Genomic DNA, 576,716 nt, shown 5'->3' with positions numbered 1-576,716 from the left:
TGGTTTTAGGCTAGTTGCTAGCTAGTCAGACAATTCTGTGGCTGACAGATTCTCTCACAACAGGTGGAAGTGGAGGATAGTCACTGGGGACAATTAGATTTATCCTTCTCCTCCTTTTCCCTTTGATGCTTGCTCATTGTCAACCTGAAAGGTGTCTGCAGCATTACAGATATCGCACATCCAGGTATCATGATATGTGGACTGCACTTACTAGTTGTAATGGCTGGTGTGGCTAATGGAGAAGAACTTCTTCTGAGGATCTTCAAAGTGTTCCTTTCGGACACTTCTGTTCCATTTAAAAGTGGTCAGCTCTCCCTACAATCAGATCTTGATAAGCAACTGTCATCCATCTGGGTGATGTGACTCATCCAATGCAGTTGGCTTTATAGGAGGCTTTGTTGGCTTTGGTGTTGGCCAGGATGTCAATCTTTGTGGCGCAATGTTGGTAGTGGACTTTGAGACTGCTGCAGAGGTCTGGGCACTTGTTAACTAATGACTACATTCTCTCCGTCTGGATGAGCAGCATGTTTCCCAGAAAAATAAAGGAAAGTCTTCATCATGACAATTAGATTATTTTTCTGAAGTCTCTACAGCAGCTTATATGGAAGATTTTTGAAAACTGTAAGTGGGTCTATGCGAGTAGCTACTCATCAAAACAGAACAGAAAATATTATCTTTTCTGGCTATTCACCACTTCTAAAGCTGTTAAAGGCTACTATATTTTCAATACCTCCACAAACTGTACACCATCCATTGAACACTTCGAATTAAACATAAATTAATCTGAAGGCAGAGAAGGCATTTAAGGTGAGAGGGAAAAGATTTAAAAAGGACTTAAGGGGCAGAGGGTGGTTAGTGTATGGAATGAGCTGCCAGAGGAAGAGGTGGAGGTTGGTACAATTACAAAATTTAAAAGGCACCTGGATGGGTATATGATTAGGAATGGTTTCGAAGGATATGGGCCAAATGCTGGCAAATGGGACTACATTAATTTAGCATAACTGGTCATCATGGACAAGCTTGTTGTTTCCATGCTTTACAGCTCTATGACTTTATAGCTCTATGGCTCTCTGACTCTATGATGTCTAAACTTAATTGGGCACCCATAGTGCATGGATTTCTTGGAATATTAAATTGGTATTATAGGTTATATAGAATGAGAAGGGAAATTTTAACTGAGAGTTCCCATTTTACATTTGAGTTAACTGCAATTCAGATGATAGTGCTTGACACTGATTCGCATCAACATTAAATTGTTCCAGGCTTAACAATCCACCCAAAAACTCTTTAATAGAAGCTACAATTAATGTCATACACAGATAGGACTAACACAACTGGATTTATTCAATGAAGCATTAAAAATTGTTTTGAAAATCTCAGAAATTATTAGAATGAAAGAACAAGCTTAATTTGCAATCTGTTACACTTGATTGCATTTGAAGACAAAATACTCTCTTTTATAATTATCAAGTCCTATGCCAGATGGTGATTTAATCTTGAAAGAAATTCTCAATTAATATATTAAAATTGTTTTGTACATTTTTGTTCACCTTAGACTTTTCAGGATTAAATTCTATTTGACACTGTTCATCTCATCTAACCTGCCCATCTATATCATCCTGTCGTCTAAAGCTACCTTCCTCATTGTGTACCACACCACCAATTGTTTGTGTCATCTGTGAACTTACTGATCATATCTCTACAATTATGTATAGATCACTATTAATGTATACAACAAATAGCAAGAGACCCAGCACCGAACCCTATGGTGGACCATCAGACACAGACCTACAATAACAAAACGTATTTCAATCATCACCCTCTACTTCCTGCCAGTAAGACAGTTTTGAATATAATTTGTCAAATTGCCTTGGATCCTATGGTCGGTTAGCTTCTTAACTGGTCTATCATCGGATACCTTGTTAAAAGCCTTACTGAAGACATGAACTAAGTATGTTTTATCTAGTCACACTCTCAAAAAAATCAATCAAATTTGTTGGACATGAGCTTCTCCTGACAAAGCCATGCTGACTGTTCTTGATTACTCCATGCCTCTCCAAGTGGAGGTTAAGTCTGTTGTCAGAATTGTTTGTAGTATGGCTTCCCTACCAATGATGTTAGACTACTGGCCTTTAGGTTCTTGGCTTGCCCCTACCACCCATCCTGAATGATAATATTTCATTAGCTGTCCTCCAGTCCACTGGCACTCCAATTGTGGACACAGACGATATAAAAATTAATACGGGAACCCCTAAAATCTCATCCTCTGCCTTCCCCAGATTGCCAGGCCACTGTGGGAAATTGGAAACATTTTTGAGCACTGAAATTGCCAGTCACAATGGCAGCAGCCTGAGTCTGCATGCCACCAACCAGGATGTTATTGGTAGCAGCAACTTGAGCTTCCACTGCTGCTTGTGTTATGGCTTTCAAGCAGGCCTGCCATTATCATCCTGTCATTCATTCTACATGTTTATTCAAATACTTTGAAGGCTGGCTTGGCAATGGAACCCATTCCTTGCTGCTTCAGTCCTTTATCATGCACGTGAGGTTGGGTTTAAATGATTAGTGTAATGTACAGATTTGACTAATAGATTATATATGTGGGATGTGATGATTTGAGCAGCGTTTGAGTCTGACGATACAGTTGGTAGGATTTGGCATTTTAATTATACATTTCTTGACTTTGACCACTGATATGGTTGTTAGACTTCTTGCAATTTTACATTCAGATCCTTGGTGCTTGACTCCTGGCATTGACACCTATGGCCCTCTGCTCCCACTGTTTTCTAAGTGTGTGCCCAGAAGGCCTTCTGCAGAACTCCTCCTGTACTTTCCACCTTCTCCTTCAAGGGAAACTTGGTCAGCATTGGACAAGTTGGACCAAAAGTATGACTCTGAGTCCTTCATTGCAACATCTATAGAAATCTTGTTACCCCCTCACTGTATCACAGGGCAGATTTACTGCCTGCATGCCTTCTACCACCTGCTTCAGCATAGCACCTCTCTTTCAGAGATTCAATCTAACTTTAAGTAATACACATTAGCTTTAACAGATGTGTGCATCCAATAAACTGCACAGTTAGCATTGGCTGCAAGCAGAAATCATTCAAATGAGCAGTCATCACACTATTAGATGTGCTTCTGTGTGCAATAGTTGTACTGTTACACTCCCAATAAAGACCAATAACTTTTAAATAGATTTGAATTCTCAGTGCCTAATGCAAAGGATCACACTCCAGGATTCATGATTTAAACTATTTATTGTAAAAATGTTAACTAAAATACACATCAACTAAACATTGGTACATTAGTTCCCACAAACATAAATTACAAAGTTTTTTTAGCTTACTAATAATCCCACCACATCATGACACATTACATTGCAGGCTCAATAGAAATGTTGTCTTATTTTGAACATCTTGAGTCCCTTCTAGTATTTCAACGGTCTTTCTTCTGTTGTTTCACAGGTGGAAGTCTACCTGAGTTCCCATAAAAGTCTTTTCACTCCATGCTCCTGAGCATCGAATCAATTTCAGCAATGAGACACCCAAAGCCAATTTCTTAGTGTTTGAACTTACATAACATCGATCAGAGTCCATTCCCACCAGCAATCTGCTCTCTAATTCATAGCATCCCTGCTTTTCTCACACACAGTAGCACTGAGTTCTGAAGAAGTTATATTGGAATCAAGTCAAGAATTCTGTTTCTGTCTCTCCACAGATTACACCAAACTTGCCAAGTATCTCAAATATTTCTTTTTTATTTCAGATTTGGCATCAATAGTATTTTGTTTTTATCAGTATCTCCTTGTTCCTCTTTTCAGTGTCATGGCTTAATGGGGAAGAGTGCACCAATAATAAAGTCCCACTGTTTCACAGGTCATCACAAATGTGAACAAGCCCAATTAAAGCGCCATCATGACCAATTTGTGACAAAAGCAGTCTATACTAGGTTTCATCATTAACAGCAAAATAACTATGCAATGAAAAGTGCTTTTTTAACAAAGAATAGAGAAAAAGAAAGGAGTACTAATGTGATTTAAACCATAGTGCTTTAAATCTCTGACTAATGGCTGTCCCCATCAAATGACTGGGGATTGCTCACCACCATAATGAGCATCTTGTCTTCATGTCTGTGATAAGCTGCAAGGCAAGATAAAGATAATGTCAGCCTGGTAGCTTTGGCTGGGTTGCGTTGTGGGCAGCAAACCTTAAAAAGGCAAGGCAAGGATGCTGTGAGCATCTGGGTAGGTTCAAGGTGAGTGAGCACTAAGAGAACAAGCAAATAGCCTTTTAGATTACTTACAGTGTGGAAACAGGCCCTTCGGCCCAACAAGTCCACACCGACCCGCTGAAGCGCAATCCACCCATACCCCTACATTTACCCCTTACCTAACACTATGGAGAATTTAGCATGGCCAATTCACCTGACCTGCACATCTTTGGATTGTGGGAGAAAACCGGAGCACCCGGAGGAAACCCACGCAGACACGGGGAGAATGTGCAAACTCCACACAGTCAGTCGCCTGAGGCTGGAATTGAACCCGGGTCTCTGGCGCTATGAGGCAGCAGTGCTAACCACTGTGCCACCGTGCCGCCTTGAGATACAACCTGGTGCATTCCATGAGCTGGGTACCTGTCCCAGTGTGCAGTATGGTCTTGCAATAGCAGTTCAAAGCTAGATGCTGGTGTGCCCTGAAGTGCAGCTTTAACATGCAGAAGCAATCAGAAAATGGATCACAGATTCCATAAGGTCCTAACCAGTGCAGCAGGTACCCTTGAGGGAACCCAGAAATGTTGTTTTGATGTCTTCAAGTGTTCAAGATGGCAATCCAGAGGAGCAAGTGGTGACCTGAAGTTGCCAAGTATCTGCTTTGACTTTAATATTGGGAATTGTTGACAACTAGTTTCCTTACAGAAGGTGGTAGAATAGGAAGCTACATATTATTGACTTGAGATTTGCAAATAATGAGGCTGATGACAAGCAATTATCCCCATTAATAAACATCTTGTCACTCCCTAGTGAACCTCCCCCACCCCCACATTTGACACCTGGAATTCTTTTTATTTTATTTATTCACATGATGAGGGTACCACTGGCTAGGCCAGCATTTATTGTCCATTCCTAATTGCCTAAAGAGCAGTTAGGAGTCAACCACATTGTGTGGCTCTGAAGTTGTATGTAAGTGTGGCAGTTTCTTTCCCTAAGGGCATTAGTGAACCAGATTGTTTTTTCCAACAATTCGCAGTTGTTTCATGGTCATTGGGTTCTTATTGCCAGAGACTTATTGAATTCAAATTCCACTAATCTGCCATAGTGGGATTCTAAGCTACGTCCCCAGACCATTAGCTGGGTTTCTGGATTAACTGTCCAGCGTTAATACCACTAAGGCATTGCCTCCCATTCAATGATGCAGGAGTTGCTCCTAACATTGATAAGGACCTCACCTAACTTTTTATGTAATTATTCTACATTTCTCATCATAGTCCATGTCTTTCAGACCTCTAAGATTCCACCCTTAAGTCCATCTGCCTTAATGAGCTGCCCGCCCTTTGCTTTTTAAGTTTTAAACTTGGGTGTGACTTTTAACAAGATTCCTTCTAGGATTTATCCAGAGCAAAAATTTGGAATCAGGCAGAACTAGTGGTGGGTCACATTTTCCCTTGAACAAAAAAGAGGCAGTTTAAAATGTAACCATTTGATAAAACCTTGTTTTCACAACAACACCTGCCCCAATTTTTCGGGACAGTCTAATTTTCTTCCCCACTACCTTTCCATCACCCTCTCCCCTTGAAGACTCACCCTCAAAATTCATTTTTAATAACCAGATTTGTAGAACTACTCAAGTTTATTATCCTCCTTTTGCCTAATATTTACTTTCTTTTTTGATGTCAGAGCACTTAGTTTGTTTGTAAATATAATTACTAGCAAATTTTTTTAACTTTACAAACCTATAATATTTTTAAAAAACAACACAATAACAAATATCAGTATAATAAAAAGAAATAAAAACACAAATTACAATACAACTACTATCTACTAACTACTAACACACCCTATAATACAAAGCAACATCAAAAAAAGAAAAAAAAAAGAAAGAAAAAAACCCAAAAAAACCCCACAAATTACAGAACAGCTATGCTCGGCGCAAAGCTCCCAAACAAAGGAACGGGAGCATTGTATACATACCTGTATTAACTCGGGAGACCCCCTCCAGGGCCCAGGGCTTGACAAATCCAGTCATCCTGGTTAAACAAACACCTTAGTTAAGATAACTGATAAATCTATATCCAAATAACTCAAGTAAGGCTGCCATGTCTTATAAAAATTGTCTGTTGTGTGGTGCACCATGTTTGTAAAAAGTCCAAGGGAATGTGCTCCATAATTAATTTCTGCCATCCCAGCAAGCCCGGCAGGTTCTCAGACACCCAATTCATCAGAATATTCTTCCGTACACAGTATGCAAGAATATTAAATAGTTTCTTCCCACGCCCGTCTGAAGATGGTAAATTCCATAGACCTAAGAGGAGAGATATCTGGTCTACTTTGATTTCAGTCCTCAATACCCTCCCTATCTCTCCCGCCACAGCATTTCAATAAACACGGAGCCTGTGGCATGTCCAGAAGCAATGGGTAAGAGTACCTACACTTATTTTACATTTGGGGCACACTGAAGATGCCCCTTTTTTAAACTTCGCCAGACGATCTGATGCCAGATGAGCCCTGTGCAGAACTTTTAACTGCGTAGCGCATGTCCTATTACAGATTGAGATCTTTCGAGTATTCTCACATATGTTTTCCCATGTTTCAGAAGAGATCTCCACTCCCAGCTCTTGCTCCCAGACCTCACATAACCAGTTAATATCCTGCCAGGCCCTGCTACCCAGCAGGTGATAGAGGACACTAACCGAAGGGGTGCTTGTGGAACGTAGCAACAACCTCTCTGTATCAGGCTTATAGGGCTTAGTGAGAAGCATAGTCTTCTTCTGGATGAAATCCCTAACCAGAAAAAAATGGAAAAGATCTCTGCTGGGCAACCCGTATTTGCAGTTCAGTTGCTCAAAGGACATCATAACCTCCCCCTCAAACAAGTCTCCCAAACTAGAAACTCCTCTCGCTGCCCATAGTTTGAACCCTGAGTCCATCATCCCTGGTCAGAACCCTGGCATGCCAACTATAGGTGTAAGTGGCGAAGTCTTGGATAAACAACCCTCACTCTGACGTATCGCCCTCCACGCCTTGACTGTACTTATGGCAATGGGGTTCCGGCAGTGATCCATAGCTATCCTCATCTTATCCATGAACAACAGGTTAATAAAAGGGCACTTTGCCTGGGAGGCCTCGATATCCAGTCATATTGCGTTTGGATCGTTACCTACCCAATCACCGACAAAGGACAGCAGGGAACTCAATTGATACCTTCTGATGTCTGGGAAGTCAACTCCTCCCCCTCCATGAGGCAACTGCAATTTAGTAAGTTTGATGAGGGGCCGCTCATGATGCCAGACAAAGGAACCAAACCGCAGCGTTGACCTAGGAAAAATTTTAGGGAGCATACACATGGGATAAAGCAAATGAGGAAGAACATTCATCTTAATGAGAGATGTTCAGCCTAGCCATGAAATTGGAAGAACCTCTCATCTCTGGAGATCTTGCCTAATATTGTCGAGCAAGTGTGCAAAGTTAGTCCGAAATAACAGATCAAACTTGGGGGTAATAAAAATGCCGAGGTATCGGAACCCTGCCCATGACCACTTAAAAGGGAACTTAGGGCCACCTTCAACGTCTGGCACATCCTTAACGTTCCCCAAAGGCATAGCCTCCGATTTTGCAAAGTTAATCTTATATCTGAAATAGCTCCAAATGAATTGATACATTGTATCAAATGGGGTATGGAGGTCATCAGGTTCGATGAAAACAGAAGGACATCATCTGCATACAATGTAATCTTGTGTGCCCTCGATCCCACTTCCAGAGCGGTTATGTGGACATTCTGATGAATGGCTTCTGCCAGCGGCTCTGTCACCAACGTAAACAACAACGGTGAGAGGGGGCAGCCTTGCCGACTACCCTACCAATCCTAAAATTCCCAGACTTCACCCCGTTGGTGATGACCGCAGCCAGAGGGCGGTGATATAAAACCTCTACTCATTTAACAAAGACCCCACCCAACCCAAACTGTTCTAAGACGTAAAAAAGCTATGGCATTCCACCCGGTCAAATGCTTTCTCTGCATCTAAGGAAATCACCAACCCCTGAAGCAATCGTTGCTGACAAGCTTGGACCATATTCAGCAACCTTCTAATATTATTAGACAACTTACGGCCACTTATAAAGCCTGTCTGGTCCACTTTAATAATATGGGGCAACACCCTTTCCAATCTCAGTGCCAGAATCTTGGACAGAATCTTGAAATCTGAATTTAAAGAGAGAGATGGGTCGGTATGAGGCACAATCCTCAGGAACCTTCCCTTTCTGAAGAATTAGGGAAATATTAGCTACTTTCAAAGATGGTGGTAGGCATTCATGCATATAGGAGTGATTGTATATCTCCAACATCGGCCCTGACAGAATCCCTATAAACTCCTTATAAAACTCACCTGGGAGACCATCAGGGCCAGGCGCTTTCCCACTCTGAAGTTGCCTAGCTACCTTCTGTAATTATGTACAGAGCTGAAATTATGTACAGAGATTAAGAATGTCACCGAAGCTGACAAGGGAGGGAACTACTCAGCACTAAAGGTTCCCTGAGCGGATCTATGGTGGTACTGTGGAGGCAAAATGCTGAGACCCACCCTCCCTCTGGATTGGAGAGGGATATGTGCAATTGTACAATTGACAATTCCATTTACCCTGGCATTTGAGAAGGAAAAGATAGTAGGGAAAAGGGAAGGAGTAAAAGATCACTGTTAGACACTTCTTTTGATGACAGGATTTATCTTGATTCTGTAGGAGTCCCTAGGGGGGTACCTGATGAATTCAAGGTTCATAATCAGATTGCAGCAGGCTTTGAGTCAGCTCTCTTTTGGTGGGTAACAATTAATAAAAATGTAGATTGGATAAATTGCATTTTCTATAATCAACAGCGATTTATAAATTATAGAAGAGATGTGGTTAAAGGAATATCAGAACAGCTTGATGCGACAAGTAGGATGGTATAGGAAAACAGAATGGCCCTTGATATGATTTTAGCGGAAAAAGGGGGGGTGTGGTGATGTTAGGAGGAAGTTGTTGTACCTTTATTCCTAATAACACTGCACCTGATGGTTCAATTACTCGGGCCTTAAGGGGATTGACTACCTTAGCAGAGGAACTGGCTGAGAATTCAGGAGTAGACACAACTCTCACGGTATGGCTTGAATCCTGGTTTGGAAAATGTAAGGGGGCGGTGGTTTCCATCTTTACTTCCCTGATAGTAGTAGTCGGGGTATTGGTAGCCATTGGCTGTTGTATCATACCCTGTATACGAGGGCTCACCCAAAGACTGATTGAGACAGCCTTCAAGAAGCAGATGCCCGAAATGGAATCAGGCAGAGGAACTTTATCGATTAAATAATGAGGGGATGAGTGAGACCAAGATGGATGAAATCTCCGGAATGATGCTTGCGAATTTTGGGGGCAGTGCTTAAAAGAAAAATGCAGAAGATAACAAATGGTAATTAAAGAAAAAGGGGGAAATTGTGGGATATAGGTAAAGTAGTGTTACTTCTGCAATTACAATTACTTATGCAAGGTAAATGCACTCACACCATGTATAATTGTTTCAACCAAGAGCTGAGTCAACAAGAATGAAAACTATGTGGAGGAAATATATAATTGTTTTTGTATTAGCTAAAATGTGAATGCAAGAATGAAACGTGCCTGCTAACAATGGTAGACAAACAGATAAGGTGCTGTGAGGATGTAGGTTAAGCCAGATATGCTTATACAAGCAGTAGTTATAAGCATCTGTTTCCCACTTTTGCAAAAACACAAAAACTAACCCCAATTAAAAGGTCATAAGGATCAATATGGTTGGGGAAAGGGAGGAAATGGCACAGGTGGAGGAAGTAGATAATCATGAAGAAGGATATACCTAACAATGGGCCACAGCAGGATGTGGTGAAATGGCCTAATAAAACTTGTACTTTGTTATGCACAAGGCCGGATAAGACAAGAGATAAACAATAGTAATGGGCACCAGGTTTGGAGTAGTGAATCCTATATAAGATATGTACTTGCTAAACTCTGTGTGCCAATTCCAGGCACCATGCTTGCAAGTGTATTATAAATATACTGATTGCTTCAGATCTTGTCTCGGACTGAAATTATTGAAGTGAGTAAGCTTTGTTTCTCACAGGTGAATCATATGAGTTTGCTATGACAGTTATATTGAACAGAGTAGACAAGACTGGATAAGATTAACAGACTATATCGGAATAAAAATATTAGAACATCAAAAAGACATTCATGCATAACATATATGCACACAACTCTTGCATACGATTAGATAAATTAGTTCAATTTTATCCTTGATTGTTAAAAGCCATCTTTGGAATGGAGCCAACAAAACATAAGCACTCAATCACATTGCTATAATCCACTGAGCTTTTTGCATGTTAATTCTATTTTCATTTATATGAGACATTTTTAAAGGACTTGTACAAAAATAATGGTGTGATCCAATTGATCATAGTTTCAAAATATATACGTACCCATTTAGATGTAATTTTTCTGTTCAGATCTTTGCAGAAGTTGCATAGTATTACACATTCCATATACATTATTAAAATTATCATCATATGGAACTGATCACTCCTTCTACTCCTACCCCATACTAGGTGGCTAGCAACAGGCATTCACAGAGTTGCAAAGGTGTATTTAATACTCCAATAATGTCTCTATTAAAGTTGAGCTATTTTTATTTTGTTGCAACTCTTCAATGTCACTTGAAACTGCCTTAAAAACTCTGTTGGTGATATCATCCTTTAGAGTTATAAAACTGACACCTGGGATGAAATTGGTCCTTGTCAAGTAATGTACACCAACAGTATAGTGAATTGGAAACCTGCTTTACATGGCAGCACATCAGTTTATTCTGCTGAACTGAATTAAATAGAAACCCAGCTCTTATGTAAAATAGGCTGCTGTTTGATGAAAGGTCTGTTTCATGCTGACTGATGAAGACTAATTTCACATCAACTGATTTTTAATGAAAACTTAGAATCTCCTTTGCTAGATACACTGTTGACTTTGTGAGAACACTATAATTTCCTTTGTTGAAATGTTTTATTCTTTTCACTTTGTTTCAAAACTTAAAAGTTAAGGACCATGATACTCACACTGAAATGGTTAAACAAAGAAATTCTGGAGATCACATCCTATCAGGTAGCCTCCATTGAGAGAATGGGAGACAGTGAGGTCTGCAGATGCTGGAGATAGTTGAGAGTATGTTGCTGGAAAAGTACAGCAGGCCAGGCAGCAACCGAGGAGCAGGAAAATCGACGTTTCAGGCCGGAGCACTTCATTCCTGAAGCTGCCTGACCTGCTGTGCTTTTCCAGCAATACACTTTCAACTCCATGGAGAGAAATCAACTGCTTGACCTGCAGTAATCTCTAGCATTTTTTTTGTTTCCAATGTCGATTCCAGCATCAGCACTAATTTGCTCCTCCTGAAATGGTTAAAGTAGTTGATGCGCTAATACCATTGATTAGTATGGCTGTGGGATAAAGATTGTTTCCTATATGGACCAGAAACAAATCAAATATGTCAAAGCATTTAGAAGCAAGGCCAAATATGTATTTTGAATTAAAAGTGTCAAAATTTGCAAACATAGATGGTATATACTTATGTTACCAAACTCAAATATCCCATATAATTAGACATCTTGGTGTTTAGAGGTTATAAATATTGTATCATTGTTCAGGTTACTTTTAAATTCAATGCCTATTCCTTAAATGCAAACGTATAATGAATTCTTGGGACAACAGATCTATTTTTCTTACAGTGTTTTTTCATTTCTGATCCCATAATCTGTTTACCTGACCAGTCCACTGATATCCTCCAGCAGTGTACAGCTATCATCCTCCTTATTCCTGTGTTTCCATGAATTTCTTGATCAATCCCTCTATGTTTAAGTCCAAAACACGAATGTACCTCACGAACAGCCAGGCCTCAGCACCAATCCTGTGAACCATCCTGTTAACAGACTTCCAACCATAGAAACACCTGTCTACCATGAATCCCTGTTTTTTTTGCCTCTTAGTGAACTTGGAATCCAACGTGTCAACTTGCCTCAGATCCCATGGACTCTTACTTGACCAGTCTGTCTGCCTTATCAAAATCTTAGCTAAAGTCAATTTGGACCAGATTAAATGCTAATCCTCATCAACACTCCTAGCTACCTCCTCAAAGAATACAATGAAATTTGTCAAACATGACTTGCTATCGCTGATAAATCTGTGTCTCTCATAGTGTAAATATCTCTGTCCCTTTGAATTCTAATAATATCTCTAGCACTGAGGTTAGACTGACTGACCTGTAATTTGCTGATCTCTTTCTTCATTCCTTTTCTTTGAATAATGGGACAATTTTAGCAGTCATAGAGTCCTCTGGCCAAAGAAGATTTCCAAACATTAAGTATCGAACTGCTCCTCCTTTGTTAGAATTTCTACATACTGACTAAAAACTCTCCTGCAATTGAAGAATGTTGTTTCATCTCTATCTTGCACACAAAACCCATCCCAGTTCATCTTTTGGTAGTTAAAATTCCCTACTAATGCTGCCTTATTATTCTTACACTTCTCTGAAATGTGATTATGTATTTGATCTCCATCTCTTCCTGACTTATTTGATGATCCTTCTGAGACATAATCCCTCCTCATAGACATGAATATTCCTACATCTACATTGTAAATCCCCCTGCCATTTTATCTGAATGTCCTATAACCAGTCATGTTGAGCTGCCAATTCTGACCATCTTCAGGCCAAGTCTTGATGATAGTTATGATATCATGCCGTCACCTGCCTATCTGCACCCCCATCTCATCTATTTTAATCCTCAGGCTCCCTGCATTAAAATAGATTAGATTTAGACTTGCAAAATGTTTTATCTGCCTTCCAGATTGACTTGGTTGGTTTTAACTTTTAATTCATCTCAGCCTTTCTCTTCTTTGAATTACATGTCAGGATCCCATCTCCCCGTTAAAGCAATTTAAATCTGCCCCAACTGCATTTAAAAACCTCCCCATGAGGATATTTGTCCCATTCCTGTCTAGGTGCAATTTATTTAACATGGGCTGGTTGCAGCTCCCACAGAAATGGTTCCAGTACCTCAGAAGTTTAAGCTCTCCCTCCTGCATAGTTTTTCTAGCCACACCTTCATCTGCTCTATTCTTCCATTCTGATGCTGTATGATTCCAGGAGTAATGTAGACATTGCTACTTTTGAAATTCTGCTTGTAAATTTCCTATCCTTGAAGTCTATTTGTGGGAGCTCATTTCTTTCTTCTATCCCATTGTTCCAACCTGGATCATAAGCTCTTGATGTCCATTCTCCCCTTCAGAACTGATAGCAAGGCTGTCAATTGTGAAAAAAAATATATCTTTTACATTTACAGTAATGACATGCACTCAAAAATTTGCATCCTATTGCAGAAATTAGTCCCAATATTATCTGCATTTGAAAACAGCTCCCTGTATCTCACACTCCTTTTTTTATTTTAACTCCTGCATTTGTTCTGGCAAATCATAGTCCAATTCCTGCTCTTCTTTGTATTACTCTTGGTTATGTACTTTCCTGCAGTGTTCAAACTTCATTTTATTTTACAGATTCATCTTGAATGACCATGGATCCAATAAACACAGATTGTTCCCTAGATAACATTGACCTCAGGCATCTGACATCATGTTCCTCTAAGATAGTATGCTAATTAGCAAAGCTCATTTATATTAGCATAATCAAAGTATTTACAACTAAGCAAACATCATTGAAGGAACAATGGTAGATACATTTATCTTGGGAAGATGATAATGAGCTATGAGGCTATATCTGCATAAAGTCATGGAGTCATGGAGTCTTATAGCACGGAGACAGGCCCTTTGGCCCAAACTGGTCCATACCAACCAAGATGTTCATCCACGTTAACCCCATTTCCCTGCACTAGGCCCATATCCTTCTAATCCTTTCCTATCCAAGTATTTGTCCAAATGCCTTTTAAATGTTGTTAATGTACCTACCTCAACCTCTTCCACTGGTGGCTCATTCCATATGCATACCACTCTCTGTGTAAAACGTTGCCTTTCGGGTTCCTTTTATTCTTTTCCCTCTAACCTTAAACTGGTGCCCTGTAATCCTTGATACCCCAACCCTGGCAAAAATACCGAGTACATTCACCCTATCCATGCCTCGCATGATCTTATACAACTCTATAAAGTCCCCCCTCTAAAGTCCTAACCTCTAAAGAAAGAAGTCCTTGCTTGTCTAACCTCTCCCTATAACTCAGACCATTGAGTCCAGGCAACATTCTTGTAAATTTCTTCTGCACATTTTCCAGTTTAATAACATACTTCCTATAACAAGGTGACTGAAACTGAATGCAATACTCCAAGTGCAGACTCACCAACATCCTGTATAACTGCAACATAACTTCCCAACTTCTTTACTCAGTGCCCTGACTGATGAAGGCCAGTGTGCCAAAAGCCTTCTTCATTGCCCTGTCTACTTATGACTCCACTTTCAGAGAACTGTGAACTTGAACTCCAAACTCCCTCTGTTCCACCACACTCCTTAAGATGTTACCATTCAGCATGAAACTCCTATCTTGATTTGACTTTCCAAAATGCAAGACCTTAGACTTATCTACATTAAACTTCATTTGCCATTTCTCAGCCCACTTCCCCAACTGATCAAGGTTCTGCTGCATTTTCTGATAACCTTTCTCACAATACCGCCTATTCTAGTGTCATCAGCAAACTTAATCATGCCTTGTACTTCCTCATCCAAACAGTAATGGGCCCATCACTGACACCTAAGGCACTCCACTAGTCACTGGCCTTCAGTCTGAGAAACATCCTTCCACTATCACCCTCTGCTTCCTACCATCAAGCCAATTTTGTATCCAATTTTCCAGTTTGCCCTGGGTTCCATACGATCCAACCCTTCAGAGCAGCCTACCATGTGGAACCTTATCAAGGGCCTTACTATGTCTCCTGCTCTGCCCTTCTCAACCTTCCTGGTCACTTCGTCAAAAAACTCTAACAAACCTGTGAGGCATGATCTCTCACTCACAAAGTCATGCTGTTACTCCCAGGCTTACTCATCTATAGTGCCCAGGCTTTGCTTTGCTTTGCAGCCTTTCTTGAATAACGGCACAACATTTGCTACCCTCCTGTCTTCTGGAACCTCACCCATGGCTAACAATGATGCAAAAGTATCAACCAGGGCCCACGCAATTTCTTCTCTAGCCTCTTGCAGTGTTCTTGGATATACCTGCTCAGGACCAAGAGATTTATCCACCTTTGTACACTCTAATACATCCAACACCTCCTCAACTGTGATATGAACTGTCCCCAAGATATGACTACTTACATCCCCAATTTCCCAAATCTTCATCTCTTTCTCCATGGTAAATATAGAGGAGAATTTTTCATTGAGAACCTCACCCAAGTCCTTCAGTTTTACACATACATGTCTACTCTGGTAGTTGAGGGGCCCTATTCTGTCTCTAGTTATTCTTTTTCCTTTAAATTACCGCCTTGGATTCACCCTAATCTTCTCAGCATATTACTACATTTTTCATCAAATGAAAGAAAATGGGCCAAAAGACAAATTGTGCTGCTGATTCGCTCTTACACAGGTTGCATCATTATCCAAAACTTATTTATTTCCCAAAACTTCACAGGTTACTATTGTTCAGTTGAATTTTTCCTGGTCGATTACAAATTTCCAATGCAATAGACTTGTCATGATGATTATTATATTACAAAGGAGTGGAGGCTGGGTTTTGAAGAAAACTCTCGAGACTCGGACCTTGCAAACTAATTAGTTTATTACATGATATATCATGGGGAATTCAACGTCCTAACTGTGGCTCGGTGTTATTCTGAAGTACATCAAGATACTACAGGATTATATAGAGAAAGCAGATAGGAGCTGATCGTTAATTACACAGATTGGCATGCTTACAAGTTAGTACTAAATTAGAGGTTAGTCATTAAGTTCAAAACTAAAGCACTATTATGCATTCCACAAGTGGACAGAACAAATAGTATCACCGTCTGTTCTAGTTACACAGATTGCTAACACTAAGCAGAGATATCCCTAATTAGCTGAATGACCGTGAAGTGGCAATAACTCGTGAAGGAAGTGGGGATAATTGGCAAGTCCATGTCAGCTTGCTACAGCCTGCGCTGATCATTCAGCAAAGGGAGGAAACACTGTCTTGACACCTTAGAAAAAGATAAGGTCTACCTTTTACATTACCTCATTGTAAGGAATGCGCAGCCAGCAAAGTTCTGGCTGGGGACACAAAATGGTTTCTCAGCCGGATTAGGAAAATGGCTTCCAGGCAAATAATGTTAACTTTTCCCCAACACTAGGTCATTGAATTTTTCGCGACTGAGCTATGCAGACTCAGAAGTCAAGGGTCCCAGGGAAGGCAGTAAAGTGGAGTTGATGCCATGTCTAAATCAACTGTGATTTCATTTGAACAGCTGAACGGTCTATTCCTGCACCAAAGTCTTATGATCCTATGTACATGTTACTATAGTTGCTTTCAAAATGTTAAATCCTGAAATTTCCTTTTATGACATACTCAAAATGACACAATCACATCTTGTCCACAGACATACAATTAAAATCACTGATATACGTGATACCAAGGTTCTATTCATATGGTGAAGCTGAATCAATCTGTTTGACACACTCTCACCTAAGGTGGGCAATATCCTCATTTCAATCCTTCCCAAATGTTTCCAGATGATTCTTTAATTAAATTTCATATTCTTAAGGTTCAGTGTGATAAGATTTTATGGTGAAATCTGATTTTGAAAATTATCCAGAGAATTGAATTTATTTGTTGCATTGTCTTTACTGGAGTCAACATTTTAATCCTTTTCACACATATCATTTAACACCAGGTACATGGCATATACCCAATGCTAAATGTTACACCTTCCAAAAATATTATCTGTTGTGTGCCCTCAATCAATTGTCACATATTTCGGGGAGTTGATTAATATCTTCTAAAGGTTCCAGTGAAAGAATAATTAATGGAGAAAGGCATCAATATTTGACAAACAGTGAATGGGGCTGTCCACTGAGCAATCATCAGCAAACATTCCCATTCCTGATTTATATTGGAGGAAAGGTCATTGACGAAGATTGTTGGGAATGGGGCACTGCACATCTGCAGTATCAAAGACTCCTAAGGCTGAGATGATTCAATAATAACAACTATCATTCTGTGTGCCAGGTAGACTCCAACTAATGGAGAGTTTTCTCCCCAAGTTCTGTACTCTCCAATTTAGCAGTAGTTCCTTGATGCTATAGACGATCAAAGGCTGCCTCAATGTCATCACTTAAATGAGAATCTGTATTGGCCTCACACAATTAAACAAAGTAGAAATGCAAATGTATCAAATGGTGGTTGTATACAAGAGTCTGACAGAGATAGCACAAAGCACAATTTTTACTAAATTAGGTACAAACAATGGCTTCTGGCAACAATCACTGGATAAAAAATCCAAACTGCTGACAACATCCATCAGACTGTATTGAAGATTTTGCTTCAAATGCCTACTCTTTGGTGTTACATCAGCACCAGGAATTTTTCAATGTACTATGATAAATGCCAAATAATAATTGGGGAAAGGGTTATCAGGCAAATGGATAATTTGTGGATAATTAATTCATAGTTCTACCACTTAAGTGCATGATGACAGATTGAGAGCAATGTACATGTTTGCAAGAAGTAGGACTTCATCACAATGATAAATGTGGATCTGACAACAAATCATTATAAGTATGGGATACATAGTTCATGCAGTAGGCATCAGGGCTGATCCTTAAAAGCTAAGCAATCAAAGATTTTATCAAATTTTGTGGGAGTGGTGAATTAAATTGTTGAATAGAGGAGTTGGAATGACATGTTGAGGTTGTACAGGGCATTGTGAGGGAAATTTCGAGTATTGTGTGCAGTTCTGGTTGTCCTGCTATAGGAAGGATATCATTAAATTGGAGAAAGTTCAGAAAAGATTTACCAGGATGTCGCCAGGGCTGGAGGGTTTGAGTTATAAAGATAGCCTGAGACATTTTTCACTGGAGCGTAGGAGGTTGAGGGGTGACCTTATGAGGTGTATAGATAAGGTGAATAGCAAGGTCTTTTCCGTCGGGTGAGGGAATTCAAATCCAGGGGACATATTTTTAAGGTGAGAAGAGAAAAATGTAAAAGGAACCTGAGGGGTCAATGTTTTCACACAGAGGAATGAACTGCCAGAAGTGATAGATACAGTTCCAACATTTATAAAATATTTGGAAAACTACATAAATAGGTAAGGTTTAGAGGGATATGGGCCAAGTGCAGGCAGGTAGTTTAGTTTGGGAAACAATGTCAGCCTGGAGGAATTGGATTGTTTCTGTACTGTATGACTCAATGACTCTTTAAATAGGAACAATCTTCCCTAATCTGGCAAAGGTAAATGAAGAAATCTGATCATTGCTTAAGTGAGACGAAGATTGCATTGGCAAGAAAATCGACACATTTCCTTCAAGACAGTAAAATATGCGCTCATTCAGCAAACATTAGCTGTCTAATGACCCAGAACTATCTACAATAGTAGCAGCTGATAGAAGGTATTCCCTTTGCCTGCCACTGCAGATAAACGTTTTGGGCATGGTATTCGGCACCAATGGTGTGTGGGCTCTCTGATGTCACCCTTTTCGCTGGTAACACTGCAGTAGAGACAGACAGTGAGGTGGCCACCCACTGGTCTGCATGTGTTATCCCTGCCTTTAATCACACTGGTTGGACATGAAATCCAACTCAGTGTTGTAGAGCAAGCTAAGATTACAATTGTCCTATCACAAATAGGATGGGCCAAATGACCTCCATTGTGCTGATCATCTTATGGTTCTATGGTACTTCTCATCAAGATTATAAATAAGAATCAATATGAAATTCATTCCTTCTTGATTTTAGCTCCTGCATCATCAGAGATGACTCATCCACATTATAATTCTTCAGAGTAGCAAGCAGACTTCATTGATTTCTTAATCAAAAAGAAAAAAGATGATTTTTTAAAAAAACTTTGCATTTACATTTTCTCATGATGCCATATTATCTCACAGCTGCATTATATTTGACGTGGGGTCACTATTTCTCTGCAGGAAAGTGTTGCTGTCAAGCTTCTTTGCCTGAAACTCAACACAAGGACGTGCACTTGCAGCAGTGAATCGGTCAATAACAACATTTAAGAACAGATAATACTGCATGAAAGCTGGCCATTATTATTATTTGAAGTTAGGGGACAATGTACACAGCCAGTAATTCAGCTGGTAGCTTAATTTCAAGATGGGGGATAGTTTCTTTTAAAGAGTTAAGAGGCATAACAACAGGGTGCAGATGGAGACAGCTGTAAAAATAAACACAGATAACTCAAACATTTAATTCTGTTGATTTCTGACATCAAAGAAAGCCTTTGAAGAAACCGCTCTGAGATATCAAACAGTAAGTTGTATATTTCCTATTGTTTAATGCACGCTCCAGCAATCCTAATTCAATAAGTGGTGGTTAAGGTTCCATATTTCAACCCCTGTTTATGAAGGACAAGGTGTCTGGGATATAACCGAACAGACAGGAATGATGATGTGGGAGGTTTTGCTGCTGGTATTCTGTGTAAACATTTTGAATTGAAGTAGAATCTTGAGGTTAAGTGTTGACAGCATATAGCATTCCTTGTACAAACAAAGAGATCTGCCTTGAACAAGATAGTTGCCTGCGCTGCTTCTCCCATTATTGTTTTAAAGACAATTAACAGCCTGACATACACAAAGAGTGAGATCAACATTTCAATGAAAAATTTGAGAGGTCCATTCAGAAATGTAATGAGAGCGGGGAAGAAGCTATTCTTGAATCTGTTGGTAAGTGTGTTTAAGCTTTTTATGTTTATTAAGCCAATGGCTTATAATAGAAAAAAATAATTATGAAGTAAGTTTGGAGGGCAACTCTTAAATCAATTATCCTTGGACAGGATAATTGATTTAAGTGTTGGACATCATACTGAAAGTAGAACATTACACTGTTAATATTTATCATATAGGGTGAATGACAAAAATGTACAGCTAAATAATGTCATGATTTATGGAATTTGTAGTTGAAATAGAGTTCCCACAGAATTGCAACTTTAATCTGCAGCTGAAATTAATAGATCATATGGATGTTGGTGAGGCCTCTTCTGGAGTACTGTGAGCAGTTCTGGTTGCCCTGCTTTAGAAAATAGATTATTAAACTGGAGGGAGGGTCAGAAAAGGTTTACCAGAATGTTGCTGGGAATGGAGGGTTTGAGTTATATGGAAAGGCTGGATAGTTTGGGACATTTTTCACTGGAGCATAGGAGGTTGAGGGGTTACCTTATAGAGGTTTATAAAATCATGAGGGGTATAGAAAAGATGAAGAGCGAGGGTATTTTTCCCCAGGGTGGGGTAGTTCAAAACTTGACGGCATTTTTTTAAGGTGTGAGGGGAAAGTTTTAAAAAGGACATGAGTGGCAACTTTTTTACTCAGAGAGTGGTTCATGTGTGGGATGAATTGCCAGAGGAAGCGATGGATGCAGTAAATTACAACGTTTAAAAAACATTTGTATAAGTACATGAATGGGAAAGGTTTGGAGGGATATGACCAAATGCAGGTAAATAGGATTAGATAAGTTTGGAAACACGGTTGGCATGGAGTAACTGGACTGAAGAATCTGTTTCCATGCTGTATGACTTGATGACTCCGTATACTTACCCTAGTTTATCAGCATCATTATAACACCATTAGCATTAATTTTTCTGGTATTCATGCTAGTTCTTCATTAGGAAACAAATTACCTTATTTGATGTTCATAATGAAGCTTGGAACTTTTTGTATTATTGATTAGGAGCAGAAAACTGGAACTACATAACAAGTAAAATGGGACCCAAATGAAATTATTGATAAATTCTCCACTGTGCTCGTGAAACTTGAAAAGCCTTTTCTGCCCTCCCTCCAAGTGAGGCCCTTAACTGAATAATTAATACTCATTTTGCTATTATTCACCCAGTGAGGCAGTTTCCATGCAGAAAGCACACCAAGTTAAAACACGCGGAGGTTTGCTTGCCATCTCCCAAAGGAGCTCTTCATTAAAAGGTACTTGTTGAAGGAGTCCAGCATTGGGAAGAGATGGGGAGCTGCTGAGAGTTCTGCTCTTACTGCCAATCCTCAGGCCATCCCTACCCCTGTAACCTCCAATCCACGAAAACTACCATTCACCTACAGCCTGAGATTCAGTTATGCCACTGTGCTTCAGTGGGTGCAATACCAACAGCACCCTCTTTCTCTTCAGTGTCACTGCCATTCAATCAAGCTGCTAGCCACTGATTCCCAATCTGTTCTCATGGTGGTGGGTCTTAAGTTATATTTTAGGGAAGAGGAGAAATAAAGTCAACAGTTAGCAACATCATATTTTTATTTACCATCTGCTAATTGCTTACATCCACTAATTTCTACACGGAATCATCTTTCTCCAAGATGTTGTCGTGTGATCTTTTCAATCACGACATATGCAGACTATTTACATACTTGAGTAATAATCCTTTACCCTAAAATCAGTGGCTCTGAGCAGGACTTCAGTACCACCACCCTCCAGGGATCCTTGATGCCAGTGAAGGTCTGACCCTTGACATGTCAAGTGTCTGAATGTCAGTGATATAGCGGGTCTGCTCTAAACGAGACAACATGGGTATGAAATCATAACACGATTCTAGATTAGAGTGGTGCTGGAAAAGCACAGCAGTTCAGGCAGCATTCGAGGAGCAGTAAAATTGATGTTTCGGGCAAAAGCCCTTAATCAGGAATACATGAAATCATAACAATGTTGTTAGTGTAATGATTGGAATGATGTCAGCCAGGTGGGTCTCATTGAATATGAGTCCTCTGATTGAGTCTGTTAACCTAGTTTGATCAGGGAGTCCTGGTTGACAGATATGAACAGAAGTGTCAAAAATAAGCACTACCGCAGTTAAGCGGTAGTGTGGGGGTAAAGAAAGAAACCGGGGGGGGGGGGAAGAAAACGGGTGTTAAAAAAAAACAGGAGTGTCAGTCATTCTGCTCACTATGAGAGGAAACTGGGGAAACTGAGTCAGTGTCAAGGATTCTCCATTGTAAACAAACTGGGTGATAGGATACTAGCTGCTCTGGAGTCAAAGAAAAGTAAAAGAAACCAGAAGTGTCAGGGATTTTGCTCACTCTCAGAGCCGGATCTGTGCTAGCTGGGTCAATGTCATGTACTATGCACATGTAAATGAAGGGTGATTTGGTGATGGAATACCAGCCACCGTGGAGTTACTTCACTGGCAACGAAGGAAAATTATGCCCCGAGGGGATTCACTTGCAACAGCTGTGTTTGAATTGGGGTAAACATTTCTGGCATCATGCTGCTATTTTGGAAACTTGACCTGTTTGATCCTGCTGTCAAAGACTGGCCAAGTATATTGAAAGAGTGCATTATATTTTCTAGTCAAATGACATTGGGGCAGATGAAAAGCAATGAGTAATTCTCCTGATAGTGTGTGGACCCGCACACATTTTGGATATTTGGAGCATAACATTCCCTAAAGCACCAGTTCAAGAATTGATAGATTTATATACGGAATATTTTAATCCCAAGCCTCATCTAATTCTGAGATACTATTGGCTTTACTCTCAGTTCGAGAACTAGGGGAAGCTCTTTTGGGATTTTTGATGAGGTTTAGACGACTGGCAGAGGCATGTGATTTTGGTTTTACCCTTAGTGTGACGCTGAGCGACTGTTTGGTATGTGGGATTTATGATGTCATTCGAAAGTGCAGCAAGTGGAGCTTATGAATGACAGGGTATGTCAATGGAACTGGACATCTTTGCCAGGTTGTTGAGCTTGGGAAATACCACTTGAGTGAAGTCAATTGCATAGCCTCACTCAGGATATTTCCTGAACAGAGAGACTCTAGGTCAGCCCACAGTAAAACCCCAAAACAAAGCCAAACCTCGGCCAAAGAGTTAACATTTTCCTGAAGATCCGGGTCGGAAGGCCATTGTAGTTTCTGCCAGCATGCAGGCTCAAGACAACAGAAGAGTCCCATTAGGCCTGAACCGTGTATGCAAACTCATAGGCTGGTATCCAGGAGAGTAAATACCCTGGAAAATCCACCTACAGCTGGTGTGGAACAATTAAATTGCTTAGCAACATCCATAACAGAGCCAATCAAAATACAAGTCTGGTTAAACAGTCACTAGGATCTAATGGAGGTTGATACCAAAATTTGCTCTGGATTCCAACCCTTAGGTTTGCATAAGACTTTGGCCAGACTGAGAACCTATACCAGGAACCCCTACAGATTAAGGGTACAACTTTGGTATCGGTTTCGGTTTCTTATGAGAAACAGCTGGTTCAGTGATTGTAGCGAACAGCTCAGGCCCAAGATTGATGGAGCAAAATTGGTTGCGAAAGATTCACTTGATTGGCTGAACATTTCTCGATTAGAAAATGGCTGCCAGAGTGAAGTCCTAATTAAATATCCGTAAGTTTTTTAGGAAGGTCTAGGGACTATCAGAGGGGCCAGGACCACCTTACATGTTGACCAAGAAGCAATTCCACAATTCTGCAAGGCCTGCCCAGTATCATTTGCCTTATGTGTAACAGTAGAGGCAGAAATTAGGAGGCTGGAAAGTGCTGGAATCATTAAACAGGTGCAGTTTGTGGAGTGGACAGCTTTTAGAGGGAGCATTGCACTCCTTGGATTGCAGCAGGAATGAAAATAGCTGTTGATAGAATGTCTGTAAGAGAACTAAATACCAAGTGAAGTGGGTTCCCAAGGGCCAGTCAGTTACGCCTCTGTATCAGCTGGTTGGTTATGGAAGGAGAGGTGAGAGATCCTAAGCCCGTATGTGGCCATGAATTGACCAATTATGGAACTCTTCCTGCTCTCTATGTGGGGAAGGCCATCCTTGGTTTCTCTTAACCTTGAGTTTAGCAGTCTCCTCTCATGAATATAAATGATCTGCCCATCTCCTAGGAGAAAGTGAGGACTGCAGATGCTGGAGACCAGAGTTGAAAAGTGTGGTGCTGGAAAAACACAGCAGGCCAGGCAGCATCCGAGGAGCAGGAGAAAAGACGTTTCGGGCATAAGCCCTTCTTCAGGAATGAGGCTGGTGTGCCAAGCGGGCTGAGATAAAAGCTAGGGGGGAGGGAATTTGGGGAAGGGGCGCTGGGAATATGATAGGTGGAAGGAGGTGAGGGTGAGGGTGATAGGCCGGAGAGGGGGTGGGGGCAGAGGGGTCGGGTAGAAGATTGCAGGTCAAGAGGGCGGTGCTGAATCCGGGGGTTGTGACTGAGATAAGGTGGGGGGAGGGGAAGTGAGGAAACAGGAGAAATCTACATTCATCCCGTGTAGTTGGAGGGATCGTACACAAAAGATGAGGCTCTTCCTCCAGGCGTCGTGTGGCCACGGTCTGGCGATGGAAGAGGCCAAGGACGTGCATGTCCTTGGCGGAGTGGAGGGGGAGTTAAAATGTTCAGCCACGGGGCGGTTGGGTTGGTTGGTGCGGGTGTCTCAGAGGTGTTCCCTGAAATGTTCCGCAAGTAGGCGGCCTGTCTCTGCAATGTAGAGGAGACTACATCGCGTGCAGCGGATACAGTAAATGATGTGTGTGGAGGTGCAGGTGAATTTGCGATGGATATGGAAGTATCCCTTGGGGCCTTGGAGGAGGTGAGGGGGGAGGTGTGGGCGCAAGTCTTGCACTTCTTGCAGTTGCAGGGGAAGGTGCCGGGAGTGGAGGTTGGGTTGGTGGGGGGTGTGGACCTGACGAGGGAGTCACAGAGGGAGTGGTCTCTCCGGAACGCTGATAGGGGTAGGGAGGGAAATATATACCTGGTGGTGGGGTCTGTTTGGAGGTGGCGGAAATGACGGAGGATAATACGATGTATCCCGAGGTTGGTGGGGTGGAAGGTGAGGACCAGTGGGGTTCTGTCCTGGTGGCGATTGGAGGAGCGGAGTTCAAGGGCAGAGATGCGCGAAGTGGAGGAGATGCGGTGGAGAGCATCGTCAACCACGTCAGAGGGGAAATTGCGGTCTTTGAAGAAGGAGGCCTTTTGGGCTGTTCGGTAGTGGTATTGGTCCTCCTGGGAGTAGATGCGGCGGAGGCAAAGCAATTGGGAATGTGGGATGGCGTTTTTATAGGGGGCAGGGTGGGAGGAGGTGTAGTCTAGGTAGCTGTGGGAGTCGGTCGGTTTGTAGTAAATGTCTGTGTTGAATTGGTTGCCCGAGATAGAAATGGAGAAGTCTAAGAAGGGGAGGGAGGAGTCTGAGATGGTCCAGGTAAATTTGAGGTCGGTGTGGAAGGTGTTAGTAAAGTAGATGAACTGTTCAACCTCCTCGTGGGAGCACAAGGTAGTGCCAATACAATCACCGATGTAACGAGGAAAAGATGGGGGGTGGTGCCAGTGTAGCAAGGCCCCAGTGGATCCTTCCATATCCATCGCAAATTCACCTGCACCTCCACACACATCATTTACTGTATCCGCTGCGTGCGATGTAGTCTCCTCTACATTGGGGAGACAGGCCGCCTACTTGCGGAACGTTTCAGGGAACACCTCTGGGACACCCGCACCAACCAACCCAACCGCCCCATGGCTGAACACTTTAACTCCCCCTCCCAGTCCGCCAAGGACATGCAGGTCCTTGGCCTCCTCCATTGCCAGACCCTGGCCACACGACGCCTGGAGGGAGAGCGCCTCATCTTCTGCGTATGAACCCTCCAACCCACGGGATGCATGTAGATTTCTCCAGCTTCCTCATTTTCCCTCCCCCCACCTTATCTCAGTCACAACCCCCGGATTCAGCACCGCCCTCTTGACCTGCAATCTTCTACCCACCCCCTCCACCCCCACCCTCTCTCCGGCCTATCACCCTCACCCTCACCTCCTTGCACCTACCGTATTCCTGGCGGCCCTCCCCCAAATTCCCTCCCCCCTACCTTTTATCTCAGCCCGCTTGGCACATCAGCCTCATTCCTGAAGAAGGGCTTATGCCCGAAACATTGTTTCTCCTGCTCTTCGGATGCTGCCTAGTCTGCCCATCTCCTAGCCCACAACTTAATTTAAAAAAAATTAACCTAGCTTTCTTAATCAACCTGTTCAAAGATATTATTATGTATGTCTGATGAGACTTGCACTCAGTCCTCCTGGTCCACGAGTACTGAATCACAAGAGAGCCCCATCCTACTCCCTAACTTCTACCCAGAGAATGTCAAACAGCTGAGGATACTCATGTAAGGAACATGCCTAATATATACCTACTGCTCATGAATCTAGAATCACAAATCATGACTGAAAAATAAACACTGTGGTACTCATTTACCACAGAAAAGATAAAACTGATTCCACAAATTGCTATGAAATTAGCTCCTCCTGTCATTCTGGAAAAATAACTGCTCTCATCCTGCAATGTATGAGAAGGCATACTGAAGAAATCATCTGTGATGTGCAGGTTATTTCAAGGTACAAAACATATTTTCATCGTAAAGCTGTTCTGGGAAAAAAAAAACATTGTGAGGCGGCCAAATGCATCTGTTTACATGCAACATTGATTTTTAAGAAAAAGCTTTCAATAGCATCTGCGGGATTAAAAAATAAAGGTACTAATGCAATGCTGCAGGACTGGGCAGAATAGAAACTGAATATAAATTAGTCAGTAAGAGGAGAGTAAACTTTGCTAAACTTGCGTTTTAAAAATCTAAGTATTGTGGAAATATTGGAAGTCTGAGGAAACAGGATAAAGTTCTTGTTTGAAAATGTGTGAAACTTCATGATGAGGTTTGAATTCAGTACAATGGTAGTGGAAGAAAGTATTTGTCAAATAGTGTTTATAGATTTAAGTTCAGTGTGACTCTGACTACAGTATAGAGTCATAATTTAAGTACTCAGAGACAAGAAAGTATGTGATGTAGAAAAATTGTTTTATGACAGAAGGGTGAGGGAAGAGTTGCCCCCTAGACAATAGACTTTCATTCATCCTGAGTGAGAATGTTTGAAGATACTCAGTCGATTTGAAGCAATTTTTTTTCATTGCAATCTTGAATACACTGGGTCTTTATAGAGATTTAGGAGTTGCTAAGAGGAAAGGGCATATCTAAGAGAAAAGAAGAAATAATCTCCTCCAAGGCAGCTTTCGAGACAAACAAAACATGAAATAAAAGAACAGAGAATGATGAAACTCATACTAGTCAGGGCACACCGGAGAGAGAGAAGCATAACTAATGTGTGAAATCTTCTCAGCTTAGTGCCTGCCAGAGAAAACAGTTTACTTTCTGAGCATGGTTTTCTCCTCCCTGGAGGTGACAAGGAAAGAAGTGAGGAGGACAAATAAGTAAGTGAGTTGGCATCAGTGAGATACCTCCTCCTTCCTACCACATCGGCAATTAATTTCAAGATGAGAAGGTGGGCACCAATTAAGGTCCTTAAGTGCTCAATTAATGGTCATCTCAACCCACCACTACCATAATTACCTGTCGTCCTGGCAGGTTGTCTTCCCAACAGGAACACCATAGCAGTGCCACTATATTCCCTGACCTGGGTACAGTAAGGGGCATGTTCAGGAAGCAAGGGGGGATGGCCACTGGAAACCACACCAAACTCTCACCTTGCCGTCGAATTAACCGCACCCCCCCCAAAAAAACACACTTACCTCCTCATTAAAGCAGCTCTTCACAGCCACATTGCACTGTTTACATAACCTTGGCCTCCAGCCACACTCTCCAGCCTTCTTAAGGCTTCCGGCCTCTGATTGGCAGGCAGTTTTAGTTGGGACAGTATTTCAGATGCGAGACCCCGATTGGATAAGACGCTTGCTAGATAGGACTCAAATACCGGACTGATACTCAATGCAGTGAGCTTTCTCATTGGTGGGGCAGTTATTTGCCTCTGCTCTTCTCTGCCCTCACACGTAACAATAAAACTCAGCACATGTGCATGGCCATTTCTCTTTCCCAGAGCAATATAATTATCATCTCAGCTCCAGACTCCCCAGTCAATTAGGGAGGGCGGGAGGGATGACACATTCATTCTGTCAAAGGATTTCGAATTAGAGGCATGTATCAAAGAAGTGAATCAGTACTTAGACTTGCAGGCTGCAGCAACCACAGGAATAGAGAGGACACCTGGCAAATCTGCTACCCAAGTCTTTCACCTTTACCTGGAGATCCAGCTGTGGGATCTGGGTGGTTGTGGTGAGGTGGGAGGAAGAGGGAAATTAGGCCTGGAGAGAAGGGGCTGAGTATGTCAGCAGCCAGAGTGTGACTGCAGTGTGCAGCAAAACCCAAGCCTTTAGAGAGGTCTGATTGGTAACAGTTTCAGGTGCCAAGCTCCACACTGACTTTCCCAGCAAGCTCCACAGTGACTTGTCCTCTACAGCATTCCACAAGTCAACAAACTTTGCAGCTCCGTGCACTCTTCTCTCTCAAGCCCTGCCCATCCCATCATGAGCAACCAGAACTGTCTCCTCTTGTACCCATGTATCATAGACATCCTGTATAATTGTTATCCTTCCCTCCTCTTCATACAAGATACGACAACACTCACAACTCTCTGCTCTCTCTCCTTGCAGGATGTGAGAGGACGTAACTTGGTATGAGACATAAAGCTGGGGTTGGGGGTAGTGGTTGGTTGGTTGAGGAGGTGGCCCTCCCAATGGAAAGCATCTTAACAGCTAGTGGCAATGCAGGCACAGCCACTTTATGTGGAAGGAAACATCTTGTTTCTGGAGACTCAAGATGCTACCTGTGACACACCTTGAGATTCTGAGCCTCCTGAGATGCTGTTGCTCAAACAATCTGAGAAAACTGACCCAATACCTTCCATCTGAATTGTGGTATTGATTCTATCTAGCTTGTGAAGGGGCACACAGTGGTGAAAGCCACCTATGTTGCCTTCAGTGTTGCTCCTACTGCTTCCGGTATCGGTCTTGTTGCTTGATCAGTTGGCTGTGGTGTTGTCTTTACTTGTGACCATTAGCAAAGGTGGAGGGCTGGATATCCTGTTCCAGTGTTGTGCTGAAGACTGGTAGTGGGGTATTGCAGCTAAACCTAAGTGATGGACAAGATGGATGAAGGGTTTTCCAAGAAGTTGGCACTCATTTGCCAAATACTATGCCTGAAAGAAGAAGTGCTTTAAACAGCAGTGCTTTAAAGGCCATGGCTGAAGCTCCTTAATGTAACTGATCGAATACTTCCTAGCCTTTCAGTTTCCTTGGGGAAGCTCTTCCAACTGTGCACTCACCTCATGGACCAAGGCAAATTACTAATGCATTAGGAAATGGATTCAATGGTTGGAAACTTCAGGATTCAATGTTAAAACAACTTGGATTGACTTCTTAACGACCTCAACCACTTTCCAATTACTTCCTTGTCAGATCTAAGGGGAGTTCTCTGCTCATCTTCAATATTGTCCTGAGGAATGCCAGAAGAAGGCAGGATAACATAGGATTCCAACTCATTGTTAATTTTTCAGACTCCTCCAGATTCTAGAACTTAACCCCCTTGGGTTGTGTAGAGTCTGCCCAATGTTTCAGATTCGTGATCTTTCATTAAAAATGGCATCAGAATGGTATCATGCCTTGAGAGAAAACTGGATAAGTATGAACAAGCTTTGACCAGAGCTAATCTCTGGAAGTGTATTATGTCATATTTCCAATATTCAATTTGTCATTACATTGCAGGGTTGCGGAAACACATTATTTTTCCTGTACAAATTAGCCAATAGCAAGGAACCGGTAATCACTTTCACCATAAGGTAAAATGATAAAGGTTTACCCAGAACAGGTGATCATTAAGAGCATGTCTTATGTATCCCCAATTCAAATGCAGTGCCGTTCATGAATAAAAAGGATTATCATCTCAATTGTTGACCTACAACCGCAGGGGAAGAACCTTACCACACGCACACCTTCTACATGTCATGGAAGATGTACCAATTATGCATTAATATATTGCATAACACTGCCATTATTATGGGAGTGACAAATGGCTGATCACTGTCATTCTCTCCCACACGTGATCTGTGTCACTTGTGTAAGAAATAGAGCATAAGGCAGTTTTGGAATGTAAAAAAATGATCTTAATGAAGTTAAGCAGAGTGGAGTAGCTTTTCATTTGTCATTTCTACCATATACAACTGATACAGCGTTCCTCCAGGATACAGGGTGCTGCATGGACAGCACAAGCTACACAATGGTACATGGCATAAAGTGCATAAGAAGTGCAAAACACGCAAGTTACAGGATAATAGAAGAATGAAAAATAATAAATATTTTTGAGCAGCAGTTCAAAGTCATGCAAAGCATTTCAGATGGGAAAGAGTCTGATCATACTGTGTTAAGGAGCCTGGCTTGGGGGAAGAAACTATTGCATAGTCTGGCTGTAAGAGACCGAAGGCTCCAGTATCTTCTGCCAGGTGGAGTTTGAGTGAGGGGTGTGTGGGGTCTTCCACGATGCTCTTTAGCCCTTCGGCTGTAGTGTGTGGTGTAAATGTCTGTAATGGAGGGAAGGGAGGCCCCGATGATCCTCTCAGCTGTCCTCACTCTCCGTTGTAAGGTCTTATGATCCAAGACAGTGCAATTCCCGACCCAGGCAGTGATGCAGCAATTCACAGTACTCTCAATGAACACTCTGTAGAATCTGGTGAGGCTGGGGGGTGGGAGGTGAGCTTTCCTCAGCCTGTGCAGAAAGTAGAGACACTGCTGGGCATTCTTGGCTATGGAGCTGGTGTTGAGGGTCCAGGTGAGATTCTCCACCAGGTATACGCCAAGAAATTTGGTGCTCTTCACAATCTCCGCGGGGAAGCCATCAATGTCCAGTGGAGAGCGGTTGCTCCTTGCTCTCCTGCAATCAATAACCATCTCTTTCATCTTGTCCACGTTCAGAGACAGGTTGTTGGCTCTGCACCAGTCCATTGGCCGCTGTTCCTCCTCTCTCTGTGCTGACTTGTCATTTGTGCTAATGAGACCTACTACATTGTATCATCAGCGAACATGATGCGATTCGACCTGTGCATCGCTGCACAGTCATGTGTCAACAGGATGAACAGCAGTGGGCTGACCATACAGCAGAAGTTTGTTGCGGCTGTACAGAACATTGGTTAGGCTATTTTTGGAATACTGCATTCAATTCCAGTTTCCCTGCTATCAGAAAGATGTTATGAAACTTGAAAGGTTTCAGAAAAGATTTAGAAGGATGTTACCAGTGTTGGAGTGTTTGAGCTGTAGGGAGAGTCTGAATGGGCTATGGCTGTTTTCCCTGTAGCATCTCAGGCTGAGGGGTGACCTTATAGAAGTTTATAAAATCATGAAGGGCACATTTAGGGTGAATAGGCAACATCTTTTCCTCAAAGTAGGGGAGTCCAAAACTAGAGGGTTTAAGGTGAGAGGAAAGATTTAAAAGGGACTAAGAGACGACGTTTTCACACAGAAGGTGGTGTGTGTGTGTGTGTGTGGAATGAGCTGCCAGAGGAAGTGGTGGAAACTGGAATAATTACAACATTTAAAAGTATCTGGGTGGGTATATGAATGGGAATGGTTTAGAGGGGTATGGGCCAAATGCTGGCAAATGGGACGAGTTTAATATAGGATGTTTGGTCAGCATGGACAAGTTGAACTGAAGGGTCTGTTTCTGTGCTGTACATCTCTATGATTCTATGACTGTAAGTAAATGTGAAACTTTTATTTATGATTTTGTTATATAAAGAGAAAAAAATAAAATATTGTTTCAGTGTATTAAACCTCAATGCTAATAACTTCAATAATTTGTATGATTAATTAACATAGGTTTTTAAATTATGAAGGATGCTTGCATAACACAACCAAAAGATGTTTAATTTTTTTTGTGAAAGCTGCACACTCAGAATTCTTTGCAATAAGTTAAATATAGAGTCTCTGATGTGCTTGTCAGAAAATAAATTTGTGCCAAAACAAAATATCCTCATGACAGTATCATCTAGAATCAATTCCAACCCAATTCTCATGTGGATTATTTAAAATCATTTATATTCATTCACTCCAGAGGTATCATGCATTTGACATTTTTTTTTTAAAAGCAGATTTTGATTACTAAATGGTCTTATTTCATATTTCTGTATCGGATGACTATAAGTCAGGGGACAAATCATTTTAATACATGCATCAGAAAAACAGTTATCTACAGTCTTTTTTTTATTCAAGAAGACAAGTTTATTTTTTTGCATTTAATACTGTTAATGTTAAACAACGGCATTCATTTATTGAAATTCATTTGGAAATTCTCATCTGTGCTATTCTCAACAATAAATAATGTGCTATTCCATTATCATGCAGATTAGATTAGAATCCCTCCAGTATAGAAACATGCCCTTCGGTCCAACAAGTTCACACTGACCCCCTGAAGAGTAACCCACCCAGGCCCATCTCCCCACATTTACCCCTGTCTAATGCACCTGACACTATGGGCAATTTAGCATAGCCAATTCACCTGACCTGCATATCTTTGGACTGTGGGAGGAAACTAGAGCACCCAGAGGAAACTCATGCAGATATGGAGAGAATGTGCAAACTCCACACAGTCAGTCACTTAAACCACATTCCCTGGTGCTGTGAGGCAGCAGTGCAACCACTGAGCCACCGTTCCGCCCCACAGATGTATACCATTTGCCTGACTTTTTTTTCACATCCTTCAACTTTTAATAGAAACAATAAATTGTTATAGAAACTCAGCATGTCAGGCAGCATCTGTGGGGAGGAGACAGAGTTAATGTTTTGAGTCCAGAGGCCTTTCATCAGACCTCAATTCCTTAGGTGTACAATAACTCTCTCAATCTCAATCTTAAATACGTCCAATGACTGTCATATCCACAGTTGTTGGAGTTGAGAATTCCAAAGCTTCATGACCATCTTAATGAAGATATCTCTTCATGATTTCATCCAATATGCTCGATGTTTTATTTGAAGACTCTAACTCTAGTTTATAGTTTCTTAAACCAGAAGAAACCGTTTTCAGCATCTAATCAGTCAAGTCCCTGAGATCTTCTTTTAGTCTATATTCTCTAATATTTTGAAGAATATGTATGCTTATTCCCAACTATTGCAAAATTCATGAGCTTTACAAAATTATTTGAGTTATTATAATTCTTCCCAAAAATCTACACAAACCTGAAATCTCAAATTACATTTGATTAGATTGCTGTGAAGTGAGTGCCTTTTTTGTATTCATTTGTGGGATATGGGTGCTACTGGCTGAGCCAGCATTTATTACCCATCCCTTATTGTCCTTGAGAAGGTGCTGTTGAGCTGCCTTCTTGAATCGCTGCAGTCCATCTGCTATGGGTTGACCACAATGTTCTTAGGGAGGGAAATCCAGGATTTCAGAAATCCTGGATCCAGAAATAAAGAGAGAGAAGATTAGATATAAGGTAAGCTAGCCAGTAATATAAAGGAAGATTGTAAAGGTTTTTTAGATATATAAAGTGTAAAAAAGAGGCAGACGCGGACATTGGGCTGCCGAAACATGAGGCTGGAGAGATAATAGTGGGGAACAAGGAAATGGCTGAGGAACTGAATAATTACTTTACGTCAGTCTTCATGGTGGAAGACACAAATAATATGCCAATAATTCAAGAGAGTGAGGGGGCAGAGCTAAGTATGGTCGCCATCAAGGAGAAGTTGCTAGAAAAACTGAATGGCCTAAAGATGGATAAATCACCTAGACCAGATGGACTACACCCCAGAATTCTAAGGGAGAAAGCTGAAGGGGCGTTAGTGGTGATCTTTCAGGAATCGCTGGAGTCATGGAAGGTCACAGAGGACTTGAAAATCGCTAACGTGACACCTCACTTTAAAAAGGAGTATGGCAAAAAACTGAAAATTATAGACCAATTAGCCAAACCTCGGTCATGGGTAAGATCCTGGAATCCATTGTGAAGGATGAAATTTCTGAATACTTGGTGAAATAGGGCAAAGTCAGCATGGTTTAATCAAGGAGAGGTAATGTCTGACAAATCTGCTAGAATTCCTTGAGAGATTAACAAACAGATTAGACTTGGGAGAGCCAAAGGATGTTATCTACCTGGACTTCCAGCAGGCCTTTGACAAGGTGCTGCACAGGAGGCTGCTGAGTAATATAAGGGCCCATGGTGTTAGAGGCAAGGTGCTAGCATGGATAGAAGCTTGGCTGTCTAGCAGAAAACAGAGAGTGGAGATAAAAGGTTCTTTCTCAGGGTGGCAGCCAGTGACAGGTGGTGTTCCAAAAGTCTCAGTGTTGGGACCACGACATTTCACTCTATACATTAATGATCTAGATGAAGGAACTGAGGGCATTGTGATTAGGTTTGCAGATGATACAAAGATAGGTAGAGGGACAGGTGGCATTGAGGAGGCAGGGAGGCTGAAGAAGGATTTGTACAGGTTAGGAGTGTGGGCAAAGAAGTGGCAGATTGAGTACACCATGGAAAAGTGTGAGGTCATGCATGTTGGTAGGAAGAGTACAGGCATGGACTATTTTCTAAATGGGGAAAAAATTCGGAAGTCTGAAGTTCAAAGAGACCTGGGTGTTCTAGTCCAGGATTCTCTCAAGGTTAACTTGCAGCTTGAGTCAGTAGTTAGGAAGGCAAATGCAACAATGACATTTATTTTGAGAGGACCTGAATATAAAAGCAGGAATGTACTTCTGAGAGTCCATAAGGCTTTGGTCTGACCACATTTGGAGTATTGTGCACAGTTTTGAGCCCCATATTTCAGGAAGGGTGTATTGGCTCTGGAGTGTGTCTCTGGAGGTTCACGAGAATGGACCCAGGAATGAAAAGCTTAACATATGAGGAACATTTGAAAACTCTGGGTCCATACCTCTGCACAATATTTGCAATCCCCCAGTCCTCTGGTACTAAACCTGTAGACAATGATGACTCAAATATCAAGGCCAAAAGCTCTACCATCTCCTCTCTAGCTTCCCAGAGAATCCTCGGATAAATCCCATCCGGCTCAGGGGACTTGTCTACTTTCACTCCTTCTAGAATTGATAACACCTCTTGCTTACTAACCTCGATCCTTTCTAGCCTAAATACCATATCTCATTTTCTCCTCTACAATATTCTCCTTTTCCTGAGTGAAAACAGATGAGAAATATTCATTTAGCACCTCTCCAATCTCCACAAGGCCTACATACAACTTCCTACTTCTGTCTTTGACAGGCCCTATTCCTACCCTAGTCATCCTTCTTTCTTCACATACCTATAGAAAGCTTTATGGTTCTCCTTTATTCTACCTGCAAAAGACTGCTCATGTCCTCTCCTTGGTCTTCTTAACTCTCTCTTTAAATCCTTCCTAGCTAATCTGTAACTCCCTATCGCCTCATCTGAAACATGTTGTCTCAACATCACATAAGCCTCCTTCTTCTGCTAATGTTTACCTTATCACTTCCGCCATGCCTGACAGGGACATACCTGTCAAGGACACACAATATCTGTTCCTTAAATCAGCTCCATATTTCCATTCCTGAAGAAGGGCTTATGCCCGAAACGTCGATTCTCCTGTTCCTTGGATGCTGCCTGACCTGCTGCGCTTTTCCAGCAACACATTTTCAGCTCTGATCTCCAGCATCGGCAGCCCTCACTTTCTCCTCCACATTTCCATTGTCCTGCATTTTGCTATCCCATTCTATGCATCCTAAGTCTTGCCTAATCGCACTATAATTGCCCTTCCCCATCTATAACTCTTGCCCTGTGGCATGTACCTATCCCTTTCCATCGCTAAACTAAACGTAACCGAAATATGGCCACTATGTCCAAAGTGCTCACCTACCACTAAGTCAAACACCTGGCCTGATTCATTACCAAGCACCAGATCCAGTGTGGCCTCCCCTCTTGTTTGCCCTTTGACATACTGTATCAGGAGACTCTCCTGTACACACTGGACAAAAACTGATCCATCCGCTGTACTAGAGTTATGGCATTTCCAGGCAATGTTGGGGAAGTTAAAGCGCCCATAATGACCACCCTGTTCGTTTCACTCCTACACAGAATCGATTTTTTGCTGATCCTCTCCTCCACATCCCTGGAACTCTGCGGATGCCTATAAAAAACTCCCAGCAGTGTGACCTCTCCTCTCCTGTTTCTAACCTCAGCCCGTACCACCTCAGTAGATGAGTCCTTGTCAAAAGTTCTTTCAGCCACCGTTATACTGTCCTTGACTAACAAGACCACACCTCCCCATCTTTTACCGCCTTCCTGTTCTTAATGAAAAATCTAACCCTGAAACCTGGAACATCCATTCCTGATGCTGCTCTATCCATGTCTCTGAAATGGCCACAACATCGAAGTCCCAGGTACCTATCCATGCTGCAAGCTCAGCTACCTTATTTCGGATACTTCTTGCATTGAAGTAAACACACTTCAAACCAACTTGCTGTCTGCCAGAACACTCCTGTGACCGTGAAATCCTGTCCATGCCCTCACTACTCACATCCTCCATTATTTCCAATGGTACGGGAGACTAAGACCTGAGGGCACAGGCTTAGACTAAAAGGAAGACCTTTTAGAACAGGGATAAGGAGAAAATTCTTCAGCCACAGAAGGCTGTGGAGGCCAGGTAATTGAATACATTTAAGACTGAGATCAATAGGTTCTTGATTGTCAAGGAGATCAAAGGTTATGGAGAGAAAGCTGGAGAATAGGGTTGAAAACTTATCAGCCATGATTGAATGGCAGAGCAGACTTGATGGGCTCAATGGCTTAATTTCTGCTGCTATGTCTAGGGTCTTATGGTCTTAGGATTTTGAATTAGTAATTCCCAGCTGTTACTATATGTAAAATTAAGTATCCATTCAGTACTTAAGCACTATCCAAATTAAATGAAGTAAGCAAGTAAATGTAATGTTTCAAATAAATCGACATCAAGAAAGACAATCATATGACTATAACTTGCACATGGTTAGGAGTTAGCCAATTTGACTGTGAATGGTTCTTATATATTGGGAAATAATTTGCTGTATTGACAAATTGAACAAACAATGTGCTGTATTTCTGATGCACTTAGTAATACTGCAAGCAAGTAATCTATTCTGCCCTTTAATTGTCATCAAATATTGAATCATATTTGAGAAGAAATAAATGCACAGGATATCTGCTCAGAAGCAGTGGAGTTTGTTTGTTGGATTTAGAGAAGACATGCATAGGTCCCAAAGAGACGATGTAGGTGCAGGAGGCAAATAGGAGAAAATCATTAAGTTTCAGGACTTGGAGGTCTAGCTGAACTTAATGATAGCTCTTCCTATCTTAACGAGTCCCTTGCCCCTCCAACTTGCCAGCAGACAGGGTGCACGACAATCAGGATAGAAACCTTTCTTTATCTACCATGGGCAGATGAACATATAAATTGTTCTCATCACATGACAAATGCATACACACATACAAATATCTCTAACAACACTAACAACATTCACATTTTTCGTAAAACCAGTTCAAAACAAAGATCATTAGAAAAGAAAAGGCCTGTATGTTTGTGTCACGCCATTTTCACCTTGCTACAATTCCAGAATCCTGGCATGTTGACTGAAAAAACATTCAGGACTATTAAATTAAAGTAAAACTTCATTCAACAGTGTTAAATAGTTGAACAGGTTATTTAAAATGATGCAACAGGTGTGAAAATTCTTGTCAACATATCTGTCTAAATTAAAGGTTAGACTTCAGTGTGAAGTTAATTATTGAAAACAAGCTGCAGAATTTTAGCAGCAAGAGATTTCATGCCAGCAAATAAGATAGAATTTATACATTGTATCCATTTGAGAATTTGTGATTATAAAAAGCAAGCCATCTATTGGCACTAGGCTGCATTACTTATAATGATAACAGTAAGGAGAGAATGAACAACACAAGAGAAATCATCAGTAATTCATTTACTGCTGTACACCACCATCTGTCTTCATTCCATGAATATTGGTCATGCATTATGAATTTCACATCCAGATGTAAATTTTATATGCATTAAACTTGATATGCACATGTTTTGCACTGGTTAACAAGATTAGGTCACATGGAATACAGGGAGAATTAGCCATTTGGATACAGAACTGGCTCGATGCTAGGACACAGAGGGTAATGATGGAGGGTTGCTTTTCAGACTGGAGGCCTATGATCCGTGGTGTGCCACAAGGATCGGTACTGATTCCACTGATTTTTCTCAATTATATAAATGATTTGCTTGTGAATGTAGAAGGTATGGTTAATAAATTTGCAGATGATACCAAAACTAGTGGTGTAGTGTACAGTAAAGAAGGTTATCTCAGAGTACTGCGGGATCTTGATCAGATGGACCGAGCGAGGAGTGGCAGATGGAGTTTAATTTAGATAAATGTGAGGTGCTGCATTTTGGAAAGGCAAATCAGGACAGGACTTATAATGGTAAGGTCCTGGGAGTATTGCTGAAGAAAGAGACATTGGAGTACAGGTTCATAGCTCCTTGAAAGTGTAGTCACAGGTAGACAGGATAGTGAAGAAGGCATTTGGCCAGCCTTTATTGGTCAGTGCATTGAGTACAGGAGTTAGGAGTACAGTGTGGAGTACAGGACATTGGTTAGGCCTCTTTTAGGATACTGTGTTCAATTCTAGTCTCTCTGCTATATGCTGTGATACTTGAAGGAGTTCAGAAACGTTTTACAAAAATGTTGCCAGGGTTGGAGGGTTTGAGCAGGGCAGAGGGTGAATAGGCTGCAGTGATTTTCCCCAGAGCATCTGGGAGTTGACCTTATCGAAGTTTATAAAATCATGAGGGGCATGGATAGCTTAAATAGTCAAGATCTTTTTTACAAGGTAGGGGAGCCCAAAACTTGAAGACATAGCTTTAAGTTGAGAGAGAAAGACTGAAAAGGGATCTAAGGGGCAACACACAGAGGGTGGTGCGTGTATGGAATGAGCTGTCAGAAGTGGTGGAGGCTGGTACAAATACAGCATTTAAAAGGCATCTGGTTGGGTATATGAATAGGAAGGGTTGAGAGGAATATGATCCAAATATTGGCAAATAAGACTAGATTAATTTTGGATATCTGGTTGGCAGTTAGACCGAAGGGTGTGTTTCCGTGCTGTACACCTCTATGACTCTAGGAGTCTAGGTGGTGGCAACTTCAGTAGTGTTGCATCCAATGGAACAATTTCACTCTCTGTTCTTGCACTGGTATTTTAAAAGGAATTGAAAAATGTGGTGCCGGAAAAACACAGCAGGCCAGGCAGCATCCGAGGAGCAGGAGAATCAACATTTCGGACATAAGCCCTTCTTCAGGATTCCTGAAGAAAGGCTTATGCCCAAAACGTTGATTCTCCTGCTCCTCGGATGCTGCCTGGCCTGCTGTGTTTTTCCAGCACCACATTTTTCAACTCTGGTACTCCAGCATCTGCAGTCCTCACTTTCTCCTATTTTAAAAGGAATGCCAATCACAATTTACCTACCTCCTCTTTGAACTTTAAACTCCAGGGGTGGGACTTTGTCAATCATGTGCTATTCCTGATGTAACTAAAGTCATCTCTGTTGTCTCTCTCCCTCGCGCTCTCTCGCCCTTTCCATTAACATAAGGCTTGAGAGGACGAAGATGGCATGGGTGTTTTCCAAATTCAAATTTCACCTTGTGAACGTTTCACATTATATTAGTTTCACCTTATTTATTCATCGTTTGTTGAGACTAACATTGTCAGAGAGCTAAATGTACAGGCATCGCCATGGCGGGAATGCACTGATGATTACAGGGGAGTTCGGGACTTTTCAGCTATTGGGAAGACACAGTCGGTAAAACAATCCAATTCTGTATTGATAGTTTGCTGAAAAACTTGATGAGATACTTACATCGACCCTTCTGAGCAAGATTCACTGTATTTTCCTCCAGTCAGGTGGTTTGAAAGCAGCATGGGTTTTCCTGATACCATTGTTCCCAGAATGGAAATTTTGCTTAGTGATAACTGCTGGCTAATCTGAGTCTGACAGTCTTTGTAACTGGTAATGCTGCTGAGAAAGCCGTGGCTGCTCCCAGTAGGACAAACAAGATGATAGCTTTTTTGTGGGTTGCGGGGGCGGAGCAGAGACAGAGACAGTGAGACAGGCAGTCAAAAGAGGTGACTCACAGAGTCCACCCACCTCTACACAAATTAGGCATTTGGTATGCTTGCCTTCATTTGTCAGTGCATTGAGTACAGGGGTTGGGAGGTAATGTTGCGGCTGTACATTAGTTTGGCCAATTGTGGATTATTGCATTCAATTCTTGTCTCCCTCCTATAGGAAGGGTGTTATGAAACTTGAAAGGGTTCAGAACAGATTTGTGAGCATGTTGCCGGGGTTGGAGGGTTTGAGCTAGAGGGAGAAGCTGAATAGCTAGAGCTATTTTCCCTGGAGCTTTGGAGGCTAAGGGGTGACTTTATGGAGATTTATAAAATCACGAGGGGCACAGATAGGGTAAATAGACAAGGTCTTTTCCCTGGGATGAGGGGAATACAAAACTAGAGGGCATAGGTTTAAGGTGAGAGGGAAAATATACAAAAGTGACATAAGGGGCAACTTTTTCACCAGAGGGTGGTGGGTGTATGGACTGAACTGCTAGAGGAAGTGATGTAAGTGGGTGTGATTTACAACATTTAAAAGCATATTTGAGTAGGAAGGGTTTAAAAGGGATATTGGCCAAATGCTGGCAAATGGGACTGATTTATGTAAGATATGTGGTTGGCATGGATGAATTGGACTGAAGGGTCTGTTTCTGTGCTGTACATCTCTACGAATGTATGACTCCAGTGTAGATATAGGCACCATTCCCATAACTGACAACCTGCAGACTAGTCAGGTGTGCTAACTCTGTTTCTCGTCTACCTTGAAGATGAGAAAATTGAGGGAATAGGTGGGAATATGCCTTTAATTGTCTAATTGATCACTTTCAGGCCTCACATGGTGCCAAGACAGAAAGGTGAAACTTTGGCCTCCTCCCAATAACCCCACCTTCAACAATAATTTTGGAGGTGGAAAGGGGGTGGGATTCTAGTATGCAACCACCCAATCTAATTAAGTAGCTTTCCCGACTACCAACCGGGAACATTCCAGTCAATGCTTTTTTCCACTCATACCACAGCCACATCATCAGACTATTCCCAATCCACTTATCCGATTTCGTTATACCCTTCTCCCACTTCTCTTTTGTACCCTTGACTCAAATTCATAAAGCTCCTCATTGATAACTTACTGTTGCTGGTCCTATGCCTCAGTTCCATTTTCCTGCTCTTCTGCCTTGTGCTGTAAATGTCAGAGAAGAGAATGTGTAAATCATGCCAATGCAACTGATGATGCTCCTCTGACATCTGTGCAGCAGAGCCGAACAGAAGTGAACTTAAGTTGGACCAGAGAGAAGTATAGAAAAGATGACTTAGATACTGCACTGGAGAGCTGTATTGAGTAAAAGAAGAGAATGAGAGAATGTTATTCTAGGATAATGATGAACTATGAATGCTGGAGATCAATAAGAGTTGTCACCTCGAGAAAAAGGGTCAGCTTCTTAGAGTAGCCTAACAACTCCCAGAGATTTATTGAAGTAGGATCAAAGAATGATAACAGCTTGCTCTCCACAGATGCTGCCAGACCTATTGACTTTCTCCAGCAGTTAGTTTTTGTTTCAGTTTTCCAGCATTCACAGTTTTTTTGTTTTACATTAATACGAGAGTAGTGTTTGCATAAAGCATACTGCGACAGAGGAAAACAAGGCTGAACCAACAAATGCATAAAGCTAACTTCTACATGTCATGTTGTATTGATTGTTAACCAATGACCATCAGATATTGATGCTCCATTCACTTTTGTTCTCTGAGAATGGGGTTTCATTGCTGGCAAATGTACTAAAAGTATGAACACTCCACAGGCCGGTGTCATGATCAACACACTGCAAACACACTCCTGACTTTATCCCAGGAAATTGAATTTTTGCATCCTGTCTAATTGAATCACCCGACATGCCATGCTTCCTGATCTCGTGGACTCCATAAGTTCCACCCCCCACCAACAAGTCTTGTTTTAACAGTTATAAAAATTTATCCAAGCAGCTACACATTGACTCAGATCTAATGTAAAGAAAAGATGCAAAGCATGGACCTGAATTTGGAAATGAAAATGACAAGGCAGCTGAGGGGCATATTAAATTCTATTACGTTCCAATATATTCCAATTCACACTGCATAAAGAATTCACAAGGAAGCAGGTTAATGGCATAACCGTGTTAGGAAAAGGGAATGCATTTGTTCGAACTCATGCATTCTATTGTTGAAGTCCTGACATTTCACACTGTCTTGTTCCATTATTTCATTCCTCACACCTCCACAGATTCCAGCTGTATCTAATGTTTAATTTTCATTGTCACAGACGAAGTTAAACATAGAACATAGAACATAGAAGAATACAGCGCAGTACAGGCCCTTCGGCCCACGATGTTGCGCCGATCCAAGCCCACCTAACCTACACTAGCCCACTATCCTCCATATGCCTATCTAATGCCCGCTTAAATGCCCATAATGAGGGAGAGTCCACCACTGCTACTGGCAGGGCATTCCATGAACTCACAACTCGCTGAGTAAAGAACCTACCCCTAACATCTGTCCTATACCTACCCCCCCTTAATTTAAAGCTATGCCCCCTTGTAATAGCTGACTCCATACATGGAAAAAGATTCTCACTGTCGACCCTATCTAAACCCCTAATCATCTTGTACACCTCTATCAAGTCACCCCTAAACCTTCTTTTCTCCAATGAAAACAACCCCAAGTGCCTCAGCCTTTCCTCATACGATCTTTCTACCATACCAGGCTACATCCTGGTAAACCTCCTCTGCACCCATTCCAGTGCCTCCACATCCTTCCTATAGTATGGCGACCAAAACTGCACACAATATTCCAGATGCGGCCGCACCAGAGTCTTATACATGACTTAGTGTAAATTTAAATTATGATTGCTTTTCCCCTCTTAAGCCCAAACAGCAGCATATTATTGGATTTACACCTTACCCTTTTCACTCCCATCTCTTACTGAGATAGGCTGAAGCATATTCCCTGAACCCTAGTTATTGAATTTCAATTTTTGGAATAATCCCAGATCAAAATTCATTAAGGTGAAATCAAAGAGAAGGTCTATGAACACAGAATTCAAAGTGCAGGAAGATGGCCTTGTTAAACCATAGGTACACACAAGCACTCAGGAAATTAAGGGGGTCAGGGGAGGATATAGGTTATAAATGATAAATTTTGGGAAATCCAGAAGTATTAAAAATCAATTCACAACAGTTGCAATTGTCCAGATATCAGTGCCTACTAATAGATTCCTTGGTGTGCTGGGCCCAGTAATTTTTCTTCAGGTAGGCAAAGTATGGATTCCTTCCAGCCAGCAACTTGGACACTGGGGGTCCAAGGTAGACTGCCAACTCAGCCTGGAGAAAACAATAATGACATTATTTAAGCAATTCAACTTGTTTAGATTTCAGTCATGTGACAAAGACACACATTTCAGCTGCTGATGACTCACCTCAGTGGTTTTACTGGAACTTTGTTAAGCTAAGTGCATAGCTTTATCTCTCCATTAGTGTTTCCATTGTGAGGTAACAAGTCAACAGTAAAAACATTAGCACCCACTCGAGCATAATTACTTCACTTTTATTTTACTTTTTCAGGAGCTGGCTGGAGGAAGACAGTTCACTTTCAGACTTGTGTCAGCTTTAGCTGAACTATTTATACAATACAGAGAGTTCAGAAGCTTCTGGAAATATAATCATGGGATCAATCAGGGCCTACTTATGAGCCAGGCAAGATTGTTAAATTTTAAACAAACAGAATTCAAAGACAAAATGTATAGGAGGCAATACATTTTTTAAAAAAAGGTTTCTCCATGCCCTATGGTCATTACACTATTTACTTTTCTCTTTCCCCATATCCATCTGGTTAATTTGTTATTGGCACTCACAACAAATCTGTAGCCGTGATGTGGAGGTGCTGGTGTCGGTCTGGGGTGGACAAAATTAAAGATCACACAACACCAGGTTATAGTCCAACAGGTTTATTTGGAAGTACAAGCTTTCAGAGTGCTCCTCCTTCGTCACGTAGCTAGTGCTGGAAACAAATCTGTAATCAATGTGTTTCAACTGTTCCATCTCTCACCCAGTGCACTGCATCTGTCAGATAAATACCCAATCTTCACTTGTTCCAAAGTTTATTTTTCCACCTCTTAGAGGGGAGGCTAAACATGACAAAAGGAAGGGACAAGAAATAATTCACCCAACAGATACAATGGATGAAGCACTTGAAGTAGATGGCACTGACTTAGAGGGACATCCGGTGACAGAATGATGAATATTTCTGGCACATTTATGATGAATTTATTACATCAAAGATTGAAATCTGTATGGACAAAATATAGCAATTGTGAAGATTACAACTTCACCATGACTAAATCACTACAATAAAGACATTTGGTTTCAACTTATTGGCTTCCTTAAATAGGAGGAACATAGCTTTACAATGCAGAATTGTCTTTTCTGCAACAAAAACAGAAATTGCTGGAGAAACTCAGCAGGTCTGGCAGCATCTGTGGAGAGAAGGTGGAGTCAACATTTCAAGCCCAGACAATCTTCATCAACTGCTGCTGCTAACAGTTCTGATGAAGTGTGTCCAGACTCAAAACATTAACTCTGTTTTCTTCCCATACATGCTGCCAGACCTGCTGAGTTTCTCCAACAATTTCTATTTCTGTTGCAGATTTCCAGCACTCTCAGTTGTTTATTTTGTTTCACTGACCTTGGCCAAGTGGTCAAATAAAGGTGAGGTTGGCATGGTGGAGAACATGGCCATGGAAGTGTGTCCTCCCACAAAATCTCTTAACCATTACTCTCTCTATCATTTGTCCTTCCAGTGCATTAATATTAATTCAGATAATAGTTTTAATAAACTTGGAAAAGCTTCTATTTTACTTTGTAAGTGTCACAATTAGTGACCATGATTTTTGTTAGTGAGTTTTGAGAAGATCTGTAGCTTAGGTTGAGGTTCTGGATGTAGGTTTGCTCGCTGAGCTGTGAGGTTCATTTCCAGATGTTTTGTCACCCTACTAGGTAACATTTTCAGTGGGCCTCAGGCTAAGCAGTGTACATGATTCCTGCTTTCTATTTATTTGTTTGGGTTGGTGATGTTATTTCCTGTGGTGGTGTCATTTCCTGTGGTGGTGTCATTTCCTGGTCTTTTTCTCAGGAATTGGTAGATGGGGTCTAACTCGATGTGTTTGTTGATAGAGTTCCGGTTGGAATGCCATTATTCTTGTGACTGCTGATGGGGCAAAAGTGTCCAATGGTCAGAGCAGCAAGACCTTGAATTTTAAAATTTTGGCAGCGCCTCACTGAGTGATAGAGTATGGAGGTATCAGAATTATGATTCTTCCTCCCACTAATGGATCAGTCTCCCACTGTGAAGTTACGTGAAGGACAGTGATCGATAGTTCTTCAAGTGTTGGAAAACCTTGAGGAGAAGGACAAAAAGCATTTCAACAGACAAGACATGAATATGAAACACACAGAAAATAGAAATTGCTGGAGAAACTCAGCACGTGTGGCAACATGTGTGGAGAGAAAGCAGAGTTAACGTTTCAAGTCCAGTGGCCCTTCTCCAGCACTGATAGCAGCTAGGGGTAAAAGTGATATGTACACTGGTTGCAGGGTGGGGGAAAGGGGGTTGGTGGTGGTGTGGAGTAAGAAGTGGAGAGGGAACTCAGAGAGAGAAAGAAAAATAAATTACTTGAGGATTGTTAATAGTAAGCCAGAGGACAAAAAAAAAGCTAGCTTGATAATAATGGGGATTATAAGCAGGTGAAAATGGGTTGGCTATATTGAAAGCAACCCATGTCATGACTGATCCTGGGGTGTGGTGGCGGTGGGAAATAGATATGGAAGGATGTTTTCTTGGTCTACAATGATTAACTCGTTATTGAGTCCTGAAAGCTGTAATGTCCCCAAGTAGAAAGTGAGATGTTGCTCTTCCAGCCTGTATTGAGTCTCATGGGAGCACTGAAGCAGACCCGAGACAGCAATGTTGGCATGGGAGCACAGTGGTGTGTTGAAGTAGCAAGCAACTAGAAGCTCAGGGTCATTTTTATGATTTGGTGTTCTGCAAAGCTGTTGCCCAGTCTAAGTTTTTGTCTTCCCAGTGTATAGGAGACTGCCCACATTGTGAGCTGTGAGTACAGATTAAGTGAAGTTCAGGTAACTCACTGCTTCACTTAAAAAGTGTGGATCAAGTCTTGGATAGTGAGGAAGTAAACAGGCATGTTTTGCATCTTCTGCCAATGCATAGGAAGATGCTGTGGGATGTAAAATCAACAGATTTCCAACATTAATTAACAGGTCAATTGTTCATCAAGCTAGGGAAAATGATGAGCTTTCTATTAACAAGGCAGTACTACCAGAATATACCATATGAAACACTTTCACTTAATACAATTCTTCTAGATAACGTAATATTAAAGGGCCAATCAGAAAGTATCTCCTGATCCTCCAGTGGAGATTCATCACTTTCTTGACTGTGTCAACAATTCTAGACAGTCTTGACAAACTTGCCACACTGCCTGAACTTTCAGCACTCAATTATCATCCGCCAGGTGTATCTCAACAAATTCCCCTCTTCCTCATGTGATGAAGGTTGAGGCAACACTGAATTGCAAGGATTCTTGTATTTGACCACTTTAAATGGCTTAGACAACTCTAGTAAAGCTGTTTTACTATTAGAGAGTTTTATTTCTACTTTCCATCATTTTCTATAGAACAGAGAAGATCTGGTCTTCAGAGTGTTCCAGTTCTCTTTTCCATGGTGACTAGCAGCAGATTCTTTCCCTGTTTTGTAAGCTTATGTACCAGGTGTGATTCAATACCTCATGGATTTCTAATTGAGAATATTCCTCTTCTTAGCTCCTCTCCCTAATACAATCTGATGTCAAGTCAGAGGAGCACTTTTCCAAATTGAGGTGTTAACCAGTTCCACCTCTTTCAGAAATATGTGTTTGACAATGAATTAAAGAGATATTTTAAAGTATGAATTTTAAACCAATGTCTTATAATGTTCAGCTTTTGTGACAACTTGTTTGCTGCTCAATGCAAACACATGTCGAGACCTATTAGGAAGAATTATAAAGATGCGGTTGAAAGAATATTCAGCACCAAAGGCGAAATGTGGTTGGTTCTGCTGGTGGGAACAGATTGAAGTATTTCATTTCTTCTGGTTTCCTGTGTGAGTCAACACTGGATGAATTTTTAGATGATTATGACATCCCAGGCAGAAATGTGTGTCACTGTTCTAGTGATGATTTGGAGATGCCGGTGTTGGACTGGGGTGTACATAGTTAAAAATCACACAACACCAGGTTATTGACCAACAGGTTTAATTGGAAGCACACTAGCTTTCGGAGCGATGCTCCTTCATCATCACCTGATGAAGGAGCGTCGCTCCGAAAACTAGTGTGCTTCCAATTAAACCTGTTGGACTATAACCTGGTGTTGTGTGATTTTTAACACTGTTCTAGTGAGAGGTGACTCACTTCCATCCTCCTCAAACTCTTCCCTTTTTTCCCCTCCATATTCTTTTCATCTGAGCATGTCTGATGTATCCATTCTTCCTATTCCACTTGCTATCATCTCTGCAGTGCACCACTGTCATTCTGGATATCTTGTTGAGGATTGAAGGGCTGAAAATGTGTTGCTGGAAAAGCGCAGTAGGTCAGGCAGCATCCAAGGAGCAGGAGAATCAACGTTTTGGGCATAAGCCCTTCTTCAGGAGGGCTTATGCCCGAAACATCGATTCTCCTGCTCCTTGGATGCTGCCTGACCTGCTGCGCTTTTCCAGCAACACATTTTCAGCTCTGATCTCCAGCATCTGCAGTCCTCACTTTCTCCTCGAGGATTGAAGGGTGCCTATATAGCTATCTAAGGATCTCAAATGCATCTTCAACATCATATAGAGAGTCCTTGAGGTTTTGTTATCCTGTGTTTGTGCCTTGTTTCTTTACAGATCTCATATTCCATATTTTTGGCTTTCATTAGCAGGGGGATTGAGTTTAAGAGCCGCGAGGTTATGCTACAGCTCTATAGAGCACTGGTTAGACCACACCTGGAATATTGTGTTCGGGACTGGTCACCTCATTATGGGAAAGATATGGTAGCCTTAGAGAGGGTGCAAAGATTTACCAGGGCTGCTGCCTGGACTGGAGGGCATGTCATATGAAGAAAGATTGTGGGAGCTAGGGCGTTTGTCATTGAAGTAAAGAAGGATGAGAGGTAACTTGGTAGAGGTGTATGAAATGTTGAGAGGCATAGATAGAATGGATATCCAGAGACCTTTTCCCATGGTGGAAATGTATATCACAAGGCAGCATAATTTTAAGGTAATTGGAGGAAGGTTTTGGGGAGATGTCAGAGGTAAGGTTCTTTACAAAGTGAGTGGTGGGTATGTGGAATGCACTACCAGTGGCGGTAGTAGAGTCAGGTACATTAGGGACATTTGAGCAGCTCTAGGATAGGCGCATGGATGACAGTACAATGAAGGGTATGTAGGTTAGTCTGATCTTAGAGTAGGATAAAAGGCTGGCACAACATCGAGGACCTGTTCTGTTCTGTTCTGTTCTATGTTCCACGTTCTATTGAAGGGCGTATTTCATTTGTACGCCCTTGTATTTGCTTCCTTGAACAAAAAAGCTGAAAATGTTGAACTATTGATGTACAAAGGCAAAGGTGGCTCCCGGAGAGTCTGGCAGATACCTGTACAAACCCCTTCTTGTGGTCATATATGAGCTGACATTGATAGAAGGACATCTCTTGCAGTTTATATGAACTTCTGCTTGCTGTGCTGGTATTAATATTGCCATGTGTGTGCAATCAATAGCACCACAGGGTCATATTATTATTTTCCTAGCTCATACACAACAAAGCTCCCTTGTAGAGGGTGATCCACTGAAAAGGACCTTTAAATATCAGAATCTTGCAAAACATTTCTGGGTAGTTGTTTGGCACAGTGAATGGTGAGCACTGAGCCTTCCCGTTGACTCAAATATCCGAGCAAACACATTTAAATACTGTATAACCTTTGAAACACTGCAATCATTGTGATCAGTGAAATTAAATGCTTAAAACTGGTTTGCCAATTTTAATAGTCAAAACTTCAGTTGTCATAAGTTTTTGATATGTGTCAAACATCAATGAATTTATGTATATATTTACATCCAATTCTGAAAATATACACAATCCAAGAACTTCAGTTTAATAATGATAAACATGTTGCCCATTTGCTAGTAAACTCTCACTATTGTTAGTAAATATGGACTAAATGTCCAACACAAGGTTGGATACTTTGAATGTACATAATATATGATGAGGATCATTTAAGTCAATAACTTCTGGTGTACTGGCAGGTGCAAATGCGATTGCACAGTCAAAAGTCAGAATCTAAAAATAATTACATCGAATTTAAAATACCTGAATTTTCCTGAGAATATTTCAAACTGGCCATTTTAAAATTGTGTTTGTAGATTTTCATTAAAATTAATGTACTTTTAAAAAAAATTCATTTCTTGTGTTTTGTTCTAGTTTTCTGTCATAAGTCTTCCCGTAAAATGCATAATTTCCAAATGGAGACACCAGTTTAGTACTAAGATGTGATCACATGATCAAAACTGACTTAAGATAACAAATCTTAATACTCCATGGAACCAGTCAGAGAGAAGTGAGTCTGAAAATCAACAGTGGTTAGCACTGTTGCCTCACAGCGCCAGAGACCTAGGTTCAATTCCCGTCTCAGGCGATTGACTGTGTGGAGTTTGCACATTCTGCCCGTGTCTGCGTGGGTTTCCTCCGGGTGCTCTGGTTTCCTCCCACAATCCAAAAAATGTGCAGGTTAGGCGAATTGGCCGTGCTAAATTGCCTGTAGTGTTAGGTGAAGGGGTAAATGTAGGGGAATGGGTATGGGTGGGTTACACTTCGGCGGGTTGGTGTGGACTTGTTGGGCCGAAGGGCCTGTTTCCACACTGTAAGTAATCTAATGGGAGGGACTATCCTCCAACATAAAGAATGTAAACCTTTCTAATGTAAGTAGGCAACTCAGGCAATGAGAGATGTACAAATTTATCCTTCATCTGCAAGGATTCCTCTCTATAGAAACTCAGCCATAACTTCATCTGGAAATCTAATGGTGTCCATAGTCCAAATCAGCAAAGCATAGTCCAAATCATGAAAGCAAAGAATTGAGTTAAATAAATGATCTCTTTCTTGATGTAATTCCTTTAATTCATCTCGAGAATTCATCCTTCCCTGTGTGTATGTGTGTTTGAGTGAGTGAGTGCTTTTGTTTTGCACTTACACTATGAGGTGGTGCATGAACAAACATTTAGAATTTTCTAAGCTCACTAGAAAGCTTTCCTTATGTCTTTTAGTAAAGCTGTGATGCCAAAAGTGTTTCAAACTATTCTTACTGAAATATGTATCTTGTATCAGGGATATTAAAGTTGAAGAACAAAGGGACAAAGTTATTCAAACATGTCTCTCCCATCTGCTACATTTGCAAGGAACTTTTTAAAAACATAATTCCTTCACATTTCTAATGAAAGCAATATTTGAAGATGGTACTTACCTCTCTTCCAGGAAGAAGCATTGAACCAATTGGTTTCATTTACCCACAAATTAGCATGAACTTTAGATAAAGGATGATCATTCCATGGAAATATAATTCAGTGCCATTGTGGTGGATGAGGAGTTGCAGTAGCTGCATATCCAGGCCAGGAGAATGAGGCAAAAAAAAAACTGCAGATGCTGGAATCCAAAGTAGACAGGCAGGAAGCTGGAAAAACACAGCAAGCCAGGCAGCATCAGAAGGTGGAGAATATCTTCCCACTACATAGAATTACTAACACATACAGCACAGAAACAAGCCATTCAGCCAACTGGTCCATTCTTGGTTAGAAGTCCTGAGAAAGGGTTACACCCAAAACGTTGACTTCTCCATCTCCTGTTGTTGCCTGGCTTACTGTGTTTTTCTAGCCTCCTGCCTGTCTACTGAGGAGAATGAGGCAGCATGGCTCAGGTCAGTAGCTCTCAAAGTTTAGCAAGTCCTTGCATAATAACAGGTTACATCAAATCCATAAGGCTTCCCTGAGAATGTGTTTCTCCAAAGGCTATGACTTTTCAAGATTGTTATTAGGTTTATACCAATAATTAATAATTTTGGACCAAACCTCCAATCCAAATACAAATTATGGTGCTGAGCTGGAAGGTTTGAACTGGGGTGAGGAGACTGGTGAAGGTCACATTGATGTATTTCCTCTCCACCCCCCAGCTCAGCGCCATCTTCATAACCTGTCCTACCTGCCAATCTCCCTTCCCACCTATCCACTCCACCCTCCTCTCTGACCTATCACCTTCATCCCCACCCTCATCCACCTATTGTATCTTTGCTACCCTCTTCCCAGCCCCACCCCTCTCCCCCTCCCATTTATCTCTCCACCCCAAGGGCTTTTGCCTGAGACATCTATTTTCCTGTTCATTGGATGCTGCCTGACCTGCTGTGCTTTTCCAGCACCACTCTAATCCAGACTCTGATTTCCAGCATCTGCAGTCCTCACTTTTGCCACAAACGATACCAGTCAATCAGCCTTGCACATATGCAAATATTGAAGGGCTCTATTTTCAGCTCAATCTGTATTATACTGAAGAAGACTGATGTCACCTCATAGTGATGCTGACATCTACATTCCATCAAGTTGCTCCCAACATCAAAGTGGGCCTCACTGGACTTCTCATTTGATTTTGCCATGAATCTCACAGTAGCCCATGTCACTCTGATTCCCATAACATTCTCCTCCATAATGTTTGTTCTATGTAATGTACTATTATGTAAATAAATTACAGATCATGAGATAAGAGGCAATTGTATTTCAAAGCACTCATTATTCTTGTAAAGCAATGAAATGGAAGGCTGTATTATTTGTAAAGAGAAGGCTGTCAGAAAATGAGCAACAACTGGGATAAGGAAAGTGACAGATGTGGGATGTGAGGATGATATTAATAATAGCATAATGACATACTACCCTTGCCTGACTTCATATTTGTTGCTGATCAGTTCTGCTTATGGGTAAAGGAGTCAGTATCAGTGTGAGCTCTCATGCTTTCATGTGTGATCACAGTTTGATAGGGAAGACTCAGAGATTTGTGTTTATATCAGCACAGTGGCTCAGTGGTTAACACTGCTGCCTCACAGTGCCAGGGATTGGGTTTGATTCCACCTTCAGGTGACTGTTTCTGTCTGCTTGGGTTTCCTCCATGTTCTCTGGTTTCCTCCTGCAAAGATGAGCAGGTGGATTAGCCATGGTAAATTGCCCATTATGTCTAGGGATGGACTGGTTAGGTGGGTTAGCCATGGTAAATGTCAGGCTATAGTGTAAGGAGATGGGTATGGGTGAGAGCTCTTCAGAGAGTCAGTGTGGACTCGAATGGCCTGTTTTCACACTGTAGGAAATCGATGATACCTGCTCTTTATGATCTTGTACCTCTTGCAGGCCGACTTGGAAATATTCATCACAGAGGCTGGTTGCAAATTCACTTCCTGATGACCTAGCATCGTGTCCAATGAAAACAAAATTGGCATTCCAAGTGGACGTAATTCTGTAAGTATAATCTGCAGCTGTGAGTGAGAGATATCATTAAATGAGTTGTTGAAAATGGACTTTAGATCATTTATCACCTGCTGATTGTGCCATGAGTTTGCAGAGCACTTTTAAAGACATTTTGTGTAGGGAACTATGATGTCCAACAACTTAGGAATTTAAACATACACGTTGCAATAAAACCAGATCAAAAAGATTTATCATTGGAAAAATTGTGTTCAACACCCTTTGGTTGTCAATGGCACATTTCTGGGACATAGAAACTAGGAACCGGAGTAGGCCTTCCAGCCATCAAGCCTGCTCCACCTTTCCATATGATCATGGCTAATCCTTAACCTCTATTTCGTGCTTGGGAACTTTCTCAAAGTAGAAGCGAATGGAATTTTGCAATGGCTTTTTCAGGCCCAAATAAAGACAATATCTGAGTGGGATGCCAGAAATGTGGATATTCTGGCCATCTGACCTTTAAATGTCAAAATTTTGTCTGTGTGAATCCTAAGAGAGATATTGTTTTAGATGTCAGTAGTACCAGCAGTGAGGACACCAAGAATGAAGAACAGCTTCGGCAGCTGCAGGATATTATTATAAAAAAGAAATAAAAGAAGCTGGTGTAAAAAATGAACATCACAAGAAGAAAAGGAAGGATAAGACAGATGAACACAGAAAAAGATCATACTCAATCAGTGAAGACACAAGTGGGAAAAAGAGCAAGAAGTAAAAGTTCATTGGAAAAAAAGAAAAATAAGAAGAAAAGTAAGTACAAAAGTCACAAACACCACCAAATATTAAGAAAAAGGAAAAACACTCTCCGTCCTCTTCAGACGGAGTTCCTCTTCGAGTTCCTCTTCAGATAGTGACTAATTAAATAGTGTTAAAATCATTTGGTTGCTCCAGAAGACTGTTTGTTTCTTTGCAATCATTTTTTGTGAGCAGGACGTGGTTCATCATATTCATGAATATTTGTTTGAGTCAGAGAAAACAGAATATTTAACCATTATGAACAATGTGCGTATTAAAACATTGACATTTTTGTTGAAAGTGTGTTTGTTCCATAGGTGATATTACACATGGTGGCTCAGTGGTTAGCACTGCTGCCTCACAGTACCAGGGACTTGGGTTCAATTCCTGCCTTGGGTGACTGTCTGTGTGGAGTTTGCACATTCTCCCCATGTCTGTGTGGGTTTCCTCCCGCAGTCCAAAAATGTGCAGGTCAGGCGAATTGGCCATGCTAAATTGCCCATGGTGTTAGATGCATTAGTCAGGGTTAAATGTAGAGTAGGGGACTTGGACTGGGTGTGTTACTCTTTGGAGGGTTGGTGTGGACTTGTTTGGCCGAATGGCCTGTTTACATGTTGTAGGGAATCTATTCTAGTCAATGTTTTATACTCTCTTTCTCCCATATCCTTTGATGCCCTAAATATCTAGAACAATCTATCTCTTTCAATGCATTCCTGACAAGATGGAAATTATAAGCCAGTTTGTCCTAAATGTTGTTTTATAGATTTAAAACAAAACCTCCCATTTTCTGATGGTGTCTCTTTTATTTTCATCCTTGCGCCATCATTTGTTGCTCACCCCTAATTGCCCTTGGGATGGCGCTGATGAGCCACATATTTGAACAACGACTGTCAACTATGGGGAAGATAAATCCAAATGGCTGTTTTGATTAGATTAGATTACCTACAGTGTGGAAACAGGCCTTCGGCCCAACCAGTCCACACTAACCCTCCGCAGAGTAACCCAACCAGACTGACTTCCCTTTGACTAATGCACCTAACACTATGGACAATTTAGCATGGCCAATTCACCTGGCCTGCACATCTTTGGAATGTGGGAGGAAACCAAAGCACCCAGAGGAAACTCTCACAGACATGGGGAGAATACGCAAACTCCACACAGATAGTTGCTCAAGGCTGGAGTAGAACCTGGGACCCTGGTGCTGTGAGGCAGCAGTGCTAACCACTGAGCCACTGTGCTGTTGCTATAATTCAATAAGGGAATTTCAAATTTTGACCCAGTGACAGTGAGTGAATGACAATATAGTCCCAAGTCAGAATGGTGTGAGATTTGGAGGAAAAGTTGCAGATGTTTGTATTCCCACTTGTATCCTACCTTTGTTGGTGGTCAAGATTGGAAGGTGCAACTTCAGGAGGTATGGTGAGGTACATTATGTAGTTGATACACACAGCTATCTCTGTGCACCACAGGTGGAGGAAGTAAGGGGGTGCCAATCAACCAGGCTGCTTTATTTTGGATGATTTTGAAGATTTTTTTAGTGTTGTTGAATTTGCACTCATCAGAAAAAAATGGAAGTTTTTTTAAAAAAGCTCTATAAAACAACATTTAGAACAAACTGACTCTTAATTTCCATCTTGTCAGGAATGCTTTGAAAGAGATAGATTGTTCTAGATATTCAGGGCATCAATGGGTATGGGAGAAAGAGGGTATAAAGCATTGAGATAAAGGATAAGCGATAATCATATGGAAAGGTACAGCAGGCTTAATGGGCTGAAGGGCCTACTCCTGCTCCTAGTAGAAGTATTTCCTATGAATGCTGTGATGCTTTTTACTCAGGTTTAACAGGATGAAAAATTCTGAAGTGGTGCGGGTGGGCGAGGAGAGTGTGTTCAGATCTCTACTAGCAACTGCACTGTAAAAACATAGCAAACGTAAAATATAAGTTAAAACTGAAATTAATTAGTTCCATCCCTTCAGAAAACTGAGAATAGGCAGCATATTTCTTTTCAGATTGGGGAAAGGGAGACTCAAAGCGACAGCCACAACGTTTTGAGTTTCTCACATGTAAACTCCAATACATCTCTTGGGAATGGCAAAGTTGTAACAGGAAACTTCACAAGGGAAATGGAGAGATGTATAGACTATGAAGCTCCCCAAGTGCTTTTGGAGATACATTCATTAGACACTTGATCGAAATAATATAAATAATGCATCAATGGTCTTCACAACGCAGGAAGAGAGCCGAGGAGAGTGACACAAACTGCATAACATTGTTGAAGAAACCAGGAAAATTATTGGCACAGAGTGTGGAATTCAATTCATGTGCTCCAATCGCCGCATTGTTTCCGAAATGATGTACATTTAAGAGTTGCCCTGGTTCCAAGGGAACGTGAACATCACTGGGAATAATCGTGCTGTAATTTCCACACCTTGGAATGAAGTCAGGAGGACAGCGTTTCTCTTGACGTCAAGGCAGCCTGGAGGTATTAAAGAAGTCAGCTCCTGCCTCCTTATGTGCACTGAGCGAGCAGTAACCCCACGGAGAAGGACCACAATCGACTCCCAGCTCCCCAACTCCTCTCCCTAACTTTCATAGACTCTGGGCTGTAGCAAAGTGAAGACTCAACTGCTGCTACAATGAGGATTGAAATGATGTGGCTGTTGCTCTTCCTCGGTTTTTACGCCATGTGTTCAGGTGAGTAGGAGCATTTAAGGAACGTAATATTGCATTTAAAAATAACCGACAAGAAAACGGGACTATGATAAGTTTTAAACTCATATCTGAAAACAAAAGCCGAATATTTTTATCGCTCCAAATTAGAGTGAGAGCATTGACATTCTTATTGAATTTTTAAAATGAAAGTTTTTTGGAATATCAATTCCAGGTCAAATTTAACCTTAATTCTGGCAGCAAACGAGTCAACGGATTGATTGACCAGTTTGGGGGCAAATATTTTATCCATGTAAAAACGAGAGAAAAAACTTATCAAATGTAATGCTTTGCTCGCATTGTTGAAAATATTGCATCTGTTCAGAAAATTAGGACGTGACCCTGACCAACACCAATCATTGATCCAACACATTGAAAAGTGATAGGAGTTCGCTCAGACCTATGCAAGAAAGTAGTGTTTTAACAATTCTTCGATTAGAAGTAGCTAAGTTGAACTGGGGTGACTGTTGCATTATTGACAATGTGAGGATTTGAATTTTTGATGGGCATTGAGCGCTCCAAATGATTATTGCATTGCTAATTTGGTTGTGTTTATACTGTTTCCTCAGCTGTTTTCATGGAGAAATATCTGGGTAGAAATTAATTATAGTGATGGAGTTTATCATTTAATAACAGACCATTCATTGAAAGACAACTTTTCCAAATAATTGAATTGAAATTAGATGCAAATAAGTTGAAGTCACAGCATGTTAAACAATGTAAGGATAGAAAAATTGTTATATAAACTACAGAAGAATTTGTACAGGTTAACTTTAATATAAAACTAGTTAATTGTCTGCATACTGTGCGAGCATACTCTAGGGAAAGCTCAGACTTTGCTAAGATACCAATTATTTATTTGAGTATAAATGATTAATCTTAATTCCCATGCATGAAATACAGCCTGCCAAATTAACATTGCTTTCACTGTAAATGTGAAGGAATACAAAACTATACATCTTTATTAGTTCAGATAAAATTGCATTAAGGCAGTAAAATATGAAAAATTCACCCTTACATTATGCAAACCATAGTCTATGTTATAGAAGGCAATTAAAGTCTCAACACAGTTCATAATAATTTTAGAATGACCGCAATATGTGGCTCACAACATTTTAGTCCAGTTTGGCTGTGCATCTTGGGCAGAGGAAATGGCAAAGCAGCAGAGAAGTGAAATGGTTAATAAAATATTGGAATGAAAATGATTCTCAGATGCTTTCTTTTTCAATGGGTGAATACTGTGAATTTTGTTTGGAACTGTTTTCAGTTTCTGCAGCTTATACTGAAACAATACCAACGGAAGGCGAACTCCTGGATCATCTTTATGCTTTAAAGGTAGGTCTGTTTTGATGAAATGAAAATTTGTATAAAAAGCATGTCATGTACTGAAGCAGATACCTAATATTAGTGTAAGCAGTTTTAATCTGAAAATTGGGAGTATTTAAAAGAAATCACGTCTCAGGTTTCCTGCGGCAATTTTTTTGCTACAATTCAACAAGGATAGAATCATGGAATAGAAAGATAGAACCATACAGCACAGAAAGAGACTATTGATCTGATTAGGTCTGTGCTAGCTCTGAAATATTAATTAATTAGTCCCACTGCCCTGCTCTTTCCCTTTCACCCTGGAATTATTTTCTTTTAAAGTGAAGGTCCAGTCCTCGTTTAGAAGCTAGCATTGGATCTTTCAAACATTTCAGATCATAGCATGATGTCATGTCCCTAATTCAAAGCTTCATTTAGATTTTAAATCAATTGTTATATCTGGTGGTTTGATTTGCAACACATCTGCCAATGGAGACCCATTTATCCTTGCCTATTCTATCACTAGTGATGGTACATTTAAGTTATATTAATAAACTTTTGGCAGTGTCATAAAGAGGAATGAAGTCAGCAAATGAATCTGTAATATGTTTTGTGAATAGGTGATTCTTTAGCATGCATTGATCTGATTCATTTTCCCAATATAATTTTCAACATAGAAAATATTGATGAATGTGTATTACTTATTATTTGCATAACCTCCTAGAGATGTAACTAAATTAACAAATATAACATTTTCTTGAATCTTTCTCCACATTTGAACTCAAACGTCAGTATTATTGTTAACCATATGCAACATAAATGACCCATTATTTCAAATCGATTACAGTCAAAGATCTGATCACTGTGTGATAGTCTTCTTTCTCTTAGGCAGTTACTTGAAGCCAGGGATGACTTCCACTCCAGAGCTGTGGGTTCTGAGGTGACTAAACAGTCCAATGTTAGACTGCAACCTCTGCCACTGGTGCGGCAGACAATGTTTGAAGACACTTGTGGATGGGTTGCTCAGGTTTTCAAATAGTCCTTTCTCTATTTATGTTTACTGTCCATCCAAGCCTATCAGAGATGCTTAACATAGTTGGCACTTCTTTGAATGCACATTCTCCAGTTTGTGTGCTCAAGATCAAGAGATTATCATGAATCAACAGGCATGTGACATTTTCTCAGTAAGGATACATTGAAGCATTTTCCCTACCCTCCTGGTAACCGTTTGCTTGATGAGCTTAGATTAGAAAACTCATTTTGGATGAGAGGACAATGTGGCCACTTAATGCAACCAAATGTTAGTAACCAGTGTCTCAATTGCTGGGTATGTAGACCTGAGAGAGGACGCTGATATTGGAGCAGCTGACCTGCCAATGGATTTGCAAGATTTTGCAGAAGCATTGTTGGTGATATTTCTGCAGGAACTTGTAATGTCTACTGCACATTGTGCATGACTCCAATGTACACAAAAGGGCAGGTATCTTGATACAAGGTTTCAGGTCTTTGCCATCAAATACTGTTTTGCAGATGGTCAAAGGCTTCACTGACATACTGGAGGAAATCTTGAATTTTATTGTCAATCTCTGTTGTCTCTCTCAGGAGGCCCCCAAGGAATGAGTATTAATCCACATTGTCCAGTTTTCTGCTGTGAATCTTGATAGGGATAATTTTGCATGGCAGGAGCAGGCTGGAGAGGATGTCTGGACGTTTAGCTTAAGGCCTATTGTCTCATATGCTTTTAGAAATGTGCCATCATGTTTTGGAGCACAGCCTTTAAATATGTATGTGTATGCAAGTGTTAGCGTGCTGCAGCTCAATGACAAGCGATTGTGAAGGTCTTGGTTCTGGAGTGGAGATGATGTAGGTTGAATAGTTCCTACATATCCTGTCGAAAACTTCCACTCCAGCAGGAAAGTTCATGGATATTTGGTAGAGTGTTGTATTGAGGAAAATGAAGAATGGTGATGGTGCGATGACACAGCTTGCTTGCCTCCTTATTGACCCCATATTATAGTTTGTACACATATTGGGTCTATGGCAGATCCAAGATTGAGGATCTCAGCTGGCATATTTTGTGCAGCTTACATAGGATGATGACAGATTTCTTCAGGCAGTCCAATGTGAGGAGGATGCTCCATAATCCCTTCTGGTTGACAGAATTAAGGATTGTTGTGAGGTCAGGTATTTAGAAGTTGCTACTGCCCATTACACATTTATTGAATTTGTCTTGCTGTGAAGGTCATGTCCAATATGCCTCTTGATGGATTGAAATGGCATTATGATTTAAGCACAAGCTCTTAACTGTTAGGGTGATAGTGATTGAGGAGGATTTTAGCAATTACCTTCCTGGTAATGGACAACAAGGAGACCCTTCGTTAGTTGCTGCAATTGGTCTTATCTCTTTTCTTGAAGATGGTCAGAATTATGGCATCTCAAACATTTGCTGGCATGCTCTTCTCCTTCTGGCAGATGGTGAGGAGGTCATGTATTCAGGCATAGAGTGCTGTTTGACTTATTTCAGTATTGTGTCAGGGTTTCCATCTGCATAGAGGCCTTGTTGAATCTCTGCAACAAGATGGTCTCTTTTATTGCAGTACCACTGCAATACAGATTACAGTACACTTCTGAACAATGACAATGTAAATTTACATGGCTCCAACAGTTTCAACTTCAGTGGAGATGAGTAGAACACCTGGGAAATACCATCAATTGTCACTTTCAGCCACGTATGTAACGCGGGGATTATGTCATTCTCCACCAGGAGATAAAGTAACTCATTTATAAAATCCCCATGGCATATCTGGTCAAATTCTTTTGCAACAATTTCCATTTGCTTTGCTATCTTACTGTAAGTAAAGTGTTCCAAGGTTGTTCAGCAAAAAGATTGGCTTCCAAACTAAAGGTGGTGTGGGGAAGACAGGTAAGGAGGATGATCAAATGTTTGATTGGAATGATGGGAGTTGACTCAGCTTTTAAATATGCTGAGCACAAGAGGTGTTTATGAAGGAAAATCTCAACAACAAGGGTAAGGTAACTGAATATTTCCTAAACCATGACTTTTGTCATCGAACAGGAGAAGGGTTGTGGGTGCATGGGAACACCATCACATTCAAGATCCCCTCCAAGTTACGTACCATCCAGAATTGTACAATTATGGTTTTTCCTTCATTGTCAAGGTTAATATCCTTGCTTTCTGTATTCACTGCATAGAATGCAACAGTTGAAAGAGAAGGTAGAAGGCTCAACCCCACAATTTCAATTGCAGTTGGGACGGCCATTAGATTCCAGTTTTGCAGGGGCTTCCATATTTCAAGAATCCATCATTTAATAAGATTTTGTTTTTAGTTCAGGGATAAAGGTAAGTAGGGAATACCTAGAACTATCAGAGGACCAAGTGGTTGTGAATAGCATATCGTTGAAAGAGGTTGAAGAGACTTTAATGAGAATACGGTAGAAAATGGCGATGTGATGGACGGATTTGGCAAATTGGCATGTTGTCAGGCATGGCTCTGCAGGACTGGATAGGATACAGAAATTTTGGAGGCTGTGAAAGGTTACAGAAAGAACAATTCCAGCTTTAAAAGTATGCTGTGACATTTTATTGTCACTATCCTATTTAATAATTAATTTGCAGAAAGTCTGGCACTGCTGCATGGATTAGGGCTCTGGGGAGTGTTATAGAACAAAGAGATCAAGGGGTACAGGTCCATAGCTCCTTGAAAGTGGAGTCTTGGTAGACAGGATGGTGGACAAGGCTGTCAGCATGCCTTCTTTCATCCATCAGAGCACTGGGTATAGGAGTTGGGATGTCTTGTTGTAGCTGTACAAGACGTTGGTAAGGCCACATTTGGAGTACTGCATGCTTTGGTCCCCCTACTATAGAAAGGATAAACTTAAACCAGAAAGAGTGTGGAAAATATTTACTGAGATACTACCTGGACTGGTCTGTGTTACAATGGTAGGCTGGATAGCCTGGGAAGTTTTTCCCTGGAGCATAGGACACTCAGGGGTAACCTTATAGAGGAGTTTAAAATCATGAGAGGCATAGATAAGTTAGATAGCCAACAGTTTTTCCCTATGGTAGGGGGGAGTCTAAAGCTAGAAGGCATTGGTTTAAGTTGAGAGTATGGTGCTGGAAAAGCACAGCAGGTCAGGCAGCATCTGAGGAGCAGGAACATCGACGTTTCAGGCAAAAGCCCTTCATCAGGAATAGCTTTTGTCCAAAACATTGATTTTCCTGCTCCTCAGATGCTGCCTGACCTGCTGTGCTTTTTCAGCACCACACTCTTGACTCTGACCTCCAGCATCAGCAGTCCTTACTTTCGCTAGGCATTGGTTTAAGGTGAGAGGGGAGAGTTACAAGAGGGTCCAGAGGGGCAGTGTTTTCACAGAGAACGTGGCGAATGTCTGGAACAGGCTGCCAGAGGTAGTGTTGGAGGCAAGTACAATTTTGCCATTTCAGAAACATTTGGACAGATACATGGATGGCAAAGGTATGGAGGGAAATGGACCAAAGGTAGACAAATGGGACTAGATTAATTGTGAAAACTGGGTGCTATGGGCAAATTGGGCCAAAGGGTCTGTTTCCATGCTGTAAATCTCTATGACTCTACGACTCTATGACTCATACAAAATTCTGAAACATATGCCCTGAAAAATTTAAAATGTTATTATAAAAACATATCCATTCGATGTAATTTTGTAATTTTTTTTACAGTTCATGATTCACAGTTTAATGGAAGAATAATTTTCCCTTCAGTTTATTTACTTTTATCAGATTAGTTTGATCTCGAGCTCCTAAACAGCTACTCGAGTTCTTAAAGAGCAACTCAAATAAGTCAAGTGGGACAAAGAAAGTTATTTATTGCAAGATAAATTGTAAGTTTGATTTGTAGTTTAGTACCTACTGTATAATTCACCAGTGATAGCAAAGGTTGATATTGAGTCCACATGCATGGGCGCTAGTTTTGAGCAGCTGTAACCAACCAGGTGCCTGGTAAGTAGTCCATGGTGTTTAGATACTTGACAAAACTTTGTTGATGGAGAGACCTTGGGGCTGAGGAGGTGAGTATCCAGCCTCAGTCTATTCTTTACATGGCTTGAATTAAATACTGTATTTGTATTTGTGTCCAGAGTTCTGGCTTTATTAAATACAAACAAACCTTGCAGTTTGAATGGGGGCAGTTCAAAAGATGCAGCAGCAACAATTAGTTGAGATAACACTAACATGGGCAGCTAGGGACAGGCAATAAATGCCGACTCAGTCAGTGATGTCCAAGTCCCATGAATTAACAAAAGATCTCAGTATATTTGGTCAGATGTATCCATTAGCTTTTAACATTATCTGCTTGTTCATTTTCCAAAAACAAATTAAAGAAAAGCTAAAAGGTAAATTTTGAAATCCTTATTCAGGTAAATTTTATTTTGAATGGGGTCAAAATCAGGTGGCTCTTCTACTATGCTCTTAACTAAACAGTAGAAGCTAAAAAACAAGACCAGGAAGGAAAATACTGAAACCAGGATGAGACTCATTGAAGGATTTCTTAAAATCTTTCCCTAATTTGCAGCCATTACAAAGGTTTGAATTTAATAGGCAGTCACAAGCTAACCATGGAGCCCATAAAATGTTTTTGTGAACTTTTCTTCAATAATCCTCTTCTCCAAGAGAGAGGAGGTTAAGAACAGTAATAATGAAGTCATAATTAAAAATAAAAACAGAAAGTGCTAGAGAAACTCAGCAGAATGGCAGCGTCTGTAGAGAGAAAAATACAGTAAATGATTCAAGCCCAGTGTGAACTGAAAGGAGCTGGAAAATGGTGGATTTTACGCTGCAGACACTAGTGGGAAATGAGCAAAGGGAACAAATTGTGAGGATGTCCAGTGCTAAAGACGAAGATAGCAATAATGATGGTAAAAGAAATATAGATATGGAAAATGGTATAAATGGTAGTTGTGGAAAGGAGGAAATAGATTTGCTCTGTTGAAAGCAAAGCCAACAAGACACAGTCAAGGGAGGGTAGGAGATGTAGTAAAAATGGAAACAGGCATTGTACTCTGGAGCTGTGAAATTCAATACTGGCGGTAAGTGCCCAAGCAGAAATGATATGTTGTTCCTCCAGTTTGCACTAGACTCCATTGGAACACTGTAGCAGGTCAAGTATGGAAATGTTAGCTTGAGAGCAAAGCGGTTTCTTGAAATGGCTAGAAACTGGAAGGCTGGGATCATTCTGCTGGAAAGATCAGATGGGTTTTGCAAAGCAATTACCTGATCTAGGTAAAGGTAACTACAAGCTACGAATACATGAGGGAGGAGCTGGCCAGAGTTGATTGAAAAGGGAGACTAACAGGGAAGATGTGGAGCAGCAATGGCAGGAATTTCTGGGGGTAATTTGGGAGACATAGCAGAAACTTATCCCAGAGAAGAAGAGACGTACTAAGGGAAGGACAAGACAACCATGGCTGGCAAGAGGTGTCAGGGATGGCACAAAAGGAAAAGATCAAAACATATAACGTGATGAAGATCAGTGGGACCAGATGTTTGTGAAACCTTTAAAAACAAGCAGACAATAACTTAAAAATAATAAGTAGGGAGAAGATGAAATATGAGGTTAAACTTGCTAGTAATGTAAAAGAAGATTTGAAGACTTGTTTCAGTTAAATTAAAAATAAGAGGAAAACAAGAGTGGACATTGGGCCACTGGAACATGAGGCTGGACAAGTAATAAAGGTAAACAATGAAATAGCGGGGGAACTGATTAGGTACATTGCATCAGCTTTCACAGTGGAAGGCATCAGCAGCATACCAAAACTTCAAGAGAGTCAGGGCATATAGTGGCCACCATTAAGGAAAAGGTGCTGGGGAAGCTGAAAGGTCTGAAGGTAGACAAATCACCTGGACAAGATGGACTCTACCCCACAGTTCTGCAGAGGATAGCTAAGAAGATTAAAGAGGCATAAGTGGTGATCTTTCAGGCATCAGCAGCATCAGGGAGGCTCTGCGAGAACTGGGAAATTGTTAATGTAACATCCCTGTTTAAAAAGAGAGAGAGGGGGAAGATAGGAAACAATAGGTCAGTTAGCCTAACCTAGGTTGCAGGTACAATTTTAGACTCTGTTATTAAGGAAGAGATTGCAGAGTACTTGGAAGTGCAGGGTATAATAAGGCTTTGTCTAGGGAGGGCACCGTGGCTTTGTCAAGGGAGGTCATGCCTGACAAATCTGTTAGAATTCTTTGAGAAAGGGGAACCATTGATGTGATCTCTATTGATTATGACCTTTGACAAGATGACGCAAAGAAGGCTGCTACATAAGATATGAACCCATGGTGTTAAGGGCAAGGTACTGGCATGGATAGAGGATTGAGTAACTGGCAGAAGGCAGAGGGTGGGGTCTTTTCCGGTTGGCAGCAGGTGAATAATGGAGTTGCGCAAGGATTAGTGTTGAGACCACAACAATTCATGTCGGACAACAAACTGGATAAAGGAACTGAGGGGATTGTTGCTAAGTTTGCATGTGACACAAAGATATGTGGAGAGAATGTAGTGTGAGGAATGGGGAGGCTGCAGAAGGATTTGGACAGGCTAGGAGAGTGGGAGAAGAAGTGGCAGATGGAATGCAATGTGGGAAATTGCACTTTAGTAGGAAGAATAGAGGTGTAGACTATTTTCTAAATGGGAACAGCTGCAGAAACCTGAAGTTCAAATGGACTTACAGAGTCCTAGTTCAGGATTCTCATAAGGTTAGCGTGCAGGTTCAGTGGCAGTTCAAAAAGCAAATGCAATGTTAGCATTCATTTAAAGAAGGCTAGAATACAAGAGTACAGATTTATTGCTGAGGCTCTGGTAAGACCGCATTTGGAGCAGTTTCAGCCCCCGTATTTACAGAAGGATGTGTTGGCATTGGAGATGGTCCCGAGGAGGTTTAAAGAATGATCTTGGGGATGAAGGGCCTGTGATATAAGGAGTGGTTGAGGACTCTGGATCTGTACTTGATGGAGTTTAGAAGGATAAGGGTGACCTGATGGAACCATACAAAATATTGAAAGGCTTGGATAGAATGGATATGGAAAAGGTGTCTCACCTGTAGGAGAGACTAGGACCTGAGGGCACAGCCTCAGAGTGAAGGGATGACCCTTTAGAACTCAGATGAGGAGGAATTTTTTCAACCAGACGATGCTTAACTGAGGAAATCATTGCTACAGAAGGCTGTGGAGACCAAGTCATTGACTATATTTAAGACAGAGGTAGATAGGTGCTTTGTCCAGATGTTGATGTTCAAAATCTCCTCCCATATTAAAACAGCTTGGCAATAATGTCCTCAATTTGTAACACAGAGAGTGGATAACTGATTAAAGTAAGTATATTCTGTAATTAGTAGATGTTTAGCTAGAATTAAACTTATGGCCTATCTACAGATGAATGTTGCCTTTCATATTCTACAACATAGTTAAAGATAAGGTTGCACGGTGGCTCAGTGGTTAGCAGTGCTATCTCACAGCACCAGGGACCCAGGTTTGATTCCAACCTCCGGTGACTGTGCAGAATTTGCACATTCTCTCCGTGTTTGCGTGGGTTTCCTCTGGGTGCTCTGGTTTCCTCCCACAATCCAAAGATGTGTAGATTAGGTGCTAAATTGCCCATAGTGATCAGAGATATGTAGGCTAGAAGCATTTGTCAGGGGTAAATGTAGAGTAATAAGGTAGGGGAATGGGTCTGGATGGGTTACTCTTTGGAGGGACAATGTGGAAATGCTGGGCCGAATGCCCAGTTTCCACTCTGTAGGGTTTCATTTCTCTCCTCATTCCTGAAGAAGGGCTCATGCCCGAAACGTCGATTCTCCTGCTCCTTGGATGCTGCCTGACCTGCTGCGCTTTTCCAGCCACACATTTTCAGCTCAGATCTCCAGCATCTGCAGTCCTCACTTTCTCCTTCATGATTTCATAACCGAGCTTAAGTTTTGAATTGATAACTCCAGCATGATGCTGTCATAAAGATAATTAGAAATCTCTAATTGAGTAAATGAGTGTTTGTAAAATTGTCATTTGACATTAATCCTAATGAAATGACTAATTTTCTAAACTGTGTGATTTGTAATAGTGATGGCCATATGTTTTGTAGTTGTTTCAGGCACACCAAGACTATGGTGACTATGAAGATTCAGAACATAAGAAAGAAAAACACCGAAAGAGAAAATACCCATATATTTTAAAAAGACAAGTGCGTATTGGAAAATCACGTAGGCCTTATATACTGAAACGAAATTCTGTCTTCTTGATGAATTAATATTTGAATCCAGGTATAATTTTCAAGTAAAATGTGTGAGTCTTTACTGGTTACCTGACTGCACATATTACTGTGAATAATTTCATGTTATTGAACCAATTTATTCTGATGAGAGAAGATATTAAAGAACATGAAATATACGCAGAAAAGTGTTTCAAAAGATACATTTTATGTTTCAACGATGTGTATCCTTGGATCCTCTTGATCAAAAGAGGAGATACTCAAACTTTGCATGCTGGGGGAAATTTTGCATTTCTGTGCTTCCCAGAGTGCATATTGGATAATTTTGCATTGCCAACCTGCAGTCTTTATTCATAAAATTAAGATGGTGTAAAGGAACAAGTTGAGTGAGTGCAATTTGTCAATATGTATTTCCAGCATCAGGACCTCAGAAGCAGAACATTGCAACCACATGTTTTCCTTTTACTTGTTGTGAAAGTGCAGTTGGTTTGAAGTCAGTACATTTGAAAATGAGTAAATCTTATGTGACTAATGGTGTGAATGTTTAACTTGAGAAATTAAAATTTTCTGCATGAGATTCCTCAGGTTATGATCAGAATTGTATGTTCAGATATGCTACTGTTTATCGGTCCTAGATCTATTGTCATCACATTGTACACAACAAATCCTTTTTTGTCAGATGTATTGACTGTAAATATCAAATAAACTTCTGTTAAAATGCAGCCGGCATTCAAAGTTGCTCTTTCACTTTGCAGTTGTGAGGGATTTTGTGTCCAAAAAACAAAGTCTTCTCAATTCATAATGTGCAGCTCCCAAAGTATTATCCTGAACCTGATGAATGCTATTATGATACCAGATAACGTACTATTGATAATGGCAGCATGAAAGGCAGGAGTCTGAGTTTCACTGGCTATGCATAGATTTTGCTAGATCATTAACTACAGTATTCAGGACAGAGCTTTTTAATATTCGGGTAGGTGAACATTTTGAAGTGATGTTTCTTTTACAGAAAATTAGGAATTTTGAGTAAATTTTCAAATTATTACTATTATCTTTCTTAGCATAAATATTTATGGAAAAAATCTTCATTCATATTGTTGAAAAAGTGTTGTGTTTGTCTTCATACACACTGATTACCTATTTGCAGGAAATGTCTTTGGGTATAATATTGGAGAACTCCTGAAAACAGATGCAAGGATTGCAATGTACAATTAAACTCCTGTCTCTTGTTTCCAATTTTATGTTGTCTCCTCATTTAAATGAGGAGCAAACTGGAGCTGTATGTGCTGTTAGGTGACTCCATGTCTTAGCAGGCACCCCAAGTTTGTATGACACGAGCACCACGTAAAGCTAGTCTGTACTAATAAAAGCCAGATTCTGGATCAGTGGTGCTGGAAGAGCACAGCAGTTCAGGCAGCATCCGAGGACAGGCAAAATCGACGTTTCGGGCAAAAGCCCTTCATTCCTGATGAAGGGCTTTTGCCCGAAACGTCGATTTTGCCTGTCCTCGGATGCTGCCTGAACTGCTGTGCTCTTCCAGCACCACTGATCCAGAATCTGGTTTCCAGCATCTGCAGTCATTGTTTTTACCTAATAAAAGCCAGCCCATATTTCTTCAAGGGAAATGCATTCAGTTGGAAAAGGATTGGCTTGTAAGTAGAATGGTGGATTATGTTCCAATGTTCCCAGACAATGCAATTTAGCATAACAGGTGGAGAGTAGACTTTGCAAACTGTGGAATCAGGTAGCAGTTGCAGTCAATGACAACACTTTAGCCCAGGACCTGGATGCCATACCAAACAAAGCTTAATGCTTTCAAATGAGTGGTCAGAATCTTCAAATGCCATATCCTATCAACGGAGCCACTCACCTCAGGCTCTGTTCAGTTTTTCGCACACTCGCTTACCAATAATTTTGACTTACACTTAAAATTCAAAACTCTATTTTATCCTCACAGACCATAGGACTGTTGCAAACCTCACACCCTGGTCATGTGAGTTGCACACATTGCTCATTAATCAACAGTGACTGCCACATCTCAAAACCACAATCTTGCAGATGAAGGTGGAACACATAAGTGATGGCAGGCAGGTACATATGCTAGCTGCCTGTCCGAAACCCCATGAAGGAGATAGTGCTCATGGTTAGTAGAGTGGCCCAAGTTGATGCCATGCTCAGTGATGGGCCTAAAACCATTGAAGACAATGCCATGGTCATCCCTTATACACTTTCTATGTTATACTTCCTGCTCATTCCAGAATCTCTCGATATTGACAAGTATTAGATGCTGTAAGTCTGCATCTTGCAATGTCATTACACCTTCTGCCCTCAAACTCCTTTCACCACAATCTAACCTTCTCCTTTAAGATCTCCATGAACTGATGACTGGTCAGGCATTGGTGGACGAGCAATAGCTGAAGAGCAGGAAGATACACGAAGAAGAAACATCATTATTCACTCTCACAACTGCAGTTCTCAGCTATGTTACTGATACTCTGTGTACTTCAGAGGCTAGCTTAAAGGTGGAATTTGCGTATGATGATACAAATGGAAAAAGTGGCCTGCAGCTACAGAGGGAAGCAATGTGATGGGGTGACAACTCACTGGAGTGTCAGATCACAGACAAGATCTGCTGCAGAGGAATCTAAAAGTGACTTCCAACAGCTGATGTATAAAGAAGATGACTAATGGATAAGCATGCTGGAATGCTTGGTATATTGTTAGTGTTGCCACAAAGTTGTCATCCAATATCAAGGAGATGTATGGCACTAATTTGCCACTAACCACCCAAGGTTGTGTTGATAGTTAAAATATAGATTGTAATGGAGTATCATAGAAAGAAGATGTACTGTGAGAATTAACCATTAACCTGCATGATCCATTTTTTATAGTTATACACCAGCTAGAGTTTAAGCTAACTGGATAATTTCCAGTTGTGGTACATATATTGACGTGTATTTGCAAAGCTATATATGCACTTTCATTTGCATTCTTCATGAAAGGAAAACCTATAATTCATGCAAAGCCACATGCCTGCTTTACATGCCTCTCTCTTCTCTCTAATTAAATGTATTTAGCTCCATTAGAATACTGAACCTCTATTCAGTCCCATATGCAATAGTTGATGCTAAATTGTGAGTTGCTTCATATATTATCTGCTCCAAACTAGAAGGAGCCACTTGCATAAATGTTAATGGACACAGTGATCTCACAAATTCTAACAATGCTGTTTTTTCCCATGCTTTTGGGGTGCAATGTGCAAATTTCCATAAGAACATTCTTACTCAAATGATGAAACGGACCCTCTGTTCCTTATGGAGGCTTGTGTAGACAAATTGCTCCCTGAACATCCTAGATGGGCATGGCCTACTGCTGAAAGCCCTTGCCTCCCTCCTTCTCACTGTTTCATCAGCTTATTCTGCTGTGTTTTGTCTCACTTCATTCTCCTCACCATGCTATAGTCCTATGGAATCCAAACAATTGAACTAATAGAGCAAATGTTTCATCAAGATTCTTGAAGTCAGGACCAATTCTTCAGGACCATAAGACTATAAGACATAGGGGCAGAAAGTAGGCCATTCAGCCCATCTACTCTGCTCTGCCATTCAATCATGGCTAAACTTTTCAATCCCGTTCTCCTGTCACCCCGTAACCTTTGATCCCCTTGATACTCAAGAACCTATTTATCACAGTCTTAAATACACTCAATGAAAGACCCAGTACATTGTACAATAAGTGACCAAAAACTATATCTAAATTTTCTTTAAACTCAGCAATGGTCAATAGAAACTAACCACTAACCCATCTGTAAATGGCTGATGATCCCTTTAAATAGTGCCGTTGGTGGGGATGGGGTGGAGGTGGAAAAAGGAGTAAGATGGGCAGTGAGGTTAGATGATCTTTCTTGCTGCTGAATGTGCATTCACCCATGAGATTATTTGAGGGCTTTAACTGGAGTATTGTGACAAGTCAACATTGTACACTGATTGATGTTATCATATGCCTATTCTAGCACAAGCGTATTCATCAGCGTGTAAGGCGAACATAGTTGCATTGTCATTAAAGGAATTAAATATTAGACATTTCATATAACAGACAACTAATTTGATAAGATTCATTTTGCACCATGAAAAATTTCAGCCTCAATATTTTCAAGCTGGTTATCATACTCCATAAAAAATATACTAACAATATTTAATTTCTTTTAGTGTTTCTTGTAAAAACAAAAGTGTGCTATACAATGGTACATAGATGAATCAAAACAATTTCCTTAATAAACATTTTTTGGATAAAGGCAAATATGAAAAAGCATCAATGCTTTCATTTAGGTCACGATATGCATCTTTTATCCAAAACAGTTCATTCAAAATTGTCCATTTATTTAGATAAAGTATGCCAAGTGTTTAATTTCTCTTCTGTTAGTCAGCTTTGTTCATGCACCTCAATTGTCATCTCTTTATACTTAATGAAAATCCATAACAAATATTATAAAACTGCTTGAGAACAAAAGTAGTACAGCAATCTGGTTCACAAATAATTAACTGAATTAAATAACATTCCTATTATCATAAAATCACTGTCTACTTATAATGGAAATCTGAATTATCTTTCATTGTTTAGTCCAGAAAAAATAAAGCATTAGATGGGCTCTCATACGTCATGGAAAGCCAATTGTTTTGGTTATGAAATTCTTAATCTCACCCTGGAGACAGACAGATGCTTATAATTAAAATGTCAATTGGAGTTCAATTATTGAAGACATACTCAAGATATTCTATTTAGTTGTAGATCAGATTTATAATGTTGCAGATAACTTTGCATCTTTCTTTGGTTGTGAATCTATATCAGGAAATTATAAACTATAATAAATATGTATTTGACTATCTATACAGAGTAACATATGGCTTTCATCCTATCAAGATACTGTATTAAACTCTTTTTAGCTGAAAACCCACAAAAATTTCCTTTACTTACTTATCCAAAGTAAAAATAATTGCTAATTAATTTTCAAAACTATTCTGCACTTTCTACAATTACTTTATATATACTGGTGATCCTATGATAGATTTGGTGCCCAGTAATCACAGATGTATATTTGAGATTGTACGGCAAAAACTATACCTAATGAAAGTATAATTAGTGTGCTCTGAGAAATATAAGTGGTTGAGAGCTATCTCTAGTCTAAAATTTAATTTTCTTGTTGAGTTAGCATTAGTTTAGCTTCCTGATTATTAAAATTATATGAATCATTTCAATAAAGTGTCAGCTCAAGTAATCAAACCAAGAAACTAATAAACATACTGAGGAAAATTCGAAGTGAAAAATTATAATTAGGTCAATTATTGATTGACTCGTTTGTCATGAAAACTTGCCATTTATATTAAAAGAAATGAATTACAGGCTGGTTAAATTCCAATTTGATGGTAAAAAGAAACTAAAGTTGCATTCCAGGGATTGAGCTCACAGGCAAAGATATCTGCACAACTTGTCTTACTTTGCCCTTCAAATTCCAACATCATTGCGACAGAATTTAACTATCTTCTAAATATCACCAAAGACATTAACCTCAGCAGAATGTGAGTGAATCAGATTACCTATGCCATTAGCACAATATTCAGATATCCATCTAAGTACTCATCAGAGTGGACACAAACCAATCCATATAATTATTTGACAGTGGAAGGCTGAGAAGGGGATTCCCAGATGTAGGTTGGCCAAATTGCTATTCGATTACATGGGCCATGATCTTATTTGGACATCCATGATTGGTTGGGGAAAGTCATTTGACAATTTAACCTCCTATTCTCTGTGAAACAGGAAAAGCAGCTGAGATGCCAATGGAACTAGACCCAGAGTCTTTCCCTTCTCACCATTTAACTTGTACGATTTAAAACCCTGTCTGCTGTTTGAGACTGCTCCAAGTGCCACAGACAGAACTTCTTAGAGGAAGTCAACTTAACACTACTGTCTGCAAAAGAACATCTTTACCCCATAGAAGCTCAGAATCACTTAGTGAAAGCAATAGGACTGGAACATTTAGTGTGGTGACATAATAGAAGCTTACAAAATTATAGAACATAGAACATAGAAGAATACAGCGCAGGACAGGCCCTTTGGCTCTCGATGTTGCACCGATCCAAGCCCACCTAACCTACACTAGCCCACTATCTTCCATATGGAGAAAGTGAGGTCTGCAGATGCTGGAGATCAGAGCTGAAAATGTGTTGCTGGAAAAGCGCAGCAGGTCAGGCAGCATCCAGGGAACAGGAGAATCGATGTTTCGGGTATAAGCCCTTCTTCAGGAATTGAAGAACTTTCATTCTGCACGCTTTTATAGGGAAAAAACCTACCCGGCTGCCCCTCTGGTCTTCGTCACTTCCCCCTGCTGCTCCCGCTCTTTCTGTGAAAAGAAAAGAAAAAAAACACCGCTGCCCGCTACCGGTAAGTAATTTTAAAACAAACTGTCTCACCTTAGCTGTAGCCTTCCGGGTTCCTTTACACTCTGCTGCTGCTCGCACTCAAATTATGATAGAAATGGACAGACAGAGTCTTTTTTCCCAGGGTAGAAATGTCAATTACTAGGTGATATAAATTTAAGGTAAAAGGGGGTAAGTTTAAAGAAGGTGTGACAGGCACGTTTTTTACACAGAGGGTGGTAAGTGCCTGGAATGTGTTGCCAGAGGAGGCCAATACAATAGCAATGTTCAGAGGTATCTTGACACATAAATGAATAGGCAGAGTATAGAGGGGTACAGACTACGTGGAGGCAAAAAGTGTTTAGAAAGGCATCACGTGTTGGCAAAGTCTTGGTGGGTCAAATGACCTGAAATATTCTTTGTTCTTTGAAGCTAGCCAAGTTGTCAAACTCCACAGACTATGTATCTCATTTGTTTCTCTGGACATTTAATTTGTTTAATCTATCCTTCTTCTGCAATCTATTTATACATTATAATATTTCAATATATGTCAATGCATATTTTATTATTTTACTTTGACATATGAGCTAAATACAATAAAAGCTGTTATCTCCTTGTTTAAACTAATATGTACTGTGTGATTGTGCCTTTTATGATCATAGGACTTAAACTGTAACTGTATTGGCAAGTATATCCATTTTAACGAAAAAGCCTATCGAGTTCCAATTAGGAAAATGAAAAGGATGGGTAGAGAGGGGCATGCTTTTAACTCCTCCTCCTCATTTGATCATAGCACAATGAAGATAGTACATTTGGTTCTGCTATAATATGTTTCTTCAACACGAATTGTCTGTAATGTAATTGAATAATTTAGACCATTATTTGTAGGACACCAACTTTCCTTACCTGTATTCGCTATAATGCAATTCCGGTCCCATTGGTTTAAATAGTGCTGTTTTTACATGATTTTCTTATAACGTGGGATCGCACGGCAACGGAACTATCGCGTTACATCAGAACAGACTGCAGTGAATAGAGGATGAAAACCATTGCTTTAACTTCAAAATGCAATCAAGCAGGAAAATTATCACTTAGATTTATTACAGTATGGAAGGATTTATAGTTAGCATCAACAAGGGAAATTTTAATTAACTTCAAAACATTAAAAGCTCATAGAACCATGAGAAAGAAAATAACAGTTGTTGAAAGTATTATCCAACAATTGACTTCTCCAGAACAAATTGTAGCCTTTAGAGAAATTAACTACTGAAGGATTTTTTTTTGTCATTTTATAAACATTTATTAATGAATCATTGTAGCAGTTCAATAACAGATGAACGCCATGCTATGTCAATCTGCCATATTGACCAGAAGAGATTCAATCTCCGATATAACCAGCGAATCAGTGGGAATGCTGAATACATATAACCTTTAGGGTAGGAAGAGGGTACATTGGTCAGAATTCTGGCACTAACTGCTCATCCTGGAAACACCTCAGTGAGTGTGGATGAGAACAAGTTTGGAATTTGCTATCATCACACCTATCAAACATCCACAGGTACTGACTGAAGAATAACCACTTGGCTATTAACAAATACTTATTTTCAAGTATAGGGCCCTTTATCTTTTTTGAAGAGTTGCCTTTTTCTTCAGTTGCTGGATCTAGCGAGGATATTGTCATACATTTTTGCACCAGGACATTTTTTTTCTGTACTGGACTAGCTGTCCTGAAGTGTTCAGAGGCCTTTTTCAATTGCTGTTGCTTTACTGTTCCCCATGGACACCCCATGCAAGCTTAAAGTACATCTCTGTACACACTCACTTTGTGTTTTTCAGAACTCAATCCTCTAAATTGAAATAAAACTTGGAGATTTGATTCCCTTGAGTAGGAAATGTGCAATGAGTCCGTGGAAAACCTAACTTGGAAGCAAGAATGGAAAACAAGCAAGCACATAATTAGTTCATGTTACTTTTTCTAAAGCCATTTGCATGGCAATAATGATGCCATTTTTAACTACATCAGACAATTCTCCTGCAGATGTGTTCTCAGTCCTGATGAAACATTTGCTGATAATGTGGGGAGAAAGGAAACACTCTTATTGTGTGATTGCTTCATCATTTTGCAGCACAAAACAGAATATCTGGTTGCAAAACAATGAAAGATACAAAGCCTCACTAACCTTCTTTATAACTTAACACTTGGACTAGAATCATGATATAAAATCTGTGCATGAGATGGAGTCCATCCCATAGAGTCTTCAAATATTTATTTTCATAAGATTACAAAAAGCAGAATAGTTGAACTGGCCTAAAACTGCCAAAATGATCTTTTTTTTGATAATGTCAAACAAAGCCTTCTAAAGGAGGCACTATGTCTTTCGGTTTGAAGTGTCATGAGAATTTAGAATTGTTAGTCTTTACTCAAAGGCCACAGTGGCAATTGATGGACCTTTTTGTAATATGTAATGACAGTATGATTGTGTAGCACTCAGATCTATAAGACTGACCACAGGTAAGCAGTTACTGGAACCCAGATATTACATTTCTGACCACAAATGTGAATGTGGATTCTCTTGCGAAATGGAGAAACCGGACAAATAGGAAACAGTTTTACAGAATGATGCAAAAAATCAAAGTGGAAGCTCCTTAAGATTTAAGGAATTTAAAATATTTCTTCAACATAAATGTTCATCTGTCATCAAAAGGAAATTGGACTTGCCACAAGGATTCCAGCTCTGAAGCAGCAGGGAATCGAAATAAAATCTTGGAAATATTTGAAGAAGAGAGGGGGAGTTTGCCCAATGTTCTGGGCAATATGCATTCTCTCACCAAAAGGATCCTCTGACTATTTATTTCAATATTATTTTTCTGACTTTGCTGTGTCCAAATGGGATCCAACATTAGAACAGTAACATTGTTCATGAACCCCGAGGAAATGTCACCTGGATGTGAAAAGTGCTCAATTAATCATGTCTTTCTCTCTTGTAAGTCAGATGACAGAATGAATCAAAAAAAGTAGATGTCTTTCTAAGGATGATCTGTTGAAAAACCCAGTTGCAAAAAGCAATTCCCAAGATGCAAATATATATTAAAGAGTAATTAAGTATCAACTGTATATGGATCACAATGTGTGAATTAAAAACACGAGGACATGAATTAGCAAAGGACAAATCTTACTTATTTAATTAAGTCAGGTTGTTAAGACAGGCTGGGTAGGTGTCGAAGTAATACAGGGGATGAGAAGTCACTGCCCACATTGACACCAGGGAAACGATTTAAATGATAAAGGTATAAAAGGCAAGGAGCCGAACAAAGGAGTATTCTGATGTTTCTGTAGCATCTTTCAAGGACTGCCCAGTATTTTAATATTTTTCTGTTTCTTTTACACATAAAATGTTACTGACCAAGTATAGCTATGAAGAGTTTTTCTTCTTTAAAATTCAATATAATTCAATGATCCTTAATGAATGAGGGGGGGTGAGTGAAGTCAATGGGATGGGGGTGGAGATTGAAGTAATTGGACAAGGAACTCAGTTTAGAGACAAAAAATTTGCAGATGCTGGAATCCAAAATAAACAGGCAGGAGGTTGGAAGAACACAGCAGGCCAGGCAGCAGCAGGAGGTGGTGAAAACGATGTTTCAGGTATAAGCCAGTCTGTTTCACCTCAAAGTCTCTTCAAAGGATGCCCAGTTTGAAGAAGTTCTCTGCCTCCCTCAGACATGAACTCAGTGAGTCCCTTCCTCACTGCCACAACGCCATGACCTCCTCAGCCCTCCAGCTCTTTGACAACACAATGAAACAAACCCAATACTACAGCCACATGATGTTCCTCAGCTGTTGGCTTTGCACCTATCTCATCCCTCAAGACCTACAGGTACAGTTTAAACCATCCAAATTTGGACCCACCTTTGATGCTCCATACTTGTAATACCTCCAATGAAACAATGGACAATTCCCTCTCTGGATTCTCTGTTCCACCCTCTTGGCTATGCGAGGCATCTCCATTCTGTTTCCTCCACCCTCTCCCAGCTCAAGGCTTCCTCTTCCCAAACATGTGGAGGACCACGACTGTCCAGTCCCGAATAAGGGTTATATCTAAAACATTGACTTCTCCACCTCTTGAGGCTGCCTGACTTGCTGTGTTCTTCCAGCTTCCTGCCTGTCTATCAAAGGACTCAAGTGGCAGCTAGATAGGATGGCAAGGTGTCCGATTGGCAGGTGGGGAGGGTGGAAAGTGAGTAGATGGACAGAATACAGTCCAAAGATGTGCAGGTCAGGTGAATTGGCCATGCTAAATTGCCCGTAGTGTTAGGTAAGGGGTAAATGTAGGGGTATGGGTGGGTTGCGCTTCGGCGGGTCGGTGTGGACTTGTTGGGCCGAAGGGCCTGTTTCCACACTGTAATCTAATCTTAATCTTAATCTTAATCTTAAAATACTTGGTTGTTATGGTGGCAGATAGGATGGTGGTTGGGTAGGGTGGAAGGACAAAATGTTATGCTGGCAATATGGTCAAATCGCTGAATATATTTAAGAAAGAAATCGAGATGGAAAATGTCAAGAGCAGGAATATGAAGTTGATATAAAGAATCAAGCATAATGATATGAGATGGCTGAGCAGGCTTGATGGGCTGAATGATCTGATTGTGCTCCCATTTCTATATTTCCATGTGGCACATCAGGTAGGGTAGTGGCATGTTCAGACAGATAGTAGGTGGCACATGGATGGGGAGTAGAGTAGGTTCACTGGTCGTTGAGGCAAGTCAGGAGTTAGGTGATGAGGTTGGCTGGGTTGAATCTGAGAGTTTGGGTCAGAGCTGGATGTTAGGTGGCAGTTGAGTGGCTAGGTTGGGTCAGGTCTGTTTGGGGTGGGATTTATCGTTAGAAAACCAGACAGGTTGGTGAGTTGGGATGGGCAGTTTCAGTGATGAATCGGTTGGGGATTGGGTATGGAGGTTGTTGGGAGGTTCAATTTTGTCATTAGCCAGAAGCTTAAGGATATTTTAATCTTTCTAACATTTTCAAGATAGCCAGTCCGAAGTGTGTGACTGTGAAGTGTCTTAAGAGCATTTGCTTTTTGAGGTGTTCTGAGGGGCTGTTTAACCTTAGTTGGCCTGTTCCCTGTATTTGCCTCATTTTAAGTTTGGGATGTCAGAATATAAGTCTTATCTTTGTACAGTCTAAACTTTTCTTTTTGGTCAATAATTGATTTCATATTTGCTTGAATAAGTTCTACATGTAATAAACTTGTTATTCTTTGACTAAAATAAATGGCTGAACTATTTTCGTATGAAATTGCATTATTAGACATATCACCACTGTGATTAAATTACAGTCATAGAGTCATAGAGATGTACAGCATGGAAACAGACCCTTCGGTCTAACTCATTCATGCTTACCAGCTATCCCAACCCAATCTAGTCCCACCTGCCAGCACCCGGCCCATATCCCTCCAAACCCTTCCTATTCATATACCCATCCAAATGCTTCTTAAATGTTGCAATTGTACCAGCCTCCACCACTTCCTCTGGCAGCTCATTCCATACATGTACCACCCTCTGTGTGAAAATGTTGCCCTGTAGGTCTCTTTCATATCTTTCCCCTCTCACCCTAAACCTATGCTCTCTAATTCTGGACACCTCCACCCCAGGGAAAAGACTTTGTCTACTTATCCTACCCATGCCCCTCATGATTTTGTAAACCTCTATAAGGTCATCCATCAGCCTCCGATGCTCCAGGGAAAACAGCCCCAGCCTGTTCAGCCTCTCCCTATAGTTCAAATCCTCCAACCCCAGCAACATCTTTGTAAATCTTTTCTGAATCCTTTCAAGTTTCACAACATCTTTCCGATAGGAAGGAGACCAGAATTGCATGCAATATTTGAACAGTGGCCTAACATGATCTCCCAACTCCCATACTCAACAATCTGACCAATAAAAGAAAGCATACCAAACACCTTCTTCATTATCCTATCTACCTGTGACTCCACTTTCAAGGACCTATGAACCTGCACTCCAAGGTCTCTTTGTTCAGCAACACTCCCTATGATCTTACCATTAAGTGTATAGGTCATTTGCTTTCCCAAAACGCAGCACTTTGCATTTATCTGAATCAAACTCCATCTGCCACTTCTCAGCCCATTGGCCCATCTGATCAAGATCCCTTTGTAATCTGAGGTAACCTTCTTCACTGTCCACTACACCTCCAATTTTGGTGTCATCTGCATACATACTAACTATACCTCTTATGCTCACATCTAAATCATTTATATAAATAATGAAAAGAAGTGTACCTAGCACCAATCCTTGTGGCACTCCACTGGACACAGGCCTCCAGTCTGAAAAACAACCCTCCATCACCACCCTCTGTCTTCTACCTTCGAGCCAGTTCTGTATCCAAATTGCTAGTTCTCCCTGTATTCCATGAGATCTAACCTTGCTAACCAGTCTCCCATGGGGAACCTAATCAAATGCCTTACTGAAGTCCATATAGATCACATCTACTGCTCTGCCCTCATCAATCCTCTTTGTTACTCCTTCAAAAGACTCAATTAAGTTTGTGAGACAAGATTTCCCAAGCACAAAGCCATGTTGACTATCCCTAATCAGTCCTTGCCTTTCCAAATACATGTACATCCTGTCCCTCAGGATTCCCTCCAACAACTTGCCAACCACTGACATCAGGCTCACTGGTCTATAGTTCCCTGGCTTGTCCTTACCACCCTTCTTAAACAGTAGCACCACGTTTGCCAACCACCAGTCTTCCAGCACCTCACCTGTGATGATTGAAGATACAAATATTTCACTAACAGGCCCAGCAATCACTTCCCTAGCCTCCCACAGAATCCTAGGTTCACCCAATCAGGTCCTGGGGATTTATCCACCTTTATGCATTTCAAGACATCTAGCACTTCCTCCTCTGTAATGTAGACATTTTGCAAGATATCGCCATCTATTTCCCTACATTCTGTATCTTTCATGTTCTTTTCCACAGTAAATACTGATGCAAAATGCTCATTTAGTATCTCCCCCATCTCCTGCGGCTCCACACAATGACCGTCTAGCTGATCTTTGAGGGGCCCTATTCTCTCCCTAGTTACCCTTTTGTCCTTAATGTATTTGAAAAAACCCTTTGGATTCTCCTTAACTCTATTTGAAAATGTGTTGCTGGAACAGCGCAGCAGGTCAGGCAGCATCCAGGGAACAGGAGAATCGATGTTTCGGGCATAAGCCCTTCTTCAGGAATGAAAGTTCTTCAATTCCTGAAGAAGGGCTTATGCCCGAAACATCGATTCTCCTGTTCCCTGGATGCTGCCTGACCTGCTGCGCTGTTCCAGCAACACATTTTCAGCTCTGATCTCCAGCATCTGCAGACCTCACTTTCTCCTTAACTCTATTTGCCAAAGCTATCTCATGTCCTCCTTTTGCCCTCCTGATTTCCCTCTTAAGTATACTCCTACTTCCTTTATATTCTTCTCAGGATTCACTCGATCTATCCTGTCGATACCTGACACATGTTTCCTTCTTTTTCTTAACCAAACCCTCAATTTCTTTAGTCATCCAGCCTTCCCTATACCTGCCAACCTTCCCTTTCACCCTCTGGACTCTCGTCATCTCATTTCTGAAGGCTTCCCATTTTTCAGCCACCCCTTTTCCTGCGAACAGGTATTAGCTTTTGCCTAATACCTAATTGGCCTTTCTCCAATTTAGGACTTCAACTTTTAGATCTCATCTGTCCTTTTCCATCACTATTTTAAATCTAATAGAATTGCGGTCGCTGGCCGCAAAGTGTTCTCCTACTGACACCTGAGTCATCTGCCCTGCCTTATTTCCCAAGAGTAGGTTAAGATTTGCACCTTTCTCTAGTAGGTACATCCACATACTAAACCAGAAAATGTTCTGGTACACACTTAACAAATTCCTCTCCATCTAAACCCTTAACACTATGGCAGTCCCAGTCTATATTTGGAAAGTTAAAATCCCCTACCATAAGCACCTATTATTCTTACAGATAACTGAAATCTCCTTACAAATTTGCTTCTCAATTTTCTTCTGACTATTAGACAGTCTATAATACAATCCCAATAAGGTTATCATCCCTTTCTTATTTCTCAGTTCCACCCAAATAACTATCCTAGGTGTATTTCCGGGAATATCCTCCTTCTGTACAGCTGTAATGCTATCCCTTATCAAAATCGCCACCCCACCCCCCCTCCTCTCTTGCCTCCCTTTCTATCCTTCCTGTAGCATTTGTATCCTGGAACATTAAGCTGCCAGTTCTGTCCATCCATGAGCCATGTTTCTGTAATTGCTATAATATCCCAGTCCCATGTTCCTAACCATGCCCTTAGTTCATCTGCCTTCACTGTTAGGCTCCTTGCATTGAAATAAGTGCAGTGTAATTTAACAGTCCTACCTTGTTCTCTGCTTTATCCCTGCCTGCCCTGACTGTTTGACCCACTTCTGTTGTCAACTGTACCAGTATCAGACTGATCTCTTTCCTCACTATCTCCTGCACCTTACTAGTTTAAATCCTCCCGAGCAGCTCTTGCAAATCTCCCTGCCAGTATATTAGTCCCCTTCCAACTTAGGTGCAATCCGTCCTTCTTGTAAGGTCAGTTCTACCCCAAAAGAGATTCCAATGATCGAAAAATGTGAATCCTTCTCCTATACACCAGTTCCTCAGCCATGCATTCATCTGCTCTATCCTCCTATTCCAGGCCTCACTAGCTCATAGGAACGGAAGTAATTCAGATATTACTACTCTTGAGGACCTCCTTTTTAAACTCCTACTTAACTCTCTGTAATATCCTTTCAGAATCTCAATCTTTTCCCTTTCTCTGTAGTTGGTTCCAATGTGTATAATGACCTCCTGCTGGCCCCTGTCCCCCCTTGAGGACATTCTGCACCCTCTCTGATATGTCCTTGAGCCTGACACCAGGGAAGCAACACACCATTCTGAATTTTCGCTGCTGCCCACAGAAACGTTTCTCTGTACCTGAGACTCGAGAGTCCCCTAACACAATTGATCTCCTGGAACCCGACGTATCCTTATTGCATTAGAGCCAGTCTCAATATCAGAAACTTGGCTGTTCGTGCTACATTCCCCATAGAATTTATCATCCCCTTTATTTTCCAAAACAGCATACTTTTTTGAATGGTTGATAGCCACGGAAAACTCTTGCACTAACTGCCTACCTCTCTTACCTTTCCTGGAATTAACCCATCTATGTGACTGTATCTGCGATTTTTGTCCCCCTTCCTATAACTGCCATTCATCATATCTCCTTGCTCTTATAAATTCCTCATTGCCTCTAACTGTCTCTCCAACCAATCCATTCGAACTGATAGAATTTGTAACCAACTGCATTTATTGCAGACATAATCCTCAGTAACCCGTAAACTCTCCCTAAATTCCCACGTTTGAAAGGAAGAGCATATCACTCTACTAAAGGCCATTTTTGCTCCTTTGCAATCTACAGACACAGAAAATAGCACCTTCTTATTCCTCTACAAAACACTGCTCCAGTTTAAATTAATAGTTGTGGCTTCTATTTTAAATTTAATCAAGAGACATATCTCAATAAAACATATAATCAAGAAAGAACTCACTCTACTCACTACTGCAGACTTACTGTAAGGCCACGCTTAAATATTCACTTATCTGTTTCTGTGCTGTGACTTCTCTCAACTGGTTCCTCCAAGATTAGTTGTGAATTTCACTGTTTGTTAATTTTCACAGACACACTCCAATGTCCAGCGGTACATGAATTGAAACAGCAAAGGCAGTAACTGTGTAGGTTCTCTGCTCTGTCAGTTTGTTTTTCTCTCTCTCTCTCCTGCACTGTCCTCACCATGTGCTTCCTTTGTCTGTTCTTCTCCCTTTTAAAACTGCTGTTGTTTTGACTTTTCTTTTCCCCATGGTTCCAAAACAGTGCAACAGTATATAAAACAGTAATTGCTGCTCCTGGAATTCGAGGAAATCACCTTCAACACCTGAAATTTTTTTGTGGCTAGTGGAGGAGTTGGATCAGGTATGAGTTAGATTATGACTCCCCCCAATCTCAGTCATAATATAATGGTGGGGGGGTGGGGGGGGGGGGGGGGGGGGTAAGTGTTTAAAATGTTACATATTGTGCATATTGAGTGGAAATGCATCAGCTATGATTTCAGAAGTCAGTGTTTTTAAGTAGAAATGTGTATGATTTTGCTAAAAAAACTTCTGTTGCTAACTTATGCTTCCTGTTTTATCCCAATTTAAATGTTGTGACATATATGAAATAAATGTTTTTCTTGTGAGCTGTGGCTTTAAGTTTAATTGAGAATTTATAATTTTTGAGGACATTGATGAATTAGTCTGATTCTGCTTCTGAGTCTAAACATACCACCATAGACATAGAAGATATTGATGGTCTATATTGGCACCACCTAATAAATGAGTTAGCAAGAACAAAAAGTCAACCTGAAAACCAAAATGTAGACCTTAAAATCAAAACGTAGCCTGCGAGAAAATCTCAAGAGTGCTTAGAAAAAAGAATTTTGACTCCTGCCCAAGACTTATCCTGTTAATCCTAGAGATCAATTTATCTTATCTAACCCAGCTGTCACTTCCAATAATCTTCCTGATGTAACTCATTCCCTGTTCCCTATTGACTACTGGGCTCCTTTGCTGCTGCTGCTTTTGCTGCTGTACTGTTTGTAGGAGATTCTGTTCAATATCAAACTGATTGGAAAATCAATGAAAAGAAAACATTTATGCAGTGTGACAGCTAAAATAAAAGAAAAATACTGTGTCTGGGGCCCTCTTGTGGTGCATTGATAATGTCCCCACCCCTTGACTGGGAGGCATGCATTCAAGTCCTACCTGTTCCATAGCTGCATAATAACATTTCTCACCTGGTTGATTAGAAAAATTTTATATTTAAAAAAAATGAAGGTATCTGTTTGAGCCCTCTCATGATGCAGAGGTAGTGTTCTTAACTCTGAGCAAAAAGGCCCAGTTTCAAGTGCAGGAGTGTATAACACATTTGAACAGGTTAATTATTAAAAAAAAGGTTTCTGTTCTGCCCTCCCTCCCCTCCCCTTCACTTTTGATGGTTCATAATGGGCTTTGCATGTAAACTTCTAATTGGCTGCACGGGTGGTCGTTAATTGTCAAAAACAAAAGCAAAACAATCACGGTGATTTGGTTGTGGGAAAGTCATTTGGCTGTGTGTGTTAACACTTCTGGACATTAGAAAATGGTGTCTGAATCTCCAAAGGCAAAGTACGGATAATTTTCTGGATACATTGTTTGATTAGGACAGAAGTCTTGCATAGCGTAACAGTACATAATATTGTGATCATATATTTCATTGACAATTATTAAATGGAATATGCACTAATATCATAAAATATCTACAAAATATTGATCCTCAATTGAAGTTATGAGTGGTCTATATTTTGATCAAACTTTATGCACATCTATATCATGGATATGTGGAATATAGTGATTTTGTGTATTCTATATATTGATCATATAAATAACAGTGTGACCTCCGTCAAAAGCTCTTACATATAAGTAACAGAGAGAAAGTGGAAAGGGAGGAAATTTTGAGCCATCGACTTGCCCAAAATTCAAACATCTGTAGTGTCCAGTCCTATTTCAGTAAAAAAAATTCTAGTTACAAATTGGCTGGAGTTATCACCTACCAAACACCCCAGATGATAAATATGGTCATCTTTATCTTGACAAGCAAACAAACTGTAAGAGACACATACAAAGTTCTAAAACCGGCAGTAGTATCACATATTACCTTATTTCTGAATGGTTGGGTAGAAAAGCTCAGTTGCTATTTAGAGATATGTTGTAATATACAAACATATGAACAATCAACAAGAGTAGGCCTCTTGGCTCTTTGAGCCTGCTCCACTATTCAATAAGATCATGGCTGATCTAATTTTAGCCTCAACTCTACATTCCTGAATATCCTAGATAATCTTTTGTCTCCTTGGTAATCTATAATCTATCTAACTATGGTTTAAAAATACTTTAACATTCTGCAACCACTTCTGTTTGAGAAAGGGAATTCCAAAGATGCACAATCCTCTGCAAGAAAAAAAAAGGTTTCCTCATCTGTTTTAAATGGGCACCTTCTTATTTTTAAACTATTACCCTAGTTCTAGATTCTCCCAAAGCAGGAAGTATCCCTTCAATAGCTACCTGGTCAAGTACCCACAGGATCTTACATGTTCAAAATAAGCCAACTCTGATTCTTCTAAACTCTAGAGGACAGAGACCTTTCATATAATGCAAATTTTCATTTCAGGTATTAGTCCAATAAATCTTTTCTGAACTGCTTCCAATGCATTAACATTGTTCCGTAAGTACAGTGACCAGAACAATAGAACATCTAACCTAGCCCTGCAAAATTGAAGCATAACCTGCCTACTCTTGCATTCATTTCCTACATAATAAATCATAACAATCTATTAGCTTTCCTGATTATTTGCTGCACCTGCATACAAACCTTCTGCCATTCATGTACTCGGACACCCATATCTCAGAGCACTGCAAGGACACACCATTTAGATAATATGTTTCTTTTTTGTTCTTTCTGCCAAAATGGGCAATTTAACACTTTTTCAAGTTGGCAATTGACAATTACAAATATCTACCATGCTTAATCAATAAAATTTCTCAAATTAATAGAAAAAAATCCTCTGATAATTCTTATTTTCATTCAGCCAATTTATAATCTTAAAGTAAGACCCATATCCTAATTACAATTTGAAAAATTATGTATTTCAAAATAAATTTGTCTAAGATTGCTTTAAGTGCCTTAGTTTATCTATGTTAATTAACATCAGTGTTTCAACCTCAGCCTTAGCCTCTTTCAAAAACTTTGGACCACAATTAAACATTATACGGAAGCTCTGTTTGCTTTCAAGATAAATAGAAAGGATCCACAGCAATGTTTTGAAGCAAGTAATTTATTCCTAGTCCCATGGCCAATACTTATCCCCAAATCAACATAAAATTAGTGTATCTGCATTATGACATTGTTATTTGTAGGAGATCAGTGTGCACAAATTGGGTGCCACATTTCCTATATAACAAGTAACTACACTTGAACAAAGTGCTTTGGGATCTGCCCTGCATTTGTGAAAAATACAATGAACTACATAGGTCATTCTGCAATAGCACATGTTTTGTTAGAACAAATTGGCTATAACACAATTGACAAATTGAGAACATTGTTTGTGTAATATGAACTTTCTACTGAACACATACAGTGAGTTTCTAATAGCAATCTTCTACTACGCAATGTTCCTGTGCGGTTTTCCAAAGCATGATTTTCTATAATGCGAGGTTGCACAGAAATACAACTGTCGCGTTACAGCAGAATGACCTGTATTTTCTCTCTTGCTTCTATCACTGTCGTCCTGTTGAAACAGACCTTGCTTCTCAAGATGAGGACTGGATAATTCCTTTGTGTTCAATGTGTTCACCTAGCTCATTATTTTAGAGAGATTTGACTTGTAATAATACTGAATTCTCAAAGCTTCTCCTTGCTCTGACTTGCCTCTTTTTTCTTAAAGTACCAGATGTGAACTGAAGTTCTGTATGGGTTAGACTTTAAAAAAATTCATTCTTGGGATGTGGGCATCGTTGACATGGCCAGCATTTTTTTGCTCATCCCTACTGTCCTTGAAAAGATAGTGACAAGCTGTCTTCGAGTCATAGAGTCATAGAGTCACAGAGATGTACAGCATGGAAACAGACACTTCGGTCCAACCTGTCCATGCTGACCAGATATCCCAACCCAATCTAGTCCCACCTGCCAGCACCCGGCCCATATCCCTCCAAGCACTTCCTATTCATTTACCCATCCAAATGCCTCTTAAATGTTGCAATTGTACCAGCCTCCACCACTTCCTCTGGCAGCTCATTCCATACACGTATCACCCTCTGCGTGAAAACGTTGCCCTGTAGGTCACTTTTATATCTTTCCCCTCTCACCCTAAAAATATACCCTCTAGTTCTGGACTCCCGGACCCCAGGAAAAAGACTTTGTGTATTTACCCTATCCATGCCCTCATAATTTTGTAAACCTCTATAAGGTCACCCCTCAGCCTCCAATGCTCCAGGGAAAACAGCCCCAGCCTGTTCAGCCTCTCCCTATAGCTCAAATACTCCAACCCTGGCAACATCCTTGTAAATCTTTTCTTAACCCTTTCAGGTTTCACAACATCTTTCCAATAGGAAGAAGACCAGAATTGCACACAATATTCCAACAGTGTCCTGTACAGCTGCAACATGACCTCCCAACTCCTGTACTCAATACTCTGACCAATAAAGGGAAGCATACCAAATGCCTTCTTCACTATCCTATCTACCTGCGAGTCCACTTTCAAGGAGCTATGAACCTGCATTCCAAGGTCTCTTTGTTTATGTGATGTTAGTAGAGCCACAATGCCTTTAGGATTTTGACCCAACAACACTAAAAGACCAGTCATATATTTTTAAGTCAGGATAGTGAATGGTTTGGAGGAGAACTTGCAGATGTTTGTGTCCTCATGTATCTACTGCCCTTGACCTTCTCAATGGAAATGGTCATGGGGTTGGAAGGCACTGTCTAAGGATAGTGAGTGAATTTCTGCAGTGCATTTTGTAGTTGGTATACACTGATTTGTTGATGTTCATTGATGTGATGCCAATAAAGTGGGCTACTTTGTCCTGGATGATGTCAAGGTTCTTCAGTGTTGATTGAGCTGCACTCATCCAGGCCAGTGGAGAATATTCCATCACATCACTGACTTGTGCCTTTTATATGGCAGACAGACTTTGGGTGGCAGAAGGTGATTTTCATGTTGCAGGATTCTTAACCTCTTACCTGCTCTTTTGGCCATTATATTAACATGACTAATCCAGATCAGTTTCTGGTCAATGATGATCCCCAGGCTGTTGATACTGGGGGAATTCAATGCCATTAACTGCCAAGGGATGATGATTAGATTCTCACTTGTTGGTATTTGTCATTGCTTGGTATTTATTTAGCATGATTATTATATACCACCTTTCAGCCAAGCCTGATTGTCCAGATCTTGTTGCATTTGGACATGGATTGCCTCAGTATCTGAGGATTTGTGAATGGTGCTGAACATTGTACAATCATCAGAGAGTATCCTCACTTGTGAGCTGATGTTGGAGGGAAGGTCATTGATGAAGCAGCTGAAGATGCTTGGGTTTGAGACACTGAGGAATTCCGTAGAGATGTCCTGGAGCTCAGATGATTTATCTCCAACAACTACAACCACCTTATTTTGTGCCTAGTATGACTCTAACCAGCAGAGAGCTTTGCTACTGATTCCCATTGACTCCAGTTTTACTAGGGCTCTGCGATGCCACACTTGGCCAAATGTGGCCTTGATATCAAGGGCTATCACTCTGATTTCATCTCTGGAATTTAGCTCTTTCATCTATGTCTGAGCCAAGACTTTAGTGAGACCAGGACCTAAGAATCCCTAGCAGAACACACTGGACATCTGTGTGCAAGTTATTGCTAAACAAATGCTGCTTTATGTTAATGTACATGATAGAAGTAAGGAGATGACCTGCTGGTAGGTGGTGACTGAGGCAAATGAGTGCTGCCGATGATACAAATTCTGACAGCCCTGACTGGCCTAGTCCCCAATACATACTTACATAGAGCGGGGAATCCAATGGCATGTACCAATACAGATGAGAGGCTGAGGAAATTGTGTATGGCAAATGCTGGATATCACCATCACCTTTATCATTTGTCCTGATGATGGTGCTAAAAGAAACTGCTGCAACTAAGGTGGGTCCAAACATTCAAGCTAGCATGGAACTTTTTTTTATTCATTCAGAGGATTTGAGTGTCTTTGGCTAGGCCAGCATTTATTTTCCTCCCTAATTATCCTGTTAAGAGTCAATAACAGGTCCATGGGTCTGGAGACACATGGAGGCCAGACCAGATAAGGATGGTATATTTCTTTCCCCAAAGGATATTGATGAATCCAGTTAGGTTTTTCCTCACTAGATTGTTAATTCCAGACTAACTGAATTAAAATTCCACCATCTGCTATGCCAGGATTTGAGCCTAGTTCCCCAGAACATTGGCTGAATTTTCTGGATTAATAGTCTTGCAATAATGCCACTAGTCCATCACCTCCATACAATTCAACTTGTTGATCATGCAGCTGTTTTGCAAATGTTGCCAGGCTGGCAAGTCTCAAACAGGAAGTGTGTAATGGGATCAACAACAGCAGGTGGCGACATTTAGGGAAGACACTGAGCAGGGGAGTCAGATAGTCACCCTGGACATTCTCTGAAGTGAGGAATGTTTTTGTCAGGTAGCAGCAACCTCATGGAGGCAGGAGAGAGAGAGAGACACACAGTCAGTCAGTTGGATAAAGGATTTCTTGATCAGTGTGAACTATAGGGTCTGTAAGTATTCTGCTTTCCTTATTTTAGCTATAATTTCTCTTAATGTTTGTGATAAGATGATGACAGTAGTAAATTGAATCTGCTTCATGATCTTCAAGCCAAATGTCCGCCTAAGTCTACCATTACATAAGGTTAGATGAGGCTTCAAAGACGCTGTCAAGATAAGGTAGTGAGTGAGTGGCAACAAGATGGGAGATGGTGCAGAATATGGGAATCCGTGAGGTTGTCTGTTTTTAAAGTAAGAATAGAAAAACAGAATAGTTTTGAAAGTCATGAAACTTTTATCTGTCGATGTTCAAGAGTGCACCGCTAGAAGGAAGACAAAAAGTTAGTATACAAGTTCTACGAACAAATCAAAAGGCAAGTGATATGTTGACTTTTGGTACAAGGGGATTGGAGTGCAGGAATAATGTTACAACATGGGATAAACCCCTCTGCTAATTTAAACCAACAACACAGAAAAGATTCACCCAGTGATGTAATCTGTTAAAATTCGAGAGGCAAAGAACTATCCCAGATGTAAATATTTAAAGTAAAAATTAACAACTTTATTTCTTTAAGTCTAACAGAGAATATTAACTAACAACTATTTCCAACTCCATTCTCTTAAACCTATCTTTTACCTCCCCCTCTACAATACTGGTCTGACAAAGTTCCCAATTAAGATTTACAAAAAGAAATAATCACATTTCAAAACCAGTCAGCTTTGCCGAGTTTCCTCTGTGGATTTTTCACTGTAGATTCTCTCTCTAGGTCGGTTTCTATGTTCTTCTGTGCAGACTTCTTCTACAGACAGGTACCTCTCGGCGAGTTCTTAAACCAGCAGGCTACATCCATTGGTCTTTTGGCAGTTTCCCTCAACTGTTCAATTTTTTTCTGTCTTTATACCCCAAAACATTGGATCATTTCATTGGTTTTAAGGTTATCAAAATACTAAATTCAAACTTGATTGGAGTTTGATATCTTGGGGCATAATTTAAACTGATTGGCTGAATTTGAACTTATTTTTGTCTCATAGCAGCCTAGCCACTGCTAGCTATTCTCCCAAATGTTATATTTAAATTTTCCAGTACTCTGCATGCTTGCTAAGTCCTTGCCAGCTTTTCAACTTTCTTAAAGGTACAGTACACCTACAACTTCATAACAACAAAGAACTATTGTAACAATCATATAGGGTGTTAATGGGACCAAACATGGATACCTGCATGCTGTTTTAACCTCAACATCTATGAAATAATATATTTGATTTAACATTTGAAGAGCAAAGTTTTATTTGATTGGTTGCTGACATGAAAGGGTTGTCCTATAACGACAGGCAGAGGAAATTGGGCCTATATTCTCTAGAGTAAGAAGAAAGAAAGGTAATCTCATTGAAGCAGAAAAGATTCTGAAGGACACTAAAAAGTTGTTTCCACTTAACCAGAGTGCCAAGAACATGGGGGAGCATTCTCAGGATAAGAGGTTGATTATTTTGGACTGTGATGAGGGAGAACCATAGCAGGAAGAAGTTTTAAGGAGTGAATGCCTGGGAATATGACTTTTCAAGATTAAATATACATGCTCTTTTACTCATCATGTAGTGGTTGTGAATTTTGGAATTGTCCAATGTAGATGGGTTGGATGCTCCGTTGTGGAGTGTTTTCAGGACTGATATCAATTTTTTTTTTGATTTCTTGGAGTCTAGGCATTAAGGGAATGGTTAAATTCTAGAGTTGACTCAGAGGATTGTAGTGAATGCTGTTATAGGCTCAACGGGTGGATGGTCTACTCCTATTCCTTTTTCTAATGTTCTTTATGTGAGCGGGTCCATAAGAATCTCATGCAAGAAAATAAATACGTTACCCTTTTTAAAAGAAATTTTCAAATCACGTACCTTGATAGGGATTATTAATTTATATCTGAGTCTCCAGATGTGCTATAGAGCCTCTCTGACAGCAAACACCTTAGTTGTATTTCTACTTGAGCAAATCAGTATTTTGGGTGAACATGGGTATTAGCCACCAGCTGCTTAAAGCTGAGTGAACAACGTTCTGCACAGAATGTCATTGTGAGCATGATTATCTACATGTCTTCCAGGTTACATGGACACAAAAGTGCTTCTTTACATAAATCTAATTAGGATTTTCTTTGTCATCATTTCCACGTGATCAATGTCACCTTTGATTTTTTTTGTCATGAAGTATTAATTTTTAGAGGAAATTTACAAAAATATTTTTCTGACTATTATAAAATATGATCATACATGCAAAATAGTTTTTAGCACTAAGTAACAAGTTAAGCCTCAAAATCTCACCTGAAATCCCTTTTTATTTTTGATATCTCTACGACTCTGACTGTTGCTGACATTCTGAACGCCATGACTTGGATTGAGCTCAAAGGTGAAATTTATCATCTTTTTTCTCAGCAGTAATATCAAGAAGCTCATAAGAGGTAGTCAAATTTCTATTACAACTATACGCAGTGGGCAGATGGTTAAATCGAAGGTTGGGATTATATTCGGCATTGACTGGTTGGACTGAAGGGTTTGTTTCCATGTTGCATGACTCTTTGACTCTATGAAACAAATGTGCCCATCAATAACTAACTCTGGGATAACGCTGGTGAAATCCAATGTTTAGAGGCAGGCAGTGAATAACAGGGAATGATCAAAGTAAGGGGGAACAAGCAGAAAGATAATAAAATGCAATTTACAGAAACACAGATATAAACATAGCATTTCTCAGCATACTCCAGTAAATGTGTAGTATAATGATAATGAAGATATATTCCAATTGAACTCATTTAACACATCTACATGATGAGTAAAAGAGCATGTATATTTAATCTTGAAAAGTCATATTCCCAGGCATTCACTCCTTAAAACTTCTTCCTGCTATGGAATTTGCCCTAGTGGAATGCTTTCTTGCTTGAATGTATTATGACCAATGATCATCTGAACACCGTTGTCACAGCCTGGGTGTAATTGCTGTGGAAGTATTCTACTTTTTAACAAAATAAAGTCACAGAATCAGCAATTTCAGTTCATTCCAAACTCATTTTTTTCATTTTTTATTTTTTCTCCTTCTTTTCCTCCCTTCTATGTTTTTCTTCTTCTGTCTTCTCGGACTTGGACACCCAGCCTCAGCCTCCCAAGCACAGGTGGTGGCCCAGAGCAGGGAGGCCAGAGGCCAGTGGCATGGTGCAGAGCATGGCAGCAGCCAGTGGTCAAACCACATGGAGACCCATTGTGCTGACGTTGATCTGCTTCAGAGAGCCTTTGGGGAGAGATTGTGATATTTGTCTTTTTAACTTTGCTTCTGGTTTTTCTGCCATGTGGTTATAACATGAATAGCTGTAATGTAACTTTTTATTCCATTTCTCTATTAGGTAACTAAGGATTGTGCCTAGTCACTCTGTACCTAAGATGGTGCCGTGTGTTGGTGACATTGTACATTGTTGGTGAGATTGTTACACTGTAATTAATCTTGTAACTGAAGAAGCTGTGCCTAGGTACCTTTGTACCTAAGGTGGCATTGTAAGTGGTGACCTAGAAACTTTTCACTGCACTCATTTTAGAACATGTGACAATAAAGCTAATTATAATTCTAATTGTTTCATAGACTTTGAATATTTCAATTACATTTTAAAATCATAGTTAGAATGCTAGAATTTTAAAAGAAAAATTGGCATGCATTTGTGATTTGAGCTTTATTTACCACATGTTCAGTAACAGTGCATGTGACATCACTGCCACAGACACTAACGATAACTTTGTGCTAAAACTAACTTCAATTGTGAAAAACAGGATTCTGAATTCAATGCATATCCATGAAACAACACTGACAAATATAAGAATTTAAACAAAGGTTATGGATGAACAGTTCATCCACTTCACCAACACCTTCCACCCCGACCTCAAATTCACCTGGGCAGTCTCAGATTCCTCCCTCCCCTTCCTCGACCTCTCTATTTCTATCTCAGGCGACCGAATCAACACGGACATCTACTACAAACCGACCGACTCCCACAGCTACCTGGACTACACCTCCTCCCACCCTGCCCCCTGTAAAAACGCCATCCCATTCTCCCAATTCCTTCGACTCCGCCGCATCTGCTCCCAGGAGAACCAGTTCCAAAAACGTACAACCCAGATGGCCTCCTTCTTCAAGGACCGCAATTTCCTCCCCGACGTGGTCGACGATGCCCTCCACCGCATCTCTTCCACTTCCTGCTCCTCCGCCCTTGAGCCCCGCCCCTCCAACCGCCACCAGGACAGAACCCCACTGGTCCTCACCTACCACCCCACCAATCTCCATGTACAGCGCATCATCCGCCGTCATTTCCGCCACCTCCAAACGGACCCCACCACCAAGGATATATTTCCCTCCCCTCCCCTATCAGCATTCCGTAAAGACCACTCCCTCCGTGACTCCCTCGTCAGATCCACACCCCCCACCAACCCAACCTCCACTCCCGGCACCTTCCCCTGCAACCGCAGGAGGTGCAAGACTTGCGCCCACACCTCCCCCCTCACCTCCCTCCAAGGCCCCAAAGGAAACTTCCATATCCGCCACAGATTCACCTGCACCTCCACACACATCATCTATTGCATCCTCTGCACCCGATGTGGCCTCCTCTATATTGGGGAGACAGGCCGGCTACTTGCGGAGCGTTTCAGAGAACACCTCTGGGACACCCGGACCAACCAACCCAACCACCCTGTGGCTCAACACTTCAACTCCCCCTCCCACTCCACCAAGGATATGCAGGTCTTTGGACTCCTCCATTGCCAGACCACAACAACACGACGGTTGGAGGAAGAGCACCTCATCCTCCGCCTAGGAACCCTCCAACCACAAGGGATGAACTCAGATTTCACCAGTTTCCTCATTTCCCCTCCCCCTACCTTGTCTCAGTCAAATCCATCGAATTCAGCACCATCTTCCTAACCTGCAATCTTCTTCCTGACCTCTCCGCCCCCACCCCAGTCTGACCTATCACCCTCACCTTGACCTCTTTCCACCTATCACATTTCCGACGCCCCTCCCCCAAGTCCCTCCTCCCTACCTTTTATCTTAGCCTGCTGGACAAACTTTCCTCATTCCTGAAGAAGGGCTTATGCCCAAAACGTCGATTCTCCTGTTCCCTGGATGCTGCCTGATCTGCTGCGCTTCTCCAGCAACACATTTTCAGCTCTGATCTCCAGCATCTGCAGACCTCACTTTCTCCTTCTGGATGGTCTGTCTTGTGCAACCATGCTGACTCAAGAAACACTGAGTTTGATAATGAGAAATTTTGGAATAATCTGTACATTGTGAATCCAGAGGATGCAATAATGGGAGGAGGTCTGCTCCAGTCCTAGAAGAAGATGACCTGCGGAGATGACCTGCTGGAAAGTGGTAATTGAAACAACGAGTGCTGTTGGTCATACAATCTCTGGTGGTTTCATCACCAACACCCACTAGCAGCAGTGTGTATTGTCAACAAGATGCATTGCAGAAATTCACCAGTGATCCTTTGATAGCACCTTCCAAACATACAGCCACTTCAACCTGGAAGACAAGGGCAGTGAACATATGGGAACACCACACCCTGCAAGTTCCCCTCCAAGCCTTTCATATTCTGACTTGGAAATATATCACCATTCCTTCACTGTTGCTGGATCATAATCCTGGTGGAATTTCCTCCTTAAGAACATTGAGGGACAACTTACAGCATATGGACTGCAGTGGTTCAAGAAGGCAGCTCACCACCACCTTCTCAAGGGCAACTCGGGATGGGCAATAAATGCTGGCCAAACAGCAACACCCATGTCCCAAAAGTGAATAAAAAAATTAAACAATGGCTTGTTTTCTTCATTCCGAAACCTAATCAGTTGATATTTGCCTTTATTTTACAGACTTGCATTAATGTTAATATGCTCTTGCACAGTCCATTTAATCAGCTCTGTGCAGTTAAATCTTTTGTCTGATTTGCACCATTATTGAGTGGTAAGGTGTTAGCAAGCAGGGGGTGGAACAAGGGACAAGCAGCAAACAACATTCACAATCATGATGTCAGCAACACCAACTTGCTGCTTCAGTTCCAAAAGGAAATAATAGTCAAACTGGTGAATGAGACATACTGGTCCAATTTATCTTTTACACTTCAAAATGTAGTGTAATCAGCACATTCAGTTTCAAGTACTACTTTATTTTAATAGTTAGTTTTTCCCTCTGGTGGGTATGGTGGGAGCACAGTACTCACATTAGCATAACCAACATCCTGTTCCAAGGCAGTGTAGGTGCACATTGATTAGACCAGCAGTATCCATTTCCCATGTGTTGACTGAAGATGCAGTGATTTTTGGAATGTGCTTTGGAAGTGTAGGACTAATCAGAATTAAATCCACTGCGATTTTCACACAGTCACTATTTCTTTGGTATACGTTTCATATTCTAACTGGGCAATTTTTATACAAGCACCATAAAAAGCATCCTGTCAGGATACATCACAGCTTGCTATGCCAACTACTCCACCTAAGACCACAAGAAACTATGGAGAGTTGTGAATGCAGCCTAGTCCATCACAAAAGCTACCTTTCCATCCATTAACTCTGTCTACACTGTCCCACTGCTGTAGGAAAGCAACCAACATAATCAAAGATCTCTCCCACTTTGGTTGTACTCTCTTCCACCCTATTCCATTGGGCAAAATATACAAAAATTTGAAAACACGTACCAGCAGAGTGGTAAGAACAGCTTCTTCCCTGCTGTTATGAGACTTATGAATGGTCATGCACCCAAAGCCAATTTTTCCCGGCTCTGGTAATAACCTCTTGGAAGCCAGGGGTGGCACTGTGGTTCAGGGGGCGGCACGGTGGTTCGGGTGCGGCACAGCGGTTCAGTGGTTAGCACTGCTGCCTCACAGCACCAGGGTTCAATTCCTGCTTCAGGCAACTGTCTGTGTGGAGTTTGCACATTCTCCCGTATCTGCGTGGGTTTCCTCCAGGTGCTCCGGTTTCCTCCCACAATCCAAAGATATGCAGGTTAGGTGAATTGGCCATGCTAAATTGTCCATAGTGTTAGATGCATTAGTCAGGGGTCAATGTAGGGGAATGGGTCTGGGTGGGTTACTCTTCGGAGGATCGGTGTGGACTTGTTGGGCCAAAGGCCTGTTTCCACACTGTAGGGAATCTAATCTAATCTAATCTAATCTAATCTCATATATTAGAATTGATCTTTCTCTGCACCTTCTCTGTAGCTGTTATTCTCTCCTACACCTGTAAAGTATTATTTACAACACATATACAGTCTCTTTAATTGACTTAGCCCTGTAAAAAAAAACTTACGTGTTTGCACTATAAGCATCAATAGGAAGACTTTGAAAGCATTTAATTATTTGTAAAGCTGAGGAGATGATGTTGATATTATTTATTTAGTGATCTTGGACTGCACAGCCTGATGGGTACCTTGAAATACCAGACAACTGGGGAATTGCAAGCGTCACACCCATGCTAAAAAAATTGTAAGAATAAGACCCGCAATTAAAGGCTAGTCAGTTTAACTTCAGTGATGGTGAAGCTACTAGAAACAATTATTTGGGATAGAATGCCTAATCACATAGAAAAATGTCATTGATTAGGACAAGTTAAATGAATTTCTAATGGGGATATTATGTTAACAAATTGACTGGAATTTTTTGAATTAGTAACAGCAAGGGTGATGCTGTTGATGTGGTGAACACAGACTTCCAGAAGGTGCTCAATACAGTGACACACAACAGTGTTGCGTGAAAATTATAGTTCATAGAATAAAAGGGACACCAGTAATACTTATACAAAATTGACTGAGTGATAGGAAATAGAAAATAATGATTAATTGATATTTTTAGGGCCGGGGATGGTTTGTAGTAGAGTTCCTAGGCTTCATATAGGGACCCTTATGTTTCCTGATAGAAATAGTTTGATCTAAGTGTCTACATGTATGGGGAACTAAGTGTCTACGTGTATTTCAAAGATTGCAGATGATATGAAATTTGGAAGAATTATAAATTGTGAGGAGGACAATGCAGAACTTAAAAAAAAAGGCAAATTGATTGTGTAGGCAGTTGGTGGCAGATGATTTTCCATGTAGAGAAATGTGGCTGATGCATTTTGGAAGGAAGAACATGGACAGACGATACAAAATAAGGGATAGAATTCTAGCGTGGATGTAAGAGCAGAGGGATCTGGATGAATATACACACAGATCATTGAAGATGGCAGGACAGATGAAGAAAGCTGTTAATACAGCACAAGGTATATTGTACTTCATTCATAGGGACATGGAGTACAAAAGCAAAGAGATAATGGTGAACTTCTATAAGGTATTTGTTCGACCTCATCTGGAGTATTATCCAATCCTGTAGAGTTCTTTTGATATCCAGAATTTTCTCAACAATTTGGTCTCACTCTTCAGCTTTACAGGGACATGTTGACCCTCCATTTGCATTATTTCCCAGTCATAATGCTAATCTTGAGAGGAAGTGTGGGCACTTTGAGCCAAATGGCCTCCTTCAGTGCTGTAGTATGTCTGTGATTCTGCTTTTGTGGGTGGCAATAGCAGTGAGAGTTATATAAATACTAGGAGAAAATCATTTCAGCATTATATGGTAAATGTGGGAGAGCAAGACTGATTGGATGGCTTTTTTCAAAGAGCTAGCTCAGGATCAGTGGCCTGAGTTGTCTCCTTCTGCAGTGTATGATTTGATGATTTTATTACGCAACAAATTAATGGCCTATTTTTTGCATTGGCCTCATAGTGACTATATAGTATAGCTTTGTACAATAAGAGAGTCATATAGGAAATAGGAAAGTCACAGCTGTTTCTGCTGTATGCTGCAGAGAAAGAGGGTGCTGTTTCCATTACACATTACACATTACACATGTTCAGTCATAGACCAGTGTTTTCTTTTCTCTTGCTTGGTAAGTAAGAAACTATGTGGCTAATTATTTGCGAAACAGCATGTAGCTATATTTTGCTGTTGCAAACTATTTCAAAACAGATCTGAAAAGCAAAAGTACAATAAAACATTTTTAAGATCAAAACACTTGACAAACAGATCACTGTACAAAGTGCAGAACAGCTGACATTTTTCTTACAAAATTTCAGGATAAAAGACATCCATGGATACACAATAAATTATTGTGTCAGACAATACAAATTAAACTACAAATTCTAGACAGACAAGAAGTATTTTGTTACAAAACATAATTAAATAAGCCTCAGGGGCTTAATTCCATCTCCCCTCCCCAGTCCATATTTATTGGCATTAGCATTATTTGTTTAGTGCAACCCCACTTAATTGCATCATCTATGGTAAATATGTGAATTTTCATTGAGATACATAAGAGCACCTAATACAAATTATACCATCTCCTCTGGGTGTTCGTTTTAAAGAGTGTCCTTGGTTGAGCAGGTACAAAGTGCACCTAGATTTTTACTTCTCTATTGGTATAAACGTCCACTTAAAAATGAATTTATATCAGTATTTTTGTAGGAGTGAGAGGCTCTTTTGGGAAATACTGATTTTTACAATGAATGCCAGCTTTTTGTCTCCCGTCGTCTCTACTGTTTACAAGGGGCAGAGTGAGTTAAAAGATTGTGGGTTACTACTTCAAATAAAATTCTGTAACCGTGTTAATTGGTATTTTCCAAATCAATGCAGCTGGCTAGCAGTAGAAATGAAGTTGGAAATCCAGACCATAACTCAATAATAATTTTGTGCTGTTAGGAGGATTAATTCCTCCTGCATCAACAAGTACAAATTTGCACATACATCAATGGGAATTTCAGAACCTTGTTTGGCAAGTTTTGAAACAATTTGTTTTTATGGAATTTCTTACCAAACCTTGGCATTTGCAAACTTTAACTGGGATGATCCTGCACTATTTATTTTGCTCATCTCTTTGCACAATATCAAGGAATTTCCAGTGCTAAGTGTTTGGTTCATCACCAATGAGCTATAGCTCTTCAGAGAGTCATTAAACAAATTCATTCAGCTATTGCCAAGATTTTTTAAAATCATCAAATCTAATTGATTGCAATCTCTTTATGACCTCATGTTGTCTTTTCTGAAAACAGGTGCTCAACAAACTGTCCTATAGATTTTTTGCTTTCATAGAATCCCTACAGTGAAGAAAGAGGCCATTTGGTCCATTGAATCTGCACTGAACCTCTGAAGACTGTCCCACCCTATCCCCATAACATCACATTTATTATGGCTAATCCCCAGCCTATATCCATGGACACTACAGAGCACATTACCATGGCCAATGCAACTAACCTGCACACCTTTGGACTATGGGAGGAAATGGAGCACCTGGAGAAATCCCATGCAGACATAAGGAGAACATGCAAATGTCAGAAGGCTGGAATCAAACCTAAGTCCCTGGCACTGTGATGCAGCAGTACTAACCACTGTGCTACTGTGCCGCCATTTCAAAATGACCTCTTGGCATTAATAATCAATAGTTTCTGATTTAACCAATTTTTCTGAGCTTTTTTCAATCTTGGTATCCTGTATTCAGGATTTTGGAAGTTCAACATGATTTTAAAAAATTAAATATCTTAGTAAATAGATATCTTAATAACTAGATGAAGCTGTTTTTTTTTATATACACATCATCCAATCCAAGTGTCACAAGTCATGACTTTTTCATAGTTAATGAGTTTACAGGCCTCTGTAGTATATCCCCTCTGTAGCATATAATTTATTTAATTTCTAACACGTCAGATGCAACCAGAGAAGACAAACTTTGAATTGTGCAACATCTCAGCTCATTGTGTCAGTATTTTGAGGAATGACCCAATGATCCCATTCTTCTGCATTTTCCCTGTAGCCTCGTTGAATTTTCTCAGTAAAATATATAGCTGATTACCTTTTTGAGATTTACTAAACATAAGAACTAAGAGCAGGTGTAGGCCATTCAGCCCCTCGAGCTTACTCTGTCATTTAATATTGTCATCAGGAGATGGAGAAGTCGATGTTTTGGGTGTAACCCTTCTTCAGGACTTGCTGACTTCACCTCCTGATGCTGCCCGGCTTGCTGTGTTCTTCCAGCCTCCTGCCTGTCTATTTTAGATTCCAGCATCTGCAGTTTTTTGTCTCTAATTTAATATGGTCATGGCTGATCTCATCTCAGTCTATACTCCACTTTCCTGCCCACTCCCCATTACAATTCAACCATTAAGAATTAAAAATCTGTCCATCTAAAGGTACTTATTTCACCATTTAAATATAAAGACAAATATAACCTTTCAGAGAAAGGTGGGACACTAAAAACAGGAGCTCGATGTCAATCCTTGTGAAAACACTAAAACCCACTAAGGAAGTAGTGGCAAGACATTTAGAAAATCCAATTATAATCAGGCAGAGTCAACATGGTCACGTGAAAGAGAAATTCTATTTGACAAATTTATTAGAATTCTTTCAGGATATAAGAAGCTGTGTGTGTAAAGAAAAAGGTACAGTACATGTAGTGTATTTGGATTTCCAAAAGGCATTCAGTAAAGTGCAATATAAAAATGGACAACATATGAGTTGACAGTGTTGTGATGATATCCCAGCACACATAGACGATTGGTTAAATAATAGGAACAGTCAGGATAAAAGGTCAATTTTTAGGTTGTAAACTCTAAACTCGTGGTGTGTTGTGGGGTCATTGTTGGGATATCAACTATTTACAATCTATAGTCATATCTTTGATGAAGGACAGCTGTACTGCAACCAAATTTTCTGCGGATACAAAAATGGGTAGGAAATCAAGTTGCAAAGGTACAAAGAATCTACAAAGGGATATAGAGAACAATAGAGAGTGGACAAAATTTGCCAGATGGAGCTTAATGTGGATAAAGCAAGAAGAATAGAAAAACAGAACATTATTTAAATTGAAAGAGACTGGAGTTTATTATAGCACAGAGGGAGCTGGGTGTGTTCTTTTATATGAGTCAGAAAAAATAGCACAAGTGCATTTATAATTTCAACCCAACTTCCCTCAATATCCTAAACTTCTTTCACATCCAGGTCCTTGTGACGTATCAACTTTAATTACAGGTAATCTTTTTAATAGCTCCTCTTAATCTGTTTTCAGGAATTGAGTTTTTTAACTATGCCTTTGACTTTGATGTTGGCAGCATCTTCATCTTGGTGAAAATAGATTCAGCATCCTCATATAAAATCTGAATGTACCCTCTATCCTTAGGTGTATATTCTTTACTTTCATCTCAACCTTACTTCAGATTTTACCTACCTTTTCCTATTTATAAGGATATAAAAGATTTTTGAATTCCCTTTGTTGGCTGCCAGTCTCTTTTCATGCTCTCTATTTCTCTTTCATATCCTTCTGAAATTTACACTTGGTACTCATTTGTGTTATCACTCTGACATAAGATACACACATCTTTTATCTGTTCCATCTTACTCTTTACTTCTTTCATCATTAACCAAACTCTGGCTCAGTTTCTCTTCTCCAATGTGGGAATGTATCAAAACTTTTCTCAAATGATCCCTTTAAAAGCAGCCAATTGTTCAGGTACAATTTTGCCTGCCAATTGATGATTGCAATTTATCTCAGCTGGTCCATTCTTACTCCATTGAAGTTGGACCCCCATTAATTTATTCATTTTACTCCTGTTCAGTCTTTGTCCTTTTCCAAAGCTAACCTCTCCCTTATGGTACAATCTCAATTTACTAAATGATCCTCCATGGTTACTTGACCTATTTGACTCACCTCATTTCCCAGGATGAGATCCAGCAATATATCTTTCTCTTTGGATTGGAAACATACTGATGAAGAAAACTTTCCTGAATACACTTCAGAAACTCTAGACACCTTAGCAATGGGTTCCAATCATGCCTGCCTCTTTGTGGGGTATATGAAACCTTCTGAGTCCTAATCAGGGTCCCATTACACAACTCTTTCTCCAATACATCAATGCTGCTTCCTGCTTTTGTCCAAAATTGGAAAAAAAACCTTACTTCCAATTTCTAGCCTACTCTCACTTGGTCCATCTCTGACACTTCCATTCCTTGACTTGACTATTTCCACTTTTGGAGATAGACTGTCCATTAGTATCCACTACAAACTCATCAATTCCCATATTTACCTTGACTACACCTCCTCACATCTATTTTAAAACTCTCTCTCTCTCTTTCTCTCTCTCTCTCTCTCCTTCATAACATTAACAAACAAAACAAGAGAGTTCTACAAAAGAGTAATATTGGACTCGAAACATTAACTTTGTTTCTCTCTCCACAGATCCAGCCTGTACTGTTGAGCTTCCCAAGTACTTTGTTTTTATTTTAAAAACTCATCTCCCTCTGATTGTACACTCTCAATATCTCAATCCATATTTTGATCATTAAAGCCCCATTACAAATTTTTTAATTACACATTTTTAAAATTTTTTCCTTGAAATCTTTCTACCACTTAGTGCTGTATGGCATACACTTAGAAATGTTATTGTACCTCTAACTAAATAGAATTTGCTTGAAAGTTAGTTGTTCCATTTAAGAAAGTTGTACTATGTATGTACCAGAAGTATTTGGAGCATAAGAACTTCAGATATAGGAGCTGAAGTGGGCTATTCAGCCCATCAAGTACACATTACATGTTCAAGCCCCACATTGGTTGGGGGTATGTTTGTCAAGCTGGGAAGTTGATTTGCAGATATTTCATCCCCTGTCCAGGTGACATCTTCAGTGCTTCAGAGCCTCCTGTGAAACACTGCTGTACTGTCTCTTCGGGAATATGTTTGGTTCTGTTCTTGCTGCTCCCGGTTTCCGGTTCTGATTGTGCATTGTATTGGCCGGTATATTGGGTCTAGGTTTATGTGTTTGTTGATAGAGTCCGTGGATGATTGCCACGCTATAGAAATACTCTGTCTGTCCTATGTTTAGCTTGTTCTCTGGTCATTGTGTTGGCCCAGTGAATTTGTGGTGCTTGTCATCTGTATGTGTGGCTACTAGGGACACATTCCACATTCAACAACCAATTATAAGAACAGATCAATGGAACACCTATGGATGCACTCGTCTCTGGGCTCATAGCTGAAGCAGTGATGCAAAGATCAGAACAAACAGCTTTCCCACAAATCCACCCAAAACTCTGGATCAGATTTGTGAATGACAGTTTTGTAATTATTAAGAGAACAGAAAGCGAGAATACATACAAGATTATCAACACCATACTCACAGGGAACAGATTTATGAGAGAGGAGGAAACCAATAATCAACTTCCATTCCTGGATATGATGGTAGAAAGAACAGTGAACTGTGCATGCACCGCAAAAGTATACAAAAAGCCACATTCACTGACTAGATCCTGAACCACAACAGCAATCACTCAAACACACACAAGAGAAGTTGCATTAGGACCCTGATCAAAAGGGCTACAACACACTGCTGCACTCCGGACCTCTTAAGAGAAGAAAAAAATACACCTCTGCAAAGTCTTCACCAAGAACGAATATCTCCACAGCTTCTTCCACAGGTGCATAATAGACAAATAACATGACAAGGATATACCATGACTTAACTCAGTAGCCACATTAACTTACATAAAGACATCTTGGAAGTAACAGCCAGACTCTTCCAACCATGGATCCATGAGAGCCCATAAACCAACAGCCACGCTTAGATAGCTCACCAGGACAACAGACCCAATACCCATCATGTGCAAGACTAACATAATTTACAAAATTCCATTCAGAGGCGGCATGAAACTATATAGGACAAACAGGCAGACAACTAATAATCCGCATCCATGAACATCAACTAGCCACTAAACGCCACGACCAGTTGTCCCTACTAGCTACACATACTCATGACAGGGACCACAAATTCGACTGGGACAACACAACAATTATAGGACAAGCTAAACATAGGACATCCAGAGAATTTCTAGAAGCGTAGCACTCATCCACGGACTCCATCAACAAACACGAAGACCTAGGCCCAATATACTGGCCACTACAATGAACAAACAGAACCAGCAACCAGAAGCAACAGGAATGGAACCAAATAAATTCCAGAAGACACAGTACAGCAGCGCTTCACAGGAGGCTCCAAAGCACTAAAGATGTCACCTGGACAGGGGACTAAACATCTGCAAATCAACTTCCCAGCGAACATACCAACAACCATGGCAACTGGCACCTGAGTGACAAATCTTTATGCAGACCTTGATTAAGCCCTGCATTTAAAATGGTTCTTGATTTAGGACTCCTTTTAATTGTACACAGAGTGTCTTAGTTTCTTGTCACTGAATTGGAATTCATAATCTGCTCGCCTTATGGCTTGCCATGCAATGGAATGCATCAAGCCTCGGAGTTCTTGAATTTTCATAGTAACTGAGTTGTTATCATGATGAAACAATTAGAAAAATGTTGTCCTATATTTTAACCTCAGTTTTGAAATTGGCCTGTGGGATACTTTGTCAATAAAGTATTATAATTCATTCAAGACTACTAAGAACATATGCAGATCTGATAGTCATTCTTTAAATAACAGACATCCTGTTCTGCTTAAAAACAAAACTTCAGCAGCTGAAGAAAACTAACGTTTTGTTTCAATGGTTCAGTAAGTGTGCTCTTTTATTATGTGAATTATCATGATTAGTTTGCCATCTCATTTGTAAATATCTAAGAATAATCACAATAGCAATGCAAGCTGATAGGAAAAACAAATTAATAAAAGAAAAAGGCTTGAATTTACAAAGTAGGATACTAGCAGCAAAAGGTTTAATAATTCATCAGAAATTCCTCCCTCTGCTACTTTTGGACAGGCATGAAATTATTTATGAATACTGCCTAATTACCTTGGAGCACAAAATTCCTTTTTCTACCCTTTTCCATGAAAACTTATTCCTGGATGACAGTTCGAGTCTACTGCTTATTCTCATCCAATACAATTCATGTTTTTCTTATTTTAGAAGGTAAATTTCAAATCATTACATGATAAATTTTCATCAGCTGCCTTGATTTTGTTTTCAGATTTACAAAATCTCTTGTATCAATTTCCATGGGATAACATTGAATGGTCTAACTTGATGGCTGATTGGTCCAAATGCTGATACTCCTGATAATCAGCCATTCCTTTTGGCTTTCTGTTACTAATATCCGAATGCAGTGAATGTCAAATTCAACTTTGTGACCAATATCCTTAATCTCAATATTTCCATGTTGAAACTCGCCCAGTTTGACATAGCTAGAACACTGCTTTCCTTTCTTTGCTATTTGCACAGTTTGACCAACCTCTAGTGCTCCGTGATGCAAAATATCATTTTGTCTATCATCAGTTCCTGTTTGGATTTTCAGTTTGTCAATTTTAGTTGGTTTGTCCAGCACAATAAGAAAGTAATCTCCGGCTGAAGTAGATTTCCCCCAGAAGTACTCGTCTACATTGCTGTATGCTTTACGAGGATCGTAATGTTCAAACACATTCATGTTTGTGTAAAGCGTCGCAGGCGGATTGTCAGGAATATCAAAGGAATCTTCTTCAAAATCATCATCCTTAAGTTTGTTTTCTGTTCCTCTGAATGAGGAATAATATCCCATGTGCTGAAACAAAGAAGGCTTAAACCGTATGATATCCTTTTGGGCAAGTAGCCCTTGGAAATGAATTAGTAACCAGTCACATGGCATTTCCTGATAAAACATTAATAAAAATTGTGCCAGTCGAGGCAGGTCATGTGAATGGTAAAGTTTTCCAATATATCCCAATTTTGAAAACTCCAGTGTCACCCAATAGGAGCCTTTCCTTGAGGTAATGACTTTTTTAATAGCAGATAGGAAGTTTTTTGAGCAATGAATGTCATCTTCTAACATTACATAGTAGTCTGATAAATTGGCACAGAAATTAAGCAGAAATGCGTAATCTACATTTTGCTTTGATCGAAATTTCACCCGATCTTCTGGGTCATTGTAGTTTCTTTTGAGGCCATCTAAACTTGGGTAATACTCCTCAAGAGTATGAATAACCATCAATCGACCAGAAATGATGTGATGGCCAAATTTTCTGGAGACTTCTTGGACAATGTCTTCACACCATGAGAGATCAAAGTCTGCTAAGTGTACAATAACTACAATTTCATTCAGTTCTTCATAGCTGGATTGGTCAAAAATAGATTTAATTGTTTCTAGTAGGTAGTTTCCTCTTTTCCTTTTCACTGATGACAATCCTATTGTTAAATATTCTGCACAAATCATCAGAAAGGGGTTATCAGTAAAATCACATGTAACATTAATTGTTATATAAAGGTATATTTTTTGATTGATTCAAATTACATTTATTGAAAATCACTAGATACATAATGGAATCAAACTCACTTTTTCTAGGTATAGGAAAACCTGCAAGATAACGATAGGTGACATTTATTGCTCCTGACAGGTTAGTTAAATCTTTGAACGAATGGACATATTTTTCAGAGTTAAGCTGATGTGAAGTTATTTCTCTTGTCAGTCTTTGCTCTCCAGCCTGCATAATAAGAAAAATCATTGTAATTTCAGTGTAAGACATCATGCCAAACGTAAAATGTTATCGTATGTTTCCCACTGTAGTCAAAACTCTAGTATCTCATACAACCCATATGGTTTTCAGTTCCAAGACAACTTTCTAAGCTCTGTCTTACTGAAAATATACCAGAATATTTTGAGTTTTGCCAAATACAACCCAGGTTTTTAACTGTGGAGTGTGTCTGAACACTTAACATTCATGCATTAATGTTGGATATGGCATCAACTGATGGATTTCAGCACAGGAATAGGACTGAGGTCTGAACTGTCATCAGGTTGTGGGCTTTGTGGGTGGAGTGCACCCACAATGTGAATCTACTAATTGCCACTTAGAATTTGACTGCTCTGCAGTTTTGTACGAAAACAGGAAACTATTGTTAGCTTACCAATTCAGGGAGTGAAGAGAAGGCAACTCTCAGCTTTTATAAGCCAGTTAAAAGATAGAGCGATATAGTGAACTATGCAGGTTAGCAACATTAACATTATGTCCTACAGATTGCCAATTTTTTTAAGCTCCAGTTTGAATTAAAATTATCCATCAAGTCCCTTTTGAAATTATTTCTTTCCTGATGAAGAGCTTATAGAGTCATAGAGATGTACAGCATGGAAACAGACCCTTCGGTCCAACCTGTTCATACCGACCAGATATCCCAACCTGATCTAGTCCCACCTGCCAGCACCCGGTCCATATCACTCCAAACCCTTCCTAGTCATATACCCATCCAAATGCCTTTTAAATGTTGCAATTGTACCAGCCTCCACCACTTCCTCTGGCAGCTCATTCCGTACACGTACCACTCTCTGCATGAAAAAGTTGCCCCTTAGGTCCTTTTTATATCTTTCCCCTCTCACCCTAAACCTATGCCCTCTAGTTCTGGACTCCCCATACCAGGGAAATGACTTTGCCTATTTATCCTATCCATGCCCCTCAATAATTTTGTAAACCTCTATAAGGTCACCCCTCAGCCACCGACGCTCCAGGGAAAACAGCCCTCGCCTATTCAGCCTCGCCCGAAACATTGATTCTCCTGCTACTCGGATGCTGCCTGACCTGCTATACTTTTCTAGCACCACACTCTAGACCTTTTGAAATTATGCCTACTCAAAATTACTGAGAAGTATTTATCCAATAGAACTAGCACACTAGCTTTATAGAATTAAAATATTTGTTTGACTTATTCAACATTACAATGATCAAATGTTAAACATTGCCCTCACCATTTATATTTCTTACCATTACGTATCTGTCCTCTTCCATATATAGATTCAAGCAAAGGAGACAAATCGCAAGGAGGGCCAACGCTGGAATCGTTGAGCGCTTCCGAAAGCATCTCATTTTCTCTGCACATTTCCAATATAGTCTCATGATAATCCTAACTTTGAAGTTTCCTGCAAAAGTCAAAAGAATCATTTTAAAAAATCTTTATCTGCTCTATAACGTATTTATATACACACCATTTTATTAATATTATTTTAATGTTGCATTTGTTAATTTGCTACATTTAATAAGTCGCTTAATTTTTGATAATTTCTGGGAAACATTTTGAAACAAGTAATGCGGACCTTTGACATTAAAGCAGCGAATAAACTTTAGTATATTTTTTAAAAAGAAATTTTCACGATATGTTCACAGCTTTCACTTTTTTTAATAAACAAGTAAACACCATCTCTGTTCTGTCCATTTGCAGTTAGCAACCAATTTTTAATAAATTAATTTTGACAAATTAAGTCTCTAATTTGTATCTCTTATTATTTCAATCTGAAGAACCGGAGAATATGTCGTATGCTGAATAGATCAATTAAATCTATTGTAATTATGTATTAATCAAAGGTGCATACCTGGATAGTTGAATTGGTGGGAAAAAAAAGTAAAAAAGCCTTTGAGAAAAAGTGTACTGATGTTACTGCTCTCTCCCCTTTTCTGCTTCTCTGGCCTAAATAATATCCACTTGATGTCCAAATTTCTCAAAGCAGAATTGTCATTCCATTATCCTTGATGTACTTGAGATGGAGAGTGAGTCTGAGGCCAGCATGTTATATTTACTATAAAAGTTCCAGTTGTAAACACATGGATCATAAAGATGAAGAACTGCTTGTTATGTTATACACAGGAATTTGTTTGTACATCTACCTACCTATCCTTCATGCAGTACATAAGTAATAATTCTGTAGTAACTCATATAAACATACAGCTGCAATACTTCAGAGATTGCTACAGGCTTCCTTCCAAATTTTTAGTTGAAGCTGACATTGTTCTCATTGTAACAATGAGGCTCACTATTACTATCACGTAAATTGGAAATCAACTTCTAGTACCTATACATGAACACAGGCTGGATTTTACTGGTAGCTGGGGGAGGGAGGCAGGAAATACTACAAGTGCATTCTGGAATGCACCCACCCTATGAGTGGCTTTGCCCAAGTCTTTTGTCTTTTCGCACAGAGGTTTGATTCGCAATACATTTGGCAGTTGAGCTCGTGACGGATGACAGGGGTGTCTGTTAGAAAACCACCTTAGTTCTCCAACACAGCATCCCAGCTCCCAACATCTTTTTAAATGTTCCCCAAGCCACATCCTTCACCATTTCCTACTCACTTCTGATACTTCATGTCTCCTCTCAGGTTACCCATTGTACCCCATGCTCCCCTGTATCTCACCCACCACCAAACCATGCCATGATTCCCTCAAAGCTCTGCACTACAGCTGGTCTTCTCCCTCCCTGCAATGCATCTCATTGCTACTTACCTTTCAGTCATGATGTACAGTGCTCAAGAGCTATGAAGTGGCAATGGGAATTATTTTAAAATGATTGGGATCCAAAAACAGTCTAATAAAACTCAATTCAAATATACTTTGATATTAATGGGGAACAACTACATTAGTTTACAGCAAAAACATTCTTTTAGTTCCCATTAAATTTTAAATTTGAATTAGAAGTCTAGCATGAGCTGTCAAAGGAAGCCGATGTATTATCTCTGCCTCTTAATATTTGTTGTAACTTAGCCTCACCATTCAGGGTAAAGTTTACTATTACTATTATGCAATAAACCACATCTTCTTGACAAATGAAATAGCTCAGTTGGGAGAGCATTAGACTGAAGATATAAAGATCCCCGATTCAATCCCGGGTTTCGGCAGACACAGCCTTGCTTGAGTGCTCCCTCCTTTGTATACAGGGTGGCACAGTGGCTCAGTGGTTAGCACTGTTGCCTCACAGCACCAGGATCCCAGGTTTGACTCCAGCCTTGGTCGACTATCTGTGTGGAGTTTGCACATTCTCCCCATGTCTGCATGGGTTTCCTTTGGGTGCTCCGGTTTCTTCCTACAGTCCAAAGATGTGCAGGCCAGGTGAATTGGCTATGTTAAATTGCCCATAGTGTTAAGTGCATTAGTTAGAGGGGAATAGGTCTGGGTGGGTTACTCTTTGGAGGGTCAGTGTGGACTGGTTGGGCCAAAGGGGCTGTTTCCACACTGTGGGGAATCTAATCTAATAAAAAAAACTTTTTGGATCACCCTCTAGCACTGTTAACCGAACAGACCTTTAAATTCACAGAAAGGAAATGTGATCACAGCAACCTACCCCAACCATAAGCTACCAATGACTGGTTCTACAATAAACAACCTGGGATCAGCAGAGGGATGAATGTATAAATACCTCAAGATAATAATAGTGGAAAATAATCTATTCAACTGAAGAGAAAGAAGCTTTCAGAAAAGTAGTGAGTTGACAAATTTAAGATCATTCCTACTTTACAAAGACACAGATAAACAGTGAAGTGCTAAAAGTGTGCAAACAGAAAAGCAAGCATCAGCTCACCCCAGAGCTGATGAGAAGCACAAAAAAAATGGTGTGGGTTCAGAAGAGATAAAAAGTTATCACAAAATCAGGGCAGGACTTAAACACTTAATGTTAAGGTCCTCAGTGAACAAAGAGGCAATAGTTCATCGTTCCTTAAATGTGGAGCCACAGGTAGGCAGGATCGTGAAGTAGGCATTTGGTACACTTGCCTTTATTGGTCAGTGCATTAAGTATAGGAGTTGGGAAATCATGTTGCAGATGTATAGGACATTGGTTAGGCCACTTTTGGAATACTGTGTTCAATTCTGGTCTCCCTATAGTAGGAAGCATGATGTGAAACTTGAAAGGGTTCAGCAAAGATTTAACAGGATGTTGCCAGTGTTGGAGGTTTTGAGGCTGAATGGGCTGGGACTATTTTGCATGGAGCATTGGATTTTGAGGAGTGACCTTATAGGAAATATATAAAATCATGAGAGGCATGAATAGGATGAATAGTCAATGTCCTTTCCTCAGTTTAGGGGAGTCCAAAGATATAAGGTGAGAGGAGAAAGAGACCTAAGGGTCAACTTTTTCATGCAGACGGTGGTGCATGTATGGAATGAACTGCCAGAGGAAGTAATAGAAATTTGTACAATTACATTTAAAATGCATCTGGATGCGTACATGAATAGGAAGGATTAATTTAGGCTATCTGGTGGGCATGGATGAGTGGGAGTGAGGATCTGTTTCCATGCTGTACATCTGTATGACAATTGGGAAATTTCAGACGCCTTTCAAAAGAATGATCTTTGGAAGCAGTCCAGAGCTATGTTAAAAAGTGACGTTATGATGGAGTACTTACCATTCAAAATGAATATCACTGCCATTGTAAGCAGGGTCTATGATATCCTGCTATAGTAGACAGAGCAAAGGCCAGGATATTAACTTATGTCAAGTCTACAGCATTTCATAGAACATAGAATATAGAAAAGTACATCACAGAACAGGCCCTTTGGCCCACGATGTTATGCCGAGGTTTAATCTTAATGTAAAATATAATAATAACCTACGCACCCCTCAACGCACTGCTCTCAATGTGCATGCCCAGCAATCGCTTATGACCCTGTTTCCACCACAACTGCTGTCAACTCTCTGCGTAAATAACCTCTGACGACTCCTCTATACCTTTCTCCTAATATCTTTAAACTATACCCCTCACGTACTGGTCAATCCTGCCCTGGGGAAAAGCCTTTGGCTGTTGACTCTATCTATTCCTCTCATTATCTTGTATACCTCGATCAGGTCTCCTCTCTTCCTCCTTCTCTCCAGAGAGAAAAGTCCGAGCTTATTCAACCTATCTTCATTAGTCAAACCCTCCAGTCCTGGCAGCATCCTGGTAAACCTTCTTTGCACCCTCTCCAAAGCCTCTGCATCTTTCCTATAGTAGGGTGACCAGAACTGGACACAATATTCCAAGTGTGGTTTCACCAGGGACTTGTAGAGCTGTAGCAAAACCTCGCTGCTCTTAAAGTCGATCCCCCTGTTAATGAAAGCCAAAACACCATATGCTTTCTTAACAACCCTTTTCACTTGGGGGCAACTTTGAGGGATTTATGTACTTGCACACCAGATCCCTCTGTTCCTCCATAGTGCCATGCATTCAAGTTCGACCTTCCAAAATGCATCACTTTGCATTTATCCATGTTGAACTCCATCTGCCATTTCTCAGCCTAGCTCTGCATCCTGTCTATGTTGCACTGCAGCCTGCAGTAGCCCTTGATACTCTGGACGGCACCTCAAACCTTTGTGTCATCTGCAAATTTACTAGCCCACCCCTCAACCTCCTCATCCAAGTCATTTATAAAGATCACAAAGAGTAGAGGCCTAAGAACAGAGCCCTGCGGGACCCTACTCAACACTGACCTCCAGGCAGAATACTTTCCATCTATAACCACTCTCTGCCTTATGTCAGCAACCAATTCTGAATCCAGAAAGCCAAATCCCCCTGTATCCCATACTTCCTGACATTATGAATGAGCCTACCAAGGGTAACCTTCTCAAGTGCCTTGCTGAAGTCCATATACAGCATATCCACTGCTAGATCTTCATTGACTTGTCTTGTCACCTCCTCAAAGAACTCAATAAAATTTGTGAGGCATGACCAGCTGCTCACAAGTCTGACTGCCTTTAATCATGCTATGCTCTGCCAAGTAGTCATAAATCCTATCCCTCAGAATTCTTTCCAAACCTCCAAGCACAAGTTCCCTCCGCAATATCTTATCGGTCCTACCTTCTCCCTGATCATTCTCTTATTCCTTACGTATGAGTAAAATGCCTTTGGGTTCTCCCTAATCCTTCTTGCCAAGCCTTTTTTGTGCCCCCTCCTGGCTCTCCTTAGTCCATTTTGAACTTCTTTTTAGCAAGCCTGTAATCCTCTAAAGCTGTGCTAGATCCTTGCTTCCTCCACCTTCTTCCTTCTTACTTTTGACGAGAAGATCCTCTGTTCTCATCATTCAAGGTTCCTTAATCTTACTCCTTCTTACCTGTCTCAGAGGAACAAATTTGTGCATCACTTGCAACAACTGCTCCTTAAATATTCTCCACAAGTATGCTGTGCCCTTTATGTGGAACAATTGCTCCCAGTCTATACTTCCCAACTCCTGTTTGATAGCATCATAATTTGCTTTTCCCCAATTATATACCTTTGCTCAGTAACTGCTCCTTTCCCTCTCCAAGGCAGTTGGAGGAAGTTGTGATCACTGTCACCAAAGTGATCTAACACCTGTCCTGGCTCATTGCCGAGCACCAAATCCAAAATGGTCTCTCCCCTCGTCGGTCTGTTTACATACTGAGTAAGGAAACCCTCCTGAACACACCTGACAAAAACAATTCCATCCAAACCATCTGCACTTAGGAGGTTCCAGTTGATATTGGGAAAGTTGAAATCACCCATAACAACAACCCTACTACATCTGCATTTTTCTAGAATCTGCCCACCTTCAATCTCTCTACTGCTATTAGGTAGGTCTGTCGAAAACCCCCAATGTGGTGGCTGTTCCCTTGTTGTTCCTAACTTCCACCCATACTGATTCAGTAGACAAACCTTCCTCAACAACCTTCATTTCTGTAGCTGTGATGCACTTTCTGATTAGCAATGCAAAACCCCCTCCTCTTTACCCACCCTCCCTGTTCTTTTTAAATGTTCTAAACCCTGGAACATCAAGCAATCATTCCTGCCCCTGTGAAACCCACGTCACTGTTATGGTCACAACATCATAGCCCCAAGTACTGATCCATGCTCTAAGCTCATGACTCTTATTTCTGGCAGTCCTTGCATTAAAGCAGACACACTTTAACTGATCACTTTGTTTCATCGCATTAGAAACCTTCCCGATAGATTCACTACATCCTGTCACTTCTCCATCTGCAGATGTCTCCCTCTCAGATATGTAGCTCTGATTCCCACCACCCCCGCCAAACTAGTTTAAACCCGAATCACACAAGTAAATCTCCCACCCAGGACATTTGTGCCCCTCCAGTTCATGTGCAACCCGTCCTTCATGTACAGGTCCCACCTTCCCCAGAAGGTATCCCAATGGTCTAGGTGCCTGAAGCCCTCCCTCCTGTACCAGCCTCGCAGCCACGTGTTAAACTGCATTCGCTGACTGTTCCTCATCTCACTATCTCGTGGCACCAGTAACAAACCTGAGAGTCACAATCATTTAAAGCAAAAAAGGGGAACTTTAGTTGATTTTAGAGTGTAGTTGAAGATGATAACTAGAAGAATTAAGATTATGATGAGACTGGGATATTCACAATTTAAAACATGATTTTGGGGAATCCAAGTTGGTAGCAGTTTAAAAGGATCGTGTTGCAGAGCTCCTCACCACATTGCGAGCGGGATGAAGTCCTAACCTACCCTACCTGGATCACCGTGATATCCTGGGACTCAGGAAAGGTCATGGAGTCCCAGCAGACTGTTAAAGAACAACTTCCCTTAGTTTTCGCCATTTAGAAATGCCGAAGAAGGGAGCAGGTTTGTCCAAGGTCGGGCCCGCAGCCTAGCCTGCAGGATCCTTGGACTCCATTTCCTACCAGGTCCGAGTAAAGAGGCTTGCAAAATCTCATGAGATGTTAGGCAAGCAGATAGAGGAGAAGCTGGCTCCGATTTCTATCATGCTGCAGAGGCATGAACAGCAGCTGGGAGACCTTGACAATAGAACGGATGAGATAGACCACAGAGTCACAGTGGTGGAAGCTGATACCAATTCCTCCAATGATAGGATCCAGGCCCTCGGGACGCAGGTCTGTAATTTGCTTGATCAAGTTGATGACGTCAAGAACAGGGGCAGGAGAAAAAATATTCGGATTGTCTGTCTGCCAGAGGGTAAGGAAGGTGAGCGACAAGTGGAATTTATTGAGGACTTATTGCTGAAATTCCTTAACTTGGAACTTGGAATGGGAAGCTTGAAGATTGAGAGGGCTCACTGGGTTGTGGCCCAGAAGTCAGGTCTGGGTCAATGTCCTCGTCCTCTCTTGGTGCGGTTTCATCACTCCAGAGATAAGGACAGAATCAAGGAAGCTTCCAGAATCCAGCAGAAGGATCTAAAAGCTCTAGTTTATGAGGGGTCTAATATCATGTTCTTCCAGGACTTCTCAGTGGCAGTGATCCAGAAAAGAAAATCCATGATGGCATCAAGAAAAGAATGAGGGAGCTTGGGATGCAATATTCTCTGAGGTATCCGGCGGTGCTTCGGAACACCTTAGATGGATCTGTACATCTCTTTTACGTGTCGAAGAAGGCGAGAGACTTTGTGGACAAATTAACTTAATCTGAGCATTATGTAAAAATAGTAGTGTTGTTTCGGTATGTCTCTACTTTTCTTTAAAACAAAGAGGAAGTCTGTTTGGGGCTTTCTTTTCCTTTTTTTATTGGTAATAATCTCATCTAAACTATGCTCGGGGTGGCTGGGATGTTTGCTTTCAGTTTCTAAGTTAAGTTATACCAAAGGATGGGTGGGTTTTTTTTTCAAAATTTCTTTATTCACGTTGTTATTCCATGGTGTATTTTCTTTCTTTGCTGCTTGTGTTTGTGGTGTAGCTCTAGCTAGGGGGGAGAAAATGGTTGGGATGGCTAGATGCCTACTTACGGGCAGGTTATGCCCGGTTCAGGTACTTAGTGCCCTGGCAGCTGTATTGGCAGCGGAATGGGAAATTGGGATTTGGGATGGGTAGTTGCCCCCTTTGGGCAGTGGGTGAGTTCCCCTATTCAGCACCATTGGCCCTTTATATGTTGGTTTGTTTTTTGGTTTTATTCTATATAACCTTTGATAGCTTTATAGATTTGTTAACTGTAGTAGTTTTAGTTTATGTAGTTTTTACATTCAATGGATCTTGCAACACTAAGGCTCAGCGATTTGTAATTTGTGTTCCTCCTTTCTGGAATCTAAATGTTACTGCAGAAGGTAATGGTGAATGACTTGATTAAATGGTGTACCTGGAACATCAAGGGAAGTCATTCACTAATTAAGAGGAAAAATGTATTTTCGATCTTAGGAAGGAAAAGGTGGATATTGTTTTATTACACAGTTGGATGATAGGGAGCATTTGAACCTACAGCAAAATGGCTTTGATTGGGTTTACCTTTCATCTTTTAATACCAGAAGTAGAGGAGTGGCTATATCGGTTAGGAGGAATCTCCCATTTAAGAGTGTATTAAAGGCAGACATGGAAGGTTTGTAACCCTGAAAGCCCTGATAGATGAGGAAGAATATGATGTTTTAAATGTTTATTGCCCTCCGGCCTATCCCCTCAAGTTTCTGGTAGATGCATTTGCTGAACTGATCAGTCTCGAGTCTCAGCATATTATCATAGGGGGACATTTTAATTGTCTTATGGATCCCATAGTAGACAGGTTGCCCAAAGGCCCCCCAATACCCTCTGTACAAACTAGACAATTAGTGGATCTGTGTATGGAGTTAGGGTTGGTGGACGTCTGAAGGCGTCTTCACCTTACAGGTGGGGATTTTATGTTTTTTTCCATTCCACACGAATGTCACACAAGGATTGATTTTTTCTGACCCCCATGGCAACCATGGACTTGGTGGCATCTTGTAAAATTGGCAATATTACCATCTCAATCATGCTCCAGTGTATCTGTAGATTAAGGGATGTTACAGTGGGTTCGAGGTACTGGCGAATGGATTCCTTTATCCTTAAGGATAATAAGTTTGTGGAGTATTTCGCCAAGGAATTTAGGGCGTTCCTCGACATTAACTCAGGCTCGGTTAGTAGCCCATCCATCCTTTGGGAAACGGCCAAAGCATATGCCAGGGGGTTAGTTATTTCCTGCTCTGCCAGTAGGAAGCAACAGAAGGGCAAGCAGCAATGTTTCCTCGAAGGCAGCCGAGAAGGATTTCCTTTGACAGGCCCTCATTGGCCAAGCTACAGATTACGGCACTGCAGTCTGCATTGAATTCTGTGCTCAAGCAGACAGAAAAGAAGGAGCTTACTTTTGCAAAACAAAGGTTATATAGGCATGGTGACAATCCGGGCAAGTACCTGGCATATCTTGCCAGAAAAAGAGTGCCCCTCAAGCCAATACATCAATTAGGGAAGATGTTGGGGACCTAACATGTGATTCTAAAAAGATTAATGTGACATTTCAGAGATATTACTCTGAATTATACCAATCTGAGGGTTGTGTGGAAGGGCAGGCCAAGATGGAGTCCTTTTTCAAGGATCTGGAACTTTCAGGTGTGATCCCCGAACAATAGTCTTTTCTCAATGCCCCCTTATCAGAGCAAGAGGTGCAGGAGGCTATGAATCAGCTTTAGAGTGGAAAGGTGGCCAGTCCTGACAGACTTCCCAGCGACTACTATAAGGAATTTCTCAGCATATTGTCAGGCCTAATGCTCAACATGTTCAATGACTCAGTCATAGTCATCTCCCGCCATCTCTAAGAGAGGCCAATATTTTGCTTATTCTTAAAAAAGGGAAGGTCCTGGAGGACTGTGCTTCTTGCAGGCCCATTTCACTCTTAAAAGTTGACTTTAAAATCCTCTCTAAGACTGTTGCGTTAAGGCTGGAGACTGTGTTACCTTCTATTGTTAAAGAGGACCAGATGGTTTTCATAAAGGGCTGCAGATCCTCTAATAATGTTAGGAGGCTGCATAATATAATTCAAGCATGTCAACAACAGTCAATACAGGGATTGGTAATTTCTCTAGATGCAGTGAGGGCATTTGACCGAGTTTAGTGGCCTTACCTTGTGGGTGGCACGGTGGCACAGTGGTTAGCACTGCTGCCTCACAGTGCCAGAGACCCGGGTTCAATTCCCGACTCAGGCGACTGACTGTGTGGAGTTTGCATATTCTCCCCGTGTCTGCGTGGGTTTCCTTCGGGTGCTCCGGTTTCCTCCCACAGTCCAAAAAATGTGCAGGTCAGGTGAATTGGCCATGCTAAATTGCCCGTAGTGTTAGGTAAAAAGGGGTAAATGTAGGGTAATGGGTGGGTTGCGCTTCGGCGGGTCGGTGTGGGCTTGTTGGGCCGAAGTGCCTGTTTCCACACTGTAAGTAATCTAATCTAAAAAAAAATCTAATCTACCTTTTTTATACTCTAGAGCGGTTTGGCTTGGGCGAAGCCTTTATAAGATGGGCAAAGGTTCTCTACAGTGACCCTCTTGCTGCGGTCATCACCAATGGGGTGTGATCAAGCAATTTTAGTATTTTTAGGGGCAACCGACAGGGCTATCTCCTTTCGGTATTGCTTTTTACATTGGTGATTGAACCATTGGCGGAGGGATCCCAATATATCAGCTCAGAAATGGGGTTAAAATTACATATGATTTCATTGTACACGGATGATGTCCTCATTTTTTGTCAAATCCAGTAGTTTCGGTGCCTTGCCTGATACAATGCATCAGCTCGTTTGACACCTTTACGAGGTACAAGATTAATTTTGCATGAATCAGGACATACAGAACCTGCTAAAAACCAGGCGTGAGGCCTTCAGATCAGGAGACCCACTCAAATGTAAGGAATCCAAGTATGACCTTCACAGAGCCATTAAGACAGCCAAGGGCCAATACCGATCCAAACTAGAGACCCAGACAGACAGCCAGTGACTATGGCAAGGACTGAATGACATCACAGGTTTGAAAAAGAGACAGTGCAAGATAGCAGACGATGACATATCCCTCCCAGATCATTTCAATGCCTTCTAGCTCGCTTTGAAGAGAATTTCAATGGAAAGTCAACACCTATTCTAACAAGTCTTGATGAACCTGTCCCAACAGCCTCTACATCAGAGGTCAGATCAGTTTTCCTTCATGTGAATCCAAGGAAAGTAATGGCACCAGATGGAGCACCAGACCGTGCACTCAGAACATGTGCATATCAATTAGCAGAGGTCTTCTCTTCAACCTCTCCCTGCAGCAGGCCACTGTCCCTGCCTGTTTCAAGAGGGCCAACATCATCCCTGTGCCTAAGAAGGCTCATGCAGCATGTCTCAATGACTACCGCCCAGTGGCCCTAACTTTAGTGGTCATGAAATGTTTTGAAAGGCTGTCATGGCATTAATCAACTCCAGCCTCCCCACTACTCTTGACCAAGTCCAATTTGTGTATCGGACCAACAGATCCATGTCAGATGCCATATCACTTGCCCATCACTCCTCCCTAGAACATCTTGACACCAAGAGCAGCCATGTAAGAATCCTACTCATTGACTACAGTTCAGCCTTAAACATTATTATCCCCTCGAGGCTGATTACTAAACTTAGCGATCTTGGACTAAGCCCCACTCTCTGCAATTGGATCCTCAGTTTCCTGACCAACAGGCCACAATCAGTGAAGATTGGGGACAATATTTCATCCTCACTAACACTCAACACAGGAGCCATCCAGGGGTGCGTACTCAGCCCCCTACTGTACTCACTGTATACCCATGACTACATCACCAAATACCAGACTAATGCCATTTACAAGTTCGCTGATGACACCACCATAATTAGTTGAATCTTAGATGGTGACAAAGCAGACTACAGAGGGGAGGTGGAAGACTAGCAAAAAAGATGCTCTGAGAACAACTTAACTCATTACTGACTTTTGGTGGGATGTTACTCATGCCTCCTTACACATTAACAGCACAGAGGTGGAACGAGTGGAGAGTGTCAGGCACCTGGGAGTGGTCATCCACAACAAGCTTTCTTGGACTCTTCATATGGACGCACTGGTTACAAAGGTCCAACAATGCCTCTTCTTCCTCAGGCAGCTGAGGAAATTTGGCATGACAGTGAATACCCTTGCCAACATTTATATGTGTGCCATTGAGAGCATTCTGTCTGGATGTATCACTACCTGGCAACTGTACCATTCAAGATCGGAGACGGTTAGAGAGTGGTGAACTCGACCTGGACAATCACAAAGGCCAACTTCCCAGCTATATAACCAATCTACTAGGCCCACTGTCAAGGAAAGGCCGCCAGCATTCTCAAAGATCCATCCCACCCTGGCAATGCTTTTCTACAAACTCCTCCATCGGGGAGAAGGTACAGAAGCCTGAACACACACACCAGACAGTTTCATAACTTTTTCTAACCTACTGTTGTTAGAATACTAAATGGACTCACAAACTCTTAACATGCACCTGTACCTGTGTTTTTGGTTTTGCCGCTGTTTACCTATTATTTACTTATCTATGCCACTTAGCTCTGTGATCTGCCTGTATTGCTCGGAAGATAAAACTTTTCACTGTGACTCGGTACACGTGGCAATAAATTCAATTCGATTCAATTCAATTCAATTCAATTCAATTCAATGCATATGGGTAGTTTTTTTTTTGTAAATGTATTTATTAGCAAATTTTTTTAACTTTACAAACATATAAAATTTTTGAAAAAAATCAATAACAAATATCAGTATAATAAAAAGAAAAAAAACCCACAAATTACAATACAACTACTATCTACTAACTGCTCACCTACCCTATAATACAAAGCAAACTCTAACACTGTTCAAGGCAACACCAAAAAACAGAAAAGCAAAAAAACCCAAAAACCCCACAAATTACAGAACAGCTATGCTCGGCGCAAAGCTCCCAAACAAAGGAACGGGAACATTGTACATATACCCGTATTAACTCGGGAGACCCCCTCCAGGGCCCAGGGCTTGACCAATCTAATCATCCTGGTTAACAAACACCCTAGTTAAGATAACTGACAAATCTATATCCAAATAACTCAAGTAGGGCTGCCATGTCTTATAAAAATTGTCTGTTGTGTGGTGCACCATGTTTGTAAAAATGTGCAAGGGAATGTGCTCCATAATTAATTTCTGCCATCCCAGCAAGCCCGGCAGGTTCTCAGACACCCAATTCATCAGAATATTCTTCCGTACACAGTATGCAAGAATATTAAATAGTTTCTTCCCATGCCCGTCTAAAGATGGTAAATTCGGTAGACCTAAGAGGAGAGATATCTGGTCTACTTTGACTTCAGTCCTCAATACCCTCCCTATCTCTCCCGCCACAGCGCTCCAATAAACACGGAGCCTGTGGCATGTCCAGAAGCAATGGGTAAGAGTACCTACACTTATTTTACATTTGGGGCACACTGAAGATGCCCCTTTTTTAAACTTCGCCAGACGGTCTGGTGCCAGATGAGCCCTGTGCAGAACTTTTAACTGTGTAGCGCATGTCCTATTACAGATTGAGATCTTTCAAGCATTCTCCAATATGTTTTCCCATGTTTCAAAAGAGATCTCCACTCCCAGCTCTTGCTCCCAGACCTCACATAACCGGTTAATATCCTGCCAGGCCCTGCCACCCAGCAGGTGATAGAGGACACTAACTGAAGGGGTGCTTGTGGAACGTAGCAACAACCTCTCTGTATCAGGCTTATAGGGCTTAGTGAGAAGCATAGTCTTCTTCTGGATGAAATCCATAACCTAAAAAAAAATGGAAAAGATCTCTGCTGGGCAATCCATATTTGCGGCTCAGTTGCTCAACAGACATCATAACCTCCCCTTCAAACAAGTCTCCCAAATCAGAAACTCCTCTCGCTGCCCATAGTTTGAACCCTGAGTCCATCATCCCTGGTCGGAATCCTGGCATGCCAAGTATAAGTGTAAGTGGCGAAGTCTTGGATAAGCAACCCTCACTCTGACGCATCGCCCTCCATGCCTTGACTGTACTAATGACAATGGGGTTCTGGCAATGGTCCATAACTGTCCTCATCTTATCCATGAACAACAGGTTAATAAGTGGGCACTTTGTCTGGGAGGCCTCGATATCCAGCCATATTGAGTTTGGATCGTTACCTACCCAATCACAGACAAAGGACAGCAGGGAACTCAATTGGTACCTCCTGATGTCTGGGAAATCAACTCCTCCCCCTCCATGAGGCAACTGCAATTTAGTAAGTTTGATGAGGGGCTGCCGCATATGGGTAGTCTTAAGAAGATGCTACGTTTTGAGGGTGAATGTTAACTCACATTTAAGTGGGCATATTCATAACTCCAGTTTTTGAACAGTTGTTTAAAGCTAATTTTGTTCAGTTATTCAACAAAATCAAACAAGACCTTCAAAGATGGGAGGCACTTCTAGTCTCACGGTTAGGTTGGATATCTCTTATTAATACGAATCTTCTCTAACATTTGTTGCACCTGATACAAATGCTCCCCCTGATTTTCGATAAGTAAACATTCAGGATACTTTTATTTGGCATTGTAAACGGCCCCTACAATTGCCTCACAGACTGGGGGAATGGACCTTCTGGACATTAAAAACTATCAACTGAGCTCACTTTTATCTTAGGTGAGCGATTGGGCTTGTGGGGACCCTCCTTCACTATGATAAGAGATTGAAACCTCTCAGGCAAAGTGCCACCTTACTAGCTTGCTGTTTTTGGACAAAATTAGGACAGTTAAGGAATATTGCCGTAACCCAATAGTTATCAATGCTGTTAAAGCATGGAGGGCAATTCGGCAGAGGGAAGGCAGTATTGGCAAAACATCTTTTCTTACACCTATAGTGGGTATGCTGGGATTTCAACTGGGGATGATGGATTCAGGATTCAAATATTGGGTGGTGAGGGGTGTGTCTTGCATGGGTGATTTATTTGAGGGAGACACAATGATGTGTTTTGATCAGTTAGCGTGGAAATGCGAGCTATCTAGCAGGGACCTCTTTCATTTTTTTCAAGTTATGGACTATATTCAAAAAAAGACTACACTTTTGACTGATCTCTACAAATCCGACATGGAGAAGACAGTGCTTAGTGCTAAGAGCACACTTTCTGTCAGCACTTTTTATCATCAACTGGGGAGGGGGGGGGTGCCTCAGATGAGTTTGATCGGCTTTGCAGGGTGTGAGAGAGAGAGAGAGAGCTCAGCATTGATATCTCCTCAGAGGCATGGGAAGATATTTGGAAAAACACAAGAAAGATGTCAATTTGCAGTCGGACCCATGCTTTACATTTGAAGATTCTCCATAGGGTCCACTTGGCTCTGGACCATATGTCAAAATTTAAACCAAGAGTATCTTCAACGTGCCACAAATATAAAGTTAGTATGGGCACTTTTACCCAATGTCTCTGGTCCTGTGGTAGGCTTCAAACATACTGGAGTGCTGTGACAGGTGCAATGGAGCGGATTTTAGGTGTTAGGGTGGAGAAGGACCCGATCTCTCCTCTTCTTGGCCTGCCCAGTGTATTCCCTGGAGATGCACATAAGAAAAAGCTTTTCAACATCCTCACTTTCTGCACAAGAAAGATTATCTTGCCAGGTTGGGTATCCAAAAAAAAACCCCGGGCCTGGTAGGTTGGTGTAAGGTTGATATGGAGCATATCCCCTTGGATTTTCTTACAAGTATGGGACACCACAAAACTAGGAATTTCTATAAGACATGACAGCCCTTTTTGGACTACCTGGACACAGATTTGTCTATCACCCTAATAAGGGCTTTTATATAGCCATAACAATTGTGCTTTATGAGTCCAATATCCAGACAGGGGAACTGTGAATATATGAAAATGTGAAAATTAATGCTCTTGATATTCAAGAGTTAGTGTTTTGTTTTGCTGAGGTGTATTAATTATTATTATTATTATCATTATTTACTAGTATGTTGTTAGTAATTATTTATTTAGTTAAGTAGTTAGTTGGGATTTTAAAATGTTTATATATATAATGATACATTTGTACATGAGGGCAGTTTGGGTTTTAATTTATTTTGTGTTCTTTCTTTCTTTGTATTGTTTTGAAATGTATTTATTTTATTTGTTGTAATATTAAAAAATCTATTTTTCAATAAAAATATATTTTTAAAAAACCATGATTTTGGTGCAAATACTTGTTAAGGTAGTGGTCTCAGACGTTTACTTTGAAACAAAAAATTGTGCAATGCAAAATGCATTAGGTCTGAGACCAGTGAAAGTCTTATATTTGCCCATAAAGAAATGGGAACAGCCAGCTTGGCTGCAGAAGGTGGGAAAACTTCCAGAACGTGGGAAATCACTGTAGTGATCAGGAAAAAGAATGGGGAAATGCCCAGTTGGCAGAATTGAGATATGACATTGCTTATTGCTATACAAACTAATTTGAAAGTTAGAGCAAGTGAAAGACTACAACACTGCCACAATAGAGAATGTAAACCTTCATTTAAAAAAAACTATAGTTTCTCTACATTTTTTATATTTAGTTATGTTTTATACTTTTAATAGCATGACATCTGCTGCCGTACTATTGTTGAACCTTAGGATAGAATAGACCAAAGTCACTTACCAGTTACTCACCAAATAAATAACTTCTCCTGCAACATAATAAGAATCAATTCTTGAAGCTGAAGCAGTTCAGGAAAAATAAAAATAAAAAATTTTTGATCCCTCCCTGACCTTGACTTCTTTAATCACTTAATGCCAGTGCTCTATTGTATGTTGCACAAGATTCTAACTTGCTGTAAATTGGCCAGTTTTATATGCTATTAAGACATAAGGCCTATTTGACTCATTTAATGAGGATCCAGTGTCCACTGCTTCTTCATTGAGCTATTCCTCCAGGGGAAGCCTTACTGAAACCCTGCTTAAACCTGACATCTGCTGTAGATTTCAATTTGATGCCAACTATAAACTACAAACTAGAATGGATTCGTACAAAAGCATAAAAACTGACTTTATTATCCAACATCTGCAAGTACTCAACATTATAAATCACTGACATATAGAAGGTAATAATTACCTTAACCTGAGAACAAATAAGACTTGAAGTGCCAATATTTAACAGAAGAGTTCAGCATCTGAGGTAGTCTGTAGGTAACTTCATTAATGACCTTTTACAGTTGAGTGAAGAACAGTGATGAGGGAGTTGGGAAACCAGAATTCATAAAAGACTGAATTGTGCTTGGAATTATTGATCAGTCTTTGACATATGTACTGCAGTCCAAAGATTTGACTTTGGAGAAGGCTACTCAAAGCTGAAACCAGAAAGGCACTCAGCTGAATTTTGCAAGAACAACCTTTTTTATTATTTATGCCGTGATGAGGGCATTGCTGGCAGGGTCGGTTGCCAATCCCTAATTGCCCAGGGGGTCAACCACATATAATAGGAGACCAACAGAAATTATACTTGATAAAGCACAAACATTCTACAGACACACAATAAGCTCACACAAAGTGTAGAAAAAATGACAGATATGAAGGCGCTGCATTCTGCCAGAATGGAGAATATCTACACTGTGGCATAATTGTCAGATTTACTAGAAACCTCAAGTTCCATTCTTGAGCGTAGTCTTTGCTGTTTTTGCGGGGGCAGGATGGGTTGGCTGTGGTTCTCATATGTATAGTTCCTGGAAGTGGTTAGACTTATTTCCATTGAAATAGGATTTTGGAATCTTAGACTAGGCCTGTTGTCTTTTGGATAGCCAAGAATACTGCTTTGGACAGCTAGGGTAGCCTTCCAGATAGGGTTGCATGACAGTTTGGGGGCCGGGAGCAGGATGGGAGGACATTCAATATTTTGGGGTTGGCGGAGGAGGTAAGAAAGCAGGGGGTGGTGGGAGGTACAGTCAGGTCAGAGACTGGGAATTCCATGGTAAGTAACTCACCTAACACCTGTCCACCATCTGCATGTCAGGAATGTGATGGAATAATCTCCACTTGTCTGGAAGAGTGCAGCTCCAATAACTGAAAATGCTCCACATTTTTCAAGGCAAAGCATCCATTTGACTAGCACTTCATTTAACACCGTCAACGTTCATTCCCTCCACCACTGATGCACAGTGGCAGGAGAATGTGCCACCTACTAAGAGTACTGTAATAACACATCCAAGGCTCCTTCAACAGCACCTTCCGAAATTGCACCCTATATCAGCCCGATGAACAAGGGGAGCAGATACATAGGTACACCACCAGTTGAAAATTCCTCTCCAAACCATCCTGACTTGGAATTATTACTGTTACTTCTTTGTCATTGGGTCAATATCCTGAAACTCCCTAACCTCATGGATAACGAGGTTAAAGAAAGTCACTCAGCATCACCACATCAAGGATAATTATATACTGAATAATAAAATCTCACTTTGCCAGCAACATTAATGTTCCAGGTTGTGGACTAGATGGATAAAATGGCTTGCTTCTGCACTGTAGGGTTTATATGATTCTATGAATGAATAAAACAAAAGGCTGTAGAAACCCCCAGATATCTGGATAGGCCAACTTGTTATAATAATCATGGATACAGGAACAATTACACACAAGCAATGTTAAAGCCTGTTTTCTCTTTTACAGATGTTAACTGATCTGTTTCATTATTCTAGAATTATCTGTTTTTATTAAATGATTAGAACTCCGCACCTTTATGACATATCTTGTGGCTTCACTTTCAAGAGTGTTTCTTCAAATTCAATTGTCTGCTTTATTTATCATAAAATCTTAATGTCTTTTTTTTATATTCCTTCCATGTTAAATGGCCTGATCGCAAAACAAATTTGGTTGCTGCTTTTAAAGGAAAGGGAACAACAATATTGCATGAAAAATTAGTTTTAAAAATACTTTGCATTTTTATTAAAATATACATGTGCAGAATTTTATGGACTGTGGATGGGGTGGACTGCTCAATTCGCCCAGCCACTGTGAATGGAAACTCAGACAGTGGTAGAAGACGGGCTCAAGATGAGCCTGGCTCCCCTGTGGCAGCTCCAAGGGTTTCAACATCTCCAAAGCTCTCTAGTGGATACTGGCAGAACTGCAACCAGTCCCTGAGGAGCCCCCAGACCCAAGTGAATCAGGAGCATTAGGCCAAGGTGAGTTTAGCTACTTTAGACTGGTCACTGTGGGTGGAGGGGTGAGTTTTAAAGTCCAAATTGGGGGGGGGGGGGGTGGGTGGAGGGAAATGGGGGTACCACCTTCTGGGCGATGCCCCTATGAGCAATTGGCAATATTCAACCACCCCTCCATCACCACCGTCCCTTTGTCTATCCCTTCTTCTTTCTCACCCTTCCCAACAATCCCTAACCACTCTCCCTCATCTTTCCCTCTTCCTCCCCTTTTCCTCTCCCTGTCCCTTCAGAGTTAGCCCACACTGACCTTTGTCCCCTAGCTCCTGCCATTGAGTTACTGAGAGCGTATGAGTGCATGAGGGAGAGTGAGCCATGAACTCCGTCCCCACATCACAGTTTTCCTGTTGCTGGCAAATTGCAACTGGTCACAGCTAAGGACTGCCAATATATTCATTGGGAAATGTTATTTCTGATTAGGTTATGGTGGTCATGGTGGCTCAGTGGTTAGAATTGCTGCCTCACAGCTCCACAGACCTGGATTTGATTCCAGCCTCGGCTGACTGTCTGTGTGGAGTTTTCACACTCTCCCCATGTCTGCGTGGGTTTCTGCCAGGTGCTCCGGTTTTTTCCCACAGTCCAAAGATGTGCAGGTCAAGTGGATGGGCCATGATAAATTGCCCATAATGTCCAACGATATGCAGGCTAGGTGGGTTAGCCATTGGGGAATGCAGAGTTACAGGGGTGGGTCTGGGAGGGATGCTCTTCGAAGGGTTGATGTGGATTCTAGGCCGAATGGGCCCACACTGTAGGGAAGCTATGATAATTGGGTGCTCCTGTGCAAGAAGTTACTCTGATTAGATGGCCAATTGACAGAGACACATTTATCTACTAGTTTTCAATATATTTTCGCTTCTTGGATTGAGCTTTTCATAAGATCAACTGAGCATGAATTACTTGCTTACAGATGGTTAGGGACCTGCTAATTTTGTGGCTTCCCCCCTGCCAATCATACGTGACGTGGGGGAGGGGGGAGCATAGGGGCATGGGAATGTCATGGGCTAGATACCTGCCCTATGTTCTGTGAACTCCCCCATCAAAAACACACCAAGCAGGGACATGTCATATCTAGCCTCAGCTTATCAATCACTCTTTTGAAATAGAATTCTATTAACACAGCAACAAACAATTCTCAATTTCTCCTATTGTTATGTGTTTAACATTGAAGCTGAAACATTACTGAAGCCATCAATTAAGGCGTCTGTTGCCTTTCAGTTTGATTTATGTAATTACATATTTTCATCTCAAAGTCGGTCAGAGTAATGTCTCCGTGCCAATTTCGTGCAGGTTGCCTGTGTTGGCTTCATCATTTTGTTAACTCAGGCTGTCTAGGATAGTCAAAGCATTTATTTAGGGCTGACTTTAACCTTCCCCACCAGGTGGAAACTGTGCAGTTAGGGCAGGGTACATTTTGCAGCCCACTTACCCACACGGGAACTGCTGGCAGTCTACCTGTGATTATTTCAACCTTCTACATCACTTCCTGCCCTCTCTACCAACTCAGATACTGACCCCATGGTGGGCACGTTGTCTAGATTAGAAATGGGGAGCACAGGCGTGAGCACATTCCTGCCATGTCTCTGCAGCTGGTCGAGAAGGAAATGCCCCAGGTCACTGGCACTCACAGGGCTGGAGGAGAGAGGGACCCCAGTACTATCACCCACCCATTTAAGTTATTTCGATGGATAGTCCCTAACTAATATCTGAAGAGTTCCCCAATTGTTTTCCCAGATTGGTTGCACTGGGCCCATTGAGGGGACTGACTATAGCACAGCTCCCAGACTGTAGTGATATGACTCCCTGACTGTCACCACTCTGAGCTACAGGAGCTTTTGGACTAGTATCGGAAGCTGCTCCTGACCTTCTGTGCCAGGACCCTTGCCTGAAGGGTGTCTCTGTTGACTTAAATGAAGACTATTCCCTTTAGATCTTAAGATGTAACTGTTTGCTTAAAGCATGTGCAGTGTGTTTGTTGTGTATACAGCTGGCACATATTGCTTGGTGCTGTACAGAAACATATCCACTCCCTTGACTGATCATTTTGACAACCATGACATTATATGTTAATGATGATAAAGCATTGGAAGGAATGGGGTAATGTGGGAGGGGGTTTTATCAACAGTTAGCAGTTTGGAGAGGTCTTGAATGAGTACTTTTCTTCAGTATTTACAAATGAGAGGGACCATATGTTGAAGAGGAAAGTGTGAAACGGACTGATAAGCTAGAAGAGATACTTGTTAGGAAGGAAGATGTGTTGGGCATTTTGAAAAACTTGAGGACAGACAAGTCCCCCGGGCCTGACGGGATATATCCTTGGATTATGTGGGAAGCAAGAGAGGAAATTGCAGAGCCGTTGGCAATGATCTTTTCGTCTTCACTGTCAATGGGGGTGGTACCAGGGACTGGAGAGTGGCGAATGTTGTGCCCCGTTCAAAAAAGGGAATAGGGATAACCCCGGGAATTACAGGCCAGTTAGTCTTACTTCGGTGGTAGGCAAAGAAATGGAAAGGGTACTGAGGGATAGGATTTATGAGTATCTGGAAAGACACTGCTTGATTAGGGACAGCCAGCACAGATTTGTGAGGGGTAGGTCTTGCCTTACAAGTCTTATTGAATTCTTTGAGGAGGTGACCAAGCATGTGGATGAGGGTGGAGCAGTGGATGTAGTGTACATGGATTTTAGTAAGGCATTTGATAAGGTTCCCCATGGTAGGCTCATGCGGAAAGTCAGGAGGCATGGGATAGAGGGAAATTTGGCCAGTTGGATAGAAAACTGGCTAACCGGTCGAAGTCAGAGAGTGGTGGTAGATGGTAAATATTCAGCCTGGAGCCCAGTTACAAGTGGAGTTCCGCAGGGATCAGTTCTGGGTCCTCTGCTGTTTATAATTTTTATTAATGACTTGGAAGAGGGAGTCAAGGGGTGATTCAGTAAATTTGCAGATGATACGAAGATTGTTGGAGTTGTGGATAGTGAGGAGGGCTGTTGTCGGCTGCAAAGGGACTTAGATATGATGCAGAGCTGGGCTGAGGAGTGGCAGATGGAGTTCAACCCTGTCAAGTGTGAGGTTGTCCATTTTGGAAGGACAAATAAAAATGCGGAATACAGGGTTAACGGTAGGGTTCTTAGTGAGATGGAGGAACAGAGGGATCTTGGGGTCTATGTTCATAAATCTTTGAAAGTTGCCACTCAGGTGGATAGAGCTTGTAAGAAGGCCTATGGTGTATTAGCATTCATTAGCAGAGGGATTGAATTCAAGAGTTGTGAAGTGATGTTGCAGCTGTACAGGATCTTGGTTAGGCCACATTTGGAATACTGTGTGCAGTTCTGGTCGCCTCACTTTAGGAAAGATGAGGAAGCTTTGGAGAGGGTGCCGAGAAGATTTACCAGGATGTTGCCTGGAATGGAGAATAGGTTGTACGAGGATAGGTTGAGAGTGCTAGGCCTTTTCATTGGAACGGCGAAGGATGAGGGGTGACTTGATAGAGGTTTATAAGATGATCAGAGGAATAGATAGAGTAGACAGTCAGAAACTTTTTCTCCGGGTACAACAGAGTTTTACAAGGGGACATAAATTTAAGGTGAAGGGTGGAAGGTATAGGGGGGATGTCAGGGGTAGGTTCTTTACCCAGAGAGTGGTGGGGGCATGGAATGTGCTGCCTGTGGGTGTGGCAGAGTCAGAATCATTGGTGAGCTTTAAGCAGCAATTGGATAGGTACATGGATGGGTGCTTAAGCAAGGATAAATGTTCGGCACAACATCATGGGCCGAAGGGCCTGTTCTGTGCTGAATTGTTCTATGTTCTATCTATGTTCTATGTACCCTGGCTCTTACTGGGAGACAGTAAACTAGTGAACTTGGCATTGAAAGGCAAGACAAGAAAGTATTGTGAGCTTTTAAATGCTGAATGAGGGGACAAAATGCAAAAAGGTAAAGCAGGGATGTGAAAGCATTGAAGTAGGCACAAAATGAGTGAGTGCTAAGACATTTGTACCATGAAATGGATGCACTTCCCTGTTTAACATGTCCTTGCAGCAGAATTGCCTGTGCTCTCCAAAATGTAGTATTGAAGCATAGAGCCGTATTCTAGGTGGATTGGAGACATGCCATGATAATGTGGTGCATGTCAGATGTGAAGGTTCATCAGTGCCATCAGGTGGATGTACTCACTGCCCATGGAATGTGCCCTAAGATGTTGGTGCCATGGTGTCTAAGAGGAGCAGGCGGTGAGCTGGAGTTGCCAAATATCTAATCTGTCTTTTGCATCAGGAATTCTCAGCGTCTTGTTTCTGGCTGGTGGGTGGATGAATGGGAAACTGCATTTTTTTTTTAGATTCCCTACAGTGTGGAAACAGGCTCTTCGGCCCAACAAGTCCACACCGACCCTCCGAAGAATAACCCACCCAGACCCATCTCCCTCTGACTACTGAACCTAAAACTATGGGCAATTTAGCATGGCCAATTCACCTCACCTGCACATCTTTAGACTGTGGGAGGAAATCGGAGCACCCGGAGGAAACCCATGCAGACACGGGGAGAATGGAGTGACGTTAAGTAATAAAGTGATGTTAATACATTCTAATAGACCTCCAGCCACTCATTAGCTAGAACCTTGTCTTGCCATTAAACCTTAGGTTGTAAAATGGAATTTCTGCTCTCACTGTCATGACGTTCCTCACTGGGCATCTCGTGATTTTCCCAACTTACCTGCCATTGCCCTCGTCATTTGGCATTGGGAAAATTCTGTCCATTTTCAGCAGTGGGTGTGCAGAGAAATAATATGGCAACAAGAGGAAGTTGTCAAGTGTGAATCACAGTATTAATAGCTACATTGTGTCCTAACACATAACCATTATTTCTAGCCACGGTACAAACTGACAAATTATCCGTAAGTAAAAAGAAAACAAAGCTTTAAACAAATAGAATTAAACTAATTCCCACCTCAACATACATAAGCAAACACATATCTTAGCTCACGTTATGTGTGGGAATTCAGTTATGGCATTCATGGGGCCCAAGGATACTTTGACCTGATATTAAATATAAACAAATAACTAAATGACAAATTAATTAAAGCAAATATTATACCAAAACTCAATGAAAACTGTTCCAGTTAAAATTGGAATCAATCCTAAATCAGTAGCTTCAATAATGACCATCATCTGTATTCAAAACATAAAGACATAACAGCTTGTTTCTTGATGTCAATTAATTTGTAGGTTTAGTAAAAGACTTTAGTAATTTTAACACTGCCTGTAAAACGATGTGGCTAGGCCATATTACCTCTGTAAACAGGACCAAATAATCACCAAGTTATGTGAGATACAGCCTACATACTAAAAGCTTGATTAAAAATATCTTAATTTTAAGAATTTCTTCCACAAAGCCCTGTGGTTCATGCTGCTGGGTTAAACTGATGCAGCTAAGACTCTGCTGTTGGCATCAGATGGTCTATCGAGCTTCGGAGTATCAATGTTGACTGTCATCAGGAGAAAATGTGTTGTGACAAAAATCAAAGTCAAGAATTACAGGAAACAAAACTTGCAGAGATTTACTCTTGTCCTCAAATTTTAATATTTAACACGACTCACATCTAAGAGAAACAATTTAACAGGTACAATGCTTCCTTTGTGATTTATTTTTCTTCATTTGGAGAATTAAGTGGTTTACTAGTAAATCAGGAGTATGCTAGAATCAAATTTCTTCCAAAACCTCTAGCTTATCTGAGTAAATACAAAAGACTTAATTATTCTCCATTCGTGCCGTGTTCCACTTTCTTCCATTGGTCCTCATTTATAGTGTTATCCACCAGGTGGCAGTTGTGTTTCCACAATAACCAAACAGAGGCTAAGGAGCGCAACTTTCTCAAATGTTCAAAATACAGGCACTGTAGCTTGTGAATAACTACCAGGTTTTGATCTCCACAAATAGTGTTATGACATTAATGAGAAGTGAGTCATTTCAATCTCTTTGGTTGCAACACAAGTTTACATTAATTTTTAGCACTTTTCCAGTGAAAATGTATTCAACTAGTTTCGCCACAAACAATAAGGAACAAATACAAGGTTTACTTGAGTGAAAACACAACATTTTTATACATGCTAACATTGAGAAAAAAATAATAAAAACAATGCCAAGCATAGGGTCTTTGTGCTGTAACTTATATCTCACACACACACACACATACAAACTTAAGGGGTATAATGTCAGTCCAAAAGGAAGATAAAAAGAATAAATAGGTTAGATTCTTTTGGGCTGTGTGAGACAAAAAGGTTTTAAACTGAGACCACAGTTAGTTGATTTCTTGGATTCGAGTCAGAGAATATTGCAGTTACTTTTTAAGTTCTTGGTTTCTTGATATTTCTTAACAGACACTGTTGACACTCGACTTTTCTTGATGGAGACAAAGAGAGGGTCTTCAATCTGTTTCAGGTCTCCATTCCAAACTCAACCTCCTTTGTTTCTGACGACAGACAACACTTTTTCAAGAGTGGCTTGTTTGTATTTCGTGTCTGCACGTGATGTTTTATTCTGCAACGTGTGAAGATCGTAATGACAGTGCAAATGTGATAGGACAGGAAGATCTTTTCATACATCTCCAAATGCAGTATGGGTGATTGGAGGGCAAGGTTTTATTTTTGACTGGCTTCATTATTTTTGGATAGAATGTTAATTTAAGGTCAGATTGTCTTTTATCTGATCCAAAAATTGCTGGAGATACTCAGCTGGTCTGGCAGCATCTCAGGAGAGAAAGTAGAGTTAACATGGAGTTCAGTGACCCTTCTTCAGAACTCCCTTTGATGTGGATCCTCAGCAGCTGCAGTTCTTTGTTTTATGATCTTGTCTAATTGTTTCATGAAACTTGGCCAATATGTGGGTCAGGTGATACCTGAGGCCATTTTAAGTCAGTGTTTTTGGTCCTCTGTTAAAATCATTTCAGTCCATCCTCATATTAAAATGAATGTTGGATGTTAAAATCAGATAGCTCATATTTTTATCATCATGACAAGAGTTAGCTGTTGTCAGCTGGAGTGGACATTGTATGCTATAGTGAGCCTGAGAGAAGGGTTAGAAAGAAATCAGCCTACCTTCCCATTCATCATTCTTGGTAACTAATCTGTAGCCTCTGCTGGAAGTGGGAAGTGTAAATGTGTGGATGTCAGGTGCAGTCAGCACTGAGCTTGTATGCAGATAGCCCTTCAATGTTTGGGTAGCTGGCTGACACTCACTATCAAGCCCTACAGGAGAATAATGAACTTTTTTGAGAGAGACAGGTGAATAATCAAACTCAGGGAACCATGCCTTCAGGATAACCTGGGTCAGAGAAGATTAAAGGATACTGATTAGAAAACCTAATGTGAAAATCAAATTGATAGGATTTATTTTTAAAAGCTGTGTCATGTCATAAGTAAAAATGTTATGTGAACTATTAGTAAATGAAAATATAAAATTACAACTTGGTTACATCCTTTAGTGCACGCCAGAACATATTGGATTTTCTTTCCCTGTTCAACTATGATTATGAAACAAATTAAAATTCAGAAACTGAAGCAGCTCTTATGGCACCTTAATCATCAGATATGATTTTCCAGATAATAGTTACCTTTACTGCTTTTGTTCATTTTATTTTCAGTGTATTCTGGCATCTTACTTAGAACATGCATTTGCATAACAGTAATTATTACTTCCTGAGACTGATTTTTTACTTGCATCATTTGTTATGAACGGGGTCAGTGTTCTGTTGTCCTCAATAATATTGCTGATGTTATTCAGGAAGGATCAGAGCACCTGTCTAGTTCAGAGAGAGGTTCATCTCAATACACTGCATTACCATTTTAAGCTGTAAATGAATGATGTGCTGAATTGTGAGCATTTAGATTAATTGAATGCGGTGATAGAGCAGGAAAACCTCAACAAAGGTATGCACCAAGTTATTTTCCTGGAGTCAGGAGGAGACTTTGTGCTTCTGCCAAGCTGAGCAAACAAAAATGCGTTGGATCTTCTCTGCAGGAATTACACTCATTGGTGATCACAACCAGCCCCACTCTGTTGAACTTTCTGCTAATTTACGCTGTCTGACACTGGCAGACCTCCATCCAGCCTGCTGCACTGCATTGTAGATTGGCTCCTCAAGGGCACCTATAGGGATGGCTAACAAATTCTGACTAGGCCAGCGACACCCACATCTCATGGAAAAATATATATTGTAACAAGTACCAGTGTGCAGATTGCCAGCTGATGATAATGAGAGCACAGCTCAAGCATCACAGATGCTTTTTGCATTTCATTTAGGATAGAGAGTCTACATTCTAATAATAGGTTGTCAAGACCCAAAACTGGCACCAATAAATGTTGTTATATAACAAAGGGACTATTAACTGTGTTTGAGTGACATTGTGCAGAAGACTGGAGTTATACTGCTGGCATCTAGGAACAGTAAGTCTCTATGTGTATGCTCACCTGACAGTTACATTTCATGCTAGAGAATTAATGGGGCCACAGAGTCCCTACAACATTGAAAAATGGTCCCATTTCATCAGTTTGATTTCTAAAATTGGAATGCAATTATCTTAAATATATCTCTTTAAGTATGGTGAAAGGAATGTTTTAAAATGACATTTGCAACCCACTTTTTTTAAGCAAGGAGGGAAGAACACTTTATGTAAAACCTAAACATTTAGCCTTTGAGATTTTACATTATGCAGCACTACAAAGGGTTGAGAAAGCTGTACTCTCAAATAAATCAGATGCAGTCAATTAAGAAAAAGTGTTTTGCTTCCCAGTGAGAAAACACTTGAGGTGAGAAATGTACTATCCTGAGCATAGGAGTCACATCAACTGCTGCTTGGTGACTATAGCACAGGGATCTGTACTTGGAATTTTGATCAGGAATGCTAACCTGACATGATATGCTACTGACAAGATTAGAGTGGTGCTGGAGCAGGACATCTGCACCAATCAACCTCATCACCCCGTGGCTGAACATTTCAACTCACCCTCCCACTCTGCCGAGGACATGCAGGTCCTGGGCCTCCTCCACCGACACTCCCTCACCACCCAATGCCTGGAGGAAGAAAGCTTCATCTCCCACCTCGGAACACTACAACCCCAGGGCATCAATGTGGACTTCACCAGTTTCCTCATTTTCCCTCCCCCACCTTATGCCAGTTCCAACCTCCCAGCTCAGCACCATCCACATGACCTGTTCTACCTGCCAATCTTCCTTCCCACCTATCCACTCCATCCTCCTCTCCGACCTATCACTTTCATCCTCACTTCCATCCACCTATTGAACTCTTAGCTACCTTTCTCTAGCCCCACCCTCCCCTTCCCATTTAGCTCTCCACCCCGGAGGCTTCCTGCCTCATTCCTGATGAAGGGCTTTTGCCTGAAATGCGATTTTCCTGCTCCTCGGATGCTGCCTGACCTACTGGGCTTTTCCAGCATCACTCTAATTTTGACTCTGATCTCCAGCATCTGCAGTCCTCACGATCGCCTATGTTATGCTACTATGTTCAATAGATTTATGGATTCACTTGGACCCTTCAATCAGGTCTCCTCCTGTAATATTTATTGCCTTTGTTATTTCACAGTACTAATTGTTAACTGTCACCCAGTAGTATATTTCTGATTACACTATAAACATTAACCCTGCCAATGTAGACATCATTATGCACAGAATTCAATATTTATCAGCAAAAATGTGCTGAAAATAAATATACTTCGTTGTGAAATAAACTGCCTTCACTTATAAATATGTATTTTGGAGATCACCTCTTCATCTCTGAACCTGATTTTAGATCTTTGCAAATGGTGGATTTTGAATGAGTTTTAAAATATCACCCTCTGTTTGTGTTGCAGTGACTTGTGTGCCACTCTGTATCTCCACAACTATCCTTTGGTTTTTCTGTTCTGCAACATCAGTATCACCTTGTGATTGTTGCCTTCTGATGTCTCTCAGCTTCCAAGTCATTCTCTCATGCCTTGTTGAATTAATTTCTTCCCTATGTCTTTCCCAAACGCTGTATTTCATTTAGCACATCTGACGTTGTGTTCAGGATCTACACAGCAAATAACCAGGAATCAAAACAAAAGATCTAGGGGCTGCTTCAGTCACCAAAATTTTAGACAAGTTCTTTGCAAGCCAGTGTTTTCTGGAGACAATTACTGCAGACAAGGGGCCACAGTTTGTTTTCAATCGGTTCATGGAGTTGATAGCAAGTACAAAATCCATCATCTGAACTAGAATACAATCTGCAAGTGAATGGTGGCATCAAATGATTCAACAGAGTGATAATGGATCATCCAAGAGCTAGTATGTTTCAGGGGAAAATGTTACAACAGTTGATTCATATTCTAAGTTTACACATTTTGACTCACCCACATTTCCTGACCTGAAAGACACCAGTCAAACGTATAGCTGTTTACATGTTCCTGACATTCACAGTGATCAAATAAGAATGTCAGAGCAAAAACTTACTTCAACAAGCAAACACATGCAAGGCCACCACAATTTGAAGTTGGGGATTGGGTTTGTATCAAATGAACAAATATGCAAAAATTTGCACCATCTCACTCAGGACCAAAGTAGATCAATTGGCTGCTTTGTCCCAATGTTTGACTGTTGAGTGACAATGCACCAAACAACCCCACTGCCCTGTGGCTGACCACTTCAACTCCTCCTCCCACTCCCCCAAGGGCATGCAAGTCCTGGGCCGCCTCCACCGCTAAATCCAAGCCACCCGACAATTGAAGGAAGAATGCCTCATCTTCCACCTTGGGACCCTCCAACCACATGGCATCAATATCAACTTCACCAGTTTCCTGATCTCCTCTCCCCCCACTTCATCCCAGATCTAACCCTCCAACTTAGCACCACCCTCTTGAACTGTCCTACCTGTCCATCTTCCTTCCCACCTATCCACTCCACCATCCCCTCTAACCTATCACAATCACCCCCCCCCACCTGCATCTACCTATTGCTTTCCCAGCTACCTTCCCCCACTGCCACCCCACCCTGCTATTTAGCTTTGAGTCCCCTTCCCCTTCCCTCCCACATTCCTGATGAAGGGCTTATGCCTGAAACATTGACTGACTTGCTGTGCTTTTCCAGTGCCACACTTTTCAATTCTGGTCTCCAGTATCTGCAGTCCTCACTTTCTCCTGTTAAATAATAACACAGAGTGGAACTTATAACAAGTGACAGTGATATTTCAAGGACAGTGATTATGTGGATGCAATCCTTTTCTGATGAAATGTTGATCAGCCACCTCTTCAAACTGATCAGACAGAGCCACAACCTCAAGTATGTAATTCTGTAATATCAGAGACCTCCATATCTCAAACACAGTTTCTGAGCTTAGAGGTAATGTGCAAGCCAAACCCTAGGGAATAACTTGGTGTGCTAATGCTTATAGGTAATGATGCTTTAGTTTAAAACATGGTTTCAAGTATTTAAAGGGGGTAGATGCTATGTTCGATTGTTCAATGTTTAAATGTGTGTGTCTGTGAACTGCTCACTGTCTGATTAATTAGACCTGGGTGAGGTGACTTTCAAAGACAAATTAAGCTGAGGCAAGTTTCTGTAGGCAAGACAGAGTAGACATTTCAAAGCATTGAATACACTCTTGATATGCACTTGAAAGCTGGTGTGTTGTCTCTGTGTATTTCAGAGGCATAACATACAACAGTCATGATACATCTCTTACTTGCTGTCTCTTCTTATCCCAAAGCTGCAAGCAAATAAAGCATAGCAGTAGGATTGAGCCAGATTGGAAAAATTACAAAGAAATACACCAGTCTGGGTTTGGGATAGAACAAAATCATGCACTTTTGATTCAAATAACAATGAGAGAGGGTCTGGAGGTACTAAATGATTAAATAGATGTAGAAGTTCCAGGAGTATCTGAGGTTTGAGGCATCTGAGGTTAGGGATAAAGAGGCCTTGTGCCTCTTTGAAGAGGAATGAAGAATCTATGAAGAGGAATGAAGAAGAGAGATGCTGAGGACATGAGGTCTGATTTTTCCAGATGAATGAAATGTTATATTTATTGCATGGGGAATCGAGTGCAAGAGGAGGGAGGCTATGCTTCAAGTATGTAGGGCATTGGTTAGGTCACATGTAGAGTACTGCATACAGTAATGGCTACTGTACTTAACAAAAGGATGATAATGTATTGGAAACAGAGGAGACAGTTGACTAGATAATTCCCCAGAATGAGCAGATTGCCTTCTGAGGAAAAGCTAGGCCTGTATCCTCTGACTTAATTGAAACACAAGGTCCTGAGGGAACTTTACTGGTTGGAAGTGGAAAGAATGTTTCCTCTTGTGAGAGAATCAAGGGCTTGAGCTTATAGTTTAAAAATAAGGGATGATCATTTCACAGAATTTGAGACACTAAAGCTTTTGGTTCTGTACAGTCTTTGCATGTGGAGAAACAAAGGTTGGAGTTTGATTTTCCTGACATTTCCAACAAACAAACCCCAAGGCATGTTTTGCTCTGCAAAATACAATTTACATATGTTTAAGGCACTGACAGTGTCAGATCATTGAACAGACCCCATTGTACTTTGGTTGAAAGACCCACTGTGCCTTGGCAGTGGCTGCCCCAAGTTTTAGCGCACCCCTCAGCACGTAGTCCTGGACCTTGGAATGTACCAGTCTACAACTTTCAGTTGAAGTCAACTCCTCACACTAGAAAATCAGCAAGTTTTAGGTAAACCAAAGAGCGTCTTTCACCAAACCAGTGGTCCTCCATGCTCAGTTGATGTTGTCTTAGTGTGTGTGCCCGGAAACAGACCATAGAGCAAAGAGTGCTGCACTACAGAGCTGCTCGGACTGAACCTCAGCAAGAACTACCTCATCTCTCTCCAGACCTTCTTACCCCCACCCCCGCAGGGCAGTGTGCGACAGCAGAGAGATTCCAGGCATACATGAAGATAGTGCGCTTCTTACCTCCAGCCAAGTGATGTCTGAGTACTTGTTGGAAAGCTCTGGCGATGCAGCATCCTGCCAAATGACCTTGACAGTCTGCTCAGGGAACCATCCGACAGGATCCACCCTCTTCTTTTCCTGCAGGGTCTCAAGGACACTATGTGCTGACCATTTACTGATGGACTTGTCATTAAAGATGTTTTCCATTGCAAATTTCTCAACGAAGAACAGGTGATACGGAATAGTCCGACTACTGGAGGTGTTCTGTGGCAGCCCCCAGGACAAGAAGAACCTTAGTACACAGTGACACTTGATCTTTGCGTACTGAGGTCTTGATGCAGCTGCACCTAAAGGTGGCCATCAGGATGAGGGTGTGTTTGGTATGTTCTTTCCCCCACCATTATCCAGAACTATGTCCACAACGTCCCTGTGGACACGGTCCATCTTAGACCTCCAGAAGACGTGGAAATGGCTCAGGTGACTGCAATGGCACAAGTTTTGGGAATGGGCTAGACCTGTGCCACATGCTGCAACAGAGAGGTCTACCTCACACCTGATGACCAGGTTTTACCTGCAGTGCTCCCAAATGCCCAGTTTCTGCCTCACCTTGGCAATACACTCCTCCCAGGTTTTTGCACTTGACTCTGACCCATATTCCCAGCACCGTCAGATAGTCTGTACTGAGGGTGAAGGGGATAAACAATCAGTCAGCCCAATTGCCGAAGAACATGGCCTTGCTCCTGCTTAGATTTACCTTGGCTCCCAAGCCAATTTCGAACTCATTGCAGATGCTCATGAGTCTGTGCACTGACAGCAGGTCCAACAAGAAACGGCAACATCATCGATGTACAGAGAGGCTTTAACCACTACTAGCACCCTCTTAGACTCACATCCTTCCTGATGGACTCTGCAAAATAACCTCTATACAACACATAAACAAGGCAGGAGAGAGAAGGCAGCCCTGCCTTATGGATCTGATCGGGACGATTTCTGATTCCCAACCATTGTTTGAGACTGCACTAACGATGTTGGGATAGAGCAGTTGGATCCAATTGCAAATTCCTTCCCTGAAGTCCACATTAGAGAGCATGTCCCTCATATAGGTGTGTGATATCCTTTCAAAGGCCATCTCCCAATCCAGGCTGATGAGACAGGTGCCCACCCCACTCTTCTGCATTTGGGCGATCGTGTCTTTGAGGAATGTGAGGCTCTCAAGATCTTCCAGCCCAGTAGAGCACAGATTTGGTCAGGGTAAATCATCAATCCCAGAGCAGACCTGACCCAAGTGGTAATGACCTTAGACATCATTCAACTGTGAAAGTGGTTGCCAATTTCTCATTACCTCCCTCTCCCCCTTCCACTTGAGGATGAGTATGATGAGACCTTTCCTCATGGATACATACATGCTTCCTGCCAGAAGCATACTGTCATTCATGTCCAGCAGGTCCTGGCCAAACAAGTGCCACAAAAACTGAATTCAACTCAGCCAGTAAGCTGTCACTTCCAGGAGTTTTATTCTTTTCTAAGGACCCAAGGACCTTGGTCAGCTCATCCAGAGATAATTGTTGGTCCAACCTTTCCCATGTGCTGTCATCTAAGACCTCTGTGATAGAGACAGGAATGTCTGGGAAGCCATGCTGTCTGTGGGTTTCGTGTCATACAGTATAGCATAAAAGGATTGGCTACTCCTCGGGATGTCAGACTGAGATGATGTTACTGAGCTACTTAAAGCTGGGATAAGGAAACTTTTTTTCTCTCAGAGCGTTCAAAGTCTTTGGAATCGCCTTCTTCAAAGGCAAATATTTAAATATCTCTAAGGCAAAATAGATGTTTCTTGATTACCAAGGGGGATGAAAGATTAATGGGGATATGTAGAAGAGCAGAGTTGAAGTTAAAAGCAGATCAGCCATGTTCTTTCTAAAAGCCAGACCAGGCTCAAAAAGCTTTGTTCTTGTAGTCGTACAGACGTTGATTTGATGTCACAGTTGGCTATTGATCAGCTGGGAGATAAAATCAAAAACTGTATGAGTGTTGGTAGGTCTGTACTGCAGATAAGTAGTAATGTCTGAATTTATCTCACTTTGAAAGTAGTCAATTGTGAGGAATTAGTTTTACCAGTCTGGGCACCAAACTGAACAATTTGTGTCACAGAAAACAAATACGATAAACAGGAAATGTGCATATATTGAGCTCAACACAGGAGGCATGCATTCTTATTAACTTTTAAATAACATTGCAACAGAAAATCTCATTGTAAAATTACTGATGCATTAATCTTACATTTTTTTTCCAAATCCTATTTGCATCAAGACTTGTTGGGTCTTCCATCACAAACGCTAGCAAGTTTTCTCATCCTATCTTACCAAGCTAACCTCAGTAATCACTTACCAGGCCCCTGTGGTGTTTCTGCTCCATTTCAGCATTCATCATTGACCCTCAGCAAGTATCAGTCATAATCATACATTATAGAAACTGACTCTTCAGGCCAACCTGTCCATACCAACCATAATCCCCAAATGTACTTGGCCCATGCCCCTTCTACCATTTCTTATTCATGTACTTATCCAAATGTCTTTTAAATGTTGTAAGTGTAACTGCATCCACCACGTCCTCTGAAAGTTCATTCTACACATGAGCAAAATACAAATTATCCCCATGTCATTTTTAAATCTTTGTCCTCTCACCTTAAAAATATGCTCCCTAGGTCTTGAAATCCCCCACCTTCGGGGTAAAAGTAACTTGCCATTCACTTTGTCTATACCTCTCATTATTTTATAAACCTTTATCAGGTCACCTCTCAACTTCCTACACTCCAGTGAAAAAAGTCCCAGCCTCTCTCAGAACTCAAAGTCTCCATTCCTGCATATTCCTGGTAAATCTCTTCTGAACCCTCTTCAACTTAATATCCTCCTAATAACAGGGCCACCAGAACTGGACACTACTCCAGAAGAGGCCTCACCAAAATCCTATACAACCTCAACATAACGTCCCAACTCCTATACACAACAATCTGAGCAATGAAGGCAAACATGCTAAAAACCTTCTTAGGAACCCTATTCATATGTGATGTAAACTTCAAAGAACTATGTACCTGAACCTCTAGGTCTCTGTTCTACAACAATATCCAAGGCCTTCTTTTAATTGTGAAAGTCTTGTCTTTGTTTCTTTTACCAAAATGTAATGTCTCACATTTATCCAAATTAAACTCCATTTGCCATTCCTCAGCCCATTGGTCCAATTGATCAAGATATCTTTGTAATCTTAGATAAACTTCTTCACGGACCACTACACAACAATCTTGGTGTCATGTGCAAAGTTATTGACCATGCTTTCTACTTTCTGACCTAAATCATTTATACAACCGACAAACAAAGTGAACCCAACACCAATCCCTGTGAAACACCGCTAGTCACAGGCTTCCAGTCCGAAAAACAACCCTCCAGCATCATTCTTTGTCTCCTGTGATTAAGGCAATTTTGTATCCAATAGGCAAGTCCTTACACTGGCATCCCTTAAACTTGTGCCATTTTGGAAAGGCTGCTATGTAGCTGGACAAGCATTGGCAAATGTATCCTTGCCCCTCACCTGTAATGTAAAGGCTCAGCAGCTACAATGATACACTGCTCATGGCACATAACAGTCATGACTGAAGCACCCTCAGTCATAAAATCACATTCTCACCATGGTCACTGTTTAACCATGGAGGGTTTGAGTCATAAAACTAGGCTGGGATTTTTTTGATGGGCATAGATAAGGTGAATAGCAAGGATCTTTTTCCTAGGATGGGAGAATTCAAAACTAGGGGGCATATTTTTAAGGTGAGAGGAGGAAGTTTTGAAAAGGACATGAGGGGAGACGTTTTTTACACAGAGAGTGCTTTGTGTGTGGAATGAACTTCCAGAGGAAATGGCAGATGCCACTACAGTTACAATGTTGAAAAGACATTTGGATAAGTACATGAACAGGAGAAGGTTGGAAGGATATAGACCAAATGCAGGGAAGTGGGACTCATTTTTTGAGAATATGGTTAGTATGGACAAGTTGGACCAAAAGGTGTGTTCCATGCTGTATGACTCTAAGACTATAACTCTAGTCCCTAGCTACGTTCCATCTAAACACCCTATAAGGAAACAATACTCTGTTCCCAGTGTCCATTTTAGAACCACTTATACCATTGTCCAGTAAGGTCACATCACATACAGGCAATCAATTGGACAAATACAAACACTACCATGAGCTTTTAGAAATCACAAAAGGAAACAGAGAGAAAGCTAACAGAGACTGAACATTGTCCCCACAGTGCTGACCTGATTTCAGCATAATGCCCCAAAGATGTTACAGTCAACCATGGTCTGCTGCACTCAGCTCTGCTCTATTAGGAGCAGATGTCAATCCAATCCTGTCTGGTTTGTAGTGCCCTTCGCAGCTGAGCTCTTTGATGGACAATGTCAGCACCTCCACCTCAATGTCTTTGTCCTTCTCCTACTTCTCTGACAGCTGCTCCCATGCCCCAGTCAGAAAGCAGAATCATATCAGAAAAATACAAGCCAACTTTGGCATATACATGTAAGTGGAAGTGAAAGTTAACTCTATTTACATTTATTAATAATAAACACGTGTTTCTGTTACGCGATTTGTAATGGTAAATCCAAATTTATCGCCTGCTTACTGTTTATGTGTGAGCTACTTAAACTGAATAATTTCAGATTCTTGAAAGACTTTTTAATCCGTTGTTAATCTGGATTCATACTTAACTTTTCTATATCATCGTGTGTAGCGTGGTGGTTAAAGTTTTTACAATTATTAACTTCACAACTTACAAAAACTAAATTACTATTAATAAGAAATGGTATAAATTTCAAGGAATGATCCATTTTGTTTCCAAAAAGTTTAACAGCACAACTGACCTACTGATGCCTGGAAACAAAATAAGTGCTGTAGCATTTCTTAATCAAGAATTCAATGCTACTTCTTTCTTTACAGACTTGTGTGACTAGCTTTTACAACAGTTCTAGAAATATATATCATAAATTTGAGAATGTTCATAAATGTGAAATGGAGACTCGGAAGTTTTATAAAATGCCTACACTTTGATCTAAGCTGTTTTTTTTGCCACTTGAAGTTCTTGATTATGTTACAGTGAAGTGAAATTCTCTGGAGAATCTGCTATTCTAAGTAAAATAGTACATGAAATCCACTTGTGTGTGTCTGCAAAACAGAAAGCTACCTTTAATGGGACTGGGTGATATTGTCACTTGGCATATGTTATAGTGAATGACAGTCACCAACACAATTAAAGGGAAATTGCTCTGTTGCCACTAGGTGTCAGCTATGATGGCGTGTCTGAGGTATAGCTCTCAGAAAGACTATAACTGCTATATAAAACAAATGAAGTTAGGCAATCGAGAAATAAATTCAACAGCTCATTCCAGGACAAAAGCTGCAATTCTGAAATTAGATTGGTTTTCTAAAAGGGATAAACACTGAGGGATAAGAGTTCATTGTAAAATAAAATAAATTGTTAGTTTCAATAGCCAGGCAGTTCCAGGGAGCGAGAGATATACAGAATCAACTGCTTCAATACCTCCTTTTCAGAAGACAACTAATCAACTGAAGTGAATCCTGTTTACTTTACATAACTTGTGACCTAATGGGAGTACATTTCAGTTGACTTCATTTCATGCATCTGAAGTAACACAGGAGAATGAACATTGCAAAGCCTTGAGAGGGAGAAGAAAAATGTCTTTTGCACAGTTAATGTTTCAAGAGCTACGTTGCTTTTTTACTTAACATAAGAGAGATGAATATTGGTGGACTCCATAGAAATTCAGCTCTCATGCATTTGTTATAATTTATTGGAAATGGGGAGATATTGGAAATGGGGCAGCACAGTGGCTCAGTGGTTAGCGCTGTAGCCTCACAGCACCAGGATCCCAGGTTTGATTCCAGCCTCAGGTGACTGTCTATGTGGAGTTTGCACATTCTCACGTGTTCAGTGTGTGTTTCCTCTGCTTTCCTCCCACAAGTGAATTTGCCATGATGAATTGCCCCACAGTGTTAGGTGCATTAGTCAGAGGGAACTGGGTCTGGGTGGGTTGCTCTTTGGAGGGTTGGTGTGGACTGGTTGGGCCGAAGGGCCTGTTTCCATACTGTAGGGAATCTAGTCTAATCTCTTCAGGGTATAATTTGCAAGGACCATCTTTATTAGCAGGGGCTTAGTCACAAAATTGATTCTGTACCTGATTTTTGCAAGGCATGAGCTGGTCAGTCATGTGATTATACTAACAACATTTATAGCCTCCTTTGAATGGTAGATGCAATAGTAAAGTTTGAAGATTTGGATGCTTTAAATCTGAGCAAGCCATTGTCCACAATGCACCCAACCTACTTAAGGTAGATGCAATCGTGCCTCGGTGGTTTACAGATGATTCAGATTTTGAAGTTATTCATGAAATGTTCTTTCTTTATGGTTTTGTGTTCACTATGCTGTGTTTCTACCACGCATTAATTGGTTTTATTCAGCCAGGCCCCCACCTTTGCATTTCCTAATGAGACAAATACATTTCTTCTTTAATTCTTTGGTTTTGCTGTCAAACCAGTGAAGAGATGGTGATGCATATCCACTGGGGATCTGAACATGCTGTGTAATTGAGATGTGGTAGATGGAAGTAGTACATGAAGGGTCAGCAAACCCAACACAGTCAGATCCGGTGCACAATTTTCTCCTTGTCCGTCACTCGCCAAGACACACTCGACGTGCCAGAGGAGCTCTCATCTCTGCCAACTTCACTTCACAAGACAGGCGGCTACAGAGTTAGACCATCTGCTGTGCAAGGGTCTGTGCACAACATCTGGATTGTGCACAGCTGTTCGCTATAAAAGTGAATGTCATCACAGCGTCAAACTTCCATGCTGATTTTGTTGCAAGTCACTGAGGAGACATTCAGCACATCAGGAAGTCTGTAGTGCATGCACGTGTGAGAGAAATGACAGCTGCTCTCTTGGTAAGGAGAAGCATCAAACTCATTGTCGGTGGAAAATAGGCACCAGTTGAAGAGAACATATGCCTTCCAATGGACACAAGGGTCCTACAATGGCAAAGAATTGCATTTGATAAAAACATGAAAACTCTGAGATATTCTGACTGGTCCTATTTTTTTTCTGAAGAGGAAGTGTTTTCAAATAATTAATTATCAGGTTGTGGTATACCACACAAAAGTCATCCTGCAGCAACCATTGTTCAATAACTAATCTTCATTCATGCTGTTTGAAGCAGACTGAATATTGGATGGAAGACCCTTCCTTGTCCTCAACTACATGCTACCACATGGTGACATTCTCTGAAGGGACAACATCACCCAGCTGTACCTCATCATCCCACTTTCTGTGCCTCCAATATGCTAAATTATATTAAACTGTTCATCTGACATCCAGCAACAGAGGAGCAGAAATTCTCTTTATTTAAGTATTAGGAAGACTGTGGCTTTTAGTTCCCACTCCAATTTCTGTTCCCCTAACTGACTAATTCCCTGTCCCCTAATAACAATCTGCAATTACGTTAGTTTGTGTACAATCTTAGTGTCAAATTTTATCCCAAGGTGAGCATTAGATCTCATATTTGATACAATTTTCTATTTCCACCAGTGTGATATTACCAACTTCACCCCCATCCCAGCTCGTTCATGCTTTCAGTTACTCTGAACTCAACTATTCTGATGTAATTCTGGCTAGTCTCTCACTTTCTACTCTTTGCAAACTTAACGTTGTCTTAAACTTATGTCTTAACTTGCAGCGAGACCTATGGACATTTCACATGTTCATTGATTCACATTGGCTCCGGGTCAAAGAACAGTTTGATTTTAAAATTCTTATCCTCGTTTCTAAATCCCTCCATGGCTTTATCCCTCCTTATCTATCTAATTTTCTCCAATCCCACAACCCTTTGAGACATCCATGTTATGACCAGGTAAAGATGGCTGAAGCAGCTCACAGCTTTATAAACCCCTTACTTGGCTGCAACACATTACATTTCTTTTCAACATGCAGCTATATTACATTACAATAAAAATGTAGTATTTGTCAAAATCAAGGCCAAGTAAAAGGTTTTCTTGACTGAAAGAAAGAGTGTTTTTAATCAGAACTCCCTACATTCAGATGTGGTCCTTGTAGATTGGAAGATAGCAAGTGTAACTCATTGAATGGAAGTTGTGATTTGATCCATGCAGTCAGGACCTGTGCTTCCAACAGAAAATGGACTTTAGCCACAAAAGTGCCACTATTTTGGTGCAACTGGGGCTCCATGACTTGAACATTATCATAAATTCTTGCCTATGCAAACACTGAAGGGGCTCATTACGGATACTGATCCCATTTAGCAGGCCCTTTACTTCTTCTGGATGGGTCTGTGATTCACAAAGAGTCTTGGCTTTAAATGTTTTTGTTTTAAAAATTCAGAATGTAGATGACCCTTGTTTCCATATGCTCCTGCTTTAACTGGCGTTGTCCAAGTTTAACAATATCATTCCTATAGAAGGGTGACCAGAATTGAATACAGTATTCAAAAAGTTGCCTCACCGATATTCTGTACAGGTATTTCTTCTATAACGGGATGGTTGTGTTCTTGTGCAATCTCTCATTATTAAAAAAAAATCGTGCTTTAGAAACAGCGCTTAAAGTGTTGGCAATGTGAGTAGCTACCTGAGAAGGAGCAATGCTCTGAAAAGCTTGAACTTACAAAAAAACCTGTGGGACTATAATCTGTTGTCGTGAGATTTTTTAAGTTTGTCCACCCCAGTCCAAAACTGACACCTCCACATCATGGCTGACCAATGAAGGCAAGCATGCCCAGTGCCTTCTTCACCACCCTCTAAATCTGCACTCAGCAGAAGAAATAGTTTGTCTCCATCAACCCAGTCAAATTCCTCTGAGTTCTCATGAAGAATTGTTGACCTGAAACATTGGCACTGTGTCTCTTGCACAGCCACAGTCTGACCTGTTGCAATATTTCCAACAATTACTGGTTTATTTCAGCATCTGTAGAATTTTGAATTTCCCATTATCTTTCACTTTGTATTCAGCATTAGTATTAATACATGCTCATATAATAGGTCCAACCTTTCTGATGTTTGAAATTAATTGCATAGAAGATGCCACAGTCATTTCAAGGCTATAAAGTTATGTAGACTTACCTCATTATATTACCAAACTGGAAACGTCTTTTGAATTTTAAAGCAACAAATGTCCATGTTCCATGAAAAATTAATATATAACTCTAGACGTAGGGGCACAGGAATAAGGTTCTTTGGACACTGAGTCCTGTTAACAGTCACACTTTTAGGGTCACGTACCTGCATTTCTTTGTGAAGTTTACATCCTTAAATAATCTCATACTTAAAATCAACAGGTAATGATATTCTGGAATTCCTACATTTGGAATTGATGTTGATTAATTCAAACATATTTTGTTATAAATACATGCAGATGTCTTCTCCCCTGAGATAACTTTGCTTGATTGAAAACTCTTAAGAGGGAGGGCACTTCATTGAAATACTTCACCTAAATCTAAAAACTTTGATGATGTTCTTCGTGGATCTGAGGTTTTAGGTTGGAAGTTATCAAAAAGTAAGAAAATCAAACTATCGGCAATCTTTTTTAGTGATTAACCAGCTTCTTTCCTACCTCTTTGGCTGCAGGAACACCAGTTATTTCTTCCTTTATAAGCAAAGCAGCTGGGCTGAAGTGTTTTTTTTAATTCTCTAGGGACAATTAACTGATTTATCAACAGACTAGTTGCATCAGAAATTTCACTCTGCATGGTTTCTCAATAATTTATTTAAACTTGTGTTGGCACAATGAGCGTATGATTTCAGATGCACTCCTGGCAGACATTAAGGTTCCCTTATGGGAGCACCAAGCCAAGAAAGTCACCTTAACAAAGCTTAACAAAATAGCTGTAAACTCTGCCAATTTGAACTGCAAGTGTGAATAAAGCACACAATAGGCTGATGTTAAATTTAATTTCTTTGGACTCAAAGACATTTATTAGCATCCCTTTGAAAATCTGTGGTACCTTTTTGCATCAAAAAAAACCAAAATATGATTAGCGTTTATTTGTCCTTGTTCGCAGAATGAGCATGATTTTCTTTGATTACAAAGGCTTTTATCTTCCAACCTTCAAATACTTGGCATTCAGTTCTTGTGGTGAATTTAAATTAAAGTGTGTATCTTGAAAATAGCAAAGGAAATAGTAGAAAGCAATGATAGGAGGAGTTAAGTAAATTCAGCTCTTAAATAATTCATAAATTGATTTATATTAAATTTTTAAGAAAAAATTCCAGCATTGTAAATAAGGATTACAATTACTCATTTTTAATAACTCATTACAACTGCGCTTGACTGGAAGTTTATGTAAAAGAAATATTTTATTAGTTTTTAAATTGTTTTCAAAATGATTAATGACTTAGGTATTGAAACATTGTAGATTATGCTTGAAGCAAGTGTAATTAATAAAGAAAAAGGCAGAAGAATATTGTTCATGTATTGAGACTGTGTAAAATGAGAATCTATTTTTGGCCATTTTTTAAAAAAAAATGGGTGAAGTCAATCTTTGGTGGTTGAACTTAAAGGGTGAACCGCAGCTTTGAGAGCAAGTGAGGGCTGCAGATGCTGGAGATCAGAGCTGAAAATGTGTTGCTGGAAAAGCGCAGCAGGTCAGGCAGCATCCAAGGAACAGGAGAATCGACGTTTCGGGCATAAGCCCTTCTTCAGGAATGGCAGGTGAACCGCAGCTTATCTTACACCATGTCAGAATTTCTTTTATCTTGATCATGTTGTTGATCAGTTTGTCCTATCGGCAATCACTGTTGCTATGCCATTCCAATACTACCCAGTTTGTGTGGTGATGCAGTGCAAATTTCTACCGTTCATGATTTAATTGTTGCCAGTCAACTTTCAATGTTTAATGTTTCTGAGGCCATGTGGGCTTAAACCCACCACCTTTCTGATGTTCCTGCAACTGAGTTTGCTTATGTATTTCTTCCACAACTCCTTGTGGAACAGCTGACGACTGGTACAGGACAAGTTGCGAGTTCATCCCACTTGGTCTTAGTGCAATATTAAAAATTCTAAATTACATGCAGTGAAAGTTTGTGTCTTTAAGAGAAACTGGTTCATTCATTATTCATGGAAAATTTAATGCGTTACAATCAAAAATTAAATTAAATAAAACATGGTAATGCTAGCTGTTTAATACAAATGATTTTGTATTAAAATGCAACTACAAAATATTCTGCTGATTTAACAATGGTAAGCTATTCAGGAGCATATCCTTCTACATCAAATGGCACTGAAAGAGCATACATTCTGTTCCTCATTTCTTTCTGTGAAGGTAAACTCTGTAATATATCACACAAATAGCCAGTAGATTTATTGGCTACTAACATGTTCTTTGGCACCTGCAGCATTGCTGTTCGTCAGAAGCAACACCTCATGTTATAAGGCACTGAGGATTTCCAAGCATAGTGCCTACTGCAGTTTGACCAGGTGCACCTGTCAAGCTCAAAGTCTCTGCAGGTTTTATTTGTTTAGCCTCATTAAGGTCTAAATCTTAATTTCAATGTGTGAATATTACTGTAATGTGTTAAAAATATGAGTAGCTCTCAAGATAGTCAATAGCAGTAACTTGCAGTTGGCTACGCCTTTAATATGGAAAATATCCCCAAGCACTTCATAGACACGTATCCAAAAAAAGGATTATTGAATTAATGATGGAGAAATGAGGAGGGGAGAAGTGGCCAGAGTCAGAGGAATGGGCAAGTTGGTGGTTGTAGAGATGCAGAAAACCACAAAAAGTAAGGTGGACTATGTTCATGAAGAGATTGAAGTATGAGAATGAATTTTAAATTTGTGATTCTGAGGGGTTAAAAATAATATAAAATCAGCCAGACATAAAGTGGAAAACAAATAGGTCTTGGAGGCACTAAGTCTTGCAGAAAGACAGTAAGAGACCAGGATGGAAATAATTGTGTCTGAATATAGCAAAGACATAAATGAGAGTTTCTGCAGCAGATGGGCCATGACAGGTGAATGCTCAGCTGGGGTTCAAATAGAACGGTGAGTTTGTAAATGATTTAGCTCAGCCTGACACTGTGGCCAGGGAGTGGGTTGGAGATGTCATTGGAAAGGATACTGATGTTGTGGCAAGGACCAAAGGTAATGCTTTTAGTTTTCCCAATGCTTAGCTGGAAAACATTATGGTTCAATCAAGAACAATGTTGGAAAAGTGGTCACACAGCACCAAGACTGTGAAGGGGCTTATAGAGATAGCAGGAGTTCGAGCTTGTTACCATCAACACTTGTGCAAGTTGAACTTGTTTGATTGTGAGATGGCTGGAGAAGCAGTGCTGGTTCACAGTTGATGATAAGAAACCATTCAATGGCTTCAGTTGGTATTGTGTGAATAATTGTGTTGCCATGTGAATGAAGGGATCTTTCAGGTCAGGAATTCAACATGTGGATAATGGTCTAATCTGGATAGCCACAGTCAGAACTTGAGCTGGTCCTCATGTTTCATTTGGGGATTTGAACATAGAACAGTACAGCACAGGAACGAGCCCTTCAACCCATGATGTTGTGCTGAACATGACATCAAATTAAACTAATCCTTTCTGCCTTCCCTTGGTCCATATCCCCCCATTACTTGAATATTCATATGCTTATCTAAAAGTTCTTTAAATGACCCTATCATATTTGCCTCAACCCACCATCCCTGGCAGCATGTTCCAGACTCATACCACTCTGTGTAAAGACCTTGCCCCTTGTATCTCCTTTGAACTTTCCCCCTCTCACCTTCAATGCATACCCCCTCATTTTAGACATTTCAACTCTGGGAAAATGATTCTGACTGTCAACCCTATCTACGCACCTCACTTTTATAGACTTCTATCAAGTCACCCTTTAGCCTCCTCTGCTCCAGGATAAATAACCTGAGCTTTACTCGCCTCTCCTTACAGCTCATACCTTCTAATCCCTCTATTGAGTGTCCTCATCTTCCCTGGCCCACCCTCAAGTGGCTGAGGGTTATCCAGATTCTCTTTTGAAATTTGGAACCTGAAACTTCATTACCTGGATTAGTTGCTAGGTCACAGCTGGTGATGTTTACAATCAATCTCAAGGAGCATCATACAGAGTTGCGTGCATTGAGCTTTGTAAACTCCTGCAAGCAGACCTGTAGCTCAAAGATACATGAGAGGTCTGTGTTGTTATAGGTTAGTTAGACTGCTCAAAACTGACTGCATAAATATAGCCTAAGAGGTACCAATGCCTAATTACATCCTTTTGCAAACGTTAATATACCTGATTTAATATGTGTGGCTACAAACCACCTGAACTGGATCACAGACTGCTCTTTGAAGTACTCACCACTGCAGAGATATCCTGGGATTCATGGTGCCATGTCATATTTAAAAGACCATTGCACATTTGGTCAAGCTCTGCTAGTCTGGAGCTGCCCTGCATTGTTCGTGACATTTGTCTTGGACATGGCAAATAAGGGGAAATTGCCACCCACTTCACGTTTTAGGACTTGGAGATCCTGGTGGATGGAGTGGTGCAGAGGAGGACCATCTGTAAGCCAAGGTATAAGATTGTGCCAACCTGGTTTGAGATTGCTATCTGGATCAGTGAGTCTCCAAGGTTCAGGGAAATGACCAGCAGTGTCAAACGAAGCCCAATGACCTTCTCTGTTCACTAAGGTGCATGTCACCATCTTTTCTCTGTTACCTCACAAACTCTCTCTCTTCTACTGCACCCACTTCCCACCAAGGTTCATGTGTGAAGAAGGCATTTGGTACGTTTGCCTTTATTGGTCAGTGCATTGAGTATAGGAGTTAGGAGGTCATGTTGTGGCTGTATAGAATATTAGTTAGGGCACTTTTGGAACACTGCACACAATTCTGGTCTTCCTGCAATAGGAAAAATTTTGTTTATCTTGAAAGGGTTCAGAAAAGATTTGCAAGGATGTTGCCAGGGTTGGAGCTACATGGAGAGGCTAAACAGGCTGGTGATATTTTCCTTGGAGTGTCATAGGCTGAGGGGTGACCTCATAGAAGTTGATAAAATCATGAGGGACATGGAAAGAGTGAATAGTCAAGGTCTTTTCCCTGGGGTAGGGGAGACCAAAACTAGAGGGCATAGGTTTAAGGTGAGAGGGGGAAGATTTAAAAGGTTCTTAATGGGCAAATTTATCATGCAGAGGGTGGTGTATGTATGGAATCAGCTGCCAGAGAAAAAGTGTTGGAGGCTAGTACGATTACAATATTTAAAAGACATCTGGATTGGTATATAAATAACCAAGGTTTAGAGGGATATAGGCCAAATGCTGGTAAATGGGACTAGATTAATTTAGAATATCTGGTGGGCATGGATGAGTTGGATCAAAGATTCTGTTTCTGTGCTGGACATTTCTATGGCTGTATCTACCACTCTCACTAAATCTTCTCTGACTTGCGGTCACCCTCACCCTACAAGCATGCATGCCCTGTTCACTGCCTGCTCACTTACTCAGGACAGCTCACCATCTTTCCTCCAGTTCCACCAACACCAACAGTTGTGCCACCAATTTAGATCTCACTCAATGATTTTTTTTCTCATTCCAGGAGAAAACTGCCCCATAATAATGTGGAGTGAACCAAGCTGCAAGACCGAGTGATGGGACTCCTGACATCTCACTTGTCATTCTTTATAAACGGAGGATCTTGTCCCTGATTGGTGAGTATTGGGCCCAATCCTGTTGAGATGTTGAAATGTCTATGTCGCAGCAACTGAATAAGAAGCAATTCCCATTGTTGTGCTACTCTCCCATTATTCTCATTGTGAATGGATTACCATAGCACAACCTCTACCCCTTGGTCATGATGCATAATCTCTTTTGTCTTCTGCATATATCAGGAAGAGGTCATTGGTCTCTGAAGTCAAGAGGGCAGCACCACAACACATCTCCTCCATAATGGATGCGTCAGAAGAAGCACCGACAAGAGTACCTCCTTCACACTCCACCAGCTGAGATACTGACACTTTGCTGGGTATTTCATCCAGATGAGAGTTGGTAGGCCTGTGATAGACCCAGTATGCCTGGACCCTTGATACACAAGTTTTCCAAGGTTAATGAGCTCCACAGGAGCGCAGTCCCCCTCTCACACACCTGCGGCACTGAGACATAGTGGGAGGGAAAGAAGACCTTTTGACGGCACATAAATGGCAACACTGACGCAATGTAAATAAATAATTACAATTGTAAGTACAAGTTAATTTATCTTCAACCAAGTGCATGAATGTCTGTCTTGCCACAATTACAATGTTGAAGCCATACTGAGCAATATACAGTGTTTCATGGTCCAAGATGTTTCATGAGCCACTCCTGCACCATGTGCAGGCAATTGATAAATTGCAGGATCTTGCTACTTTGTCAATTTGACTCCATCTTTCCAGGTAGACAAACATTGCTATTACATCAATGTCATTAGAGGGTTTGATTCATAATGTTGCAAGATCTGGTCAAGAGTGCTTGGGCCAAGGGTTTGTAGTCCACCCAAGAGGTTAATGCTTAACATTCATAAATGTGCTTATTTTATGGGTATCGGTATAATACTGTTGTCCTTTGAAGGGCTTCTCATTGCTTGACATTGAAGCTGCCTCCATCACAGAAGGCAACATTTAACCCACGCACTTTAATGTGATCACAGTCATTTTCATCTTCATTATGCACTTACTATTTACAGCATGATGGAAGACAACAGCAGTCGCTCCTCCAGCAGTTAGTCTCAGACTCAGGCCCCAAGCTCAGTTCTCACTATTGGTGAACCTCCACTTGTAAACATTCCCATTGGCTTTGAACTTCACTAAGTCTTCATCTACCAGTTTATTCCCCCAGCCCAGAAATATTGAATAAACATGCCAAATCTCCTGCTAGCTCCCCAAAGATAGGGTATTCCCAGCTGTTGACTACTCCCCCCACCCTCTGCAACATACCTTTCCCTTCAATGTTCTGTTGTCTCCTCCCTTTTTATAGTGTCACCCCATTCATTAATTCTAATCCTCTCTGCATTCCAGCATTCTAATTCAAACCCCCACAATTAAATACCCCAGTTTCCCCACATTGTGAGTGACCACATTCATGTCTTCCCACAACTTCCAGACTGGTTACAATGGCCCTACAAGGCGACCATAGCCCACTCCCAAAACCGTTGAGGATTAGAAACAGTTCCTGGAAGGGACTCTCTACCATCATCTCAGGGCAAATTGTGATGGGTACTAAATGCAGCCCTTCATAACCATCCACATTGAGATAATGCATTTTATACATTCTTTTCTTCATTGAATATTCTATAGTACTTATTGGTTTAATTTAATTTTCAGATAAAATTACATCACTCTTAAGCACACATTTAATATAAGCCTTGCAGTTTACTAAATGGATACATTGAATGCTGGTTAATATGCAGCATTTTTCTCACTGAACTATCTCTGTATGGTGAAATTTTAGTGCATACTTTTCTAATCAACATATACTCCTGAGAGTTCAAGTCATATCATAGTGCATTACTATCTGCTCTACAGTTACTGTTCCAGCAGATATTATAGGCTTCCAGATGCTTTGTACATTTATCCAGGGAGTTGGTGAAACTCAGTGATTAGAAAATGTTTTAAAATTGATCCCTGTATTGTGTTGTTTTATATATTTTACTGCTTCTTAAATTCATTCATGGGACAGGAAATAAATGGTGGCCAACCAGTGATGCCCATGTACAATACCTTGCATTTATCCAAATTGAACTCCATCGCCCATTTTTCAGCACATTGGCCTATTTGATCAAGACCATTTTATAATCTTAGAAAACCTTTTTCATTATCTACTATGTCATCAACTTTGATGTCGTCCACAAATGTACTGACTATGCCTTCTATACTCTCATCCAAATCATTTACATAAATGACCAGCAAAAGAGGATCCAGAACCAATCATGGTAGAAAATTCTCTGGTCACAGACCTCCAGTCTGATAACCAACCTCCACTACTCCTGTCTCATGTTGATTGTTGACTAGATGAGGTTTATTTCTTGAAAGGGCATTGGTGACCCAACGGGTTTTTACAACCCTCCAGCCATTGCTGATTGCTGTCGTTAGGCTATCTTTTAATTCCACATTTCCTTTCAACCAAAATGGCAGAATGGACAGTGTAATAACCCTCAGGAAAACTATGGCTAGGATTCCTGCTCCGGATTGTATTCCAATAATTCCTGCCTAATCTGTGGATATTGTGACAGTTGCCCTATCCCTTCAAGATGAATAGGTGGTCAACAGCAAATACTAAGGCTCACAGGTGAATAACAATAAGAAAAGAACATAAGAAATAAGTGCAAGAGTAAACCTTTTAACATGGTGAGCCTATTCTACCATTCAAACTGATCACGGTGACCTTTAGTCTCGACTCCACTTTCCCAGAACCTTCCATAACCTATGATTCCCTAAAGGACCAAAAAGACCCATTTGTCTCAGCCTTACAAATATATATTCAATGCTGGAATATCCACAACCCTCTGGGGGAGACAATCCAACGGTGAATAATCCTTTCTCATTGTCTCAGTTCTGATCGTCTCAGTTCTACATTATTATCCCCTTATCCTAAGACTGGGCTCTCATATTCTAGATTCACCAATCAGTGTTATTAAAAATGGATTATCAAATTTAAACTTTCATTATTTGACTTTAATGCCTGAGATTTTCATGGACTGAAACATGATTTTACCAAAACTTTTGCTCATCTACAATTGCTGCTATAATCGGATGACATGTAACATTTAAAACAGGCAGCCTAAGAATTGCCATTTTAATCAAGAGACCCTGAAACTCAGTGAGGCATCAAAGAATTGGAATCTCTCACAAAAACAGATGCTGCTGGGAAATCTGTGTTGGTCTGGCAGCACCTGTGAAGAGAAATGCAAAACGTAAGCTTTGATTTCTCTTAACAGATGCTGCCAGACCTGCTGAGCTTATGCAGCAACTTCTGTTTTTGTTTCTGATTTACAGCATCCACTGTTTTTTTGTTTTAATTGGAATCTCATGTTAACTCATATTTGCATGATAGTTTCACACTTTGGAAATAAAATGCTGCCTTTTGAATGTATAGTTTGAAAAGACAATGGAGCAACACAGGTACTATGTGATTTAACTGTATTCCAATAGATTGTGCTGAGTAAAAATAAACATAGATGATAACAAGAAAGATAAGGAAAGCTCTTCTCTCTCTCTGGCCAAACAGCAACTTGGAACAACAGTGATGATTCAGCAAGAAATCAGTGGCATCTCCAAGCTTCATTATTCCCGAGGAAGCAAAACAACAGCTAAATAGTTCAGACTTAGCTTTCAGTCTAGCAGCTCAAAGATTAAAAAAACTGTAAACTGCAACTGCCGTTATCATCCAATTGATATTAGATACCCAGTCTAGGCCACCTGCAGCCCTCTGGACTCAATATCAAGTTCAATAACTTTAGGGCTTGACCTCTCCCATGCCCTTACCCCAACCCCCACACCAGGCCTTGTTATCACATGGTCTGCACACTACTGCACATGACCCATTGTTCTCCATGAACGGTCCTCATTAACAACTATTCACCCTCCTGACCAAATCGTTATTCACTCCTTTGTTATTCCAACTGTTCTTTTCTCTCTTTGGGCTCTATCCCCACCTATCATTTACTCCTTACTTCCTCTCCCCACCCTACCGTTTGCATATAAACTGCCATTTTCTTAGTTCAGTTCTGAGGAAGGGTCACTCGACCCGAAACATTAACTCTGATTTCTCTCCACAGATGCATGCCAGATATGCTGAAGTTTTCCAGCAAATTCCATTTTTGTCTTAGATACCCAGCCTCCACCCTTCTTTGTAAGTGTATTCACTTTCCTGTATTCTGTGTGTATGTGTTGTCATGTTTTATTACTGTGTTCAGGATAGTAGTGATAAAACTCCATTCTATCGTTTACTCAAGAATGCTTTGGAACTGACTGTCCATTTTTGATTTGATTAACTAAGGTTAATGGAAGTGTGATAACTGCATGCTGATAGAAGGAGAAAAGCTCTTGTGAAAAATGAGACAAGGTTTAAAAATGGGGTAGTCTTAACCCCTCCTCACCACATTGTAAGAGATTTGGGAGCTTCACAAGCGAGTGAGAGCATTGGAGTGGGGCATACAAATTGTTCCTTCAAAACTGGTATGGAGAAAGAAACCTGCAAAAATGTTTTCCATAATCTTTTTCTATTAAAATTGCCAGATGTTCACATTTGATGTGAATGCTGTTATAGAGCAAGACAAAATAACCCATGTTAGTCTAAAAGCCTTGTCCTTGGAAGAATATTAGCTAAGCTTGGAGAGGTGGAGTTCCACACAAGTACCAGGACAATAGAAATTGAAAAATGGTTGGCAAAATATCTGAAGATAAAACTGAAGAATAATGAAACAAGCAAATTAAAATTGTAACAATTAATATTAGAATGGGAATTTCAGCAATAACAAAATGAAAGCATTCCAAGAGATTGAGAGCGAGAGGCAGGAAAGTGAAAAGGAGATAATTTGGGAAATAAAAGAAAGAGATTTTCAGGCACAGGAGAATTTAAAAAAAGAGAAAGGAAATTAAATTACGATACTTCAGAGTGAAAAGAGAGATTGCAAGTAGCTCTAGTATGAGACCACACTTGATGCTATGTGATTTGTATATCGTTTATTTTAGAGATTGGATATTGAACTAGTGGTTTGTGGGTTCTGGTTTGTGTGCATGGGGTTTAATAACTAACTTATTAATCTTTCTAGAGCCATGATGTTTTTAAGCAGTATGAAACGATGAGATCTCCTCGACTGATAATAATAAATGGCTGATAATTCAGATACAGGAAGCATAACTTGCTCTCAGTTTAGAAGAACCAGGAATTTACTTTCTTGCTGAAGCAAAGAACTTCTGCAATGGAGCACTTTGCTTTCAGTTCAAAGAAATCATGGTTGAAGATGGATGTAAGAATGGTATCTCCTAGAGAGAAGATTAATCCAGATCAGTTAGGAAATAGGTTACCTCAGTATAAAGGTTTTAGCTTGAAATTTCAGATCAGAATTGGTTGGTTCGGACCCTGAAAGGGTTATTTGAAGCTGAGCAAATCTAAGCAGAATAGTGTTAATAATCAAGGAGAAGGAAATCAACTCTCAAGACTAGAAAATGGAAGAAACAGATAAGTCAAACCTTTAGATGGGATAGTGATTACATTTCTAGTTAGGTGCTTGCTTTTGACTGGCGCAGACTTGATGGACCTAAGGGCTTTTGTCTTGTTCTGTTGACTTCTATGAGAAGGGAACTCTCTAATATTTGAGTACTGTGAAGTGATGTGTTGGATTAGATGGGATTGTATTTTCACTGTTTCAGAATCTTTCAAATTATGTTATCCATAAATAACATGGTTAAAAATCACACAACACCATGCTATCGTCCAACAGGTTTATTTGGAAGTACTAGGTTTTGGAGTGCTGCTCCTTAGTTATGGAGCTGTGGAGCAAGATCAAAAGACATAGAATTTATAGCAAAAGATTACAGTGTCATGCAACTGAAATGATATATTGAACAAACTTAGATTGCTGTTAAGTCTTTCATCTTTTAGAATGGGTTGCAGATTTCAGTTCATTAATATGTAAATCCAAGAACTTCTTTTAAGTCACATTCTCAAGATAACATGGTTTTATAAGTAAAAAATGACATCACAGCTCAGACAATGCCTTAATGGTGTGAGGTTAGAGTCTGTCTGTATCCCAATCTCAAGTCAGACTGGTTCTATTTCCAAAGTAGGAATTCATAAAATGTCACATGTATTGACTGTTTGCAGATTGTGTGCTTTTTGAACAAAATAGAATGCGTCTGCAAATACAATTCTGCAATTGCAACTTCACCCCATAGACTTATGTGCGTGTGCGTGGGCATGAGAGAGAGATAGAGCGAGAGAGTGAGAGAAAGAGAAAGAGAGAGTCAGTGTGTGTGTGCAAGTGTGTGAAAGACTGTGTATTTGCATGTGTGTGTGCTTGGTAGAGTGTGTGCGTGAGTATGATGGAGTATAAGCCTGTCAGAGGGTGTGTGCATGGGTGAGATTGTGGTGTGTGTGTGTGAGAGAGAGAGAGAGATGGTAGTGCAGTGGGGTCACCTGTAGTGTGACATGAACACAAGATCCCAGTTGAGGCCATCCCCATGGGTTCTGAGCTTGGCTATCAACCTCTGCTCGGTACTGTGTATCGTTGAGTATCCTGAAGTCTGCCTTGGAGGATGGTCACCCAAAGATCCGAGGCCGAATGTCCCTGACTACTGAAGTGTTCAGCGATGATGAGGGAACATTCCTTTCTGTGATTGTTGCGTGGTGTCCATTTATCCATTGTCATAACATCTGCTTGGTCTGCCCAATGTACTATGCCTCAGGGCATCCTTGCCTGCAGCATATAGGATAGACAACATTGGCTGAGTCACATAAGTATCTGCGGCATACATAGTGGATGGTGTCCCCATGTGTAGTGGTGGTATCCATGTCAACACTCTGACAAGTCTTGCTGTGGTTGCCATGACAAGGTTATATGGTGTTGTGATCGACTTGTGCTGATGGCTGGGTGGTTTGCTGCGAACAATGATCTGTTTAAGGTTTGGCCTTTAAACAACTGCACACACTCACACATACTCTCTCTCTCTCTCTCTCGCCTGCATACACAAACATATAAGTCTAGGGGGTGAATTTGCACTTGCGGAATTGTATTTGCAGACACATTCTTTTTTGCTCAAAAAGCACACAATCTGCAGGCAGTCAATCCATGGAACATTTTATAAATTCCTACTTTGGAAATAGAACCAGTCTGATTTGAGATTGGGATACAGACACACACTAACCTCACACCATTAATGCATTGTCTGAGCTGAGATGTCTTTTTTTAAATAAAACTCTAAGTTATCTTGAGAATGTGACTTAAAAGAAGTTCTAGGATTTACATATTAATGAACCGAAACCTGCAAAACATTCTAAAAGATGAAAGACTTAACAGCAATCTAAGTTTGCTCAATATTTTGCTTCAGTTGCATGACACTGTAATCTTTTGCTATAAATTGTATCTTATGATCCTGGTCCACAGCAATCTGATGAGGAGCAGTGCTCCAAAAGCTAGTACTTCCAAATAAACCTTTTGGACTATAGCCTGGTGTTGTACGATTTTTAATTTTGTCCACCCCAGTCCAACACTTGCACCTCCACATCATAAATAATATGATTTATTCTGATTTATCTTTATTCCACAAAAGAAATAAACAAATCTGCAATGTTGGGCGCTTATGGTCATTCCATGAAAATAAGAAGGAGAAAATATGATCTACCAAGTTGGATTTTAATTTGGGATCTGATTTACCTAGTCATAAAATTATCTGGGATCATAAAATCAAATTCAGACTCTTGACTAAAATAGGAGAAAGCGAGGACTGCAGATGCTGGAGTTCAGAGCCAAGAGTGTGGTGCTGGAAAAGCACAGCCAGTCAGGCAGCATCCGAGGAGCCGGAGAGTTGACGTTTCAGGCATAAGCCCTTCATCCGGAATCACTTGACTAAAATATTCAAGTTGACCAATTTGACCTTTAAGTTTGAGGAGAAAGCCTTCTTTCTCTGTTCTGAAGGATTGGAGTTAGAATAAAGTGTCCAATCCATTGCTGACACAGAGCAGGTTGACAAGGAAAATACACAAAGTCTAATCCCTCTTACCTGAGGGAGTATCACTGACCATGAGGTAGCAAAAAGGTCTATTTTAAGTGCATAATATTAATGGTGCTTAGGCAAAAAAGTACCTTTTAAGAAATAGCATGACCAGGCATACCAAGAATATGAATAAACAGCTCTGCACTTAACTAATACATAATGGCACTTTATATTGAAGTCACTTATGAAAACTCCGCCAAGCATTCAGAAATCCTTTCCAATTCATACTCATGTCGATGAACAGAGGACCAAACCCAGACGGGCAGGAATCTTGACTAATGACCATAAGTTCACACACAGGTCCATCACCTGAGGGAAAATGTGTGTTGGAAACTATCACAGAACAGAAAGAGAATGAGGGTGAGGTAAATACTTCAGAGATCAACCAGAGAAAATAGGGAGGACAGACAGACAGAGGCTAAATTGTCAGTGACCATTAAAAGGTGGGGAAAACATCCCAAGTGCAGGGATAGAAAGGATAATTGTTAGTTTTGTCATTCCCCATAAACTCACACTGCAGCATTAAAGGTGGTCGGTGTCTGTTCAGGTATGACAGTGGACTCTGCTGGCTATCAGGTGTTTGTATCTAAAGGAATGTCACTAATGATCATTACAAACAGAGAGAAATTAGCATTGTCCAAGGCACTGAATGCTCACAGATCTTGTTAGTGTGGAAAATAAAAGGTCTTGCACCTGGATGCAAATTCAATTCCAGTGTTCTGATACCAAGGATCATGGAAAGAGTACAGAAATGTCGCTAACTAAAGTTTATTTAGAAAGTGAACTCATTCTGGATTTGATAACAGTGGACGTTGTCCAAAATTTACCAGTGTCTGATATTTTACCAAGGAATGATTCATCTGGCAGCAAAATACGCTCCTTAAAATCAAAAAGCACAGCCAAGAGAAACTGGGAAGGCTACAGAAAGCCAGAAGTTGGAAAGCCATGAACTGGCTACAGGAGGTTCAGCAGTGCTACAGGAGGCCAAGATGTTTGACTTTTGAAGTGGTTTAAGAAGGGTGTCTTGAATTAAACCAAATGGGAAGCAGCGAATAGGCTGGGAACTGACAGAGGTTTGGGAGCATTACAGGGGACCAGTAAGTCCATAGGATTGGAGGTCATCCAGTAAAGTCACTTGATTCAAACAGAGTTGAAATCAAGCCAGTCCCATCAGAAAGCAGTAGGATAGATCCAAAAGGAGTTTAGGCCAATAGCCATGAAAAGGAAGTCTGGGAGGGCTAGGGAACGTGACAAAGGATGATACTACACCAAAGATCCTGTTAACATTTATCTTCTTGGTAAAATGACAAGAAGCCCAATAGAGTTCTCCACAGGCCAGGAGAAAGCTAAAGCGATGCCTCACTGAGTGGAAGAGCAGCAAATGTTGAGAATCCACCTGATGGCAGTTTTGTTCAGGGAAAGTAGAGCAGATTCATGAAAAAACCATTTCCTAAACCCCAAGAAAAAGGAAGGGAACACAGCCGCACAGCAAATACCACTGGTAGGCGCCACAACAGGCACACCAGTGAGCTAATACACACTGGGAGATGCAAGGAACAGAACCAAGTTACAAACCTCACTCAGCCACATCAGGTTAATGTAAAGTTAAATGTGGGTGAGATGCATGACACAAGTCCAGAAAGAAACTGTAGATTATTATCCACTAACCTCCTGGAAATTAAATTTGTAAAAATGCTTAGCTCAGTACATGGATTAAAGAAGTGAGCAGTGAAGGATTAAAATATGGGAATGTAACACAGGGATTCTTAATTATAGATACTAGTACATTTGTTCAACAATTGTTAAATTAACTGGTTTGTAATGTTTTGGTTTCTCTCTGAAATACTTAGTCGACCCATTGGAGAAGAAGAGAGGAAATGGATAAAGAAGATTGCAATGGCATTTTTTTTCCAAACATTTATCACTATTCCTAATTAGTTTTGTATGTTTGCTTTCTATTTCAAGTTCCCCTCCCCCCTACACAATGGTCTTCTACATTTAAGGTACTGATTTGTATCAGGTCAATGACTTTTAAACCATTTTGGTTTACCGATCTTCTTTCAAATGAGCAAATGATTGCAATTCCCACTCTCTCAATTATAATTTTATATAGTACATCCATAGAGAAACATCTACTGCTAATTATTTAAAAGCAACAAATTATCTATTAATCAGTAAAAGAGATATGCCTGCTTCTCATTGTTGAATGTTACGCAAAGAAAGGAACTTGAAGGTTCCAATTCTGAAAAGACACTTGTAAAATAAAAGCCAACATTTTTTATTGCTCATAGAGAAATGGATGGGATGGTAAAATTAAGTTTCCCCACTATACTATTAAAAATCCAATGTAATTAGAAAACAGAATTTGATTTCTTCTGTCTGATAAAACATTGAACTTACACAGCACTGAAAGATCAGCTGACGTGAGTTGAGATTAGTTTGATGTCTTTGGTGCATCTAATTGAATGGTAGAGCACCAATACCAGATGCTCCAGTTTCTGTTAGCATTTGTAATATCACTCCCCAAAAGCCCTTTAATCAAAAAGCTCAGTGTCTTAAGTAGTCAGTCCTGAATGGCTCCATGGTGATGATACAATTTTCGCTCCAGGCACCAAGCTCTGGGTAGTCTCACACATTGCCCATTGGTAATGACGGCCCCATTGAGTAAGCACTTAGTCAATATTTCACAGGCTACCAGAAAGTCTCCATTCATCTCCAATAATCTGTTGACCCCACTTTGAGACACATAGCGCTGAGATGGTTCCACAGCGAGATTAAACAAATAGCTGTATTGTAAATTTTTCATAAGAGCAAGTGGAGAAACAATTTGAATGGTCCTATCATGAATATTTGAATAATAATCCCAGTTACAAAGATCTAGGGCTAAGACTAGAAAGGGAAGTTGAGTTGTAAAATGTGCTGTATGTTTACCTGTTCCTAATCCTAACATCCCAATAGAGACCATTCTAATCATTTAAATAAAATCCATAAAGATAGATAATCTTTCAATTATTTGAATGAAGTACAAACATGGAGCCCTGCGTATGGCTTCCTCCCACAACTATCATTTCTTCCATTTGAGCTTGGATGAAAAGTTGCATTGACTTCTAGCACTTGATGATCTTGTATATTCAACCATTATTTGTTTGCAATAGGTTATTCTCTGGTAACAATTTATTCTGCCCTTCAAAAGAATCATACTTTGGTTGTTGTTTCAAAATATAAAGATAATGATAATTCTGAGCAAACCATCAAACTCAGAATAGAGCATGAAGAGTAAAGATACTGTCTGACAAAAAAACAAACCTTCAGATATTCATGGAAAACTCATGCTCAAAATGTATTGTGCTCTGACCAAACTACATTCAGTTCTCATTATTCACAAGGGATAGGAGCATGGATGACCCACGATAACAAAAAATAGTGGATACCACTCCTATGTACCACAAAATGGCAATCGGTTTATCATAGCAGAGCATGTGAGACAATGGCGAAAAAAAATAGAATCTGGGGTCCATCACATGAGTATACAGATCTGTGGGTGGCAAATCAGTGGATATCGAGGATTGAGTATACATCTTCAAGTTTTGCTCAGTTAGATTCAAGACATTTCACCACTTTGTGCAGTTCAGTAAAAGCCAAGAGATTGACTCTTGGAAGGCTGTATTTTAAGATTGGAGATATTTGTGATTTGCAGCCTTAAGGCAGAGATACAAGCATAAAAGATAGCCAGTGTTTCAAGAAAGGTAGATCAGGAACATCACTTCCAACAATACTGCGACAGCAGGAGAAACAGGACCCAAGTTCAAACTAGAAAATTATGACCAATATCAGGAATATTCAAATAAAGAGTGATGTACATATTGAATAAACATCCGCTAGGACAGTAGAGGTTAAAAAATTATGTTGAAGGCTGCACTATTGGACAATGGCAACTTTATTTTGGAAGGGACCTCCAAGTTTTCTTGGAGTTTTTCTGAGCTTGCATTGTAAAATCCGATGTACTCAAAGGAAAATTCTTGCAAACAGAATATTTTTATATTTCTGCAACCTTTCAGCTGACAGAGTCTCACACTTAATTCTGATCTTTCCCATTCAGAAGCTAGACAAAGGTTGGATGCTGCACAACATTTGGAGATTTATTTTTGCCCCATATAGATCCTCGCAATAAAATGCGTGTGGTCTATTGAATACATTGAGGTATTTAAAAGATACAGAGTCAATCAAATGACAGCAAGCGAGATTGAAGAACACTGACCTTTCAGATAAAGGTACGAATGTAGTGCTAGCCTTTGCTGTTAGGGGAAGAAAATAATTTTTAGATGCGAATTCAATTTTTTTCATCTTGCGTGATATTACTCTCAACTTGGTACATTGGTGATTAAATATAACTAATGGTATTAAGTATTGTGAAGTCACAGTCCATGCAAGAATTTTTACACAAGTAAAATACTAAAAAAACTGAAATAAGAGCAAAACGAAAGCTGAAGAAACTCAGCAAGTTAGACAGGATCTGTAAAGGCTAACAGAGAACAACAAATTCTGGAAATCATAGTGGGTGAGGTAGCATCCATGGAGAGAGAGCAAACTAATGTTTTGAGTCGAGATGACTCTTCATCGGATGTCATTGAGACTTAAAATGTTAGCTTGCTCTCTCTCCATGGATGCTGCCTGATCCACTGTGATCTCCAGCATTCGTTGTTATTGGTGCAAATTCCAGTATCTGCAGTAATTTGTTCCTACAAGGTGATCAGAGAGCTAAATTTAGCAAGATGTGGCAATCTCACTCAGCATAGAATGTTTATATTGAAGAGTTTACAACAGACCTGAAAGCCACTACTGGTTGAAACTTTGTTTTTGATGCTTGTGTTATGAACTTTTTAACTGTACATATAGCTTTTTTCTTCTTTTATGTAATAAATATATCTTCTGTCATTAAAAAGAAACTGACTAAAATTTTTTTTAAAAGTTAATGGGTGGTGCAGTGGCTCAGTAATAAGCACTGCTGCCTCACAGCGCCAGGGACCTGGGTTCGAGTCCCACCTCGGGCAACTATCTGTGTGGATTTTGCACATTCTCCCTTGTTGGCATGGGTTTCCTCCAGGTGCTCCAGTTTCCTCCCACAATTCAAAGATGTGCAGGTCAGATGAATTGGTCGTGCTAAATTCCCTGTAGTGTTAGGTGCATTAGTCAGGGGTAAATATTGGGTTGGGAAATGGGTCTGGGTGTGTTACTCTTTGGAGGGTCGGTATGGACTTGTTGGGCCAAAGGGCCTGTTTCCATACTGTAGGGAATCTAATCTAATCTAAACATCTGCAATTTCATATGCGTTTCAGAAACCAAACACCACAAAACTTAAACACATGATCTATCAAACCAAGATACATTCTGTGAAATGACTTGTTGTGGTCATTACACATTTCACATGCATGCAGTCACAAATAACAGATAAATAGGAATCAGTAAGGCTTTGGAAAATCGTAAAGGTACCAATTAAAATAGCTCATTTTATAAAAAAAATAACTTGTCTTCTTTTACTATTTATTATTTATGATACAAAAGAACATTTTCATACAGAATAATTTGAGTGCCCCTCTGTGATTTTATTTAATAATGTGAGAACTGAATCTTTTCCTCAACAGATCTTTTATTACAGCATATTAATTTCTTGACTGTCTCTCATGCTGCAAACCTAATGCAGGAGAAGACATTATTTCAGGAATGATGAGAGAGAGAGGGATCGTGAGGGAGAAAGCAACAGTAAGCAAGTAAGAGAGAGAGAAAGAGACACAGTGAGAGAGAGAGACAGAGAGAGTGAGAAAGAGAAAGAAATCAAGAGAGACAGCAAAAGCAGGGAGAGAGAGACTGGGACAAACAAAATTCATAACTAAAAGCCGAAGCAACCACGTCGACACGGAATAAGGAAGAACAAGGTATATACGGAGAGAGAAAGAACAATGATTATTTTAACAGGGGTTTGGCTAGTCAGATCAGCTCAGACCAAACCTATAATGTTTCTGTAAACAGTATTTATTAAGATGATATATGTTACATGGCAGAGCTCTCTGGTCTGAGATGCTCCAGTTGCATCCTTCTAGCAAAGCCCCTGTCATGTCTCAACTGAGGTCACAGTTTGATAATAGCATACATAGATGCTTATCTGCATATTCACTCAACCTTTTCACTACAATGATTATACTGAGAGAAGAAGAGGTACACCATCTGTACTGACTGAGGAGGAACAAGTTATGGAGACCAAACGCTTTACTGAGAGTAAGAATTGCTGAATATGAACTAATTCAGAAAATAAGTGAAGTATAAGAAAAGGTTCCTAACTAACTATTCATCAAGTCAATACTTATTCAGTAAAAGTCTCAAGACTTTGATATTTTCAATTCTCTGTTTGAGAGTCATTCTTGTTCAATGAGCTACAATGGGCCAAAGGATTGGGCACCCTCATGAGTTTGTGGGAGATTTTCATATGGAGCAACAATTCTGCTTGCTGCTAAATCACATCTAAGAATCATGAAATTTGTTGCTCTAAATATTAAGATTTGCAATTGGATGCACATGGATTGTTGGAAACAAAGTTTGGCTTGTAATGAGTGAATTGCTCTTACAGAATGTATTATAATTGAGGGACAATCAGTATCTCTGAATTTGTGACAACCTTTGATATTTGGGTGAATTTATGTCAGTTAATTATTTTTAATCAGCACTGCTTTTGGTAAGTGTCTTTTGGGAAAAAGAAATTCCAAGATCAAACACTTGATCTCATCTTTGATATTTGCAAAGGGAGATGATGGAATTTACACTCCAGAGTTCGGGATTGCTGACTATATTGAACCTGACAACCCTAATTATGATCAATGAGTCCTGTCCAAACTAGTCGTGTTTTTGAGAAATCTCAAATGAGGGATGGGCTGTTTAGCTAGGCGAAAGTGGGTACTGCAGATGTTGGAGATTAGAGTCAAGATTAGAGGGATGCTGGAAAAGCACAGCAGGCCAGACAGCGTCCGAGGAGCAGGAAAATCGACGTTTCAGGCAAAAGTCCTTCATTAGGAATCATTCATCCTGATGAAGGGCTTTTGCCCGAAAGGTCAATTTTCCTGCTCCTCGGTTGGCCTGACCTGCTGTGCTATCCAGCACCACTCTAATCATGGATTGTTTAGCATCATGGTAAAGCATATGATCACTGCAAGATTAATAAATTTTAAATATATTACAATTTATTCTCTGTAATACATACTTTTCATTCTTAATCAAGAGTGATCACAACCATAAGACCACAAAATGCAACAGCAGAAGTCGGCTATTCAGCCCATTGAGTCTGCTCCCCCATTCAATGAGATCATAATCTGATAATCCTCAACTCCATTTTCCACACTCCACATAATTAAGGAGCTAGCCTTGACAGACCTCTGTGATAAAAAAATCCACATATTCAATGCTATCTGAGAGAAAAAAATCCTCTTCTTCTCTGTCTTAAATGTGCGACCCCTTATTTGAGATTATGCTCTGTGACTCTAGACTCTTCCACAGGGGAAGCAACCTTTCTGCATTATTCTGTCAAGTCCTCTAAAACTTTTGTATGTTTCAATAACTTTTGCTTCTCATTCTTCGACACTCCAATACATACAGGCACAACCTCATCAACCCCTCCCACAAAAACAGTCCCTCCATACCAGTATCAGGCTACTGAACATTCTCTGGACTGCCTCTAATGCCAGTAAATCTTATCTTCCTTAGAATTGGACCAAAACTGTTCACAGTTTTCTAGTTGTGGTCTGACTAGTGCCTTTCATAGTTTTAGCCAGGCATCCCTACTGTTATAGGAGAAAGTGAGGTCTGCAGATGCTGGAGATCAGAGCTGAAAATGTGTTGCTGGAAAAGCGCAGCAGGTCAGGCAGCATCCAGGGAACAGGAGAATCGACGTTTCGGGCATAAGCCCTTCTTCAGGAAGCGCAGCAGGTCAGGCAGCATCCAGGGAACAGGAGAATCGACGTTTCGGGCATAAGCCCTTCTTCAGGGCTTATTCTCCTGTTCCCTGGATGCTGCCTGACCTGCTGCGCTTTTCCAGCAACACATTTTCATCCCTACTGTTATAGTCCATTCACTTTGAAATAAAGGTCAACATTCCATTTGCCTTCCCAATTACTGCAAAACTTGGATGCTAGCTCTTTCTGATTCATGCACAAGGGCTCCCAACCCCCTCTGTTCTGTAGCTTTCTGCAGTCTTTGTCCATTTGAATAATATTCAGCTTCTCCATTCTACCTGGCAAAGTGCATAGCCTTATACTTTCCCACAAAATACTCTATCTACCAAGATGTTGTCCACTTGCTTAACCTGTCTGTATTCCTCTGCAGACTCTAGTCAGTCATTCTCAACGCCTGATTGCACACTATTTTGGTGTCATCCACAAGTTTGGCTACCATTAATTCACTTTCCTTATCCAATTCATTAATGTATATTGTAATTACTTGTGGTCCAGCATTGGTCTCGGTTGCACTCCACTAGTTACAGGTTACCATCCTGAAACTTTCACACACCCCAACTCCCACCTTATCCTGACATTCTACCTTCCATTAGTTAACCTATCATCTCTTCATGTTAATATGAATCCAACACCATGGATTATTTTTCTTTTAATTTGTTTTTGGGAATGTGGATGTCACTGGCTGGCCAGCAATTTATTACCCATCCCGAGGTGCCCTTGAGAAGGTGTGGTGAGCTGCCTTCTTGAACCATTGAATTTTATATGTTTAGGTAGAGTCAGCGAGTTGTGCAGCACAGAAACAGACCTTTCAGCCCAACACATCCACGCCATCCAGATATCCTAAATAAACCTGGTCCCATTTGCCAACATTTGGCCCATACCCCTTTAAACCCTTCCTATTCACGTACCCTTCCAAATGCCTTTTAAAATGTTGTAAGTGTACCAGCTTCCACCATTTCCTCTGGCAGCTTATTCCATTCAAGCACCACCCTCTGCATGAAAAAGTTGCTCATTAGGTCCCTTTTAAATCTTTAAGGTGAGAGGGGAAACCTATGCCCTCTGACTTTGGACTCCCCTATCATGGGGGAAAAAACCCTTTGTTTAGCTATCCTATCCATGCCCCTCATCATCTTACAAACCTCTATAAGGTCACCCCTCAGCCTCTGACATTCCAGGGATAATAGTCCCAGTCTATTTAGCCTCTCTCTATAGTTCAAACCTTCCAACCCTGGCAACATCCTTGTAAATCTTTTATTAACCCTTTCACATTTCTCAACATCTTTCCTATGACAGGGAGACTGGAACTGAATGCAGCATTCCGAAAGTGGCCTAACTAATAACCTGTATAGCCGCAACATGACATCCTAGTTCCTATAGTCAATATACTGACCAAAAAAGGCCAGTGTACCAAACGCCTTCTTCACTACTCTGTTTACATGTGACTCCACCTTCAAGGAACTATGAACCTTCACCCCAGGGTGGACCCACAAAGCCATTAGCAAGGGAATTATCTCTTTAAGCAGCCTAATGTGTGGTACCTAATCAACAGAGATGGAAATGTGTTGCTGGAAAAGCGCAGCAGGTCAGGCAGCATCTAGGGAACAGGCGAATCGACGTTTCGGGCATTAGCCCTTCTTCAGGAGGGCTCCTGAAGAAGGGCTAATGCCCGAAACGTCGATTCTCCTGTTCCCTAGATGCTGCCTGACTTGCTGCGCTTTTCCAGCAACACATTTCCATCTCTGATCTCCAGCATCTGCAGACCTCACTTTCTCCTACCTAATCAACATCAGACTATCAAAATATATACCAGTCACTGCTTCCTCTAACTGCATGTCTGATGAAGGGTCATAAAATGTAACCTCTGATTTCTCTTCATAGATGCTGCCTGACCTGCTGAGTTTCTCCAGCAATTTCTACTTTTGCTTGATTAGTATGTGTAACAGGTCATTTTGCCAACAGGGTGAAACTTTTTTAAATGTATGAAGAATAATGGAGTAGTGGGATTGCAGAGAGAGAGTACACTCCTCTTACCTCACTCTTAAAAATATGATAATTTGATGAAAAATATTTCACACATTAATGATTCATTAACATGAACTGCCAAGATTATGCTAATAGACATCAGAAAGTTTTGTTTTAAGATGTTAGGAATAATATCCCCTTGCAAACACATAGTGGTAGTTATAGTGTTTTTGTTTTGATAAAGTAGTGGAATAAGAACATATTTAAAAAAGGCAAATTGAGCCAAACGGGCAGCTCTATCAGAGCCTCATCTTCCGGCTAGGAACCCTCCAACCACAAGGGATGAACTCGGATTTCACCAGTTTCCTCATTTCCCCTCCCCCCACCCTGTCTCAGTCAAATCCATCAAATTCAGCACCGCCTTCCTAACCTGAGATCTTCTTCCCGACCTCTCCGCCCCCACCCCAGTCTGACCTATCACCCTCACCTTGACCTCTTTCCACCTATCACATTTCCGATGCCCCTCCCCCAAGTCCCTCCTCCCTACCTTTTATCTTAGCCTGCTGGACAAACTTTCCTCATTCCTGAAGAAGGGCTTATGCCCGAAACGTCGATTCTCCTGTTCCCTGGATGCTGCCTGACCTGCTGCGCTTTTCCAGCAACACATTTCCAGCTCTATCAGAGACCCAGTAAAAATATTATGTACTAAATTCTTCTGCACAGTATGCTTCAGTGATTGAATGCAACTTAATAAACATGTTTCTGCTCCTTGAGGAGCTTCTTTTATACTCAGATGTTGTCTGTACCCATTGAATTGGATTTGCTGAGCAGAGCTCTGTTGCCAACAATTGATATGTGTAAATTTCCACAATTATATACAGTGTTCATTTACGCAAATATTTAAAACATGCTTTTGCACAAAACTGGGGGCAGTGGGATGCAAATACTTATTGAGTGCACTCCCATGCTGACAAATACTCATGTCTTTGCTTGTTCAATTCAGAATCATGTAAAATGTTCCACGGTTCAAAAAATATGTCCTCAGCATATCTTCAGTGCGAAATTGTACTTGTCATTTGATCTGGGGACAAACAAGACAAAAGAATTGCTGTATTCTATGACAATGATCATGGTACTAGTTGAGATCTCAATTTAAATGAAATGATCAATTTCTAAGATCGCGTCTGAGTGTCTAATTAAGCTTCCAAATCCATCAGAAGCAGCTTTTCATCTTCAACTAAGATAGAAATTTTGGTACTTCAGAACAACCTGGGCATCATTAAAAGAATTATGCTTGCAACGTCGAGGTGTATAAAGTCAAAGATGATAAATGCTAGTTGAAAATAATAATTTGAAAAGTTTATTTTATTTTGGCCCTGTTTTCATCCGAGAGTGTTTTGCTGTTTGTCCTTTTTAATGCAAGCATAATAAACTACAATCATAGCTTTACTGTAATGCCCTGAGGTAAGTGAATTAATTGATGAAATGTTACCTTAGGATTACTAACATTTATACATTACTTGATTATTGTACATCCTTTCCTTTAACTAACATTGTTTACACCTTTGCTCCCAGATACTGAACACATCAAAAGTTTCAGCAGAATTGGCTGGAATCCTGTTGAGGTAACAAGGTTCTCAGATGCATGCTGGAGAACCAGTGAATGGCCCACATCAACTTTATTTAGGCCATTTTGTTCCACTCAGGCACTTCATAGGCAAGAGCTGGATCGTGCCCTTAGTAATGTTAGATCACATGAGATTCAAGGTGAGCTTGCCAATTGGATACAAAATTGGCTTGATGATAGGAGACAGAGGATCATGGTGGAGGGCTGTGACCAGCTGTGTTCCACAGGGATCAGCACTGGGTTCACTTCTGTTTGTCATTTATATAAATGATTTGGATGAGAATATAGGAGATATAGTTCATAAGTTTGTAGTTGGAAGATGGTTATCTAAAGATACAAATAAATCTTGGTCAATTGGGTCAATGGGCTGAGGAGAGGCAGATGGAGTTCAATGTGGATAAATGCATTTGGTAAAATAAACAAAGGCAGGACTTCTACAATTCATGGTAGGGCCCTGGGTAATTTAGTAGAACAGAGACACCTAGGGGTTCAGGTACATAATTCTTTGAAATTTGTGTTATAGTCGACAAAATGGTTAATCCGAGAATCCCTACAGTGTGGAAACAGGCCATTTGGCCCAACAAATCCACACCAACCCTCCAAAGACTAACTCACCTAGACCCATTCTCCTACCCTATTATCCTACTTTTACCCGGACTACGCACCTAACCTACATATCTTTGAACACTGTGGGCAATTTAGTGTGGCCAATTCACCCTAACCTGCACATCTTTGGGGGAGCATTCTGAGGAAAAGGTGGCATTTGGTACACTTGCCTTCATTGCGTAAACCTTTGAATATAGGAGTTGACATGTTGATGTTGTATAGGGCATTCGTGAGGCCTCTTCTGGAGTACTGTGTGTAGTTCTGGTCATCCCATTATAGGAAGGATATTAGTAAATTAGAGGTGGTTCAGAAAAGGTTTACCAGGATGTCATTGGGAATACAGGATTTGAGTTATTAAAATAGACTGGATAGACTACAATGTTTTTCACTGGAGTGCAGGATGTTGAGAGGTGACCTTACAGAAGTTTATAAAATCATGAGGGGCATAAATAAGCTGAATGGCAAAGGTATTTTCCCTGGGTTAGTGGAAGTTCAAAACTACAGAGCATATTTTTAAAGTGAGAGGAGAAAGCTTTCAAAAGGACATGGGGGTGGGGGCAATGTTTTTATGCAGAGAGTGATTTGTGCGTGGAATGAACTGCCTGAGGAAATGGTGGATGCAGGGTACAGTTCCAACATTTAAAAGACATTTGGATAAGTACATGAATAGGAAACGTTTGGAGGGATATGAACCAAACACAGGCAAGTAGGACCAATTTAGTTTGGGAATCAGTTTGGCATGGATTAGTTGGACCAAATGGTCTGTTTCTATGCTGTATAACCCTACCACTCAATGGCTCAATGATGCAAGTGACATTAGTTCAGCCCACTGCAAACTTTGGTCAATCAGACCTGGCAGCATTTTGAGCTGCTGCGCCAATAGGGATCTGGTGACTGCTGACAGTACGATACTCAAAGCCTATGATTATTGCTGGATTTTTTTAATGGGTTGTCACTACATGGGTGAAGGAAAAGCTGCCACTAGGTTCCTCCCCAGTTCCTGACACTGGATCACTCGATCAAGTACTGAGTGCTTCTGAATGAAAACACCCCTGGAAATCAGCATGTAATCTGGCATTAGTTTGCTTATCATGTTTTCCACCTGAGGACCTTAAGTGGGCAGCAATTGGCAGGAAAGGTTTTCCCATCATTGACTTAACTTGGGGTGGAGGCAGGAAGGAGATGGGATCACTAGCTGCCAACCTCCTGTCTGATTATTTATGCCACTTGGCTCCAAACCCACCAGGGAAGACCAGATGCAGAAAATATTTTATATTATGCCACCTAGCAGAATAACACACTGACACACACTGGGCCACATTTCTGTAAAATACACTGAATATATTAGTACACATTTATCAGCCTCATTGAGTTTTTTCACAATGATAAATATGTGCTTGCATCACCAGGATTTGTCACTGGTGAGGTTAGTCTGTTGAAAGCCTGACAATGTCAAGTTATATGCAGCTTATAAAGGAGAATATGTAATGAAAAATTTCATTGGCCATGTTTTCATCTTCAAAACATGGCTTGTAGGTCTATAATTAATTGAGCAAGTCCTAAAATGATCAAACTGCTAAATAATTAGTAATCCTGACAAGCTTTCCCTCTGCAGAATCTGTGCCTCACAAAAGTCCCAGATTGAGTTCAATTGTTTGATTTAATTCCTAGGCTTCTCCCAGGGTTAGTTATTAATATAAACCAATGATTAACACATGAAAATTCAAACATTGCTGAAGAATTGGAATTTTAGTTTTATTATTATTTTGCATTTAATCACAGGAATTTCAATGTTTAACAGTGGCTTTTAACTGTTTAAACCATGGGCACCAAACGTTGATTAAATCTTCCAAAATGACCTTATATTTTAAATGGTGAAACAAGCAAGACCTTCCTGAGAAATGAATGCTTCGATGAGACAATGGTTGGCCTCAGTTTTAGCAAACAACAGAAAATGAATTTTAACTTCTAAAGAAATATGTGTACTTCTGTCAGGTAAGGTGTGAAAAGATACATATATCTCAAGAACAAACCAAACTCACTTCAAGCACACTAATTTTTGACTTAAGAAGGGAAGTAGCTAATTCCATGTTTATAGGGACATATTCCTCATTTACATTTTTAAAAAATGTTATCTCCATTTTGGGTTTAACCACAGCTGGTTTTGTGACAATGGCTACTGCAAGTTAACATGCATTTCCAGCATGGCTTGTAGGTCTATAATTTGAGTAACTCCTTATGATCAAATGCTTTATCACTGGAACTAGAAATAAAAATGGTAACATGGAGGCAATCACTGTTGTGCAAAGTAATAGTTCTGAAGAATTAGTGTTGAAGTTACATTACTTCCATCCATTCTAATGATTTCACACAGTCTCAGGGTGAAGAAACTGTGTCTTAATAGAGGTTCTGGTTGAGACATATTAAGTTCCTACTAGTTGTGATTATGCCTAACTAGTTAATGTTACTTGTAGCTATTGCTACCTTGCAATAAACCATAACTTGTGCCTCTTCTTGTTCAGATGCTATAGCGGCTAATTCTCTACTATTATTAATGGACAGGCCCTTAGACCCAATATAGGAAGTAGCACTGGTCTGACCCATAAGCCACCAATTATTGATAATCGGATGATACAATATACTGCCAGCTCTGGTATCAGAAAATTCAACAGCTAGCACTTATTTGCCTGTACCTGTGTTTTCGTTTTTGCTGCTGTTGCCTGTCATTTACTTATCTATGCTACTTAACTCTGATTGGCCTGTAATGCTTGCAAGACAAAGCTTTTCACTGTGCCTCAGTACACATGACAATAAAGTCAATTCAATTCAATTATACAAGTTATTGTTCATAAGTAAGCATTAACATGAACATGGGTAAAACAATAATGGAGAGAAATAAATAAAGACCTTATGACAGTGAAAAAAACATTAATAGATGGAAGAAAGAGTAGAAAGCAACTACAGAAAGGGAAACACGACCATATTTGTGCTACTGGACCTACTTTTGTGACATTCCACCACAGCAATTGAGGAACTAAATTCAATTCATTTTAAAATGTCTGGAATTAAACACAATGCTAGAATCAACAATGGTGACTATGAAACTGCTAGATCATCATGAAAACACATCTGGCTCATTAATGTCCTTTAAGGAAGAAATTTGCTGTCCTTACCTGGTCTGGCTTACATTTAACTCCAGAATCACATTAACTGGAATGGCCTTGCAGGTGGCTCAGTTATATTGTCCAAGGCAGCTCAATATCACCTTACTAATGGCCAATAGATTGTGGTTTTACCAGTGATGACTTCATCTCATAAAAATGTCAGCAATCACCTCAGCTCATTCTTCCTTGGTTGCTGTCTTGCTCTACAATATCGTACTAGGAGATGCTTAGTACAAACAGCAGGAAAGCCTAGATTTGTAGCCTGGCATTGTGACATCTCTGACAAATATTCTAAATTATTTGCTGACAGCATAAGGTGCAGTAGAAGCTGATTGTTAGTACAGTCAGGCTCCTCCTGACTTTGCCACACAGAAATTTACTGCAAAGTGTTATGTTACAGAAAAAATAGACATTAATTCTATTTTGTACAAATGTTCTGCTATTGCCATTGACATTGTAGTTTAAGCTACAGTAAACATGCCAATAACAATATGCAGCACAAGTCAGAATAATCCTTTGTGTCTGGCCAAAATGTGTTCTGAGGATTGCATGTGTCTGATTCAAACTATCGAATATATGCTGAATACATCATAATGGAAACATATATATTTACCACAATTTATTGCACCAGTGACTCAACATTTATTTTCAGTATTTGTTTACAACGTGTGAATTTTATCTCTTGGCATTCATCTGGGTTTTGGTTATTCAAGTTTCTAATAATTTTCCTTCTGGAAATTGCCTCTACGCTGACTGCATTTCACGGAATATAGATCTCACTCTTGGTCATTCACATTTCACATAGAATAATGAATATCCAATAATCCTGGAAATACATTAGCAAAGACTTTGAATACCTTTAAGGATTCATGTTCAGTGTAATCCAAGCTGACAGCCAATGAGTTTTGTTTTAATGCAGTCTTTAAATTCAAAAAAAATCAAAAGATGGACATGAAATGGATATGATTGAAGCAGTACTATTGCTGAAAGGCATACATTGTGTGGGGTACATCTAATTCCCAAAGTGTCACTCTTAATACTTTATGAGTCTAATATTGGTCTGCAAAATCATAAAGAAACAAATTATTATTTTTCATTTAAATTGACAAGCAGTGTGAAGTAGTCGATTTGGGCCCCTCTCAGAAAGAGGTGAAATATCGTGTAAATGGCAGGAAACATTGCACCACCAAATGTTCTTGTAACTCATCTTGTTATTTATTGTCTCATGAAAGGCCAGTGTTAGTAAGCAGCCAGTCTACTCCTGACAGCCACACAAATTAAACCTAGTTTACAAGCAATTTGCATCTCATTAGATCCAAATCATAATAAAACATTAAGAAAGTAATTTCATGAAAAATTATAAATTGGCTGCAGATGCATGTTGTTTTTTTTCCTGGAGAATCTTGTGGAGTACAGCACAAAAGAAACTCATTAGCATCTTGTCTTGTGAGAGCTGCAGCTGCATTAACTGCATCGCTGTCTTTATTGAATCACAAATCAGTTAACGTTCAGCTGTATAAAGCCAATTCAAAATTTAATTAAAACAGGACCTTTTCTCTTACTAGGCATATAAATCTGTTCTATTGAGGTTTTATTTGTTTCAATATCAAAGAACTTGAAGAAAACAATAGCAGTTAAGATAATACATGCACAGATAATTTTACTATGGTGTGGATGCTGTGGTTCTGAGTTTAGTGTTTAATTTTGAATAAACTATTTACTGAGTTTCAAATAATAGCTTCAAATAAAGCTTTGAGACTTATTCAACTATTATGTCTTCCATCCTCTGTGAATTTATACTCATTCAAATTTCTACGGCCTACAGAAACTGAACACATTTTAGCTCCCAATCCACTTGCACATAGCTTCATCTATCTCGATAACATTCCGCAGCCCTTCAACCCATCAAGATCCCTACTGCCCTCCTACTCTGGCTCCTTGCAGATCATCTATTTAATCCATCCACTATAATAGTTATGCTTTCAGCTACCTAGATCCTAAACTCTGGAATTTGCTCACAAATCTCTCCTTTGTGGTGTTCCTAAAACTCACTTCTTAAACCTACCTTTTCACAAAAGGTTGTGGTCATCTATCCTAATATCACCTTCTGAGGCTTGGTGTTAAATCTTGTTTGATAAATTCTCCTATGAAGCATCTTAGGAAGTGTTGAGGGCATTTCAAATGCAAATTGTTGTCGTTCTAAATGGAAACCATTAAGGATTTAAAACTGCAGACATTTTAGTTCTTGAAATATAAGCCAACACCACCTATTTTATGACAAATTCTGAAGAAGCGTCATATGGGACTCGAAACGTTAACTCAGTTTCTTTCTCCACAAATGCTGCCAGACCTGCTGAGTTTCTTTCGCATTTTCTGTGTCTGCAACTATTTTTATCAATTGAAAAGCTCTAGAATGAACCTGAAATGCTGCAGTAGATATCACCACTGATTTATACAACAAGATCCTACTTCTTAAAGCAAACAGGAATAATTATTTTCTCTCTACGAGAAGAATATTAGTCAAGAACAAACTGGCAAAAGAATCGAAACATTAAAGGCAATGAAGTTATTTATTGCTATTGCTTTTTTTGCAAACTTAATTTCAAATGGTCAAGTTTAGAGACTAAGGAATAAGATTGACTTTATCACATGGGCAGCTAAGTGAGTTGACAGCCACTGGCTAAGGAAGAATGGCCTGTGATTTGAAGACAGTTGGAAGGTACTGTACAAGTCACTTCACTGCCAGAATGTATCCCTTTCACTAGGGATAGCTTTTTAACTTCTTCTCAACTTTAAAAATTATTTGAGGGAAATATTCTTCTTCCTTAGATTGTTCCATTCCCCACTTTCTTCATTCCTTTTTGCAAAAAATATTTGAATCAGAACCTGGTGAAAATAGAATGGGATGGCTACAAAATCCACGAGGACTTTGGTATACTGGGTACTTCTGTTGGGCCTCTGAACATGCCCTGGACTGTACTAGGTCATCCACCTTGACTGTGAGTATCCAAAAGTGGATGATGGATCATCTTAAAGCAGCGGGATTGTGTACGGATTGTGTTCCTCACAGTTTGAGGCTCTGGCCAATAGTGGTCCCCACCCTGACCTGAGTTGGGGAATCATGTTGCAGCTGTACAGGACATTGGTTAGTCCACTTTCGGAATATTGTATGCAATTCTGGTCTCCCTCCTACCAGAAGGATGTTGTGAAACTTAAAAAGGTTCTGAAAAGATTTACAAGGATGTTGCCAGGGTTGGAGAGTTTGAGCTAAAGGGGAGACTGAATAGGCTGGGGCCATTTTCGCTGGAGCGTCAGAGGTTGAGGGATGACCTTATAGAGATTTATAAAATCATCAGGGGTATGGATAGGGTAAATAGATAAGGTCTTTTCCCTGGCGTGGGGGAGTCCAGAGCTAGAGGGCATAGGTTTAGGCAGGGAGGAAAAATTTAAAACAGACCTAAGGGGCAACCTTTTTGTACAGAGGCTGGTGTATGTATGAAATGAACTGCCACAGGAAAAGATGGAGTTTGTTGCAATTATACCATGTAAAAGGCATTTGGATGTGTGCATAAAAAGGAAAGGATTAGAGGCATATAGGACAAGTGCTGGCAAATGGGACTAGATTAGGTTAGTTAGCATGGACGAGTTGGACTGAAGGGTCTGTTTCCATGCTATACATCCCCATGATTCTGACTGAGCACGATCCTCCCACCAGATTCTGACTTGGCAGTTTGGTTGAATGAATATCCTTGGATTTGTTTTGTGTTTGCTGCACAGACGGCTAGCACATTCTGCAGGTGTTATTCTGCAGTTTTGGTGCACTGTTCACCAAGATGACCCATCCCACCCCACCCACAACCTCATGACAAGAGTGACAAGGAAGCTATCTGTGTGTCTGCATTAGACAGGCCCTTACGACAGCAGTAGAGAAAGTTTTCAGTCCCGGCTGAAGTGCCAATGTATTGAAAGGTTTAGTAAGGCAAGGGTTTCCATGGATGATCCAAGTATGCAGGTAGTTGCAATATGAAGGCATGCTGAGAGAGTAAGTGAACAGTTCGAAGATGTAATGGAGTCCAATCCTTGATATGGGGGGGCGGGGGGTGTTGCCCATCTATGCATGTAAAATATTTCTCCTGCAAACATCTCAGTACTAGCTGTCAGTGCTCCCTTCAATGCAAATTTGTGTGTGAACTGCTTGGTAGTGCATCAGAGAGGTGCCATGATGATCATGATACGTTGACAGATATTGGGTGTCAAACTACACAGATGAAGGGATGTATGTGGCTGGTGCCCTTGTATCATGCCCTGAGATGTTGTCCAAGTGTAATATTGTGGTTGGTCAGAGGAAGTGATGAGCTGAATCCACCAAGTATATACTCTGAATAAAAATCTTCCAAGATAATATAAATGGATAGAATGACAGAAAAATATGCTGATGCTAATGAAATCGGTTTTATCATTTTATTAAAATGGATTTAGATGGTAAAATCATGAAAGTTATCCTAAACATTGTCTATTTTCTCTCAACCACATGGTGTTGACTCAAGCTTGTTTTAAACAACATCCACGAATCAGCAATTGCATGCATTTAACAATGTTAAAGATGAAGAGTACCAGAACATTTAAGAGATAAGTGGATCATTACCCTTTTAAAAATAAAAAATGTTAAGTATTGTGTGGGATAAGTACAAAGAAATAGGATTGAAGAATGGTTCTTTCGAAGAGATTGGGGCAATGGGCCAAAAAGACTCCTCCTGTGCTGCAAAATCCTGTTTTTATATGTCTGCTGCTTAGGAATAATTTCCCAAGCTTCAGTTTCCTTCTGTAACTTGTCCAAGCTCTCATTTCTCATCCAGGGTCAGCAAGTATTTGCAGAGCATTCAACTGCAGGCACTTACACCTGAGCTCAAATCTATCCTTCCCTCACCATCTGTACAAGGCAGCTTGCAGCAACAGTCACTAAATAGTGACTAGGAATATCCACCCTCTCCAATACTCTTCACCTTCGCCAGGGAGTGCCGAACACATTGTAACACTTTGCTATTTGTAGACTTAAATGTTGATTTATTATTTTAGGTTTTGTTTTACTGATTGTCTGAAACTGTGTTATGAATTAATGATTGTTTTTAATTTGTAGTATCACAATTTGACACTGAACAATCAGGAGGAGCTGAGACTTCAAGATGATGCAGTTTACTGGGCAAGATATAGTTAGCCCTGTAAGTGTAGTATAGGCACAATAAATGAAAAAAAAATCATAATGCTAATTAGATCTCATTCAGTCCTCTCTCATGAGCCAGTGTAGCATAAGAGTAAAATTTTTATCTGGGTGACTTTTGCCTACTAAAGATGATTCACTAGTGAAGACTTGGATGCTTTCATTCCTTCACACTAGGACACTTGCCAAGATCAATCAGCATTTGGTGATGGTCCTTCAACTTTAGCAAAATAAAAACCCAACTCACAATAATTCTGGCAGTAGAATTATAATACCTAGCAGGCATGGGCAAGATATTGTCGAATAGTGATTTTGTTTGTCTCATAATAGCCACTTTACACCACATTAAGTAGACATAAGATCATGAGTTATTCATACTGGGAGCAATCTTAACCATCCTCCTTCCCTCCACTGTGGTAACTGTACTATGGGTAGTTCACATCGGTTAAGTGTTTTACCCATTAATGTCCATGCACAATTCCACAGCCTTGAATTTTAACCTTCAATCTTAAGCAAAGCAAGAACATCTGCCTAAAGCTAGAGTGGTCTTTCTTTAAATATTGTGATGATAATGGGAAATATAGACTATTGAATTTTGGATTATACTGAGACTTTTGATGGACTGTTTTTTTAAAAAAGGGAAGAAACATGGATCTAATTTGGCTGCCCTGGTCACCTGACTACAGATTGAGAGAAGCTGCACAAGACCCATGTGGAATAAACAAAACTGCCTTCACTGACATTACCAATTTTATCAGAAGATACCAAAACCAGCAACTTATATAATTAACACTGCAGAATACCCTATGCATTAATTGTACCGGGCACATTTCAAAAGGTAGTTCTTCAACCTTGTTGAACAATAAAGGATATTCAATCTACTTGACATGTTTGTCAATGGAACGGACTCAGCAGAATATGATCAGAAGTTATCAGTGATGTTTACCCAAGTCATAAAAATTCTCAATATCTGAGACTACAGCACAGAATGACAGCAGCTGGGATAAAGCCTATGCATAACAACGTGAAAATGTTTTGTATGCTTCCAATACTATCTAGTATGAAAGAGTTAGAATCATTTCTTGGTACTACCAACTTTCAATCACAAATTAGTCCCCATATATGCTTAGACTATGAATCCTCTTCAAAAGATTCTGCAAAAACCTGCACAAGGGGAATGCAGGGCATGGCAAAATGTGAGCTGATATGTTAAAGGCAAAAATGACATCTCTGGCAGTTGGCACACATTCTGACCTATGTGTTAGGAAATGTGAATGGAGCTGAATGCTCACAGTAAATTAGTCACTTGCTTCCTCCAATCACCTAAGCAGCATACCCATTGGCAGAAACCAAACACAACTTTACTGGACAGAAGGAAGCACTAGTCGGTACTTTTGCTTTGCATATGTATCTCGGTGGTAATAAATTCATTCATTGCACTGATTTGTGAACACATCCTAGAGTGTTAGCAACATCAGGATCTATGTATGTGCAAATGATTATCTTTATCATTCAAATTCAAGTAGGTTCAAGCAACTGAACAGGCATCATGCGTAGTCATCAAAGTATTAACATTGCAAACAGCATTATATAGATCAAAATGATTTGCAACAAAGACTATTTAATCTTATTATTTTTGTATCTGTTACACAGATTTGTTACACGAAAAGTTGAAGGCAGCCAGCATGCTGCAGAAAATAATTCAATGCCTGGAAACCAAGTGGTCTCATAAAATCGAAAAAGGATTGATTCATGCTAGCTAGTGTAAAGTGTCCACAATAAACTTGACTTATTTGATGTCACACAGGAAACTTCAATGGTTATCCTGAAAGTGCGATAGCAACGTGTCTTGAGTCATAACCTTAAAAGCCATTTGAGATGCTGTTAACATGAAATAACGGCCCTGTGAAACAACTCCCGAGAAAGTGTCAGGTGACCAGCTATAGATTGCCACATAGCAAAGTTCATTACAAACTGCTTTAGAATGAAGATTCAGTGGAAAATTCTGTTAAATCATGACTTGTATCTCTACAACTGACCCCCATGGTCAACAAAACCATGCCAACAACTCCAAGTAGATATTATTTGAAAAAGTGCAAGCAGCCACTAACAATCACTGTTTCTTTGCTCGTTGTTCATGACCAAAATAACAAATGGCCAGAAATCATTACAAGAAGTTCTACAAGCGCCACGTCAGTCACTGGTATTCTTAGCAATTTGTCTGTGAATGGGGCTTTGCAGGCAATATTGTTACAGAAAACGAGCAGTTTCTACTCAGTTCACAGAGTTCCTCTGTGTTATGGAATTTACCAACAACACATAATAGAACATCACAATACAACCCACAATCAAATGGGTGATGGTGTTAAACAACGTAACAGGGTGATCCCACAAAAAAACTGCCATCCAGCCTCATGAGCCTGATCTGCTACTCAAATAGGTCAATGCTGGTCTGTAACCTCAAATCTGCATTCCTACTAAACCCTTATTATCTTTCACCTGGCTGATTACCAGTATCTCTTTACATCCACCTTAAAATATTCAAAGACTCTGCTTCCATCTTTTTAGGATGGCAGTTCCAAAGGCTCTCAACTTCATTAAAAAAGAGTTACCTCATCTTTGCTTTAAATGGGCAATTCCTAAATCATGAATCCATTTCTAGATTTTCACCCATAAGAGGAAACATTGCCTTCACACAATGGAAGCAAGGGAATTTCTTGAATGCTGGCTTTTTGGAAGTGATGTCTGTTAATGGCACTAGTGATATATAATAGTAATAATCAGCAGCCAGACCTTAAAGTGACTCTGTTTAAATGTTTAAGTGGAGAAAAAGAAAAAAGAATTCTCTCTCAACTTTAATCTCTTGTTCCCAGCAGGAACAGTCATTTGCCAGCCCAAAACGGATGGAAGTGTACATACATTGATATGAAGAATTTGTTTATTTAGAAAAAGCATGAGGAGATTTTGTATTCCATTGTCAGCTGATAGTGCTTGTGTCTGAATTTTTTAAAAATGCATTAGCAAGAAGAACCACTGAAATAATGCCTGTCAATATTTCTGTAAAAAACTGATTTTTTCCATGCTAAAGCAGAAGTAGATATTCTGGAAAACATTTGGGAATTCCTCTGAATATCCTGGTATTGGCTGTCTTTCCAATGATTGAGTTTGTTTGCATGGAGTGTGTCGGAGCTGGAGAAAAGGACAGTTTAAGAAAATCAGAATTATTCGGTTAAATCATCCAGTTCAACTAATGAAGCAGTATAACAGCTCACCTAAATTCTAAAATTGTTATTAATGCAACATTTTGGGTGAGCTCTTTTATATGGGGCCTATTCAACTGAACAGTTTGTGAAGAGTTAATTCCTTTTATTTCTGCAAAGGCTGTAGTGTTAACTGGCACAACCTGCATTTATTGCTCATCATTTATTGTCCTTGAACGATTAGCTCTCTGAGTTATTTCCCAGACATTTTGGAAGTCCATCACACTGTTTTGATTTGCAGTCACTTGTAGGACAGATTTCCTTCCCTAACAGGGACATTAGTGAACCAGATGGGTTTTTATAACAGTTGATTAAAAAAAAGTCTTCATGAGACTAGCTTATTATTCCAGCTTTTATTGCTTCCAAATTTCACCATCTGCTGTGCTAGGATTCAAAGCCAGGTCCCCAGAACATTATCCTGGAAATCTGGATGACTAGTCCACATTAATGCTATGTCACTGCCCCCTTTGAGTTTGTAATGAATTGTAATATTGTTAGCAATGAATAGGTTTGTTGACAAGCAATGATGGATGTAAACATTTTTTTGTCATGCCCGTAGGTCAGTGATGCTTGGCACAAAGAATAATCTCTGTAACCAAGCAGACAGACCCAGGACCCAGGCAAAATTGAGGCTAGTCACTCCTGTCAGTCATTCACTTTAGACCACCGGCCTCACGATAGCATTGCTTGGGGAAGTTGGAGGAGTCGAAGAATATAAATGAGGCCATCATGAGCCATTAGCATGCCTGAATAACTGCCTTGAAGCTGGGAGAAAAATTCTTGTATACATATATAAATAAAAGCTTGCATTGGGAACTGACTGTCAGACTGCCACCAAGGCACCCAAAAACTGAGCAATGCAGCCTCAGCTGCTATTCTGCTTAGGCTTGAAAGATTTCAGGGGTTGAGGCAAAATAAATTTTTGGTTCTTCATTTTACAAGCATGGCAGCCAGCAATATGTGGTTGTGCACATTTCTGGTATATATGGATTATATACGAAATATGAGTTTTTGTTTTAAGAACCTGTATACCAGTCTTGGATTCAAACCAGTACTTTAGTTTAACATCTGCTCAATGGCTTCAATATTTCTCCACAGCTCACTCTGCCCTGCATGAATTTTTGCATTTGATTGATTACAGTCACCATCTGGAATGTAAATGATTTGAATTTGCCAACGTAGAAATGTAATTTGTAAAATTAGAATTGCTAAATCAAATGATTGAACAATTCTTGCAAAATGCTGGTCAGTTGAAATAAGATAGCTGCATAAAAGAAATCATGGAATTTCTTTTAGCTGGTAGTGTCATATTTAGTGGGTGAAACATGAGTAAAGAAGAATGTAATTTATCTGGGCAGAAAATGACAAAGAAGTTTGGTTTTAATGACATCAAAATGTTTCATATTTCCAAAGCTTAACTTGAAACTGCATTTTTGTTTCTATTTGACAGTTTCAAAGCAATTTCATAAATTCTAAAATCAACCCAATGGTGGTCTTGCTTCTGAGTAGTGTTCTTGGTAAGTCAAAATCAAAAAGTAAATGTATTGAATAAATTTAAATAAATTTAAAAGTAAAAATATCAATGAATGACTGAAGTTTCAATGGAACATATCTTTTTGTAGGAACACTTTGAATTTTTGGATATCATATAAAGTATTCTATCCATCAAAAGTTATTATAAATGCAAAATCCTTGCTGCATGCCTCATGCCAAATAATTCTGGCAGATTCATGTTTAAAACTAAATTAGAATATTTATCAGAATCTTATCCCATGCTGAGACGAGCTCTAGAAGTAACTAGAATGTCCAGAACCAAGTTTGCTTTCCTAAAACACTCATAACTATTTTCATGTTAGTTTAAACTTTTAACTCCTATTCAAAAATTAGTTCAAAGTCACTGGACCTGAAACATTAACTCTGCTTTCTCTCATAGGTGTTGCCTGACTGAGTTTTTTCAGCAATTTCTGTTTTGTTTCTAATTTCTAGTCTCTGCAGTTATTTGGGAAACAAAAATAGGACTTAATAGGTCTTACAGCCTCTGTGGAGAGAAATCAGTCAATGTATCAGGTCCGATGATCCTTCCTCACAACTGATCTGAGGAAGGTCACTGGACCCAAAATGTTGATTCCTCTCCATAGCTGCTGCCAGACTTGCTGAGCTTTTTCAGCAATTTCAGTTTTTGTTTCTGATTTATAGCATCTGCAGTTCGTTCAGTATTTTATGCAGTTCTTTGGTTTTTTGATAGCAAATAGGCAGAATGATTGTTGCATTCATTCATTAAAAACCCATGCAAGTTCTTGCCTTATCTAACAAAGAAAACTAATCAATGTGAACCAAATCAGTAACAAGTAACCATTTTCTGCATGGATATCAACATTTTCTTCGCTACAACCAATTCAAAAGAAGGGTCACTCGACCCAAAGTGTTAACTCTGCTTTCTCTCCATGGATGCTGCTAGACTTGTTGAATTTCCCCTGCAATTTCTATTTGTGTCAGTAATTTGGCAGCATGCCCATGCTGGTTCAAGAAAGATCACTACTTGGTCATGTTCGATGTTAATTCATAGTAGCCTGCAGATTTTAAGGGGGTGAGGGCGGGGGAGTGGAGAAGAGGATGAAGTGATTGTTGTGAAGTTGAAAGGAACACAGTTTTAATGTACTGGAAGACAGCAAGTGTCCACTGGGAGCATCTCCAGATTCTCGGAGTGTGTGCTTGAGACTTAGTGATGGATGCTGTAGGGTAAAGAATGTTCCATTTCCAAAAGGTGACAGGTGCCCTGTCATACTGACAAAGAAGCTTGCTTCAAAAGTAGCATGAGAAATCAAAGCCTACTGTTTCTTAACACAGACATTATGAAAGGAGTCGAATGATCTGACTTGAATGTTAAGGTAAGGCTCCTGTCCATAGTGCTTAATCTTCTGGGATGATCTTGGAGGTGTGGGGTTCAGACCTTAGGTGGCATACTATAATTCTATCACCCTCCCACTACCATCTGAATTCTGGGCAGGATTGCCCATTGGTACTCGTTTGCTTGCCATCAATAAAATGCCCAATTAATAACCATTTAAAGCTTCACCGCAATATGGTGGGTATTAAACTCAACTGCAGATGGACCTGTTGCTGCTTGGTGCAGACAGCAGCTAAAATGTGCAGTCAGCTTGTCATCTCTAGGCAAGTTGCAGGGGGCAGCCTTTGATCAAACTGTTTGGTCATTGGGAAAGGATGGCCGACTGTGGGCAACTCCTTTGCCCTTGCCATTGACACCTCCACTCCCTTTCTCTACAACATCTCTGCACATTAATTGTCTATGGGCTTGGGTAACTGAAAGTACATGATCACTCTCATTCAAACACACCAGTTCGAATTTATCATTTAGATTATGACTGAAATAGAGTTCAGTACTACGTAATGCATGTAATGAAGTAGAAGCAGTGGATGGCTCAGATGATGGCTCACCTGGAGGATAATGCTACTTTAGATTGGATTAGATTCCTTACAGTGTGGAATCAGGCTCTTCAGCCCAACAAGTTCATACTGACCCTCTGAAGAATAACCCACCCAGACCCATTTCCCTCTGACTAATGCACCAAACACTATGGGCAATTTAGCATGGCCAATTCACCTGCCCTGCACATCTGTGGACTGTGGGAGGAACCAGAGCACCCAGAGGAAACCCACGCAGTCACGGGGAGAATGTGCAAACTCCACAGAGTCACCTGAAGCTGGAATTGAACCTGGGACCCTGCTGCTGTGAGGCAGCAGTGCTAACTCCTGAACCACCTTGCAAGGTAAAGACTTTTAGAGTTCAATTTTCATGGAACAAGAATTAGCCGTGCAGCTAGAATTGTCAGGAGCAATAAATCTACCTGACAGGTGAACTGTGTTGGTGAGGATGGAGAAAGCTATTTGTTTGTGTGACAGCCAGGTATAGCATGGAGTCACTTCATGGAGCTTCTGAATACACTTTACAGTTTAATGTCAATGAAATCTTTCATTTTATCACTAAGTAGTTATTTTTATGCAGTAATTTTCTCCCTAGCTGGGGTGGAAGACTGTGCCTGTAGTTCAGCTATTTCACTGTATGCTGACATAAATGTAAGTGCGTGTATAACAAACAGCCATGAATCTTCAAAATATTATAACAACTAAAAACATCAGTTGTGCCTTCAAAATCTGTTAAATTTCGTAGGATCATGTTTTGGTAATAGAACCACTGTGAACTTATGAAAGGACCTTCTCAGTAATACTGGTATTGAGAAAGGAACCAATCTGTTATCTTGGTCGTGCACCTTTCTCAAACATGCTGGACACAGATGAGGTCAAACCAAAATACTGGAAGTTTTGGTCTCCTTATTGAGAAAGGAAGGAGGAAGGAGGAAGGAGGACTGGTCCGTGGGGCAAGGGGATTGTCCTACAAGCAAAGATTGAGTAGGTTTGGTTTATGTTCCCTGAAGTTTAGAAGAATGAGTAATAATTGTGGTGGGTTTGAATGGTAGGTTTTAGGAAATGTTTCAACTGACTGAAGTTTCGAGAGCAATCAAGTCACAGTCTTAGAGCAACATTTCAGTCATTCAGATCTGAGATGAGGAGAAATTTCCTCAGAGTTGTGTATCTTTGAAATGTACTTTCTCAGTCACTGAGTATATTCAAAACAGAGATTATTTCATTTAAAAGAAAATCAGAAATGTAGGAATAGTAAATGTAAACGATCAGACATGGTCCTGTTGAATTGTGGAGGAAGTTCAAAGTGAAAAATGACCCTACTTTAAGAACATAAGAACGAGGAGCAGGAGTAGGCCATCTGGCCCTTCGAGCCTGCTCCACCACTCAATGAGATCATGGCTAATCTTTTCATGGACTCAGCTCCACTTACCCACGTTTTCACCATATCCCTTAATTCCTTTATATTTCAAAAAATTATTTACCTTAGTTTTAAAAGTGATTACTGAAGTAGTGTCAACTACTTCCCTAGGCAAGGAATTCCACTGATTAACAACCCTCTGGGTGAAGAAGTTCCTTCTCAGTTCAATTCTAACCCTGCTTCCTCCAATCTTGAGGCCATGCCCTCTTGTCCTAGTTTCACCTGCCAGTGGAAACATCCTATCAATTTCTATTTTATCTATTCCCTTCATAATTTTATATGTTCCTATAGATCCCTCCTCATTCTTCTGAATTCCAATGAATACAATCCCAAACTACTTAACGTCACCTCATAAGTCAACCCCCTCAACTCCGGAATCAACCTAGTGAACCTCCTCTGCATCCCCTCCAGTGCCAGTACATCCTTTCTTAAGTAAGGAGATCAAATCTGCACATAGTCCTCTAGATGTGGCCTTGTACAGCTGCAATATTACCTCTCTGTTTTTAAACTTAACCCCTTTAGCAATGAAGGACAAAATTCCATTTGCCTTCCTAATTACTTGTACCTGCAGACTAACCTTCTGCGATTCTTGCACAACGGCACCCAGGTGCCTCTGCAAATTAGCATTCTGCAACTTTTTAACATTCAACTAATAATCTATTTTGCTGTTATTCTTACCAAAATGGATGACTTCACATTTACTAACATTGTATTCCATCGACCAGACCTTTGCCCACTCACTCAATGTATCTATATTCCTCTGCAAAGTTTCACAGTCCTCTGCACACTTTGCTCTGCCAATCATCTTAGTGTCATTGGCAAATTTTGACACCATGCACATGGTCCCCAACTCCAAATCATCTATATAAATTGTAAATAATTGTAGTCCCAACACCGATCCCTGAGGCACACCACTAGTCACTGATTGCCAGCCAGAATAGCACTCATTTATCCCCACTGTTTGCTTCCTGTTAGTCAACCAATCCTCTGTCCACACTAATAGTCTATCCCTAATGCCATGCAGCAGCCTCATGTGCGGCACCTTGTCAAAGGCCTTTTGGAAATCTAGGTACATCACATCCACTGGATCCCTGTTGTCCACCTTGCTTGAAATATCTTCATAGAATTCCAAAAGATTTGTGAAGCATGACCTGCCCTTCATGAACCCATGCTTCATCTGTACAACAGGACAATTTCTTTCGAGATGTGCTGCTATTTCTTCCTTGATGATAGATTCAAGCATCTTCCCCACTGCAGAGGTTAAGCTCACCAGTCTATAATTTACCCATATTTTGTCTACTGCTCTTTTTAAATAGTGGCATCACATTTGCTATTTTCCATCCTGCTGGGACTGCCCCAGAATCCAGCGAATTTTGGAAAATTATCGCCAGTCCATTTGTTATTTCTCCCACCATCTCCTTTAGTATTCTGGGATGCATTCCATCAGGGCCAGGAGACTAATCTCTTCTTAGCTCCATTAGCACACCCAACACTAACTCTTCCATAATAATAATTGTTTCCAGGTCCTCACCTACCTTCATCTCTTTGTCAATTACTGGCATGTTATTAGTCACCTCCACTGTGAAGACCGATGCCAAATGCCTGTTCAGTGCCTCGGCCGTTTCATCATATCCCATAACTAACTGCCCCTTCTTATCCCCTAAAGGACCAACATTTACTTAAACCACTCTTCTTCGTTTTATATGTTTATAGAAACTCTTGCTATCCATCCTTATATTCTGTGCTAGTTTTTTCTCATACTCTATCTTACTTTTCTTTATAGCTCTTTTTGTGGCTTTCTGTTGACCTTTAATGTTTTCCCAATCTTCTAGATTCCTGCTGTTTTTGACCACATTGTATGCCTTCTCTTTCACTTTGATAGCCTGCCTTATTTCCCGAGACACCCATGGCAGAATACTCCTCTTCTTACAGTCCTTCCTTCTCACCGGAATATACTTCTGCTGAGCATATTGAAAAAACCGCTTGAAAGTTCTCCACTGCTCATCAACTGTCACACCATAAAGTTTCTGTTTCCAGTCTACTTTAGCCAGGTCCTCCATCATTCTATCATAGTCACCCTTATTCAACCTTTTAACCCTGGTATTGGATTTTATCTTCACACTCTCCAACTGTATTCTAAATTCAACCATACTGTGATCGCTCCTTCTAGGATGATACCTGACAACTACTTGTCTTTTTGCTCCTCCCTCTTGAATGGCCTTCTGTACCATGATGCCATAGTCAGCTGGCTCATCCTGACCACAGCCCTTTCTCTCATCCATACAGGGAGAAGTATCTTATACCTGTTGGATAAAGTCAAAAGCTGAGGCTCCTCCATTCTGACCTCAGGATCCCCCTACCTGCCTCACTTACAGTCACACCCTGTTGGACCTGATCACTGATTTTGAAATACTTAATCTACCGGGTGTGACTGCTTCCTGAAACAAAGCGTCCAGGTAACTCTCCCCCTCCTGGATGTGCCGCAGTGCTTGAAGTTCAGATTCCAGATCATCAACTCTGAGCCAGAATTCCTCCAGCAACCAACACTTGCTGCAGATGTGGTTGTACACAATGGGATCAGTCAGCTCCCCCATCATACAGCTACAGCACACTACCTACCCAGCCATATATACCTACTTAATTAACATATACAAATTTGAGTTAAATAATTTCTGGTACTTCTCTGCTATGGTCTTATTCAATTAACCAATTAATAGAAGATAAAAAAAATATAATTTGTTTACCAATCAACTTACCTTATCAACCCACTACAGAGTCCTTTTCTTGGTGAGAGGAGGAGGGTGGGTGGGAGACATTACACGTGCAGTGTCTCGGATTCAGCCGTTGCCCAAATATATTGCCAGCAGCCACTGGTATTCACCTCTGCCTCTGCTCCTGTAAAATGACAAGCCATGATGCTCGAGATAAATTTTTAAATTTTGTGTCCCTATTTCTTGTGATTCTCTTTGCAAAGGTTGAACAGTAATATCACAATCTTGAAACTGACCAAAAGAAATTAAAATGGATCATAAACTGTGAATGCTGGAAATCTGAAACAAAAACAATGCTCAAAAAACATAACAGATCTGGGTAGCATATGTGAAAAAAAACACAAAAGTTAACATTCAAAATGTTAACTGTTTTTCTCTGCAGCTGTTGCCAGATCTCCTGCACTCTGTTTTTGTTTCAAAATTGATTATGTTCTCTCGTAATATGATCTGTGTTTGGGTATTGAATGTTTGTAGAACATCAATACATTTAATAGCCTTGATTGATTAGAATATCCAGCACAAAAATATATGATTCAACACAACTGGTTCCACATGAGCTTCCTCCCATCCTTCTTCATTTAACCTTACCAGCATAAACTTCTCCTCTCCAAACATGCATCTATACTGTTTGCCTCATCTACTCCTTGTGGTAATGTGATCCACATGCTTACTGGAGATGTTGCTCCTGAAATCCTCCTGAAATGATTGTAATAGATTATCTCCACATCTTTCCCATAGGTGGAACATCCATTTACATTTGTTCATGTCTTCCCTGCTTGCTGCTGCTTCATTCTGAGCTCTTTTCTTGGCAGTATTTCTCCCCCAACTAATGGTTTACCATTGCCCTCCATTCTTGGGACAAAGCAAGTAGGGAGATCTCAAGTCAATTTCATCTGAAATTGTAATCAAATCCACAATGTTGGCTTGTTCTGAACTACTTACTAGCTAAAAGAGCTAGTCACATCTACCCTTTTAATTCTTTTCAAATGAGTCCATTAGGTCATACCTTAGCCTCAGTTTTGAAGGAAAGAGACTGAGCCTTTTCAAGCTTTCCTGACAACTATAACATTTTAGTTCTGGCAGCAGCATCATAAATCTTTTCGCATCTTCTCCAGTGCCTCTATCTCTTAGAGTCATAGAGATGTACAGCATGGAAACAGACCCTTCGGTCCAACCTGCCCATGAAGACTAGGTATCCCAACCCAATCTAGTCCCGCCTGCCAGCACACGGCCCACATCCCACCAAACCTCTTCTATCATATACCCATCCCGATGCCTTTTAAATGTTGCAATTGGACCAGCCTCCACCACTTCCTCTGACAGCTCATTCCATACACGTACCACCCTCTGCATGGGTCTCTTTTATATCTTTCCCCTCTCACCCTAAACCTATGCCCTCTAGTTCTGAACTCCCCCGTCCCAGGGAACAGATCTTGTCTATTTATTCTATTCATGCCCCTGTTACGGGGCAAACCCTCCAGCTTAATTTAAAACCAGCAACACAGAAAAGATTTAATTCATGCAGTAATCTGTAAAAATTTGAGTGGTCAAGAACTATATAAAGTAAAAAATTAACAACTTTTTTTTCTTAAAGTATAACAGAGAATAATTAATAAACATTTACAATTCTTTCCTCTGATCTACCTTTTACTTTCCCTTCTATAATACTAGTATGCTAAAACTCCCAAGTAAGATTCACAGAAAATTCAAATTTTAAAACCAGCCAGAGTTCGAATCTTCTCTTTATCTTCATCGGGAGATTGGCTCCCCAGGTCAGTGTTGAGGTTTATCTGGGTGCAAACTTCTTCTCTAGAAGATACCTCTCAGAGAGTTCTGACTAGCAGTCTACAGCTGTTGGTCTTGTGGCAGTTCTCCTCCCAATCGTTCAATTTTTCCCAGTCTTATACCCCAAAGCATCAGATTGTGTCATTAGCTTTTAGGATTGTCAATATACTCAATTCAAACTTGATTGGAATTTGGTATTTTTCAGGGCATAATGTAAACTGCTTGGCCTAATTTGAATCTGTTTTGTCATTTCCAGGCAACCAGCTACTCAGTAGCTGGACAACAAGTTACATTGTGCCTTATTGAGAACACTTGGTGCTGCCACTGCTAGATTTTAACTCTCTTAAAAGTACAGGACACCCACACATTCATAATACCCCTCATGATTTTATAAGCCTCTATAAAGTCATCCCTCAGCCTCTGATGCTCCAAACAAAACAGACCCAGCCTATTCAACTTCTCCCTATAACCCAAATCCTCCAACTCTAGCAACATCCTTGTAGGGTGCTGGAAGACTGGAGGTTGGCTAATGTGGTGCCACTGTTTAAGAAGGGTGGTAAGGAGAAGCCAGGGAACCATCGACCAGTGAAACTTACGTCAGTGGAAGGCAGGTTGTTGGAGGGAATCCTGAGGGACAGGAGGTACATGTATTTGAAAAGACAAGGACTGATTAGGGATAGTCAACATGACTTTGTGCATGGGAAATCACATCTCACAAACTTGACTGAGTTTTTTGAGGAAGTAACAAAGAGGATTGATGCGGGCCGAGGATTGATGTGATCTATATGGACTTAGTAAGGCATTCTACAAGGTTTCCCATGGGAGACTGGTTAGCAAGGTTAGATCTCACGGAATACAGGGAGAACTAGCTATTTGGATACAGAACTGGCTCAAAGGTAGAAGACAGAGGGTGGTTGTAGAGGATTGTTTTTCAGACTGGAGGCCTGTGACCAGTGGAGTGCCACAAGGATCTTTGCTGGGTCCACTACATGTCGTCATTTACATAAATGATTTGGATGCGAGCATAAGAGGTATAGTTAGTAAGTTTGCAGATGATACCAAAATTGGAGGTGTAGTGGACAGCCAAGAGGGTTACCTTTGGTTACAACAGGATCTTGACCAGATGGACCAATGGGCTGAGAAGTGGCAGATGGAGTTTAATTCAAATAAATGCGAGGTGCTGAATTTTGGGAAAGCAAATCTTCACAGGACTTATACACTTAATGGTTAGGTCCTAGGAAGTGTTGCTGAACAAAGAGACCTTGGAGTGCAGGTTCATAGCTCCTTGAAAGTGGAGTCGCAGGTAGATAGGATAGTGAAGAAGGTGTTTGGTGTACTTTCCTTTATTGGTCAGAGTATTGAGTATGGGAGTTGAAAGGTCATGTTGCGGCTGTAAAGGACATTCGTTCGACCACTATTGGAATATTGCGTGCAATTCTGGTCTCCTTCTTATTGGAAAGATGTTGTGAAACTTGACAAGATTCAGAAAAGATTTACAATGAAACTGTTGCTAGTGTTGGAGGATCTGAGCTATAGGGAGAGGCTGAACAAGCTGGGTTGTTTTACCTCGAGCATCGGAGGCTGAGGGGTGACCTTATAGATGTTTACAAAATTATGAGGGGCATGGATAGGGTAAATAGGGTAAACAAAGTCTTTTCCCTGGGGTGGGGGAGTCCAGAACTGGAGGGCATAGGATTAGGGTGAGAGGGGAAAGATATAAAAGAGACCTAAGGGGCAACTTTTTCACGCAGAGGGTGGTACATTTATGGAATGAGCTGCCAGAGGAAGTGGTGGAGGCTAATACAATTCCAACATTTAAAAGGCATTTGGATGGGTATATGAATCAGAAGGATTTGGAGGGATGTGGGCCGGGTGCTGGCAGGTGGGACTAGATTGGGTTGGGATAGCTGGTCGGCATGGATAGGTTGGATCGAAGGGTCTGTTTCCGTGCTATACATCCCTATGACTCTATGACTCTAAGTCTTTTCTGAACTCTTTCAAGTTTCACAACATCTTCATTCTAAGATGAAGTCTACAGCTGTGAAAGTACTTAAAATGTAGGTTAATCAATGTTCTAAAACTTTAACAAAAATCTAAGAATAATTCAAATTACTTTTGAATGAAATAACATAAATTAGCTTAATCTTTTTCTTGATGTGAAGCAGTTAGCTTGAAGAATGGGTTGTGTGAATCTACTATTTAATTGTCTCAGTCAAGTGTATACTTTTATACAAAAGCAAGTCATTTTAATATAATAATCAAATTCTAAATAAAAAAACTGTTTGGCAAATAGACAGTTGTCTGCTAAGGAGTATTTGCATTTATGTATTATACTTAGTGAGATATCACCCCTGTGGAACTCAAATAGACAGAGACAGACTTAAAGTCAATAGGGGTGTACAACAATCTGTGCAGGGATGCTATGAAGCATGAAAATGTGTTGTAATTCCAAATTAAAACTCAATTAGTGGTAGAGGAGTAATGAAGGAATAGAATGAGTTTTATGAAAATTATAATCCCATTTCTTGCTGAGGTAATTCATTATTCAACTTGCAGCAAAGTAAGGAGCATACAACATTACTTATTTAATGCATAAGTATTATCTGAAACCCATGTCCTATTGATTCTCAACAGGAGAAAATTTTAAGACTGGCAAGTTTAGAAGGCAAGTTATTGGTTAAGGTGGATCCCAAATGCTTTCTTAACAGCAAACTGCCAACTCAACGCAGCCAGAGGAATAATTTTGAAAGTTCCTTGGTTTATGCGACTTATCACCAGACTACAACTACTTGCACTGCACATTGGATAAGATGGTTACTTTTGAAAATGTGCAGTTGTTTTCAGGAATATGTTATGTTCGAGAAGATATTTCTTTCCTTCTTGGTTCCACTTCACAGTACAGAGTGACCGTTAAGTGGTAAAGAGATGTCACTCGCAGATTATAGCAGTGGAAATGGAAGGAGGAGTCCAGTTTTGTCTGTGTCAGCTCAGCAGATTGTCCTCCTGCCATTGGATCAAAAAAAGGCAATGCCATTCCAGGGGCATGATGACCTCAAAGTACATCTCAGCTCCAATTCTCTGTACCCTAGATGATTGCCATTTTCCTCATCATTCCATATCACTTCAATGAGAGCACACTGTACTTTCAATTAATAAAACCAAATTACTGCAGATGCTGGAATCTGAAACCAAAAGAGAAAATGCTGGAAAATCTCAGCAGGTCTGGCAGCATCTGCAAGGAGAGAAAAGAGCTGAGCCTTTGAGTCTAACTGACCCTTTGTCAAAGCTCCTAGTACAAATACCTCCCTATTTCTCCCCCCAACGTTTTTTAGCTTTGACAAAGGGTCAGTTAGACTCGAAACGTCAGCTCTTTCCTCTCCTTACAGATGCTGCCAGACCTGCTGAAATTTTCCAGCATTTTCTCTTTTGACTGTACTTTCAATTGCTTGGTTTTTCACTGCAGCACATAGTGTTGTAACTCAACAGGTCAAGAAAAGCTACTTCAATAGCTCGTTAAAGGTCGAATTATCTTTCCCTGAAGAATGGTGAAATGGGATCCAGTGCTAACTGTGTACACCTGCTTATCTCTCCAACTCTAAATCTTCTGCTGTCTCCATGGAGAATGACACATTTCATGTCTACTTAGGGTTGAAATGGAATACTTAATATCTCAGTTTCCACAATACAGACAGGAACATCCCAAATGCTGTAATGAAAGCTCAGACTGAAGTCAGAGCTGGTACTTATTGTAAATCTGATCCTTATGATGACTGTCGTAGTATCAATATTGCTGTCATTCACGTTTTTTGAGACACACCCAGAGATTTTGAGATCATCGGGGCTCAACTAATAACCCTTCTGGAAATTTTCACTTTGTGCACTCCCCAGTGGCTGTCTTACTGGGCCTGGTGCTCCTACATAGTGCTACTTCAGTGGCTGCAAAAAGTGGCACTTACTGTGGAAGACAGCGAATAGTCTTGAAAGACTCCTTTCACCTCAACCGGGTCTCAAGGACTTGACGTTAATTAGGCTGCACCACTGACATGGGGTAGGAGATCTGAACTAATTGGCTGAGGGACAACTGCATGGTGGAATTGGAGTAATGGGTGCAAGCACTGGGAGCACAGACACGGTCATCCTGAAGCTCGATGGAGTCACTGCTATTGCCTATGGGTCGTAACCCTAGTAAGTCTGTTGGAGCACACAGATATCTGGATCGCTGTGTCAGCCTGAAAGTTCACTTGAATACTGGTATCTGCAGCTATGTTGGGAGCAGAATAAATCTGCATGCTGACAGCTGGGCTGGCATTGCCAAAAGAGTCAATCTCATTACTTCAATGTGAACTTTCACTCAGACACGAGGGTCCTTCATGCTTGTGCTACAATGGAAGCTGCTGCATTAACCACTAGATACTGCATTACAGCTGTGTCTGCTGGTTCTGCCATAGATTTGGCTGAAAGAAAGAATAAACTCCAAGTGCTGCACAAAACTATGTGCCAGGTTTGACAGAACTCTGCCTTTCTTCCTGACAGTGCCAACATGCTAGCCTGCCAATGGACCAAGCATCTTGGCATGCATACACTCGGATATTCTCCTCTGTGCAGCCTCTCATTGGATAGTCCTGCAGGCAGAGTCATCTGCAAAGCTGCCCTCCAATCAACTGGTATTCAGAATCATAGCAGCCAACTCAGTCCTGTCAACCTTCCAAGTCCTTCTTACTCACATCTGGGGCAAGTGCAAACGTTGGGAGAGCTGTCTCACTGACTAGATTAGATTAGATTCCCTACAGCGTGGAAACAGGCCCTTCAGCCCAACCAGTCAACGCCGACCCTCTGAAGAGTAACCCACCCAGACCAATTTTCCCTCTGACTAATGCAATAACACTACGGGCAATTTAGCATGGCCAATTCACCTGACCTGCACATCTTTGGATTGTGGGAAGAAACCGGAGCACCCAGAGGAAACCCATGCAGTCATGGGGAGAATGTGCAAACTCCACACAGACAGTTGCCCATGGCTGGAATTGAATCTGGGACCCTGGTGCTGTGAGGCAGCAGTGCTAACCACTGTGCCACCGTGCCACCTAACTAGTTAAGCAATAGTTAATATAGAGTCATGGAGACATATAGCATGGAAACAAACACTTTGGTCCAGCGCGTGCATGCTGACCAGAAGTCATAATCTGATTTAGGACCATTTACCAGCATTTGGCCCATATTTTTCAAAATCTTTCCTATTCGTGTACACGTTCACATGCCTTTTAAAATGTTGTAATTGTACCAGCCCCGACAACCTCCTTGGTAGCCTGTTCTATACATGCACCATTCAAATCCCTTTTAAATCTTTCCCCTCTCACCTTATATCTATGCCCTCTAGTTTTGGACTCTCCCACCTTAGGAAAAAAGACCTTTGCTATTCACTGTATCCATGCCCCTCATGAATTTATAAATCTTTGTAAGGTCACTCCCCAGCCTCTGACGCTCCATGGAGAAAAGCCCCAGCCTATTCAGCCTCCCTATCACTCATTGTCTATGAAGTTCTGTGATTATGACTATGTCCCAGACACATCTAGGTCTGTCATGTTCTACCAGCAGGGCAGACCCAGCCGTGGTGGCAATAGTGTGGTATAGTGTTTTGAGAGTTGCCCTAGCATTGTCAACATGGACTTCGAACCTCAATGTCTCATAGCATCCAGTCAAACATGAGTAGGGAAACCTCTTTTGAAGTACTACGTTTGCCGTCTCCCCATCTCAATTGATGAATCTGTACTGCTCCATGTTAAACACCAGCATGGAGGAAGCACAAGCATGCCCAATGTACTCTGGATGAACTTCAATGTCCATAAACAAGAATGGCTCAGTAGAACCACTACTGAAACAAGCTGATTGAGTCCTAAAGGATAAAGCTGCTTTATTAAGTCTGCAGCAGGTGGTGAGAAAAGCAACAAGGAGAAATATACTTGAATTAATCCTCACCAATCTGCCTGCTGCAGAAGCATCTGTTCATGTCTGTATTAGTAGAAGTGATTGTCTCTACAACAACAAAGTGTCAAAGTGCCATCCTTACACTGAATAATTCATCTACTGTGTGGTGTGGGATAACCACCGTGCTGAATTTGATAAATTTTGAAATAGCAACTCAAACTGGGCATCCGTAAGATGTTGTGGGCCATCAGCAGCAGCCAACTGATACTCAAACACAGCCTGTAAACCTTATGACCCTGCATATCTCTCCCTCTGTCATTACCACCAAGCCATTACCACTTGCTTCCAAGTAGACTGTAGGAGGCATGTCAGGAAGAGCACCAGGCATACCTAGAAATGACGTCAACCTCAAAGTCCAAAGCAGCACCACCTGCAAGCAAAAATGAACAGCAGGTAAATGCATGGATCTGAGCAATTCCACAACAAACAGATCTGATGTGAGTTCTGGGGTTCTGTCACATTCAAATGGTGGTGGTGAATAAAACAACTCATTTGAAGGAGGAGGCTGTACAATATCTGAATGTCCAATTACGGGGGAGGCCAGTGCATCGGTGCAAAAGACAAGGCTGAGGTATTTACAACAATTAGAGAGGCCCATCTCAATTGCCAAGAGGACAGTTAAAAGTCAACCACATTGCTGTGAGTCTGGAGACACATGTAGGCCAGACAGCAGTTTTCTTCTGTAAAGGTTGTTCATGAACAAGATGAGTGTTTCTGACATTTGATAGCAGTTTAATTGTCAAGATTAGATTTCAATTGGAGATTTCTTTTAATTGAATTCAAATACCACCATGTGCCACAGCAGGATTCATACCTGGGTCCCTAGAACATTACCTAGATTAATAGTTTAGACATTTTTACTCTAATACTATTAAGTCATTGGCCCCCCTTATGTTCTTATGTCTTAAAGCCAATAGACCTTGACAATAATCTCTGCCAACAGCACTGAAGACTTAGGTTTGAGAACTTTGCAAATTATTAACTAAACTGTTCCAGTAGAGATACAATGTTGGCATCTACCTGACAATGTAGAAAATTGCTTAAAAATGTGTTGCTGGAAAAGCGCAGCAGATCAGGCAGCATCCAAGGAGAAGGAGAATCGACATTTCGGGCATAAGCCCTTCTTCAGGAATGTGGAGGGTGTGCCAAGCAGGCTAAGATAAAAGATAGGGAGGAGGGACTTGGGGGAGGGGTGTTGGGAGGTTAAGATGAGGGTGATAGGCTGGAGAGGGGGTGGGGACGGAGAGGTCAGAAAGAAGATTGCAGGTCGATCAGGATGCTGCCTGACCTGCTGCTGTGCTTTTCCAGCAACATATTTTTAAGCTCTGATCTCCAGCATCTGCAGTCCTCACTTTCTCCTCAATGTAGAAAATTGTACAGGTTATGTCCTGTACACAAAACAAAAAGGATAGATGGAATTACCATTCTATTCTTGACCATCAGTAACGTGATGATAGGGGTCATCAACATGATGGTACTTTTGGAAAATTATGTAAAAAGAAGGGTGTGGTTTCAGGTGAAAGGTGAGTGATACATAATTACACCATTTGTGGCTTGCAATTAATGCGGGGTATTAGGATGAGGATGAAGTGGGATTGAGAAGGTGCATTTAGCAGGAACATCCCTCTCCAGGATGTTTTCAGTGATGCTAAATTCAATTAGCTTAGCGTCTGCCTGTCTCATAATACATTTCCTTCAATGGGCTTGGCTGAAGCTGGCGTGCCTGTCACCCACCATCTCTCTGCTGGTGTCTGTGATCTTGTCCTCCAAACAAAAAGAAGGAAATATGCCATTTATTCTGTTTAAAATGAACTTTTATGATTTGCCTGCCATAGCTAAATAGTTGTTGATATGTAGAGATTGTAAGAAATGGTTGCGAGTCTGGCTGCATTGAAGGTGAGGTGGAGCATCTGAATATTAGGTATGGATTGGCGGCTGCTGATGTTTGAGTGAGTGATGGAGATTGATCCATCGTGTAGTATGAAAGGACTGTGGTTTAGTTAGTTTTGTGGACTAGAGAAGGTGCCAGCAATTTGAAGATGCATTCTCGTTAAGGTTGACTACTCTTGTAAGCTCACAGAGCTTTTTCTTGGCACTATCCCAGCTTCTCAGAGCCAGATTCTGGCCACTTGTTTGTATTTATTTTCACAGGCCTCCTGTCCAAGGTTGAGATCCCCTCAGATCTCTCTCCTCCTCCTTGCCTGTTTAGGCCTTAAGTACTGCATCAGTTCACCTGGGAGCTCTTTCTCTGGCTTACTACGACATTGACACTCTTCTTCCTTCCAAACACTTCTTGAAACAGTTCCAGCAACTGCTGTAGCCTGAATCCCAGTCCTTCCTTTGGGGCAGGCTGTCTTTCAGAACTGAAGCTAGCTGTGACTTTGTACTAGCTAAACATGTATCTGGGCCCATGCTGAGCTTGCAGCCAGTCAGAAGCAGGAATTCATGCTGGGCTGCACACTGAAACGAAGTTGATGAAAGGTAAGCACAAACATTGCATACAAACTGCCTCAAGTTGACCAGGCATGGGGTAATTATGCATCATGATCCCTGGGTCCTCTATTGAATCTAATTGAATTTTATCCTAATATGTTTTATACAACCAGTTCATATGACCATTTAATTGGCTCCTGGTGCTGTTTAAGGGATAAATATTGTTAGCTCACAATAGCAGAGCGAGGGTGAGGCATGCATGAGGGTGAGTGCCTAGCAGTCAGGTTGAACCATTAAAGTCAGTCTCCAGTTCACAGGTAACCTGCTGCTGTTAAAATCATAACTGGTCACAGCTGAAGTCTTCTGATATATTCAAGCGCAAAGCAATTTCTGGTTAGATTTACCGGATGTTCTGGTTGCTCAAGGCACAAGCTGTTACTCTGGTTAGAAGACAGGCAAACACGATTGTAGTTTTCTACTGTTTTCAACTGACTTTTTCTTCTGGGTGAGACAACTTGCTTCGGTCAACCAGCAAAGCCTCACAACAACACTGGAAAGATAGCACCTCCAACAAGGTAGCATGCCTCATCATGGAGCCTTGTTGGCATAGTTTTTGGGCTCAAGTATCTGGAAAGAAGCTTTAAGTCACAACCTTTGGAAATAAAGGCAAAAGTATGTCACAAAGCCAAGATAGCTGGATAATAGCAACAGCAAATTAACACAATTACACCCAAAATATTCTTAGCAAATGAGAGTAGAACAAAAAATTATAGTAGGTGAAACAAACTGTTTATGGTACTGGACTAAAGTGAAGTTTGATGATGTGCTGTCGGCCTTATATGGTCCACATGCTGCAACCAGCTCCTGAAAGTATCCCAGATGTTATAGTGGACGGCAATTTAACACGAGACTGATTTTCCAAATTGTCTCACATTTTTGCTAAATCGCATCTATATGAGATATTAGAGGCGCATGACTGGAAATTATTCTATGAATAGTCAAAGCATGCATATCAAAATAGTTATCAATTAGAGACATGAGTCTTAAAACAGCAGACGGGAATTTGACACAAAAATGCTAAGCATTTGTACAATGATTTATTCAAGCAAATGTTGCAGATTGCACATTACAAATGCATACACAGCTGAGCAAGTCCAAGTTGGGTATAGACCCAATCAGATATTTAAAAAATTATGTTTTAAGTTCCAAAGTAAAAGCACTAACATCATTGCATACATCAATGGAATATAAGTTTGAGAGGTTATACTACCCAAGTATTACAGTGTCCTTGGCAACTATAAATTAACACTTGATAAGTTATATTCTCCTGCAGGGTTTAGGATTCTAATGTTGCAACCAAATGGTTGCCTTGAATCCACACTCATTGGCAATGGGACTGCTTACTGATTTTATTGGAGATGGATACCCAATTGGCTGCCTCCAGGCACCCCCTCATTAGAGGAATAGATGCTCAGAGGTCTCGACAGTGCCATTGGAGAGACAGGCTCAGCTGATGCCAGCCAAAGAGCCAAAAGCAACTCAAAATGCTAACTCACTTAATAATGCAATACTACCTTTCTCTATTAATCCTCATACACCCCAACCCCTTTCCTCCACTGCTGTGATCGTTTAAAATGTGACATTCTTGTGTTTATCCTGGAGTGCAAGGTGAAAGGTTTTGGCTTCATGTCGTTGCATCCAACAATATTCAAGTTCTGTACCACAAAGTGACTGCTGATTTAAAAAAAAGATATTTGACTACACCTTTTAAAAGGTTCTGCAGATTAAGTATTTATGCTGCAAGTCCACATCATGTGGCACCCAAAACTGTTCAGTGACATCTATAATGTTTACACTTTGGGAGGGAAAATGAGAAGATCTTTCTAGCATCGGATAGATTATCAAGCTAAACCGTTGCAATACGTGCTTATGTCATACTTGGGAAAATGATTTTCATTTTCTGACATAAATCAGAATGGTGATATTGATTGCTTGGCATCGTACCTCTGTATGCATTCATTGCGTTAGGTTTGAGAAGTTTCCTAAAAATGATTTCCTCTTCATATTTTGCAGTACATTAAAATCTTCCATAAACCATCACAGATTGTTCTGTACAATGTACTTGCATTTCTAAAAATAAATTTATATTTAAGAGGGCCGACTAGATTCAGTTTTATTACTATTACAGAATATGGGTTTCTAACTGAAAAAAAAAGCATTGCTAATGACTGTCTGGTCCACCATCTGTTAAGAACCCTCATATTAACTGAAAATAGCCTTAAAACACTGTACAGAAGCATTTATATTACCGAGCAGAAGTTCCTTTCTTTCATAAATTAAATACTTTTATTTAAAAAGTGCCCATTCATGTCCTGCATCCTCAAGGCTACAAAAGTAGGTGATATGCTACGAATTCTTGACAAATAACTCACTCCCTCTTTTTCCAAAGTTTATCCACCATCTGTTAGGAGATGATGGATAGTCACCACTTGCTTGGCTCGGTGCAGCTCCAACAATACCCAAGAAGTTGTGTCATTAAAGTGGAAATCATTCTGCCTGACCTGGTAAAGGAGGTGGATGGAATACCAGTCACTCATTACAAAAACTCTGCAAAGTGCAGTAGTGAACACCATTCACAAGATGCACTGCAACAACAGGCTTCCTAGACAGTATTTCCCAAACCTATGGCCTTTCATACCTCAAAAGGACAAGCAGAAGGGCAGCATAATCTGTGAGATCCTCTCCAAGCCACTTATCACCCTGAATTGGAACTATATTATCAAGCTTGTATCGTTTCAGGGTCAAAATCCTCAATTTTGAACAACAAAGTAATGGGATGCAATAGTTCAAGAAAGTGGTTCACCAATACTTCATAAGAGCAATTAGGGATAGACAATAAATGGTGGCCTAGTCAGAAATCCCTACTTTTTATGAGTCATAGAACTATTGTGGAGCAAAAGGAGGCCATTCTGCCCAATGTGTTTGTACCAGCTCTTCAAATGAGCATCATTACCTCTTGCCTTTTTTTGTTGCTCCCTTTAGTCATGCTAATTATTTCTATCCTCCCCAGAGGCCCACAAATAGACCCAACCAACAGTGTTAAAATCTCTAAGTGGCAATTTTGTGGATGGACAATGGGCTGAAGTCTGATTTTTATTTTTAAGCACCAGAAGTTTTTGTATATATTTTCATAATCTTTGAGCTAATTTAGCCAATTTCAGGAAAATTGTACTAGATGCAACCTTGTGGAAAGTCATGCCTCTTAAATTGTTTTGGACTTTTTTTCCTATGTTTCCTATGTGTTCTAAAGTATAACATAGAAAACGTTCTCAGCAAAATGCTCCAAAAAGTGAACAAACATACCTTGGCTTTTTATAATGGGAATTATTCACCTAAAACTCAAGAATATATTGAAACAATATACGTTTTCCTTCAATACTTCTGCATTAGGACCGATTGGTATTACATTATTAATGAACTATTAGTGCTAAAATTAGTATTAAAGTGCTCCCAGTCATGTAAATAAAACTGAATGCTTTAATTGCTATTGATTGAATAAGGATAAAAAGATAAAGTTGCCGTGGTCGTACTGACCATAGAAAACGGTGTCTCAGTCGAGACAGATGATTGGTGGTGGTTTAACTTAGGGTCACCACACTTCAGGTGAAGTGAGAGATTGAAGAGGAGAATCCTTCATTGTAACCTCAGCCAGTATGGAAATGGAACCCATGCTGTTGACCTTATTCTGCATTGCAAACCAGCCATCCAGCCATTCTAATTGCCTCCATTGAATAGTAATACAATCCATTAGAACAATCTTAGAAATTTGTGGCACAAAAGCATGTCAGTCAATCACATTCGTATTATCTTTTTGTTGAGACTAATTCTAAACTAATACCATTGACTTGCTTACAGTCCACAATCATCGACTGCAAACATTTAACTTTTGCAGTATACTTTTCACTTTTGGATTCACAGGCATATGTATTAGGGAAAGATGTGATATCCTCAACTCTGACTCTCCAGCATCTGTAGTCCTCACTTTCTCCTAGTGATTTCAATGAGGTGAACGATGTGGAGCTCATAGAATAAGAGTTTCCTGATTGAGGCTGTTAATCTGGTCCAATCAGGAAGCCCTGGCTGACAGATGCAAACAGGAGCGTCCTGGCCAAACTGGCCATTAACAGGTCGAGGCAGCGGGCCATGGTGGGGGTCGTTAGGGCCGACTGCCTGCCCCTCTTCCGCAGTTACGTTAGAGCCTGAGTGTCCTTGGAGAAGGAGCACGCGGTGTCCACCAACACCCTGGAGTTGTTCAGGGAGAGGTGGGCGCCGCAGGGAGTGGAGTGCATCATTTCTCCCTCCAACTCTATTTTGATTTAGTCCCTACCCTCCCCCTCACTGTTTTGATCACACAGCACTGCCCTTTGATGTGAAGGGCAGTGTTTGTCACTGGCCACCCGGGTGTTTTCCTATCTTCCTGGTGGTGGAATTTGAATAAATATTCGTGCACTTTGTGTCTTTCACTGTGTCTCACACCTGCACACACACACACCATGGGTGCTGGGAAAAAAATAAGCACAACCGCACTTAGGTGGTAGGGTGGGGGTTAAAATAAATAAATAAATAAATTAAAAGGGAGTAAAAAAAATTAAAAAAAAGAAAAAACAAAGAGAAATAAAGTGCTATACCTGGCCAAACTGGCCATTAACAGGTCCAGGCAGCGGCCGTGGAGGGGGTCGTTAGGGCCGACTGCCTGCCCCTCTTCCGCGGTTACGTTAGAGCCCGGGTGTCCTTGGAGAAGGAGCACGCGGTGTTGACCAACACCCTGGAGTTGTTCAGGGAAAGGTGGACGCCGCAGGGAGTGGAGTGCATCATTTCTCCCTTCAACTCCATTTTGATTTAGTCCCTACCCTCCCCTTCACAAAAAAAAACAAAAAAAAAGAAAAAAAAGTAAACAGGAGCATCCTGGCCAAACTGGCCATTAACAGGTCGAGGCAGCGGGCCATGGTGGGGGTCGTTAGGGCCGACTGCCTGCCCCTCTTCCGCGGTTACGTTAGAGCCTGAGTGTCCTTGGAGAAGGAGCACGTGGTGTCCACCAACACCCTGGAGTTGTTCAGGGAGAGGTGGGCGCCGCAGGGAGTGGAGTGCATTATTTCCCCCTGCAACTCTATTTTGATTTAATCTCTGCCCTCCCCTTCACTGTTTGATCACACAGCATTGCTCTTTGATGTGAAGGGCACTGCTTGTCACTGACCACTCGGGTGTTTCTTTTCTTCCTGGTGGTGGAAACTGAATAAAGATTTGTGCACCTTGTGTCTTTCACTGTGTCTCACACCTGCACACACACAACACGGATGCAGGGGAATTAATAAGCAATACCGCAGTTAGGTGGTAGTGTAATAAAAGAAAAGGAAATGAAAAGAAAAAATAAACAGGAGTGTTAGAGACCCTGTTCACTCTGAGAAAAAAAACATAAACAGGAGCATCCTGGCCAAACTGGCCATAAACAGGTCCAGTCAGCGGGCCATGGAGGGGGTTATTAGGGCTGACTGCCTGCCCCTCTTCCACGGTTACATTAGAGTCCGAGTGTCTTTGGAGAAGGAGCACGCGGTGTCCACCAACACCCTTGAGCTGTTCAGGGAGAGATGGGTGCCGCAGGGAGTGGAGTGTATTATTTCCCCGTCCAATTCTATTTTCCCTCATCCACCGCCTAGACATGCTTTGATATGCCCATGTGCCACGGGGTGGTTTGGGATCCCCAGTGGAGGGCTCTCTACGTGGGAGTCCTCCCCCTTTCTCTTGGGAATCTGTGGTGGAGGGTACAGCATGCAGCAGTCCCCTGCAACTGCAGGTTGCGGTGGTTCACAAACTCCCAGCCCAACTGCTTGTTCTGTGGTGCTGTGGAGTCGGTGGATCATGTATATTTTGGGTGTGCACTTTGAGTGCGAGCAGCAGCTAAGGTAAGATAGTTTGTTTTAAAATTACTTACCGGTAGCGGGCAGCTGTGTTTTTTTCTCTCTTTACAGAAAGAGCGGGAGCAGCAGGGGGAAGTGGCGAAGACCGGAGGGGCAGCCGGGTAGGTTTTCTTTCCCTTTAAAAGCGCGCAGGAGAAGTAGTAACTCCAAAGATGGCACATAGATGGGTGACAGTGAGGGGGACTGGGAGGAAGCAGCCAGTGCAGGGACCCCCTGCGGCCGTTCCCCTCAAGAACAAGTATACCGTTTTGGATACTTGTGGGGGGGACGACTTACCAGGGGCAAGTAACGGGGCTCAGGCCTCTGGCACGGAGCCTGTCCCCGTTACTCAGAAGGGAAGGGAGGAGAAGAGCAGAGCAATAGTAATTGGGGACTCGATAGTTCGGGGCACAGATAGGAGGTTTTGTGGGAACGAGAGAGACTCACGTTTGGTATGTTGCCTCCCAGGTGCAAGGGTACGTGATGTCTCTGATCGTGTTTTCCGGGTCCTTAAGGGGGAGGGGGAGCAGCCCGAAGTCGTGGTCCACATTGGCACCAATGACATAGGTAGGAGGAGCGCTGAGGATGTTAGGCAGGCTTTCAGGGAGCTAGGTTGGAAGCTCAGAGTTAGAACGAACAGAGTTGTTGTCTCTGGTTTGTTACCCGTGCCACGTGATAGAGAGTCGAGGAATAGGGAGAGAGAACAGTTAAATGCGTGGCTACAGGGATGGTGCAGGAGGGAGGGATTCCGGTATTTGGATAACTGGGGTTCTTTCTGGGGAATGTGGGACCTCTATAAACAGGATGGTCTACACCTGAACCTGAGGGGCACCAGTATCCTTCGTGGGAGGTTTGATAGTGTTCTTGGGGGGGGTTTAAACTAACTCTGCAGGGGCATGGGAACCCAGACTGTAGCTTTAGGGTGCAGGACCTGGAGTGTAGGGAGGTTAGGAACATGGCATCAATTTCAAAGGAGGGTGCCTGTAAACAGGAAAGTGGTTTGAAGTGTGTATACTTCAATGCAAGAAGTATACGAAATAAGGTAGGTGAACTTGCAGCATGGGTTGGTACCTGGGACTTCGATGTTGTGGCTATTACGGAGACATGGGTAGAACAGGGACAGGATTGGCTGTTGCAGGTTCCAGGGTTTAAATGTTTTAGTAGGGTCAGAGGTGGGAGTAAAAGAGGGGGAGGTGTGGCATTGCTTGTCAAAGATAGTATTACAGCTGTGGAAAGGACGATGGATGAAGACTCGCCATCTGAGGTAGTTTGGGCTGAGGTTAGGAATAGGAAAGGTGAGCTCACCCTGTTAGGAGTTTTTTACAGGCCTCCTCATAGTCCTAGAAATGTAGAAGAAAAGATTGCGAGGATGATTCAGGAGAAGAGTGAAAGTAATAGGGTGGTTGTTATGGGGGACTTTAACTTTCCTGATATTAATTGGGAAAGCTATAGCTCAAGTTCGTTAGATGGGTCAGTGTTTGTCCAATGTGTGCAGGAGGGTTTCCTGACACAATATGTAGATAGGCCAACAAGAGGTGAGGCCATACTGGATTTGGTTCTGGGTAATGAACCAGGCCAGGTGTTAGAATTAGAGGTAGGTGAGCACTTTGGGGACAGTGACCACAATTCGGTGACCTTTACTCTAGTGATGGAGAGGGATAAGTGTGCACTACAGGGCAAGAGTTATAGATGGGGGCAGGGAAATTATGATGCTGTGAGGCATGACTTAGGATGTGTGGCCTGGAAAAGTAAGCTTCAAGGCAAGGGTGTAATTGATATGTGGAGCTTGTTCAAGGAGCAACTATTGAGTGTCCTTGATAAGTATGTGCCCATCAGGCAGGGAGGAAAGGGTCGTGTGAGGGAGCCATGATTTAATAAGGAATTGGAATCCCTTGTTAAATGGAAGAGGCGGCCTATGTAAAGATGAGGCGTGAAGGTTCAATTGGGGCGATTGAGAGTTATAAGGTAGCCAGGAAGGACCTGAAGAGAGAGCTAAGAGCAGCAAGGAGGGGTCATGAAAGGTCCTTAGTTGGTAGGATTAGGGAAAACCCTAAGGCTTTCTATAGGTATGTCAGGAATAAAAGAATGACTAGTGTAGGAATAGGTCCAGTCAAGGATAGTAGTGGGAAGTTGCGTGTGGAGGCTGAAGAGATTGGGGAGACACTGAATGAATACTTTTCGTCAGTATTCAATCAGGAACAGGACATTGTTGTCAATGTGAGTACTGAGTCACAATTAAGTAGAATGGATGGCTTTGAGGTATGTAGAGAAGAGGTGTTGGAAATTCTGGAAAGGGTGAAAATAGATAAGTCTCCTGGGCCTGATGGCATTTATCCTAGGATTCTCTGGGAAGCAAGGGAGGAGATTGCAGAGCCATTGGCCTTGATTTTTATGTCCTCGTTGTCTACAGGAGTAGTGCCAGAAGATTGGAGGCTAGCAAATGTGGTTCCCTTGTTCAAGAAGGGGAGTAGGGATAACCCTAGTAACTATAGGCTGGTGAGTCTCACTTCTGTTGTGGGCAAAATCTTAGAGAGAATTGTAAGGGATAGGATTTATGAACATCTGGATAGGAATAATGTGATCAAGGATAGTCAGCATGGTTTTGTGAAGGGCAGGTCGTGCCTCACAAACCTTATTGAATTCTTTGAGAAGGTGACTAAGGAGGTGGACGAGGGGAAAGCAGTAGATGTGGTGTATATGGATTTTAGTAAGGCGTTTGATAAGGTTCCTGATGGTAGACTACTGCAAAAAATACGGAGGTATGGCATTGAGGGTGAGTTGGAGGTTTGGATTAGGAGTTGGCTGGCTGGAAGAAGACAGAGGGTAGTAGTTGATGGCAAAGGTTCATCTTGGAGTGCCGTCACTAGCGGTGTTCCGCAAGGATCTGTTTTGGGACCATTGTTGTTTGTCATTTTTATAAATGACCTGGAGGAGGGGTTAGAAGGTTGGGTGAGTAAGTTTGCGGATGATACGAAAGTCGGAGGAGTTGTAGACAGTGAGGAAGGATGTGGCAGGTTACAGCGGGATATAGATAAGCTGCAGAACTGGGCAGAAAGGTGGCAAATGGAGTTCAATGTAGCTAAGTGGGAGGTGATTCACTTTGGTAAGAGTAATAAAAAGATGGGGTATTGGGCTAACGGTCAGATACTTGGTAGTGTGGATGAGCAGAGGGATCTTGGTGTCCATGTACACAAATCTTTGAAAGTTGCCACCCAGGTAAATAGTGCGGTGAAGAAGGCATATGGCGTACTGGCTTTTATTGGTAGAGGAATTGAGTTCCGGAGTACTGAGGTCATGTTGCAGTTGTATAAGACTCTGGTGCGGCCACATCTGGAGTATTGTGTGCAGTTTTGGTCACCATACTATAGGAAGGATGTGGAGGCACTGGAACGGGTGCAGAGGAGGTTTACCAGGATGTTGCCTGGTATGGTAGAAAGATCGTATGAGGAAAGGCTGAGGCACTTGGGGTTGTTTTCATTGGAGAAAAGAAGGTTTAGGGGTGACTTGATAGAGGTGTATAAGATGATTAGGGGTTTAGATAGGGTCGACAGTGAGAATCTTTTTCCACGTATGGAGTCAGCTATTACAAGTGGGCATAGCTTTAAATTAAGGGGTGGTAAGTATAGGACAGATGTTAGGGGTAGGTTCTTTACTCAGCGAGTCGTGAGTTCATGGAATGCCCTGCCAGTAGCAGTGGTGGACTCTCCCTCATTATGGGCATTTAAGCGGGCATTGGATAGGCATATGGAGGATAGTGGGCTAGTGTAGGTTAGGTGGGCTTGGATCGACGCAACATCGAGGGCCGAAGGGCCTGTACTGCGCTGTATTCTTCTATGTTCTATGTTCTATGGGCGTTTGCATTCCCTTTTTGATTTTCTCAAAGACCTTCTCCTCTGTTTTTGATTGCAGTTCAGTCCCACACTCCTGATCTTTGGGCACCCAGTGCACAGTGGGGAGGGTAGGTCAGAGGATCTCCTTGTGGGTCTGCTCCTGGTCCTGGCAAAACTGGCCATAAATAGGTCTAGGCAGCAGGCCATGGAGGGGGTTGTTATGGCTGATTGCCTGCCCCTCTTCCGCGGGTATGTCAGAGCCCGGGTGTCCCTGGCGAAGTAACACGCGGTGTCCACTAACACCCTCGAGATTTTCAGGGAAAGGTGGACACTGCAGGGAGTGGAGTGTATTATTTCTCCCTCCAACTCTATTTTGATTTAGTCCCTGCCCTCCCCTTCACTGTGTGATCATGCAGCATTGCCCTTTGAGAAGGGCACTGCTTGTCACTAGCCACTCAGCTGTTTCCTTTCTTCCTGGTGGTGGAATATAAATAAAGATTTACACACTTGTTTTTCACTGTCTCCGAAGAAGAAAAAAAAAGCAAAGAAAAGAAGAAAAAAAGAGAAAAGAAAAGAAAAAATAAACAGGAGTGTGAAAGGTTCTGTTCGTTCTGAAAGCTGGACCTGAGGAAGCTGGATCAGTGTCAGGGACTCTCCACCTGTAAATAAAGGGTGACTTGGTGATGGGATACCAGCCTCTGTGGAGGCAATGAGAGAAAAACTTGCTTATGAAGAAAAATACTCACAACAGTCATCTTTGAGTTGACGTAAGCATTTCTGACATCATGCCTTTATTTGAGAAGCCTGGCTGATTCAATCCTGCCAAAGACTGGGCCAGTATGTGGAACAAAAACAAGCATTTTGTTCTGGGCAAATAACATTAGGGCAGATGAAAAGCAGCAAGTAATTCTTCTGACAGCTTGTGGACCCACAGTATTGTTGGTTATTAGGACCCTAACTTTCCCTGAGGCACCAGAGAGTAAAACCTTTCAAGGGTTGATGGGTTTAACTGAAGGAATATTATGACCTCAAGCTTCCTCTAATTCTGAGAAGCTAATTGTTTTACTCCCCAATTCTAAAAACAGGGAAATCTGTACTGGGATTTTTCACTTGGTTAAGGTGACTAGCAGAGGCATGTGACTTTGGTTTAACTCTGTGTGAGATGCTAAGAGACCATTTGGTGTGTGGGATTAATGACATAACCATGCAAAAGTGCTTACTAACTGAAGTCTAACTGAATTTCAAACAAGCACTGCAACTGGCTTTATCATTGGAAAATGGGCAAGTGGAGCGTATGAATTACAGGGTATTTCAATGGAAGTGGACATGCTCGCCAGTCTGACTAGGCTTGGGGGACACCACCTGAGTGAAGGCAATTGTATAGCACCTCCTGCAGTTGCAGGGGAAGGTGCCGGGAGTGGAGGTTGGGTTGGTGGGGTGTGTGGATCTGACGAGGGAGTCACGGAGGGAGTGGTCTTTACGGAATGCTGATAGGGGAGGGGAGGGAAATATATCCTTGGTGGTGGGGTCCGTTTGGAGGTGGCGGAAATGACGGCCCTCCAACCGCCACCAGGACAGAACCGCACTGGTCCTCACCTACCACCCCACCAATCTCCATGTACAGCGTATCATCCGCCATCATTTCCGCCACCTCCAAACGGACCCCACCACCAAGGATATATTTCCCTCCCCTCCCCTATCAGCATTCTGTAAAAACCACTCCCTCCGTGACTCCCTCGTCAGATCCACACCCCCCCCCACCAACCCAACCTCCACTCCCGGCACCTTCCCCTGCAACCGCAGGAGGTGCAAGACTTGCGCCCACACCTCCCCCCTCACCTCCCTCCAAGGCCCCAAAGGAAACTTCCATATCCGCCACAAATTCACCTGCACCTCCACACACATCATCTATTGCATCCTCTGCACCCGATGTGGCCTCCTCTATATTGGGGAGACAGGCCGCCTACTTGCGGAGCGTTTCAGAGAACACCTCTGGGACACCCGGACCAACCAACCCAACCACCCTGTGGCTCAACACTTCAACTCCCCCTCCCACTCCACCAAGGATATGCAGGTCTTTGGACTCCTCTATTGCCAGACCACAACAACACGACGGTTGGAGGAAGAGCGCCTCATCTTCCGCCTAGGAACCCTCCAACCACTAGGGATGAACTCGGATTTCACCAGTTTCCTCATTTTCCCTCCCCCCACCTTGTCTCAGTCAAATCCATCAAACTCAGCACCGCCTTCCTAACCTGCAATCTTCTTCCTGACCTCTCCACCCCCAACCCAGTCTGAACTATCACCCTCACCTTGACCTCTTTCCACCTATCGCATTTCTGACACCCCTCCCCTAAGTCCCTCCTCCCTACCTTTTATCTTAGCCTGCTGGACACACTTTCCTCATTCCTGAAGAAAGGCTTATGCCTGAAACGTCGATTCTCCTGTTCCCTGGATGCTGCCTGACCTGCTGCGCTTTTCCAGCAACACATTTTCAGCTCTTTTGAGAAGCAGTTGGTTCAGTTACCACTGATTGCAGTAAAAGGCTCGGGCTCAAGCTTGATGGGGTGAATTCGGTTGAGAAAGACTCACCGAGATTGGCTCATTTAAAAAATGGCTGTTGAGCGAAGACCTAAGTAAATACCCAGACATTTTTCAGAAAGATCTAGTGACTATCAAAGAAGTCAAGGCCATCTTGCATGTTGACCAGGAAGCATTTCCACGATCCTGCAAGGCCCGCCCAGTGCCATTTGCCTTACGGGCAAAAGTAGATGCAGAAATCAGAAGGCTGGAAAGGGAATGAATCATCAAATCAGCACAGTTTGCGGAATGGACAGCATCTGTTGTACCGATGGTGAAGCCTAACAGGATGGTTCGCCTTTCTGGGAATTTTTAAACAGATAGTAAATCGCTTTTTGCAGCTGAGTAACTATCCAATCCCTCACATAGTAGATTTATACACAAAATTGGCAGCAGGGTTGTCCTTCATGAAGTCAGATATGAGCCATGTGTAGTTGCAATTGCAATTAGATGAGGATTCCCAGAACTATGCTTCAATTAATACCAATAAGGGTTTGTACCAATCTATGGGACTGCCAGCTGGGGTACTGTCAGCCCGTTCAATTTTTCAGCAGATGATGAGAACATTTCACAAGGTCTATCCCAAATTGTCATTTATCTAAATGACATGTTAATAACAGGAAAGACCAGTAAGAAGCACTTAGAGAACTTGGAAATAGTGCCGAGATGTTTCCCCATGGTGGGTGTATGTCTTTCAAGGGGAAAATTGTTCCAGGCACCTCAAGTGATCCACTTGGGCTACAAAACTGCATCATACCCATTGGAAGATAAAGTGAGGGTGAGCAAATGTGCCCCGGCTCCCATGTCTGGAGCTTAGGTCTTTCTTTGGGTTGGTGAATTATTATAGAAAGTTCCAGTATAACCTGGCCTCCATCCTGGCACCTTTATATCAACATTTAAAAAGGGGTCAGCCTTGGAAATGGTCACATAGGCTAAACTTTCAGGGACGTGAAGAAACAGCTATCATACCCTAAGATGTTGGCCACAGGAAGCGAGATCTGGTATTGACAGGTCATACTCTTCTGTATGGCATTGGGGTAGCATTAGCTCATTGGTAGCACAATGGAGAGTAACTTTCAATAGTGTATGCATCTAGGATTTTGGCTAATGTAGAGCATAAATACCTCCACATAGAAAAAGAAGGTTTGGCAGTCATATTTGGAGTCAGCAAGTCCCACCAATACCTTTACAGATGTAAATTTTATAATAACAACAAACTACAAACCCCTGCTTTATCTACTTAAAGAGGACAAGGCAGTGCCACCCATAGCTTCAGGGCTGAAATCAGCAGTAAATAAAGGGGGAACTTGAAGATGGGATACTGACTTCTGTGGAGTTATTCACTGCTTAAAAACTTGGAACACAGAGGAAACTCCAAGTGTCAAATTTCAAATGCAGTGCTTCATTCTTACCTGTACTAGAAGCTAGATCAACTGAACATCCATTATCCAAATACTTTGAACGTTGTGTAGCTCGACTGAAACCACATACAAAGCATTGGAGAGCTTTTCAGCATTCACATTATTGTACACACACACACCCAAATTGCTGAAGGGAATGCTGAGGTTGTCATTGAAATATGTTGCTTGTGTCAAGCTTAAATTTTTAATATTTGCCTGCAAAGCAAACTCCCAGCAGAAGTAGGTATATAATGAATGTTTGTGAATCAATAAACCATGTGGATTACAAAGGAACACTTGGCTTTTAAAGACTAATTTTCAGCTTCTCAACACTTTGCATCTGCTCTCAAAAATAAGTAAGGGGCAGTTAATGTCCCAGTGTGGGTGCATAGTTGACAATCAATGGGCCGATTTAAAAGGTTCATGTTACCACTTCCACCTGAAAGATTCAGACCAAAAGGAAAATATAATTAAGAGACTGAATTTAATGACTGTGATGATGGACTCATGCATTGGCTGGAAGACCAGCAGCAGTCCAGCTGTAGCCAGCCCCAGGAACCCAGACATATTACTCAAGCATATTACTCAAGCAGTTCACTTCGTGCCAACAGGGTTCCCATATTTTTAAAGGCAGATAACCTGTGCTATTTTTCCAGGTGCCAACTCCTATGGTATTTAGCATCCCGGTACTGGGTATATGGGTACTTGAGAGAGTTCACTGCCAACAATCTTCCATTGTCTTTGTTTTGTTTTAGATGGAAGTGGGTACTGCAGATGCTGGAGATCAGAGTCAAGATTAGAATGGTGTCGGAGAAGCACAGCAGGTCAGGCAGCATCCGAGGAGCAGGGAAAAAAAAAAATCGACATTTCAGGCAAAAGCCCTTCATCAGGAATTTGTTTAAGCCCTACTTAGTGGTTCAGAATATGCCCCTGTAGAGCATCTGTAGAAGATACAATGTTCTTAGAAACATGAAAACGTATTGAATGATAGCAATAAATACAACAGCAGGCCTAATTATTCAGATCTCAAGGATATACTATGGATACATCTACACACTGTGAAAGCTCCAGTAGAACTCTTTGACTCCACCTCTTTCTACTGATATCACATAGTCTGTGGGTGGAGTAATGTAATTTGAACATTAATCTCTTCAAGAATTACCCTGCATAAAATCTCCTCCCAAACATTAATGCCTTATACCATTATATATTTCACTAACTGACATGTACCATTGCCATATCTCCCCCAATATCCGACTTCACAATGTGAATTACATTGCGTTGTGACTTGTAACATTCTGACCTTTCTCACTATTATTCCACCTATGCCTTGTAGCCTCATCTCTGTACGCTGACACTTGTGCTTCTTCAGCCCTGGTAACTGTTCTGATAGGACAGAGCTTCAGCACTGGTGTAAATTCAATAGATTGTCATGTTGGCAGAATAAGTTCTGTGATTTCTGGATTGTTACAATCATCAGTTTCCCCCATATATGCCTCCATTGTTTTTTTTATAAAGGAAAAGGAAGCTCTACCAATTAAATAGTTTTTCATTGTAACATCTTCCTTCTCTGCAACAGTGTAGTACACAGTACTTTGATTGTAGGTGATGCTTTATCTAACACTGTTAAGGTCCAAAAGTCCGGTCTTGTGTTCTGTACCATTCATCTCTGATCTTGATTCTGCAGGGAAATATTGTTGTATAACCTTTTCCATTTCTTTTCAATGTGCTTATTTAATCTTATTCATCTGCCTGCAGCTCTTGGCCACAGCAACTCTGGAATAGCAATTGTCAAGAAGGTCCCTGTAATCCAGTGGATCAAGTTAAGCAGGTTGAGAAAGAAGGAACGGGGTGTTGACTTGAAGGTCAGGGTTGGCAGTGATTGCTACCTGGGTGCCCTCTGTGGGCAACAGGATGCCTGATCAGGGCAGATACCACCATCGTAGATGTCAAAGAGGTCACCAGGACATACCAACTAGCCTTTCCTTGTGGCATAAAGACCTCCGCACACTGCCTTTTAGCAGAATACAAGCAGCAACAGGATGAAGCTCCTAAGTGACCATGATAAAATGAATTCTCCAGCCATCTTGCACAGTACACGTGCAGCTGCTTGGCAGATTCTGCTGGTATTATTAGTAAGCACCTGGAAGGAAGTGGCTGCAAAAACAGAATAGAAGCTGCACTAACATTTAATACCCCTGGCATAGGGTGCCCACCATCTAACATTAGGGTACATTATCTGTGATGATCTCTGAAGAGCCATAGTTTCTGCAGCCACTATTCCTCTGACATTGTAGGTATGCCTAACGGAGCCTGTAAACTCAGATACTCCGGGGGTTTCTGTCTGACTTTGGCTTGCTGTCAGATTTCCTGATCCTGTTCTCCCTCCTGTTGTCACTACCAGCGCAGCGTGGTGCTCCAGTGCTGAAACAATCCAGTATTCTAGGCTGAAGGAGTACAGAAAAATTGTCATTGTTCAACACCCTCTTCCTTCCTTTCAAGGCTTCTCTGATGGAATTCATATTCAAAGCTACTTAATGAGTACTCCTTCCGCCGTTAGGACATGCACTGCCCTTTTAATTTTTGAAGGCAACTTTTTTAAGCTTAGTCACTTCCTACCTAATGCTTAAAACCTGATTCTGTCAGATTCTCAACTTCAAACACAGATGAAAAGATTCTCCAAAGACAGTACAACTCCCTAGAACTCAATTCCATTTTTCTAATTTGTGAACAAAATTGTTATGTCAGATGTAATGGTGTTTCAATAGTAGAATTATAGGGGAGAATTTAAAACTACTTCATGGCAGCTTGGGGAGAGTAATGGGTATAGTACAATGAAAATGCATACATGTACACATGATGATGTAACTTGAGTATTATGTTTCCCAGTCAGAGACATCATCAACATATCGCAGCATGTGATCCGAGGGTATAAAGGTCTCAGATGCAATCTTAACTTGGGCTACTTGAAGCATGACACACTGATGAAAGTGTACTACTCTTTGTAACAAAATAGCTCAGTACTGGCCCAGACAATCGAATGTGTCTCCAACATTATATTCAATATATAACCATGAACTGTTACATATGACAGACACAGCTGATTCAGACCAGGAGGACATGGCCAAGGGAGCATCCTCCAGGAGAGAAACTCAACACCAGGATCTCATGGTAGCAAAATCCATGGTCAGGCCAACTACTTGTTAGGGAAACCCATGAAAGCAGCATAAATTAATGGGTTCAATATCTGGCAAGTTGTTGAATTGCTAAATCCGGTTCACAGTCCCAGTCTGGAAACCTTCCCCTATCTTACATCTTACACTTTGCCAGGGTCTGTTCCATACAGTGTTCTGTCTAAGGCCTAATGTAGGCTTTCCCTTCTGACAGTCTGGCGTAATACCAGGTGAGTTAAAAAGTGTGGTGCTGGAAAAGTGCAGCACGTCAGGCAGCATCTGAGAAGCAGGACAGTCAACATTTTGGATATAAGCCTTTCATCAGGAATGTGGAGGGGAAAGGGGGGTGAGACATAAATAGAAAAGGGGATGGGGCTGGGGGCAGGTAGTGGGCAAGGCGGTAGGTGAATGTAGGTGGGAAGAGTGGAGTGGATAGGAGTGAAGGATGATGGACAGATGGGACAGGTCAAGAGGGAGGTGTCAAGTTGGAGGGTTGGATCTGGGATGAGGTGGGGGGGCAGGGGTCTCCTGTACATCGGGGAGACAGAACACCACTCAGAGCGTTTCAGGGAACATCTCTGGTCCACACACGCCAAACACCACCAATGCCCTGTGGCCAACCACTTCAGCTCCCCTTCACACTCCCTCAAGGACATGGAAATCCTGGCCCTCCTCCACCAAATTAAATCCACCCACCCTCATGAGGAAGAATGCCTCATTTTCCATCTCGGGACCCTGCAACCACATGGCATCAATATCACTTGACCAGTTTCCACATCTCCCTGCACCCAACCTCATCTCAGATCCAACCCTCCAACTTGGCTCTGCCCTCTTGAACAGTCCTACTTGTCCATCTTCCTTCCCACCCTCCACTCTGACCTATCACCATCATCCCCCACCTTCATCTACCTATCACCATCCCACTTACCTTCCCCCCAGCCCCACTCCACCCTCCCTATTTATCACTCAGCTCCCTTCCTCCCTGAAATGTTGACTCTCCTACTCCTCAGATGCTGCCTGACTTGCTGTGCTTTTTGCAGCGCCACACTTTTTGACACTGACTCTACAAAATCTGCAGTCCTCACTTTCCCCTATGCTACCAGATGAGAAATAGAGCAAATAGTAATGTGGTCCCACCATAAAATTTGGCAGCAGCTGCTTTCCCCATATTTCTGGGCTTTCACTGATAAATGTCCTTCCCCTATTCTTGAGGTAGCCAGTGAAGGAGACCCATTGTTCCTGTGCAGAAAGAACTATCCAATTAATCCCATTGCCTGGGCTTTCCTCACAGTCCTGACAAATGTTTCCCTTTCAAATATTTATCTAGTTCCTTTTTGAAAGTTACTATTGAATTGATTTGTACTACCTCATGATTGTGCATTCTAGATCCCATCAACTTGCTGTGATAAAAATTTTCTTAACTCTTGTTATTTTGCCAAGTATTTCAAACGTTACAAGAATAAAATGATTCACCAGTTTATATATATTAACTTGAATATTTTCCCTTTTAAAGCTTGAAAGTTTTATGAAAAACTTGATTGAATATTGAATTATGCAATGTATCACAATGCTTCAGGAGTGTGTTACAGGACTATAATACAGTAAGATTATTTTGATGTTCCCATAAAGTATGAGCTTGAAGCTTAAACAAAATCCAGTTCCCAGCTCCAAGTGGCAGTGTCATCTTGGCTTAGTGTTAGCATGTTTGCTTTTCAGTTAGAAGGTTGAGGGTTCAAAAACCACTCCATGTAAGTACATAATCTAAGTTGACACTTCAGAGGAGTATTGCATTTCGGATGAGATGTTAAACAAAGATCCCTCTGTCTATTTGAGAGAGAATGTGAAAGATCTGATGACACACTTTCAAAAGGAAAAACAGAGAGTTCTTCCATTGTTTGACAGTCATTCAGTCACCATGTAAACAGATTAACTGGTCATCGATCACACAGCTGTTTGTGGGACTTTGCTGTCTTAAAATTGGCTATTCAGTTTCTCCATAAATTAGCTGTGAATCCACTTGAAAAGTAATTCATTGTTTTTGTTGCACTTTGAAATGTTGTAAACACAGTATGCAAATATACATCAGTATTTACAGCAACTAAAAAGCAATCATAGATAGACAATTAATATTTCACTTTCATTGATGTGCAATTCTGTTTCTTATTCCAGTTTGTATTACTGCTATTAATTTTACAATGACAGGAGGAGGGATATTTATAAGACATAAAAGGAAGGAAGAAAATAAAATTAAGTGTGTGGTCACCTCCCATGTCAGAGCTGTGGAGCAATCTTACTTAAAAAGCATAATAAACTTCAACCAATGCTAAAAGATTATTAACTGCAGCTCGATAAAGCTAATGATGTGGACTTATTCAGTCAATAAGCAGCTTTTGAATAAATTATACTTAATAATGATTTAGCATTATACAGTGTGTTGATTCTACATTTCTCATTCCAACTTACAGGCAATCGAAAGTAATCAGAATTATGCATTGCTCTTCTTCCTAAAATACTTCTCAGAGGAAAACATTCAAGTCCTAGCCTGGAAGATGACCTACTGCAGCTTCAATTCCTTTTGCGATCACACAGGAATCTGAAGTGAAGTGACCACTCTACTCTCAGTATTCCCCCACCCACTTATTGCAATGCTTTCCACATCCATTATGGCAATATCCACATTATCGCTCTCAAGTAAGTCATGTGAAACTGTCAGGGTTCAGCTACCACACATACACAGAAGCTATTAAAGCTCATAAATAATTGAGGAGAGTGAATAATTCAAAAGGAGCTCTATTCAGCTTTTAGTCTTTGGGACTCGATTTTCAAACATCAGTTAAATTGAGACTGACAACATTTTCCATTTTTTGGGGGGAATCTAATAGCAAACAGAAACCTGTCAATGACAAGAAAAAAATATGAATATCAGCATGGAAAATTATTCCTAAGGATTTCCGCTGTTTCTCAGGTCTGAGTAAATCCATGTAAAACAATGAGGAGCAAATAAACTGAAATGAAGGTTTCCATCCACAAAGGAAGTCTAACAGTGATTCTTTCAAATTGATTAAATAAAATACATCAAAACATTCCGTGACTGTGAAAGTACATTCAGAAACACACAGTAGTAATTCCAACCAATCAGATTTTATGAAATAGACTATGAATCAAAAATAATCAAACTACTCACTGCACACAATGTCTCCACAGCACCTTCCAGCCTCAGCCTGGAACTTGTGCAGCCAGTTACAATGAATACAAGCCCTCCAGCAGACGCTTAAATGTCTTCACTGCTACTTATGAAATCCATTTGCACATGCCACAGCTGACAGCACAGATGCTGTGCTTTTCTTATATATCCATCCATTTGTTTCAGTAATCCCACATAGCATTAAGGTCTAACCATATTACCGTTTGTCAGTTAAGATCCGTTCCTTCTTGATGAGTCTTAGTTTTATTACCCTGCTGTAGAAATAAACTAATACAGAACAGCAAATGATTCCTGCTGGGAGAGCCTGCATTCTATTAAAGGTCTGCTTCAGACATCTCCCTCTCTTTCTTCCTCTGGATTGCAGCTCTATTATATAGACCTCAGTTTATATAAAAGAGTAGAAGTCTCTTAAAGCAAACACCTCGACAGTGAGCAAAACCTTTCAGTCCTTTGTAGTAAATGACTCATGTAGAGCGTTTGTGAATGGATCAATGGACCGCACTGAGCTGATCAAACATTTCCTTTCCTAGAATGTTCTTAGTGCAGGTCATGCAAATTAATAGGCATTCTGCGCTTGGCATATTAATAAATGCCCTTTGGTATTTAGTTAATACTTACAGATAATATAGAAAACTTCATCGCGTGTATTAGCCTAATACAGACCAAGACACAAAGATATTCCAAAAATCATTCTGTAATTCTTTTTACATTAACGTATTGAATTGTTTAAATTAACAATAGTAAGAGTAACATAATAAAAAGGTTGGTTATACCAACATTAATCCATTTTGATGTAATAGAGGTTTTTACATAATCACTAATACAAATGTAAATATACTGAGAAAAGCTATTACCTTTGGAAAATAGTTAAATGTATAAAGTTCAATATACCTTAATGGAGATATAAACTATTTTTAAAATACCACTAATATTGAAATGTTAACATTCAGGACAGCTTCAAAGTTGGAATCACCAACAAAAATGTATCAAACAGTTGTCAAAAATTCTAGATTTTTGGATAAGTGATCTGACTATTGATAGCAGATTTAAAACAGCCAGTCAAAGAAAGGATAATTTGTATGTTGCGTGGCAAAGTTGTAGACAACATCTACACATTTATTATCATTGCCATATAAAGAAAAAATTCTTCTCCAGAGTCATGATATGAAAATATGCAAACACAGAGATTTTAGAAATATGCAAGTCTGTAGAAACAGAATTACACAGTCATGCAGGATGAAGGCAGAGAAGAAAACAGCATAGCAAAACATTAACATCGCTTTCTGGTTATACAGATCTTGTATACTCAGAGTCCATTAATTACTAATTTGGCTACCTTGCCTTTCGTTTATTAGATTCAGCTTAAGTTACAAAATGAACTAAATACTTGCATTAATAAACTTACATGAAATGATTGTAGGTGAGTCAACTACCATTTATTAACAGTTTATTGTTGGAATATTGAAGGATGAAGAGTTAATGCTACTTTAAAGCTGCATCACTCGCATTACTGTGGCTATGGGTTCAGTTTTGGTAAACCCTGGATTAGCACGCTGGCAAGGTGATGAGATAGGAGGTAGGAGAGGAAATGATGAACTGGTAAGGGAGGCATTGGGAGAGGACATTAATGTCTTCTTGCTGTCAATGTTTTACCAGCAGCAAGAAATCTGGCAACCAAATGAGTTTCTTAAGTGGCCAATTAAGGGCCAGTCACAGATCCCCCATACGGCCTTGGGCAATTCATTGTGTTAAGAAGGGTTGCCGCTGGTGGGGTGACTGCTGGATATTTGCAGACAGACTCTCAGCTTGTACTGGAGTGGAACACTCCCACATACATACTCCATTGTTCATAGATGTTCCCTGTCAACCCCCAGCAGCAATGACCACCCTCAGAGCAACAGTGGTCCTGGTGATCTAAACCACACACCCCTGATCATGAAAGTCCTGCTTCTCCCAACGTAATTCATCTGTGTTTTGAACGTTCCCAGTCATCAAAGCATTCTCTATCGAACAGTGGCAGAGTGGGGCTGTTGAGCGCCTGCTTTGTCAAAAGTTCTTAATTGAACTGTGGCCTCTTTATTGTCTGCAGCCAGCAAAGTGCTGCCTCAAGTTCCACTTTTCCACTTACACTACACCCAGTGATGAATTGAATGTCGTCTGATTTTCCCAGTGCTCTATGCATTTTGGTATTCTTCTGTAGTATTACTTCCTGTCACAAAAAAAAAACCATTGCCAAGTTAAACCTTCCATTAAAAAAGAGCCTAAAAGAATCATCAAGAAGAAGAAAGTGCTTGGTGTTGGGCCGTTAGCTTATTGGTGTAGATGAGGAATGAGAGGATGGTATGCAGTCAGGGAGAATAACATCAGCTTCAGCAGATGAGGGGGATGAGAGAGAAAAATCGAGAAAGTTTTCTTCCTCAACTGTGAATCCTCAGAATCGTTTTCATCAGGATTTCTATTGTCCAGCCATATGCATGCTGTCCCTTGGACCCTGAACTATCTGACAATGTGCTGCTATGCGCCAGCCAGAGAACACCATACTCTCGATGGGAGCAGAGGTATAGTGCTCACGTTTTGTCGAATCAGTAATTGAGTACTAAACCTGCAAAAACGCCAATTTGCCAATAACAAATGTGGTCATCAGCAATGTGGACACAAATTCCATGCTAAATTCCCAATTTCAAACAGATTGGACTTATAAGCATGGTTCTCATCTTTTGGCCAAAACTGTCCTATTAGCATCTGTAATGGAGACCTCCCTGTTTATCAACTTCTCATTCTCTTCAAATATATTTAAAGTGTTTCAAAGACACTTATTAGACTAATACCTGAACTGAGTGAGGAGTTGTCTTATGAAAAAATTTTGGATAGACTAGCCTTGTATCTGCTGAGGTTAATAGAGTAAGAGGCAACTTGATTGAAACATAAGTTGCAAAAGGCTGTCGACAGGGTGGACAAGCAGAGAATGTTTCCTCTTATGGGAGAATCTCAAACTAGGGGCCCTACAAATTAAAAATTATGGGTCATCCATTTAGGATGAGGAGAAATCATTTTCTCTCAAAGAGGGTCATGATTCTTCAGCATGTTTTCTCAGAAAAGGTGGTGGAAGCAATGTCTTTGCATATGTCTCAGACAGACGCAGATAGATTTATGAAAGGTTATTGGAGATAGGCCGGATGTTGGAATTAAGGTTACAACTAGATCAACCATGATTTTATTGAATGGCAGAGTAAACTCAAGCGATTTAATGGCATAATCCTCCCCCTAATTCTTATGTGTATATGTTTATCAATGTGGAACATCTCTTCATCTGTCACATATCAATTCACAAAAAGGAATCTATGTATTTCTGTAATTCCATACATTCTTCTTCTCAGTTTGCATTGTCCACCTTCAGGTACAGTAAAACAATGTTTACATTTTTGATCACAGTATCATTTATATGGGAAGATAGTGACTGCCCTTGATATCAAGGCTGCATTTGATGGGAGTGTGGAATCAAAGAGTCCTTGCAAAACTGCAGCCAATAGGAATCTGGGGAAAACAGACCACTAGCTGGAGTTATCTCTGACACAAAGTAAGATGGTAGTACTCATTAAATTCTCAGATATGGAAGCAGTCCATGTCCAAATTCAGAAACCTAGATATTATCCAGGTCTTCAAGTTGACAAATGGCAAATGATATTTGCTCAAGCCAAGTACCAAATAATCATCTCCAACAAGAGAGAATCTAACCATCACCCCTCGTCATTCAATGGCAGTACTATCATTAAATGCCACATTCAACATCCTGGGGACTTCCACCTGCCCCACCACTTTTGAAAGAAGAAAATCTCACCCATTGATTTATCTAATCTTATATCTATGGATGTCTCTCTTCAATAACATGTACCAGAATTAATTTGTTTGCACATTAGCGTACACCTTCTGAAAATAAAGTTCGAATTGTCCTTTATAAAGAGAGCTGATAATTAATGATCAGCCTATGACTTGTTCCATTATGTCTCAGGCCTGCAATGTCCTGGCTTATCACTTTACCACTGATGTGGCATGTCACTTTCCAAAGGTCATTGGAAAATGACTAATGATTCAATTATTTTCTCTTTCGATATCCTGGGATGGATAACATCCAAATGACTGCCTTAAGTAATTCTGTTAACTTTATTTTGCAGCTTCTTTGTAAGTATTAAAATCTATTGTGGCCTTACAGTTCAACAATTTCCATTCTAACTAGAGGTAAAATATTAAAATTCGTAACAATCCTTCAGCATCTGGTACAAGATGCCCATTGCACCCTCCATTTTCATTTCTTTATGAACCATCCTTTTCAAGTTGACTGGCTGGCTTGTATTCCTATACCCTCTGAGATATTCCAATTACTCATAGCATTCCTCAATCTTTTCTACTGTGTTATCTCCTCCGCACTTCACATATTTTTCAACTTCTCTTCTGTCTTAGCCTCTTTTATTTAACCACAGAAATCCAATCTTTGAGACATACCCCATTATTACCAGCCAGTAACCAATGTGAAATGTATTTCATATTTAAATTTACATACAAGATTATCAGAGGATTAGATAAGGTAGACAGTGAAAGTCTTTTTCCTAGGATGATGACGTCAGCTTGTATGAGGGGATCTGCTACCATCTCAAAGCTTGAAGGGATGCTTGAGGCTACAAATTGAGGGGTGATAGATTTAAGACAGATGTCACAGGCAGGTTCTTTACGCAGGGAGTGGTAAGGGCATGGAATGCCTACCTGCTAATGTAGTCAACTCAGCCACATCAGGAGATTTAAACAATCCTTACGTAAGTACATGGATGATGATGGGGTAGTGTAGGGGGAGCAAGCTAAGAATAGTTTGCAGGTCGGCGCAACATCAAGGGCCGAAGGGCCTGTTCTGCGCTGTATTGTTCTATGTTCTATGTTCTATCAATCACTGCTCATCAAATTGTTTGATTTGCAGTTCTTTCCAACCAATTAGCTTGTAGTAGGTTTATTTTATGCTGTCCACATTAGTCATTCCGCAGACAAACATTCTTTATCTTTGATTCTCTTCTGTTCTTTAAGTGTTTGTAACTGCAATTATTTCAATTATGGGATATATTATATATATATCAAGAGATAGAAAATTTGTAAAAATCAGAGATCTGTAACTAATGCCTGAAGTTAACAGTACTTTGATCACCTCAAATGAGAATCTGGCTTAAGCTTTGGGTGTCAGAATTTCAATAGAACTGAAGATTTTAAGCAAGCATGATAGTTGAGCCGAAACAAGAAAGGACAGGCAGGAGGCTGGAAGAACCCAGCAGGCCAGGAGGTGGAGAATTAAATTTTTCGGGTGTGACCTTTCTTCAGGGCTGGGGGTGAGTGTAGGGAGAGTTGCAGATAAAGGGAGTGGTGGGGGCAGGGTAGTGAAGTGGGATAGGTGAAGACAGATAGAGGGTACAACCTGGTTGTTCAATGGAAGGAATGAATCTGGTTGGTGGCAGGGAGGAGTGGAAGGGATGGGGAGGGGCTGGGAATTGAAATTGGAGAACTCAACGTTGAAGAAAGGCCATTGTTTTGTGATAAACTTATGCATAAATCAGTGCAGTTTTTTTTTCCACATACCACTTAATAATGGTGTGCCCATGGCAAATTGGTCTGACAGTCTCACTCAAATTATACCAATGTGCATAAGCTATGACCAGTGAAGCAGTTCACCAGTTGCAAGGGAGCAAGATTGGCTGAGATGCCAGCTAAAGGCCCAAATTCAATCAGAGCAATTGCAAAATGGGGGTGCAACGTGGTGGTTTGGTGCAGGAAAACACCAACCAATGTCATTCTTCCTGCACTTGCTGGGTCTTGCTGCCCACCAGCAGTTGCTTTTAGAAGCACTAATTAGGCTAGATACAATTCCAGCAATTCTGAACTCAACTAACCTGACTCCTGCTATGTTTGGTTCAAGCCATTTTTCTAGCTGAGATCCTAAAACAGGCATTAAGCCATTATTCAAAGCCCTGATATTGTGATTTGAAGAAGAACAGGAGAATTCTTGTGGCTTTCGACTATTTTTGGCCTCATTTTTAATCTCTCAAATAACACCATCAACTGGTTACTTATCACTAGAATAAAACCAGTAAACAGCAGGTGCTGGAAATCCAAAATAAAGAAAAACAGAATTTGCTCAAGAAACTCAGATGCTGCCAGACCTGCTATGAAGAGAAAACTGAGTTAAGGTTTTGAGTTCAGTGACCCTTTTTGAGAACTGTTCTGAGCGAGGGTCACTGGACTTGAAATGTTAATTCTGCTTTCCCTCCACAGATGCTACCAGACCCACTGAGTTTCTCCTGCAGTTTCTGGTTACTTGTCACACTGCACTTTGAAGGGCATTGGTGTCGGCTAATTGCCTGTCAAAACATTTGGTCTTCATAATTTCAGTACAATCCCAATATGATTTGTAATGCTATTATTAAGAAAATGTGTTTTTGCTGCTCAAGGTCCATCAGTGTCGGATATACAATTCATTGGATAGTGAGCAAATAAAGTATTCTTCTCCAGATTGTTTTGATTTATAGGTGCACTGATTCAACCACTGGGATTAAACTACTGACTTAATGCTGGATTTGGTCCCATTGATCAGAAAAGGGAAAGCATGAATTGGCTGAATGATGGAGGTTCCTCAAATAGAAGTCAGCAATGCATCGTTCTACTTTGAAGATAACTGTATTTAAACAGAGCTAAACAGGCTGAGAACTTTATTTCAATTAACCACAATCCATAAAACTCATCCCTACTGATTTTTGGTACTGAGAATTATACATCCATTCATACACTTAATTAATATATCTTCAATTTATCTAGCCTCAGGCATTCCTTCAAGCTTTGAGATGGTAGCAGATCCCCTTCTTTATAAATCAACATGAATAAAATAAAACCCAAAACATACCAACTGACAACATATTGTATTCTATTTCTTCCTTTGTACATTCAAGTTCTAAGCATCCATTTTCTGGTGTGTCCAACAGTTTCTTTGAACTTGTTTCTTCCTTTGTAAAACAATCAGATAACTGATTGTTGTTATCTGTCTATTTCAATTTGGAGATTTAGACATTCCCTGGCATCTATCAAAATTGCAATACTGATCCTTGGTCTTTTATCATTCGCACATTCTGTTGAGTTTATGTTATCCCATAGTGACTTATTATCAATGTAGCACTCAAAGAGAGTGGCTGCTGAATTGCTTTTAGCACTTCTTTCAATATTTCTGCAAGGAAAACTGCCAAATCTATCACCACAGCAAGTGTGAGAGTTTCCACCACTAAGGTACACTTTACTCTTCTGATACTTTTAGCTTCCCAGGCTAAAGGGCATCATTTATCTCTCTTTCCCACCAGGAAAATTACAAACCTTTCAGCTTTCAGAATTTGTAAAGGAAGCATCAATAAAAACAATACATTTCATGTTCTTGACATCTGCCAATGATGGAAATTTTAATACATGATGCTACTTTTAAAATTTTCTCAGTGATCATTTGCTCAAGTAAATTATATTTTCCACCTTGCAGGCTTTCATAATTGTATCCTGTTCTAATACTTCAAAATTGGCCATTCAACTTGTTAAACCTGCTCCACCATTTAACATGGTCATCATCAATCAAACACTTCAATGTCTTTTCCCCACAATATCCCCATAATCCTTTATACCATGGTAATCAGACACCATTTATTTCAACCTTAGACATTCTCAAAGATTGAACTACCACATCCTTTTAGGTAGAGGATTCCAAAATTTACAACCCTCTGAGTAAGTAAAATGTTTGGTCCTAATTGGCATCCGAGTTATTTTTAGCATTGAGCCCCTGATTCTATTCTCCCCAACCAGGGGAATATCATATCTGCATCTACCTTATCTATCTTTTTAGATATATTCCTAGAATCCCTACAGTGTAGAAGCAGGACATTTGGCCCATCAAGTCCACACCAACCCTCGAAAGTGCATCTCACCCAGACCCACCGCCCTGCAAGACCGCTATAACCGTGCATTTATCATGGCTAATCCACCCAGTTTGCACATCCCTGAACAATATGGGAAATTTTTCATGGCTAATCCATCTAACTTGCACATCTTTGGACTGTGGGAGGAAACTCACACAGACGCAGAGAGAATGGCGATTTTGTGGAGTTTGCATAGAGAGTGGAATTTGAACCAATGTCTCTGGCACTGTGAGGCAGCAGTGCTAACAATGAAATCATCCTGCATTCTTCCCAACTGTACAGTTTGCATAAGGCCCAGTTTACATAATCGATCATAGGATAGTCCCACCATTCCATCTACAAGCATGGTGAACCTTTGTTACACTTGCTGTATGGCAATAATATACTTTGTGGTTTTGTTTGGGCGCCCAGTCAATACAGCTGTCCAATTAGACTGCTCAATTCCTCTATTTCAGTTTTACAAGCTGCAGCATCTGTTTTGACTAATTTTAGTGGGGCTCACATTTTCCAACAAAGATTGCAATTGCAAAGTGACACTTGATCCATTCTGCCTTACAAAAAAATCCAGTCTACACCAAAGGTTTCCAGAAACCCAACTTGCAATTTTGGATTCTACTTTAAGCCCAATTATGATGATGTGCTCAAATTCACCGCCACAACCCCACAAAAAAAAAGTTATTTGCATGTATAATAAAGATGCCTGATTGCTGCCTCCTCACCCTTTCAGTACCTCACAGCAAGATTTGTTTTAAACTGACAGCAGTCCAATTTTACTAAGACAGACATTACTGAGAAGTACCAAACTCAAGAAGCATCATTTAGGCTAGTCACACATTTATTAACCATCAGAAAGTCTCACACATTTAGAAAGCCACAATATATAAAACTCTCCCTGATGAGCTCCACACATTGATATACAACCAATTCACACCCTCTGAATATGCCCATTACCTGTTCTCTCATTCAATTAGGAATCAGACATTTTACCTTGCAAAGTACAGAATTTTGAAATCAGACATGATGTCCATGGATGAAATGGTAAGGAGCAACAGTTCATAAATGTCCACGGGATTCTCGCTCCATTAGAGTGGGACAATTAGCTCTGTATAGCATGAGGGTAACGACTCCACATGCATCAGGTAGGGTGAGGAGGCTGGGCTCCATGATTTGTCACAGCCATTAAAAGAGTTTAATCTGCATTGTTGGTTTTATTCTCCACCAAATTCTAGTCATCCAGCCAAGTGAGCTAACTGACCCCCATGATCGGACGCTGAACAAATTGTTCCTGCTCAGTTTGATCATAGTGCTGTCTTACATAATAGGTCTTGACCGTCAAACCACATTTTTAAAGCAGTCTGTCAAGTTTGGAAGATCTACAATAGCACGTTCAAATTTTGGTGCTACAAAATTTAAATGAATATGTTCACATTAGACATGCAGGTGATAATAATCCAGGTTTTTAACTGTTCCATCTTCCTTCCCACCTATCTGCTCCACCCTCCTCTCCAACCGATCACCATTACCTCCAACCTCCATCTACCTACCGCACCCTCAGCTACCATCCCTCCAGCTCCCCTCCCATTTATCTTAGCACCCCCTCGACTCACAGCTTCATATCTGATGAAGGGTGTTTGCCTGAAACATCGATTGGCCTGCTCCTTGGATGCTACCTGACCTGCTGTGCTTTTCCAGCACCACACTCTCGATGCCAATCTTCAGCATCTGTAGTCTGCACTCTCTCCTCACTAACTTTTCCTGTCAGTTCCAAAGGAAAGCCAGTGCAGAGAGCTACACAATTGGTACTCTGCACAGATATTTTGAATTGACATAGAGTCTGCTGTTGTGCAGTAGCAGGAGCTCTTCTCTTTTCGGCAGAAACAGGAGTCTCACTTTGATGCAAGCAGCTGTTATGGTATTGCTCCAGCCATGAGCTTGGTCAGAACTGATGACCTAACCACATGCCTAGTGTTGGAGAAGTTGAACTCTGGCAGTGACTAGAGCACCCTCATCCAATTTGGCTACATCTTCCACCCACCCTGTGGCCGTCTTGGATTTTTAAAAAGGTGCACTGCAGATGAACGTGCATAGAAACTGATAGAAACTGATTCAATGCACTCATCTTTTGAACTTGTTAAGTTTAAAAGACCCTCGAATAATATATTCTGAAAATATGTTGCTTCAGTTGATATTATCCAAGGTTAAAGTATCATATTGTTTCACTGAGCACAACGGTTCTCATAAAACATAGCCACATGCTGGACCATTTCAAACCAAAACAGTCATGATCTTTCTCTACTAACAATGAAATTTTCAAGCATTTCTAGATGGACACTTTTTGGACAATTGTACATGCTGATACATGTTAATGCCACTTGATATAAATATAAATTATCACTTGCTCAATGCAGCAATGGCAATACCACTTGTGTGTATTGGAGTAAATTACCTAATATAAATGGAATAACAAATGCCCTGCAGCATTAGAAATGAACTCAAATATGTTTTCAAGTGGCAAATGTCAAAAAGGACTTTTCTTTCATTAACCACACAGGACATAAAAGGATAGTTGCATATATGGTGATATTATTCATCCTGCAAAAAAAATGTTCACACTGCACTTTGCCAAAAAAAATCAAATTATAGAACTGCACAAATGACAATTTTTAAGTGGTGCTTGAATCAGCAAGTATAAAATGAGTTTTGTAATCCAGATAATTTGGAGCAAAGGCTTGTCTTCTAAATGACATTTCCAACATCCTTTCAAAGAATATGCTTTTACATGTGAAGCCTAGGCTCTGTTTGAGATATATTTGTATTCCACCGTATTGCCACAGGCAGATTATATTTACTTCAATTTTATAGGTGGTTTTGAAGCAGCAGTTTGCAAAGAAATATAAAGATTTGTACAGCCTCAGTGTCACACATGATTGTAGTCTAGCCTGTGTTGTCGCTGCAGCAACTACAGATCAAATCCCAGTCAATGGGTTTCTTCTTAAGATCTCCTGTGGCACAGTGGTTGTGTCCCTACCTTAGGGTCAGAAGGCCTGTGTTCAAAGCCTACCTGCTCTAGAGACGTGTCATAATGTATCGGAACAGGTTGAGTAAAGATATGGATAAAAAAGATTAGTAACTCTGGAAATCATAATATCGCATTTTACATGGAGACAGTGATTCTGTCCACTACCAGGCTGAATTTAACAATCATCAGTTAATTGAAAGCAAAACATTCTTGGCTTTGTCTTAGTAAAGGAGTGCAGCAGCCTGAAGTCATATACCACAAATATGCACTCATGGATAAAGTAGTGAATTAGCATTACAAAGTGTTCTAGAATATATTCCACATCCATTAATGGGCCTTAATTTGGATCTATTCATGGATATTCTGGAAGAATCGTCTTCTTGAAATTATGGCTTGGATCTTCCAAGGAGCAACAATCATGGTTGGATTGACACTCCACTTAAATGTTCCCATGATTCAATGCTCCTCTTTTGCAGTTTTGCAAGTCTGGCTTTTCCACAAAATGAGATGCATAGATCCTTAGAAGAACTCTGTGGCTGTGTAGGGACGAGGAATGGGAAGGCAAGACATACTACAACAAATGCCTTCAGAAGGGGATATGAAAACTTTAAAGGTCCAGTGTGAATATTAGTGAAAGGGTGAGTGGATGAGAGAGTGAACAGGTGGAGTAAGTAATGTAGGTGAATAGGGTGGGTGAGGTGGCAGGTGTGGTGTGGGGGCTAATTCGGGTGGGGTTGGGTTGGAAACTAGTCAGGTGAAGTTAAACAGTAGCTCTGATTGAGTGTTTAAGGGGTTAGTGGAGCGATTGGGATGTCAGCTGTGTAGTTAGCCAGGACTTAGATTTGGAGTTCACTGTCTAGCCTTTTCAAAAAAATTTAGTCACGGGATGTAGCTGTCACTCGCTGGTCCAATGTTTATTGTTCATCCACAATTACCCTCCAGAAGGGGCTGGTGGGCTGCCGTCTTGTACTCTGAAATCAATTTGATGTAGGGATACTCACAATGACTTGAGGAAGGGGTTACAAGATTTTGATCCAGTGACAATGAAGGAATAGTGATATATTTCAAAGTAGGATTGTGAGTGGTTTGGAAGAGAATTTACAGGTTGTGTGTTTCCACGTATGTGCTGCCATTGCCCTGGGTAACTACCAGATAAGCACATCAGGACTGCTCAAAGTCTCTGACTCGAGCTCCATGTCAGAGATTTTAATGGAGGGCCTTGGGAAGTTCAAAATTTCACAAGTAGTTCCAATGGAAGTCAGCCAGTCATTATTTTCATTGGTACTGACATACATATCTGGTCGATGATGATCTGGCCACCAAAACCTTTGGGCCTCTATATTTGCACCATTTAAGGCAAGTCATGTGGGAAATATTTTTATACATTGAGAAATGTTCAAACACATTGTTCAATTCTCTGTAATATTTTTTGTGTACGTCCCCGACACATGTATACAGCAGATATTCTGTAAGAAGAAACACAACAATTAATGCATAATGAAGGCTTTATGTATACTACTAAAAATCTTATGCTTCCATGTACTTCCCATTTACTAAAACTTACTTTGCTGTCATACTTGTGTCACGGTTTTGTATCAGTTTATTCTCCAGTAAATTCCTATGTCAAGATGGAAACTTTCTAGGCTGTCAATTTGCAATTACATACTTTCACCAGAAGTGATGCTATGGAATGACATAGCATCGCAGTTCTTCAATTTATACAGTGGAGAATTTTCATATACTGCAATCAACTCCACCTTCCTGCAGTTACCTCAAGTATTGCTATTTAACTTTAAACATCATTGAAGTGAAGCAGTTTATAGAAGAAAGGATGTTGTTTTATTGCACAAATCTCAGAAAGGTACAAAACTGTTATTAAAATTGGATGTCATCATGACATTGCAAAGTCTTAGCGTAAAAAGATCTTACACTCTGAAGATCAGCTGGTACTCTGCTGAAGCCTTCACATCAAGATTACAGTTGCAATATATACAAAGTAAACATGTAATCCAGACTGTATATGCAAGTCTTACACAAAAAACTTTTTAGCATACATATTCATTGATAAACTTTCAGATATTTGGCTTTATGTGGGCTAACATATAGAAAAGCAGAAAGCACAAAGGATACAATAAAGTACTTGAAGTGGAAACTAAATTGTACTTACTTTCTTGAGTCTTGTTGCCCCCAAGCTTCTAAACCTGCTTCAACTGCAGATGTTTATTTGTCTGGACTCCCTGAAGGAAAGTGGTGCCTTCACTGCATATGGGTATTCATCTGGTGAAGCAAACCACAAGACTTTTTCAGAACCCACGCAATTTTAAATCAATAATTTTCAATTAAATGAATGCCAGGTGAATTCTGTAACAGACAGCTAACCTGCGCCTCCGCATTACCACTTTGGAATTGAAGGTAAAATTCTGCAGCTTTATTTCCAAAGACAGTGATAAAGTTACAAATGGGTCAAGTTTTCTTTTGTTATATTGGTTTTTGATTGCACGCGAATTAACTCTTTATCCATAGTTCCAATCTACTGGAGTCTCTTTTGATGATCATATTTGGAATAGCATATTTGATCATTGCATTTAAGTTAATGCCATTTGCACATTTAAGTACTTTGGACAATATCCTCAGAATCTTTTCAGTATCTCTACACATACGGCTAAGGAGATCCTTTGACAATCTGACGTCAGTATAATTCCACTCTCAGCAGAATCAGTTTTTAAATTCTACCTCCAAGCTGCAGACCAAGCCAACTTAGAACTATTTTATTTGTCCATGTGTGGTGCTGTATAGCTTAATATATTATGTGAATAGTGTCATAAAGCTTTCTAAGTCTGGGTAGATATCATCCACTGTCTGATATTGATTGGATTTGTATCATCCGCTCAAAGTCCAATGAATTTGATTAAACATAGCCTAACCCTTCTGAATCACAGAAGCACAATTGTTCACATTACAGAAGGAAGCCATCTGGCCCATTGTGACTATGCTTGGCTTTTTGCCAATACAATCTAAAATTAATCCTACAGACCTGCCTTCTCCCCATAGCCCTTTCTGTTCATGCTGGATCTCTCTCTATTCACTTCCAGTCCTTTCAGATCATTAGGTTATTTCTCATCAAAAGTCAGAAAAGTATTTTATCACTATTGACCCCATAATTGAAGTAAAGTCCACAGATCCATAACTTGAGAATGAATTCCTTGTCTATGTGAAGAAGGGCCACACTGGCTATTTTCTGTTCTGTCGGGATAACACCTGAATCCAATGTGTTGGGAAAAATATCAAAGGGATTTGCAATATTGTGAGCATCCAGATGAAAATTATTCACATCTGGAGCCTTGCGTATCACAAATTTCTTCAACCTATGTATTATATTTTCCTTCGTGATTCTAAGAGTTTCCCATCTATTCCTTCTTCAATATTACTCTCTCAGTTCAAACATCTTTTCCCTTTTGTCAGCAGCAAAGGCTGTCAAAAAATATTGACTTAACAATTCCGCTATCTCCCTGTGCCACTGGTAAATGGTCAAATATCCCTCTACAGCTTTCTCTTGCTTCTAATATATATGAAGAATACCTAACTATTGTTGTTTATATTTTCCATGCTATTCCTTGACTCCTTTGGACATTAATTACACTTTTACAACTTTAGTGTTTCCTTGACTCATTTCTGAAAACACAGCTCCTAGAATGTAAAATAAATTCCCTAAAACATTTCCTTTTTTCCGTCTGCGCCTTTCCAAAGTTTTGTACTTCTTTTCACTAGTTTAATAGCCAATCATTAATTTGGAATAACAACTGAAATAACTGCACAAAGGCTGGTATCCTGACACCAAGTCACATTTTATTTACACATGCATAGTACTTGACACCGGTCCAGCTCCCTCAGAGCCAGCTGTCAGAGTGATCAGAACCTCTGACACTCCTGTTTACATCTGTCAGCTGGGATTCCTTGGTTGGAATCTGGTCCAATCAACGAACTCATGTTTTATGAGGTCCATCTAGCTCACGTTGTTACAATGACTTACAACAACTAAATTATTTTACAACATAACTGTTTCAGTATTAAAATCTCCTTGTTATTCTTCTGTTATTAACTTTGCATAATTTAACTTACTGAATTGTTTAACTTTTTAATTCTAAAAGCCATTAGTGCAATTAAATGGATTCAACTAACAAATTAAATTCACAATTTTTATCATTTCTGTATAAAAATATAGTATTTTAAAAAGACAAAAAAATTGGTTTCTAGTTTGATGATCATGTAACAATTTCTTTAAGGGAGAAACTTTATTTGGAGAGAATACATAATTTTTAAAAATGCAGCGTGATCAGTTTGTTACTTATGCATTTTCAGAATATCAGAAACAAAGAGGCAACAATAACTTAAATAAGGAAACTTGGTACATTTTAGACAAAGAAACGATTTTCTTAAATTTATTAAATTTTGTTAAAACTATTTTCTTTTCCAAACTCTTACCTGGTAAAATTAACATGATATTTTTTGACAGTTTTGTAGACCTCCATTTCCGAACCTCGTATTTTCCAAACATGTCTGTGGTTTCATAGCATAAAAAAAAGATGCTTGTTGTGTCTCAACAAATCTTGTCTGGTATTGTTCAATTGGAAATACGTCTATTGATGCGCTTATTTTAAAGATAATACTACTTTAGGCATAATGATCAGACATTTGCAGTTTCTCTATTGGATTTGACCCAATTAGCATGGATTTGTTCAGCGATTAAAACATTAAATCACAAGGTATGGAGCAGAATTAAAAACACTAAACCGATTGGCATGGTATCGTTTTTTTTTAAACTAACCTAACTTGTAAACTATTATAGCAATGAATCCTTTCAGACATGTTTATATTTTATTTTGTTGAGAAAAAAGGACATAAATTGTTTCTCATGCAGCCACCGAGCATTCTTTGGATTTGAAAGCAAATAACATTTCTTGGGGTGGCACGATTAGCCATGCTGCCAGGACCTGAGTTCAATTCCACATTCGGGTAATTGTCTGTGTGGAGTTTGTACATTCGTTTCATACCTGTTTGGGTATTCCCCCACCATGCAGAGATGTGTAGGGTAGGTGGGTTGGTCATGGGAAATGCAGGGTTACAGGGATAGGTCGGGGGGGGTGGTTCTCTGAAGCATGCTATTTGGAGGGTCGGTGGGGACCCGATGAGCCAAATGGCCTGCTTCCACACGAGGGATTCTATGATTCCTAGAACAATTGCATTATACTTCGAATTTCCTGCTGAATATTGTTGATACGAGTCAGAAGATATGCTGTTTTATGGTACTGTACATTGATAACTGAAATATATCATATTTGCAACATTTCTTCTATAATATGTTCCACATTGCATCACCCAGACATTTAAAACATCATCACAGTTTCAATAATTACCTTTTTAACCTCATCATAGTCTTTCAAAATTCTTCTCCCCCGTCATTATTTTACACTCACATTATCTTTCTCCTTTCCAAACTCCTTGTCTCTTTAATATTTGCTTTCAGTGTCATCTCTAAAGCTTTTCATTTGTTTACATGTATTTTCCTTCTTGCTTGGTGCTTCTATCATTTCTGCTTTTACTTCCCATCGTAATATATTACCCACTCAATAATGCTTCGGTGGATGCTTCTTCACTAATTCCCATGTTACTTCAACAAATATCTTAGTACCTTATGCCATTTTGTAGAATCTGAACTGTATAGAAACTGAGCCTTGAAAGCAAAGAATCAAAGTTTCCATGTGTCGGCAAATGCAAGATATCTTAGGCATCCTTCACTTGTCACAAAAATGTACAACTGACCACAGCTGATCTTCTGACCTGGGAACTGCTAAATATTTTTGACAAGCTGCTTGCCTTCAACAGAAGAGTCCATCAGGAGTTGGGGAGAAGATTTTACATGACAGAACTTGAAGATCTGCTGAATGTTCTCTTGCTGGCAGTCCCCAGACTGACAGTAAAACTTTAAACTTGTATGACAATCATTTTCACCACATAGCCTGAGTGATTGCACAGACTTTACAGTTATTAAAATATTTCCTCGCATAAAATTAATTAAGAAAGTAAGGTTAGACATTTTAATGTCATTTCAGTGTGATCATAACTTTTAACCTGAACATCGTCTGGGATCTTTATGTCACAATGACAATTCATCTCGAGCTTTCTTTCACCACAGTTCCATGGAAACATCAGCAAAGGTTTAACAGTTGATCCTGTCAGGAAATCCTGGAATACTGCCACAGCTGGTTTGTATTGCTGCCAATCATTTGCCTGTTGTTTGTTTTGAATAGAATGGTGATAGGTTTAAACTACAACCTGGGAGTGTGGCAGTGTATTCTGGGAGTTACAGCACTTCTCGTTTACTGATTGGCTGAAATTTTGACACAATACAAAAAAATTGTTTGTCATGACGATTTTAAACATTTGGTTGCCTTTTCAAAACACAGCATGAAAGAAATTATACCTTGGTTAATTTTGCAAGTTTCATGATGCAAGAACTATCTTTGACAACAATTTCATCAGAGTTCTGTGGGCAAAGATACAGTTCACATGCTAATAAAGAACTCCATTGAGCTAAAGCATATAGCAAAGGCTGTGAAACATTTTGGGACAACTATACGTTGAGAATAGTAGAACAGGACAACACTTGGAGCCATTTGATCCATTGAGACTGTGCCAGCTCTTCCACAGAATAACCTAGTTAATGACACTCACCCCAATCTTTCCATATATTTCTGTAAAGGTTTCCCTCATTAAGCCTAATATAATATAATGCTAACCTTTCTTATTAACATCATTGCTAACCAAATTCTGATGAAACGTTACAAGCCTGAAATGTTAACTGTGTTTCTCATTACGGACCCTGTGTATTTCCAGCATTTTCATGAGTTATTATTGTTTTCATTAACTGGTAATGATATTTTCTAACTTTAAGAAAACACTTGATCTCAAACTACCTTAAAAATGTATGTATTATTCAAGAATACAAATATTGTCAATTTCCACCGAACAGTATCAGAGGTGGGTATTGGCAGATGGAATTTAACTCCACTAACTTGATGGAAATGGATGATTTGGTAGTTAAAAATATTCCATATTATTCATATTCCATGTTACATATCTGCCATTTTTTTATACCTCCACGTGGACAGCATCTATTTTAGTGTTGGAGGCAATTTCTTTTAAATATGGAGATCAAGGTTCAATTATGCTACTGAGCCACCCAAAGATTAAAAATATCAAAGCCAAATGAACCAATTTGTCAAATATTGGTCTTACAGTTGTTCAAGTTCAGAATGAACCAATGACATTCAAAGGATGCTGACTGATTAAGCCAGAATGCTCCCTACTTATTTTTAAAAATAGCTGGAGATGGTTTCTGGTGTCCAAAGCCTCAGGGTTGGAGAGCTACATGGTTCTATTGGCAAGCCATTGAATTGTGATGAAGTCAAAAGAGACAGCCTTCCCCCACTTTGTTGGGAGAATTGAGAGAATGTAAAAGCGAACTTGAAAGTAAGCACTCAGCTCTGAAAATTTGGGAACAAAACCTAGCCCAGCAATAAATGTGTTGCATATCTCTATGTCAGTTACAATCAAATTGTTAATTAGGACAGATTAAGTGAACTTTTGAACTGAAATAGTATGTCTTATTTAAATTATTTTCTTATTCTTGAGGAATATTTGTGGTTATTTTGAAACAGGTGAGATCTCATTACAGCAGACACTATTTCATTTATTTTAGAGTCAGCAAATTAATCAGCTTCATGATTCCTTTGCTGCTGCCTCTTGCTCAAGATTTTTTTTTAGGGATGCATGATCCATAAGATTGACCGAAGGTTAGTGAATTAAATAAATTCATTATAGATATTTGTTTTAAAACTTGTTCGAAAATGTTATCATACAACTGTGGAGCAGATGGGACTTGAAACAAGGCCTTCTGGTTCAGAGATCATAGTACACTACCACTGTGTGACAAGCATCCTTAGCAAACCTCTTGCACGTTGCCTCCAGATTGTGCAACAATGTGGAGTTGCATATTTGAACAGGATGTTAGGAAGTAAAATAGTTAATAAGACAATAAGAAATAAGAACAACAGTAGGCCATTCAGCCCCTTGAACCTGTTCTATCATTCAACTGGATCATGGTTGAACCTACTTGCCTCACTTCTGCTTTCTTGTCCTTTCTGTGGAATCCTCGATTCTCCTACTAATCAAGTATCTATCTATCTCTGCCTTAAATATACACAAGGACGCTGCCTGAACAATTCTGTGATAATGAGTTACAAATAAATACCCACAACCGTCAGAGACAAAATTCCTCCTCATCTCAGTCTTAAATCGGTGACCCTTTATTCCTAACAATACCCTCTGGTCCTGGACTCTCCCATAAGGGGAAACTTCCTCTCAGCATTTACTCTGTCAAGCCTCTTAAGAATTGAAATGTTGCAATGAGATCGTCTTTCATTCTAAACTCCCATGAGTAGAGCCCTAACCTTTTTATCCTTTGTTCAAAGGACAATCCCTCCATACCAGGGATCAATGATCTTAGTGAACCTTCTCAGAATTGCCTTCAATGAATTTATATCTTTCTTTGAATAAGGTGATCAAAATTGCTTGCAGTACTTCAGATGTGACTTCACCAAAGACTTGCACAGTTACAGTAAGACTTCCCTACTATTATACTCAAACCCCCTTGAACTAAAGGCAACATTCCATTAGCCTTCCAGATTACCTGCTGCACCTGTGTCTAGTTTTCTGCGTATCATGTACAAATTCCTTTCTCAATTTAAATAATAGTCTGTTCTTTTATTCACACTTCCAAAATGAACAACTTTGCATTTTTCTACATGATATTCCTTTTGCTAACTTTTTACACATTCATTTAAACTATCAATATCTCTCCAAACTGCTTGCATTCCCCCTCACAATTTCTACTATCTTTGTGTCATCTGCAAATTTGGCAATAGTACATTCACTTCCTTCCACAAAGTGATTAATATATATTGGAAATAGTTATGGTCCCAGCATTGATTGCCATGGAACCCCTAACCACAGCTCGTTGACCTGAAAAAGGAACCTTTATCCTCACTCACTGTTTCCTGCCTAATAGCCAATTATGTATCCATGCCTCCAACACCATGTTCTCTTATCTTATGATTCAAAATTTTGTGAGGTACCTTGTTAAATGCCTTCTGGAAATCCAAATAGAATACATCTACTGTCCCGCTCTATCCATTCTGGCTGAGATGTCTCTGAAAGCTCGACATAATTTAATTCGATATGATTTCCCTTTCACAAAACCATGCTGATTCTGCTTGATTAGATTATGACTTTTGAAATATACTGCTATTGCATTTTAAATAATTGATTCCAATACCTTTCCAACATTTGATTTCCAGCTAATCAGCCAATAATTAACCATTTTTTGCTTCCCCCCTTTTTTGAATCAGGATGTCACATTAGCATGTTTCCAATCCTCTGGTACTTGCACAGAATCTAACAATTTTTGAAAAATCATAACCAAGCATCCACTTTCTCTCTCTTGAACTGAAACTTTATATATATTAAATTCATGGGATGCGAGTGTCGCTGGGTAGGCCAGTAGTTATTGTCCATCCTTAATTCTTCAGAGGGCCGCTAAGAGTCAGCCACATTGCTGTGGCTCCGGCATCACATGTAGGCCAGACCAGTTAAGGATGGCAGGTTCCATCCCTAAAGGACAGTAGTAGCCAGATGGGGTTTCAATCAATAATAGATTCATGGTCATCATTTGACTCTTAATTCCAGCTTTTTATTGAATCCAAATTCCTCCATCAGTCGTGGAGAGATTGGAAACTGTGTCCCCAGAGCATTAGCTGGATCTCTGGACAAACATACCAGCAAAAATACCAATCCCACCTCTTAAATTCAATCATACTATGATCACTACTTCCTAGGTGATTTTTCATTGAGAGGTAATCTGACTCATTACCCATTATCAGATCTCAGATAGCCTGCTCCCTATTTGACTCCATGACATATTGCTCTAGGAAACTATCCTTAATGCATTCTATGAATTTGTTGCCATAGCTATCCTTCCCACAGAAAGGTTATGTTTGGTTGGGGGTTGTCTGTACATTATTCTTACCAATGTTTTCTTTCCCTTGCTGTTTTTATCACCTCTTCCCAAATGACCCCAACATCATCTGAGCCTAGATCATCTCTCACAACATTGCATTTCTCATTAACAGAACTACCCTACCACCTTTTCCATCCCGGTCACTCCAAACGGTCAAGTATCCCGAATAGTGAAGTTCCCAGATTTGATCTCTTTGTAACCATGTCTCTATAATGGCTATGAATCCCTACAATATAGACAAGAGCCATTTGGCCAATCGGGTCCATCCCAATCCTCCAAACAGCATCTCACCCCCATCCTAACCCTATCATCCCACATTTACTGTAGCTACCCCACCTAGTCTGCACACCCCTGGACACTATGGGCAATTTAGTTCGGCCAATCCACCTAACCTGTACATCTTTGGACTAAGAGGGTAAGCCCAAACAAACACAGGAGAACATGTAAATGGCATAGACAGTTACACAAAGCTGGAATTGAACTTGGGCCCCTGGTGCTGTGAAAGTGCAGTGCTAATGGCTGAGATTTGTGCTTTCAGCTTGTCTACCTTATTCCACATACTTCATGCATTAAGATACAAAGCCTTCATGTTTTCAGATTTTTGATTTTCCCCAACACTTATGGTTCCTTGGTATAATATGACATTCACACATTCTGTCCCTTCCTTTTACTTTAGGTAATAATCAACCCCATCATTAACCTACAATCCTAACTTCCCCTTTACTGTTGACTTTATACTTTTACATGCAGCTAAACCCACCCAGTAAACTATTTAGTTTAAATATCCACAAATAGGGCTATTCACAGCTCTAGTTATGCGATTTACTAGGACTCTGATCCAGCACTGAAACAGCTCTCTCCTTCCCCAGTACTGGTGCCAATTTCTCATTAATTCAAATCCATTTTTCCCACACCAATCTTTGAGTCTGTGTGTTTATCTCTTTAATCTTGTTGACCTTGTGTCAATCAGCCCAGTTACTCAGGTAGTAATCTGGAGATTATTACATTTTTTTTTACTCTGCTTTTAATTTAGCCCCTAGCTGCTCATATTCTTTCTACTTGAAGCTCAAAGATTGATCTAGACTTCCTAGCACTGCTGTCTCACAACGCCAAAGAGCCGAGTGTTATTCCAGCCTTGGGTAACTGTCTGTATGGAGATTACACATTCTCCCCGTGTCTGCATGGGCGTCCACTGGGTGCTTCGGTTTCCTCCTCCAGTCCAAAGATATATAGGTTAGGTGAATTGGCCATGCTACATTGCCCATAGTGTTCAGTGATGTGTAGGTTATTTGTATTAGTCAGGAGAAATGTAAAGTAATAGGTTAAGGGAATGGGTCTAGGTGGGATACCCGTCAGAGGGCCGGTGTGGACTTGTTTTTTTTATTTCAAAAATATACTTTATTCATATATATTTGATCTATACAGCTGGACATGCCATCCTTCTGTAAACATTCCATTTCTTTGCGTATCGAAACAGGGTAATCATTCCTATTCACAGGTTGGTGCGATTACATTGAGCTGAGGCGCCAGCGGAGCCCAAATGACTGCGTGGGCCCCCTGTTCTTCTTAGGCAGGCAGATGTTACACAGTGGTCTTTCCCCACCGCGCCTTGGCGGCAGTTGCCCCAAGCTTCAGCGTGTCCCTCAACACGTAGTCCTGGACCTTAGAATGTGCCAGTCTGCAACTCTCAGTCGGGGTCAACTCCTTCAGCTGGAAGATCAACAGGTTTCAGACCACCCAGAGAGCGTCCTTCACCGAGTTGATGATCCTCCAGGCGCAGTTGATGATCGTCTCGGTGTGCGTCCTGGGGAACAGGCCGTAGAGCACGGAGTCCCACGTCACAGCGCTGCTCGGGACGAACCTCGACAAACACCACTGCATTCCTCTCCGGACTTCCTCTGCATAGGCACATTCCAGAAGAAGGTGTGTTACAGTCTCGTCCCCCCCGCAGCCGCTTCAAGGGCAGCGTGCGGTGCGGCAGAGAGTCCGGACGTGCATAAAGGATCTCACAGGCAGAGCCCTTCTCACCACCAGCCAAGCCATGTCTTGGTGCTTGTTGGAAAGTTCTGGCGATGAGGCATTCTGCCAAATGGCTTTGACAGTCTGCTCAGGGAACTGCTCGACAGGATCCGCCCTCTCCTTTTCCCGAAGGGTCTCAAGGACACTACGTGCTGACCACTTCCTGATGGATTTGTGGTCAAAGGTATTTTTCTTCATAAATTTCTCCACGAAGGACAGGTGGTACGGAACGGTCCAACTACTCAGAGCGTTCCGCGGCAGCGAGGCCAGGCCCATCCTTTGCAACACCGGGGACAGGTAGAACCTCAGTACGTAGTGACACTTGGTGTTTGCGTACGGGGGATCCATGCACAGCTTGATGCAGCCACACACAAAGGTGGCCATCAGGGTGAGGGTGGCATTGGGTGTGTTTTTTCCCCCATTGCACCGGTCTTTGTACATTACGTCTCTTCGGACCCGGTCCATCTTTGATCTCCACACGAAGTGGAAGATGGCCCGGGTGACTGCGGTGGACTTGTTGGGCTAACTGGCTTGTTTCCACCTGTAGAGATTCTATGATACTATGCTGTCACTACGAACCACAATGGGGTCAACCAGCTCTTATATCATGCAGGTACAACACATCACATGGCCCAGCATCTCTGTTTTATTTACTTTGTTCTTAACTTGATTTTTTAAAAAACTTCTTACTGGTCGTTTAGTTTGTAATCTGTAAGTATTTCTTATTTACCTTCAATCTGAAAGTAATCTATAATAATCAAATTAGCAACTATTATCAACCAATGAACGTATGGTTTTCCTGTGATGTCACTTTGTTTTGTGTTGGACCGATCCTGTGTTGCAGTTTATTCTGCTGAAAAGACCTTACAAACAAAGCAGGCAAAAAGCATCTATTCTCCTCTGCACTGAATTCCTACACTGCGTCCGAAATCCTTGGTTTCTATACTCACTCGGGCTGTATCTCACTCCAGTTGTGATCCTTCCTTCCTGAAGATAACTACTTGTGCACTTTTAACAGACTCTGTCTTAAATAGAGCTGAGTTTACTCATGCTAGTTAAGCTTCAGTAATAATCAACACCTACTGAGGCACTATGCAGACAGGTTAACACAAGCTATTCAGCCTTTTCAGCAATTAAGCTGTAAATTTATTATCCCTAGATCAGATTTAGAGAAAAAGCATTTAGTGAGTCACAAACAGGTCACAAACCCTTATACTTGTGTGAATTCTTTGCGAGTCACAAGACTGTACGCTAATGAGAAATTGTAAAAGTGAAGCCAAACAGTTTGCAGTTCAGTGCTTAAGTGCAGATTTTTCTTTTGTGTCGGTAAGTTTGTACAAAAAGGGCAAGCCCTTCTAAAACATGTGTCTTTCTAGAAAAGTCTTTCTTTGTTGTTAGTGAAAATAGTAGCCTTTTTATTCTGTCAGGTATCCAAAACAGACTTTCACCTAGCGGGTATAAGAACTATCCTGACCAATCCAAACCTTTCAGGGCAGAGTATCAGAGGTTAGAAGTTTAATTGTAAGTATTCCATTCTTTCTCAATAGGGATCTAAGAGTCAATTAATTATGAATAGCTTCACTACTTACAAAGCTATGGCTACTTACAGAAGGGTAGCATGGTGGCTTAGTGGGTAACTGCTGCCTTACAGCACCAAGTCGCAGCCTTCAGATACTGTCTATGTGGAGTTTGCACATTCTCTCTGTGTCTACATGGATTTCCATTGGGTGCTCCAGTTTCCTCCCACAGTCCAAATATGTGAAGGTTAGGTAGTTTAGCCATGCTAAATTGCCCATAGTGTCCAGGGATGTGTAAGTTAGCCATGGGAAATGCAGGGTTATATAGATAGGGTAGAGGGGTGAGTCTGGGTGGGATGCTTGGAGAGTCAGTGGGGATTTGTTGGGTCAAATGGCCTGTTTCCACACTGCAGAGATTTTCTAAAAATGACATGAACATGTTTGAAAGATGAATCATGGAGATAGCCTTTGAATAAATTGACACAAGCAGATTTGAGGCTTTCCCTGTCATTGCTTGTGAAGATTTGTTGGATGATGTGTAAATCTGACTAGGTACATTAAAAAAGAAGAGTGGCAGATGGTGGAGTGTTTTGTTACCAGATTGACAATATAGGCAACCTGCTTGGATAACTGCCTAACCAACTGGCATACTAGGTTGTGTTAGGTTGCTGATTGAAGGCAATCAGCATTTGATCAAAATATTTCTTTCTCTAAGATGAACATATTTCAAAGCTGGAATTTGCTATAAATGAACAAAGATTTAATTCAGTTGTATAGAATTTCCTTGTCTGTTTTAATGAAAGTATTAAGCTATTTATTGTGAGTGGGTTAACATTCCAGCAGAATAGTAGGTAAAATAATGCTTTAAGCAATCAGTTGTGAACACAATCAGCAATAATATCTCTGCTATTTGTTTCTTGCTTCAAGGTGTGCAGTGGGTGTTGTTTAGAGTATATCTGTTATTACACTGCTTCATGATTTTTAAAAAATTCTTTTTAAATTTTGCTTTGGATCTGCATTTTTCTGTATATAATATATTGAATAGATACATTGAGTTGACTTGTGACTTCAAGAAACCCTAACAAAACTGGAGTGAATGGGAAGTATTGCAAAACTCAAGGAATATCAGTTTTGAGCTGAAAAGTGACAAGTAACATTCCTGCTCCTCAGCTGCTGCCTGACCTGCTGTGCTTTTCAAGTACCACTCTAATCTTGACTCTGAACTCCTTCTTCCTTTCCCGCCGTACCAACCAGTACCCTTCTACTGACACCCTCCTTCGACTGACTGAACTGGTCCTCACCCTGAACAACTTCTCTTTCCAATCCTCCCACTTCCTCCAAACCAAAGGAGTAGCCATGGGCACCCGCATGGGCCCCAGCTTTGCCTGCCTCTTCGTAGGATATGTGGAACAGTCCATCTACACTGTCACCACCCCCCACCTTTTCCTCCGCTACATAGATGACTGTATCGGCGCTGCCTCGTGCTCCCACGAGGAGGTTGAACAGTTCATCCACTTTATCAACACCTTCCACCCCGACCTCAAATTCACCTGGACCGTCTCAGACTCCTCCCTCCCCTTCCTAGACCTTTCCATTTCTATCTCGGGTGACCGAATCGACATGGACATCTACTATAAACCGACCGACTCCCACAGCTACCTAGACTACACCTCCTCCCACCCTGCCCCCTGTAAAAACGCCATCCCATATTCCCAATTCCTTCGTCTCCGCCGCATCTGCTCCCAGGAGGACCAGTTCCAAAACCGTACAACCCAGATGGCCTCCTTCTTCAAGGACCGCAATTTCCCACCAGACGTAGTCAACGATGCCCTCCACCGCATCTCTTCCACTTCCCGCTCCTCTGCCCTTGAGCCCCACCCCTCCAACTGAACAAGGACAGAACCCCACTGGTCCTCACCTACCACCCCACCAACCTCCATGTACAATGTATCATCCGCCGTCATTTCTGCCACCTCCAAACGGACCCCACCACCAGTGATATATCTCCCTCCCCTCCCCTATCAGCGTTCTGAAAAGACCACTCCCTCCATGACTCCCTCGTCAGGTCCACACCCCCCACCAACCCAACCTCCACTCCCGGCACCTTCCACTGCAACCGCAAGAAATGCAAAACTTGCATCCACATCTCCCCCCTTACTTCCCTCCAAGGCCCCAAGGGACACTTCTATGTCCGCCACAAATTCACCTGCACCTCCACACACATCATCTATTGCATCCGCTGCACCCGATGTGGCCTCCTCTATATTGGGGAGACAGGCCGCCTACTTGCGGAACGTTTCAGAGAACACCTCTGGTACACCCGGACCAACCACCCCGTAGCCCAACACTTTAACTCCCCCTCCCACTCCACCAAGGACATGCAGGTCCTTGGACTCCTCCATCGCCAGACCATGGCAACACGATGGTTGGAGGAAGAGCGCCTCATCTACTGCCTGGGAACCCTCCAACCACAAGGGATGAACTCAGACTTCTCCAATTTCTTCATTTCCCCTCCCCCCACCTTGTCTCAGTCAAATCCCTCGAACTCAGCACCGCCTTCCTAACCTGCAATCATCTTCCTGACCTCTCCGCCCCCACCCCACTCCGGCCTATCACCCTCACCTTGACCTCCCTCCACCTATCGCATTTCCAAAGCCCCTCCCCCAAGTCCCTCCTCCCTACCTTTTATCTTAGCCTGCTGGACACACTTTCCTCATTCCTGAAGAAGGGCTTATGCCCGAAACGTCGATTCTCCTGTTCCTTGGATGCTGCCTGACCTGCTGCGCTTTTCCAGCAACACATTTTCAGCTCTGAACTCCAGCATCTGCAGTCCTCACTTTCGACAAGTAACATTCCTGTCATGCATATGCCAGGCAATGACTATCTCCGACAAGAGACTCTAACCATTATTCTTTGGAATTCAATGGTGTTAGGATCACTGCATTCTCACTATCAACATCTTGGGGGTTACCATTTACCAGAAACTGAACTGGACTACCCTATATAAATATAATGGCTACAAGAGCAGGTCCAATGTTAGGAATCCTGCAGTGAATGGCTGACCTCCTGAAAACCATTTACAAGATCTAAGGAAGGAGTGTGATTTAATACTTTCCACATGCCTGGATGAATGCAGCTCCAACAATACTTAAGAAGCTTGACACCGTCCAGGACAAAGCGACCCACTTGCCTAGCACCACATTACTCCCTCCAACTCTGACCCTCAGTAACAGCAGTGTGTACCAGATACAAGATTCACTGCAAAAGTTCACCAAGGCTCCTAAGAGACCACCTCCAAATCCATCACCACTTCCAACTAGAAGCATAAGGGTAGCAAATACATGGGAACACCAGGCTTCTGCAAGTGCCCCTCCAATCCACTCACCATCCTAACTTGGAAATAAATCCCTTTTCCTTCAGTGGGTCAAAGTCATGGGATTCTCTCTCCCTCACAGCATTGTGGCTGTCTGAACAGTGAAAGCATTAGTCTGCACCAGTTCAAGAAGACAGTTCACTACCACTTCCTACCAAGAGCAGTTAGGAGACAGACAATAAACCCTGGCCTTGCTAGTGATGCTCACATCAGATAAACATCCAAAAATAATAGTTTGCCTGCTGTCCTGAGAAGCCAATTTATTTGGAGCATTAACACACAACATATCTGATTGGCCAGTAGCTCTTGCTGGGTGAGATTTGCAGCTATGCCATCTTGATACCAAGGCAATCTGCCAGTGATTTTGCCACTGCCTAATGGTCCAGCAAGCTTCCACATCTGGGACAATGTGAGTCTCTTGCAGGCTTCCTAGCCAGCAACCAAGATCCCCGATGTCTCACAATGATCTGATCAACATTTCAGGTCAGGCTTTGATGAAAGATTATCAATTTGAAAATTATTTTTCTTTTTCCCCAACAATGCTGTCTGATGTGCTGGGAGGTTCCACCATTGTTTTGGGTTTTACTTCAATCATTTCCAATTTATTTTGTGTGTGGTGTTATGACACTGAAGGTATTGAAACCTATCCCTTCTGGTTCATTTCCTGCCTAAAACAAAAATGTTAGGTATGTATTATTTCATGAAGACGTTTTGGGGAAAGATTTCACCTGTGGGGCAGTCAGATGTACCATTTCTTTATGTTTAGTACACCAAGCAAATCTAATTGCAGGAATATAACTATCTTTGCTGATTCCTTCCTGTGGCCAGATAGCCCTGTCTAGGCCGGCAGCCAGAATGGGAAACATTTGAGCAGCAAAGGCTGCTGGGTCTTTCAGAACAGGTCAAGCACAAAGCATCCACGCAAAATAAAGGCAGGCAAGGACAAGCCCAGAGCTGTCCTGGAAAGTGAGGCTGCTTTGTGTACTGGAATACAGTAAGCAGACTCATTGGTGTCCCAGGTTCTTGCCATGACCATCGATGAGAGGGTGGGGATTCCATTGGACACAGTGATCTTGACTGGGAAGATCGATTGGTTGAAGGCCAGAGAACCTTCTGGAGGAACCTTCTGCTGCAGGGAGATATAAGAAGGGACACCCGACAGCCATTCCCACAGCAAAGCCTCAATGAAGTCCAGCAATGGAGCTCCAACCACTTGGAAAGAGGGGGAAGGTGACCACATGGGAGACCAACCTTCATCAAGTTCATCACAACTATGTACACAGCCTGGTCATGTTTAGCTGCAAGGGTAGTACCTGTTCCTGGTCTGGTAGCCAATAGTGGCTCATTAGGGATTGTGCAAAAGACTTAATGTTGCGATTCATAGAGTAAATATTGTAAGAATCAGGGGTTCTATAACGAAGGAGTAGGCTTTCAGATAACGTTCGGCTATATGGCTCCTTGTGTGTCTTTAGTGTATTTCGTGAATAAAATTGCATTGAATTGCAAGTTGATTCAGATCCTTTTGTTTGTCTCACTAGTATACTACCTGAGTAAAATGCATTTACATAGAATCTGATCAGTGCCCAAAGCATGGACAACAATCCACATTTATCCACATGAATCTGATATTTTTTACGACATCTATTTCAGTTTCCTCACGTCCAGTTCAATGAAACTATTTTCTATGAAGTTTTTCAGCATTATTTTGCCACGCCATCTGCTGTTTTAACAGCTTTGCAGCGTGAGTTCAGAGAGAGCTTGTGTGCAAGCATCTCAAGCAGTAAGACTGTCAATATGACACAATATAGAATATAACTCATTGTCAGGTCAAGCTACATTTAAAAAGGGCTCATAAGACACTTCAGCACTTTTAAAATAATTCTGTGCAACTTTCTAATATTGTCAGAATATGAAGACTCCCGTCTGTGCTCTCAAAGCATTTCATATTTGTCAACTGAGATTAGTGTTTTGTGCAAACACGGGACAGATGTGCATTGCATTCTCTCCTCACCCTCAAAGCTCAATTCTTATCCAGACAAAACAAATAAGGTTTCCTAAATGCTATAATCCATTCTATGACCAATACAAATGTGACTTGATTGCAGTACCACATACCTTTATCTTCCACTGTCACTGGTTCTCCAACATACCCCCTACCCAAACTCAGGGTGCTCATCCCTGACTTAGTAATACACAGTCAGGAAGCTGGAAGAACACAGAAAGCCAGGCAACAGCAGGAGGTGGAGAAGTTGACGTTTTGGGTGGAACCCTTCTTCAGGATTGACTTTGGGGCACCCTTGACACTGATTCCAAGGAGGTAACACACCATCCTCAATTCATGTATACAGCTGCTAGATCAATGACCTGCTCCACTACTTATCAAAATTATTAAATCTCTCTGGCTCTTCCAGTCTTCATTAACTGAGTCCCATGCAACTGAGTCCCGTGTGTTGCCGTGAACTTAGCTTTGGCTGCATATTCCACAGATTAACCTGTTTTAAAAGCAGGATGCATTCAGGAGACTTCTGTATTATCTGCCTTTTCCTTTTTAACTACCTAATGATCACCTATTGCCGATCTTGCTGCATATTCTTATGTGCAAAGCTCCCAGTCTTATGGATGCACAGAAATGACATCAGCTGCTGCCAAGTTCCAAAACCATGAGCTCAAGTTGCTGTAACTGACACCACTTACTGCACAGATGTTACCCAGAACACAAGGAAAGTTCTGGAGTGCCCATGTTCCTGAGATTGAAACAGTCCTGCTATTCCCTTATTGTTAGGCAACCTTGCTGCTGCTAAACTAAACCTTACCAACACTAATAAACTTTACGGCCATGCATAAAACCTGGATAGTACTGATAATTTAAATTTAATGTTGATCTTGATCTCTGTGCACCTTCTGTGTAGCCATAACATTGTATTCTTTGCTCAATTCTATTACCCTTAAGTGCTTTGTGTGGTTTGATCTGCCTGTACTGCATGCAAAATAGAACTTTTCACTGTACCTAGGTACATGTGACAATAATAAAGCAAATTTAAAAGAAAATGACTAATACTGAACATACTCCATTGGATATAACAAGCCTTTCTTAAAGCACCTCTTTCACACCATCCACTGAATTCACATATGAATCAAATTTGGCTCGGCAGACTGTCTATGCCTCACTCACACCATGACCATGTTTCAGGTAAGATTTTGTTGCAGTAATTAACTATCAGGAACCAACCTTAAAATATCAGTGACCTTTAAATTGAACCTTAGAGTGTAATTGTTCACACGTATTCAAAAGTATTGAAAATTGCATTTAAATGGGTTATCTGTGAACTTTGGTTTTGGTATTACAGTGATTTAAATCCCAAAAACCTTTCCAGATTTTTAAAATAATGCATTTGCCAGACCTCTTTGATTGAAGCTCCTTTGAGTCTTTGATAAGTCTTTGAGCAATATTTGGGCAAGTTCAAAGAATCAGATGTATTGAACTCTGTGGGGTCTGACTATTCAGCTATGTAATATTATCTCAGCATAAATCATTCTGACATTAATAGATTTAGCTCAGCAGAGATTGTTTACTCAGCTGGGAGGAAATGCGCTTAGTTTGATTCAAAGTATGACGAGCATTAAGTAGGATTAAGTGGTCAAGGTTTTTAAATGGTTCTCTCTTTATTTTGGCTGACCATTTTTTATAAGAAAGTGTTTCTCAAGCGGAGCACCAAACCTCACATTTGATCGACAATTAAGTAGGTATATTTTTTAAGTGTTTGAAAAAACTACTTCAAAATCTTATCAGTGTTACAATATTGCTCAAGTTCTGTTCATAATGAATATTCATGAGTGATTATGGAGGATGTATGGAGGGGTCATTGTGATATGAAGGGGTGTAGAGGGGGAATCATAAACTTGCGTACATAGACAGTGAATGGAGGAAAGTTGGGGTGCTGGGAGGTGGGGGGGGGGGGGGGGGGTGAGGTTATGGGGTGAGGGATAGAGGACCAGATGATTATCTGGAAAACTGAGCTGCTGTCACAGTGAATTGAGGTGGTTCTTCTAACATATCAGATTCAGCATCTGGCCACTTTCATTCCCATGTGGGACCTGCAATGGTCAACACTCTAGCCTGCACCTAACCCTAAGAATGAGCTGACTTTCTAATTTTCAGAGCATGACATCAGGAAATGACCATCTTGTGCATCCTGAACAGAAAATAAAAATTCAGTGCAGGGGTGAAATGGGTGACATTTTGTTCTACACCCTGCTCCATTGCCATGCCCTGTCAAAGCCCATAGTAAACAACATTGAAAGAGATGTAAATCAGGCTGGCTATTGTTCATTTTCTGACAGCAACAAAGAACAATTTCACTTCCTTATCCTTTTTCAACAAATGTTTATGTACATCACATTGTAAGCATGTCATAATAAAGACTGCACTTCAAAAAACGGACTGATTTGTCCTCTGGGGACAGATTTGAATCCAGTCCAGAGAAAAGAGTCTGAAAAGATTTCTTTTCAACCTGATGGCTGTTAAGGTTAACAGCTAATTGAATCCTAGTGGTCTCAATCCAATTAAACAAAGACATGAATCCAAATTATACAATTGTGCAAGGTCAGCTCCTCAAAACCTTAATATGAACTTTAGAGGATGTATTAGTATTGTCATTTGGAGATATATTTTTTAATTGGGATCTCAAACATTTTATCTGTCATAGTTATGTGTTTGTCATGGATTATCTACACTGTATCTGATTTAAATGTGGTTAAGTCCAACACTGGGGAAAAAAGAATCAAAATATGAGGTTTCATTCTGATACAAGGAAAAATAATGTGGCCAAAGGAAGAAACATCTGACAAAATAAACCAATTGTTCAATGTAGGCTTAGAAAGTGATTTGACTTGAATTTAGATGGTTTGATTGGACTGAGGCATTAGCGGGCCAACAGCAAGCAACAAGTTTCATCCATATAGATCATTGACTTGAAAATCAGCAACACTTCTAGGGTGTTTCAAATTAATTTTGGTAAAAGCACAGTGTAAGTTAATTAACCCAAGACCTGGAAAGGTAGTGCTTGGTCTTAAGTTAGGGATTCTGTTTTCTGAGGACAATATTTGGAGTTATCATGATCCCAGCTGTTGGCAAGCCATCACATTTACAATGGTCAATAAAGCCAATAAAAATGATTTAAAGTAGCGTCTACATTCTAGGAACCGTGCTAAAGGTTCTGGCTCGGAAAACGTCCAGGACCATGGTCAGTGATCAAGATTTTATGCAGTGCTGAGAGAAACATTTTGAAGATGTTTCCAGGGCTCTGCACCCCTATCCCTCCAGATCTACCAGCCATCTCTGCAGTTTGTGGCCTTGGAGAAGTATGGACTACACCTTTAATATTCCATTCAATTTTGGTTATTAGATAACATGAAAGCAAGATTCCACCAAGGTACACTCCATTCTAACTTGCAAATATATCACTGTTCCTTCAGTGAGGCTATGTCAAGATCCAGGAACTCCCTTCGCTAACAGCATTGTGAGTGTACCTACATAAAATGGACAGCAGCAGTTTCAAGAAAGCTCCTCGTCATCACCTTCACAAGAGCAACTAGGGATTGGCAATGGATGCTGACTTCCAAGAGTGAATTAAAGAAAAACAATTTTCTAGCATTGACATAGTACAGAGAAAAGTTGCAACATTGATTCCTGTCAGAGGCTTCAATTGTAAAGAAAGACATGAGAGGCATGGGGTTTTTAGATCATTGTATAAACTAAAACTCATCCAAGACACATATGATCCACCTCTAGCTTACCCCCAACTCCTCTTTACTTATCAGATCCGCATTCACTCACAAGCATCACCTCTCGCCCAGAAAATACCTCAACTGTAAAATTCTTATCAATCTTTTCCAATCCATTTATAGTCTTATCGCTCCCTGTCTTGGTAGAGTTATCCAGTCCCATAACCTTTCAAAATCTTTTGTGTTCCTCCAATTCTGGCCTCATGTGTATATAATTGTTTTGCCAAATTGATTCCTGTGGCTTCGGCTGCCTGGGTTCTAAGCTTGGGGATTTCTTACCAAAGACTGTCCACTTCATTATTTAGTTCTGCTCGCTTAAGATGCTTTTCAAAACACATCTCTTCAATCATGTTTTGCTATCTGTTCAAATAAGAATTAAGATGGGTCAAATGGCAAGCTTCGTTAGCATTTACCTTGTAACTACCTTGTGGTCAGGGCCTATATGGGTAAATGAATGAAGGGATACTTCCTGAATCAATGAATTTTGGCAACATCAGTGTTCACAATTCTAAGTTTAGAATACACTCTCATTCACAAATTTCCAAAACTCAGATTGTAAGAGACCAGATTGCAAAGGTTATAACACTTAACAGTGTTATATTTGCAGATATGATATCAGCTGGATTACTTAGGAGTCTGGTGGCATTGTAGTAGTACCTCTACCTTTGGGCTAGAAGGCCCTGATTGAAAAGCCACCCGCTCCAGAAGTGTGTCATGACATGTCTGAAGGATATTTTCTAATCAGTCTACTCAGACATGTTATGACACACCTCTGGAATAGGTGGGACTTGAACCCAGGCCTCCTGGCTCAGAGGTAGAGAAACTACCACTGTATCACAAGAACCCATGACATATCTGAACGGGTCGATTTAAAATATCTTTTAGCTGGATGCTGTATGTACACAGCTTGTTAGTGACCATTCTAAAGTACAGGAGTAAGGGCATCAGCCATGGCTGAGTACAGCTTTCCTGCACCCGAACCACATGGCAGTGGGTTCAAGTCCCACTCTAGAACTTGAGCACAAAAATCAACACTTATATTGCTGTGTTGCATTGAAGGATAAGGCATAAAACAAAGTTCAAGGGCCCTATTTATGGGTCTTGTTGTGCAATGGTAGTGGCAGATTAACATGCTACCAGCTCTAGAGCCTGAGCTGGTGAATTCAGAAAAAAATCTAAAATGGATTGAGACAATTCTTGGGTCAAAATGCATTCAAGATGCTCTTGAGATGCACAGTAAATTTTAACAATATTTAGTACCTAAATAAATGGATGGCAATTTGTATAAATTATGCTGAAATGGGCAAAATTACAGCCAACCTTCAAAGCTGTATCAGCTGCAAAATGTGGACGTCGCTTGGTTATTTAAATGTCACTTTGAGCAGAAGAGAGAATTTTAATTTGAAGAGTAAGTGTGATGTATTTCCACCAGGTAGAGAACAGCTGCTGAGGACGAGAAGGCACCATTTGATTCCTGATGAGAACAGAAAAAGCTGGGTGGCATCTAACATTGGCTGAACTCAAAACTGCCCCCAAATAATATGGAAAAGGTTTCTCATCTATAATGTGAGTGTTGGCCAATATTGTTAAATGAGTTTTGAGAAGATTTGTAGCTCTGGTTGAGATTCTGGATAAAGGTTTGCTTGCTGAACTGGAAGGTTCATTTTCAGATGTTTCATCACCATTTTAAGTAACATCATCAGTGAGCTTCCGAATGCAGCACTGGTCGTATGGCCCACTTTCTATTTATGTTTAGGTTTCCTTGGATTGGTGATGTCATTTTCTGTGGTGACACAATTTCCTGTGGTGATGTTTCTCAGTATTCAATCAGGAACAGGACATTGTTGTCGATGTGAATACTGAGTCACAATTAAGTAGAATGGATTGCTTTGAGGTATGTAGAGAAGAGGTGTTGGAAATTCTGGAAAGGGTGAAAATAGATAAGTCCCCTGGGCCTGATGGCATTTATCCTAGGATTCTCTGGGAAGCAAGGGAGGAGATTGCAGAGCCATTGGCCTTGATTTTTATGTCCTCATTGTCTACAGGAGTAGTGCCAGAAGATTGGAGGCTAGCAAATGTGGTTCCCTTGTTCAAGAAGGGGAGTAGGGATAACCCTAGTAACTATAGGCCGGTGAGTCTCACTTCTGTTGTGGGCAAAATCTTAGAGAGAATTGTAAGGGATAGGATTTATGAACATCTGGATAGGAATAATGTGATCAAGGATAGTCAGCATGGTTTTGTGAAGGGCAGGTCGTGCCTCACAAACCTTATTGAATTCTTTGAGAAGTTGACTAAGGAGGTGGACGAGGGGAAAGCGGTAGATGTGGTGTATATGGCGTTTGATAAGGTTCCCCATGGTAGACTACTGCAGAAAATACGGAGGTATGGCATTGAGGGTGAGTTGGAGGTTTGGATTAGGAGTTGGCTGGCTGGAAGAAGACAGAGGGTAGTAGTTGATGGCAAAGGTTCATCTTGGAGTGCCGTCACTAGTGCTGTTCCGCAAGGATCTGTTTTGGGACCATTGCTGTTTGTCATTTTTATAAATGACCTGGAGGAGGGGTTAGAAGGTTGGGTGAGCAAGTTTGTGGATGATACGAAAGTCGGAGGAGTTGTAGACAGTGAGGAAGGATGTGGCAGGTTACAGCGGGATATAGATAAGCTGCAGAACTGGGCAGAAAGGTGACAAATGGAGTTCAATGTAGCTAAGTGTGAGGTGATTCACTTTGGTAAGAGTAACAAAAAGACGGGGTACTGGGCTAATGGACGGATACTTGTAGTGTGGATGAGCAGAGGGATCTTGGTGTCCATGTACACAGATCTTTGAAAGTTGCCACCCAGGTAAATAGTGCGGTGAAGAAGGCATATGGCGTACTGGCTTTTATTGGTAGAGGAATTGAGTTCCGGAGCCCTGAGGTCATGTTGCAGATGTATAAGACTCTGGTGCGGCCACATCTGGAGTATTGTGTGCAGTTTTGGTCACCATACTATAGGAAGGATGTGGAGGCACTGGAACGGGTGCAGAGGAGGTTTACCAGGATGTTGCCTGGTATGGTAGGAAGATCGTATGAGGAAAGGCTGAGGCACTTGAGGTTGTTTTCATTGGAGAAAAGAAGGTTTAGGGGTGACTTGATAGAGGTGTACAAGATGATTAGGGGTTTAGATAGGGTCGACAGTGAGAATCTTTTTCCACGTATGGAGTCAGCTATTACAAGGGGGCATAGCTTTAAATTAAGGGGTGGTAGGTATAGGACAGATGTTAGGGGTAGGTTCTTTACTCAGCGAGTCGTGAGTTCATGGAATGCCCTGCCAGTAGCAGTGGTGGACTCTCCCTCATTATGGGCATTTAAGCGGGCATTGGATAGGATATGGAGGATAGTGGGCTAGTGTAGGTTAGGTGGGCTTGGATCGGCACAACATCGAGGGCGGAAGGGCCTGTACTGCGCTGTATTCTTCTATGTTCTATGTTCTATGTTCTATGTTATTTCCTGTTCTTTTTCTTAGGGGGCGGTAAATGGGATCCAAGAGATTGTGTTTGTTGAAAGAGTTTTGGTAAGAATGCCATACTTCTAAGGAATTTTCATGCGTGTCTCTGTTTGGATGGATGTGTTGCCCCAATCGAAGTGGTGTCCATCCTCATCTGAATGTAAGGATACTACTGAGAGTGGGTCATGTCTTTTTGTGGCTAGTTGATGTTCATGTATCCTGGTGGCTAGTTTTCTGCCTGTTTGTCCAATGTAGTGTTTGCTGAAAATGTGTTGCTGGAAAAGCGCAGCAGGTCAGGCAGCATCCAAGGAACAGGAGAATCGATGTTTCGGGCATAAGCCCTTCTTCAGGAATGAGGAAAGTGTGTCCAGCAGGCTAAGATAAAAGGTAGGGAGGAGGGACTTGGGGGAGGGGCTTTGGAAATGCGATAGGTGGAGGGAGGTCAAGGTGAGGGTGATAGGCCGGAGTGGGGTGGGGGCGGTGAGGTCAGGAAGATGATTGCAGGTTAGGAAGGCGATGCTGAGTTCGAGGGATTTGACTGAGACAAGGTGGGGGGAGGGGAAATGAGGAAATTGGAGAAGTCTGAGTTCATCCCTTGTGGTTGGAGGGTTCCCAGGCAGAAGATGAGGCGCTCTTCCTCCAACCGTCGTGTTGCCATGGTCTGGCGATGGAGGAGTCCAAGGACCTGCATGTCCTTGGTGGAGTGGGAGGGGGAGTTAAAGTGTTGGGCTACGGGGTGGTTGGGTTGGTTGGTCCGGGTGTACCAGAGGTGTTCTCTGAAACGTTCCGCAAGTAGGCGGCCTGTCTCCCCAATATAGAGGAGGCCACATCAGGTGGAGCAGATGCAATAGATGATGTGTGTGGATGTGCAGGTGAATTTGTGGCGGATATGGAAGTGTCCCTTGGGGCCTTGGAGGGAAGTAAGGGGGGAGGTGTGGGCGCAAGTTTTGCATTTCTTGCAGTTGCAGGGGAAGGTGCCGGGAGTGGAGGTTGGGTTGGTGGGGGGTGTGGACCTGACGAGGGAGTCACAGAGGGAGTGGTCTTTTCGGAACGCTGATAGGGGAGGGGAGGGAGATATATCACTGGTGGTGGGGTCCGTTTGGAGGTGGCGGAAATGACGGCGGATGATACGTTGTACATGGAGGTTGGTAGGGTGGTAGGTGAGGACCAGTGGGGTTCTGTCCTGGTGGTGGTTGGACGGGCGGGGCTCAAGGGCGGAGGAGCGGGAAGTGGAAGAGATGCGGTGGAGGGCATCATCGACTACGTCTGGCAGTCCTTGAAGAAGGAGGCCATCTGGGTTGTACGGTTTTGGAATTGGTCCTCCTGGGAGCAGATGCGGCGGAGATGAAGGAATTGGGAATATGTAGTGTAATGTAGTGTTTGTTACAGTTCTTACAAGGCATTTTGTAAATGATTCCTTTACATTTATTTACATATACATTTGCACTTACATATACATAAATAATTTATTGTGTTCATAAACGTGCAGCCACAAAAAGACATGACCCACTCTCACGAGTGTCCTTACATACAGATGAGGAAGGACACCACTTCGACACCATCTACCTGAGGACAAGGCAAGCAGAGACACCCATGAAAAACCCGAGAAACATGGCATTCCAACCGAAACTCTATTAACAAACACATTGACTTCGATCTCATCTACCAGCCCCTGAGAAAAAGAACAGGAAATGACATCACCAAGCCAAGGAAACCTAAACACATAAATAGAAAGCAGGCCATGACAGCAGTGCTCTATCTGTAGGTTCAATCATGATATGACGGAGTATCATGATGAAATGTCTGAAAATGAACCCTCCAGCTCAGCGAGCAAACCTAAATCTACAATGTTGTTAAATAAAGAGGAGCAGGGAAAAGAAAAATGTCAGATGCAATATCAGTTCATGATAAATAGATGCCACAGAAAACAGAAAACAAAATTAAGGATTGGACAAAATAGCACGTTATTTTTTTCTCAAATTTCCATTTCCGGGTATATATTATCATTGGCAACGTTCAGATTTGGACAATGATCTATGTTAAAGTGTAGAAGGAGATTAAATGTAATGGAATAAATAACAGAAATTGGAGTTAACCTTGGTTGGAGTAAAGCTTAACCCAAGTCAAGACTGGTAAAGTGACCATGGACCCAAAATTGGACAATCAAAATTGACCCACAGACACAGAAATTGGCCTGAAACAAAATTGGCCAAACTAAATTAAGTAGCAGCCAGTAGCCAGCTCATCTCAGGTACAGAGAACAGTGGAAACCAAGGTCAAAGAAGTCACAAAGGTTCAGGGGGAACCTGTTACAACCAGCCCAAGAGTTGTGTCTTGGTATCTTGACTTTCTGGTACCTTGACTTCCAGCCTGTGTCTGAGACATACACTCTGCTCCACCCCAGTATGACACTAGTGAAGGGTATTGGCATGACCCCATTGAATGCTTTGAAATTGCTCATGACACCATTGGCCAAAGGCCACAGAACATTCAGGAAGGTTCGGGGCAAGGGGGATAAAAACCTGGAAGTCACCCCCTTAGCGCAGACTGTCATCAAGACTCATGGGAGTAGGCTGTGCGGCAACTCAATCAGATGCAGAAAACGATCCACCCTGACATGTGAGACCCATCTTCATGGAAAAGAGTCAGTCCTATGTCAGAACGGAAGGACATTCTGAAAGCACAGCTCAAACACCTGGATCATTGCGGGTAATATCCTCTCTTAGACAGAGCTAGCTAGAGAGTAAATATTGTAGGAATTTGGGAAACACTCACATAATGTTTTCAATAATGAATTTTTGTCCATAAAATCAATTTAAACTGAATCGTGTATCCCTTTGCCCACCTTAATGACAAGAGCACTTGTGTAAATGTTTTTAAAATATAAACTGGTAAAAGTGTCCAAAGCAGAGTTAACACAAGTGACTATTGGTATTACAGATGTTAAGATATTTTGATACCAGTATTATTGGATATTTCAAGATTAAAGAAGGATACTAGCTAACACATGTTTCATCATGCAGCTAGCTAATAGTTCTTGGTTATGCTCCATAGAATAAAGAAAAAAATTCTCTGCACATCTGACTTCATTTATCCCATCCGAAAGTAAAGAACAGATGTGATGTAAGAGATCAGATTAGAGTTGGGAAAAGAAGAAGACATAAACAACCCTTTTTAGGTTTGCCTTAAGAGGACAATTTTTTACCATTTCTTCTCTCATCTTGTCTTGATGAGACTACTACAGCGTTCTTACTTTTTAATGCCTTGTCAAGTAATCATTCTTAATGTGCCTATCTAGAAACAAAGGACACATTTATCCTCCATGACTGCCTAAAAGCAGGACTAAGGACAAGGGAAAATGAGAAAGTATTCACTAGTGTCAATTGCTGATGACTCATTGCACTGATCTGGATTTATTTCTCCAGCTCCAGCCAGAGCTGCCATTGACTATCCCTCTTCCACACATTGAATGTAATTGCTGGTGGGGTAAGCTGTGTCCAACTTGCTTGCTGCTTTTCCCCATTTCCTTTTCTTTCCACAACAGCCATAAGGAAGTTGGCAGGGCTATTTGCAGGTCATCTGTGAGTTGCATGTAGCTAATTAATAATAGCTAAAGGCCTCTTAAAGTTCTTTGGCCAGACGTACTTTACAGGGGCCCTTGAGGTGTGAGGACTCGGCCTGCTGGAGGTGACCTTTAAGATGTACACTAGGGTCCCTGACACGCACATGCACACACACTCACACAGAGACAACCTTAACCACACATCACACCTGTCACTTCTGAGGCCACTTTTAAAAATGAAAATTTAAATACTGAATCTGGAATCAAAGGAAAACATTAACAGGCAGTAAACAGAGTTCTATAGGACAATAAGCCTGAAGCTAATTGTTGATATTGCTTTCTCCACGATCCGTCTGGCTTAAATCCAAACACTTGGGTGTGGCCTTAAAACCTCGTGACAAAAGAGATATAATCATGCTACAGCATTTAATAATGAACCATGTGGCATTATCATCATGTTAAATGAGACAGACTTTGAACAGGTCTAACAACTCAAAACTGGGCATCCATGAGGTGGATTATCACTGTTGATAGCACTGAATAATCAGCAACAGCAGAACCTTACTCCACCATAACCTGTAACCTCATGATACAGTGTATCTCCCACTCTACTATTACCCTCAAGCCAGGAGATCAACCCTGGTTCAATTTATAGTGCAGACAGGTATGCCAGGAGCAGAAGTGGGGATGTTTGCTTATGTTTGCATAATGTTCAGCATCATTCGCAACCCCCCCAGATGCTGAATCAATCTAAGTCCAAAAAAGCAAGATCTGGATAATATCCAGAGCTGACAAATGACAAATGACATTGCCTAGCACTTATGTGTGGCACCAATGATCACCTCCAACAATAAAGAATTAAATCATTACTCCTTGCCATTCAATGACATTACTACATTGAATCTGCCACTATCAACATCCTGGAGTTACCATTGACCATAAACTGAATTAAACTAATCATACTCATACATGGATTCAAGAGCAAGTCAGAGTCTAGGAATCCTGCAGTAACTCCTATCGACTTCCCAAAACCTGTTCACTACCTACAAAGCATAAGTTAAGAGTCTGATGCAATACTCCCCACTTGTCTGGATGAGTATAGGTCCAACAACACCCAAGAGACTACATTCACTCCCTCTACACTGACATCCAGTAGAAGCAAATCATATTATCTACAAGATGCACTGCAGAAATTCACCATAACTCCTTAGACAGATTCATCTACAACCAATACCATCTAGGAGGACACGAGTATACATGAGAACACTGTTATCTGAAAGCTATTCCTCTCCAAGATATTCACCAACCTGATTTGGAGATATATCACCTTTCCTTTAGGGTCACTTGGTTGGAATCCTGGAACTTTCTCCATAATGACATTATGGGTGTCTATACCAAAGGGACAGCATTGGATCAAAATAGCATCCCCACAGTGTGGAAACAGGCCATTTGGCCCAACAAGTGCACACTAACCCTCTTAAGAGTATCCCATCTAGACCCAGCCCCCTACCCTATCCCTGTAACCCTGCATTTCCCCATGGCTAACGCACCCAAGCTACATATCCCTGGACACTATGGGCAGTTTACTATGGCCAATCCACCTAACCTGCACATCTTTTAACTGAGGGAGGAAACCAGAGCACCTGGAGGAAACCCATGCAGACACGGAGAGCACGTGCAAACTCCACACAGACAGACAGTCATCCAAGATTGGAATCAAACCCAGTCCCTGGCACTGTGAGGCAGCAGTGCTAAGCACTGAGTCACCATGCCACCCTACGGCAGCTCACCACCAACTTCTGAAGGGCAAATAGGGATGGGGAAGAAATCCTGGCCTGGGCAGTGGTGTCCATGTTCTATGAGTGAATAAAATGTTTTTCAAATTCATGGTGGGCGGCACGGTGGCACAGTGGTTAGCACTGCTCCCTCACAACGCCAGAGACCCGGGTTCAATTCCCGCCTCAGACGACTGACTGTGTGGAGTTTGCACGTTCTCCCCGTGTCTGTGTGGGTTTCCTCCGGGTGCTCCGGTTTCCTCCCACAGTCCAAAGATGTGCAGGTCAGGTGAATTGGCCATGCTAAAATTGCCCGTAGTGTTAGGTAAGGGGTAAATGTAGGGGTATGGGTGGGTTGCGCTTCGGCGGGTTGGTGTGGACTTGTTGGGCCGAAGGGCCTGTTTCCACACTGTAATGTAATCTAATCTGTAATCTAATAACTACAAATTGAGTGGTGATAGATTTAAGACAGATGTCAGAGGCAGGTTCTTTACTCAGACAGTGGTAAGGGCAAGGAATGCCCTGTTGGCCAATTTAGTTAACTCAGCCACATTAGGGAGGTTTAAACAATCTTTGGATAAGCACATGGATGATGATGGGATGGGCTTAGATTGGTACACAGGTTGGCACAGCATTGAGGGCCGAAGGGCCTGTTTCATGAATTGTTCCATGTCCATATTCCATGGCAGAACTGATCAGACTTTCCATTATGCTGACAGATACTCCAGGCACACAGGGCAGAGGAAGCACAGACCAAAGAGCAGGTTGCAATTGCTATGGAAGACATCATGCAAAAGAGAAGAAGGCATGTCCAGTGTGGGGAAATCAGCTTCTTACTACAAGAAATGGAGTCATTGTTTCACACAAGATTGTGGTGAAAGGAAAGCACAACAAGCTGGTGAAGAGGAAACAACTGAAAATTTTGCCTAATTGCTATACACTATAGACATGTTTGGTTCGATCAATTGGATAGATTTGTGTGTTTTGTGCCTGTCGTAATGAGGAGTGGAGCAGGAGACTATCAAGTCACCATAAAACGTCAGGTAAATACCAGTGCCTTGTCCAATATCATGAGTTTCACAGTGTAAAGTGGCTCAAAATGGTGATATCAAAGCATGAAGTCCCTTAAAGTTAAGGTTAAGACTATATGAGTACAAGAGTAAAGAAGCCTTGCCTTAACTATAAAGCAACTTCCTAAAGTAAGCACACCTGGATACATAGTCTTGGTTGTTTTACCGAAGGAAGGATATGCATGACATAGTGTGGATGCAATATTGTTAATTCGGCAAATATCTGGACTGGGAAGGCTAGCCTATGAGGTAACACTGAGTAGAATGTCACAGATTTTCAGAAATCTTTGGAAAGAAATGAGAAGTGATCTCAAAAATCTGAAAGGTTCAACCAGGTTATTGTTTAGGAGTGACTGGGGAGTCTATAACCTCAAGTTCACAGTTTCATAATAAACTATTGACCATTTAAAAGTGAGATGGGAGAAATTAATTCAGTCAAACAGTCATGAAACTTTAGAATTCTTTATTCCAGACAGTTGTATTTGTGTTCAAATTAAGAGCCAATAATTTTTCACGTACTAAGGAAATCAACAGACGGAAGAAAATAAGAAATCAAAAGAACCATGGATGCTGGAAATCAGAAACAAAAACAAATATTGCTGGAAAAGCTCAACAGGTCTGTGGAGAGAAATCAGAGTTAATGTTTCTGGTCCAGTGACCCTTCCTCAGGATTGGAGATAATGTCAGAATGTAGTTGTATATTCAGAAAGAAAAGGATTGGGCCATTCGGCCTCTCGCTCTGCCATCTGATGAGATCATGGCTGGTTTGATTGCGGCCTATACTCCACCTTCATGTTTCCCACTGACATCTTTTAATTCCCTTGTTCATCAATAAATTCAGCTTTAAAAATGTTCACTGGTCCTGCCTCAATGGGTCTTTTGGTACAGGAATTGCACAGACTAATGACTTGTTAATAGAAAAAAGACTCCTCATCTCCAACTTAAATGCGTCTGGGCCTTATTTGTCAACAAGGTTCCTCACTTTGAGGAGTACTGAAGTAGAAGACTAGCTACAACCTTACTGAATGGCAAAAGAGTCATCACAGACTGTATGACATATCTCTGCTACTATATTTTATCTTCTACATTCTTGGAGATTTTCATATTCTGATTTATTTGTTTAGGGCCATCTGAATAAATGGATATAATTCAAAAAGTGAATGTCATAGACTTTGTAATGGAGAAGATGAATGATAATTGATACTCCGAACTGATCAAACTAAGCTAATGCGCAATGAGGCTAAAAATAGACAATGCAGTTTATAAAAAAAAATGAAGGGTGTATCCAGAAGCCACTAACTAATCAAAACATTGTATGTAAATGCAAAGGCAACTGGAATGTATGATTGTAACAGGAGAAAATAAGTCACTGCCACTGTTTAAAGCAGTGATGTGAACATAAATGAAATATTTTGAACTGTCACTTAATTTATGAAATAATACACTGAAAACTATTTGAAGAATAGGAATGAGAATAATTGAAGGATTTAGATCAATGAGCTATGAAAAGGAGACTAATTGAATTCAATATTTCCTCATTGGATAAAATGAATATTAAGGGAGAAATGATCCATGCTATTAAAATTGTGAAGGAATCAATAGAATAAATTTAATATTTGAGATATTTTACCCAGACTAAAGAAATTATTTAAATGAAGGAGATTGTGAAGATATACATGGACCTATTCCATCACCCATAACGTAATCAGCCAACATCAATGCTGATGTATTCAGAAAAAATGTGCAGGACTTTCAGATTCATGAAGAGTACAGAGTTTGAACATCATGTTGATATTGGAGCAAAACAAAAGGGCTCTGTGCACATTCTAGAAAAGGACATGAACAAAACATCAAGATAGTCTGTGCCTGTTAATTATATGTAGACAGTAAAATGAATTATACAATAAGCACCCATTGCCAGTATCTCTCAGAGGTAAAGGTTAACTGCTGATTAAAGCACCTCTGGCCAGCAAACTGTTTTACTCAATCTCAGAAGAACACCTATTATTGTGCTAGCATAGTACTTTTAAGCATCATTCAGAATGGTTTGAATAATTTAGCCATAACCTGAGTAAGTTCTGAAGATGAATAGCAACTGCTCAGATTTATGTTTTATACAAGAAAACAGGTAAACAGAAAAAGCATTAATGTTTTCAATTCAAGATATATGCAAAGTCTAGTCTCACAATCAAAAGGGCCCTAACTTCTTATAATAATCCTGACCCATCATTGCTAAGCATTACTACAGCATATTGCTTTATTTTACTTCACTCAACCTATTTTTCCACAGTATGAAGGCCATTAAAAACCCATTTGTTCTGACGAAGAACTGTCCAAAATAATTAAGAATGAAGGGTCAGAAGTAATGCCATGCTGAAACATGGAATGTAAAGGCAGTCACTAAATTAACAGATTTACAGCGCCTACATTTGTGAACAAAGGCTACTGCTCTGTTCTATTTGACTTTAATTAGTGTAATTGATAATAGTTTAGAGTTCCTTGCTAAGCTAATCATGCAGATACATCTTTTCCTGTCAAAAAGAAGATTAAAAGCAGCTGGGCATCATTTATTAATACTGAAACCCGGGAAGGAAGGAATAAAGATTATTGTTTTCATGGCCATTAGGGATTTCATGTCTTCAGTAATGAATAATGCATCCAATAGCAGCAGTCACAGGTACACCAAGAGAAAATGAAGGACATGCAAGAAGAGCTGCAATCAATGAAAGATAAATTAACTGTTACTGGTTAGTATCCAAATTTGTAGTTTTGAGTTAGAAAATAATGGCTAGAAATTGTCAATATGATTCACACAGAAACCAATCAATATCTTCTCAGTTAATTAACAATATTCTGTGCAGATGTATTCATAAGAGCAAATGGCTTATAATAATTCTGTGCATCATCTTTGCAATTTTGGAAAAAAGACATTTAACATGTTGATACAAAATTACAAATCAATTTAGGGTGAATTAAATGAAAATGCCAATTCTGTAGATGCTGAGTAGAAGATGAGATTTACATGGATGCTGCCAGGACTTTATTAATTGAAACTCAGGAAAGAAGGAATAAAGATGATTATTTTAAATGGCAACTAGGGATTTCATGTTTTTATTTATGGTTTTTCAAACCTTTCTTTCTTTGCTGTTTGGTTTGTAAACTTCAGAGAATATATAATTTCCATTCTTCTGTGCTTCTCCAATTGTAAGAACTTTTTTTAGTGGTATAAACTTACACTTTTTATGTATTTATTAGGCAGTCCATATGGCTTTAGGATAAGAGCTTCCTCCAATGGAGCAAAAACTGTGATTCCTGGCTCAGTGGTTAGCACTGCTGCCTCACAGTGCCAGGGACCCGGGTTCAATTCCTGCCTCAGGCAACTGTCTGTGTGGAGTTTGCACATTCTCCCCATGTCTGCATGGGTTTCCTCTGAGTGCTCCTATTTCCTCCCACAGTCCAAAGATATGCAGGTTAGGTGAATTGGCCAAGCTAAATTGCCCGTAGTGTTAGGTGGATTAGTCAGAGGTAGATGTAGGGGAATGGGTCTGGGTGGGTTGCTCTTCGGAGGGTTGGTGTGGACTTGTTGGGCCGAAGGGCCTGTTTCCACACTGTGGGGAATCTAATCTACTTGACTTTATTAAGGCAGCCCAATTTGTATGCACCTTTGAAAAGAAAGGAAACCTTTGCAAATGAGGGAAAATAATGTATATCTTAATCTTGATATTACTTTTAACTAACAAGCATTTTATTGAATGGTTTGGAATATTCGTGACCTTCACTGGACTGTTATACGGCATTTAGAAATGAATGGTCAACAGTGATGAAGCCATTTTGTTGCAAAAAAAATACATTACATCAGTCAGTGTGAAATACCTTGCAATGCAACTATGACCTAACAAGGGTAATATTGTTTGTTGAGTTTAAATTCCAATATGTGGTTTAGTGCTTTAAATGCTAATGCCCATCTTGACATTTTTGTCAACGTTTTTCATTTTCAGTATGCCAGTCAAGGATGAAGGTTTATTTCTACCACTGTATACTTCTTAAAAGCCTAGCTTCATGTTATTTTGTGCTCCTTTCCTCTAAAGCTAGTCAAAGATCATCTGTACACAGACAGCACAAAGAAATTGTTTTTCCACCCATCCAAATACTACAATCAGTACAATTTAAAAGCTTCTGAGACATAGTTATTCCAATTCGGTCTTTTTTTTAGGATTCCTTAAACCACATATCCATTCAAATAGAAAATTTCTCTCGGAGACTTCAGACATATTTTAAAATCCATCTAATCAATTGCATCATCAGCAAACTTTAACATCTAAATTGTTAAATGCATTGCATGCCAGTGCTATTCTGTTTCAAAATCATTCATACGTTACAAAAAAATATAATCTGGCCTGGTTTTGACATGACGTGCTTTAGTTTGGAAACGGTTGGCCAATGAATCGTGTAATGAGTTTGGACGCATCTTGTTATGAACAGGTTGCTTATTAAGATGCTATATCTGTTAATTTCAGTGTTCAGGAATTTAGTCTATCAATATGTTTTTTCTGTTTAGCAATTTAACTCATTCACTACTAGAGATGTCATTTGACATCATTCCAAATTACAATTCTTGGCTTCACAAAAGTACCAGATGGTATCAAGTTATGCAGATGGGCAGAGTATATTGAAACATAAGCAAGTTAAAACACTGCATTGTGACAATAATTAACTAAATTTAAACAAAAGGTTAATTAAATGTAAGTATAAATCTTCACAGCAATATTTTTAAACTCTGTGATAATTCATAGCTGATAATGTCAGGTATAAACTCAGATATCAGTTTGGTTCAGTTAGTAGCACCCCCCATCTTTATAGTCAGGAAGCAATTCAAACCCAATCCTATACTGGAGCATTTCCATGTTGTGCTGAAGGAGAACTGTTATACTGGAAGAGGCATATTTTGGATGATGTGTGCACCCAAGCAGGCAGGCATAACATATTTTGGGTTTTCTTTGAAGAAGCAGAACAAGGAGTTCTAACCAAAATTCTAGTCAAAATTCTTCAGGCATCACCATCCAAGAAGACTATCTGGTTATACATTGATCTGTCCTCAATAAATAACAGACTATATTTGCAAGTGACCTATTTCTTATCAACCCCTCACGGATATCATAAGGATTTGTGGATGTAAGTTTGCTCACTGAGCTGGAAGGTTCATTTTCAGATGTTTGTCATCATATTAGGTAACATTATCAGTGAGCATCCAGTGAAGCACTGGTGGTATGGCCGGCTTTTTATTTATGTGTTTAGGTTTCCTTGGGTTGATAATATCATTTCCTGTGATGTCATTTCTTGTGGTGATGTCATTTCCTGTTCTTTTTCTCAGTGGGTGGGTAAATGGGACCAAAGTCAATGTGTTTGCTGATAGAGTTCTATGTTTCTAGGAATTCTCGTGCATGTCTCTGTTTGGCTCGTCCTAGGATAGATGTGTTGTCCCAGTCGAAGTGGTGTCCTTCTTCATCTGTATGTAAAGAGACTAGTGAGAGTGGGTCATATCTTTTAGTGGCCAGTTGATGTTCATGTATTCTGGTGGCTAGTTTTCTGCCTGTTTGTCCAATGTAGTGTTTATTACAGTTCTTGCAAGGTATTTGAAAATGACATTAGCTTTCCTTTTTTTCTGTATAGGGTCTTACAAGTTCATTAGCTGCTGTTTTAGTGTGTTGGCGTGTTTGTGGGTTACCATGATGTCAAGAGGTCTGAGTAGTCTGGCAGTCATTTCTGAGATGTCTTTGATGTAGCGGAGAGTGACTAGGGTTTCTGGACACGTTTTGTCTGCTTGTTTGGGTTTGTTGCTGAGAAGTCAGTGAACTGTGTTCATTGGGTACACGTTCTTTTTGAATACACCGTATAGGTGATTTTCCTCTGCTCTTTGTAGTTCGTCTGTGCTGCAGTGTGTGGTGGCTCATTGAAATAATGTTCTTATGCAGTTCCGTTATTCCCTATTCATGTCCATCAACATCAACCTGGCCAAGGAAACAATGATTACACTATTAGAAGAACCAAAGACACATACACCAAACACCACCAACTTCATCAGCAAGGACAATATCGTCAAGCTAGTGGACCTATGCCTTACCACCCACTTCACCTTCAACAACAAAATCTACAGACAAACCAATGGAACACCCTATCAGAGTTCTTAACAGAGGCAGTAATGCAGAGACTCGAACAAACAGCTCTGTCAACCATCCAATCCAAACTTTAGATCCGCTACATGGATGACACCTTTATCTTCACTAAACAAAACAAGTTGGAGAAAACCTTCAAGACCATCAATAATGCTCTTACTGGCATAAAATTCACTAAAGAGGAGGAAAACAACAACAAACTGCAATTCCTAACCATCGCAGTAGAATGAACAGCTAATGGGGAACTTTAAACCAGCGTATACAGGACAACAACACATACGGACCAAGTACTGAACTACAGAAGCAATCATCCCAACACTCACAAACAGAGCTGCATTACAATATTATTTCAATGAGCAACCACACACTGTAACTATGGAGAACAGAGGAAAATCACCTACATTGTATATTCAAAAAGAATGGGTACCCAATGAACACAGTCCACCGATTTCTCAGCAACAAACCCAAACAAGCAGACAAAACGCATCCAGAAACCCTAGCCACTCTCCCCTATATCAAAGACATCTCAGAAATGACTGCCAGACTACTCAGACCTCTTGGCATCATGGTAGCCCACAAACACACTAAGACACTATCGCAGCAGATAATTAAGTTGAAAGACCCTATACAGAAAACGAGCAAAGCTAATGTCATTTACAAAATACCTTGCAAGAACTGTAACAAACACTACATTGGACATACAGGCAGAAAACTAGTCACCAGGATACATAAACATCAACTAGCCACAAAAAAACATGACACACTCTCACTAGTATCTTTACACACAGATGAGATAGGACACCACTTCGACTGGGACAACACATCCATCCTAGGACAAGCCAAACAGAGACATGTGTGAGAATTCCTAGAAGCGTGGCACTTCAACCGAAACTCTATCAACAAACACATTGACTTGGATCCCATTTACCGACCCATGAGAAAAAGAACAGGAAATGATTTCACCACAGGAAATGACATCACCTTCCCAAGAAGACCTAAACACATAAATGAAAAGCGGCCATACTGCCAATGCTTCACAGGAGGCTCACTGATGATGTTTCCTAGTATGGTGATGAAATGTCTGAAAACGAACCTTGCAGCTCAGCAAACAAACTTACATCCAGAACTTCAACCTGAGCTACAAATCTTTTCAAAACCCAATAGGATTTCTTGTTATAATAATGTAAACTTTCACATTTCAACTTCTAAAATTTGCTTTTAGTACCTGAGATCTACATGGACTAAAAGATTGTTAAAAAAAAGGAAGTAACATCGAACTAAAATGACTGGTGAGATCACCAGACCACAGATTGAAGGCAGTTCAAGAAACCAATGTAGAATTAACAAAGTCATCTGAACTGAAATTATAACTTTGAGTAAAGACTTTGAAACTAGCCAGCTAACTTGGATGTCACATAATTTTCACCTGGTATTTTAATTTATACTATTATGAAACATTGCACATATTGGACATGAAAGGGTTGCTTACATCTAACCAGTTTAGAAAGAGAACAAAATCAGACTCTGGAATACATGAATGAATAGTATTTCAGTCATAAGCAAAATCAGAAATTGCTGGAAAATCTCAGCAGGTCTGGCAACATTTGTGGAGAAAAATCAGAGTTAATGTTTCGATTCCATTGACCCTTCTTCACTATTCTTGTTTTGAATTCCAGTGTCCAGAGTTTTTTTTTTTTGCCTAGTATTTCAGTAATTGGTTGGCAGAGCAGCAGACCAAGTTAAAGAGAAAATGGGAATTGTAGCAGCAAGGACTGTCAGTTCCCTCTCTTTCTCTCTCCCCAAATCTTCCCATCATCTCAAAGCCAGCACGAGTGAAGGAACAATGAGAAACATACATTTATTGACAACTCAAGAATTTCATACATTTCACTACTGCTGAAAATATAAGACCATCAAATAAACAGCCAGGGTCTTGGGTTTAAGTATTTTAACTCAAGAACTCCAAGAACTTCTATAATTGTATATTCTGTATTGTCCTATTATGTGAATCACTTGGTACCTTTTAAAGTTTATACTTGTTCACATTTGATGTACTTTATATTTTTGTTGGGATTAGTGGGGAATAAAATTCCCTTTCCTTTTACTCAAGTAAACCTTGTAATCTGGTTCATTCATGTCCTTTAGGGAAGGATATGTGCCATCTTTACGTGGTCTGGCCTACATATGACTCCAGATCCACAGCAATGTGGTTGAGACTTAACTTATCTTGGAGCAATTAGGGATGAGCAATAAATGCTGACCTAGTCAGTGCTGCCAATGTCATAGAACATAGAACATAGAAGAATACAGTGCAGTACAGGCCCTTTGGCCCTCGATGTTGCGCCGATCCAAGCCCACCTAACCTATACTAACCCACTATCCTCCATATACCTATCCAATGCCCGCTTAAATGCCCATAAAGAGGGAGAGTCCACCACTGCTACTGGCAGGGCATTCCATGAACTTACGACTCGCTGAGTGAAGAACCTACCCCTATCTTCAGTCCTATATCTACCCCCCCTTAATTTAAAGCTATGCCCCCTTGTAATACCCGACTCCATACGCGGGAAAAGGTTCACACTGTCAACCCTATCTAACCCCCTAATCATCTTGTACACCTCAATCAAGTCACCCCTAAACCTTCTTTTCTCTAATGAAAACAGCCCCAAGTGTCTCAGTCTTTCCTCATACGATCTTCCTTCCATACCAGGCAACATCCTGGTAAACCTCCTCTGCACCCGTTCCAGTGCCTCCACATCCTTCCTATAGTATGGCGACCAAAACTGCACACAATATTCCAGATGCGGCCGCACCAGAGTCTTATACAACTGCATCATGACCTCAGGACTCCGGAACTCAATTCCTCTACCAATAAAAGCCAGTACGCCATATGCCTTCCTCACTGCACTATTTACCTGGGTGGCAACTTTCAGAGATCTGTGTACATGGACACCAAGATCCCTCTGCTCATCCACACTACCAAGTATCCGACCATTAGCCCAGTACCCCATCTTTTTGTTATTCTTCCCAAAGTGAATCACCTCACACTTAGCTACATTGAATTCCATTTGCCACCTTTCTGCCCAGCTCTGCAGCTTCTCTATATCCTGCTGTAACCTGCCACATCCTTCCTCACTGTCAACAACTCCTCCGACTTTCGTATCATCCGCAAACTTGCTCACCCAACCTTCTAACCCCTCTTCCAGGTCATTTATAAAAATGACAAACAGCAATGGTCCCAAAACAGATCCTTGCGGAACACCGCTAGTGACGGCACTCCATGAAGAAACTTTGCCATCAGCTACTACCCTCTGTCTTCTTCCATCCAGCCAATTCCTAATCCAAACCTCCAACTCACCCTCAATGCCATATCTCCGTATTTTCTGCAGTAGCCTACCATGGGGAACCTTATCAAACGCCTTACTAAACTCCATATATACCACATCTACCGCTTTCCCCTGTTAAGACGGACCCGGAGGGTCCCGTCTTTGCGTGTTCTTTTGGAAGGAGAGACTCACACTGGCAACTATGATTAGACGCAGACAGCAGTTTATTCACAGAATCTTAACTGATACAACGAATCTACAAGCATGCATTCGTTGGAGAAGGCGTTCTGCCTTCCCGTTCAAAGTTGACACAATTATACTTCGCGCTGCCTGGAGTCCCCGGTCAGTTCGCCTTCCCCATTGGTCCATTCATCTGCGCGCGCTGGGGATCCGTCCTCCTATTGGCCGCATCGAAGTGCCTGTCCAGCTCCTGCTGTGCTTGACAATGGCTCAGCCATCCCTGGGAGCGGTTCCGATCCCGTATTCAATAGTCCATTGTGTCAAGGAATTACTATGCGTCTGACAGGCTAGCCATTTTCAATAGTTTTAGTTTAACTAAATTGTCAATTACACTTATCAACTTTAGACTTAAATAGAGCCATTCACACTCACTAGTTACAGGTTCCGATAGAGCAATTCACACTTGTCTAACAGTTACAGATTCCGATCAGTTTCTTTATTAATCCCGAGTTTCGATGGGGCAATTGATACTGGCTGGTATTTACAGGCTCCAAGATTTAATTAACATTATGCATATCCCTTACAAGCTCCAGCAGTCATGCAATCGCCTGCAGCAGCTCGCTTGGCTGTTGTTAACCATTTCAGGGCTGGAAGTGTCACCCTCCCTAGCCCTACATTAAACACCGCAGTGAAATCTCCCCAACACCCCTCATCAACCTCCTTCGTCACCTTTTCAAAGAATTCAATAAGGTTTGTGAGGCACGACCTGCCCTTCACAAAACCATGCTGACTATCCTTGATCACATTATTCCTATCCAGATGTGCATAAATCCTATCCCTTACAATTCTCTCTAAGACTTTGCCCACAACAGAAGTGAGACTCACCGGCCTATAGTTACTAGGGTTATCCCTACTCCCCTTTTTGAACAAGGGAACCACATTTGCTATCCTCCAGTCTTCTGGCACTACTCCAGTAGACAAAGAGGACATAAAAATCAAGGCCAATGGCTCTGCAATCTCCTCCCTTGCTTCCCAGAGAATCCTAGGATAAATGCCATCAGGCCCAGGGGACTTATCTATTTTCACCTTTTCCAGGATTTCCAACACCTCTTCTCTACATACCTCAAAGCCATCCATTCTACTTATTTGTGACTCAGTATTCACATCGACGACACTGCCCTGTTCCTGAGTAAATACTGAAGAAAAGTATTCATTCAGTGTCTCCCCAATCTCCTCCGCCTCCACACGCAACTTCCCACTACTATCCTTGACTGGACCTATTCCTACCCTAGTCATTCTTTTATTCCTAACATACCTATAGAAAGCCTTAGGGTTTTCCCTAATCCTACCGACTAAGGACCTTTCATGTCCCCTCCTTGCTGCTCTTAGCTCTCTCTTCAGGTCCTTCCTGGCTACCCTATAACTCTCAATCGCCCCAATTGAACCTTCACGTCTCATCTTGAGATAGGCCGCCCTCTTCCATTTAACAAGGGATTCCAATTCCTTATTAAACCACGGCTCCCTCGCACGACCCTTTCCTCCCTGCCTGACAGGTACATAATTATCAAGGACACTCAATAGTTGCTCCTTGAACAAGCTCCACATATCATTTACACTCTTGCCTTGGAGTCTACTTTTCCAAGCCACACATCCTAAGTCATGCCTCACCGCATCATAATTTCCCTGACCCCAGCTATAACTCTTGCCCTGTAGTACACACTTATCCCTCTCCATCACGAGAGTAAAAATCACCGAATTATGGTCACTATCCCCAAAGTGCTCACCTACCTCTAATTCTAACACCTGGCCTGGTTCGTTACCCAGAACCAAATCCAGTATGGCCTCACCTCTTGTTGGCCTGTCTACATATTGTGTCAGGAAACTCTCCTGCACACATTGAACAAACACTGACCCATCTAACGAACTTGAGCTATAGCTTTCCCAATCAATATCAGGAAAGTTAAAGTCCCCCATAACAACCACCCTATTACTGTCACTCATCTCCTGAATCACCTTCCCTATCCTTTCTTCAATGATTCTAGGACTATTAGGAGGCCTGTAAAAGACTCCTAACAGGGTGACCTCACCTTTCCTATTCCTAACCTCAGCCCAAACTGCCTCAGATGGCAAGTCCTCATCCATCGTCCTTTCCACCACTGTAATACTATCTTTGACAAGCAATGCCACACCTCCCCCTCTTTTACCCCCACCTCTGACCCTACTAAAACATTTAAATCCTGGAACCTGCAACAGCCAATCCTGTCCCTGTTCTAGCCATGTGTCCCTGTTCTAGCCATGAACAATTTTAAAAATTTTGATCTGGTATTCTATGTTTTAATTAAAAGTGTGAAATTGTTTTGTGCAAAATGAAATAAATGTATAAATTGTGACCAACAAAGGGGTTTTGAGAAGGACAACAGATTCACCCTCTTCACCTGATTGTGGCAATGCTAAAGTACTACATCAATGCCAATCATCTATTTCTGAACATTTTTAACAAAACAGATATTTTGTGTGTAATGATAGTCATTGTAATCACATGATCAAAATATATTAAATGGATAATGACAATTTTGTTTTTATATTTATGGATAGGAAAGATTTGGAATTGAACCTCTAGGATTTTTTTGTTTCAAAACCAGCATGCTGTCTTTGTAGAGCTACATAAAGTATATGTTTTAATTTGCAACAATGCACTCACATGATATTTAAGGTGTAGCCATTAATTGGAAACCTGTAGGAACTAACAATACCTTCAGTTTTCCACATGCTTATTTTCTAATATTAGTATTATTACCAGGGTGAGATTACTAATTAAAAGAGATAGGGTGAAGGGAAAACCACAGAGAAAACTACCTCAAGACACAAACTGTCTGGAGGGTCATCAGATCTAAATCAGGATTAGCTGTGTTGCTGTAATGCAGTCTGAGATTGTAGGAAATGTACTTCGTTCTTTTTCTGTATGGATGAAGGGACAGTGGAACAGGATTATTAACTTGACACAATACTAGAGATAGATAGAAAGAAAAGCATTTTTCCCATTCCTTTGTCTTTTTCTAGTAATGAAGCCAACATTAGAAATTCGCTGTCTGGGGAACCGTAGTATGAATTTTATTATCAATATAAGCGATCATGCTAAAGTGCATAACCATCAAAATTATTTTATCATTGCTAAATTCTCTGTTATATATTAGAAATTGATTACTGGTTTGATAATGCTTTCCCAAAACTATAAACAGTATGCTCTGATACTTTTTAAATTTCAAGCAGAGATAATCTGCTACCGTAGACTTGGAATAAAATGGTCTCCATTGGCCTCCATTTTTACAGAGTGGTGAGGAGAGACAGCGGAGAGAAGTGAGGGCTGCAGGCAATTCTGAACTTAGTGCTGTGCAATGAGCCAGATTTTATAAAAGATCTTAAAGTAAGGTAACACTTAGGAGGCAGCGATCATCATATGTTAGAGTTCAGCCTGCAGTTTGAAAGAGAGAAGGCAAAATCGGATGTAATGGTGTTACAGTTAAATAATGGTAATTACAAGGGCATGAGAGAGGAACTGATGAAAATCAACTGGAAGCAGAGCCGAGCGGGGAAGACAGTAGAGCAACAATGGCAGGGGTTTCTGGGTGTAAGTGAGGACACAGTACAGGTTCATCCTAAAGAAAAGAAAGATTATCTCAGGGTGGGAGTGGGGGTTGGGGGGGGGGCATTAGATAGCCATGACTGACAAACGAAGTCAGGCAATGTATCAAGGAAAAAGAGAGAGCCTATAAAGTGGCCAAGAGCACTGGGAAATCAGAAGATTGGGAAGACTACAAAAACAGAGGATAACAAAGAGAGAAATAAGGAAGGAGAAGATCAAATATGAAGGTAGGCCAGCCAGTAATATTAGAAATGATAGCAAAAGTTTATTCCAATACATAAGAAACAAATGAGAGGCAGAAGTAGACATTGGGCTGCTCCAAATTGATGCAGGAAAGCTAGTACTGGGAGATAAGGAAATAGCTGAAGAACTTGATAAGTACTTTGCATCAGTCTTCACAGTGGAAGGCATGAGTAATATCCCAACAATTAAGGAGAGTCGGAGGCAAAGTTGAGTATGGTAGCCAATACAAAAGAGAAAGTACTGAAAAAGTTAAAAATTGATAAACCTCGATTGGCTACATCCTTCAGTTCTGGAGGAGGTAGCTGAGGAAATAGCGGAGGCATTGGTTGTGACTTTCAAAAGTCACTGGAGTCAGGGAAAGTCCCAGATGATTGGAAAATCACTGTTATAGTCTCCTTGTTCAAGAAAGGATCAAGACAAAAGATGGAAAATTATAAGCTGATTAGCCTAACCTTGGTTGTTGTTAAAATTTTAGAATCAATCATCAAGGTTGAGATTTCTAAATTCTTGGAAGTGCAGGGTCAGATTAGAACAAGTCAGCATGGATTTAGTAAGGGGAGGTCCTGCTTGACAAACCTGTTAGAATTCTTTGAAGAGGTAACAAGTTGTGTTAGACCAAGGATACCCAGTGGATGTTATCTATCTAGATTTCAAAAGGCTTTTGATAACATGCCTCATAGGAGGCTGCTGAGTAAAGTGAGGGCGCATGGTGTTCGAGGTGAGCTACTGGCATGGATTGAGGGTCGGGCTGTCTGACAGAAGGCAGAGAGTTGGAATGAAAGTTTTTTTTCAGAAGGGCTGCCGGTGACAAGTGGTGTCCCGCAGGATTCAGTGTTGGGGCCGCAGCTGTTCACTTTATATATGAATGATCTGGATGAAGGGACTGGGGGCATTCTGGTGAATTTTGCCGTTGATACGAAGTTAGGTGGACAGGCAGGTATTACTGAGGAAGTAAGGAGGCTGTAGAAAGTTTTAGAGAGTTTAGGACAGTGGTCTAGGAAATGGCTGATGAAATTCAACATGAGCAAATGTGAGGAAGGGCATACTGGCACTGAAGCATGTCCAGTGGAGTTTCACATGGATGATCCCTGGAATGGTAGGCCTAAAATATGATGAACAGCTGAGGATCTTGGGATTGTATTCATTAGAGATTAGAAGGTTGAGGGGAGATCTTATAGAAACTTACAACATAATGCACAGCTCAGAAAGATTGGATGCTGGGAAGTTATTTCCCTTAGGCGGGAAGACTAGGACCCATGGGCACAGCCTCGGTATTAGAGGGGTCGATTTAAAATAGAAATGAGGATGCATTTCTTCAGCCAGAGAGTGGTGGGCCTGTGGAATTCATTGCCATGGAGCACAGTGGAGGCTGGGATGTTAAATGTCTTCAAGGCAGAGACAGATAAATACATGATCTTGCAAGGAATTAAGGGCTACAGGGAGAGTGCGGGTCAGTGGAATTGAAATGCTCATCAGCAATGATTAAATGACAGTGTGGTCGCGATGGGCTGACTGGCTTTACTTCCATTCCTATGTCTTATGGTCACTGCTAAATAGAGGCAGGATAATGTTGCAGCAGGGTATAACAAAGGAGTTTGAAATTACCCCACAAGGCTGGTTTCCCATCAACAAGTCACCCTTGATTTACACATGGAGAGTCCTTGACACTGATCCAGCTCCCTCAGAGTGAAGAGAACTTCTGATACTCCTGTTCATATTGTCAGCCAGGACTCCCTGATTGGACCAGATTAACCATCCCAGTGAAGGAATTCATATTTTCTGAGGATCACCTGGCTGACCTCATTATAATCAATACAGACCTGACCAGTGTAATATAGACCAGTCCAACATATCTGCTTTGGCTATAATACTGTTATATCTCTGCATCAAGTATGTTTTCCAGTATAGCTGGGACTGAGGCAGTGGGATGCAGAGAAGTAAGGTTTTTCTGAATGAGAGGGGTGAGGATCTCAAGATTTTGAAGGTTATGCTGTAGTGTGGTGAGTTGAAGGGAGGGAGCTGTGGTGTGTAAGGAGGTGGGGCATATGACAGCGAGGGATGGAGAGTGGCTGGTGGAGATAGTAGCGAGAAGGCACTAAAATCCCTACAGAATCCTGGAAACAGGCCCTTCGGCCCAACAGGTCCACACTGACCCTCCGAAGAGTCACCCACCAGACCCATTACCCTATCCCATTACTTTACATTTATCACTGACTCATGCACCTAACCTACACATCCCTGAACACTATGGGAAATTTAGCATGGCCAGTTCACCTAACCTGAACATCTTTGGACTGTGGGAGGAAACTGGAGCATCCAGGGGGAATCCACGGAGACACGGGGAGAATGTGTAATCTAGAGAGGATATGGGGATGGGATAACAGACTGGAACTGTTGGGCTTAGAGAGGAGCTACTGTGTATGAGGCGTCCAAGTGGAGGGAAGCAGTTGGAGGAATAGGGCTTTGGGAGTGGTGAGGTGCCCAGATGGAGTTTGGGAGGAGCTGAACAGAATACAGTCAGAGAGTTGCAGCTGGGAATGGATGGTGATTTGGAGGACAGGGATTGTGTTGGATGCTGGGACATCGTGGGTGGAGGGAAAGGTAGACTAGCTAATGGTGATTAAATGTACTCCTGAAGGTTTCATAATATGATTTTCCTCAGTTCATCTCCAGCTATTAGTTCAGCCAGCACATCCACCTTGTGGCATGTTATTTCCCTACCTCAATTTGAAAATAAAAAAACTCAATGTCTGATTCGGCAAAGCCAAGCAGTCACGTTTCCATTTTTGATATTATTTTTATATCTGTTAGTGAGAAATGTTTGATAAGAAAGCAGTGTGATTTAATGTCCTTGTGATTTTACTTTAGCGTTGGACAGAACAAGGCCCTTGAGATGGATCCTCAGTTCCTGGAGACTCCAGACAATCCTTAAGGCTTAATGACCCTAAATGCTGGAAGGGTAGATGGAGGTTGTAGGGAAGTTGACGGTCTGCAGAGAATCAGAGGATTGTTGTGGGTTGGTGGGGAAGAGCTGCAATGAACATTAATGTATAGGCGCACCGACCCCAGCAGATTTTTAACTGTTACACAAGAATTAAATGTGTTTTAAAGATACTAGTTTTCAAAAAGGATCCACATTGTTTTTGAATATGAACAATCATTTTTTTAAAAAAAAGACATAACTATTTTTGAGTTAAACAGACTCAAGGCAATGCCTTCAGTTTGTAGTATCAAAAGACTGGTAGATAAGATTTCATGAGCAATGTGCCATCCTGAGTAGCCATGTTAATTGTCCCGATGGTAGGCCTTGCTGCAGGATGAAGAGACAGCTTTTCTTGCAAAGTGAAGACAGTCAATTGATATTTCATGTGCTGTGAGCACTGTATTTCACAGCCTCATGACTGAGAGGAAAATCTTGGTTGATGTGCCATTTAGACTGTGGAATTGCAAGGGTTGTTTCAGGCAAGTGACACAAGTGACCGGTAACCTTTCATGGTATTGCCATGCTCCGAATTAAAAGTAGTAGCAGTTATGCCAGTATTCATTTTAATGATGTAATTGCTGAAATTGTCTAAAAGCTCAGAACATTTCAACCAGCCTTTGTTTTAGAGCCCATTAAAAAGCAACATTTTTCCTGTACAGCAATATGGCTCAGTATTGAGGAACAACTTAATTTAACTCCAATTTAAAACAAGGATGAATGCTGAAAGCTATAACTGCATATACTTAAAAGTCGAGGTAACTTCTGTGCTAGTGAACTCATCACTAATTATCCTTACTGCTGTCCACCTTAATGTTTTTTATAGATTGTGCACTGCATCATGGAATAGGATGTAATACCTTCTGTCATGGAGACAAGAGGGTTATTAATTGATGTAAAGTGACAGTGAACCATAGGCCCTTAAATTATGAACTCATCTGATACTTAAATGCAAGAGCCTCATATTAACCAGTCTTTACTGTCCAGTATTTGATATATTTTAGATAATTCTTTCATTCCAGTTATTCTACGACAGCTTTCAACTACTCCAAATGGCAACATATTATTAGTTATATTCTATTCCATTTACATCACCACTGAACATACCTCATGTTATAGAAATGCATTTGCTAAGCATCAGCTCACAACATTCTGTGCAGTGGAGCTTTGGAAGAGTATAATTAAAATCAAAAGAACTAAAGCTACTGCACCAATGTTTTGGGCGACATTGTGCTTAAATGCATCTTGTGTATTTCCTGCATCATTACAACAGTGATGCATGTTTACAATCTGTCCCCTTTGTTAGATATTTTCCTCTCACCTTTGAAATGATGTTTTTCCTCAGGTTATTGGCAGTGAAAACTGATAATGAGTGGCATGGTGAGACCAATTGGCCATTTGGGATCTTGCTGAATGAAGGCTAATCATAAACAATGACATTTAAGGACTGAAAGAATTTTGTAACTGGTCTGCTGCTAAAATGGTCTTGTGTCCCAGCAACACCATTATGTAGACTCTGCTGCCCTGGGGTGGGTGATAGATTAGAATGTGTCTGGAAATGTGTCCGATTTATTATCAGATACTTCCAAGGACTGACTGGGTTTCAAAAACAACAAACAAAAAGCAGCGATTTAAAATGACCATAGTTATCACCTGACCACAACCTCGGTCTGCCCTGTTTCATGTGGATTAAACAAAAGACAGCTTGAGTTGAAATCAGCATTTTCTCTGAGTGAAATGAGCAAAGAAACCAGCCAGAGAACCTTTTTTGAGAAGCATGAGAAGATCCTCATCTAGAAATTGAGGAACATAAGAAGGTTCAGGTTGTAGGTTTGCTCACTGAACTGGTGGGTTAGTTCTCAGATGTTTCATCACCATGCTAAGAAACATCATCAGAGAGCCTCCAGTGAAACGTTGGTATTCTGTCCTGTTCGCTATTTAAGTGTCTTGATTTGTTGAGGTGGGTGATATTATTTCTGGTTCTGTTTCTGAGAGGTTGGTAGATGGGGTCCAAATCTGTATGTTTGTTACTGGAGTTCCAGTTTGAATTTGGGCCTCTAGGAATTCCTGGACATGCCTTTGTTTAGCCTGTCCCAGGATGGATGCATTGTCCCAGTCGAAATGGTGTCCGTCTTCATCTGTGTGCAAGGATACCAATGTTAGTTTGTCATGTCTTTTGGTGGCTAGTTAGTGCTCATGTATCCTGGTGGCTAACTTCTTGCTAGTCTGTCCAATGTAATGTTTGGTGCAGTCCTTGCAGGATATTTTGTATATTACGTTCGTTTTGCTGGTTGTTGGTGCAGAATCCTTTAAATTCATCAGGAGCTGTTTCAGTGTGGCAGTAGGTTTGTGGGTCACCATGATGCCTTGGGGCCAGAGTAGTCTGATTATCAGCTCTGAAGTGTCTTTGATGTATGATAGAGTAACGAGAGTCTCTGGGTGGGTTGTGTCTTCCTGTTAAGTTTGTTGTGCAGGAACCAGTGGACTGTGCTTATCGGGTACTCATTGTTCCTGAATCGGTTGAATAGGTGTTTTTCCTCAGCTTCTTGTTGTTTCGTGGTGCTGCAGTGTGCTGTGGCCTGTTTAAATAATGTCCTGATGCTGCTCCGTTCTGGGATGTTGGGATGATTGCTCCTGCCATTGAGTATCTGGTCTGTGTGTGACTTTCCTGTAAATTCTGGTCTAAAGATACCCATTGGCTTTTCGTTCTACTGTGACATTTAGGAAGGACAGTTGGTTATTATTCTCTTTCTCTTTGGTGAATTTTATACCAGTAAGGATGTTGTTTATGTGCTTGTGGGTTTCTTCTACTTTGTTGCGTTTGGTGATGACATAAGTGTCATCCACATAGCAGACCCAAAATTTGGGCTGGATCATGGGAAAGGCTTTTTGTTCTAATAACTGCTTCTGCTATAAATTCTGATATTGGTGATCCCATAAGCGCTCCATTGATTTGTTCGCAGAAACAGCTCTTGATGAATTTAAAGGACCCTGTACTAACAGCCAGCAGAACAAATGTCAAATACAAAATAACATGGAAGGACAGCAACATTGGATAGACAGGTACGAAGCTAGCCACCAGGATACATGAGCACCAACTAGCCATCAAAAGACATGACCAACTATCACTGATATCCATACACACTGATGAAGAGGGACACCAACTTGACTGGGACAATGTATTCAACCAGGGAAAGGCTAAGCAAGGACATGCCCAGGAATTCCTAGAGGACAGCATCCAAACCAGAACTCCATCAACAAACATATAGATTTGGACCCCATTTGCCAACTTTTCAGAAACAGAATCAGAAATGATATCACCCACCTCAACAAACCCAGACACATGAATAACAAGTGGGACAGAACATCAATACCTCACCGGAGGCTCACTGATGGTGTTAACTAGCATGTTGACAAAACGTCTGAGAACAAACCCACCGGCTCAGTGAGCAAACTTACAACCTGATCCACAACCTGAGCTTAAAATCTTCTCCAAAATCTCATAGAAGGCAGCTATTCAGCCCGTTGAGCCTGCTCTGCCATTTAGTTAGCTCATCTTCCACAATGCTATTTCTGACACTAGCTCCATCTTCCTTGAGATTATTAGTCCACAGAATTCTGGCAATTCGAGTCCGAAACACATTTAATTCAATGATGCAGTTTTCAAAGCCCTTAGGAGTAAGAGAATTCTAAACATTCACCGCTCTTTGAATGAAAGAAAAAATCCTCCTTGTGTCAGTTTTAAATGGCTTACCCCTTATCCTAAAATTATGTCCCCTGCTTTGAGACTCATCAGACATGAGGAGCATTGTCTGTACATCAACCCTATCAATACTCATGTAAGAACTTTCTAAGTTGCAATGGGAGAATATCTCATTTCAATGGGATAATATCTCATTTCTTCAAAATGCCAAAAAAAAAGGGCCCAGCTTCTTAATCAAGATATTCCCATTATTTCGGGGATAACTTGAGTGAACCTCAACTGCACTCCTTCTTGACAATCAGATCCTTTCTCCTGCAAGATTTTCACCATTATGAGAATCTTCATTTGTTGGAGGAGGTGAAACATTACCTACAGATGGGATATGCAAACAAGCTGCTATTTCAAGAGTCTCTCTCAATGGTAGATGCAGAGAAAATGGATTTTTGACTGCAGAAATGAAACAAAGTGGAAAAAGCTATTTCTCTGTCTCCCATGAAGAAAAGCCCAGTGACAGGACTGACTGGGAACAAAAAAACAGGAAACCAAGCATTGGATTTCGAAGTCCACCATCAAGAGTGGCTCGACAGTAGTCCTACTGATCAATCTGGTTGGGTCCTAAAGGACATAACTGCTAGACTGGGTCTGCAGGAGGTGGTGAGGGAATCAACATGAGGGAAATCATATTTGACCTCATCCTTATCAATCTGCTGACTGCAGGTGCATCTGTCCAAGACAGAATCGGTAATAGCAACCAAAGAACAGTCCCTGTGGAGACAAAGTGCCGCCTTTGCATTGAGAATACCCTTCACAATCACTATGCTAAATGGGACAGACTTCGAAGAAATCTAGCAACTCAAGACTTAACATCCATGAGGTGCCTTGGACCATCAATAACAGAAGAACCTGTAAACTCATGGCCCACGCATCCATTACCACATTATCATAAAGCCAGGGGATCAACCCTGGTTCAATGGAGAGTGCAGGAGCGCATGCAGGAACGGGACCAGGTATGCCTGAAGATGAGGAGTTAAGGTGAAGCTACCAAACAGCACTACATATATGCCAAACAGCATGAGCTGCAAGTAATAGGCAGAGCTAATGGATCAGCTTTAAGCATTGTTGTCTTGACACATCCAGTTGTGATGGTAGCAGACAACTAAACAAGCTACTAGAGGAGGAAGCCTCACAAGCCATGATAGGAGACTCCAGCACATCAGTGCAAAGGATAAGGTTGAAGCATTCCCAGCAACCTTCAGCCAGATGTGCCAAGTAGATGATCCATCTTGGCCTCATCCAATGGTCCTCAGCATTATAGTCTTTAGCAAATTCGATTCACTCCACGTAAAATCAAGTAGTGGTTAAAGGCACTGGATACTGCAAAAGCTACAGGCCCTGACAACATTCCAGCAATATTATTATAGACTTGTGCTCCAGAACTTGCCACTACCCTAGCTAAGATTTTCCAGTACAGTTACAACACTGGCATCTACCCTGTGGAAAATTGACCAGGTATGTCCTGCACGCAAAAAGCAGAACAAATCCAGCCCAGCCAATTACCACCCCATCAATCTACTCTTGATCATTAGTTACATCCCAGGGTGCTGAAGGAGGTGGCTCGAGAAATCGTGGATGCGTTGGTGATTATTTTCCACAGTTCAATGGATTCGGGATCAGTTCCTGCAGATTGGAGGGTGGCTAATGTTTTACCACTTTTTAAGAAAGGTGGGAGAGAGAAAGCAGGAAATTATAGACCAGTTAGTCTGACCTCAGTGGTGGGAAAGATGCTGGAGTCTATTATAAAGGATGAAATTACGACACATCTGGATAGTAGTAACAGGATAGGTCAGAGTCAGCATGGATTTATGAAGGGGAAATCATGCTTGACTAATCTTCTGAAATTTTTTGAGGATATAACTCTGAAGATGGATGAGGGAGATCCAGTAGATGTAGTGTACCTGGACTTTCAGAAAGCTTTTGATAAAGTCCCACATAGGAGGTTAGTGAGCAAATTTAGGGTGCATGGTATTGGGGGCAAAGTACTAACTTGGATTGAAAGTTGGTTGGCTGACAGGAAACAAAGAGTAGTGAAAAACGGCTCCATTTCAGAATGGCAGGCAGTGACCAGTGGGATACCGCAGGAATCAGTGCTGGGATCGCAGCTTTTTACAATATGTATTAATGATATAGAAGATGGTATTAGTAATAACATTAGCAAATTTGTTAACTAAGCTGGGTGGCAGGGTGAAATGTGAGGAGGATGTTAGGAGATTACAGGGTGACCTGGACAGGTTAGGTGAGTGGTCAGATGCATGGCAGATGCAGTTTAATGTGGATAAATGTACGGTTATCCACTTTGGTGGCAAGAACAGGAAGGCAGATTGCTACCTAAATGGAATCAATTTAGGTAAAGGGGCAGCACAAAGAGATCTGGGTGTTCTTGTACACCAGTCAATGAAGGTAAGCATGCAGGCACAGCAGGTAGTGAAGAAGGCTAATAGCATGCTGGCCTTCATAACAAGAGGGATTGAGTATAGAAGCAAAGAGGTTCTTCTGCAGCTGTGCAGGGCCCTGGTCAGACCACACCTGGAGTATTGTGTGCAGTTCTGGTCTCCAAATTTGAGGAAAGACATTCTGGTTATTGAGGGAGTGCAGCTTGGGTTCATGAGGTCAATTCCTGGAATGGCGGGACTACTTTACGCTGAAAGACTGGAGCGACTGGGCTTGTATACTCTTGAGTTTAGAAGACTGAGAGGGGATCTGATTGAGACATATAAGATTATTAAAGGATTGGACACTCTGGAGGCAGGAAACATATTTCTGCTGATGGGTGAGTGCTGAACCAGAGGACACAGCTTAAAAATACGGGGTAGACCATTTAGGGCAGAGTTGAGGAGAAACTTCTTCACCCAGAGTGGTGGCTGTGTGGAATGCTCTGCCCCAGAGGGCAGTGTAGGCCCAGTCTCTGGATTTGTTTAAGAAAGAGTTAGATAGAGCTCTCAAGGATAGTGGAAACAAGGGTTATAGAGATAAGGCAGGAACAGGATACTGATTAAGAATGATCAGCGATGATCATATTGAATGGTGGTGCAGGCTCGTAGGGCAGAATGGCCTACTCCTGCACCTATTGTCTATTGTCTAAAGTGATGGAAGCTGTCATCAATAGTGTTATCAAAAAGCATCTGCTCAGCAATAACTTGCTCAGTGATGCCAGTTTGGGTTCCACTGGGGACACTCAGCTCTTGAATTCATTACTGTTTTTGTTCAAACATGGACCCTTGACACCATCCAGGACAAAGCAGCCCACTTGTTTGGCATTACATCCACAAGCATCCACACCCTTCACCACCAATGCTCAGTCACATTAGTGTGTACTATCTACAAGATGCACTGTAGAAGTTCTCCAAAGATCCTTATATAGTACTTTCTAAACCCATAACCACTTCCATCATGAAGGACAAGAGAGCAGATGTAAGGGAACAGCATCACCTGCAATTTCCCCTCCAAGACACACGCCATGCTGACTTGGAAATGTATTGCTTTTCCTTCACTCCCACTGGGTCAAAATCCTGGAATTTCTTCCCTAATGGATTGTGGGTCAACCTTCAGCAAACTGACTGCATGGCTTCAAGAAAGAAGCTCACCACCGTCCTTTCAAGGGGAACTAGGGACAGGCAAAAGTTGCTGGGCTAACCACTAATATCCACTTCCGAAGAGCGAATTATAAAAACCTCTTATACCTCATTCAAACAATACCCAAAAGATTCTCACTGTGCATTTTATATCTTTGTCTTGCATTTGACATTATCCTGTTTTAACTTTGTGTGAGCATGTGACTGACCGACAGCCATATGGATGAAATTGCATCTTTGTTATTTTTTCCTGAGTTAGTAGGTAATAAAATTGCTCTCTCTTATCCAGAAGAAATCCTTATGATTAGCTGCTTAGAGCTACTATAGCAGTTAACTATTATTTCATCAGAGAGAGGTACAGCATCATGCTAAAAGAAATTTAACCTTTCTTCAACTTTCCCAGCTGGTGGCAACAAAGGGCACCTGAGTCAGCCATCCTCACTTGGTCATAACTTTAATAAGAGAAGTTAGAACATAGAATCTTACAGGGCAGTACAGGGCATTCGGCCCTTGATGTTGTGCCGATCTGTGAAACCAATCTGAAGCCCATCAAACCTATACTATTATATTCTTGTCCATAGGCCTATCCAATGACCATTTAAATGCCCTTAAAGTTGGTAAGCCTACTATGATTGCAGGCAGTATGCTCCACACCCCTACTACTCTCTGAGTGAAGAAACTACCTCTGACATCTGTCCTATATCTATCATCCCTCGATTTAAAGTTATGTCCTCTTGTGCTTGCCATCACCATCTGAGGAAAAAGGCTCTCACTGTCCAATCTATCTGACCCTCTGATTATCTTATGTTTCAATTAAGTCACCTCTCAACCTTCTTCCCTCTAATGAAAACAGCCTCAAGTCCCTCAGCCTTTCCTCGTAAGACCTTCCTCATAAGTTAAAACACCCTGTCATGTCTTCTGTATTAATGTGAGGTCTAAACTATTGTAAATGAATAACAAAAGGTTTTTTAAAAAATATCTACATAAAGTGGATGATTAGAAAGCACCTGTACAGACCCTGACTCCAGATCCATGTGAACTGATGTCCCTATAATATGGCTCTTTGCTGCATGCTCAATTGCAAAACTTAGAATAAATACACACTTCTCACTATACATTTTCCAATCTTCCCTCAAGCAGAAGACTTCAATGATGTGAGTCTAATTATGAATCCTTATGCTGTTGTTTTAGTACAGATAACATGTATGTTTACAGACCATAGTCATCCATGATGTGGACTTCAATATATTTCAAATATTTCATGTGTAATGAAATGGGTCACATTCCTGAGTTGAAAATGTGTTGCTGGAAAAGTGCAGCAGGTCAGGCAGCATCCAAGGAGCAGGAGAATCGACGTTTCGGGCATGAGCCCTTCTTCAGGAAAGCAGCATCTGCAGCATCTGCAGTCCTCACTTTCTCCTCCACATTCCTGAGTTAACAGGTTGTCTCATTCTTATCTTGGTCATTCTAAAGCATTGAAAAAAAAAGCAAGACTTGCCTGAGCTTGGTGCTAACCATCACAATTTATTTCCTCAACCTTCCTTGCCTTTCTGTCAGTCTATTATCCACGCTGACTGACTGTAAACAGTTCTTATTCTTCCAGTTACACCTGTTCACATGAATGGGAGGTGATGCTTCTCCACCCTCTTCCCCAAACAGTTGTGCATCAATCGGTCATGAAAACTGGCTGTGTTCCCCTTCAAAGCTGATTTCTCAGAGACAGCTATGCTGGGCTCAAAAGCCATTGTAATGTTCATAAAACGAATGATAAAAAAAAAGCTAACTAATTATTAGTTCTCTGTTGTCTTCCCACTGATGCTACCAGACCTGCTCAGCTTCTCCAGCAATTAATGTTTTTATACCAAACTAATGATTACTGAATGTTCTTGTAAGAAAACATCTGTGATATTTGGCTCAACAATGCATTAAATTATTATTGCCTCAGTAGTTGAAACATTTTGGGCCATTATTTTCCTGGAAAGTAGGTTTAAGATTACTAATGCTTGCCACTACTTATTGGACAGTATGACCCAACATCAGGTGAAGCAGCTAAACATGGAAATCCATATGCTGTTATTAGATTAATGCTGCTCCACCAAGAACTTCGCAAAAATGGCAATTCATGCTGCCTCCTCATTACATTGCCTTGAATTATGTGATGTTGCTGTGTTTGCACAACAATTATAGATCAAACGTCTTATTGAATGTTTCTCTCAGAAATGTTAGCCTATTTCTAAGCATTCTTTAACAATATGCTTAGTGATCTTTACTCTCGGTCATCTCTGGCTCTGGAATTGTTTTGTAAGAAATGAGTTTTAATTACTACTTGGGACTTTTCTTCCCCTTTCTTTCTCCTACAATTCAATCTTTCTTCACCTGTCTTTAATTTTCTTCCGACACCAGAATCATCATTGAACTCACCCACACTCATTACACTTCCTTCACAGGTCTTATGCTGTTACATTCATAAGTATGCTTTGGGTACTGAAGGAGGCTCTGACAGGCAGCTGCAATGGAGAATGTGGTGAGGATCCAACTGTTCCGCACAGCTGCCGCCTAGACTGCTTTGGCGGCAGCTCTGGAGATGGCCATTCCAATGACTGGCCTGGGACGCCTTTTGTTGGCTGTGGCAATGGTTTTCATCAGTATCAGTCTGGGTCTCCTTGTGTTTTTTTTTTAACTTTTGTAGGTCTGTAATGCTGGACTTTTAAAAAACAAAATTCTGTTTGTTTCCCTAAGAATTTGTACCCAAGCATCTGTAGCTAGGTACCTTTGTACCTAAGATGGCACCATAAGTGTTGACTTGTAAACTTTTCACTGTACTCATGTGAGTACATATGACAATAAAGCTAATTCATTCATTTCAAATATACAGTTGAAGTGAATAAAGGAATGTACAGAACATTGCCATGCCCCTGCAGGTCTCTGATGTACTGTCTTCCTTGTCATACCATCATCAGCACATATTTCCAGCAACTTACAAGATTAAAAAAATCCTAAATTTCGACAAACAAAAGCAAGTCTAACTATTGGTACAAAGCATTAGATTCACTTCACATAAAGTAACAGCTCATCATTGTATGGGAAATTGCAAACCCGGGTGAATTAAAATTAAGTTAAAATACTGCTGAAGTTGACAGATTCTCAGATGTACTATTTTTCAGATTCTGTCTACGTTGTATACAAATATGCAATCTGTATTGGGTACGGTGTAACACTGTTGCATCAAAATTCTAAAATTTGAAATCGAGAGGAAAATTATTATCTCTGCACAGCACAACAAAGATCCGAGAGCAGCACACAACAAATTCTGAAATAAATGAGCTGTCATCCTCGAGAGAAGTGCACAGTAAGTGTTTTTTCTAACAATACAATATTTGTGCTCAGACAACAAGCTTCATGAGGTACCCTAAGGTTGCACAATATGTGTGTGCTGTACCCTTCTTTCATTACAAGACACTCTGTTTTAACCGTAACTCTGAAAGAATATTGCTGGAGGCGGGTGATAATATAAATGAAGCAAATTCCATTTCACTGATGATGCCTAGAAGCTGTTTTCTCAAAGATTTCAAACAAGTAGGCGGGATGTGCAGAAAACGAGCATCATTTTCTATTGACCCTCCAACTGGGATTGACTATACACAGCTGCAGTAAAAAGGAGAGAATGCATTCAGTGGTCACAAATCTTGACTTAAGCACTATTCTCCCATTGCCTGATTATAAAAGAAAACCTGGCTACAGTCTCAAAGTATGTTCAGACACAATGACACATCTTATTTACTCCCTATCAGTACGCATAAAATAATAATCCAAAAAGGGAGGGGTATAAAATCTTCAGCAATTTTTTCTGATAGAGGTAATCAACTACATAATTTCATTTTAGTGCTTAGATGTCAGATATAACAGAATGTCACCAAAGCAAATAGTAATCTTGTAAAATAATGCTGAATCCATACCAAGTACATGAGTACATTAAGTGAATGGTTTTCTCGAGTTTAAGCGTTGTAATATGATTAAAAGGGCAGCTGTAACCAAACACATTGCATTGACAAGAAATGTCATTTATTACAAACTATAATTTTGAGTTGGAAACCAGAGTCTAGATTGGTCAGCTTTTTAACATAGTCCCAGTCAATTTAATAAAGAAAATTCCTGTGATGCTACCCCAGTAATGGATATTCACTTAACTACTCAATTTCTTTTACTATAAAGAGACATATTGCCAAAACATTTTATCTTTCACTGATCAGGACAAATTCAAGACAGCCAAATTTCAAACAATCACAGCAATTTATACTTCAGGAGGAAAGGGTGCTGATTGGTTGCTTCTTTGACGCAAATTAGCCAAGGTGTTGTCATGCATTATGTGAAGGGAAAGCAAAATACAGAAGGTGCTCGTAACTGAAATAAAAACTGAAAATGCTGGAGAAACCCAGCAGGTCTGGCAGCAGTTGTGGAGTGAGAAACACAGCTAATAGTTCAAGTCCAATGATTTCTTTCTGAATAAGAATAATTTTGATCTATTGTACTTTGGTCAAGATAAATGTGATCAGCTTCAATCAGAAACATCTAACAGCTCATAAATGAAGGCACATTGCAGAGTTATCATAGAAGGGTAGCTTGATATTAAAAAAGGTGGGCCAGACACCACACTCAGATCCCTTTGGTCATATAGAGATGCGCTTGGTATCTTGAAAAGTGTAATTTTCAAAGGAAAACATCTGCTTGTTCATCAAGCTCTCTACCATGACATGCTATACCAGGAACAGATGAGCTTACAGTAGACAAGATGACTGACACATGATACGTGCTACTGGCCAGGAATCAACAGTAGCATTGAAAAGCTAGTGAGTATGTGAGACACATACTAGAGCCATCAGCCCCAGCAATATAGATAACCTCTACACCATCATGAGATATTGTCAATCCTTTGGTCCAAAACTGTCACTAGTCTGTGTACAATAAATGGACTTTATCCTAGTGACAACTATTTCTCCATGTTTCTAATTATCAAGAGAGGCAAAGAACACTTCAAACACAGCCATGTCAGATACATTGAGCACCATATTCAGTCTGTTCCGTATACCTAAAATTATTTCTGACGATAGACCACAGTAAGTAGTTAGACCTTTCAGGGACATGTCTGCCAAGAGCATCAAACATGTGACAACCTCAATATATTACCACAGATTCAATAATCTCAACAAGCAAAAGGTTCACACAATTTAATCACTTATCATGAGGTGTAGGACAGTGACATTTTTGTGTTACCATGTTACTATTTCTCTAGATACTTCTTTATGAAGCAACAAAGATCATGTTTGGGAGACAAGTGGGAATGATCTCGTAAAGCTATCACCGATCTAAATGCTCTGAGGTAAGGACATATTACTTGACAGTCAAGTGATGATGAGGACGGTACATGTCACACAGGGCAAAAGGTCAGAGACAGACACTATAATCAGAAGGGCTTACACCCGAAATGTCGATTCTCCTGTTCCTCAGATGCTGCCTAACCTGCTGTGCTTTCCCAGCATCATACTCTTGACTCTGATCTCCAGCATCTGCAGTCCTCACTTTCTCCGGCTATAATTGAAATCTGGTTACCTACAAAGGTTACCAGAGTATGCAGAGAGCCTAAATATTACAAACCAATGGTATCTAATGAAGCAAAATTAGAGAACAGAAACCATTTCAGGGAAATGTACAATATGCTAATTGTATATAACCAACACAAAAGAGTACAGTAAAATGTGATTGGACATCAGGACAACAACCAGCACACTGACGATGTACCTCCAAACCAAGACAAGTCAAGGATTAAATTCCATTCTCGAGAAGGTTAAACCAGAACAAGATATTGACGAATTGTCAAATCATCAGAATGATTTATTGATTCTCAAAATTTCTGTCCTCATGAATTTTAAAGTTCTTACTTCTGTATAATTAATTTTGCTATGTTTATATGCTTTCAACTGAGTCTATAAAGTTTAGTTTGGGGATAAAAGTGAAATTGTATTATCACTTTAAGAAAAGTGCTGCTTCAAGAGATCTGTCTGCAGATGGGTCAAGGATCAGGATATTATCATATCACCAGAACCCAAGGACATTCTCATTTGCAGCTGATTAGACCAAGCAATTGGTGAGATGACTCTGGTGTATGTGTTAATCTTAGCTGTAAAAAAACAAGTTCTCATTCGGTGCAAGTAGATAGAACAAGCAATCATGACAAAAAAAATCTGAAGTTGAAATAAGTGCAGAGAGATCAGTGAAAAAGCTTGTATTGATATAAAGGTTGATGTAGGAAAGAGGGGTTCAGTTGATGGGACACTGGATCAAGAAGGAGGTCTTCTTCTGGGATGGGTTGTACTAAACTGGGCTAGGACTCAGGTCCTAGAGACTGTCAAAAATGCTTTGATATTGCAAAAGTTGAGAAGTGGCTTAGGGAAATAATAGTAAGCTAAAGCTTAGAAAAACAAAGTTCCAGATATTCAAGGTACAACAGATATATTGTAAAATAAAAGCATATGAAACTACCTGCACAACAAAATACATCGGCAACAAATGGAGAATTGTAGGGAGCAACTGATCTTACATAATGGTCCACTAGAAAAATTATCTGTTTTTTAACTCTGAACAACACCACAGGAGATCCATGAGGTAGATGATAGAAAAGGTCAGTAAGTACTTCAAATTATCAAAAGGACAACCAAATGTAAACATATAATTTGATTAATTTAATTGCTGATGTGTCATTGTTTTAGCAAGAAGGTAAACCTGGAATAGATGCCTGCAGTGGAAAAAAGATGCAGCTTCCCCAGCCTTGATAGCTCAAGCCAATGGTTTGCATTTTGCAAGATAATGACCTGAGACTTGAGACCGGTATCTTGAAGTGTCACTGGATTGTGCTCAATCACACATGCAGAACTCTGCTCACCAGTATCTGGTTGCTGGAAAGCAGTGCTGATAAATGGACACAATTATAGGTTGGGGAGAGAACGTGGTGGCAGTGGGCAGCACGGTGGCACAGTGGTTAGCACTGCTGCCTCACAGTGCTGGAGACCCGGGTTCAATTCTCCCCTCAGGCGACTGACTGTATGGAGTTTGCACATTCTCCCCGTGTCTGCGTGGGTTTCCTCCGGGTGCTCCGGTTTCCTCCCACAGTCCAAAGATGTGCAGGTCAGGTGAATTGGCCATGCTAAATTGCCTGTAGTGTTAGGTGAAGGGGTAAATGTAGGGGTATGGGTGGGTTGCGCTTCAGCAGGTCGGTGTGGACTTGTTGGGCCGAAGGGCCAGTTTCCACACTGTAAGTAACCTAATCTAATCTAATTGTGGTGTCAATTTTGCATTCATAAACAAACACAGGGTCTTGCAATATCTGCCTGCACATTAAATAGTTAAAAGCAATCGAGCAAAGGTAATGGATAAACAAGCTATGTTGCACATCACACTACTGTTGGAGTGACATGTCGGGACAGATCCTGCAGCATTATGTAAAACAGTTTGATCACTGGAACATTGGCTGTGGAGCTTTCCGTTTTACAATGTGGCCAAGACGCCAAATATTTTTGATGAAAAGAGCAAAAAGGCTTGTGTACATGTATTCATTAAAACTTGGCCTCAACGTAAATTTGTTGACTGCCCTATGTGTGATTACAACACCTAAGCTGTGAATCTGGACTCAGCATTCAGTTGGAATGGACATTGAAGTCATTCAAACCTTAAAAAAGATATACCCTGCCCTTTGTCCCAGGCTGACTCCCACGTCTCTAAGATGTGTGTGGATGCAAACAACAAAAGTACAGGAGCTGACCCTTATCTGAAATCAGCCCATTTGATTTCACACTTTGTACTGCATTGATGAAGCTCTTGATGCCATCATTGACTCAAGATGTGTGATCTCTGCGGTTGGATAAATATCCAAGAGCGTTGTCCTTTCCTGATAATAGGAAATTTAATTTAAATACATTCCATCATTTAAAGTGTTAAGCTGAGAGGATTGTGCAAGTCATGCTGCAATATAAGGTTTGTTATGAAGGTGTGGATGTACTGTACCTTTAGGAAAGTTAAAAGCTAGCAGAACTACCTGACAACAACAAGTGTTCTTAACAAGATACAATCTGGCATGTGGTCCAGCATTTAGGGTAGCTAGTTGCCTGGAGACAAAAACTAGCTTGGTACTGTCAGGTAGTTCTGCTAGCTTTTAACTTTAAAGGTACAGTACACTCACATCTTCACAACAGGTTGCAGTGCCCAGCAATGGGCTGCAAAATACCCTTACAGCAATCTTATGGCTGGAATATTTCAGAGAAGTGGTGGTCCCACACCTATGGCTGAAAAGTGAGTAGCTAGTCCTCTCTGCCAAACTGGAAAGCCAGACAGTATTTTTTTGGTTGTCAGGCAGTTAACTGCTTGAGGGAGGGGGGTGGGGCTGGGGAGAAGGTAGCCAAGAGTACTTTCAATAGGGAAATGGGTAATTACCTGATGAAAAAGAGAAAAAGTACAGAGCAGTGGAGAAAGTGTGACGTAATAGGGTTAGCTCATTTGCTCTTACAGGGACATGAGTGGGCATTTATTGTATCCGTTGCTCCCGATGCAGTCTCCTCTACATTGGGGAGACTGGGCGCCTCCTAGCAGAGCGCTTTAGGGAACATCTCCGGGACACCCGCACCAATCAACCACACCGCCCCATGGCCCAACATTTCAACTCCCCCTCCCACTCTGCCAAGGACATGGAGGTCCTGGGCCTCCTTCACCGCTGCTCCCTCACCACCAGACGCCTGGAGGAAGAACACCTCATCTTCCGCCTCGGAACACTTCAACCCCAGGGCATCAGTGTGGACTTCAACAGTTTCCTCATTTCCCCTTCCCCCACCTCACCCTAGTTCTAAACTTCCAGTTCAGCACTGTCCCCATGACTTGTCTGGACTTGTCCTACCTGCCTATCTCCTTTTCCACCTATCCACTCCACCCTCTCCTCCCTGACCTATCACCTTCATCCCCTCCCCCACTCACCCATTGTACTCTATGCTACTTTCTCCCCACCCCCACCCTCCTCTAGCTTATCTCTCCACGTTTCAGGCTCACTGCCTTTATTCCTGATGAAGGGCTTTTGCCCGAAACGTCAATTTCGAAGCTCCTTGGATGCTGCCTGAACTGCTGTGCTCTTTCAGCACCACTAATCCAGAATCTGGTTTCCAGCATCTGCAGTCATTGTTTTTACCATGAGGGAGCCATGTTGCCTCTTTATGTAATTTAACTATTCTACAGAGAATATAACTCTTCTATTTTAACAGAGGAACACTTCTTGACTGGATTGAAGTGCAATGGTTGTATCACATGTAGAGTAGGTCTTGGCAATCGTGTCCACAGAGGACAACTCCTTTTACATTAACAACCCCTTTAGGTGTTGTAAAAACTAGCTCATTTTGCTTGTAATTTCAAGTCGGTGTGTGCTGTGATCAAGCTGTTCTTCAGCATTTTACAAATCTTTCACTTGCCTGAAAACATTAATTTGTTTGTTTATGCAGTGTAAATAAGAGACAAATCTGCATTATGTTTGTTGAGGACTAGTTTTGATAATTGAGTTATTTTCTAAAGCAGGTTTGCTTTATCTTGAGAGGGGCACAGAGGTCATGTTTGAAAGGAGCGTTATCTGCAGATGGCTTCAGCTGCTTAGGACTGTCCTTTGGTTGCAACATGCGTGAAAATGTGATCATCAAGTTGGCCTGAGAAAACATTCACAAGTGTCTAATCAATGAGCTGTAATACTCAGGAGTCGTTTAGTGCAGTTTCAACTTTAACTTGTGCTAGTATGAATTCGGTTATGCGGTTATTGATGTGACTCCTTACACAGGTTCCTGTCCATCAAATGTATCCTGGGAAACAATTTCCTCTGTTCCTTGCAAGCAACAAAATTGTAAAGAATTTTATTCTTCTATTAAATGCCTCCCAATCATTCCTTTCATTGTTAATGCAAATGGAAAACTCCCAGTGTACATCGTGACAGGAATGTTCCTTTTGCTTTAACTATACAGAAAATTATATTGTTTCTATAGTTGTGACACATTCTATATTATAATTTAAAAATGAATTCTACATCCTGCGTGATAATTTTTAACCAGCAAATATATAGTGGCTCCCAAGCAAGCAAATCTCTCTTTTACTCTCCGATCTGATAATATTGGTCCAACCTTTACAAAGTCAATCCACCAAACTAACATTTACTGTTGATCTTACTTACACCACATAAGAATAGCTGAGGGGGGGGGGGGGGTAGAGAAACAGCCAAATAAATGACTGTATCAACAAGGCTGTTGAAGGTACTTTGATGTGAATAAATTGCAATGAAAATACATGAGACACACTGATGGAAATGAAAGCCTGCTCCAATGCAGCAGATTGCCATAGAATCATTTATCTCTAAGATGTGGGATAGACTACCAGCTCAAAACATAGGCTGCTTGCCTTTTCTTTCCCTTGACTCAATGTCTGCTTTGGAATCAACTTTTGTTATCTCAAAATTTCTTAACGGATGTGGAAGTTGAAATATAAGGGGTGTCCTGAGTTTGGGTTGCTGACATTGTTTGCATTTGTTGTGGGCTCAGCAGAGGACCATTTACTTTTCAGTAAACCCTGGTTTGAACATTAAATGCTGAAATAGGAAAATGATCCAGTGCTCAGCACTAATACCCTTCACTGAAGTAAACAAAAGAGTCTATTCTTGGTATGCAACATTCACATTTCCCAGACACAAAGCATGCTAACATAACATTGAGGCTGTCTAGGCCCAACCTATGTAGGCATCAGTCTCATTACTTGTAATGTACGCCAGTGGATGTAAAACAAATGCTTGCAACCTTAAGAGCTACTAATTAACACATTACCACTGAAAGGGGAGGTCTATACAAGATTATTCAAGGGCACCTTGGGGGGGGTCAATGAGGGGTAAAAATCCTGAAACAGACATCCGGAAACAGAACTTCTCGCCCTGCAAAAGGTCAAATTGCCTCACATCCTCACATGTTCCCCATTTCAGTGTTTATCAGATTGGCCACGAGTGAAGCAAGTGCCCTGATATTGTAGTAAAAATAAAAAATATTGGACAAACTCAGCAGGTCAGGCTAAGTCTAAGGAGAGAAATTGAATTAATATTTCAGGTCAATGACCTTACTTTGAAGAGGGCTCTTCTGGCTCAAGTTCCCTGGAAGATCCCCGCAGTACTTTCTGGAATTGGTGTCCAGGTTTGTGTTTGTCTACAAAATCCTGGAGCACTCCTGCCTTACAGCACTACGAACCCGGGTTTGATTCCAGCCTCACTGTAGACTAGTGAGCTTGACGCCGGTGGTGGGCAAGTTTTTGGAGGGAATCCTGAGTGACAGGATTTACACGTATTTGGAAAGGCAATGACTGATTAGGGGATAGTCAACATGACTTTGTGCATGGGAAATCATAACTCACCAACTTGACTGAGTTTTTTGAAATTGTAACAAAAATGATTGATAACAGCAGAGCGTGATGTATGTGGACTTAACTAAGGTGTTCACAAAGTTCCCCAAGGGAGACTGGTTAGCAATGTTAGATCTCATGGAGTACTGGGAGAACTATACATTTGGTTCCAGAACTAGCTCGAAAGTAGGTGGTGGTGGAGTGTTGTTTTTCAAACTGGAGGCCTGTGACCAGTGGAATGCCACAAGAATTGGTGCTGAGTCGACTACTTTTCAACATTTTTATAAATGATTTGGATGAGAACATAGGAGGTATGGTTATTACATTTGCAGAGGACACCAAAATTGGAAGGGTAGTGGACAGCGAAGAAGGTTACCTCAGATTACAACAGGATCTTGATTAGATGGGCCAATGGGCTGAGGAGTGGCAGATGGAGTTTAATTCAGATAAATGTGAGGTGTTGCATTGTGGGAAAGCAAATCTTAGCAGGACTTATACACTTAATGGTAATGTCGTAGGAAGTGTTGCTGAACAAAGAGACCTTGGAGTGCAGGTTCATTGCTCCTTGAAAGTGGAGTCGCAGGTAGATAGGATAGTGAAGAAGGCATTTGGTATGCTTTCCTTTATTGGTCAGAGTATTGAGTACAGGAACTGTGAGGTCATGTTGTGGCTGTACAGGATGTTGATTAGGCCACTTTGGCATATTGCATGCAATTGTGGTCTCCTTCCTATTGGAAGGATGTTGTGAAACTTGAAAGAGTTCAGAAAAGATTTACAAGGATGTTGCCAGGGTTGGATGATTTGAGCTATAGGGAGAGGCTGAATAGGCTGGGGCTGTTTTCCCTGGAGTGTCGGAGGCTGAGTGGTGATATTATAGAGGTTTAGAAAATCATGTGGGGCATGGATAGGATAAATAGACAAGGTCTTTCCCCCTGGGGTGGGGGAGTCTAGAACTAGAGGGCACAGGTTTAGGATGAGAGGGGAAAGATATCTAAGGGCCAACGTTTACACGCAGAGGGTGGTGCATGTATGGAATGAGCTGCCAGTGGAAGTGATGGAAGCTAGTACATAGAACATAGAACATAGAACAATACAACACAGAACAGGCCCTTTGGCCCACGATGTTGTGCCGAACATTTGTCCTAGCTTAAGCACCCATCCATGTACCTATCCAATTGCCGCTTAAAGGTCACCAAAGATTCTGACTCTACCACTCCCACAGGCAGCGCATTCCATGCTCCCACCACTCTCTGGGTAAAGAACCCACCCCTGACATCTCCCCTATACCTTCCACCCTTCACCTTAAATTTATGTCCCCTTGTAACACTCTGTTGTACCCAGGGAAAAAGTTTCTGACTGTCTACTCTATCTATTCCTCTGATCATCTTATAAACCTCTATCAAGTCACCCCTCATCCTTCGCCGTTCCAATGAGAAAAGGCCTAGCACTCTCAACCTATCCTCGTACGACCTATTCTCAAGTCCAGGCAACATCCTGGTAAATCTTCTCTGCACCCTCTCCAAAGCTTCCACATCTTTCCTAAAGTGAGGCGACCAGAACTGCACACAGTACTCCAAATGTGGCCTAACCAAAGTCCTGTACAGTTGCAACATCACTTCATGACTCTTGAATTCAATCCCTCTGCTAATGAACGCTAATACACCATAGGCCTTCTTACAAGCTCTATCCACCTGAGTGGCAACTTTCAAAGATCTATGAACATAGACCCCAAGATCCCTCTGTTCCTCCACCTCACTAAGAACCTACCGTTAACCCTGTATTCCGCATTCTTATTTGTCTTTCCAAAATGGACAACCTCACAGTTGGCAGGGTTGAACTCCATCTGCCACTCCTCAGCCTAGCTCTGCATCATATCTAAGTCCCTTTGCAGCCAACAACAGCCCTCCTCACTATCCACAACTCCAACAATCTTTGTATCATCTACAAATTTACTGACCCACCCTTCGACTCCCTCATCCAAGTCATTAATAAAAATTACAAACAGCAGAGGACCCAGAATTGATCCCTGCGGTACTCCACTTGTAACTGGGCTCCAGGCTGAATATTTACCATCTATCACCACTCTCTGACTTCGACCGGTTAGCCAGTTTTCTATCCAATTGGCCAAATTTCCGTCTATCCCATGCCTCCTGACTTTCCGCATAAGCCTACCATGGGGAACCTTATCAAATGCCTTACTAAAATCCATGTATACTACATCCACTGCTCTACCCTCATCCACATGCTTGGTCACCTCCTCAAAGAATTCAATAAGACTTGTAAGGCAAGACCTACCCTTCACAAATCCGTGCTGGCTGTCCCTAATCAAACAGTGTCTTTCCAGATACTCATAAATCCTATTCCTCAGTACCCTTTCCATTACTTTGCCTACCACCGAAGTAAGACTAACTGGCCTGTAATTCCCGGGGTTATCCCTATTCTCTTTTTTGAACAGGGGCACAACATTCGCCACTTTCCAGTCCCCTGGTACCACCCCCGTTGATAGTGAAGACGAAAAGATCATTGCCAATGGTTCTGCAATTTCCTCTCTTGCTTCCCACATAATCCTAGGATATATCCCGTCAGGCCCGGGGGACTTGTCTATCTTCAAGTTGTTCAAAATGTCCAACACATCTTCCTTCCTAACAAGTATCTCCTCTCGCTTACCAGTCCGTTTCACACTCTCCTCTTCAACAATACGGTCCCTCTCGTTCGTAAATACTGAAGAAAAGTACTCATTCAAGACCTCTCCTATCTCTTCCGACTCAATACACAGTCTCCCACTACTGTCCTTGATCGGACCTACCCTCGTTCTCGTCATTCTCATGTTTTTCATATACGCATAAAATGCCTTTGGGTTATCCTTGATCCTATCCGCCAAAGATTTTTCATGCCCTCTCTTAGCTCTCCTAATCCCTTTCTTCAGGTCCCTTCTGGCTATCCTGTATCCCTCCACTGCTCTGTCTGAACCCTGTTTCCTCAACCTTATGTAAGCCTCCTTCTTCCTCTTTACAAGACATTCAACCTCCACCCCCATTCCCCCCACCATCACACCCACTCCAGGTACTGGCTCCAACCCCATTCCCAGCTCCACACCCACACCAGATCCCAGCTCCCAGCCCTGCCGAGTTTTCACCATCCCCCCGGACCTCCCACTCACTGAGGACGAACGATCAGTCCTCAGCAAAGGACTCACATTCATCCCCCTCCGTCCACGCATCATTGAATTTAATACATGCCGTGACATCGAACACTTCTTCCGTCGCCTCCACCTTCACAATCAGGACCCCCGCCCACCTTCCGAGGACCCCTTCGCCCACCTCCAACACACTGCATCCACCTGGACACCCCGCGCTGGCCTATTACCTTCCCTCGACCTCTTCATTTCCAACTGCCGCTGGGACATTAACCACCTCAACCTGTCTACCCCCCCCCCACTCCAACCTCTCACCCTCACAACGCGCAGCCCTCCAATCCCTCTGCTCTAATTCCAACCTCACCATCAAGCCAGCGGATAAAGGGGGCGCAGTGGTAGTCTGGCGCACTGACTTCTACACCACTGAAGCCAAACGCCAACTTGAGGACACCTCTTCCTACTGCCCACTCGACCATGACCCCACCCCCCATCACCAAACCATCATCTCCCAGACCATACAGAACCTCATCACCTCAGGAGATCTCCCACCCACAGCTTCCAACCTCATAGTCCGGGAACCCCGCACAGCCCAGTTCTACCTCCTTCCCAAGATCCACAAGCCTGACCACCCCGGCCGACCCATTGTCTCAGCATGCTCCTGACCCACTCAACTTATCTCTACCTACCTCGACACTGTCCTATCCCCCCCTAGTCCAGGAACTCCCCACATACGTTCGAGACACCACCCACGCCCTCCACCTCCTCCAAGACTTCCGTTTCCCCGGCCCCCAACGCCTCATCTTCACCATGGATATCCAATCCCTCTACACCTCCATCCGCCATGACCCGGGTCTCCAAGCCCTCCGTTTTTTCCTCTCCAGACGTCCCCAACAGTACCCTTCCACCGACACTCTCATTCGTTTGGCCGAACTGGTCCTCACCCTTAACAATTTCTCCTTTGAATCCTCCCACTTCCTCCAGACCAAAGGGGTAGCCATGGGCACACGTATGGGCCCCAGCTATGCCCGTCTCTTTGTTGGCTACGTAGAACAGTTAATCTTCCGTAATTACACTGGCACCACTCCCCACCTCTTCCTCCGCTACATTGATGACTGCATTGGCGCCACCTCATGCTCCCGCGAAGAGGTTGAGCAATTCATCAACTTCACCAACACATTCCACCCTGACCTTAAATTTACCTGGACCATCTCTGACACCTCCCTCCCCTTCCTGGACCTCTCCATCTCCATTAGTGACGACCGACTTGACACTGACATTTTCTACAAACCCACCGACTCCCACAGCTACCTGGATTACACTTCTTCCCACCCTATCTCTTGCAAAAATGCCATCCTGTATTCCCAATTCCTCCGCCTCCGTCGTATCTGCTCCCAGGAGGACCAGTTCCACCACAGAACACACCAGATAGCCTCCTTCTTTAGAGACTGCAATTTCCATTCCCACGTGGTTAAATATGCCCTCCAACGCATCTCGTCCACATCCCACACCTCCGCCCTCAGACCCCACCCCTCCAACCGTAACAAGGACAGAACGCCCCTGGTGCTCACCTTTCACCCTACAAACCTCCGCATAAACCAAATCATCCACCGACATTTCTGCCACCTCATAAAAGACCCCACCACCAGGGATATATTTCCCTCCCCACCCCTTTCCGCCTTCCGCAAAGACCGTTCCCTCCGTGACTACCTGGTCAGGTCCACACCCCCCTATGACCCACCCTCCCATCCTGGCACTTTCCCCTGCCACCGCAGGAACTGTAAAACCTGTGCCCACAACTCCTCCCTCACCTCTATCCAAGGCCCTAAAGGAGCCTTCCATATCCATCAAAATTTTACCTGCACATCCACTAATATCATTTATTGTATCCGTTGCTCCCGATGTGGTCTCTTCTACATTGGGGAGACTGGGTGCCTCCTAGCAGAGCGCTTGAGGGAACATCTCCGAGACACCCGCACCAATCAACCAAACCGCCCCGTGGCCCACCATTTCAACTCCCCCTCCCACTCTGCCGAGGATGTGGAGGTCCTGGGCCTCCTTTCCCGCCGCTCCCTCACCACCAGATGCCTGGAGGAAGAACGCCTCATCTTCCGCCTCGGAACACTTCAACCCCAGGGCATCAATGTGGACGTCAACAGCTTCCTCATTTCCCCTTCCCCCACCTCATCCTAGTTTCAAACTTCCAGTCCACTTGACTTGTCCAGACTTGGCCGACCTGCCTAGCTCCTTTTCCACCTATCCACTCCACCCTCTCCTCCCTGACCTATCACCTTCATCTCCTCCCCCACTCACCCATTGTACTCTATGCTACTCTCTCCCCACCCCCACCCTCCCCTAGCTTATCTCTCCACGTTTCAGGCTCTCTGCCTTTATTCCTGATGAAGGGCTTTTGCCTGAAACGTCGATTTTGCTGAAGCTCCTAAGATGCTGCCTGAACTGCTGTGCTCTTCCAGCACCATTGATCCAGAATCTGGTTTCCAGCATCTGCAGTCAATGTTTTTACCTTATTCAACCTCCCTCGTCAACCAAGGTTCCCTCACACGACCATCTCTTTCCTGCCTAACAGGGACATACATATCAAGGACACGTCGTATCTGTTCCTTGAAAAAGTTCCACATTTCCACGACATCCTTCCCTGACAGCCTATGCTCCCAACTTATGCTCCTCAGATCCTGTCTTACAGCATCGTAATTACCCTTCCCCCAATTGTAAAACCTACCCTGTTGCACGCACCTATCTCTCTCCATAACCAAGGTGAAAGTCACAGAATTGTGGTCACCATCACCAAAATGTTTACCCACTAACAAGCCCATCACTTGTCCCGGTTCATTACCGAGTACCAAATCCAATATGGCCTCCCCTCTGGTCGGTCAATCTACATACTGAGTTAGAAAAGCTTCCTGGACACACTGCACAAACACCGCCCCGTCCAATCTACTTGATCTAAAGAGCTTCCAATCAATATTTGGGCAGTTGAAATCGCCCATGACTACTACCCTGTGGCTTCTGCACCTTTCCAAAATCTGTTTCCCAATCTGTTTCTCCACATCTCTGCTGCTATTGGGGGGCCTATAGTAAACACCCAATAAGGTGACTGCACCTTTCCTATTTCTGACTTCAACCCATACTACCTCCAAAGGCAGATTCCCCTCGAACTGCCTTTCTGCAGCCGTTATACCATTTCTAATTAGCAATGCTACCCCCCCTCCTTTTTTACCACCCTCCCTAATCTTACTGAAACATCTGTAACCAGGAACTTCCAACAACCATTCCTGTCCCTCTTCTATCCACGTTTCCGTGATGGCCACAACATCGTAGTTCCAGGTACCAATCCACGCCTTAAGTTCACCAATCTTATTTCTGATACTCCTTGCGTTGAAGTATACGCACTTGAACCCATCTCTGTGTCCTCAAGTAATCCCTGTCAGTGCTACCTTCTTCAAGCCTCCCTACATTCTTGGACATCCTGACAAACAGCTAGCCTACTTGCTAGACTACAAGTCCGGATCCCACCCCCCTGCCAAATTGAAACATTTAAAAGGAATCTGGATGGGTATATGAATAGGAAGGATTTAGAGGGATATGGGCTGGGTGCTGTCAAGTGAGACTAGATTGGGTTAGGATATCTGGTTGGCATGGACGAGTTGGACCGAAGGGTCTATTTCTGTGCTGTACGTCTCTATGACTCTACTGTAGGGATTTTATGATCCTCCTTAATGCTGCTGTCACAAAAAAAAAACAGTTCTCACCACCTTGGACTGAACATGCAACAAAAGAGGAGGAAGAGAACGATATGGTATTGTAAGAAAAAAGGGGAAGGGAGGAAACCGACAGCACATCCACTTTTCAGATAGGCTGACTGTGAATGCCTTGTCAGACTGCAGTTCTGGTGAGTACACCCCAGATCCCATAGCACAAAAAACCCATACCTTACCATGCCTCAACTGTGGACTGTCATAACATCCTTTTGTCTATATTCTGAAAAACATAATTACAAAACAAAAAATTCTCTCTCATTTTATCCAACAATGCTTCCAATATTCACACAAAATATAGATGATCGCCTTCATACCTTCTCTTCGTGTCTGTCTTTTAGACATCTCTGCCTCTCCCACCATTCCAACTCCATACCTCCCTTGTGATTGAGGCAAGTCCTGGTGGGATACTGCTGACTTTCAATGTGGCAGGTGGCAGAGATACCCTGTAGGACCACCTTTGTGCAGTCCCTACCCAGGAAATCCTGGTATCAGACTGCAGAAACTCAGTATGTGCTGCAAGAGCCAGGACTGAGAGATAGCAGGAGTGGAAGTGGTGGGAATGCCGTCAACCTGAGGGCAGTGGATTTGTGTCTCATGTAGCTACTGCTATCTCCTTGTGCACAGATTGTTGCAATGTCCTAAACCCCTGCCATCCCTTTCAGCAATGAAGTTAATCACCAATGATAACAGCATTCTGAGCTTGCAAGTAAACAAGCTTCAATTTCCTGGACTCAATCTGAGCTTCCACAGCTGCTCTCAGATATTGGGTCTTTGCTGCTGGTTGGTAGTTATGATACCAGCTGTTAGACATTGCATCACGGTTATGTTGCAAATGCTCTCATGGAGCACTGAGAGCTCTGTATAATTTCCATGTTGGAACTGGACTCCTCTGTTCTCCTTGGCATTGAGAGTTGGCTATCTCGTAGTCCTACCAATGCACTGTGCATATCTGTGCAAATATCCACCACCCATTATCTAAATGCTGTTGCACCAAAGTCCTCATCTGAGCCCACTTCAGCAGAATTGTTGTGCATCATGGCCCTCCAAAGAGTTGGCACCTACAGAATTCTTCCTCACGGCTGGGTGCAGTACATGCATATTCAGCGATTCACCAAGTCTAGACTCTACCTCTATGTGACTTTCTAAAGTGTGAAATCTGCTGTTACTTAAGCTTATAGCTACTGTGCTGGCCTTTCTGCTTGATTAGTCACTTGCTATTCACCTCCTGCAGCAGCCAACTGAACAGCAGTGCCACTTCTTGGATGTCTGACAGTTGACAGGGATTTGGGGCAAGGAAAGAGGAAAGCGAGAGTAAGTGGTGAATCAGAAGAAGCTCTGATAACAGAGAATTGGGACATACAAAGGTAAGTTGGTTGGGAATAATTATCGCCAATGATTTAACACCAGCTCCCAGCTAAGTGCTCATTTGTGGCCACATCAGTGATTGGTATCTTTGTCTTTGCCATATTGGTGAGGACATTTCATTTTCTCCGTACCCCATTGCTGAGGCACTGCTATTTTACATTCCTGGCCAGCTTGCCTGCAAGTATACGTGTGTCGATGATTTGCCTGCCACAGTTGAATAGCTAGCAGTATCACATATGAGAGTGTTATCTGAGCGGTTAAGGTGATGTATATAAATGTTAGCTACAAATTGTGGCTGATTGAGACTGTTGGGAGCAGACAGAAGAGGAGTGTGATGAGTTGAGCCTAGTGTGACACTGGAGGTTCATTTGTAAGGACATGGCATGTGAAGATGCATTCACTGACCTTGACCATTTATGTGAGCTAATTAAAAATTCTTAGTGTACACCAGCCATTCCCTCAGGGCTATACTGTGTGCATTGATTGAACATACAAATTCAGAGCTGGAGTAAGCTACATGGTCGATCCGGCCTGCTTCACCATTCAATAAGATTGTGATTCCTCTACATTCCTGCCTATCGCCTTGTTTATTGAGAATCTGTCCAACCAGATGATTACTTGTATACACTGCCTTCTCAATGAGTTCCTGAGGGTATTTCTGACAGCCTGGGGGAAGGTGTCAAGGTCTCCTGTGCTTCATTGGAGAAGATTGGGGAAACTTTCTGGACTGTTTGTCAAGATCCTTCCCACTCATTAACAGCTCTCTCTCATCACTTCTAACTCCTATTCGTGGAATATGTCTTACCTTTAGAGGTCAATCTAGCTTTAAGTAGTCCAGGCTAGCTTTAAGTGCTAACAAAAACAGAAATTGCTGGAAAAGCTCAGCGGTTCTGGTAGATCTGTGGAGAGAAATCAGAGTTAACGTTTCAGGTCAAGTGCTAGTTGTACCCTACCTACCATCATAATTCACTGGCAGCAAGAAATTTGTTGCTTCCCTCAATAGTTTGAGTGCTTAATTGTGCAACATGACTCGTACTTCCATATTTTTGGCTATCCAATTTTGACCCATAGTATCTATTTACCTGTGGAAGGAAAACAGAGGGAATGCCAAACCAAAACAGTTTCATAGATTATAATAGAACATTGAAAATAAATAATGGTCAGACTGAGTAAACAGTGAATGGATGGCTTTGACATAGATTCTTTATTTTTAAGTAGAAGCAAAAGCATCCGTAAAATATTTCCTGAATTATCAACTATACGAATGAATAAAGATATCATACAAAAAGTATAAAATCAATCTACATAAGAGAGCTCCATTATAAACGATCCATGCTGCTGTATTTTACAAACAGAAGAAGCAATTCCCTATCACAGTCAGCTACTCAAACTCCCAAAATATTCCCTTACCCATGTCAAATTTCCGTTAATGATTCTAACTCTTCTGCATCCTTCTGTTTGCAATCCACTGTGATATTTTTATTGAAATAATATAACTCTTTATCATTTGTACTGATTAACTTTGGCAACCAGCACCATGGAAAATCTAACCATGAATTAAAAATTATTCATGAGAGTTAGCTGTAAAATCAAGCTTCAATCTTATTTTTTTTTTAAATACTAAAAGTGAACAAATAATGTAGATCTAATGCTCACTTACCTACATCAAATGAATATTAGGAAATGCCTGATCCTTTTCACCTATTCCATCACATTTATGACAAGTAATAGAATTAGTTGTTTCTTTGAATTCCTGTGTATTTAAACAAAAAGTACATGAATTGTGATTAGTAAGTTTATTTTTCTCACATCTATGACTGCAGTGCAGAGAATCCTTTATCATAATATTGATGGAAGTTGGGTGAGGGATTTCCAATTCATCCTTTAAGCTGCAGTAGACCGATATTGGAAAATAGCTATCTGAAGTTCTTTGCTGAAATTCTTCATCATTCATTTGGACGACAGCCCATCGGCAAATCAATTGAGTTTGGATTTTATCCAGCAAAATTTTCATCTTGTATGCTAAATGTGTAGGAACACTGTTTGCCTTGGAAGGATACCATGATCTTAAAAATATCGAGAGATACAGCACAGAAAAAACCCTTTGGCCCATTGGGTCTGCGCACATCTGTTTACACTAATCTCACTTGCCAGCGCTTCGCCCATAGCCTTGAACGTTATGATATTTGAAGTTGCTCAACTTTTTTAAGGCTGTGAGTTTTCCTGCCTCTACTGCATTCCAAAGCAGTGCATTCCAGGTTCCCACCACACTGTGGGTGAAACCATTTTTCCTTAAATCCCCACTAAACCTCCTGCCTTTCACCTTAAAATTATGCCCATTAGAAGTGTAATTTAGCTTTAATTGATCTGGGGTAGCTTTAAACTTGCATGAATCTGGGACACTGCTGAGATATGCAGGCAGTCCTTCTATTGCCCTTCCTGCCCTTTACTTAACACTATACCTCCTTTAGCAGACGGTCTTTTAAGAACAATCAAGATTAGGTGTCCTGTAGTCAGATATTCTCAGTTGTGCTTTATAATTGGCCAAAATTGGAAAGCCCAAAAATTAATGAAAGGAAATTAAATAGTCCTTGAAATGTTAAAGATTTGTCTGCACTGGTTATCAAGTTTACAGAAAATGATTTATAAATAAAATGGAAATTGGGATAATTTGCTGAAAATATTAAACGATATCAATTGTCCTTTTCCATTTAACATCCTCTTAGTTTATTAACATTTTAGTCTTAATGTGCTCCTGATGTTGTGTGACTACTTTTGGTTTCTGTGGATAACTGATAATAGCAAATTAGCTACTGCAAGTAATACTCATAGCCTAATCTATTGGCCTTTATACTCAGTCTAGCTTCTTTTTTTTCCAGAACTGCAATGACTGTGATCAAATAACGCCATTAGGTTTAAGAGTTTCTGCTATATTTCTCTCTTTAGACATTAGAAAGTAATTGGTATGTCACGCTTTGTTCTCTCTTCCCATGTCTTAACATGTCTCTTTAATCTTTAAGAAACAAAAAAACACTGATATTCCTTTCAACAATAATAAATGCTGCATGCACTTATGGATCCAAACTGACTTTAAACCAACATGCACACTTGGCTGATCATATCAATAATTGTAAAGTCAGAAAAGGCACAGCAGGCATCATTATAACCAATTTCTTTAAAAAAAACGAATCTATCATATTTCATGTCTTTAACTAAGCTATTTGCTAATGTCATATTAAGACAATCAGAATACAAATCTTAAAAATATAATTGCAGTCCAAGTCTGTAATGGGTATGCATTGTATGTTCAATTTCTTCAGAGATACCAAGGCATGATTCAAGGATATTTTGCAATACCTTACCTATTTGTTAATAGATTACCATTCTGGTGATCATAATGAAAAGAAATCTAAGATAATTTTGTTTCTTACAGAGTTGCTAAGGAAAATTCAATACCCAAAGGTTAATTACATTCATTGTTTTGCTAATCTAAGCTTCAACTACTGATTAGGATTGAAATTGATTCTAAAGCTCCTTATAGGGATGAAGTGACATTTATCCAGTCTTTGTTGTTGAGAATGTATAAAATCCTACTAGTGTTTTGAAATGATAAGATAACATTACTGCAGCAGTCATCATTATTAGCATCCTTACATAAGCCATGCTTATATGTCTTTATGTTTCTGACAGTGAATGAAAACTGGTCAAAATATTTGAATTGGAGAAAACAATTTTTTTTTCAGATTTTGGAAGTCCATAATTTTTTGCTTCATATTTGTCACCTGACTTTAAAAAGAAATGTTTGTTATAAAGAATTACATTGAAAGTACAGTACAAATGTTTTGTTGTATCTCATATCATTAAGAGATGTGATCATTACTTTTTGTAGCTAATGACTTAATGGTATATGGATCATAGATTCCACCTTAAATCAGATTGCTTAAAACATTCATAGAAGTACACTGCTCACTGTACCTGAATAGCTTTACTTAAGTGCCCAACACTGATGTGTCAGTGAATATCTTATTTGCATATATTAGCAAACTCTAATAAATGCCTGTAGGATTCCTTCACTACTAAATTATCTATACCTAGTTTAATATGCTATGAGGTTAAAGCATTACTTATCAGGTAAGATTTCCTGATGGGGATAAAATACACATTACATTTAACAGCCAGTAATTGTCTGTAAAAATAAACCATTCTAATATATTGGCAGTAGATATCTGGAAAACTAATTGAAGATCAGCTATATAACAGTCTGGATATTGAAGAGTTCAGACAATCAGCAGATATAACATTTATGAGTACAGGCATCTGAACAGATTTGTAGATAGGCTATTGACCAGCCAAGTTAAAACTTAAGTTCCTACACAGCAAAAGAAATTTCCAAGCATCCCTTTATTTAGCAATTAAAAGGCTCAAGTCACCAATCCAAAAAAAAACTATAATCTATACTATTTAGTTCTGCCTCTCTCCCTTTCTCTTTAAAAACAAAAGATTGAGAAACTGCCAACTATTTTTTTTTTCAGAAAATGGCATGTGATTCCAAAAGCAATGCTTTCCTAAAAGAAAATACAGTCTAAAAATGATTAGTGTTTTGCTAAAACTAAGGAGGCTTACTTCTGTCCAGGTTTCAATAGGTTTTACTAACATCTTTATCCAATTTGGTGCAATAGAAAAAAGAAACCCAGGTTCTACCATCTCACCTTATTTGGTATGAATGCCATCTACAGACTGAAACCTACTATTACAATTTTTAAGCTGCCAGCCTGTAGTTGTCAAAACAACACTGACAACGTTCCCTCTCCGTTGCTAAGTCTCACACCTACTCAGACTGTTGACACATGCCAATCAGCATGTTGATACATTGACTGCCACTACCAGAAGATGCTGCTGTGCATAGACTTCAGAAATCCTTACAGTGGCAGGAAAGATTCCTTACAGTGTGGAAACAGGCCCTTCAGCCCAACAAGTCCACACCGCAACCCACCCAGACCCATTCCTCTACACCTAACACTACGGGCAATTTAGCATGGCCAATCCACCTGACCTGCACATTTTTGGACTGTGGGAGGAAACCAGAGCACCCAAAGGAAACCTACGCAGACACGGGGAGAATGTGCAAACTCCACACAGACAATTGCCTGAGGCGGGAATTGAACCCGGGTCTCTGGCGCTATGAGGCAGCAGTGCTAACCACTGTGCCACCATGTCGCCTCAAGTTGAAAGGAAACATATGTCTTAAAGCAACAAAGGACAGTAAAGGAGTAGCAATTGGAAATGAACAAAGGAAACAAAACAGAAGAGAACAATAGAAGAAGACAGATGCAAAATTAATTTTAACAAATCAAACACTGCATTATACTTTACTTTTTTAAAATGCTCAAAAATCTCCAAAGAGAAATGGAAGGCAAGTGCTGGACAGCATCCAGTGACACCTTTACTGAATTCCAAGTATTCAAACTACATATGTAGTTCCACTTTACAAAGCAAGCAATAGACAATCAGGAAAAGAGGTTGCTGAAAATTGTGCTTGCCATCAGTAAGAATGGATTGCTGAATGAACAGCTCTTTCCAGTGATGATCAGAAATATCCACAAAACAAAAAGTTCTCAAAGACAAGTTCAACACATTTCAACTTATGACATACAGAAAGTAATCCTCAGAGTTTATTGACCAGTTTGGATGAAGATGGCACAACAAAGGACATGAGTGTGGTTTTCCAAACAGGAGAAGTCAGAGAGGCTCATTAGTCCTCAGCTCTACCTAAATTAAAGCCTTTTGAAAGGATCTTTTGGATAAGAAAAAAGGGCCTTACCATGTGAGGGATTACTTGAAGATTGAAGCCACTGTGACAGGCCAAAACATAATTATGTGCTTTGGGTGTAGCCAACATTATTGCTATGATCAGTAAAGCACACCAAACCAATAGAAACTATAGCAAATGGAATTTGTCATACCTACCCAGGAACCTTTCGGGATATCTGCAAAGAATGTGAACCAAAGGGTCATTGAGCACATAAATGCAGGAAATGTGGTTCCAAAGGTCAATTCAGAACCTAGTTAAAAAAGTGGTAACCAACAAATGATACAACCCCTCAACACTGGCAGCAAAGCCTGTGCTAAGAAAGTACAAAAATGTAATCACATTGATGAGATTCAGCATCAACTAAGCTAGAGACAATGTTCAGAAGGTGACCAGGCTCTGCTGTTATGACGCTGGGTAAATGCCACCCCCCTGCTATTTTAAACCAACAACTCAGAAAAAATTTAAAGTTCGAGATTCCCAAGAACTATCCCAAAGGCCACTGTTTGAAGTAAAAATTAACAACTTTATTTTTTAAAAGTCTAACAGAGAATCATTAACTAACAACTATTTACAACTCATTTATCTAAACATATCATTTACCTTCCCCTCCACAATACCAGTCCGATAAAATCCCCGATTAAGATTTACAGAAAAATTCAAATTTCTAAACTAGCCAGCTGTTGAATCTTCTCTGTAGATTTGCTCTCCAGGTCGTTGTCAATCTTTTTTCTTGTGCAAACTCCTTCTCTAGACAAGTACCTCTCAGAGAGTTCTGACTAACAGCCTACATCTGTCGGTCTTTTGGCAGTTCTCCCCCAACCGTTCAATTTTCCCTAGTCTTATACCCCAAAGCAACAGATTGTTTCATTGGTTTTTAATATTGTCAATATCCTAAATTCAAACTTGATTGGAGGTTGGTATTTTGGGGTATAATTTAAACTGATTGGCTAAATTTGGATTTGTTTTTATCTCCAGGCAATCCAGCCAGTGCTGGCTGTTCCAAACCAGAAGTTACATCGTAAATTCTCCAGCATTCTGTGTGCTTCTCTAAGCCCTTGCTAGCTGTCTTAAAGATACACCTTCATAACACTTCAGATTGGAAACCTCATGTGCCAAGTCAACATAATAAAGTGATGAGAAGGTTTTTATGGCCTTTACCATCAAATGTACTTAAAGTGCAGGTTAACATACATTAAAAACTAAAACTGACTGAGAGCTAGTCAACATACTACTCTATGTACCATGCAAAATTTCAATCTCAGCAAGTGGTGCTCCGTGGTACAACCTACGAAAGAACCAGTGTTTAATGGATCACCAGAGAACTGACATAATCACACTGCAGTGCAAATATACAAGCACACCTTGTCTTTCCAAACTCTTCTATTTAGTAGATACCAACAATCTTGCAGTGGCAGGATCTACCAATATGCATAAACCTTGGTTTTGGCACAATTCGTGAGATTCAAACCACATTCCCAGTGGTGGAACAGACCACAGCTGATGCAAGTGAATCAGCCAACAATCTCACCTGTAGCACAGAGAAGTTGAGGTGAATTGCAATTTTAACAGTGATGCAATATTGTTTCTTAAGGATGGTATAACTTCATTTGTTTATCTAAGGAAGGCAGAATGTACATTTCAGAGAGGCTTAAAGTGAAACTGCACCAAACAGAGTGAAATTATTTAATTCAGCACACAGATTGGTGTAAAATACTTGGTCCCCTTACTTAAGCCAAGATATTGTGATACTGGAGGCCATCCAAAGAAGGTGTACTTGTTTGATTCTGGGTCTGCAGATATTTTATTGTGATGTGAGATTAACTTGGTTGGGATTGTATTCTTTGGAATTTAGAAGAATGAGAGAAGACATTATTGAAACATGGAAGAATTTTAGGGCACTTGATAAGATAGCTGTGGAGAGGATGTTTCCTCTTGGGTAAGAATCTAGGACTAAAGGATATAATCTCAGAATAATGGGTAGCTTATTTAAGACAGAAATGAGAAGGGATGTGAATCTATGGAATTATTTAGCCAAGAGAGCTGTTGAGGCTGGGTCATTAAGAGTATTGCAGGCTGAGATAGTCAGACTTGTAATCTGATCAAAGGGCATCAAAGGTCATGAAGATAAGACAGGAAAGTGGAAGTGAGAATTCTTAGATCAGCCGTGATCTCAAATAATGGCAGAGCTGACTTGATAGGCCAAACATCCCCCTCTCACTCCTATGTTTTAGGGTCTTACGGTCGAAACAAATGCTAAATGGGATAAAGAGGATCAGCAATATTGCCCTGGATTTTTAAAATTCCTTTCATGATATGTTCCTAATTTAATGGAAAAGGTACTTTTGCTGAGAGATTTGCTCCAGAAGGATGTCCTCTTTGTATGGGAAGGTGATCACTAATATATAGAACATAGAACATAGAACATAGAACATAGAACAATACAGCACAGAACAGGCCCTTCGGCCCATGATGTTGTGCCGAACATTTGTCCTAGCTTAAGCACCCATCCATGTACCTATCCAATTGCCGCTTAAAGCTCACCAAAGATTCTGACTCTACCACTCCCACAGGCAGCGCATTCCATGCCCCCACCATTCTCTGGGTAAAGAACCCACCCCTGACATCTCCCCTATACCTTCCACCCTTCACCTTAAATTTATGTCCCCTTGTAACACTCTGTTGCACCCGGGGAAAAAGTTTCTGACTGTCTACTCGATCTATTCCTCTGATCATCTTATAAACCTCTATCAAGTTACCCCTCGTCCTTCGCCATTCCAACGAGAAAAGGCCTAGCACTCTCAACCTATCCTCGTACGACCTATTCTCCAGTCCAGGCAACATCCTGGTAAATCTTCTCTGCACCCTCTCCAAAGCTTCCACATCTTTCCTAAAGTGAGGCGACCAGAACTGCACACAGTACTCCAAATGTGGCCTAACCAAAGTCCTGTACAGTTGCAACATCACTTCATGACTCTTGAATTCAACCCCTCCGCTAATGAACACTAATACACCATAGGCCTTCTTACAAGCTCTATCCACCTGAGTGGCAACTTTCAAAGATCTATGAACATAGACCCCAAGATCCCTCTGTTCCTCCACCTCACTAAGAACCCTACCGTTAACCCTGTATTCCGCATTCTTATTTGTCTTTCCAAAATGGCAGGGTTGAACTCCACACTTGGCAGGGTTGAACTCCATCTGCCAGCCCAGCTCTGCATCATATCTAAGTCTCTTTGCAGCCGACAACAGCCCTCCTCACTATCCACAACTCCACCAATCTTCGTATCATCTGCAAATTTACTGACCCACCCTTCGACTCCCTCATCCAAGTCATTAATAAAAATTACAAACAGCAGAGGACCCAGAACTGATCCCTGCGGAACTCCACTTGTAACTGGGCTCCAGGCTGAATATTTGCCATCTATCACCACTCTCTGACTTTGACCGGTTAGCCAGTTTTCTATCCAATTGGCCAAATTTCCCTCTATCCCATGCCTCCTGACTTTCCGCATAAGCCTACCTTGGGGAACCTTATCAAATGCCTTACTAAAATCCATGTATACTACATCCACTGCTCTACCCTCATCCACATGCTTGGTCACCTCCTCAAAGAATTCAATAAGACTTGTAAGGCAAGACCTACCCTTCACAAATCCGTGCTGGCTGTCCCTAATCAAACAGTGTCTTTCCAGATACTCATAAATCCTATCCCTCAGTACCCTTTCCATTACTTTGCCTACCACCAAAGTAAGACTAACTGGCCTGTAATTCCCGGGGTTATCCCTGTTCCCTTTTTTGAACAGGGGCACAACATTCGCCACTCTCCAGTCCCCTGGTACCACCCCCATTGATAGTGAAGACGAAAAGATCATTGCCAACGGTTCTGCAATTTCCTCTCTTGCTTCCCACATAATCCTAGGATATATCCCGTCAGGCCCGGGGGACTTGTCTATACTCAAGTTGTTCAAAATGTCCAATATATCTTCCTTCCTAACAAGTATCTCCTCTAGCTTACCAGTCCATTTCACACTCTCCTCTTCAACAATACGGTCCCTCTCGTTCGTAAATACTGAAGAAAAGTACTCATTCAAGACCTCTCCTATCTCTTCCGACTCAATACACAGTCTCCCACTACTGTCCTTGATCGGACCTACCCTCGTTCTCGTCATTCTCATGTTTCTCACATACGCATAAAATGCCTTTGGGTTATCCTTGATCCTATCCGCCAAAGATTTTTCATGCCCTCTCTTAGCTCTCCTAATCCCTTTCTTCAGGTCCCTTCTGGCTATCCTGTATCCCTCCACTGCTCTGTCTGAACCCTGTTTCCTCAACCTTACGTAAGCCTCCTTCTTCCTCTTTACAAGACATTCAACCTCCCTCGTCAACCAAGGTTCCCTCACACGACCATTTCTTTCCTGCCTGACAGGTACATACATATCAAGGACACGTCGTATCTGTTCCTTGAAAAAGTTCCACATTTCCATGACATCCTTCCCTGACAGCCTATGCTCCCAACTTATGCTCCTCAGGTCCTGTCTTACAGCATCGTAATTACCCTTCCCCCAATTGTAAAACCTACCCTGTTGCACACACCTATCTCTCTCCATAACCAAGGTGAAAGTCACAGAATTGTGGTCACCATCACCAAAATGTTCACCCACTAACAAGCCCATCACTTGTCCCGGTTCGTTACCAAGTACCAAATCCAATATGGCCTCCCCTCTGGTCGGACAATCTACATACTGAGGCATTTAATTCTCTCATGCATGTTCTGTCAGTAAAATCTTACCGTCTGCAATAGTGCGACACCAAAGACAGAGATAGTTGTCAAAGTTATGCATCATAAAAAGTTTCAGGTATAAGTCTTCTGCATGATGAAAATCCTATGCTTCTTGTTCAAAAACTCTGTCATCTGTGCAAAACAATTATTCCAAAATACAGCATGAGACATTAGCTCGTTACATGGTTTTACACGAGTTATTTGGCAATAAGGTGCGCACAGATCACAAGCTACTAGAAATTTTCTGTTGCAAATCATTAATTAGAGCACAACCATGTCTGTAGTATTTACTGGTTAAACTGCAAGGATATGACTTTGAAATGAAATGTTACCCAGGCACCAGGATGATTGTGTTTGATACACCGAGTAGATGACCCAACCCACATAAAGATCAAGATATTTCTGTTGATCTATATGTTGAAGTGCCAGAGTATGAAGTTGAAAATGTTCTCAAGACTGATCTGCTCCAATTTGCCCAAAACCAGAACAGTTGCAATCGTTAAGCATGAGCAACTACAAGAATGGCAAAAGGTCATTATCCAGGGATGGCCTGACAGTTTTGAAGAAGGACCAGAGAAGATCTGTCCATTTTGGTCACACAGAAATCACTTTAACAATTTTCAATGGCAAGCATTACATCAGGATATCATGTCCATGTCACATCTGAATCACTTGGGTATTGAATGCACACAACATGAGCACATCAATCTGTGTTGTAGCCAAGGATGAATCAGGATATTCGACAACTCATGAACTCATATGAGGCATTTCAAATATATCAATCCCAGCAGCAGAGAAAGCCTTCATATCTACACGAATATTGCTCTTGTCCTTGAACAAAAGTAGCAACAGACCTATCCCGATGTCCAGGGAAAATTAACTTCTTTTGATAGATTGTTTTATTCAAAGGTCAATGAATTAGCAATGCATTGAACATGACCATTGTTCACACAATGAGCTCTATTTTCAGTTTATTTGGTATCCCACAATAAGATATTGTCTGATGATGGAATGAACATAACTTACAAATAATTGCATGACGTGTTTCCTAAATAGGGGTCTGGCAACGAGTTACTTACAGCAGGTTTCAAAGCTCTAACCTGCTCTTACAGCTGTAATATTTATATGGCTATTCCAGTGTAGATTCTGGTCAATAGTAACACCCAAAATGTTGACAGTGATGATTATGCCATTGAGTGTCAAAGGGCAATGGTTGGATTCTCTCTTGTTGGAGCTGGTCATTGCCTGGATTTTGTGTGCCATAAATCTTACTTCCCACTTTTTCAGCACAAACCTGGATAATGTCCAGTATTTGCTGCGTTTAGACATGAACAGCTTCAGGATCTGAGGAGTCGTGAATGATGATGAATAAGATGCAATCATCAGTGGATATCTGTAATTCTGACCTTATAATTAAACAGAGAAGATCATGGGTGAGTCAGCTGAAGATGGTTAAGCCTTGGACATTATCTTGAGGAACTCCTGCAGCGATATGTTGATGTGAAATGACGGGCCTTCAATAACTGTCACTATCTTACTTTGTACTAGATACCACACCAACAGGAGAGGTTTCCCCCGACTCCCAGTTTTGATACAGCTCCTTTACATCACATTTGATCGAATATGTCCTTGATGTCAAGGGCAATCACTCTCTCCTCACCTCTGGAATTCAGTTCTTTTTTCCATGTTCAAACCAGGGTTATAGTGAGAATAAATTGTCAAACATGTGAAGCATTATGTTGAAATTTAAATTGATTGTCTTGTAAACTCTGTTTTACCCCGTTTTTTTTTATTATTGAATTGACAACTGTATATACCTGTACAGGATAAGGTTTTATCTTTGAAAGAAGAGAATGCTGAGTCATGTCTTACGTCAAGAGACATGGTTGTGATATCATCACTGTATCATTACATGTGAATTGATAATATAAAGATCATCGATTCCATCTTAACTCAGGTCAATGGAACCATGACATTCGAAGAGAAGCATGGTGCTGTTTGTAAAGTTTATGTAAAATTTGATACTTGGATGTATCATATATATATTAGCCATCAGTAGTAAATAGCAGTTGATTCCTTTTAACCGCACAATATCCATGCATAGTTTCTTACATGCAAAGGGATGTCATAAGCACTGCTGCATCAAGTAAGATATCCTGCTGGAGGCAAACCCTCCATTAATAGGAATGGTCATCAGTCCAATTAATCTGTGTGAATGTTTGCAAGGAGTCACCTATAATGGTCCAAATCCTTTACTCCCTTCCTTCAGTTACCTGTGTTGCTACATATATAGATACTTTTGGGTGTGCAGTGACTGCATGTTATTGCAAATTGAGATTTTTCACCTCTTCATTTCTATTCATGTTTCATAATGTTTTTGTGATGTTTTACGGTCTCAGAAATTTGCCATCAAATAGGCAAATCTGGTGAATTTAAAAGAAAGGTTGATAATAGATACATAAACTTGCCAGATGCATCCAGATAATATATTCAGGTTTATTCAGTTATTTTTGATGTCTATAGCAGAAAAAGAGCATGGCATCAGACAAACTCCAGCTGCATCCATATAAAGACTGCAAACAACTGCCTAAACTAAAATTAAAGCACATCCGTGTCTGCAGGATGCATGTGCACTGATTCAGCATTCAGTCCTATTTCACCACTATTGTTTTACTTCTAACTATTGCTTTTTTCCTGTTCATCCAGTATTTTTCAAGGTGACATTCAATTTACCTCAAATACTTAAAATATGGATATAATAAATGGGTCTTTGGGCACTTGCTTGAGATTGATATTGTCATGCAGCTTGTGTAGAGACGAGGAGAAATAAAATGGATTTTCTGGCAGAGGACTAGTTCATCATTCTAGTCGACACTTGTTATTGATCTTTTTTCTATTTGTTTGCAATTTTGCCGCCACTGATTGAGCCATGGTTCTAAATCTTGAAATGACTTGCATGCTGTTTGGATGGAGCTTTATTGGGCAAATAAACTTCAAATGTTTCATTTGACATCTTGATTCATTTTGATTTATTGCAAATTAACAGCTTCTTTCTCATTTCATCAACCATTATTGTTCGATTCTTGCCAAACTTTTCCGTCACTACTCACTATCTATGCATAGTAGATACAATCTTCTGGTAATGCGGAAAGCTTTTATTCAGGTTAATATAGTCTTTTTCCAATTTTCTCTATATGGAGACATTTTGATCGCTGATTCAGAGCATTTCATGTCCTTCAGAGGTAGTTTACTGGAAAGCCTTCACTGTGACAGCTGACAGCTGTTCCCACTTGCGTCTTGTTTGCTTTTCTCACCCAGACCAACTGCTCATGCCTCATTCATGCACTGGCTGGATTCTGGCTGTCTCAGTTCTGTGGTCCTCTCCCTATACAGCTCCATTTTATCACCGTTCTTTACTTCAATCACTTTCCTACAAGGAAATGTTGTATTCCACCATAAATGTAAACTGCTCCTACTCTTTCAGATGCTAGCCAACCAGGAACCCATTTCTCATGCTTGCTGTTCATCAGTATTTCACAAATGATGTGATGATTCCCTTTGCACTGTGGGATTCTACTGTGAGGAACTGGAGCTCCCTCTCAATATATCTTTTCATTTCTTCTTGCTGAACATTGTATATGTTTTTCTTTGTGACTTTTATTGACATTAGTGTATCGTTCAATAATTGTTTCTTTATGATAAGAAAAGCCTTCTGCCATACCTTCTTATCAAAGCTGTGGCTGGAAAGATATATCAAGCGAATTTTCAGAGCTCCTTGGCCAATTCTGTTCTCTAAATCAGCCAGAAAGAGACACAAAATCATTTGTGAACAGATGCAGGATGAGCTATGAGAGTTCTTTTAAAAGTTATTGGAAAACAGGTTAAATTCACTGAAATTATGCACTTGATATAACGCAGGGATTATTAGATCTGTGCTTCAATTTGTTTATATCTGAAAATATCTCCCAAAGGCTAAACAAAGCAGTTCCTGGAGAAAAGAAAAACAAATATTTGTCACTTGGGCACAGACATACACAGATTTATGGAGGAGGTATTGCAGGAGGCAAGAATTTATATTGATGTAGTGTCTTTCAAATTTTCTCATGGCACTTTGCAATGAATAATTTACTTCTGAAGTTTAGTCACTACACACAACATGATTCTTTAAAACAGGAATGAAACAAATTACTTATTAAACTTTTATTTTGAGTGTCATTGTGATCTGATCTACATATTTTGAGGCTCTTCCTTCCTGTGAATAATCTTCTCATGAGCAGAGAAGGAAGGCTACTACCTCTTTAGTTTAATTTTTACCCTCTTATCTGTATTGGGGAATGGGGACAGTTAAAATTGATTCTATTGAACCTTTGATATTTTTAATCAATCTGTTCAGACATGCAATGATACATCACTGGAGCAATTAGGACTTGAACTTGGAGCTTTCAAGTCCAGAGGTAAGCACACTGCCAGTGTGCCACACAACCCCACCCATCTATTATGTTATAGACTTGACTCAAGGAGACTCTGCTCCTTGACATTCCCATTTGATTGAATTAACCATGCAATTTCCCCAAGTTCAAGAATCATTGTATTCTTGAACTTGGTTATTGTCATCTGAATGTATTTTTAAAATTCTCACTTGAGACAGCAATCCAATTTTCAGATTGGTTCTCTATTTATTCAAATTTTCTCATCAATTTTAACTTTACTAAATTCTTCCTCTCCCAGCTCTGTGTTGACTCTTTCCAAGGTACAGTCCCATTGGAATGCTCCAATATTTTATTTAAGCAGCTTTATTTAAGAATTTTATCAGTGCAAACCAGAAACTGACCTGAATATAGCAGTGATTATAATCAAGAATAATTCTGTCCTCATACAATGTCTACACTCATTAACTTTTGAGCTTATTGTTGGGAGGTTATGGGGATGGGGTCATTTTGGGCAGGATGACTATCGAGATGTGAACCTCTCGCTATTCTTTCTTCCTTAAGTGTGATCAGTCTAGTGACCATCAACATCATGCTAATTTCACTGATCGAAAAGATCCACCTAAAAGCTTTCAAAGCTAAAATCTAGGTGTTGTAATGACGGCTTGAGTTAGAATCATAGAATTTCTCAGAGCAAGAGGATTTATTCTAGATGATATTATTTGATAATTTCATACTTGACTTTGGGAGTAGATTAGCTCAGTTGGCTGGACAGCTGGTTTGCAATGGTTTGCAATATTTCCTGATAAAGAGCTTTATGCTCTAAATGTCGACTCTCCTGCTTCTCGGATGCAGCCTAACTGGCTATGCTTTTTCAGCACCAGACATTTTGACTCTGAGCTGGTTTGTAATGTTGAGTAATGCCAACAGAATGGGTACAATTTCTGCACAGCTGAAGTTACCATGAAGGACTGTCCTTCTCAACCTCTCCCTTAACATGATACATGGCGACCCCGAGGTTAAACCAGCACAATTCACATATCTCTCTCTAAAGTGATAAACCCTATGTTCTTATGGTAGTACGATGTTGACTTTACCTTTTCACTTTTATGTCTTCATTCTAAAACTGTCATTCAAATTTTGCCTATATCTGAATGTCAAAACTGATATTTTTTAAAATTCATTCACATGATGTGGACACAATGGGGGCTCAGACAGCATTTATTGCCCATCCCTAAATGCCAGGAGGGCAGTTAAGAGTCAACCACTTTGCTCTGGGTCTGGAGTCACACGTCGGCTAGACCAGGTACAGAAGAGGATCCCTTCCCTAAAGGAGATTAGTGAACCAAATGGGTTTTTCCTCACAATTGACAATGGATTCATGGTCATTTTAATTCCAAAAAATTTGTTGAATTCAAATTCCACCATCTGCTGTGGTGAGATTTGAACTCAGTGCCCCCAGATGTTACCTGGGTCTGGTGGATTAACAGTCCAGCAATAACACCACTAAGGCATTACTTCCGCTTATGTAGTGAAAGAGTTAAGATAACTGACACTTATCAAATATTGTAGTCACAGGTGGGATATGAAGACACAGCTCAGGATATTATATTTGATACAGATTAGAAAATGAATCATCTGCCCTTGCTGGCTGAGAGGGCAAGTGATAATCATGCAGCAAACATCCGTACATCCAATGTGATTGCATACGAGCTGTACAGCCAACTGACAGTAACATCACTGCAGTGAAAACAAAGGTTTAGAAATAATCCATTTTTGTTCAGAAATGAATGAAAATGTAATCCATGGATGGATAATGAGTTCCTGAAGAACAAGATTTGTGTTTAATTATAATAAAACATATGTGAAATATCCAAGTTGAGAAAGCTCATCAAAGCCTATCTGTAATGATAATGACAAAATATAAATGACAGTGTACAATTAAGCTATGAAAATTAAGCTTCAGTATTTCATATCCCTTCATTGAGCAAATGAGTTTTCATGTGTCTGAATTACAACATCAAATCTCCACCTGACAGATATATTCATTTCATTCTATAGTAGTTCCAATCACACCACAAGCTAAATGTCCTCCAGCATTTCTTGTTTAAGTTTCATCTTTACCACCTTTACCCAAGTCATCTTCCTTCTCATGAACCATAAGGCAAAATGATCCCAAAGGACTCCACTACTCTTAGCAATAAGACTGACCTAATAACTGGTAGCCAAATAAATATAGTATCTCAATATACAGAATTTGATTCAAGCTTTATTGTTTGGACTGACAGAGTTAGATTTGCTGTTTCCAAGACCCAGATATTTATTTTGCATATCTTTAATGTTTAACATCATCTGCTTGTCTATCCCTCGGGTGAGACAAAATAGCTACACAGGAATATCAAGACTCAACCCTCTAATTATGCAGCATAGTATCTAATGTGCTATGTTCCTCAGTCTGCCAGCAAAGGAGCAGATTTTCATTAAATGATGCATTATACAACAGTCCATGCATTAAACAGGGAGTCTAATGATGATTAATAGGGAAGTGTGCCTCAACAAGCAATTACTCTTCAGAAAAAGCTTTATATAAGCCTATGATTAGACAGTTTTACTGAATGCATCTCATTTGTATCAGAAAGGTTTTTGTGAGCATGTTACTCTGCATTTCCAACACTTGGATCTGTTTGAATGCCTGCATTTTATTTTCTGCTTTGTCAGAATTGATTTTGTTGAATATATTGCAGTATACACAAATAACAAAGAGACAAATGACCAATTTAATTCCTTCAACTAAGGCCACAGATTTTAGACTACTATCCTTTAAATGTTAGAATACAAATTCACGTTCTCATTTTAATCTAGCTATAGTCATAGATTGTTATATCTAGAAATCTAATTTAATGTGAGTTACCCATTTTAACAAATAAATTGAGAAGTAGAAATGAATGTGAAATCCTTCAATAATGTGCTGCAGTTCTATGAGAATCCCATTTGCTTTTCAAAGACTTACTGATACAATCACCTTACTTTCCAGAGTGAGGTTCATGTCAATCCTATGTTTATATTAGACAACTAAAAGTTGCAACAAGATAACATATTAGTCTAATGTATTAGCTAGTACCAGAACTATACTTTGCAACTCAAAATTGTAGCTGATAAGCATTTGTTTATGAAATATTTGCCAGAATCTTTCAGGTAGTTTAGCAATGTAACATGTACAGAATCAGAAGAGAAGTCCAACAAGGGTTATCTTGATGTCAGTATGAGCTTGCTGTACCTTTTATGCATTTGCCACACAGAGAGTTGCCAATGAAGGCAGATTATGGCTTGTTAAATGCTTCATCATTGCCTTAACTTACCTCATTAATATTCAGCTTGCCTCGCTTACCAATTGCACTGAACAAGGTAGGTGTCAAGAATTCTACACATGAATGTCAGAGGGTACATTTCACTGCTGGCTGAGTTCTGTGTTGTTCGGGGCATGATCCACCGACTCCAGCTGCACATACCCCTTGTCCACAGATATTGGCATCTGAGATTTGCCAAGCCTTCACGACCCTTTACGGCACCTGCCCAATCCGTGTGCAGGCCTCTTAGGAAGCACAGGCCTGTGTTGCAGGTTGCATTGACCATTAGCATAGAAATGGGGCACTTTGCATTCAGGTACAGGCACCGACACATGGATTGGACCAGGCTGCATCTAAGGGCTGCTTGATAGCTGTCCTAACACTTGCTTACTTAGCGCCTAACTATTGGTTGGAGCTTACATCCTTTGCCTTGCCCTACCTCATGATCCATGGGCACTCCTCATTTCAGTCAAGGGTGGGTAGCTGTTGGTCAGCGGGTTCTGGTGCAATCAGTCATGGACACAGTACAAATACAGACCAGAGATTTCGACATGGTCATTTATTAGCTTGGAATGCTAACCATCAGAGGATCAGTCCAGCGAGTGAACAAGGATCCGTTCTGTTGGGTCAGCAACAGTAATAGGGGGAGCGACATAATGTCATTGGGAAGCTGCAACAATAGTAGTCAGATGTCTTGTCAGTTGTGGCTACGATCTGCTTATCAACGTCAGTCAATGATTTTGGGGGAGTACAGCCCTGTGGGGGGTTGGGGCTCAGTCCATCCATTGTTAAGGAGGCTGCAATTGTGGTCAGTGTGGGTGGTGGTGAGATTGATGATAAAAGGGGAGGGAGTCAAAGCTGTGAGGAGAAAACAGGAGCTGGATTTAGTATAAGAAAAAAGTGGAAGCAGATGGATTTCAGTGCAGGTAAGATGCAGTTTTCTAGTCTGGGCCAAAAAATGGGCAGATACAAATATTATATAGTTGAGCAAAACCATTGTCTAAAGAGCATTATGTAAGCGATTACAATGCTGGTCCAGTTACACAGATCACTAAAATGTGCTGGTCAGGTACAAAAAAAACTAAAAGAAAAATGGAATGTTGGCTTTTATAAGTGCGAGGGAAGGTTTGGGGGGGGGGTCTAGGATTTAAAGGGGGAAGTGTTTTGCCATTGTTATACAAAATTCTAGCTATGCAACCTCTGCTGTTCTGGGTTCTACAGATTAGGAAGGCTCTATATTGCTAGCAGAAGGAGTAAAATGTAAATGCAGCTCAAAGTTGATAACACTTGAAGCATGAGATTACAAGGTTTTCATTAATTAGACTTGCATTCCCTGGAATTTAGAAGGTTAAGGGTGATTTGATTCAGGTTTTTCGGATTTGAAAGAACTTTTTGGTGTAAAGAAACTTTATCCAATCAGTTCAGAACGAGAGGATCAAACAGAAAATCAAAGCCAGACAGAGTTAAAAATCACGCGACACCAGGTTATAGTCCAAGAGGTTTATTTAGAAGTACAAGCTTTTGGAGCGCTGCTCCTTCGTCAGGTAGTTATTGGAGCAGGATAATAGGACACAGAATTTCTCGCAAAAGAGGAAAGTATCAAACAACTGATGTGATGTATTGAACAAACCTAGACTGCTGTTAAGTCTTTCATCACTTAGAATGGGGATATAGGTTTTGATTGATTATAATGTAATTCACAGAACTTCTTTCAAGTCACAGTCCTGAGATAACTTAAGGTTTTATCCATAGAAGAAAAAGTGATATCGCAGCATAGACAATGCATTAATGGTGTACGGTTAGAATGTGTATGTATCCCATTCTTGAGTTAGATTGGTTCTGTTTCTGAAGTAGGAATTTATAAAATGTCACATGGACTGACTGCCTACAAATTGTGTGCTTTTTGAACAAAGTAAAATGCATCTGTAAATACAAATTTGCAAATGTAAATTCACCCCATAGACTTATATGTGTGTGTGCGTGTGCCTGTGTATGTGAGGCGGGCGGGTGGGGTGAAGGGGTGACGGGGGAGAGAGAGAGAGATAGAGAGAGAGAGAGTGAAAAAGAGTGAAAGAGAGAGAGTGTGTGTATTTGTGAGAGAGAGAGAGGGTGTGAGTGTGACTGGTGTGTGCATGCTTGATAAAATGTGTGTGTGATTGTAATAGAGTATATACCTGTGAGAGGGTGTGTACATGAGTGTGAGTGAGTGTGTGTCTGAGAGAGGGTCTGTGTGAGTGTGCGAGTCTGATTGTGTATAAGAGAATGTGTGTAGGTGTGTGTACGTGTGCTTGTGTGTGAGTATGTGTGTGAGTGCATAGTGCAGTGGAGTCACCTGTAGTGTGACATGAACCAAAGATTCTGATTGAGGCCATCCTCATGGGTACCAAAATTAGCTATCAGCCTCTGCTTGGTAACTCTGCTTTGTTGCGTATTCCAAAGTCCACCTTGAAGGACAGTCATCCAAAGATCCAAGGCCAAATGTCCTTGACTATTGAAGTGATCCCGGACTGGGAGGGAACATCCCTGCCTGTTGAGTTTTGCGCGGCGTCCATTCATCCGTTGTCATAGCATTTGCTTGGTCTCGCCAATATGCTACACCTTAGGGCATCCTTGCCTGCAGTGCATGAGATAGATAACATTGGCCAAGTCACATGAGTATCTATCATGCACATGGTGTGTGGCATCCCCACATGTAATGGTGGTATCCATGTCGACACTCTGTCACGTCTTGCAGTGGTTGCCATGACAGAGTTGTATGGTGTTGTGGTCAATGTTGTCCTGAAGACTGGGCAGTTTGCTACGAATAATAGTCTGTTTAAGGTTTGGTGGTTGTTTAAAGGTGAGAAGTGGAGGTGTAGGGATGGTCTTGATGAGATGCTCATCCTCATTGATAACGTGTTGAAGGCTATGGAGAACATAGGTGTATGGCTATGGTGTAGTTTCTCTGCTCCTGGGAAGTACTGGACGACGAAGGGTACAAAGGTACTGAAGGAGACCCTCATAAGAATGGAATATGATGCTCATCTCATCGATTGCCTGTTCTGACATGCCATAGTGAGAAACTGTATTGATCTCCTCAGGGGACAGACATGGGATGCGACTGATGGGGTACACTTTATCGTCCAGTACTTCACAGGAGCCAAGAAAGTATGCCACTTTTCTCCACAGCCTTCAACACATTATCGATGAGGAAAGGCACCTCACCAAGACCTTCGCTATGCCTTCACTTCTTGCTTTTAAACAACCACCAAACCTCAAATAAACGATTGCTTGCAGCAAACTGCCCACCACCAGGACAACATCAACTACACCAGAGAAGCCTATCATGGCAACCACTGCAAGACGTGTCAGAATATCGACATGGTTACTACCATTACACGTGGGGACACCACCCACTATGTGCACGGCAGGTACTCATGCAACTTGGCCAACGTTGTCTATCTTATATGCTGCGGGCAAGGATGCCCCGATGCATGGTACATTGGTGAGACCAAGCAGAAGCCACGACAATGGATGAATGGACACTGCACAACAATCACCAGACAGGGGTGTTCCCTCCCAGTCGAGGAACACTTCTGCGGTCAGGGACATTTAGCCTTAGATCTTCAGGTTACCATCCTCCAAGGTGGACTGCAGGATATGCAACAATGCAGAGTTGCCGAGCAGAGGCTGATAGCTAATTTTGGTACCCATAAAGATGGCCTCAATCGGATCTTGGGTTCATGTCACACTACAGGTGATCCCACTACACTGTGCACTCTCACACACACACAAGCGCACACACTCTTACACACTATCAAACTCGCACACTCATGCAGACCTTCTCTTATACACACTGTCTCTCTCAGACACACACACACTCATACTCATGCACACACCCTCTCATAGGCATATACTCTGTCACACTCACGCACATACCCTATCAAGCATGCATACATGCACGCACAGACACACACACACACACACACAGAGTCTCCATCTCTTTCTCACTCTCTCTCACACGCACATACACACAGTCTCTCTCTCTCTCTCTCTCTCTCACACACTCTCCCTCAAATGCATGCATGAACACACAGATATAAATCTATGGGGCGAATTTGCATTTGCAGATTTGTATTTGCAGATACATTCTATTTTGTTCAAAGAACACACAGTCTGTAGGCAGTCAGCCCATGTGACATTTTATAAATGGGCTGAGATGTCACTATTTTTTAAATACTGATAAATCCTTAAATCATCTCGGGACTGTGTGACCTGAAAGAAGTTCTTGAATTAACATATTAATTAATCAAAACCTGCATCCCTATTTTAAGTGATTAAAGATTTAACAACAATCTAGGTTTGTTCAATACATCTCATCAGTTGTATGCCACTTTGATCTTTTACTATGAATTCTGTGTCCTATGATCTTGCCCAGCTAGCTATCTGACAAAGGAGCAGTGCTCCAAAAGCTTGTACTTCCAATTAAACCTGTTGAACTATAACCTGGTGTTGTGTGATTTTTAACTATGTCCGCCCAGTCCAAAGCCGACACCTCCACACTTTAGAGAGAAGCTTGGACTCGTATCCAAAAAAAGGAAAATGCTAACTAATTTTAATAATTTTGTATCTGAGACCAACAGACATTTTACTAGGAAAAATGGATAAAAGGATATGGCACTAGAATGGAGTTAGCAGTCTCCTATCAAAGAAAGAACAAAGAACAAAGAAAATTTACAGCCCAGGAACAGGCCCTTCAGCCCTCCAAGCCTGAGCCGATCCAAATCCACTGTCTAAACCTGTCACCCAATTCCTAAGCATCTGTCTCCCTCTGCTCCCCACCTACTCATCCATCTGTCCAGACACATCTTAAATGAATCTACGGTGCCTGCCTCTACTACCTCTGCTGGGAATGGATTCCAGGCACCTACCACCCTTAGTGTAAAGTACCAGCCTCATGTATCCCACTTAAACCTTTCACCTCTCACCTTGAAATCATGCCCTCTCATTATTGAATCCTTCACCCTGGGAAAAAATTATCTCTATCTACCCTGCCTATACCCTTCATGATTTTATGGACTGAAAATGTGTTGCTGGAAAAGTGCAGCAGGTCAGGCAGCATCTAAGGAACAGGAGAATCGACGTTTCGGGCATACGCCCTTTTCAGGAATGAGGAAAGTGTGTCCAGCAGGCTAAGATAAAAGGTAGGGAGGAGGGACCTGGGGTGGGGGGGGGGGGGGGGTGCTTTTGAAATGCAATAGGTGGAGGGAGGTCAAGGTGAGGGTGATAGGCCGGAGTGGGGTGGGGGCGGAGAGGTCAGGAAGAAGATTGCATGTTAGGAAGGCGGTGCTGAGTTCGAGGGATTTGACTGAGACAAGGTGGGGGGAGGGGAAATGAGGAAACTGGAGAAATCTGAGTTCATCCCTTGTGGTTGGAGGGTTCCCAGGCAGAAGATGAGGCGCTCTTCCTCCAACCGTCGTGTTGCCATGGTCTGGCGATAGAGGAGTCCAAGAACCTGCATGTCCTTGGTGGAGTGGGAGGGGGAGTTAAAGTGTTGGGCTACGGGGTGGTTGGGTTGATTGGTCGGGGTGTCCCAGAGGTGTTCTCTGAAACGTTCCGCAAGTAGGCGGCCTGTCTCCCCAATATAGAGGAGGCCACATCGGGTGCAGCGGATGCAATAGATGATGTGTGTGGAGGTGCAGGTGAATTTGTGGCGGATATGGAAGTGTCCCTTGGAGCCTTGGAGGGAAGTAAGGGGGGTGGTGTGGGCGCAAGTTTTGCATTTCTTGCGGTTGCAGGGGAAGGTGCCGGGAATGGAGGTTGGGTTGGTGGGGGGTGTGAACCTGACGAGGGAGTCACGGAGGGAGTGGTCTTTTTGGAATGCTGATAGGGGAGGGGAGGGAAATATATCCCTGGTGGTGGGGTCCATTTGGAGGTGGCGGAAATGACGGCAGATGATACATTGTACATGGAGGTTAGTGGGGTGGTAGGTGAGGACCAGTGGGGTTCTGTCCTGGTGGCGGTTGGAGGGGCGGGGCTCAAGGGCGGAGGAGCGGGAAGTGGAAGAGATGCAGTGGAGGGCATCGTCGACTATGTCTGGCAGGAAATTGAGGTCCTTGAAGAAGGAGGCCATCTGGGTTGTAGGGTTTTGGAACTGGTCCTCCTGGGAGCAGATGTGGCAGAGACGAAGGAATTGGGAATATGGGATCGCGTTTTTACAGGGGGCAGGGTGGGAGGAGGTGTAGTCTAGGTAGCTGTGGGAGTCGGTCGGTTTATAGTAAATGTCCGTATTGATTCGGTCACCCGAGATAGAAATGGAAAGGTCTAGGAAGGGGAGGAAGGAGTCTGAGATGGTCCAGGTGAATTTGAGGTTGGGGTGGAAGGTGTTGGTAAAGTGGATGAACTGTTCAACCTCCTCGTGGGAGCACGAGGCAGCGCCGATACAATCATCGATGTAGCGGAGGAAAAGGTGGGGTGTAGTGCCAGTGTAGCTGCGGAAGATGGACTGTTCCACATATCCTACAAAGAGGCAGGCATAGCTCGGGCCCATGCGGGTGCCCATGGCTACTCCTTTGGTTTGGAGGAAGTGGGAGGATTGGAAAGAGAAGTTGTTCAGGGTGAGGACCAGTGATTTTATGGACCTCAATCAGGTCCCCTCTCAATCTCCTTTTTCTAATGAAAACAATCCTAACTTACTCAACCTCTCTTCATAGCTCGCACCTTCCATACCAGGCAACATCCTCATAAATCTTTCTGCACCCTCTCTAAAACATCCACATCCTTTGGTAAAGTGGCGACCAGAACTGTACATAGTGCTCTAAATGTGGCCAAACCAATGTCTTGTACAATTTTAACATGACCTGCCAGCTCTTATACTCAATACCCCATCTGATGAAAGCAAGCATTCCATATGCCTGCTTGACCACCCTATCCACCTGTGAAGCAACCTTCAGAGTACAATGGACCTGAATTCCCAGATTTCTCTGCTCATCAACTTTTCCTAAGGCTCTTCCATTTACTGTATAATTCGCTATAGAATTAAAATTCCCAAAATGCATCACTTCACATTTGCCTAAATTGAACTGCATCTACCACTTCTCCACCCAACTATCCAGTCAATCTATATTTTCCTGTATTCTTTGACAGTCCCCTATGTTTTCTGCTACTCCACCAATCTTCCTGTCATCTGCAAACTTGCTGATCATACTAATAGTGCCCTTTTCCAGATCATTTATGTATATCACAAACAACAGTGACCCCAACACTGACCCCTGTGGAACACCACTGGTCACCTTTCTCCATTTCAAGAAACTCCCTTCAACTACTACTCTCTGTCTCCTGTTGTTCAACTGGTTCTTTATCCACCTAACTAGAACACCCTGCACACCATGTGAATTCACTTTCTCCATTAGTTTACCATGGAGAACCTTATCAAATGCCTTACTAAAGTCCATGTATATGACATCTACAGCCCTTCCTTCATCTATCAACTTGGTCATTTCCTCAAAGAACTCTATTAATTGGTAAGGCACAATCTCCAGCACACAAAACCATGTTGCCTATCACTGATAAGCCCATTCTTTTCCAAATATAAATAGATTTTATCCCTCAGTACCTTCTCCAGCAAATTTCCCACCACTGATGTCAGGCTCACTGGTGTGTAGTTACCTGGAATATCCCTACTACCCTTCTTGTGCAGGGGGACAACATGAGCAACCCTCCAGTCCTCTGGCACCACATCTGTGTTAAGGATGCTCCAAAGGTATCTGTTAGGGCCCCAGCTATTTCCTCTCTCACGTCCCTCAGCAACCTGGGATAGATCCCATCCGGTCCTGGGGATTTGTCCATCTTAATAACCTCTAGTCTATCCAACACATCTTCCCTATTTATTTCAGGTCTCATTGAAGGCATAATCGACTCCAGAGCTTGAATTGCCTAATCAAGTTCCTGTTTCTCTAAAAAAAATCCATAAGACCTCTGATGTGCATAGGACACCCTCTTGATTGTTGTTCTTCCCCCCTACGTTTTTTAAAAACAGCATTTTAGAACTTTCCTTAGCTCACTCGCCTACTTATCCTGTGTTTTACGGCTGTGGGAGTGGATTAAAACCTTTAATTCCTTGCAAATAAAGGCCTCAATAGATGTAAGAGCTCGAGGGTGGTCCAATGTGCCTGTATTATTGGGAACAGGGGGTGGGTGGGAAGAAGGTGGACTAACCACCCAAGATACTTTACGTAGTCCCGCCAATAACATGCTTGGGGTGTGTAGTAAAATCCAGCCCCTCGTCTCAGAAAAGTCACAGAATTCCAAAGTTTCAAGGCAGTTATCACCTTGGCGATAAGAAAATAGAAACTTCATAGATATTGCTCACCCCACCAGCATCACCTAACCTTCAATTCCCTTCCCCCATCCCATCAAGATTTTAAAGCTATGGTTTGTATAAATTGTTATGTTGTGAGGCATTCCAGTGTCCCATATTTCAACATTAATTTGTTCATCACAGACATTACTTTTGCAGTTGATGTTCTTTATTTTATGATTCTGTTAAATCTTGGATAATTTATTGCCCTGAGTGAAACCGTACAGTATAGTTGAATGTGTTAAACAAATAGCACACTAACATGTCTTGCATATGTTAAACCATTTTGCTGGTAAGCACACATTTTACCCTCATCTCAATTTGCTGAAAACTAAATTACAAACTAAATCCGTGAATGGACTGAAGAAATTAATGCACTTTCAGAAGTGTACAGTCATTCCTTTGAAGTATCAGAATTTGCCGGTATGCAGTATCCAGACATTTTAAATGATGAAGATCGGGATCAAAAATAATATTGTTTCCACAAAAATCAGATATTTCAAATGCTCTAACATCACTGTGACTAAATTTGAAACGTTCCAAAGATTTTAAAAATAAAAAGCTCATCTGTGTTTAACTTTAATCTTGTAACGTTTGATTGGGGATTCAGGATTAGAAAATGTGTATGTTTCCTGCTATAGTTTTACTATTATGGTGGATCTCAAGATATGCTACATGTAAAATCTTTAAATATTTCAGACTTGTGACTATTTTTAACCTTTGATAATGGTGACTATCTTCATAGGAATGAATAAAACCATCATCCAAGAAACTAAAACACTTGATCTAATACTGCTTATCTCCTTTCTAGCTCAGAAAAAGGACAGGTGGAGTGAACTGGAAGTTTGTTGTTTGTTTATTGGAGAGAGAGTATTAGCAGTCTGAAAATAGCAATGATGCACTTAGTGTTTCCATGCTGCTTTCTCTGAACCCAACAATGTTCTAATGACCTTCCACTTGGAGGTTCAGTTCTCCCACTGGACCTAGCTGAAGAATCATCAGTGAATGTGGGATTTATAATGTATTTAGGATCCCAAAGATACTTTGTGTGAGAATTGGTGGACTGTGCACTCATCAGTGAAGCAGAAAGGTTTCAAGGCAAATCGCAGAATTGTTTTTGAAAGCAAAAATGTTCTTCTGGGTTCCCCAAGAATTATATACATTGCTGCCTCCTGAGTTATCCATCATTTCTCATTCACTGATTCCTCAGATTTCCAATATTGCATCTGCTCACAGCAATGCTGTTAAAATTGCCAAGTCATTCATGAGTTGTATACTCTAAGAAAGTGCCCCAGTGCAGCTCTCTTGCTCTGAGCAGATGCAAGTTTGACACCTTTGAGCATCAATGAATTTGAGTTGGTGGGGGATATGGGTTATAGCAAAATACATTATACTTCATGCTAGTATGACCATCCTGAAGTCTAAAGTTAGGTGTAGCATTGCAATTAAACAATCCTATTTGTTGCCAATCACTTCACGATTGACGCTCTATTGTTACAAATCATAAGACAGTTGGATCTGCAATAGTGTGGTCATGTGCTGCTTGGTTTATGTTCCAAGCAGTATGTATGTCCCGAAAAAGTCTGGCTAACGTGGTCCATTGTCAGATATGATCTCGGCAGGTGTACTAAACAGACTGAATACGACACTCATTATGATCCACATGGACACACTTGAGGGATCCTTCAACTGTGTGCAAGTTGGTAACTGAGAAAAGGAATAATTAACTATTAGAAAATCATCACAATGACAGTAACTGAACCAAGGGTTTGTTGTGTTGATATGGTTGTGGCTTCGACATTCCTCGCACATTCTGACTGTCTTCACAATCACTGTTGATCCCTGGCTAATATTCAGAATTACTTGCCAGGCACTGTGTTCGCTCTATGCTCAAATATCCCTGACATAACTGTGATGGTATGTTCTGGTGAAGTGCTTCAGTTGTGAGCAATTGGTTTCCTTTGAAAATTGACCTGCTTCAGATACCCAGGTTTCTTCTGTATCACTAAATACATCTGAGTCTATCTGGCATCTCTTGTATCTTAATGAGATACAAAAGATCCTGAAAGGACTTGACAGATTAGATGTTAAAAAAATGTTTCTTTTTGGTAACATTACAACTAGGAACAACAGTTAAAAATATAGGTCTCATGTTGTATCCATGTCAACAAAGGTCTGAAATGATTAATACTGAGGAGTGCCATTAAGACCACTCACTGTGATGGATTTGCGAACAAAACTTCTTAGGAACTCAAACAAGTGAGACTTAACATCTGTTCTTCTTCAAAGACTCTGTAACAATATTAATCACATGCAATAAACTAAATCTTGTTCAATACAGGAGGCACTTCTAGTTTAACCAGAAAGTGGTTTTCTACTGGATACTAGAACAAGGAGGTCATGTAGTTTCCTACTCTTAAAGAGATGATGATAACAGCTTTTATCATTTCGGAGAAGTATTATTGCTAGATAATAACAGGCTATATTCTAGGGACCTGAGTTCAAATCCCACTGTAGCAGATAATTAAATTTGAATTCAATTAAAAATAAACTCTAACATTAAGTGTTTAATGAAGATGACCAAACTGTTATTATTGAAAAGCCCATCTGATTCATTAATGTCCTTTAGGATAATGGAAAAGTCATCCTTATCTGGTCTGCCCTACACATGACTAGAGACCCGCAACAAGGCAAAAACTTTTTTACTGGATACTAGAACAAGGATGTCATGTAGTTTCCTACACTTAAAGAGATGATGATAACAGCTTTTATCATTTCGGAGAAGTATTATTGCTAGATAATAACAGGCTATATTCTAGGGACCTGAGTTCAAATCCCACTGTAGCAGATAATTAAATTTGAATTCAATTAAGGCAATTGACTCTTAATTGCCCACTTTATAATTAGGGATGGGCAAGAAATGTTGGCCTAGCCCACATCATGCAGCAGAGTGAACTGGCAAGACCATTCACCTTTTTCCACTAAAGACAGAAATGAGGAGGATAGTTTTCTCTCAGAGGTCCATGGGATTTTGGAATTCTATTATCCAGAGAATGGTAAAGGTAGAGCCACTGATTTTTTTTCAGATGGTGACAAATAGATTCATGAGGGATAAAGAAGTCAAATGTTATGGGGAATAAGTGCAAATTTGGAGTTGAGGCAACAGTCAGATCAGCCATGATCTTATTGAATGGCAGAGTAAGGTGAAAGAGCAGAAATAGCCTCTTCCTGCTCCAAATTCACATGCTTGCATTGCATTAAGTCAGGCTTCTATAATAACTTTTAATGTTGCCTTCTGTATTGACCAAACTTCAGCAGATTGAACTTGAGGATTTCTTGTACTTCGCCAACTTGTAATTCCAGAAAAATCTCCACAATCACTTCAGAATTGGTAATCTACACTGTGTGTCATTTCAATACCTGGTTTGTGACAGGAGTCAAAGACATAAATCTGTATTCTTCTAATAAATCACTGTAGTCTCGACACACTTATCAGTGGCTTGTGCTAAGTAATTTCCAATGTTATGTGATTGATTCCTACAATGAATCATTTACTGACTAAATATGTGTAGAATCTTGTGATGCTAAATACTAAAGCAAATGTTTTATACTTTACGTTTGAATAATTGACTTGCACTTGCATTAGATCTTTGGAACCGTACAATTGGTTTGCCACCTCACATGATGCACACTCCTAACTCTTTGAATATGTTATCTTTCAAGATTGTCTTTTTCACTGGATCATAATTACACAGAATATGCTTATCTTCTGGCGATGCCTGTTTATGTGACTTTAACACATTTATCGTACGGACTTTCATAGAATGCCCTTTCTTAACAGACCTCTTAAAACAATGATGTTTTCTTGGCAAGCTTTAGTATGTATGTTATACTGTACATGTAGTTTTCTGACTGGTAAGTCACATTTGCTCCTGTGTTGGCTTTGGCTTTCTTCAGGTGTAAGACTTTGCTGACACACTGCATCATGGTCACAAAAAGGAAAATTTATTTGTTTTCTGGTTGAAGATAACTCTACTTTGAATTTTCCTCTTGTCCGTCTGGCCACTAATCCCACATATTGGCTTGTACCTACACAGGTGTCTGTCACACTGCCTGGCCTCGCTGTGAGCATGTAACTGTAGCCTCTGGTCACACTTCTGGAACCAGATTTATTTTTAAAAAACTGCACCTAAGATACTTTTGTACCGTATCACTTGCAAAGATCTTCAAACTCAGGACAAATTCACAGACTGAAATTCCCAGGCAGCTCGCTTGCTTTCTATGTCTTGGCTACAATATCAAGACTATTATCTGCATCTAGTGCCTGCAGGTGTTGTTGCTTGGCTACAATAGCTCCATATTTTTAGCCATATTTGACTAACATGTTGACACTGTGACTTTTCCTTTCTCCAAGAAATCTTTATCAAAAGCTTTGATTGGCTTTAAGATGTAATTTGCTCTATTATCAAATCAGGCAGCTCAGTTTCCAAGAAATCAAAGCTTTAACCTTTGTCACAACATCTCCTGATGAACTAATTAGTTGATTCTTGTGGCTGTTTGTATAAGACATCAACTAGAGGATGAATTCTGAAGCTCGCTTTCATAAAAGCTGATTCTCTAGTCTGTTCAATAGCTTAATAGAGTCTTTCTGATCCTCCTGAGGCAAGCCAGTGTATCACTCCATTTTGCCATGGTTTTGTTTATTTTCACCATATCCAGTTGAGTAATAGATAATTCTAAAAGGAATAATATCCTTTGTTTAAAAGGCATAAATTTGCTCAAGACACCGATGGCCTTCCAATTCATGCTCGGGAGTTTGGTAGTTGATACTGTCAATGTGTACAAATGATGTAGAGCTGAAGAGTTGCATGACATTGAAATCTTTTGCTATAATGTTTGAGTCTTATGATCCTGTTCCACAGCTACCTGATGAAGGAGCAGCGAACCGAAAGCTAGTAGTTCCAAATAAACCTGTTGGACTATAACTTGATGTGGTGTGATTTTTAAATGTGTACAGACACATGAGTTAGGAGCTGGAGTAGGTTGGTAGCCTGCTCCATCATATAAGACCACAAGAGATAGGAGCAGTATTAGGACATTCAGCTCATTGAGTCTGTTTTGTTATTCAATCACGGTTGATATATTCCTTAAGCCCATTCTATCAGGGTGGCACAGTGGTTAGCACTGCTGCCTCACAGCACCAGGGACCTGGGTTTGATTCTGGCCTTGGGTGACTGCCTGTGTGGAGTTTGCACATTCTCCTTGTGTCCGCGTGGGTTTCCTCACACAATCCAAAGATGTGCAGGTTAGGTGAATTGGCCATGCTAAATCGAGCCTTAACCTCTCTCAGAACTGTATACAAAGTATTCCTGTTAACTCAATTAACAAAACTTAAATAAGTTATTGTCAGATATTTTTTCTACGCCCAGATTTATTTTCTGTCACACATTCAGACCACTGCTAGGAGGCCTGTACATAACTGCATCAGAGTCTTTTCCATCTGCATTTCCTCAACTCTACTCACACAGATTCTTCACGTTCCGACTCTATATCACCTCTTGCTATTGATTTAATTTCATCACTCACTAGCAAGGCAAAACCGCACTCGGTGCCCATCTGTTTATACTTTTGATTGGATGCATAATGGATATTTTAGTTCCCAGCCCAGATTCCAAATAAACATGCCTCTGTGATACCCACAACATCTTACCTGGCAATTTCAATCTGTGCTACAGTTCATTTACCTTGTTTTCAGATACTGTGCGGATTTAAGTACAACAGTTCTGCATTGACTGCCCCATTCTCATAGCTGTCTAATTATCTGGTGTGCCTGAAGTGAGATTCCTGAGTTTTTCCATATTCTTGTGTCCAATGAATTGGTCTGGAAAGTTTAATAACCTTTGGTGAGGCCTCCCACACACTTTAACTTTTTCCATAATTTTCCATTCAATTCAATCCACTTCCCTACTATTTAGTTTACAGTCGTATCCACAGCTCTAGTTATGCAATTTGCTAAGACTTTGGTCCCAACATGATTCAAGTAGAACCCATCTTATTGGAATGGGTCCCCCCATCCCCAATACTGGTGTTAATGTCCCATGAATTTGAATCTGATTCTGCTACACCATCTTTGAGCTATGCATTTACCTCTTTAAACTGGTTGATCCTGTGTCAATTTGCTCATCGCTCAGGTCGTAATCCAGCGATTAAATTCTCTCAGCAGAACCTCTTTCTTCTTTCCATCTATATCATTGGACCTATGTGGACCATACCAGCAAGATCATTCCCCTCCTTCTCCAAGTTCTTCTGCAGCCCTCATGAGATATCCTGAACTAGGGCACCAGGCAGACAACACAAACTTTGGGACTCTCGATCCTGTCCACAGAGATCAGTGTCTCTTCCCCTGATGATACTTTCTCTATTTACATTTCTCATTTATCCCCCCTTTTGAATGGCTCTCTATACTATGGTGCTATGATCAATTTGCTCATCCTCCTTACAGTCCCCATTATCAACCACACAGGGAGGAAGAATCCCAAACCTGTTAGACAAGCTGAAGGGCTGAGATTCCTTCAGCACTATCTCCTGGATTCCTCTACCTGCCTCACTGATAGTCCCACTCTTCTGTCCCTGACCACTGACTGAATTGGAGATAGTTAATTTAAAGGGTTTGACTGACTCCTGAAACACAGTGTCCAGGTAACTCTTCCCCTGCCTGATGTGTTGCAGTGTTGCAGTGTTGCAGTGAACCTCAGGCTCCAGCTCATCAAGTCTGAGCTAGAATTCCTCAAGCAACCAAGAATTGCTACAGCTATGGTCACAATGAACCACAATGGGGTCCACCAGCTCCCACATCATGCTGATACAACATATCACCTGGCTTGGCATCTCTATTTTAATTACTCAGCTCTTAATTAGATTTTTTTTTAAATTGTACTGCTCTTTTATCTCATTGCTTATAAATATTTTCCTTATTCACCTTCAATCAAAAAGTAACCTATAACGGATAGTCAAATTATTTGCTATCACAAACCAGTGAACTTATGGTTTTCCTGTAATGTTGCTCTTTTGTGCTGGGCTCCTGAACCTGTGCTTCAATTTATCCTGTTGAAAAAAATACTTACACACTATGAAGCAAAAAGCAAGCAAAAAACATATCTTATCCTTGGCACCAAACTGCCACACTGTCTCCAAATTCCCTGACACTGTATGCTCACTTGGGATGTGTCTCACTCCAGATGTGATCTCTTCTTCCTGATATGAACAGCTTACTCAAATCAGGGTTGATCTGATTGTAATATTCAATTCCATGTTCACATCTGCTCCTGGTAACCTCACACACCCTCTATTTTCACCATCATTTGACGAAGAGTTCCAGAGACTCACAGCCCTCTGAGAGAAAAATATAGTATCTCAGAGAATGTCGAGTATTACTGCTGCTCAGCAGCAAACAGCAATGCAACTTTTTTTTCTGCTCTACTTTTGGCTACAGATCAGGTTATATCCATTTCCGCGCACACTTTACTGTCAATGTGGGAATGACCCCAGAGGATGTCTTGATGATCCTGCAGTCCTATTAAAAGCTAACTCATTACTTCCATGAACTAATGATCTGGTAGGTCCACAAACCTTGTATTCATTATTCAGCCAGTGCCACTTGTAGAGAAATTTTGCCTCCCAGGCTTTCAATGTACATACAGTTTCGGTGTTGTTTCATATCTTGACTGAAGCTCTTCCTATGGTCTTCAAACCCACATTTGCCAACAGAAACCAATGATGATTACCATGCTGTGGTTCTATGTCTGCTCACATAAACTTAGTAACCTCACATGAGGCCTGATAAAGTGGGCATAGTTTCTGTTTATTTGGAGATCTATTACACGATTGTGCAGCGGACAGATTTGTTATAAAAATGCTGCAACTACTATCATGGCAAAGCACAAACATACCCACTCCAGGCTATAAGCATGGGTATGTCAATGGCTTCAAATGTCTCATGTCCTGATTACTTGTTCATTAGCATGTGCTCTCTTAAAATGACATCACAACTCAACTGAAAATTTCAAAACTGAGATTGTAATGTTTTTAATTTGCAAGGCTACTATAGTTTATGGGAGCATGGCAATTAGATTGTTTTAAGTCACGTATCAGCTATGATGTATATGAATGGACAAACTAGTTTGAAGAGGTAATTTGGCCTATTCTTGTTCTTATTTTCCCCATTTTCTATATTGCCAGGATGAAAAGGAATCCAAAGGACCTGAGCGAAGGAAACTTCGGTGGGATTGCTGGAACCTCATTATAACAGAGGCTCCTATCAAAATGCAAGACATGTTCCATCCAACTTTGGAAACACCAATAAGAGAAGAGCAATGTAAATCTTCAGATATATTGAATCTTCACTCTCTTTTCTTCTTTCCATCAGACAAGAAATGAACATACTCTAGTTGTTAGGAATGAATGATGTCAGAGTCATTGTGTTTAACTTTATCACAACTGGAGGAGCAAATGTGTTACACTAATGTCGAGTTCTCAGAGCACATATCTAATGGCATTGCCCAAACTTAATCCAAATTCAAGGTCCTTGTTAAGGAGAATCAGCTGAAGTATTAAATCCTAATTGTTATCCAGAGACTTTTGCTGGAAAATGTTTCCATGTGAATATCAGATGTTAGAAGTAGAAGATATTAGAAGAATGGTGAAAATTTGAATGGAAAGGTGCAAAGGTTAATATCCGACCAATATTACTTAATGACAAGAAAGACATGAATGTACGTATATCCCTCCTGAACATCATCCTTCCTAACTGCTTCAAAGCTTATTAGATCCATTGGAAGTGAAGTCACTGTTCAACTGTAGCAAACACAAGAGACCATTAGAGAATGACAAGCTTACACAAACAACATGATGAAAATGACCACTGTGATAATCTGTCTGAATGGTGTTCATTAAAAGATAAGTATTGGCCAGGACATTGGGCAGATTGGTCCAACTTTTCTTCATAAAACCACCATGGTACCATCTTTTACACCATCCTTAAGAGAAGACAGGTCTTCAGCTTAAAGTCCATATCTTTGATGCCTTTCATCTAGATATCTGAGATTATCAACCACATAGGAACTATTTGCAAGTTCCTCTCCATGTCATATATCATTCTGACCCAGAACTACATCACCATTCTTTCACTGAGTCAAAACCCTGAAACACCCTTCTAACACTACATGGACTACAGCATTCCAGAACATAGGAATATAGGAATTAGAGGCAGGAGTTGGCAATTCAGCTTTTTGAGCCTGCTTTGCCATTCAATATGATCATGGATGACTTTATCCTGATCTCAATGCCACTTTCCTGCCTGCTTCCCTTTGTCCTCTTTCCCACTTTTCATCAGGAACATACCTATTTCTTTCTTGAATTTGTTGATTGATTCTGCCTCCACTCTGGGGTAGTGAGATCCACGGATTCACAACCCCCTGACAGAAGGAATTTCTCTTTATCTCAGTTTTGACCCTACCTCCTCTCACTCTATATCTATGACCACTTATTTGAGATTGTCACCCCCAGGTCCCCTTTTCCATTTTATATACCTCAATTAGATTCCCCTTCATTCTTCTGAATTCCAGTGAGTACAAGGCCAAGCTATTGAAGTGCTCTTTATGCGACAGTTCTTTCATCTCTGGAATCAATCTGGTGAACCTCCTCTGAGCTGCCTCCAGAGCTGCAACATCTTCCCTCAAGTAAGGAGAGCAGAAGCGGACACAACGCTCTATATATAACACCGCTTTATATTATTGTAACAACACTTCTCTACTTTTATAATCTAGTCTTTTTGTAAGAAATACTGGGATTGCATTTGCCTTTCTTATTGTATGCTGCACCTGAATACCCACTTTCTGTGATTCATGTACAAAGGCACCTGTATCCCTCTGCACAGATGCACTTTGAATCTGCTTCCATTTAAATAATAATTTGCCCTTTTAGTTTTCCAGCAAAATTGGACAACCTAGCATTCATCCACCTTAAACTCCATCAGCCAGATTCTGGCCTATTCTCCTAGCCTATCAATATCCATCTGTAAACTTTTTATCTCCACATCATAACCTGCTTTTCGACTTCCTTTGGCATTATCCATGAATTTTGCCTTTTTACACTCTGTCCCTGTTTGCAGATCATTCATAGAGATTGTAATTTGTTGAGGCTGCTCACCAATCCTCATGAACAACTAGGGATGAGCATTAAATGCTGGCCTAGTCAGGAACGCCCACATCCTGTGAATCCATTTAAAACAGGTTTATTCTTTCATTTAAACCTCAACATCTCCAATTGTTCAACAAACCCTTATTATCCCTAAGGGACTGCACGATGGCTCAGTGGTTAGCACTGCTCCCTTAGCGCCAGGGACCTGGGTTCAATTCCAACCTTGGGCGACTACCTGTGCAGAGTTTCCACATTCTCCTGTCTGCGTGGGTTTCCTCCTGGTGCTCCAGTTTCCTCCCACAATCCAAAAATGTGCAGATTAGATGAATTGGCCATGCCGAATTGTCCGTAGTGTTCCAGGATGTGTAGGTGAGGTGCACTAGTCAAGGGTAAATACAGAGGAATGAGTGAAGGTTGGTTACTCGTCAGAGGGTTGTTGTAGACTCGTTGGGCTGAAGGGCCTGTTTCCACACTGTAGGGATTCTAATCTAATCAATCTGGATTATGTGCTTAAATCTTCAGAGTGGCTTTTAAACCTTTGCCCACTGACTCAGAAATGAGAATGCTATAACTGAAATACAACTATGAATTGTTATCACTTCATGAAATCATGTGGGGAACACACACGTATATAAGATTTACACGAATATAGTATCAATGAAAAATCAACTAAAAGCTATTCCAGCTTCTTCTATGATATGGAAAGTGTGAATGAAACATCAAATTGGTACATCAAATTCTTTTAACAAAGACTAATGTTTCTGGCCAGGAATGCTGCCCCAGAAGAATTATAAAGTTAAAAATCACACAACACCAGGTTATAGTCCAACACTAGTGCTTCCAAATAAACCTGTTGGACTATAACCTGGTGTTGTGTGATTTTTAACTTTGTACATCCCAATCTAACACCAGCTCCTCCAAAGAATTATAGCTTGTCATAATTTTTTGTTAAAGCCTGAAGCCAGAAGGATCACTGAAGCAAAGTGGGTTCCTTATAAAAGTTGTTGTCACTTTATATTACCTCAAACAATTTGCCAACAGAGCAGATTGAAGAAAAATGAATTTGAGCTGACACTCTGCAAAGTTGTTGTGTCAATCGTTTACAAAAAAAAAAGAAAATTTTAAGGGTTAGAATATAGAGGAAAGGTAACCTTAAAATTCCAACACAAACCATACCATTGCCCATCACTAGTTAAAGCTGGCCTGCACCTCTTTAAAGGATCCTCTCGACTGCAGATGTTTGTACTGTTTCTGCAACAGTTTCTTACAAGGAAGAAAGGGAGCAATCGGTTCAGAGACTGGGCTCTGATTCCGCGTTACAGTCCTTAGCGATGGAAGTGCAAAGGAGGGGGAGAGTGAATTTTTCTGTAAGGAACCAGGCATATTAGAAGTAATTGCATGTCTTTTGCTTTTCATAAAAAGCTCTGCATGGAACCAGACAGGTCAATGCAATAAATCTGGCTATGACGACCTGACTGTTTTGCTACAAAGAAAAATATCAATACCCTCTCTTAAGTAGAAAAAGCAATGCCCACATCTGCAAATATCCCATATCTCACCTATTATCTCACCAGCCTCACTCATTGCTCAATGCACCATATCTCCATCATTCAGGCATGAGCCCTAATTGCAGGAGATTGCTGTTAGGTACTGACATGCAGATGCTCCATCTCACCCACCTATCATTGCTACAAGCCTCACACCCATATGCCACATGTTTCCAGATAAACACATCACCCAAACACATCTGAACAAAGTCAATGACACTCATAGAGATGCACAGCATGAAAACAGACCCTTCGGTCCAACCAGTCCATGCCGACAAGATATCCCAGCCTCTTACTGAGATATTTGTATCATCAATAGTCACAGGTGAGGTAATGGAGGACTGGAGGTTGGATAACATGGTGCCACTGTTTAAAATGGGTGGTAAGGACAAGCCAGGTGACTATAGACCAGTGAGCCTGACATCGGTGGTGGGCAAATTGTTGGAGGGAATCCTGAGGGACAGGATGTACATGTATTTGGAAAGGCAAGGACTGATTAAGGATAGTCAACATGGCTTTGTGCATGGGAAATCATGTCTCACAAACTTGATTGAGTTTATTGAAGTAGTAACAAATAGGATTGATGAGGGCAGAGTGGTAGATGTGATCTATATGGACTTCAGTATGGAATTTGATAAGGTTCCCCATGGGAAACTGGTTAGTAAGGTTAGATCTCACGGAATACAGGGAGAACTAGCCATTTGAATACAGAACTGGCTCAAAGGTGGAAGACAGAGGGTGGTGGTGGAGGGTTGTTTTTCAGACTGGAGACTTGTGACCAGTGGAGTGCCACAAGGATTGGTGCTGGGACCTCTACTTTTTGTTATTTACATAAATGATTTGGATGTGAGTATAAGAGGTATAGTTAGTAAGTTTGCAGATGACACCAAAATTGGAGGTATAGTGGGCAGTGTTACCTCTGATTACAACAGGATCTTGACCAGATGGGCCAATGGGCTGAGAAGTGGCAGATGGAGTTTAATTCAGATAAATACATGGTGCTGCATTTTGAGAAAGTAAATCTTAGCAAGACTTATACACTTAATGGTAAGGTCCTAGGGAGTGTTGCAGAACAATGAGACCTTGGAGTGCAGGTTCATAGCTCCTTGAAAGTAGAGTTGCAGGTAGATAGGATAGTGAAGAAGATGTTTGGTATGCTTTCCTTTATAGGTCAGAGTATTGAGTACAGGAGTTGGGAGGTCATTTTGCGGCTGTACAGGACATTGGTTAGGCCACTGTTGGAATATTGCATGCAATTCTGGTCTCCTTCTTATCGGAAAGATGTTGTGAAACTTGAAAGGGTTCAGAAAAGATCTACAAGGATGTTGCCAGGATTGGAGGATTTGAGTTATAGGGAGAGGCTATACAGGCTGGGGCTGTTTTCCCTGGAGTGTCGGAGGCTGAGGGATGACCTTACAGAGCTTTACAAAATTATGAGGGGCATGGATAGGGTAAATAGGCAAAGTCTTTTCCCTGGGGTCGGGGAGTCCAGGGCATAGGTTTAGGGTGAGAGGGGAAAAATATAAAAGAGACCTAACTTTTTCACGCAAGGGTGGTAACGTCTATGGAATGAGCTGCCAGAGGACGTGATGGAGGTTGGTGCAATTGCAACATTTAAGAGGCATTTGGAGGGTATATGAATAGGCAGGGTTTGGAGGGATATGGGCCAGGTGCTGGCAGGTGGGACTAGATTGGGTTGGGACATCTGGTCGGCATGGACAGGTTGGACCGAAGGGTCTGTTTCCATGTTGTACGTCTCCATGACTCTATGACTCTTCTTTCACTCCACTACATAAGCTATCAGTTAAGTAACTATATACCTTTTGCTTTTTCACACAAAGCCTTGCACACAGTGCCCCCAAGACCAACCCGCCACTTTCCTTACCTAATCGTCTCCTTCTCCAGTTCTGTGTTTGGAGACCAAGAACTCTTGTTTTGCTGGCCAATGTGACCTAATGCTGCTTGGTATGGGTAAGAGCAAATATCTAAAAAGAAGCATCATCACTTAATCTGACCTCCACATTCGTCAGCTCGGATGTTTTGTACAATGCGCAAGTATCAGGAGTGCTTTCTGATGACCACTCAGTGGATATGGCTGCCTGTTAGGATCTTCTCTTCCTCCCTTTTTGCTCAGCTTCTCCTACTTCCCCTCAGAACCCCTTTAATGCTGCAGCCCAAGATAGACTACAACTTCAGATACTATGCTTATGTATGTCAACTGCTAGCAATATATATATATATATATATATATATGTGTGTGTGTGTGTTCCACTTGTGATAACAATTTATAGTTGTATTTTAAGTTGATAGAGTTGTTAAGAAGGCATATGGTGTGTTGGCTTTCATTAGTGGGGGGAGGGTAGGGGTTGACTTTAAGAGCCACAGCTTTATTCAGCAGCTCTAAAATGCCCTGGTTAGATCACACTTGGAATATTGTGTTCAGTTCTGGTCCCCTCATTATAGGAAGGATGTGGAAGCTTTAGAGAGGCGCAGAAGAGATTTACTAGGATGCTACCTGGACTGGTGGGCACGTCTAATAAAGAAAGGTTGAGGAAGCTAGGGCTTTTCTCATTGGAACGAAGAAGGATGAGAAGTGACTTGATGGAGGTATGCAAGATGATGAAAGGCATAGATAGAGTGGATGGCTTGTTTTTTTTTCCCCAGGGCGGAAATGTCTATCACATGGGAGCATGGTTTTAATGTAATTGGAGGAATGTTTCGGGGAGATGTAAGAGGTAGGTTCTTCACACAGAGAGTGGTGGGCATGTGGAATGCACTGCCAGCAGTGTACTAGTGTCAGATGTATTAGGAATATTTAAGCGACTCTTGGATAGGCACTTGGATGATAGTAAAATGTCAGGTATATAGGTTAGTCTGATCTTAGAATAGGATAAAAGGTTGGCACAACATTGAGGTCCGAAGGGTCTGCACTGTGCTGTACTGTTCTATGTTCTATGGCTGTGAAAACTATAGAAATCTTTTCTGTTCATAGGCATTTAAGATCCATTCATCTCTTTGTAAGGCACCAGCACCACTCCTTTCTCATTCAAAAACTTCACATCAAAATATGATACAAGGTACTTCTACTACCTCTGCAACAAAGCAGCACATCTTAAAATTCTGTGGTGGCCTATTCAAATAGCCTAATGGGATGGAGTGGGGGGTGAATTTTGGGACCGGTGTGGTTCCCTTGTGCAACTGAATGCTAAGGTCCAAAATGATAAGTTGCGTGCAAAATCAGTAGCTGATTGATGCCAGAATTTGTCCACTCTCCATGTTTCTAGCGTTTAAATAGGACACCTTGCACTAACCTCACAACACCTCAGGACCTCCCAACTACATGGCATCAATGTGGACTTCACCAGTGTTCTCATTTCCCCTCCGCACACCATATCCCAGATCCAATCTTCCAACTCGGCACCGCCCTTATGACCTGTCCATCTTCCTTCTCACTGATCCACTCCACTCTCCTCTCCGACCTATCACCATTACCCCCATCTCCATCTACCTATTGCACTCTCAGCTACCCTTACCCTAGACGCACCTCGCTCTCATTTATCTCTCCACCCCCTCGGCTCACCAGCCTCATTCCTGATGAAGGACCCTTGCCCGAAACATTGATTCTCCTGCTCGCCAGATGCTGTCTGACCTGCTGTGCTTTTCCAGCAGCCCACTCTCAACACTAACTCCACAATACCTCTCCGAAGTTGGAAAGCTTAGAGCTCCTGAAATTAACAGTGTTATGGCATCATATTGTGCAACCAAAATCCTCATTTATGTCAGATGGAGGAGAAATCTATTAGAAATTAAAAGCTTGCACGAATCAATCAGCATCTCCAGTTACCTGAAGCCATGCACTTTATTGATTTAACGTGAAGTTGGAAACAATGATTGCAGCAATGGGGGCTATTTACTGTTGTCTTTTAAATATTCACTGCACAGTTTACTTTATAGGTTAACTTTCTTCCCTGGAGAGGTAGTATTCATTATCGTCACTTTGATAAATGCTCTCAGTGCATAAATGTTCTTGACCTCATCATAGGTCTCCCATAGAGAAAGCACTTCCTGGTGTAGTCTGAACTATTTCATTCATTCTTAGAAATGGTCCAGTACACAAATCAAAATCTGTTAGTTCAGATTGATCACTGTGATCATCTGTATCATTGTGAAGTACTGGTAATTTTCTTATCCAGGAACAATTGCTCTTGCAAACATCCAAAGCTCCATAAAGTAAGCTCAGAAATTACATTCAAAGACATTTTAAGGTACAGTCTGGCTTGTGGAGCTTTGTGATATATGTGTAATGATTTGATTTGGGGCTGAAAGTATTTTATTCTTATGTGTAGAAGATTTCAGGCAATAGTTGATGTCAATCAAAATGCAAAGTAGAATCAATTATCATTTAGTCCTAAAGATTTAATTACACCATGTACATTTAGTGAACCTAACAGTTTTCAGTAATTATAAAGTAGGAATGACTTAGAGGGCTACATAAAACTTGTTAATAAAACTCTTGAGATTGCTGCTTTGTGGTAATTATATTATGAGCATATTAAACATGTAGATGTACTGGCTTCCTCATTTTATATCCAATTTTAAACGAAACACTGCAAAAAAAATTTGATAGAAATTATTTCCTTTTTATAGATAATTACCTGAAGTACCAGAAAAACTCAAACTATATAATTACAAATTTTAGATTAGAAATGACAACACAAGGCAATGATGTGCTTCTGGTCAAGCAATGATTTATTTCATTAGCATCTTACACAGCTTCTAAGTTCAGAATATTATGTGATTTTTAAGCTAATTGGTTTTGTTTCCATAATAACTGTCTCAATTGGTGTTTTTAGTTTACTGCTAGCAATCATTTACTCTGTTAAAATTATGTTGGATATACAGAGTAGTTTTAACACTGCTGAAAGCACCCTTAATGCCTGGAATGACGTAGTCCAGTTGGCAGTAAGTGGGTCGTAAATTTCCTGATAGTCTAAATATCTGTTTAGTATCATGGCTAATGTTAATTCAGCAGACTCAATTTGTCACATTTAGTAGCCTGCCCAAGTCATTTCCTCTACTGATCTCATCTGCATTCACTGTGGCAAAAGTGATGTTTATGCTATTACCCTTCCAGTTTTGATCACGCTGTGATAGGAAAAATATTATTAAGTTGGAGTGGGTTCAGAAAAGATTTACCAGGATGCTGCCTGGAATGGAGGGTTTGAGTTATGGGGAGAGGTTGTATTGGCTGGGGGAATGAAGGGAGACCTTACAGAGATTTATAAAATCATGAGGGGTGTTGATAAGGTGAATGGCAGGTCTTTTCCTTAAGGTGGGAGATTTCAAGACAAGGAGGCATATTTTTAAAGTGAGATGAAAAATATTTTATAAAGACAAAAGAAGACGTTTTATTTTACACAGGGGGTGATTCTGGGTGGAATAAACTTTCAGAGGAAATGGTAGATGCAGGTACAACATTTAAAAGACTTTTGGATAACTGCATGAATGGGAAATAAGGGATTCAGGTCAAGCACAGGCAGGTGGAACGATTTAGTTTGGGATTACGAACAGCATGGAATGGTTGGACTGAAGGGCCTGTGTCCATACTGTATTCTATAATTGATTTTTAAAAGGATATCAATCAAATTCATTTAATTGTCTACATTATGTTATCAAGGTGCCCTCCCACAGCACCCCAACCCTAAACTATACCTGTTTATTTCCAAATATTCTGACGCCTGTCTAGTAACAGCATTAAGAAAGAAAAGTATTAGTTTATACAGCACTGTTCAGCAGCACAGGATGTCTCAAAATGCTTTATACCGAAGCAGTGCTTTTGAGGTGTAGGTGCTGTTATAATGTGGGAATCACAATAACTAACTTGCACAGAACAAACTCACAGCAAACAATGTGGCAAGGAGCTGATAAACTGTGTTTGTGATGTCGATTGAAGATAAATACTGGGGATAGTTTCCCCATTCTTCTTTGAAATAATAACATGGGGTCATTTTAAAAAACACATCAAATACATCTGTATCATTTAATTGAAAATGATTCACCTTCTATCTTTGAACAGTCTCATAAAACATAATTATATCAAAAAGAAAGAAAATTATTAAAAATAAAAAAGTGTGGTCCATAAAATGGGCAACACAGATGCCTGACATGAAAACATAAGTTGGAAGGCCTGCAGGCTATGATGAGTCGCATGGTGAAATTGAGTGAGATGTTTGGTAAGTCCCATTTCAACATCAACATCAAACCCAAAATATTTGTATGCTTTTACGTGGCATGGCAAGATTTTCATGAGGCAGTGGCGAGTTACCAATTGACACCATTATTGCTTGTCAAACCCCTTGCTAACATCTAATTCAGCATGGGTTATGATCTTACCAAAACCGCCATAGACATTGGCCACTGGGAAAACCCAACGTAGAAAATAAAGGGTGCTCTTGGCGTGTTCAACTCAATGTTGAACATCGAGCACCAGGAATGCTCCATGGGCACTGACCACTCACATCCCACATTTACACATGTTAGCATCCAACATGTGCTGGCTTCTCTCAACTCTAGAAGACTGATACTAACCTGGATGCCAACATCAGAACAAGCTGGCATGGTCTGGTTTCATGGCCTCCATTGCTAGCCCTGGAGGAGAGCAAGACCCAACTGTACTCCAGCTCATATAGCAGGATCTCTTGGTCCACGGCCACAAAGCAGGGCACCAATTTCCCTATCTGTGACTTTCAGGGCAAATGTCAGGACCTGTGCAGGGTCATTCCAGAATGACAGTACTTGTGTGGGTGCACAAAGGCCTTATAAAGATGGCGCCATCACCCAGGATACCAGTCAATTCTGGGATCTTTGGTGAGTAACAAGTTGCTCCAGGAACCGTGTGTGAGTAGATGTGGAAGATATGATGCTAATGATAATGTTTGAAATGCCAATTATTGCAGTGAGTTTGGTAAGACATGTAAGAAAACTCACATGACCTCACAGGAGAATCAGTCCACCAAATTCAACGCAACCCACACTTAGCCAAAAACCATAAGATTCATCCGATAAAAAAGTATTTTACAAATCTTGTTGATGGGTTTGAAGGTGTAACAGCTGGTAAAATGCAGCATTTGGCCTGTCTGCTACTGACTCCCAAGCCAATGTCAGTGGAGACTTTGGATGACTTATCTACCTATAGGTGAGTCGAGGTCTGTTAGCAACCAATTAATTGGCCAGTAGCTCTCCAAGATGGGATCTCATACCCCTATAGCAGTGGAAATCTCAACCTAGGCCAATACCATGCTCCATGAAATGTTAAATGGTTGAACAACTGAGATGATATGAGCATTTTAGGAAAGGCCATTAGATGCAAGAGCAGAAGTAGGACATTCAACTCATCAAGCATACTCAAGGAGAGATTGTGCCTGATCAGATAAACCTCAACTCCACTTTCCTGCCTTTTCCCCATAATTCATTATTCCCTTGCTGAATAAAAAGTAGGCACAGAGTGAGTGAAAGCCAAAAGAGCAAGTGAGGGACCCTGAGATGCATGTTGGTTCAATCCATGAGATGGGTGCCTATCTCTGTGGCAGCAACATTACATTGATAGTTGCAGGAATGCTTCAAAGTGCAGCATTGAAGAGAAAATTGATGGGTCGGAGTTGCGGCATTATGATGTGGTAAGGCTGGTACATGGGAGGTGCAGGCAATTCCTGATCATAGAGCACAGGGAGATGTTAGGGACTATTGTCTTAGATAAAGACACTGAGAAGCAAGTAACAAGCTCGAGTTACCTGCTCTGAATTTCATGTCAGGAACTGTCGCCTCTGTTTTCCCTCTGGCCTGAGGGAGAATTGGGAACTTTATATCAATGAAATTAGATTAGGTTATACTGGCATGCCAATAGCAAAATTTTCCAGTCAAAACTTGGTTGCGGAATCAGATTTCTTTCTTCTTGTCGTCACAAATCTCATGTTTTCTGATCTCATTTTCTCAACTGACTCACCATGGCTCAAGTCACCATCGTGAGTTGGAGGTTTGGATTAGGAGTTGGCTGGCTGGAAGAAGACAGAGGGTAGTAGTTGATGGCAAAGGTTCATCTTGGTGTGCCGTCACTAGCGGTGTTCCGCAAGGATCTGTTTTGGGACCATTGCTGTTTGTCATTTTTATAAATGACCTGGAGGAGGGGTTAGGAGGTTGGGTGAGCAAGTTTGCGGATGATACGAAAGTCGGAGGAGTTGTAGACAGTGAGGAAGGATGTGGCAGATTACAGCGGGATATAGATAAGCTGCAGAACTGGGCAGAAAGGTGGCAAATGGAGTTCAATGTAGCTAAGTGTGAGGTGATTCACTTTGGTAAGAGTAACAAAAAGATGGGGTACTGGGCTAATGGTCGGATGGTAGTGTGGATGAGCAGAGGGATCTTGGTGTCCATGTACACAGATCTTTGAAAGTTGCCACCCAAGTAAATAGTGCGGTGAAGAAGGCATATGGCGTACTGGCTTTTATTGGTAGAGGAATTTAGTTCCGGAGTACTGAGGTCATGTTGCAGTTGTATAAGACTCTGGTGCGGCCGCATCTGGAGTATTGTGTGCAGTTTTGGTCGCCATACTATAGGAAGGATGTGGAGGCACTGGAACGGGTGCAGAGGAGGTTTACCAGGATGTTGCCTGGTATGGTAGAAAGATCGTATGAGGAAAGGCTGAGGCACTTGGGGTTGTTTTCATTGGAGAAAAGAAGGTTTAGGGGTGACTTGATAGAGGTGTACAAGATGATTAGGGGTTTAGATAGGGTCGACAGTGAGAATATTTTTCCACGTATGGAGTCAGCTATTACAAGGGGGCATAGCTTTAAATTAAGGGGGAGTAGGTATAGGACAGATGTTAGGGGTAGGTTCTTTACTCAGCGAGTCGTGAGTTCATGGAATGCCCTGCCAGTAGCAGTGGTGGACTCTCCCTCATTATGGGCATTTAAGCGGGCATTGGATAGGCATATGGAGGATAGTGGGCTAGTGTAGATTAGGTGGGCTTGGATCGGCGCAACATCGAGGAGCGAAGGGCCTGTACTGCGCTGTATTCTTCTATGTTCTATGTTCTATGTTCTAAGTCGTTCAGGAACTGAGAAGTATCCACCCCATGTCCTTCCCTTCTTAATGCACACAATAGATAAATGCAAACCACACTTTTCACCGTGCATCATTACTCGACATTGGAACCCAAGCTCCCCAGTTCATGATTTATGAATGTTCATGATATTATTTTACAATTTGTATAAAAAGCAAGAAAGAAAACTGAAATGTTTCGCTAGAACAATAACATTATTGGAAATTCTTTGCGCAAAGATCTTTACCACTGGTGAAATAATTATGTTGAGTAGGCACCCCATAGAGCTTAATATCAGTTTGTAAAAAGAATGTTCTTAAGATTAATACAAATTGACAGTACAAGGTTGGCAATTCAGATGACTGCTTCAGTAGTTAGCCATTTGGATAACTGAATGAACTGCCATTTAGCAGAATCTAATTGTATTTGATGGAATAATGGTATACTTAGCTGGCAGATTAAATATACATAATAATAACTTAATTATTAACATAAAATTCTCCTTCTCACAATTTATTATATTTGTTGGCTTGATTGTGCCTCTGACCAAAAGAATCATGACAATAATATTAATGCTGGTCGTAGGATTCTTTGAGAACGGTAAGCTCCAGTATTTGATTGTCACTTTAACAAAACTCGGACAGTTTTTTTTCTGGTTAAGGCCAATCTGTTAAGTGAAGAATTGTCTTGAAAAATGGAGTTAACACTTTATTCTGGATTTTGGCACATTTAAAGTCTCCAGTGGCCACAGAATACCTGGTAATCAATTAGAAGTAATTACATCTAATCATTAATTCAACAGAATTAGTGAATAAATGAATAGAGTGCTCTTAAAATTTGTGTTTATGAATGGATTCAGAACTAAATGAAATTCTCAGAAAAAGAGAGACTCTGCATACAATTGAAAGTACTCATTTAACAAATGATTTCACATAATTGACCTTGTCCTGTGATTCAGATTTCACTCTCACAGTCAGAATTATAGAATAACAGAACACAAATGAAAACCATTGGTCCCCTATATTTATCCAGGCTCTTTCAGGGATCTGTTCAATTAGTATCATTATCCTGATTTTTCTTCACATTTCTGTAAATGTTTCCTTAATCCTTATCACGTCAAATTATTGGAGAAAGTGAGGACTGCAGATGCTGGAGATCAGAGCTGAAAATGTGTTGCTGGAAAAGCGCAGCAGGTCAGGCAGCATCCAAGGAGCAGGCGAATCGACATTTCGGGCATGCCCAAAACGTCGATTCTCCTGCTCCTTGGATGCTGCCTGACCTGCTGCGCTTTTCCAGCAACACATTTTCAGCCCACATCAAATTATTCCCAGGAATGGCATTTTTGTTTGTTTAAAATTGATCTTGATTAGATCTTCATGCCTGAACTTAACAAATAAAAGTTATCCATTAATTTCAATTTAGAAAAAATCTACAGTAGCAGCAAGTCCCTTAGTTAGGACATTGGAAATCAAGCCCTACCTTTCTCAGAGTCATCTCAAACGTTAAAGATTTTAAGAAGTATACCAAAACTTTCCAATTTACTTGATTTTCAGATTCAGATTCATAGAAAGCATGCTTCAGCTGGATGGTAAAAGACACATAGAGTCCCTACAGTGTGGAAATTGGCCCTTCAGCCCAATAAGTCCACACCAACCCTCCAAAGAGTAACCCACCCAGACCCATTCCCCTATATTTTACCCCTCAGTAGTGCACCTAACCTACACATCTCTGAACACTATGGGACAATTTAGCATGACCAATCCACTTAACCTACACATCTTTAGATTATGGGAGGAACCTCACGCAGACACAGGGAGAATGTGCAAATTCCACACAGACAGTCATCCAAGGCTGGAATCAAACCCAGGTCCCTACCACTTGTGAGGCAGCAGTGCTAACCACTGAGCCACCATGCCACAATGTTACCAGCTTCCTAATGAAAGGTGTATCCGTTAAAAGTCACATCTTACAACAACTCTCTAGTCCGAAGTACAGACAGACGTTTCTGTGGCCAGCAGCGGAAAATCAGAATGGTGTGTTGCTTCCCTGGTGCCAGGATCAAGGATGTCTCACAGAGGGTGCAGAATGATCTCAAGGGGGAGAAGGACCAGCAAGAGGTCACTGTACACATTGGAGCCAATGACATAGGAAGGGAAAAGGTTGAGATTCTGAAGGAAGATTTCAGAGAGTTAGGCAGCAATTTAAAAAGGAGGTCCTTGAGAGTAGTAATATCTGAATTACTCCCGATGCTACAAGCTAGTGAGGGCAGGACTAGGAGGATAGAGCAGATGAATGCATGGCTGAGGAGCTGGTGTATGGGAGAAGGATTCACATTTTTGGATAATTGGAATCTCTTTTGGGGTAGAAGTGACCTGTACAAGAAGGACGGATTGCACCTAAATTGGAAGGGGACTAATATACTGGCAGGGAGATTTGCTAGAGCTGCTCAGGAGGATTTAAACTAGTAAGGTGGGGTGGGACCCAAGGAGATAGTGAGGAAAGAGATCAATCTGAGACTGGTACAGTTGAGTACAGAAGCGAGTCAAACAGTCAGGGCAGGCAGGGACAAAGCAGAGAACAAGGTAGGATTGATAAATTAAACTGCATTTATTTCAATGCAAGAGACCTAACAGGGAAGGCAGATGAACTCAGGGCACAGTGAGAAACATGGGATTGGGTTATCATAGCAATTACAGAAACATGGCTCAGGGATGGGCAGGACTGGCAGCTTAATGTTCCAGGATACAAATGCGACAGGAAGGATAGAAAGGGAGGCAAGAGAAGAGGGGAAGTGGTGTTTTTGATAAGCTGTACTGAGGATATTCTCAGAAATACATCCAGGGAAGTTATTTGGGTGGAACTGAGAAATAAGAAAGGGATGATCACCTTATTGGGATTGTATTATAGACCCCTTAATAGTCAGAGGGAAATTGAGAAATAAATTTGTGAGTAGATTTCAGTTTTCTGTAAGAATAATAAGGAGGTTTTGCTCAGGGATTTTAACTTTCCAAACATAGACTGGGACTGTCATAGTGTTAAGGGTTTAGATGGAGAGGAATTTGTTGAGTGTGTACAAGAAAATATTCTGAATCAGTATGTGGACGTACCTAGTACAGAAGGTGCAAAACTTGACCTACTCTTGGAAAATAAGACATGGCCGGTGACTGAGGTGTCAGTGGGAGAGCACTTTGGGGGCAACGAACATAATTCTAGTAATTTTAAAATCGTGATGGAAAAGGATAGACCAGATCTAAAAATTGAAGTTCTAAATTGGAGGAAAGCCAATTTTGACGGTATTAGGCAAGAACTTTCAAAAGTTGATTGGAGACAGATGTTCACAGGTAAAGGAACGGCTGGAAAATGGGAAGCCTTCAGAAATGAGAAAACGAGAGTCCAGAGAAAGTATATTTCTGTTACAGTGAAAGGAAAAGCTGGTAGGTATAGAGAATGCTGGATTACTAAAGAAATTGAGGTTTTGGTGAAGAAAAAGAAAGAAGTATATGTCAGGTATAGACAGGATAGATCGAGTGAATCCTTTGGAAGAGTATAAAGGCCGTAATAATATACATCATGAGTGCAAAAAGGGGACATGAGATAGCTTTGGCAAATAGAGTTAAGGAGAATCCAAAGTGTTTTTACAAATACATTAAGGACAAAAGGGTATCTAGGGAGAGAATAGGGCCCCTCAAAGATCTGTAAGGTGGCCTTGTGTGGAGCCACAGGAGATGGGGGAGATACTAAACAAGTATTCTGCATTAGTATTTACTGTGGAAAAGGATATGGAAAATATAGACTGTAGGGAAATAGATGGTGACATCTAGAAAATTGTCCACATTACAGAGGAGGAAGTGCTGGATGCCTTGAAATGCATAAAAGTGGATAAATCCCCAGGATCTGATCAGGTGTATGGAGAATTGACGTTTCGGGCATAAGCCCTTCTTCAGGAATCCTGAAGAAGGGCTTATGCCCGAAACGTCGATTCTCCTGTTCCTTTGATGCTGCCTGACCTGCTGCGCTTTTCCAGCAACACATTTTTAAGCTCTGATCTCCAGCATCTGCAGTCCTCACTTTCTCCTAATCAGGTGTACCCTAGAACTCTGTGGGTAACTAGGGAAATGATTGCTGGGACCCTTACTGAGATAGTTGTATCATTGATAGTCACAGGTGAGGTGCCGGAAGACTGGAGGTTGGCTACCGTGGTGCCACTGTTTAAGAAAGGTGGTAAGGACAATCCAGGGAACAATAGAGCAGTGAGCCTGATGTCGGTGGTGGGCAAGTTGTTGGAAGGAATCCTGAGGGACAGGATGTACATGTATTTGGAAAGGCAAGGACTGATTAGGGATAGTCAACATGGCTTTATGTGTGGGAAATCATATCTCACAAACTTGATTGAGCTTTTTTGAGGAAGTAACAAAGAGGATTGATGAGGGCAGAGCGGTGGATGTGATCTATATAGACTTCAGTGAGGCATTCGATTAGGTTCCCCATGGGAGACTGGTTAGCAAGGTTAGATCTCATGGAATACAGAGAGAACTAGCTATTTGGATACAGAACTAGCTCAAAGGTAGAAGACAGAGAGTGGTGGTGGAGAGTTGTTTTTCAAATTGGAGGCCTGTGACCAGTGGAGTGCCACAACGATTGGTGCTGAGTCCATTACTTTTCATCATTTATATAAATGATTTGGATGTGAGCATAAGAGGTAGAGTTAGTAAGTTTGCAGATGACACTAAAATTGGAGGTGTACTGGACAGCGAAGAAGGTTATCTTAGATTACAAAGGAATCTTGATCAGATGGGCCAATGGGCTGAGAAGTGGCAGAGTTTAATTTAGATAAATGAGAGGTGCTGCATTTTGGGAAAGCAAATCTTAGCGGGACTTATACACTTAATGGTAAGGTCCTAGGGAGTGTTGCTGAACAAAGAGACCTTGGAGGGCAGGTTCATAGCTCCTTGAAAGTGGACTCGCAGGTAGATAGGATAGTGAAGAACGCATTTGGTATGCTTTCCTTTATTGGTCAGAGTGTTGAGTACAGGAGTTGGGAGGTTATGTTGCCGCTGTACAGGACATTAGTACAGCCATTGTTGGAATATTGCATGCAATTCTGGTCTCCTTCCTATCAGAAAGGTGTTGTGAAACTTGAAAGGGTTCAGAAAAGATTTACAAGGATGTTGTCAGGATTGAAGGATTTGAGCTATAGGGAGAGGCTGAACAGGCTGGGGCTGTCTTCCCTGGAGCATCGGAAGCTGAGCGGTGACCTTACAGAGGTTTACAAAATTATGAGGGGCATGGATATGATAAATAGACAAAGTATTTTCCCTGTGGTGGGGGAGTCCAGAACTAGAGGGTATAGGTTTAGAGTGAGGGGGGAAAGATTTAAAAGAGACCTACGGAGCAACATTTTCATGCAGAGGGTGGTACGTGTATGGAATGAGCTGCCAGAGGAAGTGTTGAAGGCTGGTACAATTGCAGCATTTAAAAGGCATCTGGTTGGGTATATGAATAGGAAGGATTTGGAGGGATATGGGCCTGGGTGCTGGCAGATGGGACTAAATTGGGTTGGGATATCTGGTCGGCATGGACAGGTTGGACTGAAGGGACTGTTTCTGTGCTGTATATCTCTATGACTCAATGACTCCAACAGCTGAATGGGAAAAAAAATGCATCAGGTTCACTAATGCCCTTTGAGGGGAGTGCTATTCCAGCACTGATAGTGTCTCTACCCTGGACCAGAAGGCTTGGATTCAAGACCCATCTGCTCCAGAGATATGTAATAATATCTCTGAACAGGTTGTTTAGAAAAATAGGTACAACTGTTTCTGCATGAAAGATAAATTGGTTTTGTTCAGGTTTACATGGCTGCAGAGAAGATTGAGACCACTACTGAGCTGGGGAAGCACTCAACACATCGTTCTGTCTCCAAGTTTTTCCCTACTCCCAGCTGTTCGGTTACTTGAGAACCAATCACAGTTGTTGACAGACAGAAAATGTGTATGTCATTGTTAACTGGTCACTAGTCAATAAACCAATTAACTTTTTGTTGCCCGCAAAAGCTGCATTCAGTTCCAAATCATCTCAAACTGGACTTCAATTACTGCTTGTTCAAACAATTGTTTGTGATGCTTGCCCTGGATGTCAGTTTATTTGCTTTTCAAAACTGCAGCACCTCTGTTAAAATATCACTTTGAAAACAGCTCTTTTTTTTGTTTCAGTCTACAGGCTTCCAAAAAAAATCACAAAATAAAAATATATACTTATAGTGTACTGTTAATAAGGAGCTGTGCCAGATGCTATAAAGGAAAGGGAGGAAATCATTTATGAAGAAAACTAGGTTAAAATAAATGAATGACATTATTTATTTTTAAATAGCAAGAGAAATGAGAGGATCTGCGATGTAAGCCTTGCTATTGACTGACATACTTAAACTTCTCTAACACTTGTACACACGGGAAGTCTCTAAGAAAATGTAGATTACATTATCTAACCAAAAATGGATTTGATTCTTTATGAGAAGTTCCTAAACAATGTAGTATCATGTGATTATTTTGATAATTTGAATGTCTCTGATGATACATCGGAATGGACAGGCAAACGTGAGGACTGCAGATGCTGGATGTCAGATTCAAGATTAGAGTGTGCTAGAAAAGCACAGCAGGTCAGGCAGCATCCAAGGAGCAGGAAAATCGACATTTCAGGCATTCCTGCTCCTCGGATGCTGCCTGACCTGTGTGCTTTTCCAGCAGCACTCTAATTTTGACAGGAATGGACATCCCACCGTTCTGAACGTGCTCTTATCTGTCCAAAGTTACAAACCACACAACACCAGGTTATAGTCCAACAGGTTTAATTGGAAGCACTAGCTTTCGGAGTGACACTCCTTCATCAGGTGACAATCATCAAGTGACAATCACCTGATGAAGAAGCATCGCTCCGAAAGCTAGTGTGCTTCCAATTAAACCTGTTGGACTATAACCTGGTGTTGTGTGATTTTTAACTTTGTACACCCCAGTCCAACACCGGCATCTCCAAATCATTATCTGTCCAACATAGTTTCCACCAATGACAGGTCTTTGTGTTGGCAACAACTTATTTTCGAGATAAGAAGGTGTCAGTAGTTTGGGGGGATTTGTGTCACAGGAATAGGACTGGCAGAATTTGGGTTATCTGAAGAACAAATTCTGACCTGCATGCCTCATTTTCTGCAGCAACTCCTCAGCATAACAATTTGGAGTCCCTAAGATTTCTGCATGTCTTACTTTGACATGATAGCTTATTAATGTGGTGCTGATTATTTCAGAGAGACTGCAAAGTTTCAGCTTGACAGGCTGAAACTTGCCTTTCAAAAAATTGCCTGCCATCGTCATTGGCAATCACTCGCTAATGAACATAATCATCCACCTTGGATATTCCATGCCATTGGCCATGGGTGCTATGGGTCTTTGTGTGGCTGATTAGCCTGATCTGAGAGCCAAATCTTCATCTGCACATTTGGCAAGTGTTTCCAAAAAGTGGATGTGTTTTCCTTGCCTTTGAAATCATTGGCATTCCTTTCTCTGGCTCTTTTCCATGCTTCCTCTGGCTGCCTGGCATTCTCAAAGAATTTTATCCCTGCAAACAGAAACTACCTTCAAGTTGGTTTCTTCTGAATGTGAGTCTCCCATGCATTGACATTTTGTTGTACTTCTTCAAGGAGCCTTTCAAAAGATTTTTTTCCCTTACAGTGGCTCAGTGTTTAGCACTACTGCCTTACAGTGCTAGAGACCAGGGTTCAATTCCACTCACGGGTGGCTGTCTGTGTCATGTTTGCATGTGTCCATGTCGGTTTCCCTCCCACAGTTCAAAGATGTGCCAATTAGGCGGATTGGCCACAGCGAAAATGTTCGTAATGTTCAGGGATGTGTAGGCTAGGTGGATTAGCTAAGGTAAATATGGGATTATGATGTATGCCAGGGGGTTTGGTGGGATGCTCTTCAGAGGATTGGTGCAGTCCTGACAGACTTCCTTCCATGCTGTAGGGCTTCAATGATCCTAAGGGTTCTATAATTCCTCTCGCTCGAGTTCCTTCTTTGAGCTCTAGTCATCCAGCATTCCCTACATCTATCAGGCTTTCACTTTACACTAACAGGAAAATACAGTCTCTGGACTCTCATTGTCTCTTTTTAAAGGCCTCCCACTTTCCAACCTTCACTTTCCTGCAAAAATCCACTTTTGAAAGTTCTTGTCTAATACTGTCAAAATTGGCCTTCCTCCAATTTAGAACTTCAACTTTTAGATCAGGTCTATCTTTTTCCATAACTATTTTAAAACTAATCAAATTATGATCACTGGCCCCAAAGTGCTCCACCACTGACACACCAGTCACGTGCCCTGCCTTATTGCCCAATAGAAGATCAAGTTTTGCTCCTTCTCTTGTAGGCACATCCACATACTGAGTAAATAAATTTTCTTGCACATATGTAACAAATTTCTCTCCGTCCAAGCCCTTAATCTATGACAGCATCCTCCTGTTCCTTGGATGCTGCTTGACCTGCTGCGCTTTTCCAGCAACACATTTTCAACTCTGATCTCCAGCATCTGCAGTCCTCACTTTCTCCTTAATCTATGACAGTCCTAATCTATGTTTGAAAAATTAAAATTCCCTACCATTACTATTGTATTAATCTTGTAGATGTCCGAGATCTCTTTACAAATATGTTTTTCAATTTCCTTTTGGAGGGTCTATAGTATGATCCCAATCAGGTGATCATCCCTTTCTTATTTCTCAGTTACACACAAATAACTTCCCTGAACATGTTCTCCAGAACATCTTTTCTAAGTACAGCCATAATTTTATTCCAAATGAAAAATGTCACTCCCCTTCCTCTCTTGCCCCCCTTTCTATCCTTCCTGCAGCATCTATCCTCTGGAACATTAGGTTGCCAGTTGTTACCTCATTCTCTGCCTTGCTGTTGTTTGCTCTGACTATTTGATTTGCTCCTTATCCAAACCACACCAGCCTCATACTGATCCTTTTTCTCACTATCTTTCTGTCCCTTCCCCATTCTCCTCTACTGACCCATCCCACCCCTCCCCACCCCGACCAATAGTTTAAAGCCACCCAATTTGCTCTAGCAAACATTCCCACCAGTATATTAGTCCCCTTCCAATTCATGATGCAACTCGTCCTTCTTATACAGGCATCTTCTACCCCAGAAGAGATTCCATGATCCAAAAACATTAATCCCTGCCCCCTACACCAGGTCCTCAATCATACAGTCATCTGATCTATCCTCCTATTCCTACTCTCACGAGCATGTGGCACAGAGAGTAATCCAGATATTACTGCCCTCAAGGATTTAATTTTTAAACTCCTGCCAAAGTTACTCCATTCTCTCTTGTCCCTTTTTCTTCCTATGCTATTGGCAGCAATGTGTGCAATGACCTCCTGTTGGTCATGCTCCCCTTTGAGAACATTCTGCACCCTCTCCGAGACATCCTTGACCCTGGCACCAGGGAGGCAACACATCATTCTGATATCTCATTGTCAGCCACAGAAATGTCTATCTGTGGCCTTGACTAGGGAGTCCCCTATCACAATTGATCATTTGGAACTTGACATATACTGAATACCGTAGGAGCAGTCTCAGTCCCAGAAATCTGGCTGTAAGTATTACATTGCCCTGAAAGTCTCATCATCCCCTACACTTTCCAAAACAGCATACTTGTTTGAGATCGGGGATAGCCACTGGGAACTCCTGCACTACTTGCCCACTCCTCCTACCGTTCCTCGAGATAATTCATCTACCTGACTGTAGCTGCAGCTTTTCTATCTTCCTAAAGCTGCCATCCATCACACACACTGGCTTCTGTAAATTCCTCATTGCCTCTAACTGCAACTCCAACTGATCTATGCTTTCTGATAGGATTCACAACCAAACACACTTCCTGAAGACATAATCATCAGAAACACTGAAATTCTCCCTGATCTCTCATATCTGACAGGAAGAGCACATCACTCTACTAAAGGCCATCCCTATATCTTAACCTACAGACCCAGAAAATGACACAGTCTTACTGCTCTAAAAATAATGCTCTACGATAACTTAATATCTGTGTTTTATATTAAAAAAAAGTCAAGAGACAGATCTAAATAGAGCATCTACATCTAAAACAACTGTCATGCTACTCAATATTGTAGATGTACAAAAAAATAAAATTTCTAAGTTTTAAAAGCCTTAAAAACAAACATTTAGCTGATCAAGCTTTGCAATCCTGACACTTCCAGCTGTGAATCATTCAGATAATGAGGTCTCTCCAAGGTCAGCTGTGAAATTTCACGGTTTATTTTTCTTGGACTAATACCAGAGATGCTTGTAATTTCACAGTCAGTCAGCTGTGAAAGTTCACTGCTTGTTTTTTAATTGTCGGAGAGTCATGAGGTAATCATTGTTACCAACAGGGAGCTCCAAGAGCCAGTTAACGGGTTCGTTCTTGACCATTTGTCTTTGGTTGATCCTCAGGTTTTCCTCTCCAGAAGAAGATGTAAACACTCCGTCACTGCGTGTGTGTCAGTGTCTGTGTGTGAATCTGTTTCTGTGTGTGTCTGTGTCTGTGTATGTCTGTGTGGGTGTGTCTGTCTATGTGTGTGTGTCTGTCAGTGTCTGTGTCTGTGTGTGTGTCTGTGTCTGTGTATGTCTGTGTGGGTGTGTCTGTCCATGTGTGTGTGTTCGTGCCTCCTAGGAATTCAACAGCCTCCCTGAGCACTGTCTTGTTATACAGTCCTCTATTGTGCAACTCCCTCCTGTCCACTACCGTCCTATGTACATATTGTACCATAGCATATCGTGGTTTATAATCTCATAAACATTTTACAGTATGGAAAGAGATTCTCAGCCCATTATGTCCACACCTGTCTTCAACAATCCTCGTCCCATTTTCTAGCCCATAGTCTCATATGCTATGATCCTTCGAGTGATCATCTAAATGCACCTTAAATGTTGTAATGATTCCTTGCTCTATTACACTTCCAGGTCTGCAAGTACCCCCCAACTTCTGTGTGAAAAATTCTTCCTTTCTAAATCTCCTGCCTGTTGCCTTACATCTCTGATACTGGTTCTTGATCTTTCAACTAAGTGGAAAAGGTTCTTCCTATCCATCTTATCAATGGCCCTCACAATTTTTTACACCTCAATTAGTTCCCTCCATAGTCCATCCTGGTGAATCCAGCCTTTCTAATGCAATCACATCCAGGCAGTATAATGACCAGAACTACACATAATATTTTAACTGTGCACTAACTGAAGTCTATTACAGCACAGACACATCCTCCCTTCTCTTGAATTCAATGCATTCATTAATAAAGCTAAGTATCCCAAATGCCTTCCGAACTTCCTCATTTACCCATCCTATTGCATTCAGTGATCTGTGTTCATCCACATCAAGGTTCCTCTGATCCTGTGTCCTTTAAAGGTCCTACCATTCATCATGTACTCCCTTTCCATTTTTGTCCTCCAAAAATACACTTTTTGGGACTAAATGCCACTTGCTGTTGTTCTGTCCATTTGACCAGCCATCTATACTGGCTTGTAACCTAAGGCTTTCCTCCTCACTATTTACCGCATCATCAATTATTGTGCCTTTTATGAACCTCCTGATCATACCTCCTACATTCATGTTTAGATCATTAGTGTGCACTTACAAAAGCAATGAACCTTGTGAAAAGCCACTGGACATAGAATTACAGCTGTGAAAAAACCATTTGATCTTCACTCTCTGCTTTCTGCTACTAAACCAATTTTGGATCCAAGTCACCCTGTATTCCGTGGACTCTTACCTTCCTCATGAGTCTCCCATACCACACCTTGTTAAATGTCTTACTAAAGTCCATGTTGACTACATTTACCACACTGCCCTCATCCACATATCTAGTTACCTCCTTGAAAAACCCAATCAAAAATGACAGGCATGACTTCTCTACCTCCAACAAAGCCTTGCCAACTGTTCTTGATTAATTCTTGCCTCAAGATTAATTCCCTCAGAATTTTCTCCAGTAGTTTCCCCACCATTGATTTCAGACTCACTGGTCTATAGTGTCTGGTTTATCCTCACAACCCTTCTTGAGTAATGGTCCAACATTTGCTGTTCTCCTGTTTTCTTGCACCAGTTCTCAGCTAGTGTCCACAGACGTATTGGAAATTAATGTCAAGGCAATGCCATTTCCTTCTTTACCTCCCACAGCAGCCTAGGATGCACCTTATCTCAGCCTACAGACTTATTTAATTTTATACTCGGTGATACTGCTCATTCCTCATCCCTGTCAATTGTCATTTGTACAATAGATTACCGCCCTTTTCCCTGATTTATGTACCAAAATTGTTCTTCTTTATCACAAATCCAACTACAAAGAACACAATTAAACTTCACTCACATCTTCTTGTTCCATCCACAGTCATCCATATAGGTCACTAATCAGTCTCATTCATTGCCTGACTTTGCCCCTAATAATTTGATGAAATATCTTTGGATTTTCCTTTCTTTTACCCATCAATGTTTTTCATGTCCCTTCTTTATATTCCTAACTTTTTTTCCCAGTAAGTTTCAGTAACGTAGTTTCTATACACCTCTGGGGCTTCTGCTGTTCTGGTGCTCAGTATGTACCATAACATACTTTTTCTTTCCCTTATGCAATCTTATACATTTCTTTATCTAGAATTTTCTGGATTTTTTATTCTTCATCTTTACCGGAACACTTCTACTATTTTCTTTTTGAAAGACTATAACTGCTCCAATGTAGATGCTCCTACAAGTTGCTCCTGTAGGTATCTTTTGACAGATTCTATCTTACCATATTGAAATTGGCCTACCCAGAATTCAAAATTTGTATTTTTGGCTCACTTTTCCACTTCACTACAACTACCTTAATTTTGACTGAGTTACATTTCCTATTGCCGAAATGCTGCCCCATTAATACTTTTATCACTTGCACAGTCCCTAAAACAAAGTCCAGCGCTGCTTGACACTTGTAGGCCTTTCTGCATTCTGGCTGAAAAACTTTCAAAGATACATTTTAAGAATTGCAACTCTTCTAAGTCTTTGACACTTTGTCTATCCCAATTAACATTGGGTTGGTTGAAACTTATTACATTTATTTGAAACTTGCCTATATCATAGAATCCTTACAGTGTGAAAGCAGGCATTTCAGTCTATATCAGTCTTCCAAACAGCATTCTACCCAGACCCATTCCCTATCCCTGTAACCCTGTTTCCCATGGCTAATCCACTAAAGCTGCACATCTTTTGGTCTATGGGAGGAAACTGGAGCACTTGGGGGAAACTCATGCAGACATTGAGAGAACGTGCAACCTCCATACAAACAGTCGCCCAAGGGTGGAATTGAACCCGGGTTCCTGGCACTGTGAGGCTGATGTGTTACCCACTATACCACTATGCTGCTGCACATATCTGCACTTCTATCTCTTCCTGACTCTTTGGGGGTTGATAGTACACTCCCTATAATGTGGTTGCCCCCTTTTTAAGTTCTACCCATACAATTACAATATTTTCTAAAATATAATTTATTTCTATATTTATACTTATTCCTGGTCCACACTGGCCTGAACTTGCTGAATATTATTATGATTATGTATTGTAAGACACACAAATATACAATCATTTTATTTGGGAGATGGTTTAGCTTGTTCAAAAAGCGACCTATTTTGCATTTTTCATTGAATGTTCCATTTTGTGTTGAGCTGCCTTGGAGGTTCAAGGTGAGTTTTCTTATGTAGCCATTATAATATGGTGAACAAACTACTCTGGACATTGTAGATTAAAGTAACATTTCCTTTAATAGGAAAGCACCATAGAAAGGCTTTACTTCTATGCAATCTGTATTCCTTAACAAACATTTCACAAGGTTTTTATAATGTTCAAAAACACCAGATATTCAATTAACCTGTCAAGTAGTTTGAAATAATTGACCAATCATGTATCTTGAAACCAATGTATCATTTGCTATTGCAAAACTCCGAAATCAGTTACTATTATTAAATTTTAGAGCAAAGAAACAAGACAATGTATCAACATAATTAGTACCTTTCACTTTCTTCACTGTGCAATCAATAAAAAAGTCATTTGTTATTCACCAGGTACCTGTTGGACATATATCTGAAAGACTTTCCATTTATTTTGCCTTAAGACAGACAGATAAAAGTAATTTCAAAGCAAGTAGACTACCATTAATGTTGACTCGTTCCAAACCTAATATAGAAACACATATGTGGGTTACATAGCTGCCTTAAGAAATCTAAGTGTTTGACTCAACATTTAATTTCGAGTTTCTTCCTCATTTCCAGAACAGAATGTAACAATATTCATATAATTACATATGACAGAGACAGATGAATGAGGGAATTATTTTGTGTTCTTCGAGCTTTTGAATCAGTCTCAGTCATTGTTCTTCATATCATATATTCTGTGATGCCATTTGCAAAAACAAAGAAATATGAAGCAACAAGGAGCAGTGGAATTGTGCTAGCAATCAAAAAATTTTCACATTGGATGGACCTTGAATTTTTACATTGATTAGCTTGTTTTATTCAGCACGTTCTATGGAAACAGTTCTCCAAAGTACAAGAGTTGGTATATTATAAATCACATAAAAGCAAGATACTGCGGATGCTGAAAATCTGACTGATTGGGGATCTAATAATCATGATGTGATTGCTCGCTTTTTCACTTTGCCTATTACATTCATCCCTAGACAGCAAAGCAGATAGAAATGAAAGCATGAATGTCACTTCTTTTTCAAGAATCTGTAACCATTCAAGACCTGGAGCCTTCCCTGTTGAGTCAGTGTTTCCCTGATTGGCCCTGATTGATCTTCACTGCTGCAACATTTAAGTCTCAGTGAGTGTCAGAACCAAACCCCCCGCCATCGTCAGAAGCTGTTTTTCCAAGACACCATCATGTTGGTCATGCCAAGAAATAATAAGAAAGCTCCTTCTTCCTACGCATCCTCCAATAGAGAACAGAATGTTGTTGGAGATTAATTCCTCAAACAAAATAAATTAGTGGAGTGGAGGTGCAGGGAGGGTGGGCTGGAGAGAGAGTGGAGTAATAGAGTTAAACGTTACTGGTTAAGCAATGGTACTGTAAAAGAGCTTAGGTGAGATGTCGAGTAAATAGAATTTGTTTTACAAAGCATAGCTGTTGAGCAGGTGCAAAATATATCATAGTGGCACAGATCAGTTGAAAGAGAAGTCAGAAAACATGTCCTTTCTTCCAACTTTCTGTATATAGTTATGTTCAATAAAACCTATGGCTGTTCACTCACAGGATTGTGGACCTCACCTTGCTACAAGTGAGAGACTCTCCACTCCCTTGACTAATATGTAAACCACAACTAACAATGCAAAAAAGAGATCTGCTCATTCAACTCATTGCTACTTGCTGTGTGCACAATGATCACAAGAATGATTACATCTCAAAAATACTTAATTTTCTGTAAAACACTTTGAAATGGCCTGAGGTAATGACAGTTGCTCTATAAATGTTAAGTATTTCTGTCTTTACCCTTAATATGTGGGAGGGTCATATTGATTAACTTGGACAACTTGTGTTTGAATTAGATTAGAATCAACAACATGTCAGGCGACTGACTGTGTGGAGTTTGCACGTTCTCCCCGTGTCTGCATGGGTTTCCTCCGGGTGCTCCGGTTTCCTCCCACAGTCCAAAAATGTGCAGGTCAGGTGAATTGGCCATGCTAAATTGCCCCTAGTGTTAGGTAAGGGGTAAATGTAGGGGTATGGGTGGGTTACGCTTCGGCGGGTCGGTGTGGACTTGTTGGGCCGAAGGGCCTGTTTCCGCACTGTAATGTAATCTAATCTAAATGGGGGGGTTGAATCCCTATTCCAGCTGAGGCAGACTTAAGTCTATTTCCAAATCCTTCTCACAGTAAAGTATTACTACATATTGCTAAGGTTCAATAAATAATTATCAAGGCAGAGAACTGAAGAATAAGGAAGACTACATTGAATTCCAATGTGTTACACTGAGGATTATTAACCTCAATAATATTTATATGATTAAACAGTGCAAATTAAACAGTGCAAAAATAGTAAGTTCGAACTTATGAAATGTTATTTACGGCAAATTTCTAATTGCATCTGTCCCACCAAGAGATGTAGCGAATGATGGGACAATACTTGCTCAAAAAAAGTTTGAACAGTAAAATAAGGTAAGATAAATACCAGGTAAAAACAATGACTGCAGATGCTGGAAACCAGATTATGGATTAGTGGTGCTGGAAGAGCACAGCACTTCAGGCAGCATCCGAGGAGCAGTAAAATCGATGTTTCGATTTTAGTATTCCTGATGAAGGGCTTTTGCCCGAAACGTCGATTTTACTGCTCCTCGGATGCTGCCTGAACTACTGTGCTCTTCCAGCACCACTAATCCAGAATAAGATAAATACCAACCTGGTTAAAATCAAATTCAAACAAGTACCCAAACAAATCATGAGACTACCCTCTCTATGGTGAAATGTTGCAAGTGGTGAAAATTAAGATGTCAATCTATCTAAGGTCTTTAGATTTAAATTAGTTTATTATTGTTTGTCATATTATAATTCTTTAAATACTTCAGTAGATATGTATAGAGTATATACATTTTACTAACTAAAAGAAACATCTCTCATGTTTATATTTGCCTTTGTATAACTGTTCATAGTGTAATTTATGATAAATGCAGTCTATATTCAATTTTTTTACCCAATCTATACAAGGTGAAGGCTTCTGGAATTGAGTCACTAGAAATAAGGGAAGGAATAGGCCATTCAGCCTCTTGAACTTTGGAATTATAATGTCATAGAGATTGACAGCATACTAAAAGGCCCTTTGAACCATCGTGTCTGTGCTGGTTAAAAACAACTACCTAACTATTCTAATCACCCCCCACTAAGGGTATGGCTAATCCATTTGTGGCTTTAAGCAGACTTTTCTACAATCCTCCAACTCCCTATCTCTGCCAACTTCAACCATGAAGATATTCAATGATCTAGCTTCCATTGGTCTTTTGGGGTCAGAATTCCAAACATCCATGATCCTTTTGGAGAAGAAACTCCTCCTCATATCCATTTCAGATAAAAAAAAACACTTAGTTTTAAACCATAACCCTTAGTTCTCACAATGCATAGTTGCTGAAAACATGTTCAACCATATATATAATAAGTAAACTATTATACAAGAAAACTTTAATTCTTTGTCCATTGGGGAATTAATACTTACTTTATTTAAAATATATCCAAATACAGTTAACCTATATGATAGAACAAGCAGTATTTTTCTGAACTAACACATCAGAAACACGACAATGGCAATATATTATTTGTTAACATGGAAATTGGCGATTCAACCTCGTGACAGTTGTAATAAAAAAAATAGCGTTTACTCAGTGTATACTGATTTATGCACTTACATAGTATTGGAGACTGGGGAATGCACTCCTATGGATCATGGATCGAGCTCAGGTTGATTAGGTTAATTCTGCTCATGCTCCCTGCCTCTCTCTGATAGGTACAGGATGTCTCATGATCAAGATTTGAGCTGTCTCAATCACATATCAATTTAATATTGGCCCATGGTACTTGGTAAATTAGATATTTAACTCAGGAAGGCTGGTGTTTTGAGGACAACTGATACATGAGTACAATGGATGTTATTGTTAAATTGCAGGAAGGAGCAGAATAGAAGAAGTTTTACGTTGCAGTTGCTAGTACTAGACGTTTTTGATTTTATTTATCTGAAATATTGAAAACATGCTTCCCAATTCATAAAGCTAACAGCTGTTGCAGTAGACCTGCACAGATGCATGCACAAACTAAATTTAAATAAACAGCACGGCATAAATTGTGTAAAGGCCACATTATTTCTTCTTTTTTTACTTTCAAATGAATTGTGAGATGGACTTTTCTACAACAAAAGACGAAGGAAGGAACTGGCACTGTGTTAAAAATAGAGTCACTGAATCTCACTGTAAATCAGGTTCACACCTTTGTTTGCCAGGAGTGGAGGAAAATGGGAATGGATGGCAACAAGTAACTGACTGGGGTGGATTTGTGACCAGTTGTGGATGTGAAAGTTCATCAGCTTGACAACAACTTTCTGATTGAATTCTGAGTAGCTGAATAACTTACGGGTGTGAGCAACACAGGGAGAAGGCCTTAGAGCTCTGAAAGAGGAGTCAGTGTATGTCTCTCTTCAGTAAAACAATTGAAGACAGAAAAAGCCTCACAAGTAAGCTGTTGCTTTTACCCAGTAAGTCAGAGATTTTATAATTGTGAGCTGGTCACCCTCAGTCCTCATTTGAAGAAAACAAAGGACCTGAAGGGAAAGATTAGAGGACTAAAGGACTTGGGAAATAAAAGGAACATCCCATCAAATCTTGAGGACTAGGACCATTGAATTATTTTCCCAGTATTTTTCCACTCCATCTGTGAGGTGTGTGGGTGTGTGTTATTTTAGAAGCTGCTTAGAATTTTAACAAATAGAGTTTTTTGAGAATGGCCCATAGTTTTGTTTTACTTGTGGTAAAAATCTATTGATATATATGTAGTACTTATTATTAACTGGTATGTGTTTGTTGTTAAACTAAATCTATTAGGCCAGTAAACTGGGAACTTTTGAACTTCTGTGATAATTCTGTGAATAACAGAACTTGCTTGCCAGTGCCTCACTCCAGTGAGGCATAACCAATAATATTTGGTAACTGTGGCTGTTAACAAAATATATATTTTTATTCTGATTGCAATGCTACTTTTATTCAACTGAATAAGACAGATAATTTTAAATTTATCATGCTGAGCGTCATAAGCTGTACACTTGTGTTGCAGAATATCTGATTATCACTGAGGTCAAATACACCTGAGTTGAACAATGAAAAAACAGACATTGAAGTTAATATGTTTGGAGTGAATGAAAGCTAACCACCGCTGTGAGATTTAATTTACATTTAACATGCCGGCTGTGAAGTAAGTAAGATTAGAGTTGGCAATCTCCTTTCTCAGGTGGTGTGGTCGCAATGCAGGACTTTCTCTTAGCCCTCTGTATGCAGTCCCCCAGCTCCAACCGACTTCTCTCAGTTGGAGGTCTGTATGACGGATTCCAGCAGAAATGCTTTGCTAAAAGGGAGATTGCCAGTACAAGAGAAAGGATTCCAGCACTGCTAGAGCAGGGATTCCAAAACAGCACCAACAGGAGCAACGAAATTTGTTTTATGCCTTTAATAGAGAGAAATGACCTCATGTCCTTAATAGGACATTAGCAAACAGTACCTAACACTGAACTATGTGAGAAAGTATTAGACGAGGTGACCAAAAGATGCTAAATTAAATAAATTTTAAGAAGCGTCTTAAAAAAAAGATCTGAAACGTGTGGTTTAGGGAGCAATTTCCATAGCTTAGACCCTTAGCAGCTGAAGATGCTGCTCCAATTAAGTTGATACAAGAAGAAAGAATTTGAAGATTGCAGAGATCCCAGACAACTGTTGGCCTGGAGGAGTTTACAGAAATAGGGAGAGGAAAGACCATAGAGGGTTATGAAAACAAGCATGAGAATTTTAAAGTGGAGGTATTGATCAACCAGGAACCAATGTTTGTTCAGTTAGCACAGAGAGTGAGTTTTGCGTCAAGACTTTGCCCACTTGAAGGTAAAGAATGACAGCTAGTAATTTTCATGGCATCATTTGAGCCACATTCTGGGATGAGGTATCTTGCTCCATCACATGTTTTTCACCTCATTATTTTGACATGGACAATGTTCTTCAGCGAATCGCTTGGCAAGCAAAACAAAACTTTCTGCTTCCAAAATTTTTAGAGTCCAGTCAGACACAACTTTAGATACCATAAACCCAGAACTGCACCACACAATATGCTATGGCCACAATGGAGATGTGGTTTCACAGGGGCAGGAATGGTTGCTAGATGTTCCAGGGTTTAGAACATTTAACAACAACAGGGAGGGTGGAAAAAGATGAGGGGTGTAGCATTGCTAATTAGAGAGTGCATCACACTACAGAAACGAAGGTTGTTAAGAAGGTTTAAAAGTTGGATGCTGCCTGAACTGCTGTGCTCTTCCAGCACCACTGATCCAGAATCTGGTTTCCAGCATCTGCAGTCATTGTTTTTACCTCGTTGAAGAAGGTTTGTCTACTAAGACAGTATGGGTACAAGTTAGGAACAGCAATGGAGCAGCCACCTCATTGGGAGTTTTCTACAGACTCCCTAATAGCAGTAGAGAGATCGAAGAACTCATAGGCCGGCAGATTTTGGAAAAATGCTGATATAGCAGAGTTGTTGTGACTTCAATTTTCCCAGTATTGACTGGAACCTCCTTAGTGCAGATGGTTTGGATGAAGCCATTTTTGTCAGTGTGTTCAGGAGGGTTTCCTTACTCAGTATATAAACAGGCCAATGAGGGTAGAAGCCATTTAGGATTTGGTGCTCGGCAATGAGCCAGGACAGGTGTCAGATCTCGCTGTGGGAGAACACTTTGGTGACAATGACCACAACTGCCTCACATTTACCATAGCCATGGAGTGGGAAAGGAACAGTTATCATGGAAATATATTTAATTGTGGAAAAGGAAATTATGACGCTATCAGACAGGAGTTCGAAAGTACAGATTGGGAGCAATTGTTCCACAGAAAGGGCGCAACAGGCATGTGGAGACTGTTTAAGGAGCAGCTGTTGTAAGTGATGCTCAAATTTGTTCCTCTGAGACAGGCAAGAAGGGGTAAAATTAAGGAGCCTTGGATGACGAGAGTAGTGAAGCTTCTCGTCAAAAAAAAAAGGCAGCTCATGTAAGCAAGCTTTAGAGGATTACAGGCTTGCAAGAAAGGAGCTCAGAAATGGACTGAGGAGAGCCAGGAGGGGGCAAGAAAAGGTTTGGCAAGACGGATTAGGGAGAACCTAAAGGCATTTTACTCATACGTGAGGAATAAAAGAATGATCAGGGAGAAGGTAGGGCCAGTCAGGGATAAAGTGACGACTGCAGATGCTGGAGATCAGAGCTGAAAATGTGTTGCTGGAAAAGCGCAGCAGGTCAGGCAGGATCCAAGGAGCATGAGTATCGACGTTTCGGGCATGAGCCCTTCTTCAAGAATGAGGAAAGTGTGTCCAGCAGGCTAAGATAAAAGGTAGGGAGGAGGGACTTGGGGGAGGGGCATTGGAAGGAGGTTAAGGTGAGGGTGATAGGCTGGAGTGGGGGTGGGGGCGGAGAGGTCAGGAAGAAGATTGCAGGTTAGGAAGGTGGTGCTGAGTTCGAGGGTTGGGACTGAGACAAGGTGGGGGGAGGGGAAATGAGGAAACTGGAGAAATCTGAGTTCATCCCTTGTGGTTGGAGGGTTCCTAGGCGGAAGCATCCCTTGTGGTTGGAGGGTTCCTAGGTGGAAGTCATCTCTTGTGGTTGGAGGGTTCCTAGGCAGAAGTCATCCCTTGTGGTTAGAGGGTTCCTAGGTGGAAGTCATCCCTTGTGGTTGGAGGGTTCCTAGGCGGAAGTCATCCCTTGTGGTTGGAGGGTTCCTAGGCGGAAGTCATCCCTTGTGGTTGGAGGGTTCCTAGGCGGAAGTCATCTCTTGTGGTTGGAGGGTTCCTAGGCAGAAGTCATCCCTTGTGGTTAGAGGGTTCCTAAGTGGAAGTCATCCCTTGTGGTTGGAGGGTTCCTAGGCGGAAGTCATCCCTTGTGGTTGGAGGGTTCCTAGGCGGAAGTCATCCCTTGTGGTTGGAGGATTCCTAGGCGGAAGTCAGGAACTCTCCAACCACAAGGGATGAACTCAGATTTCTCCAGTTTCCTCATTTCCCCTCCCCCAACCTTGTCTCAGTCAAATCCCTCGAACTCAGCACTACCTTCCTAATCTGCAATCTTCTTCCTGACCTCTCCGCCCCCATCCCCACTCTGGCCTATCACCCTCACCTTAACCTCCTTCCACCTATCGCATTTCCAACGCCCCTCCCCCAAGTCCCTCCTCCCTACCTTTTACCTTAGCCTGCTGGACACACTTTCCTCATTCCTGAAGAAGGACTCATGCATGAAACGTCGACTCTCCTGCTCCTTGGATGCTGCCTGACCTGCTGCGCTTTTCTAGCAACACATTTCAGCTCCAGTCAGGGATAGCATAGGGAATTTGTGTGTGGAGTCTGAGCAAGTAGGGGAAGCCCTAAATGAGTTTTTTGCTTTAGTTTTCACTAAGGAAAGGGACCTTCTTGTGAATGAGAACTTTGAGGAGCTGGGAAATAGGCATGAAGAGATCAAGATTGATGAAGTTGATGAAATTTTGGCAAACATTAAGATTGATAGGTCACCAGGCCAGACCAGATTTATCCCAGGTTGCTCCGGGAAGTGAGAAAGGAGGTTGCTAAGCCACTGGCGAAGATCTTCGCTTCCTCACTCTCCACTGGAGTCGTACCAGACGATTGAAGGGAGTTGAATGTTGTTCCACTTTTCAAGAAGGGGAATAGGGAAGTCCCTGGCAATTACAGACCAGTCAGTCTTACGTCTGTGGCCAGCAAGGTTTTGGAAAGAATTCTGAGGGATAGGATTTATGACTATTTGGAAAAGGAAAGCGTGATTAAAGGCAGTCAGCATGGCTTTGTGATGGGGCAGATTATGCCTCACAAATCTTATTGAGTTCTTTGAGGAGGTGATGTGACAGGTCAATGAAGGTTAAGCAGTGGATATGGTGTATATGGACTTCAGTAAAGCAGTTGATAAGGTTCCCTACAGTCAGCTCATTCATAAAGTCAGGAGGTATGGGATAAAGGGAGATTTGGCTGTTTGGATTCAGAATTGATTGGCTGACAGAAGGCAGAGAGTGGTTGTAGATGGAAAGTATTCTGTCTGGAGGTTAGTTGTGAGTGGTGTCCAGCAGGCCTCTGTTCTTGGGCCTCTGCTCTTTGTAGTTTTTATAATGACTTGGATGAGGAGGTTAAGGGTGGGTTAGTAAATTTGCCAATGACTCAAAGGTTGGAGTTAGCATTGATAGCACTGAGGGCTATTGCAGGCTACAGCATGACATAGACAGGATGCAGAGCTGGGCTGAGAAATGGCAGATGGAGCTCAACCTTGATAAATGCGAAGTGATGCACTTTGACAGGTTGAAATTGAATGCTGAATATAGGATTAAAGATAAGATTCTAGGCAATGTGGAGGAACAGAGGATCTTGGTCTTCAGGTCCAGAGATCCCTCAACGTTGCTACCCAAGTGGATAGAGTTGTTAAGAAAGCATATGGTGTTTTGGCTTTCATTAACAGGGGTATCGAGTTTAAGAGCCACGAGGTTTTGCTGCAAATCTACAAGTCCCTGGTGAGACCACACTTGGAATATTATGTCCAGGTCTGGTTGCCCTACTATAGGAAAGATATGGAGGCTTTGGAGAGGGTGCAAAGAAGGTTTACCAGGATGCTGCCTGGACTGGAGGGCTTGTCTTACGAAAAGAGGTTGACTAAGCTAGGACTTTTCTCTCTGGAGAGACCTGATCGAGGTATACAAGGTAATGAGAATAATAGATAGAGTCAATAGCCAGAGACTTTTCCCCAGGGCTGGATTGACTGCCACGAGGGGTCATAGTTATAGGGTGTTTGGAGGAAGGTATAGAGGAGACATCAGAGGTAGGTTCTTTACGCAGAAAGTTGTGAATGCATGGAATGTGTTGTCAGCGGTGGTGGTGGAAGCAGAGTCATTAGGGACATTTAAGTGACTGCTGGACATGCACATGGACAACAGTGAATTGAGGGAAGCGTAGGTTAGGTTATTTATTTTAGATTAGATATAATCCTCGGCACAACATCGTGGACTGAAGAGCTGTTCTGTGCTGTAGTTTTCTATGTTCTGTGGTCTAATATGCTGCTTCCCTCTAAACTCTGATCAGATGGCAGAGAAAAAAACTAAGTTTGGCTGCCCACTTCACACAGAAAGATCTCAAGGTGCTGGCGTGACGAGGAGAAGGTCAGTCCTTTCAATGGATCATGTCAACAAAAGGCCACCCCACCAAACGCAGCCAGCCTGGGCAGAGATAGTACCAAAGCAGTGCTGCCTCCACTCTCAAAAGGGGTGGCCAGCAGTGCATTCTGCAAGTGCAATTGGCACCAACACCTCTCTGCCACAGAATGGTACCAACATTGTGGGTTTAACTCCTGCACTGGCTTGAGGTTACCATGAATGCTTTGCCTCCAGAACCATCTTTCTCCTGGGGGCTGTGGTGACCCTCAGGCTAAAGCACCACCAGTCATATCTCTAATGAAAAAGGCCTCTAGAACTATAAAAAATTCACTTTGTTTTACTTTAGTACCTTGCAATGAAAGTACACTGTCTATGCTTTCTCCCTAACAATGGCAGGTTATGTTGAGCTACTTTGGCTTTGGTTCAACAGATGATATCATTTGAACATTAACCTGAATAATGCAACAGGTAACCTGCAAGGCAAACAGTGAGGAACAGCAAGTGAGAAAGTTAGATATGTCATTTACTCTAATCAGAGGTCTGCCAGATGAATGTTTTAAATGCACAAATGAACAAAGTCTGAACCCAGCTCAGTCATGCTGGATGTGGGTAGCAATAAGGTTGTAACTGGCCTCTCAGGCTCTCAGAAATGTTTCTGTGTTCTCGTGTTTGTGGACCAATCTCCTATATAATTTCCTGACCCTTAGCTTCATTTTCATTCTCAGAGGACTAGTCTTGTTGCCCCATTTTGTTCACATTCAGAATGTCACTCCTTTGCTGGCTCAAACTGTGAGGGGCAAGGCATTCTGCAGTGATGTGGAACAACCTACCTGGGTTATTCTGCAAAGCCTCACCAGAGTGGTCCAAGCACTCAACAATCATTCCACTATGGACATGATGGAAGGGTGAACAATATTGTACCTCAGTTCTGTGTTCACCTGTCTATTTCCCACAGGTGTCATGAGTCACCTTTGCAGGGGATACCTCTTGTCTCCCAGCAGACGTCTAATATAGACCACAGACCTTGGAAAAAGATCTGTTACTGTGAGTGTTCCAGTACACCTGAGTCATTACAGTTCCCAGGATATCCATTGCAAACACCCAAAGTTTGGCTTCAATGGCCGCTAATCAGTTGGACATTGAATAAGTGGAATCCTTTCCTATCCAAGAAAGCCACAGCTTAATGATAGGGTGTTCTCAAAGCAATGTGTGTACAATTTGTCTACACAAAGCCAACAATGGTAGGGAAGCCTAGGGACCTTGCTGTTTGACTCTACATCAATGTTGAAGGTAATAAAGAGGTGGCTTTTTGTTAAAATGGTATCAGTGACATGAACTAATGAGTGGAGAGTTGGAAAATGTCACAGTGAATCCTAGTTTCTCCCTGAAATTCATCATTAGCTTAAAATTTAAGGGCAGCTGTGACCTCATCCAGCAGCTAGCATCGAGTTGAGGTAGTGGAGTAGGACATCCTTAATGTTCACTGTCCAGCCCTAATCTAATTTGCAGATGATTGCGGTGAAGCTTATAAACCCTGGTTCTCACATTTCCTCCAGAGCACTTTGGTGAGCCTTGTCCTGACTGTGAAGGATGTGCAGCAGTGACTAGACATTGCTGCTGTCACTGGGCTTGCAGTGACTCCACTGTCTCCTTCTGTCTCCACCGTCTCCTTTCCCTCTTCCTTCTCAGTTGGAGCAAGGCCACAAAAAAGACAAAGTTAAAAATCACACAAAACCAGCTTATAGTCCGACTGGTTAATTTGGAAGCTCATGCTTTCGGACCACTACTCCTTCTGAAAGCTCATGCTTCCAAATAAGCCTGTTGGATTATAACCTGTATTGTGTGATTTTTAACTTTGTCCACCCCAGTCCAACATCAGCACCTCCACAACAAGAAAGACAGGCATGGCATTGGATATTCCAGCTCCCATTCAAAGACAAACCTAAGGAAGTCAGATCAATCATGCTGTGGTATTGAAGGGACTCATAAGAACTTGCATCTGAAACAATCAAGCAGCGGCTTCCCAAGGAAGTCATAGTCATGCCTTGATAAGGAGCTCTGAGGTACGTGACTGTATAAAGTGTACAGTGGATATCCAGTGAGTCTGGGAGTGGGTTCCTGCCAGTAGAGTATATAGCAGCTGCTGTGCATCATCTTCCACTACTTGCTATTTACTCATACAGTAATGTAAGTCTGCAAGGACATGAGCAAAAATGAAGAATAAATGTTTGGGGTGCATTTCATGGGGATCTACTGGCAGGAACCTATTCTCAGTGAAAATGGACACACTGGATATCCACTGTGCACTTTGTAAGGTCATGTACCTCAGAGTTCCTTATCAAGGCATGACTATGACCTCCTTGGGAAGCCTCTGTGTGTTGGCATTGAGTGGCATAGTGGATATGAGGCCCTGAGGAATGAGGCGAGTATGTGTTTGCATGGAGGTACGATAGAGGGTTTAAGAAGTCATGGAATGAGGAGGAAGTGCTTGAAGGCCCAACAGCTTCTGACACAACTAGTACACATTCGCAAAGAAGCAAAGTTGACCTTCAAAACAGCAAAGTTCCATAAGCACTATGGCCATCTCATAATTTGTTTTTGTTATCAGTGAGACCAAATCCATCCAACATCCACTCCAAAGCCATTGGGAAATTTCTCAAATCAAGCTATTCATGTTTGTAGAACAAATCCACCCACAGAAATCAGGACAATAGCAGGTTGCGTAGGGAGGAAGATGGGGGAGGTTGACCAGGAAAACAATGGGGTTTTCAACTCTACAGTTTTAATTAAGACATGGATAAGGGTCAGAAGCATTCTGATGATTGGATTGTATCGGGAAAAATAGGGCCTTTAGCAAGTAACTGTTTGGGGCCTTACTGGGGAACTCAGATTCTTTATTACCACTTCCTGGGATTTGTTGCCCCATAGCTCAAGGAAGCTGAAATATTGGAATGCTCGGGTAATTTTCCAAAGGCCCTATTTCTGCTGGTGCAATGAGCAGATAACCACTATGTGTCATGGGCAGTTCACACAATCCAGGCCAGAAACGGAAAATTGGAAATTTGATGGAGGGTGAGAGACTTTGAAAGACCGTTTTGAAAAGTGAAGAGGGAAAGGAAAATAAAATGCATTTTATGGCCCTGAAAAGCAGCTTAAGTAGATGCTGTGCATTTTTTGTAAATAAGTGGCAATCTCACGAGGATGGAAGTAAATTCTTCAGTCACCTAAAAAGATCAGTAGAAGAAATGCTGAGGTAACCAATAAGCATGACTGCCATCTCACTTCTGTCTTAAGTATGGGTATGGCTGTCAGTTATCTGTTCAAAATCTTTACCTATGGATGTATTTCACTGAACCTTTTCAAGAAAAAGTATCATTGACCAGGAAATCTGCAGAACATGGACTGAAAAGAACTGAAAATGAGAATATTTAAGAAGAAGGTAGATTGTGTCCGGGGTCCTGAGCCCATCTGCTTCACACCAGTGGCATCGTTCTCTCTCTCCATTTTCATGTTTTTCTTTCTATTTTTATAATTTTCTTCATCTTCTGATATCGGTGGGGGATGGGGGAATGGAGGGAAGAGCAATGCCAACAGGGCATTGGCCACAACAGTGATGGTGCCTGGAGCGGGGACTCCTGGCTGTGGTCCTTCCAGAGCATGGACTCAGGGACGTGGTGGGTCATCAGCTGCGACAGATGTGGTGCCCAGAGCATGGCTTCGGATACTCGATGGGTCGTTGCCCACAGTGGAGGTGGTGCCCGGAACGGGGACTCAGGGACTCGATGTGTCGTTGGCCACGGCAGAGGTGGTATACAGAGCGTGAGCTCGGGTACACGATGGGTCGATGGCTGTGGCAGATGTGGTGCCCGGAGCATGGACTCAGAGACTCGGTGGGTCCAGGGCCACAGCGGGGGTGGTGCCTGGAGCAGGGACGCAGGGACTCAGTGGGTCATTGGCAGTGGCGGAGTTGGTACCCAGAGCAGGGACTCGGTGGGTCATTGGCACTGGCAGAGGTGGTACCCAGAGTGTGGGTTCGGGGTCTCGATGGGTCATTGGCTGTGGCAGTGGTACTCAGAGCATGGGCTCAGGGTCTCAGTGGGTCAATAACTCATATCTCCTACCTCAACTGGCAGCCTCAGGGCAAAGCACTCTTGCAGTGGAGAAGGACTCAAACATAAGCGAATAGACATATGTGAAATTGCATGCAAATTACTCAGCCTGATGCAAAATAGACTGTGGGAGGTGCACTTGCAGGAAATGTCAGAGTCAATTTAATGCCCAACCAATTACCACTCTACAAACCAGATTTCCAAACATTGATATGTACCAAAACCCACAGTATTGGCTGCTCTACTTGTCTTGAACTTCAGATGTTTAAAAATAAGATTAATTTGGAGGGCAAAAATGAGAGTGAAATAAATCCTAAGCAATTTTGTATGTTTTCCATTAATTGCTGGTTAATAAGCAGTTAAAAAAATAAAAATAAAACATTGCCATTGAGCCTGCTCTTTAGTGTGCACTGGATAAAAAAAAATACTCCCAACAGTCAAATTCAGAAGCATGCATTGAATTTGGCATCTGTTCCATAAACACTGGTGTACTAAATTGTTATTGCTTATTACATATTTAGTGCAGACCCCAGATCTGCTGCAGAGTTAGCCATGTTGCTCAAATTTGAAATGGTCCTTCACTAAAAGTAAATAAATTTCTGCACCGTATTTTTCTTATTGAGAGAACATAAATCCTGTGTTGGATTTTTCAACTTGAAGTAAGTCTGACCCACTACAAATAAAATCAGATTTACTTAGGCACAAGGCACACACAGGAACACAAATAAGCGTAAATTGCTTCCACAGTACAATATCAATAAGCTCAACACACTACGGGTCCAATCATTAAGAATGCATCAATTCTTATTGAACTGGCAATCTGCCAGCTTCAGTCATTTTTCAACTCTAATAATACTTTATAATTCAAAGGCACTGAAAAGCATTCTTACCAAGCAAGTCATAAATTTATTTCCTGGGGAAAGATTAGAATGATGAACAAGCTTTTCACATTCCAGACAATTTGTTCACATTTGGAAGAAAAAAACCCCACAATATCCAATTCCCTTACATGAATAAATGATATCATGTTGCATTAATTGAAAGCTGTGCGGATGCCTGTATAGAAAACAGGCAAATCAAAGATTTTGATGATCATCTAACCATAAGCCATTTTTTTTAAAAGAAAAAGTGCTCGCAGCTTGAACAGCAGAGTTTGTTTTCTGCCAGGTGGATGGTAGAAATAGGCAAAAATGTTTTGTTATCTTCAGATTTTAAAATGTATCGAGCATTACTGATTATTTTTTTACCTGAGCCTGGAGAACTTAAAAAGGTTAAAGGGGTGCAATTAGTTCACGTTGACCTGCTGATATAGACAGGGCATTGGGGATTCCTGCATCTTAAAACTCAATATTAGGCTCCAAGCCTCAGTTAAATTAGGCTGCAAAATCTATCTCCAGACATACCAATGGCAAAGCAGACTTCAGTTTGGGGCGTTGCAAGGCAAATAGAGAACTGGATGGTGATCTGGGAGAGGGAAGGTACTTGAACATCATGGAAGTGAGAGATGGAGAATATCTGGCAATGAGATAAGTAATTGAGAGAGGTATAGAGGTGATTGGATTGGAGGTTAGTGAATTAAGGTTTATAGAATGGGAGCACAGCCCTCCAGGCTCAAAGTTCAAGCAAGTCTTTGTTTTAAAGACCTCCTGCAAGGACTGTTGGTCAGACCACATGTCGAATTGGTTGAGCATCATGATAAAAGGTTGAGCAGGGCAAGGGAAAGATGGGAAATTGAGAGATGGATGCTTACTTGTGAAGACATATGATTAAATTTGCTGATACAACATACAACCAAACAGTGCTGTGATGAGCCAGTATCGTGCATATAATGTTCAGCTTCAGTCACTAAGACACAAAGGAGACTCTCAGAGTCAGTGCAGAGAAGAGACACAAGTATGGTCCCTGTAGTAAATAATTAATGGGCTCACAAAATGGAGAATCATTGGAGAGATTCAGATTTCAAGTGAGAATGCAGGAATGTGAGAGATTACATAAAATGGTGAACGGTACGGAAAAAGGTATTTTGAAGGCTCATGATATGTTATTATTTAAGAACTTAGGTTCTAAAATGGAAGAACAATGATTTTATTTTCTCAGCTCTTTAAAGACTTTACTTATGACTAGAACATAATTTTGAAAATTGATTTTAAAGCCACATTTACAAGGAGGCATATAATTTTCAGTAAGTAACCAGCAAGCCACTTTGGGAGATGTCATATTTTATGGCCGAGACAGAGAGAGAGCTGGGCAGAAGCAATTTCAAGATAGAAGAGGTGCACAACAACAAAGGTGCTATTATTCGCAGCTTACAAGTAGTCAGGGCTGTGGAGAAGTTCTGCGTAGCTTAGAAATCAGTGGGAAGAAAGCTCCAGCAGTAGAAGATAATGGAGGTACCAGAGAGAAAGATATTCTACAAGGCTGCTGAAGACATTAATTTAGGGACCATATTAAGGCATAATCATGAGTTAAATTAGCAGTTTGTGCTAATGGTCTCAGGGAGAGACATTGATTGAAGAAAATAGCATTGAGCGAATGTGCAGCAATTTGCCAAAAGAAAAACCAGTTACAGCCATACCAATGAAGCAAGGAGCATTAATGTGGAGATCAGAGTGACTCTGCATTGAGGTGTGTGTCGGTAAAGTTATTACAAGAGTAAAAGGGGTGATTCTTTATTTCTGTACTTTTGTATATCCAATAAATCTTGTAAAGTGTGAAATATTGTTTTTATCTTTTATGGTTTAAGCTTCTATTTTGTTTGTTATGATGCTGCTCCTTTAACAACGTTATGTTAAGCTTGGCTTTTTTTTCCAGAGAGGTTGTAAAAGCAGCGATTCCGAAATGTCTAGGTTTCAATGGGTTTTAGAGCCATTTTGATTAGAGCTAACAGATAAAGTAATTAACTAAGTAGAGATAGTTGTAGTTGTATGATGTGGGAGCTGTCTGATCCCATTGTGAACAGCAGTGACCACATCTGCAGCAAGTGTTGGTTGTTGGAGGAACTCTGGCTCAGAGTTGATTTGGAATCTGAGCTTCAAACACATCCAAGGGGGGGGGGGGAGTTACCTGGATGCTTTGTTTCAGGAGGCAGTCACACCCGGTAGATTAAGTAATTCAAAATCAGTTAGTGATCAGGGACAACAGGTGTGATTGTAAGTGAGGCAGGTAGGGGGATCCTGAGTTCAGAATGGAGGAGCCTCAGCTTTTGACCTTATCAAACAGATATGAGATTCTTGCTCCCTGTGTAGATGAGGAAAAGGGCTGTGGGGAGGATGAGCCAGCTGACCACGGCACCATGGTGCAGAAAGCCATTTAAGAGGGGGGAGCAAAAGGACAAGTGGTAGTTACAGGGGACTGTAGAATTAGAGGGATAGATAGAATCCTTTGCAAGCTGGATCAGGAGTTCCACATGGTGCGTTGCCTGCCCGGTGCCAGGTGTTGGACATCTCCGACCGGCTTGAAAGGATATTGGAGCGGGAGGGGGAATATCCATGTTGGGACAAACAACTTAGGCAAGGGATGGATGGATGATCTGTTTGAGAATTATCAAGCACTTGGAATGAAATTAAGGAACAGGTTCTTGAGGGTCATAATTTCCAGATTACTGCCCGAAGCACGTACAAATTGGCTTAGGGATAAGAAAATTAGGGAAGTAAACACGTGGCTAAATGAGTGGTGTGGGAAAGAGGGGTCCATTTTATGGGGCAGTGACATCAGTTTTGGAACCGGGGCATCTGTACCAATGCGATGGTCTCTACCTGGAACCGATCTGGAACCAGTGTTCCAGCAAAAAGGATAAATAGGGTGGTCACTAAGACTTTATATTTGTGAGGCGAGGGAAAGGGAAAACAACAGGAAGTATGACGGTAAATAAAAAGGTAAAAGGAAATAATATGTTTCTCCCAAAGCATTTGAGGGTGAAAACCTGGGTTGGAATTAAGGAACAGTGAGTTGTAAACTGTAGCTTTCTGAATGACAAAACTAATATAGACTGAAGATTCTTTCTCATCTGTAATTATCTTATGATTTTCTTTATTATTATAATTAGATAATAAGAGCAAAGCTCTAAGGCGGACAGAATTGGATTAGGTCAATAATCAGGTAATGCACGTTTAATTTGCACTTGTTTTATTGAGATGCCAGTAGCATGTTAACTTTGTACTGCTTTTCAATGATTGTGGTACGTGGCTAGGACCAAGCACATAGCCTCGTAGCATTTTACCTCAAGAAGTGGTGCAAATTCATGCAAGGCTTGCATTACTTAATGCCACGCTGTGCTATTGAAAGCCAATGTATACCTCTCAGAGGCAGGAGCAGCTATTGGAACTGATTCATAAAAAAGACATCGAACAGAAAAGAGAGTGGAAACAGTATCACAGGCTACAGAGTATGAGCCTGGATTATCAAAGACAGCACTGAGGCCTTGGTGAAAAAGCTGGATCAAACCGACATGATCAATGGATATAGTGCAATGACCTCACCCAGTGGTTCAGGTAACTCAATATGAACTTACATATGAATCTACGAAATAGGAGCAGGAGTAGGCCACATGGCTCCTCCAGGCTGCTCTGCCATTTAATAAGGCCATTTCTGATCTGATTACTCCAAGTTCCTGCCACCCATGAAAACATCTCCACCATCATGCTTATCAAGAAATTATCTATCTATGTCTTAGAACATTTCAAAGGCTCTACTTTCACTATCTGTTTAACTGTCTGTGGGAAAATATTTCACTTCATCTCTGTCTTAAAGAGGTGACTCCTTATTTTTAGACTGAGACCCCATAGTTCTAGAATTTTCTATAAGAATTAAAATCCTTTCCCTATGCACACTGTCAAGGTCATTCTGTATTTGTTATATTTTAATCAATGTGCTTCTTGCTCTTCTAAACTCTTAGATCCAAGCCCAATCTTTCCAAATTTTCCCTACTAGCTAATAAATCATTTTCAGATCTAGTACACCATCTCTGAACTGCTTCCGCTGCATTTGCATCCTTTTTTATACAGTTCTCTAGTTATGGTCTCATCAATGCCAAAGATAGCTGAAACTTAATCTCCCTTCCTTTGTTCTCAATTCCCCTCATAATAAAAGATAACATTCTCATGACCTTCCTACGTACTTGTTGTATCTGTGTACAAACCTTCATGCACGACTTCATCCAAATCCCTCTGCATTTCAGCGTTCTATAATCTCTTAATATTTTGATAATGTGCTTTGTCTTCCTACCAAAATGGACAATTTCACATTTTCCCACATTATACTCCATCAAACTCAAGATTATCTTCAAATGCTATGTTCTTACAAATGATCCATTAGCCATGCACTATTCCATTCACTATCCCCCCACTCATTGATCTGTATCCAGCATGAATCCTATCCAACAGTCAGTGCCTGAACTTGCCTTCACACACTTAACACTGCAAGAAGCTTCACTCTCACATCTCACAGACTGCATTCACTGCCAGCTGTAGTAGAGATATCATTCAAACACATTTTATCGTCTTCTAGCATAACACTTCTCTTTCTTTCATAGAGAAGGAAGAGGTCATTTCAGACTGACATGAGGAGAAATTTCTTCACTCAGAGAGTGATGAGCCTGTGAAATGCTCTACTATAGAAAACAGTTGAGACCAAAACATCAGCCTGGTAAACCTTCTCTATAATAAAAGCAGCCTTCCTCAGATAAGGAGACTGAACAATACACAATGTTCCAGATATAGTCTCACTAAGACCCTGTTAAATTACAGTAAGACATCTCTGCTCCTGTACTCAAATACTCATACTATGCTGGGCAGCATTGCATTTGTCTCTTGACCTGGTTACTTTGAGTCACTGACGTATAAGGATCCCAGGTCACATTGCACATTCCCCTCTCTGAATTCATAGGCATTTTATAATAATTCATCTTCATGTCATTGCTCCCATAGTGGATATACTCAGTTCATACTCTATCTGCCATGCATTTGCCCACTTAATCAGCCTCTCCAAATCATGTTAAATTTCCACTGGAGCCCAGCCTTCCAGCATCAAATTGATGGCCAGCTGCATGAGAACGTAAGTGGACCTGTCATTTCTGCAGTACCAGAAGCTATCCAAAGCCTGAACTCGACAGTGAAAGTTTAGAAGGGAGTCATGAGCTTGTTAACCTGGAGGCTGCTGCTATCATGTGCACAGACATTAGTCACAAAGAGGCTTTCAGGTTCACATGATAGTCTAGCAATCGCTGTTCTAACTAATGATGCATCTTTAATGCCCAGTCCTCAGGTGAGCTTATCTCACTTGTTACAGTTCCAGGGGGGATGCCCCAAATTGTTATGCTCCCAAATGAAGGGAGGTGATGTGGTTCCCTATGTTTATTCATCCACCCTCCTTCATTTAATGTGGGAAAATATGAAATTGTCCATTTTGGTAGGAAGGCATAGCACATTATCAAAAATTAAGAGATTATAGAACTCTGAAATGCAAAGGTTAGTAAGAGGAAAGGTCCAACCTTTTGTGGATACTTTTCTCCTAGACCAGCTGAAATTATGTCTTAAGAGGAACCAATTTGGTCAACATTTTTGAGTTAATAAAAGAGAAAGGTTCGTAAGTATGAAACACAAAGAGAAATAAGAATACAACACACATAGACAAACATTAGAATATGATAAAGAAGATAAAAAGATTTTAAAAACTAAAATTATAGATCAGCATTTGTGTCAATTGTGAAAAGGGAAGAGCAGAAGATTCCAGCCATTACAGTGGATGATACTAGCAACATTTATGTTGGGAGTTGAATAATTGATTTTGAGATTCCTGATTTTGCAGGCTGATTGAAATTCTTTTGTCCATTTGACAGTGGTTAGCTAACAGCCCTTACACTGGGAGAACATTTTTTTTCCCCTTTCTTTACCACCTGTGCTCTTCATAGTGCACCAGCCCATACACTAGGATGTCAAGCTACTAGCATAAACAGATCCATAAGACCGTAAGACCATAAAACATAGGAGCACAAGTTAGGCCATTCAGCCCCCTCGAGTCTGCTCTGCCATTCAATCATGTCAGATAAGTTTCTCAACCCCATTCTCCCACTTTCTCCCCACAACCCTTGATCCCCTTGATAAGCAAGAACCTACCTGTCTCATTCCTGATGAATGGCTTATGCCCGAAACATTGATTCTCCTGCTCCTTGGATGCTGCATGACCTGCTGTGCTTTTCCAGCACCACACTCTCAAATGTACCTATCTCAGTCTTAAACATACTCAATGATCTGACTTCCACAGCCTTCTGTGGCAATGAATTCCATAGATTTGTCACTCTCTGGTTGAAGAGGTTTCTCCTTATCTCCATTCTGAAAGGTTTTCCCTTTACTATAAGGCTATGCCCTCGGGTCCTAGACTCTCCCACCAATGGAAATATCTTCCCAACATCTACTCTGTCCAGGCCATTCAGTATTCTGTAAATTTCAATTGGATCTCCCCTTAATCCTTATAAACTCCATGTTTAAGTCCTCAAACATTCCTTATATGTTAAGCTTTTCATTCCTGGGACCATTCTTGTGAACCTCGTCTGAATACTCTTCAGGGCCAGTACATCCTTCTGGAGATATGGAGCCCAAATGTGGGCTTGCTTCCAACTCTAATTTTTGTATATTCCTTGGAAGAATGAAACACCATCCTGTCTTTAGGAAATGGTCTCCTGCTGAGAAGAGATTAGGTAGTCAACCTCTTTTTATTTGATTACATTAGATTCCCTCCAGTGTGGAAACAGGCCCAACAAATCCACACTGACCCTCCAAAGAGAAACCCACCCAGACCCATTTCCCTCTGACTAAAGCACCTAACACTCTGCGCAATTTAGAATGGCCAATTCACCTAACCTGCACATCTTTGGACGGTGGGAGGAAACCGGAGCACCCGGAGAAAACCCATACAGACACAGGGAGAATGTGCAAACTCCACACAGACAGTCACCCAAGGCTGGAATTGAACCTGGGTCCCTGGCACTGTGAGGCAGCAGTGCTAACCACTGAGCCACCGTGCTGCCCCTTTCTTCCTTTCAATTCTTTCCATTTGAATATAGCCTGGCAGTGTACTGGTAGGATATTCAGAATTCTATTCCAGACAGCTGTAGTCATCCTGGCTCTATCAGTGCACTTTTAAAAAGCACATGTTTGAATTAAAAGTTTTATATGTCATTGGGGTTATTACCTATAGTGATGAGACACCAGTTGGAGGTGTGACAGTGACTCTGATGCAGAAGCCTACGGTCCTCTCTCAGGAGAACAGTATTCATCCTTCCAGCATTATCACTTCATCATTGCTACTGTTGTCACCTGTAAGCCTGCCCAGAGCACTGCCACCTATGCCAAAGTAGTACTGTACAAAGCCATTTCCTCAAAACCCCCAGTTAACTGAGATCTCTTACTGTAGGGGTCATCTGCAGTGTCTCCTATCAAATGTCAATTCAATCAATTGAAACTTGTCTGACATTCAATTAGATCATTGGGCATTATCTACCTCAATGCCAATATCCCACATTTATCGCCATATCCCCATAGGACTCAACTGAAGTATTGCTTTCAAGTATAAAATGACAATGGTACCAATAAACTCTTTGAATTACTTTCTATTTGGTAGCTTATTAGGTTAAATAATATCCCATATCCCTTAATGTGATTAATCGCCAGGAATTTATTAACTCATATAGGACAATTGAACCATTGAACATTGCAACTCCATAATGTCTTCAAAATTAAACAAATAATTTAAATGAAAAATATGTGCTGCCTGTAAATGGTTTCTCAAGCATTTTATACAGTGAAAGCAATTAAACTCTATATTCTTATACCCCATTTGTGGGCATAGAGACCTCTAAAAACATAATCTTAATAGTAATGGTGGAATTGTGTCTGATAGTGTTATTATCACTTAGTCTGCTAGAATTCTGCAATTTGAGAAGGGCGTATGAGGAAAGTGCATATTCACCACCCACTAACCCATCTTCACCTTCAGCACCACATGTCTACCTTCTCCACCCGACATTCACTCCCTACTCCTTACTCTACTTCAGAATAAAAATTGAACAAACCATCTTTGTCAAATATCAATCATATCAATTTTTAAAATAAATCTGGCTAACCTGTTCTCAGAATTACAAACCTCAATCCCCATATAGACCCCCTTTTAGCTGGGAAGTTTTTTTCACTGACCAGGACCATCGCGGTTTCTATAAGCGTCTGAGAGGATGACTGTAAATCCTAATGTAGAGTAATTTAGAGACCACCAGCTTTCATCTCTATGCTTTCCATGCCATTAACGTCAGTACAGGCAGGCACACACACCATCTCTTATTAGATCTTTCAGTAACATTATGGCCATTCCATCGCACTCTGTCAAGGTTTGGTCAGGGTTGCAATAAAAAAGTGGTGAATTTTAAGCCCTCATTTGGTTCCAGGCTAAAATAATGACCATAATTATCTTATTTCATTGTGGCAAAACTTCAGTCACTGGTTAGCTTTTGAACAATTTGTCACCATGGGAACTTACATTGCAATTGCGCATGCCACTCTTTTGTTGCTTTCTTGCAAATTTATTCAGAACTTACTGTAAATATAAAGATGAGTTCTGATGGCAAACCTTTAACCTAAAATGTTTCTCCCTGTTTCTCTCTCTCTCTGCAGGTACTGCCAGACTTGCTGAATATTTTCAACATTTTATGTTTTTATTGTAGGAATGGAAATCACATTTGAATTAGATGTCCTTAAATGGAATAATCTGGGCCTGAAGGATTGCTGGGAGAAAGTAATGGTACTCTATCAGGGGGGAGCTGTATGCAAGAGATCAGTGCTGGGAAATGGCATATGTTCAATTTCATAATTTTTAAAAAGGCTCATGATGATACTCTGTGATGCGTAGTCTGCAGTAGGATTCTGGGTAATCCAAGATGGAGGACAGGAAAAATTTCTGGCTGCAACAGGCTGCTCCTTTTTAGAGGTATTTTAGGTGTTGGAGGTGTTTTCCTTGAATTTCAGGAGCAGCAATTACTGTTTTATATGCTGTTGCACTGTTTTGGAACTTCAGAGAAAAAAACAAGTCAAAACAACAGCAGTTTTAAAAGGGAGAAGACAGACAGAGGAAGCACATGGTGAGGTCAGGGCAGGAGAGAGAGAGAAAGAAAGAAAGAAACTGACAGAGCAGTGAACCTGCACAGTTACAGCCTTTGCTATTTGAATTCATGTATCACTGGACATCGGAGTGCGTCTGGGAAAATTAACAAACAGTGAAATTCACAACTGATCTTGGAGGAATCTGTTTGGGACAGGTCACAGCACAGAAACAGGAGTGAATATTTAAGCGTGGCCTTACAGTAAGTCTGCAGTAGTGAGTAGACTGGGTTCTTTCTTGACGATAAGTTTTATTGAGATAGTATCTTGATTAAACTGAAAATAGAAGCCATAGCTATTAATTTAAACTGGAGCAGTGGTTTGTACAGGAATAAGACGGTGCTATTTTCTCGGTCTGTAGATTGTGAAGGAGCAAAAATGGCCTTCAGTAGAGTGATATGCTTGTCTTGTCAGATATGGGAGTTTACAGAGAATTTATGGGTTACAGAGGATTATATCTGCAATAAATGCTGTTGGTTGCGAATCCTATCAGATTGAACGGATCAGTTGAAGAGACAGAGGCAATGAGGAATTTACAAGAGTAAGGGGATATGATAGATGGCAGTTACTGGAATGCGGAAAAGTCCAGATACAGTCACATAGATGGGTTAACTCTAGGAAAGGTAAAAGAGGTAGGCAGTTAGTGCAGGAGTCTTCTGTGGTTATCCCTATTTCAAACAAGTATGCTATTTTGGAAAAAGTAGGGGGTGATGGATTCTCAGGGGAATCTAGCACAAACAGCCAAGTTTCATGTCGTGATCTGGCTCTAATGCAATGAGGGATATATCAGGTTTTAAGAGATCAATTGTGTTGGGGGACTCTCTAGTCTGAGGTACAGACAGATGTTTCTGTGTCCAGCAGCGAAAAATCAGAATGTTGTGTTGTTTCCCTGGTGCCAGGATCAACAATGTCTCAATGAGGGTGCGGAATGTTCTCAAAGGGGAGAGGGGCCAGCAGGAGGTCATTGTACACATTGGAACCAATGACATAGGAAGGAAAAAGGTTGAGATTCTGAAGGGAGATTACAGAGAGTTAGGCAGAAATTTAAAAAGGAAGTCTTTGAGAGTAGTAATATCTGGATTACTCCCGGTGCTACGAGCTAGTGAGGTCAGGAATAGGAGGATAGAGCAAATGAATGCATGGCTGAGGAGCTGGTGTATAGGAGAAAGATTCACATTTTCATCAGGATTCCAACATTGGAATCTGTTGGGATAGACATGACCTGTACAAGAAGGACGGATTGCCCCTAAATTGGAAAGGGACTAATATACTGGCAGGGATATTTGCTAGAGCTGCTCAGGAGGATTTAAACTAGTAAGGTGGGGGGTGGGACCCAGGGAGATAATGGGAAAAGAGATCAATCTGAGACTGGTACAGCTGAGAACAGAAGCGAGTCAAACAGTCAGGGCAGGCAGGGACAAAGCAGAGAACAAGGTAGGACTGATAAATTAAACTGCATTTATTTCAATGCAAGGGGCCTAACAGGGAAGGCAGATGAACTCGGGGCATGGTGAGGAACACAGAACTGGGGTATCATAGCAATTACAGAAACATGGCTCAGGGATGGACAGGGCTGACAGCTTAATGTTCCAGGATACAAATGTTACAGGAAGAATAGAAAGGGAGGCAAGAGAGGTGGGGGAGTGGCATTTTTGATAAGGGAGAGCAAAACAGCTGTACTTAGGGAAGATATTCCCAGAAATACATCCAGGGATGGTATTTGGGTGGAACTGAAAAATAAGAAAGGGATGATCACCTTATTAGTATTGTATTATAGACCCCCTAACAGTCAGAGGGAAATTGATAAATAAATTTGTAAGTTGTCCATATTACAGAGGAGGAAGTGCTGGATGTCTTGAAATGCGTAAAAGTGGATAAATCCCCAGTACCTGATCAGGTGTACCCTAAAACTCTGTAGGAAGCTAGGGAAGTGATTGCTGGGCCTCTTGCTGAGATATTCCAATCATCGATAGTTATAAGTGAGGTGCTGGAAGACTGGAGATTGGCTAACGTGGTGCCACTGTTTAAGAAGGGTGGTAAGGACAAGCCAGGGAACTATAGACCAGTGAGCCTGACGTCAGTGTTGGGCAAGTTGTTGGAGGGAATCCTAAGGGACAGGATGTACATGTATTTGGAAAGGCAAGGACTGATTAGGGATAGTCAATATGGCTTTATGCATGGGAAATCATGTCTCACAAACTTGATTGAGTTTTTTGAAGAAGCAACAATAAGGATGAATGAGGGCAGAGTGGTGGACGTCATCTATATGGACATCAGTAAGGCATACAACAAGGTTCCCCATGGGAGACTGGTTAACATGGTTAATCTCATGTAATACAGGGAGAACTAGCGATTTGAGTACAGAACTGGCTCAAAGATGGAAGACAGAGGGTGGTGGAGGAGGGTTATTTTTCAGACTGGAGGCCTGTGACCAGTGGAATGCCACAAGGATCGGTGCTGGGTCCACTACTGGTCATCATTTACACAAATGATTTGGATGTGAGCATAAGAGATATAGTTAGTAAGTTTGCTGATGACACCAAAATTGGAGGTGTAGTGGAGAGTGAAGAAGGTTACCTCAGATTACAATAGGATCTTGATCAGATGGGCCAATGGGCTGAGGAGTTGCAGATGGAGTTTAATTCAGAAAAGGAGAGGTACTGCATTTTGGAAAAACAAATCTTAGCAGGATTTCTACATTTAATGGTAAGTTTCTAGGGAGTGTTGGAATGCAGGTTCATAGCTCCTTAAAAGTGGAGTTGCAGGTAGATAGGAAAGTGAAGGAGGCGTTTTGTGTGCTTTCCTTTATTGGTCAGAGTATTGAGTACAGGAGTTGGGAGGTCATGTTGCAACTGTACAGGACATTGGTTAGGCCACTGTTGGAATATTGCATGCACTTCTGGTCTCCTTCCTATCAGAAGGATGTTGTAAACTTGAAAGGGTTCCGAAAAGATTTACAAGGATGTTGCCAGGGTTGGAGTATTTGAGGTATAGGGAGAGGCTGAGAGGTGACCTTATAGATGTTTACAAAATTATGAGGGACATGGATAGGATAAATAGACAAAGTCTTTTACCTGGGGTGGGGAGTCCAGAACTAGAGGCCATAGGTTTGGGGTGAGAGGGGAAACATACAAGAGACCTAAGGGGCAACTTTCTCACACAGAGGGTGGTACATGTAGGAATGAACTGCCAGAGGAAGTGGTGGTGGCTTGTACAATTGCAATATTTAAAAGTCATTTGGATGGGTGTATGAATAGGAAGGATTTGGAGGGATATGGGCCGGGTGATGGTAGGTGGGACTAGATTGGGTTGAGATATCTGGTTGGCCTGGATGGGTTGGACTGAAGGGTTTATTTCTGTGCTGTATATCTCTATGACTCTATGACTCTAAATTCTTTGTCTTATTCCATAACCATCTAATGATAGAGCAGTGCTCTGAAAACTAGTGCTTCCAAATAAACCTGTTTGACTATAACCTGGTGTTGTGTGATTTTTAACTTTGTCCACCCCACTCCAAATCAACTGGCACCTCCAAATCAAGATCATAATCTTAGAGAACAAAGGACTAGCATTTACTCGTCCCAAATGCTGCCATTGTTACCTACTGATCTAAACAGTTGGAATAGTAATACCTTTCCAGCTCTTGCATTGTCCCAGAGCAACTTACAGCCAATTTCAAGTGTAGTCAATAGTGAAACACAAGAAATGCAACAGCCAATTTGCACTTGAAAACTGACATAGACAACATCACAAAGATGACCAAATAACCTGTCTTTTCGTGTTGTGGCATTGAGGGAAAAGTCTCTGGACTTTTGAGGGAAGAATAGGAAACACAGAATAACATTCCTGCTCTTGAAGTCACGCTGTTAGATATTTGATCTCCATCTGAGAGAGCAAAGACAACCTTGGTTTAACATCTCAGTGAGAAGACAGCACCTCCCATAATATCAGCCAGCACCTTCCATAATATCAGCCTAGATTTTTGTGCTCAAGTTTGTAGAGTGTGAATTGAACCTTCTCAGTTTTCCATCAGGTAAAACCATCAATGCTTCAATGTTCATAAATTCTAACAAAATGGTATACATTGAGTTAGGGTGGACAGTTACCCTTTTGTCATCATAGAATTACTTCTATGTTTAACCATAGATCCGCAGGTATCACCGTTAGATAAACACAGCTATCATTTATTTGATGTTACTGATTTTATACTGAGACTTTTGTGCCATATTTGATCTGCAGTGAGCATAATGCTGTGTGTAAATCATAGCATAATTAAGTTGTAAATGAGATTGATAATTCAGTGTCACACAGGGGACAATTACATGCGGTGGAGCTATACACTTGGAAGTGGTTGAGACTGCACAAATTAATGTCCTGGCACACCCTTAAAGCATCAGACAATACTTGCAATTGCATAGGTAGGACTCAACTGAAGTAGAGCTTTCAAGTATAATAGTGCAATAAAACCAACAAACTCTCCTATTTGGTAGCTTATTAGGTCAAATAATATCCCAGAAGAGTGTTCAATATGACTAAGATTTTGAAAATAATAGTGTAAAATTAGTTAATTGTTAAAACTTTTTTCTCAAAGTTCCTTCAAGTGATTTATCATGTATGAATTCACTTACAATAGAGAGATTCATTGCTCACACACTGTGAAGATAGTAACTAATGACCTAATTAATCGTTAATTTAATTATTGGTTAAACTTACTGGAGGTGGGAAGATGATTCACTACTTGTGTAATACATCTCTTCCTTAGTTTAAAATCTTTTCCACCTTGAAGGACAATTCAGTTCCAGTGTATCAGTCCTGAAAAGAACAGGGAAATTAATGTTCTCAAGTTCTTTCCCATTTGCCTTTTGTTATGAGAGTTGCTATATTGTGAAAGTAATGGAAACATGACATGAAATATATTTTCCATGCATTTTCACAGTATTTCCACTAAAATTATGGTGGATATTCAGGGGAATCTCAAAGAAAATAAATTGTTTTGACAAGTCTTCATGTCTTGATTACACAACAAATCAGCAGTGTGATGGAATACTTGCCAATTGCCTGGATGGGTGGAATCCCAGCAACACTCAAGAAGCTTGACACCACCATCCAGGTCAAAGTAGCCCGCTTGATTGATATCATATCCATAAACATTCATTCTCTCCACCACCAATACTCAGTAGTAAAAGTATGTACTATCTATGAGATGCACTGCAGAAATTCACCAATAATCCTGAGACAGCACCTTCCAAATCCATGACCACTTCTGTATAGAAGGACAAGGCAGCGGATACATGGCAACACCACCTATAATTGCCCCTTCAAACCACTCATAATCCTGACATGAAAATATGTTGCCACTCCTTCCCTGTCGCTGGGTCAGATCTAGGAATATACTCCCTAAGGACATTGTAGATCAATCTACAGCATATGATCTGCAATAGTTCAAAAAGGTATTTCACCACCACCTTCTCAAAGGCAACTAGGAATGGGCAATAAATGCTGGTCAGCCAGCAACACCCACATTCCACAAGTGAATAAATAGATTGAAACAATGAGTGGTTTGGAGATGGGAAGTACTGCTTAATACTGATGGAAGCAAATTCAATTGGGGCTTTCTAAAAGGAATTAGATAAACATGTGATGAAGTAAAATATGTAGTTACAGGAAAAGATGGAGTAGTGCAACTAGATGAATTGCTCTTCCAGTGTGCCAACATGGGCTGAAGGTCCTCTATTTGCCTTGTAACCATTCAATGATTGCATAATGCTAAGAAAATTCAGCAATGGTCTTATCCCTCTATCTTCCTTAGCTGATCGGCAGAAACTCTGTCTGGAGTAGCAGGATAGAGGAGTAGGGGTGTTACAGCAAGTGATGAGGAAAGCATTTTAGGAAACTTCCAATGCGTTGTGCACAGCTGTCAAAACAATAGTATTGGTTCTAGGGTCAAACAAAAAGATAAATGGGCAGGAGAAATGAAAAGTTAAAAGGATTCAACAAACAAAATTATTGCATTTGGGCAATGGATATAAACAACAGCACAATCTATTTAGGACAGGTAAAAGATAAGCAAATTAAATATTTATCAACAGTCTAATTAAATTGAACGGCATAATTACAATCCACTCATTCAATGGAATATTCATGACTTGAATCATTGGGCCAGAATTTGCTGGCACATTACTAGTAAGTTTATGTGTATGCTGTTATTAGTACACACATTTTTCAGCAAGTTGTGGAATGGAAAAGCTGCTTCAAGTTGCACATTATTGTAAAATCGCTGGACTATTTCAACCAGTCCATCATTAGCATTTAATAAAAAAACTCAGTCTCACTTTCCCTTTGATTCTCAAGATGTTCATTAATTATCTGTTAAACTTACTGCAGGAAATGACAACTGGTACAGTGTAAGGAATCTTTTAATGATTGGATTCATGTTCCTACATTGCTTAAACTTTCTTATCAAAAAAGAGAATATTTCAAACTGTGGCATCTTCTTCCCACAGGGAATAAATTCTTTGCTGAAAATTCTAAATTTCATACTTAGAATTTATTCATCTTTTTTTCTCTCTCTTAGTATAAATTTTCTCTCCATCATCTTTTGTTTATTTCTGTACCTGATTTGACTCTCATTCACCTTATTTCCTTCTTTGTCATTGCTCTTGTTCTACTTCAAGACTTAAGTTGCTTTGGTTAAGGAGTTAGATAGTAGGCTCCATTGTTCACCGACACCCTTTGTGCCACTATCAGGTCCCACTTCCACAATTTGCAAAGTAAACTTTTTCTAGAGTTGAGGTTGGCTAATGTGGTGTCACTGTTTAAGAAGGGCAGTAAGGACAAGCTAGGGGACCAAAGACCAGTGAACCTGATGTCGGTGGTGGGAACGTTGTTGGAGGGAATCCTGAGGGACAGGATGTACATGTATTTGGAAAGGCAAGGACTGATAACGGATAGTCAACATGGTTTTGTGCATGGGAAATCATGTTTCACAAACTTGATTGAGTTTTTTGAGGAAGTAACAAAGAGGATTGATGAGGGCAGAGCGGTAGATTGATCTATATGGAGTTCAGTAAGGTGTTTGACAAGGTTCCCCATGGGAGACTGATTAGCAAGGTTAGATCTCACGGAATACAGGGAGACCTAGCCTAGAACTGGCTCAAAGGTAGAAGACAGAGGGTGGTGGTGGAGATTGTTTTTCAGACTGGAGGCCTGTGACCAGTGGAGTGCCACAAGGATCGGTGCTGGGTCCTCTACTTTTTGTCATTTACATAAATGATTTGGATGTGAGTGTAAGAGGTGCAGTTCATAAGTTTGCAGATGACACCAAAATTGGAGGTGTAGTGGATAGTGAAGAGAGTTACCTCAGATTGCAACAGGATCTTGACCAGATGGGCCAATGGTATGAGAAGTGGCAGATGGAGTTTAATTCAGATAAATGCGAGGTGCTGCATTTTGGGAAAGCAAATCTTAGCAGGACTTATACACTTAATGGTAAGGTTCTAGGGAGCATTGCTGAACAAAGAGACCTTGGATTGCAGGTTCATAGCTCCTTGAAAGTGGAGTCGCAGGTAGCTAGGATAGTGAAGAAGGCATTTGGTATGCTTTCCTTTATTGGTCAGAGTATTGAGTTCATGGGTTTGGAGGTCATGTTGTGGCTGTACAGGACATTGGCTAGGCCACTGTTGGAATATTGCGTGCAATTCTGGTCTCCTTCCTATTGGAAAGATGTTGTGAAACTTGAAAGAGTTCAGAAAAGGTTTACAAGGATGTTGCCAGGGTTGGAGGATTTGAGCTAAAGGGAGAGGCTGAACAGGCTGGGGCTGTTTTCCCTGGAGCGTCGGAAGCTGAGCGGTGACCTTATAGAGGTTTACAAAATTATGAGGGGCATGGATAGGGTAAATAGGCAAAGGCTTTTCCCTGGGGTGGGGGAGTCCAGGGCATAGGATTAGGGTGAGAGGGGAAAGATATAAAAGAGACCTAACTTTTTCACGCAGAGGGTGGTATGTCTATGGAATGAGCTGCCAGAGGAAGTGGTGGAGTACAATTGTAACATTTAAGAGGCATGTGGATGGGTATATGAATAGGAAGGGTTTGGAGGGATTTGGGCCAGGTGCGGTCAGGTGGGACTAGATTGAGTTGGGATATCTGGTCAGCATGGACGGGTTGGACCGAAGGGTCTGTTTTCATGTTGTACATCTCTGTGACTCTATGAGCTGGATGATGAAATAAAAGTGAAACTAATGGGAACCAGTCCTGTCAAATTCAGAGTCATTGGTCTTTATAGGTTATGATAGACATTACATGTTGCAGGACATGAGTACACAATAAATCACATTGCTTCAGGAAAAGGAGAAATACAACATGATTTATCTGTGAACTAAATGTGTGTGAATAATAATTTCAAAAATATAGGACAATTCAAAAAAACATAACGGCCCAAGTGCATGACTAATATTTCTGATGTTCTGATAATGTAGGATCGAAATTATATTTTGCCATTGTTAGACAACCTCAATGTAAAGTTTATTTTGCAAAATGAAACACAAGCCTTTCAATATGGGAATGTGGGATGTGCCTTTGATATTTGTGAGTTTGATTTTTAATGAAAAGGCTCAGTGTTGACATCGCTGTGTTGAAAACACTGGCAGATGTTGTCAAACAGTAGACCAACAATGACAGTGGTCTGATAGTATTTGACAGTCTGACACAAAGCTTAGGTCTGTTAGTTAATACATATCTATTGTAACATGCTACCAGTTCATTTTATTTTAAAGCCAAATTGATTGTGTCAGCAGTCACTATTAGAGTGGTAAATTTGAGCAAAGTTGTTGGCACAAAACACTAAATTCAGAAATTTATTTATTGGAGCCTTTCCAAGATACTCATCCAGAATCCAATTGGATTCAGATCTAGACTTTCTGCTGATATAGACAAGAACCACAATCACTAAAGTATGCTTTTAATTGCATTTTATGAGATAAAAGGATGAATAGGGAAAAGAACTCCTAAATATCTTTGGAGGCATTTCTGATCTTTAACATGATCAGTGCTCTGGGGGCAACAGTAGCTCATTGAGGTAATTAGACATTACTACTCCAAAGTACTTCCACAGGGATAGCGATGTCAATAATGTGACTCTCAGTGCTTAAAGCAGTGAAGCACATTGATTGGAGGCAATCTATATTATTGGGCACTGGGGGCTATTGTGTGCAGTTTTACATAATACTGTTTAATATAGTGGACAAATTCTTGTGGGGCAGCAGGCTGATTAAATAGGTGACACTGGACTAATTAACTTAAGCATTAAGTACCTTAAGTATTAAATGTCTTAAAAATAAATTTAACGAGGTACTTGCCCCATATTATGGTTTTAGAACATGAACAGTATTGTTGGAATTCAACATTCATATAAAATAGGTGCTGAATTGGTTGGCCTGTTCAACAATATCAATTCTTGTTCTTTACATGAAAATCTACTAGCTAATTATATTAATTAGATGAATGTTGATCCAACGATTTTATTGTTTATTTCATGGCGTCCTTGGCTTTCACTACTGCAGCTATTTAAAGCTCGATCCATCAACCATCTGTGCAAGTTAGCTAAGGGAAGTGTAATTGATTGTTGCCTATATCGGAGATTCGTGTATGCCAATGGCTGTACATCTGTGTTTTTAGAGATGGAAATGCATATTCAGAGAAAAGTCAAGTCTGTCAGTGATGTCCAGAATTATTGTTTCCTGCTGCATTTTGTACACCTTTGCCTCACTTCATAACCTTAGCGACATCAGCAATCAACTAATAAGGTAATCTGAATGATGAAGCAGAAGATCTGTCTGTACAAGGAACCATTCACTCAGCTAGAATTGTGAAGCAAGCTGGGGGAAATGACAGGTTTGGTTAAATGACCAAAGAGTCTAATATTCTTGCCTTCAATGAGCACACCCTTTGATCCCACTTATAAATCCCTTGTGAAAGTGAGACATTTTGTTCTAAAAAGATACACAAAGTCAGTGCTTATTGCCTCACATTCATCAGGATTACAGGGCAAAAATCCAACCGTAGGAGAATAGCGATTAAAAGAGAGTGATGATTGGTTGGACCACAGTTGGCATGGTGATGCAGCAAGAAAGATTAACTGTTGATCTCAGTTAACTGATTAAACTCAGACCAGGTGGAAATGGAGTAATCACATTAGCACAGTTTCATTGATGTGTTAGTTGAGCAAACTGCAAATAGATCTGTCCACTATCTACCTCAAGCTTATAGTAACTGGTCAATATATACCTCAGGTTTCCTCCCATTTAATCTATAACAAGATCACCTTTATTTGCAACCTCATGATTAGTACCCTTACCATCTGCTCACCATGTAAGCTTGATGCTGAGATAGGTGTATCTAAACTATCCTGCATGATAATGGTTACTGATTAGTGCTGTTTATTGTACAGTCTCACAATAGGTCCTAAGGCCACCAATTTTTTCCCTGAAAGGTATCTGTTCTAACTCAGACTATACTGAAAATAAAAGGTGCCATTAAACTTTGAGCAACAGGTGAAGCTAGCCATCTTTCTGTACTAACAGAAGTATACAATACTAAACACAAAGGGAGGATTCTCCACTAACAGGATGCTGCCAACAAGGCAAAAAGATGTTCTGTCTATTACACAAATTAGTAACATAGTATATGTGTTTCAGTGCCAGTATGATGTGAGGCAAGGAGGCTGTAAGTCCTAATGACTGACAAATCATGTCCAACAATGCCTTCCTAAAACAGTCCACAAGCAGCAGTCAATGCTAGATTAGTTGATAGTCTTAAATCTCAGATAGATAAGTTTTGTTCAGCAAAAGTATTAATGGAAATGGGCCAAAGGCAGATATATGGAGTTAGGCCACAGATCAGCCATGATCTCATTAAATGGTGGAACATGCTCAGGGGCTGAATGGCCTAAACATGGCCTTTGTTCATAGCAGGCAACTTTCAGACTGTGTTTTTAAACCTCAGAAAACCAAGCCCAATATTAGATGCAATTGTGATTTGGATAATGTTAACTAAAAAATGTTAAATAAACAATCCCGACGATGTTAACAATTACCTGATAGATCAATTCAATATTATTGGTTGGGCTTGCAGTGTGACTGATTTTCATGTGCTGCAAGTCACTGATACTCACCTTTACATTGAGGAAAAGGTTATGGAGAATGTAAAGTGTTGCTCCATTCTCATGTCAACGTGCTGACCAAGCACAGTGAACCAACCTAATCTAAGATTAATCAGCTAAGAAAATAAGTCACACATTAACAGTTCCTATTGCATCACCAATACCTGAACCCTTTCCCATGACAAAATAAATGTTATTTTTCACGTTTGTTTTCTTGCATCCCCAACCTGATGACTGCAAGAGGAAAAGTTTTGATGGTGTTTTCCTTTTCTATCAATGTATAAAAATGTTGCTTCCTGAACTACATTAATAGGTAGGCGAAAGTGAGGACTGTAGATGCTGGAGATTAGAGTCGAGAGTGTGGTGCTGGTAAAGCACAGCAGGTCAGCAGCATCCGAGGAGCAGGAGAGTTGAAATTTCAGGCAAAAGCCCTTCATCAGGGTTTTGCCCAAGGCATCGACTCTCCTGCTGCTCGGATGCTGCCTGACTGCTGTGCTTTTCCAGCACTACGCTTTAGAAATCAATAGGTTGTTTACAGCACAAAACGAAGCTATTTGGCTCATTCTCTCTTTGTTAAACCATAAAAAGAGCCATCCAGCCTTATCCACATTTCTAGCTCTTATTCTGTAGTTCTGGTACACATTCTAGTTCTAGTTCAAGTACACATTCAAGTTTTTCTTAAAAGGTGACAAAAGCTTTCAACTTATACATCTTTTCAATGCAACAGGCAGAGCCGCATCACTCCATTGATGAAAGAATTTCTCCTCAACTTCTCTATAATCCTATTAACAATTATTTATAAAGTGGATCCTTCCCACAGATTGTATTGAGCCTACTCACTGTTTTATTCTTTCCATTTGAAAAGAAACCTGAATTATTGAATCAACTCTGTGCTTATAAATGTTTGCAGTGCATGAATGTTCAGTGCAAAACTTGACCTACTCTTGGGAAATAAGGCAGGGCAGGTGACTGAGGTATCAGTGGGGAAGCACTCTGGGGCTAGTGACCATATTTTTATTTGTTTGAAAATAGTGATGGAAAAGGATAGACCAGATCTAAAAGTTGAAGTTTTAAATTGGAGGCAGGCTAATTTTGACGGTATTAGGCAAAATCTTTCAAAAGCTGATTGGGGTAGATGCTCACAGGTACAGGGACGGCTGGAAAATGGGAAGCCTTCAGAAATGAGATAACAAGAACCCAGAGAAAGTATATTTGTGTTCAGGTGAAAGGAACGGCTGGTAGGCATAGGGAATGCTGGATGATGAAGGAAATTGAGGGTTTGGATAAGAAAAAGAAGGAAGCATGTGTCAGGTACAGATTGAGTGAATCCTTAGAAAAGTATAAAGGCAGTAGGAGTATAGTGAAGAGGGAAATCAGGAGGGCAAAAAAGGGGACATGAGATAGCTTTGGCAAATAGAATTAAGGAGAATCCAAAGGGTTTTTATAAATACATTAAAGATAAAAGGGTAACTAGGGAGAGAATAGGGCCCAAAAAGCAGGAGAATCGACGTTTTGGGCATAAGCCCTTCTTCAGGATTCATTCCTGAAGGGCTTATGCCCGAAACATCGATTCTTCTGCTCCTTGGATGCTGCCTGACCTGCTGCGCTTTTCCAGCAACACATTTTTCAGCTCTGATCTCCAGCATCTGCAGTCCTCACTTTCTCCTAGACAATAGGGCCCCTCAAAGATCAGCAAGACAGCCTTTGTGGAGCCACAGGAAATGGGAGAGATACTAAATGAGTATTTTGCATCAGTGTGTACTGTGGAAAGGACATGCAAGATATTGAATGCAGGGAAACAGATGGTAACATATTGAAAAATGTCCATATTACAGAGGAGTAGGTGCTGGATGTCTTCAAATGCATAAGAGTGGATAAATCTCCAGGACCTAATCAGTGTACCCTAGAACATTTTGGGAAGCCAGGGAGGTGATTGCTGGGCCTCTTGCTGAGATATTTGTAAAATTGATAGTTGCAGATAAGGTGCCAGAAGTCTGTAGGTTAGCTAATTTGGTGCCACTGTTTAAGAAAAGTGCTAAGGACAAGCCAGGGAACTATAGACCAGTGAGCCTGACATCGGTGGTGGACAAGTTGTTGGAGGGAATCCTGAGGGACAGGATGTACATGTATTTTGAAAGGCAAGGACTGATTATGGATAGTCAATATGGCTTTGTGCATGAGAAATCATGTCTCACAAAGTTGATTGAGTTTTTGAAGAAGTAACAAAGAAGGTTGATGAGGGTAGAGCGGTGGACGTGATCCATATGGACTTCAGTAAGGTGTTTGACAAGGTTCCCCATGTGAGACTGATTAGCAAGGTTAGATCTCATGGAATACAGGGAGAACTTGTCAGTTTGATACAGAACTGGTACAAAGGTAGAAGACAGAGGGTGGTGGTGGAGGGTTGTTTTTCAGACTGGAGGCCTGTGATCAGTGGAGTGCCACAAGGATCGGTGCTGGGTCCATTACTTTTCATCATTTATATAAATGATTTGGATGTGAACATAATAGACATAGTTAGTAGGTTTGCAGATGACACGAAAATTGGAGGTGTAGTGGACAGCGAAGAAGGTTACCTCAGATTACAACGGGATCTTGATCAGGTGAGCCAATGGGCTGAGGATTGGCAGATGGAGTTTAATTTAGACAAATGCAAGGTGCTGCATTTTGGGAACGAAAATCTTAGCAGGACTTATACACTTAATGGTAAGGCAAAAGTGAAGACTGCAGATGCTGGAGATCAGAGTCTATATTAGAGTGGTGTTGGAAAAGCACAGCAGGTTAGACAGCATCCGAGGAGCAGGAAAATTGACGTTTCAGGCAAAAGAAGGTCCTAGGGAGTGTTGCTGAACAAAGAGATCTTGGAGTGCAGGTTCATAGCTCCTTGAAAGTTAAGTCAGAGGTAGATATGATAATGAAGAAGGCATTTGGTGTGCTTTCCTTCATTGGTCAGAGTATTGAGTGCAGGAGTTGGGAAGTCACGTTGTGGCTGTACAGGACACTGGTTAGACCACTTTTGGAATATTGCGTGCAATTCTGGTCTCTTTTCTATCAGAAGGATATTGTGAAACTTGAAAGGGTTCTGAAAAGATTTATAAGGATGTTGCCAGGGTTGGAGGTTTTGAGGAATAGGGAGATGCTGAACAGGCTGGGGCCATTTTTCCTGAGGCATCAGAGGCTGAGGGTTGACCTTTTGGGGTTTACAAAATCTTGAGGGGCATGGATAGGATAAATAGACAAAGTCTTTTCCCTGGGGTGGGGGAATCCAGAACTAGAAGGCATAGGTTTAGGATGAGAGGGGAAAGATATAAAAGAGACCTAAGGGGCAACTTTTTCATGCAGAGGATAGTATGTGTATGGAATGAACTGCCAGAGGTTGTGGTGGAGGCTAGTACAATTGTAACATTTAAGAGGCATCTGGATGGGTATATGAATAGGAAGGTTTGGAGGGATATGGGCTGGGTGCATGCAGGTGGGACTAGATTGGGTTGATGTATCTGGTCGACATGGACAAGTTGGATCGAAGGGTCTGTTTCCGTGCTGTACATCTCTATGACTCTATGTCCATCTATTACTGAGAGGATACCTTTTATACAGATGTTCACAGTATATATTCCCATGGTTTAAAAAGTCTATTCTGAAAAGTTTACTGCCTTTTCTCTTCACTGGTTTTGGCAGATCTGAGATGAATTTCCAAGATTTCCTGTTCTTACCATACTTGCACTGTTTGGCTAAAAGTCCAAATTTTGTACACAATGGAGAGACAATTTGGCATGCATCATTAACTTATCTTCTAACAGCTAAAATTGAAACTACCAGGCAACAACATCCACTCTTTGACCAGTTAAATGATCATACACAAGCCTAATCATTGACCAAAAATTGTAAGGTAGACCTAGGCATTCTTCCAATGTGGTACCAAGCAATGCGTGATGTACAGGTTCATTGAATGTCACAGCACTTCATGCCAGAGTCAGAAATATGCAATAATGATGCATAAAAAGTTACATAAATATAGGAGGAGAGAGGTACTGTCATGCCAATGTACTCTGGAAGGCCAGGCAAATGAACTGGGAACATAGGTTTAAATATAACCAAGGCTGCAATTGGAAGCTGGATTTTTTAATGGTAATCATGACAGTAATTATGAATTGGTGTTTAAAACCCCATCTATTTCACTAATGACCTCTAGTGTCTTCCATAGATGGACTGGCCTACCTGTATCTCCATGTCAACAACTGTATAGTTGGTTTTGAATTGCCCTTTGTGATGGCCTAGAAAACCAAATCAGTTCAAAGGTACTTAGGATGGATAACAAACATTGACAAAATTAATAGTCACTTGGAAAAATGCGGATTAGTTAAGTAAAAGCTGTATGGATCTGCACATACATAAATCACATCAAATGAAATTAGCAGAATTTTGATAAGTTAAGACAAGGGGTTGATGAGAATGATATAGTGTGGACTTCTTCAGGGTTTTTGCTCAGGTACCAAGTAGGTTTAGGCTTGTAAGGAAAGTTAAAGTCATTGAGTAAAAGGGATATTGGCATAAATACAAAGCTGGCTGAGTGACAGGAAATAGAGAGAAGGGGTGAATGGTTGCATTACTGGTTATATGAAGGATTATAATTGTAGCAATTGTAACGCGGTCAGCCAGGTGGGCATCATTGGTTATGAGATACCTGATTGGGGCTGTTAATCTGTTCTAATCAGAAAGCCCTGGCTGACAGCTAAAACCAGGGGTGTCAGACATCCTGATCACTCTGAGAGTTGGCTCTGAGGGAGCTGGATCAGTGTCAAGGACTCTCCACGTGTAAATGAAGGGTGACTTGATGACAGGATACCAGCCTCTGCAGAGTTATTTCACCTCTTACTTTAATTAACACCCTTGTCCTAGTTCTTACCAGAGAGGGGAATGTGTTAATCAAAATATTTATAACTTGAGTCTGGATGAACACAACTGTCTGCCTGTGTTGTACTTGAATATCATAAAGGTGGAGAAAATTCTAACAAGCATTAGAACTGTTACAGCATCTAATATAATTCCAATATGAATGCCAACTCCAAGATCAGCACAGAAAATAATAGGGTGAAAGGAGGAAATGTAAAATTGTATCATAAAGAGCAAAAGATAAGGGAAGACGAAATAAAACATAGTTTATTATTAAAAGAATGAAAATTTTACATAGATTTAAATGTAAAATGGACTATAAACATAAGACAATTATAAAATAATATACATGGAATTGCAAAGGAAAAGATGAGAATAATGGATAAACAGGAGAAATCAAGTGAAAATAGGAAAGACTTAGAAAATTAGGACTTTTATTTTCCTTTCTTGGAATACTATGACAGCTTGTTATTTAACTTATGAAGGTTTTCATACATTGATGAGTTTCTAAACGTGATAGATCAGGGTGTTTCATTTAATAGGGTTCAATTATGTTACCCTTCATGTTGTGTCAGCAGAGCTGTATGAATTTATTATGACATGCCTCAGTTTCTGCTGATACAACTTTAAGTAATTATGGTCGGGTTTGCATTTTTTTCTAATTTACTATTTCATTAGAATTGAGACATAGGAGAGAATCAGGGACATGAAGATTAAGCAACAGTCTGGCGTACAGAGACAGCATCTGAGCCATGAGCCGGTCTGAATAATTAGTCTGTGGGCTGGAACATATCTTAGAATCTATGATAATCTTTCATTGTCAAGTAATATGTCGGTGATAACATTCTACAGGTCCTTGGCCTAAAGTCAAGAACATTTCTTGACTAAGAAAAAGTACAGAAAGGTAATTATAACTACTGCTTCTTCAGGGTTTAAGACTCATAGATGCCACTAACACCTTAATCAATATGTTGCAGATTTCTTTGTTGCTTATGTGACATCACAAAATATTTTAGTTTTTATTCAAAACATTTGAACATTACTTACACTTTATTGCAGGAAGACCAAACAACGGGAAACACGTTGTCATTTGAAAAACACTCTTTTCATGTCCCAGAGGAACATGGGAAAACAGGATTGGGAGTAGGCCATTTAGCCCCTCAAGACAGTTTCACCGTTCAATGAGATCTTGTCCAATCTGTCATCTAGCTCCATATATATGCCTTTGAACCAAGCCTCATAATATATTTGTTAAACAAAAAAAACTAACTCATCTTAAAATTAACAACTGATCAAGCAACCACTGCCATTTGTGGAAGAGAGCTCTAAACATCTACTACCGTATGCATGTAGAAATGCTGAATGGTCTGGCCTTACTTTTCAGAAGATACCCCCAAATTCTAGAATCCCCAAACAGTTTATCTTTAGCTACCCTGTCTTTTCCTGTTAATATCCTGAAGACTTTGATTAGATCAGCCCTTGACCTTCTAACTTCAAGAGAAAACAAGCTTAATCTACATAATATCTCTTCATAACTCAGCCCCTAAAATCCAAATAATCTTCTGCAGTTGGATGTCAACTGCAAAAGATTACTTCTCTGTTTTCTTTTATTCACTCTTCAGATGTGGGTGTCAGTAGCTGGACCAGCATTTATTGTCCATTCCTAATAGCCCCTGAGAAGGCAATAAGCTGATTTCCTGTATGGTCCAATTGGTCCAGGTACATTCATTTTGCCCTCAGCGAGAGTGTTCCAGGGTTTTGGCCCAAGAAAACTGAAGGAATGATGTTATATTGATATTTACCAAGGCAGGATGGTGAATGGCTGAGAAGGGAACTTATAGGTGATGATGTTCCAAAGTATTTACTGCCATTGTTCTCCTAGATAGTCGTGGCTGTTGGTTTAGAAGTTGCTGTCTAAGGAAACTGAATTTCTGCAGTCCATCTTGTAGATTTGGGGGTCTCATGAGTGCAATTAACTAATAAAGGTCAAGTTAAAAATCACACAACATCAGGTTATAGTCCAACAAATTTATTTGTTGCTGCTCCCTCATTAGGTAGTTGTGGAGCAGGACTATAAGACAGAGAATTTAGAGCAAAAGATCACAGTATCATGCAAATGAAATGATACATTGAACAAACCTAGATTGCTGTTAAGCCTTTCTTCTATTCGAATGGTTTGGAGGTTTCGGTTCATTAATACGTAAATCCCAGAACTTCTTTTAAGTTACATTCTCGAGATAACTTAAGGTTATCAAGATAAAAAAAGGTGACAACTCAGCTCAGACAATGCTGAGGTGTGAGGTTTGACTCTGTGAGCCAATTTTGAGTCAGACTGGTTCTATTTCCAAAGTGGAATTTAAAAAATATGACATGGATTGATTGCCTGCATTGACTGCCTGCAAATTGTGCATTTTTTGAACAAAATAGAATTTGTCTACAAGTAAAGTTTTGCAAATACAAGTTCACCCCATAGACATATATGCATGTGCACATGAATAAGAGAGAGAGTGAGTGTGTGTGTGAGAGTGTGACTGCACATGAGGGAGTGTGTGTTTGCATGTGTGCAAGCTTGGTAAAGTGTGTGTGTGTGTGTGAGTGTGATGGAGTATAAGCCTGTGCGAGCGTGTGTATTTGGGTCTGACTTTGGGTGTGCATGTGTGTGCGTAGGAGAGAGGGTCTGCGTGTGTATAAGAGAGAGAGAGAATGTATAGTGTAGTGGGGTCACCTGTAATGTGACATGAACCCAAGTTCCCAGTTGAGGCCATCCTCATGGGTACCGAACATGTCGATCAGCCTCTGCTCGGACACTTTGCGTTGTTGCTTATCCTAAAGTCCACCGTGGAGAATGGTCAACCTAAGATCCAAGGCCAAATGTGCCTGACCGCTGAAGTGTTCCTTGAGTGAGAGGGAGCATCCCTGTCTGGTGATTGTTGCGTGGTGTAGTTGGTAATTTGTAGCAATTTTCTGATAGCAGTAGTTTAGCTATGATACATCAGTTATTTAGATTAGATTACTTACAGTGTGGAAACAGGCCCTTCGGCCCAACAAGTCCACACCGACCCTCCGAAGAGCAACCCACTCCCCTACATTTACCCCTTCACCTAACACTACAGGCAATTTAGCATGGCCAATTTACCTAACCTGCACCTCTGAAAACCGGAGCACCCGGAGGAAACCCACGCAGACACGAGGAGAATGTGCAAACTCCACACAGACAGTTGCCTGAGGTGGGAATTGAACCTGGGTCTCTGGTGCTTTGAGGCAGCAATGCTAACCACCGTGCCACCGTTATTAGGTAAAGAAAGTATATAACTGAGAGATGTGAATGCTTCACAGATCCCAGAGCGGTCCTGTAGAGTGAAGGAGCAGGACAGTAGTTTGCAAGTATGATCTCATTGAAATATTCAAACTTGTTGCAGAGTCAGGCATGTGGATAGCATACTTCCCCTTGCTGGTCAGTCTACAACCATGGGGCATGGTCTCAGAGTAAGGAGCAATCTATTTAAGACTGAGATGAAAATTTTCTTCACTCAGCGGTCATCGGAATTCTCCATCTCACAGAGTTATGGAAGCTCAAACATTGAGCATGTTCAGCACAGAAATCAATAGATCCTTGGACGCTAATGGCTGAGCCAGATTTGGCAGTAATAAGAAAAAATGACTAACTACCAAACTGATTAAATTACCACTCATGCAGCAAAATAAAACTACCTTATAATGAAAATCAGGCCCAGGTTATTTGTCAGAAGATAAGCACAGCCAAAATAGAGAGACAAACAGGATTGTCACAACAATGCCCCTTTAAATATCTGATCATCCCTTTCCAGAACTTCTCTTGAGATGTGCAAGGTCAAAAACTGGATTTATGCCACATGATTAGCTCATTGTAGAAAGTAATGAGCAGGGCAAATTTAATCTCCAGAGTCTGTCAAAAACATAACAGCCTGCAAACTAATTTCAGAGCTGTTACCCTACTGAAATATCATGAGAACTTTGGCCAAACGCACATTTATTCAACTGTCTGACTTGCATTGATTCATCTTCCTGAGGATTATGTTTGGAATTGTATTAGAAATGATTATACCTCTATATCCAAATGTAAAGTTGTGCCTTTTATTATATTGAGCAGAAATTTTTCTTTTGTCTGTAATTGCGAAGCTGTCATAATTTGAATTGAGTAAACAACTGATGGCTAACTTTTTAAATGGAGGAAGGTGTTGACAAGCCTGGCAATGGAAGCTCAGCAACGTGGCAGATTTCAGGAGCCTGATTCAGCAATTTCAAACAAAATTTTTTTTCTTCAGAACTCTGAGGGTTTAGATCTGGCTAAATCTTCTCATTCTGTTCTGGAGAACCATGAGGCCAAAGCATAAATTAGAAAGCTGCTCCTTTTTATGGAAGAAACTGTATCAATTGATCTAATCCTAGCTGAACTTTAGCGCTATCTCTGTGAATACTAGGGAAGACCCCAACTCTTGGCTTTTCTATCCTGAATCTAAGACTTCAAGACTCGGGTACCTGCAATGTATTCCTTTACAGAATGCAAACTAAATTCCTACAAGCGAATGTATACCTTGGTGGTTTGGTTTACAGAATTCAAACTTCTGGCTCATCAAAAAAAATGTTTCTCCACTATTTTTGCTTTCTTTTCTGTTCATCTCATCCAAGTTTTCTCTGCAAAATAATATTTCTGTCCTTAGGCAATAGTTTAGGATGAGGAAAGGGACTTTCAATTTTTGCCAATGGTATTTTCTAATTAACCACTGGGGTGAGTGCCAGAATAGCTCAGGTTGAGCATATTAATCCAGTAAACCTTTTAACATCCACTTTTCACCTTTTTATATTTGAACAGTCCTTGTGGAGGAGCTGGGTGATGTAATGCTACCAACAGTTGTGCAAATGTTGAAAGTTTGCTCACAACTTATATTTGGGTGAGAAGCAAAACAGTAATATTGATCTGTTTTCTACTTTGTTGCAATGATAAGGGAGTTGGTATCAAAATAAATATGCCTGTCTAGTGCTCGGGACATATATATCAAAATAAATCTTAAACCTGAAATGGCATTTGCAAACTCAATTACTGTGTGACTACACTAGAATACATTTTTCTCAAAGCAATGCATATTGCACATTTATTAGAGAGAAATGATGCCTCTGGCATTCTAGATGTGTTTACCTAGGAGCTCAATCAGAAAAAATAGCTTTTCAGGTATTATAGATGAAAGATTTCTTCCTGGGTGAATGCTTTAGATGCACAGTTTATTTGAACTTGCAGAATTGTGAGATCCCAATATTTCCTGCAAGTAATTTAGAATTGTGTTAAAAGCTTCTGTTGGATGCACCATCCTTCCGTGTGTAATGGATTCTGATTTCAAATCCATTAAGGGTACAATCAGGACAAAGAAATTAAACCCATATGGACACCACAGGAAAGGATGTGGGCAGTGAATTAGACCACTCCTTTGAAGTGACATGGGGCATCAACTTAGGGACGCTGGAAGATAGGAAACAGAAACTAAAGGAAGTAATTCGGCCCTTTGCCAGTCAATAAGATCATCATGAATCTGGTACGACCGATCTACGTCTGCCTTGAATAAATTCAATGACGAAGCCTTCACTGTTTTCTGAGGAAGAAAAATTTACAGGCTGATGACTCTCACAGAGAAAAAGCATTTTCCTCATCTTCTTCTTGAAAGTAAGAAATTCTTAATGTGGACATTTAGGCTTGTTATATCTTTGTCATAAGGTTAAATTGCCAGAACCCCCCAGTTAGCTGTATTATGGGGCCACCTTTAATATATGCCCTACAGATGTTCAGGAAGAAGGTCCACCATCATCTTCTCAAAGGCAATTAGGAATGGGAGACCATTGTTTGCTTTTCTAGCAGTGTACATGTCCCCGAAATTGAAGAGCTTTTCTTGCAACAGGAGAGCTTTCTTCTTCATAAAATGAAAATGGGAGAGATAACGTGAAGAAAAATTTATAATTTATCTATAAAAAACATTTTTCGAAAGTGAGTTTTAACAGAGGGACTGGAATGAGTCTCTTTTCAATGAAGGCTTCCTTTGAACTAAAATGGAGGTCCAAGTCCTCATGAAACAATGACTTTACTCAATCCTAATCACTTGCCAATTTAAAAAACAATTCCTTAGATCTCCTTTGGTTTTTCTGCAAATTACTTTCTTCAAAAAGTTATAGTTCCTCTATAACTACTCTGTCAAGACACTTAGTGATTTTGAGCATGTCAAGTAAATCTACTCTCCAATTTTCCAATGAGAACAACACCAACTTCACCATTCTGTTCACTTAACTGAAGCTCCTTATCCCTGAAACTATTCATGTATAACTTTTCTGTGCAATCTTTAATTTCTTCCTCCAGTGTAGGATTCCCAGAATTGAATACAATACTCCTGTTGAGGCTGATTTAGCTTTCAAAAAGATTCATTGTAAATTTCTTGCCCTTTGTGCTGTATATCTGTATTTATAAAGTCTAGATTCATGTGATTTTTTTTTAAACCAGCAGCTCTTGTCTCATCAGCCCTATCATTTTCCATCATTATACACACACAGCACTCTCATCTCTCTTTATACTGGTACTCTCTTTAGAATTGGACAATTTAATTTGTATTGTCTTTGTTGGTTGTTACTACCAAATGTATCACCACACACTTCTCTGCATCAAATGGTGTTTGTTCATTCCGTTTGTCTAAGTCTAGAATTATGCCATCCAAGTTCACAATAATTCCACATTTTGTGCCAATGCAAGTTTTGAAATTGTGCAGAGGTCTAGGTCATTATGCTTGAAGAAATGCAGTGGTACAGTGCTGATTCGTCTAAAAACCCCATCATTGAAATAACTCCTCAGAGGCTGGTATCCCATTACCAATTCATCCTTTATTTACATGTAGGGAGTTCTTGACATTGATCCAGCTCTCAGAGTGAACAGAATCTCTGGCACCCCTGTTTACATCTGTCAGCCATGAGGTCCCTGATTCAATCAGATTAACAGCCGAAATCAGGGAACTCATATTCTGAGGTCCACTTGACTGACCTTGTTACAATCACTATAGCCCTCACCCTTTGATTACGAGGACATAGGTGGGTTTCTTTTTTAATAGCTTCTCCTGGGGCATTTTCGCACCGGGTCATGTTCCTCCGACTCTGCCTCAGATACGCACATCATGTAATGCACAATAGCTCACGTCTTGCACCCGGAGTTTCTCAGAAGAAATCCATTTCTTCTTCAGGCAGCAAAGGCATTGAGGTGGCAACATTCTCTGTGTCCACCTCAGATTCCAAGATATCTTCAACTTTGACAGAAAGAGAAAATTGAACAGTTAAAGAGACTGTCGAGGAGCCAGGCATGTTTTGCTCCCACACTATTTGCAAATTTGCAGCTTTCCATAAGGTCCATGTGCTTGTTCAGGACTGCTGCACCTATCTGAACTTTATACGTCACTGGACCTGACCTCCCACCAACCATGCCTCTTACCCATGCAGGGCCATTCCCAAACCAAATTTTGTCCCTGAAAGTAAGCTCTTTCTCTCTCAATTAGCCGAGACTCGTATAGAGCTTTGGCATTTCTGATGCCATTTCACTCACCCCTATAAAGGTCTCCATTGTTCTTTATGCAGGAATGTCAGTGGGAGCTTATATTGAGAACAAAGATTTTCTTTCTTAAGACTGAGCTGGAAGATTCACCTAGCTGGCACTAGAGATGTTCATCAGGTAAAGTCTTACAATGAAGAACAATCCTGGGATTAGAAGTTACCCAGGCTAAAGAATAAAAAAGAACAACTGTGATGCTGGGAAGTTGCAAAATTACTTTGCATTGGTTCCAGTAGAATTGAATTTTTATCTTGTGGGAAGACCAATACAGGCAGTCACAATTCCAAAACAAACGGTTGTTCTTTTACAACAGATGAGGAGAATTTCTTTCTCAATAAGGGTGGCGAGTCTTCAGAGTTCTCTTCCTCAAAAGGCAGTAGAAGCAGAGTCTTTCAATATATTTAAGGCAACGACAAATAGATTCCTGATAAGCAATTGGGTGAGGGGTTACTAGATTAGATTATTTACAGTGTGGAAACAGGCCCTTCAGCCCAACAAGTCCACACCGACCCACCGAAGCACACCCACCCCCCTACATTTACCTCTTCACCTAACACTATGGGCAATTTAGCATTGCCAATTCACCTAACCTGCACATTTTTGGATTGTGGGAGGAACCGGAGCACCTGGAGGAAACCCACGCAGACACGGGGAGAATGTGCAATTTCCACACAGAGAGTCGCCTGAGGCAGGAAATGAACCCAGACCTCTGGCGCTGTGAGGCAGCAGTGCTATCCACTGTGCCACCGTGCCGCCCACGGTTATTGGTGGGTTGTCGAGAATGTGGAGTAATCAGCCATAATCTGAACTGAATGATGAAGCAAGCTTGACCTGCTGAATGGCCTGTTTCTACTCTTGACTCATATGTCTATATATTCTATATGTCTATTATGTTGATATCTTCTACTGGTGAAAGATGCCTTTCATTTGTTTTAAAAGTTAAAGGGAGCAGTTCCATAATTTAAAATATTAATTAACTACAAGAACAATGTTTACTCTTTAGTGTTTTTAATTTGCTTGTTCAAGTCAAAGTCTGAAGGCATGAAATCTTGTGCTATCCTCTCATCTGTTGACTGCAAGTTTGAATGCCTTTTTAAGAGGTATTGGTCTCTATAGTGATTGTAATATGGGCCTTTTGGTTCCCAGATGGTTCTGCTGGCATCATTGCTGGTGTATACCATAGTTGTCTCCATTCCCAAATGAAAGATAATGAATGAAGCTTAAATGGAACATAAACAATCTTTTATAAGCAATGGAGAAACTGACAACTGACTGAAAAAAGATGGCACCCAATTCTGAACCTATAGGAGAACTCATTTGTGACATGCTCTTCAAAAAAGGTCTATTCGATGCACAGGGATTGTACAGTTCCATAGGTGTGATAAATCATTTTCATGATAACATCAGTCATCACCACAAAAGAATTGTAGAATGTAATTAGTTTCAGCAGTGCCAGTACCAGTGACTTCCCTGCCTGGGTGTACTTTTAACTAGATGCATTCAATCAAAGTAAGGCTTGTGCAAGTGTAGTGCTAAAAGCAGACATTTAAATTGTTGGGAATCGATAACTTAGAAGGTGAAAAAATGCCCAGCCTCAGGTCTTCAAATGACAGATGTGCAAGATGAAAAATACATTTAACAACCTCATCACTCATTGTAAATTGCTGACAGGCCTTCAGGAGACTTGGGTTAGAGACAATGACCCAATGAAAAAGGCATGTCTGCAAGGTGACTGAACACCATGCACATGCATACCAGGATTGCCTGCCAGTATAATTCCCTTTACCTTGTGGAGGAGGTTCATAGGACACCTAGTACCAATTCTCATGCTGTTCATTTGAGAAGTTCAACTCCAATAAAGCTCCAATCAGTCACTGATGAAAAATCCATCGGCTCAAGTTGCTCTCTGCTGATTCATCATGGTAAAATGCTCAGTAAATACAGATGCTACTAGGCAGCCATTGTGAATTCGATGGAGTGCAGTGATAATACACGAGATTGAGTTGAAAAATGCCAATACGTCCAAGCTGCTTGTTTTCTACATTACATCTTCAGTGCATTTTAGGAAGCAGTTTCCTTTCAGTGAGGACCAAATAACTCATTAGTCCTACAGTCTTGTCAATTTGTATGTAATTGAGTCAGATAATCACAATTACGTCATCCTGCAGGAATAAAATGTTAGTGAAGAGATTTTTGAATTATACAAAAATGTTATACAGTTTCCAAAGTTTCCCTGTTGATGTAATTCACTTGAAATTGGGTCATATCATAGCCTGGCATTAAACCTACCCAGTTATGCTTATGTTAAGAATTTTTGATATTGATGGAAGCCTATAAAATGGAAAGTGTATTTTGTTAGCACAGCACCAATGGAGTGATGCACTGTCAGAGATACTGGTTTATCTTTTTGATGAGACAGAAAAATGAGGCCTATCTGGCCTTTCAAATGCATGTTCAGATTGTGAAATTTTTATGCTGCAACTTCAAAGGTGAGCAGGGAATCTCTCCCCAGCGTTCTGACCAACAGTTACGCCTGAGTCAACACCTAAAACAGAGGTGATCTGATCATTTATTACTTTGGCTGTGTACAAATTGGCTTCAGTGTTTGTCACATTACAAGTGTAGCTTCATTTTTTGTTTACCTGATTAGATGGAATTTGGGCAAGACCAGCATTTATTTCCCATCGTTAATTGCTCTTGAGAATTGGGGAGTGAGCCATCTTCTTGAATTGTTACAGCCTGAATGATGTAGGCACATAAACAATGCTGTTCAGAAAGCAATTCCAGAATTTTCACAGAGTGACCATGAAGGAACAACATTTTATTTCTAAATCAGGCTTAGGTTGATGCCAGGTTGTTCATCCAATTTTACTCGGATTCTGATATGTTTCCTCACACTTTGACACACACTTTGGTTGCTGGGCAATTTCAGAGAGCAGGAGAAGGTGAGGACTGCAGATGCTGAAGACCAGAGTCGAGAGTGTGGTGCTAGAAAAGGAGCAGGAGAATCGATGAAGGAATCTGATGAAGGGCTTATGCACGAAACGTCGATCCTCCTGCTCCTCAGATGCTACCTAACCTGTTGTGCTCTTCCTGCACCACAATTTCAGAGGGCAGTTAAGATTCAAACCACACTTCTGTGGCTCCTGCAGTCATATGTTGATATTAGTGAATCAGATGGATTTTTACAACAATTCAGAAGCTAGAGTGTCATATGTTTAATATCTGTGATATTCAATAATTTGAAGTGTTTGTATCAGGCCTAAATTACTGATTCTAGCATTTTATTTGTGACTTATTTATTAAATTTAAATTTCCTACCTATTCTCATTGGATTTAAACTTATATCTCTCAAGCATTAGTTCAGCCACTATGATAATAATTTTTAAAAACACTTAATTGATTGTTAAGAGGTTCAGGATACTAAGGCCAGGAAAGTGAGGACACAAAAGCAAGTCTTTCTATTTTGATACCAAAAAAACTATCTCTGGTCTTAACATGTCAAAGTATTGGTCAACACAGATATTATACGTTTGACAGGACTCCCTTGCCTGAATTGCCAATGATGTGTTGTGCTGTCATGCATTTTTCACAGTTTAGTTGCATTATTACATTCTGAGCAAGAGATGAAAAATTGCTATTATCAAACAGGGAATGAACACTGCATCATTGTTATATGCTTCACACTAACATAAACTGACTTGACTCTAAACAACCCACAAAGTGTAGCCAAGTACATAATTCCATATTTAAACGCTCTGTAAAACAAGACAATAATAAACTTCTATCTCTGATGTAATTGTTGGAATTCTAAGGAACAAAAAGGTGAATACACAAGCAGTTGACTTCTGCATCAGAAAGCTAGAACTTTAATAAAGCAGATGAGGGCAAGCTCTTCTTTGTTGTTGAAACCATTGGAATGATTATCATCTGAGTCCATTGTAATTAAAATCAGGAAAAATAAACGCTCAGATTTTCCCGGCTTCTGAAACTCAGAAAACCCCTACTTTGGTTCCTGATTGGGTCGGAAGAAAATTTACTCTTATATTTTGATCAATTCCACCATCAAATTTCCTGGACAGGAACCTCCTGCTAAGAAACATTGGAGGCCAATATAGAATTTTTGCAGGGAACGATAGAGGGTGAGTCAGTTGAAATTGAAGATTACCATTTACAGCAGTAAGTGTGCTATAATTGGTGCTTTATGTCCTACTTGCCCTTTTGGCAGCTACTGAGAAATAAGTATGTGAGGTGATAATGGGGAAGGGTGGTTAGTCGGTGTGGTCAGGTGGTATGTACAGGTAAAGTGTGGGTGAGGGGTTAGAATGGCAGATTGCTGAGGGGTTTTAGGGTATTAGAATAATTAAATGGTTACCTAGGGCAAGCAAAGTCAAGTTGATGGAGTGCAGTTGGTGGGTATGTGGCAGTGCGTTGGTGATGCTTGGGTGTGACAGGATGCTTGGATGTGCATTTGTCAGCCAAGTGGAATCATTGGGATCAAGCCAAGGTATGGGGTGTGTCATGGGAGGGCAGAGAAACTTTGGGTAATCCTTGAGTGTAGCAGGATTCAGTTGGGGGATGTTGGATCCAGGGATTGGATCAGAGTGGTGGGAGATCATGGGGTGCCATTGGGTCTAGTGAAGGAGAGGTATGAGGTACTAGGCCTGATATGGGGAGTGTTGAGGTCAGAGGTAGTCAGGGGTTGGGCGAAATGTTGCTGGGTTAAGATATATGAGTCAGGGGTTTAGGTCTTGCATTTTGTAAGCTTTCTTTGCTCCACAAGCATTGGTAAGGACTTTTAATATCTAATAGGTGAAAATGAGTACTGCAGATGCTGGAGATTAGAGTCGAGAGTGTGGTGCTGGAAAAGCACAGCAGGTCAGGCAGCATCCGAGGAGCAGGAAAATCAACATTTTGGGCAAAAGCCCTTCATCAGGAATGAGGTTGGGAGCCTTAGGCACGGAGAGATAAATGGGAGTGGGGTGGGGCTGGGGAGAAGGTAGCTGAAAATGCAATAGGTGAATGGAGATGGGGGTAAAGGTGAAAGGTTGGAGGGGATGGTGGAACAGATAGGTGGGATGGAAGAAGGACAGATGGGATGGACATGAGGATGGTGCTGAGCTGGAAGGTTGGAACTGGGGTAAAGTGGGGGGAGGGGAAAATGAGGAAGCTGGTGAAATCCACATTGTTGTCATGGCGTTGGAGGGTTCCAAGGCGGAAGATGAGGTGTTCTTCCTCCAGGTGTCGGGTAGTAAGGGAGTGGCGATGGAGGAGGCCCAGGACCTGCATGTCCTCGGTAGAGTGGGAGGGGGAGTTAAAGAGTTTGGCCACAGGGCGGTGGGATTGATTGGTGCGGGTGTCCCGGAGATGTTCTCTGAAGCACTCTGCGAATGGGTATCCTGTCTCCCCAATGTACAGGAGACCGGATACATCAGGAGCAACGGATACAGTAAATGACGTGTGGAAGTGTACAGTAAATACACCCTCTCCTCCTGGCACCTTCCCCTACCACTGCAGGAATTGCAAAATCAGTGCCCACACCTCCTTGTCACCTCCAACCAAGGCCCCAAAGAAGCCTTCCACATTCATCAAAGTTTCACCTGCACTTCAAAACATGTCATTTATTATATCCGTTGCTCCTGATGCAGTCTCCTGTACATTGGGGAGACAGGATGCCCACTCGCAGAGCGCTTCAGAGAACATCTCTGGGACATCCGAACCAATCAATCTCACCACCTTGTGGCTGATCTCTTTAACTACCCCTCTGACTCTACCGACTCTACTGAGGACATGCAGGTCCTCGGCGTCCTCCATCGCCACTCCCTTACCACTCGACGCCTGGAGGAAGAACACCTCATCTTCTGCCTCAGGACCCTCCAACCCCAGGGCATCAATGTGAATTTCACCAGTTTCCTCATTTCCCCCTCTCCCCACCTTACCCCAGTTCCAAACTTCCAGCTCAGTACCGTCCTCATGACCTGTCCCACCTGTCAATCTTCCTTCCCACCTATCCTCTCCACTCTCCTCTCTAACCTATCACCTTTACCCCCACCTCCATCCACCTATTGCACTCTCAGCTATCTTCCTCCCAGCCCCACGCCCCCTATTTATCTCTCCACCCCCAAGGCTCCCAGCCTAATTCCTGATAAAGGGCTTTTGCCCGAAATGCCGATTTTCCTGCTCCTTGGATGCTGTCTGATCTGCTGTGCTTTTCGAACACCGCACTCTTAACTTTTAACATCTAATGTCTGTCCTACCCAATGCATTGTCTTATCCAGTGTCGCTTTTGTGCTTTTGCACCTTAAAAAATGAATAGATTCATAAGAAATGAGCATAATGATGAAAACAAAATGTAATGGAACTGTAATGGAAATTGATAATGAAAACAGCTAGAAAGGCTCAGTAGGTCTGACAATGTCTTTGAGAAAGAGAAACAGACTTAATGAAGAAGAACAATGTTAAAATTGAGACATTACTTCAGTTCCTCTCTCCAATAAATGCTGGTCTTGCCATCGAAATACACATCCCATGATAGAACTTAAAAAATGATGCCAAACCTGCTGAGTTTTTGCAGCTCTTTATGTTTCTGGTTTTGGGCTCAAGTATCTGGACTGGGGCTTATGCCCACAAATTTCTGACTCGGAGATTGGAACCACAGCTCATTTATAAGTCTTGACATATTCAAATTTACATCTCCTTTCCAAGCCCCTTATCCACTCCCACAGGTGTGGGAATTAGAGCAAATGGGCAACAGAAAGGACATGGATTTTCAGTTTTACTGTTTTATATATTCTTGAACATGATTATGAATGTTGTCCTGTTTCTCTTATTTTATAAGCTTTCCACATTTTATTTTTATTGTATCTTTTTGGCATCCGTTAATACTATATAATATTATAACAATATATTTTGAAATCATTTTGTGACAAATAATTCTTAATGCTTTCTTGTACCATTCAGTGCTGTGATATAAAACCAAGCATTGTTGTCAACTTCTTTTTCATTGTTGGAGCCACTGATTGTCATTGTGACATATGCCAGCCCTCATTTCCCTCTATTATCAATTAATGTCTCCTATATGTGATCGCCAATGTTTCGGGGCTTTGTACGCATTATATGCATCCGTGAAGTTGAGATTTAATCAACTTATTCAGCTTCTGTCTCTGACTACCTTGCCCTAGTCAATATTCTTGGGAAAGCATCTGGCATCCATGCTGTGAACATGCCTGAGCAGGTAAAGTCACATCTACTCAGTAAGTATTAGAACATTTGAGATATTTGCTTTTGATAGGACTGCCGTATTCATGACTTTGACCTCGTATGCAAGACCAAGACTGCACCACACATCTCGAAGATGAAATGATTGGCCTCCTTTCTTTATAGTTGTATGTTTTCCATGCTGCTCAGTTGTCAAATGTAAGAACGTAGGCTTTTCTTGGTCCCAAGAATTAACTTGTGGTTATTCATACGATGAGTCACCGGGTGGGGTGATGTGGAAATAATTTTTTTTTCCCTCAGTGCTATTGAGCTCTGCATCAAGCAACAGATAGGTCCACAGCAACAAAGGTAGCAGGATTGGCTAACCTCTTCTAGTTGGGTGATCAAGGTTAGAGATGTGACATCCCACCCCATAACCACAATTTTCTTTACTTACAGTCAGGGAGAATACATTATTATTAAAATATAAACTTTTGCAGGCACATCAGCATGGAGGCATTCTCTGATGAAGAATGTTACATACTTATTTTCACTCACAATCTGGATAGATTATAGAGTTTGCCATCTGACATAGTCCATCGGCAAATTGAATTCATATCTGCAAGGAAGGAACATTGAGAAAGAGACACCAAACAAAATAGTATAAAGGTAGGCTGATAGCAAACAAAGCAGTTTATCTTTCAACAAAAAAACTGCACTGCACTTTGAGATTCAATGTTGTGAGTTCCAATCAGTATTTCCTAATAAGTCATTGGCAGGAAACAATTATTTGAGTGTTAGTGTGAACTGGTGGTAACTGATATAATTTCTTCTAACAGGGATGCCAATACATAGCAGGCCATCATGATTGGAGTCATTAAGTTTTTAAGGCTGTACTTTCACTCAGCTGCGAGTGTCACAATCAGCACTGTGGTAAGTGCAGATATGGAGAACGCCATTTTCTGGTGATAATCAGTCAAGATATCATCAATGGCCAGAGGTTGAATGATGCCATGATGTCTTATGGTAAGGATGGCGCTGAAAGATAATGTTGGTGGCATAGAGTTCATTTTGGGCATTTCCATTGATCTTGCAAGGTGGTTGGAATGTGCACCAGAATATCATGGGACAGTCATAGAATTGATCATCGTCTAAGACACTGGTAGTCAAGGTTAGTGCATAAGCACAGTTGACATTGACAAGGTTTTCACCAGATTATAGATACCAGGACGATGAAATTTTCTGAAGCTGCTACTGCTGGCTCAATTCAGGATCACATTTTTTGCTGATTGCAAAGCTTTACCTTGCTCATGGTGGTCTTCTGAACTCTTGTCACAACAATAAAGGTGCAGTTAGCCTCATGCGCAGAGTTTGTGTCAGCTGATTTTGTATCCCATGGAACATAACGTCAACATCAAACTTAAATAATTCACAGTCATAGTCATCCTGGATACACTGATTGTAGAATGTGAGTTTAAGACTGAGCACCTAGTCATGATGCATTAAACCTGGGTGGGCAGGTGAATTGTGAAGAAGCTGAAATGCATCAGTGTGATATGGACAAGTTGAGTGGGAAAATACATTGCAGATGAAGTACAATATGGATAAATATGAGGTTATCTAATTTGGTAGCAAAATCAGGAAGGCAGATTCTTACATGAATGGTGATAGATAGGGAAAGGGGGAGTGCAACCATGTCAGGGTGCCCTTGAACACCAGCCGCTGAAAGTAAGCACACAGGTGCAGCAGGTGGTGAAGAAGGCAAATGGTATATTTTCCCTCTTTGTGAGAGGATTTGATTACAGGAGCAGGGATGTCATGCTGCAAATGTACAGGGCCTTGGTTAGACCACACCCAGTGTATTGTGAAAAGTGTTGGTCTCCCTGTTGGAGAGAAGATGTTCTGGCTATGAAGATAGTACATTGAAGGCTTACCAGATTTACTTCTGGAAATGCAGTAGAGGAACAATCTATGTTCCTCTGGAAAAATTCAAGGTCCTCTGCACATTTTGCTCTGCCACACATCTTAGTGTCATCTGCAAACTTTGACACACTACACGTGGTTCCCCAACTCCAAATCATTCTATATAAATTACAAATAATTGCGGTCCCAACACTGATCCCTGAGGCAAACCACTAGTTACTGATTGCCAACCAGAATAGCACTTATTCTTCCCCACTCTCAGCTTCCTGTTAGTCAACTAATCCTCTATCCATGCTACTACTTTATCCCTAACGCCATGCATCTTTACCTTATGCAACAACCTCTTGTATGGCACCTTGTTGAAGGCCTTTTCGAAATTTAGGTACATCACATCCACTATCCACTGGGTCCCCATTGCTTGTAATGTCTTCACAGAATTCCAAAAGATTTGTTAAGCATGACCTGCCCTTCATGAACCCATGCTGCACCTGCCCAACAGGGCAATTTCCATTGAAATGCCTTACTATTTCTTCCTTGATAAAAGACTCAAGCATCAATATCCTCCTTGACAATAATGTGTGATTTAACCTGTCTGTTCACAAACTCAGAGCCATATTTTCCCTGCAGAACACACATTCATGCCATCACTAAGCCTGCCTGTATCTTTTTCCCTTCGCCTCATCTGCTATCTGCAGACAAAGGGTGCATGAACATCATCCTGAGCAGAACACACTAATAACTGATACCGACACCTACCAACAGGTGACAATGGACCTGACTCCACAGCTAGAAAACCGCATTACAGCAGCCCTGAGGAAACTACACAAGACAGGTGCAATTATCATGACAGGCTTTCAAAGAATGAAACCAGAAGGGCCCAACACACCCCATTTTTACAGATTTCCAAAGGTACACAAACAAGGGCCTCCACCTATCAGACCCAAAATCTCACTTCCTGGCTCACCGACATACAAGCTAGCAAAGGAACTGCAACAAAAACTAAAACACCTGGTAGAAGTCTCAACCAACTCCACCCAGGAATTCCTTATCAAAGACACCAAGCTAGAGGATGACCAGGTCATGGTTTACTTTGTGACGGCCCTATTCACATCAATAAACATCATCCTAGCCAAAGAAACACTGGCCTCACTGGTGGACAAACCAGGGATACAAACACCTCACAGCACCAAGTCCATCTGCAAGGAAAGCATCCTCAAAGTGACCTGTGACCTGTGCCCTGCAACCGGCTTTACCTTCAATGACAAGATCTACAAACAAATCAATGGGACACCTGTGGGATCACCAATATCAGGACTTACAGCAGAAGCAGTTATGCAGAGGTTAGAACAAACAGCCCCTCCCATGATTCAGCCTAAGCTTTGGATCCACATTGTGGATGACACCTTTATCATCATGAAATGCAACTAACTAGAAGAAACCTACAAACACAAACAACATCCTTACCGGTATAAAGTTCACCAAAGAGGAAGAGAACAATAACCAACTCCTCCTCTTGGATATCATGGTAGGACAAAAAACCAATGGAAAACTACAGACCAGCATTTACAGGAATGCCACAGACACTGACCAGATACTCAACTATAGAAGCAACCATCCCAACACACACAAATGGAGCTGCACCAGGACACTACTCAAATGAGCCACAACACATTACAGCACTGAGGAACTACAAGAAGCTGAGGAAAAATACTGATACAACCTATTCAGGAACAACAGGTACCTGATAAGCACAGTCAGCCGATTCCTACACAACAAACTTAACAGGAAGACACAACACACCCAGAGACTCTAGTCACTCGACCATACATCAAAGACATTTCAGAGATGACAATCAGACTATGCTGACTCCTAGGCATCATGATGGCCCACAAACCTACCACCACACTGAAACAGCTCCTGATGATTTTAAATGACCTTGTACCCACAACCACCAGAACAAACGTCACAAACAAAATACCCTGCAAAGACTGCAACAAACATTATACTGGACAAACCAGCAAGAAGCTAGCCACCAGGATACATGAGCACCAATTAGCCATCAAAAGACATGACCAACTGGGATCCATACACACAGACAAAGAGGGGCATCAGTTTGACTGGGACAATGTATGCATTTGGGACAGGCCAAACAAAGACATGCACAGGAACTCCAAGAGACCCAGCATTCAAACCAGAAGTCCATTAACAAGCATACAGATTTGGACCCCATTTACCCACCTCTCAAACAGAACTGGAAATAATATTACCCACCACAACAAACACATAAACAGCAAGTGGGACACAACATCAACGCCTCACCAAAGGCTCACTGATGTGTTACCTAGCATGGTGATGAAACATCTGGAAACAAACCCACCAGCTCAGCGAGCTAACTGACAACCTGAACTACTGAAACCCCATTCAGGCTACTGTTACCTCCTAACTTGACAATTCCATGCACTCTTGGCTGGTCTCCTAAATTTACTCTTTTAAGGTTATCCAAGACTGCTGCCTGCGTCGCAACCCACAACCGTGTTCTGTTCCATCACCCTAGGCTTGCTGACTTTCTTCACCTCCCAGTTGAGCAAAGTCTTGCATCCTTGTTTCAAAATCCTTTATGGCCTTGCCTCTTCCTATCTCTCTAACCTCTTCCGTCCCTACAATCCTCATAGATGTCTATGCCCATCTAATTCTGGATTCTTGAACATCACTCATTTGAATTGCTGCACCAGTAGGGGTTGTGCCTTCTGTTGCCTCGGACCCAAGTTCTAAAGTAATGTCCTGGTACCACTGTGCCTCACTTTTCACCTTTCAGACTCTCCTTAAATCCTACCTCTTTGACAAAGCTTTTAGTCATCCTGGCCTAATATTTTCTTATATGATGTCATGTTCTGTTTTAAAATTCTCATCAAGATGTTTTACTGCCTTAAAAATGCTATGTAAATAGAAATTGGTGTTGTCATAAAACAGGTGTTAATCTGCGGTAAATTTGCTGTTGTCAATTGAAAGATAATAAGCCATCACCCTTCTCGCTTGCTTTAGATTGATCTGCGTTCTGATTTGAGTGGCATTACATTGAACCCATCCTTTCTAGCATTAGACCTTGAGCTTCAGACCTTCTTCATGTGCTAAGAACTGTGTTCATTTGTTAAACCGATGTGTCAATTGTGCCATTCTGTTGCTGCACGTTATCAACTGACAACTCTTGTATGATTATTCAAAGCACATCTTGGCTAAATTACAACTAATATTGCCTTCTGCTGCAATGTAATTAAAAAAAAATTGAACAGAAATTATGAAAGAGCCGTAGCACAGTGTGTGATCAGCTAGGTTCATGATTTTTCTACGGAGCGGATGTTGACAAATTGCTTGTTACTGTCTCTGATTTATAGTCGAGCATCAGTGATCTCATCTGACCTAGTCCGAGATCATACATTTTAATAATGCATTCTTGGGGAACTCTGCTAGAGAAATACTGAGTTTCAGTTCTTCTCTCTGAAGAGAGTGATGACGGCTGCATATGGGAGATAAGAACACTCACTACATATAGGATGTAAAGACCAGTTCTCTAGTGCATTCAAGTATATTTAGACAGTTCAGGGAATTATTCAGTCACTGAAGGTTTCAAAGTGATTGTCAAAAGGAAATGATCAGACAAAAGCAACAGAACAGTGGCATGGTGCTGCTTCCCCACTCTACTGTGCTCCTAACTTCAGTCTTAGTTACACTAGCTTATTGTTGAACATCCATTGCAACATTCTAACACATTCCTGCCACAAACATTTCACATGTCACATAGTTTCTTGACATGGGTTAAACTGCACAATGTCACATCTCTCAGGCTTAGAACTCAGTGCTCCAATCACCATGCTGAAAATGTTTCCATAATACACCGCTGGAAATTTGATTGTTATTGAAAAGCTCATTTTTCTTTTGAACAAGGAGAGAGTAAATAGATAAATTTTGCTCAGGGCATTTTATTGTTAGTTTCTTGTTAATTTTTTAATGATACGGGCGGCAGCTTCTTTCATTTCTTAAGGGAAGTAAATCCAAGTTCCATTTCAGAAGGAAGCTGCCATGAAGTAAAAGACCACGAAAGCCTCATAAGGTGATATTATAGGAGGTAGCCAATCATCTCAGCTATGGGTGGCCGACCATCTCATACAATCCTGCCCCTCCATAGCATCAAGAAATAGCAGAAGAATAAGTAAACAAACAGGCCGACATCAACAATCACAAGAAGCACCCTGTGGTGGATGTTTATGTGTTTCCCAATAGACCATGCACTTAATGAAGTGCTCATTATTGCTCACCTCAATATAAAGTTGTCAAAACCTCTTTTTACACACATTTGCTGCAATCAACTTTAGCCCAAGGCTCTGGATTCCTAATCCAGTGACATTACCACAGTGTAGCCATCTTCTCTTAAGTTGCTTTCCACAGGTAGCTGAATGGGTATATCAGTGAGAAGAAGGTTATAAGACAGACCAAGGCTGCACCTTCAGTCAGAAATACCAAGCTTATGTCTTGACTACATTGGAAACAGGACCCGACGTGTGGCTCAAAGACCAACAGTGTGAGAGCACCATGATTGCAAAGCTGTAACATACCCAAGATCATATCTTGGCCAATCACTAAATGCGTTGCTGGAAAAGCGCAGCAGGTCAGGCAGCATCCAAGGAACAGGAGAATCGACGTTTCGGGCATAAGCCTTTCTTCAGGTTCCTGAAGAAGGGCTTATGCCCGAAACGCCGATTCTCCTGTACCTTGGATGCTGCCTGACCTGCTGCACTTTTCCAGCAACACATTTTCAGCTCTGATCTCCAGCATCTGCAGCCCTCACTTTCTCTCAATCACTAAATGGCATTGTTTGACTAAACAGTGGTACATTGATTTTGCTAAAGAAAACAAAGCTACGGTGAATGTTGCATACTCTGATCTGAAACTGAGATAATTCAGCCACTAACAACAGAAACAAGGGATGAAGACCCTCAGAGAAAGTATTGGAATTGGGAGAACCTCGGCAACCTTAAAAGGAACTCTGCACAATTTCAAGAACATTGTTGAAACCACGCTTGGCTTTCCTTATAAAACCCAGAGACCTGAGTGGGGTAGGGTTGGTGGTGTAGAAAGTTGGATAAATAGTCATTGGGTATGAACACTTAGATGGAAGAGAAATGCAGTGTAATGAGTTAATTGTACTTTAGTCTCATAATATCAACTGGGCATGTGTGTGAGAAGTATTTCGTTATTATGTCAGATGACTTGGGACTGGGACCAGAGTCCCTTGCCATCCATTGTGTATCATATTGTTTAATAACACTTGTTAATGTTCACTCACCTGAGTGTAGACCTGATCTTACTAAACCCTCCAATCTCTGGCAGGCATAGCACAATGCCCCAGGATTGGTGGAGCAACCTGCCTCAATAATACTAATTGTCTGACCCTGAAAACCTTTATACAACACGTCAATGGGGTCATTGGTACAGAGTGGTTCCTGATCTTCATCGGTGGAACAATATTCAAGGCTGTGATATTGGATCATTACCTGGCTCGAAAAGAAACTTTCCACATTTACCTTATAATGTTGTACAATTGGTACTGAAAATGGTGACGTTTAATCAAACTACAGGCACATTTCCTTAATATAAAGCAAAAATGTGCCTGTGAAGTTTACTGTCCCATGTTTGTTCACTCAATAGTATAATGATTCAGCTCCTCCACATTTATTGCTTTCAGGTTAAAGCAGCAGTTGTTTGTCATTTGTGGACAACACCAATAAAGACCATCATTATTTCATTTTAACTCACCCCAACAAGTTAATGACCAGCCGGGAAAAAAATTTTCTTTCTCCTGACTTGCATTAAAATACACAGTTAATTCCCTGAGTGTTATCTTCTTTGATGCCCTGAAGCAAGTATTAATTTCCAAATCACATTGATCATCAAATATTCTGCAATGTATGTCTAATTAATTGAATTTACACATTAAATAAGTGTAAAGAGTAATAAGATAATAATGTCATAGGGTTCCTATTTCATCTAAAAGATATTCTTCTGTCAAATTGTTTGTGGTTGAACTGCAAAACCCCTATGATTGAATAGTTACTGCTATGGCTCATTGATGCTCTGTGCTGTAGTTATTGCTTAATAATGCTTTGAGATCTAGGGCCACTATAAAACTAATGGCTCAAATAAAATCAATGGAGGTTTGTTGCTGATGTCGAACAATATATTGATGGAGACTAGCTGAATATCAGAATTGTATGTGTTTTAAGTTTATATGATGCATTCAATATGCCAAAATGTGACAGTGCGCTTTACAGAAGCTTTATCCAAAAGATGTGTATAATTTTGATCACCTATTTCAGAAGAAACACACTTTCAATGCACCAAAAATAAATCAAAGAAGTGCAGATGTTGAAAATGAGAAACAAAAACAGAAATTGCTGGAAAAGCTTAGCAGGTCTGGCAACAGACAACAGAAGCAGAAGGCTTATCCAATTATGGCTCTCACTCCACTTTCCTACATGCATCCCCATAACTCACTTGTTCCAAAGTCTATCTAATCCAGTCTTGAATACTCTCAATGACACAGCCTTGTTGGGGCAAAGGACCTGGTTCCTCACTGTAGGTAATCTAATCTAATCTGTGGAAAGAAAGCAAAGTTCATGTTCTGGGCAGAGTGACCCTTCTTTAGGACATCTTCTTCGAAATACTAGAAATGTTATTTTCACTTTCTCTCCACAGATGTTGCCAGACTCAGCAGGTCTAGCAGCGTCTGTGGAAAGAGTAATAGTACTATCATTTCAAGTCCACTATGATTGTTCTTCAGAACCTGTTCAGTTTCTCCTAGACTTCCTGTTTCCATTTCAGATATCCAGTATCTGCAGTTTTTTTTTATTTGAAGAAACAGAGCAGGTTTTATCAGATAGGTGCTGAAAGGATGTTCCCCTCATGGGGGAATCTAAAATGTAGGAGAATAGTTTCAAACTAATGAGTGTCCCACTTAAGTTGGAGTTGAGGATTGATTGATTTATTGTTGTCATGTTGATTAGATGGTAGGTTTCCCTACAGTATGGAAACAGGCCCTTTGGCCCAACAAGTCCACAACGACCCTCTGAAGAGTAACGCACCCAGACCCATTCCCCTGACTAATGCATCTAACACTACGGGCAATTTAGAATGGCCAATTCACCTGGCCTGCACATCTTTGGATTGTAGGAGGAAACCCCAGCAGACACAAGGAGAATGTGCAAACTCCACACAGATAGTCACCCGAGGCTGGAATCGAAACCAGGTGCCTGGCGCTGTGATGCAGCAGTGCTAGCCACTGTGCTGCCCATGTTCCAAGGTACAGTGAAAGGTGTTGTTTTGCATGCTATAAAGGCAGATCTTATCTTGCAAAGTCCATCATGGTAGCAGAACAGAGTGCCGAATACTGTTCCAGTTGCAGAATCTTTAAACCTGAATGTAGATTTAATAGAAGATTCTTAGTAACTCTGATAGACTTAGAATTGAGGTTTAAAGGAGCATAACAATTACAATACATGTAAGATCTGCTCTCGACAGCTCATGAAATGTCACTATACTTTGACACAATCTTGATCACAAGCGGAGGAACTGTTTCTCTCAGATTATCCTCAATGTCAATTCTGATACTAGTCAGTCAGTGAAACAGAAACCAAAACACTTTTTCTTTCTGGATGGAGTTTATTAACTGCTCAATCTTACAGGTCCTTCCACACACCTGTGCCACCTTCTGCTTCTGTTGTTTGTATTTGAATGTTTTAAATTGTAGCTGAGGCTAAAGCATTGAATGTTTTCTAGAAGTTAGATACACCTCTTATAACTAAAGGGATCAGAATAGGGTGAAAATGGGATCAGGAAACTGACTAGGATGATCAGCCATGGTCATATTGAATGGCAAAGCAGGCTCAAATGGTTGAATGAACCCTATTTTCTATGTCAATATTGCTGCTATGTGGCAAAGTGAGATTTACACTCATCGGAAAAAGCAGCAATATGCTTTATTGAACAGAGCGTGGTAAGACAATACACCTTAGCTAGAGCCCAGACTCTGGTCTGAGTTCTATGTGATCAGACATCATAATGATATATCTGCTTTTGCACATCTTCAATATCTATATTTAGAGTAAAGATACAATTCCTTCACCTCACACATTTATATTCCTGGTTTGTTGTATAAATGCATCCATGGGTTCAATGGTTAGCACTGCTGCCTCGCAGCGCCAGGGACCCAGGTTCAATTCCAGCCTCGGGAAACTGTCTGCGTGGAGTTTGCACATTCTCCCCGTGTCTGCGTGGGTTTCCTCCCACAGTCCAAAGATGTGCTGGTCAGGTGAATTGGCCATGCTAAATTGCCCATAGTGATAGGTGCATTAGTAGGGAGTAGGGAAATGGGTCTGGGTGGGTTACTCTTCAGAGGGTTGGTGTGGACTTGTTTGGCTGAAGGACCTGTTTCCACGATGTAGGGAATCTAACCTAATCTATAAAACAAAGAGCTGTGGATGCTGGTGATCTGAAACAAAAACAGAAATTGCTGGAGAATCTCAACAGATCTGGCAGCATCAGTAGGCTGACAGCAGAGTTAAATGTTTGAGTCCAGTGTCTCTTTGCCAGAATGTTGGTTGTCCATTTGTTGGCTTATATCACTGTTATTGCCCAACAAGACATCCCTTTGACTCATTGCCAGATTTAAAATAACTTCAGCATGGAAAAAAAAATCCCTTTTGGATGTTATTGACAGGTTTCTTCAAAGTCAATGGTGAGGGCCCTTGTTTCATTAATGACAGCTAAATCCAGGCCATTTCAGCACTTGGTTGAAGAGGCAAATATTTATGAGGGTCTTAAAGGCTGGAAAATGTGGAGGAGTTAACAATAGAATTCTAGAATGAGAAACCTCTATTGATGAACACAGCAAAACTGTCAAAAACAGTTTCAGGAGGGCAAATTGTTTCTTGTTGTGAAAATACTTGTGCTTGTTACTCAATTAAATACGTATCATAGAATTCATAAACATTTATGTGTTATGAAAGTTAATACATATTATTATTGCCCACTTGAGCAGATACTTTTCATGGATAAATATTCCCAATGGTAGTACGTTTTTCCGAAAATTCAGTGAAATCAAAAGCACCTAATAATTTACAGAGCAGTCTTCACAAATCACTGTGAAGCATCTTTATGTAAATCATCAGGTTCCTCGAGCTTGTGGCTTTGTGGAAAAAATGCATTCAATGAGAAACAAGCACTGAAACTACTGGGGGAATCTGCTGAATATCATCAATGATTATCAAAGTAGCTATCAACTCAGGGCCATTGTGAGTGCCTGACAAGATCGTTCTCTGCATATAGTTCAGCACTTGATTAATTCCCCAAGGAAACTTATCCCTTTCCTCACTCAAAACAGTGAATAGTTTTACATTGAAATTTAGCAGATTTATTTGTTAAATAAATAGCTGTTAAATTTCTATTGTATAACAATGTTGATTCGCCCACATACCTACAATATGGATCTCGCAGATCAGAAAAATTGAAAGAAGCATAAGGCATACCTGGCTTTTAATTTGATCCAACTAGTGTCATTTTGACAGTACTGAGTTGGATGATCAGCCATGATTATGTTGTGATGTGGAGGGGACCGGTGTTGGACTGCAGTGGACAAAGTCAGAACTTTCACGGCACCAGGTTATAGTACAACAGGTTTATGTTTCAAATAAACCTATTAGACTATAATCTGGTTTCGTGTGACTTCTGATTATGTTGAATTCTGCAGTAGGTCAAAACGCTGAATGATGCAATTTTTACTCCTACATCTATCTTCTATGTTTCTACACTTCTAGGATGAGAGTATCATACTAATGTATTATTGCTTGAACATTTCCATTCTTGTATTTCCAGATAGCACAAGGTGCCAGTAATACAGACTCCATGCTGCCCTATTGACAAAGTTCTGCTCACTAAAAGGGCCAAATAAATTGACTTCCTGACAACATAAGCTTAGTTAATTTTCATCAATCTTTGTTATTCAAGTGTATTCGCAACTTATTCTGCAACTTAAATGGTATGTAACACTTTCGTAATTTGGCTGGTGGTGTCTGCTGAGAGTTATTGAGCATACATGTTAAAAATGCGTGACCAAAGGGCCTAAATATTATTACAAATTAAATGGAAATTACCTTACTTGTATCAAATTTAGACATGTGTTAATCGTTGAAGTAATTGCAGCTTTTAAGGATCCTCAATGGACAACATAGTAAAGACCGTAGTAAGATGTTTCTACTTGTCTGAGTTGCTGCTTTTGTGAGGAGGTTATTTCACAATTAACCTGCAGAAGCAGAAAGCAGGAGATTACTTCATTGATTGGTGCTGAGGTTATGAATGGTGCCATATTAATGCAAGCTTTTCTACTACCAGAATGGTAGAGTGTCAGCCAGGTGGACAATTCCCATGTTTCAAGTACACCCACACTTGATTTAGTAACAAACACAAAGAATACTGGGAAAATTCAACCGATCTGGCAACCCAGAGAGGGGGAAACAGAGTTAATGTTTTGAGGCTGTTTCGACTTCTTCAGAATGAAGAGATGTTGGAAAATTTTCTTTACGCTTTTGACAGAGACAAAGTCCAAGTGCAAAAGACAAAGGGACTGTTAACAGTAGAGAAAGAGAAAAAGAAATGTAAAATTAGTGTGTATTGATGTATGAAAGGATGGGAATGGATCCTCTCTACAAATTGCAATAGAAACAAGACATAAGCAAGGGCAGGTTGTGGGGGTTGGTGATGGGAAAGAATTAAAAGTAAAAGGAGAACAGACATCATGCAGCCAGATTCTGAAGTTATTGAATTCAATAATAAGACCTTGAGATTGTACAATGCCTACACTGAAAATGAGGTGATTTTCTCCGAAATGACATTGTGATTTGTTGCAGAGGCCCAGGACGGAGATGTTAGCATGAGAGCAAGGTGGTACACTGAAATGGCAAGCAACGGAGAGGTCAAGATCAATCCTGCAGACAGAACAGAGGTATTCTACAAAGCAATCACTCAGGCTGTATTTGGTCTCACCAATGTAAGGGAGACGACGGTGCGAGCAGCGAGTACAGCACGAGATTGAAAAAAGTACAAGTGAAATGCTACGTCAACCGGAAGCTATGCTTGGGACCTTGAACAGTGAGGAAGAAGGAAGTAAATGGATAAGTGTTACACCTTCTGCAATTGTCAAAGAAGGTGTCATGGAGGAGTGAGAAAAATTAGGTGTGCTAGAAGATTGAACTAGGGTATCACTTTCTGGATTGGTCCCTGCAGAAGGCTGACAGTGAAGGGAAAGGAATGATGTGTTTGGTGGTGGCAGAAATGGTGGAGGAAAATCCTTTGGATGTGAAGGCGAGTGGGTTGGAAAATAAGGACAAAGAAAACCTTATCCTTGTTCTGGGAAGGAGTGAGGGTAGAAATGTGTGAAATGGGTTAGACATATGAGGGCCCTGTCAACCAAAATGTGGGGGAGACTCCTCATTTGAACAAAAAGGAGGTGATGTTGAAGGTAACCAGGTGGAAGGTGGCAACATCAGAACAAATGTGACGGAGATGAAGCAACTGGGAGAATGGAATGGAATCCTTACAGGAAGAAGAGTATGAGGAAGTGTAGTCAATGTAACTGTGGGAGTCCATGGTCTTGTGATGGATATTGGTATTCAGCTATCCTCAGAAATGGAAACAGTGAAGTCAAGGAAGGAAAAGGAAGGCTCTTGTATAGGCTATGTATTCAATGTGCACACTGGTTCATGTTGACCACCCAATTCAGGTATTGCAAAGAGTGAAGTGCATCATGGCCTGCCATGATATTAATGTACCCAGCCTATAATGCTTGAAATATTTTAATCCTAAATAAATTTATGATTTTCAGAAGCATTTTACATCAAGTGAATTCTAATGAGAGTTATTCACTAAACAGATTGTTTTCCTTGTCTTAAGCAATTTTCACGCTTAACATTAAAAAGGAACAGTTTTCTCATTGCTGAGTAGGCAATCTGCAGTATTTAGCTAATTTATTTGCCCTAGCATGTTACCATATAGTGAAAGGATCACATTACCTGTTCTGAAATCCTAACACTTGCTGTTGAGAAAGCATTGAGACAATTAGAATTAGATTCATCCCTTGGGTCTCATTCCAGTCATAAAATTAAACACAATATTATGCTTCAGTCACTGTAGCATTATAACCACTGGAAACCATCAACAAAAGGCAAATTAAACAACAGCATGAAGATCAAAATTTTAGAGAGGTACTGTTGTTAGTTATTGTCACTCACATCTGTAACCTTACTAAATTGTTAAATATACAGTATGTAGAAATAGATTCTTTGAGGATTACCTTGTGTTTATACCTTAAAGAATGTATTGAACTTTTACTTTTTATCTCTTCTGATTTCTCCCTTTATTGCTCTGCTTTTGACCACAATGAATTATAGCTTTTATAGAGTTTTAAAGCAGCAGCATCCCAGCCAACATTGATAATGAATTTTGGTGGGGGCTTAGCTAGAAATTGATATAGCCACACTTAACCTTCATCCTTATCTGAGGAACACCGCCTAGCAACCGGCTTGCATGTTTTCTCGTTTACTTTATCATTATAAAAGGGTAACAGTTAGTGTAGCTAGCTTGGTGAGTGGAGTATGGCACAGAATAATGCCAATGCCTGTACAGGTTGAGGCAAATCTTGGGGTTGACTTCCTCACCTTGTCCATAGTGAAAGTCTTGGTTTGCACCATTGTTAGCCATTCCCAGAAAATGAGGATTCTTTATGGGGAGAGATTGTAACGAGTTTGTGAACTAAAAACCCATTGATCAATGTATCATAGTGCAGTCATTCAGCAAAGCTGTTGGCAATCTAATGGCTAAACCCATTAGTTATTCAGATGGGGAGTGTACAGTGATGTGTGTGTGCAGCAAGGGAAGATATGCTGTTGTAGCCCTTTGGGGAATGTTAAACCACTTGATTGTTGCTGAAAAATATATCTTAAACATATGGGCAATGTGTGAAGCTAGTTGCTGTAAAGCCAGCAAGTCATTCTACCTATCACAAAAATGAATTTTAGTTCCATGTGATGCTAAGTATATAACCCTACATCCCAAAGACTGGCAAAGCATTTTTTTTTTTAAATCCCTTTGGCTATTCTCAACAGACAAGGTATTGACCATAACAAAAACAGAAATTGTTAAGGAAACTCAGCAGGTCTGGCAGAGTTAATATTTCAAGTCTGGTGACTTTTCTTCAAAGCTTCTTCCCACAAGCAAACTGCCAGACCTGCTGAGTTTCACTAGTGATTTGTTTCAGATCTCCAGTATCCACAGTTCCTTGTTTTATTTTTGAGTTCCTGACTATAGCGAACCAGAGAATGTGCATTCTCAAACCAACTTTATATGTGATTCTGTGATCGGATAGCACTTGCTAGACAATCCTGACTACATGAGAAATTATACTGATAATCGATTTAGGATTGTCAGTCAGGCCCACACTGTGGATTACTTGGGCACAGCAGAAGCTAAATTTTGCTCATACCCAGGACTCTGATTTGTGTGGACAGGAAGAGCACAAACACATGCTGTGCGTGTTTCAGTCCAAAAATGAAATACAGAGGAACCTCGATTATCCGAACAAGATGGGCAGGCACTATTTCGTTCAGATAATTGATTATCCGGTTAATTGATTCAATGCCTTTCCTCTGGGGCTCGGAGTTTTCTGTTAAATCTTCTCCCTGCTCACGAGACGAGGCATCGGCACACAGTGTGCGAGACCCCAGCCCCCAACCCCATCCAACACCTCCACCCATCCCCAATCCCATCCAACACCATCCCCAGCTCGCTGCCTCCACTCGCCCTCAATCCAACACTGTCCCCCCACCCACACCCCCCCAACCCGGACGAACACCGTTCCCAGCCCGCCCGCCCCACACCAGGACCTCGAGATCTCCTTCAGATAATCCGATATTCGGATAGCTGATATCTGATAATCGAGGTTCCTCTGTAGGTGGCAGCTGTGACTCATATCACAGGCAATGCCTTGACCAATCAAAATTTAAACAAAGTTTGACAGCCAGTCACAATCCAATATGTGCATTCTCCATGGAAAAGCCATTACAAATCAGAGTCTCCTGGCAAACAGTTCAGCCCTCTGCTCTCATAACAGGCTGAATGTCGTTAAATTGGTACATTCCCTCCCTCCCTCCCATTGGTCCACTTTCTCCGTTCCGACTCCAACCTCACTATCAAACCAGCAGACAAGGGAGGCGCGGTAGTAGTTTGGCGCACCGACCTTTACACCGCTGAGGCTAAACGCCAGCTCGTGGACACCTCCTCCTACTGCCCCCTTGACCATGACCCCACCTCCCACCACCAAACCATCATCTCCCAGACCATCCAGAACCTCATCACCTCAGGAGATCTCCCATCCACCGCCTCCAACCTCATAGTCCCACAACCCCGTACCGCCCGTTTCTACCTCCTGCCCAAAATCCACAAACCTGACTGCCCCGGCCGACCCATTGTCTCAGCCTGCTCCTGCCCCACCGAACTCATCTCTGCATACCTCGACACGGTCCTGTCCCCCTTTGTCCAAGAACTCCCCACCTACGTTCGGGACACCACCCACGACCTCCACCTCCTCCATGATTTTCGCTTCCCCGGTCCCCAATGCCTTATCTTCACCATGGACATCCAGTCCCTGTACACCTCCATCCCCCATCACGAAGGACTTAAAGCGCTCCGCTTCTTCCTTTCCTGCCGTACCAACCAGTACCCTTCTACTGACACCCTCCTTCGACTGACTGAACTGGTCCTCACCCTGAACAACTTCTCTTTCCAATCCTCCCACTTCCTCCAAACCAAAGGAGTAGCCATGGGCACCCGCATGGGCCCCAGCTATGCCTGCCTCTTCGTAGGATATGTGGAACAGTCCATCTTCCGCAGCTACACTGGTACCACCCCCCACCTTTTCCTCCGCTACATCGATGACTGTATCAGCGCTGCCTCGTGCTCCCACGAGGAGGTTGAACAGTTCATCGACTTCACCAACACCTTCCACCCCGACCTCAAATTCACCTGGACCGTCTCAACTCCTCCCTCCCCTTCCTAGACCTTTCCATTTCTATCTCGGGTGACCGAATCGACACGGACATTTACTATAAACCGACCGACTCCCACAGCTACCTAGACTACACCTACTCCCACCCTGCCCCCTGTAAAAATGCCATCCCATATTCCCAATTCCTTCATCTCGGCTGCATCTGCTCCCAGGAGAACCAATTCCAAAACCGTACAACCCAGATGGCCTCCAGACGTAGTCGACGATGCCCTCCACTGCATCTCCTCCACTTCCCGCTCCTCCGCCCTTGAGCCCCGCCCCTCCAACCGCCACCAGGACAGAACCCCACTGGTCCTCATCTCCCACCCCACCAACCTCCATGTACAACGTATCATCCGCCGTCATTTCCGCCACCTCCAAACGGACCCCACCACCAGTGATATATTTCCCTCCCCTCCCCTATCAGCATTCCGAAAAGACCACTCCCTCCATGACTCTCTCATCAGGTCCACACCCCCCACCAACCCAACCACCACTCCCGGCACCTTCCCCTGCAACCGCAAGAAATGCAAAACTTGCGCCCACACCTCCCCCCTTACTTCCCTCCAAGGCCCCAAGGGACACTTCCATATCCGCCACAAATTCACCTGCACCTCCACACACATCATTTACTGCATCCACTGCTCCCGATGTGGCCTCCTCTATATTGGGGAGACAGGCCGCCTACTTGCGGAACGTTTCAGAGAACACCTCTGGAACACCCGGACCAACCAACCCAACCACCCCGTAGCCGAACACTTTAACTCCCCCTCCCACTCCACCACGGACATGCAGGTCCTTGGACTCCTCCATCGCCAGACCATGGCAACACGACGGTTGGAGGAAGAGCGCCTCATCTTCTGCCTGGGAACCCTCCAATCACAAGGGATGAACTCAGATTTCTCCAGTTTCCTCATTTCCCCTCCCCCCACCTTGTCTCAGTCAAAGCCCTCGAACTCAGCACCGCCTCCCTAACCTGCAATCATCTTCCTGACCTCTCCGCCCCCATCCTACTCCGGCCTATCACCCTCACCTTGACCTCCCTCCACCTATCGCATTTCCAAAGCCCCTCCCCCAAATCCCTCCTCCCTACCTTTTATCTTAGCCTGCTGGACACACTTTCCTCATTCCTGAAGAAGAGTTTGTGCCCGAAACGTCGATTCTCCTGTTCCTTGGATGCTGCCTGACCTGCTGCACTTTTCCAGCAACACATTTTCAGCTCTGATCTCCAGCATCTGCAGTCCTCACTTTCTCCTAGAACATTTTATAATTTAACTTGATGATTGCAATATCACCAGCTTCAAAAAGAGGTGTCGTTTTTCAGCAATAGTCAAGTTCTCCACTCCCAACAATTATTTCATTGTTAACATGTTAGTGCTCACACATATATTTCCATCAGCAAATAGAATTTGAACTGAGGATATACACAATAAGTGCAAATGAAGAGAAGCATTTTGAATAAAAGAAGCGAAGCTGCAAATTAATTAAAAGATGAGAATACACTCAAAGATAACATTTAATTTGAAGAATAGAATAAATCAAGTTAATGGTCATAGTTCTAACTATTCAACGTATCTTATACCTTTGAACCAGGCAGTTTTTCAAAGGAAATTTCCAATATTCAGATGCTTTTCTGTCCAAGTTTTACTTTCAACATGCTATTTTTTTTCTCTTTACTTACACCCTTTTTACAATGGAACTCTTAACATGTACATACCAGAACACACTTAAAGGTTATATCATTTATTATCCTTGTTCTTTAGGCACATACCCAAGAGCTATTACAGGTGTATTAAGTTAGGCCTTTACTCCATGTCAGTCTGGGATATGGAGAAAGATGAGTAAATGGAATTGAGGTACAAATTAGCTGAACTAACTGCAAGGCTGATCATGGGACTCAATGATGCATCATCATTACTAGTTGAATTTCTTTTGGGTTGCTTGCAAACATGTCCATGAAACTCTACACTGGGAGATTCCAGTATTATCTAGACAATCCTAGGTGTGTTCATAAGAAAGGACTTTTTTTTTGTATTGAATGTTCAAGCACCAAATAATTATGCTTAATGCACAGACTACTTCAATACTAAGTTCTTACCAGCAATCTGGTTAAATGATTCCACTTTCACTGAAAAACAAAATTAACATTGAATGATTTCCTCAATAAGGAATGATTAACTGCTGTGGAAAGGTCATTAGCAGTCTTTGTTATCAGATCAGCGCACATTGCTTGCTGTTGGTAATAAGCAAATGTACATTTAAACATATTATGTTTCTGACAGGATGCAGAGTATTTAGATAATTCTTCAGAGAGTTATCTTTTCTAAGTTATTTTCTAAGTGCTGAAATTATTTCAAAATGGTCAAGGTGATCTTAAGCTGAAACTATGGTTTCACCCATGTTTGATGCAAGGTGCCATTTTGATTTTAAAAAAGTAGAAATTGCATGGGAATGATTGGCCATAGGATCATTCATTAGCTGAATGCTTCTTGAATTGTCTGATAATACAAAGTAAGGAGCTGTGTGGTATTTTGGTAACTAATATTTTCATGTTTGACCAGCATTTGTCTGACAATGGCCATGAGTTTACGAGTAAACCAGTCAAATAGAGGATTCGTCAGCTGTTAAATTATCTTCTCTATTCAACTTAATTGTTTGAAGAAGCATGTCAAGCAGCTTTTTGAGGGTACTTAAACAAGACTCGACAAGCACCTTGATATTTATTCCAGAAGATTTCTAAGAACTTCAACTACTTATTGGGAACCTTAAAGGAGTCAACAGGAGATAAGGAGTATTTAGTAATCACAATCTTGCTAAGTGTTCCCTGTGATCTACAAAATGATTTTTTTGTCCTTCTTGGGAGAAGGACATGAGATGAGGTAACACGCCGGTTCCTGCAAAGGAGAGGAAAAGAACAAAGAGGAGGGTCAGGTGAACGTTTTCCCTTGTGTTGATATAGAATATCACCTTCTTCTCATTATCATCCGTCAGGATCTCTAGTACTATGTTCAAGACCCTTTGTATCCTGAGTCATGCCAAAATCAAGGCATCCTTCATTTGAAGAGGCTGCTAGAGGCCAGCTATACTACTGCACCAAACAAGGAGACATTGGACTTGTGGTACTAATCTAAAAACTCAGCTAATGATCTGGGGATCTTGGTTTGAATCATAACATGACAGATAATGGAATTGGAATTTAATAAATATCTGGCATTTAAAATCAAATGATAACTATGAAACCAGTTCTTTAACATGTAAGTCCCAGAACTTCTTTTAAGTCACATCCTCAAGATAACTTGAGGTTTTCTAACAAAGAGTGATATCTCAGCTCAAACAATGCATTAAAGGTGTGAGGTTAGAGTCTGTCTGTATCCCAATCTTGAGTCAGACTGGTTCTATTTCCAAAGTGGAATTTGCAAAATATTACATGGATTGACTGTCTGCAGATTTGTGCATTTTTTGAGCAAAATAGAATGTATGTGCAAAATATAATTGTGCAAATACAAAGTTATCCCATAAACTTAAGTGTGTGCACATGCAGGAGAGAGAAACAGTGAGTGCATGCATGTGAGTGTGAGTGCATGTGAGAGCGTGTGTGTTTGTGTGTGTGCTTGCTTGGTTATGTGTGTGTGTGTGTGTGTGTAATGAGATATACACCTGTGAGAGGGTGCGTGCTTGCGGGGGTGTGAGTGTGGGGGGTGTATGTGTGCGTATGAGAGAAGGTCTGCGTGAGTGTGCGATCATGTAAGAGTGTGGGTGTGTGTCAGAGAGTGTATAGTGCAGCGGGGCCAATGTAGTGGGACATAAACCCAAGGTCCTGGTTGAGACCATCCCCATGGGTACCGAACTTGGCTATCAGCCTCTGCTCGACCTCTGCCTGACCAGAAGTCTGCCTTGGAAGATGGTCACCTGAAGATCCGAGGCTGAATGTCCCTGACTGCTGAAGTGTTCAATATAACATTTCAGCTGCATGAGACTGTGTAATCTTTTGCTATAAATTTCATCTTATGGTCCTGCTTCACAACCACCTGATGAAGAAGTGCTTCCAAATAAACCTGCTGGATTATAACCTGGTATTGCGTGATTTTTAACTCTAGATTGGGCATCTATGAGACACTGTAGATCACAAACAGCTGCTGAATCACATTTCAACCCATAGCTAGGCATATTCCCCACTCAACCATTAACATCAAGCCAGGGATCAACCCTGGTTCAATGGAGAGAGAAGGAGGGCATGCCAGGAACAGTAACAGGCTTACATAAAAATCAGGTGTCAATCTGGTAAAGACCACAAGCAGGGCGTACTTGCATGCCAAACAGCATAAGCAGCAAGCAATAGATAGAGCTAAGCAATCCCATAATCAACAGATCAGGTATAAGTTCTGTACTCCTGCAGCATCCAGTCATGAATGGCGGTGGACAATTAAAAACCTCACTGGTAGAGGAGGCTCCACAAATATCCCCATCGACAAGAGTGTATCAGCCCAAACCATCAGTGCAAATGATAAGGCTGAAGAATTCACCATAATTTTCAGCCAGCGTGTCATGTGGATGATATCTTGGCCTCCTCCAGTAGTCCCTAGCTATACAGGTACCAGTCTTCAGTCACCCCACATGATATCAACAAACAGTTGGAAGCACTGGATAGTGCAAAGGCAATGGGCCCTCACAATATTCAGCAATAGTCCCAAAGACCTGTGCTCCAAAATGTGCCGCCCCCTTTGTCAAGCTGTTGCAGTACAGTAACAACACTGGAATCTATCCAACTATGTGAAAATTGCCCATAAATGGCCTGTACACAAAGCAGAACAAGTCCAAAAGGCCAATTACCACCCATCAAACTACTCTCGTTCATCAATAAAGTGATGCAAGTTTCTTTAACAGTGCTATCAAGCAGCACCTGTTCAGCAACAATCTGTTCACTAGCCGCCATTTTGGGCTTGCCAGGACCATTCAGCTCCTGACCTCATTACGGCCTTGGTTGAAACTTAGACAAAAGAGCTATATTGCATAGGGGAGGTGAAAGTGACAACTGTTGACATCAAGGCTGCTTTTGAGCAAGTGTGTCATCAAGGAGCTCCAGTAAAACTGGAATCAATGGGTATTGGTGGCAAAGTCTCCACTCATTGGAGTCATACCTGGCACATAGAAAGATGGGATTGTGGTTGCTGGAGATCAGTCATCTTAGCTCCAGGAGTTCCTCAGAATAATGTCCTCGGCCCAACCATCTTCAGTTGCTTCATTATGATGTTCCCTCCATCATAAGGTGAGACGTGGGGACGTTTGTTGATGATTGGACAATGGTCAACTCCATTTATGACCATTTAAAGACTGCAACAGTTCTATGTTCAAATGTGAGAAGACCTGGTTATGACTATCTCCAATAAGAGATAATATCACAACTGCGCTTTGAAATACAGTGGCAATACTATCACTGAATCCCCAACATCAACATGCTGGTGATTACAATTGACCCAGAAACTTGACTGGACAATTGACCCAGAAACTTAACTGGACTCACTATATAAATACAACGGCTACAAAATCAGGTCAAAGGCGAGGTATACGGCCAATTTTCTATAGCCTGTCCATCATTTACAAGTCACAAATCAGGAGTATGATGGATTATTCCTCACTTACCTAGATTGGTGCAGCTCCAACAACACTCAAGGAGCAAGAACTCAGGACAAAAATCCTCAAATGCCACCTTTCAGAACCCACCAACTTCTATTTATGAAGAGAAGGGTAACAGATACATAGAATGCCACCACTTGCCAGTTTCTTTCTAAGCCCTCACAATCCTGGCCTGGAAATATATCACTGTTTCTTCAGTGTCGATGGTCAAAATCCTGAAATTCCCTCCCTGACGGTCAACCCACAGCACATGGACTGCAGCAGTTCAAGTTCACCAACACCTACTCAAGGGCAACTAGGCAATAAATGCTGGCCAACCTGTAATATCCACTTGTGATGAGAGAATAAAAGAAACAATATCTGAGTGACAAACCTTCCAGTAGCAACTTAAGCTAAGTCAATTTCAAATTATGGTTATTAACAGTTGAGACTAAAATTGTATGCAAAAATTAGAGATTCACACTGGAGTCTATCTTATTAACACAGAATCCATTTCGGGCCCATTTACATCTTTTCACCAAATTTACCCTCGTATTTACTTTTATTAGATTCCCTACAATGTGGAACAGGCCATTCAGTCCTACAAGTTCACACTGACCCTCCAAAAAGTAACCCACTCTGACCTGTTCCCCTACCTTATATCAACCCCTGTCAAATGCACCTAACACTATGGGCAATTTAGCATGGCCAATTCACCTAACCTGCACATCTTTGGACTGTGGGAGGAAACCAGAGCACCTGGAGAAAACCCATGCAGATGCAGGGAGAATGTGCAAACTCCACACAGACAGTCACCTGAGGCTGGAATCAAACTTGGGTCCCTGGTGCTGTGAGGCAGCAGTGCTAACCACTGTGCCACCCTGATAGTTACTGGTCGTAATTTTTATCTCATCGCTTCATGGAATGTAGGTTTGCTGTCAAAGGCAGCATTCACTTCCCGACCCTATATGCCATAGAGAATGTGGAGAGAGGTGCCATCTTGAACCATGCAATCTGTGTGGCATTGGTATATCCACAATGCTGTTATGGAGAACTATCAATGATAGTGAAGGAATGGCATTACAGTTTGATTTCAGGATAGTGTGTAACTTGCAAATCAGATGCTTCCTTGCAAATGATGGCGGTCATATGTACCGTGTATTTACTGCTCTTGTCCTTCTAAGTGGTAGATATTGCAGGTTAAGAAGGCACTATTGAGGGAATCTTGCCAACGTATTGCAGTGCATCTTGTCAGCAGTATACACTCCTGCCACTGTGAACCAGTGTTGGAGAGCATGAAGGTTTAAAGTGATGGATAGATGGTAAATTAGGATGTTATTTTACTTAGGTGTTCTTTCAAATAACTAGGAAAGCAAACTTCTAACATATTGTTGTTCCAGCAGCAGGAAGTTCGGGAGCGCTGAGCAGGTGGCTGTCAGAGAGGTCACGAGGTTACATATTTGGGCGGTTGCTTTACCTGAAACACTACCTGGGTAGTGTCTCCCACCCATCCTCCTCCTCTAACCAAAAAAAAATTCTGAGCATTGGTTGGTAAGATGGTAAGTGTTTTCTTTCATGTTTCATTTTTTCAGCAGTCTATTTGTGAATTTAGAATAGTGGGAATGGTGGTCAGGGCAGTTGAATGTTCCTCCTGCTGTATGTGGGAGATTAGGATCACCTTTAATGTCCCTGCTGACTTCATTTGTGGGAAGTGCACCCAACTCCAGCTCCTCGCGAACTGTGTTAGTGAACTGAAGCTGGAGCTGGATGAACTTCGAATGATTCAGGAGGAGGAGGGGGTTATTGACAGTTACAGGGAGGTAGTTACTCCACGGCCACGTGAAGGAGGGAGATGGGTTACTGTCAGGGGTAGGAAAAGAAAACAGCAGGCAGTGCAGGGATCTCCTATAGTGGTTCTCCTCAACAACAAGTATACTGTTTTGAATACTGTTGAGGGAGACGACTTACCAGGGGTAAGCAATTGGGCACAGGTCTCTGGCACAGAATCTGTTCCTATTGCTCAGAGGGGAAGGGAGAAGAGGAGCAGAGCTTTAGTCATTGGGGACTCCACAGTTAGGGGGACAAATAGAAGGTTTTGTGGGAATGACAGAGACTCACAATTGGTGTGTTGCCTCCCACGTGCCTGGGTTTGTGATGTCACTGATCGTGTTTTTGGGATCCTTAAGGGAGAGGGGGTGCAACACCAAGTCGTGGTCCACATAGGCACCAACGACATAGGTAGGACGAAAGGTGGGGATTTAAGGCAGAAATTCAGGGAGCTAGGGTGGAAGCTTAGAGCTAGAACAAACAGAGTTATTATCTCTGGTTTGTTGCCCGTGCAACGTGCTAGTAAAGTGAGGAACAGGGAGAGCGCGGAGCTGAATATGTGGCTGCAGGGATGGTGCAGGAGGGAGGGCTTTAGATTCTTGAATAATTGGAGGTTTTTCTGGGGAAGGTGGGACCTCTACAAAGAGGATGGTCTTCACCTGAACCAGAGGGGTACCAATATCCTGGCGGGGGTGGGGGGGGGGGGGGGAATTTGTTAATACTATTTTGGAGGGTGGGGGGGGGGAATTTAAACTAATGCAGCAGGGGGATGGAACCTGAATTGTAGTTCCAGTGAATAGGAGGTTGAGGGTAGTGAGGTCAGGGATAGGTTTACAATGTTATGAGAGGGCACCGGCAATCAGGATATTGGTTTGCAATGTGTGTACTTCAATGCCAGGAACATCCAGAATAAGGTGGGGGGACTTGCAGCAGGGATTGGGACCTGGGATTCCAATGTTGTGGCCATTTCAGAGACATGGCTAGAGGAGGGACAGGAATGGTTGTTGCAGATTCCAGGATTTAGATGTTTCAGTAAGAACAGAGATGATGGTAAAAGTTGGGGGTGTTGGGGGGGGCGGGTGCAGGTGGCATTGTTAATCAAAGGTAGTATTACAACAGCTGGGAGAACATTTGAGGACTCATCCACTGAGGTAGCTTGGACTAAGGTTAGATATATAAAAGGAGAGGTCACCCTGTTTGGAGTTTTCTATAGCCTTCAAATTGTTTCAGGGATGTAGTGGAAAGGATAACAAAGATAGGAGCGAGAGTAACAGGGTAATTGTTGTGGGGGACTTTAACTTCCCCAATATTGACTGGGAAGACTGTAGTTCAAGTAGTTTAGATGGGTCAGTTTTTGTTCAATGTGTGCAGGAGGGTTTCCTGATGCAGTAAGTAGACGGGCCAACAAGGGGCGAAGCCATATTGGTTTTGGTACTGGGTAATGAACCCGGCCAGGTGTTACATTTGGAGGTAGGTGAGCACTTTGGCAATAGTGATCATAATTCGGTTATGTTTACAATAGCAATGGGTAGGGATAGGTATTTACCACAGGAAAAGAGGTATAACTGGGGGAAAGGCAATTATGATGCACTTAGGCAGCACTGAGGATGCATAGGATGGGGAAGAAAACTGCAAGGGATGGACACACTTGAAATGTGGAGCTCATTCAAGGAACAGCTACTGCAGATCTTTGATAAATACATACCTATCAGGTAGGGAGGTAGTTGTCGAGAGAAGGAGCCATGCTTTACTAAAGAATATGAAGCTCTTGTCAAGAGGAAGAAGAAGGTTTATGTGAGGATGAGGCATGAGGCTCAGTTAGGGCAGTTGAGAGTTATAAGTTAGCCAGAAAAGATCTAAAGAGAGGGTTAAAAAAGAGCCAGGAGAGGACTTGAGAAGTTGTTAGTGGATAGGATAAAGGAAAACCCTAAGATCTTCTATAGGTATATCAGGAATAAAAGAATGACCAGAGTAAGATTAGGACCAATCAAGTGCAAAGTTGTGCGTGAAACCTAAGGACATGGGGGAAGCGTTTAATGAATACTTTTCATCAGTATTCACATTGGAAAAAGACAATGTTAGTGAGATTACAGAGATACAGGCTGCAAGATGAGATGGGATTGAGGTTGACAAAGGCATAGTTTTAGCAATTTTGGAAGATCTGAAAATAGATGGGCCGGATGAGAATAATCCTCAGATTCTCTGGGAAGCCTGGGAGGAGATTGCAGAACCTTTGGCTTCAATCTTTATGTCAACATTTTCAACAGGAGTAGTGCCAGAAGATTGGAGGATAGCAAATGTTGTTCCCTTGTTTAAAAATGGGGGTCGGGACAATTCTGATAATTATAGACCAGTGAGCCTTACTTATGTTGTGGGTAAGGTGTTGGAAAAGGTTATAAGAGATTGGAAAAGAATAATTCGATTAGGGATAGTCAACACGATTTTGTGAAGAGTGGGTCATGACTCACTAACCTTATTGAGTTCTTTGAGAAGGTGACAAAAAAGGTGGATGTGGTGTATGTGGACTTTAATAAGGTGTTTGATAAGGTTCCACATGGTAGGCTATTGGACAAAATATGGAGTTTCAGGATTGAAGGTGACTTAGCAGAGTACTGGGCTAATGGTAAAATTCTTGGCAGGGTTGATGAACAGAGAGATCTCGGTGTCCAGGTGCACATATCCCTGAAAGTTGCAATCCAGGTTGATAGGGTTGTTAAGAAGGCATATGGTGTGTTGGCATTTATTCATAGGGGAATTGAGTTTCAGAGCCACGAGGTCATTCTTCAGCTGTACAAGACACTGGTAAGGCCACACTTGGAGAATTGCGTGCAGTTCTGGTCACCGCATTATAGGAAGGGTGTGGAAGTTTTGGAAAGGGTTCAGAGGAGATTTACTAGGATGTTGCCTGGTATGGAAGGAAGGTCTTATGAGGAACGGCTGAGGGAACTGAGGCTGTTTTCATTGGAGAGAATAAGGTTGAGAGGTGACTTTAATCGAGATGTATAAGATAATCAGAGGGTTAGATAGGGTGGACAGAAGGAGCCGTCTACCTTGGATGGTGAAGGCTAACATGAGGGGACATAGCTTTCAATTGAGGGTGATAGATTTAGGACAGATATTAGGGGTAGTTTCCTCACTCAGAGTAGTAGGGGCATGGAACGGCCTGCCTGCAATAGTAGTGGACATGCCAATATTAAGCTATTTAAATGGGCATTGGACAAACATATGGAAAATAATGGAACAGTGTAAGTTAGATGGGCATCAGATTATTTTCACAGGTTGGCGCAACATCGAGGGCCAAAGGGCCTGTACTGCATTGTAATCTTCTATCTTCTCTGTTCTATATTCTAATTCAGTGAATGATTTATTGATTGATTTAAAGAGCTTGTCAGTGGTCATTTCTCACCAAATAATGCATTTCCAGTATTGGCTGCCCCTTTTCTGTCAACATGCTCTTGAGCCAAAGAATCATCATTCTTTTGGCATATTGTGCGCTGCTTTCGTGTAACAAATACACATTCTCTGGCCTCAGGGACATTTCTTATCTCTGTAATCTCTTATTATTACTTGCTTTTGTCACATAATGGCCACACCTGTCCCTTAATCATTTCCTATCATACACCTAATCCCAGATTGATTTGTCTCACTCTTCCTCCTATTTTTACCATGGCTGTTTCTCCATTATAAGTTGTTCATCAGCAACATCCCTTGGTTCTGACTAAATGTCATTGGCCACAACTCTAACATGGCCTTCCTTTCTCCACGTGTGCGCCTGGACCTGCCAACTATTTCCAGCATTCTCTGCTTTTATTTTGCGAGATCACATTGCCTTCTACATCTAGAAACTGGCAGGCCATTCACTGCTGTCAGAGCAAACTTCAGATTTCTTTTAATAACAGTAATCAGTTACTTTGAGGTCAGAGATGTTTGTGTTCATGAGCAACCTCTCAAAGTCCATTTTGATGAGCAAACTCTCTAACGTTCCACCAAAAACATAAACCAGAAAGCATTAGGCCCTGGATCTTTACCCTGAGAGCAAGGCAAAAGGCGAAGAGGGTATAGTGATTGGAACTGGGTGCATCTCATTTACTATGAGATGTTTGATGGGGTTGTTAATCCGGGAGCCCTGGCTGACAGATATAAACAGAGGATTCAGAATCTCCTCACTTCAGGGACTGACTCTGAACTAGCTGGCCACAGCCAGTGTACTATGCACAAGTAAATAAGGGTGATTTGGTGATAGGATACTAGCCTCTGTGCAGTTATTTCAGTGTCTATATAAATTTATATTGCCACCCAATGCGTCAGTTTCCTCACATCTTTCTGCCCCAAGGCCATCTGGGAAGCAGGCCAAAGACCATTTTCCAGGAAACAGGATGAGGACCATTTTCCGGAAGGCAAGATGGGAAGGCAATGGCACTCCCCACCCACAACTGGTTGGAGGTGCTATGACTCCTTTGATGGGATGAGCAGAATTACCACCCTACACTGGACCTGATGGGAAGGGATATCAGAAGGTTGCAAAGACTCCTTTAAGTTTTAAATGAAACTGAGCCTTTTCACATCTGGAACCTCACACTTTCCTCTTCAAAACCTCTTCAAAATTGCAACTGGATTCATTTGCTTCCACCTCCTCTACCATTCAATTAGATCATGACGGGTGTGCATCTTAACTCAGTTTATAAACGATGGTTCCATAGTTCCAGAATACCCTGAGCTAACAAATGTTCAGTTGACCATGTTTCAAAGTTTATTTGGGGAGTGAGCTCAAAATTGCCACAAACATTTTTGTGTGAGCAAGTGTCTTGTCATATCAATTCTGAATGACGTGATTCACTTCCTAAATCAAGAGTATTGCAAGGTTAAAAACCAAAGTATGATTCTCTTCTTTCTCAAAAAAACTTGGAGCTTAAATTTTCTAATGTCCATGCTGCTATTTTTCTTTATGTAAAAACAAGGGCTGCAGATGCTGGAAACCAGATTCTAGATTAGAGTGGCGCGTTGCTTGGATAAAATAAAAATAGCAGGTTCTAGATTAGAGTGGTACTGGAAAAGCACAGCAGTTCAGGCAGCATCCGAGGAGCAGGAAAGTTGATGTTTTGGGCAAAGACCCTTCATCAGGAATAGAGCAATAGATCAGGAATAAAGTCTATTCCTGATGAAGGGCTTTTGCCCGAAATGTTAATTTTCCTGCTCCTCGGATGCTGCCTGAACTGCTGTGCTTTTCCAGTACCACTCTAATCTAGAACCTGCGATTTTTATTTTATCCAAGCAACGCGCCACACACTATGTTTAGTGTTTGTACAGATTAATACTTGGTTAATATTTTGGCTTGTGAATCAAAGTTTCTGTTCAATCTTTCTTCCTGATTCTGATTGATGGTCATAAAAGTAACTTGTATGAGTGAGTTTGTCTGAAATATTACATTATTTTTGCAACAGAATCAGGTCTATTCCCAATAGTGCACTTAATCAGAATTGGCTTTAGCTAAAACGATTAACAACCTTTTGAAGGAAATATATTACAGGACTTACATGACATGCTCGCCAGGTAGGTTCTTCTGTTAATAAATCTTGCCAGACCTTGATTTATTTTATATTCATCTGCTCCTCAGTGACAGGTACAAGATGAGTTTACCAAAGAAGGTATGTGAGACACTTAGCTCATCACTGCCAGATGGTAACATGAGAGTCTGCTAATTAGTACTTCTATTGTCAACAGCCAGGAGTGTGTGCTCTGAGAGTGGAGCAGGCACTGCACACAGTCGCTGCAGTCTCCTCTTTTTCTTCCACATCTGAAGGTGTAATACCCATTGTATTCACTTTGGATAAACTCGACTTAGATTTAAAAATTAGAATTGGAATTAGAATTATTCTCATGTGTACTTGTCTAGAAATACATGGATACAGTGAAAAGTGTACAAAATTGCCATTCTCCAGTGCTATCTTGGTTACAAAATCAGAATTTTAAAAAAGCAGAAAAAATACCAGAAAAGCCAAAAGCTAAGAAAACAACCAGATCTTAAAGTCTAAAGACTTATCTCCACAAAAAGCATTTGGATCACTCCCCCACCCTTGCAGGCATCTAGGGTAGCCATGGTCTGGTGTCTAGGTAAGCCTGCAAGATCTTGTGCCTGCCAATCAAATTAATTATCCGACTATGTATCCTCTGAGAGTGAACACTCGGCAATCAATTGTGATGAAATAGTGCCAAAGATATTAATCTCACTGGATAAAATCTCACTAGGGTTGGAGCCCTGATTCTGAATTTTCTTTTGGATTAGTTTGCAACGTCAGTCCTTCCCAATACCTTTCAGTCTACCTATAAAATCAGTATCAATATCTGGGGAATAAATTAAGTTTGCCATCAATCAGAAGTATCTGCTCGGTTAAAAATAAAAGCCTTTTTCAATCTCCCCTTTCTACAGTGGTAATTTCTGTTTTCAATTGTATCCATCAGGACAAGAATATAATTTGAAATTGTGATCACATCGCCTCAAACATTAGCCAGACTTAGTGTTAAAGATTTAGTCAGCAGCAAAAAAATCAATTCTAGAATAAATTGCATGTGCTACAGGGTAAAATGAATAGTAATTTTCACACATCAGAAGTTGATAAGGCCTATTTTTTCTAATCATTCCCTGGAAGGCTAGGGACTTGGTTTTGTAATTTAACTGGCAAACGTGCCTAATAACAGACCAAATCAGGTAACAGGAAATATTTCTAGTGAGATGGTGTCCTATCACTTTTCAAGTATCACTAACATTAGCAGAATGCATGCTTCTGATCCTTGAAAGTAATTTGCAACATATAAAAGCTAAGGGCTGCGCATTCCACATAATACCTTTTCTTCTGAGCAAACAATGACTTTTCACAATCCCTCTTTTCTGACTATTAAGGCAGGCCTTCGCCCTCATTTCTCTGACAACCAGAACATTCGCATTGTAAGTATGATAGATTTCTGAATTCTGTAGGGTAAGAAGATTTGGGAGTTATGGAAATGGCAAAGCAAGAAATCATCAGACTGGATCCTGGACAAAGATCTGGATGACAAATGGATTTAAGATGTAGAATAGGGACAGATCTGCCATGTCTCATGAAAGAATCATGAGCAATAGATTGAATAAATTTTCAAATGGATAGATTTGTCACAAGAAAACGAAGAACAGCGACAGATCCGATGAGTAGCTCATTTAGAGAGCTGATTAATGTGCCTCTAGTCAAAAAGTAAAAGGTTTGAGGAAAAATATTGCAATCCATGAGAAATTTAGTATGCTGTATTGGAAAGGAACAAGAAACTTCTTTTACATTTTATGTACAACATTTGTTTCTGTTCAGAATAAGGGAAAGTTAATGAGTTGATAGATTCTATTGCTTTCACTTGCACTAGATGAATCCTGTAATATTCACAGAAATGATCAGTCACTGCATTGGCTAAGCAAGTCTTTGAACTGAGAGGAGAACTTTTGTTGCTTGTGAGACTCAAAGATCACACAGTAGCATTTCGGCAACTAAGAAACCTATCAACGATGTTGATAGAAGTTTGAAAATCTCTTCCACAGCTGATACTCAATCAATTATCAATTTTAGATCACTTTTTGTTAATCAAGAGATGTGCGGCAAAAGCCACAACTTTGTCATGATCTTGATGAATGGTGGAACTGTCTCAATGGGCTACCATGTCTGCTGCTGTTTCTAATCCCTGGGACTCTGCATCGATCATAACCGGTGTAAATTCTGGCTTCCTTACAGCACTGAAAAAATACATGAATAAAATCAGAGACGTAGATTATTTGCTGGTCTTCTTTCACTGTACAATGCATTTCTGCTCAGTTGATTGCTAGCAATTCATTGAGCTATCCTTCTTAGCAATCATGCTGATGAAGTCAAAGTACTGGTCTCATATGCTGGATCACAACCTAGGAGGGAGTCTTGGAGACGTAGCCGGGATCTTGAAAGGTGGATTCAGACATGTGATGTAGCCCCATTGTTGCCTGTTCTATGGCAGGCCTGCCTCATTATGCATCAGTCAGCATTAATTTCCATTTAAACATCTCTAATGGCAGTAGGACCTCCACAGGTTTTTTGCGCCAAGGATTGACCTGGGATGGGAGCAGGAAGGTGGCAGAGCTTCCACCCACCTGCCCAATTTAATGTTCCTGCTACTAATTGTGCCACAGATGAGGGCACTAGATTTCATACCTGTTCCAAGCGTGTTCTACTAATAATGCTGCATGGAATTATGCTGTGATGCAACCTGGTCCAATACATAAGCAGGGAGCCTACCCACCCATGCAGTATCGTTTGTAGCAGCATTTCAATGCTATTTGCTGATGTGTCTTTTTTATGCAAGTCTGTGTTTGCTATGTGTCCTGAAATTGGATTGGAGAGTTGTCCTGAGGATTGTAGGAGTTGTGAAATGTAAGGTCCAATGTCCATAGACAAGGTGTGTGTGTGTGTGGCTAATGTCCATGGAGCATGTCCTCCTCACAGACAAATGTAAGCTGAGGTACCTGCTCTGATTTTTATGTCAAGAACGTTCAATGTCTGGCTTGATCCAGTGTGTTTGATAAGATAGAAGCTGAATATTAATGAAGCAGTTGTGGCATTAGTAAGGTGCTTAACAAGCTATTTTAATTGGCAATTTGCCGCTGCCTCCTGAGACTCTCACCTTACGAATCAACACATGGATCAAAGACGCAATGACCTACCCTCAATGTCAAGCTAGGCCTTGCTGGACTTCTGATGTGATTCTGCCATGAATTTTGACAGACAGTTCTGCTATAATGCAGTAGTTCTATTTTCATGCAATCCTGTTCAAACTAATGGGACCAGAATCATGTTATAGCCAATACATAGTTTAAAAATTCATGCTTTGGAAACAGTGTCCCCAATTCATCAATTGTGTTATAGCAAATTCGCATTAACGAGACATGCGTTATAGCAGACCGACCTATATCCCCTACTGTTCAGGCTAAGACTCTGTGATTCTGAGGTTTCCAAAGATTTGACTCTTTGAATCCAATGTGAATTCTTTGGAATTTCTTGTCAGGACCAGAAATCTAGGATAACTTCACATTTACTAAATAACCTGAAAGCCAAAATAGATAATAAACACAAAAATATGTCAAAAAATGAAACAGCTGTTGAGAAGAGAGAATTTTTTTAAAAAAAATCCTGTACTGCTGTTAAGAAACTATAAAATACTGTATTGGTGTCTCATAAGCTTCTCATAGATTGAATGCTCGAATAGCCTTTTCTGGCAAAAATGTGCTGCATCCAGATTGCATGATTCTAAGCCAAAGAATATGTTATTGGTGTAATCGGACTGAGTCACATTTTAAGTTGTCACAAAGCTATACTGTATCTAATTCCAAATCATTTTACATGTTTGGGTGTCAAGTGTACTTATATTAATATACAGCAATGGCCAAGGAATGAAATCAGCCCCTGTATTTGATATAACGGACAGGGTGATACAAAATACTTGACTTCTTTTTTGTATTCTTGTCAGCAACAATTGTGAGATATAATAAGATGCTTTAAAAAAATCACTTAGAAGAAGCCCTCAAATTTTCCAATCGATAACTGTTTTCTTGTAAAAACAGACAACATTGGGAAAGCTCATCCTGTCAGACAGCATTCAAGGAAAAGCAAATGAGTGTTAACGGTTCAGAAGTACAGAAGCCAAGGACAGAAAGATCAGACTGGGAGTGGGATAGAAAATTAAAGTGATGAGCAACCAGAAACTTGCAATCATGTTTGTAAACTGAACAGAGCTGTTCAGCAAAATCCCAAAACAACTTGGGATTGTCATTGGTCTGAACTGTTGACTTAGTTTTTCTCTCTCCACAAGTGCTGCCTGTCTTGCATGTGTTTTCTAACATTATCTGTTCTAATTCAGATTCATACATCTGCACATACTTAATTTCTGCTTAACCATTGCATTTCCTCTCACCCAAGTGGGCCTCTTTTATTGCGAACTTTATCTCCAACTGAGATAAAGTAAATGATCATTACCCAATACTTCATTTGATCCTGCATCAATGGAGTATGAAGATATTATGCCCTTGTCAGTTAATACTGCAGTCCATTAGCTTTTATTCATATCTCTTTGGAAGTGGGCACTTGACAGTGACAAAATATAATGACATGTATGAAATGACTCAAAAATGTTCACTTGAAAGTGAGGACTGTAGATGCTGGAGAGTCTGAGTGGAAAAGGGTGGCACTGGAAAAGTACAGCAGAGCAGGTGGCATCCAAGGAGCAGGAAAGTCAATGCTTCTGGCATAAGCCTTTATTATAATAATATACTATTATGTTAGGCATCTTCAGTTATGCCTGTGAAGTGGATGTCCATCTCAGAATCCTCCTGAGGTTCCCAATATCACAGATGCCAGTCTTCAACCAATACAACTTACTCCACATGATATTATGAAACAGCTAAAGGTATGAGATACTGCAAAGGTATGGACCCTGAAATCATTCAGCAACAGAACTGAACTAGCCAGACCCCTATCCTAGCTGGGTCAGTATGGCTATAACATTAGCATCTGCCCACCAGTGTGAAAAGTTGTCCATTATCTTTTGCACAAAAAGTCAATTCAGCTGTCTATCATCTCATCAGTGGACACTTAATCAGCAGCAAAGTGATGGAAGATGTCGTTGACAATTCGAACAAATGGCATTTCATCAATAACTAGGCAGCATTTTACTGGATATGGCGTCAAGATGCTTCAGACAATGGGAATTGGTGGGGAAGAGAGGTTAATATTACCTTACACTGGCAGGAGTCATGAATAAGGGCCTTCCTGAAGAAGGGCCTGTGCCCGAAACGTCGAATCTCCTGTTCCCTGGATGCTGCCTGACCTGCTGTGCTGTTCCAGCAATAAAGTTTCAACAGGAGTCATGAATAACACAAGGCAGATGGTTGTGACTTTAGGATGTCATTTAATTTGGTCAAGACATCTTTGTAGGAGTTTGTCATGGTAGTGTCCAAGACAGAACCCAATCATCATCCTTTGACTTTCAATGTCCTTACCACTGCTGGAGTCCCTCACCATCAATGTCCAGGGGATTATCATTGATCAGAAACTGAATTGATGCAGCCATATAGGTACTGTAACTAGAAGAGTATGTTAGAGGCTTGAAATTGTGCAGCACATTACTCTAAACCTGACTCCTCAAATCCTATTAAGAATTTAAAAGGCACAAGTCAGGAGTATGATGAAATGCTCCCTATTTGCCTGGGTAGGTGCAGCTCCAGCAACAAGCTCAACACCATCCTGGTCTCCATTTGATTGATACCCCCATCTGACATCCTCAATATGCATTCCTTCCATCACTGACACAGTGGCAGTAGTCCATACCAGATACAAAATGCACTGCAACAACTCACCAAGGTGCCTTAGACTGTAGCTTCCAAACATGCAATCTCTACGGGATAGAAGAATAAGAGAAACTGATACATGGGAATCGACCACCTGCAAGTTCTTCTCCAAGTCACAAACTTCTGACTTGGAAGCATAACACTATTATTTCACTGTCACTGTATTAAAATCCTTGAACTCTCTCCCTTCCTGCCAACAAGCAGTTAGGAAGGCACGTTGACTTTAATTACACGAGGGTTTGTGTACAAGAGCATGGAAGTCAAGTTACGGTTATACAGGGTCTTGATGAGACAACGATGTACATTTTTTGTCTCTTTACTGAAGAAAAGATAAGCTTGCCATAGAGTAATGCAACAAAGACTCCTTAGACTGAATCCCAGGATGGAAGGTTTGCTGTTTGCGGAAAGATTGGATTGACTGCACCTCTGTTCACTGCAATGAAGATGAATGAGAAAGAATTTCATTGAAACCTACAAAATATGGAGAGGACTGGACAGAGTGGTCGCAGGGATGATGTTTCCTCTTTGAAAGCAAGGGTCCTGGTTTTAGAATATAGAGTCATAGAGATGTACAGCATGGGAACAGACCCTTGGGTCCAACTGGTCCATGCCGACCAGATATCCCAACCCAATCTAGTCCCACCTGCCAGCACCCAGACCATATTGTTCCAAACCATTCCTACTCATATGCCCATCCAGATCCCTTTTAAATGTTGCAGTTGTACAAACCTGCACCACTTCCTCTGGCAGCTCATTCCATACCTTCTGTGTGAAAAAAATTCCCCTTACGTCTTTTTTATATCTTTCCCCTCTCACCCTAAACCTACGCCCTCTAGTTCTGGACTTCCCCACTGCAGGGAAAAGACTTTGTCTATTTATCCTATCCATGCCCTTCATGGTCTTATAAACCTCTATAAGGTCACCCCTCAGCTTCCGATGCTCCAGGGAAAATGGCCCCAACCTCTTTCTATAGCTCAAATCCTCCAGCCATGGCAACATCCTTGTAAACCCTTTCAAGTTTCACAACATCCTTTTGAAAGGAAGGATACTAGAATTGCATGCAATATTCCAAAAGTGTCCGAACCAACATCCGATACAGCTGCAACATAACCTTGCAATTCCTGCACTCAATGCTCTGACCAATAAAGGAAAACATATCAAATGCTTGCTTCACTATCCAATCTACCTGTGACTCTACTTTCAAGGAGCTTTGAACCTGCACTCCATGATCTCTTCGTTCAGCAACACTCCCTAGGACCTTACCATTAAGTGTATGAGTCCTGCTAAGATTTGCTTTCCCAAAATGCAACACTTTGCATTTATCTAAATTAAACCCCATCTGCCACTCCCCAGCCCATTGGCCCATCTGATCAAGATCCCATTGTAATCTAAAGTAACTTTCTTCACTGTCCACCACACCTCTAATTTTGGTGTAATCTGCAAGTTTACTAACTATAGCTCCAATGTTCATATCCAAATCACTAATAGAAATGATGGAACATAGTGGACCCACCACTGATCCTTATGGCACTCCACTGGTCACAGGCCTCCAGTCTGAAAAACAACCCTCCATTACCACCCTCTGTCTTCCACCTTTGAGCCAGTTCTGTATCCAAATGGCTCGTTCTCCCTGTATTCCGTGAGATCTAGCCTTGCTAATCAGTCTCCCATGGGAAACCTTGTCGAATGCCTTACTGAAGTCCATATAGATAACATCCACTGCTCTGCCCGCATCAATCCTCTTTGCTACTTCTTCAAAAAACTCAATCAAGTTCGTGAGACATGATTTCCCACACACATAGCCATGTTGACTATCCCTAATCAGTCCTTGCCTTTCCAAATACGTGTAAATCCTATCCCTCAGGATTCCCGCCAACAACTTGCCCACCACTGACATCAGGCTAACCGGTCTATAGTTCCCTGACTTTTCCTTACCACCTTTCTGAAGTAGTGGTACCATGTTTGCCAACCTCCAGTCTTCCAGCACCTCACCTGTGACTATCGATGATACAAATATCTCAGCAAGGGACCCAACAATCACTTCCCTAGTTTGCCACAGAGTCCTAAGGTACACCTGATCAGGTCTAGGGGATTTATCCACCTTTTATGCATTTCAAGACATCCAGCACTTCCTCCTCTATATTATGGACATTTTTCATGATGTGGTATGTCATTTCCATAAGATGCTAAGAAATAGGAACAGGATTAAGCCATTGAGCCCCTCGAACCTGCTTCATCATTCAATATGATCAGACCTGATCTGACACGCATTTCATATCCACTTTCCTGTGTTTTCCTCATAAGCCTTCATTCCCCACCTAATGAAGAATCTATCCATTTGGGATTGTGATTAGGAGAAATTTCTTCGCTCAGGAATGGTGAACCTTTGGAATTCTCTGTCACACAAGACTATACAAAGTTAAAAAATTATACAACATCAGGTTATAGTCCAACAGGTTTATTTGGAAGCACTAGCTTTCAGAGCCCTGCTCCTTCATCACAACCACCTGATGAAGGAGCAGCACTGGTGTTGCGTCATTTATAACGTTGTACATCTCTGTCCAACACCGGCACCTCCAAATCACAAAAGACTGTGGAGTTGAAGTCTCTAAATATATTTAAGACAGAAGTTGGCTGATTTTGAGAAGCCAAAGGTACCAAGGGGTATGGGGATAGCATGGGAGCATGGTGTTTACATGGTCATGATGAATGGTGGAGCAGGTTGAATTGCCTACTCTGCTCCTATTTTCTATGTTTCTAAGATTCAAACAGCACTCTGGATGTTCTGGCTCTTCATAGACTGCAACAGTTGATGAAGGCAACTCATCGCCACTTCCTGAAACAAAATTAAGAATGTGTAATAAATACTTGCTTAGCCAGCAATGCCAACAACCATGAAAGAATAGAAACAATCTGTATCATAAAAGAAACTAGTATGGAAATGCTAATCAAACACGAACTGTGATCCCTGCTAAATAGCTCAACAAAAGAAACAATAACATGATGAAAAAGATAACCTTTCCAAGTATAATTATAATTGTCAGTATGGTTTTTTGATGCATGGAGTTGAAACACGAAGGTCACAATATTCTCCTCATTAAACAGATCTACAATAAGCAAATTAACAAATTCCAAGTACAAAAATCATTTGGCCAAATCTATGTTTCTAGATGATCTTGAAGAAAAAGAAGCTGAAGTATGAGATTCATGCTGTTGCCAAATCTTCCAAAATCCTTTACACATAACGAGATGAATGTCCAGTCAATGTCCTTAACAGTCACCAGTAATTTATCATTGAAAATGTGGAAATCTAGGTGTTGTACGCTCTCCGAAACATAATGTGAATTACTTGATTTACATCTTGATTCATTGATAAATGAACACTCTGGCAACATCAAAGCCTTCTTAGACATACAGAAGCCCTCATACTGAACTGCGTAACGTTCAATATGTGTTATAACAGTTATCACAACATTATCGATACATCCCCCACAATGAGCATCTCCTTTCTAGGATGGAATGCCTCCAGGAATCAACACAGCACTCTAAGTGCAGTCTGAACAGAGCTTCATATAACTGGAGCACAGCTTCTAACCCTTTGCTTTCCAGCTTCTTTGATAGGTAGGTTAATATTCCACCAGTCTTTTTAATTAATTAGTGCCTGCCTACTTTTTTTTAAATTATCTCTGTACACAGACCCCTAAATCTCTCTGCCACTCCACAGTTTCAGGCTCCTCATCATTTCAAATACGTTATTCTGTGAATGCTTAATGCATTTGTTTAAAATTCCTCTCTCAACTATTGTAACAAAGGACTTAATCTGTTGAGGTTTAATGCAATCAATGACTTGAGTAAACTAGCAGAGAAGGGAATTTGATATGAATGCATTATGCATTTGCATGATAACATAGTTATCAGACCTTTTCAGGGTTATACCTCTGAATTTTGATGGTTGACGCACAAATATTAATGGCTCCTTAGAGAGTTTCTTGGCTCTAATTGTTTGTAACAATATAGAATCCGTGGGCGTGCTTTGAACAACTAACTGTCTGCTGCTTGCTCAGAATCATAAAATTTTATGAAGGAGGTCATTCCGCGAATAGAGTTTTTGCCAGATTTCTGAAAATGCTATCCGCTTCCTTCTATATTCTGCTTCTGTTTCTCACCACATTGTTTTAAGTGCCTTTAAAACATACACCCACTTGGAATGCTATGGACCCTGCTTTCATCCCTATTTCTGGTGGGCAATTCCAATTCAGAGCAACCTTCTGTTTATCCATTTTCCAGTAAAACGAACTCCAATTTTTACTCCTTGTGGGAACTTGAATTGTTTGCAGCAAATTCTTTACAGATCTTTCATCGCTTAATCTGCATTTTATTCTGGGCTTTGTTACAATCAGATGAAATGGGATGATTTGATCTCCTTGATTCAACTTCCTCAGTTGGTCACTAAAAGGTTTTGTTGTTTTTTTTGGCACAATGCTTTACCTCTCCCCAATTACAAAAATTGTAGGTAACTATTCTTGCTCCAATCAAAAAGGAAACAATCCATTGTGTCACTCTCCAGTACTTCGTATTTTTCAATATCTTCCTAAGACCTTGATAGGTTTTAATGGGTAAAAACCTGGCTGTGGACTACAACAGGGGCAATCCATTTTTTTCAAAAAGTTCTCCTGATCTGTTAGAATTCTCTGTCATTTTTTTACAGAGGAACCTCGATTATCCGACATTTGATTATCCGAAGTTCGGATTATCTGAACAAGATCGCAAGGTCCAGATGCTTGGCTAAACTCTTATCTGGCATTTGATTATTCGAACATTGAATTATCCGAACAAAATACTCCCCGCCTGTGTCGTTCGGATAATTGAGGTTCCTCTGTATATAGATACTGGGATTTAAATCCCCTAATTTACATAACGAATTTCAGATTTATGACTTTGTTCCAGCAATATTTGTAGTTGAGAAGTCTAATCCCTATGTGAAAACAGTTGAAGATGTCTTTGTGGACTATATATTAGAGTTGATGAATTTTAATGTTCAGATAATTAGCTTTTTCATAAACTTTTCCATATGCCATTGTCAGTCTTAGTCATTAAACATTTCTTTGTATATTCCTGTGTGTTCCTATTTTCAAGTGAGGTCATTTGTGCAGCCATTTCAAAATGAACCAATTTAATTGTTTTTCTCTCAACCCCAAAGTCCAGGCTTTTGAATTATTTGGTGAGAATTTAAAGATTACTAGTTTGTACATTTTGCTAAATTAGAGATATGACCCTAAAAAAAAGACCAAGTCTAAATGTTAGTTATGTAGAGGCTCTGTGTAGCCTCAGTTTAACTGGGAACTTTGTTTACAAATTAAAAGATTTGTAACAACATGCCCTGCAATATATTATTCACATGTCTTCTGTAGCATTTAATTCCCTTGGATGCAGTCCTTTATACCAATATGGCAGTTATTAACTAAAGCTTTGTGATAAGGCAGTGTTAATAGGCCTTGCTGCATTCAATCACCTAAAGGGAAATAAATTTTCCACATTGTGCCACACCAACTCCCATCCCAGCTTTTCCCAATCAATTAGCCTCAAAACAATACTTTATTCACCTGCTGTTGTATCAACCTTCAAATTCAGGGACGTTAAACACAAAGCCATTATATTTGAGTCTGCCAGTTGGGGTAGAACTTGGAAATACCAAATCTCTGCTCTCTTTTTTTCGTGCATCAATCGAGGCATTGGATTTGGGATGCGTGATGGATAGGATTTAATAGCTTCTTCCACTGAAACAACATTGATTTCTTGCCCATTTTCCAAACTGTAAATGAGACCCACATGTGGAACAGTAAATTCAGTCCAATTATGATACAATGTAAATAAATTAATCGATAGCTGTCACGATTATGATGAGGTCAGCCAGCTGGACCTCATAGAATATGAGTTCCCTGATTAGGGCTATTAATCTGGTCCAATCAGTAAGCCAATGCTGACAGATAGTGTCAGATGTCATGTGTCTCTGAGAGCTGACTCTGAGGGAGCTGGATCAGTGTCAAGGACTCTCCACATGTAAATAAAGGGTGACTTGGTGAGAGTATACTGGCCTCATAGAGTTATTTTAGTGGCAATGAGAAAAAAGCACACTCATGAAAAAATCAGTTCACAACAGTCATCTTTGAGTTGGAGTCAGCATTTCTCGAATCATTGAGAAGCTTGACTTATTCAATCCTGCTGTCGAAGATTGGGCCCAGTATGTGGAAAGAATACGTTACTTTTTCTGGGCAAATGATATTGTGGCAGATGGAAAGCAATGGGTAAATCTCCTGACAGCTTGTGGGCCCACAGCTTTTTTGGTTATTCTGAGCCTGACTTTCCCTGAGGAACCAGATACTAAAATCTTTCAAACATTGATGGATTTAGTTAAGCAATATTATGACCCAAACCTCCTCGAATTCGGAGATGCTGTCAGTTTTACTCGGCAATTAAAGAACCAGGGGAATCCGCATCGGGACTTTTGACTAGGTTAAGATGACTGGCAGAGACATATGACTTTGGGTTAACCCTTAATGAAATGCTGAGAGGCCAATTGGTATGTGGGATTGATGACAATAATAATGCAAAAGCACCTACTAGCTGAAGCCCAACTGGTCTTCAGACAGGCACTACAACTATGTCATAATTAGAATATGTGGCAAATGGTACATTGAGTTATAGGGTATCCCAATGGAAGTGGACACCCTCGCCAGTCTGACTGAGCTTGGGGAACACCACTTGATTGAAGACAATCGCATAGCCTCACTCAGGACATATCCTGAACAGAGGGGCTCTAGGTCAGCCCACAGCAAAACAAAGGCCAAGTCTCAGCCAAACAGTTAAAATTTTCTTCGAAATCTGGTCTGGCAAGCCATTGTAGTTGCTGCTGGTATATGGATTTGAGTTGGCAAAACAGTCCCACTAAACCTAAATGGAGTAAGAGAACTCATAGGCTGGTATCCAGGACAGTGCACACACTGGAATGTCGGCCTACATCCAGTTTCGAACAGTGAAATTGCTTAGCAACATCCAAATGAGAACCAATCAAAATAAACATCTGGTTAAATGGTCATCCAATTCTAATGGAGGTAAATACCAGCATTTCAGTGATTGCAGAACAAGTCTTTAATGAATTCACTCTGGACTCCAGCACATAAGTTTGCACAAGACCTTGGCCAGACTGAGATTCTTTACTGAGTAAGGGTACAACTTCAGTTCTGGTCTCTTATTAGAAGCACCTGGTTCAGTCACCCTGATTACTGGGGCAAAATTGGTTGAGAAAGATTCACTGAGATCGGCTCAACATATTTCAGTTGGAAAATAGCTGTCTGAGTGAAGTCCTATTTAATAGCCAGAGGTCTTTCAGGAAGATCTAGAGACTATCAAAGGAACCAAGGCCACCTTGCATGTTGACCAGGAAGCACAATTGCACAATTGTGCAAGGCCTACCCAGTACCTTTTGCCTTGCAGGCAATAGTAGAGACACAATTCAGAAGGCCAGAATTCTCACTCCGAGTGTGGCCATTGCGCGTTTTTAATTTCCAGTACGATAGAAGTTGTGGTACAGCAGTGAGCACCCTTCAGCCAGCCTGAAAATGAGCCCCAAAACATTCAATCCCCTTCCTGGTAGTCCTTCCAATAAACCCCAGAGGCTTGACTCCCCAGGTCCCCACCTAAGTCATTGACATGAGCCTGCATTTGCGCACTTACCCATCCAGCCTTGGCATATGAAATGTGAAGTGTGGTCATACACTGTCCTGCTTGAAGCCAGGATGCTCCTGATGTCCCCTCCATTCCCATCCCTGGTTTACTATGTCACCCTTTGCAAATACTGTTGCCTCCCATTCACCTTTGTTATCTGCCCCTAACCCCCAGCCTGCAACCCCTAGTCTTGAAGAACAACTTGCCAAATCTCCTTACTTCAGCATCAGCTAAGTCCAAATAAATGAAATGATTTTATCCCACTTGTAAACTGGACGATGTGACCCCTCTTTGAAAATTCTCTGGTTGATAGGTCTCCATCCAAGGTCAGTGTTGCTGTTGCATCCTGTGCCTTTTCCTTATGAAAATTTCCTTTGTTTAAACATTCAAGAAATATATAAATGGATCCACATATTCTTTCAAAAAAACAAGATTTTGACCACATTGTTTCATAAAAAATGCATCAATGTATGGTATTATTCCAAAGCTATTACCATAATTATATTAACCAGTCAATATTCCTAATTTTCAGTCGAGAGATAACAATTATAATTTAATATAGATAAAAAGTAATACAAGTCGGCAAATGCAAATTCATTGACGTGTCCTTGACAATTGAGTTATCCATTATCTGATTTTTTTTAAAATGTTTTTTTTCAACTAACTTTGCCTAAATAGAATATTGTAAAGATTCATTACCTCAGCAACTGATGGAGCAGATATACTGGAGGACTGTCAAGTCACAGATACCCTTCAGCATCTTCTCCCTGAGGATTGGATCACTGCTATAAGTTTGAATATAATAAATCACTTAGATTTTGTGCCAATTCTGGAGGCAAATTGGGCTAGAAATTGTTCTTCTTCATTTTTGTGGGCTTAGGGAGAATTCACAATTTCTGAGTTGCCCACTATCCATTATCCCAGAAATATGCAGCACACAAATTTGGTACTGCCTTCTCATTTGCTTGATTGTAACATTTGTTCACACTGGGCCCAAGCTGCTGGCTGAGTGTGACGGCAGGGAGCTGAGCATCAAATCCTAATAATAATGTTGCTTCCAGTCCACTCTCCTTAAAGGCAGGCTGTTTCTTTTAAAGAGGAAATGGTGATTGTTGTCACCATAAAGCTGGAACATTTGGGGAAACAGCCAGCTCCTATGTTTTCACTGGCTGTGGCCTCATAGTGATGGGAACAAGGAAAGAAGCCATGAAATGTGGACGTCCACAAGATCCTCAAACATCATCCCTGGAAGGGATTGGGAACAAGGTCAATTCCCAAATTCTAGTTGCAAAGAATTGGCAACAATGCAAGAACCTGAAAGACCCCATACAGGTGGCCAAGTGAATGCATCCTCACATGCATCCCCCACCCACCATAGGACTGACATGGCACACTGCTCAATGCACCACAGCTCCTTTATGCAGCTGCAGTCCCTCACACCTAACCCCCAGGTGTTGTATCTTACCCCCACCCTCATTCTACTGAAGCAAGTCTCAAACCCAGCTCCAATTGTCTCAAAATATCTCCAACTATTCAATGGTGGCAGACACACAGACTCAAACAAGGCAACATATTTACTGACATTCAGCCCTTTTACATAGTATGCCCTAGAAGGGAGCAAAGCATTTCTGTTTGGGAGCAAAGAACATGAGTCCTGTGGAGGGGATGCATATGGCATCAATCATGGCAGAGCCTGTGACAAATAGAAGTACTGAGAACATTAAGAATGATAGTCCATCCACGCTTTCTCTCTTCTCAAATCTCAACTCATTCTCATCCTGCTTTTTGGCATGATGGGCTAACTGCAGGTGATAATGTAAAGATAACAATCAAACCCCTGCTTCCCTACCCTGACCATCCCCTCGTTTTTTTTTGTTGCCTTCAGACATTCACTCACAGCTATCACAGGAGGAGAAGAGATTCCATTTAGAAACAGGTTCAATCATTTGATTTGTCATTGCCATTCACCAGCTGGGAAATTGCTGCTATAGGAAACTTACAGACAGGTTTGGCATTGGTTTGAAAGAATCTATATGCACGAGTCATTAGCATGTATGGGCTGCATGCATAGTTTGTGTGCCAGTTTATCACAGGGCTCTGTTTCAGGGAACTCATCTGTAGACCTCAATGAGTGTAACATGTAGGGGAATGATACACTGAGATAATGAATGCATTGGCAGCCCTGTCAGACAGTTTCTTGTCACTGTCAAGGAGTTTGGGGAAGTCCAACTTGGCAGAAGGTCTTGCACTCTCTCCAGCCTCTGTTGCCTTGTGTTACTGCAAACCCAGATGTACTGCCATTACTACCCTCGGTATGACGCAGCCTTAGTCAGAACAGATCAGAAAGCCATGCAAGAGTGCAGCTGCTGTTCTCCTTGCCAAGTATAGCAACTCATCCCTGCTAAACCTCACAATAAGGGAAAATCAGCAGCTTTGCCATAGACAAAATTATTCTAAATTACCTCACCTGCAAATTGGTTTCTAACCTTTTCGATAAGACGAGGGCTGAGTCCCACTTGAAGATCGATGAACACATGTTCTTTGTTGACTGAACTTCTGCAGTCACAGTTTGCAAAGACGAGCGTTGAATCAATGGACAGGGATAAGTCACATTGTGACATCTCCAGTTTTCTGCAGCTTCCACCTCAGTTAGAAGCTGCCCGCACGCCTGGCTTTCCCAACACACAGCAAGGAACAAGCTGGAGGCACAGGCTAGCATACCCCCTCCCACCATTTCATCCTTGCCTTGGATCAGAATTTTCATTTTGCATTTCGCTCCAAGCTGATAATTAGGAAGCTTGACAGCAAAACTTTGAGATTGCTGACTTGTATGTTTTGCAAATTATTTAAAATTGCCACTTTGAACATCGTTTCAAAGTTTAAACAATCTCTAAATGGATGTGAGGCTTAGAGGTAGTGTTCGGACATCTAAATTAAAAGGTGAGGAGTTTGATTCCCACTTCAACCCAGTGAAGGGAGATTAGAAAATAATGTCTAACTACTCATTTGATGTCCAGTAGCGAACTTAGGTTAGAACTGAGAGACCCATCTTTCAATGGAAGCAGTCTTGTAACTGACCCAAAAGAAAAACAAAGAACTGAAGGTGCTGGAAGTCTGAAATTAAAAGAAAGAAAAAGATTGCTGGAGAAACTCAGCAGGTCTGGCAGAACTGAACTAGTTCTGAAGAATGGACACTGGATCCAAAATATTAATTCTGCTTTCTCTCTGCAGTTGCTTCTGCTTCAGAAAATTTCTGCTTTTGTTACTGAGTCTAAAGTATTGGCTCTGAGTCCTAATTCAAACAGAAACTAAAAATGGGGATTGTACTACTGATCCTTGACTATCAGATCAATCTCCACCAGCGATACTTCTGACTGCTGGATGAAAGTAGTCCTGCTTCTCCCTGCCCTCTTGTAAAGGGCATGTTATTGTCTTGGCTGTAGGCACTAAATGAATAGCACAAGGAAGTCAATGGGAAATCACCTTAGCTACTTTTCATGCATAAATCCATATGTAATTGACATGTGCAGAAATTACATAAATCCCAATAACTTGCCAATTGTTGTCACTGTCAGGCATATCCAGGTAAACTAAACGGTTGTTATGATGTTGTATACTACTTTACAAATCTAATTTTGTCCTTAGCACAGTACAGAACCGAAATATAATCATTAGGAAATGCATCATGAAATAGCTGGAAGGCTTGAAGTTAATGTTGAGAAAAAGAAGGATAGAGAAGCTTTGTTGCTGGATAAGAAGTTAAATTTAAACCCTATGGTTGATAACAGTGAGAAAAAATGAACCAGATCAGACACCACAAACATGCTGGGCACCCCAAGAGGCTTCTCTTCATCAATAATCTAATGTTAGGGTAAAACCCAATATCAGGATACAACCCAAAGTCAGGGTAAAACCCTATGTTGTACTTAACACGTGCCTCTAAATATTTGAAAATAGCAAATTTATCGTGCCAGTTTTACCACCTTCCTCCTTAAAAACACAGTAGAATTTTTCTTCCAGGGCTTATAAAGAAACCTTAGACATCATCTATGTAGTGACTGTAACAAGATCAGTCAGCTGGACCTTATAGAATATGAGTTTTCTGCTTGGGACAGTTCATCTGGTTTGATCAGGGAGCCCTGGCTGACAAAGTAAAAGGGAGAGTGTCAAAGATACTGACAGTCTGGGCCCTGACTCTGAAGAGGCAGTGCTTAAGTCAAGGACTGTTCATGTGTAAACAAAGGGGGACTTGGCTATGGGATGCCAGCCTCTGTCGAGTTATTTCACTCTATCCTAGGATTCCTCACAATACTACATCGGGCTCTCTTCCCAGGCCACAACATGTGTTCCTGTCACTACCTCGGGGACCCCAGCAGCAGCATCCTGTGCCTGACTATCACTGCACTGCTTTTCCATTGAGATTTAAAATCAAACCTCTTGAGTAAGATTTCGTAGAGCAGATGCATAATGTTCTGAAAACTCAATGATGCATTGTCTATTTTTCAGGCGGAAAATGGCCAGCTAAGCAATCAATAAAGCAGGTCAGGCATGCACACACATTACACACCTGAAGCACACTGCTTCCATATTGGTGAGATTAGAAATAGAGGTACCAAGAGCTGATATCTGAAACAGAACATGGGCATATGCAAATTTGAAGCTGAATGCCTGTTTGAGGCTTTCCGCTTACACGGCTGAAATCAGTCTGCGTTAGGTCATTTGTATCTAACAAATGTTGATGTTCACCCTTTATGTGTGCAAGTAAGTATAACCACATTAAACTGCACTAATTCAATATTGTTTCATCCCCATTTTAGTACCATTTTTCAATAGCAAGTAGCGTGACAGAAGTAGTTTTGAAAATATTATTTCACATTCTAAAACTTCAGTGATTTATACAAACACACACTGTGGTGGTGGCTGTTACTCCACTGATTTTGTTTAATATCTACACATTAGTTTTCTAATAATTCAATCCATAGTAATAATAATCCATTGAATTATTCATTACAGCTTTTATTACACTGCACATCTGTGTTGTGAATACTAATATAATGAAGTTTAAAATATAGAGGACTAGAAGCTCTGTTTCAATGGATTTAGAAAGATCACAGCTTTCTGGTTCTAAACGTGGGCTGTATCGATACAGAGAACATCAGGAAGCAGTTTACAACTGTTCCCATTTCCCAACATACAGTGAGTTTCACAAACTAGCAGCTTTATGTCAAAAAAAATATTATACTCTATCACACAATCTATTGTATGTGACCCTGTCAAATGCCTTTTATAAATCATGCCGGTTAAGAGAAATGCCAGTTGTAACAATCAGAAACATTCCTTGCTCTGGGCTTCAACACTGCAGTCTAAAAGTTGAATGACCTTGCTGTATTCTTTGCCAGAATGTTTGCCACCTACCTCATTCCTTCAAGCTGTCAGGCTGTTTGCTCAAGATATTTTCAACTTTGCAGCTCAGCTGACACATCACTTATGAGCATGAATGTATCAGTGGATGTCTCGCTGAAATAGCTCAACCCAATCACAATCCACCATGTGAAACATGCTGGTGTAAATTGGGTACTGTGCACTACTGCCTGTAAAAGCTCTGTGTTCTGATTAGGCTCAAGATTACATATTCTCTGCCTAGTTCACCACAGAGAGGTTCACAGCAATTCAAGAATTCTAAATAAAGTGACACATACTGTGGCACCTTGGATGGAATCTACTCCCCGAGGATGGCAGTTTAATGCTCCACTGCACAAGGAGCACTAACAGATGAACAGCAAAAACCCGAGATAAATTGTGGACAGCTATATTTGAGTGGTTCTGTTCCAGAGTTTCTTATCTGCAGACAACGAGCTTGTTTCACCTTCCTGGAGATAAAAGCAAATGGCAAGCTGCTTCACTGAGTTCCCATCAGGTGATTGCTGGCTTTCTTGATAAAGAATGAAAAAGACCCTTTATTATTTAAGTGAATATGACAAACAGCAAATCAAGCTGTAAAACTGTCTTCTGAAGCAGAATTCATCTGCCTATTATACAGCTAGCAAGCTGCTTTCTGCACGTTAAGATTCCTGACAGTGTTCTACTTTGTCTTGTGAGCAGTAATGAAATAATCATTGCTAATCCAAAGATGATACAGACACTTGAGAAAGCTTTTTAACGGGGTTATTTCTTTCAAAAGTCTTCTGACAAAATCATTGTCAAAAGAGAAGCATATCAGCAGTGCCAATTTCTTTTGTTTTTAAATAATTAATGTATTGCCTATTAAAAATATTCTAACAAAGCATTTCTTGGGAACAAGTAGTAAAACACAATCAGAGGTGTCAATGAGTATCCACTCAATAAGGCAATGAAGTCTATTGTTCTTAATTTTCTAAGTCAATGCAACATTTGCTATTTGTTTGGTCTGAGATTTATTTAATAAATTGTTATGGTTTGAATTGTTTTTTACAAATGTAGGCATTATTTCTTGCCTGGTTCCTGCCTCACCATGGAATAATCTCAAATACTATGTCTGAAATAATTAAAAAATTACTGGATTAGAAGAACAAGCTAATACCTTAGGGAACAGAGTCCTGTACTTAGGAAGAAAACACACAAATAAATGGCACTGGGCATTGACAGATCTTGGCTAGGTTGCTGTTTATATCTTTGAGTGTGACCTTTCACAGACGACTGCCGAGACCACATTCCCCAAATCAGTTCCATTGTTGGCACATTTTATTCTTTAGAAAGAACCAAAGCTTTTTTAAAAATTTGAGTATGAGCCTTATCAACATCCTCTCTTATGTCCCCTATCGCCTATGTCTTAACCCGTTCACTGCCAGCACAAAAAATCAAAACTATTACCGTCCAGTCGAATGAATTGCTGTAATTCCAGGTTTTAAATAAAAAGCTTTGCAAGGCTTTACTCATCCAAATGTAACAATGATGGCTGATATTTGATTGTTACTGACTATCATTTTAACATAAAATAAAAGCAGATATGACTCAGTAAGATGAGGTCTGGAAAGGAATATAGCAAAGGAATCAACACAATCAAGAATCAGTCCAGTACAGACTAAGGACAAAGTATGACCCATCTGTTAATTGTATGAATGTAATCTACTGTACTCTCTGGTAATTGAGACAAATCATCATTAGTCAGGAATTGTGACATTCTTGCTATAAACCCAGGGCTCAATTCTTCTATTATGTTACTTTCTTTTTTCTGACTATTCAGCTCAATATGTGCAATGGCTAGCCATACAATTTTCCTGACAAAGTGTCATCTAGTCAAGCTTTAAATGTAGAGTTAACAAACAACATGCAGCTGCTGTGGATTTGACAACTCAAATTACAAAATTATAATGAAGACGAATAACACTGTAGTCAAGGCCACACACATTTCATTTTGAGGCGAAATTACAAACTGATGAAATGCTGTGCTGTTGCTAAGCAGCCATCAGCAGGTAGAGAAACAACTCTCCTCCATATTCTTCCTCGTATACTATTTTAAGACAAAGAGTCATATAGAGTCATAGAGTCATAGAGGCGTACAACACGGTCCAACCCGTCTATGCTGACCAGATAAACTAATCTAAACTTGGCACATATTTCTCCAAACCCTTCCTGTTCATATATCTATCCAGATGCCTTTTAAATGTTGCAGTTGTATTAGTCTCCACCATTTCCTCTGGCAGCCCATTCCACACACGCAATATCTAATCATATCCTGGAAAACTTTCAGCTATGCCATTTTAGGGTTCATAGACAATGTCAAGTATTATTGTGAGTTTAAAGCTTGTTTATTTTGAGTCACAATCAACAACAATTTGCATTTATATAGTGTCTTTAGACTAGAAAAGAAAAAGTATTAAGGTCCTTCGCACTAAGTATCTGCCCAATAGTGGTTACAAAACCAAAGAACAAGGTGGTAAGTAAGGGGGAGAGATGCAACAAAAAGCTTGGTCAAAGAAATGGGTTTTCAGGATGATACGAGAGAAAAAGTGAAGATAGGGCAACTCCAAAGGCACTTCTATATTTTCATATCTTGACAGCTGAAGGTATGACTGTCAATAGTGGGGCAAAGACAATGTGCTGCATGCAAGAGGCCAGAATTGGAGGAAGGCAGTGATCTGGGAGGGCTGCACAGAGGTAGGGATTTGCAATATCTAGAAATTTTAAAGACAAAGGTGAGGATTTCATAGAATCATCGAATCCCTACAACATGGAAGCAGGCCATTCAGCCCACCGAGTCCACACCTCCCCTCTGAAGAGCATTCCATCCAACCTCCCGTCCACCGCCCCTGGCTCCTATCCCTGTAACTCTGCTTTCTTTATGGCTAATCCACCTAGCCTGCTATGGGAAATTTAGCATGGTCAATCCATCTAACCTGCGCATCTTTGGACTGTAGGAGAAAACCCACGCAGACACCAGAGAATGTGTAAACTCCACACAGAAAATCAACAGATGATGGAATTTAAAATGATGCATTCGTAGTCTGATGGCCAAAGGTATATCAGTGACCACAACAGTAATGGGTGAGTCAAACTTAGTGTGTAATAAGATGCAAACAAGAGAGGATTTGAACAAGCTGCAGCTGACAATGGACATAAGATTGCAGGAAAGACAAGAAAGCAAAGGGAGAGTTGAATCTAGAAGTGACTAAAGAATGGATAAGGGTTTCGTGTGTGTGAGGGATAAAAATGACTGATTTTTTTGTGAAACTGGAAGGAGATAGTCTTTGTGTAGGGTAAACAAGGGGTTGGGAATTATAGTCTGGAGTCAGGTATTCAGCAAAACTATGAACAATCTGATTCAGTCTAAGGCAGTGGTCCAAGACTGGAATGCGATTGATGGCACATGAACTAACTATGAGAGGCTGGGTAAGGAAGTGGTTTTGACTGAGTGACTTATTAGAGGAAATTGCACTTCATCTTGGACTGACTGCTGAACAAACTGAATTTCAATCCAGAACCAGCAAAGGGACAGGTATAGCTCGGTGAAAGCACTGTACACACCAAACATTTTGGATGATGTTACCCAGGGAAACATCTTAAGGAAGAGTAGGAGAGGACCAAGAATAGATCCTGGTGTCTCCAGGGGTAGTGGTATGGGACAGGATAAGCAGTCATTGCCTGGATAGTTGCTCTAACTGACTACACTGTATGAAAGTCCACATAAATGTTTGAGTAGGATATAATGCATTGTGATCACAGAAGACGCCATTTATAAAGTCATAGAGTCCTGCAGCATGGAGACAGGCCCTTTGGCCCAAACTGGTCCCTGCCAACCAAAATGTCCATCAAATGCTAACCCCATTTCCTTGCACTTCGCCTATATCCTTCCAAACCTTTCCTATCCATATATTTGTCCAAATGCCTTTTAAATGTTATTAATGTACCCTCCTCAACCACTTCACTGGCAGCTCATTCCATATGCGTACCACCATCTGTGTAAAAAAAAAGTTGCCCTCCGGTTCGTTTTTATTCTTTCTCCTTTGACCTTAAACTGATGTCCTCTAGTCCTTGCTTCCCCAACCCTGGGCAAAAAAGATTGAGTGCATCCACTCTATCCAAGCCGCTCGTGATCTTTTACCCTTCTATAAGATTTCCCCCTCAGTCTCCTACACTCTAAAGAAAAAAGTTCTAGCTTATCCAAATTCTCCTTCTCACTCAGATTGTAGAGTCCAGGCAACATCCTTGTAAATTTCTTCTGCACTCTTTCCAGTTTAATAACATCCTTCCCAAAGCAAGGTGCCAAAACTGAACACAATACTGCATGTGAGGCCTCACCAGTATCCTATAACTGCAACATAACTTCCCAATTTGTGTATTCAATGCTCTGACTGATGAAGGCCAGTGTGCCAAAAGCCTTCTTCACTGCCCTGTCTACCTGTGACTTCACTATCAGAGAACCATGCACATGAACCCCAAGGCCCCTCTGTTCCACTACACTGCTTAAGGCCCTACAATTTGCCACGAAACTCCTACCTTGATTCGACTTTCCAAAATGCAAGACCTCACACTTATCTATATTAAACATCCTAGGGTGGCACGGTGGTGCAGTAGTTAGCACTGCTGCCTCACAGCACCAGGGTCCCAGGTTCGATTCCAGCCTCGGACGACTGTCTGTGTGGAGTTTGCACCTTCTCCCTGTGTCTGTGTGGGTTTCCTCCAGGTGCACTGGTTTCCTCCCACAGTCCAAAGATATGCAGGTCAGGTGAATTGGCCGTGCTAAATTGCCCATAGTGATAGGTGTATTAGTCAGAGGGAAATGGGTCTGGTTGGGTTACTCTTCGGAGAGTCGGTGTGGACTGGTTGGGCCGAAGGGCCTGTTTCCACATTGTAGGGAATTTAATCTAAACTCCATTTGTCATTTCTCAGTCCACTTCCCTGACTGATCAAGGTCTTGCTGCAATTTCTGATAACCTTCCTCACTGTCCATCATACCACCCATTTTAGTGTCATCTGCAAACTTACTATACATGCTTTGTACCTTCTCTTCCAAATCATTGATATAGATAACAATCAACAATGGGCCCAGCACCAACCCCTGAGGTGCTCCACTAGTCACAGGCCTCCAGTTCAACAAGCAGCCTTCCATGACCCACTGCTTCCCACCATTAAGTCAGGTGTGTATCCAATTTGCCAGCTCCCCCTGGATTCCATGCATTCTAACTTTCCAGAGCAGCCTACCTTATCAAAGGTAGGCTGCTCATTCCTGAAGAAGGGCTTATGCCCGAAACGTCGATTCTCCTGTTCCCTGGATGCTGCCTGACCTGCTGCGCTTTTCCAGCAACACATTTTCAGCTCTAATCTCCAGCATCTGCAGACCTCACTTTCTCCTACCTTATCAAAGGCCTTGCTGAAATCCATATAGACTACACCTACCACCCTGCCCTTGTCAACCTTTCTGATCACTTCATCAAAGAATTCTAACAAATTTGTGAGGCATGATTTCGCACACACAAAGCCATGCTGACTACTCCTAATCAAACCCTGTTTTTCTAGATGCATGTATATCTTATCTCTCAGAATCTCCTCAAGCAACTTAACTACCACAGATGTTAGGCATACTGGTTTATAGTTCCAATGTGTTTCTTTGCAGCCCTTCTTGAATAAGAACACAATATTCACTACTCTCCAGTCTTCTGGGACTTCACCTGTGGCTAACGATTTTGCAAAAATATCAGTTAGGGCCCCTGCAATTTCTTCTCTTGCCTCTTGTAGTATTCTTAGATATATCTGGTCAGGACCAGGAGATTTATCAACCTTCATACATTCTAATACATCCAACACCTCCTCTATTGTGATATGGACTGTCCCCAAGATATCACCACTATGATCCCCAAGCCCCTGAGTCTTCATGTCTTTCTTCATGATAAACACAGAAGAAATATTCATTGAGGGCCTCACCCATCTCCTGCGGTTCTACATATAAATGTCCACTTTGGTCCTTGAGGTGTTCTATTCTTTTTCTAGTTATTCTTTTTCCTTTAATATACCTAAATAACCTCTTTGGATTCACCCTAATCTTCTCAGCCAAAGATACCTTGTGTCCCTTTTTCACCTTCCTGATTACCTTCTTCAGTAAACTCCTGTATCCCCTCTATAACTCCAAGAATTCCTTTGATCCCAGCTACCTGTATCTGAGCCATATCTCCTTCTTTTTTCTTGTCAAAGCCTCAATATCTCTTGTCATCCAGGGTTCCCAATTTCTGTCAACTTTGCCTTTCACGCTCACAGGAACATATCAACTTTGAACTCTAGCTATCTCACTTTTAAAGGCCTACCATTTGCCAGAAGTACTTTTGCCTGCACACAAACTACTTCAGTCAACCCTTGAAAGCTCCTGTCTTATTCCATCAAAACTCACCTTACCCCAGTTCTGAACTTCAACCTGTGGACCAGTTTTGTCCCTCTCCATAACTATTTTAAAATTAATAGAACTATGGTCACTGGTCCCAAAGTGCTCCCCCATGCTCACCTCTGTCACTGCCCATTTAAGACCCATGTTAAAATAATTTTAGTGGAAATTTGATTGAAGAGTTTTCAACAAAACAATGTATTTGACAGACAACAACACATTGACAGTAGAGAAAAGATAGGTCAGTGAGGTCAAACTATAAGGACAGTAAATTCATGGATGGGTCTTCTGAGGAGAAGGTTGATTGCCACAGTTGGGAAAGAGAAAGACAGAATGCCTGCGTTGAGATAACCTATTGGAATGTCAGCCAGCAAGGAGACTAGGAAAGAAAACTATGTAGTCATTAGTTTAATGGGAATGGAGTCAAGAGAGGTGGTGGGCCCTGTGGAGATGATGAGGTTACAGAGGCATGGAGAACCTGGAGAATTATGTGAGTTTAAAGATACAGCAGTGAGAATCTTAAGAAAAATTTCAATAGGAGGTGAAGGGAAATGGAAAAATGTGATAGAAGGAGCTAGATACAGGGTTTCAGCCTTCATGACAAAAAGTCCAGGGATAAGGGATATCAAGGGGTGACTGTTGACATAGCAAATAAGCTAAGGATATCTTTTGCATTCAGCAAAAAACAAATGCAGGAATAGAAACAGAAAGCAAGGCAACAAAATGGCTCATGGAGTTAAGTCACAATTGTTGGTGAATGGCACAAAATTGCTTGGTAGATACATTGAAGTCTGCATCCTTTGGTGTTGGGGACTTTCAGTAAAGAGTGTATCAGCGATATGACCAGGCTACAAGTAAGAAAGGACAACATAAAACGATAAGATGTTTAATTCACACACTAATGAAGGATTTTTTTTTGCTTTATAAATTTTCAATTGACCAAAATGGTATGTGAATCAACTTAAGCAGTTGTTTTCTAAAGCCAATAAAAATGTAATTAGAAACCAGAAAGTAGAAAATTAACCAACAAATAATATTGTTAATGAATAGAATCAGTCAGTCAATGGAGCATTAATAATTCCAAGAAACTGAAAATTTGATAATACGCTTTGACTTCATCAAATTACGATAAACGTCTACCACATATTTCCCAATTTTCATAATTCTGTCGTTAATGTGAGCAATCATCACTGTTGATCACTTACTTATTTCTCCTTGACCTGCAAGTAACCAGGGGGGATAAAGTATGCAAGGAATCTTTTGTTTTAAATACCGTGAGAGAGTATGTTGACTGGCACAAAAGACACATTTTCATTTTCTCTGAAACAAGAAGTTTAACTTTGTATGTAAATCAATTAACTTAATTCTTATTACTCATAGTGAGTGGGTCATAACTACAATAAGGGCGATGAACTTCATAATGGAGGGTTGACTTTTCTATATTTAACACATTCACAAAAAATGCCAATACAGTTACAAAGGGCTTGAAGACATGCACAGCTCTGTCTGTAATGATATCATTTACAGCACTTGTTTTTCTTACTGCTATTAAATGCTTCTTATTTGACAGGCCATAAAGAAGTCGAGATTATCTATTGATGGATTGAAAGCACCATTATTCAATGTATTGAGTAGTACTACAGAAACTGTTAAAGGTGTACTGAATTGTTTTCTATTGTTTGAGATGTCTGCTGTCCAGCTGTGTTTACATGCTGCTGGAAAGAACAGATCTCAAATTCAATTACCAATGCCAGAAGCTAAGCAAAAGCCCCAGAGTTTTAGCTGAAGGTAAGATTTGACCTCATTAACACAAGCAGCCCTGTTATTTTTTTTTCTCCTTTCTGGTGATAACTAATTACATTCATGTGATGGCTCAGCAAGGAAAAAGCGATTAAATTGTCCTTGTGAGAAACGAAGCTCACTCACTTCAATAATTTCAGTCCGAGACAAGATCTGAATCAGTAGTGTCATTTATTTCGCTCTTGCAAGAGGGGTGTGGTGCCCACTGTCCACAAGGCAGGGACACACACACACACTGAATTCAACTAGTACACAATATTTATGTAATTTAGTTCCTATTCTTTCATCCCATTGCTCCTCCTCTGTTTACATCTCTCACCTCTCTAAGACCGGCGCCCATTACTCTTGTTCATCTCTTGCCTTATCCGGCCTTGTCTGTGACAATATGCTTATTTCTGGCCTCACGAGGCCATTTGGTCACATCCCTCCCGTGGTCCATTGTTAGGTATATCCTCCTTCACCACCATCTGTTTCCCTCACTTGTTATGATCTTATGACTCATGACTTCTTGATTGTGGTTTGTTCTTCTTTTTGCAGAAGCGGGAAATAGATGCTTATAACTACTGTTTGTACAGGCATATCTAGCTTAATCCCCTCCCCTCACAGCACCTTATCTATTTGTCTGTAACATCTACCATTGTTTGCAGGCACATTTCATTCTTGCATGCACATTTTAGCTAATACAAAAACAATTATGTATTTCCTTCACTTAGTTTTCATTCTTATTGACTCAGCTCTTGGCTGAAATAATTATACACTGGTGTGAGTTCATTTACCTTGCATAAGTAATTATGACTGCAGAAGTAACACTACTTTACCTATGTCCCACATCCTTATGTTTGAAAACTAAATATATAGTCCAGTAATGCTGGTATTCTCATGAATTGTCCTGATAAATACAAGCTGAACGGCTTTGTCAAAAAGTGTCTTTTTTAGCAATATATAAGTAAGATTTACTTAAAGAAACCACTTATTTTCTCTCATTTGAGTAGACAATCTTTTTATCTAAGTTTGTTTATTCACTTTCAACCACTTGCAAATTATTTTGAACACTGAAGGGTATTGGAAGCTTGCAACAGGAAAAAATTAATTTCTGCAGCTAATTAATACAAATTGATTCTATACTGCAGAGATATTATCAGAAACATACAAAGCAAAATCAACTGGTCTGAGGCTTTCAAAGTAACTGACATTTTGAAGCTCAATTACACATTCTCAGAGAAAGGAATAGCTCAGAGCATGTTGCAAGGAACGAGCTGAATATCAAGTGAGAACTAGAAGAACTTTGATGTAGTAATAGAGATAGAGGTGGGGTTCATCTTAATTTCCATTGACCATAATGAAAAAATAAGGAATCTTATAGCAAGCTGTTTGGAAATCCTGGGGAAGTACTTGTTCAAAAAGTTGGTAAAAAGATTTGGAAAAACACTTTGGTCTGCATAATCTAACAAGCAAGGACAATATATCAAGATGTCAAGCTATAAGGAAAGAAAATTTAAGAGAATCACAGGTTGTGGTAGAGAATGAAGATTACAAGTTAGAGAAACATTGTTAGCGATTAAAAGCTGGACAAAAAATGTTGGAGATCACAGCGGGTCAGGCAGCATCCAGAAAGCTAGCTAACATTTCAAGTCTAAATGACTCCTCATCAGAGCTGCAGTGAAGTGTGGAGGGGGCAGCATTCATGCTATAGTGGGAGCTTGCATGCCCACTTTTCTGTCTTCGGCATGCTGCAATGCTCAAGCAACTTACTGTGTAAACTGGAGGAGCAAAATCTTATCTTCAAACCAGGCAGTTTACAACCTTCTGAGCTCAATACTAAGTTCAACACCTTCAAATTGTGAATCACTTCCTTCCCTTTCTTTTAGCTTTGCATGTTGTATTCTTTGTCGCCTTCTGTCTCCTCCCCCACACCCCCCCCCACCCACCTCAGAGGGATTGTCTGTTCCTTCCAATCTGACAGTTAGACACACCATTGTTCTGCCTATTTCACATTCCGATCACACAATCTGGACTATCAGCATGCTTTCTCCTGCAGCACTCTACAGTCTATCTACCCCCTCCACCACTATAGTATAAATGCTGCCCCCTCCACACTTCACATCAGCTCTGATGAAGAATCATCGAGACTTGAAACATGAGCTTACTCTCTCTCTCTATGGATGCTGCCTGACCTGCTCTGGTCTCCAGCATGTTTTGTCTTATGTTCAAATTCCAGTGTTTGCTGTAGTTTGTTCCTCCCTTGTTAGTGATTAGCTATTCTTTACATCATAAGAACATAAGAACTAGGAGCAGGAATAATTGCGGTCCCAACACTGATTCCTGAGGCACACCACTAGTCACTGATTGCCAGCCAGAATAGCACTCATTTATCCTCACTTTTTTGTTTCCTGTTAGTCAACCAATCCTCTATCCATGCTAATACTCTAACCCTAACACTATGATTCCTTATCTTATGCAGCAGCCTCATGTGTGGCGTATTCAGGTATTCAGGACAGTTATTTGTTCAAAGTAATACTCTCAGATTTGGGGCAGTATTTTAGTTTTTGGATTGTCACAAAGACATAGTGATCAAAAAATTATTTTTGCTTCAGATTTTTATTTTTAACACGTTGCTGAATAGATTTTAGTGGAAGAGAAAATGTATTGCATTCTATTATGGTGTCCACTGCTGCTATTTCAGATGAGATTTCATGCTGGTGATTACGAAACTTGAACTATGGCTTCATTTCAGAAAACTTATCCAATTTCAAACATAATTTGTGCCCAGACTGTTAATTGCATCCAAAGTGGGGAACTTGCCCCAGTGTAACCAATTGTGTGCTAAGTGGGACACAGTAGCATGACATCTAGTGATTTTGCATCTATTAAAACTTGTAATATGATATTGATTTACTTCTCTATGCTACAGATCTGTATAAAGGCAAGCATCCTGCATAATAGTTGACATCTCACACATACACATATACGCATAAATATATCTGTGCATATATTTATGCAAAAGTGCCAGCTATCTTGTGTATAACTGAAGATTTAGACCTTAATCCTTACTTAAATGGCAAACCAATTAATGGGTGCCATGTACATTGATTTAATCCTTTCTCTTACTATACAAACATAAACACTTGCAACTAGATGTGCTTCTTGGTGGGTGGTCGAGGTGTTTGATGAAAACCCTGCATTAAAGCTGTACAGTTACTGTCAGTGAGATCTGGCACTATTTTCCAACTTTAGTACAATGGTAAATATTAGTACCCAATCAAATAAAAGTTGAATGTAAAGCAGTTAATGATCCAGAAATCAGCAGTTTGACCTTCCTAAATAAGAACAGCAGAATTTTCTGTGCCAGAGAACAGTGACAAATGGTTCAGGTGAGATGGGAAGTTGCAGCATTTATTCACCATAAATTCCCTAGTGTCATGCTTGCTGCTAATTAAGTGAGCAAAATAGCAAATCCTGCAAACTATTGTTTCCAGAAGAGCTACAGACTGTTTATATCTAATTTTCCTAATAATTCTATGAATAGAATATTCCTTTATTTCACTCCAGAAAACAAATGTTTATATTAGCTGTTTTGGGGGTGGGGGGGGAGGGGGGGAGGTACATATTCATGGTTATTTGAATCAATGTGTATGGACATGTTATGACACAAACCTCCTGGGGCAGGTGGGAATTGAACTGGGATCTTCTGGCTCACAGTTAGAGACACGACCTTAGTGCCTTGAGAGCTCTAAAAGCTTAAATCATCTGGCATTCCCTAGTGTAAGCACTAACTACTAACCACTTAGCTTTTGAGATGGGACACATCAGGTATTTTCAGACTTACATGGCTGTAAATATTTTTAATAACCAATAAAGGCAGATGGAATGTGAGCCCAGACCATCTAGTATAGGAACAGTACTACTGCATCACAAGATCTTCTTCCTACACATCGGTATGGTTTCAAACAAGGACCCTTTCGCAGTTAAAGTGAACATGATAACTATTACACTAAGGAAATTGAACAAGTACACATGCCTAGCTGTTAGGCAGTTGGAAGCTTGGAGCCGATTATCTACTGGTGAGATTGTATTAATATCCTAATGTCCTTAATTGACAAAGCTGAGTTATTTAATCAGTTAGATTACAATCCCTGTTCATACTTGCCAAGGGATTGTTGATGGAGACAATGAGCTATCTGATGTGACCCAGACACCTTTAAAGAGCTGTGACCAATTAAAGGTAAGCAGCTCTATAGGGGAAAAGTTCTGTCAGCCTTCTCTCAGAAAGGATGGAAATATTTTGAAACCTATAATTGCTGCAGTGAAGAAAATTGTTCAGTGCTTTATATCTGTGCTATCTCACTAAAAAACATTAGAACTATTCCCTCTCTTGTCCTTATATTTTATCAAGGGTATTTATCAACCTTTTCAAATGTCATAAATAGAAGTAATGACAGCCAAAATGAAGAGTAGACAAACCTAGTGTGGGGCATTTAATGGAACTAAAGAGCAATAGAGCATCCAGAATCCATTTGATTGCTGGTGGGAGATGTATTCCACTATGTGAAAGGTGTAAGGATGTTTGCCCTGTACAATCATCAAGGACACCTTCAGCATAATGCAGTGTAGTATTAAAGTACTGACAGAATCTGGTAATTGGTGTAGGATAATTTAATGGATACTTCAAGAATACCGGCATGACAGAACTACACAACAGTACTATGCAGTAGCACATGACCTAAAGTTGAATGTCACAAATTGCTTCACATTTACCGCCAAACCATGCTAAGCCTAAAGTATATCTCCATATTTCAGCAGGGTACACATTCAAAAACTAGAAATGAAAGCCTTATCATTCAGAAGCTTCACTTATCAAACATTTGCAACACAAGAAGACTCATTTACTGACACCAAGGATGGTACTTAGACGGTTCACGTAGCAGCTTCTTATACTTCGTAAAATGTGCCATTGTGGTCACATTGAGCAGGCACCTCTTGCAATTAATGGGAAATCCAAGAAAAGTGCTGTCCATATTTGCTAATGCATCAGTAACCTATCTACCATACCTAAAGCTCATTAATTTTATCACAGTGGAAACAATGGCATAGCAGTTACAAGGAGTGGTGATCTTGCCAAAATTGACAGTGCCATCTCCATGTTGCAAGTGACGGCAGGTGGTTTTTATTGTAATTGCCAAGATCTGCCCTGGGTATTTGGTTCCACGTTTTGGTATTATGCAGGTTTAATAAGATCTTTAATGATGATGTGGTCCTTCTTGGTCTCCCTGGTATTCCTGCAAGGAAATGGTTAAATTCTTTAACTTTTCAGAATGATTTTGTTAGCAACATTTAGTTAGTAGGGCATTCCAGTCAGACAGTCTTGTTTTAGCTGCTAAGGAAAGATTGCAAAACATTCTCATTAAACTCCAACTTTGAAAAGATATGTGGTGTAGATCTGAAATAATAGGGAGTGAACCATGTTCTGGGGAGATATTCTTGTTAAAAATAAAGCCAATGTAGTTAATTGCATGAGGTAACACTTTGAAACTTGTAAATCTCCACTCCAGGAGGTGAGAATTATTTTTTTTCACTCAGTCATGGGGGTTTTGAATTTACTGTTTGAAAGAATGGCAGAGGCATTAAGCTCATCATATTTTTAAAAATCTCAGCTGAATATGGATTTGAAGTACTGTAACCTTCAAAGAAATGCATCAAAATGCATCAGAAAGTGATATCCGACTAGATGATGCTTTTTCACCTGCCAAAGGCAAGATGGCAAATAGCCTTTTTGTGTCCCATTATTTATTGATATTTTTCAAAGCCTCTTCTATGTTGCTAGGTTGAATGAAAGCTATATAATAAGGGGGGTTAGTATAAACATTTCAAAGAACTTGGACATTCTTGTCCCCTTAAATCTGTGATGTGCAGATCTACCACAATCTTTACATTTTTAATCCTGGCTGTGAATAATATATATAATTATTATTATATGCATTCTTATCTGTTCTTGCACACCTAACCCCCATCGGCTGCAGCTCACCACCACCTTCTCCACAGCAATTGTGAATGGGCAATAAATGCTGAACTAGCCACTGATGCCCACATTCTAAGAATTAAATTTAAAAACCTAGAGCTGTCAGTTGATCTATGTTATGAATGTTACGTGCATATATTATTATTCTAATTGTAATATTATTCTATGCACTCTAACATTTTTACACTCTGTTGCTTCCTGACATGCTCTGATTATCATCTTTCTTGTTGCTACGTTTCTTTCGATTTTACTTTATTATACTTCTCACGCTTTGACTTTAATTTATCATAACATCCCACATTGCCAACCCTCCCCACTCTGCAACAAAACGCATTTAATTGAAAGCCTTCTATACTTTCACAGATTTAGGATTTGGGAGAACAACGTTGTTCAGGAAAGGCAACCCTAATAACACAGATCCTACTTTCCAGGCACTGCTGCCAGAGCCCCGTGAATTAAAAGCAATGTCTTCCATCCTAGTCTTTTTCATTTAGAACTTGTGGCTTAAGCAATAATCCATAGATTATTGTCATTTGAACAGGGTTCTATTTTTATTTAAAATTAGCCCCTAGCTGCTCATAATCTCGAAGCAGTACCTCTTTCCTAGTTCCACGTATGTTATTGATACTGCATATCACAACTACTGTTCCTTACCCACCCATGCAAAAGTTCTCTCCTGTCCTGAGCTGAAGACACAAACCCTGGTCCAAGGCAGACAACATAACCTTCTGGACTTTTACTTTTGGATGCAGAAAACTGTACTTACAGATTGTTCTGTTTTTAACTTCTCCATCTGTTTATCTGCTTCATTTGCAGTCACACTCTCCTTTCTATGACCATTGACCAAACCAGAAGAGGTATGACTGCCTCTTGGAATAAAGTATCTGGGGAACATTTCCATATCCTGATGCATCAAAGTGTTTATAGCTCAGCAGCCAGCTGATTGGTTCTGGGCTATAGTGCTTCAAGCTGCTGGTATTTACTGCAGGTATATTTGCCCTGGATCATACTGATGTCTTGGAGGTCCTATATTCTGCAGTCACAATGCATCACCTGCCCTGTCATCTTTATTACGTGTTAATTAATTGGTTTTAATCAATTAATTTATAACTAATAAATCTTTCTAGTCCTAATAAACCTTACTATTAAAGCCAGTAGATATTACTATTGCTATAATGAATAAAACCTTACATAAATGTATTAATTAATACATTATATTAACGTTGAAAGATAAAGGAACAAACCATTTCACCAACAATTTCTCTTTAATGTTACATTTTGAATTTTTGCTCTGAATGTGGCCAGTCCACAGACTGACTCTACTCCCCATCCCATGCTTTATCATTGAGTCTCCATCACTCTCATGCTGTTTAATGAGCTACACAGACATCTGGGTGTCTTGGTGCATCATAAAAAGTTAGTCAGCAGGCACAGCAATTAATTAGGAAGGCAATTAAATATTGTAAGTTATTGCAAAAGGAATGGAACAAAAAGGAACCTCGATTATCCAAAGCATATAGGTGGGGAGTATTCCGTTCAGTTAATCGAGTGCCAGATAGCATAGTTAGCCAAACATTGGGACCTTGTGATCTTGTTCGGGTAATCCGAAATTCGGTTAATCAAGGTTCCTCTTTATAAAGGATAATCGAGGTTCCTCTGTATAAAAGTTAAGCGTTTTGCTACATTAGTAAATGGCATTGATAAGACCACATGTAAAACATTGTGTACGGTTTTGGTTTCCTTATTAAAAAAAAGATTACAAACACAGCAAAAACAGAAGTTGCTGGTAAAGCTCAGCAGGTCTGGCAGCATCTGTGAAGAAAAATCAGAGTTAATATTTCACATCCAGTGACCCTTCCTCAGAACTCAGAAGTTCTTTCTGGTTTTACAAGCAAAGAAGTTTTGAGAAACGTCATTTAACTGATTCCTGGAATGAGACAGTTATCATATAAAGAAACATCAGACAAATTGGGCCCAAATCCATTGGTGTTTAGAGGAATGAGAGGTGATGTTATTGAAACATATAAAATTCAGATGGGATTTGACAAAGTGGATATGAAAAAAGATGTTTCCATTTGTAGGGGTGACTCTGTTCCCTAGAATGATGGAAGTTGAGTCTTAATATGTATTTAAGACAGAGGTCGATAGTTTATTGACAAACAAGGGAGTGAAAAAATATTAGTGTTAGGTAGCAAAGTGGAATTGGTGCCACAGTCCAATCAACTATCACCTTATTGTAAGGTGGATCAGGCTCTGAGGAACAAAAGTTATGTTTGTATAAGCTCCAAAAATTGGAAACTGTTAAATCTTTCTCAATGACAAAACAGTGTTAACCTGTTATTAATCTATTATAAAAGACTAGCATTGAACGTGGTGTTCAGATTCAAACACTTTGACATTGTCCTGCGCAATATTAATAAAATGTAACAAATGCACAAACCAATAATTAAATTGTGGTATTGGAGAAAGAAATGCATTTAATGAATGGATTGCTAATATTACATAACTCAATTCAAACAATGCATATTACAGCCGTCGTGCATAGTTCAAAAACCACCCTTCTATTTGTTTTTATTTCCTTAAACTAATTGCAAATATATTCATCATTATAAATGCAGAATTATTGGACAATCAAGGCATGGTTATGATATTTTCAACATGACAAAACTGTCTTTGGTAGCGAAAAAAAGGCCAGTTAACTATTGATACACTGTGATGTACTTTGTACTGTTGAGAAGGATGAAGCCATGGGTACAATCCAGATGTTTAACGATTTAACCAAGTGTTTACAAAGTTACTGCAGGACATTCTAATAAGAGAAGATAAATCATGTGCCATTGAGGATGTTTTTGTGCGGCAAGAATACTGTCACCTGTCACACAAGTATTTTCCCAGTTTCCACTAATCTCTCAGTGACCTTTTGTCTGGATTGTCTTCCCAGTTCTTCCATAGTGTTTCTGGTCCTGCATCCTCCCAATCAGCAAGATGCCTGTCAATGCTGATAGAGCTCAATTATCTAACTTAACTGAATCCTAAGCATAGAGAATACTTCAATACCCTCTCCAGTGCAGTCAAGAAACCTGTATAATTGCTCTACCCACCAGCCCTTTGATCTATGCCACACTTGAAAATCAATACCAATCTACAGCAAGTAAATAATCCAGACAATATTTTCCTTGCTTCACGCAAAAGATTCTAATAATTCAACCAGTCAAAAATGCGAAATATAAACATCACAATAGTCAAGCAAATCTATGAGTTGGTATCATCACCTTCAAAGTCGGTTTCAACTGATATTGTTATATCATGTTTCTAATTAAGGTTATATTATGATCATTGTTCAGGATGACATTTCCTTGCCTATCAATTCTGTAGACCACAAATAACAAACGTTGATGTGTATGTACATTTAATGGGTGGATCAGATTTGCATATCTACATTAAAAAATTAAAAATTCCCTCTGAATAATCTATGCTTCACTTTCAACAGGGTGCCTTAATCTGATGCTGCAGTGATTATGTTTTCCCTCATACAATGATAAACTAGATGTAGAAATATTTACCACAGCTACTATTATATACAATTATCACAATCATAAATGCCTAGTGCCAGGGCTAATATTCACCTAATCCCTTACAGCAAACAAATATGCTTTCAAATGTTTGTCATGCCTCAAGTGGTCCAAAGAAAGATGGCATCTAAGACTTTTATACCCTTAACTTGCAAACTATGAAACAGTGATAATATTTTGAGTATGTCTCTTAAAGTTGTACTGAATTAATATATATCTCAGAGGAATATTGGCATATTGGGATGTAAGACAATATTCTCCCTTTCTCCAAAAAAAAACTATTCCAAACTGATGTACATTACAGGTATTGTCAGTTCAATAGTTAAGCAAACAAGATTACCAGTTCCAACTTCAAAGTAGTGCTTTGGAGATCTAATGACTCATGCTGATCCAGTGGTTGTATAACTGTCTGGAGAAGAAGGCGTTGCTTGCTGTTGTTCTTGGTTGACAACTCAGTTGCCTTGCTGCTCAATACCACTACATAAGCATCACCATTGAATTTTCCTTCCTCACACTATTTATTGATTCAAATTGACTTCTTATGCTTTGCAATATAGCACCATGATCCACAATGACTTTATACATTCTGTGCTGGTTGCATTTTATAGAAATCTTTGCTGGTGTCTAAGAATTTGTATTTCTAGCTTGTATTCTCTGCTCAGTGCACAGTTTTTGAAGTTCTCTATTTGCTTGCATCATTTTCTTTGTCTTTGAAGAAGAGTGCTTTATGCCTCAGAATGATTTGTGTTTGAGTTTGATCTATTGTTGTCACAAGTACTGGGATACAGTGAAAAGTGTTGTTTTGCATGTTATACAGGCAGAATGTACCATAAAAATTGCATCAGGGTAGCAAAACATGATGCAGAATGTAAAGCTACAGCTGCAAAGAAGGTGCGGTGAGAGAGTGATTAGAATTAACATTGGAGAGGTCCTTTGAAAAGTCTGATAGCATAAAGGAAGAAGCTGTTCTTGAATCTGATTGTATGTGTATTCAAACTTTTATATCTTCTGCCTGATGGAAGAGAGTGGAAGAGAGTATAACTGGGGTGGGAGGAATCTTTGATTATGTTGGTTGCTTTCCTGAGGCAGTGGTAAGTATAGATGGAGTCAATAGATGGGAGGCTGGTTTATGTGATGAGCTGGGCTGTGTTCATGACTCTCTGTAGTGTCTTTCAGTCTTGGGAAGAGCAGTGCCATACCACACTGTGATGCATCCAGATTGGATGCGGTAAGAGTCTTTGTGACATGCCAAATGTCCTTGGCCTCTTAAAAAAGTAGAGGTGTTTTCGTACTTTCTTGACTGTTGCATCAACTGGATGGACTGGAACAAATTGTTGGTGCTCATCACTCCCAGGAACTTGACACTCTCAACCATCTCCATCACAGCTCTATTCATGCAGCGAGGGACGTGCCCTCCACTCTGCTTCCTAAAGTCAATGACAAGCACCTTCATTTTGCTGACATTGATGGAGAGATTCTTTTCTTTATGCTGTTATGAATTCAATCTCTTTCTTGTATTCTGTTTCCTTAATATTTGAGATCCAACCTACAGTGGTGGTATTATCATTAACAAATGGAGTTGGGGTGGAATTTATCCACACTGTCATGTGTGTATAAAGACTACAGTGGGGGCTGAGTACACAGCCTATTGGGGCACCGGTTTTGAGGATTATAGCGGAGGAGGTGTTGTCACCTATTCTTACTGATTGCAGTCTGTGGGTCAGAAAATCAAGGATTGAGTTACAAAGGGATAAGCTGAGACCCCAGTCTTCGAGTTTAGAGATGAGTTTGCTTGGAATTATGGTTTTGTAGATGGAGCTGAAATTTGTGCTAGAAATCTGTTTTCCATTGTTATTGCATGGCAATGCAGCAATGCAATGAGAAACTCTTGCTTTGTTGCTCAATACGTAAAGATCATCGAGACAAATATTACATGCCCTATATTCTAATAGACCAACTGAGCTTAGTCAAGGATTTACTCTTCATTGTGTACTCTGAATTGGTTTGTTGCTACTATCATCCATATTGTAGAGGTCACTTCCATTTCTGAGGCTACCACATGTTGCGCGGATCACATACATTTACAATGAATTGAATATCCTGATCCATCCCTGGCCAGTTTTCAGTTTTATGTGTTAGTCATCAATACTCCTGTATCCCATGTATGACATGAATGTAATATCTGGCCATAATGCTTCTCATATTTAGGAATTGTTTGCCATTGAAAATGATTTGTGGTAATATACCAAGTTTGTCCCTGTGTGGTTAGCATGAACAAATATTTCCTGATGTTTCTTTATTACTGCAGGTCATTCCTGAACAATAATCTGTTGCAGCTGTACAGTTGCTCAGCTTTAGCAGTTGCTGATTGCAACTGTTCATATGGGCTTTAGCCAAAGGGGAATAGATCAACATTGAGAACACTTTCAACTTTATAGTCTAGCGCATCAATGTGTAAATCAAGAGGAATATGACAGGTCTTTGTGTGACTTGGATAACCTGTTCAATGTGTCAGAATGCAATGACTTTTTATTTCTGTTATCAGTTTTATTTCTCTCTCCCTTTAAACATAGAATAATAGAATCATACTAGGAGCAGAAGTAAGTCATTCAGCCCTTTGAGCCTGCTCCATCATTTAACAGAATCAAGGTTGATCCTTTATCTTAATGCCATATTTCCACGTTCTCCACATTTAGTTTTCCCTTTTTTTTTCTGTTTTTTTCATATTTTCGCCTGTTGCTACTCCTTTAAGAACTTTGGTCCCTTTAAGAGCATACTCTAAGAACTACAAGGAGTTTTAAAATTGCAGGCTAGTGGTTCACTGTCTTATGCTTCCAGATGATACTCTTGCCAAATAAGGAGAACGGACAATGTATGGGCTTTCTTTTCCTTTTGCAACAATTTTAAAAAAGACAATGGTGAAGCCAAGAAAAATCTAGAGAGCGGTAAGCCTTTTTAGTGGAAACAGTTGGTTCTGATACCTTTTTCTTTCAGGAGTGATTTGTACCTTTTAAGATAATTTGTCTTTTGGCATTTAAAATCTGAACTGCAGAATGTTGGGATTTTCTTTAACAGGGAATGATAGAGAATCACTAGTATAGGCACTAGGCAGAGATAACATCAGGTATTGAAGTATCCAACAGACATCTATTACAGCTGGTTGTTGTACCCAATTATTACATGCCCAGACACATAGGTGGCTTGGCTTGTATTGGATTATTTGATTAAACAGACATGCATGCTTTCAAAAGCATGTCATACTTCAAGTGATCCCAAGTAAGATTTCCTTTGAGACCTTTATACCCCTCAGGTCATGTAATGTTATCAAGAGAATGTCTCATAATGGCTATACAGAAAGACTGACTATGAGATATAATAAGGCAATAATATAACTAGTTATTTCATGCTACAGAAGATATTCTATTGACTACCTGTGAGATAAATGCCATGTCTCTGGTGGTCAGTGAATGAATTCTTCTCCCATTTATTGTTAGCATTGTAAAACTTAAATTGAATCTGGCTCTTCCTATAAGGTAAAGATAAAGAACAGAAGCTGGTATTCAGTAATAAAACAGCAGTACATTTAGAGTTAGGGTCAGCGTTGGGCTTTTGTTAATAACAAAATAAGGGGGAGAAAGTCTGAAATGTAAAATGATTCTTTTGATCTCCCACCATAACATGGGTAGAAGCAACAAGTCAGGCATTTAAACTTCTTTTTAAACCTCCTCTGAGTTTCTGCCAAAACTACTGTGGGGTGTCAGAAAAACCCCAATGGAAATTCAACCTGACATATTTCATTAAGTCCATTCATTCTACAGCTCATTGTGCAATTTGTCTATCTTACTTAATCTCCTAAGAGAGGTAACTTGCAAAAAATGACATTTCCAAATAGATAAAGCTCTGCAAAATTTGTCCATAACCTGAAAAATCTAATAAAACCCTAGGTTATCAACATAACTTGGTGAACTACATTTGTCAGTAGTGTTTATATTCTTTCAATGATGTTTTCATAATCTCAACTGTGTAAAACTATCGTCTTTTCACTAAACACTTAATCAACTACATTGAAACACATTCTTACAACCCACAGCCCCTTTTTAAATCAATTTTTCCTTCAACTATTGTTTAAAAAACTTAACTGATCTAGCATTAATTCCACTTGCAGAGTGTATTCACAGTCCTATTGCTCTATAGGAAGAAAAGTATCGAATATCTAATCTCACACTGCAGTTTCTTAATTGTGTGCTCAAATCTAGTTATGTGATCACAATCCATGTAAAATAATCTTTTCATTTCTCAGTTATCCATAGTGTGACAAAATTGAGGTGTATCATTTATAGTTGAATTATTTTATTTTATTATTTTTATGGAATGATTTTGAAAGATTTTCTATACATCAATTCCTATTGTAAAAAGGGTGAGTATTTTTTTTACCGTGAGGGTTTTTCGGACTTCCTACCATATCTTCAATGAAAAATAGAGGAAACCCCCTGAAGATAACTGGTAAATTGTCATCTCATTTGGATCTGCTGAAGTCATGGAGGGAGATTGCGAGAACATCCATGGAACATTTATAACACAATACAATGAAATGCAGCACAAGAACAGGCTTTTAGGCCCATCAAGCCTGCGCCAATTCCTACTCCTTATTTAGACCTGCTAATTATTAGCCATAGTTTAGATTAGAGTGATGCTAGAAAAGCACAGCAGGTCAGGCAGCATCCAAGGAGCAGGAAAATCGATGTTTCAGGCAAAAGCCCTTCATCAGCCCTGATGAAGGCCTTTTGCCTGAAACGTCGATTTTCCTGCTTCTTGGATGCTGCCTGACCTGCTGTGCTTTTCCAGCACCACTCTCATCTAAATTCTGGCTTCCAGCATCTGCAGTCCTTACGTTTGCCTAATTATTAGCCATATGCAGTTTCTAACCCTCTGTTCACCTCCTGTTCATGTGTCTATGAAAATATGCCTTAAATATTGCTAATGTGCCTGCTTCCACCACTTCCACTGGCAGTGCATTCCAGGCACCCACCGCTCTCTGGGTGTAAAATTTTCCCTGCACTTCTCCCCTAAATTTTCCCTCTCTCACCTTGAACCTATGTCCTCTTGTAGTTGACCTCTCCATCCTGGGATAAAGCCTCTGTCTATCCACCCTTTCTATGCCTCTCATAATTTTGTGGACCTCTATCAAGTTCCCCTGCCCCCTTCACAGCGTCCGACTTTCCAGTGAAAGCAAATTGAGTTTATTCAACCCTTCCCCATAACTAAAACCTCCGGACCAGGCAGCACCCTAGTAAACCTTCTCTTCACCCTCTCCAAAGCATCCATCTCCTGCTGGTGACCAGAATTGCACGTAATATTCCAAATGTGGCCTAACTAAAGTTTTAACATAAATTGCCAACTTTTATATTTGATGCCCCAGCTGATGAAAGCTAGCATGCTGCTTGTCTTCTTGATCACCATATCCACCTGTGATGCCACTTCCAGGGATCTCTGGACCAATATGCCTAGATCTCTCTGTATGTCAATGTCATTTATTGTATAATTTGCACCCGAATGTGATTTTCCAAAATGCATCACCTTGCATTACTCTCAGTTTTTTAAAAGAAAAATATTGACTGAAAAATGGATTCTGGAAGGTAGACATTTATTCATTTTCCTTATCTTGAACCCAATCAGGAAACTGCTCATTGTAATATTGTTGGCTGTTTTATTTATATCTGGAAAAACTGTCCACACTCTGCAATCAATTTTAATGCATCATCTGAGAATGAAGCTATGATGTGGTCTGATCAGGATAGATACAGTTCAAACAGCATTTGTCAGATGTGACGAACTACATGTACCTGGATGAGACCTACTTGTTCACTATCCAACTAAAATATCTTCATCTGCAGAATGGCCTCTGAAAGGTATTTTTGTATTTTAAAAGTATTTGTGGGGGTGAGTGTCAAATAACTTTCACGTATCAGTTAATGTCATTTTTACTAGTTACCATAACAACAGAGGTTTTAAAGAGATGTTCTCTGCAGTCTTGAGAAGACTGGATCTTGTAAAATTTAATGACGATTCCCATCAAAATGATAAATAGTTGAAAAGATTTTAATACTGAATCATCAATGCCAAATCATTTTATTTTTCTAACTTGCTTCTAAACTGTACCTTGACAAGAATTTCTTTGAAAATGATGCCATTTTGGCAGAAATTCTGTTTTCAAAATATTAACAAGGGTTACTCCTATCTTCAGGTTAAGCTGTACCAGACATTCAGGAAAACACTGTCACTAGAGTGGTAACATACAGACTATCAATTTTCCACCATCGGATTTTAATATCTGAGACCATTATGGACTTAAATAATTTTCAATAAGAAAAGCATTGACTTAGTATGGCTGTAGCAATCACCTGACCTGGTTGAATCGAGCTCAAGAAATCAATGCGAGATAATAAAAGCAGGTCTGGCAGCAGCATTTGTGGGAGAAATCAGAGTTAATGTTTCATGTCGAGTGACCCTTCCCCAGTTCTGAGGAAGGGTCACTTAACCCAAAACATTAACTCTGATTTCTGTCCACAGATGCTGTCAGATATGCTGAGCTTTTCGAGCAATTTCTGTTTTTGTTTCTGATTTACAACATTCACAATTCTTTCCATTTTTATTAAGATAAACATAGTCCAAGCCAAAATTAACATTTTATCAAAAGCAACTGAAGAAATGCTTGTCAGTTGCTTCCAATTTATTTCTCCAGAAGTTTGGTGTGTTGGGATAAAAGCTGCATGAAGATTATCCAGCTTGAAAGAAACAATGATTCCTGACACAGGAATAGACAAGTGAACTGTACTTCAGGAACACAGATTTAGGGCAGAGCAGGGAAGGAAAATGGACATTTAACATCAAAACAAAAACTCATTTTCTCCCTGTCTGTTTCCTCAACCTCTCAATTGAACAGCTCCTAATGATGAAGTAAAGTAAAGGACTATCCACTTACTATAACTCAAAGCAATTTGCAGAATTCCCACTATTGACATCATAAAACATCCATTAACCAACTGTGATCTCAGGTCAAGGTTAGGATTGAGAGTTTCAAGGACTTTTGAAACGATACAAACTTGACCTTTTTGTACTAGATACATTTAGTTTTCTAAACATTATCTCTCTGTTGGCATTTGTGTTTGATATTGCATTTTATTATTTTTCTTGGGGGTGAGTAAATTTAAAAAATTCACTTCCTTTCACTCAGGGAGCTCTTGTAATTAGTTCCCACACTTCAATTTAGTTAACTACATTTTAATTGAAGTATGGTGTAATTGTGTGTTAAAAATAGTTTAAAATATTTGTTGTGACCCATTGTATTTGTCACAACAAATAGAAGGGAGTTTGCTGATTGTTGTTCTAACCACAAATCCTATCATATTAAAATCCATTTTCATCTAATGTGATAAAATCCCTTTGTTATCATTCTCTGTTCTCATCAATTTTCAGATCCATTCCATGGTGTCACTAACAAATTTGAGTAACCATAGTTACTCGCTTCTATATTGCACAGCAATAAACAGTTTTATACCATAGTTCAACAAAGGGAAATTGCTATTTTTTATGTAGAGAATAAATGGACTGATGTCAGATAAATTATGTTTTTAAAAGAGGATGAATATCACTTCTAAATTGCAAATAATAGATAAAAGTTAAATAAATTCAGTCATACAGATTGTCGGTCATGCTAGAAAATGCCATTATTCTAGGTACTACTGCTAAAATTTAGGTTCACTAAGGTTCAATTGGCTTTCTGATGAGCCATGAAACAAATCACTAGAGATCCTCCCATCAGTGTTACTAAGCATGACACTTTCACATCAGGTGGTGCAAAATATTTGAGCTGTTTTATTGATCAAGATTACTTCTATTGCCCCAAGAAATTGCATTCTTCTGACGCCAACAGTGTTTTAACATCAGAACTTGCACGACATAATAAAATGAACTTAATAAACTTTCTGGTTCTCAGACAATCCTGAGATTGGCTAAATTATAAATCGATCCTGGTGTGCTATTCCCAAAAAAAATCCTTCATTGTTTTTTGGCCCAGATTTTACGCTTATAATGATCGACAAACCTGTCAGTACTCAGTCTCACTGCAAGTAATAAAATGGTAGCAACCTCTTCAGAAGTGCAGTTGCAGTGAAATGAAAAATATAATAAGGGCTGTGCAGATGGCAATCTGAGCGTTTGATATGAACTTCCACGTCTTTGCCTATTAGCCTTCCTGAAAATATGTGGATCATGGTACAGTGGTAATGGCACTGAACTTGTAATCCAGAGGCCCAGGTATGGGTATGTTCAAATCCCACTTGGTACGATCTGAATTGACTTAATAAAAAAGCTTGGAATTAAAACATAGTTTCACCATTAAACAATCATCAATTGTTGTATATAAATATCCTGTCCTTTCAGGGAATGGAATCTGGCATCTTTACCTGGTCTGGCCTACATATGACTCCAGACCCACAATGTTGTGGTTAACTCATAACTGCCAGCAAACTATTCAATTCAATGGCAACTGGGGATTGAGAAGAAAAGCTGAACTTGCCAGCAACCCACATGTCCCATGAAAGAATAAGGCAAAATTCCTTGAAATAGCTATAACTTGTCAAATAAAATGTAGCTTTGTCTATAACAGCATACTAAGTTTATGGTTATTGCTGAGTAATATTTCTGGCACTGAAAAAGCAATTTTACATTAGTGGAATGCTAGTTTTCTTCAGTTTGATCAAAAAATCTGTAGATTACTGAAATAACATGAAGTTTTTCGAGTTTGTTCACGATATTTCAGTTTCTACTTTGCTCCCAAATGTGCATTTGTATAATGCTGTATGGATGAAAGTTTGCACACTGAGCTGGAAGGTTCAATTTCAGATGTTTCGTCAACATACTAGGTGACATCGTCAGTGAGCCTCCAGTGAAGCATTGGTGTTGGTGACCCGCTTTCTATTTATGTGTTTAGGTTTCCTTGGGTTGTCTATATAATAAGCAAAAAGTAAAAGACAATCATTATATTTTTCTTCCGGTTTGTTGATTGTGAGAATATCTCAGTGTAATTGGTCATTTAGCCTGCTTGATGTTGCATTATTACTGAAATCCAGTGATCTACGAATGCTAATGTTTGTGTGAAATTAAAATTGTGAATGGGGAGATCTTCACCATAGAGATGGTTAGATATTTTCTGAGCAGCAACATTTCTTTGCGATTGATTGCAAAATTTTCCAAAGCTTGAAATTAACAATACAACCTTGCTTCCTTTACATTATTTAGAACTGTTTTAATATGTTATTACATCAATGCATATAAATATGCTATAAGCACATATTTATTTCGGGAAATATACAGAATCCAAAATAGTGAAGGTACCGGTAAGTGAGTTTAGGGCCCTAGTTAGGCCACTACCAGTATTGTATTACTGTTCTGGTCTCCACACTGTATAAAAGACATGGAAGCCCTGGAGAAATGCACAAAACATTTACAAATACAGATAGATCAAAGATATTGGGAGAGAATGAATAGGATCGTATCTTCTGAAAGAATTACACAAGACCCTTTTAAAGTATTTAAAAAGATGAATGATTTGGACAGGATAGTTTTGCATATAATGTTTTAATTTTACCATCCCTGGCATGATGTTTTGGGAGCTGGGTAGACCAGTAAATATTGGGAAGCCATGTCATGAAAGTTCTTCAGCACCAATATGGTAGTGTGGGCATTTCCTAGAAGTAGGCTAAAGGCTGGGATAACCAAGCAGAACAAGACATTCACATAAATTAGTTATGGTCAAATTGGGGGCACTGGGATTATGCCAGTGTGAAAAGGCCTCCTGCCACATGGAAAGGATGTCAGTTTTGATGGAGGAGGCCTTCCATTGGCATCCTGAGGAGGGTAGGGTCTGTGGAAATAAGCAGGAACCACGAGCAGGCAAATCAGCCATGTCACAGCTGGCATGGTGGTTGAATGCTTAGCCCTGTTGTGTTACAGTAACAGGGACCTGGATTCAATTCCAGCCATGGCAACTGTCAGTGTGGAGCTTGCAGGTTTTCACCACATCCGTGTGGATTTCTTCTGATTGTTTTCCTCTCATAGTCTAATGATATTCAGGTTGGGTAGATTGGCAATGCTAAGTTGCTCATAGTGTTCAGGGATGTGCAGTTTAGGCCATGGGAAATGCAGGGTTACAGGGATAGGGTAGGAGGATGGATCTAGGTCGGATGCTCTTCAAAGGGTTGGTGTGGACTTGATAAGCTAAGTGGCCTGCTACCCCACTATCGGGATTCTATGACCAATTATCCCAAGATACTCGCCTGATGATTTAATTTTACTTAGCTTTGAGTGCCCAAGATCACCTGACAGCCTTGATGTACCCAGCACATTCCCCAGTGGTACTGCAGCATGGAGAATATAACCACCATGTTAATTGGATGGTAAGACCTGCAGCAGTCAGTAGGAACAACAAGCTGAAAGGTTATTCAATACTGGCTGCCTGTTGACTTGCCCTGGAGTGGCACAGTTGCCTTTTTCAGCCAAGAGCAAACCTTTACAAAATCAAAAACCATTGAAAAATACAGGTGCTACACAAATAAACTTGTCGCCTGCATCTCCTTATCCAAACCAGAGTAATCCAAAATTAACAGCATAAGAAGAAATTAAAATAGTAAATATAATGCTAGATCTGATACAGGATGTGAAATAAAAAGGAAGAAAGAAAAATTGGATTAGCTGAGACAAATAGAGTTAAAATATGCAATTACATATTTTTTGGATCTCCGTTGATAATTAAAAACTGAGAAAAGGATTCTACATCTGTAATCATTAATTTTCAGTGATAGACAGAGCAATTATAGATTCATAAAGTCATACAGCACAGAAATAGACCCTTCGATCCAATCTGTCTGCACTGACCAGATATCCCAGTCCCATCTAGTCTCATCAGCCAGCACTTGGCCCATATCCCTCTAAACCCTTCCTATTCAGATACTCATTCAGATGCCTTTTAAATGTCGTGATTATACCCAGTTGATAGGATTGAGAACATATTACACAGTTTAAAAAGCATAATGAGACTGAAATGTGAGTTTTTATACCATGCATAAACATCAACTTCACATCATTGTCAAAGGCATTTCCTTCATCAGCCAGCAAATCTAATGGCTAGGTGACACACTCCAAACAGCAACTTCCAGAGTTTTCCATTTAACAAAGCATTTAAAATTGCTGTGTGCTATCTGCATAAAGAACGATGAGCACTGTTAGCCTCAGCAATAATATAACAGTATACTCCGATACAACGTTGCTATTTGATATTGCAAAGAGTGCATCAGCAGGACTCGATGTTAAAAATTCTGGAAAATAAAATGATCTATTGAAATGAATACACCCTTTACTGAGCTCTTATTTTCCAAAATTACAGAGAATCTCAGGTTGCAGCAGTATTTATTGAATATACCTTACTTTTTGTAATATTTGGCCTTTCGTGACACCCATGGAAGACTGCAGCATGCCTTCTGCAAAGGCCTGGTACTCCTCAGTCAACAAATCCCCTCCAGCAGAAACTTAATATATCTGATTTGTCAATGTCATCACCACTGCTAATCTCTTCCCAACCCACGTCAGCTTTGAAGTCTGAAAACTATTCATTCTATAATGCATTTGCAACTTGCAATGCCTAGCTGGGGACTGAAACTGATTTGAAAATAATGGTGAGCAAGACGCTGCTTTCAGTTCAGATGGCAAGAGGAATAAACTGCATTTTAAAAATATATAAAAATTCTCCAATATTAGGTCAGAGGGTCAATTTTATCTGGAAAGCAATTTCAATAATGAATGAACAAGTGGCTCTCAAAAGAGTAAATGTAAAATTGTTTAACATTTAAAATGATATATCATTGAGTATTAAATCATTCTTTCAGAAATGGGCTGAATACTTTTGAATGAATTACATATAGTGACATTGACAGATAAACTAGGACAGTATATAAATGAACACTGTATAGATTGTCAGATAGTTTACTTTTATCCCTTGAGCAATGAAACTAAATTTAGAATTTAAGCACTTAACTTTTTTTTCTGCTGCGCACTCAATTGGAATTTAAAATTGTATCTGGGACCAGTCCAGATGCTGTACTGGATGTTATTATTTTGCCTTGGAGATCAGAGTTCAAATCTCATACTTGACTAGCATTCAATCTTAGTTTATTTGCTCGAGTTCTGAAGGGCAAATTGTACCACATCTCCACTTCCTGTTGAGGAGGAAGAAAATGTAGCAAAGGCTCCTTCTGTACAAATCAACTGAGTTATCATAGGATCACATTTAAAGTCTTTACAGACACATCAGCTGCATCAAGCTGTCCTTCCAAGAGGGGGAGGAGAGGGAATGGATGTGGGAAAGAAATACATCATGAACAGCAGTGCACCGATAAGGCTAGATGATATGCCTCGACATACTTTAGTCCCTCTAGCTATGGGGCAAGTTGTTGTATTCAATATCCAAAACAGCTCCCATGCTTTCCACAGAGTAACTAACTTTTCAAGTGTTATGTAGCTGGCATGTGCTGTAACATGTGAGAAGAATTGACCTACTTGTACACATGCTGTGAATACACTCATTTTTAAAATTTCAGCGAATTATTTGTGTTTGACATGTCCTGCCCACTTGTATTTTTCTTTTGTGTTCAAAAGACATCAAAAGGTTAATTTGAACTTGACCTTCCTGCTGTGATCAGATCAGCTGCCCATTTTGCACTTTCCTTGATCTTGCTTTCCCGTGACTTGTCTGGCCACAGAAGTTAACATGATCCAGACCAATCGAGTTTTGCAATTTACGCATTTTATCAAGAGAATACTGGCTTCAAAAAGTTAAAATATATTTAAATCAGAAAGCAATGCAGAAGTGCAAGAGGAAAGGTGGGTACTTGAAGGATCCATAAGACATAAGAGGAGAAGTTAGGCCATTCAGCCAACAAGTCTGCTCAGCCATTCAATCAGGGCTGATAAGTTTCTCATCCCCATTCTCCCACCTACTTCCCATAACCCTTGCTAATCAAGAACCTACCTCAGCGTTAAGTGCACTAAGTGACTTGGCCTCCAAAGCCTTCTGTGGCAGTGAATCAAAAGATTCACCACTCTCTGGCTGAAGGAATTTCTCCTTATCTCCATTCTAAAAGGTCTTCCCTTTACTCTAAGACTGTGCCCTTGGGTCCTAGTCTCTCTCACCAATAGAAACATCATCCTAACACCCATTCTCTCCAGGCCATTCAGTATTCTGTAAGTTTCAATTAGATCCACCCCTCCTCCTTCTAAACTCCATCAAGGATCGACACCAGAGTCCTCAAATGTTCCTTATATCCATTGATCATTAGATCCAGTTCAGTGCTCCACGCCATGGACTTTACTAGAAAGGTAAATCATTCAGGGTATAGAATTAGCGATGAACTCTTGTGACACAATAGGCAGCATAACTGCCTCTGAGTTAGACAGATGCAGTTCAAGCCCAAATCCAGCACTTGAGGTGAAGGAAGATGTACTCATTACTCAGCGAAACGGGTTGAATATCAGCTTGCAAATACTTCTAACACAGGCCACAGGAAGAGATTTCTGGTTGAGACATTCAGGAAGGAACATTGGACCCTCTAGTTGTAGTGATTGTAATGAAGTAGGCCAGGTGGACCTCATAGAATATGAGTTACCTGATTGGACCAGATTCACAACCCCAATCAGGAAGCTGAAAACTGGAGTGTCAGACATCTTATTCACTCTGAAGGAGCTGGATCAATGTCAAGGACTTTCCACACATAAGTAAAGGGCGACTTGGGAGATGGAATACTGGCCTCTGTGGAGTTATTTCACAACCATCACTATCTGCAGCTCTCATCTACAATATGTGTAAAAATGCAGGCTGCCTTATAGCTACTTGATTTGATTTAATTTGATTCATTATTATCATGTGTACAGCGATACAGTAAAAAGTATTGTTTTGTGTGCAATCCAGACAAATTTTACCTCCAATAAGTACATCAGGAGAATGCAGAATATGATATTACAGTTACAGAGAATGTGTAGCAAAAGAGCAGCTCCATTATATGAGAGGTCAGTTCATAAGTCTGATAACAGCAGGGAAGAAGCTGTTATTGAATTGGGAGGTACAAGTTTTCAAACCTTTGTCTTTTCTGGAGGTGGGAAGAGGGTGGAAGACAGTATAACCAAGCTGGGAGAGGTCTTTGATTATGTTAGCAGCAGGAAGTATAGTCAGAGTCAATGGAAGGAAGGCTGGTTTGCACGATGGACTGAACTGCATTCACATCTCTTGGTAATTTCTTGTGATGCCTCTGGATAGAATGCTTTCTTCGCAACTTGGACTCTCTTGAGTAACTGTCATACATCATCACCACCACTACCATGTAGCTGGTGATCGCTCCACTAACGGCAGTTTTTTACATCAGTAGAAACATGTTCTATATACTGTTAATTTATAGCTGTTTAATGTTTGTAGCATATGATTAATATTACGGTAAACATGGTCATCTTCATATCTGCAGTTCACTTCCATAATTGATGTGGAAATCATTTCTGATCTATGGACATTAGTTTCCTTTCAGCTGTAAACAGACTAACAGTTAACTCATTTTCAAGGCACTGCATCAATCAATTAAAAATAATTACCTTATTTTATTATCAAAAATGAAGAGTATTACTGAATGTTCAGAACCACTACAATTTTGACAAAGAATACCATTTTGCTTTGACGAGAGGCAAGACTGAACCTCAACTTATCAAAATATAAACTTCACAATAAAGCATCTCCTCACCTATTTATATGTTTCTTAGTAGAATTGATTATGATGTTCATGTTCATTACTTGTGCCATCTCTAATTTGGAATTCAGTCCATTTTAAAACGGAAGCGAAGGCACTTTAATCAGACAGAGTGTAGGCAGGAGTTAATAAAATGGCATGCAAAAATATGTGCAAATTTTATCAACTTGTCATCAGTAATAAAGATAAATGTTGTGTGAAGAAATCCACTATCCGTAAATCTTATAATCCTTCCCTTTACTTTCCACAGCAGCAGAAACTGCTGAACGATCACAAAATAAAGATATTCAATCTTGTGTATATAATACAATAGAAGACTGAAATATGCACACTTGGTGAAATAAAAATGTTCAGTTTTACTGGCAGGATTTGGGATTTTAAGTGAGCTGTCTTTTGTCAAGTAGACACAAATTCACATGAGGCATATAAATTGGGTTTGGAATCAAACATTTACATAGCACACCCGTCTGCATAAGAATGTGTTCTTTTTTAGCTGAGATAAAAAGAAATACTGGAAATGTTGGAAATCTGACAATGCACAGCAGTTCAATTAGCACCTGAAAGAGTCTAGGTCAACATTGCATGTATGGTCTACAATGAACCCCTCATAATTTCTGATTGGAGGTCAGTGTTAGAATGATGACTGACCATTTTCTTTTACTTCTTTGTACCTTTTCAACATTTTCTCATTCATATTGCACATCTGTAACATTGTGCAGACATACTTTTCTTGCATGGTTTATATTTTAGATTCATTGAAATTTGAAAGTAAAAAGACAATTGGTTCACTTGGCCTTGAGAGGACAAGGAGGAATATATCTTTTTTACCTACTGAGAACATGAAAGAATCTGCAGAAAGGCACCAGGCAGCTCATACTTCCTTTGTATATCCGTGGGAAACTATAAACTCTCTGGTGCGGAAGTCGTCACATGAAAATCTATATTTTCTTTCTAATTAATTAGTCATTACATTCTCCCCCTCTAAATAACTTATGAAAAAGGCCAGAAAAATTACAAGTGGAACTAGCTGCTTACCAAGAAACATTAAGCAGCACAGAATTAACTGTTGAACAAGTTCATAGAGGGTTATTTTCAATGCAGGATAACTGCTTCTATCTGCTCTTTACAAAACCTTATTGATGATTGTAAGGTCAAAGGTCAATGAAATTTCCTCTGAGGGTTCCAAGTTATAAAACCCACACGTTTGGTCAAGCTTTTCTCTTTGTATAAAGAAAACAAGTTTTAATAACTTTTAAAATAAGACTCACAAGTGTTCATATAAATGTCTGAATCTTTTGTCACATAAACTAGACTCACAGCTTATTAAGTTCCACCCATATCCTGTAGGCTGCTTATGTTCTTCGACTTCTAACACTGGAAAAATATTCTTGAATTGTAAAGCAGCCACAACTCTGTCTTGTTAATCTGTTACTGACTGCTCACTTACTTATCAGTTACCCTCTGTCTACTGAACGGCAGGAGAATAAACCAGTAAAACTTGTGAGTAGCATATACTGGTCTAACTCATCATGTAACTCTCAAATTGGAGCTCCAGTACAACCAGTACATAGATTTCCAAGTATGACTGGTTTGCTTATTGCTTTTTCCCTCTGGGTTACTTCTTCTAGTTCATTCCTTTCTTCTCATTCTGTTAAGACCATGTCTTTTTTGCCCTTCTTAAAAATTGTGGATTGAAATGAAAAATAAATGTTCTAATTTTAAGGACTCTGATGAGCTAGAGATGAGGGATTGTCTACAGATAGAGCTTTCATTGAAAACAAGAGGTTGATTGGTCTATGGACCAGTGACCAGCTAATGACTTTTGTCTGCAAACTATGTGTTTGTTTTTTAGATAACTGATCAGCTTGGAGTTAGAAACAGAGAAGTGATTGGATCTCCACCAGCTCAGAGATGTCTCTCACTATTCTCTGCAGTCAAAGGCCACTTTAAAACACAGAAGAAAACCACAGTTCCTTCAGCTGTTATTATATGCCAAGACTTTTAATTGTTAAATCAGAGCTCTGTTATAAGTGAATGAATCACTCTGTGCCTCTTGCAAGCCAGTGCAAGTATTCAGAAGAAAAAAGCTAAGAATTACCCTGTTGATCAACAAGAACCAGCTAAACAGAACTTATGAATGGAGGTTACTGAACTGTTTTCCTAGTGCCCCTCCATCTATATTTTTTTTCTATGTCTGTCTGTGAGGGAGCGGGAGAGGGGGAGAGGATTACAGTTCTAATTAGTAACATCATATGCCAATGGTTTATAATATTTACTTGTAGTTAGAATCTAAATGTTTGTAATAAATAGTAATTCTTGGCAAGTACAGAAACCCATCTGTGCTCACACAGCACAAATAATTATCTACCTGAACCCTCAGGTCCCCCTATTCTACAACACTGCCCAAGGCCCTACTTTTAATTGTGTAAGTCTTGTCTTTGTTTGTTTTACCAAATGTAATATCTTGCATTTATCCAAATTAAACTCTATCTGTCATTCTTCAGCCCATTCACCCAACTGATCAAGATCTCTTTGCAATCTTAGATAACCTTCTTCAATGATCACTATACCCACCAATCTTGGTGTCATCTGCAAACTTACAAACCCTGTCTTCTATGTTCTCATCCAAATCATTTATATAAATGACAAACAAAAATGGACCCAGTGGACATCTCTGAGAATAGCAGGGCTTGATTTCCAACGTGCTGCCCAGTGAGGCATGACAGTTCTTATCTTCAACATTGGTGTTGGTGAAATGTCAGAAACAATTACTTGGGATAGAATTAAGAATCACATGAAAAACAGTAGATTGATTAGGAAAAGGAAATCATGATTAGCTAACTTGGTGGAGATTTTTGAAGTGGTAACAGAAAGGATTGATGAGGATAAAGCTATTGATGTGTTTTATATATAGATTTCCAGAATGTGTTTCATACAGTGCCACACAGTAGACTTATGAGGAAAGTTAGAAGTCATGTATAAGAGAGACAAAGCAACAGGGATACAAAAATGGCTGAGCGATAGGAAACAGAGAGTGATAGTCAATGGATATTTTAGAAGAAGGTTTTGTGGTGGAGTTCCCCAGGGATTGGTTTTGAGACCTGATTCCAAAATCAGCTCGGTCAGTGTAAAAGTTCAATAGATTTGAAACACAAATTGTATCTGTTTCTGTTATCTTTTCTACTCAAGAAGACAACCTTGCCCACAAGATCAACAATATTCCCAGGTGAAATTAAATCCCCATGATGTGTTTCTGCTATTGTATCCATTCACTAGACTTTTAAAATTAAGACAGTGCATGGAAGCTTCCCAGGTCCTGAACATGATGGGCTGTGGTGATACTTTTAGAAAAGTCAAGTGAGATAATAAGTGAGGTCCTTCTCAGTGTCAATAGTGAAAAGTCGCATCGAAACAAGTCCTGCACATCGAGTTGAGATTCTCTCTCTAGTAAACCTATCAATGGCAATTATAGCTCATTATAACCCTTGTTGTTACTTAATCATACTTCAGTTAATATGCAGTTTTTTGCACACTCCCACCCATCAAATAGAAACTAAACGCTGGAGAAGGAGTACGCGGTGTCCACCAACACCTTCAAGATTTTCAAGGAGAGATGGATACCACAGGAACTGGAGTGCATTATTTCCCCCTCCAACTCTATTTTGATTTAATCCCTGTCCTCCCTTCACTGTTCGATCATGCAGCATTGCCCTCTGAGAAGGACACTGGCCACTCGGGTGTTTCCTTTCTTTCTGGTGGTGGAAATTGAATAAAGATTTGTACACCTGTTGGCTTTCACTGTGTCTCACACTTGCACACACACCATCTGGGTGCTGAGGAAATTATAAGCACTATCGCAGTTAGGCGGTAGTGTGGGGGTTTAAATTAAAAAAAAGAAAAAAAAAGAATTTAAATGCTGAGAATTCTTGTCACAAAAGTCAAAGTGCTTACCTGGTGACTCCAATTCACACATACCCCTGTGAACCTCCATCTTGGATACCCAACCCATGTACCAGCCTCTCTGCATCAGCATGACACATCTCTGATCCACTTACAGTATCCTTCTGCCTTGAAACATTACACCCTAAGAGCACAGTGGCACTTCTCATGGAAAGGTTACTGCTAACACATTGTGCATGCAGGGTCAGGTACCCAACTGACAGATCGGAGCAGGCTGCATCTTTAAACTGCTATCTTGGTCTCTTCGTGATCACTCACTTTGTGCATACCTGGATGTTCACGGCCTGGTGACTTTGCCTTTCTATTTTTGCCCTCTGACCCCTCAGCTAAATCTTAACAGCTCACAGTACTTTTGCCTTGTCTTGCTGTTTATCACAGACACAAAGACAGATAGTTTATCATGCTTGTCAGCAGTCATCAGTCAAGGCGATGGGTATCTTTCTCTGCGGCATCGTGCTCTGTCAATCTCACACCTGCACCAGGTGTCAGCCTTGAACTTGCCAAACACACCGCATGTGCTACATACAAATGACTATGCTTCAATGTCTAAGGGCAATGCTTCTCAGTCGATTCCAGGAAGACATCCTTCAATGAGAGGATGCTAGCACAGGAAGTCAAAGACAGCCTCCGAAATCAGTCCAGTGGTTTGATCAGAGCCGATCAGCTCAGGGTGATCTATGGATATAATATTAAATTCTGTCTGTTACGAAGTTCCTTCCAAGTGTTTTTCAACTTGATCATTTGATCCGTCTAGTCGTAAAAGTAAGTCACTATTGGCAACCCAATATTTTCGCTCTCTGTCTTCCCGAGTTGTTTTTTCCAAACGAGCATTGTTTAACAGAATTAATCTAACAATAGAAAATGGTTAATCTATCACAGTCACAATGATTATTGCTGAAGGAGCACCCAACAAAACTATTCCACAGCCTCTGCCAAAGTTCCGTGAAACTGTGAACTAGTCAGTGCAGATAAGCAGCTCATGACTGGAGAAATGAATTTGCCTTTGATTGTTATCCTATTCCCTTTCCATACAGCTAAGACCAAGACTGGTGGAACAGCTGGGGTGAAAGAATGCTGAGACTGAGGTAATGGCATGGTAATAATGTCATTGGACTAGTAATGCAGAGGCCTGGTTAACCCTCCAGATACACGCATTCAAATTCCCACCACAGCTGCTGATGGAAATTGAGTTTAAATTCAGTTGGGGTTGAAGGCTGGTCTCAGTCATGTTGGTCGTAAAACTATCAACTGTTGCTAAAACTCATCTCATTCACTCATGTCCTTTAAGGAAGGAAATCTGGTAGCCATACCTGGTCTGGCCTACTTGTGACTTCAGAATAGCAGTCACATGGTTAACTCTTACTGCAGGGCAATCAATTTAAGAGCAGCTAAACAGTGCTGTGCAACAAATACTAGCCATGCCAAAAAAGTCAACATCCTGGCATTCCAACATCTGTGCATTTGATAATACTGATGAATATTTTATCATTTTCTTAATAGTATTTTTTAGCTTGTGTCTGCTTTATTCAATGTGTATCAATCAGGGAACTTTGGCAGAGGCTTTGGAGTAGTTTTGTTGACTGCTCCTTCAGCTATAATCATTGTGCATACGTTTGAGATGTTAATATTGAACCAAACATATGGCAGATTGTGCCAAATAGTAAAACAGGCTCATACGATCATCAGTCAATTTGCATCAGCTGCAAATGTAGGTCAATGTTAATGCACGTGTTAAACCAAAGAAAATGTGAAGTACTTACTCAACTGTCTAATGGACGTAAACAGCATAAAATCTCTTGCAGAGTGAAAAGATCTCTTTCACTGAGTTCTTGTGATCAGAAATACCCTGCCTAAGTGGACGGTGGAGGCAGAATCAGTTGCAACTTTCTAAGGGGAAGTAGATAAATATTCTAAAAGGAAACATTTTCAGGGTCAATACTGGAGCTGGTACCAAGGTCAGCCAGGTAGACCTCAAGGAATATGAGTTCCCTGACTGGGGCTGTTAATCTGGTCCAATCAGGGAGTCCTAGTTGACAGATATCAACATAATGTCTGACACTCCTGTTTATCTCTGTCAGCTGGACCTCTCTGATTGGATGAGATTAACAGCCTCAATCAAGGAACGCATATTCTATGAGATCCACATAGCTGACCTCATTACGATCATTACGTTCATCCCCCTCTGAGTCCAAGGAAATATACTGGTTCATTTTTGTTTTCAGGTCCTCCTGATGTGTTTTAGCACTGGGTCAGGTTCTTCCAACTCTGCCTACGACCTCGAATCAGACATGACAACCTGCTGAATTTGACCATATTACTAAGCAGAGGAAGATGAATTTCTTCCGAGACGCTCTGGGTGCAAAAGTTGAGCTACTGTGTGTTACATATCGCTGTATCAGAGGCAGAATTGGAAGATTGAAGTCCTTGTAATATGATCAGCCAGGTGGACCTCATAGAATATGAGTTCTCTGATTGTGGTTGTTAATCTGGTCCAATCAGGGGGCCCTTGCTGACAGAGTATCCTGTTTATTCTGAGAGCTGGCTCTGAGAAAGCTGGATCAGTGTCAAGGACTCTACACATGTAAATAAAGGATGACTTGGTGACAGGATACTAGACTCTGTGGAGTTATTTCAATTTCATAGTTCCAGCAAAGAGCAGACACAATGCGCTAAAAAGCTTCATATTGATCTTTGTAATTCGATGATGCTATGACATAATTGCTGTATTTAAGCTCTGTGTAAAGCTGTCATTCAGTTCTGTGTAGATCTTCCCTCGTACAAAGATGTGCAGCACTGGCATGGACCATGATGGATGAAACTCAACATAGAATTCTGCTGATTGGCATCCAGACCCAGTCTGGATGATTCACAAAATGTTTTGAGTCAGATAGCATTATTGTGTTGAACATGGAAGCCTCTCTGCCCTTCAATAAAATGTGTTTTCTCTGTTGGCAAATCTATTTCCCAGTAACTGAGTTTATCCTGGCATGCCCAAGCACATGATTTTTTTCCAAATGGCAACTGTAATGAAGCTCAAACTTATCCAGGATTTCAGTCCTGCTCTGGAATCTGTGAGATTTGTCTAGCATTTCTCTTGCACTTCCAAAAAGGATACAACAAAATTTTATCACCTGAACAGCAATCCCTCTTTCATTTTCCATCAAAGTTCTGACTCCATCTTAACTTCCCCCATTTTGTTTGCACTTCTATGATTGTTGGTCCTCACAAGTTCCTTCTCTTGTTCTGTTTAAGCTGCCAAACTGGCACTCGGTACATCTTTCCTTCTGTCAGTGCCATCACCATGATGACAATGAGGCTCATCAGATCATTCCTAATTTTTTTTTCCCAAACTGTGAAACTCTTCATCTTCCTCAGTGGTTTCTACCTTCTGTCATTGTTTAACTTTCAAAAATCAAGCTTGGATCGTCCCAGTGCTGACATTCAGATTTTCCTTTTCTCAGTTACTGTTTACATCTTTATAGAGCCCTCCACTATGGACCTAGATTTTATTCAGCCGAAACAAAAAGTATGTTGTTAACAGTTGGCTATTAATGTCAGCTCTTCCTGTATTTATGGCAGTTCTGAATCTTAATTTCCACAATTCTTTTTGCATCTTTTCCAGTTACACTTATAAAAGACATCAGCATAGAAGGGAAATTAAGTGTTCCTTTAACAAATTTATTTGACAAGTTTATGATGAAAAAGATTGAGCTGAAAATGTGTTGCTGGAAAAGCGCAGCAGGTCAGGCAGCATCCAAGGAACAGGAGAATCGACGTTTCGGGCATAAGCCCTTCTTCAGGAATCAGGAAAGTGTGTCCAGCAGGCTAAGATAAAAGGTAGGGAGGAGGGACTTGGGGGAGGGGCATTGGAATTGTGATAGGTGGAAAGAGGTCAAGGTGAGGGTGATAGGCCGGAGTGGGTTGGGGGCGGAGAGGTCAGGAAGAAGATTACAGGTTAGGAAGGCAGTGCTGAGTTCGAGGGATTTGACTGAGACAAGGTGGGGGGAGGGGAAATGAGGAAACTGGAGAAATCTGAGTTCATCCCTTGTGGTTGGAGGGTTCCCAGGCAGAAGATGAGGCGCTCTTCCTCCAACCGTCGTGTTGCCATGGTCTGGCGATGGAGGAGTCCAAGGACCTGCATGTCCTTGGTGGAGTGGGAGGGGGAATTGAAGTGTTGAGCTACGGGGTGGTTGGGTTGGTTGTTCCGGGTGTCCCAGAAGTGTTCTATGAAACGTTCCGCAAGTAGGCGGCCTGTCTCCCCAATATAGAGGAGGCCACATCGGGTGCAGCGGATGCAATAGATGATGTGTGTGGATGTGCAGGTGAAATTGTGGCGGATATGGAACTGTCCCTTGGGGCCTTGGAGACAAGTAAGGGGGGAGGTGTGGGCGCAAGTTTTGCATTTCTTGCGGTTGCAGGGGAAGGTGCCAGGAGTGGAGGTTGGGTTGGTGGGGGGTGTGGACCTGACGAGGGAGTCACGGAGGGAGTGGTCTTTTCGAAATGCTGATAGGGGAGGGGAGGGAAATATATACCTGGTGGTGGGGTCCGTTTGGAGGTGGCGGAAATGACGGCGGATGATAAGTTGTACATGGAAGTTGGTGGAGTGGTAGGTGAGGACCAGTGGGGTTCTGTCCTGGTAACGGTTGGAGGAGTGGGGCTCAAGGGCGGAGGAGTGGGAAGTGGAAGAGATGCGGTGGAGGGCATCATCGACTACGTCTGGCGGGAATTTGCGGTCCTTGAAGAAGGAGGCCATCTGGGTTGCACGGTTTTGGAACTGGTCCTCCTGGGAGCAGATGCGGCAGAGACGAAGGAATTGGGAGTATGGGATGGCGTTTTTACAGGGGGCAGGGTGGGAGGAGGTGTAGTCTAGGTAGCTGTGGGAGTCGGTCGGTTTATAGTAGATGTCCGTGTCGATTCGGTCACCCGAGATAGAAATGGAAAGGTCTAGGAAGGGGAGGGAGGAGTCTGAGATGGTCCAGGTGAATTTGAGGTCGGGGTGGAAGGTGTTGGTAAAGTGGATGAACTGTTCAACCTCCTCGTGGGAGCACGAGGCAGCGCCGATACTGTCATCGATGTAGCGGAGGAAAAGGTGGGGGGTGGTGCCAGTGTAGCTGCGGAAGATGGACTGTTCCACATATCCTACGAAGAGGTAGGCATAGCTGGGGCCCATGCGGGTGCCCATGGCTACTCCTTTGGTTTGGAGGAAGTGGGAGGATTGGAAAGAGAAGTTGTTCAGGGTGAGGACCAGTTCAGTCAGTCGAAGGAGGGTGTTGGTGGAAGGGTACTGGTTGGTACGGCGGGAAAGGAAGAAGCGGAGGGCTTCGTGATGTGGGATGGATGTGTACAGGGACTGGATGTCCATAGTGAAGATAAGGCGTTGGGGACCTGGGAAGCGAAAATCATGGAGGAGGTGGAGGGCGTGGGTGGTGTCCCGAACGTAGGTGGGGAGTTCTTGGACAAAGGGGGACAGGACCGTGTCGAGGTATGCAGAGATGAGTTCGGTGGGGCAGGAGCAGGCTGAGACAATGGGTCGGCTGGGGCAGTCAGGTTTGTGGATTTTGGGCAGGAGGTAGAAACGGGCGGTGCGGGGTTGTGGGACTATGAGGTTGGAGGTGGTGGATGGGAGATCCCCTGAGGTGATGAGGTTCTGGATGGTCTGGGAGATGATGGTTTGGTGGTGGGAGGTGGGGTCCCAGTAGGAGGAGGGGGCAGTAGGAGGAAGTGTCCGCGAGCTGGCGTTTAGCCTCAGCGGTATAAAGGTCGGTGCGCCAAACTACTACCACGCCTCCCTTGTCTGCTGGTTTGATAGTGAGGTTGGGGTTGGAATGGAGGGAATGGAGGGCTGCACGTTCCGAGGGTGAGAGGTTGGAGTGGGTGAGAGGGGTGGAGAGGTTGAGGCGGTTAATGTCGCGGCGGCAGTTAGCTATGAAGAGATCGAGGGTGGGTAAGAGGCCAGTACGGGGTGTCCAGGTGGATGGGGTGTGTTGGAGGCGGGAGAAGGGGTCGTCAGAGGGTGGGTGAGAATCCTGGTTGAAGAAGTAAACGCGGAGGTGAAGGCGGCGGGAGAATTGTTCGATGTCACGCCGCATGTTGAACTCGTTAATCCGAGAGCGTAGGGGAATGAAGGTGAGGCCTCTGCCTTGGACTGATCTTTCATCCTCAGAGAGGGGTAGTTCTGGAGAGATGGTGAAAACACGGCAGGGCTGGGAGCTAGGACCTGGTGTGGGGCTGGAGCTGGGAGTGGGGGCGGGGTTGGGCGTGGGGGCGGGGACGGAAAAGAGTACCAAGTTATACATTACAAGGTAATTTAATTCTAACTTGTGTATTTGTTTCAAAATTGCTAACTATGAAAGGTAACCAAGGCACCTTGAGAGGCTGAAGATTGAAGGAAGAGATTTTTTGGGGCAATACAAATAGTAGATTGGAAGAGGGTGAAGGAAATGGGGTGGGGAACTACTGTTGTTTTCAGGGGTAACCTTGTTTCAGTCAAAATCCAAAGAGTAGACAGGCCATGAGAGAACAAAGGTAGACAAGCAGGAGGCTGGAAGAACACAGCAAGCCATGCAGCATCAGGAAATGGAGAAGTCAATGTTTCGGGTGTAACTTTTCTCCAATCCTGAAGAAGTGTTACACCTGAAATGCTGACTTCTCCACTTCCTGATGTTGCCTGGCTTGCTCCGCTTTGAATTCCAGCATCTGCAGGTTTTTTTTTGTTTCTATGAGAGAACAAAAAGCCAAAATATTAAGGGACGTACAAAATATGTTTTGAAAGTAAGCTACATTACAATCACAGCATCTTGGACGGCAGAAAAAGTGGGTAGTATGTCCATTTGAGAGCCTTCAGTAAGGTACAATGTGTTGATAAGATTTAAGACAATAGATACACCTCGAAAGAAGGAAATGGTATCATACTAGTAAGTGTAATCAAAATAGACAAATGGTAAAGCAATGCATTATGTTGACATGCAGAACTTAAATGTAGAAAGAAGGAAGGGAAAATGCACAAACACCTTGTGCATCATCTCCTCAAATCTCACCATCGTTAATGCTCATTATGCCTTCTCCATTGGCATGAGTATATACACCAAGGAAGGAACTGCTTTTGTTCTTGTAGTCTCTGTGCTATTGTGTTCAGTTTGTCCTGTAAGAGGAATGTGTGCCTTGTTGAATGTGTGCAGCTGCATTGCATCTTGTGGTATTGGGGAAGGGGTGGAGTAGTGGTAATGTCACGAGACTTGGCAATCCAGAACCCCAGGCTAATATTCTAGGGACATGAGTTTAAACCTCACAATGACTGATGGTGAAATTTGGATGCAATTTTATAAAGCTGGCCAAACAGCAGCCATGTCAAATGTTGTTAGAAACATCTAGTTCATTAATATCCTTCAGGAAAGGATATTCTAAATAAATTCATCCTTAGCTGGTCTAGCTTACATGTGATTCCAGACTTCATCTATGTGATTGACTTTTAATTATCCTTCTGGGAAATGAAGGAAAGGCAATAAATGGTCGCATATTCAGTGACACCCACATCCTGTGAACAAATAAATAACATATGATGGAAGAAGAACTTTAAATGTGGCAAAGACACAGAAGCAATTGTGAGGATGTTAAGAAGTATTAAACGCAATCAGAAGTACAATGAAGTACTCTGTTTTAATTAGGACAAGCTGAGGGGAGGAGAAATGTCACGAGGTCGATGATTAACCTTGCCAGTCTGTGTAGAGAGAAAGACATGTGAAAGAATCTTACTTTGGAATGGTAATCATATTTTTTGCTGCATTGTTCTGATCACTGACATAGATATGTTTGATCATCTCTCTCTATTATAGTTGGTAAATCTGATTGGACATCCACTCAAAGGATAATACAAGATTCCTCCCGTTGCATACTTCTAAGCACCTCCACTGCACATTCAGAAAATTTGCAGCTCTTTTTGAACATGCTATCTTGCCAGCATTACCTTTATGAGGTAATACAGGCTGTCTTTGTGTCACAGTGGTCCACTTTACAAGGATGTTGCCAGGGTTGGAGGGTTTGTGCTAGAGGGAGAGGCTCGGGCATTGGAGCTGAAGGTTTACAAAATCATGAGGGGATGGAGAAAGTGAGTAGTCATGTCTTTTCTGCAAGGTAGAGGAGTCCAAAACTGGAGGACATCGGTTTAAGGTGAGAGGGGAAAGATTTAGACGGGATCTGAGGGATAGCATTTTCATGCAGAGTTTGGTGCATGTATGGAACGAACTGCCAGAGGAAGTGGTGGAGGCTGGTACAATTACAACATTTATAATGCATCTGGGTGGGTATCTGAATAGGAAGCGTTTGGAGGGATATAGGCCAAATGCTGGCAAATAGGACCAGATTAATTTTGGATTTCTGGTCGGCATGGACAAATAGGGCCAAAGGGTCTGTTTCCATGCTGTACATCTCTATGAATCTATAACTCTAATTTCTATACCTTTAACTTCGCAAGCTTTTGACAAAATCAATCCCTGCATGATGCAACTTCACAAGTCACCGTACACTGTTTCCCTCATAAGCTAGCTTTTTTTTTGAAAAGCCCTAGTTTCTGTCGTTCTGATAAATATGATTACATACCTACAAAGCTGAAGACAAGTTAGACAGTTTTCACACTGTGGATCCTACATGTTTAATGAGCATGTGAGAAACTTAGAATGGCATTAGCTAAAGGGTTACTGGGAAATGTTGGTGTCTGTAATATGTTTTCCTTTTTAACTCAAATAAAATGATATTATTTGCTTTCAAATTCAAAGGTTGCTACTTCCCAGTACTGTTAATTCTGACTATAACTAGCATCTAAAATCCTCAAAGACAAACATGTCACAATTGATTACACTTCAACAGTCCCACATAAAATACTCTGGAACACTTTAACTCTCGAGGCATCTGCACTGTTTCCCAAGTGACCGTTGCCCCTCAAGCTACTCAGAATCTTTCCTGTGTGAGACTGCTCAGAGACATTAGGGTTTCATAACTATCTTTCTCACAGGCAGATGACTGGGAAGTGTTTGGACAATACCTATCTGTAGTTGATGTGGTTTGGTGCGGTATCTCTCAAGACAATGCCATGGCCAAAACCCTCCATGCTGCTTAACAGACCCCCATCCTCATTGATGTTTGAAGTGAAAGTGGCAGGACTAATTGTGGCAGAGGTAATTGTGTGAATAACTCAGACCCAGCATGCAGTGGTATAAAAGCATTTAAATCCGTGACCCACTGAAACCCTGCAATCAGTAAAGTGTACTTCCTCCTTTCATTGGAAATTTCTTAGAAGAAATCACAGATTAAGAGTCAGAACTTCCAGCAACAAAGAGAACACCATGGGAAAGGATACCAACATCATTTATACATGACACAAAGTAGATGAGTAATCAGGTTGTCCCTTATTTGACCTGTATTGTTTTCTCTGATAGTGCAGAATAAGGTAACAGTTCAGTAAAAGAAGACATTAATCGGAATATGATGTAGTACCAAGGATAACTCAAGGGAGAAGGGTGTTTTGCACTATTTGATTGCGTGTACTAAAAGGCCATCTCAGTCCTTCGATGTATGAGCACTTACTACAAGCTTTGTCCTGGTTGCATAGGTGGATCTATAGGATTTTTTACTGATTCAATGGTACATCCAGCTCCATCTTAGAGTATCATTTGACTTCCGCTTCTACCATGATGGAGCCTCTTTGCAGTGTGAAATTAAGTAATATTTAAACAAACATGATGCTGGAAATTGTACCATCAAGGTTTCTTTGATCGGTCAATGCACCTGACATAATCTTGCAGAAATAAATAAGTTATTGATTGTCAGGGGGATCAAAGGTTATGGGGAGAAAGTGGGAAAATGGTTTTGAGAAATCTGTCAGCCATGATCAAATGACGGAGCACAATTGATGGACTGAATGACCTAATTTCTGCTCCTGTGGTCTTATGGTCTCCATAGTATGTTCTTACATAATCTTAGTTGATAAATAGGACTTTTTTTAAATCTGTGCTTGGACAGCAAGCATGAAGGGTCATTACTATTCATGGGTAGATCTTGATTTCCAAGCAATTTGAATTCTTCAGGTAATTTGATTCACTTGACATCATATCAAGTAACAGTGGGAGGCACTGAATACTCCAAAGGTTACAGGCCTTGGAAAAGTTTGGTAAATAATTCAGAAAACTTGCATTTCAGAACATGCCACATCCTAGCCAAGCTGTTCCAGTCTAGTTACAATATTAACACCTACGCATCAATGTGGAAAATTTCCAAGATATATTTTGTCCACAAAAACAAAAGCAGGACAATTCCAAATCTATTCAGTTACTGTCCCATCAGTCAATTATCAACAAAATAATTGAAGGTGTTATTGGTAGTTCTGTCATGTGACACTTACTCAACACTAATCTGCTTATGGTTCATGAGTGTAGATTCCATCAGGCCCACTCAGCTCCTGATCTCAGTATAGCTTAGGTCCAAATGTGGACAACAAGAAAACTGAATTCAAGAGGGGAGGTGAGAGTGACTAGTCTTGATATCAAGGTGGTATTTGATCAAGTGTGGCACCAAGGATCACTGGCAAAATTGACATCAATGGGAGTTGGAAGGCAAACTCTTCAATGGTTGAAGTCATACCTGATACAAAGGAAGATGGTTGTTGGAACTCAATCATCTCAGCTCCAGAACCTCTCTGCAAGAGTTCCTCAGAATAATATCTTAAGTCCAACCATCTTCAGATGCTTCATCATTGACTTTCCTTCCAACATAAGGTTAAGAGTGAGGGTATTTTCAGTCAGAAGTGCTGAGTGAATGATCCATCTCGGGCTTCTCCAGTGGTCCCCAGCATCACAGATACCAGTCTCCAGCCAATTTGATTCACTCCACATGATGTCAAAAAACGGATGGAGGCACTGGATACGCCAAAGGCAATGGGCACTGATAATATTCTAGAAATAGTATTGAAGATGTGTGTTCTGGAACTTGCCACTCCCCTAGCCAAGCTCTTCTAGTACAGTTGCAACACTGGCATCCACCTGACAGTATGGAACATTGCTCAGCTATGTCCTGTACACAAAAAGCAGGACAAATCCAATCTGGCAATTACTGCCCAATCTGTCTACTCTCCATCATCAGTAAAGTGATGGAAGGGTCATCAACAGTGCTATCAAGCAGCACCTGCTCAGCAACAACCTGCTCAGTGATGCCCAGTTTGAGTTTTGCCAGGGTCACTCAGCTCCTGGTCTCATTACAGCCATGTTCAAACATGGACAAAAGAGCTGAATTCCAGGGGGGATGTGAGAGTGACAACCCTTGACATCAAGGCCACACTTGACCGAGTATAGCATCAAGGAGCCCTGACAAAACTGGAATCAATGGGTTTCAGGGGGCAAACACCCCACTGGTTAGAGTCATACCTGGCACAAAGGAAGCTGGTTGTGGTTGTGGAGGATCAGTCATCTCAGCTCCAGGACATCTCTGCAGGAGTTCCTCAGGGTAGTGTCCTCGGCTTAACAATCTTCAGCTGCTTCATCAATAACCTTCCTTCTGTCATAGGATCAGAAGTGGGGATGTTCACTGATGATTGCACAGTGTTCAACACCATTTGCGACTCCTCAGATACTGAAGCAGTCTGTGCCCAAATGCAACAAGATCTGGACAATATCTTGGGCTTGGGCTGACAAATGGCAAGTAACATTTATGCCACATAAATGCCAGACATTGACCATCATCAATAAAGTTGAAAATCACACAACACCAGGTTATAGTCCAACAGGTTTAATTGGAAGCACACTAGCTTTCAGAGCGACGCTCCTTCATGAAGGAGCGTCACTCCGAATGCTAGTGTGCTTCCAATTAAACCTGTTGGACTATAACCTGGTGTTGTGTGATTTTTACTTTGTACACCCCAGTCCAACACCAGCATCTCCAAATCATCATCAATAAGACACACTCTAACCACCACCCTTTGATATTCAATGATATTACCATCAATGATTCCCCAACTGTCAACATCTTTGGGGTTAGCATTGACCAGAAATTCAACTGGACTCACCATATAAACACAATGGCTACAAGAGCAGGTCAGAGACTAGAGATACTGCAGCTTGTAACTCATCTCCTAATACCCCAAAGTCTATCCACCATCTACAAGGCACAAGCCAGGAATGTGATGGTATACTCTCCACTTGCCTGGATGGGTGCAGCTCCAACAGTACTCAAGAAGCTTGACATCATCCAGAACAAAGCAACCCGCTTGATTGGCACCACATCTACAAACATTCAATCCCACCAACACTTGTGCTTATTAGCAGCAGTGTGTATTATCTACAAGTGCATTGCAGAATCACCAAAGATCCTTAGACAGCACCTTCCAAACCCACAGCTACTTACATCTAGAAGGACACAAGCAGGAGGTACTTGGGAAGACCATTACCTGCAAGTTCCCCTCCAAACCACTCACCACCTTGAATGGGAAATATACCGCCATTCCTTCATAGTCGTTAGGTCAAAATCTTGGAATTCCGTCCCTCCTAGCATTGTGGGTCAACCCACAGCAAGTGGTGGACTGCAGCGATTCAAGAAGGCAGCTCACCATCACCTTCTCAAGGGCAAACAAGGATGGGCTATCAATGCTGGCCAGTCAGTGATGCCCAAGTCCCACAAATAAGTTTTTAAAATTGCTTTGAATTACACAATGTTCACCCCTTTCTGCAGTATCCTCAGAGACTGAAGCAATCCAAGTCCAAATGCAACAACACCTGGACATCATTTAAGCTTGGGCTGCTAAGTGGGAAGAAGCATTCATGCCACACAAGTAGCAGGAAATGGCTATTTGCGATTCAATAAAATCTAATCATAGCTCCTTGATAATTAATTTTATAAGCATCACTGAATGTTCCACTATCAACATCCTAGGGGTTACAACTGATCAGAAGCTAAATTAGACTAATTCAGAATCTAGGAACTCTGTGGCATAGAACTCACTTTATGATTTCCCAGAGAATATCCGCCATCTGCAAGGCAAAGTCAAGTATATGATGAGATATTATCAAATTGGCAGTATGGCTGCAGCTCCAACAACACTCAAGAAACTTGAAACTATCCTTGATTGACTCCTACCCATGAACTTCAACATTCTCTCCCTCTGGCACTGGCACTCAGTAGCAGTAGTATGTACCATCCACAAAGTGCACTGCCAAGAACTGAACAAAGCTTCTTAAACAGAACTTCCAAACTCACGACCTCTTCAACATGGAAGGCTGAGGGAAGCCGATGAATAGGAACATCATCATCTTAAATGTCCCATCCAAGACAAGCACCATCCTGACTCGGTAATATACCGCCATTCCTTTACTAACACTGGGTCAAAATCCTGGGACTTCCTTCTGCAAGAGGAATGTGGGTGTCCATACATCACTAAGACTGCAATGTTTCAAAAAGGCAGTTCATCACCATTTCCTCAAGGGCAATTAGGGACAGACAATAAATACTGGCTGAGACAGTGACACTCACATCTCTAGCGCAAATTTAAAATAAGTATAGAAGTAATGAGCTCCTGCTACATTCTTCCCAAGAGCAGGTCATGCTGATGAGCATCCAGATTTCCCATATTATGTTATATGAACTAGGATCCAATAGCTTCGTTAGCACTCAAATTCAAAACCTGCGAACTGTCTTTCAACTAATGGATTTTGGCAGGTTGTGATTTTTAAAACTTTATTTAGTAATATTTGATATTCTGATAGGAACGTTATTCACTATTGATATTATTCCTGCAATGTTACAGGAATATAATTGCAAGACAATTGCTACTTAGTTTTGTAGTCCTAATGTTATGATCGTAGTGAAAATGGATGATCAATATTCAACTTTCATCATTTGACTTCAATACATGGCTGTTCACGGATTAGTAATATGTTTAAAAAAACTCTACCAAATAAAAAGGCTGCTGTGATCACATAACCAACTCAAACAATCCGCATGGAAGATACCTAAAGCAGCTGTCTTGGCATTACTTTTTAATCAAAAGCACTGTCAAGAAAGATACATCTCTTGCTTTACTCACACTTGCAAAATTACTGAAATATGGTTCATTTGTACACTCCCAATTTGGATCCATTGTCTTTAACAAATTAAACTCTCCACAGGTAACTGCTTATCTTCAATATGTGAAGAATACAATGGACCTAGACTGGGAATATACAAACAAACCCGAGTTCAGTAGCTTGCTTTGAACAATAATAGGAAAGTAGAAACATGGGCTTAACAGAGCAAGGATGCATAAAGATTGTTTCTTTCTCAATCTTAGTAAACCAACACTGGAGAAAGAAACTTAGAAAAACTTCAATTGATTGAGAAACCAAGTTTCCCCACTCTTGATGAAATAGAGCACTAACTCAGCAGTAAGACTGAGATCTCACTCTCACAACTGCCTTTATTTACATACGAGGTACCCCTTCTCCATTCCAAGTTTCTTTATAGGTATTTTTTAAAAATCCATTTAGATCCTTTCGAGCAGTTGGATATAGAAACCAGTCCTTCTGGCCCACAGGTAGGGATACTACCACTGCACCACAGGAACTCAAAACTACAACCTTCATTTTAAGCTGTTTACTTATGTTCTTTGTATGTTATCACATTTTAATTTATTTTTTAGATAATAAGATTCAAGAATACCTTGGAATTGGCTCGACTTCATGTTTTGATCTTGTTAACTTGGTTTATCTATATCACATAATCAACCAAGTTAACATGATCAAATATATATTTATGATAGCTACGTGCTGAAAAGTGAAAATAAAAAATATATTTGCTGCGACTGACTGAGAGAAGGTTGTAAGAAGAAACAAGCCATAGTGCCTTTTCATGTGGTCATAACACAAAAATAAATGCTGTTTGCCTAAAACTTAAATTATATTGAACAAAGTACACAAAAGATGGTTGAGCCCAAATCCTGCATGATCTAGAATTAGCCTTCCTCAGCAGTAATATTAATGGGTCCTGAACCATCTTTTATGCCTGCATTCACTTGTGTACACTGAACCTCTTAACACAGACCCTGTAATCCATTATTTCCACGACATGGTGTGTTGCAACAGTGAAAGCAAACCATGATGCTTTTTCAAAAGATTCTCCATTCCAACCTATACAACAACAAGGTCTACAGCATTTAAAGCATCATGAATAAGGGGAAAGGGACAAAGGTTTAACATATACTGTTAGGGTAGCCAGCAGCTATCGAATGACCGTCCAATACATTACCAGTTTGTTCACTTGAGTTTCTGTCTTTGTGAGTTAAAACATAACAAAGAAGAAAGAGAAAATAACAAAATTCTTAATTGTATGTAGCTTCAAGCCTTATTATATCTTCATTGACAATTTTTCCTTCGCCACTGTTATTGATGGCAGTTTTTTCCATTTGTGTTTTTACCTGTACAGAGGAAAGAGATTGCCCTGTTCCTGTCTCCTCCTTTCTCCTGTCTTCTCTAGCCCCTCTGGCTAGAAGACTGAAAGTGTGTCTTGTTGAAGGTTCTCTTTAAACAATTTGATGTAGTGTAAATGGTGAAAAGATGGAGCAAATGTGGTCATAATGGAGAAAGAGTTGTGAGGTCAGTAGCGTGAACATAAAGAAATGTGGTGAGATGGCCTAAACTGAGAGGAGGAGAACAATGTGAAGTTGAGACAGAAAGAACTGCTGGGGTAGTGAGAGAGGTGTTGGGTCCAGGTGGTGTTGCAGGTGAAGTTAGGTGAAGATGTTGGGTAAAGTACTTTTGAGGATTTGTGGAGAGGTGTATGGTCTGTATTTGGACTCGGTTTGGGGATGAGGTGTCGGTTGTCCATAGGTATTTGCAAGTTTCATTCAGAGATTCAGTGATGATTCGAGGCAGGAGAGGTCACTTTTATAACTAGATTGGAGTACTGCAATGTAGAAAATAAGCAAGATGCCAATGGGAGCCTTATCAAGGCAGTCTTGGTGAGGTAATACATTTTCTTCTGCATTGCAGCCACTTCCTAAGAATTATACTTGTGGTACTGAGACAGTCAGCCATTTCTCTGCTTTAGAAACTTGAATGGGCTTCTATCACCAATCAAAGGGAAGAATACCTTCTCCATATTGTTGACATGAGACTGAAGAACATTCATCGCTGCATTAGAGAATATCTGGGACTTGATCGACATCATACTGTTGCCATTCCAGACTACAGTGGTCAATCAGAGACCATTTGAAATTGGCCCTGTGGTTTCTAAGTGCTGTTTTTTCCAATTACTTATTGATTAACACTTCAGATTCCTCCCATCCCAACTGAGAGATGCCGACAGGGAACTCAACTAGCATTGGCTCATGATTATAGTGAAGATAGAGCTGGCTACCAAAATGCTAAGCTCCTAACAAACTATTTGATGAAGGAAGTATATACCCCAATTACTACCTGTCACACCAGATAGAGAAATAGAGTCATGGAAACAGACCCTTCAGCCCAACTTGTCCAAGGTGATCAGGTTTTCTAAACTGACCTAGTCCCATTTGGCTGAGTTTGACTCATGTCATTCTAAACCTTTCCTAAGCATGTACCTGTCCAAATATCTTTTAAATGTTGTAAGTATATCCATGTGTAGCACTTCCACTGTCATCTTGTTCCAGATATGCACCACCTTTCATAATGGGTTAAGATTTGATTAGATTAAATTACTTACAGCGTGGAAACAGGCCCTTCGGCCCAACAAGTCCACGCCGACAGACCGGAGCGCACCCACCCAGACCCATTCCCCCACATTTACCCCTGCACCTAACACTACGGGCAGTTTAGCATGTCCAATTCACCTAACCTGCACATTTTTGGACTGTGAGAGGAAACCGAAGCACACCCACACAGACACGGGGAGAATGTGCAAACTCCACACAGTCAGTCGCCTGAGGCGGGAATTGAACCCGGGCGTCTGGCGCTGTGAAGCAGCAGTGTGTCACCATGCCACCCACTGTGTCACCATGCCACCCACCTTCTGTGTGAAAAAGTTGTCAGTCAGGTCCCTTTTAAACAAAAGAAAAATGCCCTCATTATATAAATGGATAAAACTGAAAAACAATGTTCTGGAATCTGGGGTAGCCTGCACCTGCCAATAGCATGATGCGAATCTGCCTTTTTTGTCTACTCATGAGATACGGGTGTCACTATCTGAGCCAATATTTATTGTCTGAATGTAATTGTTCTTAAGAAGGTAGGAGAAATACAGTCTAATTGCTGTAGGTAGAGCTACTATTTTGTTTGGAAGGGAGTTTAAGGATTTTGGCGCAGCAACATTGAAAGAACAGCAATATATTTCCAAGTCAGGATGGTGAGTGGCTTGTAGGAAAACTTAGAAGTGGTGTTGATTCATTTATCTGCTGTTCTTGTCCTTCGAGATGACAGTCGTTGTGGGTTTGTCTAAGGAATCTTGTGAATTTCTGCAATGCAACTTATAGAATTGTATACTTTGCTACTATTGAGTATCGGTGATAGAAGGACTGAATGCTTGCAGCTGTGTTGCCAATTAAATGGACTGCTTTGTCCTTGATGGTGTCAAGCTTCTTGAGTGATGTTGGAGCTGAACTCATCCAGGCAAGTGTGGAGTATTCCATTGCACTCCTGATTTGTGCCTTTTAGATGATGGACAGGCTTTGTGATGTCAGGGGATGAGTAATATACTGTAGCCTCTACTTTTGTAGCCACAGTACTTGTATGATGAGTCCAATTCAGTTGCTGATCAATAACCCCCAGGATGTTGATAGAGGGGATGTCAAGGGATAATGATTTGATTCTCTCTTGATAGAGATAATCATTGTCTGACACCTGTGCAGTGCACGTTACTTGCCATTGTCAACTCAAAACTATTTTTTTCTGTATCATGCTACATTTGCAAATGGACTGATTCAGTCCATGTCTTTTTGCAGTTTCAAGAAAATGCATTCTAAAATAATTTAAATTTATATGGATTAGATGCAGGCTTTCTAAAGCTAATTTGGGCGGTAATTCTGTAAAGGTTTATGAGGCACTGTTGTGCATAGAATGAATTTTTCAATCAAGCCAAGCAGTCCAATGTTAAGTATCTTGCAATGCTAATTGTGCTGGGCAGAATATGTGCTAAAGTTGGATGATTCCAGAATGCCAAAGGCAGTGCCTTATGGTGAATCTGTTTGGGTAAGTGATGCACACATTCCAGCAGCCAGTTGAAACTACAGCTCTCTCTGAGTGACAATTGGTGTAGGAACAGGAGACCTTTGACAGAAACATCTGCTATGCAACCAGGAAAGCAAGCTGCAAGTTTGAAACACACATAACACTGCTGATAAAAGACAAGGTCAATTAAAGGTGTCCCAGAGCCTTCCAAACCCTTTCCCCAACTGCTCAAGAGCTTGCTGATCAAAAATTGTTTTTCTTATCACCAAAGGTCATGCCCACTACCACAGTGCCAAATATTTCCATGATCTTTGCCTGTGAAGAAGCTGGCAAGGGTGTGGGGCAATCAAGTCTGAGGTGAGGGGAAAGCAGAGGTATGTTTTGAGGTGTGGACTAGGACTTGGATGGAGGGACTTTGATGGTTTAACTATCAGAGGGTATGAGAGGCTACTGGTGGGTGGTTAGTGACAGAAACCACTGTGTGCTCCACAGGAAGAGGATAGAGGAACAAGTTAGGCATCATTTAAGGGTAATTTTAGGACTTGGAGAATTGGGAGGCAAAGTTCAGTGTTAATTGAAGGTTTAGTTAAGCTGCCAAAGTCGTGCAACATAATAGGGGACATGGAGGCTTTGGACACATACTTAACAATTATGCTGAGCTAAGTGCTGACAGTGTCCACCATGAGCTGCTATTCTTGTCGCTGTCTCGATGCTAAGTACAACAGAAATATGGCTTGGTAGAGTCAGTATCCTGCACAGAAGTGCAGGATTCACACTTGTTGGACAGTGGGACATTGAAGATGAAAATACATGAAACGAGCATTTGCAAACTCCAGCTACAGTTCATTTCCAATTGTTTTGCTTGTAAAATGAACATTGATATCTCAGTACTGCAAAGTTTAGCAGCAATGAGTTAAAAAGAAGCATATGCTGGCAAAAAGCAACCCATAACCTTGAAATTTTCAAGGATACTGTGGAGGTAGAGAATACTGTCATGTAAGTATGACGCTGGGCCCTACTCAATTCAATGAACAGTTGAATGATTGACATGAGTCTGGGATAGGAAAGATGTTGGAGCATAGCAGGCACTCCATTTTTGGTTTAAGCTGGTATGACACCTTCACTAAGTTGGCATACATGGTGCAACTGGGGCCATGGTGGAGCAGACAATAGTGCTGCTAAAGATGTGGTTTCGCTGTTTGGACCAGACAGGTTGGTGCCCCTGATTTACTGCAGATAGTATGTGCCGCAACTAGAATGACACAATAGATGCTGAACAACTGGGAGAATGGCAGCAGTCTTTTGAGGAGGCAGGGGAGAGGCACACAAGGGAGGTGACTCCTCTTCTTGTGCACAACGGAGTTCAACTGTGTTGGGTACCATAAGTCAGACTGGACCAGATTGACACTCTCTTCCAGTAGATGACAGCTGGGTGCAGCCAGCCATCTTGGAAGGTAAGATATTTGTTGTCCATCATAACGGTACAGAGGAATTTTGATTATCTAAAGGACACGGGCAGGGAGTATTTCGTTCTGTTAATCGAATTCCGGATAATCAAATGCGGGATAACATTGTTTAGCCGAGCATCGGGACCTTGCAATCTTGCCAGATAATCTGATATTCAGATGATTGAATGGCAAATAATCGAGGTTCCTCTGTATTCAGTTTGCATTGCACAGCCTCTATTCATTTAATTTGTGTTTGCTTTTGCTGGCTGTAAATAAACTTTCGTGTTTGGGATGATCTGACTGCTTGGCTGCATATGACTTTCCCTAACTGGACAATACCAAGGTGTGGGTCTACGCTGGCACTGAGGACAGAGTAGCAATGACCTGGAGTGTTTCTAGAAGGTGATTAGATGGAATGTAGCTCAGAACAAGCTAACTGTGGGGCCTGGTATTTGAACAGTGTGTAGGGTTGAGACAATGGGGTTTTATGTGAAAGGGAGCATCAGGTTACATACTGTGGGCAGTGTCAACTTTTAGCCGCTGTGCAATTGCATCACTAATGAGGGACAGCGCCGATTTGTCCAGATGCACAGTGGCCTTTGAATAATGATATGGGCACCAGGGTTGCCATTTATCCGCTGAGCGGCACATTGTTCCAGGAATGGCACATGGTGAGACACGGCTAGTATTGGGCAAGAGAGGCATCATTGGGGAGCATTGGGAAGTTAATGAGGTGTATTTGGTAACATGCTGTGAGAAATCGCACAAGGCTTTGTGGCGACAAACCCTCCAATAAAACTGATAAAGCTGACATGTAACAAAAAAAAAATACAATTCATTAATCCTGTTTTCTCTCGTTTTTATATTAAATGCCCTACAGTATGGAAACAGGCCCTTCGGCCCAACAAATCCACACCAGCCCTCCGAAGAGTAACCTACCCAGACCCATTCCCCTATCCTATGTCTACCCCTGACTAATGCACCTAACACTATGGACAATTTAGCATGGCCAATTCACCTGACCTTCACATCTTTTTGGACCATGGGAGGAAACTGCACATTCACGGGGAGAATGTGCAAACTCCACACAGACAGTCACCCAAGCCTGGAATCGAATCCAGGTCCCTGGTGCTGTGGGGTACCAATGCTAAAGACTGAGCCACCTTTCCACTCCAGTACTTTATGAATGCCAAAAATGAAGTAATTCCTTCACATCCTTTCCGAAATATTCATCATAGTTAGTTGTAATATGAAGGCAACAAAGATCACTCTCCACTTCTCAGCTGCATGTATAAATGATGAGATGCAGAAAGGTACTTTTGCTTTATTCCTATTGCCCAGTTACATTCCTCCTCTGGTTTCTCAAAACAAGTTAACCAAATTGGTGTGCTTATGGATGTTAATTATGTCTTGAAAATAGACATTACATTTTGTATCAGTGCTTATTGTGGAAAGGAAATTACGTTCTTGTTATCTTTTTTTATTAAAATATCAAGCTGATCCGAATACAATGCAGTGCATTCCTTTCATCTGCACACAGAAATGCCTAAAAATAATACTGGAGTTTTTACCTCCTGACATATATTTTTAGTGCCTCCAAGGAGCAGTCAGGTATCAGATGAGCTGGTGGCATCATCTCTAGTGCAAGAGATTGGTCAACAAAAATACCCCTACGGGACAATAGTCTTCATAGAATAAAACAGAACTTAAAACGAACAATCTGATCTCTTGTCTATATTCTGTTGCAAATTTGTAATTAGGTGCTTCACTGTCATTCAGAATCACATGTGTAGATGATCTCAAGAGAAAAAAATTAAACTGTGACCTGCAGCAAAAGCACTCACCCTTCTCTGCTGGTTTTGTCTGGTATTATGTGTGTTGAAGATTCAAGGCAGGCAAGTGTAAACGGCTGAAGCGAATCTCCTGCAGATTTCAGCTATTAATCAAGAGTCAGTGCATGGGTTGGACAGGTAATTTAATACCTCCTCGTGCATGAACTGACTCGGGGCAACCCTTCATATATAGACCCTAGAGATTCACAATCGGTTCGGGTCATCCAGATTCAAAGTGTGTGTGTTCCCTTTGGGGCCTGCTATAACTGGTTCTTCAAAGGTGAAATATACGAAGCATCACCTGCTCTCTATAATATTTGCTTACATTAACCTTTTTGGTATTGAATTTTTTTCATCATATAATAACATTCTTTCCCCCAGCAGTCTGTCCAAAGCCAAATATTTTTAACTGCACCTTTTCTTGTCACTTTAGCTTTCTCATGCAGTAATTTCTCACTGATCTCCACAAGAAGGAATGACAGCCATACATTTTGTGAGATATTATTTGATTATACAAGTATCCTTTAAGAATTAATTTATTTGAAAACAACATCAACAACAACAATACTGAGGCAGCAGGATGTTGAAGAGACACTTGATAACAATGTAATATGTAGGTCAACTGTAAGGTACTGAATCTTGGAAATATTCCAGGAGAACCATTCTTTTTAAAATAACTGCATAGTTTCATTGAAAAAGTATAACTAATGGAAAAGAACACAGTTCATTCAATGTAATCTTCAGATGAATTGATTTACATTAATTTGTTTCTAAGCAGAGTTTTGAATGAAATTGTATTGCATATTAAACATTTAGTCAAGTCTTCTTCATGTGTCAGTATAGCTGACAGATTGTAGTTAAAATCCCTACATGAATATAGATATATAAAATTAATTATCAGATATCACAGGTTCACAAATTAAAATCTGTATTTAATTGAATTTATTCTCTTCATTTTTATTGTTTACCGAACAAATGTAATAGCTTGGATGAAATTTTGAAATGAATGAACTCATCTGTTGGCAACTTCAGATATAATCTGGGTACTCAAAAGTAAATGCAGAACTTCAGTTTTTAACATAAAATCTGAATGCAACTATATAAATGTAACTGAACATGTGCAGAAATATTAGTTCACACTATTTCTTTAATAGTTCTGAAAATATGCTGATCAATTGTAATGATTTATTCAACAATATTGAAATTTGACCTAGAATTTTCAAACTATAAATAATCTTAAACTCATGCATGCCTTTCTCTCTGAAAGGTTTCCAAAATTAATGCATGTGGGATGACAATTGTCATGCATTTATCTTTTGTCACCAACAGTCACAATAACTCCAGGGCTAATACAGTCAAGATGTCCCTTTGTTACTTGTGATTTCCCCGTACAACTCTGTAAAAGAAAGAGGAAAAATAAAAACGAGGAAAATGCTCTTCTTACCTGTCCAAGGAAAATTTCTGCTCATAGACATTTTCCTCAGCTACTCCATTTCTGAATGCACTGTTGCTTTGTACAAGCTACCAACGTGAGCAAATCATCAGGCCTCCCACAAAAAGGATAATTGGCTCTAGTTGAAGTGCTGTAAACATTCATCATAATGGCACTCGTATGCTGAAGCCAGCAGCTATCTCAGCTGACTCTTTTACTTAGGTATAGCTAATGCTTCCTGTGCACAGACTTGCGTTTTACTGTTTCCTTCTTCCTTATCTCATATATGAATGAGACAGGCTAATGCTAACAGCAACCCCGATTCTCCACACACACACACACACACACACACACACACAAATCGCAGCATAAGACAGCCAGAATGAAACGTGTGTTCAGCTGCTCTAATTAAGCACTAGTTGTATTTTACCCTGAAGATACTGATTAATAAATAATTCAGCAGCTAAAAGGCAAAAATTAAATAAGCAAAAGTGCAAATGAGATGGTAATTTTGAAAAGGTGTCAGCAGTAATCTAACAGATGTTTTAAGTTTAATAATTGTTGCAGTGCATTTTTATTACTGTTGTACTTTGATAGATCTTACGGTTCAAATATCTTGTACCATTACAACTATATGCCTGTAGTATGGCCCATGTTTTCTCAAGAAGCTCTGTTAAGTACGGAAAGCAAGGCCTGATTTCAATGCAAGATGGGATTGGTACAATGTGGAGGACTGGGTGCAGTGTGCAGGGGTTGCAAAACCAGAAGATGCACACAAAATTATGAAAGCACATGAGGCATTCTGAATTTTATCTGTCAGACCTCGTAATACTGTTTGAAATCTGCCCACATTGTTTCACATAACTGCTGAGGCCAGGGTAAATTATATCAAAGCCGGCTGGCAGAAACCATAATTGAGGCTGGACACTACCATGATAGGGGACCTAAGGTTTCATTCTTGTCAGCCCCAGTATAAGATACCTGGCTCAGGGTCATGGGGAGGTTAAATACAAATTAAACTGAGGAAGGTAGCAATGGGGCAGAGGAGGTCCAAGGATTTCTCTATATTTCAAAGGAGTCCTCCTGCCATTCCTGCACAACCCCCTCTGAAATGTTTTCTCCTGGACGGCAGCATTCCTTTACTATTTTGGTGAAAACAACAAATGCTGGAGATCACAGCGAAACAGAAAGCATCCATGGAGAGAGGGCAAGCTACGTTTCATAAGCTCTGATGAAGAGTCAACTAGACTCAAAGTGTTAGCTTATTTTCTTTCTGTGGATGCTGTCTGATTCACTGTGATCTCCAGCATTTGTTTTCAGTACAGATTCCAGCATCTGCAGTAATTTGCTTTTACTTAATATTTTCTACTGGCATTCCTGCCTGCTGGTGGGTTTGACACTATCTGTGCCTGCCCCCACACTTCACTAGGCCTTTCAAAATTTTGTTCACATTGCATTAAAGAACCAACAACATCATTACGTCATGACTTCAAGCTTTAAATTAGGCCACAAAGTGCTTGAAGCCAGAGTGTAATCAGCTATAAAATAGGTGAAGATAAGATGCGTCTGGATGGGAATGGTGCAGCCACATGCCATTAAGTGAACTCGGTCAATTATGACCTCTCCCACACACCAGGCTGATTTTAAATCAAACCTCAAACTTTGCAGCTTAAGCCTCTGTCTTTCGGATAGCTCAATACCTATTGATTCCAACTAAAAAAGCTGCGATAAGACTCAATGACCTATTCTTGAAATCAATGAAAACAGTAATTCCTCTCAGATGCTCAATTTTTCAAATGATTCCCATATAAAGATTACCTTAATTTGGCATTAAGCTTGCTTGCTGTATTTTTTTCTAAAGGGATGGATTAATTCTCAACATTTCTTCTGAGATTTCAGGCAGCTGAACTCTAACAGCTTGCTATCCCTTAAGGAATTGGATTGTGATGAAGCTGCCAGTAATTGCTAAACTCCGGCTTTCTCTCCTGGTTTAGGAAATGTCTTGATTAAACAATGAAACACACATATAAATAAAAAGACTGTAAAAATTAGAGAGAGGATCTTTTAGATAGCCAACAGTGGATGGGCTTTGGAACTTGGGGTAATATTTTTTGTAGGGATATTAACAACCAAAATGATGCATTCTTCAATATAGATTTTGTAGCTTGATCTGATCTAGTCATCTGTTTAAAATGAAAAACTCAATCTCCACTCAGTAAAGAGTGATCGGTGCTAGCAGGTGGGACTAGATTGGGTTGGGATATCTGGTCGGTATGGACAGGTTGGACCGAAGGGTCTGTTTCCATGCTGTATATCTCTATGACTCTATGACTCTAAGTAGTCTCTTGGAATAAGAATGTAATATCCAACTGCTAAAGTCAACTTTAGCATGGCTGAGAAGTGTTGGCTTGTATACTTATTGTGGTGCACGTTTCCCACTATTCAGTTTGACAGCCAAAACCTTCCAGTGAGACTTCATGCTTATTACAAATACTATTGTAAATACATTAGCTCTCTCTGTTTCTCATCCATATGTAAGGATACTAGTGAGAGTGAGTCATGTCCTTTTATGGCTAGTTGATGTTCATGTATCCTGGTGGCTAGTTTTCTGCCTGTTTGTCCAATGTCGTGCTTGTTACAGTTCTTGCAAGGTATTTTGTAAATGACATTAGCTTTGCTTGTTGTCTGTATAAAATGTTTCCAGTCCAGTTAAGCTTTCCAAAGCATCCATTTACCATTACTGAAAGGATCACGGTCTGAAATGTCAATCCTCTTTCTATTTCTATAGATTGCTGCCTGGCATTCCCTATGCTTCCATTTAAATATGTGGCTGATAAGAGTAGTGAATAGAGAAATGGCCTTTAATTCACAGGGCACTCATAACAGTGCTGGGGATAAAAGGAACTGTGTCTTTACCTTAACTATGCTCAGACCAGTGCCCCAGTAAGTCAGAAAATCAGGACTGTAGAGAGGACTTTGGACTAAATATTTGGTGGGGTGAACCACACAAGGGGAGATTTAGAACATTAGAGAGAAGGAACAAGAAAATAGTGTAGACCGTGTAATGGGAAATAGTAACCAGCGTGTGCCAGGAGGAGGCAAAGCATACAAATATAAAAGTGCACCAGCAAATATAGTTAGATAGAGATTTTAGCTTTAAACTAGCAGATGGGAGGAGAGTTTGGGTGAATATAGATTTGGAAATACAGAGACATGAGTAAAGGCAATAAAAAGTACATCAATGTAGGTCAAGACAAAGTCAGCTGGGGGAGGAAGAAACAGAAAATTTAGGAGTTAAAAGTCACCGGAGAGTAAGGTCCACACAGGGTAGTTAACTAGTGAGTTTTGAGAAAATTTGTAGCTCAGATTGAGGTTCTGGATGTAGGTTTGCTCGCTGAGCTGGAAGGTTCGTTTCCAGATGTTTCGTCACCATACTAGATAACATCTTCAGTGAGCCTCTGGATGAAGCACTGGTGGTGTAGCCTGCTTTCTTTTTATATGTTTGGGTTTTCTTGGGTTGGTGGTGTCATTTCCTGCGGTGATGTCATTTCCTGTTCTTTTTTTCTCGGGGTGGTAAATGGGATCCAAGTCAATGTATTTCTTGAAAGAGTTCTGGTTGGAATGCCATGTTTGCAGGAATTCTCGTGTGTGTCTCTGTTTGTCTTGTCCTAGGATAAATGTGTTGTCCCAGACGAAGTGGTATCCTTCCTCGTCCATATGAAAGGATACTAGTGAGAGTGAATCACGTCTTTTTGTGGCTAGTTGACATTCATGTATCCTGTTGGCTAGTTTTCTGCCTGTTTGTCCAATGTAGTGTTTGTTATCATTCTTGCAAGGTATTTTGTAAATGACATTAGCTTTGCTTATTGTCTGTATATGGTCTTTCAAGTTCTTATGCCCTTACTGGCATAAAACTCACTAAAGAGGAGGAAAACATCAACAAGCTGCCATTCCTAGATGTCGCAGTAGAGCAAACAGCCTGTGGGGAACTTCAAACCAGTGTCTACAGGAAAACAACATATATGTACCAAATATTGAACTATAGAAGCAATCATCCCAACATCCACAAACGAAGCTGCATTAGAACATTATTTCAATGAGCCATCACACATTGCAGCACAGAGGAACTACTCAGAGCAGAGGAAAATCACCTTTACTGAGTGTTCAAAAAGAACGGGTACCTAATGACCACAGTCTGCCAATTTCTCAGCAACAAACCCAAACAAGCAGACAAACGCGTCCAGAAACTCTGGACACTCTCCCCGACATCAAAGACATATCAGAAGTGACTGCCAGACTACTCAGTCCCCTTGGCATTATGGTAGTCCTCAAACCCACCAAGATACTAAAACAGCAGCCAACTAAAACCAGCAATCAAAGCTCTCTCTGACCTATCACCTTCTCCCTCACCTTCATCCACTGATCGCTTTCCCAGCTACCTCACCCCAACCCCAACCCCTTTCCATTTATCTCTCAGCCCGCACCCCCAAGCCTCATTTCTGATGAAGGGCTTGTGACCGAAACGTCGATTCTCCTGGTCCTCGGATGCTGCCTGACCTGCTGTGCTTTTCCAGCACCACACTCTTGACACTGGAGATTAGGAATGCCAAGTTTAAAGAATTTAAAAATCACACAACACCAGGTTATAGTCCAACAGGTTTAATTGGAAGCACACTAGCTTTCGGAGTGCCGCTCCTTCATCAAGTGGTAGCAACGCTCCAAAAGCTAGTGCTTCCAATTAAACCTGTTGGACTATTACCTGGTGTTGTGTGATTTTTAACTTTGTACACCCCAGTCCAACATCGGCATCTCCAAATCAAGTTTAAGGAAGCACTAGTATGAGTAGTTAACAGAGCCCCAACAGTAAAATTATCAGTAAACAGATCATGAATAAATTATGTGAGTTTGTGACAAAGGCAATGTAATAATTTTGGGGGACGGTAATTCTCATGTTAATTAGCAACTCAATTTGACAAAAATAATCTAGAATATATATTTGTAGATATGAATGTCCACATTTATGGGCAGCACGGTGGCACAGTGGTTAGCACTGCTGCCTCACAGCGCTGGAGACCCGGGTTCAATTCCCACCTCAGGCGACTGTCTGTGTGGAGTTTGCACTTGTTGGGCCGAAGGGCCTGTTTCCACACTGTAATGTAATGTAATCTAATCTAATCACATCAGTTTGATGCAGAACCATTTAGGGACAAAGTTATATTAGTTCTAGTATATTACACTGAGGCAGGATTAATTAGTGCTGTCATAATAAAAGATCTACTGAAGATAGTGATCGCAATACAGGTGAATTCCACATTAAGTTTGAAACAAGGATCTTCAAATTAAATAAGGCCAACTACATGAGGTATGTGGGGAGTTAAACAAGCTAAACTTGTTCAGGTAAATAGACTAAAAGGTATATCAAAAATAAATATTGAGCAATATTTAAAGGAACAATTCAGAAATTGACATGAAGTTGGTTCTTTTTCTAAAAGCTGTCCTTTTCCTCAAGGATACTGTGTCCTTGATTTTTTTTCAGAGGGGTCATAACATGGTCTGGGCTCCAAATTAGCTGGGTTGGTACAGAGATGAAAAGGGTTTTGGGAGGCCTTTTTGGCTATGCAAAAACAAATGAGACTTTAGGCCACAGTTTTCATGAACTGTATAATGAAAGGGAGCGGTCAGTCCTGAAACCTGAAGTTTTGTTTCAGTCAGTTCAGCAGTGGCTGCGTGGAAAAAGGTCGCTAAACTCTCTCTTCTTCTGCTCTTCTAACTTGAACCTTTAAGCCTCTGTTTAAGTTTTACTTTATGTTTAAGGGGTTTGTTTATTGGGACTGTTGTGTATTTTCAAAACAGCATAGTTAAGTTTTGTTTGGATAGACTGAGTTCTGTGGGTATTCTATCTTTTATTCTTTATGTTTCATTTGGTAATTTTGTGAATAAATTTTTGTCTGTTTTAAAACCTGGTAGTCAACCTAGCGAACTTACGCCAGGTAATTTTCACTGTACACTTACCGAAGCAAATAGCAAAGTTACAGTCTGGGCTGCCTGCTTCAGAATGTTTTGAGTGGTCTGGCCTCGCCCATAACAAATTGTATTCCATTGAAAAATCAAAGCTCAGCAAAAAGTATCCATCTGTGATTTACCCTAAGTAGGTTGAGGATCATACTAAGTTCAAAGAAGAGATATATAAGGTTACAAAGAACAGTATTGAGTCAGAGGAATGAGTACACTTTGAAAGCAGCAAATGGCCACTAAAACATCAAAAGTGGTCATAGGGAGGGGTGGGTAGGGCATTGGTATGGCAGCACGCTCCTTACATTGTTTTCACTGGCTTTCACTTTTTCCTGTCAGAAAATCTTGAGGTGCTTGATGTCTTCCCGGATGTTCCTCCTCCAGTTTGGATAGCCTTATGCCAGTGATTCCCAGGCGTCAGTAGGAATACCGGATTTCACCTGTGAGGCCTAGTGGGAATCCTTGACGATGTTCCCCTGTCCACATGGGGCTCATCTGCCATTTTGGTGCCGGGAGTAGCATGCTTACTGGGGAGACTCATTTCAATCGTGTGGACGGTGTGCCCCGCCCATCATAGCCGATCAAGGGTGTCAGTGACTCGATGCTGGGAATGTTGGCCTGGTTGAGGAATGTTGTGTGAAGCATCTTTCTTCCCAGCGGATTTGCAGGATCTTGCGCAGGCAGCATTGGTGTTACTGTTGAGGTGTCTGCTGTAGACAGTCCATGTCTCAGAGCCATATAGGAGGGTGGGAACCACCACAGCTCTGAGGTTAGGGTTGGATCTGATGTTGTTGTCCTCAGACACTATTTTCCTCAGGGGCCAAAGGCTGTGCTAACACATTGGGGACAGTGCAGGCTCTCTTCATCAATATCTGCTTTGACCGACAGGTCGATCCCAAGGTATTAGAAGTGGCCGAAGTTCTCTAAGGCCTTCCCATGGTCCCTATTGATTGGGGGTTCACTTCACAATGCCAGACCAGGTTGATGGAGGACCTTCCTCTTGTGAACGTCCAGGGAGAGTTTTCAACCTGTTTCAGGGTGAGGTGGGTTTAAAGGAACTCTTAAAAGTTGATAGAGCTTAAAGAAGATGGAAAGGTTTTGGAAGAGGTTTGAGGACATGTCTTCCAGTGGTGAAATGGTTAAAATAGAAGACACCTAAGAGGCTAGGATGGGGGAGTGCAGATACTTCAGAACATTGTTGCAATGTAGGGTATTACCCAGCTAGAGAGGAATGAAACCCAAGGGAGGACTTGAAAGTAAGCATGAGAGTTTTAAAATCAAAACATGGGTTAACAATGTAAGTTATTAAGCATGAGGTGATCGGAGAGATTTACAACAAAATCTATTGGGAAGGATATAAATTGAACATTTTCAACCACTAGACCTTTTCACTCTTAAATCTATTTCCTTGCTCTGCTCCCATCCTCATCATTTATTTTGTTCAAGTGTGTATATAATTGCCTCTTAATGTTGTGATTTACTTAACTTCATTAAAGATTTGTGCTAAAGCATGCCATATCCTAATGATCTTTTGCATGAGAAAGCATTTCTAATGTTCTCCTTTGTAACTTTATGCCCCCTTAATGCTAATTGAGCAATCTTTCACTCTTCTTGCTCTTAATTCATTTCATAATTCTGAGAGCTCCAACTCAATCTGACTGAACTTCACCAGACCAATGAATAAAGTCTTAGTTTCTCAAACCTTCTGTATCCTATTCACTTTTGATTTCTGACTAATATAATGGCAATCATTATTTTTGTTTTGAATCCATTATCATTTCTACATTGGGCTGCTCAAAGTGACTTTCACTCTACCCTTTGCTTTTCTTTGCTATGTCATAATAAAGGAACAAATTCTCTTTGTGTTTCCTACTATCTTCCAAATTCACTTTTCAGTTTATGTAATAACATCTTCTGCGTTTCTCAAATTCATTCATAATGTTACCATTTAATGTATGTAGTCTTTATCATTCCTTTTCCCATAACGTACAGTTATTGAGACTGAACTGTATTTGCCACCTGTATGCCAACTCCACAAACCTGCATAAATCCTCTGGTAGTCCACATGTTTCCTCAGTTTGTTATTGTCACCAGTGTGGCACTGTCAGCAAATTCAAACTTGTTCTTTACTACCTCATCCAAAAAATCAACACGAATGCTCAACAACTATCGCAGAGAGAATCTCGATGTTCCCTTATTGTCTTTGATCAGTATGTTTTGTGTGATAAAGAAATGTTTTCCTTTCCTCTCAGAGTATGTATTTCAATTCAATAGCACATCAGAAAGATTTTGTAAGTTCAAAGTAAATAAGGTTATTTATTCACACGTGAATTAAATGTGACATTGAAAATACTCAATCTGATATATACTCTCTTACACACAAAGATCAGATACAAGTGAAAGTAATTTACTTTCTACAATTATCTCAGTTCCATAAAATAAATACAATATTCTCAGTCTCTGATTTATGATTACTGGTCTCCCAAGTGGCAGAACTGTAGCCTCTGACATGGTTTTGATACTTTAAATTTGAAGTGAGTATCCCATAAACCAAAGGATCCTCAGCAAGCAGTGATGTTATTTGTAGCTGAATTTCTTGGAGGTTGGTTCTTCAGAAAACTATGCTTGAAAGAGGTTATATCTTGATATCTTGTAGCTGTCTCTTAATCTAATTCAGAAACAAAAACAGAAGTTGCTGGTAAAGCTCAGCAGGTCTGGCAGCATCTGTGGAGAGAAATCAGAGTTAACTTTACAGGTCCAGTAACCTTCCTCAGAATGAGCCTGAGTCTGCCTGAAATGTAATGCTTCTGAATGCTTTGGTGGGACTAACTGCAAGCAATTCTTAGCTGAGTTTTGAAAACAGACAAACATATGACTGTCTCAATGTATGAAGTTTCATAGTTCAAAGTCTTTTACAAATAACATGGTGGTGTTTATGTTGATTATACTTCCTCTGTTCAGGGTTTAAGACAGCAGTTTTGTTTTGAATGATCTATTCAATCTGATAATATCCTTAAACAGTTTTCAGGGAAGGTCACTGGCTTGCAATGGTCTAGACTGAAAATGTGTTGCTGGAAAAGTGCAGCAGGTCAGGCAGCATCCAGGGAACAGGAGAATCGACGTTTCGGGCATAAGCCCTCCTTCAGGAATGAGGAAAGTTTGTCCAGCAGGCTAAGATAAAAGGTAGGGAGGAGGGACTTGGGGGAGGGGCGTCGGAAATGTGATAGGTGGAAAGAGGTCAAGGTGAGGGTGATAGGTCAGACTGGGGTGGGGGCGGAGAGGTCAGGAAGAAGATTGCAGGTTAGGAAGGCGGTGCTGAATTCGATGGATTTGACTGAGACAAGGTGGGGGGAGGGGGAATGAGGAAACTGGTGAAATCCGAGTTCATCCCTTGTGGTTGGAGGGTTCCTAGGCGGAAGATGAGGTGTTCTTCCTCCAGCCGTCGTTTTGTTGTTGTCTGGCGATGGAGGAGTCCAAAGACCTGCATATCCTTGGTGGAGAGGGAGGGGGAGTTAAAGTGTTGAGCCACAGGGTGGTTGGGTTGGTTGGTCCGGGTGTCCCAGAGGTGTTCTCTGAAACGCTCCGCAAGTAGCCGGCCTGTCTCCCCAATATAGAGGAGGCCACATCGGGTGCAGAGGATGCAATAGATGATGTGTGTGGAGGTGCAGGTGAATCTGTGGCGGATATGGAAGTTTCCTTTGGGGCCTTGGGGGGAGGTGAGGGGGGAGGTGTGGGCACAAGTCTTGCACCTCCTGCGGTTGCAGGGGAAGGTGCCGGGAGTGGAGGTTGGGTTGGTGGGGGGTGTGGATCTGACGAGCGAGTCACGGAGGGAGTGGTCTTTACGGAATGCTGATAGGGGAGGGGAGGGAAATATATCCTTGGTGGTGGGGTCCGTTAGGAGGTGGCGGAAATGACGGCGGATGATGCGCTGTACATGGAGATTGGTGGGGTGGTAGGTAAGGACCAGTGGGGTTCTGTCCTGGTGGCGGTTGGAGGGGCTGGGCTAAAGGGCGGAGGAGCGGGAAGTGGAAGAGATGCGGTGGAGGGCATCGTCGACCACGTCGGGGGGGAAATTGCGGTCCTTGAAGAAGGAGGCCATCTGGGTTGTACGTTTTTGAAACTGGTCCTCCTGGGAGCAGATGCGGTGGAGTCGAAGAAATTGGGAGAATGGGATGGCGTTTTTACAGGGGGCAGGGTGGGAGGAGGTGTAGTCTAGGTAGCTGTGGGAGTCGGTCGGTTTGTAGTAGATGTCCGTGTTGATTCGGTCGCCTGAGATAGAAATAGAAAGGTCGAGGAAGGGGAGGGAGGAATCTGAGACTGTCCAGGTGAATTTGAGGTCGGGGTGGAAGGTGTTGGTGAAGTCGATGAACTGTTCAACCTCCTCGTGGGAGCACGAGGCGGCGCCGATACAGTCATCAATGTAGCGGAGGAAAAGGTGGGGAGTGGGGCCAGTGTAGTTGCGGAAGATGGACTGTTCCACATATCCTACGAAGAGGCAGGCATAGCTGGGGCCCATGCGGGTGCCCATGGCTACTCCTTTGGTTTGGAGGAAGTGGGAGGATTGGAAAGAGAAGTTGTTAAGGGTGAGGACCAGTTCAGTCAGTCGAAGGAGGGTGTCAGTGGAAGGGTACTGGTTGGTACGGCAGGAAAGAAACAAGCGGAGGGCTTTGAGTCCTTCATGATGGGGACTGGATGTCCATGGTGAAAATAAGGCATTGGGGACCGGGGAAGCGAAAATCATGGAGCAGGTGGAGGGCATGGGTGGTGTCCCGAACGTAGGTGGGGAGCTCTTGGACTAAGGGGGACAGGACGGTGTCAAGGTATGCGGAGATGAGTTCGGTGGGGCAGGAGCAGGCGGAGACAATGGGTCGGCCGGGGCAGTCAGGTTTCTGGATTTTGGGCAGGAGGTAGAAGCGGGCGGTGCAGGGTTGTGGGACTATGAGGTTGGAGGCGGTGGATGGGAGATCCCCCGAGGTGATGAGGTTATTGACGGTCTGGGAGATGATGGTTTGGTGGTGGGGTCATGGTCAAGGGGGCAGTAGGAGGAGGTATCTGCGAGCTGGCGTTTGGCCTCAGCGGTGTAGAGGTCGGTGCGCCAAACTACTACCGCGCCTCAGTCTAGACTGTTCTATTCTTCCCTTTTGAGAGAGAGGTTTTATTCACAAAAGAAACCAGGTGATCCTCAGGCAGCCATATTTTATAGCCTTTTATGCCCAACTTTTTGAAAATATTTAATGAGTTTAATTAAGATGTCTCAGTGCTCAGCATGACACAACATAAGATGCTAAACAAATACAGATTTTAACTAAATATAACACATTTTAAGTATTGGCTCTGTTATGGTTACAATCCTCATAATGACTACGTGGAATACAGAGGAATTGTTTTTCTCAGTAGTTATACTTGCTATCTCCTTCTGAATCAATGGCAAAATGCTTCTGGAAAAAAGGAGACACAAAGATGCATGGACAAGTGGATGATGTTAGATATTAGAGTGTTGCTAGAAAAGCACAGCAGATCAAGCAGCATCCGAGGAGCAGGAAAATTGATGTTTTGGGCGGGAGCCCTTCATCAGGAGCCTTTCACCATCATCTGCAGTCCTCACTTTTGCCAAGTGGATGATGTTGTAGGTTTTCTCTAATTTGTTTCGTTTTGTGATAATAAAGGTGTCATTCATGTAGCGGACCCATAGTTTGGGTTGGATGGTGGGGAGGGCTATTTGTTCAAGTCTCTGCATTACTGCTTGTGGTAAGGAGCCTGATATTGGTGATCCCGTGAGTGTTCCATTGATTTGTTTGTCGGTCTTGCCATTGACAGCTCTCCCCACCATCCAACCCAAACTTTGGGTCCTCTACATGGATGACACCTTTGGGATCACAAAATGGAACAAATTAGAAGAAACCTACAACATCATCAACAGCATCCTTACTGGCATAAAATTCACAAAAGCAGAGGAAAACTATAACAGACTCCCCTTTCTAGATGTCACAGTGGAAGGAACAGTTGATGGAGAAATGCAGATCAGCATCTACAGGAAAGCACGCACACTGACCAGATCTTTAACTACAGAAGCAAATATGCCAACACCCACAAACAGAGCTGCATCAGGACATTATTTCGATGAGCACAACACACTGCAGCACCCAGGAACTACAAGCAGCAGAAGAAAAATACCTATACAGTATATTCAAGAAGAATGGGTACCCGATAAACACAGTCCACTGATTCTTAAACAACAAACCCAAAGAAGTAGACACAACACACCCAGCCACCCTGCCATACACCAAAGAGATCTCAGAGATGACTATCAGAGTACTCCGACTCCTTGACATCATGGTAGCCCACAAACCTACCAACACACTGAAACAGCTACTGATGAACCTAAGAGACTCTATACCAAAAATCAGCAAAACGAATGTCATTTACAAAATACCCTGCAAGGACTGTAACAAACACTACGTTGGACAGACAGACAGAAAACTAGCCACCAGGGTACACGAACACCAATTAGCCACCAAAAGATGTGACCAGCTATCACTTGTATCCTTACATACCGGCAAAGAAAGACAACACATCCATCCTCAGACAGGCTAAACAGAGAAATGCACGGGAATTCCTAAAGGCCTAGTATTCAAACTGGAATTCCATCAATAAACACACTGATTTGGACCCCATTTACCAATCTCTTAGAAAAAGAACTGGAAATGATATCACCCACCTTAAGAGACTAAGACACATAAATAGAAAGTGGGACAGAACACAACAGCTTCACCAGAGGCTCACTGATGATGTTACTTAGTATAGATCTGATGTACACACAGTGGACAGTGCGACTCTTTGGCAAATATTGCAATTGATCATTTTCTTATCTAATGAGGTGAAAACACTAATTAACACTACTCCCTAATCACAAAAGATAAACCATTGATCAAGAGTATCGATTCAAATGTTGACCTGATGTAAATAAATGTTACTGAAGGACAGGCAAAGGGTTTGGACTTAGCAACAGCATAAAACAGCATTTAACTCGACCAGTTTGTAATCAAAATAATCTCCTCATAATGTGAGTTCTACTCATTGTAGATGTAGGTGTGGTGGTTGAATATATTCAACTTCTTTCACCTAAAGGGCACTTCCTTCCAAGAGTGATAATGTTCATATGGAAAGGCAAACATCAGATAAATGTGTCAATGCAGCAAATGTTTTCCAGGTGAAAGATGATTTCCAGTTTCACATTACCACCTAAACTGTCATTGAACGTGAAAATTAAATTACACATGAAAGATCTTGATTGTCTTAAGTATGATGAAGTGTTTTAAAATCCAGGCCACCCATCAACTGGAGGAAGAACACCTTATCTTCCACCTTAGGACCCTCCAACCACACAGCATCAATGTCGACTTCACAGTTTCCTTATCTCTCCTCTCCCCAGCTCAACCCAGATCCAACTCTTGAACTCTTGAACTGCCCTTCCTGTCCATCTTCCTTCCCACCTATCCGTTCCACCCTCCCCTCTGACCTATCATTATCACCCTCAGTCTCCCCCACTCAGTTAGTCTCTCACTAGGACAAGCTAGTTTGACACCTTGCAAGATCTACTCAAATTGAATCCTGTGACACAATCTGAAACTGTGCGGGTGCTGCCAATTGATAAGTAGATGGTGGCTCTCTGACTCAGAATCTCCTGATACTGAAGGACAATGAGGACTATCAATGGCCATTTGCTATTGTGGAAGGACGTCAGGACTCTGGAAAATCTCTGCAACATTATCATGTACCTGCACATCACTGAGTATAAATTGTGACTGGAGTTGGATACTCTGGGAATCTATTTTAGACAAGACCACAACAGACTATGAGTCTGGACTGAAGAACTCACGTGAGAACATGGACATGAACACATGAAGTGGATAGTTTTGTCCTCGAATCCCTTATTACCATGCACAGCAATATTTAGTATTGATGTACAATAAATTGTCTTTGATGTCCGAGCCTGAAGATAACACTTGATTTTGTCCTTCTCCTCAACCAGTCTGTCTCAAACCCGAGATTATTGTGTGGCATCAAGCCACATTAAAAAAAAACAATTTAGCTGTTAAATGGCTCCAGGGCTACCAATGTTTCCCTCAGTGGGCTCTCCCCTGACATTTTCATCAGAGGCAGGGGTACGGGCATGCACAACCTGGGACATCATATAAATCAGCAAATGTCTTTATTCTCGTATAGTACCTTTCACAATCACAGCATATCCCAAGCACTTTACATATATCTGAAATAATGATAAAGTCTTTAAAATACTCCCAGCAGGTCAGGAAACTTCTGAGCAAAGAGATGCAAAATTGACGTATCAAGATGGTGACTTACTGTCACAAATGGAGAAAACTCAGAGACATAGCAGGTTTTAAATAAGTACAGTGTCAGGGAAAAAGGTAGGAGCACAAAGCACTAAAATAAGATCTCTGAGATACGACAGAGAGCAGGAGGGATTAAAGGACATAAGGTACACTGATACAAGGGAAAAGTGATGAAAGGAACAAAAGATCGGTCCCAGTTGTAATGGCAGAGATGGGACAGCAAATGTGCACACAACAAGTTCCCAAATACAAAAATGTGATCATGCCAAGAAATCAGTTTTGGTGATTGACGGATAACTGTTGACTAAGGCCTAAAGCCTTCTCTTTTTCAGAAACACTATGTGATCTTTATTTCCACCTGAGAGGCAGATGCTATTACACACAACTCATTGTTAGCCACTAACAGTCCCTATTAACAGCTATTCACTCTCCTAGCCAGATCGGTATACACTCCTTTGTCTGTCCAGCCGTTCTTTTCTCTCTTCAGGTTCTATCTCCTTCACTTACTTCTTGCCACCTCCCCCAACCCTATCTTCTGCACATAAACTGAAATTTTTCTAGCTACCATCAATTCTGAGGAAGGGTTGCTAGACCTGGAGCATTAACTCTGATTTCTCTCCATAGATGCTGCCAGAGCTGCTGAACTTTTACAACAATTTCTGTTTTTTGTTTCTGACTTACAGCATCCACAGTTTTATCAGTTTTTATTAGGCCATACTAAGAGTTGTGTTAAAGCTTAATCTTTTGAATTAAAAAAATGTTACTTCAAATCATTGTCCGCCATTTAGAGTGGGTACATCAGAGCCCATGCAATTTGCAGAATGTATGTGGTGGATACCATGTCTGATATAAGTAAAGAGAAATTGGTTGAGTGAAACCATAAGATACTCTGCTGGGGGTGTGAGACTATAAGATGTCCTGCCCCAGCCCACACAATAGTAAGCATTTAATATGTTGGCAAGAAAACACAACATGACTTTTGATGGATCTGGAAGACAAGGGCTGCTATTACATGAATGCAGATTGTTCAATTACAATCAGAATAAAAGTTAAACCTGATAATAAACAGAGTCAGGAATTTAAGATGGAGAATAAGCAGACAAAACTATTTTAATATACTCACAACTTCATTTTTATGCAATCCCCAAGTTTTGAAGTTTGGAAAGTATCCTGCAGCCTTAAAGATGACTGAAAACTGAACTGAAAAATCAAAACGAATAAAATGACAAGGGAGTGAAGAAAAAAAGTCATTCTTGAGCAATTGCCTGTTTTCTTTTGTAACTGTAAATAAACCACAAGCAATGTTGTTCCTTATCACAATGCTTTATAGGGACTAATTACTGGTCATGTCGAGCTTGTACTATTTGTTGAGGAAGGCAAGACTTGCCTGAATTAAAGCTGCTAGAATTTAATCTTCCATTCCTCTGGTAGCCTTTTGGAAAAATTTAAAACAAAGATCTCAAATCTTCACAGGATTTGAGGGAAAGTCATTAACCCTGAAAATTTACAGTGCCACTTAAATCCGAATGCAGTATTATTGCTCCTTATCCTCTTCCTTATTGATCATCCCTTTATTTGATTGTTTAACTGACTTAGGTACTTCTTGGTAGTAACTGATACAATGTAGGTAAAAATATTCATTATGGAAAACACTGCCTGAAGGGGCTTGGAAATTTGCAGAATGTTAATTCTTCTGGCGGTTTCTAATAGGAATCTAATTCAAAATAAGTGGGTTAATTTTGAGATTTTCTAATCAACCTGTTCAGATATGTTATTACACATTTCTGAAGCAGGTGGGACTTGGACTTGGGCCTCCTGGTCCAGAGAAAGGGATACTAACATTGCACCACAAGGGCCCTCACAGTGTCCACTATATACATTGTTCACTCTACATGGTGAATATTGCAATGAAATTGGTTTCCGCCAATAGTGTCAAATCAGCTCATTTTGTATCATTTTCTTTTCCATTGAAGACAATCAAAGAATTTTGGGTTAATTGGTATTGACTTGTCATGACCATGTTTCATTCTACTGGTGGATCGTGAGTCCACTGAGTCATATTTATTTAAGTATAACTTTTCTCATTGCACTACATATTCTTAAAGAGAAATCTGGGAGAGAAGGAAAGATTCTAATTAGTTTTCCTTAAGTTTAAATTATGTCTTAATCCTCACTTAATTTCTAAGCAAATAGGTTACAATGACAAGGAAATGCACCCTCAATGTAATCTGTACAGATCTATATCTTTAATAAGATAAGACTTATTTTCTCACTTAACGTTAATCTTGTGGTACTGCAGTAGTATCCCAATCTTTGAGTCAGGAGACCTGAGTTCAAGTCCCACCTGTTTCAGAGGTCATAAAGTCATAGAATCATAGTGATGGAGACAGACTTTTCAGTTCAACTCACCCAAGCCAGCCAGATATTCTAAATTAATTTAGCACCATTTGCCAGCACTTGGTCCATATTCCCTCTAAGCCCTTCCTATTCATATATTTGATTGTTTAACTAACTTAGGTACTTCTTGGTAGAAACTGATACAATGTAGGTAAAAATATTCATTATGGAAAACTCTGCCTGAAGGGGCTTGGAAATTTGCGGAATGTTAATTCTTCTGGCAGTCTCTAATAGGAATCTAATTCAAAATAAGTGGGTTAATTATGTAGATTTTCTAATCAACCTGTTCAGATATGTTATTACACATCCAGATCCCTTTTAAAATTTGTAATTGTACCAGCCTCCACAACTTTCTCTGGCCAGCTCATTCCATATACTCACCACCCTCTGTATGAAAAAGTTGCCCCTCAGGTCCCTTTTAAATCTTTCCCCTCTCACCCCAAACCTATGCCCTCTAGTTCGCAGCACTGAGCAGGCTGATTAAAAAATAGTTTTGTTTTGCCCTATAGAAATTCTTGACTAGCATATCAGGTCTGCCTCTAAGACATTGAATAAGAGGCATTCAGAGTTAGACAATGGCTCAAGTACTCAAGAAATACTGAAAAATGTGTTTTATTTTGTTTAGAAATACCAACATTCAGAGAAATTAAGCAAGCACAACGATGAAAAATAATTGCATCTCTGCTTTTAACCTTACCGTTTTACAAGAAAGGACTAAGTACAGTTGCAAAGTTTTCTAAATATGAGCATGAAGGTCTAATGCCCAGCATTGACGTCTATTACTCAGTTTTCATTTGTTAATCAGAAAGACAATCATATTAGTGGGGAAAATGTTAAACCATACCTGAATACTGACCTACATAAATGATAAGGCAGCAAAATTTTGGATTCTCAAAGACCATTTTAATTTGTTTATGGGATGGGAGTATCGATGGCAATTTATCGCTGATCACTCATTCACTTTGAGGAGCTGGTGGTGAATGACTTTCTCGAAGCCTGGTGCACCCACGGTGTTGTTAGGGAGGATGTTGTAGCATTTTGACACAGCAACAATGATGGAATGACAATGTAAATAGATTTTCACAATGATAATGAGCCAGTATATTGTGGTAAAAATGGCAGGCGTGGCCAAAAGTCATAAGTATTACCCTCAAACACAACATTTTCACAGGAGATAGAATTTCACGTGGGTTATGTTCCACACATGCTCATTTTAACTGAGATAGAAATAGTTGGCCATTAAATTAGCAGCTCCTGAAGTGGAGTTTTGATAGCCTTGGAATATGAAACACTATGTGTTTATGCAAGTGGCCATTAAAGTGAGCTGTTAAAGGGGCTTGTCAAAGGAATCAAGAGAAACTATCAAAAATATCAAAAACATTTGTCAGAAGCACCTGTCATACGAGTTGTTAATCTGTAAATATATTTAAAAGTCTGGCCCTTTAAAAATTTGATTAAAAAGTCTCGAGTGTTAAAAAGACATTACAGTCTGTTGACATCATCCTGAACAATTTGACTACTAGATTAGTCTTGCATGGTTGAGTTAATAGCCATCTAATATCACAGTAGGTTGCCTGTCAGTTCACACTTTGATTGACAGTTCCAAGTAGTTGTAGGCACTTGGATCTGGATTGTGAATTTTAAAACATGTTGTTATAAAGGATTGCACACTCTGTTGCATTCAGGAAATATTATAAAGTTTTTTTTTTATGAATAAGGATGCATATTTTTCAATATCATGAAGTCTACAATAGATACTTGAACTTTATTCTATAGAAATATATTTAACTTCATCTCTGCATGAGCCCTAAAGTCTGGCTTTGGTAGATATTAGAAGAATTGATACTGTAGGTGTAAGGATAACAGGTGATATGAGAGGTCTAGGTTTTCATGGGATGGTGCTAAATTGGCACAGAGGTAATTTGGGACATAATTAGGCATTGGGAGTAAGGGTGATCATAGGTTAGGCAAAGATGCATAGGAGCTATAAAGGGACATAACGAGTGAGTGGAGAGGCATAAGTTGGCATGGAAGGTATGAGGAGCCATCAGGTCTTCTGGGGGAGGCAGGGGTGGAGGAGAGGGCAAGAGGTGGAATGGATTGGCAGAGATGGGACATGAGAGCATGTGGGAGTGGAATGGTGGTGTGCATGAGGATTTGAGGGATTTTTCATGCCTTAATCCTTATTTTGAAACTTCTGACTCAATGCCAGATCCCTGAGGCAGACATATTACATCACACCTTCACAGCTGGCTGCCTTATACATTCTTCTGGGGTCACCTTCTCCAACTTCTGATTTAAACCTGCCAATAAATTCACATCTGGGCAGCCACTTTTAAAGATCAGATTTGGGAAGCTGAAAGTCCTTCCATTTCTGCACATTTGGCCCAGGAAAGAAAAGCCAAGTTTATATTCCCAGATCAAGATGATGTGTGACTTGGAAAGGAATTCACAAGTGATGATGGTCCCATGCGCTCGTGCAGTTAAATGACTTTGAAAGCTAATCACTTTGTGGTTTGTGAAGAAAGCTAAGTTATTGAATCAACGGAAGGATTGAATACTTCTCCTGTTTGTCTAATGTGAGTATCGGACGTTTTGCAGGTCATTGATTTAGATAATTATATCAAGCAAAACCTTTAAATACATAGGATTGCCTACAATGGCACAGAAACATGTCATTTGGACTAACCAGGACATGCCATTCAAATAAAAACAAAGGACTGCAGATGCTGGAAATCAGAAACAAAAATAGAAATTAAAGGAAAAACTCAACAGGTCTGTGAGCATCTGCAGAGAGAAAGCAGAGTTAATGTTTCAGGTCCAGTGACACTTTTTTTTGTTTCAATACATGCAATTGTTTAACTCAACCTCCTCACAATTCTTCTCATCTGAATCTATTATTGCCACCCTCCACGCCTTTTACCTTAACTGCATATGCAGTTTCTCCTTCTACTATTCATTGCAAACACCCCCAGGGTTGTGCATTTCACATTTTTGCCATTCTTTGGGTTAAAAAGTTTGCTTTCAATTCCTTGTTGGATTTCTGGGTATCAATCTTACAGTAATGGCCTCCCGTTACACCCTTTCCCACAACAGAAATGTTCTCTCTCTGTCTACGCTATTAAAACCTTTCAGAATTTTAAAGATCTCTTTTAGGTCATCCCTCAGTCTTCTTGATATGTATGCCCATGCATGTCTGCTATTAATCCTGGAAATAATTTCTGAATCTCCTCTGGTGTCTGCATGTCCTTCCTAGTTCTCATGAATAGATTTGCACGCAGCATGTTGAGTGTGAGCTAGGGAAGATTTGAATAAGGCTTAGCACAACTTGACTACTTTTCCATTCCATCCCTCTTGAAATAAAGCTTCAATCTCAGTCTTCTCTTTTTTTTGTTTGGATTGGCTAACCTGTGGTACCAGTTTTAGTGATTAGTGTATTTCTTACCCAATATCCCTTTGTCCTCTGTCTCCATCAGACTTGCACTTTACAAGTAACAAATGAACTCCTATTCATTCTACCAAAAGGCACTACTTCACATTTATGCATATCAATACGTTGTATACATTTATTAACATCATCTTGTAATTTGTTGCAGTCGCCTTCAAAGTTGATTATCCCCTACAATTTGGCATCATCTATAAATTTATACATTTTTTTGATTCCAAAATCCAAATCATAAATCTAAACTGTGAAAGCAGTTGTTCTAGCACTTATCCATGCACATTACTACTTACTACACTCTGCCAAAGTGTTTAACTCCCACTGTTAACTTTCTGTCTTCAAGCAATAAGCAATCCATTTCTTCAGTTTCCCCTGGTTCCAAATGCTCTAATCTTATTTACTGAAAACTGACTTGAAGGAATTCTGAAAATCCAGTTAATGCACCAGCATTGTCCACTCTATTACTTCCTCAGATATAATGTATTGTCGGTCAAGTAAGATTTTCTGTTTTGCTATCTATATTGACTCTTCATTATTACATTTTAATTTCTAGATTTACTTCTATTCTCTCCAAAAGAGATTACATCATTTTTCCTGCCATCAAGGCTAAGATGAGTGGTCTATAATTCCATAGACATGTCCTTTGTCTTCTTAAATACTAGAATTACCTTAACAGGTCATTAGTCCTTTAACACTATACCTTTTCTTCATTAAACATTAAATCATGTGAAAATACAGCTGTGGTTTCTCCCCTAGATTCTTTAAAAATGCAGAGATACAATCCCTCCAGACTCGGCCAAATGGCCTCTTCCCACGCTGTAGGAAATCTAATCTCATCCTTTTTGACTTGGTTTTGTGCATTCAATACATCCCATTTTTATTTAAAATGTATGTATCTCATTGTTCATCGATATTCTGTGCAACTATTTTTCTGATAAATATTGAAGATGAAAGCTATTTAATAGTTCATCCAATAGTTCATTTTATCATTATTTATTGTCTTCTTGTGTCTATCAGTCAAACTGTCCTGTTTCTATCACAGCTTTCCTTTCTATTGATGTGCCTGTAAAATATTTTACTGGCTTGTTTTAATGTTCCTCGATAATTTAATTTCATGGTTCCTCTTTGCCTTCCTAATTGCTTTCTTTTAACTTCAATCTTAATCACTTTTTATTCTCTCTGATATCACATTCCTCTGTTGTCTCTGTGCTTAATTTATGCTTCTTTCCTATCATTTAATTTTTCCCTTACATCTTTATTGCTCTTTGGACTCTCAACAGTACTTAGTTTGTTCTTTACATTTCATGGAATATATGATTAATCACAAATTTAAATATTTCCCATTGTTGCTCATTTTCTTTTCCACACATCCTGTCTGATACGGTTTTGTCATTGCAAAATCCAAGAAAAATATTAAGACCAACACCTGGAATTCTTCATTGTGTTAAGTGACCTGGGGAGGTGATGGTATTAATTGCTGGACTGTTAAACTAGAGACCCCGATAATATTCCAGGGAATTGCATCCCATTATGGAAGATGTTGGAATTTGAATTCAATAACTTACAAAATGTTGCAAAAGCACTCTGAAATTTCTCTTCAAGTAGAGCAGCATCGACATTAATAACTGGGAGTTAATTGCTGCTAATTCTTCAAAATGCAATAAACAACTTGTCCTTCAAATTGCATCATGCTATGAGTCCGAGCATCTTAATCTTAAAGGAAGACTAGTGACAAGGAAGGAAAGGAAAAGAATCAGGTCCCAACCATGTGATGTAACATCTTTGGTGTACCCAAAGATCTGCAAGTTGAGAAGAAGCCTGTTCAGTCTCATGAGGACCTGTTGCAGAAGCATACAATCTAAGCAGGCATCAGTCTTAGATTGAGGGATTGCCAACAGTAACGCTATTGAACTAGCTAAACTAGGGGCCCAGGCTAATGGTCTAGCAACATGTATTCAAATCCCTCCATGGCAACTCGTGCAATTTAAATTCAATAAGTTAATCTTCAATTATTGTAAATTACTTAACTAGTCATATGATTGATTATTTATCTACATGGATTCTACTTTCTTGTCTTTCTGATAGCTATATTCTTTATTCCTGCTGCCATTACATGTAGTTACTAAGTACTGCGACTCCACATCCAGTTTTTTCCATTCCACTTTTTCTAAATATGTTATGCAATCTTTAATTCCCAGTCCTCGTTTTTCTGTAGTCAGGTCTTAGAAATCCCTACTATATCAGGTACCTCCCATTGCATGATTGGAAAGACTGAAATATGTCAGAGGCTTCATTTGCTCATTACAGTTACACCATTGATTTTATTTGTAAAATTTAAAAGAACTGCTGCAAATCAGAAACAAAACCAGTAAAAAGCTGGAAAAACTCATCATGTCTGGCAATACCTTCCACAGATGCTGCCAGACCTGCTGAGCTTTTCCAACAAATCTGTTGATTTTGTTTGTGCTCATCACTAATGTGGACATGACCTTTGGAACACCAACACCATCTCACATCAAAGTGCAAGAATTTAAAGTTTATTAACTTAAAAATGAACTATTTCATTTTTTTAAAAATCCTATGTACTGAACAAACTATTCACTTGAAGTTTCTTTGCAATTGTTTTGGCAGCTAAGAAATCAGACATGCTATGAATTAGACAGAGAAGACGCTCTAATTTAAAACCACATTTGCAAATCATTGGAACGTGAAAGTTGAAAAGCTTTAAGCTGTTCTGTTTGTGACAACTGGGATTAGACTACTTCTGCTTGCAATAGCAATGATCTTCAGCTACCTCTAGTTCTAAATCAGAGCTGTGTAAACCGATTCTGATGAAATACCTACCGCTTTATATGTTTATATTTTAATCACTATTTAAAACTTGCATTAGAGCAGTTTTGAAAGCTGCAAGAAATTTAAAAGCAAAACCATGACTTTATTTTCAATTTTGGAAGCTATTTCACTTTTCTTTTTCAAAACATATACAAACCAGTTAATATCGTGCATTTTATATATAGGCATGGCAGCTGGCCAATAGATGTGTAGGGAGTAAGAGGCATACTAGCAATGTGCATTTAATCTGCGCATAAATTGGTGCCACTTTGGAATTCATGAACCTGAGCTTTTAGGTGTCCTTTACCGGTGTTGAAAATAGCTGCTCAGTCCCTAATTTAAATATTGAAGGATCTTATTCATGAATTTTTCACAATATTGCCCAGAAGAAAAAAATTAAGAAATGTGAATAATACACACTTGTCTAACTATCCTTGTACATTTCAAAATGGAGCTTCAGTACAAGCAATGAACTTATTTCCAAGTATGGCTTTTTATTGGAGTCTATGGTAAATGATCTATGATGAAGATATCAGAGTCTTTCATGGAATTATCTGGCTGTCAGCCATAGCTATGTTGAAAAATACTTTCTCAGCCCACTACTATTACACTGCTCCATGACCTATGGGAGGTCAATATTTTGGCTCAATATTAATGTCCGCTTCAGTGGAAAGCTCTCCAGATTTGGCTGGCATCTTCAGTTCATCCATATAAATTAAAAAACTTGAAATCTAATTTCAGTTGGGCCTTAATTAAGCCTATCTGTTCTGGAGCAGGGATCATTCCCACAGCTCAGCTCCCACATCAGAACCACACAATTTCTGCAGAATTGTGGTCACACAGTTGGCTTTAAGAAGCTTTTTAAAAAAGGAGAAAGGAGCAAAGGGTTGGACACAATAGAGCGAGGGTATTCCAGAACTGAGGGCCATGTAGACACAGCTAATAATGGTGAATAAAAGACAAATGGCACACATAAGAGGGCAGAATTAAAGGAATATAGAGGTCTGGGAGAGTTGTGTGATTGGAAACAGTTACAGATATTGGGAGGAGCCAGATCATGGGGAGATTTGGAAACAAGGCTAAGAATTTTAAGTCAAGCTGAAGAGTCAGCAGAGGACTGATGGAGGTTCAGGTGACTGAGAATATGTGCAACAGAGGTTTGAATGAGTTCGAATTTACTAAGGTCGCAAGTAGGTAAGTTAGACAGGAGAGCCTAGGAATACTCAGATCTAGAGGTAATGATAATGAGAGTCTGGATTTCAGTAGAAACGAACTGAGCCAGGAACTCACTTGCCCCATGCTTTCGAAGTGGAGGTCAGTGGTCCCGATAATTGAGGAGAAAGTGAGGTCTGCAGATGCTGGAGATCAGAGCTGAAAATGTGTTGCTGGAAAAGCGCAGCAGGTCAGGCAGCATCCAGGGAACAGGAGAATCGACGTTTCGGGCATAAGCCCTTCTTCAGGATAATTGAGACAATATGCAGTCAAAAGGTTAGCTTAGATTCAAATAGCAAGCTAGGATTTTGAACAATCTATTTCAGTCTCAGATAATGGCCATAGAAAATCATAGGTCTGGTGGCTAGAGAACAGTCTGTCACATGGTCCAAAAGCAATGTCTTTGATTGCCCTTTGGACCACCCAATATTTTATCAGAGAAAATTTTTGCTTATCCAATAATGTATTTGCACAAACCGTTTGATAATTCAGAGGCACTACTCACAGAGTCATAGGGATATACATCACGGAAACCGACCCTTTGGTCCAGCCCGTCCGTGCCGACCAGATATCCCAACCCAATCTAGTCCCACTTGCCAGCACCTGGCCCATATCCCTCCAAACCCTTCCTATTCATATACGCATCCAGATACCTTTTAAATTTTGCAATTGTACTAGCCTCCACCACTTCCTCTGGCAGCTCATTCCATACATATATCACCCTCTGTATGAAAAAGTTGCCCCTTAGGTCTCTTTTATATCTTTTCCTCTCACCTAAACCTATGCCCTCTAGTTCTGGACTCCCTGACCCCAAGGAAAAGACTTTGTCTACTTATCCTATCCATGCTGCTCATGATTTTATAAACTAGTGGGATGAACTGATGCAAAGGTGAGGGAGAGTTAGATGTCATCCATGTACATGTTACATCTGACATTATGTTTTCAGATGAGAAATAGAAGCAAACCACTGAAAATTCCTTGCAGGATTCTCGAGGGAATGGTACAGCTGTAGAGAAAGAGACTGCTGCTGAAAATTCTCTAACAACTGGATAAATGTGAATTGAATGAGAGGAGGGCTATCCCACCCAGCTGGACATTAGAGGAGAATATTGTGATCAAATATAGCAAAGGCAGATCAAGCAGGATAATGAAGGTTAGTTTAACATGCTATAAGTCATATAAGCTTTGGTCTGTGCTGAGGGCTATTTCAGAGTTGTGACAGTGGCAGAAAGTTAATTGAAGATTTTCCAAACATGAAGTTATGGAAAATTAAGGCAAGGATTTGGAGAGGGGGTGTGCAACATATTCAAGTACTTCAGAGAGAGAGCAGAGATGTTGAAGATGGGATATATCCTTGAAAGGACATAAAGGTTAAATGTGATGATGTCAGAATTGAAGGAAAGAGAAATAAAACTTGACAAGAGGAATCTATTCACAAAAGCAGCCAATGTGGGGACCATAATGGAAAGTTTGGTGGTCAGTCGTCGAGTGGGAGTAGGGCAATAAGCCTCATCCATAAGAGAAGCTCAGAGATAGCATGAGAGGAAATGGGAGAGAAATTAGAGAAAGATATCAATTCAAATCTGACACAAGGTAGAGCTTTAGAAGAGAGTTGGCTTTGTAGGCTCGGAATTGGAAGTGAAGCGACACAGGCAGCTGAACAGATCAATCAGTTCCAAACCTGGTGACTTCCCTTTACTTGTTGTAATCTCTTTCAATACACACCAGGTTTGAAAAAATAACCCTAAAAGAAATGGTTAAAAATACGATAAGTTTCACAATTCACTATAAGCATGTCATATTAGTAAGATGGATAGAATAGGCTGACTCATAACAGCACACAATGTTGGAGGCAGCATATTGGCATGGATAGAGAATTGGCTAATGGGCAGGAAACAGTGAGTGGGAATAAAGAACAAAGAACAATTCAGCTCAGGAATAGGCCCTTCAGCCCTCTAAGCCTGTGCCAATACATTTAGCCTTTCCATGCTAAAACTATCTTCACTTACAGGATCCGTATACCTCTATTCCCTTCCTATTCATGAATCCATCCAGGAGCTTCGTGAATGGTGCTATTGTGTTTGCTTCCACAACTTCCTCTGGCAACACATTCCAGGCACTCACCACCCTTTGTGTGAAAAGCATGCCTTACACATTTCTTTGAACATCACCACCGCCCCCCCCCCCCCCCACCTCCTCCGCTCCCCCGCCCCACCCTGGACCATGAATCTACGCCTCCTAGTAATTGACCTCTCCATTCTAGGAAAAAGCCTCAAACTTTCCGCTCTATCCTTACAGTCACAATCTCAGAAAATTCTATTAGGTCACCCATCAACCTCCTGTGTTCCAGTGAAAACAAACCCAGTCTATCCAGCTCCTCTTCATAGCTAAAATCGCCCATACCAGGCAACATCCTGGTAGACATTTTCTGTACCCTCTCCAAAGCATTCACATCCTTCTGGTAGTATGGTGACCAGAACTGTATGAAATATTGCAAGTGTGGCATAACTAAAATTCCATGAAGGTGCAGTAGAACCTGTCTATCTTTATACTCAGTGCCCCTTCCAATGAAGGCAAGCATACCAGAGGCCTTTTTTCACTACCTTATCTACTTTGGCTGCCAACTTCAGTGATCTGTGGATGTATATACCCAGATTCCTCTGCATATCAATACTCTTATGGGTTCTGCCATCACTGTATTTGACCTTTCAAAATGCATCATCTCACATTTGTCCATCTGCCATTTTGTCTGCCCATGCCTCCAACTGATCTATATCCTGCTGTGTCCTCTGACAATCCTTCTCACTATCTGCAACTCCACCAATCTTTGTATCATTTGCAAACTTACTAGTTGGATTAGCTATGTTTTCCTCCAAATCATTCATGTAGATGAAGAACAGCAGAGCTTCCAGCCCTGACCCTGTGGAACACCACTCGTTACAACACTCTATCACAAAATGAATCCTTCCACTGCTATCTTCTGTCTCCTATGATTAAGCCAGTGCTGTAACCACCTTGCCAGCTCACCCCTGATACAATATGACTTCACCTTTTGTACAAGTCTGCCATGTGGGATCTTGTCAAAGGCTTTATTGAACTCCACGTTAACAACATCAACCACCTTTGCCTCATCAATTATCTTCATCACCTCCTCAAAAAACCCCCCCCAAAACAACCATGCTGTCAATCGCTAATCAGTCCATTTGCTTCTAAATGTGTTGAGAACTTGTCCCTGAGAATCTTTTTGAATAATTTCCTTACAACTGACATGAGATTCACAGGTCGGTAATGTCCTGGATTATCTTTGCTACACTTCTTAAACAATGGGACAACATTGACTTTTCTCCAGTCCTGTGGGACCTCACCTGCAGCCAAGGAGGATACAAAGATGTCCGTCAATGTTCCAGCAATTTGTTCTCTTGCATCCCTCAATATCCTGGGATAGATCACATTAGGTCTTACCTACCTTAATATCTTTTAAAACATACAACACCTCTTCCTTTTGGAGAAGCAACTTGGCTTAGAAATTTGACACTCCTTTCCCTGAGATCATCCTCCAACACTTCCTTCTTTTTGGTGAATACCGAAACAAAATATTTGTTTAGGACCTCACCTATCTCTTCTGGCTCCACACAGAGGTTCCTTCCTTTGTCCTTGAGTGGGCCAATCCTTTCCCTGGCTACCCTCTTGCTTTTTATATATGTATAAAAAGCCTAAGAAATCTACTTAATCCTGTTTGTTAATGACTTTTCATGACACTTTTTATTCCTTCTAATTTCTTTTTAAGTTCGTTCCTAAAGGGCTCTTTTTCAGGCTGACATCTTGTGACCAGTGTAGTTCCACAGGGATCAGTGCTGGGATCACAAATGTTTACAATAAATATTAATAACTTGGAGAGAGGAAGTAAATGTACTGTCACCAAATTTGCAGACAACATAAACATTATCGGAATGGCAGGTTGTAAGAGGAACACAAACAGATCACAGAGAGATATTGATGGTTAAGCAAGTGGACAAAATGTCCTTTAGGGAAGGAAACTGCCATCCTTACCTGGTCTGACCTATATGTGACTCCAGACCTCCTACAACAATGTGGTTGAGTCTTAACTATCCTCTGGTAAATTAGGATGGGCAATAAATGCTGGCCTAGACAGTGACACCCTCATCCAATGAATATATATATATTTAAAAAGCTGCAACACAGAGGAATACGGGGGGAGAGGTATTTACTCGCAAAATACAGAAAGCTGGCACACAGATGCAGCAGCTAATCAGGAAGGCTATTAGAATGTTGGCCTTACAAGGGGTTTGGAGTATAAGAGCAGGGAAGTCTTACTGCAACTGAACAAGACACTGGTGAGACCATATCTGGATCACTGTGTACAGTTTAAGTCCCATTATTTAAGAAATGGAGGCAGTTAAGTGGAGGTCCACTAGGATGATCCCTAATATGAAGGGATCGGCTTATGAGCAAAGACGAAACAAGTTGGGACTCTACACACGGGAGTTTAGAAAAATGAGAGGTGATCTCATTGAAAGATATAGAATTCTTGATGGGTTCGAGACAGTAATTGCTGAGAGAATCTTTCCCCTCATGGAACCCAAGAGTATTTTCTCACAGTTAAAGGGTGCCAATTTAATGCTGAAATGAAGAGGAATTTTTTTGTGGGTATAGAGTCTTTGTATATATTTAAGGCTGAGATAGATAGATCCTTGATCAGTTGTGGAATCAGGGTTATGGGGAAAGAGCAAAAAAGTGGAATGTCAGATCAACCATGATCCTATTGAATGTTAAAGCAGGCATGAGGGGTCAAAAGACCAATTCCTGTTCCTGTTTCTTATGCTAAAATGGTCTACTACCTTGCATTTAAACATTGGACTGGATTTTAAGGCAGCAAATCTAGCAGGTTGCCCCACCTACCCCACCCCCACACCAATCCCAAACCCCAACCCTATCCCCAAACCCTCCAACCATAGCTCGCACCCCGACACTAATGCCATACAAACCTAAACCCAACCCAATGCCAATTCCAACTCCCCTCCATCACCCATGCAAGTGGCAGAGTTGGTTGGTGAAAGTGACAATGCATATGTCTTTTGATACTTTATTAATTCACTGCTTTTACGCTCTTTTAAGAAATAAGGAGAGAGTGAGAGGGCAGAGGGTCTTTGAATTAGGAGGTGCGACCAACTTCTGGTTCACGACCTCTCTCCACTCCACCTGACCTTTGTGGAATGGATGCCTGATTGGGCATGGAGCCCCTTCACGCTGCTAATTGGCCATCCATCACTTGACGCACTATGCTGTAACTGCAGGAGTAAGTGGACCACACACGTTCTGTTCCATCGTCCTTATACTATTGAAAAAATAAAAATGCAGCCCATTAAGTTGGAGCTATTATGAATTCAGCAAGAAAATGATTTAGCAGAGTTCCTCAAAATGGCAGGCCTGACAAAGCCTCAGGATTTAGAAATCCCTTGGTAGTAGCACAGTGGCAGTGAGCGATGAGTCTTCAGAAAGTTAGGTTTTGTCACAGTGCTCTTAAGGTCTGACCATGTGCATCCACTGATTTGTTTTTGTCAAGATGAAACTTCCAGACTTAAAATCAGTTCGGAAAGAATCTGAAAGGAGTCATTACTTTACCTCCACGGACGGCTTCACCAAACTGAATATAAAGTAGCAGAGAGGAACTTCAGCAGTAAGCACACTGACACTGAAGTACACTGATAGATGAGAAAGTCATGAAATGGAAGAACGCCACCAACTTATATGCTGCTGTTCCTTGGCTCGAAAGAAAAGTAATCTTGACCTATTCAGAATATAAAAATAAATAAATAAAAGATTAACTGGTGCAAAAGATTTCCAAGGAATGAATTTTCAAGAGACTAAATCCAACAAGATTCAGTGACACAACCAAGCGATGCATAATTATTAAGGTCAACATAACTTCATTAGTCAGTATTACCCAAGAGTCCAAAGCTTGCCTGCAATTAATTGCTTTTAAATTATTCTTGTCACACTGGTACCTTAGTTAAGCTAGCCATTTAGATTGTTAATAATGGATTGAGAAAATTAATTAAAATATATCTTCAATACTTTCATCAACATAAGCATTCCACCTCTAAAGAATTTATCTCCAGCTAGTTGGCCGCCAGTAATTACAAATATATCCTATCTCAGCTACTCTACCTTTGACAAATAGCCAAGCTACACAATAAATATTTTCTTTGTCCCAAGTGTCTTTTGCGATGAAGACACCATGTGTGAGGGACTTCAGCTCTGCTAATTGATTTGAAGCTCAGAAAGATTAACGCAGCATTATCATATCTGTCAGCAACAGGAAACTACAAGCTTGATACTAGATAAAAGCCAACGAAACTGACAAAATCTAATATTCATTTCACTCTTAAATACCTGTAATTAGTTGAGAAACGTAACAATTGTGGAATTATCATTTAGTAATAGATTTTGGTTCAATTGTATCTTGGAAGGGAAAGAATAGATTTAGGTGGTATTTTTCCCAACCACTTTTGTCTTCTCTGTACATAAAATTATCTAACGTCAAATGTATTTCCTGTGCTATCTCAGAGAATGCAAAAGGAAAGCAAAGTAGTTAACCTCTGGGAATAAATGGAACTATGGTAGTTTGTGCAACATCACTTGAGATAGTATTACAAGTACAGTATTTTTTTCTCAGAATTCTTAAGAGCTTGACTGATTTGATGCTGGGAGAAAGTTTCCTCTGTACATAGAATTGAGAAGTAGGATGAAAATCTGCAACAAAGGATCAGCCATTTTGGATGTGATGAAGAAATTTATTTTTAAATCCTGTGATTATGATATTAAACAGAGGGTTGTTGAGGCTTCATTAGTGAATATATTTAAGATTGATATAGATAAATCTTTTGGTACTAAGTGAATTAAGGAATATGAGGATAAGATGAGGAAGTGGAATTGGTGTAAAATATTAGTCATGATCTACTGAATGATGGTGTTAGCTTGACGTGCCAAATGACGTATTTCTACTTCAATAACGAGAGGTCATGCTTTCAAGGTGAGAGGTGAAAAGTTTAAGGGGGTACACGCGGCAAGTACTTCACACAAAAGTGGTGGGCATCTGAAACACGTTGCCAGCAGAGGTGGTGGAGGCAGGCACGGTAGATTCATTTAATGCATCTGGACAGATGCATGAGTAGGTGGGGAGCAGAGGGATACAGGAATTGGGTGACAGGTTTAGACAGTAGATTTGGAACAGCTCAGGTTTGGAGGGCTGAAGGGCCTGTTCCTGGGCTGTAAGTTTTCTTTGTTCTTTGTACTTCTACTCATCATTGTTGGAGACTCCCCAGTGAAGGTACTGTCCACAATACCATTCGATGGGAAACTCCAAAATTATGTTCCAGTGACCTTGAGAAATGTTGAGATGTGTCCAAGTTGGGAGGCTGTGAGATTCATAAGAAAACTTGGAGAAGATGGTGTTCCCTAGCATTTGCCACCCTTATCCTTCCATAAGAGGAGATCATAGGTTTGGGAAGCCCAACTGAAGAACTGGAAATGAGGAAAATTCATAATTTTAATTAATTATATATAAGTATATAGTTATATTTTAATTATAATAATTACATTACATTTAATATTTTGATTGTTGATGCTAAATGTATATGACCTAACTAGCATGATTAATAAGAGAAACATTTCATAATGCAGAACATACATTTAGGTTTTGGATTGACATTTGCAATCTCTCCAACCAAATTGTCATGACAAAGTTTGCTTTGGAAACTTTGCATAGAGGAATTTTGAATAATAATACATAAAACAGTCTCAATAATCTTGTGATTACTGTGTCTTTTTTATTTAAATGAACTGCTCTTCGGACTCAATATGCTTAAGTCATTCTCAATGTAAGGGAAAATATAGCAAGTGACCTTTTTTGTTCACTGGATTATTTTTGACACTTAAATGTCTCCTTGCACTAATATAAATAATAATAAAAGTGAACTGATATCAAAAGTGAACTGATAGTTTGGTGAAGAAGGCATATGGCGTACTGGCTTTTATTGGTAGAGGAATTGAGTTCCGGAGTACTGAGGACATGTTGCAGTTGCATAAGACTCTGGTGCAGCCGCATCTGGAGTATTGTGTGCAGTTTTGGTCGCCATACTATAGGAAGATGTGGAGGCACTGGAACGGGTGCAGAAGAGGTTTACCAGGATGTTGCCTGGTATGGTAGAAAGATCGTATGAGGAAAGGCTGAGGCACTTGGGGTTGTTTTCATTGGAGAAAAGAAGGTTTAGGGGTGACTTGATAGAGGTGTACAAGATGATTAGGGGTTTAGATAGGGTCGACAGTGAGAATCTTTTTCCACGTATGGAGTCAGCTATTACAAGGGGGCATAGCTTTAAATTAAGGGGGGGTAGGTATAGGACAGATGTTAGGGGTAGGTTCTTTACTCAGCGAGTCGTGAGTTCATGGAATGCCCTGCCAGTAGCAGTGGTGGACTCTCCCTCATTATGGGCATTTAAGCGGGCATTGGATAGGCATATGGAAGATAGTGGGCTAGTGTAGGTTAGGTGGGCTTGGATCGGTGCAACATCGAGGGCCGAAGGGCCTGTACTGCGCTGTATTCTTCTATGTTCTATGTAAAACTGTCACTGTTCTGTTTCAAATTAAAACGTTTGGGTGTACATTTTCTTCTGTTCACTATTTTCAAGGAAAAAGCTGGGAGGGATACAAAGTCAAAACTCTGAAAATGTGGTCGATGTGCACAGGCAATCCACAAATGTGAATGTTTTCATTAATGAAAACAAAGACTGAAATTGAACTCAGCAGATCAGGTAAATAAAGGATCAGGGCACTATGAGGAGTCAGGGAAATTATAGTTGAGAAAGCAGACATCAACAAGGGCTAGTAAAGAGTGTGTGAGAGGAAGTGGCATCTTCACCTTCTTCTTGAGTTCTCTGCTTAAAGGCACCTCCAAGCCTTGGCACCATAATTATAATAGGACAAGGAAACAAGTCTGAATTCATCTTAGCTGGAAATAGGATCAAACCCAGTACTGTTGGCACCAATCTGAGCACTGTCAGCTGTCATAGAGTCATTCGGTCAGACAGCACAGAAACAGACCCTTTGGTCCAACCAGTCTATGCTGAACATAATCCCAAATTAAACTTGTCCCACCTGCCTGCTCCTGGCCTTTATCCCTCCAAATCTTTCATATTCATGTATTCATCCAAATATCTTTTAAATGTTGTAATTGTACCTACATCCGCCACTTCCTCAGGAAGTTGATTCCATACATGAACTATCCTCTATGTAAAAGAATTGCCTCTCACGTCTTTTCTTAAATCTCCTTTCATCTTAAAAATCTGCCCCTTATTCTCAAAACCCCCCATCCTAGGTAAAAGACAACAAACATTTAACTCTATCTATAATGCTCATTATTTTATAAACTTCTGTCAGGTAGCCTCTAAACTTCTTAAGCTCCAGTGAAAATAGTCCCAGCCTATCCAGCATTTCTTTATACCTCAAACCTTCCATGCCCAGCAATGTCCTGGTAAACCTCTTCTGAACACTCTTTAGCTTAATAATATCCTTCCTCTGACTGTGAGTCCAGAACTGGACACAGTATTCCAGAAGAGGCCTCACCATTGTCCTATTCAACCACAACATGACTTCCCAACTCAAAGGACTGAGCAATGAAGGTAAAGTGCCAACTGCCTTTTTATCCATCCAGTCTAAATATGACAGAAACTTCAAAGAATTATGTACCTGCACAGCCAGATCTCTCTGTTCTACAACACTATCCAAGGCATTAATTGCATACGCCCTACCCTTGTTTGTTGTACCAAAATGGAATACCTTGCATTTATACAGATTGAACTGCATCTGCTATTTTTCAGCCCATTGACCCATTAGATCAAGGTCCCTTATTAATCTTAGAGAATCTTCTTCATTGTCTACAATGCCACCAATTTTAGTGTCACCTGTAAACTTACTAACCATGCCTCCTATATTCTCATCCAAATCATTTACATAAATGAGAAACAAAAGAGGAGCCAGAACCAGTCCTTGTGGAACATTGCTGGTCACAGGCTCTCAGTCTCAAAAGCAACCCACCACCAATACTCTCTGTCTCCTGCCATTAAGCCAATTATGTATCCAGTTAGAAACTCACGCCAAATCCCATGCGCCTAACTTTACTAGTTATTCTACCGTGTGGAACCTTGTCAAAGGTTTTACTAACATCCAAATAAATAATGGGTATTGCACTGCCGTCATAAACATTTTAGTAACTTCCTCAAAAAACTCAACCAAGTTTGTGAAACATGATTTTCTTGAACAAAAACCGTGTTGCCTATTCCTAATCAATTTTTGCCTCTCTATTTGTCCATAAATCCTATCATTTTTAATTATCTCCAACAATTTACTCATAATCAAAGTCAGACTCATAGGTCGATAGTTCCCCAGTTTTTCCTTACAACCTTTCTTGAACAAAGGTACAACATTGGGCTGAAGGGCCTGTTTCCACACTGTAGAGATTCTATTATTCTATGATTAGACATGGTGATCAGGCACCTCACCTGTAGTTATAGATAATGCAAATACCTCTGCAAGGGGTTTCACAACTTCCTCCCTTACTTCCCACAATGTTCTGAAATACATTAGATCAGGTCCCAGGGATTTATCCACATTTCTATAATTTAAGGCTTTCCAAATTTCCTCTTCTGTAATGTGAACTGTTTTAAAAACATCAAAGCTAATTTCTGTGCATTCTCTGAACTCTATTTCTTTCTCCAAAGTAAAAACTAAGGTGAAATATTAATTCAGTATCTCTCCCATTTCCTGGGGTTCAACACAAAGATGACCTCGTTAACATTTTAAAAGGCCTACCCACTCTCTAGTGAACACAGGTAGAGGGTGCAACCTGGTTGGTCAATGGGAGGAATGAATCCAGTTGGTGGCTGGAAGGAAAGGTTGATGAGAGGAATGGAAGGAAAGGGGCGGAGCTGGGAAGGGAGTCAGGGGATGGGAAAGGAGTTTATTTGAAACTGGTGAACTCAATGTTGAGTCCTCCGGGCTCTACCTGTGTTCACCTATGTCGAGAGTGTAGTGCTGAAAAAGGCAGCACCCGAGGAGCAGGAGAATCAACATTTTGGGCATAAGCTGATTGGGCATTCCTGATGCTCCCCGGGATGCTGCTTGACCTGCTGTGCTTTTCCAGCACTACACTCTTGACTCTGATCTCCAGCATCTGCAGTCCTCACTTTCTCCTGTGTTCACCTATCCCCTCTTCACCACCCTACCCCCACCTCCCCCTTTATCTGCAGCTCCTTCTACACCCAACCCTAGTTCTGAAGAAGGGTTACACTCGAACTGTTGACTTCTCCACCTCCGGATGCTGCCTGGCTTGCTGTATTCTTCCAGCCTCCTGCTTGTCTACCTTGGATTCCAGCATCTGCAGGGTTCTTGTTGTTTCTAACCATGTTTGCACCACTGAGAAATCTTTTCAAAGGATGCCCACTTTGAAGAAGTTCTCTGCATCTCTCAGATGTGCACTCATTGAGTCTCTTTCTCACTGCCACTCTGCCATGACCTCTTCAAGGGCAGCCTACAGTCCCAAGAACTCAGCGTTGAGTTTTCCAGCTTCAAATAACCTCACTTCCCATCCCCCAACTCCCTTCCCAGCCCCTCCCCCTTCCTTCCACTTCTCCCTGCTACCTACCGGATTCATTCCTCCCATTGACCAACCAGGTCATACCCACCACCTGTCTTCACCTATCCCCACCTCACCACCCTACACCCCAAACCCCCTTTATCTGCAGCTTCCCCTGCACCCACCCCCAGTCCTGAAGAAGGGTTACACTCAAAATGTTGACTTCTCAACCTTCGGATGCTGCCTGGCTTGCTGTTTTCTTCTAGCCTCATGATTGTCTCCGTTAGCATAGCCTGTTATAGCATGGAGCTGTCAATATTGTTGAGAAAGGTTTCAATTTATTTCCATCCCATGGCTGACATTTTGGGCATAAGCTGATTGGGCATTCCTGATGTAGGGCTTATGGCTGAAATGCTGATTCTCCTGCTTCCCTGGATGCTGCTTGACCTGCTGTGCTTTTCCAGCACTACACTCTCGACTCTCATCTCCAGCATCTGCAGTCCTTACCACCAGACTCTTACCACCCGCCACATTGGTGTATGTTGGAAAGATTTACAAATTGATGCTCAATCTAATTGGCTATATTAATAATGCACTTTCCTTCCGATTGGTGACAAAACCCTACAGTGGGACTTGAAGTTAAGAGTTCCTTATACCAAGGCAGTGATACTGCCACTGCACCATAAGACCTCCTGTGAACTGAGGTAGCAGTGGGCTAATGCAGGAAATCAAAATGCCAGGTCTAATTTACAATGACACTGAACTGTTACAGAGAATGGGAAGTGTGACATTAATGGGACAACATTTCAACATAACAGAAAAATCAACAGCAAGAAGGAAGAAGAAAGTAATGTAGTAGGAGGTGTGAAGGTGCAATACGTGGTCAGGTTTTTTTTTGCTGCAAATACAAGGATTAAAAATAAAATGACATTTTCCACAAGGAACAAAACAAAATAGGTGAAAAACCAGGAGTATCCAGAAAAATGTTTGCAACATTCGTCATGGAAATTCAATTACAAAATTCATGACCAGGAAATTAGAAGAAACTAAGGACTAGTGCATACATTTGATCTTTCATTAAGGTAACATTTTCCTCACCTGTTTCTTGAAGATGTCCACATTGTTTCTCTACTTAACTTATCAAAATACCTTTGGAGGTGAATACTATATTGGAGACAAGTTTGAATAATAGCCAGAAGCAAGTATTAAGGGAAGATTTTAGATAATGTGATTGTTAGGACTGAAGAAGGGCTTTTGCCCGAAACATCAATTTTCCTACTCCTCAGATGCTGCCTGACCTACTGTGCTTTTCCAGCACCTCTCTAGTCTAGAGACTGAAATTTCCATTGGGTGATGCAAAGAGAACAATGCACCCAGAAATATTGGGTGAATATTTTTTAAAGGACCCATAACTTATCTTGGGTTGTCCCTTCTGCCTAAATCATTGCTTGGACAATAAGGTTAAAAACCTCACAACGCCAGGTTATAGTCCAACAGGTTTATGTGGAGGCACTAGCTTTCAAAGCGCTGCTCCTTCAACAAGTTCTTCAATCACCTGATGAAGAAGCAGTGCTTCAAAAGTTAGTGCTTTTAAATAAACCTGTTGGACTATAAGCTGGTGTTGTGTCATTTTTAACTTTGCCCACCCCAGTCCAATACCGGCACCTCCAAATCTGGACAATAAGTATACTTAGTTTATGTCCCAATATGTCAAAAGCTTCTTCATTATGTTCTGCTGAGACACTCTAACACATACAATGATTGTGTGACTAGGAAACAAATATGCTTTATATTTTGGCTAAATTGACAGAATGGGTCAGCAAAAGAATGTATCAATGCATTTTTTAAGCCATATAGATCAGAGAAGTATTTGCTATTGCAGTGTGGCCACTTGATTAGATTCCAATATGGTATTGCTTTCGGTTCTCATCACCTGATCAAGGGAACAATATAAACCCCGGTCGTCCATTCAGTGGTGGAGAAAGTGCACTCACCACTGATGATGATTTAAGTTTTCCATTGACTAATTCACCCCAGAGCCTCTGCACTTTCTGGTCTTGAATGCAGTTTGAAACCTGTGATGAAGGGAATAGGATAACCAAATGGCAAGTGTAATTCCAGTGAATCTACACTACCTATTTTTTTAAATGAACTGATGATACACCCTTTAAATTGTGTCTTAGAGTCTTAGAATCATAGAGTCATACAGCACAGAAACAGATCCTTTGGTCTAACCAGTCCATACTGAACATATTCCCAAACTAAACTAGTCTCACCTGCCTGCTCCTGGTCCATATCCCTCCAAGTCCTTCCTAATCATGTATCTATCCAAATGTCTTTCAAATGTCGTAATTGTATCCACATCAACGACTTCCTCAGAAAGTTCATTCCACACGCGAACCACCCTCTGTGTAAAACATTTGCCTCTCATGTCTTTTTTAAATCTCTCTCCTCTCAATTTAAAAATGTGCTCTCTAGTCTTGAAACCCCCATCCTAGGGAAAAGACAACTACCATTAACTCTGTCTGTACCTCTCATTATTTATAAACTCCTATGCTCGAGCGAAAGAAGTCTCGGCCTCTCCAGCCTTTCTTTATAACTCAAACCTTCCAAACCCAGTAATATCCTGATAAATCTCTTCTGAACAATCTCCAGCTTACTAACGTCTTTCCTATAATTGGGCAACCAGACTGTACATAATACTCCAGAAGAGGACTCACCAATGTCCTGTACAACCTCAACATGACTCCCCAACTCCAACACTCAAAGGTCTGAGCAATGAAGTCAAGCATTCCAAACACCATTTCAACCACCCTTTCAAATTCATTGGCTGCACCGTTTCTAAATGGAACTGTAAAACTAAATTGCAGAGCCTCACCCTGCTGTAAGTGCTATCAAATCCTCCCTCACACTTCAATATGTTCATGCACTCAATGAAACCTAATAATGCTCACGCCCTTGACATCAGCTCAGTAACTGAACAATGAGCTAAAGAAACAGTACCAAAGTCTCACTGAGGCTATCATTGATGGTGTGTTGTACATGGATTTTCAGAAGGCATTTGATACATGCCACACAACAGACTTGTGAAGAAAGTTATGGGTCATGGAATCAAAGGAGCAGTAACAACATCAATTCAAAATTAGCTGAGTATAGAAAATGGAAAGGTAGTCAATGGATATTTTTTGGGCTGGAAGAAGGTTTGTAGTGGAGGTCTTTAGAGGTCAGTATTGGAAGCTTTGCTTTTCCTGATATAGCATAAGTTAAGTTGCCATAGTTCAAGGCGGTTCTTTCATTACAGAGCAATGACTGGTGGCCATTTAAATTGAGGGTCACCATGCCCCAGGAAAGGAGTAAGGTATGG

The 576,716-nt window shown here is 40.8% G+C and overlaps 3 protein-coding genes across 7 annotated transcripts; 2 read left to right on the top strand and 1 right to left on the bottom strand.

The window, feature by feature from the left end:
* Window positions 1-56,265: 56,265 nt before the first annotated feature.
* Window positions 56,266-67,655, top strand: nts (neurotensin). The gene is made up of 3 exons (XM_043709702.2): window positions 56,266-56,384; window positions 57,667-57,734; window positions 66,824-67,655. Exons 1-3 carry the CDS (start codon window positions 56,327-56,329, stop codon window positions 66,986-66,988), a joined length of 291 nt encoding a protein of 96 aa, XP_043565637.1. The 5' UTR covers window positions 56,266-56,326; the 3' UTR covers window positions 66,989-67,655.
* A 31,179-nt stretch (window positions 67,656-98,834) lies between these two features.
* On the bottom strand, window positions 98,835-537,663 carry mgat4c (mgat4 family member C). 5 transcript variants are annotated; one of them, XM_043709709.2, is made up of 7 exons: window positions 537,463-537,663; window positions 313,962-314,054; window positions 238,149-238,258; window positions 194,624-194,762; window positions 108,563-108,717; window positions 107,143-107,290; window positions 98,835-107,009 (listed from the first exon to the last, which is right to left on the bottom strand). In XM_043709709.2, the coding sequence occupies exons 5-7, from the start codon at window positions 108,692-108,694 to the stop codon at window positions 105,856-105,858; spliced, it is 1,434 nt and encodes a 477-aa protein (XP_043565644.2). In that variant the 5' UTR covers window positions 108,695-108,717; window positions 194,624-194,762; window positions 238,149-238,258; window positions 313,962-314,054; window positions 537,463-537,663; the 3' UTR covers window positions 98,835-105,855. The 5 variants fall into 5 exon arrangements, with proteins under 5 accessions (XP_043565644.2, XP_043565649.2, XP_043565645.2 ...); XM_043709714.2 differs by having other exon boundaries at window positions 313,966-314,054; XM_043709710.2 differs by lacking the exon at window positions 537,463-537,663 and adding an exon at window positions 477,960-478,009.
* LOC148146735 (uncharacterized) lies at window positions 453,226-460,493 on the top strand. Its single transcript, XM_087997557.1, has 2 exons — window positions 453,226-454,122; window positions 460,404-460,493. Exons 1-2 carry the CDS (start codon window positions 453,226-453,228, stop codon window positions 460,491-460,493), a joined length of 987 nt encoding a protein of 328 aa, XP_087853683.1.
* Window positions 537,664-576,716: the final 39,053 nt, after the last annotated feature.

This window comes from Chiloscyllium plagiosum, unplaced genomic scaffold (assembly GCF_037043375.1).
Source record: "Chiloscyllium plagiosum isolate Xiang-an unplaced genomic scaffold, Cpla_swu_hap1 HiC_scaffold_19, whole genome shotgun sequence".
NCBI lineage: Eukaryota > Metazoa > Chordata > Chondrichthyes > Orectolobiformes > Hemiscylliidae > Chiloscyllium > Chiloscyllium plagiosum.
This window is presented reverse-complemented; position numbering and strand designations above follow the sequence as displayed.

Bases quoted from the DNA above. Each gene is read 5' to 3' on its own strand.
- nts (XM_043709702.2), top strand. From the start codon at position 56,327: ATGAGGATTGAAATGATGTGGCTGTTGCTCTTCCTCGGTTTTTACGCC. The intron at 56,385-57,666 runs GTGAGTAGGAGC...AACTGTTTTCAG, and splicing joins TTTTTACGCCATGTGTTCAG to TTTCTGCAGCTTATACTGAA. The intron at 57,735-66,823 runs GTAGGTCTGTTT...TATGTTTTGTAG, and splicing joins ATCATCTTTATGCTTTAAAG to TTGTTTCAGGCACACCAAGA.
- mgat4c (XM_043709709.2), bottom strand. From the start codon at position 108,694: ATGAGACTATATTGGAAATGTGCAGAGAAAATGAGATGCTTTCGGAAG. The intron at 107,291-108,562 runs GTAAGAAATATA...CTTATTATGCAG, and splicing joins AAGAGGACAGATACGTAATG to GCTGGAGAGCAAAGACTGAC. The intron at 107,010-107,142 runs GTGAGTTTGATT...TGATTTGTGCAG, and splicing joins TTTTCCTATACCTAGAAAAA to AATATTTAACAATAGGATTG.
- LOC148146735 (XM_087997557.1), top strand. From the start codon at position 453,226: ATGGTGGTCAGGGCAGTTGAATGTTCCTCCTGCTGTATGTGGGAGATT. The intron at 454,123-460,403 runs GTGGGGGGGGGG...TGAATTCTGTAG, and splicing joins GTACCAATATCCTGGCGGGG to GGTAAGAAGATTTGGGAGTT.